This window comes from Vicugna pacos, chromosome 3 (assembly GCF_048564905.1).
Source record: "Vicugna pacos chromosome 3, VicPac4, whole genome shotgun sequence".
In the NCBI taxonomy this organism is placed as follows: domain Eukaryota; kingdom Metazoa; phylum Chordata; class Mammalia; order Artiodactyla; family Camelidae; genus Vicugna; species Vicugna pacos.
The window spans coordinates 59,418,208-59,949,513 of NC_132989.1; the positions used below are offsets into that span (position 1 = coordinate 59,418,208).

A 531,306-nucleotide genomic window follows, 5' to 3' on the forward strand; every position below is an offset into this window, starting at 1 on the left:
ATATTTTCCAACAGGCAAGACCTAACAGCTTACCTAAAATTAAACTGTGTGGGCAGCTGTCTACTTTAGCTATCTACATGGTCCACCCCCATGGAGGTAATTTTCACTCTACTAACAGGAAAAGAATGAACAACATTTTTTTTTACAACATTGTTTTCTTTTAAGTTTTTATGAAGAATGCCTTGAGCTCTTTTAGAGGGTACTGTCTAAATCCTAGTAACAGTTAAGTATATGGCATTGTTTGGTAGATTAGTTTGTCCATAAAGATGTGTAGAGAGAGTATATTCATTGGCATGACCTCTGTTGCCCTGTGTCCTTTCTTGTCTACTGAAATCAGTTGGGCAATCCCTGTCTGTAAGCACATTTCCCAAGAACTGGTTAGAGCCAGTCTTCATAAGAGGAACCTATTATGAAACCAGCACCAGAGTATATTTACTCTGTTGAAGATCTCTGAAAGATGCACTTGCTTGAAAATGGAATTGCTTTCTTTTGGTCCCCACCTAGCGCCCTGAACACCAGAGACCCTTGGGGCTCAGTTAGAAGGAGAAAGAGAAGAGATGAGGGCTGGGCCTGCTCTGCTTTTTAAACTTTCTCATTGTTTAAGCTGGTATTTTCATAGCTCTTCAATGCACATGTTTCATGAAGATCAGCTAAATTCATAACATATTATCAAGTGAATAATGTGCCTGAGATTGGGTATGTAGAAAACAGCATCAATTTTTTGAAGGCTCACTTTTTTTCTTAAAACATAACGTGAATTTTCCATCTTTCTCTTTAACATATTCACGTTTACGACAAAAACAACATGTAGGTTGCTTTCCAGATAAGTAATTCAATCTTCAGTTAAATAAATGATCCAGTAATAAGTATCACCTTTAACTTGTGGCTCCTGATTTAAAACTGTGTATCCCCAGAGTTCTATGTAATCAAATTGGAGAAGGACGAACTCAGAAGAAGCATGAGGGAGAGGATCTAGTCAGGGAAGAATGCATCTATTAATGGTCAATCAGCTGGTAAGGAGTTTTCTTATGGATGCCACTCTCAGGGAAACAGTGCCTTTTGATGATAAGATCTAGTGCATAGTTGAAACTTGAGATATTAGAAGTGTCTAGATAGCAATGGAGCTGAAGAGAGAGTACATTCAAATACAGAGTCTTCAAGATGGATGGGGAAGAGGCAGAAATGTGATTCAACCAGCACACATGTCCTAAGTACCTTATACCCCTATAGCAACTGTGGATGCACGAAGTAAATGGCATGGCAAATAAATAAGGAAGAAAATTCAAATTAACTTGTGCATGATAGCATCTTCTGTTTCCTTTCTGAAATTTTAAAGTAACTATGTATTATCTTAAAAGTGCTATATATATTTTTTATCACTAAAAATAATTTATAAAAAATAAATATATTTTTTATATTTATTATCTGGAATATATTCATTCTAGAGGTTAATTTGTCTACAGGTTATTTGAAACTCAAAGCATGCTTTCTAATAGAAAGAGTCTTATTAGCAGTGAATTTTTCATGCCAGTCCCCAAAGTGTATTTAACACGGAAAGAATTTGGAATAGGTAAGGGGTAAGAAGACCTGAGTATCAGCACTTTTTTCATAAGCACAATTTGATGCAAGTGATCTGACCAATACTGTAAGAAACACTATTATGAGAGGTTGAAGATTTTTGTGATAAGTACAGGAGACTGGGGACCATGGCTGAAAGCCTTGGGCAGGGTTCCCAAGGGGTGCCCTCTCTGCTACCTGGTGCCTCTCCACACATCCAACAAGATAAGTTATTTGGCAATTAGGTGAAAACTGATGGAACCGTGGGTGGACACCTGACCTAAAGTAGGTCAACCAGATATTTTAACTTAAGGATTTGCAAATGGGGACAGAAGCACCAGTTAACCCTGTTGGTTATTTGAAATGAAGATATTTCCAGGGACTACAGGGAGCCAGTCCTGTCAAGGAAATGGACAAGCAGTGGGCTGGTATACATAGAAAAAGAAGGAGAACCACAGAGAGAGAGAGAAGAAGAAGAAGAGATGAGGAACCATGTGTTGAGGGTGGAGAGGGAGAGAGACAGAGCAAAAGCAAACAAGATAACCAGAAGGAGAGAATTTTCCTTGGAGCCTGTCAATTGGCTGCTGTAGCTACCAGTCCCTCCTGTGGTCTGTGTTTTCTGAGATATTTTCTATGTCCTTCCAAGTAATTCCTCTTTTTCACTTAAGCTAATGTGAATGTGTTCCTGAGTGAGGGGACAACCAAGAGTCTGGGAGAGGACAAGACATGAGATGTATCTTATTCTCTCCCCTGCATCTTTCCTTCCCCACTCTCTTTCTTCTTTTCTCCAATTCCTTGATCCTTTTCCCCCCTTGATCCTTTTGATGCTCTTCCTTTTCTGCTTTTAACATCCTTCCCTCCAAAGAGGAAGAGGACCTCCTTTCCTTTTTCCACCTCTGTTCCTCTCCAAGTCTTGATCATTTTCTGCCCTAAATAGAAACAAATGGCTAGGATGGAGGGGAGCAGAGCAGAGGGACACTCCTAGGACCACCTGCACACACATAAGAAGGTGGCCACTTGCACTGAAATATCATCCGTGGAAGAAAAATTAGCCCACTCTCTAAGTACACTGAATTTAAGAAGCAGCTTCAGGCCGCCTTGACAGTATTTATATGTAACAAATAAAAAACGCTTATTACTCTCTTTGAAATTTAACCTTTTGTAATGTTTTACTCGATGAAACCCTTCTCTGGCTCAATCAGCTTCAGTTACACCAACTGGCCTTTGAAAATTAGATGCTCTTCATTGAACTGAGAGAAAAAGAATTGCAGATGAAGAATAAAGGTCTAGATTTGTTATTAACTTGAAGTATAATAGGTCATACATAAGATTTATGACTTGATATCATAAAAATCCTCACCAGGCTATGAGGGCTGAGCTAAAAATGCTCCAGTTTTGGCTTGGGTTATTTTTATGAAGCCTTGGGCTGAGTCGTAATCTCACCTGATCAAGGCCGACAACATATTTGCCTTAGAAGGACCTGGGGCAGGTTTCCCTCCCTGCTTTTGTGTGGGAACAGGAAAAATGTAGTTAAATAGAAGCCAGCATAGAAAACAACTTTGAAGCTACCTCAGCTCTGCTGCTCACTGGCTAGGGGAGTCAGAATAATTCATGATTCTTCTGGGTCTAAATTTTCTCCTTTTATAAAATGTAAAATCCTTTCTACAAACAAAGCCACAATTGGTACTTTGTGGATATGATGAAGGTAGACTGCCCCAGGCCGGGTGGACAAGGCCAGAATTCCTCCCTCCCCAACCCCCATCTCCCACCCTCCCCGCCCCCCCCCCAGTTCCCGCCCTCCCCCCCCACTTCCCCTCCCCTTGCCCCACTACTCCACCCAGCCCACCCAACCTGCCTCCACCCCTGGGGACTCCCACGAACTCTGAGGGTTTTGTGGAGCACACATGGAAATTCCCCAGACTACATAATCCCCACAATTGCTTCAAGCTCACTAATTCTCCAGCTCTGTGAGGTCTTTAATGAAAACTCTACAGGAGAAGAGAAAAACAAGTCTTTTTGCTCCACTTAGTGTTTGTCAAGGCTCTCTGATGACGATGATAGTTATGATTTAAAGGACCAGATGATGTGGGGAATCAGATTTTGCTTGAAGCTGCCATTTTAATTGCTAGATATCACATTGTGTATGTGTTTGCTGAAAAGAGAAGATCCCTCACATATTTGCATTTAGATGGAACTTCAGGGGAAAAGAATGTACTCATAAACAGTTGACATTGACCTTCCAGTCAAAGCCAAGTGCTCTACCTTGATTGACAGATATGTCTCTTCTAAGAGTTCAGTAGCAGTTGCTGGGAAGGTGATTGCAATTAAGAAACACCCTCTAGAAAATTAGCAGTGATGGTAGTTGTATTCATTTGCTGGCACTGCTGTAACAAAGTGCTACCAACTGAGTAGCTTAAACAAACAGAAAAATAGTCTCACAGTTCTAGAGGTTAGAAGTCTGAGGTGAAGGTTTGGCAGTGCTGGTTCCTTCTGAGGGCTGTGAGGGAGAATCTGTTCCATGCCTCCTCTCTAGCTCTGGTGGCTTGCTTGCTGGCCCTCTTTGGCATTCCTTGACTTCTGCATCACCCTAATCTCTGTCTTCATCTTTGCATGTCATTCTCCCTGTGTGCCTTTGGCCAGATGTCCCTCTTAATAGGAACACTGGTCCTACTGGGTCAGGGTCCACCCTACTCCAACATGACCTCATCTTAACTAATTACATCTGCAACCAATGACCTTATTTTCAAATAAGGTCACACTCTGAGGTACCTGGGGTAAGGATTTCATCCTTTGAATTTTTAAAGGACATAATTCAACCAATAACAGCAGTATTTGTGGAGTTCAGATGAGTTAGCCTCCCAATTTAGCCTTATTTCGAGGAAACACTTAGAAATAATCTCCCTATTTGGATTAGACTGTCTTCTGTTAAAGACCAAATTCTGATCCCAAAGGCCCTTACTAGCTGAAGAGGGATGATGGGATGGAAGTGCACAGGCCCCACTTACAACAGTTTTGAGAATCATTTTAATGATATTTTCATGACTTTTGCTACGATAGCACACACTATTATTATTTATTTTACATTTTTCTTAAATGTAAAAAACAATTTTTTCAAGATAATTGGATAGAAGACTTTTATGTGGACTTTTGGTCTAAGTATTCTTAAAAAACCACTAGAGGTACTAGGTTAAAAATATAATAAATATCCTTTAAAATGCATAGCTGATCTCATAGGAAAATAAGATAAATCTCCAGGGTTCAGAAAGAACTTGTGGATCCATCCACTGCTTTCTGTCTCCCCTGCATGCCTCTGTCAAGCCACCACCATCTTTTACTCTGGACCACTGTAAAAGATCCTGTCTCCTCTAACAACTCTTACCTCCTCCAAACCACTCGCCTACTTGCAGCCAGAATGAGCTAAAATTTTTTAATGTAAATTTTAAAATACAAACAAAATCAATTAATTTCCCTGTTTAAATCCCTTCTATGATCTGCCATTGCTATTAGAATAAAGACCAAAATGTTATGGCCCTGCCTACCCCTCCAGCATAGCCAGATTCCAGTTATACTGGTTTTCTCTAGGACTCAGAGCAAAGAGATTCCTCTGCTCGAGACATACCCCACTCTGCTCTCTCCTGCCTCACCTTTCTTAGTTAATTCCAACTCATCCTTCAGAGCTCTACTCAATGACACATCATTTTAGAGCCTTTCCCTCATCCTCCCGAACCAAGAGACTCTCTTGATTATATTCTATCAGTTTCCTGTACTTCTTCCTAGTGTTTGTCATAATTCCAATTAAATAAATAATTTAGGATTTCACAGTTTCATTAATGTCTCTCCTGCTACAATTTAATCTCCATGAAGGGAAGGACTGTATCTACCTTATTTCTATAATATTCCCTGAACGTAGTATGGTATCTTCCACAGATGATTAAAAATATGTTGAGGGAATGACCTATATATACGTGAGAGTAGAATTAATATTAACTTCTCTCTACCTCACTCCTTATATTCCACCCACTAAAGATTTTAAGAGTAGTATCAGCCTGTTAACAAGTTTTCTTTTAGCCTTTCTTACAATGCCTATATAAAGAAGTTTTACTTCACACATCCCAACAAAATTTTATTACTCTTCTGCAATTTGAAAGAAATACCCAGGGCAATATACTTCACATACTTCTAATTGTTGCCAGGGACCTATAATTTTAAGCTCTTGTTTAAAATTATCATGAGAGAGTATCAGTCCAAATACATAAGTAAATTTAATTATTTAGGTTTTTCTCTGGCTAATGGTTGTGGTTAATACAATTGACTTTATCTTTACCTGAAACAAGTGCGTGGTTGTATTTGAAACATTAATTTTTGCATTATAAACAAATTGTACGTGTGTGTGTGCACACATGTGACCAGCTCCCCGATCTAGCACAGCCTAGTTTACTAAGGATTTCCCTTGTCTATAGTCCCCTTATTTTATCAATTCAGATAGAAGATTTGAGATCTTTAAAACTAGTGACAATGGAAGAAGCAATCCTACAGAAACAGAAGCTGAATGCATGTCAAGTGAGCTTTGGAATTAAATAAGGCATTTTCATGTTTAATAATTATAATTAATGCAAAAGACATTCTTCAGCATATAAATAACCTGTTTTCTCAATGTAGTAGTTTTTCTTTGTGTAAGTGAGAATCAAGTAACCTCCGTCCCGTACATTATGCTAGTGATGTGCCTGAGACTGTTTACAAGTCAGCATTCGTGTAGACTGTTTCATGCTAAGTTATTTGCCCACAGATTAGCATCAGCAACCAGAGGAGTGCAGGAGTTTTTAATGCATGTCATCTTCAGTGTATAAGATAGTCAGCAAAGGGCCAGGTCCTGAATTTAAAGCTTTTCCTCAATTATCTCATCTTACTCTCAAACTGTTTGCAGCGCAGTGGGTCTTTTTATTATACCTTCATTATCCTCATTTCCTGAAGCTTGGAGAGATTAAGTAACTTTCCAAACATCAGACATTTAGTGTATGTTAGAGTCTGGAAGCAAACTCAGTTTATGTGATTCCAAAGCCCCATTTTTAACCACTACACTTCAGTGCTTGTATATAAAAAGCTCTAAATCACCTACTATTCAGGTACATGAAATTTATAACTATGATACTTTAAAAAATTGAATTAATCTATAAGTAAGTAGAAAGGTGAATATTGATTTATTGTAATTTTTTTTAGTGGAGGTACTAGGGGTTGAACCCAGGATTCTCCTACATGCTAAGCAAACACTCTGCTGCTGAGCTATACCCACGCCCCTAGATGAATTCAATTTTGTACTTAGTAAGATTACACTGCTTGTGCCAGAACTGAGAGAAGAACTCAGGTGTCCTGATTTCCATCCCAATGTTTTTCCGCATGATATTACACTACTTCCAGTTATAGAGCTTATTCACATGCATTTGAGTTGTGACCTAAACTAAAGCAGTATTACAGGGCTTTGTGTTTCAAGAGGGTCTATATACCAAAAATTTCAAAAAAAAAAATTTCCTTGTTAAAGTTTGTCTTATATGGTTAACAGGAGGCTGATTTTTGAAAGTGCTCCTTCCTAAAACACTGATCGTGATCTTAAAGAAAGACATCTTCTGGGACTAAGACCTCAACCTCAGAACTTTAGACCCACCAAAATTATCAGCAGTCTGTTTATGTTTTCCCCCTCTCTCATGCCAGAGAAAGGACCGCTAGCAAGAAATCACACTCTAGTTCATTATACCTAACTTTTCTACTCCTTATTGCACACGGTAGAAGTAAGCAGAAGAAGACCATTACATAGCAGCAACAGAGTAAATTCCTATTTCAGATTTTATTTTTTAATCTGAAAAGTTAACTTTCTCTTCCACAATTTAAAAAAGAGCTAAATATCTCCCTGCCTGGAGTTTCCAAATTTTGATTCATAGATCACATGTTACTTGAGATTTATATATATCATGACCTTCCTTTTGGCAAATCTCATAGAACCTGCAAATTTTTAAAAATTACCAAAGATAGTACCTCTTGTTAGAAATCCTAGTTATACTCTCTCAAAACCCTTTAATAACCAACAAACACAGCTTGGTGGTGGAATAATTAAGCGTAATATTTGAAGTATATTTATCAGACTTGATAACTTTTAGGAATATGATGAATCTGTTTTTCCTCAGGTTATTTTATTTCAAGAAGAACAACTCAGAACTTTTCATTGTTCTACACATACCGATTTTCCAATTGCTTAATAATCTCTACTGGCTCTTCTCTGAACCTCTCTAGACTCTCCATGGGCTTGTATGCATGATTATTGTACTAGTCTGCTCAGGGCTGAGAACTGGAAGCTCTGTTACCTTTCATTCACTCCCCCATTCAGCCTTCTCTGTCAGGCCTATGATGGGCCCTGGTGATAAAGATGAAAAGCAGTGTCTAACTCTAGCAGAGCCTGGGTGACTGTTCCCCAAGTGATTTGCTCTTCCTCCTGGGTGCACAGCTTGATCACTTTTCCCAGCCCTCTCATTAGGTGTGGCCATGTGCCCGAGCCCAGGGGCTGGTGGGCAGTCATGTGTGACACTGGCAGGCCTGACCCATCACACTTCCTTCCTCTTTCTCAGAGTAAACATGTATTGAAACCAGCTGAGCTGCAAGATAGAACTTGACTCCCCGATTCCTGCTTGGAGAAGAGCCACTTGACAATGGGTGTCATCTGTTTGGGGACTTCTTACAGGCAAAAAATAAACCTCTGTGGCATTAAACTACTTAGATGCAGGAGCTTCTCTCCTCCAATAGCTAGTCATGCCCTCGTTAACACACTGCACTTAAAAGCAAACAGGAAAATACATTTAAAAACCACTATACAGTACAGTGCTTTGATGGTAAAACATGCTCTGATCCAAGTACAGAGGATGGCCTGGGGATTCCAGGATAAAGGAGGTAACATCTGAACTGAATTTTGAGGGCTAAGTAAATGTCAGGCAAGCTAAATAGGGAAAGAGTGTTCAAGACAAACTTGTATGTACAAGGCCCCTAGGCAAGAAAGAGTAATGTCAAAGGGTTAGAAGATGTTTGGGGTAGGTTAAATGCTGACTTACTCTAAGGAGACTGGTGAGACAGGAGCCTGGAGAGGTGAAGAGGAGCCAGCTAATGAAGGAGGACAGGCAAAAATCAGGTGGGAAGATGGCATTCTGGGCAGGAAAAATAGAAAGAACCAAACCCAGGGTTATTAGAAAGCATAGTGATCTCTGGAAATTTAAACACAAATTAGCAGAGATGGAGTGAAGTAGGAGTGGAAAATAAGATAGGTAAGAAGATGAGCCTGGAGTGGAAGATGAGACCCTGTTCTCCTTACCCTGATTTTGAAGACAAAGTGCTATTAAAGAGATTTAAGCAGGGAAGTAATGGAAGGTATGTTCACCTTACAATATTCCTCTGGCAGGACATCATGTTGAAAACATTAGAGTTCAGGTAGTCTTTCAACATGGCGGTTTTTTTGTTTTGCTCCCCCAAATGTTACTGTGATGAGTTTTCCCATTGAATTTTACCTTACCATTTGCTAAGAAATAGTTTCAATGCTCCTGGATCATCATTAGGATTGGGAAAGATGGGATTTGCGGGGACAAGTTAAGAGGGTATTGATATTGTTCAGAACGTTGGTAGTGAGAGTGTGAGCTAGGGCGAAGTCAGAGGCAAAAGAGAAGACGGGAAGAATTCAACATACAGATTAAATAATTTAAAGAGGGACCTTAGGTGGAAGCAAGTATTGGGGATGACTTAAGTTCTTTATCTTTGATGAACAGAGAGATGGCAATGCTATTCACCCAAGAAACACCCAAGAAAAAGGAAAAAGAAAAATGGGGACGGGACAGAAAATTTGGTTTTTGGAATACTGATTCTGAGGTGACCAAAGCACATCCAAGTGGAAATGTTGAGCTTTCCTCTGGAAAGAAATACAGGCTCACAAAGATCAGAGAAAGGGAGCATAAATTGTGGCGTGACCACAGAGTATGGAAGTCCCAGCAGAAGCCTGAATGAAGGCAAGAGAGATTGTCCAGGGTGAGCAGAGAAGAGGGCCAAGTATGGAGGCTTAAGGGCCACTTACATTTCAGCACCCAGTTAAATAGAGAGACTAAGGGAGGAGGAGAAAATCCACTGAGGCAAGACCCTGAGTCCAGAGCAATGCTGTTAGGACAAGCAATCGAGCACTTGGAATGCTATAACAGTAAGGACCAGAGAGAGACTTCCGTACTTGCTAATACAAAAGTCCTTGGAGATCTTTCAGGGAAACGTTTATTAGAACGGGGGAAAGCTAGGCTAGGGTGAACGAGAGGAAAGTAGAGATGCAGAAGCATCAAAGATCACTATTCTTTCTAGATATTTCGCAAAACAGCTGGAGATAGAAAGAAATGTAGGATAAAGGAAACATTCTCTTAGCAAGAAGAAACATTTGAAAATATCTCTAAGAATGGAGGATGGTAGTAATGAAGGCCAAGGCACTGAAGACGAAAAAGCCTGCTTTTAAGAGGCAACCTCTTAAATAAGCCGTGAGGTGTATGAGAGGCCTCTCTTTCCATTGCTCAGAATCCTTTTGGGAGCTTCCAGTACTTTGGCTCGGAAATGGAACCATTTCTAACAAAGGGTTCCACACAGACCGTCCCTTCTGCACTAAATATTCTGTGACCTTCAGAGCCAGTGGGACCACTAGCATTAAACTGAAAGAGGGGAAACACTCAATGCAGACAGAGCTGTAAACTCAACATATGCATTAAACTTTGACTTGATGGATATACCTGACGTATCAGAAAATACACGTAATTTCTAAAGTTTGAAGTTAAATGAGTTTCATTAGCAGAAATAATCTTAGGAGACATTAATGTTGAAAGGACTGTTTTAGAGGCCAAACAGCACAGTTTCTTTTTGGTTGTTGTTGTTATTGTTTTGCTTTGTTTTATTTTGTTTTCTTTAATTCCCTCAAATCCCAGAAGATATGTATCCGAGGTACAAACCGAGAGTATTTTATTTGTTTTGTCTTGGGAATTAATGGTGGAGAATACAAGCCTTTTCTCATGGGAAAAAATGTTTTTAGACTATCTGTGGTTACATGTTGCTTCATTCCTACTTTTGAACGGGTTCTCTAAGAACTTTGTATTGTAATTCATCATTTAAAGAAAATATTTTGTATTTCAATGCCACTAATTTTGTGCCACTTCAGCCAAGTCAATAAATAAACTAACTTTTCCTATTTTGTGTCTTCTGTGTGCTTAAAGTAAGTTTCTGCTACTTCCCTGCTTTGCTAAAGTAGACACTTAATCAGATGGGTTTATTCTAGTTTTGAGTGCTTCCTAGAACAAGAGGAGGCAGGGGATCTAGAGTCAGAGAATTCGGGTTTGAGTCCCAGCTCTATCTGATACTAAACATGAATAGGTTCCCTGTTTGTATCACAGGAACAAATAAACTTCCTTATTTGGGGATAGTGAGATTATCTGTGAAAAAAGCCCATAGGATTATAAATTAACCTAGATTTCTAAATTCTAAAATAAGTAGTGCAATAATACCCTTAATAGACATGAAATAACCTCATTTCTACAGATAATATAGGTTTCATTAGGTAAACAACAAAAATCAACCAGCAGAGTTAAGTGGGTTTTAAGAAAACTTCCTTTGAAATTTGCCCCAGGGATTGCTGGTATCTGCGCAAATACAAGGAAAGTATGACTTGAACAAATAAGGTCTATCCTTTGGAGTAAAATACTGACACCAGTGGGAATTTCAAGTCCAAAGACAGAAAATGGACACACTTGTCCAAAATTAGGTGTCTTTGTGGCTTGGCATCTTATATTATTATATGAATATTTTACATAAACAAAAATTCAACTTGCAGATTGCCTTTATTTTTCTCATATAAGTGTAATTCTTGACTCTATTACACTGGCTGCCCTAGAGCTCATTTAAACTTTGATCTTTAAACCATATATATGCTTAATCTCACCTATATGTTATCTACTTATTATCTGTTTTTCTTTTGCTGCCTAGAATTGTATTGTTTTCTCAGAGGGCAAGACACGATCTGTGCTGTAAGTTTGATATCTTATAGCACCTTAATGAACACCTTTTGATCCATTTTATTTGCTCTGTTGGAAATGTTCACATTTATGACTCAGTTAAATAATGACTCTGATTATTATAATAATATAAAATTAAAACAGTACACAGGGCATCTCTCCAGGTTTTCAATGTTTAGGAACAATCTTTTCTTGAACTAAAATGAACTCATACTGACACATTGGCAATTTTGGGCTTTTTTGCACTTCTTCTATGATGCACTTACTCTGTTTTTTTTTTAACACAGACCTTTACATTTTCCACAAGCTTGCCCAAGTTTCCTGGGAAATTATCTGTCGGATTTTTATTGGAGCAATAATTAGTGTACTTCATCTTTTCCAATATACATTGCACACTGTAGTCATATTCATCTTCTTGAATGGGTCTGCTTATCTTTCCCAAAGTGGTCTCTCATACACTGTTTGCCTTGTTTTCAATTTACCATTAGTATTTTGCTCTTTGAGTTGCCCTGGTTACATGCTGTGTGCTGTTTTTATATTACTAGATTTGTTAGGCTGTGGTATGAAGGATTTTTGATTGAAAGGTAGGCTCTCGACTTGTAATAGAACTGTAAGCCTGAAGGACATACAGGAAGACAGCAAGCCCCATGTTTACCAGCTTTGAAAGTTGCAGCACCCAACACAACTGGATCCAAAGAGAAATACCTTTTTCCAAACCATTTAGCTATTTACTGTTTTTGTTTTGTTATATTGGGGCTGTGCCTTTGATGACAGATAAATCTAACCCACATTGATCTTTCCCTGCTTTTTTCGCAAGCGTCATTTTTATCTGTTTTATCCATTAACTGTTTTATTCTTGCCTCTCACATTATCTCCTTGAAGGTAGCTTCTATTTTTTTTGGTGTTACCCAGTTTTCAGCTGACTGCTCTGTAAGTATAGTCAGCAAGACATAATGCATTTAACTGTAAGTATTTAACTCTTTCCCTGCCCATTAGTACAAGCCTTAAGATTACTGCTACTTGAGCATGGTAAGATCACTACTACTTGTTAAGACAGGCTGAACTACAAGGTACGGTGCCTGAATTCCAATTCAGTCTTGTCTTAACCAGGATTACCAACGCTGGTAAGCCTATTAACACAGACTGCCAGCATCTCATTTCTCCCTGACTTTCTGGTCTGATACAGATCTGGTGGCTTCACTGTCTTCTAGTTATATGCTTGTACCAGTACCTCCAAGGGGAAAGGCAGGGAAGAGCTGGCGTGTCTTAAGGAGCCAGGCCTGGAAGTGTTCATCCTATGGTCAAAGCTAGTCATGTGGCCCAGGTTTAGCCGTCAGGGAGACTGGGCCACGAGAGAAGCATGTGAATGTGTTGAAGCCTATGGTCTCTGGTCTTCTAGTCCAAACCTCATTTTTTTTTTTTAACTAAAACTGGGGAAAACCTTAGGAATTTTCCCATTGTCCCTCCTCTAAGACTGAACAGCCTTAAGAAAGGTCACTGTTTGTCTCCGTGGCAAATGTCATGGGAGGTAACAGACCCAGTGGTGCAGGGTTTCAATCACGGGTGACGACTGTGTGGACGGCATCTGGGGCTCTGCATTTTAGGGCTCCCACAGGCTTTGTGGACGTTGTACTAGGAGAGCAAGGGCTGGGGTCGAATCCTAGACTTGGGGCTGCTTGTCGGCTTCTCAGCTGTTCCAGACCTACGATCAGTTAGCCAGTGAATCTTGGCTGCAGTTGTGATAACCTCTCACTCTTGAGGTCAAAGTGGGGCTTTGATGCAGGCCTGGGACCATGATTAGAATTGGTTATGATTCCCTTAATATGGCCAGGGTAGCATGCTTTTTTTCAGTGATCCGGACTGAGAAGTAAGACTGAATAGATTCAAACATCTAACCAAAAATATGCCATTTTTTTTTCAGGCCTCTGCACTCATCTGAAGGAAAATTAGAGACTGAATCAACTACCGTGAAACAGGTATCCTAGGAATAGTCTGGAACAGTAATTTATCTCCGCCTCGCTGCCGCCTTGTTGCAGCCTGTTCCCCAAAGTATGGTCACAAAATTAGACAGTCTATTAGCCTACCTGCAGTTTTGCTTCGTTGGGAAATTTAAATAACTTCAAGTTAACTGATTTCATTTTCAGTCTGATTTAATCCCAGCTTACACTGTCCAGCTTAGGGACAGGCAGCTGGCACGTGTGTCGGCAATCGCTCTCCAGGCAGCAATAGTCATCGCAATACTACCGTTCACTCACAGCAGGGGTCTCTGAGGAGCTCCAGCAACCAGAATTCTGTTTGGTCGTTAGAAATGCCACCCTTTAATGCGCTCGGGGCGTTGAGAAACAACTGAAACATAACTGTGATGACGGGCAACCGCTTTACGACACGGCTGTTGCATTTTCTCTATTGTTCTACTGGCACAGCATTGGCTACCTCTGTCAGCAGGCTTCTGTAGCTCGCAGTGATCAAATAAACAGCGGCAGACGGGGTTCTGAGTCTCCTCGGAGACCTGACTAATCCTACAACCTGTCGAACTGCTGTCTTTACATTTACGGCTTGGCCTTTTTCAGAGACAGAAAATGAACATGACAGGGAAGCTGATGGAAGGAAAACTAGCTGCCAGAGCTTAGAAGCTCTTCTTTTGTCTGTGCTGTTCAGGAGCTGAATCTCATTCCAAACCATAGTCGTTTCTTTCCCACACCATGAGAACGCATGACTTTTGTTCACATTGGAAGTTACAACTCTGCACAGTGCCCAGACTTGCTAATTCCTAAAGGGCTATTTCTGGTCCCTACCACCCTCCACAGATCATTTTTGGCTTTCTGATTATTTTCTCACAGTTCTGAAGGCTCAAGTGTGAGATCAGGGCGCCGACACGATCAGGTTCCTGGTCAGGGCCCTCCCCCCGGCTTGCAGATGCTGCCTTCCTGCTGTGTCTCACAGGCAGAGAGACAGGCACCAAGCAAGCTCTCTACTGCCTACACTTCTAAGGCATATAATTCCTAATTCTTCATTCTCCTAAGGGCCCTACCCTCATGACCTCTTCTAAACCTAGTCACTGCCACAAGGCCCATCTCCAAACACCATCACAGTGAGAGTTAGGGCCTCAACGTATGAATCTGGAGCAGGACGCAAACCAGCCTATGACACCTACACAATACACAAATAGGAATATTCCAGTAGTTTCTTGATGCATCTCCCTTTCTTCGCTAAAGCCTATCACCTATTCTCAACAAAGACAGATTTTTGAAAAATATACATCAGATAACATCACTCCCTTGTTCAGAATCCTCTGATGACTTCCAGTCGCACTTAGAAAAAAGCTACTCCATGGGCTACAAGTTTCCATGGGATTCAGAGCCCTCTTCCCCTTTCTAGTTCTCACTGTTCACATCACTCCTGCCACACCACGTCCCTGGCCGTTCCTCAGATGGAGCGACACACTTCTCCTTCAGGGACTTTGCAGCTACTGTCTCCTTGGTCTGGAGCACACTTTTCCAGATCTTTGAATGGCTTGTTTCATGTTTTCATTCTCATCTTCTTAACTGCTGCCTCGAGGTACTCCTCTTTCTCTCATTCTCTCTAACTATGTATTCTGGTTAATGTAAGTATGGTGTCTTCAAAGCACTTCATATATGACACTTTTTGTTTTCCTTTATACTCTCAGTGACTGGAACAGTGCCTGGTACTGAATGTAGGTACTGAATGAGCATTTATTACAAAAAAGAAATTAAATATGCACCCATGCCCATGACTTCCACATATGTTGTCTTCCTCATCCACCCTTGTGCTTCCCAGCCGTGTAACCCAACTGCCTACTTGCTGTGCCTGCTTGACTATTTCAGAGACATCTCAAATTAAACATTTCCAAATTGAGTCCTCTAACCCACAAAACCCATATCTTCCCTCATGTTCCTTTTCCTATAGTGGTTCAAGCAAAATCTGAAAGTTCTCTTTCATTTTTCCTCCTCCTCACCTTCTTACATCCAGTCAATTACCAGTCTTATTATTCTATCTCCTACACATCATGATTCAATCTTTTTTGCTCCATCTTTTCCCCTGCCATCCTTGTCCAAAAATGCCACCATCTCCTGTCTGGAGCACAGCATCTTCCAACAAATCAACCCACTGACATTCTTGGCCCACCTTCCCATCTATTTTCTAAGCAGTAGCCAGAGTGATGCTGGGTGTTTACTTTAAAAGCAGTAGTGAATGGGTATTTGGTTCTATTGTGTGCTACTCTGTTGACACTGCAAGATGATCAACTAAACAGGAGTTTGGGCTCCCCTGGAGATCAGAAATGCTCATCTGCTCATGTAACTATTCTATATAAAATCCTCAAAAATTATCTCTCATTGCCCTTAGAATAAAGGACAATATCCTTACTAGGCCACTGGGCCCCATGTGGTCTGGCCCTGCTACCTCTCTGGTCTCAGCTTGGGTGACTCTCCTCCCGCCTCTCTGGGTTCTGGTTCTAACAGCCTCAGAGCTCTTTGAAACTGCCACCTGCCTGCCCTTCAGAGTTTTCATACAGGATCTTCTGTGTCTAGTGAACAGCCTGATGTCCTAAGTAACCACTACTTCCTTTAGGCCTTGACTAAAACGTCATTCTTCAAAGATACCTCCCGTGAAACACCTAGTCAAACTGAGTCCCCCAGTACATTCCTTTCACAGCACTTTCATTCAGTTTTATCACGGATGGTAATTACAGATTTATCTGTAACTGCCCAATACCAAAATGTACAATATACCTAATAGCTAAGAAAAGAGAGGAGTGTTTCAACCAGAGCTTTCCTTGAAATTGTTTCATTTTCTGTTCAAGAACAAAAGTTTCCTGAAAATTGTATGAAAGAATCATGTTTTCAGGTAAGGAACTTACTTGCGTTTAGTCATTTGTCATCAATTGTTCATTTGCAAAGCACATCTTTTAAACCTGTTCCTTATTATGAACTGCTAATTATAAACAGAAGCATTGGGGTTTTATTATCAAAGTGAAATGCAGCTACACCAAAGTGTGAAGACACATGTGTCTTATCCAGTGATTCAATTCTTTTTTGCCAAAACTATTTTGCCATATATAACACAGGGCTTTGACAAAGATTTTTAAAACCCCCAATACTATTGTAACAACAATTATTATTTTTACTAACAACTACTAAAGGCCACACCTCTAAATCCAGGTGTTTTTAATCAAAATGCAAAAGATAAAGCAGCCAACCCCATAGTCAGAGACAATTCTGGGACCAACCATGAGGCCAGTCATCACAACTGATTAAATCAAGTTGACAGTCAAAACCAAGAAGATACCTCAATCTAGGAAGGCCGTCTGCCCAGGGCTCATGGACTAATGACTGTTTAATTTGAATGGTTGAAAAACACAATAGAAAACATCTTGTGATGTGTAAAAACGGAATGAAATACAAATTTCCCACCACTATGCCCATTCATTTACATGTTGTCTGTGTCTTCTTTGACAGTCCAATGCAGGGTCAAGTAGTAGCAATGGCATTTTGGGGTGTAATCCTCATTAATGTATTTTACACTGAGAGCTGTGTACTCACAGATGCAGAGTGAGAAGTTTCACAAACAGCGTGTCTACTGTTCCCTGCTCCATTCTATTTCATTTAAACAACATTCCCAGTGTTATTTCTGATTCTGACCCATTAATAATTGCTACTCATAGTTTCACAAAGATTAATTTGCATTTGTTTTCTCAATCCTGGTTGCATAATAAATCACCTAGGAAGTTCTTAGAAAACTACTAGGCCCTGCTTCAGACCAGCCAAATCAACATCTCTGGGCACGTGGGTGTTGTCTTTAAAAAAAAAAAAAAAAAAAAAAAGAAGAACAAACAAACAGCCTCTCAGAACAATCTTATTGAGGAGCCCAAGCTGAGAACTCATCACCTCGCTACTCAAAGCCTGGTCTTCACAACAACAGCATCAATGCTTGGGAGTTTGTTAGAAATGCAGAATCAACCCAGACCTACTCAATCAGATTCTGCTCTTTTTACAAGATCCCCAGCTAATTTACACGCACATTAAATTGTCAGAAGCACCAATCTAAACCCAGAAAAAGTTTATTCAAGCACCACAGCATTAGGTTGTATTCTCCCTGTTGTCAGCGAAAGGAGAATTCACATATTTGCCTCTGACTAGCATTGGATTTGAATCTGCGGGGATAAAATGTGAAACAGCAAAGAATAAAATATGTCCAGAAGGAAAAAATATGTCGTGGGTGGGAGTTTCTACCTGTAGGAGGCCATCTAGCTTCAAAAAAGGGGATTCTGAGAACTGGATTTCAAGAATGTAATAGGAGTGACTTTGATGCACCAAACCCAACCAGACATCTCAACTGGGTCCATATGTGTTCTAACCCTGCCCGCCTTCTTTTCTGCTGCTGCAATGGGACCTTTACACACCTTTCTGTCATTTCAACCTCTGCACCTGGGCCAGAACCAGACTGATTTCTAGGAATCAGAGTATCAGCTCTGCTACCATCTATTTGATCAGAAACATCCATGGTTTAGAAACCAAGCTCTCTGGTGCATTTCGCCCCAGCGAGATCAAAAGCAGAATTTTTTTCTCTGCTTGCTGAATCTGAGGCTTCCCAGGGACACAGTGAGTCACAGAGGAGCCACGGAGGGGTGAGGTCTCCAGAAACCTACACAAACTCCTTGGCAACTGGAACCTTGGACGGAAAGTTTTCCCTCTGTAATTTCCTCAAGCCTCTTCTACAGTTTAAACTATTTGTGTTCTCACAGCATTTCCAAATGCTGGTTTTACCCTCCACTGACCTGAGTGATTCTGTTTGGCACTGTTGTTAACTTTTTAAGTGCTGGTAAGAGACAATCCTCAATTTAGATTTTTGCTTTGTTTTGTTTTGGGTGGAGAGCAAGGATTTGAGTAGAGGTACAGGATTTAGCAGCAGGCATTGATAGAAATTTAATCAAGTAACACTAGGTCTAGACATGAGTATTAGAAGCCATCTCTTTTTTCCTACATAGCTCCTTTCCAAAACAAATAATACACAAACAATAAGAAAACAAACAAAAACCAGATCTAATTTAAAATAACCACATCTGAAGCTCTCTGGAGAGGTTTACACAACTTCTCCCGTGTTTAGAGCGTGCATTTCCCAGGGTAGTGGTTCTCAAAGTGTGGTACCAGGAGAAGCCACTTCACCTGGGAACTTGATAGAAATGTACATTCTTGGGCCTCATCCCAGACCCGCTAAATCAGAAGCTCCGGGGCCCCGGGGCCAGCCTTCCAGGTGATTCTGAGGCATGCTAACATTTGAGGAGCTCTGTTCCAGGGAGTAACTCACACCAGCTATAATTTAAACTGGTCTCAAACACAGGTTGAACTTTTTGGAAAACAGCTAGTGACCAACCCTCACAATCCTTGGAAAAAAGCTGATTTCATGAACGAGGATTCTTATTCTGAACATTGACAGATTAAGATCAACTTTTTATGGTCACTGAAGCACTTTTCCAGTAAGAGCTTAAAAAGTTGTATACACTTTACCAAGCCTTGTTAATCCACCTCGTGGGTTGGTCATCTTTTGTTGAAGACGATGTACTCCACTGGACATGAATCTGTCAGAAGGAAGAGAACAAGTTGCTCTCATTTTCAGTTGCCTTGTAACTCCAGTCCACCAGCTAGATAAATTACTCTCTATTTGGAAGGGATTAAAATACCTCCAAACAAGGAGGCGTTCACCTGTCAGGATGCAGTTAACAGAAAGCAACCTCTGTCCCCACAGCTAGTGCTTTACAAGCTAAAAGATAAGCGAACCGGCGTACAAATCCAAAGACGCAGCCAATGTCCAAGATATGTTTGCCTGTCGAACCATAAAACATGGCCAAGCATGGATTTCTGAACTAAGTGAAGACTGAAAATTGCTGCCCCATCCTCTGGGACAGCAGGAGTTCCTAAAGGAGACCAAACCCAACATCAACGTAGGCTCTAGGTAGAAACAGCTTGAGATTACACTCCTGTGTTTGAAGGGTTGCTGATCAGCAACAACAAAGGGATTTGAGGCAAATGATTTTCCATTTAGAAAGTTTAAGAAACAAAGGTTAAATTTTAATACGTGGTTTAGTGGAAAAGCAGATAAATTCCAAGTGGTGAGAATTTCTTCCTTCTTCTCACTTTTATATCATGCATTCATCAGTCTCTCACTTGTTTATCCCTTCTTTCACCCTTTTCACACTTGGAGTTCTTGCCTAAGGGACTGAAAATCACCATTGGTGATGAACATTCTGACTTATAATTATTGATCACCAGGGAAACACAAAAGGTTTGGTTATTTACATGTTGTGTGATCTTGAACAAGTTGATTAAAATTCTTTTTCCTTATGGGTCTTGTTAGGCATTCTAGACATCCTACCAGCAAGATTTCCTCCTAACAAAGTGGAACATGGTAGGGAAGCCCAGCAAACATTCCTTGGGGTATTCCCTTTGGCTCTGCAAACAATATCATGATGTCAAATTTCTTTGTTTATTCTAGATACCTTTTCATTCAAAATGTCCAAAAAGGAGTTATACCCCCACCTAACAAAACCTCTACTTCTTTATCAGTGTTTACCAGTTTATCAGCATTTAATTCCTATTAATCAAGCTAAGCGTACCTGGTACCCCCTTAACAACCTGACAAATCCAAGGCACATCACAGTCCTACTCTTTTCCTTTTGTAACATCTTCCTTTACGCCCAGTCCCCTCCCTTTGCCTCATCCTCTTGTCTCTGGACTATTACAGTAGTTTGTTGCATAATTTTCCTGCTTTTGGTGTCTTTTACTAGTCCGTCTCGTCTTGATAGTATGATGGGTGGCCAGACAACCTTTAGAACAACTTGCATAGGTTTGACTTACTCTACCTTTTTATAGTTACATGAACTTGGACGAGTTTCTTCAACACAAGTTAACACCCATCTTTTCATCTGGAAACTGGGTATTTACAGATATTGTTTGGAAAATTCAGTGATATAATCAATATAAAATACTTACCATACTTAGTTCAGACAAGCACTATCTAAATGCTAGTTTGTTTTTTATCCATTGCCCAATCTTACTAAAGCATATTCTATGTCATTGCTCACTCAAAATCCAGAACAGCTTTCAGGATTTCAGAATGTTCATAAGTGGCTGATGATTTTATTGGAAAACAGGTGTTCCAGAAATCCCTTAGAGTAGTACCCTTACCTTAAGCAACCATGTCAACTAGTGCAGAAAGGGAAGCTAGTATTTGGATGCTAATATAGGGGAGAAAAATAAGTAAATCAAAAACACCTCATATTCCAACCAGGAGGACCCGTGTGCTGAGAATCCTCCCCATTTCTTGCAGGTGTTTTTTCCTCTTTGCCCCCAGCCGACCATTGCTTAAACCTCTGAGTTTACCACTTTAAACCCCCTCAGTGCCCCAACCCATTACAACCTTGTATGTGACTGGGTTTTTTTTTTTGTATTTTATCTAGTTCCAAGAATTTGAGAAAGCTTACAAAAATGTATATAGCAGGAGAAAAAAATATATAAATAAAATGTATGTATTAAAATAAAAAATGTATTCATGTATTACAAGTACATAAATAAAATTTAAATTTAAAATGTAGACAAATGAGCCCTCTTAAAATCTAGAATGTTCAAACCAGTCTTCCCTGTGCATGTGTTTGAACTAGGCCCAATAAAATGCATCTGTCTGTCTGACTAACCTACTCACATATCTGTCTCTGTATTTCCACATCAATAGCTATATATAAATTAGGCAGGCAATGACCCATGGGGTGGGGCCTGGAGATTCAGTTTATGACGTCTGATAATGACCCAAAGTCAATTGTGGATCTATTCAGGTACTCAAAGTTCTTTCCAAAGGTGAGTCCATTGCTCTACCAAAAATTGGAGAATTTCAGGGGAAAACTGACACTTTGCTTCCTAAATAAACTTTGAAGTTGTTCAAAATAAAACTAAGTGTCTTTGAATAAATGTTGAAATAGTGGGAAGGACTGCAGGTATTTTAAAATAATCTGAAAGGTTCACAGAAATGTAGATGTGCGGGGAAGCTACATCTCAGTTTCACAGAAGTTAATTATATGATGAGGTTTGAAACAGATTAGCTGAGGCTTAGAGTAGAGCAAATCTACTTCTCGATATAAAAAGGAAGTGAACAATACCCTTGCCACACTAATGTAATATAAGTATTATGAGACATAGAAAAACTGTTTTAAATATTCACCATGGGTGGGTTGACCAAATGTCCTATTTTGCCCTGGACAGTCCAGGTTTTTATCTGTTGTCCCAGTGTAATTGTTAGTGGTGGCCCCCTTGATCTTTAAAGTGTCTTGCTTTAAATGATAAATTTTATATTCACTCTATAAATTTAACTGCATTATAGTCATTGCTTATATTGTTATATATTTTATATGTTGACTGATTAAAATGCTTATTACCCTGATATATATAAGCAGAGCTCTAACTGAAACTACCTGCTTGGGTTAGAAACAGGCCAATCTACCTTTCTAAATGGGTGTTGCTTCTAGGAGGTGTCAGGGCTTCACAATTTTGTTTTATATATAATGATAACAATTCTGTGTAGATGTGGAAATCCCAGAGTCTGGTAGAAATGACCATTTTGTTCTTTCCATTTGATAAAGCACCTCTAAAAGACCTCTGGGAAGGGCTAGGGCTGCTGCAGAGGGACAGGACTCCTGGAAACCGGAGGCTAACAGCCTTCCCCTTGAGGGAGGGATGAAGGGGAGTGTATTAATCTCATACCAGTGCCCTTCACAAATCCTGGAGAGACCGATGTATTGAAAGGCCACAAGCCAACTGTGAAGAGTAATTAAACCCTTAGGTTAGTTCTCTCAATCCAAATCCCCACTTTTCCATTAAAGTCTTTCCAAGTCCTTGTAACTTTAAGATCTCTCCCACTCATGAGCTATTTAGAAAATCAGTAGAGATTTCTGGGAGGCTATAGGGAAAGGGCTTAGAGCCAGTAGAGTTAAATATTTTAGTGGAATATTGCTGACTTGCATGTATAGGGGAACGATCCCTGGCTCTTAGACAGATGTCTCAGAGACAGCTCTAGTTTGTGCCAGCAAGTCCTTTCTGTGTTTCATAAAACCTAAGTCTCAAGCTATTTTAGAGAAATAACATCCTCATTTTAATCTCAAACTTCACATGCACTTCAGTGAACAGAGTATCTAAGTGATTACATGAGATGACATGTGCGAACATTCTTTGTAAAGAGGTTATACAAATGGAAGACATTATGATGTTAAAATCTCACATGTCTGAGTCCTCCAGATTCCCTGGGGTGCTTGGCCCCAGGATAGCACAGTGTGCAGAGCTGAAATGCAACTACACCAGTGGACGTGATGTTTATCCTCCTGCTCAGAGTAGGTGGGTGGGAGGTGGGGCAGGTGTTGCTGCAAGGCTAGAGTGTTCACTTCTCTCTCCTTTGCAAACTTGTTTTGGCAGTCAGGTGAACTAGCCAAATTCTTCCTAAGACAGTAAGCAGAGGAGGGGTTGGGTCAGGAGTAAATCCTGTTCTATTGACCTGATGTTTTTCCCCTCTTTACACAGCAATTTCACTTCAACTTGGGTTGTAATTACCTTTTCTTGATTTCAACATTTATGCTTCTAAAATTGAACTTCTTGCTCCTAAAGCCCAGAGAGGTAAGTGAAAGGGAAAAAAAATCAAGAAAAAGAAAGACAGAAAAATGAAGATGGAACAGAAAGAAAGCTGGAAGAGAGTAGAAAGGAAAAGATTGAGATGGAAATTACTATTGGGTAAAGATCTCAATTGTTCTGGGCTTCAGTTTCCTCTTCTGCAACACAGGGATAATCAAGTAAACAGCTTCTAGGAAACTTGGGAGGATTCTCTAAGATGAAGTATGCAAAGCCCATGAAACAGTGCCTGGTATATCACTAGTAATCAAAAATTGTTATAATATTGTTATTATAAAAGGTATCTTTTTTTTTTTTGTTTCTTTTCGGCTTTTTTTTGGCGGGGTGGTAATCAGGTTTTTATTTATTTTTGGTGGAAGTACTGGAAAGTGAACCCAGGACCTTGTGCACGCTAGGCATACACTCTACCACTGAGCTATACCCTCCTCCCTGTTAAGATATTTTTAAAAGTCACATGTGCATCAATCCATCTTTGGTCAAAGATAACTCCAGATAACTTTTTTTGAGAAACAAACCATAATCTCTACTCTTGCTGTTATGTGTGGTAGGGATGATCTGACCCTTGCCTTCTGGTCAACTATCCTCCGTGCCCCAAACCCAAATATACAGTGAATATGTACAGATTTTCTTCCTCTGGATCCCCATTGTGAACCTATGGTTTTTCTCATGTGTGGCCATAGGTCTTTTATCACCCTTGGTTTACTTTTCAATTAAAAAAAGCCATGATTCATCAAATAACTAGGGGCCTTTTGCAATGGAAATAATTAGAAAGTAGCCAGAGATGCCTCATGGCTTACGTCTGATCTCACTGCAGAGTCACACCCTGAGTCCCAAGGGTTGCTGGGGGAGTGGTGGAAACCAAGTCTCAACAGTTGCCACCTGGGTTCTGGATTCAGCTGGTTTGATTTTGGATGGGGTAAGAGGCCATAGAAAGAGATAGATCATAAAAGGCCTTAAGAAATCCTTTTCAATTATAGGTGTGATGTTTTTAAAATAACCCCGTTTTCAGTGAGCTCAGTTCCACCCAAAGAGGAGACAAGTCTGCCAGTCAAAGAGAAATGACTTTGTTAAAGTTCTGCCTATAGAAATGAGGAAGAAGGAAGCTGATTTTCTTTCTTTACCCTCAGGTGCAGGGTTTATATGAAGCAGGCAATTATCTAGTTATAAGTTGAGCCAGCAAACTACAAGAAATATATCTAAGCCATAGCAGGTCCTCCCTTACAACGAATCTCTGAGGGGTCCTCTCCAGTTTCTTGAATACCAGTTCCTACCCCAGTTGAGGGAAATTCTATGCCTTTAGTTATAATCTTAGTCACAATCTAGTATGTTCATATACCCAAAAAGCTAAAGACACACCATGTGCCAGGAGGAGGAGAAATGCCTATTTCCTTTTCCTGGATGGTCTCCTGGACCTCCCTGGGCACTGCATACATCCACTACTGCATAGGTCTTGCATCAGGGATCTACTATAATGCCAGAAGACCATTATGGAAAAGAATAAATCATGGAAAATTAGAGCTGAAAGAGACATCCAAAGTTATCTAGTTCAGTAGTTCTTGTTGCTAGCTGTCTACTAGAATCACCGGAGGAATTATACAAAACTACCAATACCAAGCAGATGATGACTGTTAAAGGAAACAACAAATATATTAATAAGTGCATTAAATAATCAAAAGCATTGATTATTTAATGCATTAATAAATAACACACATAAATTAAACACTTTCCTAGAAAGCTAGAAACAAAAGTAAATATTTTGAGCTATGATCTTGGTTTACTCCTTTTGGGGTTTTGAGCACCCAATTTACAATGGGGGTAGGGGTTTATCCATACCACCACCAATTGTCTGGGGATACCAGGTGGCGTCCTACAATTCAACTAAATTCTGACACTTTACCCGGAGATAGTATCCGATTCCACCGGTTAAGAGTTCAATTCAAAGCCCCTTCCCCTCAAATCTGCCCCCACCCGGGACTCCACCTCAGACAGCATAGCAAGCCCAAGTTGTCACCTCTGCTTCTGACTAACAGGCTATAGACTAGAGGTTCCTACGATCCTCTCCTTTGGGTAAAATTAATTTGCTCGAGTGGCTCAAAGGATTCAGAGAAACATTTTACTTACTGGGTCACAGGTTTATGATAAAAGGATAAAAGTCAGGAACAGCCAGATGGAGAGACGCACAGGGAAAGGTATGCGGAAAGGGCATGGAACTTCCATACTCTCTCCAGGAGCACCCATTCTCCCCTTCTCCTACACTCACCAACGCAGAATGCAATTCGAACACTCGCCTTTTGGGTTTTTAAAGGAGGCTTCATTACGCAGGTAAGATTGATTAAATCATCAGCAGATAGTGATTAGCTCAACCTGTAAACCCTTACCCCTCCCTGCGTTCATCCTTAGGTGGGAGTGGGGGTGGGTCGGTCAAGTACGTCATTAACATAACAAAAGACACATTTCACTCTTCTCACTAAAGGAGCTCTGTGCTGGAAATGGGATGAAGACCAAATATATATATTTCTCATTATAAATCACAATATCACACTCTACCTCACTTTGATGAATTGTACAATGCAATCAATCAAAGAATAAGAATTGAGTACTGGCTCAAAGGTAAATCTGAAGATGTCATTAAAAAAATTAATGGCAGCTTTAAAAACACGTTCACAAATTCTTTGATATTTCTTCTTTTATGAGGTGGACCCTAATTTCCCTCTTCTTGAGGACAGTTTTAATGACTTGCTTCTAACCAACAAAATAAAGCAGAAGTTGTGATGTGAGACTTTGGAGATGTAGGTCATACAAAAGCATTGTGGTGCGCTCGCTCTTTCCCCCTCATGAGTGCACACCACTCACACCAGGGAGAAGAGTTGAAATCCATTAGGACACTCAGGCAGCCCTGCACAGCACACATTGTGATGAACTGAGGCCGTCTGCCAACTGCAGTCTGAGGGAGCCACCTTGAAAGTGGATCCCATAGGTCCAGTTAACCCATCAGATGACTTCTCATGAAATTGCAGCTCTCATTGACAGCTTGACTGTAACCTCTGGAGATTCCTTGAGCCAGAAGCTCCTTGCTAAGCTGCTCCCAGATTCCTGACCCTCAGAAATTGTGTGAGATAATAGATGTGCATTGTTTTAAGATGTTAAGCTTTTGTGTAATTTGTTATGTGGCAACAGGTAACTATTATGGTAATACGTGATCCCTGGCCTCCACAAGTTTGCAATGCAGTTGGAGAAGTAGGTTGCAGCACAAAAAACGTTACAAACCAGGAAAGGCTCTAAATATTCTATCATATGAAGAGGACTGCTATATAGTAGAACCAGAGGATGATATCCACATTATAGTTTTTCTGAATTGAGTGCCTTAAAAGCTACGCAATTCAGAGCTTATGTAGCAGCACAGAACAGTGGATTAGATAGATAGATAGATAGACAGATTTAGGGGGCTATAGATAGACAGATATTTAAGTAGATAGATGAGCCACGTCTTTGGCACATCTACCTTCCTCGTGGTTGTGACTTGTTTGAGGAGGCCAATGATACAACTAGTACATTAACCTGGATCTTTACGTAGCTCATTGAGATTACACATAACATGCTACTAAAGCTTACAGTCGGATTAATAAAAAATTTTAGTTAAGGTGGTTGATTAATCATTGTGCAAGCTTACTCTCCCAGGCATTCATGCTAACATTGTTCTTGACATTGTTTATTACCATATATTGTGTTTTCCTTGAACTGTCCTAGGAGTGAACCTTAAATCCTGGTTTGTATGAAATGACCCAGCCCCTGCCAAAGCTGACTGCATTAGAGGTTGACAACCTGATTCAGACTGGAGCAACCTGAGATTCATGAGCAGGCATTAAGAACTGGGACTTGGTTGAGGTACTTTCTTAAATGGAGGACAGGTTGGTGTATATTGTCAGCCACATTTTCTTCCACTTCTACCCAGGCAGCACAGAAATCTAGTCTGAAGAGGGAGAGACAGAGTTCCATAGCACGACCTGGAATTTTATAATAAATTGTCAATTTCCCCTTATCACTGAAGCTGGTTACAGGTGGACATTTCTGCAACCAAAAAAAAAAAGTCTATCACACAATTCATGTTACAGTTTAGATTTATTAACATTAAAAATGATTTGAACTTTCTCTATTGCATATTATAACAAGGTCCCAATGGTAGAGCATCTATTCGTTTTCACTTTAAATGATTTTTTTTCCTAAATTGAATAACTTCCCAGAAAAATGGCACAAGTGAAAGAATTTATAAACAACATCTGTCTAGCTCATGTTATTGGTTATTTGTGTAAAAATTTGTCTTATTACTCATGTAAGATTTTTTTTTTTTTTTTACCCTTTGGAAAAGAATATGATTTCCTGCAAGTAAAAGAGCCAGGGAAATTTTTTTATTCTGATCTGTTTCTTCACTTTTAATTGTAATACCTGCTATTGCCCCATTCAGCCAAGAAAAGTCTAACTTGGTGTAAAGCTTTAGAATAATGTTGATTAAAAAAATTATCAATAGCAACAATAAACCAATTTAAGTCAAAAGGACTGTTAAATTCCCGTAAGTTATTGAAGAGATACAGATAAAGAAGTTAGTAAGACAAACCCAAACAAAGTTTGAAAAGCAATAACGTGCCGTATGAAGAAAATGTACGGCCTCCCACCATTTATTTTTCCAGCAGTGTTTGTTTTGGGTGATTCTGAATTCCAGAAGAGCAGTGAGGTCTTTTCATCATGAGTTTTTTTTTTTTTTTCCCTTTTGTTTCAGGGGAAGAAACATATCTATCTGGTTTACTAGTGACGTCCAATGTCAGATTGTTTTTCGGAGTATTTCAACTCGTCTTTGGGTCATTGACCTCAGGTTTGAAAACTGCCGTTTCAGCTCGCTCTCTGCGGAGCCTCTTTCACAACTCGTGTTTAGCCCCAGGCCACCTGTTCCGGCACCGTGGATTTACCTCCTCCTCTCAGGGAGTTTTGAAGGACTGTAAACAGGTACAAGGGTATCGAGAATTATCATGTTAGTCTTTTATGGAAAACTTTTAAGTTCTTATTTCAACTTCTAGCTTCTCTAGAATTTTCATTACAGCCATTTTCATTGTTTCTTACTCTTCATATTAATGGTTCCCCTTGGTGGCTGGTGATTCTATTGGCTTATTTCTCCCTCATTATTCAGTCGTTACAAACACTGATGGGATCAGCACAATCTGCAGCAAGGATATTAACTTTGGAAGCATTTGATTCCTACCTGGAACGTGAAGTACAGTAGTGAGGGCTGGCAGGAAGTAATGTACTAGGATTGGGGGAAGAATAGCGCTGGGTGAGTTAAAATGATGGTGCCAGAGAGGTGAGACAGAGAGGGCATCAGGGTGGCTGGGGCAGCAGGAGGAGTGTGTGCATGAAAACATGCCCCAGGTAAGGGTTGGTCGCCTGGGGTGGTGTGATTACAGAAAGAACTGAGACGTTCTCTACATGGTGTAGGCTTTTGGTGTTTACCTATATCTGCTCCTCATGGCACACAATTCAGCATATTTCCTAACTCCTCTTGTACCTAGAAAGGGTCATGTGACTGAGTTCTGGCCAATGAATTTCTAGTTCTGATCACCACAAGCCCCATAAAGATTTCCACTCTATTTCTCAGGCCATCCTGCTAAAAAGGAAGGATTCTGATGGTCTGAAAGATGATGCTACCATAAGATAGAAGGAGCTGGGACTCCTGAGTCATTGCTTGGAGGGGACGTATATTGGATCTTGCAAAACAAGAAATAAACTTAAATTCTGTTAAGCCACTGAAAGTTGGGATTTGTTTCTTACAGTAGCTAGCATTAATTATCCTGGCTAATGTAGTGTCTCTTTGGTTATGATACTGTCTTTGATGTTGTCACAGCCAGAGAATAAAGAAAGGAATAAAAAAGCAGGAAAATACTGCTCAGAGACAGAGTTTCTGAGGTGGGTGGGACGAGGAACAAGAGAAAGCAGATGGCAGTGGGCATAGAGGGCCTCCAGAGACAGAAAACATTTTGTGGATGTACTGACCTAACTTTAGAACTGAGCAGGACCCCTCTAAGTGGACCTCCATTTGTAGAAGTAGACTGACATATTTCTGACAACTATAATTAAAACAATGTGTATTTCATACAACTGTAAGTGAAGCACATATACTGTTTATTTAAAAATATAAAATAGGAAACATGAAAGAACAAGTACAAAGTTCTTAAATATATATTGAAAAGATCTTTTAGAATGCTGAAGTGTGCTACATGTATTTCAAAACTCCATGGAGAGACACAGGAGAGGCGGGAGGCTCTGGGTTTGCTGAGTGGAGGGTGCTGTGAGGATGGGCACTGTATGTGGAGAATGTTTGGATCGTGTGCTATTAAATATGAAGCATGTTGGGCCTGGGAGTCTGGAGAAAGTGGCAGGAGAGGTTAGTTTTTCCCTTTGCTTTTTAGTACTTAAATACAGTGACTTGAAAGTCAGTTTCTATGCAACAAAAATATTTAGTGATCAGATTTGGAACAGTCACTTGAAATTTCCAAACATCTGAAGGGGTGAAAAATTAAAGCTAATATTTCCTTTGAAATACAGCAGAGTTTTTTTTTTTTTCCTGAAACATGGAATAAATTCCAAAGTCTGAAATAATACCCAAAATGTTCACTCACCAGTGAATGACCACCAAATAGATGTATCTTCAAAGTATGCTAACTTGGTGGCACCCATTGCTTGAGATAAAAGGACTCCTTTGTTTCTCCTAAAACCTGCCAGTGACAGACCTTTCCTGTGGATTGAGGCTTCCCTTTCCTTTCCCCACTTCTTTTCCACACCCCAGTTCAAGATTTGCTTGGCTGAGAGGGAAGTCTAAGAATTTATGAATAGAGACCCTGCAGGCTCGCGTGCCCATGGCTCCAGTGGTCTCGAGGCTCCTGGTGGTCCTTGTGAGTCAATCATGTGGCCGCCTAATATTATCTATGGAGCAGACTGAAAGCATGTCATTGCCACGAGGAACAGGGTGTTCAAGATCCTCAGACTAAAAATCTCACTAGCCAAGGGTGGGGGTAGGTGGGGGTAGGTGGGGGAGAGAGAAACAGGTAGAGCACAGAGGATTTCCAGGGCAGTGAAATACTATGTATGATTTAATAATGGTGATTACAACATTATATATTTGTCCAAACTCAGAGACTGACAACACCAAGAGGGAGCCGTAAGGTAAACTTCAGATATTGGATGGTTATGATGTGTCAAGTAGGTTCATCAATTGTAACAAATGTACCATTCTGGGAAGTGATACTGATAATGGTGGAGGCTGTGCACTGTCAGAGCAGGCGGTTCATGGAAATCTCTGTGCCTTCCTCTCAATTTTGTTGTAAACTAAAACTGCTCTAAAAATGATCTTTAAGAAGAACTCACTAGCTATAATTATTTTACTAGAAACTGAGCAAAAAAAAAAAAAGGTGTCTTAAACACCACCTGTGCTAAATTCAGGGCTGAAATAATTTCCAACAAGCTATATATTTTTTCTGACTTTAAAGATAACATATTCTTTGTAGAAAAACACACAAAAACCAAAGAAAAAGTTGAAAATCTCTGGACACTATTAATAACTTTTTATATACGTGTATCTGTGTATTTGTGCATCTGTAAAGATATGTGTAAAGATATATTTACATTCCAAATGTAATATATAAATGTATATGTTATGTATTTATATACACTTAATATATAAATGTATATTTACATATTTATATGTATTTGCATATATGTAAATATATAGACTTTTACTGTATAACTTTGTTAGCCATAAATTTTGATTTGTATTATAAAAGTTGTCTTATTTATTCACTACTATTTTTAAGACACTCTAAAAATATTCTCTCAAGTGACTTCATAAGAGCTTTCTTCCTACATTTATTTTCACTCTCCAAAAAATCTGAACCATAGAAAGGCGTGTATACTTTGTAAATTTCTAATTTTACCACTTTTACATTTTTCTTTAAAATAAATGATATTCCCTTCTTTGAAATGAAGCTTTAGCATTAGCAGGGAGAACTGTGAACTATAAACCGTCAACATCATGGAAAGGAAGCTTATTAAATCTTTAATTGTGTGTATTTTTCGCCTACCATGAGCATCTAAACTGCCATGGGGCAGGGGTCATTTTAGAAGCCATATTTTAAGAAGTCTACCTATTTGGTAGTAAATTTAATAGTTTGGGCCATTGTCTGATTCTTTTACAGTCCTTGAAGGGTCAGTTATTACCTGAGGGGAATCAGTGGTCTCTCTGTTTTTCCCATAACGAAAATGATAAATGATAAACCATTTCAGTGGTTTCCTATTTCATTGGAAGCCTTGGTGCTCTCAAAATCTATTTATAAAGAATGCTCACATCAGTCACTTGTAAATATGTGATGACACGCTGGGCTTAGTTTTTACTTTTCCTTGAAGCAGGCAGAGTGTGAGCAATTCCCCACTCTGCTTCATGTTACACTGTTCAGTCCTACAACAGAAAGCAACTATTGTTTATTCCAAAAGCCATACAGATCTCGGTTTCTCCAGATTATACCGTATGACAACTGGAATCGAGTTGATGAAATGCGTGAAATTTATTATATATCCAGTCAGCATTTCTCTACTCTGAAGGTCTAAGTCTTCAGTAACCATGATTAGGAGAAGATGTGGAAGCAAAGAGAAGTACAAATCACTGAAGTTAAAAGGCTTGTCATCTTTAAAGTCTCTAATTTGTGGTCTCAGTGTTATTTACTGTGATGTAAATCCTGCGAAGAATTGTTCTCCAAGGACAACAAAAGCAGTCAGATAGTATAAATGCCGAAAATGAAGGAATCATTTAATTCCAAATGGACAACCTTGTATTCTAGAGAGAGTATTTGAGCAAAATACAAAATCCACTGAACTTTGCCTATAAACTTCTGTTGTTCTGATGAGATAGGAAATATATCATCTCAAGTGTGGGACCAAGAAACCCAGAAAAGTGTATAGTTGTATGTGTTTTAATAGAAAAGCTAAGCTGCTCTCTTTGTAGAAACGAAGCAGCATCTGAGTTGACTTACACGTAATCACCACATTTTAAATCTAATAGAGTTTTAGAAAATATTGGGCGTTTGCAAAGGAAGCTTTTCAGAACAATCATTTAGTGAATAATTCTACCTCTTAGTAAGATGACCTTTAAGCAAAATAGGCCGACATTAATCTAGAGTTGTACCATTTTCCAACCTTTCAGTAAATCTTTTGCGTTCCAGATTTGTCAAGTATCTTACAGTGCTTGTGTCTTTTACTCCTTGACTTAAATATTTGCATTTCAAAAGAAATCCAACTTATCTTATCTTTAAGGCATGTTCAATTCCTACCTTAATTCTAGTAACTACATTTACTTGTGACCCTTCAAAAAATACATTTCTCCACCTGACTGGGATTCATTCATTTTATTGTTTGCTCTTAATGTTTTCACTCATTTCTTTCATTGTTTGCTCTATTATAAAAATCCAGTATATGTTCTATACATTTTTCTTTAGTTGTAGAGTATAGAGTTGGTCATATTTATTTGCATAAGTTCTTTCATATTCAGGAAAGTAATTTCCTTTCTAGAGTTTTCTAGCTATTAGCAAGCAGAGTCTGTCTACTGGTCTGAATGTCAAAGGAAACTGATCACTGTGTAAATAAAATAAATTATTCTTAAACTACCATGAATAATTGTTTGGACTTGTAAACTTGTTAACCTCTAACAAGTACTTCAGACTACCTATAGTTTGCAGGTTTTGTGTTTATGAGAGAGAAAGAGAGAAAAGAGAAGAGGAAGGGAAGGGAGGGAGGGGGGAGGGGAAGAGGGGAAGGTGGGGAGAGTATCACAAAACTTCCTGTCTTGAGGAGAGACCAAAAATATTCATCCCATCTTGCCTCTTGCCTCAACTATATATAAAAATACATTAAAAATAAATTTCTTCAATATCTTGTAATAACCTTCAGTGAATATGAAAATGAATATACATATGTATATGCATGACTGGGACATTGTGCTGTTCACCAGAAGTTGACACATTGTAACTGACTGTACTTCAATTTTTTAAAAAGCCACATGACAATTAAAAAAAAATTCAAAAAACTTTCCCATTTTGCCAAAAATACAAATTATATTGGGAACACTTACCTTTGAGTGTCTTTCTACCTCATCTACGCTGAAGCTAAATTTAACGTGGGTGAAAATCCTAGAAGACAGAAAAGACCCATTGCTCTCCACTCCCCTGAAGGCAGTAAGTAATGGAACGGGTATTTATTAAATGATTTTCTAAAAATCCAGTATTGAATATATAACCTATATTTCAACTCTCAGTGGGGAGGGTATAGGAAGGAATTGTGTTAGGAAAAAGTTATCTGGTATTTCCATGTACAAAGTGTGTATGAAAACAACTCATGAGGTGAGAAGAATATACTGATCATTTTGGCTCTTTACTTGCTGTGACCAGGATCAGCACTCAGAAGTGGGGACTTTCTGGTTCTTGAATATCCCCAAGCAAGGGATGCACAAACACAGGTGCTGGCACGGGGGCGGGGCTGAGGTGGGAGGGGAGAGATTCTCCTTCTGGGCTGTGGATCTCCAACCTCAACCTCGTCTCTGGGGACTGAGGACTTTACTCTGTGAATTACTCAGAGTGACTGCAAACTCTTAACAGTGCCTCCAATCCAGCGGCTACTCTGATCTCAGTGTCAACATCTCTGGGTTAAGGAGTAACTGCAACATTCTAGAGCTGCTATTAGTCTTAAGCAAACCCTGGTAATGGGATAAAAACACAAAGAAAAACCTATTTTTTTTACTGCTCCGCTCTCCTTGCTTGGCTCTGTGTAGCCTCTAATCCATGCCGTGGCACCCGAGTCTACATATCATCTCCAGCAGCTTAATCATCATCAGGTGGTGAGGAGAACTGGCTGAACATCACACATCTCCATTGTTTTGTCTATTTCTTCTTTCTTTTTGATGAGCGGGCAGGTGCACCTCATCTTACTATAAGCCAATCTTTTATAGAATCCTTATTTATAATCAGACTTTCCAACATGAGAGTGAAAAATGTGACATACTTTATCTAAATACATGGTTTTAATCTAAATGTTCAGAAATACTTCCTTATATAAAATAAGTGTGCCTGTATGAGGAAAAGGGGAAACGGTAAATAGGAAGATGAAGGGTAAAGATCCAAAACCTTCTTTACTACGTGATCATTCTCACACAGTAAGACACAAAGGGAGATTTTGTAGAATTCAACAAATGTTTTTTCTCTCCTTCAAAATATTTTATACTGTTCTAGTTTATAGAGTTTTAAAATACCTAGACCAAAGATAAATCCAAATAAAATCTGTTCCTCTGTTCATCCTTCCAATCTGGCAATTCTGTTGTATATTCTATAGCATCTACCTTGACAAATAGTGATTTTAAGCAATCTATCAATTATTTTTTGCTCCCTTTAAAATGTTTATTCCTTTAAAAAATTAGTTGCTTTTTCAAACATATATTTTGTCCTTTGCCAGAGACAGTCTACCTTCCACAGTTCAGTCTTTATCTTGGAGACTGGCAAGAAGGAACAACTTTGACCCATAATTCTTTGGCTTGTCTTGAGAAAGTACAATATGGCTGGAAAGGTCTTGTCTCTTATCAGTAATTAGTCCCTAGCAGTGTGGAATAGAGAGGCACTGCTCAGTTATGAAGATGATAGTGTGTTCTTCTGAACCTTGGACACTAACAATTAATCTGGTAGACACTGACTTCTTAGCTTCAGAGTACAATTAGTCTTATTCACTTGGCTCACTAAGATTAGAAATCATATGTTATCTAGGTTTGAGTGTTACAATGCATACTGTTATTTTAAATATATTTAGTATAGGCATCATGAATCAACCATGAAATGACAAATACATACTTCTTTGACTTCCTCCTGTGGAGCCAGATAAGTACGAGAAAGACTGTAGATTATAACCCTTTGGTTACAAAATACTCATGCATATGTAATTTCCCACAAAAACCCTTATGACTAGCAGGTCATGGAATAATAATGAGATATGGAGAGTAAATATCACCTCTTATTGTCTATTTCCTCCTGGTTTGGCCTCCTCCTTGCCCAGTAATCCTTAGAAAAAACCATCCTAGTTTGAAACCTGCTATATAGAATACTGCCAAAATGAAAATAACAAGTTTTTCATGGGTCGTCAGTGGTTTTCAAACCTCCTTGGATGACTAGGAAGCAGAATGAATTACATATATAATTCAACAAATTACAGCTTTGGAAATGAAAGCTGTTGGTAACGTGAGGATGCTACGACATCTGATTTGTGCAGTATTGCCATTCACTTGGATTTTTAAGGGCCAAACAACTGTAACTAAATCTACAAAAGATCAAGAAAAAACACGCTCTGATTTAGCTAAGAGGATGAAGATGATTTTTTTTTCAGTTGAACAAGTGTTTACTGGGCATCAGTTTTGTTCCAGGCATTGTCTTAGGTGCTCAGGACACCAGAAGGAGTAAGACAGAGTTGTTACTCTCCAGGAGCTTACAGTCTAGTGGAGAGTTCTCATTTGGGGTTCTACAGATGACATCTGAGGTTCTGCAAGGGTTAAGCAGAAGTTCCAGAAGAGACTGTAAAACATTTAAAAAACGGTTTCAACTTCCTTCTCCATGCAATGCCAGCATTTGCAGGGAAGATGAGTGATCAAACAATCCTGTTAACAATTTAAAAAACTGTTTCATTTTATTGTGGTTAAGAACACTTCAGATGAGACCTACCCTCTTGACAAAATTTTAAGTGCACAATCTGGTATTGTTGGCTGCAGGTACAATACTGAAGAGCTTGTTCATCTTGCTTAACTGAAGCTTTATGTTCATTGATTAATAACTTTCCACTTCTCCCTGCCCTCAGCCCCAGGCAGCCACCATTCCACACTTGGATTCTATAAATTTGACTATTTTACATACCCCATAAGTGGAGTCATGCAGTATTTGTCTTTCTGTCACTGGCTCATTTTACCTACAAGAGAGTGAAAAGGCAACCAATGGGATGGGAGAAAATATTTACAAACCATGTATCTGATAAAAAATTAATCTTCAAAATATAAGGAACTCCTACAACTCAATAGCAAAAAAACCTAATAACATGGTTAAAAAAAAACGGGCTAAGGACTTAAACAGACGTTTCTCCAAAGAAGACATACAAATGGCCAACAGGTATATGCAAAAATGCTGAATGTCACTAATCATCAGGAAAATGCAAATCAAGACCACAATGAAATACCACCTCACACTTGTCAGAATGGTTATTATTAAAAAAACAAAAAATAAGCGTTGACGAGGATGTGGAGAAATCAGAACCCTTGCACACTGTTAGTGGGAATGCAAAATAGCACAGCCACAATGGAAAACACTATGAAGGTTCCTCAAAAAAAAAAAAAAAAAAGAACAAGCCTATGATCCAGCAATCTCACTTCTGGGTATTTACCCAAAAGGACTGAAGTCAGTACCTCAAAGATAGTGCAATCCCATGTTCACTGTAGCATCATCCACAATAGCCAAGACACAGAAACAACCCAAATGTCCATCAGCAGATGACTGGATAAAGAACATGTGGTGTCCGTACAATGAAATACTATTCAGCCTTAAAAAAAGAAGAAAATTCTGCAATATGCGACCCCATGGACGAACCCTGAGGACAAAGATAACGTTTTAAAAGAAGAAACCGTCATCTACTAGACAATATCTGTCTACTATCTGATAGGATCGAACACTTAGGAAAGGAACCATAATGCCTTTGATGGTTCTTGAGCAGCTTTCTCATTTGTTTTAGTGAACTCACCTCCTGAAAGTCATTTATTAAACAATTACTACTACCCTCCTGTAATGCAGCCAAGTCTTCAAAACGATTTTGATGGATGTGCAGACTAGGGATATGTACTGTGGGGCAGAATGATAGACAGTGTCACATATTGCATGAATCAGCTTTTCAAAATATCTTTTTATCATGTATTGTAAGCTGTAATAGAAATTGTTATTATCATGCTTTTCCTTGCTTTGAGTACCCAGAATTCTTTTTATTAATCTCTCTCCTTTTCATTCTCTCACACTCATATATATACCCTAACCTTGCAAATACATATAATCAAATAAGTGAAGTTGAAATGATTTGCATTGCCTTTTACCTTCCTTCTTGTTACAAAACAAATGCTATCAATACATTCCTAAATTTAAAAAATGATCAAATTTGCGCTTTTGCTCACAGACTCCTAAAGGCTAATTGCAGGAAAAAGCATAGTCTACCCCGCTTAAATGGGAATCCTTTCATCTGTTAGAAAACAGTGAGTCTTACTTTTTCTCACAAGATTAACATACCTTTTCCTGCCCTGAAAGTGCTCACAGTTTCCTTGAGTTGAGTCCTTTTTAGGGACTTCAGCTCTAACCTTGGTGCTCACAGCACAGTCCAAGCTGTTGGGCCCCACCGCTGGGTCCCTGGCGGGGGCAGTGCTCCCAGGAACCAAGGCAGCAGTGCCTGACAACTGCACCCCACTGTCATAGATGGTGGGAAGCAGGGTTATTCTCCATTTGCTTCTTTTCCTGAAACCATGTAATTACTTCAGTAAAAGATGTTTATTAACTATAATTGTTAAACTCTTTTATCTTCAGTGTAGTAATTTCATAATTAAGGGGGTTGCCAAACTTGTCAGGTGATTTGAATAGTTACAGACCACAATAAAAAAAATGGACTATTTTCTTAAAAACGTTGCGCATATATTCATTGTACATGCTAGCTAGTATGTGTTATACTTCAACAAATTGTCTGGGGTTTTCAAAATTTTTGTAAAGGTGAGTTTGGTTTTCTATTGTAGTACTGAAAATACTTTTATGAGAGAAAAGTTTGGGTAGATGAGATGTATTGGATAATAATATCAATGTACCAACTAAATCTTATTAATAAGAATATCACTCAGCTTTATTTTACTAGTCAGTCAACAAGACTGGAAGAAATTTAAGATAATGGAAGAGTTCCTAGCCTCAGTCACTTGATCCACTCTTTAAGTGATACTTACGGGCCACATGGTCCTTCAACTCACATCCTGCTAGAGCAGTACTGGGGAACTGGGTCTGTGCCATTAATTAAAAACCACATGAAACACAGGAATGCCCTTGTTGCTTTCTCTGTTCCCACCAAGGTCAGGCTTGAGGAAATCCACTCTGGCATCCGGCTGCTTTGAAAAAGTCAACATCCCCTACTTATCTGATTGAGACCTACCCTCAAACAGATCTACCCTGAGGTCCGAAGGCTAAACTCAAGGCAGATCTTAAGTGCTGGTAAACACAAGGCCAAGTTGTTTGGCAGTTATATTCTTGAATGGCATTTTCTTTTCCCAGTCCTACTCCCATTATGTTTAAACTTCTCGGGTCAAATTTGGGAAACATGGCAGTATTAGTTAAACCCTACAACACCTCGAGAGATTGAAAACCAACTCAAAGCTACAGTTTCAGAGTGAATTTTTTTCTGTGTTTTGCTTACTAAGATTTTCATGTGCCTGGTCTCCCATCTTAGTTGGAATTCCACGAGCCCTGCTGCTCCACCATGCCTCAACTGCACACCTGTTTGCACTTGCATCCAAATTAGGATTTAACATTCTTGGGGGAAAAAAGTTGGGGAAAAAAACTAAAACAGAAACAAATTTTTAAAAAATCACAAAAATGCTGAGGCACAGACATTTCCCATGGAAATATTAGGTGTCTACCAACAGAGAAAAGAAAATGTCATGGAGATGGGGGATACAGGGCTTCTGTTCGGGGGCAACAAAGAGGTTTTGGAAATAGAGATAATGACTGCACAACACTGAGTATAGTTAATACCACTGAATTGAAAAAGTACATTTACAAATGGTTACCATGGCAAACTTGGTGTCACACATATTTCACCACAGTTTAAAAAAAACAACCCAATAATGTAATATAATCAAATGCTATTGAATTGCACAGTTTAAATGGGTGAATGTGAATTATATCTTAATAAAGTTACTTTAAAAATGTCATGGATAAAAGGAGTAGCAAACCTCCTGAAAGAGAAAGACCACAGTTGAAGTGTTACTGTTCTAGTCCCTGAGTTTTCATTTTTAAGAATTCGATTTGATTTGCCTCTTCCTACATGGTACTATACTTCCCTGGCAGATGTCCCATTCTAATCTACATTGAGAGGAAACCAGCTGGCAAAATATTGCTGCTGTTGGAATATGAAGCTTATTTGTTTTAGCACTGTGGCTTCTAGGAATCTTGCTCTTTCCTTCTAATATTTAAAGAATCATGCTGATCAGTGGCAGGCAGATCTTTTGATTCCTTATCAAGATGGAGTTTTGGACAACAATAGAAATTCAGTAATCTGAAGTAAGAAAGGTGTCCCTGATTGGTCTGTTATCTGGCCACATTTTTCCAAATCCTGACAACATGTAGAAATGAACACGGCTATTGACAACTGCCTTTGCTAGAGAATTCATCATGGTGGAGTGTTAACCCCTTTAGGAACTTTAAAAATGTTGATAATAAACATCATCAAAAAGTCTACACATAATAAATGTTAGAGAGGGTGTTGAGAAAAGGGAACCTTCTGACACTGTTAATGGAAATGTAAATTAGTGCTGCCACTAGGGAGAACAGTATGGAGGTTTCTTAAAAAATTGAAAATAGAGTTAGCATATGTCCCGCGATCCCACTCCTGGGCGTATACTCAGAAAAGACGAAAACTAATTCAAAAAGATCCACGCACCCCAATGTTCACAGCAGCACTATTTACAATAGCCAGGACATGGAAGCAACCTAACTGTCCGTTGACACATAAATGGATAAAGAAGTTGTGGTACATATATATATGTATGCCATAAAAAAAGAATGAAATACTGCCATTTGCAGCAAAATGGATGGACCTAGAGATGATCATACTAAGTGGAAGTCAGACAAAGACAAATATCATATGATATCACTTATATGTGGAATCTTTTAGATTAAAAGAGTGATACGAAAGAACATATTTACAAAACAGAAACAGACTCAGAGACATAGAAAACAAACTTACAATTACCAAAGAGGAAATTGAGGGGTGGGATAAATTAGGAGTTTGGGATTAACAGATACATACTACTACATATAAAATAGATAAACAAGGACCTACTGCGTAGTACAGGGAACCATATTCAATATCTTGTAATAACCTATAATGGAAAAGAATCTGAAAAATTATATACATAAAACTGAATCATTTTGCCATACACCTGAAACTAACACAACAATCAGCTATACTTCAATAAACAAAAAATGCTGGTAATAAGATTAAATTTACCTTAAGTGATAAATAAGAATCCAGTTATCTGTAAAAAAAAGTTACAGTAATTATGACTCCACACAACAAAATCTCACATTTCTGTAATAATTATCTAAGCCTCAAATTCATTAAAACCTATTAACAATTTAAAAATGCTTACCAACTTCAAACTTTTCACCTTAAATTTTATATTTTATAACCAATTTCATCAATTCCTCCTACCTTATCATGTAACTGACTACAGGGTGATGCTGTAGGCTTTGCGACAACTAACTTCTTTGTCACTTAAGGTAAACTCAATCTTATCACTGCCATTTCTAAAGTCCCTAAAAGGGATCATCATGATGCTGCCTTTGTTTTTATTGCTGTTTGATTTTCCTGTGCAGTTTTTGTTTTGTACTTACATGGCAATCCAATGATCAAAACTCAATGTAAGAGGAGGAGATGGAAATGGGGGAGCTAAGAGGAAGAGGAGAGGAGAGGAATTTTATAAATGATCAAGATCAATAATGCCTCCTCAGGTTTTAAAAAAAAGCAAAGCCATGCTTAACAGTGATGATAGAACACTTGGGTGTTTTAAGGGAAATTATTAACAGAACAAAATTTCCTCTTAGACAGATTTTTTTAAATTATAATTGTTTCCTGAAATGATACTAATTTCCCCCCAAAGTTCTTAAGAATTCAAAAATAAAAGGCCAAAAAGGCTTTCTTAGAACAAACTTGTTCTGTTCCTAATCATTCTTCTGGAACCAGAGTCAATGAAATCATCCTGAACACAACAAGGTTTGTTCTAGGATAGACCTTCTCATTCCAAGGCAAAGAAAGACTGAAAAACCCCAAACCAAGAAATATCTCTCCCAAACAAACTGCACTGTGTGAATGATCCTCTTCTTAGCTGTGCTAAAATGCTTGATGGAGTTATTTTTAACTGGGAACAGAACATTCATTCTGGAAAATCTTCAGACACCTAATTTTATAACGAGCAGAAATACATACTTTTGATGAAAGACTGTGCAAACCACAGCACCCTGCCAACATACAGGTGCAAAGTCATCAACAGACAATAGGTTTTGTGGTTTTTAGGAAAGAAAATCTTCTAGATGTCGTGAAGTCTTAAATCTGGATCACCTGTACCAGGGCTGGAAGAAACAGGGTGCTTGCCATCACCGAGGTTTCTTTGCTCAGGCACAGTATTTTCTCATAAATAATGAGCCTGGGTGATACCAAGTGGATTCTACAGTTTTTATTATTACTTTTATTAAACAATGTTAGCAGCCATGTAGGATGATTAAAAAACAACTAATATTTTGGAATAGGGACACCTATTAAGTGATATAAATTAATCCTATTAACTGGTATAAATTGATCCAGTCTTTCATTATAGCAGTTAATTTTCAGGTTGCACAAGGATAAGCAATTTATATTTCAAACACAATCATCACTTCTGGGTTAATCATCCAGTATAATTAAGACTTATTACACGGCCTCATGTACTTATAGAGTTTTAGCAGAGTCAACACAAATACGAAGTAGTCTCCTCCTAATGGTTACTGAGTGCTAGAGGTGGGTGTCTGCGATCGGAATCCTTCTAAGTTCCACGATTTGGGAGTCAGGCAAGGTGCCTCCCTCCTGGCTGCCTTGACCAGATTCATTATCACTGACACTGAGACCAGCACCTGCAACAGAAAGCAAAAAACGCCCAGCTATTAGTTCAGCAAATTAAGGGTCAAGTTACATTAAGTCAGCACATATTTATTTCTCTGATGTTAACAAAAAGTGAGCTATACACTTAGAATAAATATTATTAACATCTAACAATTAAAAACTATATTTCAAATTCCTTTTGGTAGTCTTTATAAGTAAAAATTAATTTCCTAAGACACAGATTTGGGTTCTTAATCTTTTTTCTGTTCCCACATGGTTGACAGGTATAACGTACTCATAAGAACAGCATTTCTCAAAAGGGGGCTTACTGAAATAAAACCAATCAGACAGTTGATTGGAATTTTTTAGCAGGGGGATAGGATTTGCTGTTGGAAAGCATATAACCTCCAACCCCACATTTACTGAACCTAGTCGGTCTTTCAGCTGAGACTCAGCGTGGGCAGGGATCTGAGAAAGAAACCACTGACCACACCTGGTATCATATCAGTGGCCAGAAGGCACTGGCTCTGAATGACTCAGATCTGTTCCCAAGGTAAAAATAATGATGTAACACAGGCCAGGACGGATCCACACAAGAATCCCACAAAGCTAGCTGTTAATTGCAGCTAGCACCAGAATCTCTGTTTTGAGGAAGCTCTACTATTTACTACTTTATTCACAACTCAGAAAACTTGACACTATGCTAGGCTAACACCTTGTTATTTTCTTTTATAAGGTGCAGAGGAACACATAAACATCCTCTCTCTCTCTCTCACACACACACAGACAGAGAATAGGGATGTGGTCACAGGGCGTGTTGTTGGCTGAATCACCAGAGATTACAGCTCCCAGCCCCACCCCCCTCTGCCAGGCACAAGACTGAAAATAAGAAGGAAAGTGAAAAATCAGTTGCCTGGGCAGCTGAGACTTCCCTTTCCATCTGATACAGGAAAGGCGATTCTGCAGAGTTGGTAGCTAAGGGAAGATGGTGAATTAGCTTCTTCTTAACCTATTTGGAGATAGAAGCAGAAGTCCACTAATGACTTCCTTCTAACCAAACCCTCCCTCTTTTGAGTCTCTGTTCTTCCCACCCTCTCTCTGTTACAGGCTGCTGTTGAAACCTCACTTCCTCCCTTTGCTTCTGTGACGCTGCCCTTGCCCATCGCACCCTCTGATCTGCTGGCTCTTTCCAAAGCTCTTCTGCTTTCCTGCACAGCACCTCTGCGGTCTGATGGGCTGTGGTCTGCGGTCTGGAGGGCTTGTCTTCAGCCCAGTTTCAGGGTCCACACGATCTGCCAGACCCTTGCCTGCTCTCTCACCTAATGCCTCACTAGGGCCACTGGTCACTGCCTTTCTTCACCATGTTATTATGTGGGCATTTCTGCCTAGGATGCTCTTTCCCTCTGCTCCACTCCTTAATCTGGCTGCTTCCACTCGTCGTAAGTATCAATTCAGGTAGTATCACCTCTGCTACTCATGGGAACATGATGTTTCTCTTGTTAAATTTCTGATTCTCCTGTTAGATTACGTCTCCTAGTTCCTAGGACAGTGCCCAGCACCTTGTGGGTATTCAGGAAATGTTTGTTGAATGTATTAATAAACTGTGTTCTGCATCCTGATTCTTGAAAATGCCTCCTCCCTCTTTATTGCCTGAGCTGTTCCTCTGATCCATTCTGCACTCCACTGCACTTTCCTTCTCAAGAACAAACATGAGCTCCTCTTGCCAATGACATCAAGCTTGAAACCATCTGCAATGTCTTTTAAGACACTCCTAACCTGGCTGTACCTTGCCAAACAGACAAGAGTTCAACCTTTGCCCACTGGAGAGCTTTCTCAAAGTGATCAGTTCTTTTGATTGGTCCTGCAACCAGCCACATTCTTTTCAGCCTGAGCATCTTCCTGCCTGTCCATTAAAGCCCATTTCCACACCCTTTCATAAATTCTTCTTTCACTATTCCTTCACAGCAGGGAGCTGGAGAGTGAACTGTCTGAAAAGCCCCAGTTTATACTTGAAAAAATTATTAATCACATCCTTTTACACTCCAATTGCCCTAGCGTGGATGATAAACTGCATGGTACCTCTATATATAGTGGACATGTAAGTCATGAAACAAAATGTGTAACAAACACCTGTGAACTCTGTCCTTAAGAACTAGAATATTGCCAATGACAATGTTTTTCAAAATTTAGTTGCCACAGTTAAAAAAATATGTATTTAACATTAAAAAAACAGAATTTGGGTTTCCCTTTTAAAAAGCAGAAGACAAGTGAGCACTGGGCTTATATTTGTGAATTGGTTCCGGAAAAAAAAAAGGCAAAAACACAGACCAGGAACTACTTTCTGGTTTGTGAATGTTTTCATCAGCCTTTTTGGATCACTTATGATAAATGTCTGGCCCTGAGGTAACATTTGAGTTTGCCATACTGTTTTTGAAGGACAGAGGGCCCATATTTTTCTGTCACAGAGGCAGGGAACTGTCAGACCTGGAAGAACCTCAAAGCGGAACAGTAAGACAGAAGGTGACTGAGGTCCTGAGCCTACAGCAGCTTGATCTGGGTGCGGAATTCAGGTGCTCAGCAACAGAGCTGCCCGATATGGGATCAACCATGGAGAGACAGAGGGGCCCCCAGGATTAGCATCAGGGAAGAGTGAGGCATAATGAATGAACTAGCATTGCCTCCCTCTGATTTCAGGGTTGGTCTGCTCTGAAGGCCACTAGGAATGCATCAGCGTTTGCCCACATGGGGACAAAGCACACTACAAAGAAGTTGTGTACTGACAGCCTGCGGGGCAGCCTGTGAGGGACAGAGCAGACTGGGCTGGGAGGTCCAACGTGCAATGCAGCTTCACAAGCGAAGGGGTGCCACCAGCTTGCTGAGCAGCCCAGAGCCCCAGGAGACGTCAGCAGGTTCTAGATACAGCTTCCCCTTGAGTCACCACGTCCTTCTCCTCATCCTGGCTGTGACCCACCTCATCCTCCTTTTCAGTTTCCTCTCAGTTGACACAGATGCATGGTATCCAAATCCTAATCCCTCCTGAGACTCAGACAGGACAAGTATCACACTCACACACACACACACACACACACGTGGCAGGACTGGGAGCACGGCACAGGTTTCTCATCTTGCTGTAATTTATTCAGTGGTCTAGGAAGGCATTTGGCAGTAAGAATCCTGATTTTCTGAAAAGTATCTTCGTGCTTAAGTTTTAAGCCAAAAATTCACCAAAAATCCAGTATCTCTGATAGTAATAACTTTCCACTGTGATTCACTGAACAGTCAATGTCAAAGGAATTCCAAGTAATGACTTACATTCATCTCGTGTCTCTCCTTTCCTCAACATTTCAACATACTTTAGTTATTAGTTAGAAAGCATGATTATTAGTCCTGTTTTACAGACATGGGGACTGAGTAAGGATCAGAAGTACCCAATGAGTTGCCCACGTCACACAGCAGGGAAGTCACGGAATTCAGTGGGCCTTCTGACCCCAAATGTACGGGGTTGTCTTCCACACCCAACTGCTTCGTGTGGGGGCAGCTCTAATCATGTAACTTCTTTGTTCCCCAGGTTTCAAGTGTTCACATGTGTCTATAGAATAAATTTCAAACTCCTTGTCACATACTCAAGCACCACACTACCTGGCTCAATAGCTATGGTGCAGTGAACACCCGGGTGTTACAGAAAACAGTATGAACATTTAAAACTGTTTTTAAGCATAACAAGAAACTGAACCCAACAAATAACTTATACCACACACGTGCTGAATTTAAGTTCTGCCAGACACTGTGACAGATTCTTTACATTGGCAATCTCCATACTCCATGAAAACTTACAAGCTAGTTATAATCACCTTTATCTGCTAAAGGAGGAAACTGAAAGGTTGAGCTGCTTGCTCAAAGTCACACAGACAGTACCCTGCGGAACCAGGATTCCGACACAGGGTTCATGGACCCCAAAGCCCATTCTTATTTCCCATGGCCTTTTATTTATTTATTTTTAATTTTTTTTCCATTTTTAATTTTATCTTATTTTGGGGGGAGGGGAGGTAACTTATTTAATTAATTCACTTATTTATCTATTTATTTATTTTTAGAGGAGATACGGGGGACTGAACCCAGGACCTTACGCATGCTAAGCACACACTCTACCACTTGAGCTATACCCTCCCCATCCTATGGCCTTTTAAAATAATGAGACAGAGGTCAAACTCCTTCAATCTTCTTCTAAAGGAAAAAAAATAAAAATCTTTCCACATTTTACTCTTCCACTTTGATGCCCACCCAACTTTGTTTAGTACACTGGGCTGCAGAAGTTCTTGAAGTCAAATTAAGTTGTAGTTTTATGTGATGTCTCTGAAGGAGAAATGTATTAATGAGTTCGAGGAGTTTGCGTATTTGGACCTCGATTCTAAATGTTTTCATGTGTGTTCAAGGACTTGTTATTTATTTTCTTCTGACTGAAAAAAGAAATCATTTAAAGATTTCCAACAGGGAACTGTTTATCAGGACACTTATGTCATTGGCCTGAGGCAAAATCAGGAAGTCAAGGGGCTAGGATGACGGGGAATCAGATTAGTCTCTGGGAGAAGCTCCCTGTGAGGAATGACCCTGTTTCTAAGCCCAAGATGTTCCCAGCTTGACATTTTCTAGAATCACGTCAGTTCTGAATCAACATAAAAATGCCAGTTCTCAAAACACTTGTGAGGGATGTAAACAGAGCACATGCCCTTCCATGCCGGCCTCGCCCTCTGTGCAGGCGGAGTCCGTTCTGGTGAGTTAGCTCAGACCTTTTCCTCTTTCCGAAAATGGAGGCTGTCCCAGGGTGAATGTTCTCTTTCTCCCAAAGTCCTGGCTGGGAACACGGATGATCCATGAGAAAGTTCTATTAAAATAACTAATAATAACCACGACACCACTAGTCTAGGACTGAGTGTCTCACTTGCCTGTGGAGAGGCTAATGTACTTCATGAACAACTAATTGAAGATTATGTCCTCTTTTTAGTGTGAAATTTTTAGATTTCTCATAGAAAAACAAATAATTTATTTAAAAAATGAAAAAGGTCAATAGTGTTTTCTTTTTCTTTGTGTGTGTGTGTGTTTTAAGAAATGCAATATGGTTAAAATTCAAATGAAAAAACAAGTCCATGACTGGCTTTGGGGCAAGGGCTTCTATTTTATACCAATTAAATGAATAAGATACATTACATCTGGATAAAATTCTGTGTTGGGAGTGGAATGGTAATGCAAGTTTAAAGAGAGAAGAGAATGGTGGAAAATTTCCAACTGGAAAAGAAAAGCCTGCTCATAGCTATTTAAAAGCAAATGAATAACTGTGGGTATCAAACTGCTCTGGTACTTAGACTTCTTTAAATTAGTTTGAAAGAATAATGTAAATTTAAAAAATCTAAAATTTATAATTTAGTGGAAATTATGTTGCTTGATACTACTTAAACTTATGATGAAAAACTTTAGATGTTTATTTAGATATATGCAAACAGTAACATAGCTTTTCAAAGTTGTTTAGGGGTTCAAATGAAAAGAACTTTGAAGATCCACTGTTCCTAGCACTTGACCTGGAGTGGCTCACAGTTAGGCGGGATCTGAGATAGATCAAGAGTTGCAAACTCAAATGTCACAGAGGCTAGGGACACTAGAGTAAATCAGTGACGCAGGTCTGGTGGGCACTGGACAAACCTGTTTAAAGGGGCAGCCATTACTCAGCTCCAATCAGTGTTGTGCTAGATTTTAAGCACTCTTATCGCTAGATTCTTTTTTTTTTTTTTTTTAGGACTTTCTGGGTTTTTATGGGATATTTCTAAATTTTTAAATTTTGGTTCAAAAAATGTTACAATGCAATGAAGGTCAAAAAAAATTCCCTGTGGGTCCAAATCTGGCCCATGTGTTGACTGTGAATTCTGCTGCAGATGGAGTAGCAGGTGGCCTGCTCCTTTGTTTCGACCGCATTCTAAGATGGAAAGCGTCTAGGGAGTGGTGCTTGACTACTATGGTACCTTTTCCAAAAATAAAGGGAGCCTGGGTTAGAGACTACTATTCTGGTCTTTTTAAGTATTTACTTCCCAATGTGTTTAGTGAACTCGTGAACTCTAAGCGATGCTCAACTCCATCTATAAGTAAGCAAGTCATTCCATGCATTCCTGAATGGAATGCATTCAATACTTGCTGTACATATAGGATCCAGATCTAATTTAATTATGTTGCAAGAATTCGTGTTCTCAGTGCCGTAGTGTCAACCGACTGTTCTCTGGCGCTGGGAACATGATCTTCCCTGAGGATTATCTGTAATGCGAAAGACCTTTTTCAGTCCTAACTCTAAGGAGCATTTAATAAAGCTGCTCCTTCCCTCCGTCATCAAACTCTCTTCTCTCTGCTCTTGTGCTCACCACGCAGCCTCTTCCACTCGCTCTTCAAATGCAGGTATCATCTAGGATGCTCTTCCTATTTCTTTCCTTCCTCGTGTTTTCCCTTTCTCCTTTTCCCTCCCTTCCTCACCTCTTTTGTTCTCATCTCTTAGCTTCCACTCTCCCAGACTCAACTTATTCACCCCCATAGCTTCAAACATAACCGCGGCATGAGGCATTGCACATCATTACCTCCAAGCCTGCATCTCTCACCAAAGATCCCAACTTGAATATTCAAGAGCCCCCAGGCTGAATGACCAAAATATCCAAATCGGAACTCATCAGTTTCTTGCTGAAAGCAATCAACACACAAATGCTCTGGACGGGATTCCTCAGTCACCCAGGTGAGAAGCGCGAGCCTTTGCTGACTCGCCTGTCCTCTGTGCTTCCTCAGCTCTCCCCTTGTCCTTTTTCTTTCCACTCCCCAGATCTGAGGCCTAAACCCTGGGCCACTGTAATCACCTCCCAGCCTCTCTGACTGCTTCCACATTTATCCTCCAGACTTTCACAAGAGTTACTTTGCCTCAAAACCAGCGAGAACATGCTGTTCCTCTCCTGGAAAACCTCCGTGGCTCACTGGGCTCTATAAACATCCCACTGCCTAGCATGGCGTGTGCGGAGCATCTTAATACCATGCAGGACGTCGGTAAGTGCTCTGCTCCCCCAAAGTGAATCTACCAGGAACTGTGTTGTGGAAGCCCCAGGTTAAATGAAGTGAAGTGGCTTTCTTTATCCTAGGGCTTTTTAGGGCTGCTAAAACGCTAGGGGAATTGTGAACCTCTGCAGTTTCCCAAGTGGATTTGGTCGGGGGATCCTTTCACCGAGGGTGACTATGAATATCTCTAGGAGGGTGCTCACTGAAACCCAGTTGAGGAACTCTAGTAACTTGTTAACAATGCAGGTGACCTGCCTTCCAGGTTTTTCTCCCGCCGCCTGGCTTCACCCCGCCTCCACCCAAGCCACACTGCGTGCTGCTTCTCCCCAGGCAGGCCATGCCCCCCACCCCGTGCAGCCCAGGGCTTTGGCTAATTCTTTTCCCTCAGTCTGCACTGTCTTTCCTCCACTCTTTACTTACTTCAGCCTTACATATTCTTCAAGGCTCAACTGAGAAGGTTCTAAAAAAAGTTTCTTTGAATAACTCTTTCCACTACTTATTTTACTCTTCTTTATGTCGTGTTTGTGTGAATGTCTATTCCTCCAGGCAAACTTTGTTTCACTTTTCATTCACTCATTCATTCATTCATTCATTCTCCAAAAACATCTACAAAAGGTTTACCAAGCACCAAGCACTAATCTGAACACAGGAATATATACAGCAGAACGCAGTAATCAATACAATGGGTTCGTCTGAGCACAGACATCTCTCTTCTAGTTTGCTTGTATATCTAAAAATGAAAGGTTCACGGAACTTTTTATAACAGTGACAGTTTAACAATTTTCTGAGGGAAAAAAAGAAAAAATTGCATATTTGATTTGAAAACAACTATCCACTGGGGACATAGGTTGAGTAGAGTTGAACATACAGGAAGAGCCAATGAAATTCTATTTGTGATAGCTCTTTGAAAACTGTAAAACTATATGAGGCCTGTTGGGTTGCCTTTGAAAGTTTCTGCTGCAAAGATACCCCACAAGAAATTCTATCTGGCAGGTCAAAGGCAAAACTCTCTCAGTGAAACCCTCACCAGATTCTTACAAAGCTGAACTTGTCTCAATGGGATCCTGGTGTGCTAGCAAGACTCCAGTGCACAGATACTTACATTTCAGTTAGAGTATGCCTTTTCCTTAAAAGTAAGTTTTATATTATTCTTAGGCTGTCTTATATTTGGTGCCAAGAATAAAATATCCTAGAATTTGGCTGGGATTAGGATGGGGTCATGAGAATCAGGATGAGCTAAGGGTGACTGAACTTCTACAGCTTCATGGGAAGAAGATGTAAATCTTAGCACAGCAAGAGCGCCTACGTCTAATGGGGATTGTGGGTTCACACATACCAGTTTTTAATGCAAATATCAAGTCATCAAACTCCTGGGACTCCTCATCAGCTATTAATGACCCCTGGCCGTATCCTCCAGAGGACGGGAACGTGGCGCCATTCTGCGGGCTTGGCTTTAAGTCAGGGCTGGCCTGACTGGCGTGCTGGAAGGAGGCTCTCTCCCAGTCGGGTGGCACCTTTTAGGGTTGGGGTTGGGAGAAAAGGGAACCATAATATGAGTACTCACATATTTACTCTAAAATCTGTATGAACAATTTATCTCTGTATCTCAGTTACAAAGACCAAGTGAATTAGAATTAAGACTTTTAATTTTACGTTTTTTCTTTAGTATGTCTCTCCATCAGACAATCTAATCTGATGATTCTAAACAACTTCTCTATTAGAATTACTTGTAGATTTCTATGTCATCACATGTGGAGAAAGAGGATTATTTTTAAAGCCAATAAATACATTACATTTTTTCACAGGATATGTGCAAAGAAAACTGCTGAAAAATAAGACCTGGAGAGGAACATTTCTAGTCTTTAAGATACAATATAGAATTTTAAATATAGTAGCTACCGATAAGTACACCGTGAGTTGGAAAAAAAAGTTCTTTGATAGAATTCTAAACTCCTCCTTTTCTAAAATTAAATGTTTAAAGAGACAGCTCTATCCTGAAACGGTTAAATGTATTTGCTTTCCTTTCGGTTACTGATAAACACCCCCTTAATCCTTCCTTTCCTAATGCTTTCCCTTCTCTGCACGGCTTTCAAGAATGTCTCTGCTAGTCCCTCACGGACAGCTGGATCAAGGCCAGTTTTAAGCCTCTGAGGAATGCAGAGCACACTGTAGGATATACCACTGTGCTACACCCCAAATGAACATTCGAGTAGTGCTCAGGCCAGAAACTGCACTGTCACAGCTGCTGCCTCCCATCTAAGGTTCTCTGAGAACTGAGAAAAGTGATCTAACGACTGGAGAAATAAATCTGAGAGAAGATGAAACCTGAGAAAATTTCACCAGGAAGTTGAACAACTAGACTAGCACTCACTGTTCAATATGGTGACGGCTGAATACAGCTTGATGTAGCTCTGTGATGCCACAAACATTTTATATCTGTGTTCCCCACTACGGTAGCTATCAGACACATGCAGCCATTGAGCACTTGAACGTGGCTACGGTGACTGATGAGCTGAATTTGTACTGTTATTTAATTTTGATTCATTTCAACTTAAACCACCACACGTCGCTAATGGCTAATGTACTGTATAGTTCAGATTTACATAAGTGCTAGATTGGGTAGCCAATCAAAAAGACAAAAAAAAAAAAGTTTTAAGTCTCACTCCTGAACTGCTGATCCTAAAAATGCCCATTTCTGTTGTTATCAACTGTGATGCGGAAACAATTTAGTTTTAAGAACTTTTGGGTTATAAAAATGGTACTAGATTTCTAAACAGTTAAGGGTACTAAACACATATTCCAGTTTTTAAATATGGTAATTTATTTGTGATCACTTACCTTAATTTTCACCTGACATGAATCAAATTACTTTCTACATTAACATGGAGGCCAAAAAATATTATTGAGCAAGTAGATTCTCCTGCTCTCTCCCTACCTACTTAACTATCTATAAACTGTTTTCTTTTCAGACAGATGCACCTTCATTTCCTGCTATTTTTCAGGATCCAAACACAAATACTGCTCCTCTTGACTCTAATACAGACACACCAATATGAGCTATGTAAGGAATGGTAGCAAGCACATCTCAGGCACCGCAGAAGTTGTCAGGGACCTGTTCACTGTCTCTTCCTGGACAAATGTCTTCAGGTATGTTTTAAAAGATGAGCAGTGGTGCCCATGCTATGGGCAGCACTACTGATAGGTGGGGGCAACGTGATTTAGACACAGGAACCCCAAATGTGTGGACAGAGAACAATGGGAGGTTTGTTTCAGAATGTTTGTTGGGATTGAAGCAGTGAGTTTGGGATGAGTAAACGAAGAAAGCTGTGAAAATATTTTTAGGAAGAAACGCTAATCTTTTTTTTTTCCTTAATGGAGGTACTGGGGATTGAACCCAGGACCTCGTGCATGCTAAGCATGCGCTCTGTCACTGAGCTAGATGCTGCCCCCACCCCAAGAAATAGTATTTAAAGAAAAATTTCTGAAGCAGATTCAGTCACTATCATGTCAAATTAGGAAGCTTCTGAAGAAAGAGATGAAAAAGTATGTTCTGTCTGATCTCCCAGTACAAACTGCTGGTTGGCGGAGCTCACAGGGCAAGGGGTAAGAAGAATTAGATAATGGACATGATACCACTGTGAGCGCATCCAACACTACAGGTCAGAGAACGTCAGGAGGAAAAGGGTCTAAAATGTACATGGCACCATCTAACTTGTGCTCTTTATAAAATGGAAAGGTTGTACATGAAAGAGAGCAACAGAGAGAGAGAGATTCAGAGAGAAGCAGTGACAGAGACAGAGGGGGAGAAGGAGAAGGGTCAGGGCAGGCACCTCCTCCATCGCACTGATAAGATTCTGGGTGGACTTGCTGATCTCCCCTCCTGCAGGAGGCATTCCGCTCCCGGGGGTGAAGAAGGCTGTGCTGGGTCCTGGGTGCCCATTCATTTCCACTGTGTAGCTGGCCTTCATAGGGCAACACGTCTGGTTGTGTAGAATGAAATAAACCACAAAAACGTACAGTCCCTGTAAAAGAAAAGAACACCAGCATGTTAAAGGGTGTCCTGCGACCACCACTCAACAATACACGTGAGTGCAGGCACAGCGGATTTGCTACACATGTTCTCCAAGTTCTACCCAAAGCTGGGAAAGTCGTTCAATATCACTTGGCAAGACTGCCTTCTCGCTAACAAGTCATTTTTTTTTTCTCTTGGTTAAAACATAAGTAACTCTGATATCTAGCTCTTTGCAGAGGTGTATCTGATTGGCTGTGGACATTTTGTTTTAGAGGGCAAACCTCTTACCTTCCAAAAAATTACTGTCTTTTCCCACCTATCTCACTTATTCTCATTTTTTTCTTAGCAAATTGGTTACCTTAATTTTCTAGTGAGGTACACATGCTCCAGCCACCTTGGAGTCTGGCGGATGGAGAAGAACTAAGTAAACCTTCTGATTTTGTGTATATAGCTCACCTACTTCCCTCATTCGGAAATAAAATCACTGGGCAGGGACTCAAGAGGGCTTCTATGGATTGCTTAATATTTAGCATGCTTTGCTTCTCAGTGTTACATGAGAACAACAAAGCTGTCTTGTGTATTCTTAAATATCTGCCGGCCCTTTAAATTCTTTTGCAATCTAGTCAAACTCTTGACAATTGCTCTGCTTCCGTCACAGAGAGCGACTCACATTTTGCAGTTGTGTCCCAGATGCTGCCTACACTGGCTTTCCTTCTGATTTCTACAAGGAGTCTACTGTCTACTTCTAATGGTGCTTCTATAAGGCTTGATAATTTTGACCTTTACACTCAGCCAATAAAATATGTTAAATTGTGCCTTTTGTGTCTGTTAATCCTGGTGCAAATAAGAATCTTCTTAGTTACTAAAATTATTAAATTATTCCACAAAAACGAAAGCAAGACACTCAGCTTGTTAAAGAGGCAAAGGAGTTAATGCCAAGATTTTTCATAAAATACAAATAAGTATCATCATTCTGTGAAATTTGAAATTTGCATTCTCCCCTGGTTCCTAATATTTCTGGCAGTGTAGAAGCAATAAAGCAAATACTATGGGCTTGAAGCTTATATCTGCTGGTATAAACAGTAAAAAGTCTATTAGAATATACTCAAGGCACAAGAACTACAACTAACTTCTAATGTAAAATGAAATTAGAGGACAGTCTGCAAGATGGGAATGCTAGCATTCGATCTGTGTTGCCATTTCTGGAATACTGTTATAAATTAGGACTTTCTCCTCTTTCTACCAGAATGACCCCATTCTGGGTTGGCATCCAGTCTATATAATTAACAAATATGTTTTAAAATCAGTGGTTTTTCTGCTAAAAATATTTTTAAATATAATTACTCTAACCATGATATAAAATTAGTAACAGAAACATTTCCTTTTGAATTTGGGTTATTTCGTTTTTTTGGAAACAATATTCATAGTCTAAATTGCATGTGATAAGCAAACGAGTCTCACGTGCAAATGATGTCATGAATATTAGCAGAATTAAGTCTTCCTGAAAACGCACACATACATCCAAAATTTTTCTTGTACCAGTAATTTTTCACATGGTTATGACCTAATTACATTGGCCACAGCAATAGACAAAACAGGAAAAAAAATTAAACTGTCAGCCTTGAAAACTGTGAGAATGCTGTTGATTTATTTCAGGACTTCTCTAAGTGTTACTAAGCGATAGGGTAAAAGCTAGATCAGGAAACAAAAACCATGCCTTAGAATCCATCTCTAAGGACTCATTTGTTAAAACAGCACATTCTCTCTTGTTTGTTTTTACAACTAGCCTTTTGTGCTCCAGCAAAGCAACTGCCTGCTGAAAATAACTTGCATGTGCAAACCGTGTATTTTTTTTCTTAAAAGCATATTTACATACACAGTAAATACTCTGAATCTTTTAGATGTGCCTCAGGAAACATAAACACTGTTAAAATGGAAAGAAAAGAATGTAGATTGTATGACATTTGCCTGTGTCCAGCCCAGGCTGGGCAAATATAGAAAAAGGACCTTCATTATCCCAAAGTACTCAGCTGTGGAGGCTTCTGACCTCAGAGTGAAAACAAGTGCCCATTCCAAACACTATATTAAATCTCAGTCTCTCCTCTGTACGGTGTTCTGTAAAAGAATTTTAAGAGAGAATCTAGAATCTCGAGTTCTCAATCCAATATGCTGACCACCCTCTATGTGCACTGCCAGGCAATGAGATGCAAGGATAGAACACTTGGTTTCTATCCCAAGCTGCTCACAAAGACAAAATCCTGCAAAATAACAGGCTAACTGTTCCTGAAGCAGGACACAGTAATTCATCTGCTCTTCCTGTTCTTTACTTGGTGGAGGCTTACCGAGAAGGGATTTCTTTCTGTGCATTGCTCTTTTGATGATTTTGTTGGATCCACTGCAATGACGAAAAAGAGTTCTTACGTATCTTATCTCCCACCTCCCACCCCTACCTTCTTCTATTATTGTTATCTTGGCCTTTTCCAGAATGTCATAAGTTGGAATCATACAGTATGTAGCCTTTTCAGACTGGCTTCTTTCACTCTGCAATATGTATTTGAGGTTCTTCCATGCCTTTTTGTGATTTGATAGCTCATTTTTAAAAATTTGTTTATATTGCTGAATAGTATTCCATTGTGTGAATGTACTACAGTTTATCCATTCACCTATTGAAGGCCATATTGGAAATTTCCAATTTTTGGCGATTATGAATAAAGCTGCCAAAAAAAAGAAAGAAAAGAAACGAAAAATGCTCTCAAAAGTCTTCAGATTGTATCTGAATTGACTCTACCTACTTTGGCCAATTCTGGATTTCTTTTGATTTAGGAATTTAAACTCATTAGCAAATGTTCCGTGAGACACAGCTGAGACCACAACAACCTAAAGGAGTTAGTAAATGCTCTTAACCTCATCAAGGCGCAAGTAAGTACAGAAGATTTTAGCTGCTTATCTAGTAGTTTACGTTGGTTCCACATGAGCTGGGAAAGAATCAACACTGCCATCTGACAGATTCACCCGAGCAGTGGCGGCAGGGAAGAAGTGGGTAACACAGGAAGTTGATCAAGCTGCCTGTCTTTGAAGGAAGTGAAGTCTCAGTTTCATGCTGATTCGGAGAACTCATCTGAAACCTGAGCATGTCCCCTCTGAGGACTGAGATACAGCCCTCAATTAGGAGCAGTTAAGCTTTGGAGAAATTGTAAAAAGATCTCAGAAGAGAGTAAAACCAAGTATTCAAACCATAACTACAGGCACGCTGTCTTAGTCAGCAGTCCTTTTTGTCTCTGCCTCTCCAATCTCATAATTTCTTCAGGTTACAGACAAGTGGTTAAAATATCAAATGCATTAAATAAATGTACTTAGTAGCTGCCCAGGCTCATTCTTTTAATTTTGTCTCTAAGTAAAGTGAAACATGAATTCATTATTTTGTCTGCATTCTGAATGCTGGCCTTGCACTCACGGCCAGTTGGAACTAGTGTGACACACCTCCCATTCTGTCCTGCACTAGTGAGAATTCACACCCAGACAGCAAGAGTACTCAGCAAGCCCGAGCTAAATGTGTTCAGCATCTTGACATGTTGACTCCATACGGCCTCTGTTTCTAATATTTATTTTAGATTCTGGCAAAGAGTTGTTACGTATGATTAAAAAAAAAAACATGAAGGTGATAGTGCCTGCCCTGTCATTAAAACATGAAGAACTGAATCAGTCTAGGTACTAAAAATGCAGATTTTGTAGTGGTGCCAGCACTTAAATACTTGAGGAATAAAAAGCTAGAGACGTACGAGCAATGAGGGATTGGTCCGACAGACACCATCTATCTCATGGTGTGCCGCGAGAGTTGATGAAAAGCTGCACTATCAGTAGCAGGAACGGGTTATGGATGAAGCATGTAACTCAGAGAACTTGAAAATAAAGAGATTTGGCTAATGTAAACTTCCAGTGAATTAAGATGGAAAAAGACAGAGAGATTAAAGGGATTACAGAAACTAAGAGATAAGAAAAATACTCAAGAATTGGTAACTGCTATTCTTGAAATAGGGAATCCAATGAATGTAAGTGAAGATGAATAAAAATATATGATACTAATACAAGAAAGTTCCCTGGAAAAAACCCCAAATAAAACTTAATCTGTGAATTGAAAGTATACTACTATGTACCAGGGAAATTATGGTATAGATTCTTTAAAACCACATCATAGCTTTTTTAAGTTTTAAACTTTATGAGATTCCAGTAGAAAAAAGCCAATCTCTTAATAAGTGGTAAATTTTAGGCTGCCTTCAGACTTTATCTCAATTTTTAGGGTTAAAGGACAATGAAGCAGTATCTATTTCATTCTGTGAGAAAAAGTGGCTTACGAACATTTTACCCAGGCAATATAGTATTTGAAATTATCAAACATAAAAAAATGCTATAAATGCAGCATTCATAAATTTTCTTGGGGAAAAAAAAACCTACAACCCAAACTACATAATAAAATATAACCAATAAAGATATGAATTGTCAACACCTAGGGAAAAACAATTCAGAAATGAAGATGGCAAAAATATCATGTAAAAGGACCCATAGCTATGCATTTAGATAAAGGACCAATATTGAAAAAAATTATGAGAATTATAAATTCAAATGTAAATGTTAAGTATCTAGATAATGTAAAAAACATAATATTAACTAAAAAGTTTCCTAAGGTTGAGAAGAGTGGAATTAGGAGGAGATCTGAGTATTAATGATTTTATCATCTTTCATGGCATGTGGTCAGTTGATATTATAAAACTGAAATACCTAGGTGATAAATGAGAAATGATGTTCACTTAATGTTATTATTTTTACTTTAAAACAGTCAATAGTCTTTGAGACAAGATGACATACATATGTATAAAGTAGGAATGATTTTTTTAATGATCTTTTATATTTAATGACATTATTTGCTCTTTCTGGTGTTCTCCATTAATTTCCGTAAAACTGTATTTCTCTTATATCATTTCCTTTCTCTTCAGCCCGCATAACCTCTTTTTGGTATTTCTTGTAGTTCAGAGCTTTTGGAAGTAAATTCTTTCAGCTTTTGCCTGAAAATGTCTTTACTGCCCTGCCTGTTAGAGGCATATTTTCACCAGATATAGAAATCTAGGTTAACAGGTCTTGATTTCTTGTTGGTTAGGGAAAGGAGTCATTACACTGTCTTCTGGTTTCCAGAGTTTCTGATGAAAATAGTATTATTTTTTATCATTATTTTCTTGTATACAATGCTCCCTTCACTTCCTCAAGCTGCTTTCATGATTTCCTATTTAGATTTTCAAGAGTTTGACTACGATTCACCGAGGCATATTTTTCTTTTTTGGGATTCTCTAAGCTTTTTGGGTCTGTGGTTTATGCTATCAAATTTGGAAAATTCCTGGCCATGACTGTTTCTATTATAGTCACTTAATATTTATGAGGATTATTTATGGATGAAGTTTGAAGTGACTTTAAAAGTTTTTAAACTTTATACTTTTATTATTTGTTTTAATTCTTTATAATAACTATTTATCATTTCCCCCAAAATAACAATGATTAAAAAAAAACCCTCCAAGCAAATTTGTTAGTATATTAGGAATGACCAATTCCGTACAATGGGAACATGGACACAGGGACCATTTATTATTATTGTTTTTCTGTTCTATATTTTTAAAACTTTGAAGCAGAAAGGTGTTAAATAACATGAATAATATTTTTGGAGACATAGGGAAAATGTGCAATTTCAGAACCTCCAGATATATGTTAATTCTGTTATGAAAATAGTTAAGAAATAGGTAGTGGAATCCTACAAGTGGCCTAACCAAAACCACCTACCTATTAGATAGAGGAAGAAAGTACAGGATAAAGGACTTAGAAGAACAAAATCTTCTTTAAAATTTGGCTTTCTTTCAGCTCAAAAATTACAAATTTGGGATTATGCAAAGAATATCTTTCAATAAATTGTAACCTCCTAGAAAGCAAGAGACTGTCCACTTCACAGTTGTATTTTTTAGTTTATAGCATGGCCCCTGGCATACAAGAGGAGCTTAAGAAATACTCGTTAAATAGGAGATTATAGTTTTTAAGTTTCATCAGTGGGAGAGAGTAGGATGGGGTGGGGAGTGGCATGTGTTGGTTTTAGTCTTCTAATTTTCTCATTAACATTAGGTAATTCGGTAGTTGCTCAAGAAAATTTTGTTTTGGCTCATTCTTTGTGTTTCACATGTTACATGTGCCAAGACTCTTACGGGAGAATGAAGCATCCGCCCTTGACTGGGTCTCTGTTCTCCTGGGTCTGTGCCCCTCTGGTGGTGGGCTTGCTTGGCACTGAGCCCCCATGTACCTTCCTGGCTGTCTCTGGCTTCTCTGCTTGGAGTGGGTTCGCATGCTGCTGCTCCTTTTTTTTTTTTTTTTTTTTTTTTTTGGTGACTGCTTCACCTTAAAGGGCTTCACAGCTTTCTGCTTTTGCTCTCCCCTTGGCAGACTCCCTAATGAAGTCTTCGTGATTTCTTCTTTCTGGCTTCTCACTGCTCTTGGGCTGCTGACCTACTGCTGCTCTGCATCATCAGTGACTTGGCAGCAAAGACACTGGATTTCATGCCAGTGACAGGATTGAAAAGACAAATACAGGTTTTATGCATTTGTACCCTTTTTTCAGGTGTGAGAAAAGTAGGGATTCCATCTTCCACTGCTTCAAATTTTTTGAACTGTTCTTATTTTTCACTGTTTAAGTTGCTTTTGTTAATGTTCTTATTTATAATAAGAGTCTGCAATCTAACATGTTCATTAAATATACAGAGAAAGGAAACAAGAGCTGGTCATTGGTTATCAGCACAACTGAAACATTTAGAACTCTTTGGGAACAATTACTACCTAAATGCTCTTAAAAATATTTGGATGGGGTTGGTAATTGCCTAGTGTACACCATGGATTATGTCAAGTTCTTCTAAAATTTTTTTACTAATTTAAGGGACACTATTCAGAAAAGGGAAAGTCAAAGAAGTTCAGTTACCTTAGTGTGCTGGCTTCAGGTACGTCTATGACTAACGTATCTGAGTAGCAGACCTTTACTTTCAAGGCTTGGGCTTAGAAAGATGTCTGTTTCAAATTGTGTAATTCCTAGGAGCAACAATTCTGTATTTTTTCATCATAAATATCCAGAGTATAGACAAGATATTTTTTCTTTTATACAACCAAAGTTTCTACCTGTAATTTAAGAATGTATTTCTCTGCGGGTCACTTATGGACAAGAGAAACCTTTGGTCTTCCTTGTTGTTAATACTCGTGAATCAAAAGATAATTATTAAGTCATGCCTCAACAATTTCACCTCCAGATTATATGATCCCTGTTCCTTCAGCCTTTCCTCTTGCACCCTGTTCTACAGGGCTTCATCTCAGAGCCTCTCAGGTCAGTGTTCTTCATGCTTCTGATAGGTTTCAAGGCACGCAGTGCTGATCAGTCATGACACTACTTATCAGGGGCCAGATTATTGTTTTTACAAAATAGAAGGAACTGAAAATTAAGCTGTTTTTGTCTTAAGTTACAACAGCACTAACCCCTGACCCCCACCCAAACCCTGTTTTGAGAGTTCCTAGATTAGAAAAATTTCAGAAGTACAAATCAAGTTGGGTGGTAGGACTGAGGGGCAGAGGGGACTGGAGGTGGTCATAACAGTACTGAGATGGAACTAAATAATGTAGAAGAGGTTTGGAACCTGAGAATAATTTTTTAAAGGTTTTCATAAAAAGTAGAAGAGATTCAAGTTGGATTAAGCTCTGAATATAAAAATATTTTAATTGAAATTACAAAAATGCCAAACTTTATCATGACTGTTTATTTAAATATTATTATATTTAGAAGTCCTTTTAAAAAATAATTTGAAATCATTTTTGGTTTATTCTGAGAAATCTCTGCCACAGGCACTAGACATTCCCAAAGTCTGTAGACAGAAATACTACTACTAATAATAACAACAATTACAATAATAAAACAGTTAAAGTGAGTTGTTTTCTTGCCCTCTGGGGTGGTTTTTCTATGCTGAAAAGATTATTCAAAAGGTCACTTTCAGTTCTGTCTAACAGTAAAAAGTCTGCAGTGTCCAGCAAACTATGGCGATGGGTCAAATTGGCTCACCGCCAACTTGTATACTTGGAGCAAATCCCCACGATGTACACTTTAAATATCTTACAATTTCATTTGCCAGTCGTACCTCAATAAAGCTGAAAAAAACTGTAACAATAAAAAGGATGAACTACTGACACATATAACAACATGAATGAATCTCAAAATCAGTACGCTGGGTAAAAGAAGCCAGGCACAGAACAGTACTTACTGTATGATTCTATTTTCACAAAATTCTAGAAATTACAAATTAATATACAATGACAGAGAGCCGATCAGTGGTTGCTTGGCTCTGGGAGCAAAGCGAGGGATATTCTCCAGGGGGATCTAGGGACTCCTTTGAGGGTGATGGAAATGTTTTATATCTTGATTGTGGCTTTCATGGGTGTGTAATCATCTGCTTTTCTAAAAGCTTAATAACAAACTAGGGTTTTGAATTTGTTGTTTTAATAAAGTGAACACTAATCTTTTAAATTAAGGGTCAGCAAACTTTTCCTGAAAAGTCAATAGTAAGTATTTTAGATATAGGAGGACATATGGTCTCTGTCAAAGCTAAACTGAAATTTGAATTTCACACAATTGTCACATGTCCCAAAATATTATTCTCCTTTCTATTTCTCCCAACATTTATAATGCAAAAACCATACTTAACTCTATAAGTACTTTTCGACATAGTTTTGGTCAGCATCCTTTAAACGGCCTTTTTACAAGGCCTTAAAATTCTAGCATTCAGGTATCTATTAACAACTCTATGGATGAATCTTAATTGTTCGGGCAGTGATAGGTGACCAAAGAATAGTGTTGACGATGACAAAAAGAGAAAACTGGATGACTTGGTGCTAATAAAAATAAGAGAGAAGAAGAAATCATTTTGTTGTGGAAACTAAATTAAATATCACCCATGTTGAAGTGAAAAGAAGTAAGGTTATCTTAGGTACTAGACGGGAGATCAGGAGAGAAGGAAGGTTGGAGACAGAAGTGTGGGAACAGCTGTGCGGTGGTAAAAGCTGAAGCCATACGGATGTACCACTTTTTTAAGGAAGACACTCGTAGAGCAAAGTGCTGAGTGCTTGGGGTTAAGCACAGCTGGAGGACACGAACAGGAAGAGGAACCAGTGAATAAACAAGGAACAGCCGGCTGCTCAGGCAGGTCAGATGGGAGGACAGCCTCAAAGAGCTATGTCAGGGACCCTAAGAGCAGGCTCTGTTCCAGGAGAGAGGTGGTCCACAGCATCACAGACAGACACTAAGAAGAAGCCAAAGGAGGCACTGCTTCACTGCAGCTGTAACCGATGCCTTTGGGAAAAGCACAACCAGATTATTCCCTAACCTGAGGGTACCTTTTCCTTGACAGCACCATATATTACATATTTCAGTTTATTGTCATCCCCATCCAGAGAGCAGTGAGAAAAGACTGAAATATATAATTTAATACATAGAGCTGGCAAGAAAAAGGTACCCTCAGGTTAGGGACTGATCTGACTCACAATGTGAGATCAGCCAGTCTGATAACTACATGTTCACACTGGATGAGGTGTTTTCTTCCCTCCATCCCATCTACTTTATTGTTATTCTTATTCAGAGCAAAAGACTACAAAGCATAGAGTTTAAGTCCTTTCAACTGCAAACAAACTTCAGATGTTCCACCAGAAGATACTGAATGAACATTAAATATTTCGCATTTTCTATAATGCTGGATTAACATAGGTGCACCTTCTTGCCAATTTTACATCATCTCTGACACAAAAGTCCCTTCAGGAGATGGCCAATTTTTGTACTCCTGACTTACTCCTCTCCCACAAGTTGCTGACGGCAGCCAGCCAATGACACGTAACTACTGGGCTTCTTCATCTTTTATACTGCTTTTAAAAGGTTAAAATATTTAATAAACTTTTATGAAATTATTAATTTCATCATAATGTGGTTAACCAAATATGAAAGATGATCTAAATGACCTTGTTTCAGAAACATTCTTGAATGAGTCAATTTCAAAATAATGACAATCGGTGTAGACTTTTATAAAAATGTGGAGCTCAACTTCCTATGACTTGCTGTGCTAAAACACACAGGTATAAATCATGCACTGCGAAGACAGAAAGAGATTTCTCATTACAACTGGCAAAACTGGCAAATTCTGAGACATCGCACCAGCAGATAAAAACTCTTTGAATTATCACATTTCTGGGAATCTTTGCATTTATAAATTTGAGATAAGATAGCATCTAAACAGAAATCAATACTAATTCCAGATATTAAGAACCAGACTGTATATTGTCAAAATATTATTTGGTATTATTTTCAAATGCCCCTTTTCTGGTAATTAACGAGCTACTTCGTAGGGAGGAACCATTTAGGATCTTTGTGTTGCAATCTTCTAGTCAGTGAAACAAGGACACTGAGATTTCTCCAAGAATGCTCTATGGAAGAATTAATTTACTAACAAAGCTCTAAAAAATGTATGGATATTTTAATTTTAAAGAGCAAAAATTTAAAGCAGCCCCAGTTCATTGCAGAAGGGGAAAAAAAGAAAAAAGAGGCAGAGAAGCCCCAACTCCCTGAAATTTATACCAAATCACCCAGAAATAACCACTCTATCTTGGATATGAACTTTTTAAAAATTACAATTTCTAGAGAAGGTTAATTTTCCTCAACCCGTTAATTATATAAGGACAAGTCATATGCAAGCATTTTTGGAGAAAAAGAGCTGAAGACTGGATTTACACTTGGGCAATAGCTCAAAAAACCTCAGATCCTGGTTTCTTTGGGACACTCCTGGTTTCCTTAGGATTCCTGGTTTACCCTGCTGTCTCAGCATTTTTATTAACATCACTCTCTCTCACTCAAGCGTCAATGACAGTGAATTACATGGCAATTTCGTAGGGCTAGACAGGGCTCCAGAAGGACCCAGCACAGTGGAAGCTATCGTATTTGAAAGAGCATTGGGTGTATCCTAAAACCCAGATTCTAACCAACCCTCTTTATGTGAGGATGGTCTGCAATTTAAATTCTCTCCTGACCATCTTTGATTCATTCATTAAATCATAATAGCTGAGTGTCTATGTAGCAGTGCACTCAGGTTCCACGCAGGCACTGAATAGACAGGCTCAGTGCTTTCCTGAGTATTTCATAACCCCTCGTGTGGTTCAATGCTTGGAGCTCCACCAGCAGTTTCTCTGCTTCCCAAACCTCAGATCGCTGCCTGGAGTGGAAATCAGTAAAGTGGGAGATGGGTCCAGTGACTTGCTTTACCTAAATTTGGGGATACTCTGCCAAATATTTTATCTTTCTTCAACAAAATAATATATGCTATTCTGTGAAAAGTTTTTGAGTGTCTAGTACATGGAAAATTCATAAAACAATAAAAATTATGTAGTACTTGTTTCAAAGAGCTTACACGAGGGTAAATTATATGAGATATAGAAATAAAATTAAGTCATGTGGCCTAAAATGCCTCCTATGATCTGGGTCCACACTCCCAAACTTCTTTAACAATAGAATTTTTCAACTTTGTGATAGCAGGTAAGTTTCATATGAGGGCATGTTTTAGCTCCTATGATGAAAGCAAAAGGAAAAACAAAAGATTTAGTTTCATGTACTGACTCCATAGCCACTTTCTCAGAACACAATTTACATACAGATCATACTGGGAGCAAAAGACAGACTTTCTAGTTTGCCTCTCTCAACGACCAAGACCTCAAGTGAGTCAATCATCTTCCTTTTTTTTTTTTTTAAAAAGAACATTTCAAATAGAATGTTTGTTTCCTCTAGACCAAAACAAATACAAAAATCTGCAAAATGGGTATTATATTGTTTTACACTTGGAGTCCAAGGACCTTATTTATTATCTGCTACTCTTTAAAGAAGTGGAGCGTTCAATTCTTGGGACTGATAATTTAACAAAAAACCTAAATAAGGATTTTAGTCTAGCCCTAAACCTAATTTTCTTTACTGCTTATTGCCATTCTCTTGTAGAGAATGGGATTTAAAGTCATATACCTTGGAATATACTAAAAGATAGTATTAGTATAATAAGTATAAGTATATACTAATTAGTATAATGATACTAAGTAAGTTATAACATAAGTTGCTTTGCCACTTGCTAAGTACTGCTATATTGAGCTATACTTTATGTAAACCTCAGTTTTTTCATCTTTAAAATGGGAATAAATACCTGTTACCTCAATGGATTATTTTAAGACTCAGATAAAATAAGTGCAAGCTATATATTTGTAAACTGCAAGCCTGCTTTATAAATATAAGGAGATATTGTTTTTATGCTGCACAAAGTTAGTCTCATCCTTAACCTGGTTGGTTTCTTTCTTTGTATAGCACATTCCTACCAGTTGAGGTGGCTCGCCACAAGGTTGTGTTCCGAGAAATAATGTAAGCCAAGCAGGATCTTTGCGGTTGAATATTTTACATGGCTAAGAACCACTTCTTTCCCAGAATGGGAGAGAATACAAACCAAGGTGCTGTTCTGCCTTAGTGTGATTGTAAACACAATTCTTGCCCATCTTTCTTAAGGCCTGGGCATCAGTTTCTTCACTGATAAAGGGTTTATCCTTTATTGAGTCTTTTCACAAAAATGTGAAGGTAGCGGGGAGGTGTTAGTGGGGAGGTATTAATGCATCAATGGTCTCTAATACCTTCAGAGTAGAGAATAGCATTTGTAACTTAGCTAATAAAGCCTTCTGCTGTTCGGTCCTGTCTGTCACAAGTCTCCGCCTCAGACTCCACACTCCAGGCGTAATGAGCCACCAGACACTTTCAGTTCCTCCAAGTGGGCTGTGCTTCTCCTCCGGTTTGCCCTGTGGACCTGCTGCTCCCTCTGCTGCGCTTCCTCCCCTAGCCCAGCTGACCCTGCTCTTCAGGTCGGTATCAGCTCCCTCCAGGACAAGCCATCCTGGAGTAAGTAGCCCAACACTCTGTCCCCGCACCCTGTGCACCTCCTTTCACAGCATTTATTATGCTCTGTCCCAATTGCCAGCTTTCTAGTTGGGCTCCTCCATCACACTGCAGACCGTAAACTTCTTAAAGCAAGACACCTGGATTTCTTCATTGCCCTAAGCCCAGCACAGTGCCCTGCAGAGACCAAGTCCCCACAGATATTTGTTGAGTGGATGAGTGAATATATGAAGTCTCTGAAAACCTGTATTACCAGGGGCCTTGAAAAATGAGGGCGAGAAAAATCAGGATTCCTCAATGGACAGCTTCTACGCCTGAAGGGCTTACTCTTAACTAAGAAATGGGTACAGGTGTACCACCCGTGCCCTTTCTTTACTACGTCTTCCAGAAATTCTAGAAGACAAATTGGGGTGCTCTCTTTGACAGTTGCTCCCATGACTCAGATCCGTGTGTGTGTGTGTGTGTGTGTGTGTGTGTGTGTGTGTGTTTGGGAGTATATGTGAAAATATGACACATTTTACTATTTTATTGGTTTAAAAATAATTTTAACTTAAGTATACGAAGCAATAGCTATGTCTAAAAAGAAAACTTGCTAAAATTAAGGAACTAAACTCCAAACACCAAATTTTGCTTTACTTTATATAGTTTTGCAAAACTTGCAATGTAGATAGCGGTTTGTACCTCGACTTTAAATTTTACCACTCTTATAAGAGAATGCACTTTTTTACAACATTACTCTAACCCAGCTTGTAATTTTTAGAACAAATGAAAATGCGGGATTTAGAACACAAAGAAATGAAATCCCATATTCTCTAGGAAAAAACATCTTAAAAATATAAGAAAACATTCTACGTATGTATAAGGAAATGTTTGTCCAGTTAATAAAAACAATCAAGTAATATTTATTTACATGTTTTTGGTAAAAAATAGTGAATCTATGTATTCCACCACATGGCAAAAGAATGACTGTGATCTTTCACATTATTTGTCAATAATAACAAAGTCTGGACACAGAGAAGCAGCAGGCCGTTCCTTGAAGACACATTACATGGGATAAAACAGACTGCTCTATGCTTGCCTATTTTTTCCTCTCGGGAATTCTGGACATGTATGTTTGTAGTTTATATATTGTTTCCTATTTCCTACATATTTTATGCCTATATGTGAAATCAATAGGCTGAAAACAGTAGTTGGGTCTTTCCATTTTATTAAATCTTTAACATAGAAAGCTGAAGTCAGTGGCATCCTTAGCATTTACCTTTTTTTTTTTAATGGTAGCTACACTTTAGGAAAGGCACACTCACTTGGTGCTACAAGCGGTTATTGTGATTTATAGTAAGATATATATATTTGGTCTTCACCGCCATTTCTCGCATAGAGCTCTTAAAACCCTCGGAAATTCCTTTAGTGAGGAGAGCAATCAAGGTGTCTTTTGTTAGGTTAGTGAGGTGACTTTTGGGAAGCACCTAAGGATGGGGCCTGGAAGTCAGCAGAGCCAACCTTGTAATTAGAAGCTTGGAGCTTTCAGTCCCACTTTCTGACCTCCAGGGATGGGAGAAGAGCTGGTGGCTGAATCAGTTGCCAGTGACCAATGATTTAATCAATCATGCCTATGTAATGAACTCTCCATAAAAACCCAAAAGCTCTGGGTTTGGAGCGTTTTCAGGTTGGCAAACACATGGAGATGCAGGGAGAGCGGTACACCTGGGGCAGGCAGGGCAGCTCCTCGTCCTTTCCCCATCCCTTGCCTTGTGCATCTCTTCCATCTGGCTCTTCCTTTATAATAAACTAGTAATCTAGTAAGTAAAGGTCTGAGTCTGTGAGTGGCTCCAGCAAATTAACTGAACCTGAGGAGCGGGTCTTGGCTACCTCTGATTTATAGCCAGTCTGTCAGAAGCACAGGTAACAATCTGGACTTGAAACTGGCCTCTGAAGTAGGAGTGGGGGGTGGAGGGCTGGAACAGGCAGTCTTGTAGGACTGGATCCTTACTGATGGAATCTCATGCTCTCTCCAGGTAGTATCAGAAGTGAGTTGAATGGTAGGACATCCAGCTGGTGTCCCTAAGAGGTGCTTGTTGGTGGTATGGGAAAAAAAACACTCCCCTCATAACGGAATCTAGCCTCAGACCATTCATTGCTGCCTAGTAGACAGTAAGTTTGTGTCTTTAATAAGCTGTGTGGTGGAGTTAACCTCTGTACAAGACCCTGATCAAATACGTGCTGTATCAAAAACACATTCACTATAGTAGCAAATCAGACAAGGTTATGGGGTTCACAGAAGTATTAGATACAAGAATCAGCACAGAAAACAGGAAAGGTAATTTCTACCTTATTGAACTCTGTATATACCATGCACTGTATTAGGAGATTTGAAAACACTGTCCTTCAAACATTCAACAATTCTAGGAAGCCTTCTCTCAGAGGGGTTCAGTAACTTCTTCAAGGACACAGTTCTCTTCAGCAGGCTGGGAAATCTAGGTGTGAAGTGCCTGGAAGCACAGTAGTGTGCGTTTCCCTTATACTGGAGCAGCGAAGCAGTTCAGGGTAATGGCAAAACCCAGGTGGGACCAGGCAGCGTTAGTGGGGCTGGAGGCCACCAAGAGCTGCATAGGGTGGATCAACTACACATACTGACGTCCCGAGGATGGGGTGGGACACTCGGGATGACCCTCTTTCTTTCCTCCTCCCTACCTTGAATCCAACCCATCACCAAGCCCAGTCAATTTCACCTCCAAAATATTCCTTGAACTTTGGACTTCTTTCCAAATCCACTGCTCATATGCTAGTCAAAGTCACCACGATCTCACACCTTCGTCAAGGCAAGAAGCTCTGTATCAACTTGCCCCTCCTCTTGTTTCTACTTTCTTACAATAATTAATTCTCCGTCATAGAAAACGGATCATTCCACTCCTTATAACATTTTAATGCTTACCACTACTTATAAGAGAAAGGCTCCAATCCTAACCTGTTTTATAAGCCTTTGCAGGACCTTCTACCCACTATTCCAGGCTCACTGTCACCACTCTGCCTGCATCCTCCACAACCAGCTACACTAGGCTGATTTCAAGTCCCCCATCTCAAGGCCTTTGCATATTCATTCTCTCAATCATTCCACGAATGTCTATTATGCAGGTAGGATGCCAGGCATGGTTCTAAGTGCTGCCCTGCTATGTGCTGCTCTCTCTGGAAAATTCTCCTAAACTGCACGATACCTCTTGGGCCCAGCACTCCTTACTCAGACATCTGATCTCCCTTCCTCAGGAATCCCCCAAATTAGATGACTTTCCTCTGTTTATGCTTTTTTATAGCACCCTGTACTGATCTCTCATAGAACTTATCCCAGTTTTTAACAATGTCGGGGGGGGAGGGTATGGCTCAGTGGTAGAGTGAGCACTTAGCATGCACGAAGTCCTGGGTTCGATCCCCAGTATTTCCATTATAAAAAAAATACATTTCTAGAATCTAATTACCTGCCCCCCCCAAAAAACAAAACAACAACAAAAAAGGAGTTCCTTTAATCCAAAACAATAAAATACTTAGCAATAAATCTGACCAAGGAGGTGAAAGACTTATGTACAGAGAACTACAAAACATTGATTAAGGAAATTAAAGATGTCTTAAAGAAATGGAAAGATATCCCAGGCTCTTGGATTGTAAGAATTAATATTGTTAAAATGGCCATACTACCCAAAGCAACCTACAGATTTAATGTGATCCCTATCAAATTACCTAGGACATTTTTCACAGAACCAGAGAAAAGGGAACCCTCCTGCACTGCTGGTGGGAATGTAGTTCGGTGCAGCCCTTATGGAAAACAGTATGCAGACTCCTTAAAAAACTGAAAATAGACTGACCCTATGATCCAGCAATCCCACTCCTGGGCATATATCTGGAGGGAACTCTAACTTGAAAAGATACACGCACCCCCAATGTTCACGGCAGCCCTATTTACAATACCTAAGACATGGAAATAACCTAAATGTCCATCAACAGATGACTGGATAAAGAAGTTGTGGTATATTTATATGATGGAATACTACTACTCAGCCATAAAAAATAATAAAATAAAATAATGCCATTTGCAGCAACATAGATGGACCTGGAGATCATCATTCTAAGTGAAGTAAGCCAGAAGGAGAAAAAAAATACCATATGATATTACTCATATGTGGAATCTGAAAAAAAAAAAAAGAAAAGAAAGAAAAAAAGAAGACACTAATGAACCTATCTACAAAACAGAAACAGACTCACAGACGTAGTAAACAAACTTATGATTACTGGGGGAAAACAGGGTGGGAAGGGATAAATTGGGAGTTCGAGATATGCAAATACTAACTACTATGTATAAAACAGATAAAAAACAAATTTCTTCTGTATAGCACAGGGAACTATATTCAATATCAATAATATAGGTAATAACCTATAATAAAAAGAATATGAAAACAAATATATGTATGTAAGTGTATGGCTGAAACATCATACCATATACCAGAAATCAACACATTGTAACTGACTATACTTCAAAAAACCAAAAACCAAAAACCAATGTCTGTGGGATTACTTTTTTAAAATCTGTCTCCCACAATAGAAGCAGCCTCTGATTTTATGCATTCTGTTTGGGACCATTCCTGTTTGGTTCTCCATTGTGCCCCCAGAACCTGATGTAGTGACTTACTTAATAAATAACTTTGAATGAATAAATGCTGAGAGAGGCTACCTGTTGAAATTTTTCAGATATAACATAAAATATGATTTGGAAGTGTATTACTGATGAAGGTCATAACAAAACTCAAACGTATCAGGAACTCCAGAGGACCTTCTAATTGAAAGACATATTGATCTTCAATGTAAATAGTTAAAACCAACTGAACAATTTGTTTTACAAAGACAAAATATTCAGGAAGCCAATGACATAAATGATCATTTAGGTAGCCAGTGAGAGTCAAGAACCTGTCAAAAGACTCATCACTAATCAGTGACCAGACGCTTTACTTCTTATGTCCTCTTCCATTTAATTTCTTCAAATTTAGAAATTTACCAGTCCCCCCCACCCCAAGTGGAGACAAGTACTTTATCAGATGACTTCTGCTTAAAAATGGAACTATTCCTTTTGAGCATTTTTTCCTGTTTAATTTTATAGTCACTAAAGAATTTGCACCATCTCTAGGTCTGACTTCTGAGCACCCATCTTACTCCAAAATCAGGGAGGCAGCAGGGGTTGTAAAAAGTACACAGATCTTCTTCTGGGAAACCTGGATTCTAGTCTCAGCTCTGTCACTAAACAGTGTTCAAAACCCAGGGTTCCAATTTCTCATCTGTAAAATCAAGGTGTGCTGCAGACTGTATTCTATATGAGCCTTTACAGAATTAAAAGTTGCTTGTTTTTAATAATTACAGAACATTACAGCTGCAGGTATTTTGTCTTCTCTTGGGGCTTATCACAAAGAAGGTTAAACCTACGAATTTACTTTCTGTAGACAGCTGGTCTGTCCTCCAGCCCTACACAAATCTCACTGTAAATTAATACACCATGAATACCTGTGTAGTGAATCAGCTTTCTGGAGCCTTGTCAAGTCTGAGTTTTTGAGCCTGCAAAGTTACGGACCAAACTTTGATCTATGGTGTCCCCAAAGATAAAGCTGACCTCTACAATAAACTTGAGAAAAAAACAATAGCACATTCTACACATCATAAAAATTCTGGTGAATCCAACCATGGCAAGTGATGATAGAATTTATAGGTAGGAAAGAACTCCACCTTCTTCGGAAAGTGCTTCCTAATTTAGCCTGGCTGGTGGTCTGCGTGACCGAGAGTGGTAATGGGGAAGATTAAGAAACAGGGCTTTAATAGTGATTCTTTGTTCTTCTTGTCGCATAGATGACAATTTTATGTGTCAGAGAAGAAAGAGCATCTCTAGTAAATGTCAACCATATTTGTTTATAAAGAAAGGAAATGAACTTCAGAGTTAATTCTAACCCACAAGTGAAATAGCAAAACATTTTACACAGATGTGTCTAAATAATTTTGATCTTAAAACACCCACAACAGTCTGCATCAATCTCTCAGTCCAGAAAAAAATAAATATTCTAAACTCAGGCTTTTCCTATTTTAGGCTGATTACCGTTTTTCCTCATTTATACTATAGCTTTTGGTTTTAATTACAGAAGTCTTGTTTCCTGTTTTCTAACATTAAAGAATCCTTGCCTCACTGTTTTTTATAATAATCCTTTAGGAACTTAAACAGAACTTTTATTTCCCAGTGAATTCTTTCAGATTTGCCTAGGACTGAACAACGGTGATGATTCAAGTGCTAAGCACTGGGAACTCAGGACAGACCATTCTGGACTTAGTGTGGTCTTTATCAGTTTACTGCAGGAACAGAGAATGGGGCTTCATGTCTTCACTCTTTTTACCCAGTGTGGGTATGTGTGGGGGTGCAGTGGGGAGAGTGGGGGTGCTGGAAGAGGGTCATTTAAATTTAGGATTCACCAATGTAAGTCAACATGTTAGAAAGGTACAGTAAACCTTTCATTATTCTTAGCATTCATTCAAGTATTTGTTCATTCATGGATCCATTCATTCATTCAACATTTACTGAGCATAGGCGTTGTGAGAGTTGGGAACGGAGATAAAATACATAATACCTGTCCTCAAGTGGCTAACAGGTGAGTGAGAGAAAAACAGAAGTAATGATATTCTAGCAGAAGAATGCCATAATCAGGAAAATAGTCACATTGCAGGAACAGAGGAAATACACTGAAAAGCCGTTGGGGCGGAGCAGAGAAGACTCTTTGTAAGACTTCTAAGTGAGGTCAACAACAACAACCACAACTGGGAAGCCAGGCAGCAGGCAGGAGGAAAGAGGAAGGAGGAAAGTGGAAGATGACACTCAGAAGGACCAGACAACATGTCCAGGCTGAAACAACCAGTGGAGAAGGGCAGTGAAGCTTCTGACATTGGACTGAATCAAGTCTTCATGGAGCACACCATTTTCAGCGTACAATGAAAGGGAATCTCAGACGTTTACTAAATGTCTTATGGTCCCCAGTGAGTACATCACAAACCCCAAATGGATCCTACTGACTGTTCAGAATGACAGAACCAAGAGTGGTGATGAGATTTTAAACTAGACTGTAGAATGCTGCTTTGAGGGGGACGTGAGGAACTCTGAAGACCTGTAAAGCTAGGCTACTTCTCATGAGTGCAAGAATCAGACTGACTTTAAGAGAGAGTTACCAAAGTTGTTTAGGTGGTGAATTTTGAAAACAATCCAAATTTGTATTATGAAAACAAAAAAAACTTGAAATGGTCCAGGCCAAGTGCTGGTGTCACCTATGGTATTAGCTCCCTAATTTCTTACCCAGAGCTCAAGTTGTCAGTAAGTCTTTTGCTTTACCTACTGTGTGATGACATGGACTATTTATCCAACTGAAGAGAGATTTTTCTAAGACGTAACTGTTCAGTAGCCCCTTTTGTAATAAATGAAATCACTAGTAAGATCATTATCAGTTAAACAAAGTCTCAAATGCTTCACTGAACGCCTGCAGAGTAAGTTCAGGGGATGTGAGAAGCCCCACTTGGTGGTGGGCTTGTCTCCTGGTAGTGGCTAGGCCCTCTCCAGCCTGAGGGAGTTTATAAAAAGAGTCAAACCATATCTCTACAGAGAAGTGCAAAAGTGTTCTCTGTCCAGGTTATTGGGAAGTCCAATGAGGTGATCCCAGGTATAACCTGGTTACTGTAATTCTGGAGACAAGTGACAATAAGCTACAAGAGGGACACGTGACCATTCTGTAAGGCTGGATACCTGCTTTCAGATGGTAGAAAATCAAAAACTTGGTATTAGGGGCATGTGGCCTGTTGCCTCTGTGGGAGGCACAACTGTTCAAACACCAGGCATTTCCCCTGTTGCTTCCACACACCTTCCCTGCAGAACTGGGCCATAAATGACAGAGCCAAGTCACATAACAAATCCCGTTTCCAGTTCAATGCTGCAAACACAGATTAAGTCATATCTTGGGTTTCTTCCACCGAGAAAACTTACAAGAAGCAAAGCAACTTTTCAAAGCACAGTAAAATAAACATTTGCTCCATGACTTACTGAATTTGGCACAAGGGAAACATGCACTTCCAGTAAACTCAGCGAGTTAACTGAGGCACCGACTTCACCTTCCTGGTTGCTGAAGGCCACCAGACTGCTCTGGGAGGCCAAGCTTACTTCTACTGCTAACCCCACCACGAAGTCTATTATTTGAGGCACAGCATGTAACCTTTAGCTGTTTCAGCTCTTAAGTGGAACCATCCTGCTGGCTATCACACAGTTCTCGGGGAGAATGTCTGATAATTAAATATGTTCTTTGTATATAAATGTTTTGGTAGTACAGGCTGGAAAACTATGAAACATGTAAATAATCTGAAAAGGTCAGCTTGGGATGAGGTGCTAAAACTTGTGAGTCATTTCAAGAGACTTCCCTAAATTGAGGAGATTTGTGGGAGAGGAGTGGAGACATTGAAATTTTCAAATACGATTTAATTCGACAAGAATTTACTGAGGACCTTGTGCCAGCCCTGGAATTAAGCATTCCGAGCAGTCCAAAAGAAGTGGGAGAGGGGATCTTCAGGGAATGGGCTGGAGAACAGCCTCAGGTGGTGTAGGATGTGCCGAGTGAGTGAAAACACAGAACACGATGTGGGGGCTGGCAGCACAAGAGATCACAGCAGACTCACGAGGCAGAGGTGGTTTCAGGGAAGTGGTACATTTAAAGCTGGATCCTGAAGTAAGGTAAGATTTGGAAAAAAGTTTTAAAGGGGAACAGAATTACACATAAACATAACAGCATGGTCGGAGGCAAAGGAGATGGGAATGAAATAAAGGTCCTCTGTAAACGACCATAATTGCTGTACTTGTTCACTGCAGCCAACACGTCCTAGCACTGGTGTCTGCCATGCTTTGGATGATCTGGTTACCACAAACAGCTCGAGCACACAATGCATTTACTCAAAAAAATTTGGAGGATTATTTAAGGCCATACCACTCTTCTTTCCTTTTATCCTTTTATTTTTTTAAAATAGTCAAACTACCCCTTATTGAGTGTTTATTTATGTGCCACACGCTGGGCCAAGCACTTCACGTGTGTTACTTCATTTACTGGGACTTAGGGATGGCGCTGTATCTGGAGTTCAAACTTGGGCCTGATTCCAGATCCCTAACTCTCGGCTGTAATTTATCAAGACTAGCGTTGCCTGGATTCCCTCTGGACCTTCGGGATTTGCAAGGCATTCTCATTGATCACGTTATTCACCTGGAGAATGCTGCGATGAGATGCTCCCGATTACAGCTCGCCTGTATCTTCTGCCTGCACTCCCTCCCGATCCACTCAGAGAAGTATAGCAATGCCTACTTTGGGGGCAAAAGGTATCACACTACCTTAATACGTGATGTTAACCAAATAAGTTTTAACTTCCTTTTCATGCAGCAATACTAGATGGGCCTAAAGTGAAAATGATACTTTACTTAATGAACCTAATACTAACCCCACTTACCTGTGAGAGAAAAAACAAGATAAACATTAAATTAATTTTGTGGTTGCTTTTGGATGGATGAACTCAAAATATACCAGAAAATAAATGCAATGGGAAATTTTAGGATAAATTCCAAAAATAGACCAAAAGGTCTAGTCTAAGAGATATTACCCCCTTCGTGATACCAGTAATGTAATGGTGCCCACTGATTGCTACTCAGAAATAATACAAACAAAAAATTCTATTCAGGAAAATGTTTTAAAAATAAATAGACAAGGAAGTAAAAGCAACTGAAGTTGGACTCTGAGACCTTCCTTGTTTCCTTTTCCATGTGGTCATCACTTGCCTTCTCAATGAGCTTTCCTGACCACTTACTTAAAATTGAAACCCACCTGCCTGCCCCTCACTTTCCTGAACTTGACATTTATCACCTTCTAACATGCTACATAATGTCCTTATTATATTTATTTGTACTATCTATCTATCCCCTTACCCCTATTCCTACCCTCAAATGCAAGTTTCTCGAGGGCAGGCATTTCTGTCTGTTTTGTTAACTGATTTATCCAAAGTATACAAAACAATTCCTGAAACAAATTATTTAATCAATCAATTAACTAACGAAAGTGAAACATCTTCTAGTGTTAACTGTGGAAAATTCATAGCTGAGAACAGAGAAGTAATTATAAGTCATTTCTGCCAATGAGATTTGTAAAACAAGAATGGTAACACTGAGGATAACAGTAATAACAAAAGTAAATAACATTTATTGAATGCTTACTAAGGACTACCACTCTTTCATGCTTTACATATACTGTCTCACTCCATCCTCACAACACCACTCTAAGATTGGTATCATCATCACTCTCACTTTACAGATGAGGAAGCTGAGGCACAGGGATGTGTAGTAACTCATCTAAGATCACAGAACTAGCAAACGGCAAGCCAGGATTTGAACCTAGGAAGTGTGGTGGACAGCTTGTGTTTGCTATCTGCATATCCTGGAAGGTGGATAATTGAGGAAAATGGGTTTTACTCTGTTCATTTTCTCTCCGGGAGTAGGAGAAACGAGAGGAGGTCTGGGAGTCCCTTTTTAAATGCCAATATCCTGGCAAGAGGTACAACTGAAACTAACCCAGTGAGATCATCATGGGGTGGGGTTGAGGGGTAGATTAAGTGACAGTGAGCCACGGTCAGCAAAAGAGCAGGATTATGGGGTAGTGAGCAGATGGGGCAAGAGAAGCAAAAAGATGTGGAAAGCTGAATGGGGAGCTACTAAAGACAAATTTTTGCATGCTCCATTTTGGAGATGTTACTAGTATGTGTTCTGTCACTGACAGCAACTATCGTTTCCTGATCTGCATTTTGCCAGACCACTCTCAGCCTTTGTAATAGGATTAGACGCAGCAACTCAATAGCAATTTTGGTTTCGCATTGTTAAGTCATGCTGTTTTATGATTTTCACTTTTTTCCCCAAAAAGACACATGAGGTGGTAGTGTGTTGTGACCAGATCAAACAGTGCTAATAAATAACAATGGTTATTTGGAAATAACCAAGAACAAAAGTGCCTTCTCTTCTTCTGGCTGTGAGTGTGTGCTCACTAGTTCATCATCAGTTACAAGGAGATGTCTCTGCTTGAGGAGCGAGTCCCTGGTTAGCATTTGGTAAATGCCACTATGCAGAGCCTATATAAAAAGACTTTTATTTCCACAACTATAATCTGTTCAAGAACATCAAAGGGTAGAAAAGCATAAAGGAAAACTCTGACACCTCATCCACTCAATATAATATGTATTCCACATATATGTACACACAGAATAATCATGAACAATTTTCCCTGTCAAACTAGTTTTCTCCTTGTTTTTTTCACTGAAAGGCCCAGAAAAAAAAGAGGGAAGTAAAACAAAGCCATTAACTTCATTGCGATCTAGTCTCTCTTGTTTCAGAGCCACGAAAACATTTTTAGATTTCATTTTACTGGTAAATAAAACACTTCTGAAGTTCAATAACAAGTTAATGGTCCAAGTTTCATTTTTTTTCTTCCCTTCTTAAGCCATACTGACCTTTATAGAAGCAAAAGAACACCATTTGACATTTCGTGGAAAATAAAGAAACATAATTTAGCAATTTTTAACCAGTTGCCGCACGCTACAGCTTTAGAGTTGCTCAACTCTTTCCAGATACAAACGTCTCACAAGTAGGCTTCATATTCTTTTTAAAATCACAAGTAAATAAACACAAGTTTAATTAGATGAGCCTGCCTTGCATATTTGGCTGATGTCATTCTCTCTTCTCTGGGGAAAAAAAATTAATTAAAAAAAAAGAAAACAAAAAAACACAAGATACAGATGACACTGACTTTCTGAAGTGCAACTCGAGAAAGCCACAACTGCAGTTATTCAGTTATTCAGACTTCTGACCCAACTCTCCCACCACAAAGAACAAACACCCCATGAGCTCGGGGGCTGACTTTTCTGTTGCCTTGGCCCATGTCATCTGCTCACATGGCCTATTCCTCCACCTGGAACAAAAAATGTCTGCTGTCTCCATTCCAGCCCCTGGACCACTGGCACTGCTTCCATTTTCAGTGACGATTTCCAAGAGTCTGGTGAATGGATGGGCACATTCAATGAAAAAGGAAGGAAAGAACACAGAGCACCTCCTGTGGTCTGAGGACTGAGCTCCTCTACTCTTGATTTCCATGGCTTGTTTTTAGTTCCAGTCGTGGAATAGGAATGAGCACCATTCCCCAACATTCCCCATTCGATGCCTCCTTTAGCTCTTCTGTCTCCCGCAGCACCACATTCCCTTCTGCATCTCAGAGGGCGAGAGGGAGAGAGGCTGAGAGGTGCAGGGGCATTTAGTAAAAGTAAATACACAGGCTATAGGAAGAATGTGGGCCTGCAGGCTGTCTCAGAAGGCAAGAGAGAGGACCAAGAGATGCAGGGTGGTTAGTTTTTATGGGCTTGGTAGTTTCATATGCTAATGGTCAGCCTAGGAACTGTCACAGCGCCTGTGGGAGTGCCAGTTTGTCCTGTCCTCAACTGCTGTGTCATTCCTTCAGTGGTTGTGCCCCCTCCCATCTCACATACTGCAAGTTGCCAAGCACAGCTGAGGGGGTTCTGGCCTGATTTGCCAGGCACGTGCTTTCCCGCATCTGTCAAGGATATCTGGATCTGTGCCTGCTCTGGGGCTGCAGATCTGAGCAAGGTTGAACCCAGTGTTCTGCAGTCACCCAGAACATCCAGAATGGCCAGCCTCTCCCCTCTCCCCTCTCCCCTCTCAGATCAGTCATGGACTGGAGGTCACTTGAGGGGGTGAATCCTCCTGAGGCCACCCTGGGAGCTGGGGTTCAATCCAGACAATGTTCAGAAAAAGGGTCCAAGAATTCTTCAAACAACTCTGATTTTTAAAAAATGTTTGGTATTAAAAAATGTGTAAATGACAGAAAGGCCGGAGGAGTTTCTCTTCCCTGATCCAAGCAGACTATGAGGGAGGGGACCCTTCAGTGAGTGCCTGCCAGTTAGGCCGGAGGCCCAAAGCTGGCAGCTTGAACACTGCCTGCCGACAGGTTTTGATTGGTCTGCAGAATATTTAAAGGTTGTCTTTAAATAGTTGCCAACATTAACAAATTAGGAGCTTTCACATAAAAATCGGGTTCCTGGCTTCTCTAGAAAAATCAGAAGATCTGACTGATGCTACATCTGCTCCTGTCTAGTAAATGCTTAACTGGAGCCAAGCAGTGGCTGCCCCTTTAGACAAGGCACGCCGGCTCCTGACCACAGGCCCCGGCCCCATCTGCCTGCAGCCCTGCAGGCGCGGGAACTGTGCAGCCGCTGGTAAAAGCATCCTCAGTGACTAACAGAGAACCTGGTCTCAGCACTGTGTTCTTGTTATTGTTTTGGGGTTTTTTTGAGCGTTTTTTTCTGGAGGGGGAGTAGGTAATTAGGTTTACTTATTTTTTTTTTAATGGAGGTACTGGGGGTTGAACCCATGACCTTGTGCATGCTAGGCATGCACTCTACCACTGAGCTATACCCTCCCCCTCAGCACTGTGTCCTTGTCAGTAAACATTTGGCAGAGTTTGACTTACGTTTCTCTAACCTTTTCCATCCCTGACCTGCTGCTGAGGCCGCCTGGGCACTTACTAGTAATAACACTGCCCTTGCTGAAGGGTCCGAAGTCCCAGCAAAGCCAAAATGCCACCACTCTCTGATGGCCTTGTGTATGGGAAGCCAATTGGTCTCGCTGGAAAAGATTTATTAGTGAGGAAAATCTAGAAGTCATATAACTGAATCAACTATTTACAACGCCAGGCCAAGGGAAAGAGTTCCAAGGGCCAAAGGAGAAGTGTGTGCGTGTGTGTGTGCGTGTGTGTTTTATCTACTAATGCAGGCTTTAAATTGGAGTGCACAGTTGATAAATATAAGGCATGATGTCTAAAGTCAAGGTAAGTCTTTGCTTCAACCTGAAACTAGAGAGATTACATTTAGACTCCAGATTCAGGACAGTTGCCAGTTCTCTCATAAAGCAGCAGAGGCTAGCTTCTGGTGACACGCAGCATGACACCGGCTGCAGGGCCAGGCGATAAGTTGGTAACACAGAGGCAAAGTACAATGAGGGGTGATTTTCAAAGTGCTTCAGGGCCCACAGCTGTAAGACGCCTGTTGACGACACAGCAGCGGTCCAGCTACATTTCTCCTGTTCACGCAGCTCGAAATCACAAGCAATCAACTCTTGGCTGACTTCAGGAATCCAGGGGCCTGCCTATGATTCCTTACAGCACCTGCCATGATGAACTGCCTCTAGGAATGTGCGCTGGCTTTCTGAAATCGTGCAACTCTGGATGTTTTATTCTTTCTTTTCGCCTTGTCTGAACTGGGAAATTCACCAGGTCTCCTTAAACAAACAAAACCCCAAATGCCCTGCTGAACACGACTACGTGGATTTTGGGGCTTTGTTTTCTCAATGCAGAGATGGGTCCTTGTGTGTGGAAGTCATGCTGTCTCAGAGCATAATGTACACGGTTATCATGAGGATTACCAACTGAGTCCCGAATGCGTGAGAATGATCAAGATAGATTAAAAAAAAAAGAGAGAGAGAGAGAGAATGGGCTGCAATCGAAACCAGATGTTGAAAGGGAAAGAAAAATGATAAGGAATTCCAGCTGATGACACAGAGATGGAGACAGGAAGAGAAAAAAGGGAACTACCAGTGGTTTTAGATGAATACAAACAGTGCTGAGTTCAGAGGGCCCCTCGATGGTACCTTCTCTGGGATGGTGTAAGGATGAGACAACGTTCTTTCACTGCAGGCCTTGTCTGTGCAGCACCTGGAACTGCAAGTGCTTTGTGGATTCAGTTTAGCAAGTTCTCAGCACTGTGGGAGGGGCTGTGATTGGGAGACACATGGAAGATTTATAAATCATGGCCCCAGATTTCAAGATTATGCTCTGGATTACAATTTTATTTTGTGCATTTACGTATTATTTATTTATAGTAAATTCCTTTTATGCTGTTCAGAGCTTACTCTCTGAGTCAGTGACAGTGGGAGGGGCAAGAGCATCCATGATGATGGTTCTGTGTTCCAGCCAAATAAACTCCCTGGTGGCTGTCTTTGAACTTGTCTTCAAAGATGGAATGCAAGAGAACAGAATCAAGTATTTGCAATGGTTAAGGTATCTACAAAAGAATGATTTTTTTTAAGAAGTTTTTTTAAAAAGGTTCTCGAAACTGTTCTACGCGATCTCATAACAATGTGGTGAAAAGACTGCATTCATGTCACCTCCCTACCCCACCCCAGGACCTTCTCAGCGCTATTCCCTTTTATTCTCCTTCATAAACGTCTTTCCAGCATGAAGCTTTCCCGTCTCGTACCTTTGCCCACCTCTTTCTTCTATCCAAAGAACCTGAAGAGTCTTTCCTGTTTTCCAAACTCATTCAGATCTGGAATCCTTCACAGAGCAGCTCTAGGGCCACATGTTTCATGAAGCCACCTCTGTCTTTTTTAGACTTTCCAGTGAACTTCTCTAATTATTATTATTATTGCTAAGAATAATTACAAATAACACTAGATCACAGTCATCACCATCACCATCACGGTAAGAATAACTCATACTTCTGAGCATTCTTTCCACTCCACAAACTTGGCCATGCTTTGCATATATTATTTTGTTCATATTACTCAATCCTAAGTACTATTATTATCCCCATTTTCAGAGAGAGAAACTGACGCTTAAGAGAAATCAAGTACGTTTCCCAATGGTATCTAGTAAGTGGTAGAGAATTCTTGGTCAGTGTCATCAATTTAGCATTTAACTATGAAGTCATCATTTGTGTCTATTTATTGCACAGTTATTGAAATATTTAAAATGTACTGTTTGGGCCAGGTGTTTTAGTAAAAAGCACAATTGAGGTGTCAATACAAAATGTACTCTTCCGTTAACCCCATGATTTCTATTTCAGGGTTCTGGGAGACTTATGAGATACCTGAGACTGAGCAAAGAGGAGCCTGAATAGCACCTACAAGTGAAGGAAGAAGAGTGAGAGCCCACAAGAGCACTGGGATGTCATCTGGGATGGGTGACTATTTGTCGGAAATCCAGGCTCACTTCCCAGACCATCATCTCTCTCAGGTTTTGCTTTTCCAATTTGAAATAAAAGAATAGCAGAAAACATGTGTACTTGTGAAAGTTATAAAAAGAATGAATGGCAAAAGTGATGTCCCCAAAACTTTTCTGGTTCCCTACACAGAGCATTATTCATCTTTATAAAGTTATGGAATAGAATCGTAAAGTTCTATGTAGATACTGACATGCATATGCAGAATAGATAAACAAGATTATACGGTATAGCACAGGGAAATATATACAAGATCTTGTGGTAGCTCACAGTGAAAAAAATGTGACAATGAATATATGTATGTTCATGTATAACTGAAAAATTGTGCTCTACACTGGAATTTGCCACTAGATTGTAAAATGACTATAGCTCAATAAAAAAAAGTTAAAAAAAAAACTGTAAAGTTCTAGAGCTAGTCAAGATATTGTCCGATTCCATTCGTTTTATAGATGAAGAGATTCCAGCCTCATGACTTGTCAGAGTCACACAATTAGCTAGTGACGTATCTGTGCTTCCTAAGTTCAAAGCTGTTTTCACAGGTCATCGTGACTCATAAATACAGCTTATTTCATAGGCGTACAAGTCCATACATGTCTGTTTATACGTGGGTTACAGAGTCATACACTTGTAATTGATTTCTTTGTACAATCGTATTCTTCAAAGACTGTTTTGGCCCCAAATGTAAAGGAATAGGAAAAGTGGAGGTCTTAAAAAGAAAATGTAGGGACATAGCAAGTCAACCATTCCAACCTGGGCTCCTTCATCCATAAGGTAAAGTAGTTGATTCAAGATCACAAAGTCAGTGAAGATCTGACAGAAGGATAAAACTACTTTTGGTGCCCAAGAATTACCCAAGGTGTTATAGGGAAAGGAGCAAAAAGGCAATATATGACATAGGAGATGATAACCCAGAGGAGCAGAAAACGAAGAAGGTTAGGCAGGGGCACGTGACCACTGTAAGGAGAGGAAGGGAATTATAAGCAGTGTGTATACCAACAGAGAACAGTGCAGAGCCTCCCAGAATTCTGGATGTACAAAATGAGGTCTTCGAGAAACAGCTGGAATGAACCCTACAGATGTGAGGGGCAGTGGTGGCAGCCCAGGAAGATTCTTGGAACACGCACAGTGGCAGGCAGAGGGGTGAGCACAGCCGTAACCACAGCATGGCCTCTTGCCCTCAGGTCAGCAAAGTGAGGCAGGAGAAAGGAACAATGTTCGTGAGCATCGAAGTCAGGGGTGTATATGAATTTGATAATTCCCATCGATTAGTCAGCCCAGTTGGCGATTCAAACAAAGCCAGATTTCAAACAGATTTTATATTTGGCTTCTAGTCATTTTTGCATTAAAAATATGCATTCCATGCTTGAGAGAGAAGAGTACACGATGAAATTAAGGATCTAGGATGAGCGAAATGTGGTTTTGTTTTGGTAGAGATGACCTTTCTCTTTCTCTGACTCTACTTTTCCTAATAAAACATTTGATTTATATGGTTTAGAGGCATAAAAAAACAAACACTGTGGACTCTGTCCAAAGACCAAAGTACTAAATTACAGTGTACTAAAAGAAACCTACCAGTTGCAAAACACTGTGGCTTTTATCAATTATATGTAAATAACATACTGAAGCATGGAGGAAGAGGACAAAAGGAGTATTTAAACAAGTACACGTTATTAAAACCTACAAAAACTTGGGTGATAAATATAGCAAGTCCAGAAAATTTGCAGCAATGATTCAAAGGCAACAATTCTTCAAGATAATTCCTGCATTTGCAGCTCATGTCTGTATTATAGTAGTCTAACATTTTTCTGATAATTTAATTTTGAAGCGGAGCTCATGGGTAAAGAGCAGAACTGAGAAGGGGTTCTAGCACAGAACTTGCTAGAGTCAGCAGGGACTTGTAAGTCCTCGTTCACTTGTATGTAGCACAGTGCTTCATTACACTGAAGATCATACACACGAAAAGTCATACTGCCAATGATGAGAGACATCCAAACACTCTCCATTAGGCTAGTATGTATTTGGAAATAACAAGTATTTTCTTGGATGTTTCCTCAAATCACTGAGACTAGTTTGGAAACGACTAAATTTGCAAATGGATAAAATTCAAGTAGATGTGAAAAGCTTTTGCAGATTTTTTTTCTATAATGACTCCTTAGTTGGCTTCTTCTTCAGAAGAAAGCAAACCTTTAAAAGAGGATGAATGAGACTTTCTGAATAAAAGAAAAGCCAAAGGCTATGACAGAAAGTTAAATTTCACAAAAGTATCTCACAGGAATAAGATACTGAAAAACGTCCGCAGGGATGACCACTTTTGTAACATTTGTTTCAAGCATGAACATTTCTAAAAGACCCAGAGAAATGTAAATGCATTATTATTAATTGGAATATTACTACGAATAAACTTAGTACTAATATAGAATTATTATAAGAAAAACTAAGAAAAAGCAGATTTCTCACAGACTCAGAAACATCTAACTAAATTTTCATACTTGGGAAGAATAAAAAGGGACGTCTCCCTGTACAAATTCCCTTTAATTTTTATAGTGAATTCTTCATGAAAAGTGGTTAACTTAAAAGCGTAGCATCTGTAATTCGGTAACATTCATAACTCTTACGAAATTCATTTAGTAAGACTCACAGTAATAGCTCTGTTACCCCCCGGGCTGTGAATCTGCTAGACTTCTAAGGGGAAAAGTATTTGAAGGCTTTCTGATAGAGATTCATGGGTAAATTTATTCAGTTTTTATTTTGCTTATCAGTCTTCATTGAAGAAAGAAAAAAACGCCTTTGAAAAACTTCCTTTGAGCGAATGCTCGGGTCACCGACGTAGCTCTAGTGGTCAGGCTACACGGCTCTGGCGATCTTTTTTTCTGCACTACGCCACTCAAGACTCCCCAGCTCTTCCTAACACTGAGGATGGAGCGGGCACTCAGTGACAACACACCACATCTTCAGTACAAAGTGCTGCCGCCCCGTCGGCGGACAAGAGGCCGGACACGACCTCAAAGTGGAAGGAACGCAGCGAAGCAGAACGGAGACAATGGCTTCTCAAGCCCCAAATTCCCTGACTTCATTTTAAGAGTCACAGACGCACTGGGGACCTTGCTCCCTGGACTGAATACAGTCAGCGAATCCAAAGTTTCCATTCCGTTGCTGCTGCTGCTGCTGCTGCTGCTGTTGCTGGCTATTCCATCCTTTCAGACGGCCTGTTTAGTCCTCGTTAGTGCTAAGCGTACCAAGTGTTTGTCTTCACACGGCAACTAGCAATGAAGTGGAGAACAATAAGGCTAGAGACTCACAGTGTTTTCCTAGAAAAATGTTAACTGCACTGTGCTTTTGCTGCCATGTTTAAACTTAGTTGGTATTCTCTGAAAAGTAAAGTGCGTTAGGGATTCCAGAAAACACTGGATTCACGGACGGGGGTGTTACCAGAGGTTTGGGAAACCCACTCTACCTGGCCTGTTTAGCTCAATGCGTATGGCTTTCGGGTTTCCTTTACCAAGCCTCCTCCTGGATGCTTTGCGCCTGGGCCATGCAATCCAATGCTTGATGTTTTCTAGCTCTGTCTTAGTCTTTGTGTCTCAGATGTAGGTTTTTCTATATGATATTTAAAAAGATTGACAGGCAGCTGGTCCAGGTGACAGGCAGTTCAGTTGCAGCAGCAGGTAAGAGCATGGGCTTTGGAGAGTGGTGGGGACAATGAGAAATGGGAAGAGAAAGTAAGGGATTTCTAAGGGAGCCACAGACATACCACAAACTTCACACTTTTTTTTTAGAGCTTTTGAGGGCAGGGGTCATGTTTTTTTATTTCTGTTTCAGCTTTCTCAGTGCTTACAAATGTCCTAAGCAAGCAACAGGAACCTGACTTGCTAAACTGACTTCATGTTCAAGGTCACTTCTATTTAGACTGGCTAAGTTACAGAACTAGGGAAAGGAAGGATGTCAGATGGCTTGTGGGCAGCACATTCCCCGTGGACCCTCTGTCTCATCTGGAGTCTGCTGGGCGACACTGCTGCCCGACAGACCCCTCAGTGAAGATCTTCAACTAAGACAAAGAGAGACTCTTCTTTGAGAGGACATGACTTTATAGGGAACATCAGTGTTAAAATAGATAAACATTTGTTGAAACAAATTAATTTTTACAAGTGAAAGACAAGAAAACAGTAATTCATATGTTAATTATGCTTATGTATTCATTCACTTTGCCTCTTTATGCATTTTAATTTATCAAAAGTTCTAATTCGACAAGCATTTGTTGAACAGCTACTCTAAGTACAACCTTCTGCTAAGGTTCTGTGGGATAAGTAAAATATATGATACTAATGAGCTTGTTTATAAAACAGAAACAGACTCACAGACAGAAAACAAGTTTATGGTTATCCAAGGCAAAAGGGGGTGGAGAAGGGATATATTAGAAGTATGGGATTAGCAGATACAAACTAATATATATAAAATAAACATGACGGTTCCACTGTATAGCACAGGGAACTATATTCAATATCCTGTAATAAACCACAATGGGAAAGAATAGGAAAAAGAATATATATCTATAAAACTGCATCACTTTACTGTACGCCTGAAACTAACACAACATTGTAAATCAACTGCAATGAAAAAAAAATTAAAAACCTAAAAAGCAGCTAGTATCTGAGAGGCCAAGATCGTGGAGAGAAGCAAAATCCACTGAGTGGGAAGCCCTATATTCATTGCTGGTTTTTTTTGTTTTTTTTTAAAGGGAATTTTCCTCAAAGTGAGATGCCTAGGGGCCAAACAGAAAGTTGTAGCCTGGGACCTGCAGGAATCTAACTAGGCTGGGGAGACAAAAAATAGGACTGAAATCTACTAAAGCAACCAGGACTTGAGGGGCCAAGACCCCAAAGGAAAAGGGAACCGTAAAGGCATTTGCCACTTCTGAAGCTGCCTGTGTGGGTTGAAAGGCTCAGAAACCAAGCAGAAAGCAGCCGCTCAGAGGCTCAACAGCTAAGCAGACACTTCAGCAGCTGCACGTACCAGGGAACGAAAAGACAAAGAGTCCAGAGCCTGCCGAGGAGGAGGAGTTCCAGAAAACACAACGGGCTTTCAGGTGAGTCACCTGGATCACCTGAATCAAACTTAGTTTGCCCCAAGAGAGGGGGCAAACCATAACTGGATTAACCATCACTATACCTGAACCCCAGTTTCTACTAGACCAGGGTGATCAGCTCATATTCAATTTGGCTTCCAAAAGAAAGTGAAATCCTCTTCAGAGGAAGAAATTTGAACTAATTTTCATATAGGGTTGGCACATGGACTGCCACCTCTGAGAATTTACTTGCTAAAGCTTTTGTCTGGCCCACACGATGTTCGCTTTTCTCATCCGCATGCTTTTGGGAGGAGTCCGTACTGTCTGGGTCTTCCACAGTCCCCACCAATCTCTGTGGTCTCACAAGAGGCCCATTTTGCCCACCTAAAGTTACTGACTGGAAACTGAAGGCATTTCCTACACCCTGGAAAGCAGATGAGTGAGGACCACAGATCTATGTTCTAAACCAAGCACTATGTCAGTGATCACAGGAGACTGCATGAGGGGAGCATCGGTGGGTGATGGACATCACTAAGAGGGAGGGCCAGTGGCGGAAGAGAGGATTTAAGGAGTGAGTTTACAAATCCTTGTGTAGCCTCTAATTTGCCTTTATGTGGCTTCTGAGACAAACATTTCTTCTTGTCCACGTACTCATTTATAGTACTTTACATTTGTAAAACATTACATAGTTTACAAATTATGTTTTTATATGCTACTTAGGACAAAACTTAGGGCAAGAATCACACCTCTGTTTGGAAAGCAAATAACTAAGGCTCAGAGAGGCCAAGTCCCTGGAAGAACAGAGACTGCACAACGCTCCTTCTAGTACACTTGACAGCTCAGTATTACAGAAGGTCATAAAATACACATATAAATCTACTCATGGAAAATGTATTCTCCTCATTCCAATATCTGCATAAGACATGAGATAAGAAGAAAATTTTAGACTCTGGAAAAATTATAAATTAACAGCAAGGCAAAGAATCTGAATGACTCGGTGAAAACTAGTCCCAAATGTTAACTGTCTGATTTGTTCTCCCAAAGCTGTTTTTACAAGGGGAGGCATGTGTCTTGCTTACTTTAATTCTTATAGGTTTGCTATTTCAAGAATCAGAGTGTTCTAAAATGTTTTCACATGTAAAGTGAAGGTCCACAGAGCCCAAAAGCATGCCACATGGTTAAAATGCAAAGCATGTGGTCATGGAGGCACAGGAAAGAACACTGAAATAGAAAAACCATGGAGTGAGAAACTAAGATAGGATCAGAGCAGGAGAAATGGAGACACCTCTTTTGCAAGGATAGAGCCAGGTATCAAAACACAGTCTATTCAAGCCCATCATTACTAAAACTGTATTCACAGAAGACACTCACTGGCAGATCAGATCCTGACACTTTCATTTAGAGAACCCAGCACAAACAAAAGCAAAAATCCGGCAGCCTCTGAAGAGCGCTGCTTGGCCAATCAACAGGCTAACGTGAAGGTAATGTTAGATGCTGTCATTCATTTTCAAATGGAGTAAGAAGTTTTTTGCACGAGGACACAAAGATATTTCACCAGCCCAGATGCTACTGAACATTGAACAGAATGGCACAATCTAATCAAGACAATTTAAATACATCTCCTTGTCTGAGCTTCTGTATATTTATTTGTAAAGTTATAGAAATGCTCTGGGACGTTGTGAAGTGCACATGAGATATTGGTTAGTTTCTGAATTTCACTCTCCAAAACAAGTGCAGTGATTTTTTTTCCACTGAACTTGACATGGTTCTGGGACAAATCAGTGATAGAGTCCCAACCTCCCCTGGCTTCTGCATGTTTATTGCAGGGTTTTCTGGGAAGACTGCTTTTCCACTCTTCATGAATAGTTCATGTGCTAGTCTCCGATGGAAACAAAGTGACATTTCTTATTACTGCTGGCTGTTGGAAAGCAATCGCAAAGGGAGTGCCTTGAAACAATTAGTCCTCTGTAACTGATTATTTAACAATGTGTATTTCCCAAGAGCTGTTTATCCTCAAAAGGGAGCAGCCAAGACTAAATATGTACTGTATCTAAGCAGACACTTGCACTGAAGCCCTCTGGATGCTAAACGGAAATTCTCACAGAACAAAATTAAAGGAGGATTATTAATTTTCTTCTCTATTCCATTGCAATGAACTCTGTAACTTTTTGTGAGCAAGGAAACATATTCCATTTCTTATGATACCTCAAGGACTATTTTTACTGGGAAAATCTTTTCCTAAAAGATGGCTTTAGTTTTAAAGCTGAAACTCAATGTCTTAACAAGAGACACGTGGAAAGAAGGAAGAAAGAGAGGGAAGGGAACAGGGAGGGAGAGAGGTGAAAAAAAGGAGTGAAAAAGAAACCCAATTTTTTAGTAGAAGAAAAATACTTTGTTTTCAAGGCACTATAGTGGACACCAGAGAACCATAATTTTTTTTTAAAGTAGCAGAAACTGTTCCCACCTTTGAGTCACTTATTTCCCTAGCTATTTAGCTGTTTAAGACATGAGGCTAGAAATGACAAGGATTTTAACCAGCTGACCTTAAATTTGAATACAGGCTTTATATTTTTAGCTACAAATTCCATGTTGTAACTCCCTTCTCTGAAATAGGGAATGATCCAAAAACTGCCAGGGAACATCTCGAGACCAGATGCTTGCACAAACGAATAAGCAGAAGTCAATTACAGAGACAGTTAAATAAGATTCTGAAGAATGTGGTCTCATAACTCACATTCTGAGACATGTCATTTCCCAATACTATGTAAAGTTCCACTCCCTTGCCAGCTTGTGTTCTCCAAGAAGAATTCATTTCAGCTTTTGGAACAATTCTTCTGTGTATATGAATCTTCTCCAAAAACTCATTTTTCAGCATCACTAAGAATCTTAAGCCTATTTACTGCCGGCTACCCTCATTATCTTATGTGGGATTCCCTACATGTGAGAAGATTGTCAGTCAGTGAAATTTTGACTCAGTAAATGCGAGAGAGCCCTAGAGAAACCTGAAATAAATGCTGTATTTAAGTATGAATCTGAGTGGTTCAGGTTAAAAATATAACTATATTTTAGAACACAATTAAGTTAGGAGTGATGTGAAAAACATTGAAAAAGTGTGGCACAGGCATTGATCCATCAGACTGCAGATCTAGTGCTGGAATTGGGACTTGGAGGCTCCCTGTCTAGCCAAACATTAGCCTTGTAGCTGCTGGAGGTCTGCAGATACCTCTAGCTTAAATGGTTAGAAGCCAGAGACACGCAGGGGGTTTAGACAGTAGTTACCTTCAGTATTGTAACGACTGGTATGAAATGACTGGTTCTACCAGTGCCCACTAGCTGGGTACTGGGCTTAGTGATTACTTCCTTTAATTGTTACACAAATGTGGGTATACCTTGGACTAAACATTTTAAGAAAGTCGTGATCTGTAAGTATTAGCATAAATCTACTTAGAAATAAAAGACAACTTTTTTTTAAAATAGAGGTTGTTGAATGTATGGATAAAAGGATTAAGAAAAATATTAAATGTAATCCCTTATGCCTTCCTTGTGGACAATACAGAGACATTTGGTTATACGCTGGATCCCAAAGATATTCATAATAAACCGATGTCACAATGATGAAGTTTCCAGGTGGTTTGACCATAACTGCCCTTGGTCTGGTCCAAACTTGTATCAACGAACAAGAAAATTTAGAAAACATGTATAGCGATCACCTGTTACTTTGGTCTGCCTGGCACTGCGACCATTCTACGGGTAAGAGAGTCTTTTCTTCTGGGGGAACCCCATTTCGCGTGCTTTTGGTGAGATCGACTCGACTCTTTCCACCTCTGGAGTCTGCTTATGACCCAGACCTGGCCAGAGTCCCTGTCACTCTGTGATTTGTTTCTGGATGATCAGTGATCCAAAGTGAGGGGAATTTAAGTCCTTCACAGCATTTTCCTATTGAGGTGTAAGTTCTTTCTCTGCTGGGGCTGGAAAGCTAATAGGAATTAAAACTGGTGGTGGCTCCCATGCTTAGTGCACTCAGAAAACCCTTTCAGCAAAAAGTAAGACAGTGCCCTGAGGCCTCTGGGGTTTGGGATTATTAATCAAGAATGTATGGAACTACTTTTTTCATTTTGGAAGTTTCAGAATCTCTTTTTTGACATGAAACAAAGCACAAGGAAAATCAGGATGTTTTCACCTCACAACCCTGCATCACAGGGAAGTGGCAAAGACACAGGTAACATGAACTTGCCGACACGTCGGCAAGCGACTCCTAGAATTAAAAACACAAATTCCCAGGGAATAAACTTAGAGGACATTTCACCCTTCATTCTCTACCTTCTCCTCACTCTTGATATCCACCAGTTAAACACTTTTTTAAACAATCAAGAAGATATAAATATTACGGATAAATCAATAAAATTCTGAATTGAAGTTCAGCTCTTGGGGAAAAAAGTCACGTGTTTTTCAAGGAAGAAGCAATGAAGTAGTAGCAGACATATTTCAAATGATACTTTTTTTAGCCTCACTTTTGTGTTTGCATCCATTTGTGCTTTTTAGGAAGTTCTTCATATACATTTTCTTGAATGCTCAAATGAATTAAGTTTGGTAGCTCAACCCTGAATCCTTAGAAAGTGATCTGGAAACTGCTGAAAATATTTCAAGGGATCAAAATTTCCTTTTAAAAACTGTATCCAATAATAAATATCAAAAAATATACCTTTCATCTGTGAGTCTCGGAGTACCTATGACATAACAATCTGGATAAAAAGTGAGACAGTAACTACCTCTGAGTAAAATACAGAAGCCAGGCATGAGATACCTAATACACATTTATGGTCAATCATGTTCACAAAAGCCAAAAAGAAACACAAAGCCAGTAACAAAACAAAAACAAAAACAAACAAAACTGTTCAGTTTTCATGGAATATACTTGGAAGATCTTACTAGGATGTACCCATATTCCATGGAAACGCCCAACCTGAAGACATAAGGCAGTTTATAAATTAAATGAACGCTAATAAGCCCTAGAGAAATCATATTTTCCAAGGGTTTCTTAAGAGGCGTTCTTTTTAGGACCGACTCACTGAGCGCTGGTACTAGGAGTGGGCCAGGGCTCCAGATGCCACAAAGCAGTGATAGTCATTGCTTCAACAGCGCCACACAGAGGGAATTAAGCCCATTAAACACGAGTCTGAAATAATTAGTTTTGACTTATACTTAGCTTGTTTTCAGTTCCTCAAAGAAAAAGTTCACAGCAGTTCTTTTTATACCTCCCCATGAAATACAGCTAAATGCTCAACAACCCTCCTTTATTACCAAGCCTCCATCCTCCATAAGAGCTCAAAAACCTTTTTCCTATGTCTGTGGTTTGATAGCATACACTGCTACCATTTTAATCATAAGGCTTAATTTTTTAAATTACTGCTGAATTACAATTACAGATTTTGGGTGTCCAACCTCCACTGAGTCCTAACGATTTCTCTCCAAGCAGTCATTTCCTTACCATCTTTGAAACCACCATAATTTTATGTTATTTGCTTTCTGCCTAAAGATTGCTCCTTACCTTTTACCATTTTTAGCTCAAGCTTTGAACAGATTCCTTTCAACAAACGTCCTTGCTTTTTGCCTTTTGGAGGTAAGAGAGGACATTAGATGCAAACTCCAACTTTCCACACCTTTAGCTCCAGAACAGTTTTTCGTATATACCTAATCCTTCTTTTCCAAGCCTGGAGAGAAAGAACCCTCTCTTCTCCTCCCTCAGATAAGCCCTCTGTCTCTTCTGTTCTTCCTGCCCTGTCCGTGATTTTGCCAAGGCACTGAGTCTTTCCTCTGCTCGTTTCTCCTTTGTCGGTTCTTTTCACAAATAAAGAAAACAAAACCCCTAAATTTCCTTTGAACCAAGCAACGTTCCTTCTTAAGCCATTGCCCCTTCTCTCTCTTTGCATTTTCCATTACACTTCTTGAATTAAAGACAAAAAGTGTTGTTTATGTGTGAGGTACTGTACAGTTTGCTTTATGTTCATTATATCATTTAATTAAATCCCACTGTAATCCTAAATAGCATTTCTTCCCAAATCACGGATGAAGAAAGTAGAACTGAGTCAGGATCCATGACTCAGCTGAAGTCAACCAGAGAGCAGGCTGGTGGAGCTGAGATCATGCTTCACTTCAGCCAGTGGTTCTCAAGCTGGGGTCCCTAGAGCAGCTGCATCAGCATTACCTGGAACTTGTTAGAAATGCAAATTCTCAGATCCCGCCTGATTTACCGTATCAGAAACTCTGGGTGTGGGGTTATGGCAAGTCCTTCACGCGAGTATGAGGACACTGCGGTTCGGGGACCGCTGTCCTAGACCGCATTGCCCCGCAGCTCCCATCCCGTCTAACTTCTCTGTTGCACTGGGTGGGGCTGGATGCTGTTTTCTTTTGAAGCTTTCTTTTCTCCCAGCAATTCCAAACCACAGTATCTTGATTGCCTTTCACTAACGATCTCTTTCACTAGCCTTCTCCTCATATCTAGTCACTAAAACATTGGTGGCTTGACCAATGTCTCCCAAATTTCACCAATTCACCAACTTGGCTGCATATTCCCTAAGGCCCTCTCCTGATGTGATCTCCATGCTGACCAGAGGAGTCAGTGCCTAGCCATTCACCCAAGCCTGCATCTCTAGGTGGTGCTGCTCTCTCGCCACAACGTTCCTGGTTAACCAAATTTCGTCAGTATTTGTCTCTATAATATTTTCAAACCTGTCACCTGGTCTCTATTCCCAGGTGTACTCCCCAACATGAAGGGCTGGAATATGACAACGTACCTGCCTGGAGCTGCTCTTTTAAACACCTTCCTAAACATTTCCAGCTATCCTTCTAAAAAGTAAGTATGAGTATATCATTCTCATCTAGAATTTAAAAAATTCAAAAAAACCCCAAATTTAAAAAACAAATTAGAACACAGCAACAAAAAACCCAACTTTAATGGCTTCCCCCGACCTAAAGGCTGAAGTTTAACATCCCGTACGGAACATTGATGATGGCGCTGAAGCCAGCCTTGCTGTCTGTCTCCACTCCCATCACACCCTTTGTAACTGCAAAACCTTTCCTCCTCCTGCAACCCCCTGCTTAATGTAGGCAAGATTAATCAAGCTTTCTTTCTGCAGCCTAGGCTAACCTTGCGTGCTTTGCTTGAAACACCCGTCTCTAACCACCTACTCATCACTTAATTAGTAAACATTAAAAGCAACATAAAGTCAGGGGCAGGTAAAATGAGTGAATTAAATCTACCGAGCATAATGACGGCACCTGTCCCATCCAAAGAGGGCAGCGTCTACTGGACTTAAAAACTGCTGCCCTGCAAGTACTGCCATTAAAGAGAAGCCAGATGTTCATTTTATGTGAAATTTCTTAATTTTAAAAGTTTGCAAAAATATTAAAAAAAAATCTAAAACCCTGTTCCATGTACCATTGTGTGTCCACCAAACAAAATACATCTGTAGGCTGTCAGTGTGGACTTTGGTTTTGGTGTTAGTTCTGCTAAGCCCTGGGATTCAAAAGTGACACAATGTCTGACCTGAGCGGTTCACCTTTGGGGCTCAGCTCAAACACTAGCACAGGCAGGAGTAAACAAGTCCTTCACTCTGTTCTCGTAACACTCTGTTTACAAGGCATCTGCCATATATATACCCTTATAGCCCAATTGTTTACTTACTCCCTGAATCACCAGGTCCTAGAGGAGCAGTGCTGTCATCTTCATCCTGGTACTGACAGCACTGGCGCCCTGGACCAGCAATGGGTACACACTGATTATCTACATAACTTGTATCAACTTGATTCCAAACTTTTAAGTTACTTTGTATTTTTTCCTCCCTAAATCGACACTATGTTTTGATTAGGCACCCTGCTCTTAGATATGATCTCACTAAAGAATCTGTCTCCCCAAAAGCAAACCTAAATACGTTTTGAGTCCTATTTCAGGTGTGTGCTATCACCCTAATATGTTTTCCTACAGAGGTTTCTTGCAAGATGGTGGTCAAAGCCAGGGCTGTTTTGAGATAGTTTTGGTAAATTCAAGAAACTATTTGAGTCTAGGACAGATCTTTCCACTTGGGAAAATAAGAAAAATGAGTTCAATTGTTCCATTTGTCAATTTCACAGTGCAACTTTCCCCCATTTTTAACAAAAGCTAAAAAAGTCAGCTTTAATTTTTGTTACAGTTATATCATTTCTAGTTATGCTATCCAAACATGCTCACAAAACTAATTTAAGCTAGGCATTGCCAGACTTGGAGGATGTCAATCATTCATCAGTCAATCAAAATATTAAGCTCCAGACTTAAGAGGGGACTGTGTGAACATCACTGTTACTTCACTGCTCAATTGATCTAAGTTTTAGACACAGCCATGTATGTGCATAGATCCTAGACGGCTGCCATCAGCAAAGTTTATGAACATCAATCCTGTTGAAAAAATATGTTTTTGTAGTTACTGAGATGCTGTCAAAACGAAGGAGAGTAAATACTTTTTATTTTCCTTATCTGTATAATCAGCAAGTTTGAAGCCCAGTCAGCCATACTTCAGGTGCTAAATATGTTTAACATAGTTTTTATCACTTTATTCTAAAGTTCTGACTGATGTTTTTGTATGCACGAATACACCTACGTGTGGACACTTGCTACCTTTACACTGAAACTCCATGCCTTGTGTTCATTAGGAGGCATGTGTACTGTCTATTACCAAACTGTAAGGCTTACCTGCAGACTGTTGAAAATGACAAAGAGGACCAACATCCAGAAGTGTCTGTAAGCCATGTGCAGGCCTCCCCAAAGCCATGTCATCGAAATCAGGGCAAAAAGATACAAAACCAGTGGAATTTCTAGAAATCATAAAAAAAAAAAAAAAGAAAGAAAAGAAAAAGAATTTTTGAACTTCAGAATACCTCATAGTAACACATATATGCAAAATTATTTTTAGCTCCTTTCTGGAAAATACTCCCTATGCCTAAGTACCCATTTTGAAACAACAACCTTGGAAATCCCATTCTTATGCCAGAGAAGAGAAGGCACATTGCTGAGTCCACATTCCTTCTGTTTTGCTGGTAGGCAGGGGGATGGAGAAGGGTGAGAACTGTTCCTCTCCTAGACTACCACCTGCTGGACTGTTCAGGAAGTGCCACTGAGGACCACAGAGATGCAATCACATTTCAATCCCAGGGAAGACAGGGCATATAAATCTCCTTAAAAGAGCTCCCCACCAGAAAATGGTAGACAGCAGCATGCTCCCAAAATTACTGTAGTCCAATCCCACATTTGAAAACATAAATGATATAACTTATTTGTATGTAATGGAAAAATATGCATTCATCTCTTTTTCTGACTGAGTAGACACCAAACTTTATTTATAGCTATGGTTAAGAACAAAGATGAAGGGATGGATTCACTACTGTCAACACTAAGCTTATTCTACCCATCATTTTATCATGCAATTTGTTTTAATAGTTTCCAGAACAGCCTTCTTCAGGGCCAAAGGACTTCATTACTCTTTCTACTTATCTCTGATATTTGGGAATTAGAATAATCATCTTAAAAGGGGATTATTAATATTTAAATGGCAGGCTATGTAAGAATTAGAAAGTGAATCTGATCTCTGCAGCTGCAAATAAACACACTTTCAAGCTACTGAAAGATGAGGATGGACCACATCACTGACAACTCTCATGACAGACCTCAAAGTCCATATATCCTCACCATCATCAACAAAGACCTAAAATCTACATGCACTGTGGAATTATTTACAACTTCAGCAATTTTAAAACTTCAGTTGTTTTGAAACAATCTCAAACTTACAGAAAAGTTGAAAGTACAGTATGACTACAAAGTTTTGCAGTTGTTTTTTTCCCCTGAACCATTTAGAGTTGCCAACCTGATCCCTGGAGTGTGTATTTTCTACAAAGACATTCCTCCTACATAACCACAATACAACCATCAAATCAGAAAATTGACATTGATAGGTTACAACCTTCCTCGGATCCCATTCAATATCTGTCAATTATCCCAATAATTTCTGTTGTAGCAGAAAAATCCAGTTGACATTCTCTATAATTTTCTTTAGTCTGAAATGGTTCTTTTGAGTGTCCTTGACTTTCATGACTAGCGTTTTTGAAGATTACCAGCCAGTTTTTCTCGTAGGGTGTCCTTAAATTTGAATTTGATATTTTCTCATGATTTAGATGGTAAAGTTGACCAGAAATCACAGAAGTGATGCTGGGTTCTTTTTTATCATTTATGCCAAAATAATTCACTTTGTCCCATTATTAAAATGTTCATTTTGGTTACTTGATTAAGATAGCAGACAAACTGTAAAGTTAGTCTTTTCCCCTTTATAACTAATATGTATTGTGTATGGCATTATTTTGAAACTAGGTAAATACCCTTTTACTTATCAAATGTTTGATTTATTCATGTATTTTTTAATAATATGGACCCACAGATTCCAATTTAATGGGTTACTATTTATTGCTATCATTGATTTTGATGTTCAAATCGCCCTAAGTTTGATGAGTGGGAGTCCCTTCAGGATGGTTTCTGCTTTTTCTAGTATGTCCTCATCATCCTGTGAGCACTTTCTTGGCTCTTTGGCCCAACAAGATGTTTCAAGCTCATCTTGTACCTTCTCTGCCCCAGTCCTGGTTTCTTTTAGGGTAGAATGGCATTCAGAAACCAAGATCTGGGGCTGGGCATGATCGTGGCTCCTGAGGGGGGTGCTGCTCCTCAGCCCTCTCTGTAGACACAGCTGGAGAACACGCATGTGTAGACACAAGCTCACACACACATTTATAGCTATATTTCTTTTTTTGGCAGCAGCGGAGCGGGGAGGTAATTAGACTTACTTATTTAATTTATTTTTATTTTTTTAACGGGAGCGCTGGGGATTGAACCCAGGACCTCATGCATGCTAAGCACGTGCTCTACCACTGAGCTATACCCTCTCCTGTATCTATATTTCTATATCTACCTCTACATAATGAAAATCATTAGCTCACAGCAATACTTCAAATTCCCATCCAATGCCACAGGGTTTATTTTCTCCCTTTTTATATTTGTAATTCCCTTCTCTGTTGTTAAGAAATGTACTTCTCATTATTGTTAATATATTCACCTATTTGATCAACTGTATTGGATGGTAACCAATCTTCCATTGCAGTCATCTCTTCCTTGTACAGATGGCCTCCCAGACTCACTCAGGTTCTCATGAACCTCATAGAGGACACCTCACCCTGCATAGGGATGCCCTCTCGTAATGACTGGGTTGGGACACTCCATGCTCGACAACTCCCTGTAGGTGCACATCTTGCTCAGCACCAACTAATGGCCTTAGGATAGAATTGCTTTGGAAGGAAGAGCAAGGAAAGAACAAGAAGAGAAAGGATAGAAAGAGGGGAAGAGGGAATCAGAGCATTTTTTCCTTTTTTGAAAAAGAAAAAAAAAAAGGCTTTAGGAGGAGACCAGGCTGATATCTTGTCAGAGATCCCCTTCACAGAAACATGTCCACTGTCTGAATTGTCATAACTGCACAGAGAAAATAAGAATAATATAAAACACAGTTTATACAGATGAACAGTTTCTTTGTCACTAATGCCTTACCTAAGGACAAGAGAGAATCTATTAAGATTTAATTTTTTTAAAAAATTCATTTTTGTTTAATGAAATCATGCCGTTGGATAAAGGTCCAGAAGGCTTATTTTCACTTCTGACAAGATCCCTAATATTTAGGAAACTGCCTAAGCTACGCTCATGGAAGTTTTCAAAATTAGGTATCAGCCTGGCAATTGCATTCTTTGCTCTCACTGTGTAAGTACAGAATTCTATTTATGGCTCTGTGCACAGTACAAAAGGACACGCATATTTTGCATGAACAGCGAGGAACCAAATTTTCAAAATTTGGCCTGCATGTTCTTCTGAGAGCTTAGAGCCAGACAGTGTGCTGACAAAGCTGAGTGCGGAAGCCAAGAGAGCATTCTGGGGCTGACTAGAAACACCCAGGGCTCATGTTTTTCTGGAACTCTGCAGAAAAGTGTGGTCGCTTGGCACCCCAGATCAGAAACTGCAAGGAAAGAAAGCCAGTCATAAATAATTCAGTATTCTGAACAAGAAACCCCGGGCTGGTTTTCCAGCAGTGCAACAATGATTGAGACGTGATTTCAGATGGAATAAACACACCCAGGGGAACATCTGGATTTTGTGAGCCTGAAGTTTACAAAACTTAGCAAGGCTTCTTTAAAAAATAAAAATTGCAAAAGAATAATTAGGTCTAAGATCTTCGAAGGGGCTCATGCACGTAAGAGGCCCTAAAACCCATGTTTCATGAGCTTTCTGGTTACCCTACCTGAGGAGGTACCTCCCACCTCTTTGGGGCCAAGAGTAACAATGACGGGGTGGGGCGGGGGGGGTGATGAAAGTCGGAGGAGGGTGGGTGTTGTCGTTTAACAGCTACTAGAAATTCCACTTGGCAAACTGAAACTTAAGCTTTATTTAATGAAAACTGTTTTAGTTTCATGTCTCCTAAGCTGATAGGCCACATTTGGTGAACTACTAGTAATTTTCTGTTGGCTATCTAAGTCATCGCTTACCAAAGCAGGCATTTATAAAATTGGCAATGTCAGAAACTTATGTTTAGCTGTGAATTAGTTAAGAGGAAACAGAATCATTTCAATGTTCTCAATAAAAGGAAGCCCTAAAAACACAGCATGGAGCCCAAGGAATAAGGGCTTCTATATAAAGGACTGTGTTGTCCAGAATACATAAGGAACTCCTACCACTGAGCAAAAATCAAACAATCCAAACCAGAAATGGGCAAAGGACTTGAATAGACATTTCTCCAAAGAAGATACACAAATAGCCAAAGAGCACATGAAAAGATGCCCAGCAACACTGCTCACTAGGGAAATTCAAACCAAACCCACAGTGAGGTACTATTTCACACCCTCTAAGATGGCTACTGTCAAAAAACTAAAAAACTACAAATGTCGGTAAAGATATGGAGAAACTGGAACCCTTGTGCCTTACTGGTGGGAGTGTGAAATGGGGCAGCTGCTGTGGAAAACAGTTTGTCGGTACCTCAAAAAGTTAAACAGGATTACCATATAATCCAGAACTCTCACTTCTAGGTATATACTCAAAGTAACTGATAGAAGGGACTCAGAGACTTATACGTCAATGTTCATGGCAACATCATTCACAGTAGCCCGAAGGTGGAAACAACCCAAATGTCCCTCAAGAGATGAATGGATCAACAAAATATGATGCGTACATACAATGGAATATAGCTCAGCCTTAAACGGAAATGAAATTCTGACATGTGCTACAATGTGGATGAACTGTGAAAAATTCTGTTGAGTAAAATAAGCCAGACACAAGAGGACAAATACATGGTTCCACTTATGTGAGGCACCGAGAAAAGGCAAATTCAGAGGCAGAAAGTAGAACAGAGGTCACAAGAGGCTGGGAGGAGGGGAAAGAGAGAGTTATTGCTTAACGGGTACAGAGTTCATATTTGGGATGATGAAAACAGTCTGAAAATGGATAGTGGGGATGGTTGCACAACACTGTGAATGTATTTACTGCCACTGAATTGTACACTTAAAAATAGTTAAAATGGTAAGTTTTATGTTATGTATATTTTACTAGTGTTGTTTTTTTAAGTCCATGTTAAAAAAGGCAGGCCTATGTCAAGACGAAGTTCTGTAACAGGGAGGGAAAAAAATCAAATCTTCCAAGTACTTAATTTAAATACTTACATGAGCAAGGAGTCACTAATGAGAAAAACAAAGTAGTCTGAAAGGTTTTAGTGAAACAAATTACTTCAGCGAAAAAAAAAACGAACACAAACCAGCAAGTGGATCTGTCATTTAGTACTGCTGTCATTAAGATACTCTACTTATGGGAATTTGTAGATTCCATCGAGAATACATAAAATCTCTTTATTTTTAGGGGGGGAATATGATTTCAATGAATTTCACTGCCATTTTTAAAGAAAGTATGGTGCTGTATTATCTCTTTCCTTTGTAATTGCAGCCTTTGCTTTATTGCTATGCACCAGTGACAACAATAATGGCTTTATTATGGAAATCACACCTCATTTACATGCGGCTGAAATTTATTCTGTGTTTACAATCTTCTAAAGCACTTGTTTTAATTTTACCTCACTGACCTCCTGATTCTAACAATTTGGATGTGCTACTAAAACAAACTCATCAACGTAGCACAACTGTGAAACAATGTGGGCTTAAGATATTTATGGGTCTGTTTCCGACAATAAGCATGCATTATTTTTAAATGAGAAAAAAAAGGTAATTAAAAAAAGGCATCAAAGGGTCTTATTTCTAAAATATGGGCTTATATTCTGAAATTAACAGAGACTCAAAGGCAAAGAAGTTTCACTGATATGATCCACTTTCTGGTGAGAAAATATTAACTGTCCTCTTGAGCTTTCTTAACAAGGGTTAACACGCAATGCATAGTCACCCACTAGTGTTCTCAGTAAATAAATCTGATGTCACAGAAGAAGACACACACATATTTCATAGAAGTCAAATCAGCATTAGGATACTGTAGGTGGAATGGATAGCAAAAAATTTATGGATTGGATTTGCAAACTGTTCAAAGAAACACTCCATACTTCATTTGAGTAGCTTGCATTCCTAACCTTTGCTCACTACTCCTATACACGGTTCTAGTTTTAGAATTCCTGTCTTGCTTCAGTACTTCAACACATTCCCAAAAGAGCTCGTGAGAACCCATGTGGATAATAGGGAACCCACTCTAAGTCCTGTGGTTCTTGTCTCCAGACAGAGTTGCAAATGTTTGTTGCAGCAGGCTCGACTTTGTGTATCTCAACTTGATGATGTGCCGGGCTCTTCATTTTAATTAGCCTTCCTTATCGGATTCATAATCTCTAGTGTCACCTTCTTTCAATGAGCAATTTAAGGGCCAACAATTTCCAAATATGCATCTCTCTCTCTCCTGAGCTCCAGGCCTTCAGGCCTGGAGATCCTCAAAAACATCTCAAATGCAGTTCATCCAAAGCTAGATTTGCTATCCTTCCCCTCAGACTTTCTCTTCCTTCTGATTAGTACTGCCACCCATATAGATTTACCTATAATTCATTTTTCCTCATATACTGCACCAAATGGGCAGGGAGAGGGGAAAAGAAACCATGCACATGGTCGGCACAGAGCCTGGCACAAGGCACATGCTCAAAAAGCCTTACCTGCTATCATCCTTATTTCCATCACCATCACGACTTTAGTCAAGTTAGAGAAATAGCGCATGGCTATAGAGAGCCCTCTCTCGCATCTTTTAAGTGCCAAAACATCTTGTAATAAAGAAACATGTTTAAATTTTCTGGTACCTCGATTTTCCAAGCCTATTTGGTGTTAGAACCCTTCTGTTTACCTTGACATAATACGAAGATCGCACACAGAGGAGGCTTGCTTTCAGTGTGCAGACTCTTAAGTTCCATCACATCCAAACTCTCACTGATCAATCTATTTAAAATGGACCCCTCAGTGTCTTCTATTCTCCTCTGTCTCCCTTTGATATTTTCTTTTCTTTTCTATTCCATTCCATTCTGTTTCATCCCATCCTACCCCATCTCATCCCATCCCACTAAAAAATTGCTTGCAATCAGACTCATCAGTGTATTGTACCGTGACCCACAATGTGCAAACCTTTGCTCTAAAAGGTAATTTAAGTAGCTCTTAGAATGTCTTAGACATAAGGTGGGTACAGTAAACATAACTACAGTGGACACCTACAGCCACCGTGTTCTGACCCAGATTTACCCCGACCTTTCCTGAAGTATGAAGGAGGCAGGTGTAATTTGGAGAGATCTTTCCAGGTGAGATATTGGATCTGCCGGTAGAGAAGAGAGTCAATACTGGCCTCGAGGATATTTTCCAGGGGTAAAGAGGAGGAATGCGGGCAAATCCTCAGAGGAGTCTCAAGTCTGCTGGGAACCTAAGCAGCTGTACTCTGTCAGTGACTGACTTCGGGCGCTCCTGGACGCTAGAGGACAGCTGAGTGTCAGGACTACTTTGAGCGTGCTTTATTGGGGCTGGAAAAAAATGGTACAAGCCTAGAATTACGGTCTCGCCTAGCAAAAGCTATATATAATTTTCAATTTGCAGGCTATAATTTTGAATCTAAGGAGAATAATCAAGTTAGATGAGACATACCCACATGGACCTTGTATGCACTGTTATTAGGATAATTCCATGTACTTCAAAGTTGCCAGATAATATTCTACTGGGGGGAGGGATCAAACAGGTCTGTGATTCTTGAGGAAAAGGTTAAACGATCTGTTTTCCTCTTGTGAGAAAAAGTGTCTTGGAACTACGGGAAGGAGAATTATCATAGGGGTTCACAAACAACACAGTCATTTTATACACATTTCATAAATGTTTCATAAATGACATTATGACAAATGTTTTTAGAAGATCAGAGTTCTAAAACAAACATGAAGTCAACCAACCAACAATCGAAGACTGGCTTAACCTAGTTTCCTAACTTCATTACCGGTTACTCGGCCGTTAAGGAGTTCCAGTCACCTGCAGGCATGCTCAGGCACCTAGGAGCAATTCCCAACACACTCGGCTTTCATAACACAACGAAAATGTACAATGCATCTTTCAACCTGCTACATCTATATTTTAAATCTTACTAGACAGCCTCATAATTGTTGGAAATTAGGTTACTATGTTTTTGGCCTTAAATAACCAGTTATGTTTAAAGATAGTCTGATAGTACATCACATAGCAGTCATTAAGATTTAACAGGCTCAAATTCAACACTGAAGTCTTGAGTCAATCCTGACACGTCTCAAAAAATTTACACTAAAAATAACTCTATGTGTTCAAGATAATATTTTTACAGTGTGTTAAATATGTCAGTTCCCAGAACAGTTTCCTGGTAGACCCTCGATCTGGACAGATGCCAATTGACCTCAATGCTTACTTCCGTTCCTTAATTTGGTTCACTAGCCAGACATCATGTTACAAAACTGTAACACCAATTAAATATTTTATTTTATTTTTACATCCTTTGCTATGTTGCTATTCTAAAAAGCCTACTCGAGTGAAATCCTTTGGTTCCTCCCTGTCAGTGTGATTAATTGCATCCCTTCTCCCAGCAGAGAGATAACCTGATATTAGATTATCAGGGTATTCTCTGGTCTTAAAAATAACGTTACGTTATTTCCCAAAAGCTTTGGGGATATTACTTCTCTCTGTTGTTAAATAACTGTATCTGTAAATACAGAAAACTAATACCAAACCCACACAGAGAGTGGTTTTCCAGAGTGTACAGTAACAGACCATAAAGTGGTATAATACCTGTGTTGTATTAAGACTTACATTATCCATTTAAACAATGGTACAGTCCTCACAGGTGTGCTAGGAATGTCTATGCATAAGGGAATGAACTAACACTTTACTGCTCATTCTCACTAACAACCCTGGATCAAGCCCTTACAGAAAAGAAAGAGAAACCATTGTGTTAAGAAAGAAAGGCAATCCCCAGATTGAATGCCATGTATATGATCTATGGGAAAAGGAGGCTGCCCACCACCCCCCCAAATCTACATTGAAAAGTATTTGCACCCAATGATAAACCTTTAAAATGTTCTTTCTGTATTTGTCAGTGTCTTACATAGACCTGAAAATCTGTGAGATTTTCATTCCAACTTTCTCTCCTCTTTCATGTGGAATTAAAATTGTTAAAGGTAGATTGTTTCACAGGTATCGGGTATTATAAGCAAATGTAAGGTAGATACTAGAGCTTATTTTTTGCCCCAGGTTCAAAACTGTATGTTTCCCATTTCCTCTTCCTCCTCTTCCTCCTCCTCCTCTTCCTCCTCCTCCTCCTCCTTCTTCTTCTTCTTTTTTTTTTTTAAAGAGTGAGAGCATTGGAATTTTACTTAACTCTGGGTGCCCTGAGTTTGGCATTAGTACGTAAGATTAACTAATGAATAGCCATGCAATTTTTGGGGTTACTTTGCTTCCCAACCCCCACAAGGAGCTATTTATACTATTCAATTCCATCTTTAATAGGCTACACAGACCCTGCTGTATTTTTTTCTATCCTTTTTTTTTTAACCAGGTGAAGTTTATTCTATTATAAAGCTTGTGAACCACATTTGTGAAAAACAATTTTTTTATGGTGGCAAAGCAGCTTTACTATAACCATAGATTAAGTGGTTATTTGCAAACACTTTGGAGTCAGGGAGGGAAAATGATGGAGAGAGGGATATCACCACACTGCTTGGAAACCATATAATTAAATGAGTGTAAGTATCAAACATTGTTCATTTCAATCACTTGTTAATTTACAGGCACACCATTTATACTGTCTTATAAAACTGCACAGCAGAGCTTCAGATTATTCTTCAACACTCTTAGTCTTTCCTGCAACCCACTTCCTACTTCTTCTTTGAAGTTGACGTATCCTAATTATAAATCACATCATTTGCTTTCCTGATAGTTATTAATACTAAATTTTATAATTTCCTTCTGGAAATTCAACGAAAAGAAAAAGATTGGTTTTGAATATGGGCCCTCAGCCAAATAAACTTTTTTAAAAAGCATGCACTGAGGTCAGCTGAGTGGGATTTATTCATAAAAAAGGCAGAATACTAGAGTGGTTATGAGTATGGACTCCAGAGCCAGATTCCTTGAGGGCCACTTACTAGCTGTGTGACCTTGGTGACTTACTTGATTGGTCTGATGTACAATTTCATCTGTACAACAAGGATAACATTAATAACTTCTAAATAAGGTATTCTTGATTCAGTGAAGGTTTAATGGTTGAAATGCAGAATACTTAGAACAGTTTTATATCTATTTTGGCTATTGCTTATTACTCAAAAAATTTATTTATTTATTTAATATTAAAAATGTATTTGATAAAATTTGATAAGTAAAAGAATGAGTTACAAATGGGCCTTCTTTCAAAGACACACATACATATATACATTCACTATGTATATGCACACACAAACACTATAATAAAAGGGAGAAGATAAATATGAGAACAGAGGGATCAAGTTATATAAAAATTCAGGGAAAGCAGCAGTTACCTCCTGTCAGTGGAAGCAGAGAGGCCTTTGTGAGGAAGAAGGAATTTCAGCTAGGCTTTAAAGTGAGCTATATTTGAACATGTGAACTTTGAGCTTAAGGTAGTGGAAATAGCATAAAGAGAGGCAAAAAGGCAAATGCACAAATTGGTGTAAAATTGTCCTTCTGATTGGTGCTGAAGGTCCACGAAGCTGAAGACTATGAATATCTGTGGCACCAGGCCACTAAGGGATCCTGAGGACCAAGTTAAGCAATACAGAATTATTTTACAGGAAATGGAAAGACATTTAAAATGTCTAAGATGACCAATCAAAACAGAAACGTCCTTAATGTCACAGGAAAGTACATTGATTGGTGGAGAGAATGCTGGAGGCAGGGGTGCCAGGCAGGTAACTGGTCAGAGTGAGAGACAATGAAGGGCTGGGCCGAGAAAATGGCAGAGGAGTGACTCTCACATTGGAAAGAAGGGGATGGACATGAAAATATTACAGAGGTAGAATTTAAAGAAGTACCTTCAAATCAGAAAACAATGAGAAACTTTAACATTATACAGATATTGGGACTTCATCCCTGGAGATTCCAATTCAGTAAGACTTTAGAAAGACGTCTAATTCCTGAAAGTGTGATTCTGATAATCCGTTAGTTTGACAACTACTGACCGGAAAGTCCCTGACTACGGAGTAAAAGAAGTTACACTGGCTTCAAGGTCAGGAAGATAAGAAAAGGATTCAGAGGAAGAAGAGAAGGAAGAGGAAGAAAGAACAACACAGAAATCAGAGCAACTGGGGCAGGCAAGTTGTTGACAATTTTTGTACTTTCCTGAGGACAAGATACGACTGCTCAGGAAGAGGACAGAGGAAGTTAGGAAGAGAAGTTGAGCTCAAAGTGATAGATTTGAAAATTATCACCATAATTTGAAAAAGACAAAGGCAATCCCTGGAAAACACATATACTCCAGAGTGATGAGTCATAAGAAGGTTGAGTCATGGACTGGGATTTAGCAGGAAAAAAAAAAGTGTATCATGAAAACTAAGGCAGATAAGACCATCAAGGAAGGGAGGTTGGCAGTACTGATTTATGCAGAAGAGTTTAAAAATAAGGACACGGAGAAGACTGGTCAGTTGACTTGGTGTCCAAGGTTATGGGTGAAGAATGGAAGGGAATAAGCAAGGTACTCTCAAGGCATAGCAGTGAAAGAAGGTGTTGAGTATAGATAGCTCATATGGACCTACTGTTCAAGAAGTTTGTGGGTAAAAAAAGAATCTGAAGCCAACTGTAACAGTCAACAGTCATGAACAGATTCATTAAAAAAAGTTTGTTGAAGGAGAAAGGCAGGGAAGTAACTTGATAAGGCAGCAGCATTTTGAATAAGCTCTTTGAGACACTGAAAAGTGATGCATGTTTATAGATGGAGAGGAAAGACCCAGGATAGAGAACTATTTAAGACGTGAGGCAACTGTGGAAAATGTAATGAAATAAGTTCCAAGAGAAGGACGAATAGATGAAGAGCACAATTGGGAGGGTTGCCTTGGGTGAGAATGATTTACCTCTTTACCTAAAATGGAAGGAAGAGTGGCAAAGAAGGGAGAAAAAAATAAATAATCAAAGAAAATGAGGAAAGTTGAGTGAGGTAACTAACATCATGTCGTTTTCACATCTTATATAGAGAGTGATGATAGATAGCATTAAGCACATGACTTAAGAGCTGTGGAATCTATTTCAAAGATTACCTAAGAATTAATTAAAGATAATCCAAAGGATTACTGAGAAGCAGAGATAGCTCAGTTAAGGTCAGTTAGGATAAATTAGTATCTATTACAGAGTAGCACTAATTGGCTGATAAAGTAGAGAAGTGTGTGACAGAGACTTGAATGATGGTTGGCAATATTCTTTAAGGAGGGAGCCAAGTTGGTGAGGAAATCAGGGGAGTTAGTGAAAATATCCTTGGATGTTCAATCACAGGGTCAAGGAAAGTGAGGTCACGATGAAGATAAAGAACCAGTAGGAGTGAGGAACTGGGAGAGGAAGACAGAGAGAGATTGTGTTCAGAGAGAGATGTGAAGAGGGAAGTGGTGACCCAGGAAGGGAAAATATCATAAGAAATGGTAACCACAGTGATATGAACAGGAAAAGGGTGTAAGCAGAAAGCAGAAATTTAAAAATAGGAAAAATTATTATGCAGGGACATATTGACCTTGAAGTGTAAGATGGAACGAAAGTATTTTTGATATCCTATTATTTGGAGTAGCCTCTTGCAGCTGGTTGTAAGAAAAGTAAATTTTTTATGAGGCTGCCATTTTGGTTATGATAATGCAACTGAAAGAGTATTTTTATGAAAGGATCAGACCAAGTTTGTTACTGCTCTCTGGCCCAATGAAATTCAAACTTCACCTTTGACATGGTGTCCTTTCCCACTATAAGGAAAAAACTTATTATAAAAAAGTCATTTTTCTCTAACTTTCTGAGTTTTATAATGTAGAAACTATTAAGTATCACTGTGTGATAAAGGACATTGAGTCAACTGTACAGTTTAAAAGAAATCATGAGCAATTGCTAATTCCCCAGATGACTTGTCCCCACTTCCTATTTCCCTAGTCCTAACAATCCTATTTTCCTTTATTTCTGAATCTTCTCTTTAAAATTGTACCAGTACCTGACTGGATAAAGAAGATGTGGTATATTTATACAATGGAATACTACTCAGTCATAAAAATTGACAACATAACACCATTTGCAGCAACATGGATGCTCCTGGAGAATGTCATTCTAAGTGAAGTAAGCCAGAAAGAGAAAGAAGAATATCACATGAGATCGCTCATATGTGGAATCTAAACAAACAAACAAACAAACAAACAAACAAAGCATTAAATACAGAACAGAAATAGACTCATAGACTTGTGGTCGCCAAGGGGGTGGGGGGTGGGAAGAGATAGACTGGGATTTCAAAATTGTAGAATAGATAAACAGGATTATACTGTATAGCACAGGGAAATATATACAAGATCTTATGGTAGCTCACAGAGAAAGGAATGTGACAATGAATATATATATGTATATATATGTTCATGTATAACTGAAAAATTGTGCTCTACACTGGAATTTGACACAACATTATAAAATGATTATAAATCAATAAAAAATAAATAAATAAATAAATAAATAAAATTGTACCAGTATCAGTTGATTAATTAAAATATGATCAGTTATTTTTGTGACTATTTGTATTTTTTAAAGAATTGTGTAGGCACTGAATCATAAATAGAAAATCTCTCTAAATAATGAGAATAGCAATTAGTAATACATGGGAAAAGTTGCAAATCAATAATGGAATTGACACCTTACAACTAGGGATCTGCCTGATTAGAAAGAACCATGGTGTATTATAGGATCACTATGTTGACACCAAATGAGGTTCCTCATAGACCAGGTCAAGGGGAATACAGTGTTTCCAATGCCATAAATATTGTAAGATAAAGCAGCCTTGAAAAACTTATTTTTCTACTAGTAGAGTTTATATACATTCTTTGGCAATGGTCTGAATACAAATTTGAGAGAGACACATTAAAAAGATCAGAAATTATATTTTCATCAGCCAAGGGTTAATGGAAGACTTCAGTCACCCATTAAAAAAAATGAATGTGCTCTTAGATCAAAGCAATAAACATGAATAGCTACTTTACGTAGCTTTCAAAAGAGTAAAAAGTAATGCCTCGTTGCTAAGTTTTCTAAGATAACTAAAGAAGGATTTGAGAGGGGAAACTTCCTTTAAAAGAATGGAATATGCCAGGAAAATTAAAATGTAAACTTTTTATTAACTTGGAGAAAAACTACCAAGGAAATATATGGGAAACTCAACCTACGTATCCAAAATAGAAACAATTGGGAAAGTTTCACTGATTCTCTGGATCAGGCTGGGGCATTGGCAGTTGTATGCTTATGTCAACAAGAGCTGCCAGCCACACTGAAGGTCAGAGTGTGTGGTGCGCTCAGGCAGCAGTGCCACAGTGATGCGAAGGCACTGGCTCTAAATGTGTACCCTGTCTTCCACTAACATGCCACTGAAGCCTATTCATCATGGGTATCAAGAATTCAGCTTCAATGCCATTCCTTCTTCTCCCCAGCCACCATAAACAATGAACTCAGTAAGTGAGAGTGAATTCAGTAGTATTATTTAAGTCCAGACTCATCAGACATCGTGTCACTTTGAGGCAGCAGCACTAGTTCAACATGGCTATGCATATAAAGAGTTTACATGGGTGGAATTTTCCTTTTATTCTACAGTCTGAGGGTTGCCGTTGAATGACTTTAATGGTGTGATCAATTTCACCTTGTAGATGGGTTCAACGTGGAATGGGGACAGACAAGAATCAAGGAGCATCAATCTTAAGACAGGTATGAGATGATGGGGACATAACCCAGGTGATGTAGACTGAATTGCATCCCTCCAAAATTCATGTGTTGAAGCCCTAACCCTCAGTGTGATGGTATGTGGAAATGGGGACTTAAGGAGTTAATTAAGTCATGAGGGTAGAGCCTTCATGAAGGGATTAGTGCCTTTACTTTCTCCCTCCCATTTTCTGTCTCTCTCTCTCTCTCCTCCCCACCATGTGAGAACACAGCAAGAAGATAGCCATCTACAAGCCAGAAAGGGGGCTCTCATCAGGAACCAAATTGGCCAGCACCCAAATTATAGGACTTAGCCTCCAGAACTGAGAAATAAATTCCTATTGTTTAAACCACCTAGTCTATGGCATTTTGTTACGACAGCTCAACCTCATTAATACAGCAGTCATAGCCATGAAGAAAGGAAAAGAGGTGTATCCGAGAGACATTTAGGAAGTATACAGAACAAAGTGGTTATACATCTGACTGTATTCTATACCAGTTACATATGGAAAGAGTTGTTATGCTAACAAGAATACAAAGGCATACTGAATCTTAGCATATTCCAGAGAGTGTACTTAAGACTTTATATAAATTAACATTTAATCTTTCATACAGCTCTATAAAGTTAAATATTATTATGCCTGTACTACATATGAGAATAGTGAGGAAAATTAGGCATGTTTCAATATAAGGACAGTCTTTCTTGGAAATCAGAAGATGAAGGAATAATTTGCTAGCTGGATCACTTCAAATTCTTTCTGGGGAATGGAGTCTAATAATTACTTTTATGGAATTAGAGTTTGCTAGGTTTAATTTAATGTTTACATGTTATTTTTCTCAATGAAAGGTTTGATTCTGTAAAAAGTGAGACAGTATATATAAAATGCTTAGCACAGTGGAGTATGCCAGAAAAATAAAACTGTAAATAGCATATGGTGAGTCTTAATTGGTAGTGGTGAAGATGATAATGATGGTGACCACCAGGGCCCAAGCACCTTCACATCTTCCTCTTATATGTGGTCCAGTCCTTTGCTCCTCCAGCTCTACCACATCCATGCTCTATGCCCTCTGCCCACCTAGGAAACAAATGCAGATTGACTTTAACAGTTTAGTACTCAAATAGCCTGAACAGAGAGCTATTCTTGTCCTCATCGGTATTCAGCTGAAACTAAGTAAAAGGCAGTCACTGAGGTATAGACGTTCAGGAAACTTGAATTTTAGAGAGACCCAGCTCTGCCACAAATTACCAGTCCTGTTTCTTCTTTGGTTATATGCAAGTCAGAAGTTCAAACAGAAACTTAAGCTTTCTCTCAATTCTTTGATTGGATTTGATTTTTTTTTTACTTTTTATCTCTATGTTCTAAGTCTCAGAAGACTAATCCCTGATGTAATTGTTCTAGGAGTTTTCATTTTTTAACACCTTTATTGTGGTATGGTTCTGGTACAGTAAACTACACATTATTTCAAATGTACAGTTTGATGAATTTTGATAGATGTATACACCAATGAAACCATTACCACAATCACTTAGCTAACATTTCTATCACTCCCCAAGAGGTGCAATTTTCGAATTCCCCGTTTATCCCTTCCCACTCCCTTTACACGCTGGTAACCATAAGTTTGTTCTCTACATCTGTGAGTCTGTTTCTGTTTTGTAGATAAGTTCATTTCTGTCCTTTTTTCTTTTTTTTTTTAGATTCCACATAAAAGCAGTATCACATGGCATTTTTTTCTTTCTCTTTCTGGTTTATTTCACTTTGAATGATGATCTCCAGGTCCATCCATATTGCTGCAAATTGCATTCTTTTATTCTTTTTTATGGCTGAGTAGTATTTAATTGTGTGTGTGTGTGTGTGTGTGTGTGTGTGTGTGTGTGTATCACATCATTTTTATCCAGCCACCTGTTAATGGACATTTGGGTTGTTTCCATTCCTTGGCTATTGTAAATAGTGCTGCTATGAACACTGAGGTGCATGTGTATTTTTGAATTATATTTTCCTCTGGATGTATGCGCACAAGTGGGATTGCTGCATCCTATGGTAAGTCTGTTTTTAGTTTTTTAAGGAAGCTTGTTCTAAGAGTTTTTAATGAGGAATAGCAAATCTCTAATTTTTTCAAAACAAAAATGAAAAAAACCAACACACACTGAATGACTACACATCATCTTCCAGGCATAAAGATTTCTGACTTGAATCTTCAAAGATTGAAGTCATAAATATAAATCTAAGCAGGGAATGAACATCCATAATGTTTCTTTAAATATTTTGGATTTCCCCCACCACTATTGGCCACATGTGGGGAGACTGAACTGTGCTCACAAAGATTTTTTTAAGCTCCAGCAGCAGAAATTGTTCATTGTCCAGTGAGAAGCTTTGGGGTTTTCCTTAGGTCCCTAGGCATTGTTTTTTATTTTCTTTTCAGCAATGGAACTGGGAATAGACTGCAAACAAGCCAAGGACATGTGAAACCTGTTATATTGGTCATTCTGGATCTGATTCAAGCACGCACTGTTACTAGGTAAGATTACTTTTACTCTGCTTTAGTGGAAGCCTCAATTTTGGTTTAGGAAAAAAATCATATTGTGTTTTTCCACTTTTATTTATGAACTATGTAAAATCTAAAATGCCAATGACACATACTTATAATTTTGTAATACATATCTGGAATGACAAGAAACACAAATTTAAAATAAAACTTAAATGCAAAAAAATAAAAGTGACAAAATTTAAAACGACAATGACATACTTAGAATTTTGAAGTGAGAACAGTAAGGATAGTAGAATCAGAGCAGTTCGGCTACTGAGAACTACAGAATTAACCACCACAAAACTTGGTGGCTTAAAATAATCTATTATTTTTCACAGTCCTACGATCTGGGCTGGGTAGTCTTCTGCTCTGTGTGGTGTCTCCTCAGGCTGGCACCTGTAAGAAGGCTTCTTCACTCCCATGTCTGGAGTCAGAGCTGGGATGCCTGCAACGAATGGAGACTGGCCAAGCATGCTCATTCACACGGCCACTCCACACGACTAGCTTGGAGTTTCTAACATCATGGTGGTCTCAGGGTAACTGCACTTCTTACATGGTGGCTGGCTTCCAAGAGAAAGGAAGCTGAAACTGCTGGTCCTCTTAAAGGCTAGACCCATTATGGGGCAGTATCACTTTTCCATCAGATAATACTGGTCTAAGCAGTCAGTCCAGAGTGAAAGGATGGGGAAAGAGACTCCCTGCTTTATGTGAGGAGCAGCTCATGTGCAAAGGGAGGGAAATAACTGATAGCGGCATCTCTGGAGACCACAACACAGAGTGTGCTGCATTCACCAGGAGCAATTTCCTTTTCTTCTTTTTCCTTTGGCTTTCACTGAGTTTCTTGAAACTCTTTTTGAAATTTCTACGGTGTCAGGAGAAAAAAAAGTCACTCAATTCTAGGATGTAAGGGATGATACTTTGTAATATTAATTATAACAAGTTTTCAATGATTTTCATAATAGCAATGGAATTTTGATGTATTGCTGTTCACTGTAAATATGAAGAAATGGAGCCTCAGAAGAAATGGGAGCATTCATCTTCAGATATATAACCAAGCAGAGAAGTGGCCATGATAGAACCGGGAGATTCTGTATGAACCAGGAGGTCCGTGTTATACGTGGCTAGCTGGATCCAGCCATCTTTACATATTTTTATGTATCATATTGAAACACGTGTGTGGGGTTTTTATAAGAAAGGGGTATGTAATCACCTACTTCCTCTTTTTATTCAAATTAATTTTCCTTCCCTGATCCGGGAATCATTCCTCACATAAGAACTGCATGATGAATCAGAAGGGAGTCAGTAAATTCTAATGAGCCTAAAGGAGAGACAAGCTTATCATTGCCAGAGATCAAAACCAAACCCTAAAATTACAGGTTTCATTTAAAATGCCATTTGAGACACTGAAATTTAGTTCAGGGAACATACCTTTATCCTGACTCATTCTCACTGCATGATCACCCTACTGAAGGAGGAGGAGGCCAGTGAATTTCATTAGGGGCCACTGACCTTTGAAAATTTGGTTCATAGCAGCCCAGCAGCAAGAGGGGAGCAGTGCCATCACTGCCCCAGCCACGCTCAGAACGGGTGGGACTGACAATGGCCACCGTTGGAGACTACAGCACAGAGTGTATTTTATTTACTGGCAGCTCTTCCTCTGTGTGCCCTTTCCTTTAAACTTCAGCAAGTTTATTTAAACCCTGAAATTAAGGGATGTCAGGAGAAAAAAAGTCACTCAACATATAGACTATGAAGGGGTTGGTACTGAACAGACATAACCAACGCAAGTGTTAACGTCAAATTGCTCATAATTGATGTCTTGTGCACATTAATCTGCACAAGAGTGATTCGTTTGGAGAACAGTTCTACAGAAATATGGAAGAGTCAAGGCCTAGCAAAATGATTGATGCAAGCTCCTCAATTATTCAAACAGGCCTGATGCTGGTGTCAACTAATCACATCTGTTTACCAAACCTAAAACCCTAAGGGAAACAAATAATCCTAATCATTCTAATTACTAAAAACAAAAACCAGCTTGGCTGTAAGGAAACTACAAATTGACCTTTCCTTCTCACAATGCATCTTACTCATTACTAAAAGTAATTTATAGATAAAGAAAGCTCTTGACAAGATTTCACCAAAAATATTCAAAATTTAGCATAATTTGGAGAACTAGGAAACTGCTTCCACTGTAAGAAAAGGGGACTTACTTTTAACTCTTGACTTATTATTTGAGGATATATTTCTCATGACACGATCTAATATAGTTGACCCCTGAACAACATAAAGGTTAGAGAGAAGCCAAACCCTCTCACAGAAAAAATTCCACCTGTAACGTTACAGTTAAGCATATACATATTCTGTACAGTTCAAACCAGTGCTGTTCAAGGGTCAGCTGTAATATCTGAAAATGCTCATCCAATTAAAAAACGCAGGGCAAAACATAACTAAACTATAAACCATATCTGCTGCCTTAGGAAAAAGGGCTACTTTTGCACGCTTGGAATTGTAGAGAACCAAGCTGGACCTGTTAGAGATTATAGTCTTCCCTCTGTATCCGTGGGGAATTAGTTCCAGGACCTTGCAGGATGCCAAAATCCAAGGATGCTCAAGTCCCTTATATAAAATGGCATAGTATTTGCATATAACCTATGTACATCCTCCAGAATACTTAATCTCTAGATCGCTTACAATACGTAATACAATGTAAATGCTATGTAAGGAGTTGCCGGTGTGCAGCAAATCCAAGTTTTGCTTTTTGGAACTTTTTGGGATTTTTTTTCCAAAATATTTTCAATCCATGGTTGGTTGAATTTGCAGTTGCAGAATCTGGTGAAACGAAGGGCCGGATGTAATTAGAACCACCCTACTTCTCAGGTATAAAGTATACACGGGAAGTAAAAAGTGCAGGTATCTGAGAGGAAAGAAGAGAAGAGGCTGGGTACCAGTCTGTGTTGTCTTTGATGCTTAGGTTTTAGACAACTTAGTGGCATCTGCTTGCACCGTGGACTCTGAACCCATAAATGGGGTCTGTGCTACTTATTCTAACAATAAAGTATATTAGAAGTAAGGAAAAGGTACTTACTATTCAGTTTTTCAAAAATATAGACTTGGGAACTTTACTAATACACTAGACCTTACATCATTCTCCCATCACCCCCACCTCCGCTTTTTAACAATGTAGATATTTATATGTAGTTATGTTAACTTTTTTTTTAATTCTAGAAAATTCTCAACCATTATCTCTTCAAATCTTGATTTGTGTCAATTCCCTGTATTCTTTTCTTCTGGCAATATATTCTCATACTTCTCAGCTTTGTTTTCATGTTTTCTCCTTTCTTAATATGTTTCACTGATGAATTCCTTAATCTTAGCTTCAGATTCTAATTAATTAATTCCCTCTTCTCTGTGTTTCATCCATAGTTTATCTCAAATATTAAGATACTTAAAATTTTCAACTAGTATATTTTTCATTGCCAAGATTTTAAAATTTTTTTCATTTTCATATTTATCTGTTTTTATTTAGCTGTTTGTACCTATTTTTGTTCTTTATGTTTAAGTTCTTTCCGTGGACATATTTTCCTTTATGTCAGGGGTCGATGGTCATACCATTTCTGTACAGGGCCAGATACCAACTATGTTAGGTTTTTCAGGCCATGTGATTTTTGTTGCAACTGCATATACTCAATTATGTATTGTGAAAGCAGCCATAGAATATATGTAAACAAATGGGTGTAACTGGGTGCCAAAAAAAACTTACAAAACAGGTCACTGCAGCTACTTTGGAAAACAGTTTAGTAGTTCTTCAAAAAGTTAAATATAAAGCTACTGTATGGCCAAGAAATTCCAATACTAGGCATATGCCCAAGAGAAATGAAAACATATTTTAATACAAAAACTTGTATATGAATATCCACAGCAGCCTTCTTCATAATAGTCAAAAGGTGAAAACAACCAAATGTCCATCAGCTGATGAACAGATATGCAAAAGGTAGTGTATTCATACAGTGCAATATTATTTGGCAATAAAAAGAACTAAGCATGGATATATGCGCTAATATGAATGAACTTTGAAACCACTACAAGGAAGTCAGATATAAAACACTGCATATTCTATGATCCCATTATATGAAATGTCTAGAATAAACAAATCTATTGAGACAGAAAGCTGATTAGCGGTTACCTAAGGTTCACAGAAGTGGAGAATGGAGAGTGACTGCTAATGGCATGGGGCTTCTTTGTTGGGATGATGAAAATATTCTAAAATTAGATTTATGGTGATAGTTATGCAACCATATAAATCTAATAAAGATCAATGAATAAAGACCAATTTAAACAGATGAGCTTTATGGCATGTAAATTATATCTCAATGAAGCTGTTAAAAAGATAAAGTGAGGAAACAGGTGAGTGGCTGGTAGGGCCACAATTTGACGATTCCTGCTTTATATTTTTGAGGAGCCTAACATACTTAGTTATTTATAGTTTATTCTATTTTTATATTTTCTTTCTGGATTAAATTCATCTTTCTAATTGCTGATTTTTAAGGACTGTCTTTGTTAGTTTTCCTCCCATATTTGAGACTTTTATGTTGTAGCTCATCTTGAGTGGGAAGCATTGTTTCTTTGCTTGCTCTCTCTCTCTCTCTCTCCCTCCCTCCCTCCTTCTCTCTGTCTCTGTCTCTGGCTATCTTTCTCTGTCTAATGGCTCTGTGGTGGCCTCCACTTAACCCTCCTGTCCAAAGAGGACGAGTTTGATGCCTTGGGTCTTCTGCCCCCATAATGATACATGAATATGGCAGATAAACGCTGTGAACTCTAGAGAGCTTGGTCTCGGAACTTGATAAGATGCTTCACCTGCCTTGCCCGTGGGCTCCCAGATTCCTAACCTAAAGCCCAAGTTACTGTGGCAGCTCTGTTTCAGGCATCTTGCAAGTGCTATTGCTCCAGGCTACCTGCCTTGGGTGAGACCCTTAATTCCCAACTTCCCACCACAGCAACTGAGATACTCCTGCATCCCCAGGCTTGTGGACCCAGGGAACATTATCAGGTCCTTGGCTGCAGCCCAGCTAAGACTCCGTGTTTCTGCTTTATTTCTGATCCACAGTTCATCTTCTTTTTAATTTTCTCTTATTATAGCTTGTTATTAACTGTTATGTATGTACATGGAGCAGGGGAGTGGGCAAACCATGAATTTATAGTCCCATCTTGACAGGATACTTTCCAGGGCAGTGCAATGGGATTTTAGCAGAAAAACTCAAAGTATCAAATGCTCCTTGGTAGAATAGACAGACTGTTTTTTTCTTGCAATTTTGAATTTGAGGAAAGTGAAACATATTCAAGTGGAGGAAAGTCAAAGGAGGTTTCAAATAAAATATGAAATATCAGGTCAGAGCTGAAAGCTGAACACAAAATGCTGGGAATCACAGAAGTCAAGTAAAAAATAATAGTCCTGACAATAACTTCCAAAGGGACACCTATGAACAGATCAATGAGGTAAATTCTGTAATTTCTACTGTTGATGATATAACAGAATCCTCTTCTTCTTAATGCTGTTTTAGCTTGCAGATCCGCTTCTACAATTATAAGAGTTTATGGTGCATTGATGATTATTAATTTATTCATTTAGTCAAGAAATATTAATTGTGCTCCTGCTATCCCTTGAGCATTCTACAGCACTCTGGTGTTACAGATGAATAATAAATGGTCCTTGCCCTCAAGGAATTCATAATTTATTTAAGGAAACCAGACACACACACCAAAAAAAGTCACCATTCCGTTCTCATGCAAGTGCTAAGTGCTATGATGGCTGTAGGGACAAAATGCTTTAAAGGCGTAGATGGAGGCAGGGGTAATTCTTGGCTGGTGTGGTTCTGTAAAGAGGCAATTCCAAAGGTTTCACAGAAGAGGCAGTATATTGGGAGCTGCCAGAATTTCTATAAAAGAGTGAACAGCATCTTGTTGGACGGGGGTCCTAGGGATTAACTTGTGTTTGTCCAGCATATGATTTTTACTTAGATTACTGGTTTATTTAAGATGGCTTTGGGGAGATAATGAAGATTATGGGACGGTAATAAGCCCCTTCTCCCATTCTTTCATCCACATTTTCTCACATGACTTACTAAGCACTTGGGTTTTATCAACTAATGGTAACGGTAAGGAGTTTGTAGAGGGCTTCTGACATGAGCAAAATGGCAGTATCAGGTAATTTTAGGAAGGAGTAAATTGATGCCGTGGTCAGAATGCAGGCTAAATAGTTAACTCACTTGGGGATGAGAAAGATGGGCTGGGGTGGACTAGAGAGACTCTTGTGTTATAAAAGTGAGAGACTGGACGTTCTTCTGGGCAGTGAGACACTGTATGACTGTAATGCTAGAGAGTGAGAGAATTCATGTCACACTTTTGAAATACGGATATCTGAGAAGATGAAATGAAGAAGAAAAAGACTAGAACAAGTGACCAACCAGGAAAATACCATGAGAGTTCAAGTGAGATAACGACTACCAGATTGGATTGCCATGGGAATAGGGGAATCGGAAATACCACATTTTTTTTTTAATTTGAAAAGCTACACTAAGAGCCATGTTTCTATTAATATTTCGTTGCAAGAGAGGTTTTGTTAGTTGAGATACATGTGGGCTAGAGCTTTTACCATTATGTTCAAGGCTTGAGGGCTACATTTTGCAGGTAATCAGAGCATCGTTTATCTGCTGTATCCATGATACAAAAGGCATAGGGGTGATTTAGGTATGAAAAGGATTAACACATTAGGTTATGTGTTATGATGGTGTCACTATTGAAAATGTGTCAACACTGGCACATTTATATTATATAGAAAGCAAACTTTCCTTTCAAAAGAGATTATGCATTTTAATAATGGGAATCTCAAGTTGAATAAAAGCATAGCTTCTGGATAAATTCTATGCCCATGAAAAAGTAGGAGATCTACAACGAATATTGCTTTTTTAATTGAAGAATTTAAGATTAATCATAACTTTAAATAATCTTTTGGCCCACATGTTAATTGCATGCTAAATGAGAGGGAAGAGGGAAGAGCTGGCTAGACAAGAGACCCCACAGCCTACCCAGTGAACCAGTATAGAAGTCCCTTCTCTTTACACCGCTAGGAAAATCACTTTGCATCTCCCCTAAGCCAGCTCAGGAACTAGAGGCTCATCTTATATTAGAATGAATCTTTTTTTATCTTGGAAGTGCCAATATCTACCGAGCCTCCAATAATGTATTAGACACTATTCTAGGTACTTCATATAGGGTATCTTGCCTAAACTCCAAAAAACGCCTAAGATGTTTAGAATTTCTCTCATTCATTTGGCTTTAGATTTGTAAAAGCTTAGAAAAGAGGAAAGTCCTCTTCCTTTTGGCCCAAGAGGGATCCCCCACCCCAGCTCTTAGAATCTCCCTAATATCCTAGTCACTCAAACTATGTTAGAGTGAGTTTTCTCTATGGAGGTGTTTGGTTATTGTTCCAAGTTAAACAAAATTCCTAAGAGACTCTAATCTAACCACAGAAAAAGAATCAGATCATAAAAACCCGTGTTAAGTATGATTCAAAGGGAAAAAATGAGCTGCAGTGAAAGCCAACTTGAGCTGGAAAGACTTGCACGCTTAAGTAACCAGACATGTGTAGCCACTTATGAAGCTGTCTGGTCACATATGTTTTTAAACATCTGTCAGCACAATCAGAGCTCCACATGCACAACGTAGCACTCACAAGCATTACAGAGGTTTGTGTGTGAGAAAGCCTCAGAATCTGAAAGAAATGCATAGATTTCGCAGATTGAACACAGGTTGTTATCGCTCGAGTTGAAGACTGCTTGGGGAAGCAGCTCCCAAACGCTGTGAGTCATTTACTTGAACATTAACATCCTAGGGACAAAACTGGAACTGGCAATAAAACCTCCAGAGTCCTGAAGACAGAGAGATGCCAGAAGTAACAAGGAGCAGGATAAAGCAGAGAACTAGAACTTAACCTGTGGCTTCAGAGCTGCAAGCTGAGTCTCACTTGCCTCCTTTTTTTGACAAAGAACATACAGTGACACTTTCCCACCATTAAAGAATCCCATCTCCAAAGTGAAAACAGTTTGTTCCAAACCTGCTGCGTTCGTTCTTCCTCTGAAGACATCGTCATATGCTTTCCACTGAGGCTTCACCTGGTAGGCGTGGATGAACACCACAAATACCACCACGAGGCACATTAAAGGAACAAGAGCGGCAGTGAACAGAGCCGCATACACGTTTGGGATGAAACACCTGGAAGAGGGAAGAAACAAGGTAACTCAAGATGACTTCAATACAAACACTTCTAAATGCACCATGTATGACATCATCACATTATACTAGCACTTTTTATCCCAAAGTTGGCAAAAGCAATTTTCTGCTTTGCCAAATTGGAGCTTTGTTTGAATAGAGGCTCCGTGATTAAATCGAATCCACTGCTTCACAGTAGATTCTATGGAATATGCAAATCCTGAGGTGCTCAGAAAACTTCAAAAAAAAAAAAAAAGGTGATGGCCAAATAAATGTGAGGAAGGCATCCTTGCTTTTCCAGCTCTATCTTCTTGGCCTAATGAGACCAGGGTCTCACTAAGGACTTCATGAAAGAAGTATTATTCAAAGGCACATTTGAGGCTTCCCAGGGCTCAACTCTGTCATTTACACAGTTTTGTTTTTTGAGTGAATGACAGTCTTGTCATTCCTAAGCCATACATTTCCCCAGAGCCATTAATTCTTTTGAAAAGGATGACAATTTTCCATTCAGAAGCTATACTGCATAACTGTATCTATTACTACAGGATTTTATTTAGATCAATGAGGTTTAAGGTTAACTTAACATTATTTATTTTGGTAACACTGAAATTCCACGAGAAATGGTTTCAGGGATGTAACTGGAAGTTTTTACTCATGGGTCATAAAAATCTTCTTGTTCAAATAAAATCTTTCACAAACAATCTCAAAATGAACAACTGTTAAATAGGTTCTCAATATCTAGAATTGTGCTTTTGAGGTATTCTTATAAAGGACCCATGTCCTACAACTTACAAGACAACAATACTTTAAATTACAAGAAATCTTAATAGTAGATGGTGCCTCTTTTCAAATATTTCCCCAACTTCTCCATTTTTAATACATAATATCTGTAAACCAAGATTACAATGTAGCCAAATGTAATGGTTGCTGAAAACTCAATGAAAAAAAAATAACCTGTTTAGAAGGAAATCTTAAAATTCAAAATATAGATAAATCAGGAGAAACACGAATTTATGCAATTTGGGAAATTAGTCCCTCAATTTCCTATTTAAAAAGAGACACATTATTAAAGACTTTACTTAGATACTATTTTTAATTAACATGAGCTGCTAAATGTATTCCTCAAGGAAACAAGACACATTTCAAGAGATATTTCAAGACACATTCTGCATCTGCAAAGAGATGTCAGAATGACGAATTTTCTGGCTTTTAGAATTTAATTTGGACAGCAGGAAGCCTGAATCCTTCCCTGTACTCTCATTTGTATGCCATGAGATCCGCATCTTCCAGGTAAAAGGCGTACAATTAAATAAAACAGGCAAACAGTAATGACTTTGATCTTGAAGAGATTTCTGCACTAAAAATAGTGATCATGTTGGCTACTCATGTCTATGTACACTGCCTCTACATGATTTCTTATTGTTTTCATCTGATTTATGGATTCACTACCACAGATTTGGCTTCAAGGGGCTTAGACAAATACAGACACTGACAAGGAACTCACACAGGCTTCAATGCTTTATTTTTATTATGAAAAACATTGTCACAATTCAATTTCAGGCTGTAAAATGGGGATGATGACTGAAGAAGCTACTGTGAGCTGCTCAACGAGTAATCGACGTTTCTACAGAGTGCTGTGGTACCAGGTCCAGCTTTCCAACATCTATACTTACCTGGGCCTGGCCACGTTTGGTTCTCACCTCTCTATTTGAAGTGCTTTTCTGAAAACTTTCCTTTATTTCAGGGGAAAACCTTTGAAAGCAGAACCCCACTTAATGGCGCACCATCCTGGTCAAAAAATAAATTGGGCCAAGCAGACCTCTGGAAGATCAGAAGTAACCAGGGATGCCTGCAGTGGCTTTGGGAAGAGAGGGGAATTCCCTAAGAGTCACCACTCTTCAAAATCTCATTTGCAATTCTCCCTGCTTGTACAACGAGGTGGCCAGGCGGGGCCAATTCTTTCAGAGAAAGGGGCTGAAAAATTATCCAGTCCTGAAGCAACCCCTTTCCCCCCTGCTTTTGCAGGTCATGATGTCTCACTAAGAGGCTGCTGAGAGCGCCCTAAGTTTGCCCTCCACATGGTCGACATGGGCCAGATCATGAGTGAGCAGGGCTTTGGCCCACAGCACACCTGCTCTGTTGGCAGCCCCTCCTGCCTTCCCCTCTACTTTGAGCCCTGCAGTCCTGCCAGGGGCCTCCCTCGCCCACTCCTGTCCAGCAGTGACTCCATCCCAGTTTCCCTCCAACAAAAACTACCTGCCTGGTGTACTACCTCTCTTAGGGATTAGGGGGGTCACCCAACTGTCCGGAAACATTATCATTGGCAAATGAGATGGGGTGGAAAGGATAACCCACAAGCACATACAGCAGTCAGGGCCACCACTCCCGTGACTCGGTCCATGGAAAGCGAGTGGGGCAGGCGACGTCATTCCACATTGTATCTCGTAGACTAAAGCTTTCTTGTTGTAAATTCTCACTCAGCTTTTCTTCTAGAGCTAATAGGTATTCTTACTTTCTAATCACTATTGTCTGAATGGGATTTCTACTGATGTAGAATAAAACTTGCCACATACACTGAAAAGTTCCCAAGATAAATGAACTATATCTTACCCTTAAAAGAAAGAAAGAAACAAAAAAACCCTCACCAACCAGAATTTTCTAAAGTCCAACCAAATAAGATGTACAGTACATCCAGGTAGTTTGGGGATTAGAGCACAGGAAAGTGATGTGGGGAGTTAGGAAACTGTGAATACTACGTTAGAAATCATCTCTGAAATAAGGCTGGGAACAAATTCTTGGAAAAACTGAATGTAATGGAAGAAATGAGCAGACTGAATACCATGCACACGCAGGGCTGTGGAAACAGCTGATTAACGTGCTAGTGGCTACTGCTTCCAGGACAGATCTGGCAGTTACCAGAAAATGAGACAAAGACCATGTGGATTTGCTTTCTGAGAAGGGGCGAGGAAAGTACTCCTTGTAATTACCAGCTCATCCAACTTCAGAGAACTCTGGCGACCCTTCTCTCTGGGTGGTGAATGCTCTTTTGGGTTCTTGTAATCATGTGAGTAACTTTTGCTGTTCCCTTTTAACATTTCTTGGCTAAATTTTCTTTCTTATTATGACCCACAGACAATCCTACTTTATTTCAAAATCTTGTGAGGACTTCATCCTTTTCTTGGTTTTTCAGCCAGATGAAACAAGTGAATGCTGTTTCATTATCTTCAAGTTTCCCTCTTTCAGGCCCCCTCCCCCGCACTGGGCCATTCACCATGCCTTATGTCACTTTCTAATTTAGTCAGATTATTACTCCCCTAGGTGGCACTTTATATTTACTGAAGGGTTTCCACTTGCATTACCCAACTTGATTAAAAAATTATGCGGGTGGCATGGGGTACCGCAGTTTCTTTATTCCTGGTATGAAATCAGCATAAGGTGGAGCTCAGAAACAGAGAGTCCAGGAGAGACAAAAGCGCCACTTGAAACTGCTGAAAATATTGGAAGGGATGTTGGGAACTCCCTGTACATGAGACTGTAATTTGACTCCATTTAAATTATATTTTCAAGAACAAGCTGAACCTGGCAAACGGGAGGACCTGCAGAGATCCAAGCAGCTGACATGTGGACTACATCTGGGTTACACAGGTAATGAAAAAGCAACTAGGGAATGAAAGGATAATAAATGTTTGTTTCAAAGGTCTTCCTTGTTAAGTGCTTCTCCTCAACAAGACAATGATAATAGCTATGACTCATAGGCTCCCCCTGGTAAGTCTCCTTAAGATTCTCTTTACCAATGGCATCTACGTCACAGTTATATTTGTTGCTGCAGCCAGCTTTTTCTTTTCCACGTGGAAACGCATGGTGATGCCCTACTTTATTTGGGGATAAGGAGATGGTCTGCCAGTTTTATCCTAAAAATGTTTAAATGTATGATGAATCAGGAATTCATTATTTATTGCGAACTGATTTCTACACTACGTAGAAAGTACAATAGAACGCTTTATTGGCTCTGTTAAAGAATACAGATGTTATTCATTATGTAGATGCTTATCATTAATAAATACACCAAAGCCATACCTATGAGTTCAATAGTCCTTTCCTTGCATAGTCAATTTACTTTCTTTCCAAAGAAGATGTCATTATTTAACGTACATTCTAAATCCACCTGTGGATTTATGTATGTATGTATGTATACATGTATTTCTGTGTGTATTTCTTGTTCCATTCAAAATGGCTGGAGAGGTTAAGAGGGATCCTTTAAGCATACTAATTTTTCTCTAATGAATAAATTTATGAAGACACTGGAGTGAAGAGAAAGTAACAGTATAGGCTAAACCACTGCAAGGTAGGAAAATGTATTCTCTCTGTCCTTCTGTTGTAGTAGTGCGTACGGCTGAACTCTAAATTAATTTTCCTTTAACTTTAAACAAGAACAATATTAAGATTACATTTCAGATAAGCCCTACAAAGTGAAGTCTCATGGTAGGATAACGTATGGACTTAGAGAACAAGGGGAAGAGCAGAGTATTTTCCTAAACTGGACTAGCCGGATAATGAAAACAATCACAACTATTACTCCTACTATCCTTACTTCTACCGCCACTACCACTGACACTGGCAGTGACCATTTACCAGGTGCCAGGCACGAAACTCGGTACTTACGTGCATCTCTACACATAAACATCACAAGAGTCCCATCAGCCTCACTGTACATGAGGAAAAATGACAAAGTATATGAGGTCAGACAGAGAATGACAACTATCATATGCTTTCAGTTATATGAGGAGTCTAAAAAAAATGATACAAATTCTGTTTACAAACCAAAAACAGATTCACAGACATAGAAAACAAACTATGGTTACCTAAGAGGAAAGAGCAGGGGAGAGATAAATTAGGGGTTGGAGATTAACAGAGACACATTACTGTTTATAAAACAGATAAATAACAAGGACCTACTGTATGGCACAGGGAACTATATTCAATTTCTTGTAATAACATGTATTGGAAAATAATCTGAACGGAAAAAATATGTGTATGTATAACTGAATCACTCTGCTGTACATGTGAAACTAACACTGTAAATCAACTACACTTTAATAAAAAATTTTAAAAATAAAGCATATGAGGTCAAACGCTAGAAGCATAAATAGGGTCATTCTGCTACCCCTACAATTCTAAAATTATTTCAGAATTCTAGCAAAGACATATTAAAGTAAGTAGGAAACATGCCAGTGTTCTCCTTGAAGACAGAGACTACAATCTTTTTTCATATTTCTCCTAGTCCTTTGCATAATTAGACCCTTAATAAATGTCTATTGATTTCACTGATTTATTGCACTCTGAAAACCACTCACTTAAAAAAAGTAGGCATAGAAAATCCAGTATTTCCTGTGTGTTCAGTTTAATCATAATCCAAACAACAGCTGAGTATCTACCATGTACCAGGAACAGTGCTGGACATGGAAGGGCATATAAAGATGCCTAAGGCAAAGTCCTTCCCATCAAGAAGATCATAGTGACAACAAGTGAACCTAGCCTTCTATTCAAAGTTGTTGTTTCATCAGCAACAGCAGCACTACCTGGGAGCCTGTGAAAAACGCAGGATCTCGCACCCCGTGACAGAGCTCCTGAAACTGCATTTTAACAAGATCCCCAGGCGTTTCAGGTACACACTGAAAGTTTGAGAAGCACTCTTCTCGCACACACGTGCGACATAAAGTAGCTTAATGTAATTAACAATTAATCTTTACATCTCTTTGGCAGTGAAGACAAGGGATTACTTAACCCCAGGGAAAATCAGGCCTAGAGATTTTGCAACATGTGATGGTCAAAGCAGCCTGAAGAACCAGAAATAAAGCAAAGCAACAGGAAGCAAAAAGGATAGCGAAGCAGAGATCTGTCGTATTTAGGAGCTGGGGATTAGCAGTCTGAGCTGTCTCACTGCAGAAAAGAAGGGAGCCATTAAATAAAGTGAGAGGACACAACGGATCTGCAGACTGGTAGAATGAAACAAGAAGGGGAGTGCCGGGCTATGATGGGTGTGGATGGAAGGTAAATATTCAATCTCGCTGCATCTAAAGAACTCCTGAAAGTAAGGATTCCATCAGTTGTGAGCACTAGACGTACTCCATAGTTGCCCACACTGCTCACAGTTTCTGGAAGAGGTGATCCCATGGGCCATATGCCTCTATCCCCCAGCCCCAGCCCCAGCCCCAGGTCACCCAGACACAGGTGACTAGCTCTGAGATGGATACCTGATCCAAAGACAGCCATTCTTCTGCCTTGCTCCTGATTTATAACTTGGTGACTTAGCTCTAAGAGGTGAGCTGAGCCCATCAGCTATTTGCTCTTGAGAATTTGACATGGATAACTGCCAGTTAGCAGCAGCACTAGAGCTGTTATAAATTCAGGGCAAACAGCCATGTTGGAGTAAATACACAATGAATATACAAAATAAATGAACAGAAAAAAAGCGAGGAGGAAGGAAGGGTTGGGAGGAGCATTCAGATGCTCACAACAAGAAGAACGAGAGACCCTGTGGTCCCTGACAGATGAAGACCGCAGTCCTGGTTTTCAGCGTTTTAATTCCAGGTTCTCTGAGGTCCAGTTATACCTCATTTCCCACTTTGGAATGTCCAAGAGAGTGCCACTGGGGTACACATACTTCTATAACCCCACTTCCTTTACTTCAAATAGCTGTAGTAGGTTTTACATGCCACTCGCATGGCCATGGTTAAACTATGAATAATATTTCAGAGTTAGTGAGTGATAAAGGGGGAGCCAACACAGCTGTTTTTAAAACAACGTTGCTCTTAAAGACGTAGGAGGCTACCATTGCCATGTCTAATAGTTTTAGAGTTTACTCCACAACACGATGAGCATTCCTAACTCGATGTACTGACAATTGCCTCAAAGAGTAAGACTCAGGCTCACCTTTTAGTACTTAAAAAGCGCCCATATGCTTATATTACTTGAAAAGACTGAGCAAAGAAAACTGTGGACAGATTGGAGCAATATTGTTTCATCTACTTCAAAAAGAGCAGATATTTTAATTCACTGAATACCAATTTTGAATGAGGCAACAGTTGCCCACATCCTCAGCTCATTATATACTCAAGGTTTAAATAGGATAGAGATAGTCACTGAAAAACAGTCTGCTGACTATAACTCAATAAAATAAAAATTTAAAAAAAGATCAAGTTACACATAAAAAAAAAAGTCTGAAAATCATGATACCCTCTCAAATGACCTTTTCTTTTTTTTCCCCTTTTCAATTCTGAGCCATCTGTTCCCTGAACAACTGGATGATACTGCTGAAATTGGTCTATTGGACAGTGGTTGCCAACTGTGCTCTAGGTAGGTTCCAGTGAATCAAGCCCCTTCAGAATTTAATCATAATAAGGTCAGGCTGACTTGCTATTTTTTTGCATGTACTAATGCTCTGTTCTCATAAAACAAAATTGTTAGGTACTAGAAAATGTCATTGTCCCCGAGCATTCAAAGGTGTCCTGCCCTTACCTCTTGTTCACCAAGCCGCTGAATGGATGGCAAAAAAGTCTTTTTCTGACGAATCCTATGGCTTTCTTTTATCTGAAGATAGTAAAATTATATGGCTTTCTAAGTTTAAAGCTAAATTTACAGAGGTGACTGTGGGAATACAAGATTAATGTCCAAAATATTTATCTTTTTGTACCCCCCATCTCCAATCACAATTGCACTTGTGGACAACGATACTCAGATATGACTGTTAGCAGGAAAGAAGCTTCAGGTAAGGCTAATCTCCCATCACACAGGCAGGATGAAGTACTTTCTGATCTCAGGTTGATGCTGGAGATGTGACATTTTGTGCTTTAAGTGTGAGATTTCAATAAACTCAAAGCACTTAGAAATAGTCAGAAGAAATTAGAGACTGTATTTCATGTCGGTATAAATATTCCATCCTTCCTCTGATTAAGACTTCGTAGGCTTTGAAGTACTGCTCTCTCCACAAATACCCTTACAATACACTTACCTGTGCTTCATTTAGAGCCCATGGGAAACACAAGAGAAGTAAAAGTGTAGCTGTATGCCTACAAAAGTGACACTGTGGCCACTCTGTTAATGATGTGGATGCTTTAAGTGGCAAAAAATCCTGACAGTAATGGTAATCATTTCTCAACGGGGCAAAAATCACTTAGTACAAGTGATTTTAATCAACTACATATTACTAAACGGCAACCACATTACATTGTCCTGAAGATCAGGCCCACACATTTCTGTGGCTTTATGTGCAAGTTGCAAATATTCCAAGAAAACCTTCCACAGTGTTCCCTGTAGGAGTGAACGCTCACATACCCATATCTTGTATCCTCTAATTCAAATTAACATTTACAGCACATTGCAAGAACTCATGTTCCTAAATGGTGACTTAAAGTCACTAAGAAATTGTTAATGGAAGTTAGTCATGCTTTGTTTAAAAAACACTACATACTTCTTTGTGCTATTAGTAAAATTTTAATCCTGAAAACAACAGTGTTAACTTTCAACTCTTGAGAAAACAAGGATAATGTGAGTAGATAAGGTATGAATGAAGACACTGGAACCAGGCTGTCTTGAGTCAATCCTAGGTCCACCTTTTACTGACTCTGTGACTTGGGCCAGTATCGAACTTCTCCACACCTCACTTTCCTAAAAAATAGAATGGGGAGAACAATGGCATCCAGCTCCTGAGAGTAGAGTGAGGGCTGCGGAGTGAGGACTGCGGAGTGAGGACTGGATGAGTTGATGCACGTAAAGTTCCCGGCTCAGAGCCTGGCCCGCTGCAGGGGCTCCAAAAAGGTATTTACGATGATTGCTATCACCTGTTACTAAGTCCCAACTTCTCTTATGTCTACAAGACTTAACCTGTATTTAACTAAAGAGACAATATCAAATAGCAGTGTAGGGTAGTGTGAACATCTGTCAACTTTTTTATGTGTTAGAGAAAAGTGCTTAACAGTATGAGTCCAGTGATAGAAAAATATTTAAACTGAGGGAATCAGGGAAGACTTCATGAAAGAGGTGGGGTTTGATTCCAGCTCTTTCCCCCTGGGATTCCTTACCAGTCAGCAGATACTTAGTGAGAGTTAGTCATGCAAATAAGATGTTTTGCCTGTGTCCACAAAGGCTCTGCAAGAGGGGAAGAAGGAAAACTTTCCCTTTGCAGCTTTTCCCCATGACTCATGTGTGTTTCTGCAAAATCAGTTGTCGAAACCTGGTTCCAGCTTGAAAAGTCAACGGTATTACGGGTCATTCGGCAAGAGGCAGGTAATACTCAAGGAAGTCAGACATAAATAACAGCAGGCCTGGTCCAGAAGCGTCAGCAGCAGGAGATGGAGCTGTGGTTGCAGCGGCCTCTCCAGGCCTTGGCACTGATGGTTTCCTACCTGCTGTCCTCCTGTCCCCCTCCCAACCACCATTCCCATCCAAACCTCCAAAGAGAGGGCCAAGGGTGCTGGAGGGAAAAGACCAATTAGCTGAGGGTTTTCTAGAAGAGGGAGAATTTCTAGCCTCTTGGAAGCCTGCACTCTGAATGGGGTGACTGCTGGACAATTTCCAATGTTGACTATCAGAAAGCAAGGCTTTGTGAAAACATTTTTTCTTCACAGAATCTTAGAACTAGAAGGAATAGCTAGGGCCATCCCACCCTCCCTCTAGCTTAATGGGTGAAGAAACCAAGACTCAAGGATTTCTGACCTTGCCCAGGACCTGACTGTCTAAACTCCTAAGTCAGTAATCCAAGTGAGGGTCCAAAGCATAAGTCAGACTCAAGAAAAATAACCCAAAATGTTTCCAGGGGTTATATTCTCCTAATAATCTAAAAATCCCTTTTTTAAGAAAGTATCCCCAGTGTTTTATTTTACTTTGCACATGAAATTCCCAGGAGCTAGGGAACTATTGAGTAAATCATAGAATGAAACAATAAACACATACATTTCTGAATATAATACTCAACAGTAATTGTTAGAGCAGGCAGGTAGCTAGATATGAGCAGAGAAAGGGGGACACAGGCAAATAGCAGAAAACCATATGTCTTGTAAACAACGGGGATCCTGGGGCAGACCAAGAAAAACAGGATCCTTTGCACTAATGAAAAACCACATCTTCTGGGTTGATAAGTGTCCTGGAGGCAGAAGGGTGGGACAGGAGAGGAATCCCCACTATCCGAATGTAACCTTTCGATCATTATGACCTCTGTCCAAATGTAACCTTTTGCTTATGATACCCCCATTCGAATGTAACCTTTTGTTCATTATGACCTCATCCAACTTCCCAATCAAGACTAAATAAGAATGAAAAATCCCTCCTCCCCACGTGGAAAGGTGGAGTTGGGATGAAGATCAGGAAAGATGATCCCAAACCCCTCCCCACCAATGAGTATTTTGCCCATTCATTTTTACACTCATATAATGAGCTTGCCAAGGAACTTGGGGCAGCCACCCACCTGGGTCAGCTCGCTCTTGCCTTGAGAGCGGACTGCCTACCCCTTAATAAATCCTTGCTTTGCTTTCTTAACCTCTGCGTCTTGTCTCTGAATTCTTTCTGCAAACAAGACAAGAACCTCTCGATCCTAACATAATGACCCAAACATCTCAGACCTTACTCTCTCATGAAAGTTTTTAACGACACCACAAACTAAATTTTTGCTAAATATAAAAATTCACACAAAACAATAAATTGATATAGGAAAAATATGAAGAAAGAGCAGTGAATTCCAAAAGGCAGCCTGTCATTCATAAACTCCCCTCCCACTGAGGTCCTTCCTACCCTCCAAAAAAATTTGGCTTCAGTTGAATTAACGTTTTATCCTAAGGAATTTATTTTTGACAACAGGATGTTCCTGTTATTTTCAAGTCCTGTAATTTCAACAACAGGATTTCAGGGCAGTGAAATGAAATCAGAAGAGTAGAGTAGTATTAATTTCTGAGTCTAATCATAAATGGGTAAGAAAACCCCAAATAGTCCAAAACCTGCCATAAAAATTTAGGGCTATCTCCTTCATGAATTTTCTGAATTCTTTTAATTAAAAAAAATCATTATCTAACATGCAGTAAAGATTTTTTGGCTGAAGTTCTTCACTTTTTAACTGTAGCCAAACTTCTTCAATGTAGAGCTGGGACAGGCCAGCTAACATCTTCAGAAACTTCCCTTTATGACGGTTCACAAGTTTGTTGTTTTCTTTATTTCTCTTTCTCTCTTTCTTTAAATGAAAGCTCATGGGCCACAAAGTGGAAGTAATTTTTAAAACATGCTGAAAGTTCAAGAGTGTGATATGCGTGCCTCTTTATCATTTCAAATGATAAAATCTTGTAAATGATACTTTTAAATGATAAAATATCACCAAATGTTGAGACTGCTTGTCATAACTCATTTGAAAGCCCATCACTCGGGTGTGTGGAGAGAAGTCAGAAGATACCATCTCCTCTAAATCAAACACTTGCTTGAAGATTCTGCGGCCTGTTATCGCCAAGAATAGAGACTGATCTAGCTGGGTTTGATTATGAAGGAAAATGCATCAAAACCCATACTTGTCTGGGATGTTCTAAATGGAAGACAAGAAGGAAATGATGATTTCACAAAACAGGGAGTGAAAAAGTGAAGTCCTTACAGATGTGGACTCTGAATCAGATGGGCCTGGCCGTGAACCTTGGCACTGCTTTCTAATAGTTATGTGACTACAGGCAAGTGAAGTTACCTCTCTGAGCTTCAGTATCCTTGTTGATAAAATATGAATAAAATCTACTTTTTTCATAAATGCGTTGTGAGAATTAAATGAGATTAACTTGATTAAAGTGTTTACATAGTGCCTAGCATGTGGTAAAGACTCAATAAAGGACAGCTATCACCATTCACTTTAGCATGTGAACTGGTTTATTTGCTAAAACTTAATAATGCTAACTCATGGATGGAAATTATACATGGCATTTAATACTCTATTTCATATATTTGGTAAATATCATAATTTTTTTTTTGCAATAGCAAGCTTATCTGCAAAGTCATCATCACCTCTAATCCAGTGTCCAACACCATTTCTCAGAAGAGCAAACATTTCCTTCAGCACCTACAACAATGACTTAAATCAAAAAATTAAAAGTAGTGCTACCATATAATCCAGTGATTCCACTTCTAGGTATTTATCCCAAGAAAATGAAAATAGTGATTCCAAATGATATATGCACCCCAATGTTCACTACAGCATTATTTACAATAGGTAAGATAGGGAAGCCACCTAAGTGTCTATTGACAGATGAATGGATAAAGATGTGGTATACATACATAATGGACTACTTCTCAGCCATAAAAAAGAAAGAAACCTTGCCATTTATGACAACACGGGTAGACACAGAGGATACTACGTTAAGTGAAATAAGTCAGACAAAGACAAATACTATATGATTTCACTCATATATGGAACCTAAGAAAACAAATGAATAAACATAATAAAACAGAAAAAGGCTCATAGATACAGAGAACAAACGGCTTTCAGGAAGAGGGAGTGGGTGGGTGAAATAGGGAAAAGGGATTAAGGTGTACAAACTCCAGTTATAAAGTAAATAAGTCACAAGGATGCAATGTACAGCATAGGGAATATAGGCAATAATACTGGTAACTTTGTATGGTGACAGATGGTTGTTAGACTCACTGTGGTGATCACTTTGTAATATATAAAACCATTGAATCACTACGCAGTATACCTGAAACTACTATAATACTGTAAGTCAATTATATTTCAATTAAAATCAAACAAATGAAAAAAAGGTAAGGCTGTGGGTCAATGTTCAGTCATTTGAAAGCAAGATAGACATACAACCTTTGAAAATATACATGTTTAAATCTTTATTTGGTTCTGCCACGGTGACCCAAAATTGTCTGTACTAAATCCTAGATTTGAACCCACAGAAAGGTGAGGGGTGATGAAGTCTTTACTCTGGGATGTAGATCACCTAACTGCTCAGGGATGCGCTTCTCTGTGGTTGCTGTTCTGAAGCTAAAGGAGCGCAGGCCAACACCATGGTCTCCTTTACTGTGACTAAGCTGTTATTTTCACAGCTATGTTAATGTCCTCGGAAGACATTTCCTTTGGCAGTTAAGGCAGCTGTGTTAAAGGCTCCTATCATGTTATTTCAGCAGCTGAGTAATAGTACAATAGTATCCTTGGGGATTTTTTCCCTCTACTTTCCTCCTCAGCAAAGGGGTAATTGATCCTCTTTTCATTTCTGTATTATTTCTGTAAACTACTAAAGTTTAACTAATGTTCCTAAAAGGGTTTTAAGTAGCTTATAAAGACATATCCTCAACATAAAATAAGAATGAGAGAAATGGAGCAAATAAAAAATAAACTAAGATTGAATCAGGAGTGGGGTACCAAAGTGCCATTTGCTAAAAATGGGCTATACATTCATCCCGGTGTGCTTTCTCTAGCATATGTTTAGGGGCGAACACACACACACTCAGTGGTTCAAGAGAAGCACAACTCTTTCCAGTTGGAGAGCAACATGGTTATTGTGTCATGTAACAGACAATACTCTTGATCTTATATCCATGAGAACTACAGTATCGACTTTTACATGACTGCTATTTATTCATTTAATGTGCATCTACGAAGCACCAACTACGTGCACGAGATTTTGTGCACGAGATTTGCCATGCTATTCATCGGTGATGAATCATACATGGCCCCTGACCCGGAGAAGACCGGAGTCTCCTGTGGAGGAGAGGCTTGTGCTAAATCTTACTGGAACGTGTTATGAGTGATACTCAGCCACCTGGAGCGTGGCGGGACCTCAAAGGCAGGAGAGAGTTATTGTGTACAGGGGAGCTGGATGGTGAAATCATATTTGCCAAGAAAGAAATGACATGAGAATCGAGAAGGACATTTGTTATTTAAGTGACCTGATAGGAAAATGATGTGGACAGCCTTCGAAAAGCCAGACTCCCTTTCCCGGACAAGGGCAAAGAAAAGGCAAGGCTCAAAAATTTCTCAGCTTTGTTTCCTGTTGCTTCAGGAATCACCTGTGCTCTTGAAAAGGAAGCACAGTCTGAGATTTTCAGGAAGATAACATAATTATGATTAATCTTTGTTCCTCTGAGGCTATAAAACTTTCAAGGCCAAGGATTTGTGTGTATGTTCTGATTTGGGGCCTATGACTTGGGGCAGGGACCAGAATTAATGACTACATAGAATTAAAACATAGGCTTGATTGGTCCAAGGATATACGGACTGTGTATTCTACTAATTTAGAGAAAAGACCTGGAGTGAAAGAGAGACCCATCTTTTCACACCCCCTCCGCTACTGTCTGTGTGAAGGATAATTATGGAGGAAAGTTCAAGAGAGCAGCCGTATAAGAAGTTCAAAAGAAGCCAGACGATTCAGAAATCACAGCTGCACCAGGAAGGAAGCAGTTACCGAATCAATGCTCTCTTCTCAGGACCCTTTAACCCAGTGAACACAACAAGATGTGATCCATTAGATCACAGCTGCGTGGAGGGGGCTCAGGGTGGAGTAGAGGTGTAATCCACCACCCTTGAAAAATTCCACTTTCCTTTGTTAGCTGGAAACTGGTCAAACTTAACAACTGAAGAAAGTACTACTATTAGATAAAAGCAATGAACTGAAGAATACTGAAGAAACAATATTTCTGGAGGGAGAAGAGGCCTTTGTACTGCCCCTGATCTTTTCAATGTAAATTTGTTCTTTATTGACAAATAAAAATTTTTCCTAAAGTATAACTGGAATCTGACATAGACATCCTTAACAAGACACAGGGTATATAAAATGCTAGGTCTAAAGCTAGACTCTCCTGATAGCTTACAAGCAGTGTAGCCATCAGCATGTAGCAGTCTGAAAAGAAATACAGCGGAGATTCTTCTGTAGTGCAACGCTTTCAACCACAACAGAGTACAAAACACTATAATCCATCTAATAAATGCTACTACTATGCAATTTTGGAAAGTTACATTCTAAGATGCATCTTTTCGAGAAAGGATCAAGAAAATAGAGAGGTTTTTAGGCTATCACATACACTAATATCAAATGTCTTATTCTTTGTAACTCCTTTTCTTTAATCCTTGTAAAAACACACAGCAGAGATCCTGATGTTAATACTTGCCTTTGCTTGGAGTTGCAAGTGGAGCGCTGTTTCTGGCCTTCCTTCACATTCATTTAATAAAACAGAAAAGAAAAGCTAGAAAGTTCGTTCTACAGTTAAGGTGTAATCATCATCAAATAAACAGTGCCAAGGTACCGGTCAAATAAAGTCACAAGTAGTTCTCAGCCCATGGTTTGGTAAAATATTTAGGATGTTATTCCACCTTTTATAACAAAGAAGCTTTTATAAGCCAAACATAAAGCCAATTGCTAATGAAATCAAAATGAACTTCTCACCATTATCAAAAAAAATCACTCAATATAAAAAACTAGGATGCTGGATATAATTTTCAGAAGCCAATTATATTTAAAACATGCATTGAATCAGTATCTCTGTTTACATCCATTTAAAAGTCAGGTTGGCCATTTCTGGGTGCCACGTGAGTTCTTTTAGGATTTCTGAATTCCATCTCCTGCACTAGGTATTGTGTTAGGTACTTTTGCACACAATCATCAATTTAATCCTCATGACAAATCCATAAGACAAGCATTGTTTTCTCCATTCTTTCATTTAATGAGTATTTACTGAGCACCTTTTAAACGCCAGAGACTGTTCAAGGCTCCAGGGCCAGAGCAGTGAACGACCTCACAACAGAAAGTCCTTGCCTTCCTGGAGCTTACTTTCTAGAGGATACTTCTTTGTCTTCATTCTTTGTAATCTAAACTTGACCTGAGCTAAATTCTCAGAAAGAAATTAAAACGTAAAAACTTTCTCTTAGACCACAACCGGAATCTGACAGATACCTGAGAGGCAGAAAATACGAAAAAAAAAATTCAAATAAATAAACACATACTACATCTGATGGTGATAATGCCATGATGGAAAATAAAATCTGATAAGGTCACTATGGAGGTCTGGGAATTACTAATATTACATGAAACTGTCAGAGAGATACAAAGTCTCCCACTAAGAAGCAAAGCTGAGATATGAGATTTTTCTATGACTAAACCAGTGAAGTAGACAACAAATGTCTCTTTCAAACAATAGGAAACGACAGTAAATTCCAGTATTATCACCAACATGTTGTCCCAAGTAAATTAATGCTAATCTGGAAATGGCAGAATACCACCTAATGAATACCTTACTCTGCTGGGTGAAAAAATCCTATCACGTTATTTCTAAAACACACAGATCCTCACTGTCACCTTGTGTACCCAAATAGGTATGGTTAATCATTTTTTCTAATTCTTCATCAGCAGGATCTGGAGGAGGACACCTGGAATGCCAGGTGTCCCGGGCAGGCCAGCACGTGACTCATGTCCGTAAAATAGTTGCATTAGATATCTGATAAGCCTACAGATTTATATGAGATATTTCTAGACCTCATATGCTATATTGTTTTTCTCACCTACACTCAGTTAATTTCTTCTGCCTAAAGCATTCTTCCCTCAAAAATAATCAAAAGACCTTGGTGATTCAAATCTTAAATTAGCCTGAGAATGACATATTTTTTTCCTATCTTAATAGAATCCAATTCATTTGATTATAGTCATCCCTTAAATCGCAGTATTTGCCTGAGCACAAGCTATCCAGTAAATACAGTGAATAATATTTATTACAAGTTTGCATTAATATAGGGTAACAAGTGTCCATGTGTGGTCATCTGATGTGACATGCATGTATTTAATTATTTAACTTAATTTATTTATTCCACCTGGGCTGCCTCATTCCAAATGGACCATCATAAGGAAAATATAAAAATAAGACTTAAAAAATGCTGGAATAATTTGCACCTACGAGTGAAAAGTCCATTCAGCCCAGACTTCATATTTTCTCTGAAAGAATGGAAGAAATATCCTAGATTTCGGACTGCATTTAAAAAGAGGGTAGGCCTGACAAATTCATAAGCAAACACATGAATTTTGAGAATCACTCTCCAAAAACACTGAGCATGTGGAAATACATCAGCTGGAAAAAATGAAGTCCTGAGCACTCCATTTCCTAGAAAAATCCAACTTCCTCTCTACTGCTATTATAAATAATGTATCATTATCATCTCGAAAAACCATCTTGATATAAACAATAAATGGAAATTAATTATACACTATCTGTTATTACTACTTTGAATACAGATCAAATGATTAAAGTTTCCCTTATTTAGGGTACCATCTCAATTATTTTATAAGCATCAAAAATAGAAAACAAACTTACAAGGTCTTTCAAGAAGACCTGCTTTTACAGTTAGCCCTTGTTGATGGAAAAGCAGTAGTTCAAACTGAATAAAATTAGCAACTTTGACCATTCCATGGGACTGGAATGTTTACGTAATTGAATCAAGACCATCTTTTTTGTGATTTAAAGTAGCCACAGGACTTTCTATTTCCTAAGAGTGATTATAAGTGTCACATGGTTTGCCAAGGGGCAGAAGACTTCTATTCCACTGAACAAATTATAAAACAAGAATGAGTGGCAAATGGTAGTACTTTCTGATCAGATTTCATGAGCCCTAACATACTAGTTACATGTATTGGGGAAAAAAAAGATCTTGATAGCTATGGCCAGTGGTCAAAATAAATTGCCTATTTATCAGATCAGTGTATGTCAAAGATCATCACTTGGTTTCATGCAAGGTCTTAATAGGGGAGTTTAGTTTAGGTGTTATCTTAGAACCACATTCTTGTAAAGTGTTTGCAAAGCACTTTCACACACCTTATCTTCCTTTTAGACAGTCACAGCAGATATCATGATTCCTCTTATAACGACAAGGGAACTATTTTCTTGGCTAAGAAATTTGCCTACAGTTATTAGGTGTTCTGGAAACTAGAGTGCAAGTCCAGATCTTTGAATCACAGACCGATGCTAATTTTACTCTACTAGGGTCACCAAATTTTGACTGATGAGGTCTAAGTTGAGTCTTTCTCATTCTGAATTCTACTAAAAAGAGATATAGTCATAAACGCATTTATATTTTGGTTGCTTTGCCTTTAATTTCCAGAAGTTTCTCGTTGTACCCTCACAAGAATATCTTTCTTTATAGTTTTACCTTGGGGTGGATTTCTTTTATTTTTAATCAAAAGACTTAGCTAAATGTGAGTAGAAATAAACGGTATTTTTTTTTTAAGTTAAGTACTTGCTAACTGGAAAACTTGAACAGACAAGAGTACGGATCCAGTTAGAGAAAGGTGATATTTACATTTATAAGGTATCAATAAACTGTTAAAATATGTTCTGGCCATTGGATGATTCCAGGTTCAAACCGTTTGCTCCAGTCTTCCACTCATGCTAACTGGCCCATTTTTATCTTTGCTCAGGCAGCCTGAAATCTATGCACAGAATGTCCTAACCTCTCTTCAAGTCCTTCTCTAACCATATCTACCCACAATGATCTTTCCTTTAGCTGAATTTCTGAATCACCAATAATTGACTGTTTGTACTGACCTCATTATTTTTTTGTCTTATTGCTCTAAACAGACTGTAAGATTTCCCAAAACAAGAGTTACAGCTTATTTGTTTTTATATGCTGCTCAATACTAAACATGATAAAGGTTCAAGAAACAAGAAATGTTTGTTCTTCTATCCTTACGGCACTGCCAGTATGTACTTAAATGAGATTTCAAAAGGCAAAGTCAATTTATTCTCATTCAAAAATACTGAAATCACAATATCAAAGCAAGCACAAATCTCATGCAGGTTTACAGAGTCTTTCATTTTCTGCACATCTCCATTTTTACTTAACTTGCTTAAAGAGCCTCCTCTACCCTGAGGTATGTTCTAAAGCAAAGCATAAGTTCAACAAAAAAGCTTGTTTAATTATTCAGAACTGAAAATGAGAAAGTACTTTCGATTGTAATACTGAAAAAAATGCACACTAAGTGATTATTACATAAAAAACTTTCCTTATCAGTGATCGAAAATATTGCCATCTTTGTGTGTGAAGAAATGTCTTAAATCTTTAAATCTATACCATTTTCTTTCCTCATTCAAATGTATATTAAACTTCATGTATCCTGAAAACAAAATGACTTTGAGATGTCAAACTAAAAGGTCAGGCTTACGATGTGAATCACTAAGAACACTCAAGTGTGGGGTATGAGATAGGTTTTTTGATTCACTGCAAGCATAACCTAAAACCAGGATCTAGTACATTCTGAAGTAATTCTGATTATTTTGCGCTTTAGGGCATTCTGACAGAAAGATCCATGTATCTGTAGAAATGTACTCTAAATATCTTTTTATCATAATTTCTTCATTTATTTACTCCCCAAATATTTGTTGAGCACCTACTAAGTATATGTCAGACACTGTTCTAGACTCTAGGGATACAGTGCTACCAAAACCAAAAAACCAAAAAACAAAACAAATCAAACTTATTGAGATTACATACTTTTTAAAGAAACAGAGTTAGAAAGATGGAATAAATAAGAAATATAGTATTGGATGGTGATTAGGGCTATAAAAAAATAAAGCAGTGAATAGAGATAAACAGTGAAAAAGATGGTCAGGAAAGGCTTCTCTGAGGAGTGCCACTTGAAGTGAAAGAGCATGCTATGCGAATATCTGAAAGAAGAACATTCCAGACTGAAGGAACACCAAGAGTAAAGGTTTCGAGATAAGAACAGCTGTAAAACTGCATAACACACATACATGTTATTTACTAAATGCCAGGCACTCTTCTCAGTATAAGAGTAGAATCAGTGGAATAGCATTTAATCTTCACAACAATCTCAAGAGGTAGTTACTAATATTTATCATCTCCAGTCTATAAGTCAGGGAATCAAGGCACAGAAAGGTTAAATAACTTGTTCTGCATTAAACTCTAGGAGGAGGCAGAATCAGAGCTTGAAACCGATCACTTGGTCTGCCTCCAGAGTCCCTTCTCTAACCACTGCACCACACTGCCTCTCTAAACAAGGGGGCTGCTGGGGCTGGGCACTGAGCGAAGTCTCCTTAAAAAGTTTTAGCAAGAACTTCTAGAGCTCCAAAGAGTATCGTCATCAAGATACAAGATATTACCTTTAATTTAAAAAATTAAGATTTATCAGCTTGAACCAACATAACACTTAATATAGCTATACCTGGAATAAAAATTCCTTTGGAAGAATAATGGACACAGATGGATTTGGGTCCAAGCTACGGCCAACTCTACCTTATTATAGCCAAAAACACTCCATAGGTTTATTTCTTTGATTACATCCGAAATAATGAAGCAGAGATGGAAATTTGGTGCTTCTTAAAAGGGTTACATCTAATTTTCCCAGATGGTGAACAGGAAATTGCAGATAAACAGTGGACTGAGGATAAAGAAACCACAGAAGGTTCAGGCTGTCGCTGAGCACACATTAATAAAATTGTTGGGGGTTACTACTAGCTCAAACTATAGCTTGTTTGTTCTCTTGAGAAGGGGAAAAAAAAGCCAGAAATCAAGTTTTAAGGGTCTCAATAAAGAGCTGGAGCAAAACAGTGAACGCTTTCAGTGCTCATGATCCCATGTAAAACCATGATGGAGGCTGCCTTCTCGGGTGCCTCCCATTTATGGGTCTACGAGCACAGTTTTGTTAAAGCTCTGACATACAGGACTTTAGAAATGCATGAAAGAAACAGGATAGAGATTGTTTGCTAATGTGTAGGGTATTACTATTTTTTTTAAGACTGCTGTATTTTATAATAGTGACATTTTATTCAGATCACATTATCCTGATTTAATAGATAGTCCTCTACAACGTGACTGGCTAAAAATCAAAAGGTGTATCATGCTGAAGCAGTATGACAATTGTTTTAATATCCAAGGTAGTAGACACATCTTGTGATATCCAAACGGACAGCTCTGGCCCAAATGTGAATGAAATAAAACAGTTTACTTTGTGGCTGTAAGAAAGGTGCTTTTTTTTAATACACCAACTGTGCTGTGATACTTATAATCCATTCTTACTTACCGTGGCTCCTAACAGCATGACTATTGCAGTTTTCTATTATTCAAAATAAAAACAACTGTCTGTAGCAAAGCACAATTTTTCCATAATGCATTAACTACTCAACTGATTCCAGAGAAGTTCAGGCAGAGCTTGGGGAGATCTTTGAACTGAAAGCATGTCTTCCTGGGCCAATGGTGTATGGATCAGAGTAATCAGACTGAAGGCAAATCAATAAAATGAAGAAACTCAAGCTTAAAACCTCCACGAAGCCTAAATAACTTTCTCATCTCTTTACCCTTAAAATTACCTCCTAATGGAGACCTAATTTTAAATACACAGTTCTTAAATCTAAGATGTTCCTTATACCTAAAGAGAAAGGAAAATATATTAAGCCTGTATTTATCTGCATGTGTTCAATCTGTTTTCAGAGCATCATGAAAAAGGAAATTACAAATCAATGAAATCTCATGATGGGATTAAGGTATAGATTATATTAACCAATTGAAATGAATTATTTCTATTAACATACAGTCTCTGAAAACTTTCCTCTGGCTTCAGAAAATTTTTGTCTTTTAAGCAGACTCTAGTCGAGGTTCTGCCAGAAAGAGATTATTTCACATTGGGCAAGTCATTTAACATAGTCAGATGTTGTTACTTATTATCACTTAAATAAATGAGACGACTACAGAAGGAGAAGTTATGTAGAAGATGGGCCTTCAGTTTCTTTGCTGAACCTATATTCTATCATTCAACTCCATTTTAACCTGGATTCAACATTGAATCTATTTATAAAGGTGCTATGAGCATGTGCTTTTTATTTAGTATTAATTTATGATATTAATAAACTCTATCCTTTCATAATGATTGTTAAAATGAACTCTTGGTTGATGATAATAAGAGATGGAGACAATAGACCAGATGATCCAACAATGCAGATAATTAGAAATTGTACCAGTTTCACATTGTAATTAATCTTTTACTTGGCTTAAAAGTGTGTCTTGGAGGTGAGGGTATAGCTCAGTGGGTTCAATCCCCAGTACTTCCATCAAACAAACAAACAAATCTAATCGCCTCCCCGCACGGAAAAAAAGCATATCTTGCTTCTACTCACTGAAAACACAGTAGCTAGAAAGTTGGCAGTCTAGGAGTCTGCTATGCATGCTGACAACACCAGCATAAGCATAATATTTGGTAGATTCACAACAAAGATTGCATACACAGATAATTAAGAACTGAGTGTATTACACAAATTAGCATCAACACACATTTACTCAGCAAATATTTTAGGGTCTGTTATGTTCCAGCCCCTAAGATGCAAATTTGTAGAACACATGATTCCTGCCCCTCATGAAGCCTATACTCAGCTAACTCTTTGCCTCTAAGCAGCACAGGGTCCTCGCCAGTCAAAAGTGTAACAAGGAGCTGTATTTTAAAAGATTTCAGAGAAAGCTTTGAATGCATTTCAACTCTTACCAACTTCCAGCTAAAAATTCCTCTACCTCAAATCCAAATGTTTAATGCTTCTGCTCAAACTTCTTTTATTCTGTTTTATCTTGAATACAGATGCAGAAAGAGTCATTTTTTTCTGAATTAGAACCATGTATATGTAAAAGCATTCAGTTTGTCTTTTACTATTGCAATACATTTGCATCTTGTCTCCATCTCAAAAGGCTTTATTTCGCATAGACAAAGCACTACATTCATATTTACTGATTTTAACATTTCATTTTCTACCCACTATGCATCCTTGGAGAACTCTTCCAAATCCTTTCCAATTTGTTTTCAGCCTTTTTTTTTTTTTTTAAGTTGAAGACTCCCAGCTTAGATAAAAGCAACTCATTTAAGGGTAGTAAGATAGTGAAACTAAATAATCATTTCCATACTATCTACATAGTTTTATTCATCCTTCTATTTTCTTGATTTTAAAACTTTGGCACCTATTGATTCACAATGTAGTCTTTTCATCTTTTTATCTGTATTATTGCAAAATTATTTCCTCTTCATCTTACATTTATATTCCTTGTTTTACTCTTTCAGGTCTGTAACTCTAATTTTACTCTTATTGAAATCATTCAGTGATGTATCAGCACTTTTCTAATTTTCCTCCCTGAAATGACATCTATTGTTTGCCAGTTCGCATGCATATCCATCACCTCTTCCTTGTGGTCTGGAATCACATCTCCCTCCTCTTATAGAGAAGAGATTACATACAGCTCTGGTTAAACTGGCCAAAGCAAACAGGTGACTTGAGTTGGACAGTCAGTGCTTCATCCTCTGGCCACAGTGATTGGTTTAGGGATGGGGACGTGACTCAGTCTTCTATTTTCATTGTGGGAAAACAATACACTTTTCCATTGGGAAACTGAAGAAACCAGAAGGATCACGTAGGCTAGGACTTGCCAGTGGCCTCTTTTCCTGCCTCATGGAGAAAGCCTGCCAATACTGAAAGTAACTAAAAAATCCAGAGGTGAGTCATGGAGTGAGATAGAACCCTGATGACATCTGCTTTATTCAGCGCTGCCTGAATCCTACTCTGCTCTAAAGGTTTCAACATACATGAGCTATGTTTTCTTATGCTAGTTTGAGTTGGATTTTTTGTCAATTACACTTTAAATATTCCAAGAATATGCTTCTAGGAGTTCCTTAATCTTAAGAAGTAATTTACACATCATGAAAATCAGGCTCAAAACACATTTGATATGGTTGTAGATACAGTCAAAATGTCTGTGAACAGTAGGACAATATGAGAATAGGATTTAAGCCTCAGAGTTAACACCCTGGGAATTTAGGGAGCATTAATGATGGCATTATACCCTAATTTAAATTATACAGCTTGGAAAGGATCATACTGGTAGAAAAATCTGAGGCATAATTTTTGTCAACTGATAGCATAAAGGTATTCTTCCTTCAGTGAATTTAAGAAAATAAGAGCTATATATTTGAGGTTAGGAGGTATATGGAACATCTGAATTCTCTACCGCTCATCTTTCATCTGCACCAAAGTCAGTTCTTAGAGCTCTGAAGGGAATCAGGTTCCTTATGTGTATATATCTAAAATGCTTGCTGTCACTGAAACAGAAGTGAATTTATGAGATAAATCCTCAAGAGGCTAGTTAATTCTTTCTAGGCACTCTGCCTGTGCAGTCGCCCACGCCAGAAATCTAAGAATCATCCATGACTTTTTCTCCCTCTAAATCAAATCAATCAGCCAGGCCTGACAACTATACTTTATAAATAGTTTTTGAATCCATTCATGTCTTTTCATCTACATTGCTACTGTCTACAGACCAGAACACTACCACCTCTTGCCTGGCTTATGGAAATAAGCTTTTATCTCCACTGTCTGCATTCACCTATTCCCCTACAACCTGTTCCTTATACAACAAACTGTTGTGAAGGGGAAGCTTTTAAAATCACAAATATAATAACGATATTCTCTCTCTTAACCCTTCAGTAACTTTGCATTGTCATGTAGATCAAGTCCGGAATCCAGTCTAGCCCCTGCTTGTTTTATCTGATAATCCTGGTCTTCTTGCAGTTCCTCAAATAACCTCGGCTTCCTTCATGCAGTAGGCTCTTTCTTCTACCTGGAACACTGCATCCCTTACTCTTAACCTTATGATTTCTACTACACTGTTACTTCCCCAGGGACACATTCTTCGACATCAGGAACTAGAACAAATCCTCCCAATACATAATTTCACATATTAATTTAGTTTTCTCTGGTGCAATTTATCCACATTGCAGTTAACCAGTTTAAAGCTTATCTGTTTAAAACCTGTAAGCTTCCTGAAGGCAAACACTATGTGCATCTTGTTCCTCTCACATTCCCCCTATTATACTGAAGAGATCATTGATTATCTATTAATCCACATACTTAACTTTATTCCCCTTCCTCCAACTAACATATGACAGTATTGTTCCCCTCCCCTCGACTTGATGGGACACATTTTGAGAGACAGTTTTCCATGGGTCTCTCTCTTTCTGCATGTGCTATAAAGTATATCCTTGTTGCTTACTCATTTTATATATAGGAGTTTGTATCTGTTACACCCATACTTCTAATTTGTCCCTCCCCCACCTCATCCTGCTTTCCCCTTTGGTAGCCCTAAATTTGTTTTCTATGTCTGTGAGTCTTTTTCTGTTTGTAAATAAGTATCATTTTTTCTTCAGATTCCACAAGTAAGTGATATCATATGATATTTACATTTCTCTTTCTGACTTACTTCACTTAGTATGATAATCTCTATGTCCACTTACATTGCTGCAAATGGCATTATTTCATTCTTTTTATGGTTGAGTAATATTGCACTGTGTGCGTGTGTGTGCAACACTTAAGTTGCTTCCATGTCTTGGCTATTGTTAATAGTGCTGCTGTGAACACTGGGGTGCATATATCTTTTCTAATTAGAATTTTCTCCAGATACATGCACAGGAGTGGAATTGCTGGATCATGTTGTAACTCTGTTTTTAGTTTTTTTAAGGAAACTCCATACTGTTTCTCCATGTGGCTGTACCAATTTACATTCCCATCAAAAGTGTAGGAGGGTTCAGGGTTCCTTTTTCTCCGCACCCTCTCCCGCAGGTGTAGACTTTTGGATGATGGCCATTCTGACTGGTGTGAAGTAATACCACATTGTAGTTTTGATTTGTATTTCTTTAATAATTAGCGATGTTGAGCATCTTTTCATGAGCCTATTTGAACTGTATGCCTTTGGCGAAATGTCTATTTAGGTCTTCCAGTCATTTTTTGATTGGGTTGTTTGTTTTTTTGATATTGAATTGTATGAACTGGTTACAAATTTTAGATATTAACTCCATGTCAGTCACAGCATTTGCAAATATTTTATCCCATTCTGTAGGTTGCCTTTTTCTTTTGTTGATGGTTTATTTTGCTTATAAACACTTTTAAGTTTAATTAGGTCCCATTTGTTTATATTTGTATATTCTTTTGCCTTAGGAGACTGATCCAAGAAAATATTTAAGCCATGAATTCTTAAGCTGAGGTACCAGGATGGGCTTCATGGAAATTGTGAATCCAGCATGCAAGCACTATTGTTTTAATATAGTTCCTGAAATGAGTAAATTGCTTTTATTATATTTTCCAAAAGGCCAGGAAAAATATTAAGAACCATTTAAGGGTACATGCATGTGTTACCTCCTTATGAATATTTTAGATTTATTTGGAGTATATTAGAGTAAGTTGGAAAACAACAATTTCTTCATTAAATCTATTTCAAATGTCAGCTATCTGCGATACTTAATCTAAAACTCCAACTGGTCAACCTCTTTCTTTAAATCATGTTTTTGTTCTCAAGTACTTGATATAATGTGTGTGGTCAGAGTATGTGAATTTTAGCTAATAAAGTGCCTGGCATTGTTCTAAGAGCTTAACATGTACTAACTCATTTATTACTTACAACATCCATATGAGGTAGGTACTATTATTATTATTATTATTAGCTGTTACAGCTGAGAAAACTGAAGAGCAGAGAGGTTAAATCACTTGTCCAAAGTCACATAGCTAGCAAGTGTGGAAGATGTGAAACCAGACAGGTAGATACATGAATTTATCTTTGCTCTTGATGCACAAGCTATATTATTGGCTTCTAAACTTCACTAAAAATTCAAGAACTTTTTGGATTCCTTCTGCTTTTACATGTTGGCCTACATGTGCTACCTGATTCGATTTAACTAAATTGGGCTAGTTAATAATACAATTATAAAATAATAATGGCTTACCCATCACATCCTTGGAGAGTACATTCTTAAAATTTGTATTATTTGGCAAAATCAGAGTCAAAGCAGTTCAGAAAACTGAGGTTAAGGAAAAAGTGTAAAATGATTCTAAAACATGTTGGGGAAGAAAAAAATATTATTTCAAAATCTGATAAATACAATTCTTCTTAGGAATATAATTTGGTTAGTAAAACTTCCTAACAGGCTGTTGGGAAGTAAAGGTGTGGGCCTCAAGAGAAAGAAGAGGTGAGACCAAGGAAAGGTTGATTTGCTTTTCAAAGAAAGTGAGAAAAAAACTGGTTCGTTTTGCAGGGGCAGCCCAAGAGGGAGATAGAGAGAGCTGAGGACACAATAGAGAAGATATGACAAGCTGAATGATGGAAGAGGGAACGAGCTGAAACAGGGCCACTGAGAAAGTCACTATGGTGCAGATGACAGAAGAAGCATTAAAAATAAGGATGTCAAGCAAGATGCCCATTATACTGTTTCGTTTCCTCTTCACACTGACTCGTTGCTTTCAGAATTTGGCAGGACACAAAAAAGCAAAAGATGGCTATGTTCCCCGTCTTTATTGATAAGAGACAGAGAAGAAAACTCATGAAAGCTAATGCAGAGTGGAGAGGGAAAATACAAGAAATGCAGGAATCCAAGCACGGAGCTACAGGTGAGGACACTGTACTCCTCACGTTTCCTGTGACGGGGAACCAGGCCAAGCTCTCAAAACCATTATATGGAAGGGTGATCCTGAGAGGATGGAGTACGTGATAAAAGCTCTAAAAGGATCCTTTTCCCAAAATAAAACAGATTAATTGATGTTAATAACCCCACCCTTCTTGAATCTCTCTTCAAATGTTTATAAAAACTTGTTGCAGTGCTGCCACCTATGAGTCTGTGTTACTTTTCCACGAGTTTCGTGTTATTCAGATTTTAACCTGCTTAAAGTTTGCATGCAGGTCTTATTGGATTGAAATGTAATGTATTTTGTATTCAGACTGACCTTGACTGGTTTTCAGAAGCCTCAGAAAAATGTGTGTGTAGCATCCTGGTTTACCCTGGACTTGGACTTCCAGCTACATTTTGGAAGATTTAGAGAAAGCAATCACTGTTACCATGTTTTTAGGAATGGTCAACCAAACATTAAGTAAAAAGTTTGAAATTTTTAAAATTTTGGGATTCACGTATAAAATCAAGTTATTGCAAAACAGCAGGTTGAAAATTTCTATATACTGTACTTTTATTTTCCTTTTTAAAGAAATTGAAATACTTAGTGACTCAAAACAATAAAAAATAAATCTTAAAGAACAATGTATTTGAACAAGGCAGCATAAGAAATATGAAACAATATATCACTAATATTTTGAATATTAGTTTAAAATAAAATGTAGAGGTTGGACTTCAAGTCAATATGGTTGACTATACTGAATTACCCTCTGCTCCAAACAAATTACTTGACAATAAACAAGAATACTAAAAATGTAAACATACAATCTAACTCACCATATAAAACAACAAATTTTTACGTTCCAAAAAGAAAGCCACACATTGGTCAATGGGGGCAGACCTGTGACTCAGAGAGCAAGCAGAACCAGGGAGGCCTGGGTTTCATGCCTGTGTGGCGGTGGCAGGGTTCTGCCTGCAAGTCATAGGACTGAGTTATGTGCAGAAACCTAGGTGCCATGAATGGCTGCCAAGATCATGAGAGCGGAACCAGAAGTCTTTGCTCACTGCCCCGAGGAAGTAGAAAATAGCTGCTAGCCAGAAGTTTGAACTCCCATGTAGATGTGACATCCAAATTCACATATTCATATAATCAGGAACATCAAGCTGAGAAATTAACATAAAACTGGTCTGGAACCTGTTAATTGTATAGGCTCCATCAAAGAGTACAGGGAATTCTTGCGGAAAACAACCCTTGTCTAGCTAAACTTAAAATTAAAAAATCGTCAACTATACAAGGAAATAAAGGTCCTTGTATCATTCAAGAAAAGGTTAAAGACATTATTAACTAAAAATTTTGTCAAGTATATATATATATTTAAAAAGTATACAAACATGTAAGCAAAAAATTGAACTGCTTAAATCAAACCAATGAAAGAACAGTAAAAAGAAAAGCCAACAAAAAGCTCAGATTTATAGAAAATACAAAATGAGTTAGTAGAAATAACTCAAAGTTTACCAACAACCATGGTAAAGTGATGTATTAAACACCACTAGCTAATAGAGCTTCAGATTTGATTTAAGCAAATCCAGATATATACCACATGAGATTTACCTAAAAATAATGATGCATAAAGTTTAAAGTAAAGGGTCAGGAAATGTCACAGCAAAATAGAAAGCTGGGATAGTAATACTAATACAAAACCAAACAAAATGTTACAAGCATTGCTAGAGATAAAAAAGATTTACTGTTTAATAATAAAAAGAACAGTCCCTCCTGGAACATGTTAACAGTGTGAATCCTGTATGTACCTAACAAGATAGTCTTGAAATATATAAGGCAAACACTGATATAAGGTAACATCAATCCTCGATAATCACGTTGGGAATTTTCAGTTTTTCAGAAACTGAGATCAAGTTACAAAAACAAAAATATTAGGAAAACAATGAAAGAATAAACTACATAATGAAGGGACTTGGCCAAATACAACATTTAATTATAATTAGTAGAACAAAAAAGATTTAAAAAGATGTTTAATTATTCAGCTAAAGAAAGTAGAAGGAAGACGCTAATAAAGATATCAGCCAACACTGCTGAAATGGAAACAAACAGCAGAGAGAGGTGGTTCCAACTTCACCTCTGCATCTCCAACGCTACCACCTTGGGTTAAGTGGCCATTATCTCTTGCCTGTATTATTGCAATAGCTTCCTAACTTCACCCCAGTTCCACTTACTTTTGAAACTGGAAATCAGATCATGTCATTCCTCCCATATAGCTGTCTCAGTGTAAAACCAGAGTGAGTACACTGACCTATTTTCCTAACTTCTCCTTTCCTCTTTCTCTCAGTCACTCCACTTGGGCCACACTGGTCTCTCTGCAATCTCCAGCCATACCAGGAATGCTCCTGCCTTAGTGCCTTTGCACTGGCTATTTCTTCTGCCAGAAATATTTCTTCCCAGATACCGACATGGTAAACTTCCCTGACCCCTTTAAATATCTGCTCAGTTCTCATCTTCTCAACGATACCTCACTGCCCACCTTCTCTAAAATTGCAACCCACGTGCCCCCTCACCCTGCAGCACTTCTGATCCTGCCTACCCTGCTCCATTTTTCCCCATAACATTTCTTATCTTTACGATAACCCATATAATTACTTAAATTTTATGTTTGCTTTTTTATCTTTGCCTCATAAACTCCACAAAAGCAAGGATCTAGAATCTGCTTATTTTTCACGGCTCTCTTTTTACCCCCATCCCAGTGATTCAGAACAGAGTCTGGCATACAGCAGTTAATCAATGGAGTTTACTGGTTACATTAATAAAGTGTAACTGTTTGAAAAGCTACTTTTTGAAAAGACACTAATAATCATTGGCATTATTGATCACTAGAAAGAAAGACAGCACAAAAGACAATGTTAAAAGTGAAAAGGGGATATAACTTTAGATATAAGAAAATAATACGAAGCATTCTATGCCAACAAATTTGAACACTTAGGTGAAATAAACTGTCTTCTAGAAAAAAATGAAAGTGACAATAAAAATAGAAAACATAAATAGACTAAAAACTGGTAAAGATATTAGAGTCAAAACTCACCCCATATTTTCAGGTAATTAAGGTTTTACAAGTGTTAAATAAACCTTTATGGAATGGATGACTCCATCTTACACCACTAATATTATAAAACAGAAAGTTCTCCATCTAATTTTTTGATGCTGTCATAATCTGGATTTCAAAAGGCCAGAAACATGGGAAGTATCATAATAAATCAATCTTGCTTATAAACATTCATGTGAAAAAGCTAAATTAAATATCAGTAATCTGAATCCCAGAGTGGACCAAAACAAAGTAAGGTTTAGACAAGGATTTCAAAGATAGCTTGATATAAGGGTATCTTATCACTCACAGATTATAGGAGAAATATCATACAGTAACAAAAAGAATATGATCTTTGTATAGGGATAAGAAAAAGAACAGAAGAAAGAGCCCACCCACATGGGAAGGGGAATTTTAGTATAAGACAAATAAATGGGGGAGAATAAATTACTCAATAAATGGTATTGAGACAACTGATGATTTTTTAAAAATAAATCCCCACTTGACATCACTTATAAAAATACATACCAGATAAATAAAATATCTAAATGTAAAAAGTAAAACAAGTATTTTAGAAGAAAATCTAAGAGATTACTTTGTGATATTGGGATAGATTTTCGGTTAATATGATGACATCAATTTGAGTATTCATTTGGTACACAGAATTAAAAAGATAAGGTATAGACTAGAAGCAGAAGTTTGCAACATATTTAATTGATAAACTGTTATTATCATGTAAAAAGTTATATACAACTCCTACAAATCAATGAGAAAAAGACAAACTATCTACTGGGAAAATGGGCAATTACTGAAAAGGACCAAGCACCAAGTGTCAACGCAGCTGTCGGGACACACTCCTATGTATCTGATGGGGTGTAAGTTGCTGCAACCGTTTTCAAGGGCAATTTGTCAACATCCACTAATATTTGAGATGTGCCTCCATGAGTCCAGCACTTTCATTTCTAGTTTTATGTCCCAGAGAAATTTTTGCTTATTTTTCCATATGCAAATGTGTTCAGCGAACCACTACTTATAAGAATAGAAAAATCTGGAAAATCTACATGTTTATCTATTGATAGCTAATAAATTGAAGAAATAAATTATATTCTATTCATACTTTGCCATATAGAAGAACAATTTAAGTGGTGAACTGAAGGTGTATTTATCATGTTGGAATAACCTCTAAAATATTACACTGATTAAGCAAGCAAACTGCAGAAGGATAGGTACATGTAAAGAAATTAAAACCCTATGTAGTTCATGAAGACTACAAAAGCGGGTAGGAAGGATATACAGTACTTTTCAAATCACAGGGAAGGGAAAAAGTTGAACTGTACCTAGGGAGTATTTCTTTAAAAAAGAAAACTAAGGGGAAAAAAGTCTAATGTTTTCACCTGTTGGACTTTGGTTCTGTCATGTTCAATGAGTCTGGTGAGTCTGGAACACGTCGTATTTAAAGCGGCTGGTCCTTGATGGTGGCGATGTCTTAACCCTGGGGCCGGGCAAGGCATCACCAGATGACTGGGATATTTCCAGTGTGTTAGATAAATCTGGTCATGTATAAATGGGCCTTACTGCTGGGAGCATAAGCCTAGAGGCAGGATGTCAGTTGGGTCAGACAAACAGAGTTCAAAAGAAAAGGATACCAGGATGGACTTTAAGAATATCAAAGTCAGCAAAGGTTATTTTGAAAATATAGCCACAAGTAAATAAGCAAGCAATCAAGAAGGAATGATGAAGCAGACCTCGGTAAATAGAATTTATGGTGCAAACCAGGCCTGTAACCCAGACCTGGCTTGGCTCTCTTTAGAACCCTGGGTTCAATGAGGCCAGGCCCTCTAGGTTTATGTAAATAACTGGGTATGCAGGAGAAGAGGACTTCTGGGAGGAATGGATTTTGTTAGGAATCCTCCCCTACACCACGATCCAGACACCTCAAGACAGACTCAGTCTGGTGGGGGGTACAGCTCAGCGGCAGACTGCGTGCTTGGCATGTATAAGGTCCTGGGTTTAACCCTCAGTGCCTCTGTTAAGGAGAATACAAAAATAAAAAAAATAAACACAAGACAGATTCAGCAGTAGGGATGTAGAACTCTATTCTTTACTCATAAATCTGTCTTTCTACTCTTTTTACCAGAAACAAAAGCAGAGAAAAGCTGAAATTCAGCCATTCATTGGTTTAAGGAATTAAAGCAAAACAAAACCAGCCACTGGACCTGAATAGCAAGTGAGTCTCTAGTGTCTCCTAGCACACAAAGCCTGTTATTTAAGAAATCCTGGTTTAGAAAACAAATTCCCTTAACAACAAAAGAAAGTCTGCTGGCTTGGTAAAGCTTAGAAACCAGCAGGCTCTTCAAAAAGTTCATTGTAAGATTTAGTATTTACACCACCAACAAAATTGTCAATAAATTAGACTTACTATTGTACAACACAGGAAAAGAGCAATGTTCCTTGTTTATCTTTGGCTGCTGTTTACTTTTAGCTCTGCTGTGGGAAAGAGAACTCAAACAATGCTAAGCTTTTCCTTAATGAGATCTTGATTACAGACAGTCTGGACCAAGGTATGAAGCACAGTCTACCAAAGCAGCAGAGCAAAATTAAAATCTCACCCCTGCAAGCAAAACGGTCAAGTCACTGCAGTTTATCTTCAGCCCAGAGCAGAGCCTTCGCACTTCAATGACCTCCCTCTGTTCACTGAGTGTTTGCCTCAACTCACTCAACACCCTTCTTGATGCCCTTTCTCATCTGTTTCGGTATCTTTCCATATTCTGGGCTGGCCTTGCCTTGTTCCCAAACAAGGAAGCACACCCACTGTATCTCAGCTTCCCCACAATACAACCAAATAGGCATTGTAAAGAATGTGAGAGATTTAATCTATTTGTTTGTAACTTGGGTTCTATGATGAGGTTTAGGGGCCCAAGAAACACCCTGAATGCTTACCATTTCTGAAGACAGGGAGTTCTGAGCTTTTGTTAGATTATCAGAGATTAGCAACCATTATTTAGCCCATTCATTATTATATGGATTGGAAAATGATAACTGAGGGATTGTTCCTTTTCTTCCCTCTAGTTAGGCAGCTCATTAATGGCAGGCAGAGAGAGGACTGGTTTCTAGTCCTGTGGACTTTTGCTCCTACCCTCCTCACACTGTGAGAGCCAACGTTAACTTCACTTTATGAAAACATTCATTCTTACTGATAGAAGAGGCATTTTACTAGGCTTTCGGTGTTCCCATCTCTCACCTGCCAAGTCTTTTTGGTACACCTCTAAAATCCACTCACAGCACAGATGGCTGTGTCTGTCACCTATGAGTTCAGGAATGATCATGTTCAAAGTGCTATTAAACCTCTCGAAGAGCTTCAGCATTGAACTCATTCCTTCTATTAACTTAGATCCAAGGAGGCACTAATCCAAAGTCATCCCGAGTTAACAGTAAGTACATACTTATTTCCTTCCACTCCTCAACATCAAATGCAGAGGTTTCATTGTGATATTTTTCATTTTTGAAGACCTGCGTTCCAACATAGGGAAAGGGAATTGTACCAAGATAGAAAATATATATATATATCGTATAATAATTAAATTTCAGGATTTTTGAATAGTAGCTTGCTTACAGTTTCCAAAGCAACAAAGCGGTCAAATGATCTTCGATTGCTTTATTTTTAAAAGACATTGTTTTATGCTCTGCTCCAATGAAATATTTTACATTTCAATTGCTGGCATCATACCTATTCTGCTTTAAAGCATTTGCAAACATTTAATCTTGTTTTTAAGTCCCAGAAGTTTCCTAAAGATTAGCAGAACTGCAGGCTAGTGGTTTAAAGCCCTGACCTGGGAGCAGGTTCACATCCCAGCTGAGCCACTTGCTAGCTGTGTCACTTGTACAAGTTTTACAAAGCTACTTTGTGCCGCAGTGTTCTCATTTCCAAAGTGGAGATGATGATAACAGCATGTACTTCAGTGCAGCATTTTGTAGTAAGTATGCAGTAAGTATTATTACTACTTTCAGGTGGCATTTTCTTGGTTCTCAGCTCATTAATATAATGTGACCAGTTCTTCAAATTTGTCACCTCTGCCTTGAGAATTGAGGTGCTTTCATGTGTTGAAGCACCTGCTGAGCTTTTCTATGTACTTTGCCTTATTTGTTAGCAGTGCGTCCAGAGCTCCTGGGCCAACCACAGCGGAGTAACACACTAAGGCAGTGTTGCTTCCATTCCCTGTTTGGGCTGTCAACAGAGGTACTGGCATAAATGCAACGGCCCACCACGGAAACAAAAACTAAGGGTTTGTGTGCGCTCTTTTCACTGCTACTGACAGGTGGTGGCCAGGGTTCACAGGCTGCCATTCTGAATGTGGTGGCAGAAGGGAGGGGGCTTGGTCTTTCGCCTGTGGCAGTCCCCTGAGAGATCCAGTGAAACAAACCATCTTAAATGAGAGCTTGCTTTTCCCCGTTGTCTCTCACAATCGAAAAGAGCCCACCTATTCACAAGTAATTATATCCATTGTTCCAACTCTGTGTCCACAAAGGTCTTTCACTTTTATACTAAATCAACCCCAAATTCTTAAGGTATTTAGGCATCATTTTGATAATTGGTATTAAAATGCTTACCTGTCAGGCTTAGGTAAGACATGGCCTCAAGAATCTTCCTCCTGCCCTTGAGCAACTTTACTGTCTTTGCAATATGCTAGCTCCAGATTTTGTCCCTAATTGTGTGATTTTTATGTAATTCTGCATGGGGGAGGAGATGGGGAGCTGTGAATGGGAGGAGTAAAAAGGAAAGGAGAACAGAAAAGCAAGGGGATTTTAGAGAGAAGAGAGGGAGAATTATGCAGAATAGGAGGGACATGTTATTTAATTGTGCAGCAGGCCTTCTACTGCGATGGACAGGGAATGGTCTCAAGGTTGCCAGGGTTGGTCTGAAAAGCCTGTTATGGGCATTCAACCTTCCTAGTCTAATGAGAACTCAAAAAGCTGCAGTTTATAACTCAGAAGCAGCAATGGAAACTTTAAAGCCTTCTACCTTGGCACAATTCCCAGGGAAGTCGATGTGGAGACCCACTGACTATGAACACCATTCTGTGCAATTTGACGCTTTTCATTTGGTAGAATTTTGTTGCCAAGGCTATTGCATCAAGTTACTGAAATCTTAGTGGATGTAAATTGTCTCATCTGTCACTTAGCCTGGCAAGAAACTGAAAGGCCATACTCTCTTAAATGAAAGATTTAACCTCTTTAGCCCATTGTGCAAGAGGCAGCATTCTAAACCCTAAAGAAACGTTCACGATTTACTTTATGTCTGTGAGAACAAACTGATTTTTTTTTTAACCAAAAAGGAAGAGTTTTAGTGGAAACTAGTTCCCCTCATTATGAAATATGCAAACATTCAGAGGCATTGCCTAGGGATTAGGAATTTAATTTTATAACTTATAATCATTTCGTGTAGTTGCTCAGTTTTTAAAAATCTGTGTGGAACTGAGCACTGCTTTTAGTAAAATGCAAGGAGAGAAAGAAATCAGTACTGATTTATAGAGGATGTAAACAAAAGTTTAATGTTTTAAAATCCTAAATGTTGGCAAAGTAAGGAGTTAACAGAGCATTAACTTAGGGTTTATTAATCTAATCAAATAATTCAGGGAATATTCAGGGATGGCTTCTCTTTTTGAAACAGGGCATTATTAACATGAACTTCCTTTCTTCATCTAGACTGAAAATGCTCAAACCTTCAGTGTCATTGCCATTCTTCTCTGTCTCAAAGTCATCACACAGTAGACAAGGCTAGGGATACAGTGGGGGAAATGGTTAAGATCACCAAGAGAACAAGCAGGTGAGACAAAGCGATGCTACATGGTTGGGCATCTCGGGAGGAAGAATTCAACTCTGGCTGTACATTTGAATCAGCAAGGGAGTTTTTAGAACCTACTTACATCTGGGCCCTAGGTCTTAGGCACAGAAACTGGTTTAAGCCCTAGTTTCAAAAAGCTTTCTGGTGATTCTAATGTGTAGTCAAAGGCTGAGAACCAGCGGCCTATAGGATGAAAAACATGAAGGGATAAACTTTAATCTGTGAAGTTCTAGTAAGGGCAGTTACTAGTTGCTATATGTTAATTATTACAATTAGGTTCTAAAAATAAACAAAAATAATATATGAAAAGCATTTAAATAACATTCTATGCTTTTCACTCCACTTCTGTCAGTACAAATACCTGCCTTTTCCAAAAGGGAAATGTAGTTTTAACAGCCTCACTCAGGGCTCCAGGGGGAAGTTCTGCTAGGACTCTGAGTCCCTTGACCCCTTAGCCACCCCTGGAGCTTTGAGGTGACCCAGGACCCTTTTGAGATGATGAGATAGAAATCATGGGTGGGGATATGATTTATGTTTTTGAACCAGATACCAGAAAGTATTTCCAAATAGCCTTCACCCACTATTTTTAGACAACTAAACCTGAAACAGTTCAAGAAAATTACCAACTCTAACTCAAAAACGAAACCAAAGATAGGGAGAGGAAACATACACCTTTTAATTGGAGTGTACAATAATAATTGTATTTCTGGTGTCAGGTCTTTGTTTTCCATTCCATTCCCACTGCATCTCTAAGTCTTTATCACCTCACCTCTATTCTTTAGACTATCACACCTTCTCCACTGGGCTCTGGTGTGCCACCCTTAATTCAACCTGTGAACATCTGCAGATTAATTTTGATGCTCCGAGTATATAGTGCTGATATTCAAGTCATAGTTTAGCTACATGTTATAGTGTTTTAATCACAAGAGTGTTTTTAATATTTAAACACTGGCCCTATTAACAGTACAACTGTAATATGTAAGTTTGCTTGTAAGTAAGGGTTTCTGTTTAAACATCCACCTCCTTTTAAAATCATTAGGTCTTAAGTTTATCTGCAGGATCTTCAGTAGGGAAGAAGAAATCATTTCTAATTTAACCCACACAGAAAGAAGAAAGTCAGACCTGAGACAACAGGGAGCTCAAAAATTATAGAAACATCCCGAGGATCCCAAACTTCCTTTCAAAGACCCGAGGATTTCACACCTATATTTAGTTATTTTTAGCTCTTCTGTCTCCTTTAAATGTGACATCTTAAAACAGCAATAAAGAAAGCTGTAGGCTAAAACTAACTTACTAAACCCGTTGGAACAAGTCTCTCTCTCATATGAAGGGAAACCAAATCACCGTATTCATCGCCCCCACACTGTATCAAGAAATCAAGCTTATCTGTGACCCAATTCTAGTTGCTCATAAATGGGTGTGGGGTTCTGCAAATGCCACAGTGGAAAACACTTGAAGGACTTGTGAGCCTATAAATGGATGTTAGCCATTTCAAGAAAGCAGAGGCCAAGCCAAACTCTTAGCTGTCTATATTTAGCCTTGATTACAGGGGTTACACAAATAAGAACCCAATGTATCCAGGGCTTAGAAAATTGCTTAGAGGCATTCCTTTCCATAAATCTTAAAGCACAGGGGTACTCTATACTGAGCATCTGAATCACATCTTTCAGTCAGATTTTCTTTCCTGCTGCCTATTTTCATGGCAGGAAAAAAAGAGTTCTTAGGAGCACAGAAAATTTCTATAGTTCAACTGTTCAACTCTCCTTGATGGTAAGCCTAGTGGTTCTTCCCAGTTGGGCTCCATGGACACCCTACAAGCAGCTGGATTAACTAAGCTTAGTCTAGCTTTAGCAGAAAGGTAAATGTTACCACGTTTACTTGGCTATAGCGTCTACTCATAAAGATCGTTATCACAGAGCAGAGGTTGCATCGATATGTGCAGTGGATGGCTGAATCAGGCACATGAGGCTGGAAGGAAAACACATCCTCAGCTGCCATCGTTGCTGACTGAACAGCACACTAACAGTGGTGCTGACCCATTCTCACTGGTAGGCAATCATGTAAAAAGTGATCACCGGCTCTTCCTTTGATGTACGGTATCTCAGATCACATGAAGCATCTAAGTCTGAATTCCAAGTGTTTCAGTTGCCCCAGGTACAGATCATATTAGGCTTTCTACCTAGACACTACCCATCTTTTAAAATAAAATTCAGAACTGCCTGGTATTTTCTGAAAAACCAGGACAAGGGTTACCATGAGTCTGTGCCACACAAATGTAATGACTTTGGGTACAACCACACGGTATCTACCAGCTGCAAGCCTTTGATGAGGGCCAGTGTGATTTATGCTTACCTCTGCTTTCCCCTCCTTTGGTAAAGACTCACATAAAATGATGAGATGGCACAGGACTATTTATTTCATACAGGAAATGTGGAAGATAAGCAGCTTCTAACCTGGTTCTCTGTGTGGGCTTAATTAGATCTCTGATTCTTTCAGGAGCACAGAAATAATCAGCCTCAGCTTTGATTTCCCCACCTAATATAAATAAAGCTGAGTTCATTAAACCATCTGATCTGCTTCTAGCCACTCAAATTGGATTTTATGTACTTTGTAAATACAATATCGTGAGGAAATCAACAGAAAAGTAATACCACCGAGGGAAAGACAGTAGGCCTCGGTTAGAATTCAAGTCATTTCTTATTTACCAACAAATGAAACTGACAACCCTTATGCCATTTTGCATTATAGCCCTTCAAAAAAATCAGTCGTGACAGTTGTAATTGACATTTTAAAAACAAGATAAAAATGAGGTTAGATAAATAATTTTCTTTCTGCAATTCAAAGTCCCAACAATAAATTAACTGACATAAAATATTTGCCCTTAGGGATCCAAATCATTGATTTGTGTCTCTTTCTGACATGGAAATATTTGCTTTAAATTTACATTAAAATTTGAAAAAAAATATAAAAAAGACTTAAAAGAAGAAACATGCTTAGTCTAGCATGCTTTCTCTTTTTGTATACTAGTAAACTGGAGCTTAAATAAGCTTGAAAGAATTCAAAGTTAAACATTACCTATTTCAAATTAAGTGACATTCAATGAAAATATTTCTTTTATTTGAATTGTGACACATGCAGCACAAGAACTAAGTTTAACCCAAAATCAGTACCTCTTAAATAATATTTCAGAAATTTAGACAGAAAGGCACTGGCATTCAGTAGGTTTAGTGTCCTCTAAAATGCCTCGTACTGGTTTATGCTCTTCCCAGTGTCTCCCCAGTGTCTCAACTTCTATCAGGCCCCTGTGCCTTCTAACTGAAATTGCCCAGCCCTGCACCCTTCCTGAACATGCACAACGGCAATGAGTCTTTCCCTCGTGCTTAGCTCTGCCTCACAGTCTACAAATGCCAGAAGGGATTCCAGGCAATGTTGTGATGGAAAGAATACACACTCAGTCCACAGTCACAGCCTCGAATTTGTCATTTCCTTCTGATATAACTTGGTGCAAGTTACTAAAGGTCCTCAAACTCTAATCTACTCGAAAATGGACGATAATGATACCTCACTTATTATGAGAATCAAGTGGGCTATTATATATGAAAACAATTTCTGAAATGAAAAGTCACATATTACCTGGTAAGTTCTTTTTTCTTGCTGATTAGGTAATGCAGGCCAGTGCCTATGTCAGCACTAAGAAAGTCACACAGTTCAGAGGGCTGAGAACAGAACTGGACACATGCTGGATTCCTAGTCCCACTCCTTAAGAGCAAGGCCAGCTTTCAAAAGCACACACCCGTGGTGGCCTGACAAGAAGGATTACTGGGACCTGAGCAGAAATAACATAAACCAGCAAACATTACACAGACAGTAGCATCACGTGCAATCTATGGGGAAGAAATCATCACCATTCGGCCATAACGAGGAGCCATAAAGAAATTTTAGAAACATTATCATATTTTGTCTACATTTTTTTTAAACATGATCTATTTTGATCACCAAGGTGTAGACAAGTCCAATTATTTGATGAGAATTTTAAAGTTTCAGCTGCTCAAATGATAATTATACAAGAAGGAAGTATTAGAAGAGGTGCAGAGAGTTGGAAACTGTCAGACAAATGAATAAGGAAATTCTCTGAGAAAGAAGAATTGTATTTCTCTCCATATATATTTAAACAGCTATGCAAATCTAAAGAGTTAAAATGTAAAGAACTAAAAATATTCATTTTTAAAAAACATGTACTTGGACGATGGTATTTTCACTGACAACCATTTCACTTGGATGATATTTATCACAAAGAATCCTAGAAATTTTATAATTAAAAAAATAACAAAGCAGTTTCCTAATCATCAGACTCCCACGAAACAAGTAAAGATCTAATGGCATCATTTCCAATTTTTTCCCAGAGAATGAGAAAAAAGCATAAGTAAATTAATGGCACAGTGATGGTCAAGCTACCTCATCTATTACCATTAGGTAAGGGTACCAAAAAGTAACCCTAAACTGGTGTCAAAATCAAAGCTGAAATTAAAAAATACCTTGTGACAAATGATAATGAAAGCACAACCACTCAAAACCTATGGGACACAGCAATGGCAGTGCTAAGAGGGAAATAGCGATACAGGCCTTCCTCAAAAAAGAAGAACAATCTCAAATAAACAAGTTAACCCACCACCTGAATCAATTAGAAAAAGAACAACAAAAAGCCCCAAAAAGCAGCAGAAGGAAGGAAATAATAAAGATCAGAGAGGAATTAAATACAATAGAGATTAACAAGACCATAGAAAAAATCAACCAAACCAAAAGCTGGTTTTTTGAAAAAGTAAATAAAATCGACAAACCTCTGGCCAAACTCACAAAGAAGAAAAAAGAGAGAGCACAAATTAGCAAAATAAGAAAGGAAAATGGAGAAATTACAACAAACAAAATAGAAATACAGAATATCATACGAGAATATTATGAAAAACTATATGGAACCAAACTGGATAACCTGGAGGAGATGGACAAGTTTCTGGAAACATACTGTCCACCAAAACTGAATCAAGAAGAAACTGAACACTTGAACAATCCGATCACTAGAAAGGAAATAGAAATAGCAATTAAAAACCTCCCTACAAATTAAAAGTCCAGGATCGGATGGCTTCACTGGGGAATTCTACCAAACATACAAAGAAGAACTCATACCAGTCCTTCTCAAACTCTTCCAGACGATTGAAAAGGAGGGAACACTCCCAAACTCATTCTATGAAGCCACCATCACCCTGATACCAAAACCAGGCAAAGATACTACAAAAAAAGAGAATTATAGGCCAATATCACTGATGAACATAGACGCCAAAATCCTCACCAAAATTTTAGCAAATAGAATCCAACAACACATAAAAAAGATTATACATCATGACCAAGTGGGGTTCATCCCTGGGACACAAGGCTGGTTCAACATACGCAAATCAATCAATGTAATACATCACATCAACAAGAGAAAGGACAAAAACCACATGATCATCTCAATCGATGCAGAAAAAGCATTTGATAAAATTCAACACCCAATTATGATAAAAACTCTCGCCAAAGTGGGTATAGAGGGAACATATCTCAACATAATAAAAGCTATATATGACAAACCTACAGCCAGCATAGTTCTCAACGGTGAAAAACTCAAAAGCTTCCCACTAAAATCTGGGACAAGACAAGGATGCCCACTATCACCACTCCTATTCAACATAGTCTTCGAAGTCCTAGCCACAGCAATCAGGCAAGAGAAAGAAATAAAAGGGATCCAAATTGGAAAAGAAGAGGTAAAAGAGTCATTATATGCTGACGACATGTTACTATATATAGAAAACCCTAAAAGGTCCACAAAAAAGCTACTAGAGCTGATTGAAGAATTCAGCAAGGTAGCAGGTTACAAAATTGATGTTCAAAAATCCGTTGCATTTCTTTACACTAACGATAAATCAACAGAAAAAGAAAGTAAAGAAACAATCCCCTTTAAAATAGCACCCAAAGTAATAAAATATCTGGGAATAAATCTAACCAAGGAGGTGAAAGAATTATACACAGAAAACTATAAACCACTGATGAAGGAAATTAAAGAAGACTTGAAAAAATGGAAAGATATTCCATGCTCTTGGATTGGAAGAATCAATATTGTTAAAATGGTCACACTGCCCAAGGCAATCTACAGATTTAATGCAATCCCTATCCAATTACCCAGGACATATTTCACAGAACTAGAACAAATCATAATAAAATTTATATGGAACCATCAAAGACCTAGAATTGCTAAAGCATTATTGAAGAGAAAGAAAGAGGCTGGAGGAATAACTCTCCCAGACTTCAGACAATACTATAGAGCTACAGTCATCAAGACAGCATGGTATTGGTACCAAAACAGACATATAGACCAATGGAACAGAATAGAGAGCCCAGAAATGAACCCACAAACTTTTGGTCAACTAATCTTTGACAAAGGAGGCAAGAATATACAATGGAATAAAGACAGTCTCTTCAGCAAATGGTGTTGGGAAAACTGGACAGCAGCATGTAAAACAATGAAGCTAGAACACACCCTTACACCATATACAAAAATCAACTCAAAATGGATTAAAGACTTAAACATAAGACAAGATACAATAAACCTCCTAGAGGAAAACATAGGCAAAACATTATCTGACATACATTTCAAAAATTTTCTCCTAGAAGAAATAAAAGCAAGAATAAACAAATGGGACCTAATGAAACTTACAAGCTTCTGCAGAGCAAAGGAAACCAGAAATAAAACAAGAAGAAAACCTACGGAATGGGAGAAAATTTTTGCAAGTGAAACCGACAAAGGCTTGATCTCCAAAATATATAAGCAGCTCATACGACTCAATAAGAAAAAAATAAACAACCCAATCCAAAAATGGGCAGAAGACCTAAACAAGCAATTCTCCAAGGAAGACATACAAATGATCAAAAAGCACATGAAAAAATGTTCAATATCACTAATTATCAGAGAAATGCAAATCAAAACTACAATGAGGTATCACCTCACACCAGTCAGAATGGCCGTCATTCAAAAATCCAAAAATGACAAATGCTGGAGAGGCTGTGGAGAAAGGGGAACCCTCCTACACTGCTGGTGGGAATGCAAGTTTGGTGCAGCCACTATGGAAAACAGTGTGGAGATTCCTCAAAAGACTAGGAATAGACTTACCACATGACCCAGGAATCCCACTCCTGGGCTTGTATCCAGAAGGAAATCTACTTCAGGATGACACCTGCACCCCAATGTTCATAGCAGCACTATTTACAATAGCCAAGACATGGAAACAGCCTAAATGTCCATCAACAGGTGACTGGATAAAGAAGAGGTGGTATATTTATACAATGGAATACTACTCAGCCATAAAAACCGACAACATAACGCCATTTGCAGCAACATGGATGCTCCTGGAGAATGTCATTCTAAGTGAAGTAAGCCAGAAAGAGAAAGAAAAATACCATATGAGATCACTCATATGTGGAATCTAAAAAACAAAAACAAACAAACAAACAAAAACAAAGCATAAATACAGGACAGAAATAGACTCATGGACAGAGAATACAGACTTGTGGTTACCGGGGAGGGGGGGGTAGAGGGTGGGAAGGGATAGACTGGGATTTCAAAATTGTAGAATAGATAAACAAGATTACACTGTATAGCACAGGGAAATATACACAAAATGTTATGATAAATCACAGAGAAAAAAATGTGACAATGAGTGTGTATATGTCCATGAATGACTGAAAAATTGTGCTGAACACTGGAATTTGACACAACATTGTAAAATGATTATAAATCAATAAAAAATGATAAAAAAATCTTATTCTAAAATGTAACATGTTTATCCGGTAGTTCAAGGCAAGAAGAGGTGATTGAAAGTATTCTAGCTAAGAATGGTCATCTATACGAGATCAAAGTAGACAGTAACCAGAAGAGTGGATGTCAACAAGCCCACTGCCATTTACATTTCCTAACCCCTAGGACTAACTTCATGTAGATTTTTTACATACTATTACTTACGATGTACTTATGTAATAGACATAGATGCTAGCTGCCCATCCAGTATTTATTGTTCCTTTTTCTGGTAACAGCACTTCAGAATTTCCTTTGAGAGGAAATTGACCTCACTCTTCCTTGCTCTAAGAATGGGCCACCGACCTGGCCAATGAATGCAATTTGCTCCCCAACCCACAGGGATAAGCTCAGAGATGGACACTGACTTCATGAAGCCGATGAGACTCACATTTAAGACTTTTGCTGGTATTCTTGAAAAGAAAAAAAAACTCTTTGATCTAAAATGGTAGGATGAGAGCCTGAAGCCACCAGTTATCATGTTGCCACCCTGAGGGAAGCATCTTGCAGTCATAAAATGAAAGATTGATTGCCATGACACCAACCCCTGGATGGTGACAGTGCTATGTCAACTGAACGCTCGGATTCAGCAATGCCTAGAGCCATTCATTCACAGCAATTAACGTACATAATCTTTAAGGCTGACGCCCTGCCAGTTTGCACTGGGTTTCTGCCTTTTGTATTAGCACAAATTCTAAGTAATTAAATCTTGCTTCATAAAATGTGCAGATTTTTATTGAATCAGTATTAATGTGCTTTAGGACAATGCTTTTGAAAGGAGTATCAATAGGGCTATTCCATAAAAGGATTTTAAATTCACTTCTTAATTTATTTGCATGAATATACAGTATGTTTTTTCCATGAGCTGATTTAAAGCAAACATGAGATGCAAGACTTAAGAGTGTCTGTAACTTCTTAGAAGGGCAAAAGTTGCCTTTCACACCTAAGAACCCAAAGCAAATTCTATTTGAGGTCAAGATATTGAGTAACATAAATCTCATCTTTTCTATCAACACCTCTCTTAAAGAGGCTCTGCCAAAAACTCCGTCCTACAACACTGCTATGTAAATCTCCCGTATCAAGTTTACTGATGGCATCTCCAATGGCATCTCTGTCCAGGGCCTAGGACGGCAGAGGAAACTGTTCGAGAAACCCAGCTGGCTACCAGAGCTGTCTGGAACGTCAATTGACTCCCAGTATTTAAGGGCAGGGATTGCTGGCAGAGTAGGAGATTGCATTCCAGGAAACCCACCTGGGACTTCTTGCAGGAGATCAGCCCTTAAAACACAAGGTCAGAGGGGGAAGAAGATGCTCAGAAACTTGCAGAAAAGGATTTCCTTTCCCTTTCAGAACCAGATTCTTTTCTGGGTGTCTGTATGTTGCTTTCTTTTTCTAAGTCAATATGGAAAACCCAGCATGTTCTTGGTAAAAACTGGGTAGGGCTGATTATGAATACTTTCAATAAAATAATTGTGTTTTACATTGTCTTTCAGTGTATGATATATATTCTGTACTTTCAAACATGTAATAATTAGTGTTTTATTTCTATGAACAATTTAGTTATACTGACTGACAGGAAGAGACGCTTTTCCTTCTAGTTTCCTAGCTTTCAAACTTTAACTCGCATTAGAATCCTCTGAGGACTTGCTCAAAGTGCAGACCCCCAGGGCCTACTCCAGACTTGAGGAACCTCAATCTCTGTAGGCAGAGCCTAGAGATCTGAATTTTCAGGTGACACAAGTCACCTAAGAACCACAGCAATTCACATCATGGGTGCCGTGATGCTTTTAGCATAATATCTTATTTATCCAGAGCCACTGAGTTAAAAATTTGAGTATAATATTGCTTTGACTGGTTATTTTCTCTGTAATCACTCCCTTTATTCATGCCATGGGAAGATAAGGTGTTCCTGACTCACTGCTGCAATGGCAGCATGATTGAAACAAACAGCTTCAGTCCTCCTTCAGTGACACAGAAAAAGACATTTCATAGATTCCCATGGATCCATTGATGCATTATAACTTGAAAAGTTGACATTTTGGGGTTGTGCTTATTTTTCTTACTCTAAATTTTAACATGGAATTATAGGAAAGTATCTGATATTTCATACTTTATACTAGGACACATTCTGCCAATTGTGGTCTAAATGCAGTTTACATGGTTCAGTAGCTGGTCCATCAACACTGCAAGAGAGGACATTGCAATAAGAAAAAACATATACAAAAAATGGAAAGTTTAGCACCAGCATACAGAATAAGGCTCCTCACGAGTTGCATATATTCATTTTGAAAGCCACATTTACAGTAAGTCATGTCTGAAATAACGCGTTAATTCTTGTGGCCTGCTGGATATCACTGAATGCAATAGGACAACAGTTTCATAAATGATTCTCCCACTGGAACTCCTCAAATTACAGCCTAAACATCCCTAGGTTTTATAATTATGTGACAATTTTGAACATCCAAGTCCTCTTCTCTCCTTACCCTCCCATTATCAGCGCCACACCCTCTCTTTTCACTATCACTGGGAATAATGTCAGAGACCATTTTTATTACTAATATCTCCTATCCCCAGTATCTACTAGAGTGCTTGGCACAAAAAAGAATCTTGAACACTTCTTGAATGAATAAACTGATGAATGAATAAATGAATTAAATGGCTTTCTTTTTTTGGGTCACATTATTTTTTATTCCATCTTAACTTTACTCAGTCTATCTACTCAAACTGTTAACATTTGACACAGGATACCTAAAATCCATCAACCTTGCCCTTGGCAAGCTTACAGGATTGACGTCTGCTTCCTCAACTGATGATCCTGAAGAACAGAGAATGGTTTTCACAGAATACTAGCCAGCATTCCCCCTCCCGGCTAAGTCCCAAGGTTAACTCTTCTTTAATCAATACTCAGCTTAAGGAAATTCAGACACAAAAAGAGGCCAAGAAAGAGACCTGGGTCAAAAGTCTGGAGCCACGTATGCGGGAATTTATCTCTGGTTTGTGTGTGAAGCTTGCAGGAGCTGACGTGGTAACCGGACTATTTAAGAGCAATAACCCTCCAGGGTATGGAAGTTTCTGAAGAACTTCCCACCACACACATTGCCTCGATCCAAATAGATATTCAATAAGTCTTTCCTGAATGAACAAAAGATATTTTTTTGTTGTAAAGGCAAAGTATGGCCTAAATTAGTCAGGTAAAGGCTGATTAAAAATTACAAACAAATATATATTTGAGCCATCTCAATTTTAAACATGTTTTAAGCATCTGTGAACCTGACCCGGTGTCTGGCAGGGAGCAACTGTTTCTTGTTTTCCATGGAAAACATCCACATGAGCAACACTACTTGATACACAGTAGGTGAGTAAATTAATAAGGAGAGAAAAAGCTACATAAACGATACAAGAAAATATGTGATTAGTGCCACAAGAGTGTTTAAATAAATAGAAAGCTATTCACAGGAGAGAGAGCCTGCCTACCGGGAAAATGAAGTAAGGCTCCTGGAAGTCACGGAATTTAACCCCAAAGTATACACAAGATTCTAACAGAGAAGTAGGATAGGAAGACTGAAGGCGATTTAGTAAAACAAACGGTACAAGCTAATGGATAGAGAAAAGAAGGAGTACGATATTCAGAGGAGGATAATAAGTATTCCAACTAGACTGGAACAAGTGGCATGTCTAACAGTCACAGACCAAGCTGAAAAGGTGTCCAGGGACACTGCAAGTCAGGTGAAGGGAAATCACTTTTTATTTAGGAATTAGGAAACCACTCACCAGAAGAAAGTAAAGGAAGATAGACCAGCCTGGCCCTAACGTAAAGAGAGATGAAAGGGGACCAGCGGGCTCCTAAGGCTGATTTTATTTCAGTATTTCAGGTCATGGATTCAAGTGGGAGAAGTAGGAATGGAAACAAAAGGTCAGCTGTGAGGTGTCCTGCAAAGGAAGAACTGGAAAGCCAGGGAGATTTTATTTGCAGAGAAGAATGGAGGAGGGGAATGGAGTCGAGGTAAGTTCAGATACCTGGGAAACTTCTCAGAATAAAGAGATCATGGCTCATTTCCCAGGGAGGAAAGTGTTTTAGTTTAAATGGATACATCACTTAATTGCTACTATTATCAATGGAATGCCATTTGAAGCTAATAAGATAGCTTTATTAGGTGTGAAACCAAGTCTTTTTAGCACCACTTTTTTTTCTTGCCGTACTAAATCTAAATAAATTTTGTGAAAGGAAAGCATAAACCATTTTATTAACAGATAAACTGATAATGATAAGGGGATATAAGAGGAAGAATAGAGAAATTTAAAATTCATCATATTCTAGTTTCATAGATGAGTGATGCTATGTATGTACACAAGATGCTAATATGCTAATACATCTAAAGAGTCCATAAAAGTAAATAATTTGAACTTAATAGTGTTCTAAATGAATGAGGAAACATGTGCAGTGAAATCTCCTAAGATCTAGGCTAATGCTTTTTGCCACTTCGTAAGGCGACGATGACTAGATGAGGAAAGTGGAAGAAAGGGAAATGGACACAGAACTATGAAGAGAAGCTGAATCCCAGAAATCAGAAGAGAACTACAAATGACATGTTCTTAATTACAAAAATATTCCAATTAAAATTTTCTTCCTTTGAAAATAAATGGTAACAAAACTTAGTGAAGACTCCAATATAAATGTAAAAGAGAGATATTTGACAAGAGATATTCCTTTCTACAAAACTTTAAGGTGCCACATATGTTTAGCCTTAAACATTTTTATTATAAAAGCAGTAAAGCGAGTTGGTGATAAAAACAACCAGAAAAACAAGCAGGAAGTAAAGGCCTCCTGACCCCATTCCTCATCTCATTCCCTAGAGAAAAAAAACCTGTTAGTGGTTTGCTGTCCACTGTTACAGACTTGTTCTGTGCACGCTGACATTTGCAACATAAATTGAATTCAATAAAATATGTTGCTATCTCTTTCCAAGAAATCACTCATTTAACAAATAGTAATTGTGCACTATGCTAAGAATCCAAAGTCAAATAATGTCTGGATTTTACTTTCAAGGAATCTATTACCTATTGGGAAAGAGAGAGAAGTCAGTCAACTATTACAATACAGAACTTAGTAGTTTGAGAATCATTACTTTGTCTAATGCTTATTGAATATTTCAAAAAATTTCAGAAAATTTCTATCAATTAAGACTTACTACATTCCAGTGGAATGAAAGGTGATTTCTAGGATGCAAAATCTACATTTTCAGGAGGTTTCTAGTGCAAGTAATGCAAGAGTTAGCCAGACATTTCCAGGTAAGTCAGGCAAAGTTTCTTTACCATGGAGTGACTATCACTTAGAGTGCTCATTTTTCCAGTGGTTACAATAACTGAAAATACCTGTGACCTAAAATTTTTCATTTAATTTTTGCCTCATCCAAAATCCATTTGAACAACTGTGAACACTGATTTCCCTACTTCCAAATAGTTTAGAACTCAGAGAAAAACAACACTGACTATTCATAACTATGTCTGTACAAGGGCAAACAAGAGTCAGTGAAAAGTCTGATCTCTGAGAACAAGATTGGTGTTTTAACTCAGCCTTTGTGTTCAGTCAAGCATTTCCCCTCCTTTAAAAGATGGACAGATGTGTGCTCATATTTGCGTGGTGCTTTGATCCACCCTAGGAACTGCGTATGAAACTACCGCTTCTCAGAAACGCTGAATGAGATCATTATTCATTACTTAGGAAGCCCGTGTGTCATGTTGCATTTAGCTTTTATGCACTCCCATTCATTCTGTTCCCCTACTAACATCCACTTCCTATCCCGGCCAGCTTTCAGTAACTCATATTTAAAGGCTATTTCGTTGTGACTTACTATAGACTAATTTTTGTCAATGACATGCTATGATGAGGGCAGTTTTATTAGGGTGACCCTGATCTGGACAATGACCTTTTGTTTTTGTTAACACTTTAATGGAACATATTTAAACATATGGTCTTAATTTTCTAATACTTTTAGTCTCTCTTTTTGACTCCAAAGACCTGACGAGCTGTGATACAGTGTTTTGAAAGCCACCCAATTTAGTGCTGTATGCACTTACAGCACAACTTATTAAACACATATTATCTAACTTTGGTCCATGACATGACTGACTGGTCTCTCTTCTGCCATTAGAAAATGGGAATATAAAACTTATATGGGATTCTTTTTATTAAAATTATACTCAGAAGTTACAGCTTTAACAAAAGGAAATTTGTAATTATTTTTCATTATTTGGCTCTAATTATCTGTCACAGATATTTCTTATGACAAAGCAAACATCAGCAGTGTGAATACCTGGAACAAAAAAAATCATTCTGAAATCTCCCAGGAACATTTTATTTCACTTTAAGGGAAACCAGAAGGAAGTCATTCTTGGGACTTGCCAGACCTGTATGATTTGCTTCGTCTTGTTTCAGTTCCGTCCAACATAACCGGGTGGTACGATCGGAGAACGTGTGTCCTGACTGCAATGCAGGGCTAGCAAAAATCTTATCAGGGGAAATACTGACAGTTCTGGATACCACATCTGTTCTCTTCATCATTTCCTGATGAAAGATCATTTTGCAGAGATTCTGGGAGTGGAAGGTCAGAGTGGCTTCCTATCATCTCATATCTCTATGAGGGAAAAACTTACACTTGGAGGAAACTTAGGAAATGGTCAATAGTCTTCACACTATTCTATCTCTGATTTGCTCCTAGGGACTACACATTTTGAAGACTTTTATGAATTGAAGAGACAGCAAGTCACATACGAAGACAAAAGATTAGGAGGATAACATCAGTATCAACTTGGGGGGAGTGTCAGTGTCCCTACTCCACCACCAACAAGATTTTTTAATAGAATTCTCTGAAAATGATTGTTATGATTTGTCAACATTTGCTTCTAAGGAGCTACAAACAGTGCGGCACTGAGGCTGGCTCGTACATGCTCATGAGAACTAATTGTTAAATTTTCAAGAATTTTGTGAACTAGTTGTTAAACACAGTCATTATTTTTAAAAGTAAAATTACATAGACTTACAATTAAGTTAATTATATTAAAAGCAAAGGTAAAAGATACTCAAACCTCACTACTTTTAAATGATTTTACTACATTTTATTATTACCCATGCATCTAAATGATCTGTGTGGTGAAAATGTCACATAATGGTGTCATTATGCAACCCTTTCCATCTCTTGTTTTCAGGGATGTCACATTGGCAGCTTGAACCGAGCCATAGTGAGAGCACTGACAACATGGAAATTGACTAATGCTACAGATCTGTTGTTCCCCGGTCCCATGGGCCATTTGTTAAACATCTACCAGAACGACATCTGCAGGGTAAGTTCCAGGATTTCAAAGAATAACTTCATAGATTGCCTTAAGTATTCTTAGAAGGTCTCATAGAGTAAACAACTTCTGACTAGACCTTAAACACTGAGTTAAAATTCATTGGCAGAGAAGAAGGAAAATGCTCTTCCGGAAAAGAACAAAGGGTAAAGCGTGAAATGCCCTTGGCATGTTCTGCAAAGGGTTAACTATTGAATATGTTGAGAGCAGTTGTTTCTTAGACTTTTCCACTTAGAGCCATAAATGACAAAGAATGAATGGGTAATTATGGGGATCTGAAGTTGCAGCTTGAAAAGGCTCATGGGACGTTGTGTCTCAGTGGTAGAGTGCTTGCTTAGCACACATGATGTCCTGGGTTCAATCCCCAGTACATCCACATAAATATATTAAACAAACAAACAAACATACCTAATTACTTCTCTCCTCACACACACCAAAAAAAAAAAAAAAAGAAAGAAAAAAAAAGGCTCACGGCTAAGAGAAACTTCTTTAACTTTAGCTATTTTACCTTTAAAATTGATCAGAATTTCCCCTTATCTTTATGTATTTTCACTTGAGATAAGGTTTGTCTTCTTCACCTTCTTTCTCTCATCTCGACCTCTTCACTAGGAGGGGAAAGGTCTTTCAGGTACTTAAAGACATGAGGGGAAATCAGTATTATCAAAGGAAACAGAAGTAGTTCTTCTATATGCTCTGCTCTGATGGTGTACATGTCCACCAATAAACTCCCAGGATGGAGAGAGAAATGGGCAAAGATGCAGGAGAAGGATGGACCAGGGCCAAGGAGAAAGAAAAGGAGGCAGAGAGATCAAGGAGGGAAAGTGTCTTGGAATGGCTCTAAGCACTGAAAGCTACGCTACAGAGATACGTTTTCAAACCATTCCCTAGACTCCAAATATATGTATGATCAGGTATCAGTAGCCTGTGGCCTTTCTTATAATGAACCAGAGGTGGATGCACAGGAAGCTAATGAAGCTCGTGCTTCAGGGCCACTCATCTGCACCAACTCTTTTCAAAGGCCTGGGAGTGGCCCTAGCAGTATGTTCATCCTGTCAAGAGTTTTTGTAAAATTTATAAAACTAAGATTATTTAATTGTAATCAGTTAAGACTGCGGTCTTTTCAGTCCCAACTCCCCTTTTGCCCTACTGCCTGCTGAGTTAGGTGATACTGGAATGACTGATAATTTGGGATGTGGCTAAGGGGCAGTTCAGATGGGGATACATTTTGCTGGAATGTGTGGGATGGACTTATATGGCTGAGAGCCACGTCAATGTAGCACGGAGTTGTCAGACATCATCCACTGTACCACCTCACTGGGCATCAGTGGCGAGAACATGCAGGGTCAGAGGTTCTACAGAAGTACGAAAATGTGCATCTGAGTCCAGCCTAAGAAGAGCATGGAGGAGGAACAAGGTTTAGAGTGGATGTACTTTGAAGGTGGTCTGTGGAAAATGCTTCCAATTATTATCAGACTCCCATTTCTCTTCTGCCAGAAATGTAGCCAATGAAAAAAAATGATAAATATTTTATATACTTACTTTTGTTACACTAAGACTTAATTTTTTTTAGAGCAGTTTTGGGTTCACAGCAAAACTGAGACGAAGGTACACATGCACAGCCTCCCCCATGGTTAACCTCCCCGATGGGAGTGGCACATTCATTATAACTGGTGAACCCACACTGGCGCATCGTAATCACCCTAAGCCCATAGTTTATATCACGGTTCACTCTTGGTGTTGTACGTGGTATGGGTTTGGACAAATGAATAATGATGTTTCCAGCATTATAGTATCCTACAGAATAGTTTGACTGCCCCAAGAAATCCTTTGTGCCCAACCTATGCTGCTCCCTCCCCCAACCCCTGATCTTTTGAGTCCCTCCACAGTTTGCCTAGCATCTGAACCTGCCCCTGTAAGGCCCTGTGCATGTGCTCCCACTCAAACATCACAGACCAGAGTATTATGAGTCTAGCATAAAAATAACATTTTAACTTAACAAGTAAATTACTTTTAGCTTAGATATTTAAATAAAATTATGTCAGGAAGATGAGCCATGTCTATCCTGAGGCTCTGTCTACAACTCAGGGGTGTTCTATGAGTACCCTAGTTTGGAAATACATATATCCAAGGCTTAGATACACAAGTGGCTATGGAGGGCTGAAAAAAATATAGGTTGGGACCAATATTAAGGTCCCAAGCAGTAAAGGTATTGCCTGCTGTTTATAGGAGTTGGATTTTTTTCCCAGAAAGTTGCTGAAGCGTTTTAAGCAGATAATGTTTTAGAACGAACTTTGGTTATAGTACAAGAAAAGAATTAAAAAGGGGAGTATTTTTTTTTCTTCCACCCTCTAGAAAAAAAAAAAGAAAAAAAAAAAGAAGAAAAGAAAAAAAATAAATAAAAAGGGGAGTAAATAATACGATAACCAACTCTGAAGCTATTGCAGTAGACTCTGTTCAAGACCATGAGGCCCTGAATTAGGCCTATGAAATGGAAAAGGACAGGAGGGAACAGGTTTTAAGTGTTATCAAAAGGATCAATAGCCCTGTGACTAACAGGATGTGGAAAGGGGGTGAGAGAGAGCTGCCAGAGATGACTCTCAATTTTCTTGCTTGAGCAACCAGAGCAGTAATACTGCGCATAAGAAGGTGGAGAATGCAACATAAGCAGATCTTCACAACATAAATAATAATGGCAAACCGATTGGAATTGTTGCCTTAAAAAAGTTTTGATAGACTTTTAAAACAGAGTTTTAAAATACTGTTAAACTCTTTTTTATATGAGTTATCTTGGGATATCTTTTCCCCTTTGGAGAAGTCAATTTTTGGGTTTTCAGTTATATCGTAGGTGTTTAGTATCAACTACCAACTAGACTCTTTTTTTCAATTGAAGTATAGTCAGTTTACAATGCTGTGTCAATTCCTGGTGTACAGTGTAAATAGTTCAGTCAGACATGGATGTACGTGTATTTGTTTTCATATTCTTTCACATTATAGGTTACTACAAGACACTGAATACAGTTCCCTGTGCTGTACAGTAGAAACCTGTTGCTTATCTATTTTATATATAGTAGTTAGTATCTGCAAATCTCGAACTCCCAATTTATCCCTTCCCACTCAACTAGACTGTTGAAGCAAATCAGTCAACCACACTTATTGACTGAGTATTTTCTGAGTGTTCACCCTAAAATCAGCACAGATAAGTTATAAAGTTAAAAGTGAATTCTGAAAAAGCATACAAAGTATGCTCTTTGAATGCAGGACTGAATGTAGTATGTTATATATAAAAGCAATTAAAAAATACAAATCAGTATTTCAGGTTTACGGAAGAGAATAAAATTATAAAACACTGAGGGAACAAGAACTTTAGAGGTCATTTATTAACTTCCCACCAATGCCTGACTCTCCCAGTTAACTCTCCTGGTCTCCTATTTTGTCATGCCACATGTGAAGAAAGCTGTATTGTGCCCCTAAGAATTCTCCTTCACAAGGCCCTGCTTCTACCCATGACCTCTGTGAGACAGCCAGAGTTCTTTTGCTTCTGCTAGCAGTCCACCCCTCCAACTGATACTACTGACTTTTATCCATTGTTTCCAAGCCGGCAGTTCACCAAATTTGCAGGAGTGGTAGAAATAAAGGGGGCTGTGTTGGGCATGGTACTCTGAGAGGTACGGTTCCTAGGAAAGATATATTTCACAGGAATGGAGATAGGAAAATCCCTGGCAGCAAAGTCTCCTGGAGGCTGACATTCTTCATGTATTCCTTCGGTTTGAAGTGTAAGACAACAAGGCTATGTAGGCAGATGAAAATGCCACTTCTGTCCTACAGACCTGCAGTAGATGTAGGCTATCAATCACTGTTAATCAGGCTATTACTATGTACAGAGACCTTAAATCAACCTTGATATTTAAAAAGAAGATTCTAACTAAGAATACAGTGAGTGGAGCGAGCCACCATAGCTTCATGTGTTGGGACAACACAAGGCTCCATGGAGATCTCATTCCAGAATGAGTGAATAATTTTAAAAAAACAACATGGGATACATGAGAAGAGACAGTGAAGTCCCCAAAATCAAGGAAAAAAAAATCATGATTTTGGAAATTATTAAGGGGCCAGAAAAAGAATTAAAAATTCCTGAGAATCTAAGTAGAATATAAGAAGGCAAAGTCTAAGGAAAAGAAGCAAAATAAGGCCCAGACAAAACTATCTGAAGGAACTATCCAAGAAGCAAAAGAAATGAGGGAGAAAAGCGGTAACAACTGAAATCGGCGTTGGAAGCAGTGATGAGCAGAAGGACAATTCAGAAAGCTGACTGACGGGGCAGACTAATTCGAAAAGCTGTGGCAGGATGCCTGGGGAAAAGTCGAAGAGTGGAAATCATTTTTTTAAAGTATGATTATTATGATGACAGAAGACAAGGTATAGTAGTAAGTATTCACTATACTTTAGAATCTCTGATACTAGAACAATGGGAAAAATAGCAAAGAATGTATATATGATTGGAAAACTCAACTGAACAGAACACACCATGTCTGTGGAGTTAAGAGCCCAAGTGCCATGTGACAAATATTTCATCAAATACTATAAAGGACATCTTTAATAGGAACAAAGCTCTCACAAATCTATTAAAAAAAAAAGAAAAGCAAAAAACATGAACCATTTTTAAGAGAAGTACAAATGACTTAAATATATAAAAGTGTATTCAAACTCCCTGATCTCATTAAAGAAATAGCAATAGAAACAATAAATCATGGCATGTGATCATTAATTTTATTTGTTCACTTGACTGGGCCATGGGATGCCCAGATATTTGGTCAAATATCATTCTGCATGTGTTTCTGAGGGTGTTTTTGGATGAGATTAATATTTAAGCTGGTAAATAAACTGAGTAAAGCAGATTGTGTTCCCTAAAATGGGTGGGCCTCACTCAATCAGTTGAAGGCCTAAATAAAACAAAAAACTGATCCTTCCCTGAGTAAGAGGATCAAAGACCATCCTATCTTATACTCTTTGAACTGGGACACTGGCTTTTCTCTTGCCTTCAGATTCCAATGAAACTTTGCCTCCTCCTAGGTCTCAAGTCTGCTAATTTTTGGACTGGAATTATCCCATTGGTTTTCCTAGATCTCCAGCTTGCTGACTTTCTCTGCTGATCTTGGAAATTGCTAGCCTCCATAATCTCTTGAGCCAATTCCTTACAACAAATTTATATCTACCTACCTACCTACCTACATTCTATTAGTCCTGGAGAAGCCTACTACACTGCATTTACCTATCAAAACCATAAAGCTCACAATCAGGACTAGCACTGGTGTTGAGAGACTTGTACTTTCAATAAATATCATTAAGACTAAATTTTCAACCTTTCTGGATGATAGTTTGGCAATATTTCTAAAAATTTCATTTTTGGGGGGGTGGAGGTAATTGGGTTTACTTTACTTATTTATTAATGAAGGTCCTGGATGCTACATGGATGGATGCTAAGCATGCACTCAACCACTGAGCTATATACCCTCTTTCAAATTTTATTTTTTTTTATCTAGTAATTTCATTTCAAAGAATCTATGATGTGGAAATGTGACACAGCCTATGCACTGTAGACTTTTTAAATATCAAAAATGGGGACAGGAAAGAACTTACATGTCCACTGCTGGGGAATAGTAAACACACTATGATAAATTCTATCTTGAGACAGATATTGTGACGCCATTAAAAAAATATTGAGGTAAACTAAATGGCCTGGAAAATTCTAATGATATAACATTAAGTGAAATGAGATAAAATTGCATGATCTCAATTTTATTATGAAAACCAAAGTATATAAATCTAGACATAAACAGAAACATATAAACAAGCAGAAGTGTTTATATTTGAATGATGGGGATATATCTGTTTTTTATTTTTAAAATTATAGTTTCTGTTTTACATAACTTCTTAAAACAATGATTAAAGTTATAATAAGAAAGAAAAAATATTATTTTAAGAATAAAAAATAGCAGGAAGATTCTTTGCTCCTGATAAGCTACAAAAGTAGAAAATACAATCCTAAAATCAACTGCCAGAAAATCCTTTTGAGCCAGGGAAGGTTTTTCTAAGTCACACCAAGGATCCTGTTGGACAAACTGTTTATATTTGTGGGCATTTCCTTTTCCATTAGAGACTTTTCCCAACAAACTTCCTCTATAAATAACCACTTTGTTTCCTGAACTAATACACACTTGACCATTTGCGGTTGTATGAGTTTTCTTAGTTTTTCAAACGAGAGTTTTTGAGATATTGCAAAATATCTTGTAGAGCATCTGAAAATGAAGTGGACCAACTTTTTCATTTTATCCCTAAAATTCTTAATTAAGCAAGATGAAATGCAATTCACAAGCATCTCTCATCATAACTCCACTTCCTGCAGTTTTACAATTACCTCTGTCCTAATGCTTTATTCAGCTTGATACTGCAAATGCCTAAGTTCTTAGCACTTCACATTAAGAAGTAATCATTATTCTTCCTGATTCTGGCTCTAGTTAATAAATTATTATGAACACAGACTGAGGTTCTTGTGACAATACGTTTTCACCATTTTGACCCTGAGTAAATCAATTTAAATGTTCTCTACATGTTAACCATGCTATTACTAGACTTGGAAAATTTAATTAGCATACACAACAGTTAAAATAATTTTCTGAAATAACCTGGTATCACACAAAGCTCATCTCATACATTAAAATGTAGATTTTCCTTAAAAATGGACAGGAGAAAGATGTGTTAATAGAGAAATAACAATTCAAGGGAGACAAAAGCTAATAGCCCTATTACAGTGCACCTCACCTCCAAGAAAAGTTAAAAAGAAAACAAGAAATAAGCACTCTTCAAATTATTGGAAAAAATGAACAAATAATCAGAAAAATTAATAGAGGGGGATGAATAAGCAATTCACAAAAGAAAATGCTAAATAAATGTATGCAAAGATATATAAATGGGACAAGTACTTAGTATAATGTTTGATGCATAATAAATAAAGCTATTAAAGCATACCATATATACATACATGGATATGTATGTATATATACACTAACTATATATGTATATATCTGTATATCTCATAATGGCAAATGCTGAAAAAAAACTTACAACGCCGAGAGTTGTCAACAATGTGGGACAACAGGCCCTGTCATATTTTGTGATTTGAGTATAAACAGATGTATCCGTTTTGGGAAATACTTTGATAATATCTTTTAAAGTAAAAAATTATATATGTATCTTTTGAAAGAGCCGTTCCACTGCTCAAAATTCATCCTGTGGAAAACATAAACACAAGTATACAAAGATGCCTATACAGGGATATTTATAATAATAATGTTATGAAGAAACCCTGGAAATAGTCCAAAAGTCTACCAATAGAGGGTTGGTGAAATAAATATAATAGAAATTACAGTATGAAATGCGACTGATACACACTGACATAGAAAACTGCCCCGTAAATGAAAAGTAGATTGCAAAATAGTACATATCCTGTTTTTGTTGTGTGTATATATGTGTATGAGTGTGTGCATACACATGTATTAGAATACACAGAAAAAAGGTAGAAGAATAAGTGCCAAATATCTTTAATGTGAAGTTATAGCTGAGATTAAATATTATTATACTATTGTTATTCTAATAAGTACTGAGGCTTGGAAAAACCTACTATTGATATTACTGAAGTCATCATAAATAAATATATTTATATGACACTACTCTCTGAGGATAATATTAGAATAAACCTAGTTGTTTCTGGAAATAGAAAAATACAGTTCCTCATCTTTCAACATAAATGAAAACTAATGTTCTATTATTTTTCACAACTTGTGAAAATACCAAAAAGGACTCCACAGAACTGAAAGGCTACTTAATCTTTCACTTCAGATTGTATTTATATTTAGATAAACTATAAAAATACCAGTTATGGACTGAATGCTTGTGTCTCCCCTCCCCTCAAATTTGTATGTTGAAACGCTAATCCCCAATGGGATGTATCTGCAGGTGGCACCTTTGGGAAGAAACTACTGTTAGATTAGGTCATAAGGGTGAGGTCTAATGATGGGATTAACGACCCTATAAAAATAGGAAGAAACATTAAGGTCTCTCTCTGCACACACCAAGGAAGGCCACGTGAGGACAAGATCACCTAGAGAGCCCTCACCAAAAACCTGATCCCTGCTGTCACTCCGATCTCAACTTCTCGCCTCCACAACTGTGAGAAATAAATGTTTATTGTTAAAGTCACAGAAGAGTCAATGGTATTCTGTTCTATCGGCCTGAAATGAAACAGTATCATAGAAGAATGCAAGGTTTAGTGGCAGTTTTCTCATTTATGACAACAAATAACACAAAGCAAAACAAACCAAACTCCTAACTTAGGTTAATAAAAGCTTCTGAGTTTCATAAATATTCAAGAGTGTATGGTTTGCAATCCTAATGTCGATGATACAAAAGAAAAGGACAGAAATAGTTTAAATAATAGATTCAGAATAACTGGAGGGAGTAAAATGGTAAGCGGCCCTTCAGGAATTCATATGGTCAATAACGTTTAGTCAGGCTTGTCAGGCTTGCCTGATAGATCGCATGTAATTATTCCTTCATATGAGACACACATTCACAGACCCATACGCGGGGCTGTCGTGAAGTGACCCCTCCTCTGTGCCAGGCACTGAGCATGCATTTTCTCTACATGCACTGTCTCACTCTACCCACGTCACACCCCTATGACACAGGTTTTACTATACCTGTTCCACAGATGGGGAACTGCAAGTTCTCAGAGAATAACTTGGTCTGGGTCACAGAACTAGAATATGGCAGAGCTGGTATTTGACTTCTAGTCTATCTACCTATAAAGCCTCTGCTCTCTTTGCTGTATTCCAATCAACAAAAATTTCACAGCCACCTCTTAGGCTATCAGTTGTATGATAAATTTGATAAAGTACACTTTTTTAGGTCCCTGTATTTCTGTATGTGGGTGTTGTAAATATTAAGCACATATACTAAGAGCTGGATGCCTACGTACTAGAAATAAGAGTCAGAGTTGCATCTGGCCGTGGGTGCTTATTTATAAATGTCTGGCTCAATAAATAAATATTCTTACAACACTATTTGGTGATGCTACACCTTTACATAGAAGGATATCAGAGGTGAAGTTTGAATGACTTAAATAATGTCTAATTTTTACTCAAATACAAGACATGGTAAAATTGGTTTATTGGAAACCCTATACAGTGTTCAATGAATGCTATTTATGGAGAGAAAGAGGAAGGGAGGTAATATATCTGTGAATTTCTCTAGTAATTATGACAAATAAAATGATCCTGAGACTCCATTAACTTAGAATATTAAACTGATCACAGGAAATTCTCATCTTTGTCCTCTAAACTCTTCTTGAGTATTATGCTTGTGTGTCTGAAGTAATACACCACATCATAGGGACACAGCTATAGAATTTAAAAAAAACCATAATCATTATTCAAATTACACTCAATAATGGCAAATATATGCTAGACACATTTTAAAGCTTTTATATGCCTTCCCTTCACTATCCACAGCTATGAGCAGTTTACAAAGAACTTTGTCATGCTATTTGATATTAGCCAAACCAGGTCACTATAGTGAGATCATTTGTGATGAATAGAACTTCCTATTTGTGGATATATCATAAAGAAGTGACGAGGATTTGCAGTCCTGCATGCAAATGAATTTGAAAACCTAACAAAACGGATAAATTCCTAGTTAAATACAGACTACCAAAATTGTTCCCATTTGATTTAGGAAGCTTAAAAAGATCAATTTCTATAGAAAACTAGAAAAAGTTGTTAAGAGACAACTCCAAAAAAGTAATAGGCCCGGATGATTTCACAGAGGAAATCTACCAAATCTTCTGACATCAGATAGTCTCATGTGCTTCCTAAGTCCTTTAATAAAATAAGTAAAACATTGTTGCCTAAGAAAATAAAGGCAGTCCAAAGGGAAAAAAATATAGACCAGTATCACTCATGAATGGTGATACAGTAATACTAAATGAAAAATAAATAAAGAGAATCAAAGTCCACATAAGAAATAATACAGTGACCAACAGAGTTTTCTTCCAGGAATGGTAGGTATGCTCTATTTAATAATATGTATCATATTAATGTATTAAGATACATGAATAAAATTATATGCTTGTCTCCAAAGATGGAGAAAGCCAGTAAATGTGAACCAAATTTGAACAAGGTTTGTCATTTAGTTAATAGCATTTTACCAGTTAATTTCCTGACTTTGATTATTGTACTACGGTTATGTAAGTTTGTATGTATGTGCCCTTGGGTGAAGGGTATATGTAAACCCTGACAATTTTTTCAAAATTCATGTTTAAAATCCTTTCAAAAATAAAATGTAAAAGAAGAGGGAGATTGATAGAGGACAGAACAACTTTACAGGAGGGCTACTAAGACAGTGAAAAGATGCAAGGGCATGTTCTGTGTGGAAATATTTGAACAAATCAGAAATGTTTAACTTGGAAAAAAACAACAGTGACAAACTGTAGGATTATTAAATTGAATTATTATTTTTTCCCTGTATGAACCCAGCAATAAGATTCTGAGTCAGAATCTAAAAGACTTCTACTCTATGTGAAAAATCCTGGGAGGAAATACATGCATTCTCATGGAGGAGTTCAAATATAAAGTGAATGAACATTCATCAGTGATGCTGTAAAAATTACTCAAGGATTAGATGGAGGCTGGATTCAATGCTTTATAAAGTTCCCCTCTCGCTTAGGTTCCACCTTCTGTGCGAAGAAGAGGATCAACAGACTTAAGAGAAGCCATGAGGGGTGTAATTCAATGCAGAAGCTGGAATTTTTCTCAGAGACACAGCAATGGTCAGAAAAGCTGAGGTTGGTCCTAGAAGAGCTAAACCTAACCTCAGCTAAGAGAATGAGGTAAGAGTAGGAGAATGGGTCATATAATCAGTAGCTATAAAAGGTCAAATAAGCTGAGTATGTTTAGAATAAGAAGTTTAAGAAGCTGACAAGTTTTTGGACAGGGGTTTGAATCATGATATGCTTTGAGGACATGCCTGGAAGTTTATTAAGGCAAGTGAGATATTTTCGAACCTTCCACTCCATGATTCTATGACCTTGTGGGGAAGTATATTCTCAATATCTCTTTACTTTGGAGCTCTGAATAAACAGAAAATGCTAGTTGAAAGCTGCTACTTCTATTCACATATATATGTGTGTGTGTTTGTGTGTGTGTGCTGTGTACACACTCATGTGCAGTCATGTAACACCTACTTGAGACAATCCATGAAGAGAAACTGACATCTCTCTCCCATAGGTTTATGTTAATTTTCTCTATTTTCTCTAATCCTTAGACAATAGGGAAATAAGCTCCCTATATTTATTTATATCTTTTCATGATTTTCTTTTTAAGTAATTCAATGAAAATGAAGACTCTCATCATATCATACTTCCAATACAGTGCCATTACTTCCATTTAGTTTTCATTAGAATACATGTATTTGTCCTCGATATTAATAGCACTTCTAATATAGCTAGAAAAATCAGACTGTTTCCAGAAGACTGAGTCATCTATAAAAGGGTTAGTTCACTTCAGGAGCAGGATGATCAGAACGGGTTATAATTGAGATCTGTTAACATCTAAAGTAAAACATGATGCTGAAACACTACAAAACTAAAATACTGAAAAACTAAAACAATTGTAATCAACTTTAAAATTAAGTTATGCACTTTTTTCATTATGAGGAAAGAAATTCTTAGCTTAAATAGAAAAGAATTCACTTAGCCCTTAGCACTTAATAGTTAATCAATAAGCAATTTGCTGATTTTCTTTAAGTTTGAATTCATATGAATTAGCAAGAAAGAAAAAAGCAAGTGTTTTAGAAGTACGAAACAACCTATCATCACTGGTATGTGATTTTTACTATTACTGACATTTATTAATGGGTCTGGATCTTACAGCTCAGAGGAAGGAATATTGAGTTAAGTCAGTCTTCATTGTCCCATGCTCTGTATGGCATGACTCTCTGAAACTCTTTCTCAATCAGTCTATCCTTCCATAGTCACATAACTGTAGCCCCATATTAAAGCACATTATCTGTTTAGGGACAATTCTCAGGGCTATATTCCCTTTGCTTCCACGCTGGCTCTTGACTCTGCTAAATTCTCTTCCTCTGCACTTGGCATAATAAGACTAGGGATTCTCCTTCAGCTTGCTTCCTTTTCCTGAAACACCTGAGAAGCCAATCCAAGAAAAACAGGTGACTATTACATTCAATGTAAATCACTCAATAGAGACTACCTCTCAGTACTCTAAATAGAGTTACTTCTGGTAACCAATGAAATCAATCAAGGACAGATTACAGTGTTTACTTTAGCTTACCTTTAGTTAAGCACTGTTCAGTTATAAGATAAACAAGAAAGCTGGAAGAATTTCTAGCACAAATTTGAAAAAGTGACGAAAATGTTTTTAAAAATTTAAAGGTGTAAGAAGCCTTCTTTTGTTAACTTTGAGTATCATATAATTTCTCATAGACTCATAGGATAATCTGGCTCAGTGACAAAGTAGCAGTAACAAGTCTATATTGGGTGTTCTGCTTCATAGACAAAAGTACATTTTTAATTTTACAGGCTCTTTAAGACCTTTCTTCAAATCATGCTGTGTGATTTAAATCTAAATTCAAAAATTCATTAGTCTTGGTAAAAAGCATTTGATATTTTACACATGTGTAAGAAAATTTTTTTCTCATGAGATATGACATGCCTCATGCAGTATTCAAAATGCTGAGACATTAGTATTATTTGACGACTTCCAGGTAATTTAGATATTTTGCTAATCATATTATTGTGTATAATTTTATGCTATTGCATAGAGAAAGTGTGAAAGTTTTCTCTAAACCCACATTTGTGTAAACTTATTTTAGTTGTTAAGACTTTTCTTTTTTCCAGTTCACATATTTCCATTAAGAGGTAAGTGAAGCTGTGCATTCTTCATTTATTAACTTTTACCATAAATTCTGTAATTAATCACTGACTTCCAGGCTGAATTCCAATTTACAAGCTAACTTAACCAAATATTCATAACATAGTATGATTGGTACAATCATAGGATTTATAAAGGGTTCTGAGTCTACCAAGGCTATATATACAGGAGGTAGTGTTTTAATCCGAAAATAGATACTTTAAAGAGTTGATATTTAAATTGATGTTTAAAAATAGGTATTTGGGGAAAAATAGGTATTTTGGGGGAGACAAAAGGAAAGAAAAGCATTGGAAAAATAGAAAAACACAGAAGGTACATTCAAACTTACAGGCATAAGAGACCATGGGAAATCTCAAGTGATTCAATTACAAATGGTAAATGGAGAGGATGGTGGGAAGGATGCTAAAAGAAGCTGGTTCAACAGTTTAGTGTCAAATTATGGATAACCTCACAATTCATGGCCTGAAAGGTAATGAAAAGCAACTCCTGGGTTTTAAGCCTCAGCCTGATATGATCATCTCTGCATTTCAAAATTTAGTGGCTGGACTGTAAAAGGAAGAAACCAAAAATAAGAACACAAGTTAAGAGGCAACTCAATAGGCCAGACAAGGATAACACAGCTGAACTGAAGAAACGGTGGTGAAATAAGAGATGAAGATGAAAATGATAAAGTGGGTAAGGAAGGCATTTAGGAGTTAGACTAGGAAATAATTAGTGATCAACAGGATATAAAGTGTAAGGGGAAAAAAAGTAGAAAAGCTCTCAAGTTAACAGCCTGGGTACCTGGGGGGATGGTGGGCTTCTCACAAGGAATGTAAGTCAAAACACACATTTAAGAGATCAATTTTAAACCCGCTAAATATGACAGCTGCATATCATTCCAGTAAAAATGTTTATTGAACTTCTGAATAAATAATAGCAGTCCCTAAATAAACTCAACTTACAGAGATCTTCTCCAAAAAACACATTCTAATAACACTGTCAAAAATCAAGAACAAAGAAAGAATCTTACATGCAGCAAGAGAAAAAATACTTGTAACTTACAAGACACGCTCCACAATGCCATCAGTGGATTTCTCAGTAGGAGTCTTTCAGTCCAGAAGAGAGGGGGATGATATATTCAAAGTGCTGAAAGAAAAACCTACCAATACTCTACCTGGCAAAGCTGTCCTTTAGAAATTAAGGAGAAATAAAGACTTTTCCAGACAACGACTGAAGAAATTCATCACCACTAGACCTGCCTTACAAGCAAGAAAAGCTGAAAGGTGTTCTTTAAGCTGAAATGGAAGGATACTAATGAGTCACAGGAAAACATGAAAATATACAACACACTGGAAAAGCTAAGTATATGGTCAAATTCAGAATATTCTAATACAGTAATTACACAGTGTGTTGACCATTTTACACTATTAAAACCATTAAAGGACATAAGAATTAAAAATAATTATAATGACATCAATTTGTTAATCAATACACAATATAAAAAGTAAATTGTGACCTCAAAAACAAAACGCAAGGAGTGAAAGAGTAGTCTTTGTATGCAAACGAAGGTAAGTTATTATCAGCATAAAACAGACTGTTTAATCAATAAGATATTTTACATAAACCTCATGGCACCCACAAAGCAAAAACCTATAGTAGATATACAAAAGATAAAGAGGAGGGAATCAAAGTATATCACTATGGAAAATCATCAATTCAAAGAGGAAAATAGGACAAGAGAGAAACAAAAGAACCATAAAATAGCCAAAAAATAATAAGATGTATTAGCAAGTCCTTATCCATAACTACTCTCAATGTAAATGGATTAAATTCTCCAACAGAATGGCTGGATGGATTAAAAAAAAAACCAACTATACACACCACTTACAAGAGACTCACTTCAGCTTTATGGACCCACATGAGCTCAGAGAAGGAATGGAAAAAGACAATACACCAAGTGAAAACCAAAAGTGAGCAGGGGTAGCTATACTTATACCCAACAAATAGACTTTAAATCAAAAGGTGTAGCAAGAGATAAAGGAGACCACTATATAATGATAAAGGGTAAATTCATCAAGATGATATAGTAATCATAAATATATATGTACCCAACATCAAAGCACTCGAATATATTAAACAAATATTAACCAATCTGAAGGGAGAAACAGACAAGAATATAATAATAGTAGGGGACTTCAACAGCCCACTTTCACAATAGATGTGTCATCCAGTCAGATAACCAATAAGGAAATGTTGGACTTGAACTATTCTCTTGACCAAGTGGGCCTAACAGACAACGGAACATGCCATCCAACAGCAACAGGATACAAGTGTTCTCAAGTACATAGAGAACATTCTCTAGGATAGATCATAAATATTAGGCTACAAACAAGTCTTAACAAATTTAAAAAGACTAAAATCATTCCAAGTATCTTTCCCAACCACAACAGTATGAAAGTAGAAACCAATTACAGGAAGAAAACTGAAAAATTCACAAATATGTGGAAATTAAACAATATACTCCTGAGCAACCAATGGATCAAGGAACGAATCAAAAGGAAAATAAAAAAAGTCTTGAAACAAACAAAAATGGAACACAATATACCAAAACTAGTAGTATGCAGCAAAAGCAGTTCTAAGATGAAGTTTATAGTTATAAAAGCCAACATTAAGAAAAAAGAAAGATCTCAAGTAAAGAAGCTAACTTCACACCTCAAGGAACTAGAAGAAGAACAAACCAAGCCCAAAGTTAGCAGAAGGAAGGGAATAATAAAGATCACAGACTGTTGCGGGAATGTAAATTGTTACAACTACTACAGAAAACAGTATGGAGGTTCCTCAGAAAATTAAAAATAGAATTATCATATGACTCAGCAATCCCACCTCTGGGTATATACACAAAGGAAATGAAATCAGGATCTTGAAGAGATATTTGCACCTCCATGTTCACAGCAGCATTATTCACAATAGCCAAGATATGGAAACAACCTATGCATCTGTGTGTGGGTGAATGGATAAAGCAGATGTGAGACATATATTGCCATATATACAATACAATACAATATTATTAAGCCACAAGAAAGAAGGAAATCTTGCTACGTGCAGTGACATGGATAAACCTCAAGGGCATTATGTTAAATAAAGTAATTCCGACAAAGAAAGATAGATATTGTATAATCTCACTTGTATGAGGAATCTAAAAAAGCTGAACTCATTGAAACAGATATTAGAACGGTGGTTGCCATGACCTGAGGATGGGGGAACGGCGAGATGTTGGTCAAGAGGTACAAACTTCTAGTTATAAGGTAAATGAGTTCTGGGGATCCAACGTGCAGCATGGTGACTATCATTAACAATACTGTATTACATACCTGCAAGCTGCTAAGAAAAGAAATCTTAAATGCTTTTACACCCTGCCCCAAAACATGTAAAATGTAATTATGTGAGGTGACTAAGGTGTTAACTAACCCTATTGTGGTAATTAGTTCACAACAGATGTATGTATCAAATCATCACACTGTATACCTTAAACTTACTCAATTATGTATGTGAATTATATTTCAATAAAGCTGGGGAATTTTAAAAAATAAATAAATAAATGCAGAGTACTTGGCACACAGTAAGAAAAGGAAATGAAACAAACAGAATAAATTAAAAGAGAAAGAAAAATCAGATAAAATTCAAAAGTAAAAGTAAATTTAAAAAACAAGTGTAGAAATTGATGAAACTGAAATGAACTGGAAATAAATGCACAATAGAGAATATCAAGAAGTCAAAAGTTGAATTTGAGAAAGAACAATAATATTCATAAACCCCCCAGCAAGACTGATCAAGAGAAGATACACATTGTCAGTACCAAGAATGAAAAAGATTCATCACTACAGATCTTATAGACATTGAAAAATTTGAATAGTTAAATGAAATGGGAGCATTCCTAGAAAAAAAGACAAAGGAAGAACTGCAGATAAAAAATATGAATACTTCTATATGTTTAAAAGAGAATGGAGCTATAATTAAGTCTTCCTGCAAAGAAAACCTGAGGCCTAGCTGGCTTCATGTGTGACATCTTCAAAAATAATAAAGAAGAAATAACACTCAACTTGCAAACTTTGTTAGCTAATAGGAAAAGAGACATCATTTCCCATTTTTATGAAATTATCAAAATCTTGATTCTAAATTTTGACAAAAATATTGTAAAAATAATAGCTTGTGAATATTAATGCATTAGAATCTATTTATTTATTCTTATATTGAGATTAAAGCAATATTAAAAATACAGATTTTTTTAAAAAACTGGAATAAATTCACATAAATATTCTATGTGAACAAAGGAGAAAAGTAACCTATACTTACTTACAAAGATTAGTCAGTTTTGGTCTAATAATTCTATAATATTAAAACCAGCTAAAGGTTAATATATTTTATATTTCATTTATTATAACTGATCTGGTAACAAAGAACTTTTTGCAAAAGCCTCAGAGGGCTTTTTATTTTATGAGTCAGTTGATCTGGACATTCTTATATAATAGTTTATTTCTCTCTTTGAAAATCCTTTTAGAAGCATCAAGAGAGTTTCTTCTAATTAGCATCACTTTCATTGTGTCCCATTTATGAAAGCTGGGTGTGCATACATGTGATGCTAAAACTGCCACCAAATAAGCCCTGTCCTGCCAGGGAGCTCATGAAAGGGATGGCTGCTGGCCACCAGGACCTGTCTCATGGTTACTTTGTACTTGACAAAGAATGGTGAAGAACTTTCTGAAATTAATCCTGGCAGCCCAAGAATTAAATTAATGCCAAGAGCAGTAAAATGTCATCATATAATTTTGAAAAGACACAATCGGTCTTTTCTAGAAGATTTTTAGAATTTTATATGGACAAAATGTAATACTACATTTTAATACTATTGTTGTACTACTACAAATTAATCAGGTTGAGGGAATCTTATTGATCTCAATAAAAAGACAAAACAAGTATATATGGTATCTCACTGGGGGTGTGTGTGTGTATCATATGGCTAGCCTCCTCTGGTTGAATGGGGAATGGGATATGAGTCTGGCTGCCCATGTCTGAAATACATCTGCACACATCAATAACAAGTATTTATTAAGAACATAATGGATGATCGTAATTGATCAGTGGCAATAATGATATTAAAATAACTTCTGCTTATGTAGTACTTTTACTTTCAAAGATTTTCACATCTATTAACTCATTTTTTTCTTCACAATAACCTGTAAAATATTTGATAATTGTAGATATCGTCCTCATAAGACCGAATAGACTACTCTTTCTTATTTAGCATTGTTATTTTTTCCTCTAAATCCTCAAGCTTAATTATTATAAAAAGTCTTGTTTTGTTTTGGTGGAGTCAATAAAAGGCGCTGAATGGTCCTCAGAGCTTTGAGATACCAGATTCAGGATTAAGCCATGTCTATATGCATGTGTACAAAAATCTGTTAGATTTCAAGACTAGTGCACTTTAATAACAATCTATTAAAAGGACCTAGTTGACCTTGTCTCCTTCCCATGCACTTTTGCTGACACTCTCCATTCATTCTGATACAGTCTCCTGGTATTTAGGAATCTTATGAACGATGGTGCAGCCTGCTATGCTCCCCACCCCACCAAAGATCAGACTCTTCAGAAAACATGCCACACTCCAAACTTTTCACAGATTTTACTCATTAACATTTTCACAGCTCCTTGATTTCACTAGGTTATTTGTTTGTCTTAATCTAACAAGTTAAACTATGGGAAGGTATAAATTGCTCTGAATTGTGTGATATATGAACTCACCTGAGAAAACTGCATCTATCAACGGAACTGGGGAGGCAGTAGTTTCTCACTTAAAGAGAGAATAAGTGAAAGTAGAGATTTAGATGGTGTGGCAGGAAGGCAAAAGTCTTCGTGGTACTCCTTCAGTCAGACCTCTTAGTCAACTGCTTCCACCATCTACCAGTCAAGCTGCCTGGGAACACAATGGCTAAGGAGGCAGTGTGCTCTGCCTGAATGTACTTACAGGTCGCCGTGGATGAGTCCGTAGATCTGTGGCATGCTCTGATGATAGATTCCTCTCAAAATAACTATGAGGAGAATCACCACAAAAACTGGAAGTCCCCAACTCAGAAGGAAAAACAGAAGATAGCGCCTTTCTGTGTGTTCATCATTCATCACCAGCACGTACCAGAAATTCACAGACTAAGGAAAGAAACAGAACATGAAATGAACAGGCTCTGGTCTAATGGCACAGGACACACACTCACCTGGCTTAGACATATTACTGACCAAAGGGCCAGGATCTACTCAATAACTATAGTTTTGATTTGATTTTTTTTTAAGTTAGTTCACACATTCATTCTTTCATATACCCAAGAAATTCAGGACACCTCAAAAGTCCAGAAACATTGGGAAATACTGAGTTTATTTGTTGTACTTTTTATTTTTCTTAATTTGTTTTGATTTACTCTCAGTCATAATCATCTGATTGTTCTGCCAATGTGTCTTTGAAGAAACACGCACTGGTATTCAAACCTACTTCCCACATGGACAACTTCATGATGATGATGATGAGGTAAAAAGACCTATGTTCCAGACTTCTAAACAACTTTTACTTATTCAGGGCGTATCACATGGTAAGTCCAGACACCGTTTCAGGGAATGGGGATACAGATGGGACAGCAGCCCCAGTCTCAGTCCCCAGTGGGAGATACAGACAAGTAAACAGAAGCTGACTGCACAGAGAAAAATGTACTGAGATCAGGTAGGTGTTGTGGCCATTTTTCTCTCTCAATTTATACTCTCCCTTTTCATTGATTCACTTGACAAATATTTATTAAATGCTTATTAAATCTCAAAGGCCAGTCTAGGCACCGGGGATATAGCAATAACAGAGATGGTAGAGGTATTTACTTTCTTGACTTTCAGTTTCCGAACAAATGGGAAAGAAATCATTAAGGAAAATACTTATATTTATATCATACTTTATATCTATTATTTCTTATCCTATTAAGATAAAAATATAAAAGGGACAAGTGTATAGACAGTGAGCGGGATGAAGGGACATATTAGAAGGAACTTTAGGCCTGGAAATGTTATTATTGGCCCCAAATCACACCTAGTGTGTATATAAGCCAAATCTAGTACTTACATATTCTGCCTTCTAGTGTTCCTTTCTCATAAAAGCACTGATGTTTAATTACCATTTATTACAGAAACATTAATGTCATATCATACATATTTCACACAGTGATACTTATTTACTAGATAAATTCCCTTTCTCAATTTTGAGTACAATGATTTATATATGTATATTTTTATACGGCACTGGGATAACTTTGGGCAAGTGACAACAATCCCAGAGCCCGTTTCTAAATGCGTACAACAAAGTTATTACAAAGATTACAGAAAACATTTACGTATAAGGTGCTAAGCACGTAGCTACCACTGGAAAATGTTACCACCTCCCTTAGATCTCTTAACAGGATGTCAGACAGTGTGAAAGACAAAAGATAAAAAGTTTATGACCAAAAGTAAGTAGTGATACAACGGAAACTCTTCTATGGGAAAAACAGCATGCCTAATATTCGTGGGAAGGTTTTCAGATACTGTTTACTGAGGCTTCCAAGTAAGATTCTATCTGGACCAAATTTGCCTTGAGGAATTAGTATTGATTGGCCTAAACCAGGAAAGAATAAAAATGTTGGGTTACTTGGAGATTTTTGTCTCTGAATTTTATTTCCTGTCAGCACTCCATATCTTTATGTACATCTGCTTATATCTGTAATTATGAAGCATGTTTTGAGTTGTTGCTTATGTAAATTTGTTCCAACTTCTTTTTTACAAATTATTAGATCCAAGAAGACTTTTTTTCCTCCTTCCTACCGTTAGTATAGAGACATGACCCAAATAGGTGGGGCTATATCAAGTGTCTGATGCTGGGGTGATCAATACTGCCTTTTTAGAGAATGAAAATCCATGCAGAGTAAGGATGATTAACTCATTTCCAAAATCAAAGTACTGATTATTTATTTGAAACAGATGTTTGTGTGTATCCACATAACATGGTAACTCAGTGGAAGAACCAAGAAGGAGAATACAGGTTGGTAAATGACTTTAAAGTTGATTCGTCATGATAAAAATCTGGGCATTTCCAAAATGTCGACTTGTACACAGACGGACTTTAGTTCCGTCAGTTAGAGTCACTGAGCCTTTCAGCAGCTGTCTGACCTTTACCACAGGCTCAGATAAGACTGAGACAAATGTAACTGCCTGTTAGATTTATACACGCAGCGCTTCTGCTCCAAAGAGTTCAAGGTACAATATACTCAGTCAAACAAAATGAGCTCCAAATGCCATACGTTTTTGTCAATTAAAAAAACAAAACAAAACAAAACTCTTTTCTTCTCAAGAGAATCCAATCACTGAGGTATACTCTGGGGACAGTATTTACCATTATATGACTTTTATTTTTTTTGCTACAGAATGAAACATTATGTAATGAAACAACATTTAATTATTTTAGCAATACTATATGCCCCAAACCTAAGATTTGTTTTGACTGATTCACTTCAAGTGTTACTTGAATTTTAAAATATTTTAATGTGTATGTTATTCTGCACAGTAGGTACATTTGGGGATATATGCCTAAGTCATCAGCTCACTCTCTCTGAACTCTGGCTCCCTACTCCCACTCCCCCAACCCCTGCCAACATACCACAGTGACTCAGGACTCCGCACCTCTGCCCATAGCTGTTGATCTGGAGGAGAAGCCTGACTGACCCAGGCCGGACCAACCATTTACCATTAAATTCCCTGCAATTTTGTGATAGTCGAAGCTGGTCAAATGACAAAAGATAAACATATAAACTTTAATGGCGAAGGCAGCCAAAAGTACAGTGAAGAGAGAAAGTGTGTTTGAAGACTAAGCCTTCCATTCTTGCTCACAGTCCCTTGACTTATGGCACTTGGGTTCAATGAGTTATTCTATATGCTTATTTGAATATTATCCTTTTATAATTTGAATTGCTTAAATGAACTTCACCTAGTTTTTCTTCACTGTTCTAAAAAAAAGCTGAGACATACACTGCTATTTGGAAGCACTTGGGATAAAATCTCCAGTTTTTGCCATTCTTCTGCAGTAAGAAGGCAGTGGAACATGTGACTATATTCCTTTCCCTGTAATCATGGCTCCTCTTTTGTAATTGAAGGCAAGAGTATTAAGAGATCATTGTTTGCATAATTACTTTTATGTTGACAGATATCTAGCAAATGTGATCTGCGTGTCTCAGTATCTATGTATTTGTCCAATATTAGAACCAAAAGAATTACGAAAATTCAGCACAAGTTTAAGGGTGTCACTCTCACCAATATGCTTCATACCAACTGACCACGGCTTACCACATTTAACAGATTTTCCGCTAAAGACTAAATGTGAACTGAAATTTCAGTATCTAGGTCCCTAGTTTCATTTCTATCTCTAAGCTTTAAAAATAAGAACCATCTTATGGACCATCTCAAGACATCTTGTTTAGAAATAAGAAAGGTGAGACAGTGAGAGAAAAACATAGCTTTTCCATATTTGGGTTAGTGATAGAACTTGGAATAGAACACAAGTCCAAAGCACCACATGAAGACTATGGTTAAGATTTATTTCCATAGAAATTCACGCAGATACTGACAACATTATTATTTGCACGAGGACTTCTTTCTTGTCCTCGTTTTCCCCTACTCATTTTATGTGCCAGTGGAGATGCATATTCCTGGTTCAAGTACGGATATAAGACGTTCTCTCTCCCTCTTCACTTCTTGCTCACACTAAATGAAAAATTTTAAAGGTTAATCAGAAAAAAATGGCTGAAACATACTTGGGAGCTGTGTTAGATTAATTTCTGTATACACATTGTAGTACCTAGCAAAATGCTCTGCATGCAACCTCTATTGAGAAATATCAAATGAAAATGTACATAATTTCAGTATTTAACACTTTTTGTTGAATGTAACAACTATTTCATAATTTGCTTTAGTTATTGAGTTTATTCACTCACATACTACCTTGCAAGAAAGAATTTTAGAACTGATTGGATTGAACTCCTAATGAAGGGGGTCAAAGTTAACCAGTGGAAACTTAAAAACGTTAAATGCAACAGCTTAAGTGAGGAAGAATGGAACAAATACTTACTAATTGGGTAATAAATGTAGACTCCACATTAAGCTATACCTCATTTAATCAAGAAAGCTGCTTTTCTAAGTTTTATTATGTGTATGTTTTTGTTTTGTTTTCTCTTTTACACAGAAGGACACTAGGGATGGGAGAAGTACATTTCCCATAATCAGGAACCGAGGCTGTTAGAATTTAAATTGATTCTGATTAAGATGCAAACTAACCAACTGAAATACCTAGATATACCTATTCAAATATATAGGAATAAACTACAAGATTGTGTGTCTGTAAGCATATTTACTTACATTCCTATATGGACATGTCTATTTATCTTTACAGGAACATTTTTAGTGACTACCACTACTACTTTTTAAGTGTCCACGCAGGAAAACTGAAGATATACTTTACTTGTTGGATTATCACAGGTCATAAATGCAATGCTTTCATATCCTCCATGAGCACATATTTATTACTTTGCTCATAAAATATATACTAATGTAATACATATTATTATATTTATAAAATATAAAAGATAAATGCATTTTCTTAATAGGCTGCTTAAGTCCCATAAATTTTCAAAGTATGTGAATAAGATCGGTATCTAGCCTATTGTTTAATATTTGGCTATTAGTTGTGTCACCAGAGGCCCTGGAGTGAAACATAGCATCAAGTTTAGTCAGAGATCACGGATGCTATTAATTCTGTCATTACCATAAGTTCTTAGTCATTCACTTCAGCAGAGGGTCTAAGAAATGTTACCACTCACCCTTGCTCCTGTTAGTCTCCCTCTTAGCAATCTTTGCAGGGCTTTTTGAGGAATAGAGAATTCAGCACTTCCTGAGTATGTCATTTTTATCTTGGTAATTACCAGTCTGTTGTCCTCAATACCTTTGATGTCCCCCCAAATCAAATCAATGACGAAGGAAAAACACAGCTAATATTAGCACTTCCCTTCCTGTTGCTATGCTCTGGCACCAAGTAGCCTTTCTACCAAAGAATAAATCAGAGGTACGTTTGCTTCTTCGGAGCCTAATTTTACAGAGAAATTAAGGCACAAGAGAAGAATGCTCAAGTACCATTGTGAAATGATTCCTAATTTTATTCCCATTTTAAAAATACATTCCTCAAGTAAGCTTTAGTTTCAAAATTAAACATTATATTTTTGAGTAAGCTATGTCCTTTGGCATGAAATGAACAGACTGCAAGGACAACTCAAGTTTGGATGTTGATCGTAATTGAAGCAGATTGTTAGACAATTTAATGTGGTGACAGGAAATGATCATAAAACTGGGCCAAATGAATATACAGGTAAAATGAAGTTTCTATTTACCTATATTATATACTGATATCTCAAATAATTTACTTGTGACTTATTTCCTTCACAGATTAACTCATGGTCTGGCAATCCACCTGGTAGCATGTTTCACATAGACGTTAACAGCAAAGACGTTAGTTCTAGGAATTTATTCTATGTATATTCTATAAGTAAACAAATGTTCAGAGTGCAAGGATGTTCCAGGGAACGTTGTTTACAATAGCAAAAATACCTAGAAATATGCAGTATTTCATTAAGAGGAGACTAGAAAAATAAATTATGGAATAGCTATATTATAGAATGGAAAAAAAGCAGTTGTATGGGGTAAGTTTATATATATAAACAAAATATATATTTACACTATATATAAATATATATGCATTCACGAACATACACTCATGAACATGTACATACGTGCTTTTTCATCTATTTGTAAATATTTATATATTTGTGGACTATATCTGGAGGCATACACAGGAAACCATTAACAGTTTACCTTTGGGGGTAGGGTTGACAGTAGAGCAGAGGGTGGAGAGTATATAAAATAAAGAGAAACGGATGTACTTTCCATTTTACATTTCTCTACAGTGTATGACTATGTTTTGTACCATTAGTATATGCCATTTCTAAAATGAAAGCAAATCAAAACAGAAAAAGAGAGAAAAACAGAACAATAACAACTAGGAAAATAGAGTAAAGCATTACAAGAGTTTAAGTTCTCGGTGTCAATTTTTCTTACAGTGGACATAACCCTGCTGTTTGAAGGAAGTGGGAAGTTGCTTCAGTAATTTCACAGAGGGATCCTACATGAAGCACAAACAGAAGATAACTCAATTTCCTTGGCCAAGAAGGGACTTCATGAATTTTATACTTCTAAAAAAATAAGCAAAATAATTTGTTACACTGTTTCCATCATGTACAATATGACTTCCCTGTCAAAGAAAGGGGAAGCCTAAAGAAACAGTCAAGGCATTAGCTCTGGAGCTTGCTCTGAGCCACTTTACTGAGTACTTCAGCTTGCTAAGGCTTTGTAGCTCGTTAGTGCCTGCCTCACACTTTTAGCCCACTCTTTCCACTGTATCTAGCTAATTCTCTTTTGTAAAAAAAAAAAAAAAGATGTAAATCATATTGGAAAAAAGTATTTAACATGTTTCAAAATCTATGAATTATTAGTCTACATATTTACTTAGATAAAAATAAGGCTAAATATATATGGAGTGTGCAGTCTGTACCAGGATCCATTCCAAGCTCTTTCCATGTGTTAATTCATTTTGTCTTTCCACAGTCCTCAAAGAGAGGTACCATTATCACAAATCTGATCATTCAGGTAAGAAAATCCAGACTTGGAGAAGTTACATAGCATTTTTACCAACAAAATTGTTCTTTACCTTCTCTAAAATAGAATCCAATTTCACTATAATGTATTAAAAGTCTGACATAAAAGTAAAATAACTTTTCAAGATAAATTCATTTAAATACATTTATTCTAAGACTGAATATATAATGCGGACCAAAATAAATGATAATTCTGACATGCTTATTAGCCCAATGATTAAAAGCCAGTGATTAACTTTTTGTCATTATAAGCCATGCACACACATACATATATCAAATTCTTTCCTATACTGCTAAAATTTTTTTAAGTAGAATTATTAAAATGTTAATATTCTTTCAATTTTTTTCAACTTTGTTCAACTTTTTTCAACTTTGTTCAAGATTGGATTAATAGTGGTCTAACCTTCTACATAATGTTTTAAAAATGAATTTCACTTTTTAAAAAAAGACTTTAGCAGACTGTATTTTATAAACGGGAAAACACAGGTTAGTAAAGTGACAGCCTCTGACCACAAAGTAACTCATTAGAGGTAACCTACCTAGAATCAGAAGTTATTGAGTTTTTCCTTTGTGGTCACACCACAAACCATGAAAAATGTGTGGTTTACCATCTGAAACATATTAAACTTCACTGGTACTTTAAATAGTTTGCCTAAACCATTAGCCATAGAGAAATCTAATTAGTTTACTAAATATGCATCAGCCACAATCATATTTATTCCAGACTTGAAGAAGAGATATAGAATACACCAGTCTCTATTAAGTTGGGTGAAATTTGATATGCCATCCTGCTAACACCCTCCATCTAAATCCGTCTAAAACATGTTTGAAAGCTGGTTTTTTCCCTGTTTGAATATACTGCAGTGACTGGATGCTCTCTACTTTTAGAAACAGCTTCATCAACTTTGACATTTTTATTGGCTCTAAAAATCTTAATGCGAATCAAAATTTGCTTCCCTAATTTTTGACCCATTTGTTCTGGTTCTTCCCAATATAGTCCATTCTTTCTCTCCTATAGCAGCCCTCCCAGTATTTGCAGGCAGTTATCACATCTTCCTAAGTTCTTCCCAGGTTAGTTACCTCTAGCTGCCTCCAAGTTTCCTATAGGACTGTCTCCCAACTTCTCATTGGCTGGTTAATGTTCCTGCTAACAGTGGTTACAGGGCCCCAAGGCTGTCTGAATACTGTAGATAACAATGTAAACACGGCTCCCTCAGCTGCCTCCATAGTGTTATTAATCTAAGCCAGGTCTGTGTTGTTTTTGTAGTTACTATAGTTGCTATGTTTTAAGCAATCTGTTAACACATTTGATTGCTATTGAGTTTGAGTTAAATGAACATTTCACGTTGTTTACAATAACCTCCATCGGATAATGTCTCTTTCACTCTCATTTTCAATCTGTCACAGTGCAGTTTCTCTATATTCACTCTACTTATACTCCTAACATGGGCAGCTTGCTGTTTTAGCTATCTTTTCAGCTCTGCATCATCTGCATACCTGTTAAGACAGCTTCCTATGTCTTCATCTAGGTCATTCATCAAAAACTGAATAGGTCAGGGACATGGACAAAGACCTTCAGCAAACTGCTATGAACCTCAGTTCAGGCAGATAAATGACATCATACACAGGGTGCACATAAAAATCTCAGCTTAGACAGACTGCTAAAGAGAATTAGAGAATATAGCAAATGCTATCTTAATTTCAGCAAATACTTGTTTTATGTCATATGGTTTAGATTTATTTTCTAATTGTTGGGGGGTTGGAGAACACCATAAACTTTCCATAAATAGAGCTGCTATAAAAAAGAATTTTGTGAGGTAGGATTATCCCCATATGCAGATTTAGAAACAAACCTAGGAGAGTCAATAATTTGATTAAAAAGGTTACAAAGATAATGACAGAGCCAGAATTCAAACTCAGATGCAGGCCTCCAACTGTTCCAACTATTTCTGTCAACTGAATAGTTCTGTTCTCTGCTCCTATCATACCTGGGAAAATATCCTTTCCTTGAATCTGTATGGTATTTTCTCATAATAGTATCACCTCACTTTCCTCAAATATTGCTAGATGGTGGAAATCCCACATAATTCTTATTCAACAAGAACAAAGAATATGCAATAGTCTGAATGCACCTGTGTACGTAAAACAATTGACACACACACTCAGAAACACATATGAAAGTGTTGCTATCACATGAAAGACTGAACAATATCATTATGTAGAAATCGTTTTCAGAGGCAGTATTTTAGTTGCGCTATTTAACTAGTGACATTAATACTTATGAAGTAGATCCAGCTCTCACATTAGCCTCTTTATCAAGCAGATCAGCACTGGACTACAGAGAGAATTTGGAATTTTAGTCAGAAAAAGAGAGTTCAGATCTCTCCCCAACACTTACTAGTTCCTTAGGAAAATAGTTAGGACTCTCTAGGTCTCACTCTGTATTCTCTCCCAAAGCAATGGTCCCATTTTTCCAACTCTAAGTCAGTAATTTTCTAATGTATTTCTGTATTATGGGCCTCCGTTCTGAGATTTAGTTCTGAGTATCCCACTTCTCTCAAAGTCCCCATTGGAGGGAGATCACAGAACTACACACTCAGCATGTCTTTTTTGTAATTTTTTGGGGGCAGGGGAGGTAATTAGGTTTACTTATTCATTTATTTTCGGAGGAGGTACTGAGGATTGAACCCAGGACCTTGTATATGCTAAGCATACGCTCTACCACTTGAGCTATACCCCACCCCCAAGCTCCAGTCACCATTATTTCAGTCCAAAGCACCACTATGCACCCATCCACTCATGCCTGAAACCTGGGTAACACCCTTGGTTCCACCTTCTGCATTCTTTAGAACCCATCTCTACATCCTATAGTTCTACTTAAAAAAAAAAAAAACCAATTTTGAGAAGCTGTTCACTCCCTTTGCCTCTTCTGCTACCTCCTTGGTTCACATCACCATGAATTCTTTTCCCTGAATACAACTACTAAGCTACTTAACTGGCTCCCATGTCAACTCTTTTCTGAGCTCAATTCACCACAAACAGGAAGTTCTTTCTAAAATCTAAATCTTATGTCACTCTTTGGCTTGAAAATAATTCTATGACTTCCTCAAAAAAAAAACCAAACTATAATCCAGTTAAAAAAGAAGTTAAAATTTCTTACTGTGCCTAAAAAGCCCACATCACAAGCCTCACTTCCTACTACTCCCTTATTTTCAGTTCCACTAGATTTCTTCTCATTTCCTCAAGTTCACCATGCCTTCTAATGTTGTACAGTTGTACAAGGATTTTCTTGCATTGATCTCCTGGGAATGTAGTGATAAATGTATGGAATTAACTCCATTTCAGAATAAAGAAGATCAGATACCAAGGCCACTCCATCCAGATGCACTGGAGAGTTGAAGGGGGCAGGGGAGGAAACGAGGTACCAACCTGGATAAGCATCCAGCTAAACTGGCAAAGATACAGGTAATGTGTGACAGCAGCCACAGCCGAACAGCTCTCCTCCGTGAGTTGGGGACTTGCATATGCAGATGCCAGGAACACAATCTGTAAGAAACACATACTTTTATTTTCAAATCATGTTAACTTCAATCAAAAATATTAAGAAAATAAACTATTTTCTTATAATTTATTAAATCATAGATACTGAATCTATGATTCAACGATTCAAAGGGAAAATAAGTTGATTTACTGCCCAAACTGAGATGACTAAGTCATTCTAAAAATGGCAATTCACAGATTTTTATGTTTCTAAGAAATAATGAATTATATGAAATTATGCTACATGCTGCTTTGGATCGTCAAGAGGAATTCTCAAAGTAAACCTTGTTTTTATCATGGGTGGACAAAAATCCTATGAAATACATTTATTTAAGTACAAAAGAGAAAATAGAGAGGAAATATCATTCCTTGTTTAAGTCAAAGCTAATAAGAGAGAAAAGAAAGAAGCAAAAGCTCTGACTTCACCATCATCTGCATCCTATTATCAGGAAGTAACATATATAACAAAACAGACTTAAAGTTAAAAATCCAAACCCTATGGTTACCTTAATTCTTGGGTTTTCATGTCAACTGCCCTCAAGTCTTCACAACATAATTTTCACAACTGTTCAAACATAACCTTTACAAACAACGAGACCTTTCCTGACCGCTTTATTTAATATTACACCCCCTTTTCTTCTTTCTTTCCCACACACATGATCCCCCTCCCTACTTTTCTATTTTTTTAAACAGCACTTACCACTTTCTAACATTCTCTGTAGTTGTTCATTTATTATGTTTCTTGGTCAAAGTTTGTCTCACCCACTAGAATGTAAGTCCTATGAAGGCAGGATTACTGAATATTTTACCCAGTCACACAGCCCAAAGTCTGGCCCCCGAAAGTCTGGACCTCCAGTTCCTACTGGAGGTATTCAATACACGCTTGTCGAATAAATGGATAAATAAATGAAGCGAAAACTCTCGTGATTTCTATCATTCTGTAATTTCTCTACGATAAAATGACTACTGTGTCAAATTTTGTACTGAAAGGTGTGCTATAGCCGGCAAGAGAAAGTTTGGAGCAATAACAGTATACTGTAACCTCTCAAGGCATAAACTCCCTTTCTCTTTAGGATGGAGACCAAGTCTTCTCAACTTAACGTTTTCACAGGTTACCACTCTGCCTGGAATATAGAAATGTTCAATAAATGATTGTTAAAAGAAAGAATGGTTAATTCCAGAAAGACAGAGGAGTGTGGTAAGAAAAAAACTAGCTGACATAACGTCTCAAAAACTCTCAACTTCTAAAAAGGAAGCACAAATACCTTTAGTGCTGCTACAATTTAAAAAAAAATGAATAATGTACTCAAAACCAAACCAGAGCAATGGGACAAAGTGTGGTTTTTATTTTTCAAATGGAATATGCCCCTCCTCAATCTTTTTGTCCCTGAAATGTATACATTAAATCTCCCTGAAAAGTTCTGCCCAACAGTGCTCCCAGGGTGGTATCACTCTGGTGAATGTCAGCGTCTGGGTCAGGCCTTGCATGCTCCCAATATCTCTGTTTTATGGGGTAAGACTCACCTTAACCAGTCTCCTCAGCCAATTACAGAACCCAAATGCTAACTATTAAATTTGCAATAATATGTATCTCGTGCCACACTGAAGTAACTCTTCCCTCATGGGAATTGTTTACTGAGTACTTTCTGGACCAAGGATAGGAGAAAAAGAATCCTTTTTTTTTTTTTTTTTAAAGCTATGGACAGTAAACAAGTCAGTTTACCCTTCTGGGACTAATTCCCTCATCAGTAGTAGGAAGAAGGTGGAAAAGATAAACTCTCAAGTCCCTTTCTATTCCAAAATTCCAGGATTATTTTTTAAATGAGAAGTATTCTTGACTCAACTTTCTGTTTATTTAGCCCTAGATTTGGAGTATTTATAACACACAATTTAAAAAAAAAGCAGACGCTAGAAATGTATGTCTCACTATTTCCTAACAATCTGGTACAACTGAGTTTCCTAAAAAAAAAAAGTCAACAAGCTTGCCTTTCCAGAGCACATCACAAATAGCTTTTGTATTAGAGCTTACTTTAAAAACATGCTTAGATTTTCCTAGATTTTAGCTTCCTAACTTCTTAATTGTAACATGTTGTAAATTTAACCTTCCTAAATTCCACAAATATTCATTGAATACCTTCTCCAAAACACTACCGTTGAACATGAACACACTGCTACAATAGGGACAAGGTAAGAATATTTGGAGAATCAGCAATTACAGGTCACCGGGCCTACCTAAAATTAAATTAAGTTGAATTAAAATACAAATTAAATGATTAAAGTAAAATAAAATCTACTAGCATATTTAGCTCACATATCTTTAGGGGCAACCTAAGAAAAGATGACGTTTTACCATTGCTTTTTTTTACTCAAACACATCAGGATGAACAGGAAAAAGGTTATTTTCACAGTCAGTTCTCTGGATACACTAAGTTGAAGACCATAAGAGGAATCAAGGAATTTTTCAATGGTTCTCAGTCAGTCATGTATTGATTCATTTAGTAATTAAGTGCTGGAGTATCTACTATCTGCAAAGCATTGTGTCATCTATTTAAGAATACGATGGCAGAAAACTGTGTACCAGCAAAGTGCTACACATTTTCTCTCTGTGGTGTGTGTGTGTGTGTGTGTGTGCGTGTGCGTGTGTGTGTGTGTGTGTGTAAGCCACATATTAATGATGTGAAGTCTTTATTGTTTTTATCCCAATTTCATAAATTATAAATGAGGATCTGATAGGGGAACTAACTGGTTTAAGAGTATTGAACAAGTTTTAAAGTGGGATTCAAATCCTGGTGTTTCGACTTATAAGGTCTGCATTCTTTCTAGAACACCACACTGCTGCCCACCAAGCTAAATCAAGCACGAGTCATCTCAAAATGCTGAAATTCTAGTTCACTGTTTCTCAATCTTTTCTAATCCATGGCCCACCACAGGTTCACAATGGCAAAAGAAATAATGCCCATGAAAAATACAATACTATTCTTAATTCTATATTGATATAACACATCTTAACTAAAAGAAAAAGAAGTAAATTCTCCAAAGAGATATCTGATATATTTTGTTTTCACTTATAAAATCGTTTCTTATTCTGCTTGATTAGAGCTCTACTTTAACAGCCAAGGGAGGAAATGTAGAGAAATATCAACTTTTTCACTTTAAATAAATTGCATGCATCTCTTCTTGCTTGAGCTAAGCAATAACTATTCATAAAAACTGGTTTTCCTGTAAACCTCACTTCTCAGTATTCCTTAATATATTACTCCCCACCCCGACCCCCACACTTTACTTTGGACATTCTCACTTCTCCCTCTCTGAAATGCCTCTCTCTCTACTCTCCATCTTTCTAAAATCTACTCAGTTTTTACAGAAGAAGTCAAATTCCACCTGCCTACTCTGATCATGATAGACTCCTAGACTTTCCTATTTTTTAGAGTGTTTCCAGCACTTGTTATTGAGCCAAATGTCCTTTCTACTAGGAGAGTGCCTATGGGTGAAGCCAGACACCCACATGACACAATAAAATGTGACAGGTGTTATAACAGGGTATGGGGTGAAATATCAGGGGAGTGCAAAGTCAAGACTGATTAGTTCTGCTTGCGGAAGTCGAAGAAATACTCAAAGAGGAAACAGAATTACGGCGGCTTGCCCTGCAAGCCCCATCTGCCCCACCTCCTCTTCCTAAGCTTATCTTCCAAAGGACACTTCATGTTCCAAACCTGCTACTCTCACTGCATTGATTGCTCTTCCCTAAAACATGTTCCATCGTCTCTTAACTCTTTGCCTTTGTTCTTTGTCTTCCTTTAGCTAGAATTTCTGTTTCCTATCTTTCTCTGTTGAAATCATGTCCATTTTTCAAGGTATGGTTGAAATGTCGATGTTATCATGAAGATATGGCTTTTTTTTTTTTTTCAATCACAAACAACCATTTCCTCTTCTGGAGTTTAAAATAGAATTTTATTAACATAAGGATTGATTTTCCTATCCAATTCTCCCAAATCTTAGATAAAAATCAGCCTTGATCTCTTGGAAAACTGTCAACTTCTTAAGGGCAACAATTTGATCATATTCTCCATTATAATTATTTTGAAACACATTTTTTACAAAGGAAAACATAGCAAGTATTCAGTATCCTGTACAGACCCTATCACAATTTTGAGCATAGTGTTTTTTCAAACAGCTTTAATGAAGTCTGACTGACAGACAATAAATGGCACATATTTAAAGTGTATGAGTTAGTAAGTTTTGACACATACATATACCTGTGAAACCATCACAATCAAGATAATTAATATATACACCATCCCCAAAGGTTTCCTCATGACCTTCATAGTACCTTCCTGCACCAGTATCACTTCTCACATCCCCAGGCAACCTGTTTTCTGTCACTGCCCATTAGTTTGCATTTACTAGAATTGCATGCAAGTGGAATCATATGTACTTTTTTTTCCTCTAGTGTATTTCACTCAGCAAAATTATTTTGAGATTCATCCAAAACAATGTATCAATGGTTCATTCTCTTTTTATCGTTGAATAATATTCTAATTATGTATCCTTTCACTTGTTGATGGATATTTGGGTTGTTTCATGATTTTGGCTTTTATAAGTAAAGCTGCTCTGAATGTACAAGTCTTTGTATGGACATATGCTTTCATTTACCTTGAGTAAATATCTAGGAGAGGAATGGTTGGATCATATGGTAAGTGGGTACTTCATCTTTTAAAAAATTGATTATTTTCCCAAGGTGGTTGTAACATTTTACATTCTTGTCAGAAATGTATATATCTAGTTACTCCACATTTTCACTAAAACTTGTTATGGGTAGTTTTTTAAATTTTAGCCTTTCTAATAAGTACACTGTAGTTCCTTAGTGTGGTTTTAATTTGCATTTTCCTAATTAGCAATTATGTTGATCATCTTTTTCAGTGTTTATTTGCAATCCATATCTCTCTTTGAAGAAATGCCCACTTAACTCTTTTGCCCACTTTTAAAATTGGTTTGAGTTTTATAAGTTCTTTCCATATTCATGACAAAAGTATTTAATCAGATACTTGTGTGCAAATATTTTCTCCAAGTCTGTGACTTGTGTTCTCATTCTCTTTAACAGTGTCTTTCGAAAAACAAGTTTTTAACATTGATGAAACCCAATTATGGACTGGGTCATATATTTTATTGATTATACATTTTTGGTAACACATCTAAGAAAATTTTGCCTAATTCAAATTCACAGAAGTTTTTGCTTATGTTTTTCTAGTAGTTTTACAGTTTCAGGTTTTAAAATTAGAACTTTGATTAATTTTGAGTTATTTAAAATATGATGAAAATTATGATCCAAAGCCTTTTGTTTGGCAGGTAGATAACCAATTTTTCCAGAACTGTCCATGTATAGGTCCTTCACATATTTCTGAAAAGATTAACCCCTTAGTATTTTCTATTTTGGCTGTTATTTTAATTGATATTTCATAAAAATTTAATTTCTTATTGTTCACTGCTAGTATAGAAATAAAAATTGATTTTTGTATATTGATCTTGTATTCTGCAAACTCACAGAACACCCGTTTGAATAGCTCTTCAGTAGAAAACATTATATTTTCTATGTAAAGGATCATGTGGTCTCTAAATAAAGGAAATTTTACCTACTTTTAAAATCAGAATAGTTTTAATTCCTTCTTCCTGCCATACTTAACTGGAGATAGATAAATAGGTAGGTAGGTAGGTAGGTAGGTAGATAGATAGACAGACAGACAGATAGAAATGTAGGTATACTGTATATACACAGAGGTGGTGAAAATGATCATCCTTCTTTTACTTCTGATCTTAAGGAGAAACATTTGGTTTTTCACCATTAAGTATTTTTATGAACTAAACTATGTCCTCCTAAAATTCATATGTTGAAGTACTAAAGTCCAGTACCTCAAAATATAACTGTATTAGAATATGATGTCATTAAAGAGGTAATTGAGTTAAAATGAGGTCTTTATGTGGGACCTACTCTGACTGGTGTCCTTATAAGAAGATAAAATTTTGGATATAGAAATGCACACATATAGAGGAAAAATCATATGAAGCCAAAGGAAGAAGATGGATATCTATAAAGTAACGAAAGAAAAAAATGTATTTGTTGCAGATTTAAGGATAAATTTAGCCCCTGTCATTTTATCCTGACTCGAGGTAGAATCTAGTAAGTATTCAATACCTTTTAGATCCTGTTTTTAATATTTTTTAATTAAAATTTTTCTATTATGACGGTGCTCTGTCCTGAGCTCAACTAAAAAGAACTTAAATCTAAATTATCCTTATACTTTCCTTCGTGAATTTTTATAGCTCATTTTTTTCTGATCTACTTCTCTTTTCTTGACCACAAAAAGTTTTACACTCTCCTTTCAAAGTTAGCTCGTAAGCTATTTTAAACATTAATTTCAGTGACAAAAACAAGATATTTTAAGTTAAAAAAAACCCCACAAAATGCTGAGCTCTGAATTCCCTCTGCTACTCATTTATGTCTGCAAAATTCCTCTCAGTAGAAAATTGTGTATAACTTTAATCTGATGCTAAAGACAAAGAGATCTTTGCATGCTGCTGCTGCACTGGCCACGGTGGCATTGCCAAGTGTAACGTCATCACAAGTGTAATGACATTTTCATGACAGTAATGCATTCTGTGGTGACAGACTCCCTTTTGTTTAACTTTTTACCACCATTATCTGTGCAATTTTAAAATTATTTGAAAAAACATTTAAAATTCTCTGAAGACCTTTAACACAATATTAAACATAAAACACCAGAACTTAGTGATAATCTTTAATTCCTTATGCAGTAGTGTGGAAGCCAGAAACGGGAAAATAACTCTGAGGAAAATCTATCTTTTTTTGTTCCTGCCTGACTATGCCCAAAAGAGATTGCCTGGAGCATGTTCCTATAAACACAGTACTTGAAATAAAGCCATACCTATTTTTCTTATCTTTTCTTCATTACCTTGTGATCACACAGTATGTTTACTAGTATTTTTTTTTTCTGGGCTAGTATCTTTTCCCTTGTATTTCTACCCTATCCTTTAAGAGAATGTTTACATGTCAGAAACATGCTGTCAATACCAAATCTTAATTTTCACTATTATTAAAAGCATCTTACTTAACATTATAATTATTTTCACCAATTTCACACAGCTATTCTTTTGCTACATTGGCTATAAGACTTTAAATATTCTTGGATAGCTTTCCTGTGGTTTTCATGTCAAAGAATGCAAAATCTATTATGCTCACTTTTCTTCATTCCTTCCTTCCCTCTTCCCTCCCTTCCTTCCTTCCATCGCAAATCAATCTCAACTCCTTATATTTTATAGTTACTTCAGCTATTATACAAAATGTATGGAATCAAAGATCCTTACTAAACTAAATATGTCTCTGAATGTCTTAGGTGTGTCAGGGAGGTGCTTTATGCAAGTTTTTGGCAACTACTGAATGTCAGAAACCAGCCTAAACAGGTTTTTTATAATTATTACATTATTATAGTTGCCATAGTGAAAACACAGTAAAAAATCAATCAACACACTTTCAGTTTTCAAGCGGCACATTCTATACATGCCCTGTCTTCAGTGTACCCTCGTCCCTACTGCTGTAAACAACACAGGGCACAGACGTCCCGCTCATGCTACATGATACCATCAGAACAGAAGTGAATCTGCAGCTATTAATCAGAAGCAGATGGAGATTCGAAGTGTTCACTTAGATTGTATATGCAGTCAGATTAAGTTATCTGTTTAAGTATATGACAAAATAAATCAGTCTACAAAATGTTAATTATTATTAAAAGATAAAAACTTTATGGCTTGTCTATACACATCTCAATTTTGGTCTCAGTTTATCTTCAGTAAAGTAGATTGCTTGCAATAATCTACCACACAGAGGTAAAGACATTTTAAAAGGCCATTCTGTGAAAGACAACAGTATTTACAAAAAAAACAATAATCTCTTACCCTGACTTCAGATTTTTTGATGTATGTTATTGTTTTTATTTCTTCATTTTTCTTTAAAGAAATGAATCATTCATTAACACCAAGACTAGTCTTTCTGACCTGATACACAGTCAAAGAAGTACTAACTTATTTTTATCAGTAATAACAATAATAATAATTTCCATTTAATAAGTGGTTATTATGTGCCAGGTACTATGCTAAACGCCTTCCAAGATATTATTTCATCTTATTCCTAAATAATCCATGCAATTTAGATGTCACTGCCACCATTTTATAGAGGAGGACACTGAGGCTTAATGAAAGTTTAAAATAACTTGGAAAAGAAGCCCTGTTTTACAAAGGATTTTACACAGTACATGGATATCTAATATATTCATTTATCATTAAAAATCAATGTCAGCTTAACATTTAGTTATCTCAGTATTTGTTTAAATATACAAAGTACTTTTTAATTACTATTGATAATTATTTGATCAATCTAATGGCATAGTCAAAATTAAATGAGCATAGCAGAAACTAAACACATTTTTAAAGCCTTTAAAGAAAGAAGCTTTTATCTTTCATCTAGATTTTTAAGGAATAAAAAAATTGAATACATTTTCCACAACCATTACCATACTCCTTCTTACGTTATTCTTTGCACCATTTGCCCTTTTAGAATTATGCAAGAAAGTTATAACAATTATTATAAAGGAAAGGCACACGTTATTTTCAGTTTATTAATTTTAACCCACATTTTACTGCAAATCAAATAGCTAAATTTCTATATACTTTTTTAAAAATTGAAATTAAAGTCTCAAAATTTCAAATCCCCCAATCATTTCTCTCACACACACACACACACACACACAAAACAAAAACAAAAATAACAATAATGTACAGTGATTGAGATCATGAACTCTGAGCTAGAAATACTTAACTTAAATCTTAACTCCAATCCTTATTAGTTTTTGAACTTTGGAAAACTACCTCTTTGTGCCTCTCTTTTCTCATCTGTAAAACAGAGATGATGAGTACACTACCTACCTCATAGGACTGCTGTGGAGATCAAAGGTATTAATAAGTGTAAATTTTATGTCAGTATCTGTCATAAAGTAAGCATGGGTAATTTGTTCAAATAGGTTTAATCATTTGCATGACACTGGACAGGATGATGAACAGCTAGCAAATAAAGACTCTAGTTATTACCAGTTGGTAAATAACTTGTTAGTTATATAGTTAGTTGTACAGAAAAATTCTATATGATTAAATGATTAAATATATATAATAAAAATAATATATCATATTATTTATATGTATTACATATAAATATTAAAATAAATGAATAAAAATCTATAAATAAAAGCATAATAAAACTATATAAAAATAGGGAATTCTATGGTACAAATGAAGTCACAGTTTCTATGAGTTTCTCAGACTTTGCTCAATTTGAATTGTGTAATAATTCTGCATAACTGTTCTTGAAGTAGAAACATCAGGATGTTTATGAACTGTCAAGAGTCATCATTATCTGAGTAGGTCAGTTAAAACAAAAACAGAACCAATAACTGCACTAAAAATAAATTAGTTCCTCCAAGAAGACCCAGTATTCCTGGAACTGTAAAACTGAGTATATGATTCCCAGGACTGTCCGAAAACACTGAGTATTATGGGCACAATGGGCAATGCCTTGACTCAAATGGGGAAGAGAGTAATCATTTATTGGGGTCCTAAGGTGTGGCAGGCTTTCTGTGGTTTCTGTAGACAGGTTATTTCATTTTAATCCTCATAATAGTCCTATAAGGTTATCACCCCTGTGTGATAGCTAAGGAAGCAGAAATTCAAAGGCTTTACAGCTCGCCAGTGACAGAGCTTGAACTGGCCTTATCTGACTGCTAACTTGATTCTTTTTTTTGCTATTCTCTGCTGTTTTCAGGACAACGGCTGAAGTTTAGGCAAGGATTGTCACTAGTTCTCTGAATGTGGAGAAAGAACTGAGATTTGCTATGTGGCTTTAAAGAGTATTTCTGATAATACCAGTGTTCCCATCTACTTGGTCAAAGCTGGTGGCTCTCACAAGTGATTCAAACTGTTCTTTTCAATGAGTACATTTTATTAAACTGCTTTTAAATTCATATTAATATTAAAATTTATATTCTTGAACTGGAAAAATAGGTGACACAACAATTATCAAAACAAAACCCAAATGCCTCTCTTCTAAAATTTTTAAAAATGAAAAATTCCTTCTATAGATAACTCACCAGCATCTAGGAAATAAAAGGCTATATACAAGAAAACAGGGCAAGTCAACATAAATAAGTCAAGATATACGAAAACGATTACCCTTGTATCTAAATAGTAGCTATCTGAGGGGATATTCTGGTATTTCCTCTTATTATTATCTACACAGAGAGCTAACCTGAGTTCGTGTCCCAAAGGCAAACATTTGATTCATCCGAGAGGGTTATAAAACACTGTTTGGAAGAAGACAAAGACTCATGGAAGCTGAATTGTACTTGACCATCTTATACATGTGGGGTACCTATAGATCGGCATATGGCAGCTTCAAGCATCCACAATTCTCCAAATTTCAAAGTAGCCCACCTTTCCAAACACCCTAATCTTTCTCATGTCCCCACCCTTAGGCAAAAATGAGACTGTACACAATGTACCACACTTGAATAGAATGTAGCAATTCAAATAGAAAGAGTTCGGAGAGAATAAACGATAGCCCACAATCTGATCAGAAGGAAAAGAGCATGTCAGCTGCCAAATGATGTCTATAAAGAGTCAGCCAACTTTGAATTAAAGTGAAGATTCTCTGGAGAAGAGGCAGAAACCGAAAGAAAGGCAGAGAGAAAGCGTGGAGGTGGAGACGGCAACAGCCGGGCAGAGGTTAGAAGTGGAGGCACACTGCCTTGGCGGCAGATATTCAGATTCTACTTAGTAGGCAGAGAATATCTAGCACTGAGATGGGCTCTATGGAAGACACAGGAGCAGAAGAAATGTTTCCTAGCTGGGAAAAGTGGACCACCTAAATGCAAAGATGAGCTAATCTCTATCAAGGCTAAGTCACACACCAGATCTCTTCTCTCCCACTATTTTTATGTTTTAACCACAACTTTATAAAGTGATTATTCTTTCTTCTGCAAAGTAGGAATAAGGATATAAAAGGAGACTGAGGCTTATTTCTGTCGATGGCAGCAAAATTAAATTATAAGCATCAACGTTTTATTCAGTTAGCAGCCCTATCAACCGTAAGAAGAAAGAGAAATACAGATAACAGAACATTATTTATAAATTACTTATAATTATGAAATAGACATATATACTCAGGCATAACCTCTTTCTACAAGGCTCCACTCTAAAATTTTGGTCCTCTCCATCAAAAGTACTCCTACTACTCCAGTGTTTTGTGTCCCAGTCAATGGCTCCACCATCCATCCAGTTACTCAAGAACTTGATTCCTTTTATTTTTCATCCTGTGTAACTAATTCTCAAATCCTATCAGTTATACTTTTAAAATACCTCTCGAACATGTCAATCTCTCCCCACTTTCCATCATTATCTTTCACCTGGACTACTTCCTCTCCACAGTGAACAGTATGATGTAATTACTTTAACATACAGCAATATATGCACCTCCCCCATATATAATTTGATCCAGGAGATAAATACATTTTAAAACGAAGCATGAAACTTTAAAATCTACTCATTACTGTATTTTTTTCATTGCAGTAACAACCATAGTTATGAATAAACATACTGCCAGTTCTCCTATACTCAGGAACATTCATTTGTTAAGATACTGATAGGAAACGTTGACCAACCATTGTACAAAGCTCGTGTTTAACAATGCATTATTCTGGAAATGGTTAATCAAACATGAGTGAAGTCATCCCTCCTTTGTCAAAGAAACTCCACATCAGAGCACCATGTACTTTACTGAGTCACTTATCAGTCAATGGAACACAATCCATTTAAAAATTAACAGGATTGGACTGGATGAAAGCTAATGTACATTATCACACCACTGTAAAATACCATCATTTTTTGGCTTTGTTCTGACGTCTTTCAAAAGCATCTCAGAGACTCTAAACCAAATCCAGTCATTATGTGCACAGGCACTCTATTATGCAGAGAACCCCTAGAGTTCCCTTATAACAGGGAAAGGCAACTCCCCTCTTTTTTCTACACTTGTGCTAGTAACCAAATCCCTCTTCTACTAACCTGTTCTGGGACTCCACTCTCCCATTTATTACCTCCACCATCTAAGCTCCATAATGCTTCTTACTAATTTCCTTAACTAATTTCTGGTTCACGTTCATCTTTCAGTCTTCTAAAATCTAGGTTTCACGGCTACCAAGGGCCAAATGCCTAAGACTACTTTTCAGTCCTCATCCAACTTGATGTGTTTGATATTTTATGTTAGCAGTGTGTCCTCCTTCTTCACACTTGCTTGCTTCTAACACTCTTCCTTATGTAACATAAAGATTTCATTCTTCTATTGTACAATTTTTTAAAAAATTTCTTTTATATATTTCTTTCTTTCTTTCTTTCTATTGGTGGGGGGAGGTAGTTAGATTTATTTATTTATTTTTAGAGGAGGTACTGGGGATTGAACCTAGGACCTTTTGTATTCTAAGCTTGTGCTCTACCACTTGAGCTATACCCTCCCCCAAGATTTCTTTCTTCTAAATCAGAGTCCTGGACTCAAATTTGAATTATTTCCAGCAACTAACAGTGATGTCAGGAAAGTTACTAAACTTTTTGAACTTCAGATCTATATCTTTAAAATCAAGCTAATTATATTTATCTTGTTGGGCAGTTGTGTAGAATAAGCTATAACACATTTAGCATATCTCAAACTTTTCTACTCAAGTACTTCTGTGGGAGAAGAATATGCAAGTCTGACTCCTCCTAGGAAGTCTGGAGCTGTATCCTTGACGGAGACTTCTTGTGCGTGTGTATGTCAGACTTAATCTTTAAATACTGTGTGAATTTTACATGCTGCTTAGTATCATCCTGCTTACTTAACTTCAGCTATATATTAATTTTATTAAGCTGTAAACTAACATTGGTAACTGATGATGCAGGAAGACAGCACAGACACATGGGTTCTCCAGCATCTGCAACACTGTCCTCCTTGCCTGGGGTAAAAATACACTTGTGACAGAACAGACTACCCAAATTTGTGGTCAGAGTAGCTGTTCTCATAACCTTCTCCATGCTGTTTCAGAACCTGCATTCTCTTCCACCTCCCTCTCTTAAATATTGGTATTTTAGGCCTCTTTAGAATACTAAAGAAAAAAAAAGAAAGACGAAAAATCTGTCTTTTGAAAAGAAAGAAATTCAGTTCATTGGCCACGAAAGGCCTTGTTTTGTTTTGCTTAGGAATATTGGAATTGCATTTTTAAAAATAAAGGGGGAGCTTGTCCTAGTTTGAGTTGTGTCACCCCCAAATTCATGTCTACCTGGAACCTCAGAAGTTGACTTTATTTGGAAAGAGGGTCTTTGTAGATGCTATTAGCTTAGAAGAGGACATACTGGCTTAAGGTGGGCCCTAAATCCTATGACTGGTGTCCTGATAAAGAAAGTCGTGTGAAGACAAACAGACTCACATATGGGGAAGAGGCCCATGTGACGACAGAGACACTCACTGGAGTAGTGCAGCTGCAAGCCGAGGAATGCCAAGGATCACCGGAAGTCACTAGGAACTATAAAGGGTTCCTCCCCAGAGCCTTTAGAGGGAGCATGGTCCCGCCGACACTGATTTCCGGTATCCGGCCTCCAGAACTGTGGGAGTAAACTCCTCTCGTTTTACACCGCCCAGTTTGTGGTACTTGGTACAGCAGCCCTAGGGAATGAGTACAGGCTCCACTTCGGATGGGAAGGTCATGGGAGACCCCTTGGAAAAAGGGACATTTCAGCTGTCACCTTAAGGACAAGAAAGAGGCAGTTAGGTAGCCGAGAGAAGAGAGGTTTTGAAGGTGCCATGAGGGAGAAGATGCTGTCAGGTTCAAGAAGCTGCATGACTTATCCAAGGTCATAAGGCCAGGAAGTAGAATAACTGAGTCTTGGGCCCAAGACTTCTGATTCAAAGACCAAGGGTTAAAGCTTTCCTACTATGTCTAGATCTCAGAAGATCTTCAAAACAACCAAGCAACCAACCAATCCACCCATCCACCCACCCACACGTTCAATTTTCTTGGCAATTAAAAGTGAAGCATGGCTAGAGGCAGGCAGAGCAGATACTGCTGACAAAGGACATTTTTATGAGAGACGGGGAAAGGCAAGGACAGTATTACAGAGCTACTCTATAATCTTCCCTCCTAGCCAAAGCATCCTACAGAAGCACAAGTGAGGGCCAGCTTACTCAGTCTCCAAGTCTTGGTGATCACTTGTAGCTCCTTCTTAAAAGAAGGGGCAGAAAAGGCTTCCTGGAGGCTGTAGCTCTCTTCCATTCAAAACTCACCTATAGGCAATCATGTGAAACCTTGGCAAAAATCCCACCATGTCTCTGGCCTGATGAAAAAGCTTCAAGGCTCACCTTTTCCTCTACTAATTGTAGCTTTAGTGTCATAGGCTGAAATCAGCTTCCAAGTAGGTTTTGTTATATCTGCTTAGTGTTTTAAAAACCCAGATATTTCACGTAATAGCTTAGATATTCAATTTTTCTTAAAAACTAAGAAGTCCATGCCTCAGGGAATGACTAGTCAGTGCTGGATAACGGCTTCCACTTACAAAGGGCGTGCATTTACCCGTAACCACGGTCCCTAGAGCCTCACTTAAATAGCTTTTCTGGCCTCTTGCAGGCATTTGGGTTTGTGAGCTTGGTCTATAAAAGCTGACTTTACAGTCTTCAACCTGACCCTACTTTATCTGTACACTTAAACCTCTCACTGTTAACTTGGAGAAACTCCTCACTCTTCTATAAGTATTTCGTATTTCATATTCATTTCTCCACCTCATTTCTCTTTTAGTCAAATCTACCCCCTGCTCCAGGGAACAACACAAGTGTGGCATTTTCTCTGAACATACCTGGCCCCCTATTTTTCCAGAACTAACTTATTATTGTGTCTGCTACTTAGTTACCTTCATTGAATGCTGACTGGCATTGTTAGTTAACAGTCAAGTACATATATTTAAGCCAAAGATTATATGGGGTTGTCACAAATGTTTTTGCCATCATCTTAGCACTTAACACTTAAAATACACATGGTTAGCTTCATAAAGTGACAGGTGAATGGTATCAATGACTCATCACCACAGAAAGGTTGGCTAGGTAATAATTCTAATTATTCACACTTTTGATTATATTAGCTAGGCTTTTGGCTTCACCCTCTTACTTCTAGACAATTCCTTACCTGATGGGTATCTAGCAAAGACTGGGGAGAATAAAGAAGGGTATGATTTTTCTTGTGAATGCTCCAACATAAGGCTTTATAAGAAGAAAGATTGAAATCAGTGGCTAAAGTAAGATTATTAGGTTTCCTAGGATTTTTGTGATCACAATTACCACAGAAAATTAAAAATCAATTGCATCATCATATTTTGACTTTCAAAATCATTATAAAACTAAGAGTTAATCCTGGATGGCTTCTACTAAATGAAATAAATGTAAGGTTAATTATGGGTTTTATTTCAGATGCATCTGAATTTAGACTAACCCTATTCTGCACAAGAGTCTACCCTGAAGCTGAATCCTTAAATTCCTAATGTATTTGTGTGGCTGAGAATTTGGGTTAGCCCTCAGACTGCTCTCCCAGTTCCATCTCCAACCCCTGTATTTTCAGACAGGGGACCAGGCTGGCAGTGGCTCCTGGAGTGAAAACCATCTAGCAGGTTTTAAATGGTTTTGGACTGCTGCCTAGTAGTAGTAAAACCAAAATTAATGAGACAGAACTGATTTGAGAATGATGGGTTTGAAACATACCAGAAGCCCCATATCCACACTCTTGCCCACTCAATTTAGCTCATTCCTGAAGGTCACTCTCATTTTAAAAGACAGCTATTTGTATTACACATTTTCACAAGACCGCTCATTTACTATCAACCAATTTCAATTCCCTTTACTTAAGAAAATCTTTTGTGACTTTAATCCTCACAGAGGATTATAAGTGATTTCCTGTCTCTGTTGATGTAGAGCAAATGGACGTCCCTAATACACATTCTACAAGACTGTAATTAGACATCGTTCTGAAGTTAAAGTTTCATTCACTTTTGATAGTGATATCTGCTTACAATATTTTTTAAGAAGTGCTTTCAGTTGGCAAAATCTTCTTAGGAATTCTCTAGAAGCAGGTTTTGTTTATATTTTGTTAATTTTTTTCCTTAGGAAATTATCAAAACTAAGGATTCTGTTTTATCACTGTTCATATTCTGCTCTAAATGGGAAGGGGGAAAAAAGGCAAATCCCGAGAGGGTGGGGAGAATGTAGAAGCCTCTGCTGTAGCACAGACAGCTATTTATGTGTTTCTTTCACAGAAGAATAAGAAGTTTGAGAAAACATTATGCCCATAACCACACATTCAAATGAGAGCTTCTAAGCGGCCTTCACAGCGAGTCTCTGAAACCAGGCACTGGCTGAACGCGACTCCCCTTCCGAGTGCTCCTCCTCTCTGCCAGTCCCACCCCTGCTCTCCCTGTCATTACTAACTAGTGCCGGTTCAAACTGGCTGGCTCCAGTCTTTGCAGCATCCTTCCTCTCTTTCTCTGGGCTTTTGTTCGGGTTAGAACAGAGCACGGCTTTTTCATTCCACGCAGCTTGTGCAATTAACCCGCAAACTGAAAAACATCATGGTCTATCACGGAATAACCTATTGATGACTTAATTATCTGAAAAGATAACATTAATCTAAAGCAAACATAACTGCATGTTTACTATTTATTATCACATATATTTGTATTTCAGCCCTTCTCTTGATTTCTGGTAGTCAAATTGCTTTTAACCCTTGGCCAATCATAAGTCATTCTGTTTAACAGTTCTGTTTGTTTGTTTATGAAGTCCTAAAGAAATATTTATATAAAGAATTTGTAAAGAATCCAAGGGAAGTTCATTCAAATATCCTAACTTTTTCTGTTTTTCCGCTGGACAGACAGGGAAGAGTAAACAGAATAGTCCTGACTCATTCAACAAAGGGAAAACTGGAAAATATAACCCATACAATGGCATTATTTTAAGCAATGCACTGGTTTTAGAATCAACTATCTGAAGCACTGAATATGTCCCTTCTGTAACAATACCTATCTATGTGAAGGAAACTATTTCAAAGCAATTTTTTGTTTTTAGAATAAGCATATGTCACTATCAAAATTCAAAGGAAATAAAAGCAATCAAAAGCACAGAAATATTAGATTCTGATGAACTAAAAATAAACATTACTTAGTTACACCAAACAGCTGCCACCCCATATTAACTGCAGTTTCTCTTCTAGTGTTGAGGATTAATACACCAGCCTGTTATGAGCGGAGTTTTGCCCTCAGGCTTCTGTACTTCTGTATAACTGTACGTGTGTGTGTTGTGGGAGGAAGAAGAGGAACAGAGAAAAGGCAAGGGCGAGCTGATAGAGTCAAGGCTTTAGAACCCTCTTCAATGCTAACACACATTTGACAAACGTAATGGGATCTACCAATCTAAACCAGCTAGGAGAAATGAACTTGACCTCACAGCAGGCTTCACACACTGGAAAGAGAACTTTTGCCTGGACATGTGTTTACTTTGGCCAGTGCAGTGTTTTTAATAATTTGAATGTGACTTCCCCTAGGCAGGGCATGTACTTCTTGTGTCCCCACTGCCTTATATTTGTCTCTGTTCCTGTGACTGGCCTCTGAAGGCCTTAAGAGTTTGTGACCCCACTTCGGACGCTAAGATGTGTCCTATGACCCAACATCTCCGCTGACCACACGCTAAAGCCTACCTCCAAGCTCTGGGCACGTATTTTCCTCTCCCCTTTAGGAATTCTGTCTCAGAAGCAAATTCACTGTGACAAAAGACATGGCAGTCTACACAAAATCCTAGACTGTCCCCAGTGTGCACGCTTACAATTAAACAAAGCATTGTGCTGAAACTCAGCCAATTCACCTGTGTCTCATCCCTTTGCCAGCAACGGACAAACATGGAATAAGAAGTAACATCATCCAAATTAGGGATGACTCATAAATTCAGACTAAACGCCAACTAAACTTGACCTTCTGAGTTACCTTGGATTCCTGGAGAAAACTAGAAAATGATGCAAATAACGTGTCTTCCCTTTGTGGAGTCGTCTGAAGGCTGAGTGTGCTTCCACATGTCACAAAATAAGAGCAACTCATATTTTGGGTAAGAGGATCAGATTTAGATCCAAGTCCTTAAAGGAAGTTAGTGGAGAGTGGTAGATTCTTAGCCCATTTACACTCCTTTTCTGAAATGACTGCCGCTCCTTTGCTGCTCTACTGGTCGGCAATAAATGCCGGGAGCTAGTTCCAGGAACAAGTCTTCAGAGAAAACAGCCAACAATGGCGTCTTAAAGGCCTAAGGAAAATAAGGGTATCAAGCTGTATGTTTGGGAAAGAAGTTATTTCTGAACCGCATAAAGAGGTGAGGTGAAGGGGGGCGGGAAGGACAGGATCTCCCGCCGGTGTGAGGAAACCACGACGGCATCAGCGCTGAAGGGGGAGGTAAGTGTGTCTGATCGCTCCTCGGCTTTCCAGGATTACTATCTGCTTTTCACGAGGCCACACAAAAACGCTCTCACTTACAGGGCTTTTGTAAGTTGCATATGCAGCTAGAACAAGAAAGTGCTTAAAAATCTGGAATTCACTATTCAAATGTTAGGTATCATGATTATTTAAACCAATGTAAAGGAAACGCTATGCTTCCATCTGTAGAGCACAGTATCTCCATTTCCACTGAAAACTTGTTTATCAAGTCTAAATGTTGTTTCCAAGTGAACACGAGACATTTTTTCTAAGTTATTATCATTTTTTTCCCACACGTACTTTCATAGTATTTTATATCTTTGTCCTTTAAAGAAAGCATTTCATTCACACAAACATTAATCCACAATATTTCCACAAGGCAGGAAGAAATTCAAATTGCATGGGAAGTCAGCAGTGAGCCTGGAATGGAATCCACGTTTCCTGACCTTCATTTTAGTGTTCCCTCTGTTAGGTTCTGGTATTTGAATAATGAACTCAAATTAAACTAATTGTCATTGCTCAAAAATTCATTAACCACAGCAGCAACTCTGAAACAAATGAGTAAGTCAATGAAAACGAATACCCTAACACTGCTTTTAAGTGACGTTCCTCACACAGCTACCTAATTAATGAAAGAAATCCTAACCCACATCTTGTACCTCATTAAAAACGGGCCCCTTCTTTGACTACTATGTTTTAAAACAAAATTCCAAGGCTTAAAGTGACAACATGCTTTTCTTTTATTGCCTTGGTTTAACTTTGTAATTCAAGCCAGAAGATTTGAAAGTGGTTTTCTAAAAAATGCACATTTAATTTATAGACAAATAAAATGCATTATCAATCTTTTCTTGGATTATCTTTATTTTAAGTCCATAGCTATAGCATTAGACTAACTGATAGTCTTCTACCAGTGTTTATCAACAACAGAAAACAGAGAAACAAGCATGTACAGATAGGGGGCGTATTTCTTGCGTCAGTGTTCCAGGCATGTGATAAGAAGAATCAACTGAGTTCCTCTGGATTTAACTCCTGGGTAGAAAGATAATAAAAGTGGACCCAGAAGCACCAACTGTACTTCTTCTACCAATACTGTACATAATTCCAAATCCCAGAATTATAACTTTTCTCAGTGTTTACTGGTTAATAAAAACACTGCCTGACCAAAGCTATAATTAATAATAAACTAGAATTTAAGCTCCAAGAAGACAGAGACTTTTTATATGATTTGTCTGCTGTCATATGCCCATGTGTTGTGCACAGAACAGTGCCTGCCATAAAACAGGTACTCAATAAACTATGTGTTGAGTGAAAGGAAGTGGGGAATTAAGCGGAGGTTCTGGCTGAGGAAGCACAGTAATATTATCCAGAGTAAATCACAAAAAGCTTTAATAGACGTGTTCAGCAGGGAAGCCTTTAATAAAATAATATCTCTTTGGAAGTAAAATATTGCCAGCCTTGCTATTACACTTTCTCTCCAAAAAGCATACTCTTCAATACTTATGGTACTGTATTAAATTAGGCAACAAATTACAAGTTATAGCCAAGCAGTTTTAAAATTGGGGCAATCAAAATAAGAAAAGCTTCAAGTTAATCGAAGTAAATTTTTCAGATCAACAAGTTCTACAACTAGAATGAAAGCCAGTAAATAAAAAAATTACTTTTACCCTAACTGACATTAAAAAAATTATTGAATAATAACTCAAATAAAATTATTTTTTAAATTTCTTCCTTTTTGCCTAAACAAGCTGTTCAGGACATCCAATTCAATACGCACAATGGCTTCCCACAGGAAAGTCCACTCTAAATACACACCAATGATGGGAGTTTAAAACAATAAGGGTGGGAAGAGTAAAAATTACAGCCAGGGTCAAATATAATCAAGTACTTTAGTGACCCAGAAATGGAACAAAAATCAAGAGACTAGGCATGTGCTGAAGCAGTGATCATGCTGGGCTACAGGTCTGGAAGTATGCTGAGACATCAGAAGTGTTGGCTCCTGCAGGATACAGAGAAATCAAAATGTTTCACAGGAGATGGGGAATCAAAATGTTTCACATGTGACTTGGTTGATGCCTCCTCATCTCAACTTCCTAAAAAAAGAATGAAACAGTTTCTATCAACTGTTGCCTGAGTTAGTGTTTTAGAGAACTGTAGGGTAAGTGAAAACACCAACACAGCCTCCTGACCAGAAATAAAGACAAGTCATCCGTTGGCTTCAAGACTAGACTGACCATATTCCCAGTATTACACTTTGTTATTTTAAGTCTGAGTTCCAAGAATGGGGGCTCTAAGTTTTGGCTGGAAGTCACTGTGCTACTATTATTCATGAAGAGGTGATGGAGGGAGGAAAAAAGAGGAGAAGAAACGAAAGAAAACAAAAAGCCTGCTACTCAAAATGAGTCTGACAACCAGTATTTCAAAACACATGAATAAATCTAATGTGAGTAAAAGGCAACCAATAAAATCAACTATTTGAATATAAATGTGCTCCAGATGAAATTAATTGCATGAAACAATCCGAGAAAGATTGCAAAAGAGCAGGTTAACGATGGCCAGAATTAGTGCAGACAAAATTATCAATACAAATAGCAAGAGTTCACAAGTATACACAGTCAGAAATGAAATAAGAAAAGACAAATATGAAAGAACGTAAAACCTTAAAATTTAAAAATATAGTTATTGAAATTAAATGAAGACGTGAATGGGTTAATGTTAGGCTGGGATCAAAGAGTGAATTAAGAAAGGGTAGTAAATAATGAAGAACTCTCCCAGAATGCAGCACAGAAAGATAAGGTTAAAATTATGAAAGAATATGTAAGATATAAGAAAGTATCCTAATATAGAAAAAGAGAACTGATAAAGAAGTATGTGATAAGGCAATTGCTGAGAAGTTATCGGAACTAAGGAAAAACATGTTGTAAGCAAAATAAATAAGGATAAATCTAGGATTAGATATCTGCAACAAAACTGCAGAACTTTAAAAACTACCAGAGGAGATAAAATATAAATTATCTATATTAGATGACAGATAGGTTGAAAATAACTTCTCACTGACTGACTGAAACAAATGGCAAGAAATAATGAAGTGATATTTGCAAGGTGCCAAGGAAATATAACCCTTAACCTAAAAATTCATACCCGCCCAAACTACTATTCAAGAATTGAGGACAAAATTAATTTATTTTAGACATACAAATATTAAGATATTTTTTTACCAAAAGACTCATCTTCTGGAATAAGAAAATTAAACTCAGCAGGGAGGTATAATAATACAAGAAACAATGATAAACACAGTAAGTAACTATATATGCCAACATTTTTAATCAATTTAGTAAAAAAATATAATTTTTGTTGAAAAGATCTATAAACAAAAATTGGTAAGATTTGTTTCAATTAAAAAGAGGACAAAAGTAACTATAGATAATGTTAAATTTTTAAAATTAAATATATGTTAAAATCTATGAGTAAACATTAACACAACCCAGTTTTCAAATTATCAGAAAAAATAAGAGGTTGAAAAAACAGTATCAATTAATCAGAATATAGGAAAGGAGAAAAATGAAGAAGAAAAAAAGATGATAAACAGAAAACATAAAATTATGTAGAAGTCATCCAACATATCAGTAATCACAATAAATGTATATAGAATAAACCCACTTAGTGAGAGAATATCTGAATTAATTTTTAAAAAATCAAGCTATTTAATTGCTTACAAGAATCTCATCTAAAATGAAAACACACAATAGGCTGAAAATAAAGTATAAAAAAAGATAACTATACAAATATGCTAAACATAGTAGTAAGAGGCTACCTCAGCAATAAGAAAATCAGACAAAATACAATTTAAAAGAAAAAAGCATCGAAAGGATAAAAGGATTTTAGAATAGAAAAAACTATCAAAACTATGAAAAAAATACCAATGTAATCTTAAAACAAATTTGGCATATTTGGCAAATATGACAAAATTAAAGGAGATAGAAATATGCAATCAAAATAGAGATTTAAAACATTTTTATCAGATACGGATAGATCAAGCTGATAAAAAATAGTTTGACAAACAAAACATTTAACAAGTTAACAGGAAATATTTATATAAACTGACTATGTACAAGGTTCTCACTAAAATCTCAACAAATTTTTTAAAATGATGTCATACACACTATACTTTTAGACCCAATACTACTAAATTAGGATTCAGCAGGAAAATAAAAACAAAACATTAAGGATGTTCAAAAAATGTGCTCTCAAACTAGTTAAATAAATTAAAATGAAAATCACAAAATGTTTAGAACTAAATGAAACTACCAAATTTTATTGTAAAGCTGCTATAGTGACACTTAGAGGCAAACTTATAGACTTAATTTTACTCATTTACAAAACAAAACTAAAAATAAAAGATAATTTAAGTCAAAAGCTAAAAATTAAAAAGTAAATAAATTAGGTAGAAAAAATAAAAAAATAAAATTTTACTGGAAAAAAGTTGAGGCAGTAAGCAAAACTATAACCTTGTTCTTTGAAAATAAAAATAAAATAGATAAACCTTGAGAAAGGCTTATTAAGAAAAGAGGTGCAAATAAACAATACTGGGTATGAAAAGGGGAAGATTTTTATAGATAAACTGTTATCACTTTAAAAAATCATAAAGATATACAAAAATTCATAGTAACAAATTTAAATGCTATAGATGTAAATAAATACAGATTTAGATGGAGATAGAATGAGAAAGAAAACTACAATCTATGCTAGAAATAAGTACATAATAAAAAATTAATAATTCAGTAGTAATTAACTAAATTTGATCCATAATCCAAAATATCTTGGTCCAGAAGAAATCAAAAAGTTGTTTCAAAGAACACTGTCCTTTGGCCATTCTTTCTCCACAACTTACAGCAATGATTGAGAATGTTTACGGTACGTAAGAATCATCTTGGAAATTTATTACAAATGCAAACTATCAGTCCTCATCATCCTAACTGTAGTGAACACATACCAGTGGTGTGTGTAGAGTGGTAAAGATATAAATTCTGGGGAAATATACACAAAATGTTATGATAAATCACAGAGAAAAAAATGTGACAATGAGTGTGTATATGTCCATGAATGACTGAAAAATTGTGCTGAACACTGGAATTTGACACAACACTGTAAAATGATTATGAATCAATAAAAAATGTAAAAAAAAAAAATTCTGTGGTACCCACAGGATTAGTAACTGAAAACAACAACAAAAGAACTACTGAAAAATCACATGCTTATGTTTTCCTGATGAACATAGAGACTATAAACTTCCGTAAGTTTCAAGAGCATAATCAACTTCTCTCTAGATCAGAGAGCAAAACTTGCCCGCATAAGTTACAGCTATTCCCTTCAGCCCATGGCTACCATTCAGGGCCCAGAGGGTACAGAAATTGGGAGTGAGGGTTGCAGGGAGACACAAAGTCCCAGAACCACTTACCCTTGAGAACTGGTGCTTAGAACTACTCACCCAGAGGGAGCAGAGTGAAGACCTTAGTCTCCGATCGAGAGCAGCTGAATGGCAGACGTCTCAGGCAGGCCAGTCAGTGCATTATTGCTAAGGGATCATCACAGACCACCAGACTGATGTCCCTGCCTTCCTCCCCCACATGGCTTACAATGACAAGAGTCCCTAAGAACCTAAGTACAGCCACAGGAAAAGGCCAAGGGAGCCCAGAATTGCCAGAGTAAGCTCCCACCACCAGTAGAATGGGGCTCAATTCAGCTATGATCAAACAGAGTCATATTCCTCACATATCTTTCTGGCTGGATTGAGATTCATACCTTGACATTCCAGGCAGAAGGACCCTAAATAAAACACAAGAGGATTGGCAAGCAGGGCATTTATAGGAAACAGCAGGCAGTCTGGCATTGCTGCAACAGTAGGTGAAGGAAACTGAAAACTGAAGGTTTTCAAATACTAAACTCAAAGGTTCTGACTTCATGCTAAAGTTACAGGGAACCATCACAGGTTTGAGAATTGGGGGTGGAGTGAAACACACATTCAGAAATATGTTGAGAAACACAGTTAATGTGGAAAATGTATTTGACAGAGGAGACTGAGACATGAGTGAGTAGACTGACTCTTGCAATAATCAAAGACATGATTTTGGTTGGGTGAAATGTACATACAGTATACACACATGGGTGTGCGTGTGCACACACATGCATAGAAAACTCAAGAGATGATCTTCTGAATCAATCAGTATCACAAAGCTTTGAAGAAATGAAGGGAGCAGGACTCTTTCATAATAACCCATTCGTCTGCAGTACTAAGCTCTGCACATGCTCTGTGCTCAATAACCCTTAGTGCAAACATTTGCACAATCTCAGTGTGCCAGTAAGGGTATGAGCGATTGACTTTAACACTTGGAACTTACAATAATAGCAGCAGCAGCAGCAGTTAACAAGACATTTTTATGAATGCTTTCAGGCATGTTTTTTGGAATTATATCCATTTCTCAGATGAATAAACTGAGACTCAAAGAAGCCATCACATAACTGATAAGTGGTGAAAGTCCCGTCATTTAATCCTCAAAACAAGTTAATACACAGGTCTCATTATCCCCTGCTACCATGAGGAAACAGCCCCAACAAAAGAAACATCCTCAAGTTCATGAAAAACCATCATCTCTTGCCGAGACAACTGCACAATGACTTAGAGCGAGCCTCTGAAAAAGTTAGGTCAGATCAGCCTACTCTTGCGCACCAATCCTACCAATGACGTCCACCTCATTTGGAGGAAAATTCTACGAGGCCCTCTTACATCTCCCTGACTTCGTCTACTGCTCTCTTCCACATTCCAGAACCTACACTTTCTGACTGTCCCCAGAATAAACCCCAGGACTGTGCTTTCTTTTCCTTTTATCTGGAACATTCTCCCCCAGTTACATGCATGACTTTCTCATTTTCTTCAGATCTCTGCTCAAATGATACTTCCCAGAGAGCCCTTCCTTGGCCTCTCTGTAGAAGGTAGCTCAGCTTCTATTATTCTCAGTCCTTTTACAATTGCTTCACCCTTTTTTATTGCACTTCATCCCAACCCAGCATGCACCCTTGTCCCCTGCCACCACCACTGCCAAATATAAAGACAAATAAAGGGATTTTGTCTGTATGTTTACTGCTCTAAACAGAGTCAGGGACAGGACCTGACACAGTCTGCACTCAGTAAATGAATGAATACATGGAGCCGGGTCTCTAACTCTGGACAAATTCGAAAAATCATGCTTTTTAAGTTAACCAACCAAATTCAATTTGAAATGCATCTTAAATGTTCAGTTATAATCTTGGATAACAGAAATTTAAAATTATCTAAAAATTCAATAGCTGTACTAATTACTACCTCTAAAATGCAGTGTGACTTTTTCTGACATCACTAATAGCTCTAGTCTAATTTTATATGCATCTTTTTTACAGAGTGCCTGCACCTATCAGTGTGTGACCACCAATAACGAGACTGACTTTCACATGCCACCAAGAAAATGTTCTCTATGGGCTGGTCATTCTCATCTGCATGTACGTATGTGTATATATACTACATACCAATCCTACAGTCTCTGATGATTTCTTTGAATCAGGAAGTTTGTCTTAACACAAATCACTGTTAACTTTTTTTAACATTACATTCTATTGTAGTTTAGTATCATCAACTCTCCACAACTGAGATAAACTTAGAGATTACATGTTTTTACCGAAGAGAAAAAAGTACAGGGGAGAGAAGCACTATTTTAAAGGTATTAGTAGAACTTTTAGTGAACATCTGATACCAAATGTGACTGTGTTTTTCTAACAAATTAAATATGTCTCTTCACAAAATAGTACCTAGAAAACCAGGTACCAATCAAAACACTTGGAAGTTTTTATTGCTGTTTTTATTGTCTTAATAACAACAAAAAAGCCTGTCTCCACTGGCAAATAGAGACTGCGTGCAAAAATCTTTACCTTCAAAACAAAACCAGAAAAGATAAGTAAGTATTCACAAAGTTTATTGGAGAAAAGTCTTCAGGGCGCTTTGAAAAACAGAGTTTGGAAAGAGTGCCTCCTAGTGGGTAGACTTGTTCAATGTAGAAGTAACAAGATGGAAAAGTACCTTTTACATGAAAATGAAAGGGGATACTTGGAAAATCATACCAATAACAACAACAAAAAAAAATTCACAGCCTTGCAAACTCATTTCCTAGCAAGTCACCACTTCCTTGAATTCTCTCACCTGTTAAAATGACTGCATACAGATTTATCAAAGAGGAAAATAAGCTAAATTGTCCAGCAATGCTTGAGAAATCCTTACTAGCAAGTGGAAAATTTGTAACAATGTATGTGGGGAAGGAAAATAAAACAAAATGAGTAAAGTAAAAAACCTAAAGCTAGAGTTCTTTATGGTTCTTGATGATGCAGCTTTGTAGCTCTGCTCCTGTGGATTACTGATTTTATGACCACTAAATATTCAATTAAGTGTGAAGATTTCGGGTGATCAAATTTAGATCAGCAATAGATTGCCAGTGATTTTTCTCTCAGTCAATATATAGCAAAGGTTTTCAAGCATATGCCTGTCTGAGATAGTTATTTCATATCTGTCCACCAGCTAGGAAACTTGCCTAATTATGAATTGATCAAAGAAGGAATGGACAAATTATTAAAATATTTCTCTTAAGAAACTGTTGTCAATTCCATGTTGTTAAATCATACTTTACTTTCCATACTTCTATTTAATCATTCTATAAAATTTAACACAACTGATAACAGCACAGCTGGAAAAGTTATTCTTACAATTTGTGTTTTTAAAAGATTCAACTCATTTCTAAGTAGCATTGTATTACTCTTAGGAAATTAAACATTTTTGCCTAGTGAAATTTATCAATTTGGGCAGCAACACAGAATTGAACTAAAAAAGAAATTTATTTTATAGAAGCTCCGTTAAGTGAGCTAGATATATTCTTGGATACATGACCAACTTTGGGGGTAACAATTCCTTTCATACACTCCCTCTCTACTCTAAGCCTTCAGTCTCCCCAATGGGAGACTGAATCAATGGTAAAATTACACGCTTCTTCGATACCCAGACCTTGATGACGAGCTCCTGTTTACCAGTCCAGCTTCATTTCCCACTTTTGCCCAATTTTGCTTTACACTTAGTCTAGTCATCGTAAACCGAGGTTTGATCCTCTTTTTTCAACAACACATGACAAGTTCTGTCAGAGATGCCCGTTCTTGCCAATGTTACTCGCTCCACCTAGACACACTACAGCCAGTAGCTCCTCTTCCCCTTCTCCTTCACATCACCTGTCAAAGTCTACTGATCTAATCTTTCAGTGATCAGCTTAGATGTTATCTATTCCAAGTCACCCTGGGAATGGATGAAGCAGCTCCTTCTCTGAGCTCTCATGGCTGTTCGTAAGTCTCATCTCAGCACTGACACCCTGTAGTAAAACAATCTGTTTAGGTTTCTCCTGCTCAAAGCCAGGTAGTTTAGCCCTAGCACCCAGCATCATGCATTTTCTTTTTTTTTTTTAATTCCTTTTAAACTGAATTCATGGGAAACCTGTAACTTGTGACAGAATTTTATAGCAGCACATATAAAACTGGAGACAATTATCTTTTATATACATCATACTACATCTTACTCTAACATTTGTTTATGAAAATATCCTTTTAGCTAATACCTGCCTTACAGGCATAACAAAAATTATGAATGTAAACTGCAATTTATGCTATCTAATTTATGCAACGCATACATGTAATGTTCACAAGTTTAAAAGGACATGGTCTGGGAGGGCCAAAAAATGCTTCTATTTCTCATGGAGATAAATAATTTGGTTGGTTTAATGCTGAAAACATCCAAATTCCAAGCATGACTTCTATGACAGTGTGTCTCCAGAGAAGACAAGATGAAATACAAACCTGGTCACTCAGTATAAAGGTACTGAGAGCCACCATGGAACAGATGGTCTGTAGAAGTTTTTGAAGACTCCAAAGTGAACAAGATGCAGTTTCTATCTACAAGAGACAATGCATCAAGAACCAAATATATGTACTACTCCTAAAGCGTGAGCACCTGCAGTAGCAGAATACACAGGTGCTGTTTACGAATGCGGGTGCTGACTCAGCAAGTCTGGCTGGGCCCAATATTCTAATTTCTAAGAAGTTTCCAGCTGATGCTAGTGCTGCTGGTCTGTAGATCACGTTCGGAGTAGTAACGGTTAAAATTCGTGGCAACGCAGGTAAAGCAATGACAAACTGAATTTCAATGGAAGGTACCCAGGAAGGCCACTGATGGGCCGTGACAAATGTCCAGGATAAAGGGAGAAAGAGTTCTTGTCACAGGAAACTTCAAAAATAAAGATGTACAGCTATGGAAATATAAAACAGCGTTAAGTGATAGTGAGCAAGCAAAAATGTTCAGAGTGTAGAACAGGGGAAAGGGTAGCAAAAAACAAGGTCAGAGAAGTAACCTGAGGTCAGGCTGTGACTGGTCTATACAGCCGTCACCATCATGGAGTTTATCCCATTAAGCAGTGCAGAGACTCGGAGGGATACTGGACATTTTTTGTTACCTTAATTTTTACTGAATATATTTGACACATAACCTTGTGTACATTTAAGGTGTATATGTTAATTTGATACATTTATATACTGCAATATTACTGCTGTTGTAGCAAATTTAGCACTGCCAGTCATATTACGTAACTAGCCTTTCTTTTTAGTGGTTGGGGTAATTTAACTTTAGTCTCTTACCAAGTGGGATGATTGCAGTACATTAACATTGTCTGTATTCATTATACTGTGCATTAGACACCAATATTTTAGAAGGATAATTCTGACATTAGCATGGGGGATGGATTGGTAGAAATAAACACAACCAGGCAAAAGGGTACTTGAAATAGTTTAAGCAAGAGATGTTGAAGGCTTAGACTACTGCAGTGGCATTTCAGTGAAGTGAGGAAGAGGATCCTGCAAAAGACATTTATCAAGCTACATATGGCACAGACATGGAACTGTCTACCAAAATCCATTCTCTGATGTTTTGTGGCACAGAATGATGGCCGGGGAGTGGCTGCTCACTTAGAGATTGTGTTTCTTGGACCACGCTCTGCAGTCAGCTGAATGTGAGTGGGAGTGATGTGACAACTCAGAACCTGCTTAAGAGGCAATTTTTGACCCTGGACTTTTCCACTACTAACCCATCTCCTAATGGTGGAGTGGTGACACTGGAAGCCACACGCTGAAGATGAGAGAGCTGCTGTGGTCTGAGCCTCTAAAGAACTGTGTAGGTTAGAGCTGTCCATGAACCAGAGCCCGCACCTCAGGCTGCTCTAGGGGGAAAAACCAAAACAAGACAAAACTTCACTGGCCAAATATGACTATTATGCATAGGTATTATTATGTGTCTTGTTCCAGCAGCTTAGTTTTTCCTTTCAGCCTCAGGAGGATTGAATCATTTAAGTGGTTGTGAGGAGTAAAGACCACTAGGGATTTCAGAATGAGTAAATTCAACAGCACAGACCACGGGGTTGATGATGTGTTCTTATTCAAATTAAAGAAATGCAGAAGGAATTGCAGTTATAGGAAGAAGACACTAAACTCACTTTCTGAGGGATGAAGTTTATGGGACTTGCAGGATATCCTGTTGTAGACATCCAGAAGGTTTTTAGACAAACAGGCCTGGATCTCAGGAGAATAGAAGAGCTTTGTAGAAGCCACAGGAGGTGGTGGAAGGCAAAGGGAGGGGCTGTGCAGTAGGAAGAGAAAGCTGTCAGTTACAGGGCCTGGGGAATAAAACCAATGGAGGAGTGGGGTCCAACCAAAAGAGATGAGTACGGGGACTAATAGAACAAATAGAAAACACTGTCACAGAAATTTTAAAAAAATAAAAGAGAAGACAGATCTTACAAAACAATGTCAAGTGAAAATTACAAAAACAGGTGCTAAATAACACATTCACACACTTTGATATGATTTTATAAAGGTAAAACATAAAAATATGACATATGATATACTGACTAGGAGTACACACATATACAGTAAAAGTATAAAAAATGCATAGGAACGTGAAATACCAAATTCTGGATAGCAATTACACTTCTGTCTGGGCAGGGAGGAAATTCCAGTCAGGGAGGAACACACAGGGAACTTGAACTCTGTTAACAATATTTTATTTATTAAACTGGGAGGAGGCACATGAGTGCTCATATTTTTAACAGTTTACATGTTTCATAATAAAAATTTGAAATTAATTAGAATGCTAAAAAAAAAGTTTCACAAAGTAGGATGTTGTAAACAGTATCAAAGATGAGAAATGGAAAAACAACCACTGGATTTGGCAGACTGGAGTCTGCTAATCACATTTATAAGAGGAATTTCAGTAAGCACAGAAGAAGTTGAGTTAGACTTTTTTTAATTAAAAGAGTAAATTTCCATGGTTATATTTTAAACATTAACTACACTACTTCTACTGAGCTTTTCAGTTTACAGGAAATCATATAACTATTTTGAGATAAATAAATAAATTCTATTTCTGCAATAATTAGGGGAAAATACTCATGAGATAACTTCAGTTCATCTAACAGAACAAATTTCTTAACTAGCTTAGTTCATTATAGGAAGAAACTATAAAGTGTTACTCACTTTCCATTAGCATATTAAAATTTTAAGTCCCATATCTAATAAAATTATATACATTAGAGGGGGCAGCAGAATTTAGAATGACAGGAAGTAAAAACTGACTCTGAAGTGAAAAAAGATCTTTTTTATTCAAGAAGCCAACAAACAATTTTCAAGAGTATTGCAAAATAACCCTCTTTCAAAATATTGTTCCTATTTATTCTAGCAGTGATGGGATCAAGCTATTGCCTATATTCCCACTAATGGAACTGAACTCAAAGCTTAAACTAAACCTCATCTGAATCACAGACAAATACATTAAATACTATATTTTAGCAAGGTAAGAGATTACTTTCATGAAAAACTTTAATTTTTCAAACTCCAGTTGTTTTTCTTCTTGTTTAAAATAACAATCACTACAAGATCCTGGCAACATAAAAGAAAGTGAACTACTAATTTGAATTTGCAATAACAGAATTTTATACATGTCAATAACACTTTCCAACATTATTTTCTCTTATCAACTTTTCTGAAATTTCTAATTCCATCCCAAATACCACCCATCTAATCATTAGAATAAAACTATTATTATGACTGGGCAAGATTTTCTATTCCACCTACTGTTTGGGAATATAGAGACACTGTCAAGAAGTATGTAGGAGATCAAACAGGAATAAGGATGCAGATTTGGGCAAAGAGGAAATGATTGGACCAGATGAGTTCTATGGCCCTTCATGATTCTGTCATTCTAAATATAAGTGACAGGAAGGATGCTATTAGTAGCCAGAGAACATTAAAAACTAGAAAAAAGAGGTTTTGATTTGATCTTTGGGGTAGCGGGTAGTTCACCATGCTTCATGAGTAGCCAGAAAACTGAGGGATGATCAAATGAAAACAAAAAAACTTTTAGAGAAACTTAACCGAAACTCTGTGTATGAAACAATGAGCTCTCTGCCAGATTTAGAAGATAAATATGAAATGTTATGGGCCTTGAAGCTTACTTCCTCAAAGCCCTACACTGCTACAAAGTGCCCAAGCAAAGGTATATGTGTCGTAATGCACCTGGAAAGCAAACGTTCTCATGCTTGTACAAAGTCGATGTGCAATAATATCTGGAATCAATCAAATAAAATGTTGAAGTGGATTGAAGTGGTGCTGCAGTGACTACCTGACAAGGTGAGGAGGAGGAGGAGAAGACTGAGACGAGATAGAATTAAAGTCTATAAAATCATAAATATGGAGAGAATAAGAACAAATAGAAATGGGGAAATACAGGACATTAGTAAAGTCTTAAGGATTCACTTTAAAAATGAATACTACTTTTTTTTTAAGTTCAAAGATAGTAAACTTTTGGAGAAGCCTGTATTATGGCACAAAAAAATGGTTATGGAGAAAAACAGAGTTATAGAAATTCACGGACTGCAGCAATAAGGAGCAGTGACTATGTTGGGAAACGTGCCTTGCTTCCTAAAGCTAACAAAATGGGTTGGGATTAGTACTTTTAGACACTGTCTATATCCCTAAATCAGAGAAAGGCACTAAGCAGGATGGTCCAGTGGTATGACCTAGCAGCAGATTGATTAGGTCCCTGGGAGATGAAGGTTGAATTCCTAAACTGAGGAAAGACACAATGAAAGAATTATTTGAGAAGATCCTGATGGCTAGTATATGTATGTGTTCCACTAACTAAGAAGTAAAGAGATGGAAGCCTTGGCTGTAGTGATGTTAGAAGTGGAAATGTAATTATAGGGTGGTTTAAATAATTATTGTGGAGTGAAAAATACCAGAAATAAAGAGCCTATATACACCAGACACTGTATAAAATATTTATATATAGATATCTCATTTAATCTTCATAACAACCCTGTAAACTTATTATTGTTGTATGCATTTTAAAGAGCAAAAAACCAAGGCACAGAGACATTAGGTTAACTTAGTGGTCCAAAGCTACAAAAATACTAAGTAGTGGGGGCTGGATTTCAAACCTGGATATAGCTACATTCAAAATCTACAATCTTTCCACACTAATCTTTGTACCTACCTCTCCTACTGAACTTGGTAACTCACAGACATGGAAGACCCAAGAGACAAAATCACTGAAAACAGCCCGAAGGTTCGAACCTAGTGATGTGAATGTTAATAAGAGAGAACTAGCCTCTAAGAAATATGTTTCAATCATTTCTCTCTAGATCTGGACCTTTGTTTAGTCTAGTAGACATGGCTTGTCATAAACCCACTGCAGGCTTCCTGAAAGTCAGTGAACACTTCTGGAGGATCATTAGAGCCAGAGTTGACCCAAAATTGTGGGACTACTTCCCATAAGAATTGGCACCTCCTACGGCCACCTGATTGTAATGATCTAGCACCCAAATCACAGGGTCTGTAAGAGCCAAACAGTCTTAGAAAATCCACTTAGATGTTTGATGCAGGGGTTGGAAGGGATCTGATATGCTTCAGATTCTAGCTTCTGTTCTTATTGATCGTATAACCTTGACTTGGGTGTTTATTCTCTCCATGCTCAGTTTCCTCATCTGAAAAATGAAATAGTGGAATACATCTTCTGAGAGCTATGATAAAGGTGAAATAAGGCAGAGAAAGTACTCTGTATAGTACTTCACAAATGCTCTTTTTACAATAATGATGATGATGAAGAAAATGACAGAGGATGAGTAGGAGGAAGAAGAAGGAGTCTAATCCAAAAGTTCACAGATAGCCTCCGAACATCTTCATTTCTGTGTATCTGTTATCCAGTAACCTCCTCTCTGCTTGGAAGCATGCTTTCTATAGTCAAGGAGTAATACACAACATAAGATGAGACTCTTAAGAACTGGTTTTTCTTTTAAGGAAAGAGATAAGTTCTCTCAGTTGGTCAGGTTTGAAATTTTCTTCCTCAGCAGTGAGTCAGAGTCAGAGTTTGATATAAACCTTAAGAATGTGAAGCCAGTTTCACTTGTTCATTTTGTTTTGATTTACCACAATCTTGTTTGCTCATTTTGAGTATCCCAACTGCCAACACACAGTTGGCATAAGCATGGTAGTTAAATTTTATCCATTCTTGGTAGGTTACTTGCATTTAAAATTTTTTTGCTGATAATGATTGAGAAAGTCACTTTTAAATTAGAATAACCTGCCCATATCTGTCTGAGTCTAGACACACCACTAGGTATACCCCCTACTTTCAGGTAAAACTGCCCGTGGTTCTGTTAGCAAATGTAGCTATTTGCAGCATTTCCCCCTTCTTCTCATTGCTGGAGTCCTGAAAATAAATGATAATTCCCAATTCCAGGAAATTTGTGGTGAAACAGCATTCAGTGCTGATAGTCTTGGGATTGCTACATCCCTTATGAAAGCAGTGTGGTAACTACGGACAGCAAGGTTTGTTCATTCTCTTTGATTTGGTCTGAAAGTGATCCAACAGAAATCAAATGATACTGCACCACTGTTTTCTAGTGACTTACACATGAAACATGTGACATTATAAAAATGCTTTTAAGAAATTATGATACACAAATATATGAACATTTTAATGAAAATTTGAAGACTATGAAGAAACACTGGAAATATTTGCTGTAATATTAAGGAAAACAGAATATATAAATAGAATATAAAATAATGTATACATTGTAGTTAAAACTATATAAAACATTGGTTCTTCACCCGGGGTACATATGAGACCATCTGCAGAGTTTCTTAAAAATTTAAGTGCCAAGGGTCCACCACAAAGGGATCCTAATCAATTGAGCTACTGGTGGCAGGATTGTTGAAAATTTACATTTCCTTTAGATTTTATTTAGTGTAGTAATGTTATCAATTTCAACATACCCTCATATTTTCAAATGTTATTAAATCACAAAATTATTAAGGCACCACTTTGAAGTCAATGAAAATTATTATATTAAACCTCTAGTTTTAAAAACTGCCATTGTCTTATTAAAAATAATCCTTACTTGCAATTAACTCACTGGAATGGGATTCTAGAAGCAATCTCATAAAAATACAATAAAGTGGCTCCACTCAATACTGAGAGGGGAGACCAAAAGCATCCCACGTCCAAATTTCACCTCCACGTCTCTTGAGCTCTCCAAGTGCTGGTGCTAGTCCATGACCAAAGGAAACCTTCTGGCAATGCTACAGGGAGGTCAAGATTCCCAGGCCATACCCATCTAAACCGCAACCTCTCACCTCAAATAAAGGAGCATCAAAAACATTCAAGTGCTTGAAAGTATGAACAAATGATATAGTTAAGTATGGCCAGAAGCCTTATCATTAGAGTCCAAATTTTTACATATGAATTGGGAAATGACCTATTAGCTGTCTGTCTGTCTGTCTGTGTGTGTGTGTACATATATATGAGTAAAATCGACCAGTCTGCTCTTTTGAAGTGATTCTGGTAATTCTTCTGTCTAAGGATGAGGCACGCCCATGTAGTACACTTATAAGGACAAAGCCTGTGACCAAGAGGCTGGGCTCCTCCTCCCTAGAGCATCCCAGTGGGGTGGGGGAGAGTCCTCTCAACCACAAGCCAGCCAACAGCCCTTGGTGGGCAGCGCATTGATAACAGCGGCTAATTTTAGAACTCAATGTGTATTTTTTTTACTTTGTTCCCGCCCCCTCTCTAACAATCTTAAAGTCAGCATTCATCTTGCAGGGTGAGTTTGCCTTCCTTTAGCCTTCGGACACAACGAAAAAACAAACAGGGTTATGGACTTCATCGTGCTCAGTTCATGGGGCTTTTCGCCAGATTTCTGACCAAAGGCCACAGAGATTAATAAGTAATACTAAAGTCAGAGGAATTAAACAACCACAGAATTCTTAAGCCAAACTCCACAGTCATTCAACACAACAAATTTCAAAATAATATTATAACATCAAAGTTTTTTTAAAGAAGAGTATTGATTACCTTAAATGTTTTACTTGTTTTTAAAAATGATAGCACCTTATAATAATTTTTGAAAAGTTACCCTAAACTACATCTGAATATATTACATTTTCTAAGATTGCTTTGAGAATATTGTCTTGATAATTAGTCTTTCCTAGGTAATAATCCCTACCAATTAATGATAATGAATATTTTAAAAAGTTTATGTTTAAATTTCTCAAAGTTAAAAGAAAAAAAAAGCAAAGGAAAAAATTACAAACATAGTAACTTATCTGGAAGCAACTTAAGTGTCCATCAACATATAAATAGATAAAAGCAGATGCAGGGTGTCTGTGTGTGTGTATGTGTGTGTGTAACGGAATACTACTCAGCTGTAAAAAAAAAAAAGAATGAAACAATGCCATTTGCAGCAACATGGATGGACCTAGAGATTATCATACTAAGTGAAGTAAGTCAGACAGAGAATGACAAATATATGATATCACTTATATGTGGAATCTAAAACAATAATACAAATGAACTTATTTACAAAAGAGAAACAGATTCACAGACATAGAAAACAAACTTATGGTTACCAAAGGGGAGAAGAGGGGGCAGGGATAAATTAGAAGCATGGGAATAACTGATACATATCACTAAATATAAAATAAACAAGGATTTATTGTATAATACAGGGAACAATATTCAATATCTTGTAATAACCTATAAGAGAAAAGAATCTAAAGAATATATATATATATATAAGAATATTTATATATATATAAAAAACTGAAAAAGAATCACAACTTTTCCAGTTTTGAGGAGAGCACACAGGCAGAGACTATTAACTCTCCTTGTTCATAAATGTTTCAAAAGTTACTTAGAGAATTTGTCCCTTAAGAGAGCTTGAAGGTAACTAAAATATCATGATCATATGACTACTGATAATTAGAAAAGGTTTCTTTGAAAACAGGCTGTTTTTGTTTTTCTTGTTGTTAATAAATAAACTTAGCTGGTAGATTTAAAGGTCTGTTTAAAGACTGTTAACCACTTGACCTGTAAAGTTTGTGAAAAAGAATCTAGCAGCGGCTGGTAAATGAAAATCAATGAGAAATGGGGGAAAAAACTCTTTTATTAAAGGTTAATTATTAGATAAAATAATAAAATTTACAAAATTTTTACTTAGATAATTTTGAGTAATATACTTGCATAGTTATGCTTCACTAAGCATAATATCCAAATTCTGTGGTCTGGGATTAAGAACCATGCAGTTTATCACCACTTAATAGTTAACTGACCTTAGACAAGCTAAATAAATTTTCTGAGCCTCAGGTTTATTTACCATTCTTTTTCTTTTTTAATAGCTTTCCCACCAAACTTTTAATATTTAGAGGACTTTTCTTATTTTTAACAGAAGTACTGAAGATTGAACCCAGGGTTTTGTGCATGGTAAGCACATGCTCTGCCACTGAGCCATACCTAATCCCCCAGGCTTATCATTCTTTAGTAAGGACAATAAGAGTGGGCCACTCAAAGATTTGCTGTGATTGAATGACATGGTCTTCACGAAAGCTTTAGCACAGTGGCTGGCACAGAGTAGAGCCTCAGTAAGGTTATATTATTATTCAGCTAAGCCTGGATCTATTACCACAGTCCCATCAACCACCGCACAAACAGAACAAAGGATTAGATTTCCACTGTCAGTGTAACCGTACTAAGAGGGTCTTACTAAATCTTTAAGATCCATGTCATGTGACAAACAGTATAGCATATTCACCTGCAAAGATTGGTGATACTCAGGCAGGACAAAAGTATCACATATCTTTGAACAACTAATTCTAAATAAGTTCAAATAAAATGAACACATGCATCTTGCAAGTGCCTTTTGGTCAGCTCAGTTTTCCCTGTGGACACTCATGTGGAACTCATTTTAGAATGAGGTTCTATAGAAAGGAAGCTCCCCTTTGTGATTATATTTAGAAAACTACTCTGCAACGGAAAGAGATGCTTAAATTGTGACAAACAGGGTTTATAAGGCACAGAGTTGAAAAACTCTGAATGAAGAATTCAGGTTTCCATATCAAATTTACATTTCTTGCAATCGAGAAAAAAAAACTTGAAGACATTTCCTAAAAGTGTATTATAATCAACACTATTAAAGGTATTTTACAATTCTATATCAATCATTAAATCCAATCTAAAATGCAACCACTTTTAGAAGTAAAACTTCTACTACTAGACTAACTGGTTAGATAACTTCTACCAAATCATAAAAATAAGGATTCCCACTAAGAAGATAATAAATACCGATGTAACAGGATGTTTGCAGTAAAAAGTCTACAAATTCAGGCTTATGCTTTGGGTGAGGAGTGAAATTCATGAAAGCGCTAATTCTCTGATTGCTAGTGTAATTGCTGCCACTGTGGGAGATGACACTCCCATTCCAGAGGTGGGCCCAGATCAATGCAGACACTGCTTTTGCCCTGCCTCTGTCGTAACGCATTGAGAAGGCCCTGGCCATTCATTTCTGCAGTCTGTAATGCACACAGTTTGCCTGGGGTGCAAATTACGCAGACCAAAGCACCAACTTCTGGTTAAATGGGGCACATCATTTTTGCAGTGAGCCTGATCATGATCAGAAATATATGTGCACTTGACTAAGACAGAATAAGGTTAAGAGAGATGATGTGACACAGAAGTCCAGGCATGAGCACTGGAGCAGAGCCACCTACTAGGCTGTTTAATGGATGTTTGACCTCAGGAAAGTTAAAATTTTTGTGCCTCAGTATCTTCATCTTGTAAAATGGCAATAAATACCTAGGATAATCGTGAGGATTAGATACATTTATATGTTTAAAGGGATCTGAACAGTGCCTAATTAATAAATCATTAATATATGTTTCTAACAATACGTTTGTGAATATTCCAGTTCTATTCTTCAAATGTAGGAATGGCCTCCCTTCGATTTTAGAGTTTGCTTCTGAACAATTTTTCCCACTCAATTCAATCTGTAAAATATTTTTTTCAAGACTTACTATGTCTGTCTAGTCTTGTCTTTCATACCATATAAATCTGGACGGTTAAGGAGAGTAAAAATAATGTTTCAAACTGAACATCAAGGTCCCAAATTTCTACTATACAGCAGTAAGTGTGGATGACATAGATTTGAAAATTGGACTTGATTAACTTTGAGCAAAAGTTGATGCCACAAAGGGTCAAAAGAAATGCTTGGTACTGTCATTAAAATCATAAAGGCCACTGGGACCTCAAGTCGACTCAGGCCCGCCCGCTCAGCTGCTTCCCTCTTCCTTTCCTCCCCTTCCCTCCATTACAAGAGGACCTGGTGTCAGCGCTGCTACAGGCTTTGTGCTTTTCCCCATTGGTCTCCTTGAGAAGTTATGTATCTCCTCTAACAGCCGTTAACAAAGTTCTCTCCTCTCCACATTCACAATGACATTAATAACAACTTTTTACTGGTGAAGTATTTACCATGTATTAGGCACCTTGTGAGGGCACTTATACACTTTTTTGGCCATTTTATGCTCCTAACAACTCCCTGAGACTGGCTCATTAAGTCAACTGCCCACAGCATGCAGCTCAGAATTGGCAGAGCTGAGGTGTGAGCCCAGGGAGTAACAGTGCAGACAGGGTGCTCTCACCATTACTGGGCTGCCCCTACAGGAGACTGCAACTTATGTACAGTGTGTCCTCACCCTGAGCTACAGGAAGACACTTCTCGTGGGACCTGAGACAGTTCTCATTTTAATTAACTTCCTGAGACAACAAGGGGGGAAAATCCACAGTGCTGTTTCTGATTCAAAAAATGTACAGTCTTTTGGAGATGCAGAAAGCTAAGAAGGCAGAAGCCAAAATAGATACATAAATAAAGGGAGGAAAAATTATATATTTAACATTTAATATTTCTTATTTGAAATTCAGCTGCAATAATATTAAACCCACTAATGTGACAAATGAGAAGTTTCAAAGTCAACATCTGTGTGATTCATTTTATATATTTTATATTAATAAAAATTACCACAAATTAAAATAAACTTTATTCTCCTTTTAGGTAAACCAGTGTATAAAACAGTGTTATAAACCAATTTTTTAGTTTCTACAGAAACATTAAGAGAACAGATCTAAATTACACCTTTTAAAAGATTTTGAATAAACAAAGGTAATTGATCAAAGATTCGGCACATGAGGCCTAGATGAGAATGTTGGATCAAGAGACAAAATGATATTTCCTAATGTTTAAAGAATACGTAAGAGTTCAAAAGGCAAATGCCTAGTTGTCTGTCTGAAAGGGTCACATGTTGTCAATACATGAAAGAACTAAGTTAAAAATAGAATTCTCATTTTGCTGTTACCCCCTCTCTTCCTGAAGAACTTCACTTAAAATAGAGCTACACTGATTTTACAGCCATAATTACCTTCCTTGGTAAATCCATTATCAAATGTGTTTAAGCTGTTATAGTTCTCTATTAAAACTCCTTTACTAGGTTTATTGTAGAACAGACAGAAAACACATTAACTGGAACTCTGTTTTTCAATATTAAGTAAGATATGGCCACTATTTGGTTAATAAATGGACCATCTCAGACTAGGTTAATGTTATCCTTCTTTCTGAGTTGCAAAGTTCAACTACCTGACCACAATTGTAATAGGAAATAGAAACAATGACAAAAAGAACCTGCTATCACCATTGTCAAAAAATTAATTCCCATAAAAATCAGATTTTTCATCAGGATTCAGTTTGCTACTGAAGATAAAAATAAAATTATGACATTTTATATATATATATACATATATATATATGTATATATATATATATAAGGTATATATATATCTTTTAAAAAGATTCTCACCAAGAATTTGAAGACCGACGCTACCAGCCATAATGCAATTACATGTCAAAGTTGATCTATCTATCCACATATAACCTCTTCCTCAAAAACTAATTAGTTCACTTAAGTGTATGTAGACTGTGTATTCAGGAAAATGGTACACAGTTTAATTTTCCAACAAAACCAAATTCTTTTCAGTTATGATTTCAAATGAGAACCTAATGATTCAGTAAGTGGCATATTCTCTCTTCAGAAGAAACTTGAGTAGAGTCTAAGTTCATCTTGTCACTCCCAGACTGAAACCAGCCCTCCCTGGGAGTACCTATTTTTGTCGGTGGGATTTCCGTTACACCTGACGGAAGTACCACTGGTTTTTGCTCCAAGTGTAGTTAAGGAAGGGTTTATATTAGGAGCGTAAATATCAGCTTCAACATGTTTGCCTCCTGAGTTGTAGCTTCAACCTGCAAGTTCTTGGCAAGAATCTTTTTAAGGCACTTGGTCATTTTGTGAGTGCAATTTTGGTTGAAGCTAGAAACACAATCTGTAAATCTAGGCACACGTAAATTACAATAACTCAAAAATGCTGAAAGTAAATAAACACATAAAGTCCCCACCGTCACCCTTCCAGGCTGTCAAGGTTATACTCCTCCCTCCAGAAACCAGTTACTACTCTTGGTATGTGATTATCTAGCGTACAGAGTAACTTGGGTCACTCTATATTTTAAATATTTGTACTTTTGATTCATTTTTATTTTAAGTACTTTCTTTTTTATTTCTATTATATTTTAAAAATAATATTCATTAAAAGTTTTAAAGATAAAAATGCATTGAATTGATCATTACAATCATTTATGTCCATACCCCAATGGATCATCCTGCATATTTCTGAGGTGCATACTACAGACTCTGAAGACCACTGGCATAGAGAATGAAATATGAACTCCAACTTGTCTCAAAAATTCCTTCACAGCCCAACCTTGATTTTTTTTCTTTAAGTATTTCCACAAATGAATCTCTGGGGGTAAGCAAGGCGGTTGCTATGACAGAAGAAGCTGGCTGGAAAAATGAGACTGCAACATTCTTCAGTTGGAAATATAGTCTATGCAGGAGGTCAGCAACTAGATAGATAATAAGCCAGCAACTAGGTAGATGGTAAGCTAACTACACTAACAAGCCAAGGGTCTGAGTGAGGACAGCAAGTCAGGAGTGTCAGCCAGGAAGAAACGAGAACACACACAGGTCATAGGAGCTGAGAGACCAAAGGCAGAAAAGAAATCAAGCAGGCAGAGGAGAACCCGAGACACAATGGCAAGGCTCTGGGCATGGTCAAAAGGTCGAGGAGTCCGGAATCAGGAGATCCACTATAACAAGCACAGGGTTGGTGAAAGGACAAGGAAACAGATGCGAGACTCGAGCAACAAAGCAATTTGATGCTGAAGCAATTTTGTGATGGCCAGGAAGTTTCTTACACGTTTCCTACTGGATCCTTTCCCAGAACTTGGCTAGTGGGACCCGGTGCATAGCAGCGGGCTAGTGCGAGTGTCTGGAGGAAAGGTGGACTAGGGAGGAGGGATCGAGGGAATACCCTCCCTCGCCTTACCTCTGCCTCGATGCTCCCCGCCCCTGGAGTAGTCCCCTCTCCTATTCATCCTTAAAATTACCCTCTATTCTTACCCACTCCTTTAGCCCTTCTTTAACCATCTCAGCACACTACTCTGAATTCTGATAGCATTTATTTTATCCTCTGAGCATTTTGATACAACTGTGTGAAGACCTGCATTTTTTTCTTGTTTCATGTGTCAGCATCTTCAAAGAGATTCCAAACACCTGGAGAGCTATGAATTCACTTTACACTTTGATTTCTAGTAGTCAATGCTCCTTAAATGCTTCTGAGAGTTTTCTGAATACTGTGATATCAGGCTTTACCCAGACAAATGCACAGAGGGGCATGGACACAATATGTGGTATATAATTACATAAGAGCAGGTAATTTACCAGAGATAATTATAATAAAATTCTACCACTGAATTCAAAACAAAGGTGAGCAAATAAAAAAGGCTTCTGTACCAAAATATAACAGAGATCTCTTCACCTGTGTGAAATATGAAGAAACAGAATAGGAAATATTGGACACTAGTCTTTAAAGCACTCATTACTATCCATCCAGGGACAGGTAACTATAACATTCATTTATTAATATATTGACATATTCCATAAACACCTACAATATCCCTGCTATTGAATACCTTGAAGATACTAGGGTAGATGCTAGGCGCAAAGAGGGATACAGAGATGAATAAAGCATCATCACAGCCTCAGAAAAACCTAGACAATACAAAATATTTCAGGGCCACCTAATCACACCCAGAAAGGCTGCCCAGGCATTTGATACTGTGCATGAAGAATGAGGAGTAATCACTAGGCAAAGAAAGGAGAGAAGCTGCAGGTGGCAGCACCATCTACAGAGGCAGAGATATGAGACCACTGGAAGGTGGGTGTGGGGAAGGGGGATGTGAGAAAGAGAAAGGATGGACGGTGACCTTCATCCTGGAGGCACAGATAAGCCATGGCCAGTTTTTAAGTAGTAAACTAGTAGATTTCATCTGGGTTGGTGAACAAAAGTTAATATTTATTTAAGTGATTATTTAATTGCAGGCTCTTACTAATCCATGAACCAACCAAAGTGATACATCACATTCAGGCTTCTTCTTTTGTTTCCAAGTTAGCTTTTTTTTTTTTTTTTAAAAGCCGGCTGATTTCCAATCTATCTTTGAGAATAATTCAAAATGTATCCACCATTAGGTTGAAAGAGAGATGTCCACAGTGATACCATTTAATGTATTAATAATAATGTATCTGATAATTTGCTAATTAACTTAATTTAGACTACTTCCTGGTTGTATTTTCTAGACGTATCTTCACTTCGAAAAAATTCAGCCCTACCTGAACTATCACCTGAGAATCACGAACCACAGCAGAAGTCACCTGCGGAGAGTCTGGTAGGTCTACATGTGTATCTCGACACAGGGAGATATATATGCAGGTATTTATGTTTCTATAAGTATATATAATTTATTTACACATTTGTATATATGGGGTAATACAAATTTTATTGAGTTACTCATGTCCTAATGGATCATTAGTCTACCAATACTGCCTTTTTTAGACTAAAAAATGGAAACCAAAAAGACCAAAAGACCAAAAGACAAACCCCCACCTGCTTGCCTTTTAGCTTAAGGTACATTCCAATTTCTTTGTAAAGCGTATGTGACAAATGATCATAGTCCATAGTATGTTCCAAACAAAATATCCCTATTCCAAAACAATAGTGAAAGTTACTCAAGTAAAAGAAAATACTGCTATTATTTAAACTTGTAGAAAGCTAATATAATTACCCCATTTGAAAGAGATAAATATTGCTCAATATTAAAATTAAAAAATCTTTGGTGTGTATTATAAAACAAACATAAGGAATCTATCTCTACCTGAAATCATGAACGGTATTACAATTTCATGGAAATATTTTGGGGTAATGACTTTCAAATGAATACAGGAAGAATGTTATTAAAAAGAACAAAGATTAGGAAATATACTGTCGCGGTAACCCTGCAGTGGGGAAAAGAACAGTCTCTTATGATCTAATAGGATTTTTCCATTCTTAACTTGGTTAATCTGAAACACAAAGCAAATAAATCATTCCTGGTTTCTGAAAGTCCATGGTGATACTCAAAGGAAATTAATTCCCTTTGCCATACATGATTGAGAAAAACATATTATTAAAGTCAACTCAGTAAAAAATCTAGATTTATTACTAAAAGAAGATGTCATTTTTTTCCCATAAAACAAGACATTTTTTCCATCCCTTTCCAAACATTTTCTAACACAAAAGTGGCTTTCCAGTGTTGGGAAATGTGTGTTGTATGTGTAGGTTGGCAAAGGTATGATGCTGGCACAAGGGAGAGCATGGTAAACTCAGTATGGTGAAGAGATCGGCCTTTGAAACCTGAAAGCAGAGTGCTGGCTTCTGAAAAACCAGGTGTATCATCACTTTAATATGTTGGGGGGAAAAGAGCCAGGCAAAAGTGTGATTCTTACCAAACACAGCCACTATAATGGCATCAAAATGTTATCATTTAAAAAATATTTATTTAGAACCCAACTGCACAGGCATAAGGCAAGAAGTGTCCTCTCGGCATTAAACATCAAAGACAGGCACTTACATGGATGTACATATACTGAAACATGGAATTAAACTTGCACGGCAAATATATGAGCAGGAAATGAGGCATTAGTATTCCTCAGTTACAAGCGGTATGCACCGCAGCACGGAGGCAACATCTGCAAGTGGGTTGAGGACAGGACAGCCATGGACACTCTTCCTCCCAACTGAATAAACTATGTGGAAACAGTCTGGTCTTTGGTCAGTCAGAAGAGTTTGATGAAAGAGCGAAGATTTCAAAATCTGGTAGAAAGTTCACAAAACAGGTACCAACTGTAAGGTTCCAGAGGTGGGCGATGACAGAAGTGCTGAGAAGCCACTGAGTAACGGAGTCTAGCTCAAAGTTGATTTCTCGTGGAAAGGAATAATAACCTGGGTAACTGGTGTGCTGAAGAAAAGGAATTAAGATTAAATGGCTCAAACCAGGGGTTTTCCCGGACTCCTTGTTTTTCCTTACACACAATGTATAATCCAGCAGCAAATCCTGTTGGCTTTACCTTCAAAATATAGCGCAAACCTGAAACCTCTTCTCCCCACTACGGATCCCTTAGCTCAAGCCATCACTACACTTCTCCTGGACTCTTACAAAGGCCTTCTTAACTGTTCTCTTTGTTTTCACTATTCCGCACCATCCACTATTCACCACAATCTCTCCTCCACTCAGCAGCCAAAACTTTGTAAAGAATTTGTAATCACTTTGCATCACACTGCTTATCGTAAGTGACTAGAACTTACAGTATCTGGATCCTACTTCTTTTAAATTCAACTCCTTCCATTCTCTGCCCTGCTTTCTCCAGCCTAGCATACTGGACTTCCTGCTGGTACTCAATTCAGAACAGTTAACAGCTATTTCATGTAACCTGACCATGTATAGACACTGTTTAACCATGAGCCTTCTCTTAGCTAGGAGAATCTGCTACTGAATTGAGTTACAGAAATTTACATTTGGGAGTAACAACAGTGGTGATTTACCTGATTCCAGAACAAAGCAGTGCAATGTACGCATTTTCAAATTTATCTTTAAGATAAGAACGATAAGCAGAAAGACACACAGAAATGGCCTATGGCTATGGGTGAATACGTTCCTTTGAAGTGTGAGATACATTCACCAACACTGCACGTGTGGGAACAAACAGGAGAAAAATGGTAAGAAAAGAGAAATAGGAAGGGGGGGGGGACTTGAAAGCAAATTTCCCAAAACTTCACAGTGACTCACTCTGGGAGGTGATAATATGAAAGATAGTTATTTTATTCTTTGTAATTTGTTGGTATGCTTTATTCTTTAAAAAACAAAGTGCTATTGGGTGGAAATCTATGCTTTATCTCTTTGGCTCCAATTTTTCTTTTCTTAAGACAAAGATTACAAACTCCAATGTCTACAAGGCCCAATAACTGATATAAGTGAGTGAAGCCTGCAGGATGGGAACTGTGTCAAACTAGTGAGCACATCATCATGTCAAGAGCCATGTTCCAAATGAACTTACTTACAAAACAGAAACAGACTCACAGACATAGAAAACAAACTTATGGTTACCAGTGGGGAAAGAGAGTGGGAAGGGATAACTGGGAGTTCAAGATTTGCAGATACTAACAACTATGTATAAAACAGTTAAATAACAAATTTCTATTGTATAGCACAGGAAACTATACTCAATACCTTTTAGTCATCTATAATGAAAAAGAATATGAAAAGGAACATATGTATGTATATGGGTGACTGAAACATTATGCTGTACACCAGAAACTGACACAACACTGTAAACTGACTATATTCAATAAAAAAATAAACAAATAAAAATGTATTTTAATTAAAAGAATTTTTAAGTCTTCAAAATAAAAAGAGGCATGTCCCTAGGTGCCTGGACATAACTGCTGCAGAGAAATGCAGGTAGTGGTGTTGCCAGATTTAAAATTTTTTCAACATAGGAAATCTGGATTTTTGTTGGAATTTCCTGATTTTTGGATCTGGGCAAATTATTTAAATTAGAAAAACAAGAAACAAAAAACATGCAACTCTGTGAGGGACCCAAAAAACTTAAGGGATTTTTGACAGTGATTTTTGCCTATAAATTCCAAGGTACATATTTCTTTATTTGTTTTGTATACAAACCTATATTCACATTAAGTCTGAGAAGCACAGCTCTAGATTAAAGAAAAGTATGCAGACTAAGAGAACTATTAAATCCCTATCTAAATGGAGACTTCCCTAACAGTAAACACTTCTAAAGTGTTACTTTCTGCTAGCAAAATTTATTCCGTTCTATTTATAATTAAGTCTCTACTACACATTAACAGGGTGAACAGACTAGTGGAGTGACACCTAAAACAAGAGCTAGGTGGTAAAACTTTACTAAAATAGTAAATGAAAGAAGTACATGTGTCTTTCTTATATTGTGCATTGAACATGAAATTTATGGTTAAAAAAAAAGTGCAAGATCTAGGTAAGTCAAAGAAAGGAAACCAGAGGGATCAGTTAGGACAAATCCATAGTAAGAACTCCCTCTCCCAAAGAACCAGGGCAAGGGACATGACCCCTGGCGGACGGAAGACAAGTTGGTGAGGTCCGTTAGGTGGTGAGGGAATGTCAGCTAGCCAAAAATTCTCTCAGACTGAGATGCAGGAAGCTCCTGCTTTGATTAAAACTGTTCAAGTGAGGTGGAGTAGATGGGGGAACGGTGGGGGAAGAATGAGGCATGACAGTCTGGAAGAGGCAGTGGATTGGCATATCAGGTCTGGAGAAATCTGAAAGCCTGTTCAGAGAAAGAAGAGAAACCACAAGTATCTGGAATGTAAAGATCAATGGTAGGGTACAAAGAAAGAGGGTGAAATGAGGCAGAGAGAAGAAAGTCCAAATTTATATAACAGATGCCAGTGAGGAAACACAGTGGCCTAAAGTCAGACCCCGGGAAACAAGCAAGAATGCAGGCTCTTGGTACAGGAAGAGGCAGACTTAGATTTTCAGATTTAGCCAAGTTTTTTCAACTTTACTGCTTTTGGCCAGGTAAGGAATGTTTATCTACTAAGAGACAGATGGGGTAAGGAACTTAACCCCAGAGAGGTATGGGGGTGATCTGCTCCCCAAGTAGACTGGAGGCCAGAACTGTCCTGCAGGTCTGGACTGACCTGGGACAGAGCAGTGCATCTTCCTCCACTGCAGGTGAACAAGGCCAGCCAGTCTACCATCTGCTGTATTTCTGCTAAAACCCAGCAGCCAGGAAGTTCAACTGTTCCGTTGACTTTCCAAGCAGGGTATGATAAAGAAAGAGTTTAAAAAAAAATTTTACAGAAGCTAAGTAATTCTTTTCAGTGTCATGTGTGATCTTCGGTCTTCACGATTGATAATAAAGACAGGCAGCAGCAGAGTCCATTCTCATCTTTAACCATAACTTGTTTCCAAGAATCAGTTACACCATCCCCAGTCCCTTTGGTTGAGTTACTTTCAACTAGCCACCAGCATTTAAATTTATTCAAGCATGCTTGAAATATCAGACACTTTGAAAATGCTAACCTACATTTTTATTCAGAAGGAAAGCACTTCAGTATAACAAGTCCTAATGGTGACATCTGCTACAAAAGTGATAATACACCAATGACTCAAGACTGACTAAGCAAACTAAACCTTGGAACTCGTCTGCTTATCAAGCTTTAAAAACTAATTTCTATGACCAGTTTGAAATGCAGGAGCTAAATTAAATTATATCAACCATTGAAAGCAATGAAATGACTACTGAATTGCTGGGTCCCCTACTTCTTGGCTCAAGCAAACTGATTAAAGTCATCAGAGACTTCTGTGCTCTGGTTCTGAAGAGAAAGCACTATCCATTATCTTGTCCTTGTCTGCAAAGGAACTTCAGCACCTGGGCCCCTCACAGTCTACACCCTGTTGGTCCACTCGCCACTAGATGGCGCCATAACAAGAGTGCATCTAGCCCTGGTGGTCCCCTCCTTTGACATTTAATTATGCTTTGTGCTGGTGCAGTTATCAAGGAGTTCATGACAAGATTATTTTTAGTAGCTTTTTTTCCCTTGAGAAATCATAGTGCTTATTTTTTCACTCACATGGGATATTTATTTTGTCAGTTTCACTTTTAATACATGAGTATTGAAACCATAAGAATGCAACGCAGCAGTCAGGGACCAAACACACTGCACAAGTATCAGCTGCTGGATATACTAGCTACAACAATACAACTGTTTTCTACTCAGTTCTTAAGAATAAACCCCAATGCTTACACAATGAGTAACAAAAAAATTCACTGCAGTATCAGATTTACATGTTTTTAAATTTGGTCACTTCAGGCTAAACTTACAAGTTTAGGTGACAAAGAGATAAATTTCTTTCCTTAGACTTTGAAATAGCTCAGAAACAAAGAGCAGATCTACTGCATTTAAACTAATTCATGACAGTTTTATAAAAAATATATGGTCCAACAAGTTTCATTTTCAACTGCACTAAAGTCCACTTAGCTTGACCATTTGATAGTCAACCGTCTCAGAGGCTGGGGTTCCAGGAGTTACCTGCACCCCAGTGGGTACTCCTGAGACTAGACAGATCAGTGCACATCTCAGTCTAACGAATGGCACGAATTTATAGATAAAACAAATTTCAGTTCAATTATTTGCATATTTGCACAAAATTAATAGATAAATGTACTGTTTAATTAAAGCAAAGTGTGAAAACTATCCTTTTTAATATATGCTCCTCTTGACTGCAGGCTTTCAGCTGTCTGGGATGATCTTGGGTGTAAGTTCCATGTTACAGTACATCACCCAAGCTGGACCTGTCAGCAAAATAAAAGTTATTTCAACTGTCAATAGCTAACTTTCTCATCAATTAATCTTCTAACCTCAAATGTGCTGAAAAAAGACACAGATAGTCTATGCATTTACTAAACTGAGAAAAAAAATGTTAAATTTTAAAGACATGCTCTACCAAGGCCCTGGCCACCCCCCGATCACATTTTCTAAGACATTCCATCTTGCTCACTAAGCAATGCTTACACTGTCCGTTCTGTTGCTCAAGCATGCCAACCTTGTTCTAGTTTCTGGGCATTTCTTTACATTTGCTGTTTTTTTTTCTGTCAAGAATGTTCTTGTCCCAATCTTCGCATTTCCTCTCAGTTCACCTGTCACTTCTCCAGTGATGCCTTCTTTGACTCCATGTCCCTCCAACTGGTTTTCACCGTAACACTTACCACTAGGTAAAGTGTGATTAGTTACCCCTTTATGTCTGGCTCAGATGTTAAGATATTTATACCCAAAAAGGACAGACCTTGTCCTTTTCTGTTCAGCACTGTAAATGTGGTCGTCTGGCCTTTATTAGAAACTCAAAAATACTGATTAATATAACAAATGATTAAAATTGATCTCATAAAAGCATTTTGACTTAAGGATCAAATTTAGAAAATAAGACATAGTTTCCTAATACTGACATTTCTTATTTCACCAAAATTGACCTTGAAGAAAATCAAGGCAAAGAATGAATTAGGTTCCATATTCATTCTTGGAAACAGACACTTCATGCCCCGTGCTCTACCATGTGCCCTGCTTGGTGACTCTGTGCTGGAGTCTGGAAACCCAACATGCCTTGCAGAGTCTGCAACTGCAGCGTTCTTAACAAAGTCCTAAAATATTGGTGACATAAAGAATTATCCTGGGAATAGAAGAGTCAAAAAGTATTAGCTACTCAGTATCGTCAGTTTGCCAACAAACACAGTCTCCCTCCCCCTATACCCTGCGACAAGTGAGACTTCAACTTGCTAAGCCAAGGCAAGCTCCTTCACCTGCTCATTTTATACGCTACTCTGTTTCGGGGTGCACTTAAAATTACATCAAATTGTGCAAGTATTCCTGATGTTTTATAAAGTGATCGGTAAGAGCAGATGATGAGGACACGGAACAGGTGTAGGAAAAGAATAACGAAATTGAATACAAATCTGGGAGTTTGAAGGAGGTCTGAGAATGATAAAAACCTTTGCCAAAACCTAGGCCTTAGAACTTGCAGCTTCTTGCCTGGGAACAGCATGAGCTACAGGGCGGGGCAAAATAATGCTGCTGCCAGATTTTTTGATGCTGTGCTCAATTTAGTTTCATTGTTTGCATTTGGGGGCTTATTTTGAGTCATATACTCTATTACTATTAATATGTGGGAACATCTATTAATATTTTGAGTCTTTATTAGAGTTTAACTATAAGCTATAATTTAACTTTAGATGATCTTTTAAAAGTATGCTGAATTTCTAAGTGGGATTTAATTTTACACTCAAATCCTCCTCTTTAACTCTCCCCATACCAGTCTTCAAAGTAACACTAAGAAGGAATTTTAAATGTATCTACACCTAAAATACAGAAAATATGCTGAAGAGTGTGAACAATACAAAAAACAACCTTCAAAATGAACTACTTTTTGCTACAGTGGGTCTGGGGAAAATAAATATTGAATTAACAAATCTTTCTAATTCAACATTTATTATTAATCCTTCTGAGTAAAACTAAAAGTAATACAAATAATAATCATATAAATTACAAATCATACAGATTATAAATCATACAATAATAGAAATAATAGAATCTGATTCTTTTATAACAGACTGCAAGTTTAACCAACACAAAGAGATACTTCACACCAGATTTAACAAGAAGTTTTTGAAATGCAGAGGACATTTAAAGGAAATGCAACAGTGTCATGTTCAATGGCTGGTAGTAAAATATGTGCTTTTAAAAATTAGTATTCAATAAGTTGTAGGACTGTTACATAATCAGCCCACAAATATTAGGCAAATGGATCCTATAAAGTGGATTTTATGGGCTGATTACACAAGAGTCTTGAAACGTGATGAAAAGATAAGCAATGAGAACAGGTGGGTTTACATGATTTGCTTTCTTACATCAGCAATAACGTTTAACCTACTTTAATGATGTTATTTATAATAGAATTCATTCTGAAATTAAGAATACTACCTCTATATGAACTCCAAGTAAAATACTGATATAGTTAATTTTGGTAACTTACATGCAACAAAATATTTAAAATACAATGTTCTATAGGATATTTTATTATTTAATCACACAATAATCATCCTTTATTGTCAAGAAGCTGAAGATTTTACCTTTTCTGATCCTATTAATCTCCAGACCTATTTTCCATTTTTCTTAATAAAGTGAATGTTATGATTTTAATTTTACTATTTATACTTTTGTAATTAAGTTTTTACTGTAAGTAATTGGTTTTCTTCCAGCAACGTGTATGTACTAATTTTCTTTATCAATGATACTTAGAATATTGCTATCAGCTAATTATCCAGTTATCTATAAGAAGGTGATGTCATACAAAGAGTACTTGAAGATAGTATCTTTCAGTTTGTGTTACATGACAGCGTATGAGCACCCCTGTACCACATCTATCGCTAACTACTCTTGAAATGCTAAGAAAATCAATGTCCCCATCACCACCACCAAAAAAGTGAGAAAAGTACAAAGGTACGTTTAATCATAAAGAGGTCTGAATATCAAACATGTCATGACCTGGCTTCATAATAAAACCTAAATTGATTTCTCTTTGAAAAATTATAAAATATTAAAAATGACACATAATGTAAACTATAACCAGCTACTCATCGCCAAGATATAACAGATTAAAATCTCCCAAATTTTCCTCAAATTTTTGTTGTTTAGGGAAATAAAATGTTCAGATATATTCAAATCCTGTTCTCTCATTCCACTCCTACTCCTTCTAGAGGCAAAAAGTGAGTTACCTTATATTTTAATTTCATATGCTTGTATCCAGTATTACATATATTGTTTTTGAGCAAAGAATATTAATTGGCAATTCCCAGAAAGGCCAATTAGAAAAGATTTTCAACTTCACTCTTCATCAAGAAATGCAAATTAAAATAACAGAGAGTTACTCTGTCACCCATCAGACCGAAAGTATTGGTTAAGATGAGGATAAACAGGAACTCAACATATCATAGGTAGAAGTGTAAGTTGGTACCATGTCTTTAGAGAAAAATTCAACAATTTTTAAGCAAAGATATTCCTATGTTATGGGCCAGAAATTACCCCTCTAGGCACTTACTCATGAGAAAGTATCACACTTAGATCTCAGAAAGCATGCAAAAGGATCATGTTAATAAATGTTACAGCTAACACTTGTATAATGCCTCTTAACCCTCCAGGCACTGCTCTAAGACCCTCCTTTGTTTTTACTCTATTATCCTCATAACACGCCTTCCTCACAGGAAATAACACACCACATTTCACAGATGAGTACACTGAGGCACTGAGGTTTATAACTTGCTAAAGTCACACAACTAGTAGTGGTGGAACCACAAACACAAGCAGCCCAGTCTGCAGTCTGTTAACCTCTGTGCCTGGGTCACTGAAGAACTGGATGGAAGCGTGAAAGGGTGGAAGTCCTCCAAGGGTCCATCAGGAAGGAACAAACAAGGAGCAGGCATGCACAGAGAGCCGTAGAGACCAGCCAGTACAATGCAACAGCCAGACTGCACACAGCAGCTTGCATACATTCCAGCCACCCAACATGGGGAGAAAAGGCAAGGTGCAAAATGATTTGTACTGCACAATACCTAAACTCACCTTTGTGACTTATTTCCAATAGCTATGGTAGCTAAAGCACTCTTAAGCTCTACATACTAATAAAAATACAGAATCAAGAGCAAAAAAAATAAAAGGGTTCCTTTCCTTTTCTTTCCCTGGGGGTTAAGGACTGATAACACCTCGAGTAGTGTGTCAGTTCTGGGAACTGCAAGACTGATTAACTAGATCAGGTTTTGGAGTGAGCAGCTGGAGTGATGAAAAGGATTCTGTAGCTGTTTGGAGCACGCATGCTAAGTTTTTCAAATGATGAAATAAATCTGCTTATGTGCAAGAAAGGAAAATACTCTCTATCACCTCTCCACAGGCTTGCCATCAAATGTGTGGGTACATAATTACCATAAGGCTTATATTCTTGGCTTAAGACAATAATAATAATCTTCATACAAAATCCAAAATATTAAATAGTATAACAGTCTTCACTAAACCTACACACATTACATATGGTTTTCACGAATACACAGAAAGGTTTTAAATTGCAAATTGCACACATAAAAATATTCATAGAAAACCATTTAATAGCAAAAAAAATTTTTTTTGCTTACTTTCCATGACAAAAAAAGATTAAAAAAAGGAAAAAAGAAAATTCAATAGTCTTTATAGTCTTATAAGATAGGCCTGTCAAAGAATTTGCCTCTTACTGAAATAGACTATTAACAAAAAAGTACTTTCTTCAAATACATGTACTGAAGCGAGGTTCTAGCCCTGAAAACAATGATCTGTACAAGGTCACAGCACTGAGCTCTTCTTCCTCACTCCCCAAATGAGACTTCTCTGTGTAATGAACAAGGAAGGCCACTCAAGAGACCACAATGTTGATGTCAGTCCATCTAGACCATCAACCTCCACAGAGCAGGATTACTCTCCATGGAACAGCAGTTAATACGAAAAAAGAAATATGTGGAGAAACGACCAATCTAATAAAGACAAATCTTTGAAAGATCAAGAAGCTAAAGTGAGTGCTGACATACACGGCTAAAATGTGAGCTTTCATGGAAAATTAATGGAGAAATAAATGGAGATACATTACATGTTAATTACTCGCAATCTTAGCTGTTGAAAAATACTTTAGGTTTGGGAGTGGCAACACCTTTTGAAAGACTTGTTGGCATCCCAGTGCAGACCTTGCTATGATTTCTGTCCAACACAGGGCACACCTTGTTCAAAAGACAAATGAGTCATAAGAAGCCACAATCCATGTGATATTCAGCACTTAACTCACTAATGATACCCGAGATGCAGCCAAAGCTTCTACTATGAGAAAAAAGAGTAGACCAGGGATTAAAAACTATCGCTTTCTAACCTGAATCAGTTGTGCAAGAATAGTAAAAATACAGCTTAAAGAGTGTCAGATAAGGTAATGAGGAGAAAGGCCATGGTTGGGGGGAGAGGGTCGGAGGAGGCTGTGAAAATGTGCCAACATCAATAAATGTTACTCAATATTTGTACTACTTAACAAAAATAAGCTAAGCATAGAAGGTGAAAACGGCTAGATAAGAAAAGAGAAAACAAAGACTAGTAATGTAACAGTTGACTAAGCAAATCTGTATGTACTACAATGATCAGAAACACCAAGTGATTGACACATGATATCCAATATCAAATACTTTATTTTTTAAACTGTGAAAGAAGGCCATTGGAGCCATTTCTTCCTCTAAAGTCCATAAGTACATTCATTCAAGTTTTATTATATTATTCTAATTGTTGTCAAGACTTTTTTTTTTTGTAAACACTGCCAACAGCCACAGGAAGTTGCCATGACTTACAGGCATACTTTGGAGTTACTGTAAGTTTGGTTCCAGATCACAGTGATAAAGTAAATACTGCAATAAAATGAGTCACATGAATTTTTTGGTTTCCCAGTGCATATTCAAGTTATGTTTACACTATACTGCAGTCTGTTAAGTGCGCTATAGCATTACATCTACAGAAACAGTATACGTATCTTAATTAAAAACACTTTATTGCTAAAAAATACTAATCATATTCTAAACCTTCAGAGAGTCATAATCTTTCTGCAATACTAACATCAAAGATCACTGATTACAGATCATCATAATAAATATAATAACAATGAAAACATTTTAAATATTGCAAGAATCACCAAAATGTGACAGAGACATGAAGTGAGCAAATGCTTTTTGAAAAATAATGCCAATAGACTTGCTCAATGCAGGGTTGCCATAACCTTCAATTTGTACAAAATACAGTACCTATAAAGAGCAATAAGCTGAAGTACAACAAAACAAGGTATGCCTATGCAGATACTGCCTTTCTTCTTTTTTAAACAAATTGAAGGTTTGTGGCAAACCTGCATTGTCAGATGATGGTTAGCATTTTTTTAACAATAAAATATTTTTGATTAAGCTATGTGCCTTTTTTTAGCCATAATGCTATTATTGTACACTACCCAGACTACACTGTAGTGTAAACATAACTTTTGTATGTACTGGGAAACCAAAATATTTGTGTGACTCGCTTTATTGTGATATTCACTTTTATTGTGGTGGTCTGGAACCAAACCGACCATATCTCTGAGATATGTCTGTACATGGAGATGAGTTTGCTTTTAAAATTCATTATTCCTTCTACAGGGGAAAAAAAGAAGATTTTTAATGCTATGTAGTTCCACTAATCAAAATAAAGGTGATACAACAGATCTCATGCACACTGAACTTGGATAATGTAACGACTCCTCATGTGTATATAATTTTAATAGAACCCCAGGGAGAAGACACTATTCAAATTGGTAAAATTTGGGCCACAAAAATCAAGAAGTAAAGAATACTATTTAGTTATTTTGGTTTTTGTAACTTCCCTTGAGTCAGAGTAGGTAGGCAGATGGCCATTTTCTGTCTCTATTTAAGGTCAATCCTGTGTTTGTTCTTTTTCCATATAAATGAAAAAAAAACTAGTTACTGCATCTGGAATGCTGGATCAGGAAAAAAATTGTAGTATAAGAATCTTACTGTGAATTATACAAACAAAGGAAGTAAGTGTTGGCTAGTTAATGTTGTTAAATATTTATACATAAACTACATAAAAGAATGACAGATGAAGGATGAGATAAAACAGAGTTAAATGATTACAAGTTCATGTTAGGTTTTAGTCTGTAAGTTTCCACTGTCAACATGAAAACAGTAATTTTTTAAAATCTCACCCAAATTCTATTCCCCAGTTAACATTTCTTGGCCCTACATTAAAGACAAACAAAAAAACCTAAACTGTAATGAATTCACTTAATAAATATGCACTGAGGGTTTATTACAAGCCAGGCATTGTTCTAGGTACTGAGTGTAGAGCAGGGATGAAAACAGTCACAGCTCTTGCCCTCATGGAGTTTATAATATAATGAAGGAAACAGAAATGAATAAATCAGTAACTACAATATAGAGGCACAGAGGAAAGGAAAAATGAACCAAGAGAATACTGTGTGCTGAGGATGAGGGAGGATTAAACAGAGCTAAGTAGAGTGAGGAGGAAGGTGACACCTCCACAAAAAGGTGACATGCAACCTGATCTCTGCAGTGAGTGATGGAATCTGCAACACGAGGAGTCAAGGACCAGGGAAAAAAAGAGCATTTCAGGAAGAGGCCACCACACCCACAAAGGTTCCAAGACAGGGGACCTGCAGGGAACCAAGGAAGGCCAGTGTGGCTGAAGCCCACTGAGCAAGGGGCACAATGCTGGTGGGGGTGGGTGTAGACTGGTGAGGCAGACTGAGCTAGCCATCTACTCTCTTACCAACCATATTAAGACGTTTGAACTGAATTTGAAGAGCACTAAATAGTATATATTAAAGAGTTTCAAGAAAGGATACATGTGACACTTTTAAAAGATGACACTGGCTCTTAAAGAGACAACAAATTGGAAGGGAGCTGGAGATGAAGTAGGCAGATCAGTTAGAAGGCAATTTCAGTAGTCACATAATTTGGGTGGTGGGTTGGACACAAGGCAGTGGATAGATTTGGAAAAAAGTAGATGAAGTGATGGTATAATTTGGAGGCAGAATCGACAGAACTTGCTGATGTATCAGAGACTGTGCTGATGTATCAGAAAAAGGAATGAATAATACTCTTGAGAAACTCAGGGAAAGATGGCCCCATTTACTGAGATAGGAAGACTTTGGAGAAACAGGTTTGAGGGAATATTAGAAATTTTGTTTGGACATGTTAAGTTTGAGACACCTATGAGATGTCCAAGTGGAGATATCAAGGGGCAACAAAATACTTAAGACCAGACCTTCAAAGACTAGCTTGTGGTAGAGATACAAATTTGTGAGTCATGAAACCTAGAATGGCACTTAGAGCTATGGCTAATGATGAGATCACCGATGGAGAGAGTGTGGAGAAACATTTCCATAATTTCAATGTGTGGGAAAATTTCCTGGGAGATTCTGACTTGGTAGATTTCGGGTGGGGACTCTGAATTTGCATTTTTTTAAACTCTCTAAGTGAGTCTTATTCTCACACCATTTTAGTAAATACTGCTGGAGAGACAGAAAACAAGTGAGCCCCTCCGTGAGCTGAAAAACTCTAGCAGCTGGTAACTGGACAGAAGAGGAGGAGTCTGACAAGCTTAAGCCACAGACCAACCAGGACAGCGTGGTCCATGCAGTTTACACCGTCTTCAATGGGAAAATAAAACGCACCTATTAGGTACTACTAGAAAGAATCTGGTCAGATTCCTTTCAGCAAGCTCCTGTAAAACAGTTCCAAGAGAAGGCCTCCAGAATAACACACTGGTGTGAGCGCTCAGTGCTGCTCAATGAGTTTGTGCTTTGTTACTTTAAGAAGAAAATACGGACAATCTCAATTGCTGACGCCTTCTAAGTATGACTACTACTATGGTAAAATCAAGAGAGATTATCCTGGGATTAGCACTGGCCATGATGGACTTAATAAGATCTTCACCAAACTACTTCAACATTACTGAGGGTAAGAAATGAGTAACAGCACTACTTTTTATCCTTTTCTTTAGTATGCAACTAGCCTCAAACCCTAGTATTTATTAACTTCTTTAAACAATAGGCTAAGACAAGTAGGGCCAGACAATTTAGGAGGCAGATTCATTTCTACCTCTTTCTCAACTTTATGTTATTGACTCTTTTCCTAGAACTCCATGTCTCCTGCCTGCTTAGAACTCGTTTTTAGATCTAGTTTATCTGCTTAGAAGTGTCATCATGCAGTCCTTACCTTTGTCAGACAAACCAAGCTTCAGAACTTTCCCTCTGATAACCTTTCAAAGCTTGTCACATTTCAATTAGGCTTGTGCAATCAGCAGTTGACCCATACAATTATTACATGTTGATGGAACTGTTATTGCCCACAAATCTGCATTTTAACAGGAGCTTTTGCAGATACAAACTTTAATTTGAAGGAGTTAAGCTAATGTTGGAGCATTCCTATATTGTTACAAAGATATACTAAGTACAGGAAGATAATTTTAACAATCCTTAATCAACACCCCACAGATTCCTATCTATTTTATATGTAAAGTCTTGACAGACAATGTGAGATGTCTTTGAGTTACTTACCTGGGAGCAAGCAAGCACTTAAAAAGACTGCCAAGAGACTATAAACCACTTTGGAAAGCTGATTTCACGTCATGCGATAGCTGAAAGAAATCCTGAACAACAAATAGGTCTACGATTCTGTCTTGTGAAAAATCTACAAGAGCCAAAGACAAAAATTTCCTTTACAAAATAATAAAGCTGGAAGCAGTTTTTAAATGAAGGGTTACAAACCAAAGACAACTAGATACAAGGCCATCAACATAAATGTGTGGAGGAACCAGACATAAAACAACATGTAGCAGGAGGTCCATGGCAAACATACAAATTCAATTTTGGGGAAACACTGGGAGACCACACCTATCACAAATCTGGGCCAAACACAAGCCCCAGAATCTCAGGGCCTCTGCATTAAATTCCCCATGCCACTGTAGCAGAGAAATTGGAGGCAGACTAAGTTGCTCTGATTGCCAAGGAAATAAAAGGTAATACCAAGTAGGGTTTTCAACTGTCCTGGATTTCCCAGGACTGAAAGGGGCACCAGGATGCAGAACTTTCACTGCCACACCAGGACAGTCCTGGGCAAACAGGGACAGTCGTTCACCTTAAATCAAGACAATTACTGGGGGAACAAATCATCAGGACAATGTGGAGTCTAGTTTTCACAAAAAAGTTGAAATTGGTAGCTTGGCTTTTAAAAAATGTAGAGGCAGCACATAGGGAGGAAGGCAGAGTCTTCTCCAGATATTCTCCAAACAGTAGCTAGCGTGATAAAGCAATTAACTGTCACAGGCACAAGGCATGTGTTCACTGAGATTATCTTTTTAATATGTCACACAAAAACAACACTGTGAAAATGTATTATCAGTTCTTAAAGAGACTATGATAAGAAACAAAAGGAACCAGTGGCAATTTAATCACCTGGCAGTGTTGAATCCAACATTCCTAAGTTAAGTGAAATAATTATTCTGGAACTCAAAACCTATAGGATATGGAGGAGTGGCCAAGATGGCAGAGTAGGGATAACTTCCTCCCATGGGCACACCAAAATTACAACTATTTACAGTATACAACTGTAAATATACAAGAGCAACTACCAATGAGAATAACCTGAAGACTAAGATAGAAAGATAGAAAGAAAGATAGAATATCTTTATAACTAAGATAGAAAGAAAGAACCACAACCAGTCAGGTAGAAGGGGTCGAGATGTAATACAGTCAAGACCCACAACCCTGGGTAGGCAAACCACAAACAGGAGGACAATCACAATTTCAGAGGTTCTCCCCTAGCAGCATGGGGTCTGTGCCCCACACATCAGGCTCCCCGGCCTGGGGGTCTCGTACCAGGAAGAAGAGCCTCCAGAATGTTTAGCTATGCAGGCCAGCAGGGCTTGCTTTCAGGAGAGCCACAGGGCTGCAGGAAGAGGGACTCTGCTCGTAAATGGCTCATACAAAATATCTGAGGCCCAGGACAGAAGCAGTAGTTTGAGAAGAGTCAGGGTTTCAGATCTTGGAGAGCCTCCTGGAGAGGCAGGAGGCAACTGAGACTCATCCTGCGGATAGCTGCTGGTGGCAACAGTTTTTGAGAGCTCACTCTACCAGGAGGAAACTGGGACTAGCAAGCACCATTTCGGAGTCCTCCCTTTAGCTTAGTGCCAGGGAACTGACCTTGCCCACCAGCCAGAAGTCACTAATCCTGGGACCCCCAAGCCAAGCAGCTAACTACAGGGGAACAAAGCCCCACCCACCAGCAGGCCAGCTGCCAGAGGCCCTTCTGAGCCCCTCAGGTGCCCTGAGATTTGGCCCCATCCACCAGAGGGCCCAGGACGAGGACCTCCTGGGCCCCACAGCCTGCCAAGTTGGGACCTAGCCTGTTCACCAATAGGCCAACACCAGCTCAGGACCGCTGGCCCCACAGATAGCTACCTTGTGACCCAGCCATGCCCACCAGCAGGCTGGAACCAGGACCTGTGACTCCCGAGGCCGAGCAGCCAGCTGCGCCAGGACCTGGCCCCGTTCACCAGCAGCCAGCGGCTTTTCCCACCAGGCGAGGCCTGGCTACCAACCGGACTGGGAGTCAGACACATCTACCAGGGTGCCTACAGTAGTCAGCCCACCACAGAAGACGTGCCCATGCAGCCCACACAGAGGGGACCCCTAGAGCATGTAACTCTGGTGACCACGGTGCAGTGTGCTGCTGGGCCCCATAGGACAGATCCTACATAAAGACACATAAGGGTCAGGAAATATAACTGACCTACCTAATACATAGAAATAGAACCAGAGAATTAGGAAAAATTAGGCGACGAATGTGTTCCAGACAAAGGAACAAGATAAAACCGCAGAAAAAAGACTAAGTGAAGTGGTAATAAGCAATTAACCTCATTAAAGAGTTCAGGATAATGATCATAAAGATGCTCAAAGTTTATCCCAAGAAACAAGAAAATCTCAAATAAATAATCTAACCTTACACCTAAAGGGACTATAAAAAGAACAAATAAAACCCAAAGTTAGTAGAAGGAAAGAAATGATAAAGACCAGCACAGAAATAAATGCAGTATAATTTAGAAAAACAGAAAAGATCAATGAAACTAAGAGCTGCTTTTTGTTAAAAGGTATGCAAAATTGATAAACCTTTAGTCAAACTCATCAAGTAAAAAAGACCCACATAAATAAAATCAGAAATGAAAAAGCAGAAGTTACATCTGACATCACAGAAAACAAAAAAAAATCGTCTAAGAGATTATTATGAATAGTTACACTCTAATAAGATGGACAACCTCAAGAAATGGACAAATTCCTAGAAATATACAATCTCTCAAGACTGAATCAGAAAGAAATAGAAAATATGAACAGACTAATTACCAGGAATAAAACTGAATCTGCAGTAAGAAACTTCTGACAAACACAGGTCCAGGATCAGTTACTTCACCAGTCAATTCTACCAAACATGTTACTCAAGAAGAGTAACTATTTATACTTCTCAAACTGTTCTAAAAGATTGCAAAGAAGAAACGCTTCTGAATGCATATAACAAATCCAGTATTACCCTGATACCAAAACCAGACAAAGATACCACAAAAAAAGAAAATTACAGGCCAGTATCACTGATGAATGCAGATGTAAAACTCAACAAAATATTAGCACACTGAATACAACAATACATTAAAAGAATCACACACCATGATCAAGTGAGATTTAACTCAGGGATGCAAGATGGTTCAATATCCACAAATCAATCAATGTGATACACCACCACAACAAATTGAAGAATAAAAATCATATGATCATTTCAACAGATGCAACTCTTTTGACAAAATTCAACATTCACACAAAATAAATATTGTTCACAAAGTGGGTATAGAGGAAACACACCCCAACATTATAAAGGTCATGATAAGCTCATAGCTAACATTGTACTAAATTGTGAAGAGATGAAAGAATTTTCCCTAAGATCAGGAACAAGACAATGATGCCCACTCTCACCATTTTTATTCAACATAGCATTGGAAGTCCTAGACACAGCAGTCAGATAAGAAAAAGAAATAAAAGAAATCCAAATTGGAAAGGAAGAAGTAAAACTGTCACTGTTTGTAGATGACATGATATTTATAGAGAAAACCATAAAGATACCACCAAAGAACTATTAGAACTCATCAATAAACTCAGTAAAGTTGCAGGATATAAAATTAATATACAGACATCTATTGCATTTTTATTCACTAACAACTAACTATCAGAATAAGAAATTAAAACAATCCCCTTTACAACTGCATCAAAAAGAATAAAATACACAGGAATGAATCTAACTAAGGAGATAAAACACCTGTACTCAAAAATCTTTAAGACAATGATGAAAGAAATTAAAGCTGTGACTAACACGTAGAAATAAATACCATGCTTATAGATTGGAAGAATTAAATGGCTATACTACGCAAAGCAATCTACAGATTCAATGAAATCACTATCAAAATACCAACGGCATTTTCCACAGAACTAGAACAAATAATTCTGAAATTTGTATGGAGATACAAAAGACCCCCAAATAGTCAAACTGATCGCGAGAAAGAAGAACAAAGCTGGAGGTACAATGGTCCCTGGTTTCAAACTATACTATAAATCTACAGTCATCAAAACAGTATGGTACTGGCACAAAAACAGACACATGGATCAGTGGAACAGAACAGAGAGCCCAGAAATGAATCCACACTTATATGGACAATTAATCAATGACAAAGGAGGTAAGAATACACAATGGGGAAAAGATAGCCTCTTCAGTAAATGGTGTTGGGAAAACTGAACAGTTACCTGCAAAAGAAACAAGTAGACTACTTTATCACATGATATACAAAAATAAACTCAAAATGGATTAGAGGCATAAATGTAAGACCCAAATCCATAAAGCTTGTAGAATAAAACATAGGCAGTATGCACTCTGACATTGGTCTTAGCAATATTTTTTTGGATCTGTCTCCTCAAACAGGGAAGACAAATGCAAAATTGAACAAATAGACTACATTAAAGTAAAAAGGTTTAGCATAGCAAAGGAAAACTATCAACAAAATGAAAAGGCTGCCTACTGAATGAGAGAAGATATTTGCAAATGATATATTCAACAAGTCATTAATACCCAAAATATACAAAGACTTCATTCAACTCAACAACAAAAAAACCAAACAACCCATTTAAAAATGGGCAGGGGACCTGAACAGACATTTTCCAAACAAGAAATACAAATGCCCACCAGGCACATGAAAAGATGCTCAACATCACTAATCATCAGGGATATGCATAGCAAACTCACAATGAGGTATCACCTCATACCTGTCAGAATGGCTATTATCAAAAAGACAACAAATAGCAAGTATTAGCTAAGATGTGAAGAAAAGGGAACACTCATGCACTGTTACTGAAAATGTAAACTGGTGCAGTCACCATGGAAAACAGTATGGAAGTTCCTCAGTGCCATAGGATCCAGCAATTCCAGTCCTGGGTACTTATCAGAAGAAAATGAAAACACTAATTAGAAAAGATATATGCATCCCTATGATCACTGCAGCAGTATTTACAATAGCCAAGATATGGAAGCAACTTAAGTGTTCATCAACAGATAAATAGATAAGAAGACGAAATATTACTTAGCCATGAAAAAGAATGAAATCTTACGATTTTCAACAACCTGGATAGATCTAGATAGTATTATGCTATGTGAAATAAGTCAGAAAAAGAAAGACAAATCCTGCATTATTTCACTTGTGTGTCGAATCTAAAAAACAAAACAAATAAACAATCAAAACAAAACAGAAATAGAGCCATAGATACAGAGAACAAACAGAAGGTTGTTTGAGGGGATGGGGACAGGGGAACGAGAGAAACAGGTGAGGGAGATTAAGAGGTACAAACTTTCAGTTATAAAATAAATGAGCCACAGCTATGAAGTGTACAGTGTGGGGCATACAGTCAATAATTATGCAATATATTTGTATGGTAACAGATGGTAACTAGACTTACTGTGGTGATCATTTTGAAATATAAAGAAATATTGAATCACTATATTGTGCACCAGGAACTGCCATAGTGTTGTAGGTCAATTATATTTCAAAAACCAACCAACAAAAATAACTCATGAAAAAGAGATCAGATCTGTGGTTACCAGAGATGGGAGGAAGGGGAATTAGATGAAGGTAGTCAAGAGGTACAAAAATCCAGCTATAAGATAAATAAGAACTAGAGATGTAATATACAACGTGATTAACATAATTAAACTGCTATATGCTATATATGAACATTATTAAGTGAGTAAATCTTAAGGGTTCTCATCACATGGAAAATATTTTTTCTATCTTTTATTTTGTGTCTATATGAGATGATGGCTGTTCACTAAATTTTTTCTAATAATGATGTATGTAAGTCAAATCATTTTGCTATACACCTCCAATTTATACAGCACTGTGTGTCAATTATATCTCAATAAAATTGAAAGAAAAACTAAAATAAAAACAACAGGAGATATTTCACAAAGCATGTAGATAAAAATGAGGAAAGGAATAGACTGGCTGTCTATAGAGTACTGGCTCTCAACTAGGGGCAACTTTGGCTTCCAGGAGATGATATTTTAGTTATCATAGTTGGGTGGCAGGGTGCTACTGCGCCAGGTATGGCACTAAACGTTCTACAATGCACAGGACAGCCTCTCACAACAAATTTTCTGGCCCAGATGTCAGCAGTGTTGAAATCTTAATTGAGATTCTCAGTTTGAGAAATTTTCATTTAGGGCCATAAAACCTTTACAAAAAACCCACTTGGTTAATGCCAGTGAGACTAAAGTGCATGAAAAGTACTTTTAGTCTATGAGTGTGATTCCTCAATTGACAGGGACAAATACTCCTCACAGTTAAATCTGGGAGCTGTGTATCATACACAGGGAATCGTATATCGTGAAAAGGACCAGCTGGTAAGGAAACCATCATTTAAAATGAAATGTTCAAAGTACTAAGTAGGAATCTGAAGATCATCAACATTTTCTACATAACTTCATATTGGACTTTATATCTATTGAAATAACAGGAAGAAGAGGAAGAAAACCAGATAACTATTAAAGAATCAATACATATTTGCTGCCTCTCTTCTTCAGGACCTGAACTACTGTGTAGCTATTCTAGAAAACAGAAGCCTTCCTCCTGACTCCCAAGGATGAACACGTAATTTTTAGTAAAATATCTCTATCACTAAAAACCTGTTAGGGTTCATCTAAATATATCTTAGAATCATGATTCTTTAAAATCATATTGCTAAACAATATCAATTCAGAGATAAATAAGGCAAACAGCAGTTTTAGGAACATTCCCTACCAAGATTACGTTCAAAGCCTAAACCTTTAAAGCAGAGATGGAATTTTCTCTTATTGCACTACTGTTCTGATGAAAATATTACTACCCAAAAACATCGACCTAAACTTACAGACTTCTAAATACTAATAGCGTAATATATAATACAGTCACAGACATCTTTTTACAGTGAGGTTTTTTAACTCAACAAGATTTTAAGGACATTGACAGAATTTTTAAATCAGAATTCTATTCATGTTAAAAATCATGTACCTGTTATATATTTATTCATTATGCACTTACTGACTAAAAAATTGGGGTACTTTTGGATGTTGTCTCTCATCTTCCATGAACTTAATCCATATATACAAGATTCTTTAGAAAAAGAAAAGGCACTTATTGTTTAGATGTGAAATGCAAACACAGTGAGCAGTTTATCACGTTGAAGCAAGTAAGCAGTGAGGGCATCCAAAGGCCTGTCTGGGCACAGGTGGAGATTTCCCACCTAGAACAACAGCTTTCTTCAAAAATTTAAATAAGAAATATCACAAAGAAGTTCTTAAAAGTCTATCATGAAACAATACATATGAGTATTTGTGTAATAGGATGAACAGGCTTTGAGATGAGCCCAATGCAAGTTATATTCACAGCTTCATCAGTTACTTAGCAGGAGACTATGGGTAAGTCTGTCTCCACATCTGTAAAATGGGGACTTAAAAAAGGTAAAACTACCTGGTTCCCAACAAAACATTCAATATTATTTCCCATCCTCACCTCCAAAATGAAAAAAACATATAAAAAAAGCATTCAAGAGCTTTGTAAAACTGGTTTCAGAAATGAGAAAACTATCTCTTTTAAAATAATTATACTCAATAAAAAACTCAAATTTAATTTTAAAATCCAGAAATAGCTTTCTGTTTGGAGGTGAACATATTAACAGTAATTGCTTTACATCTCCGAGAAAATCTGCAATTTTCTTCCAAACATGAATTTTAGAAGTTCTTCCATCAGGTTAATCCTCAGTAAAAGTTAGCTCATAGTCAAAAGTTAAAGATGAAATTGCCCCATATGTTATTCTTAGTGTCTCTTTTTCCCAATCTCTAATCATTTTCCAGATTTCCCCCTACAATACTGCAAGAAAATGTAGGAAATATTACAAATTTTGAGCATCCTTCACATACAATACCCAATCTTTGCCCTTTACTGTGACCCACTGGTGAAAGTCCATCTTTCTTGAGTTATCCAATGACATGAATTTTATGGAAAAATACAAGATAAAAAAAAAACCTTTCTAAGACTTTTAATGAAGGTTTGTGATCAGGTAAGTCTATTAAATGGTAGCACATTTAATGAGTACTTAAATAATGTTTTTAGGAGCCCAGTAATTAGATCCCTTTGCCACACACATCAAAAAAAAAAAGTGTCAAAGTAACAGGGTCATAATTTCCGGCAACACTGGTTATGGGTGCTCTGGTCTTAACTGTTTTTTATTCTTTCTCCTTAACTTGATTAAGTCAGAAATAATGAGCAAATGTGAACCCTTCCTGGAACGCATCATTTAATTTCTTTTTAAAAATTGCACAGGTGGAACCTAGCAGTTTCTTGGCAGCATACTGAGGTAGGATCCAAGAAATACAAAATATTCCATCAATTATCAACTAGGGATGAGATACACAACAAAGTCCTGACACTGGTATTTACCCTCAGAGCCTAATTTTGCTAAAGAGCAGCTATGAAGAAAAGGATTGCATCACCGAAGAGATAGAGTTTACACTTCCCCAGAGTGAAAGCAGTGGATGTAAGAACTTTAATCTAAGTATGCCACACAGAACCATGGGGTCTAGAGAGAAGTCACTGGTCAGAAAAGATCATTGCTAAAATCTGTTCACTTTTCAGTGCAAGCTTACTTCTAAGGGTAAGAGACTACAGAGGAATGGGAAATTTGAGATTACTACCATATCTTAATACACTAGCGACAGTCTCCACAAGACTGACATATCAGGATGGTGGCTGCTGGTGTTGACAGCTAAAAAACTGTGTAAGTCTAACTCCAGATGCTCAAAGAAGCTGAGTTGAGAGGTGCCTCTGGGATGGACCTTCTGATCATGTCATTTCTCTGACAGAAATCTTCCAATGTCTAGAAAGTAAACCTCTAAATCGAGCTTTCAAGGTCTCACATAAGCTCATCTGGATCTGCCTTTCCAAGCTTTTCCCCCAACACCCTCATTCATAGATGATGCACAGTGTCCTTCTCTGGGGATTTTAAAAACATGTTCTGCACTTTCTTAAACCCAAGGTGTCACTCATTCTGGTTTCTTCACTCAAAATGCTTTACCCCCACCCTCCAACTCCATTCAAATTTCATCTGTCTGGCTAAAGCCTTCACTAATTTCCAGGAAAAGGGGAAAGTACTGCTACGTAAGACATACATCATGCACTTGTGACATACACATGATATGCACGCACACCTTTGTGGGTAGTTTAGTGGATAAAAGGAATCAGACACACGTGGGTTCAAATCTTAAGTCAGCTTCGTAGTTATGGTATCTTGGAAAAATGTAATTATATTCCGTGAGACTCAGTTTCCTCAGCTATAAAATGAAGACGGTAATGCCTATTGATAGCACTACTGTGAGAACAGAGTGGAGTAGCATCTACTTAGTCTCTGGATTATAATAGGAGCTCAAAGAGAATATAATTATAATGCCATTACCTCTCTAAAACTTACATAAATAAAGTGAAAAAATCCTAAAAACAGATTCCTAAAAGAGTTTACTTTAATTGAATTAAAATTTAAAATTAAATGTCACATCATTTGGGAAAATGAAGGGGGGAAAAAACCAAACAAATCAAAGCAGTACCATGAAAAAAAAAAAAACTGAAACTTCAAGATACACAGCTAACCCTTAGAAGGAAGCAGTGGAAAAGTCAAACCTCCTTTGATTAGGAGAATCAGCTTTTCCATATTCAAAATAACCAGGTATCACATATTTTAAAATTTAAACCTAAACTTAAAAAGTCTTAATTATTTTACTCCCATAATGTTATACCTTATTTATCTGAATGAAAACTGATTTGTTCTTTTCTTTCAAAATCTTATTTCAAAATTTATATCTCATCTTGTTCAGGGACACTTCTCCATTTCAAAATGTGCACATGGATCCCTCTTCCAATGTACATGAAAAGTGGATTTACTTGGGAGAGTAAGCCTATCTTTCCTGCGGCTCTCAACACGACTTCCGGAAGACAGTGGGAGGGGGGAATCTGGGGCTCCATTCTTGTGTTGTGAATCATGGAAGGGAATCTGGAGTCCCCACTCTGCTTCTGCTGGTGGCTGCTCCACTCCCTTCCTCCCGCCTGCAGACGGGGAGAAGAGCAGCAAAAGCCTCCTTCCGAACATGCCTGCGTCTAGCACCTTATTTCCACAACACCTTCCCCAAGCCTTTCTCCACTTGAAAGCTGAAGCAGGGTTATTCTAGGGAAAGAATTACTCATGCGCAGCTGGTCAATGGTTTTTTCTCCCATTTGTCCCAGTCTGTCCGCAGAAAGAGATTTAACAAACAAAAGTGATTAGAGTCCTTCCCCTCAAATAAATGATCATCTGTAAGTGGGGAAAAGTGTAAATGTCCAACAACAAAGAACGTGTGACAGCCACACCACGTTCATGCGGCCGATTTCAGGCTTTCCTTGTTTTCTCTTGTTTTCTATCTGTGTAAACACCCCCACCATTTCCTAGATGATAATCTTCCAAAGGACATGATATGACTGCTTTGGGGTTTGTTAGTCAGTTTGATTATTTAGTCTCACACAGAATTGATACATGACTGTAAAGATAGGAAGTATTTATTAAAAATACGTCTCTGACTTTTCATAATTGCCCCCAAAGGAGTGGAAAGAAGGTGCCCTTCAGTATGAGATCCTAATTAACATCTAGGACTAGATGCTAAATACATCTTTTAAATTTATACAAAACAGTATTCCAGTGGTGTTCGAAACCACCTACTGCAGCCTTCTAATTCCATGTTAAACCCCAGTGATAAACAATCTTTTCCTCAAATTGCTTCCCCTCTCCCGGCACCACTGACTCAGACGCGGGCTGGGAGAGAGCCCTCCGAGGATTAGGCAGCGTGCGTTATACGTAACCTGGCAGCTACATGGAAACTCCAAAGAGAGTAAATCAAACATCAGTGGCGGATTGTGAAGCCAAATTGCTTCCTCTTTTCTAGTTTCTCACAAAACTGCCTGAATTCAGCTTCCCCTCTCCTCTAACGGCAGCCACTTCTGCCGGAAGTCTATTCTCTCAGACTAGCTTCTATTTAGGAAAGAATGGCTTATATTGTTGTATAGCCTATAAATAACTTAGAAAAAAGTTACACTTGCTGAATTTAAAACACCACCATAAGTATTCTCCTGGGGTATTTTCAGTGCATTTCTCTATGCTCTGAATTGTATCTTCACTTCAAGAATAGTAAATTCACAAAGGCTAGTGTCATGGAAAATATACATGGGATATATCTCCTACCATTATAGTTGGAGTTATCATAATTTCATTGTAGGTTTTTTGTCCCCCAGAATTTTGTTCCTAGGGCTTACTTAACAGGTATATAAAATGTAGTATTACAGCAATACTTTTTATAGACGCTTAAATATTGCAATATATGAAGCTCTAATGATTTATGCCTTTATGGGTCTTTAACACATGACTGCAGATTATATTTGAAGTAACACTGAAAAATATTTTTTACCTGATAACTTTTCCCTATTTCTTCACTAGAACTAATAACAAAGAGTTTGTCAGAGTTGTTTTGGAATTATTCTTTAAAATATGAAATAGCTTTTTAACTCCATGCATAATGAATGCTTCAATTTCAAAGAGGTATTAACTCATGCATTAGTAAAAGACTAAAAAAAAAAAAAAAAAAACCTGAACCCCTACTGACACTTTACAGAATAGAGAATTCTGATTTTTTATGAAGAGTGGTATAGAATTGGATATGTCAGCCTTTTCAGGTTAGACAAGTTAGCACATTTCTAAGAAAAATGCTCATGAGACACAAAAATGTATCTGTGGCACCCAAATTTTTATCCTACAAAAATCTATAAAAAATTCTTGTTTCCTGTTCCTTCCCCAAGTATCAGTTCTGCTCGGGTATGGAGACTAACTCTCCATCTCCTCCAGGTCTGGAGCAGAAATATTTCTCCTTTCCTCAGCATCAACCCTTAACCAGAAGAACCATCCTTGGAGCCTTGCAACATAAACAGAATAAAATCCAATGTGGAGCAATCCTTTTGGCATCACGGATCCTGCCAGACATAACCCATTCCTCTGCCTTTACTAATGTCTGTATTTTAATTATATGTACATTCTACCTGGTGAAGACTTCTCATCTTTCAAGACAACTTTAGCATTCTTATCTCTATAAAGATTTTCCTGAGCCCACCCCTCACCCTGGATAGAATAACTCCCCTTTTTGTGGTGGCCATTGCATGCTGTACTGACTACCACATGCCTATCCCACTCCCCTGCATTCATTTATTTACACAATTATCCCCTTCCTGGTAGACTATAAGTGCTCCAGGGTCTAAACTATGTCTTATTTATTTTTATGTCCACAGTTCCTAGCAAAGAGCTTGATATATTTTTTATGACACTAAATATTTACAGAATGGGAACAATGAATGGTGGTTGTATAGTCAAGGAGACAAATATAAATTGGGCTGCCACAAACATTTCAGAAAAGGTCCTCCTCCCTTTGTTACAGAGAGGATAAATATATTTTCCACTGCTCTAAGACTCAAACAGGAGGTAGCAGACAGACCTGCTTGCCCTCATTTGACTTTTCTATATTCACACAAGAGTCTTCAATAATTAACCCTGACAAACATTTTCAAAGAGCAATTCCTAATCCTCAGAGTTGAAAATTGCTCAAGTATAGACTGTCCGTACACTATTAAGACCATTTTTTATGGAGTCTCACAAGTACCTAGTGAGTTAACAGTAATGATGACCATGACCTGAGCTGACATTGGCACTTCAGCTACTCTGTCTTCCTGGGGTTAATCTCTTAAACTCTCCAGCCTTTGTACCTCTGTGGAGTGAAAAAACTGTGTAAGCAATACCTACACGCCTCTATTTGTATAATTTAAAATGCTTATAATTGCCCTTCTAAAACAAATATTTATTAAACACATCTCTGGGCAGATACAAAGAGGCAAAAAAAAATTAACCAACACTTTCACTTCTTTATCTAAAGATTTCCAAGGTATAAAACCACACTCCTTAAATGCAAAGGTTTTAATTTTTAAAAATTTCTTTTGGGGCAAGGAATTGCGTTTTGTGGTGGTTATGTCTCATTAACTCACTTGTAATACCAGGCATTATAATGAATGCTTTCAGTTACTCATAGGTTAAAGGCTTTGGGGATTATAAACTCAGAAACTAACAGTGGTTTCATCACGATTATAAACATGACCTAAGCATGGCAGGATTGTTCATTACGTCTAGACATATTACAGTACGTTGGAGTACTTCATCCCAGCACTAATACTATCAATATGACAACAACCTCTGGCACTAAAGACATTTACTATTTAACTATTTATTAGAAATGGCTATTATAATTAGTTACTATCTACCTTGAGTGTCTGCACCCAGTCTTAACACAAAACATTATTCCTGTGGAATATAGAAAGTTTACTATGGAATAATATACAACTTTCTCTGTGTACTATAGTGGTTCTCTCATCTCTACCCTTGCTTCTCAACATGAACTTAACACAGCTGCTTTATGAGGCAAATCTCTAGCCCCATACTATGTCCACAAGCTTCGGAAAACCTTCACATTTGCCATCCAACTCACTTGCAGAAGCATCTACCCAGACTCAGGAAGCTGGTGTCAAGAAGTCTGTGTCTCTGTGCTAATTCCCTCTCCCATCTCCCCACCCCATCCTGAGCACTCACTGTCTGCTTATACAGATTTCTGAAGGAAAGAGAGCCAGGTAATAGAGGCTGTGAGAGCAGCAAGGGTTTTCTTGATGTTTCCAACAAGAAATCAAAATGTATTTTAACGTGAAGAAAAATTGCTATTAGGACCCAGAATAGTCAGATTAAAAGCTAAAAGCCTTTGGTGGCTGGCTTGGGATCTCAACTTCTCTCTATAACTATTTTTGTGGAAAAACTAATTGTGAATTGAACCTATTTAAATTATAAACCAAGATTTATACTGCTATTTGTTTATAAGTTGTAGATCACTACAACATTACAATTCTTTAAGAATATGAATAATTTCTTTTTAATTCTAATTTTTCTTTAAGGAACTGAGAATATAGGAAGTTTATTTTCATGAGAAAATGGTGATAGGTGAGTTTTTAAATTGCTGAAGAATGTTCATAAGGCTCAAGCCTACAACTTCCTTTCACTTCACTGTTTCATTATTTTACTGAATTTTACTATTAAAGAAATAATTATTTTTATTGTTTCCAATTTTTGTTGGAAATTTAGTATGCTCCAAAAAGATTTTTATGGGTGCTAGAAACATTGCAATGAGCAAGACAAGCGATTCCTGATCTAATGGAGTTTACATTCTAGGAGGCGGGAAATAGGGAGCAAGGAAAGAGACAGAGTACAATAAATGAGCAAGAGAATTCACGTATCGATGTGTGATAGGAAGTAAACATAACAATATGTGATACTGTGAGGCAGGAGAGCTACTCAGGGAGGCTGTTCTGAGGTGATAATATGTGAGCTGACTGTGAATGAAGGATGGATGAATGAATACCTGAATGAGCAAAGCACTAGGGCAGAGTTTCCCAAGCTCAGAGATTAACTGGAACCCAGGGCCCAGGACTAGAAGGAGGTGGCATGTTTCAGGAACCAAAAAGTGTCCGGTGTCGCTGGTGCTTGATGACTGGTAGAGACGGGAGGAGGTGAGGTCCAAGTATGCAGAGATGATCCTAAAAGTCTGCTGGACGGAGGTCAGAAGTTTCTCTGTTATGTGTGGTAGGAAGTTACTGAAGGATTTTATGTGGGAGTGTGATTTGAGTAAATTTAGTCTTTAAAATGACTCCTCTGGCTACCAAGAAGAGAACAAACTATAAAGGAAGGGACCAGAGTGAAACCATGGGTAATAATCTGGAAGCTACCATAAAAGACAGATGGCTTAGACGAGCATGATAATGGTAAACAGCGATAGAAGAGAACACAATTGAGATACACTTTGGAAGCAGAGAGAGAAAATGAATTTAATTCCCAAATATGGTTAATACTACATGTAAATTTAAAAAGGGACACCCATACTAAAAAGTTTTACAGTATGCAAAATTTGAGAATATGAATGCAGAAGCTGACTTGCATTTAACTTTGATTTCAGTATTCCAGAAGGAGTAAGGGCATAAACTGGCTTGGAATGGGGCTTAGAGGTGAGGTCTGGGTGGCTGTGGAGTTTCTTGGTTTCCAGGCCATGCTCCATAAAATCACTGGTACACACCATCTTATTATGCACATAAAACTTGGCCAAGAAATGCACTTGGTTGTCCATATGTGACATGTAAATATTTCAAGTTGGCAAAAACATTCCCCCTTACAACCAAAACATAGTGCCCCAAACCAAATTCCTCCTCATCCCTGGCAGAACACAGAGTATATGTTCCTGGGGGATGCGATCCAAATGGGGCTCTGCAAGAAAGGTGTTCTGGACTCACACAACTAACAAGCCTATAGAAAAGGCTACTTTCCTTTAATATAAAACTGCTGTTAATTTGGCCCTCTTACATACCGTTGCACAGAGTACATGGTTTGAAAAAAGAACAATCTCTGCTTAGGAACTGAAAGCTCAGTTAGGCCAATAGGCAATTAAATGTAAGACACTCTGTTGGTAGAGCAAGCGGCTAAAACCCAGACATAACTTCCTGGGACTTACAGATGTACATGGAAATGTCAAAAATAATTTTGTAAGGGCCACAAATTGAAAAGATCCACAAAAGGAAGCAGGATGTTGAGGAGCCAAAAGGATTAAAGAGAGGTCTACTAACATGATGAGTATGGTAGCAAATGTTAACCTCAATAAAGCTCCAAAAAAAACCAAAACTAATTGTGGAAATCAGTGCTCAGCTCTTATGAATATACTAAAAGCTACTGAATTGTACACTTTAAATGGGTGAAATACATGGCACATGAATTCTATTCTGACAAGGCTATTTTAAAAAACTGCAAGGGACCATACTATCATGTTCCATGGAAGTGGAGGGGAAAGGCACCATTGAGGGGTTCTGAGGTATCTTTCCCAGAGGGGCTGAAAGGGAGATAGGGCACTGGAGTTGACAGATGACCTTGTGTGGGGCCTGGGACAAATGACAAAATCTTCTGGAGTCTCATATTTCTCATGTGAAACACAGAGGCAATAATAACATTGATGGCCTCACGGTGTGTTTAAGGATTACATGGCGTTTTGCAGATCAAGTGCTTATGGTATCCTTAGCAATACTGTTTCATTTAATAGTGTCTCTGTATTAAAAATATGCCTATTTCAAATTTCAAATGTACACACAACACATCCACAAGATCATACCACATACACATAGACATTCACATATAGAGTTTTTTCAAATCAATCTATATAACCTCTCCAGTTGTTAAGTTTCTAACAATTCAACACAAGCAATAAAGACACAAATACTTAGAAAATACTCAAGATTAGGGGGGAAAGTCTCATTTAGAAAATATAAACAAAATTAATAGAGTGTATACACGCAGTGCAGACCAGCACAAAAGCCCTCCCGGAACAGTGGAGCGGAGGTGTGGTTGACAGGCACAACAGAGCCCGTTATTTAAAAAGGCACAGGGTTGGAAAGATGGCCACTGCCCATGCGGTTGATGAAAGAAAACCTCCAGAAGCGGAAAGCAGGCTCGCTCTCCAGAGGGCATTCAAATCTCTGGACTCCGTGCAGAACCCAAGGGGCCTCTGCAGTGCTCAGTGGCAGCAAGAATCATCCTGCCCTCTCTCTGCCTTTGCCCCTCGTTTGTTCCCCAGACCTTGTGTTTCGAGTGTTTTGAACATGACCTATTATCATCTTAACAACTCTGCCGGGCAGGCCTTGTTATTGTTCTAATGATTTTTCAGATACAGCTCAGGGATATCAGCCCATCTGTCCCTCTAGTTCCAAACCTGGGACTCTTCCTCCTGCACTCCATATTTGTTACTTAAAGCCCCTTTAGAGGCTTTAAGTAAATATTCATAAAAACAATTTTTCTCAGATGCTGATTTTCCCTACTTAGGGAGATCAAAAGAAGTCTTTTAAAAGTCAAGGATAGTTTATGTTTTTGAGGCTGTAATAGAAGATTCCAAACTGGTATTTTCTGGTAAAGTCTGGATTTGCTTCACAATTTTTCCTAGTAACAAAAGCCATGTTGCAAACATGATAATGTCACTGTAGCCTCATTCAGAATATTACTCACTCTTTCTGTTGCTTTGCTACTTCAGCATTTGGGAAAGTTTGAATTTCCCAGTAGTGTGACCACGATACTATTTTTGTATCTTTGGCATTCACTTATTTTCGATTTAGTGAGTCTACGGTGGAGCTGAACTTTGAAGCTTGCTGAAAAAAGGAGCTGGATATTATTATTAAAAGATTTCAAGGATTAAAAAAATTGGTATGTAAAGAAAATGTGTTCTTAAGAAAGCAAAAATAAAATGTATTACTTCCTTTGAAATTTAATACTTTGATCAATATTCAGGTTTTACTCCATTTTAAATACCAGTATCATTTTAATCCCTCAAAGCACAAACTTGTGAATAGCATATTAATATTTCTGGTTACAGAATGGATTGTAAAATTATTTGATAATCACTAGTTACAAATTTATTTCATTACTAATTACACAGTCACATGAAATTAGTAATATCAAAGATGTAAGGTCATCAATGAACATTTGGATTCAAGAACTGGGAAAAAATAAGAGCTCACACTAGCATTTTAACCTTTTCCTAAAGATAACATGATTAGGTTAGGCACACTAGGAGGAAGTCACTTGCTTCAGGCAGAAAAAATTTTGAAGTAATCAAAAGTATAACTAAAACCATGGACCAAAGAGAAATTTACTAATTCCTATTACCCTTTCATCGAGCTGCTATGGAAGCTTCCACTTCAAGAAAAGGACCAATGGAGGTGGTAGCTGCAACCCCCAGGGTCCAGTTTCCCTTCAGCAAACTTTTTATATAAGAGGCACCAGAGTTGTTCCCTCTTTCTGTGCACCCACAGCCCCCTTCTTTTACCACCAAACTTCTCTCAGAAGTGGTCGGAAACAGCCCCTTCCTTTTCCTCCCCACCCACTGAACCCCCTAACTTCTTATGTCTTATTTTCCTCATCTCTCTCCAAGATCTCCAGTGACCTTGTTCTTGCCAAATTGGAGGACTAATCTCTCAACTGATGCTAAATCCTTCCATTTGAAACCTTTTTTTCCTTCCTTGGCCCCAGAACCTTTAACAACACTTTAATTAGTTGCTTCTAATGATCCTTCTCATTCCACACGTCATAGCGTTTTAAACACGTAGGTTTTGGAGCCAGAGGGACTTGAGTTAGAACTGTTCCAGCTGCCACATTCAATCTATGAAGGTTAGGGCAGGTAATCGAACTTCTCTTAGTCCCATTTTTTTCCCGTCTGTGAAATAGGGATGATTAAAGTACCTACCTCATCTGGTTGTTATAAAGAGTGAATAAAGCAATACATGCAGCTTTCACTTACTTCATTGCCATAAAGGCAAAGCCTCTGTGTCACCAGTCACGTGCGTTCTACAATCAGGGTCTCTCCGCAACCCATCTCAAAGAACTATTTTACAGTGTTGAGACCACTGTGTTTAGTAGCTACCATTTAAATCAGCAGCTGAAATATGCTATAGGAACTCTGCACCCCTGATGCCCCAAATCGCACATATTCCTCTCCATCCACTAAAACGTTCAGCCTCTCCTATGGCTTAAATGGAAGAGGCTACCTACCCCTTTGGTGACAGAGTAAATCTCACTGATTTATGATTTATGAGGAAGTATACATACATAGTGGTTACAGGCTGCAGGTGCTCAATTACCAGTTCTGTGACTCGTCACTCTGTGACCTAGGACAACAAGTAACTTACAACTCTCTGTGCCTTAGTTTCTGCAGCTGTGGAACAGGAACAGTGCTAGTACCTACCTCACATAATGCTTAGTAGGTATTATAGCAATGTTTATTAAATAAAATAAAATTTACATTGCAACTTTTGAATTGATTTAAACAGAACACTGAAATAGTAAGACTTTCATAGAGCAAAATGGAGTGTTTTTATGAGTTCTTATTCCTTCCTTTAGATTTTCATTGCCACTACCACTGTCCAAGCTCACAACCCATCACCACCAGATGATGGTAAAAGCTGCTCACCCTGCCTCTCTACACTGATCTGCCACATTCCAGACTTTTTTCTACTTTAATCCATTTTTAATTTCTTCCCTAATTGCCAGATTAACTCTTTGAAGCAATTCTTTCATACCGTGCCCTTTTGGACTAACTCCATCGATAACTCCCAACAGTTCCCAGACAGTATACAACTACCTCCCTGCCGTCAGCTTATCTGTTTCTCACGCACAGGCGCAGGCCTTTCCTAAGGAGAACTCCCAGGGTCACGGCACCCTCCAGGTCTTTATTCTCGTTCTTTTCCCTGCCTAAAATGTGCCACATTCTATTTCTTTAAATCTTAGACAGTTTTCAACAACCAAGTCAGAATCCATTTGCTCCGTGGAAAAGCCGAGGCCCCACCCACAGCTTATGCAGTACCACGTGGTACACCAGCAAGAGGGGGCCTTCTTCTACACACAGCTTGGCTTTTACCATGAGGCTAATTTTCAGACTGTTATTTACACGCCCTGTGTGTGCGTATCTTGCCTGGTATTTCCTGTTAGCTCAATCTCAATATTGTGTATATGGCAGACAAGGTGGAAGTGGTCGAGTTCGTAGATGACTGATGATTCTGATGTAGAATAAGCAGAATTTATTCAACTTTTTTTGTTTTAATTTCACTACCGGATGGTTGAATGGGCATTCAGAGTCATGAACATGACAATACTTTGGCCACGTTAACGAGCACATCTAAATTAGAATCAAATGGTTTAATAAGCTCAACTCACATGTATATTCATATCTGTGTGCAGAATGCTCTTTACTCATGTTCACCAAATCTACCTCTACACGAAGAACAGGTACAGTTAAATACCTCAAATTTTTGTACAATAAAATAAAAGCCATACATACTCAATACTATTTAAAGAGGGGCCCTTACAAGCTCTTTATAGGAAAGAATCAGTGGGGTTGGTTTTACTTTCATTCTACCAGTTTATATCCAAAAACAACACTGAGAAGCTCTACAAAGTGTGAAATGCTGTGAGAAAGACCAAAATAAAAGCCTAGTTTGTACTCTCAGTGGTACATTAGTTCCCTTGTCTGAGGGTCTTTTCTAAGTAACCCCAGGGGGAAAAAAGAAAACCAGAAGCAGCAGCAGAAGTCTTCCCTTCAGGAAGGAAAGATAAATAGTTGTAAGTGGTTTCATGGCAATGACACTTTAAATGAAGACAAAAATTTAATTAATAGAATTTCTTCAACAAATAATTTTTTATAGTAAAGAAAATCGATTGATACCATGGGTTTAATAATAATAATAATACTAACAGCAGCAGCAGTAGCAACAGCCAGAATTCACTCAGGTCATTTACACAGCTAACCCGATCTCTCAACAAGCAGGATCCAGAAACCCACCCAGAGTTAATGATCTAGTATTTAAATTTTAACAAGATGCCTCCCTTTAACTTTAGGAAACACTTTCCTAATCCACTGACACCTGCACTAACACATAATCATTAATGTTCTACTGAATAATGACCCTTTGTGTTTCTCAAGTTCCCAATCCTCAAAGCAAGGTCTAACTTTGATCTTTGTGCTTAAACTCTTAAATTCCTTTCTCTTAAATAACAAAAGCAGAAATAACAAAGGCTACTCTGCTCAACAAGCAATTAACTAAAGTTTCCAACTAATGAGAAATCTCTTCTGATAAATGACCGTTTCACAATTTCTACCTCACTCTGCTCAACCCACAAAAGTATGCCCATTAGGTACATGATTCCAGACCCTACACACACAATGACTTTCTTGGGCTGACTGTCAACAAACCAGTGCAAACTGCAGGAGAGAAGCCAGGCCCTGGAGTAGCCAGAAGGAATCAGTATTGGAGAGGTCACAGTCGGCTTCTGGCTTCAGTCATGTGCGGCCAATGATTCTGAATCTCGAAGGTGCTGGATATTCAAAGCCAGAACGACATAAACTGCAGATTAAAGCAGAATCTATTGGCAGTAGTATCTGAGCAGGATCCTAACTGGGAAATAAAATGACATTGCAGAATGACATCCCAAAATGCTACAGAATGAGGAAAACTTACAAGTCACTGACAGTCCAACTTATGCTAAATTCCAAAGAACAGTCCTCTAAATTTTAAGGCATTTTCCTTGTCCTTTCATGAGGAGATGGCCCATGTAAGCAAAAACTCCTGCACATCCAGTGGCTACCAAAAATTAATATTTAAGTATTTCAAATTCTCAGATATTTGGTGTCATCTGAATTCAGATAATACGTTTACATAGAATTTTTTTCTAGACTAATTTGCTCTTCAGTTTCAGAAAATGTGCTTAAGGCCATGCAAACAAACAAAAAACAGAGGGGAAAAAAAAACCCAAATGTTTTCCCCTGGTTAAGTTTATTAATCAGAGTAAATGTAGTTCTATCTTATCATCATGTTTTCTGTGAAGAAACTTCTGTTCTTTTTTTAGATTTGGAGAATTGCTTTTCCTGACAGAACCCCCAAAACCGAGAACACTGAACTGCAAACTTGTCCTTTGTCCTCGCTGTTTACCAGACTTATCAGGGCACACACGGGCTGGCAATGCGATTCAAAGATAAAAATTCCAAAGATATAATTAGATGTTGTTCCGAGAAATATCACCCAAAGCCATGAAAACCTGTTTGTTGTTTTTCACTTCATATTTAAAAATAATGGTCTCACAATTTTTGACGTTTAATCATCTTTTTTTAGGTAAGTGAGAAACATTAACTTGGCACTGAAGAAAAATACATACTTCTAAAATAAACAATACTGAAAATACAGATCTTATCTCAAAACTTCTGTGACATTTCAATAAACATATTTTTCTATAACAACACAGCTCTTAAAGCTTATAACAACATAGATATAATGAAAAGAACGTTATGCCCCTGAATCTAACTATAAATGATAAATGACAGAAAGATATATTCCAAGCCAGTGATGTATAGCTTTCTTACAGTGCCTCACAGACTCATCAGTTCAATTCTGAACAAAGGGGATAGAGAGAAAGGTAGAAAATCACAAATGCGTATTTGCTGTGTTGCAGAAGAATACTCTCTAGCCCAGTGAGAGAAGTGCTGCGAAACCACTGCAAGTTTTCTACTGAACTCCATCTTTGCTAGAGTCTAAAAACTGGTTTTGCCCAAAAAAGGAAAAAAGAATCTTTTACTGCCACCTGCTGGTAATTTATAGTCAATGGTTCTCAATGATGCCTGAATAGCATAAATTTCAGATTAAAGGAGAATCTTTTGCCTTTTAAAGCAGGAATATTAGACACAATACCTATTTCTAGAAGTAGAGGCAGACGAGCACATTCTCCTGATGCTGACCGCCTGCCTCACTGACACACTGCCCTGAAAGGACGTCAGAGACCACGTTTCCATTCTTCCCTTTCCCACAAAAGTCACTCAACTTAGTTCTGGGTCAGCAATAAAGATCTGAAACTGAATGGTCTTAGCAGACCTGTCTGCAGCGTATTCACAACTGAAATACTTGAGGTCAGCTAGAGGATTTTCACTCTTTTAGCGGAATAACCACAGGCCAAACTGTATTTTTGAAGATTTCTCTAGAGGAAACTTAAACTTGAAAGATGTGAACATAACATTGATGGAGGATCCCAGGTGAGAGATCTGAGACTAAAACTAGAATCCCCCTCAACCTTGGCAAGATTCTGTAAAATGGAGATATAAACATGATTTCAATATTTAGAAATGAGAGGGTGGGCCCAAGTTCTTGCAGTCAGCTTCATTTCTGTTTTTGGAGAGTCTAAGAATTTTTAAGTCTGGGCTAAATAGTTTAAAGGGAGAAAATTATTCTCCTTAAAGAGTATTTTTAAAGTCAAAATAGGTCAAAAATTTTGAGGAAACAGTACTTTCTATCAACAGCATATCAATAATTTTCCTGCCAAAAATAAACTAAGGAAGTTGTTTTTTAGTTATTTCATGTCACAAGTCATACATTATAGGATTTTTCATGCCACATTGCTTCATCTATTCTAAAAATATACTGAAAAACATGGATTTAACTAACCATTTTCTCCAAAATTAATGTTAAGTATAATGTGAATCGGAAGGCAATGTCCCAAGATATAAATCCTAAGTCTTTTTTTCATATCCCTAGACATGAGCAAATTTGTCTGCTAGGACACTGAAGAGTTGTCTGTAATTCTATGGTTCTATAATTAAGACTTGTACAAATTCTGCTGCCAAAAAATCACCAGAGTGGGTGGTGAACACAGCCAAGTAAACTCTAATTATGGAAGGCGGGTTTTCTAAGATCTTAAACACAAGAAGCAAAGACAAGATGAGACAGCTAAGATAGTTAACAAGGCAGTATAAATAGCTTTGTCAAACTCCATGTAAGCCCCTCTTTGGAAACAGCTGTTACCTCTCATAGTTCATAGGTACTTTAAAAGCACAATCTGGGACCTTCTACTTAGAACTCAGCACTTAATTGTTCCCTAAAAAAAGTTATGAAATTTACACATGTTATTTTCACTCCTGGGACCAAAAAAGGCAAGAGGAGTCCAATGTCCCAGATAATTTTCCTTTTTAGTATTTCAGCTCCTCTACTAGTATTATTTTTTAAAGTTCTGTATGTTGTTCAATAAAATGCCATTAGCAGTCTAAAAGACAGTGTATAAATCCTAAGTGCAAACACAATAAATTTATGTAAACTGAACACACACATATAACAGCACCCAATCAGGAACCAGCACTTTCTGCACATCAAAAGTGCCCCTGCCCACTCAGAAAAGTAGAAATTTTATTTTATAAAATACTACTACAAAGTTTTCTCAATAATAACACTATATAGCACATTCTTATCATCCGGATCTGTAATTACAGGCTTAACACAGACATGATCATGCTTTTTTCTGTTTGCTTATACAAACATCTATGCCCATCTTTCCCCTAATCAACAAATTGCATGAACTTCTCATTCCCAGCCCAAATATCACCTCCCCTATAAAGACTTCCTTGACCTTCACAGAAAATTAAGTCCTCATCTATTTTCACAAATAATCCATGTTCACACTTACCACACTGAATTAGATCTACATGGACATCTATAGTTCTAGATTTCTGAGTACCTCATGACAGAAAAGGCATTTGATCTGCCTTCTGGTCTTTAAACTGTATGCTAATGAATGACAACATTTTTCACACTATTTCTTCTGCCGTGAACACCTGAACAACATTTAAAAAAAGAATGTTCTACCAAAATGTATTCTATAATATTAAATGAAGCAAAATATATTATCCGGATGTCTCACAGTAGATATCATTTTAATGACCTCCATATAAAGGATGTGTAACAGAGTATATTATATTCAAACAGATTAAGATGTGCTAATTTTAATATATATACACACTAACAATATATTTCACATATATAAGTTGAAAAGATGATGCTTCAGATAAGAAGCAGCCATTTTCTTATAAGTAGTACTTCTCTAAAGAAAGAAGCTCATAAAACATACTTTTTAGACCTGATACTCTCATTTCCTTCTACTGCTTTCCTTCCTCATCCTCTTCCACTACAAAATTAAACAAGCTTATTTCAACCAAGTGGAAATTAAACTTTACTGATACATTTGGTTCAAGGACCACAGAAGAAGAAACATGAACATCTCACGAAAGTTAGAAACCCCAGAGCTCTCCTACCTGTGTACCTAAGCTGGCTGCCATCATGTGAGTCAGAAGTTTAGCTGCAAACATGGAATACCTGGCACAGAAGACATGGGAAAGGACAGCCAGGCAGAGACCTGTAGGAACGAAAAAGCCCATGTGTGGTTTTAAAATCCATGAACAAACAGGAGCATCAAGAAAATCTCCAGAAATGTTAAGCACATAAAGCCTGAAGCCTGCCTATGCCACACAGCACAGCTTTGCTGAGAATAGTCATACGGCAATTTTAATCTACTCCACTTTATAAGACATATAAAATCTTCACACTTATCATTTAAGCCCAAAGGGTAACTTTAAATTTCTAATATATACTTGTCCACTTCCCTACTAAAAAAATAAATAAAATAAAAAGCACAAATTAAGCAAATTAATCATTTCATTAAACTATTGGTTTCCTATGTCTCCATTAGACAAGGTTTACTGTTTAAGAAAAGAACCAAATTCCAATCTAATTTTCTAAGAACAGGTGGTTTGGCTAAATAAGAGATATTAAGGGAAGTGAATAGGACTTTTCAGGCATAAAACTGTGAATGGTGCTACCAAAACTCAGGTTTGGAAATTAACCCTTTTTATCCACTAAGAATAGTTATGTAATTACAACAGTATTTAATTAGTAGTAATTATGAATTTCAAAGGCAATGTATGCTCCTGGGTGCCCAAATTAGGAACAAAACGTGTTCTACCCGCCGAGATGATTTTAACCTAAACATCTACATTTCTAAGTGGTGTGAAGAAAATTATTATTACTTTCTTTAAATCTTGACTTCACCTATAGTTCACTTATACTACTTCAAGGGGAAGAACCGCAGGACTAACCCATAAATCTTTTACATCCGTGACAGAGTGGCAATATAAATCTTTTATATTGCAATTTGTATAAATTTCTTTTAATGCTAGGTTTTAAATGTAGAGTGTATATGTATTTTTTAAATATTTCCTGCCTTTTAAAATAAAAAATATGCTGCATAAGGTAACCCATTTGCTTTATTCCTTAAGCCTTTTATTCCACTCTCATCCTCAACAGGGTTATTTTGTCTAAGAATTACCGAAACATAACAAGTGGCTTGTGTGTGCCGTTTGGCCAGGTACTTTGCATGCACTGCCTCATTTATCAACGCCTCCTTGACAAACAGGAGACACTGCATTTATTTAACATTTCACTTCTGCATTATTCTTTCTGAAGCTATGGAACAAACTTCTAAAGTACACCACATGTGGACATAAGGACTGGGCATCTGCAAAAGGCCCCCATGGGCTCTGTGACTAACTGTCGGGACAGAAGTGCCTCCCATAACTCCTTTCTGGGAAAAGCTTTCAATATGTTTATATCTGAATAAGGTAGACGAAATTCCACACAGGAAGTAAGGCCTGGCATTCATCAAGGCTTTTGGCCTAGAAATTTGGCCAAGAAATCCAGACTAATCCATTGTTAGGAAGGCTGCCATGGGGGTGTTCTGGGACAGGTGTGCAGTTCCTGGGGCTGCCTCCAAAATCCACCCACACAGGTACGAGGTATAGCCAGACACTGCAGAGTCTTGTCTGATTTTGCACCTTTATTAGGTAGCTTATAAATTATTGAAGCCGTTGCTCCAAATTCACTAATGTATACTTTGAATTTCCTATGATGGTCAAAATCACCTAAAAGTCAAGACGAGAGAGAGAGAGAGAGAGAGTGAGTGAGTGAGTGTGTGTGTGTGTGTGTGTGTGTGTGTGTAATACACTGACTGAAAGGCAGAGTCCTGCAACTTTTATTTCATTGCAGGCCACAGGATCACAAATACGTGCTTCACAGTCGGTTTACTGTGCCGGATGGTAACAATGTGAGGTAAGGAATGAGTGCTGGGCTGAGCAGAAACACTCATGAGTCAACTGTTTTCTTCCAATTCAAAAGAAGAGTTTATTCACAGCCGTTTCCCTTAACTTGGTAATTTTCCAATACACTTCCATTTCATCATATAAATTTAGCACAGTTAAACTTGACCAGATGAGGAATAATTAAGTCCACTAAGCGTCAATTAAAATGCCAGCATAAAAAAATAAAATAAAATGCTAGCATGACACCTGGTGGCAGTCCAGGATTCAAAGCCAGTGGCAGGAAAATGAGCTAGATTCTATTAGCCTATAACGATAATATCTGATGGCTATCTAAATGCATTTTTATTTAGGGGCAAATAATGGGGCTAAAAACCTCAACCCTAGCCTCAAATGGCCTTGGGAAATATACTGATTACCTCTGATTCAAAGAAATAAATACTTCAGTTACCAAGTTCCTAAAACACTATATGCTAAGTATTTACCTTCTTATCTGATCTGGAATGGCTGTATTTAGCAAACATGATTTAAATTTACAAGTCAGGTTTTTAAAAATTGTAACAATTTTTTGGCTTAAATTCCCTTAACATGCAAATCATACAGTACAAAAAGTTATAACTATAAATAGAATTTAAAAAAATAAAGTATAACAATTCCAGGTATTACATAAAGGTGTACTCTAAACAGTTTTATAAAAATTGATTCCTTAGCAATTATGTAGAAAAACAAACAAGTAACTAATTGAATAATTTTACTTTACTTTTTTTCCCTAGCATTATACAGGTTACAGACTCTGCTGGAAAAAAGCAATTAATCCATTTACTAACACGAATGACTTTTCTATACAATTAGACAACAAGAGGGAAAAGAAATCATCCTTGACAAAATGATAACCTAATAATCTTTGATTTAGATATGCAAAACTCTAAAGAACAGCTAATTATTTTGCTATGATAAAAGCAGACCAAAGACCTTATTTATCTATGTAATATTTGAATGTGTATATGTATATAAACGTACTAATATTTGTATATGAATATGCACATCCAGTAAAAAAAAAATCTATTGTTTGGCATCCTTTTAAAAATGGAATTTACTTTTCAAATTACTGAAGTTTGTCTCTCCAGAGGCCAAACATTAACACTTTTTCCCATGAAAATATACTTAAAATATTTATAAATTTTTTTATTTCTTTATCAACGTATCTAGCTCTGTCTTCTCTACAGATAAATCTAAACAAAACCAAATGATCACTACATTAGTAAATCAGTTGTTTGCCTTTTAGCTTAGGTTTTTCCTATTCTCCCACCTAATGCTAGCCGTACCGTCACCTTTTCTACTTTTTGTTCTCATCTCTATTGCTTCCCATATTCCTGCAAACTCTTCCCTCTGTATCGTGTCTCTTGATTACAGTTACTAATGAGCCAAGGGCAGGGAAACAAAATTGTCAATCCTGAAAAGTTTTCTAGGTGAAACAAAAGTCAACATGAAACTCCTGAGAGTATGTAAGTTCTGTTTTAGAGAGAGGGTTGATTGCAGAGGGACGAGGTGGCCTGGAGACCAGCCTCCAGGTAACCTGTGAGGTTCAATACAATAGCCACAAGTGGTTATTTAAGTTTTAATTAATTAAAATTAAATAAAAGTAAAAATTGGGGCCCCAATTGTGCCAGCCCAATTTCAAGGGTTCAACAAGACATTGCTAGTAGCCACCACACTGAAGAGGGGAGAACATTTCCAACACCGAAGAAAGATTTATTGGAGAGTGCTGTGTTAAACTGTCCAAACTGAAAGCAAGAAAGAGTGTATCTCAGAAAAATTTTTATAAAAAATGGCTAAAACGAGATGGTTCAGGACTTAAAAGTATGAACCTGACCTAGTCAATGGTACATCTCATTATTGGAGGATGTCAGATCAACACTGTATACTCATATATTTATTAATTTAACAAGCAGCCAATGAAAAACTACTGTATGTCAGGGGCTGTGTTGGGTGACAGAGACACAATATTCAAAGGAGAGTTACTTGCTGCTCTCCCTTTATTTGTCTCTGTATTTCTATCTGTATCTTTTCCCAGACGGAGACTGTTTATGACAATTCTGGTCAAAGAGCAGTGCAGGAAAACACTCTGGGTGGTTTTCAGGGAAGTTTTCATTGCTCTTAAAACAGGATCCAAGTAAGTGCCTTTCCACTGGCAAGCCTAGACATAGCTGAGGGATGCTTAGAGCCACTGCAGCCAGCTCAAGACCATGCAGGGGCAAGGCTGAGAAAACAACATAAATCCTCTGAGAAGAGCAAAACAGAAAAATGAGAAGAGGCTGGGCCCCTGATGATGCCACTGAGGTGCTGAATTAATAAACCCTGGAAATAAATCTGCTTACTTAAGATATTTGACTTGTCTTTTGTTACTTGCAGCCAAGGCCTCCCTAAACAATATACCCACATGTACACAGCAAGAGAAATCTAACATTTTTATGCCATGTTAGAATTAGTCTAAGCTCTCACCTTTATCACCTGCAGCTATCCCTTCAAACTACTTTTTTAAAAGTTCTTACATATTTTCTCCTATTCTTGTAAACAACTCCCCATTTGATAGAAACTGTTTTGATAAACCTTCCCCATAATTATAGTGGCTATCTAAGGCAGTGATTACTGTGAATATGAACTTGATATTTTAGAAGAATCTGACATAAAATTTTAGAAAACTTCTCTTATCTTTAAAAATAATTTGAAATAAATGGGTAGCATCTGATAAAGATTTTTCTCCCTGGGAAAACTATCAGAACATCAGCTTGTAAAATATAAAAGGCATAACTGGAATACTCTTGCAGTTTAATAAATGTGAACAAAAGAATAAGTATGCTTCAAAGGAATTTGGATTGCGTTGATTTACTTATCCTGTAAGTCTTAGTATTTACCAATTTATAGACAATTATTTCCTGTTACTTACTATAAAAATGACATTGTCTTGGCATTTACAGACTCAGTAATCTGTAGAGTAAATAAAACCGTTAGCCAATTAAAAGGCAAAGCTTTAGTTTGACTAAAGGATTACTCAACCATAAGAGAACAAAAAAAGAACAAATGAAACAGATATGCAGTCTCTGGTCCATTTCCAATCTCAGCTTAAAGGCACTTCGAAATAGGAGACTCACCCACAAGTACATCAAACATGACCCAGTTCATGTATTGATGTTAAAACTGAAGTGGATTACGGAACGTTACAGGGTCTCATTAAGTTCATACGGTCACAGTGATTGTATTCAGAGTCAAAATCAGGATGATTCCAATCCAGTGTTCAGCCTCTGATACATCAGTATCAACAGTTATGGGAAGCAAAGTAGGTTTCTTTGACATACCCTCCACACAGCATTAGTATCGCAAACCATACCTGGATTTCTTAACAATTATACTGTAATGTTATAGTATTATCATCTAAAGTTCTTTAAGGCTGTATTTCTTCCAAGTCACCTTTGAGGTGAGTTCCATAGTGCTACATCGATGTGCACACTTTACTTGTCCTCTCTTTCTGTCATTTTAGCTTCAAGGGATGCTTAGCTTAATTTCTTGGAATTTGATAAACTGGTTTACAATTTTAAAAAGTCACAGGTGCACACCTTAATCGTTCGCCTTTCTCAGCTGAGGATTACTAAACTTCTTGGCCTACATGCCCATTTTACACACTTGGATGACTTTAGTTGCTCTGCTCTGTATAGTAATCAGAACTGAAAACTAGAATTGGAAAAGATACACTGTGATCTATCCTGATTTAAATTAAAAGTTTAATTCCTGTCCCTATTTGTAAGTTAACACGTTTTACAACTAAAGCTAGTCAGACTGCTTCCAAATTCAGAGGGCTATTCAGCATGGACTGACAAATTAGAGAACATGTACATAAGATATATAAAAGTCTCTTCTCTGATTCCTGGGGACCTTTAGAGGGACTTCATCCTCCCCTAAAGCTAAAAATGAGCACAAAGACAAAACTTTAAGTCTCTTGATCTACAGAACATGCAATGCATATTACAATCTGTCCTGGATAGAGGGGAAAAAAACAGTAATTTCAAAGGTGACTCCAAGTCAACAGTAATAAGAGTAGATACTGATACTTGAGTGTTGATTCTCAAATACATGAGCAAATCTATTCTAGAATGATTTGCAAAAAAACAAACATTTATTAATGATTCTTTAAGGAAATATTTTATAGTCCTGCTAAGTCTTCTGAAAAATCACATAACATTCTCTCTTTAGTTTTTAAAACTCTTTCCTTTGATGTTCAGTATTTAGAATAAGCAAGGGATTTTTTGTGGGTCATATCACTACACAGATTTATGTCTCTATAGAAATACGTAAAATGACATCTAGATTTCATGTCAATGTTTTACCTTTAGATTCCTTTTCATCAGTCTATGAAATTTCTGTAAATATATTAGCATCAAAGTAAAACAGGATGTCTCCATTTGATTTTGGAACTATGTGTACCTAGAAGAATCTGTTAAGCAAGTAACACCATCCTTATGGAAGATGTTATTAAGAATAAGAGATTAACTTTTGCCACTGAATCTAAGTTAGGTTCAGAATTAAGATGCATTAAGGAAAATGTATAAGTTTATAAATTGAAATTATAGTGGGAAGATTTTAACAACCAGTACAAAGAATATTAAATTATAGTGGAAAGATTTTAACAACCAGGACTAAGAAGAGTCATTAATTACATGCTTCTACCTCCACGAAATTCTCCTAATAGATAAAGATTATTAGGGGACTGTGCGCACACCAAATAAAAGACATGAATTCAATGATAATCACATTTACATACAAGTATCACTAAAGCAGACTGTCTGAGTTAATATATCTACCACTCTGTTAGGTTAACACAATTTAAAAACATATATTATGGGTGGGGAAACTGAGGTATAGGTCCCAGGTCTCACAACTAGCCAGTGGCAGGACCAGGATGTGAACCCAGGCAGCTTGGCTCCAGGGTTACCCTTTACCCAGTTCTCTGTATAGCGTATTGTTCACTGAAGCAGCTGTGCGGCCAGAAAAGATGACTCGGGGCACAGAATGGGTGAGGGCAGGGATAGAAATATAATTTAAGGAATTCTCAGGCTCCCAACCATAAAATCAAAACAACAGATGAAAATAATTCTATAGTTATTCTACGTTAAGTTAAAGGTAAATAGCGTGACAGACATCAATACAATTTAAGTTCCTATTCCTGCCAGAAATGGGACCTAGACGTGGAAGGCAAAAGACAACTTCTCTTTGAACACAGTAGTTGAGCATATTTAAGGTTTCTAGTGAAGAATACAAATCCAATGAGATAGGTTATTTTTTTTTAACAAAAACACAAAATGCTTTGTTTATATTATCTCACACAGTCTTGATGTTCTACTGCAGAACCTGCCTTTTAAACCACAACCTTATCAATTACATCCTTTTTATCTGGCTTCTACCCTACACTGTACTTTATATTTACTGATGAGTTGGAACTATGTCTGGTTTTTTCCTTATCCTCAGTACAAAGCTGACCCTCCATAAATAACCACTATATGAATTAATGAGTAAGCCCATGGGAAAGTTTACTTCCTGCTGGTGCGGATGAATTACAGTAAGTTTGTATCTTGCATATATAAAAGGACTATGGGAAAACAGGCTTTTATTCTCATACAGATTTTAAATTATTGACTCAAAAATACTATAACTCACCAGAAATACATATAAATCCAGAAGAGAAGAAAGCTTCATTGTATGAAGACAAGTTGTCAGTCTGGGCGTAGATGGCATACACGGACATGTACGAACAGGCACATTCCACGTAGTGTGAAGCGTCCTCAACCACTTTGCAAAACTCACTGTCAGACAACCAGCTAGGGCCAAAACACAATTGTCAGTACTCCTCTTTCATCAATACTTAAGGTGCTGAGATGGCTTTTAAAGAAAAAATAACTTATTGAACCTAGTGATCTTTACTCAAGACTTAAGGAGACCACACTTTCAAGAAGAAACAATGGTGGGAACATCTTGTCCAAGACTTGACACAACAGGTCCCACAGATACCTTAGGAAAGAGCCAAAATACGAACCAAATCTGCAAAAGCATTCCAATACTAAACAAGCTGGTCCTCTCAAAAGAGCAGTACCTGTCCCTACCTAATCTCAAGCAAACACATCCACGAAATTAAACAGACAGTACTCCTCCCAAGCAATCAAAAATGCCCAAACGTCAACATAGACATCAAATGTGCAATGTTCACCCTTCCTCATTTTTCACACCTCTTGTGTTTCGAACCACGTATGTTGCTTATATGCTTTTCTAAGTTTCCTTCCTCATCTGTTTTAGATTTTGATTCAGTTATATTACATAACTGTTTTCCAGGGTTCTTTCAGGTGTTTACATCTATAAGACCTGGCTTTTTTAAGCATAAGAACTTTCTCATAATTATAGCAAATACAGTGTCACACCTTCCTCAGTGACTGCTGGTTGAGCCTCTTCCCTTCTAGCTCCTTTTGATACTTTTACTTTCCTAAGGACATAAAACTTCTTAACCAGATTCAAGCTTGAAATATTCATTATAAATTATATATTCAAGACTGTAGAGCATCTATATATTAGGTTTAAGAACTGTCCTAAAGCATGAGGAATTTCAATTAAGAATTACTTTCTCACAAAAAGACTAACTAGAATTTTGGTGTTTGGAGGACAGCTGGTTACTCAACTAAGCTGTTAAACCTTTTTGGAATTTAGTTTGTGTGGCTGAAAGTCAGTAATAAACAGAATCTAGTGACTGATTTGAACCCTAAACCCTCTAGGCCAGCAATGTCTGACCCTACAGCACTGACTGAGCTCCCAGTGACAGAACTGCTTAGAAACATGAGGTCTTAGGCCAAGAAGATTTACAGAAAGAATCACTGTCTTCCCATTCTGTGCATGGCTTTAATCCCAAAAGGTACTCCAAGCCATATGTGGACTAGAATTTTAAATCTCTACTAATCCCTCCAAACATAGATTCGTCAGATCCAGAACCACAAGCCCAGATGGAAGGGGTCAAAAGAATTTCCTCCCCTGCTTAATAAATTAACCAATAACCACAAGAAGGTTACGTGAATTGAGCAGAACTCGGACTAAGTCCCATGAAAGTAGTAATAATAAAGGACTAAATAATGTGTTAAACCCATATTTAAATTGTTTGGCTGCATCTGCCACCTGCTAGACCACTTCCTATGCTGCTTTATCTCATTCTTTAAAGAGGTTGTTCTCCAGTCTGAAGTCTAACCTGAGACCAAGTACGGTCAGTGCAAAAAACTGGGCTCAATGGTCCTGGAATGAGGAAGGTGCAAATTTTTATTTTAAGAGTTATTAACAAGTACCTAGCAGCAGCCTGATTCCAGAGAAGACACAGAGACGTCTGGGGAACAATTCTAGGCTCAGCAGCGTAAATCCTGTAGAGAACCTCGTTGTTGTGGGTCAGGGGTTGTGAACTCTGACCTTTCACACTCAAAGATAACACCTAAAACGCCACAAAGAATAGAAAATTTAATGATATTTTCAAATTAATGTCATGATTGAATCTCCCAATCTGAGCTCTATGTCATTTTTCTAGTCACTTGCAGACTGCGGCTGTACAGAGTCAGCTACACAGAGTTAAGAACGCAGGGCCTTTGATTGGTTTTCCACAGTAAATGCACTACCTCCACCTCAGTTACTGAGCAGCTGACAGTGCTCACTTTCATTGTCAGACTTCACCATGAGTGGGGTATGTAACACCACACAGCATTAGCAGAAGCTATGTTCTTTCACTTCCTCCACTTTTATATATATGTTACTCAATAAAACATGAAGGAAATATTTCTAACTATTTTTGAGACTAAGCATTCTACAAATGGATCCTTAAGATGGGATGTTTCATAATTAGCTCACCACGTGTAGCACTTACCACGAATCTGATCAAGTCAATGCATCCTGAGGAGAATGTTTGCTACGGAAAAATCAAATTCCAACCACATAATTTTTCAAATGACAGATTACCTTATTTTTCAGGGCATGAAGACTGTTCTCAGTTACAAACCACTGCTGGCTGCTATACTCTGTAAACTGGACTAATTCACATGTGTTCTTCCCAGCCATTATTTCTGTATCCGGAATGTCCAATAACCTCTCTGGAATTCGAATATAATCGCCTTCTTTTCCTTCAAACTTGTGCCCATTGATTTGCTGAGGATACCAGTGAAGAGCCAGTATGGACAAATATGGGCAACTGTCAAGGATGGTTTTGCTTCTGTGACAGAAAAGCAGATTCCGCTAAAATGGCATGTACTTGTATTTGTATATCCACTTATACTTGTTAAAATTCATTACACTGGGGCTCTGTTCTTTATGTATAAACATGACACTACCCACCTAGAAGCAGTAAAGAGAACGTGCTTTCAGTGCTTTTATGGTGAATTGTCGTGATTTTTGGCACACAACTTTCTGCGTCCTCTTGCCTGATCCCCCTTATAACCTAAAACATGGGTTTTTGAAAGCTTTTTCACAGACACCACGTAGAATCGGTGGCTGTTAAATGTATTTTTCTGCGTCAGTCACATCAGCATTGGTGGTCTAGGCTGGAAAGGATGCACCACTAAACTGAAACACTCTGCATTATATTTAAGAATATCATAAATCTTACATATCTAGAGCCATGTTTTCATCAAGTTACCTCATTCCTTTCTAACTCATCAGAGCACTTCAAATTCAGCCATGTGACTGGTAAAAGAAACAGCCCTGAACAGTGATCTTTATCCATTTAACAATTCTGGTTTGAACATTCCCCCAGGCATAAGATCCTGTGCTCAGTGAAATTGCTTCCAAACCTCAGTGGGCACTGAAATCACTCTGAAGCTTGTTTAAAAATACAGATGTCTAGATCACATCCCATTCTTACTAAATTAGAATCCTTGCCTGAGGGAAGCTGGAGGTTCTATGAAACTATTTGTTAACCAGTCCTCCAAAAAATCTGATACATTTTTTTCCTGTGGACCTATCATGTTTGCAAACAATGAAGAGACACAAAGATGAATCAAAACTGAAACCTGCCTGAAAAAGGAGGGAGACTATTAGGATATTAGGGTAAAAATTATGCACTAAATTGTAAAAGTTAAATGGGCCACAAGAGATGCTGAGTATGTATGATTGTACTGTAGGGACAAATACCTTGTCAAGACCCCTAACCTGGGAGCTGAGAATTTCAAATAGAAGATTTCAGAAAGAAAAGGACATGGTAAGGGCTAAGTTTTCCCTCTAGTTAATACACCCTTTCTAAAACAATCTTTAACTACCACATTTGAATTAGTGCCTTCAAATAACTATCTATTTAGTCCAGCCCTTCATACAGGCTCTGGACCCCTGTGTCCAAGACTGCTGTTAGAACCCCTCAATCTTCATGGGCCACTTGCACCTTCACAACAGTTTATGAGAAACTCATTTCTTAATCTCCCCATCTAGACTCCCATATCTTCACTGGTGACTCTGAGCTAAAGGCTATCACTGCAGATCTCCCCCTCACCCAGTCCTACCAGGTACAATGTACCTGAGACCAGCGAACCTTAGTCATATAGCTGCATACCCCCTACTGAGATTTACTGCATCAGCACCATCATGGACTCCACTATGCTGGCCTTCTGAGACCAACACAACACGTATAGGGGTACTCTATCCAACTATGACACCAGTGGGCCAAATTCCTGGTCCCTCTTACCTGACGGTGACTACACTCTTCCTGACCTTCAACCTCCTATATCCATGTCCTTCTAATTGTACTCACTATGATCAATCCCCAGATTTGCTTTACACCAAGACTGAAGTGAGGTGGGGGAAACCCATATTAACATGTAGACTGGCACCACTACAAATCCACAGTGACCAACCTCAGTCAGACCCTCAATGCCACTTGACACTGTTTTTACTTGGCTTCCAAATGATTCTTCTAGATGTTATTTCTCTCAACATCCCTGCTCTCTTCTCAAACCCTTCACTCTCAGTAGATGCCCTTGAATCCCGTGTAAGACAGTGTATAAATAATGCATATGAGAATGGTCAACATCTTCAAAGTTTTCTGAGTAAAGAAAGAATCAGTCTTGATCTCTCTGATTTTCTATTTTTAATTTGTCACCTATACGTTAAATTCTACCACCTAATTACTCTCAAGGTGCCATCCTCCTCTCATCCTTGCCTCACTTTTAGCCCACACCTTCTCTTCCCTGAACAATTATCTCCTATGTAGTCATCGTGTTTATGGATTTATCCTGTTCTTTAATCTTTAACGGTGTCCTCAATTTGATGGCTCCAAAATTCTAAGTCTGATTCGTACACACACACCCTACCTAACTTATTCTATATCCAATCTCTAATGGTTGAAGATCTTTCCACTTGATAATTTCCCCAAACTGCCACTATACATGCCGTTTTCCTCTTCCTAAACAACTCAGGAGAGATAAGTCTATAGGGAGGATGTACATGGTGGAAAACACAATGATTCACTTATTCATTCTATTCACTCATTATTCCGTAACTACTGATTATCCACCATGTACCAGACACTGCTCTGGATCCTGAGAATACATTAGGCAACAAGACAGAAAAAGCCACTCCTTCTGTGCACCTTATACTTTCCTGAGTCCTCGCCAGGCCTTTGAGGGTGCAGATATGGGAACCAACATTCATAGCAGGGTAGATGGTTCACATGTGACACTATCTCGATATCCCAGAGTTCTTGCCAAAATACAGAAAAACAAACAGAAAGAACTGGGACTATGCAAAGCTATGAACTATTTGACTTAACTGAACAACACTTTTAACCAGACTTCTGGAGAATATTAACATATAAGTACAAAAATAATTGTACAGTTAATAATGAACACAAGCTAAATTTAATCTTTTTCCTTCTCTTCTTGCTTGCTTTCTGCCATGAAATTCTAGTCATGAAACAACTAGTCTGAAGTTCGGCAACATTCAGGGAGCTGCCTCCAAACGGATTAAACTGAACCAGGACTCCAGGGGGAAGCACAATTAACAGTGCATTAAAACACGTCTAAACGTGGGAATCGCCTTCCTTTTATTCTATTCAGAATTTATCTTCTACTCATTATATAAACACAAGTAAGCAATAAGACTTTTTATTCTTCAAAGAGCCTTCAAAACAAGAGGAATATATTCTTCACAGTATAAACTGATTTTGTGGTGCAGTTTCTACGCTTCCTTCAAATAATTAATTTGTCCATTAGGTGCAATGCATTGATTGCATAATCCTTAGTTACATCATCTAAATGTCAATTTGCATTGCATATTGGTTTGTAAACTGTGAAAGAATATACATAAAGTACCACTATTAAATTAAAAGATACTTACTTTTCAGCAGGAGAGCCACAGGTAACATCAGTCAGTAGAGAAAAGGCAAAATTCTCAGTCACTTCAGTGAACTGACTGAATCCCCTAGTGTCCTTGCGCTTTGGGTTAACAAGAGCACAAAGAATCTCATAGAAAAGATTTCGGCTTACGATGCTTAATGCCTCTTTTTTTCCTTCACTGGTTATCTGGAAAAAATATCCAAGTATGAAATTACATCTTCAAGAATAAACTGCTTAAATGATATGTATGGTATACCAGTTACTAACATTAACAAAATGAGGGTGAATCTATAAAGAATTTAAGAGAAGTAAGTATCAAAATCATATTTCAAATACATTTATACTTTAAAAGCATAAATACTCATTTATAAAGAAAAGGCATAGTCACCAAAATATTTTCTATTTAGTGTCTACATACAGCCCAAAACAGTTGCATGGGTCACTTAATTTTAACAACATCTAACATCAGGAGTCAAAATTAACCTCACTTTTACATCTACCCCAAAGATTCTTTTTATTTTGACCAACAACTAAGGGAATAAGCACAAGAATATCTGTCTGTAATAGAAGTAAAATCCTTTTTAATTATCTGTTTTTCATTGGACAGAAGCCACCACATATCACTAACTTTCTCAAATATCAAATGAGAAAATCCTTTTTCAACCAAGAGTAGTCAAGAGTTCCTCTCATTCTTGCCTTTACTGGTAAGTATGAACATTCCTACCTGAAAGGACTGGGTTATTTGTTGGCTGAGGGACAAGGAGAGTAAGAGGAAAACCAGTCTTCATGATTTAATTTTCCCCTTGCCAGAATGATGGGGACCCTATCTTTACTGTCAGACTAAGCACGGGTGTGAAGCCATTGACTTGTTATTCCACTACACTCTTAGACACCTGAGAAGTCCCCACTAATTCTTCAGAATTCAAATTAGCAATCACTGTGATTTCTATGCTATGTCCCACCTGCCGACATGCATCATCACTCTTTCTGTAACTTGCACATACCTTTACTAATGAACTCATGGCAGTGTTGAAATGATTTTTCTGTTACTCCCACTAGCAGAGCTCATTGAGGAAGTGGCTTGATGTTCCTCATATTTTTTAATAGCTTTGTAATCTATACAGTGTCAAGCTGATGGCTCAACTCAAGATCTAAGTTTTTAAGAGTAGCCATCCTAAAGACAATAGGGAAGAATGGAGAATAATCCATAGGGAAAAGATAAAAGGTACAAAATTAAAATTTAATGAAATGAAAACTACAATGGAGACAGGGAACAGCCCACTGCTATTAAAACAATTAAACTGAATACATTAATTGAAAAAGAAGCTCAAGAAATGCTCCCAGAACCCAGAGAAAATATTACAGACAAACAGGACAAACCCATAAGATACAGCAAGCATATAAAACAGCAAGTATTAGAGAAAAGCAACACAGATCTTTGATAAGCTAAAGAAAAACTCATGTCTAAAATGCAAGCTTGCTTTATAGCAAAGAAAATTAGGAAAAGAAACACCACCAGAAGTATTTGGGTGATTTTTAAATATTATTTCAAGAATTAAAAGAAACCATATCAGTGCTCGCTTCGGCAGCACATATACTAAAATTGGAACGATACAGAGAAGTTTAGCATGGCCCCTGCGCAAGCATAAAAGAAACCATATCAGAAATCAGACAGGAAAAAAAAATTACTAACAGAGGATCAAAAATTCAGTTTGACATCAGAATTCTTTGCAAATGAAATGCCAGAAGCCAGCAGAGCAACATATGAAGTTTTAAGAATTAAAGGTAGTGATCCAAGAATTCTAGAACCAACCTTTCATGCATATTCAAGGGCAACAGAAACTTTCCTTTAGTAAAGCACACAAAAAATAAAACAAGAAGGCCATTCATATAACCCTTGGTTTGTAAAGGTACTGTTCACAGCACGCTATACTAACTTCCTTAATTCTCACAACATTTCTGCGAAGGAGGTGTTACTGTTATTTTGTTTTGTTTCCAGATAAGGAAACTGAGGCAGAAAGAGGACGCCTAACTTTTCCAGAGAAGGAGATGATGAACAGCCAGTCCTCCGAGGCAAAAGTGACAGCCATCCTGCCCTGACTCAAAACATCCTCCCACTGGCTTGTCCTAAAATAACACAGATTGACTCAGTCTGCAGACAAGTCAGTCAAAATTATTGCAAGCATGAAATACAGAACCAGGTAGGAAAATACAGAGCTAAGTTTAAATCATTGTTAGTATGATTACAAAATTAATCAAATGTAAAAAAATAACTACTGAAATATAAGATACAATATTCAAAAGTACATGATGAAAGGAAACATACCAGCTCTAAAAGCCATTTTACATAAACAACAATAAAAAAGAACCCCTCAAATTACCAAACCTGGCTCACAAAAAGGTAGAAAACCAGAATCGACCACAGGGAGAGCTTTAAAACTGTCATGAGAGAAAGTAAAAGGGGACTTTGGTGGGGAGGAGAGCCTACCAAACTTTCACAGAAGTTATTCCTGTACTCTTCTGAGTGTTCTAGGACACAAAATCAGAGGCAATGCCCCTTGACCTGTGTTTCACCAAGCTTCAATAACCTGGAAACCAAAACCCAATGAAATTTAAATTTTGCATATCAAATCCAACAGTCTTAAAGGACAGACACTGTTACAAAAGCAACTGACAATGCTTTGAATAATTTTCATTGCCCTCTATCTAAGAAAATCGAAAGACAGAATATTATGCCATGGCAAAAACTGGCCCAAAGCCACACAGCTGGGTTTTATTCAGACCACCTTTACAGTGAGTCATTTAAGGCTGTTGCTCTTAGCACAGTATCTGTTTCTTCTGAACATAAATGAGCAGTAACTTCTACTACTAATTCAACAATAATTAAGATTTGTTGAGCTCTTCCTATGAAGAAATATACAGTATAAACCAGATTCTGTTTCAAAGAGTTAAAATCTGGGGAAAACTAAAACTTACAAATAAGAAATAATCTCACTTAAAATACGAGACCCTATAAAATGACGTTCTATTCAGTATTTGGAAGTTCTATTCTGCACTCCTGACTTTGAGGATATCTTAGAGAACATACGAAGTACACAGGAGACATATGAGTGGTTGCCAGATGAAGTATGGGTGACTCTGCCCAGATGAAGTATGAATTTCAGGTAAGCAGCCAATAATTGCTTGATATAAGTATGTCCCAAATAGCACATGCAAATAAAAATATTTATTTTTTACTTGTCATATACTAAAAAATAGTTTATCTGAAATTTAAAGTTAATTGGGCATCCTGTATCTTATTGTTAAAATATCAACCCTACCATATGATTATCTATATTTTCAATGCTTGTTTTATTGCTGTCTTATTCTCATTATTATAAATTTGTCTAAATCATGAAAATTTTTTGCATTTTATGGATATAACAAAGCTTTCTTAAGGGCTATTTTTTTCCAATTTTTGTTATTATAAGTAATGCTGAAATATTCTTGTTATACATGTATTTGCACAAATATTCCCCACACCTTTTAGCTGTCTTTTTTTTTCTTGCCTCCCCCAGTTTTACTGAGATATAATCAACATACAATCATTTGTTGTCTTTTGACTTTGCTTGTGGTATATGCAAAGAGAAATTTTGTTTGACCACTTTATGTGGTCAAGTTTATCAGCCATTTCCTTCATGACTTCTGAATGTTTTTTAATGATCTCTTACATAACTTGCTGAGAAATAAGAAAGTAACAAAATGTCCTTATATCTTTTATAAATTACACAAAAAGAAGTTCTCTTTTCTAAAATGTCGCTACTGTACAGTCTGTCACTCTACTTGGCCAAAATCAAACTGTTTTTGTCCTATACTATTTCATCATTAGAAACTTTAACATCATTTCCCAGAGTAAATTCTTACCCCTAGAACTCTCTCTGCATGAAACAGCAGTCACCTCTTATTGCTTTACAAGCTACTTGGCAAGGCCTCCTCTCCTTGACCATGTACTGTATAATTTTCTTTTCTAACCTTTAGGCATTGCATTTTAAGAGATATCATAAGAAGTAAAATAGGCATGATAATCTAAAACCCCACTGTAAACACCTCAGATATTTAAAGATCTTGTGTAAGAAATAGTATTTATAAACTACTGTGGATGCATTCAAAACTTTTTTCCTTTGTGTATGAATATGTTGATAAGAAATATCTTGATAAGAAAGCCCAAAATAAACTGCCACAAGTTTTTTCCTTCAGTAAAACTCTTTTTAAATATCTTCTTTCATTTACATTCTTAGGACCTCATATCTCCATTTAATTTCTTAATTTACAGAAATGTAAATAAATAGGTTCAAAACAAAACCTAGTTGGCCGGAGTCCACACCAACTTGAATGCCTGAAATCATCAGGTCATTCCTTAGTTTTCTTTATCTGTGGAAGTTTTCAGTATCCAGATTAGGGAACAAGCACAGGGCACTAGTTCCTGTTTCATGGCATTTAAGCTGGAAGAACTATGTAATCCAGTCCAAGTTCTCTTTTTATGGACTCCAAAAAACTGAGATGGAATCTCAAAAGATATTTATCCAGTTTCTGAAGAATCAGAAAGAGCTTGGAGCTTCTGACACTAGGTGTCTCCTTTCAGACCCTGGACTATCCTCACTGCTGCAATAAATTACTCATCACTCTGTCAGCATAAGACTGAAGTTTCCAAACAGGCATCAGTCATATCCAATCAAAAGCACAGTGTCAGACATGATGAATTTCATCCTTATGTTCAGAAATTTAACTCTATCATACATCCATGATAACTGACCATTATAACTGTATGTGGTTTATTGTTCTCTAAAAATGTATGTTGCAACTGCTAATACTTTGCAAGGGCTTCTTACCTTGTCCAGCAAATACATCACAGCACTGAGCTGTTCGTCCGTGTTCTCCGTAGCCACTTTCCCACTGATGCTGTGAAGCACTCTGTTGAGAACGTCGTCATCCAGGGGCTGCTGCAGCTGATCCGCAAGCCCCCAAAAGGCCTGCGAATCCGCATCAGAGACGAGGGTGATGTTAGCCGTCCCGTACACTTTATCAATTCTGGCACCACCTTTTGGGTCAAAAAGCACAATCTGGAAGCGTTTAGGAAATGGATTTAAAGACCCTGTCTCTGGCGTTAGGATCACATCCAATATGGTGCTTCTCTGGCCAGGTTCAAAGACTAAGGTGCCTTCAGTTCTCATGAAGTCTTTCCCAGAAATAGCTGGAGACACGAGAGTACGACCAATTGTTTCAGCACTCCTCAATTCCTAGAAATTAAACAACATCACCTAAGTGAAACTATAAAACCTTGATCCTATCCTAACAAATTTATTTCTCTTAAACGATCTGATGGGCCACAACAACATTACTATTAAAACGGGGCATTTTATACCTTTTTCTAATCCCCTAAGATAAATTAGAGAGAAAAATACACATCTTATACTGATAGGGTTGATGCCTTAGAACAGACCAAGAAAGAGAGTTAGGAAAGAAATGCCTCACAGAATTTCTCAATTGTGAGCATACTAAAACTGTGAAGATATTCAGAGGCATATATGCCCAGGGGTCAGATCATGTACATTCATGACACAGAGTATGACAGGAAGACACTGCAGGATTCCAGCAGAAGGACACATGTTATTTCATATTTTCATGAGTATTTCTGCCCTTGTAGATTGTTAGGCTACAGCAGGGGATAAGGATGGAAGCAGGGAGAAGAGATAGGAGGTTTTTACATTAATTGATTAAAAAAATGATAGCTTAGGTTTTATGAGTCAGAAAAGTGAGAAGCGCTCAGACTGGGAAGATATTTTGAACATAGGGTCAGCAGGACCTTCTGATTAATTCACTGTTGGATGGAAAGGAAGAGGAGAAAGAGGAAACTACTAGCTATTTTTCTGGATGAATGGCAGTAAACTGAGGGAAATATCATTACAGGAGAAATCCAGTTATTTATCATATACATTAAGCCTGAGATGCCTTTTAAACCATTCAAACGAAGACATCAATAACAGTAATCAGATAGATGAGTCTGGATCAGGGGTGGTGAAGAGGCTAGCGATAAAAATTCAGGAGTTCTCATTTTATAGATGATATTCAAAGAGAACATGTGTGGACGGTCTAGCCTAGAGAGTGAGTCCAGGGAGACCCCAGTATTCATTGGTCAGGACGACCAATAGGGGCAACAAGAAGTTGCTGCCAGAGAGGTAAGGCTGAGAGCAGGAAAGGGTGGTGGGTGTTCCAGACACCCAAAGGGGAAGAGCACACTTCCAGAAGGAGGACCAAGTGTGACAAAAAAGGGAAAAATCAAGGAAGATAAAGGTTTCATGAGCATCTGCCTAGAGGTAGAAAAAGCCTCACTGAAGGAAACAACACAAAAGTCTACTAGCTTCAGAATGGATAAATTAAAAGTTTGAATATCACACAAGAGTAAAAGTGAAAGAACTACACACACCAGCACAGGTATTTCTCAAAAACATATTGTTGAGCAAAAAAAGCACACCATAAAACACTACCATTGGAAGAATCTCATTTGTATAATTTCCAAAACAGGTAAACCTACACAGCTTATGGTTAGGGGCAAAACTATAAATAAAAGCAAGGTAATAATTCAACATGAAATTCAGGATAGAAGTTATCTGCAAGATGGGGAGAGGTTATCCTGCAAGGAAAAAGCCAGATGGCATCAGAGAAGGGTTTACGGCAGCTAGTTTTAGGATCTTGATAAAGTTAGGTGGTGATGATTTTATTACTGTAAAGTGCATATATACACTCTGGTCACTGTTTTTCTGGTGGAATTTATTTCACAATTCAGACATTTAAAGGAAATGGAATAATCAAGATAATCTTGTGCTTATAAAACACATATAACAAACACCAAGAAGCACTATGCAATTTAAAAGCAACAATGAAGATTAACATAGAAACAGCCTTTGACAGAATAAGCAATGTGAGAATCGGAAGGAAAGTCATGTTCTTTCTTGAACTTGTGGGCTTTGGGTTAGTGTGCACATATACAAATGAAAGTATCTGGAATTGGTTTTCAAATCTGGCTTAGTTATAGGCTTAATTTAAAGATAACTGGAATGAGCGACATTTCCATTATATCAAATCCTTATCTCCCTTACCTTTAGATCACAAACACGTAGACAGAAGGGAACTTCTGCTAAGACTGTAGTATTTACGTACTGAGAACGCTGACTTACCAAACAACAGGTATGCTACAGCTACTGTTTTAACTATGTCATTAAATTCTATTTCAAGTAAAATCAAAACTGGTATCATTACAACAGAATAGCAACTTGATCCATAATTATTTTCTCATCCTTGCCATCTACTGGAAAATAGAATTGCATGGCTTTCTCTTCCAGCAATTTGCCTAGCATTCAGAGAGAGAAAATGCAGGGGCAATGAAGCAACAGGAAAATAAAATCATACCAGAGAGGGGAAACTTTCATTTCTAATTTTTGAAATAAAACTTTTTATTTTGAGATAATTACAGATTCACATGCAACTGTAAGAAATAATAAAGAGTGGTCTTCTGTACCCTTTACCCAACATCTCTCCTTGGTTATATTGTGCATATCTATAATATGTCACAACTAGGATATCAATGTTGATACAGTCAAGATAAATTTTCATCATTGTGGGTTTCCTTTATGTTGATTTTATAGTGTTATAAAAATGCTATGAGTTACAGGCTGGTGACAGCATGTGTTTTGCAAGAAATCATGTGTGAATAATCCAGGAAGAATATAAATGACTACGACACAGATACTGGCATTCGGGTTCTTATTTTGGCATCTTCAATTCCCCTTTCAACTGAGTGTATGAACTAGTTTAAAATGTGCCTCAAGTCTTCTTATCACTTCTTCCTTCTTCCATTCTACAAAGTAGTGAGCATATGATGATATATATTTCATGGGAGAAAGAGGAGGAAGCACACATTTTCTCTTACCATCTCTCTTACCGTCTCAAATGCTTAAAAGCAAAAATGCTAAAATCTCCCCACCATGAATCAAAATACTTCTTTCCATGTTCATGCCATTTCAGGGCTATTCAGAAGGAGTTTATTTCTAGAGTCTCAGACGATAGCTTGGTCTTCTTGCTTGCCAAGCTGAGGACTCGATCATAAGGATACGCTTTCTGCCTGGCAAGCTTCCGGACAGCTCACGACCCACAGCTCCAGTTCTAACTTCTCATCCCTGACTCACATGATTGCTGCAGCAAATTGACTGCACATATGTTGTATTTTATGCACAAATGGGTCCGTATGTTTGAGCCACTCAATAGCGACATGACCAAGCACATACTAAACAGCACTTTGCTTAAAAAATAAAAAACAACTTGGAAACCTTGAGACCTAGAGTGTCACCAAGTTTGAAATTTCAAAACAGGGGAAATGGCAGCACTGGTGCAGAATGGGAGTTTTCAAACTATGGGTTTTTTGGAGGATATGAGTCAAGGGGCAAAAAGAGAAGGCTTAGGTGGGCAAGCTCCAATCTCTACAATCATGCTTCAAGCAGAGTAGACAGACACTGTCTGTCTACTAAATAAACTTTAAGCCACAATTCTGAGAAGGTGTAGGGTGCTGTGTGGACCAGCCCCAGGCTCTAGTCACTTAGTGTTTTGTAGCATTGCTCCTCAGTCAGTCCCTGGATACCCACCTGCTCGCTCTCTTTCACTTGGTATCACCCAAAAGAATGGACATGAAAGGGGCAGTGAGACCTCATAAGCTCACAGATTTAAAGAAACATAAAAATCAGTTAGTGTCTAAAGTCCTGAAGAATATCTTCAACTAGTTCAAGTATAAACCAGAACAAAAATCCACGCTTTTTGTTTCTGGTCTTATACAGACAGCTACATTCTGAAGAAATTTTAACTCTCTAGAGATTTTATACAACAGATTTATGTAAGGCACTTTGCATTGTATAATCAACTTTTCCAAAAGGAAGAGAAAAACAAAAAGCTACCATTTTAAAACATAATTTAAGTTAAAAAAATGAACTGTTTCAAGGATAAAGTTCTACGTAACAAACATAATGTGATTTATGAGGGTATCCTCAGAAAATAATATATCAGTTATTCTCGTTTGAAGTCATTTTTTTTTTTTGGTGGGGGGAGGTAATTAGGTTTATTTATTTATTTATGTTTAGAGGAGATGCTGGGGATTGAACCCAGGACCTCATGCTTGCTAAACATGTGCTCTACCACTTGAGCTATACCCTCCCCCTATGTATCAGTTATTCTCTGCTTCATTACACATGCTATAGTTAAAGAAGAAAACCTTACTGTGTGTTAATACATCGTGCACACTTACCTGGGTACTGAAGTTAACTGACATCATGAGTCCTGTCCCAGAGTCTCTGGCCACCTGCAAACTGATTAAAGTGGCCTTCTTATGAGCCGCCGGCAGCCGAGAACCCACAGAGAAATACACGAGGCTTGGAGGTTTATCACTCCGTGAGAAATTAATCTGTGCAAATCTGGCACTATTGTTTATGGCTGCTCCAGCAGTTACTTCATACAGTTCCACAAAAAAATGCATTTCAACTCGAGGTATCTGACAATGAGGAAAAAGAAAAAAATAAAGGATGATTACTAACAGATTTCTATTTTAAGATAGTTCTGTTATCAAGAAATAGTATTATTCATATGCATTATTTTAGAAATAAACATACATCTAGAGATACATTCTGTATAATTACAGAATTAAATTCTGATAGATTATCATGAGATTTATTTTTTCGGTCTCTTTAAGAACACCTTTACTCTCTGGGTGAGCTTATTAGAAAATCAGTGTCAGGAGATGATCTTTGCATATGTCAATAAATAAATAAAAGGCTACATAAAATTCACACAGTGAAATGTTATCTAGTAGTTAAAAGGAATGAACTATTTCAATATTTTTCAACATGGATGGATCTGAAAACATAATGAGTGAAAAAATTCAAGCTGTATGAGGATATGAATGGCATGATATAATAAATGTAAAATTTTAATTACATAAAGCTTATGACATATTGTTAATGGATTACATATTTATTTAAAAAGTAAAAAAGAAAACAAAACACATGACAGTAGTGATCTCAGGTGAAGGGGTGGCAGTGAGGGTAGGGTAGGGCATGGAGGTGGAGAAACACTGGGGATAAGAGGGGAAGGGAGCTTCAGCTTTGTAAGGTTTTATTTTCAAAAGGCTTGATTTCCATAACTATGACCAAATATTGATAACAGTTAATTTAGTAATTTTATGTATTTTGCAAAATTTCCCGAATTTTAGTATCAAAGAAATCTAGTTTGTTGGATATAATTTTCTCATGTTTTACCTCAGTTCTTCCACAACAATCTCAAATAATTTATTTTCTGAAGCCTGAATTCAAATTTATAAAATACTTTCAATCACCTGTTTCCACTTGTTTGCTCTGACACAATAACCTAAGAATTTAGCAGCATTGTTAGCTTCCTAGCATAACTCAAAGAAGCTAAGCTGATGCATTTTTCAACTGCATGCGTCATTGTCTAATGTGATACAATGTATCATTTTTAATCTATCAGCAAGGGGGCCTTATTCATTACTTGTTTTGTGATCATTTTAATGAGAATTCTTATGTCCTGAAGCAATCCAACAAACTCTTTTTATTATTATTCAAAAATGAGTCATATCTTAGTAGCACAGTGAATGAATTTAATCTCCTTTTATTGTCTGAAGAAACATACTTAGCTTTCCTGGGGTATATATTATTCTTTACTTTTGCTGATCACAACTCAGTGAATATTGAAATAAAGGTAAACGTACTCTTTCTGCCTTTAAGAAGCTAAATTTGGCAAATACAATAAACTGAAGCACTAGGGAAGTGTAGGTAACTATATTCAAGAACTATTATTCCCTAAAGACCAACGAGCCTGAATTCACAGTAGTTTTCTTTAACTAAGGATTTCAGTATATTACAATCCAACATAGATTCTTATATTTTTCAGTATAATATTTCTTCTCAATGTGATGATGATTAAAACATTAAACACTTTGAATCAAAAGAATATGTTATAATCTAAGAAAAGAACCATTTAAAATTGAACAGTGTGTAGATTAGGTGCCAACACATAATTAGAAGAGACAAAAGGAATCTTCCAGTCTTACAACAAAATACTCTATTCAAACAATATGCCTGAAGTATCCTGGGAAGGCATAACTTACAGATCACATCTGAACCTCTCTAGATCTAAATCTGACTGTAGACTTCACAAGAATTCAAGTTCCTTTCCTAGTTAGGCCAGCAGCATTCCAAGATGATCTTTGCCCAAGATAAAACGATATTTCTTGCGCCCAGATCTGCTCAGAAGCAAAGTAATCATGAAACAATATCTTTAATATTTTTTCAAAATATTTGCAACAAATGTTTAAACAGTTTGTCTAGTAAACAGACTTCGTGGGTTAAGAAGTGCATCTTAAGTTAATTAACTATGACCTTTATATATTTTGCTAATATAGAACCGCAAGATAGAACCCATAGAACCATGAGATTCCCCACCAGAGAAAGGGCAAATGGACTAGAATTCAAAAGACGAGTTCTAATCTTTGCCGAGTAATTGACTTGGGAAAGTTACTTAAATTCTTCATAACTTGAAAATAAAAACTGGATAAAGAAGCTGTGGTATATTTATACAATGGAATACTGCATAGTGATTAAAAAAAAAAGAATAAAACAATGCCATTTGCAACAACATGGATGGATCTGGAGATTGTCATTCTAAGTGAAGTAAGTCAAAAAGAGAAAGAAAAATACCATATGATATCACTCATATGTGGAATATAGAAAGAAAAAGAAAAAGAAGAGAGGACACTAATGAACTCATTGACAAAACAGAAAGACTCGCAGACATAGTAAACAATCTTATGGTTACCAGGGGAAAGGGGGTGGGAGGGGATAAACCTGGGAGTTTAAGATTTGTAAATGTTAACCACTACATATAAAAATAGAAAAAAACCGAGATTTCTTCTGTATAGCACAGGGAACTATATTCAATATTTTGTAATAACTTTTAATGAAAAAGTATATGAAAATGTATATATGTATACATATGCATGACTGGGACATCATGCTGTACACCAGAAATTGACACACTGTAACTGACATATCTCGATTTAAAAAGGGGAAAAAATAAAAGTATTGAATAACTATAGGGATGATAATTTAAGACAGGACAGAGTAGAAAAACTTCAAGTTGAGCATCTGGAGACTGCACTGAATTTAGGAGAAACCACCATATTATCAGTGGTTAAGTCTATGGTGAAAAGCCTTGTGTTTGCTGTGTTGTGTTGTTGTGCTGTAACGCCCCTAGCACTGCTGTTGATGTGCTACTACTCAAGTCACTGAACTGTCTTGGGCTCTATTCCCACCCATTCTGAATAGAATACCAATCCTTTCTTAGGAAGGACCAATTCCTTGCTAAGCACCACGCAAAACATCTCTCATTTATTATCTCATTTAATCTAACAGCCCCGTTACTAACCTCATCAAATCTGGAAAGCTCAGGCAGGCTAAGCAACTTGTCTAATGTCACCCAGCTAATTAGTGGAAGAGCTAAGATTTGCACCCAGGTCTTCTATCATCAGAGCCCAAACTCTTAACCACCATACTGTATTTTCCAGAATAAGGTCAGTATCCTTGAAGTCCTTCCTTTGATTAAAAAAATGAGGGGATGGTTCTTAGGTCAAAAGTCCAAGCACTGTTGTGCTGCTCTGCTGGGATGGCCAAATAATCTTGCAAATTCCACTACAAAAGAATGCAGACACAGAACCAGCCACAGGTGTATCCCTAAGTACCAGTTTATCAGACAAGAAAAGAAGACTACGATCTCTTCCCTCTTTTGAAATTTCCTCTTACTGAAACTGGAATGTAGGTAACTCTAGTCTATACCTTATCTTTTAACAGCTGGGAAGACAATGAGAGCAAAAAGCCTTGAAAATTAGCTGTTTCTCAGGATACAGAAGAAAACTCAACTCTCTGATTTAAACATTAAATTAGAAGGAGAAATAAAGAGATGAAACCAAATTCTTTCTCCCGCCTAACTGAAACTATCGGGATGTGGGCTCAGTAACATTTCCCTAGTTAGGAGAAAGAAAATACAGTTAGCATCCTCTGACTGCCTACCGCATTCTCTTATTCTTTAATTATAAGACCTATGGTACCTGGGAATTCTTAGTAGTCTCCTGCAAAGAGAGTGAGCTCAGAGGAAGCAATCTCTTCTCCCACCTACACTCTAACTGTCCTCCTTTCCTTCCTTCCAGCCTGTCCAAGAGCACCCCTGTTTGGCTCTCCTCTTTTCTCTCTCTCTCCAGCAGGTAGAGACCCCTCCGCACAGTATCAATGTGCAGCTTCCTTATCTTTCAGGATCTTTACCCTCTGTACCTGGCTGCTCTACCAATAAGATATTCCCACTCTATGAAAATTGTTTCCATCCCTTAACACATACGTACATAAAGTCTCACTTTACAAGAACCAGGTCAGCAAAAGATTGATAAAAACATTTACTCAACTAGCAATATAGGACTGAGCTGACTTTGACCTCAAAAGACTTCCTACAATTATAAGGTTAACATCCATTGTATGACATAAATGTGTTAGGTCTGGTGAGAACTGTCCAAGATTCTAATTCAACAAAATTCTGAGATAAATTAATAAACACTAACAAAAACAACAGAATTTTCGATTACTCATGTATGCAACACATTTATGGAGGATGATGGAAAGAATGCAAAGATGAACAAAGCTATGTTCTAATTTTCAAGCAGCTGAGAGTCCAACAGTCAAGATAAAATATGCACAATTAGTTTTAACCCTGCATAACCAGTAACTCCCACAAGAAAGGTACAAACACTTCCTTCAAAAACTTAGAGAATTAAGAATTCTAACTGAAGATATCATGGGAGACATACTGGAGGAAGTGGTATTTTGATCAGTCTTTAAGGGAGAGTTAAGAAATGTGCAGTTGTGGAGGTGGAGGAAGGCATAAGATTATTTGGACAAATGCAGAGAGGAGGATTTAAGTGTTTTCAAGTAGAATTACACAGCCAAACATTTTTAAATATTGAAATTTCAGTTCCTTTTATTCAGTGCAATAGAAAGTATTAGTTGCTAATGAAACTGCCACTCAAGAAATGTAAAATAAAATAATACAACACATTATCCAAAAATCAGTGGAGACTCAATATTTTAAAAAACACATTTTCTAGCTCCATCACTAGCAAGATGGCTCATAGCAGCATCACCTGTGTGAACTGCCAACTTTTATGCATATCTCCAGTACCTAGATTCAGATCTCTGAAATGCTTTCTGACAGAAGAAATCAAGTCTTTAGCCAATAGTTGTTTGGATGTCTTAGAGCAAGAAAAATCAAGATGGCTCTAGAACATGTTATTGCTATGGAGCACTTAAGCTTTCAGAGGTTTGTAAAGCAATATGAAAAGACAAAAGACCAGCTTAGTAAGTCTTTCAGTGGCCACGACATGAATATTTGAGTAGCAAAGAGAACAGGATTTTTAGTAAGCACTTAAAATCAGTTGAATTTGCATCTATAATGGTACTTAAAGAAGAAACGTTATTGTAGTGTATCAAAAAGTGGTTATAATGAAACATAAGTGTGACTGTAATAGTGTGTACTTAATATTTTATTAATTTTAATATGTAGGAGAATGTCAACATATCAAGACAGGTATGTTTTTTTATTAAATATATGTTCATTTACTAAGGAATGATAAAACTTCTCTTTGTAAGTAGGAAAGGGTTAATTTTAAAAATTCATAAGATAATTATTCCTAGAAAAAGTAAGAATTGTACTAAGAATAGGAATAAATTATTAGGACCTATAAACCACATACAAATGAAGATGAAAACAAGCCAGAAGTTAGAGAGTACTGGTGGTCACACACAAGCTGAAAGATGATGCAGTTGTATGTTTGTTCCAGGGTAACAGAAGAAATGAGCCACAGAGCTGCACCAAGATCACAGATTTGTTATCTCATCTCTTATGAGAAAAAGCCTCTAGGTTGTCCTCCTAAATATAACAAGATATTAGCAAGGTAGGCACGTCTTTCCAATACCACTAACAGACCAGCTCCAAAAGTGACAGGGCAGTGGTTAAGGTAAAGTGGGCACTGCAAAATTTAAAGAACAACTCATTCTGGGGAAAACACAAGGTATTGAAAAAACTAACCTATAAAGCATGAACTTAAAAAACACGCTGATCTAACAAGTGAAGTCATAAAATGGATTCCAGTCAGACAATCAGTAATTCCCATTTGAAACAGGTCAGGAAAAGAAAGAGGACCCATGGTCCCGACAAAGAACAAAGTGGTGATAAGCAAGGGCGTGTAACCTTAGGGATCTGAAACAGTATTATTCCTCTTCTGGAACCAATAAAATTACTGCAACTCCAGCAACATATGAAAATACGTATAACTGTAACCTTAGAGAAGATCAATATAACTGTTTCAGTAATTCTCAGAAGTGAAAAAACAAGTAGAGAAAAAATTCAAAAAAGAGTTAAATCTACAGGGTTGTTATTTAGAATGAGTTAAAATATAATCATAAGTTTGGAGTTAATTGTACCTGTGCAACACATTTTTCTGCTGTTTGAAGCGTTTGGCATGTACAAAGAAACCATGATACTTTTGAACGTCCATCATAAAATGGCTAGTTTTCGTATTAAATGTTTGAGTTTAAGAAATGAAGCAGCAGACAAAGAACGAGGACTACTGAGTGCTCCTTAGGCATTAAAGTATCATAGAAGAGTCATTTAAAAAAACCACACACCACTACAAAATAACTAAAGCTCAACTAGGTCATCGGTGACTAATACCATTTGAAAAATGCAGATTCCCTTAGAAAGAGAGGGGCACGCCTGGCTCCTGGGTGCCACGTGCAACATGAACTCACAGAAATTTATCCAAAGGCTCACCAAGCATGGGCTCTGTACTTTTTTGGTAGACTAAAACAAACTCTAAATGAATGGTAAATGAGAGAACTTTCTTTTTATGGATGAAATCTATGGATATAACATGATGTGGCCAAATCTATGGATATGATAAAAGCAAAAAACTGAACATTCAGTCTATTTAGGCTGAAAATGACTCAAAGGATCATTCACACAATGAGCAAGTGGGCCAGGAAGAATCTTGGAAATGACAAGAAACAGAAAGGAGAAAACTGATGAGCTTCTTTATTATTACTATTGAGATATAGTTGGCGTATAGCATCATTATTAGTTTTAGGTGTACAACTTGATGAGCTTATTTACAAACATTCACAATGTAATGAATTCTAAGTGTGAAGTCTGTTGTCCACCAAAGAGATTTAGATGCTATGGCTAGGTGAGATACAAAGAATCTCCACATAACCAACGTGTAAGCTTCAACGAAGTGGCTTTAAAATTACTAATTCTAAAGAAATATAATCAGAAGTTGACAACACTGTGCCTCATTGTTTCTTACCTTCCCTGGTTTGAGCTCAATGGTGATAAAGCACTCTGTTTGACCCCTGGTACAGATCGTGGCCCCTGACACAGACAGAAGTTCATCCATCAGGTTCACACCATCTTTCCGGAGTACAGTGACTGATCTGTTAAACGTGACTCGCCAAAAGACCTTGACATCTTCAAAAGCTCTAGGAACAAATCAAAATCTATGCAAACGCAGTCACAGAGTGCATTACTCCTGCAGCTAAGACCGAATGTGTTACCACTGTGCCCAAGCGTACCTCTTCATCCAAACCACGGGACTTACTTTCCCACTGATAATGCTGAAAATAACCAATTCTCCCCATTGCAGCTAAGAAATTAAAGCCAGAATTTACGTGGCATTATTTGACCATATTCTATCCAATACTGATTAAATATGTATTGAGGTATAATTCCTGATATTATGTATCAGGAATGTGAAAAGAAGTTAACATTTTTCCGCCTATTATGCAACAGAAATATGAAAATAAAAATTATAGAAAACCTTGCCTTCAAGTAAACATTCATTTATCTTTTAACAAGAATCCTCTTAAATGAAAAACACTACTGCTAGGAATGGTTGCTACTATACAAGTAAAAGGCAAGAGATACTGTAAAAGGTAGTATATATACATGTACATATGTGCATACCAAGTGCATGTACATGATGAACATTCAGAAGATGTGTACCATATAGTACTAAGTTGCAAGCAAAATTTTGGTAATCCAGCTCTCCCTAACAGAAAATGGTTGTATATGTGGCATGATCAGAGAATAGTAAATAAGATGAAGTGATGACTTACATAATCTGGTATCTGTATGGCACTTTATAAAGTATAAAATGTTCAAGGTAGCCCTACATTATGCTCAAAAACCAAGTGTAAGTCACAGATTAGGAACTAGAGCATCTGAACACTGACATGCCAAATTCCCCACCACCTTCTATCAACATTTCATCCTGTCTCTACCATTTTATGAATTCAAATTATACACTGTATAGACACACAGGATATTGTATTTCCATATATATTCAAACATACCTGTTTGGCTGCCTTGAGACAATAAGATGCAGTGTGTTTTTATCAGCTCCTTCACCCAGCTCTAGTCCACTCTGGGACTCCTCACTGAATCCTATGATGCCATTGTGAAGATCACTCCCTGAAAAGAAAAATAGAGAGTTATAAACTGGAAAGTATAACAATGAGTTTAAGCTGGAATGAACTTAGGGCCCACACTACACTGAAATAATCACTCCAAAACCTTGCCAATATACAAGCGAGCTTCTCACAAGAGAGAAATACCAGTCATCGGCTCCTGCTGCTTTTTATTTCTCAGTGACCCAGGTTTGCAAAGTGATCCTAAAACAAATCAGCCTCAAAACCTACCTGTACCCCTCACCCTGGAACTCCTGAGGTTTCACGTAGGCAGTACCTCTGTAAGAAAACAGAAACCCACTGAAGTGTCCCAAAGAGGGAGAGCTAGTGGTCACCAGCCCCTACTTCACAGGTCTGAAGTGTGAGCAACATGGAGCCAGCAGCTCAGGGTCGTGCACTTGACTGACCACTTTCATCCTGGGGTCTCGTGTGTGTTCTGTCTCAGCCAGACTGCCCATCCTCACCCTCAGCACTGAACCACTACGAAAAGCCAGATGAGACGATGGGAACATTGCAGACAGAGTAAAGAAACTTAGGGTACATGACATGCAAAAGTGCTGGTGACACTGTCAGGTAAATCATATCACGTGACACCAAGAGGAGTCAATCATTTGCTGTGTGTGTTTGCCACGTGTTATGTAGGGAAGGTAAACGTTAGGGAACTTAGTCGAGGCTCAACTGACTGATGAGTTAGGCTCAGAGCTGATAAATGGGAATTTGCCTGGAGAGTTAGGCTCAGAGGTGATAAGTGGGTAGGCACCGATATGCTGTACTGGTATAGTACTGGCATGCCATACTGGTATGTGCTGGTATGCCCAGCTGACTGAGGAGCAGCTGGACCACAGCTGCTGTCCTGAGTCCCTAAAGAACCCTCTGCCACCATCCTAACCAATATAAGATTTTCCTATGATCTAGTAACTAACAGGGTAATATTTGGGACAGCCAAAAGCCTCCAGCAACCAATGTGATTGGTCTCTGCCTCTGCCAAACAAACTGCTAAATATTTTGACTGTCAGCTCTGGTCTTATTTAAGCTACTGTAATAAAATATCTGTGTCATGGAATTGGGGGAGGAGGCTGCTCAGTGCCAAAATAATTTTAATAGAAATACAAAGACGGCATTAAGCTATTGTGACTCAAAATCAGTAAGTAACTTGGAGAACAGAATTCACAATATTCAATAAACTGGAGAAATAAAAATAAATGAAAATTCGAATTGGTGTAAATTTACAGAGTAACACAAATGGCACACTGCTGGGTGTAGAAGGAATTACACAATTGTAAACTTACGACTGAACTATAACTGAATGGCCAAAATAAAATTCTAGGAAGTATCAAATCCTAAAAGTGGATCATAAACATATTTATTCTAAAAATTTCCTTTTTTAAAAAAAGAAACATAAGGCTAAGATACTAAGTGATTTAATCAACATCTCTTAATTACTGGCTGAGCTGGGCCAAAAATATAGGCTTCCTAATTTTTAGTTTTCTTTCCATTATACTGTTTTATAATAGCATCATCAGAAACTCCAAAATACTGTGTAGAACTCATAAATGTCCGCATAAAAGAGCAGAGCAGGCAAGACTCCTACATGACAATGCCTTGTCAATACTCTAATTAGTATAAGGTATTGACAAGTTGAGCTCATCCACTTAAAGAAATACAGTATGATTTCAGAGGAAAACTGCAAATTATCACTAAAAAATTTTATAACATACATGAGGAACTCTTTAAAAAATCACTGACCCATACACACGTACAAAAGTTATATAAACCACACTGGTTCAAAAGGAGAACAGAAGAAAATAGTTTAAATCTATTTTCCAACAAATATAGAATTTCTGACAATGAGATCTTAGACTTTGGGATGATTTAGCGAAAGTGGTTAGGAAATTCAAAACGAGGTTTCTAAACAGGACAGGCAATCATGTGTGGATGATTAACTATTTTCCAGAGGAAAAACATGAACTTAAGTATTTTCAAGGCTTTCCCTGTACTGTGAAAGTACAGATTTATAGATTGTTCACTGGCTCTGAGCTACATGACATTTACAGCCCATTAAATTCTAGCCTGGCACCTCAGAACAACACCATGAGTTCATTACATGGGTTCAAGACATAGGAAAACAGTTTTAATGCTTTACTATCAGTGATTCAAGTAATTCACCCTCTTAAATTTAAGACAGAATGATCTTACTACAAATCCTGTACCACAAAAGTTCATTTTTATCTCCATCATTCCAAAGATATACCTGTGATAATGATCATGGCAAAAGCTGCAAACCCCGTGTCATCCTTTCCCTTCACAATCCGCGCACCCCCTCGTGGGTCTGTGAGAAACACGTAGAAGAATTCCTGTCCCTCAGGCTCGTCATCATCTAAAATTTGAACCAACACATTATGTTCTCTTTCTCCATCTACAAATGTAAGGATAAGGGTTTGCTCTTGAAAATCTTCCTCTTCAGTTGCCCATGTTAGGTTGGAAATCGTAGAGGTGTCAGGAAAGGGCAATGCATTCGGTTCCTTCTGAGCAGACCTTTCACCAAAAGTTTTAACTGTCACACTGACATTGCCAGCAGACCCACCAGTTCTTCGGACAAGAACTTTCACAGCATTAAACGTGCCATTCTTCACTTCCTCTTCAACGTAAACAACGGGTGGCCCAAGACTAAATGTTCCCCGATCGGACACGTCTGCAGTTACAGTGGCCACGTCAGGCTTCTCAGAAGTGGCAGATGTACCAGGAAGGGCGACAAGGCTCTCAGCGGTGGCAGATACACCAGGTGCCTCTGTTTCGGTTGGCTGTGGAGTGGCAGGTGCCTTGGTGGTGTCAGGGTATGCGAGGGAGGAGGTGGCTTCTAGAGGAATGAGAGCTGTGTCAACTGCTGTGGCCACAGTTGTCTTGGGGAAAGAAACATCCATTCCTGCCAGGTCATCATTGTCCAATATTGTGACCACTGCTACACTGAAATCTGTATTTAGGCGTGGTCTCCAATCAGCATCGAACTTCTGTAATCCTCTAATTTCTACGGAAGTTAGATTAACATAAAAAATTTCCTCTATCTCAGGAAGCTCATCATTAATCAGAATTATTTCAATATCAGCCTCAGCTTGGAATTTCTGAAAAAGCAGCTCCCCGTTGTGAACAGGCTCAAAGTCTTCCAGGGGCTTTGCCCTTCCTGCAGTTGTCTGATAGGAAACTTTAATAAGATCCCCGTGGAACCCATACAGTCTTTGTACATGTAATCTGATCATCTGTGCATCCTCTGACACTAGGATATTTCTTGAACTAGGGGAAAATTGAAAGACTCCCATTGGTTCAATTTCAGCAACAGTGAAACCTGACCTGGAAAAAAAAATTAAACCATCAGAGAACTGAAGCAAAACATGAATCCCACTGTAAAGATTCATCTTTCACACAGTTAAGACGCTGCTCGTGAGGGCATCTTAAAAATGACATGCCTTTTCAAATTCTGTAAAGCCCTACTCACTTATTGATGAATACACCAGAACACGAGAAACACAAGAACAGGAGCTGTCATCGCAGGTGGCGGGTCCTCACAAGTGTCAGCAAAGGGAAGAGCTCACAGGGCTCTGGTCTGTTTCTCCTGTCACCCCACAGCAGCCCTCTGAAGGGTCTGAAGCACCAGGCTCTTTCTTATGATCAGCACACGGGAACCAGAAACTCTCAGGATGCTCTGGATGTCAGCCAGATTTCTTATCTAACCTAATAGCAATAGTTGCCTCTACTAGACGTAAAATCCTTGTTTCTTTCTATCAGCCAGTAATGGGACTATTCTCTCACACAAGTTTTGCTAAAATTTTATACATGAATCGGTGATGACTGAGTGATTTATTCCTAGCCTTTTCGTATGGAGTTTTGTTGTGAATTACTAGTTATGTTAGAAGTAACAATGGTAGCCTATCAACCTAATCCAGACCATAGACATAATTTCTCTGGCTAACAATTTTTTTTTCATCTAAATTTGAATATCTTTCAGGAGGACAGCTCAGAGCTCATCACTCTCTACTGTCAATAGTGGTTAAGAGTTCTGATAGCAGCCAGACAGCCTGGGTTCAAATCACGGATCCAACACTTATTAGCTATGTGACTCTGGGTCCATTATATAATCTATCTGTGACTCACTTTCTTCATCTATAAAACGGGACTAGCAATAGTATCTATGTCATATGGATGCTGTGAACAATAAGAGTAAGAGTAAACAAATATACATATTTGTTATACTCTTTGTAATGCCTGGCATGGGGTAAGCACTGTAAAACTGTTAGCTATTATTGCTATTGTTAAAAGCATTTGAATTTGCTATCCTGAAATATGTTCTGTGTCCAAACACTTTTTAAATGGTATATGTACAGTCTAAAGCCTTATTTGATCCTGCCAACCAACATCTCCCACACATAAACATGTATACAAACATACTTGAACACACACTGATTTTTTCAACATATTTTTCCCATTTCCATAAGTAAACTGAAGAACAGAAAATCAAGGAACTTTCCCAAAGTCACACAGCAGGTAAGTGGCAGAGCCAGAACTAAATCGAGGAGTCTGGCTCTAAGATCTGCCTCGTGTTCTGATCAGTCCCATCTCACATATGAGAAGGGTCAACTGCTTTTGGCCAGAACCTGTGTATCTGCAAATATACCGACGTAAATTACACTCAACAGAACTACTGGTACAAATGACGTCATTATCCTCCTCTGATGTCTTATTCTTACTCTTTATCCCTTGGGGAAATCAGGTATTTCTGGCTGCCTTTCAGAAGACAGGCCCCTTTAAAAACAGGTGACTTGGCCATCATGGTTCTTATCATCGGAGATGTCACTCCGGGCCAACATTCTCGAGGTAGCAAGCAGTGGGCGGTGACTTCGCGAAAGTCAGCCCTCCGTGGCATCTCTGGCACGCAGGCCATGTGTTGCTCTACACTAGAACTGTTTTTGCATCTGCTTCAAGAAGCTTCTGCTTCTCTTCTTTTTTTTTTTTTTTTTTTTGTTTCAACTGGTAAATTCCAGCATATTCCTCAGAGGCTTTCTTGGCTAAGAATCAAGCTGTTCTTACCGAAGTTGAGCCCCACCGGGGGCACTGCTTTGCACTCCTGAGAGGTGAATAACAAAAGCCTCTAGTCGCCCAGGGCTAGGAAATGTCCACAGCAAGACTCGTTCACTTTCTTCTCCATGGGAAAAGGAAAGACTCCCTGACAGGGAACATGAAAAGGGGAGAAGGGTTTCATTTCTGAGCTCTTCAACTGGGATTCAGCTCTTAAAAATGTAGTGAAATATTTTCTTTTCCAAAATTCTATGACAGTCTACAAAAGGTAAAACATTTAAAAAGTCAGTGGAGGGGGGAGGTAAATAAACCTACAGGGGGCTCCCTAGAGCACACAAACCGTGCATTCAACCCCCGTCTGCTTTACAAGGTAAAGGCCAAACCATCTGACAGTTGCATCTCACAGAGCTGATGGGATAACTAAGAACTAAAGTAGCTGGAGTAACAGTTGGTCTACTGTCAGAAATATCCAGATGAAGACCCAAATGGATATAAAGGTATGTCTCTTTTAATTACTGCATGGGCCACATTAGGTTTTCAGAAATAATTTTAACAAACTCCTCATATATAAACATACTAGTCTGCTTAGTGACCACTATTTCCAGGCGAGGTATGACGTTTTTAATTTGACTGAATAGTTTCTCTCATTCTCACCAAGCAGCCTGTACAATTCTGACCACTTATTTATAAGAGTATTGTATTAGAAAGCAAATAGTTCAGAGTGCAGACAGAGTAAAGAGGATCCAAGAAAATCAGTGGACAATGATACATTTCTAAGTCCTATGGGGCAAGTCCTAGAAAAGCAACAACTCACCCAGTTTGGGGGTCATGTTGCCAACAGCGAATTCGGGGACTTCTAACCCAAGAGCATATCCGGCCGCCCAGGAAACCTCGAGAGACCCATACGTGCCTCTCCTAGAAACCACAGCGTGGCTTGTTCCAGCACTGATGTCCGTGAGTAGAAAAGCTGTAGATTCAAATCCAACCTAAGGAAAAACATGCTTAGAATATTTTCTTTCTAATGGTTCTTGTTTTCTGAAGAATGAGTTAAAAATCAACTCTCTCTTCATTTACACAATATACTTCCTTGTTTTAAAATATATTCAATTAAAGTGTAATGTTTAAGAAAGACATCTGAGATTTGAAAATGTATTCTACTTTATAATTCTGATTGTAGTTTACAGCTCTATTTTTTATCAAAATGTAAACCTTTGAATTAACAATATCTAAAAAGAACTGTAATTATGATTAAATGAAAGCAAAGATTAAAATTACATTTTATTATGATTTGTTCATGCATCTTTATAGAACTTGATTTCTCTATTAACTGAAATTTGACTTCTTTCTAAGATATAATAATAAATTCTTCATTTATGAAGTGAGCACCATGAACCAGATTTTCTATTATGGTTCTTTTCAGTTATTTGATTCAATTTAATAACTTTTATTGAGGATCAAAAACCTTCAAACATCTTTTTCATCCACATCAAGTAAGATCTTGTTTTAAGGGCAACCTTCCCAGGGAACCCTAGAAGTCACAGATGATTCATAGACGAAGTAAGTTCTGGTCAAACAGTAAGAATGAAACCAGACTCCTGGCTTCACGTTGTTCTTTAGACAATTCAGTTTACCTCTTTTGGTCCTAATTTCTACAAATTTGGGAGACCACAGGATCAACAGTTCTCTTATTAAGATGCACTCTCTCCATTTTAAATTGGGATGGAGAGTTTCAGAAAAGTGTGAGAGGGTGCCACAGGACAGCTTCTGAAGCCACAAAGAAGACAAAAAAACAAACACAAACTTCATTTGACACCAGCCTGGATTCCTACTAGAGTGAGATTTCTGCTTAGCAAGTGCCAAAATGTGTACCTGAAACCATGCCTGCTACATGGCTAGAGCTTGTATGCAAGTATCCTAGCCACATCTCTCTCTCTCACACGCACACATCACATACAAATACTGGTAAGGAGCAGAGAGGTACTCCAAGGACAGGGGTACATCGTGACTGGCCCTAATCCAGCCCTTTGAGGTGACACAGTGTTATGACAACATGTATGGACAGGGAATAGAAAACAGTTTGCTACACCAAATGAATAGTTCAGTTTGAAAGGAATCCTTTTTACAACAACCTGTTAACAAGAAGATGATAACAAAACTTCAGAGCATTATTAATTCTATACCCTCATTCCCTCTTGAACAGAGGGGCACAGGAAGAAAACAATCCCTCTCAATTATTTTTCATGCTGGTAGATTCCACTTTAGGGGACAAAGCAAATTCATTCCCTGTGGAGAAGCAGCCCAGAGGGAGCAACCAAAGAGCATTCTGTTAGCGGCCAGGTCTGCCCATACTCCCGCCCCTTCCTCTGCAGACTTGGCGCCGGCATCCTGGGCCAGGCCTGCCCTGGTCAAGCTGAAGGAACTCCCACCTGAGGGAGTAAGATGCATGCTGATACCTCATTATGATTTAAAAATCACACACGTAACCACAGCCAGAGATGGCAGCCCTGTCTGGTTCATATATTGACAGAATTGGCCTACACCAGAAGCCAGGCCCTCAAGGTGTTCGCTTTTCTCCTGTGAATTTATCAAGTGAGGAGGAAACGATCTTTCCTAAAATGAACTCAGAAGATTCAAATGCTTAGGTGTGACCAAGACACAGGCTCTCACCACTAGCGTTCATCTACATCAGCACAAACCTGCCACTGTAAAAACAGCCCCCAAATTAAACATTCACAATGTTAGTAAATGAAAAATATTAATTGACGTTTCATTCTAACTATTTGGCATAAAATACCTCAATATTAAACATTCATTATCAAGAAAAAACCTGCAAGTTTTGACTCTAGATGAATGTTATTTTTAAAAATCTACATCTTACATTCAAATTCTGCAAGATTCAAACTTTCAAAAACGTTAAAAAGGAAATACATTTTTCCACCCACTGTCAAAAACTGACAAATTACTTTCATATAGTGTATCCATAATGTCCCCCTTGACATTCACAGGATTACTTAGGTTTAAGGAAATTGTGACTCTTAAGAAATTCTAAGAATCTTAGTCCTTCCTGTAAAAGCTGCCCTCTAGTGGTTCTGGGATAGTACCACACCCAGGGCCAGTTACCTGGGAATTGGCAGCTTTCTCAGGGACTGGAAGGACAGCGGATTTTGCTTCCTGGAGAATTTTTGGCGTGCCATAGAAACTTTCACTGACAAGCATCACAGCCACGAGTTGCAAGGTGAAATTAGAGCCCAGTGGTAGGAAGACCTATAAATAAACAGTATCAATAACTTTTTTAGTAGTAAAAAATGATTTTCAAAGGAAAGTATTGACATTTCACATGAGTCATTAGTTCTTGCCTTCTTTTCAATCAGTTTCATCAATATATGCACTTTTCCCCCATGTTATAAAACAAAGAGCCAGCATGAAAACTTCAGGGCTAAAAGTGACAGTCGTAGAGTAATAAAAAAACACAAATTTGCAAATTCTCCCTGTGTGCCCAAATGACCTCAAGAATGATGGGAACCCCCGTAGTAGTGTTCGTGATGGAATCACACGCCACAGGGATGGAAAGAGCTCACTGGTGAACAGTGTCAGCTCCTGCAATCAGCAAAGTTCACTTCATTCCTTTTCAGGGAATAGGAACTAGTAACTCTAATGATATTTACTCAAAATGGATAATGATTTAGATATACAGATCTTTTGAATATTTTGGACAAGTAAAAATTACTAACACCATGTATTAGACTACCATATTTTCAAAGTTTTAGAATCCAATAAAATAAGGAAATCCTGAATCTAAAACCTGCGTTTGCTTTAAACAACTTTTTTGACACTTGTATTACGTTTTTCCACAAATATGTTGTTATTGATGATGGAGAGGCCCCCAGTTATCCCATAACCTGGAATATTACTGAAGATTCCATGTATCTTTACTGAATGTAAAAATAACCATTTCTGTGAAATCTGTTCTTCTTTTAAATACAATGTACTGGAACATATATCACACTCCTGAAAGTGTAAAATCTGTACTATAGTGGTTTCAAACATGCAACATGAGGAGAACAGATGTTTTTCAATCAATCTTCATTTTTTTCAAAATGACATTCACTGAACACGAAGCACAGAGCAAGTGCTAAGGAAAAAGAAACAAATCACAGTATCCTGACTTCAATCACGTGCCTCCCTTCTCTCCTTCCCCATGCGGTTCACTGGCTGGGCGGCTAAGGATTTTTTTTTTAGTTCCTATTGTCTAAAGCATAAAGGGCCAGATGTCAGCTCAAAGCACTCAGTCATTTCTGCCTTCCCGCCCAGCTTCTCTGTTCATAGACCCAGCCAGCACACAGACTTGCGCGGTGAGGCAGATCCCCAGGGTGCAGGAAGTAAACATTAACATTGAACAGGAATAACTGTGGATTTGGGGAAACGCTGGCTTGCCTATAGAGGAAAAGCAGGCAGACTAATCTGAAAAGGAACACAAAGGTTTCCAGGAGTTGAGCCTGTGTTCTGCCCTTCCATGTCCCTGATCCAGGACTACATCACCAATACGACTCTACATATTTTCCGTCATTCTTGATGGCGCCTGGGCACAAACAGAATTTACAGTCCCATAATAGCCTGTGCACATCTTGAACACTGCTCCTCCACTTGCTTTTATAACTGGTGTTAAAGGGCCTTCTCCTGCACTCGACCGGGAGCAACAACACGACAACCGGGATTAAGTCTTTTTCATCGTTGCCTCTGCTGGGCTTCTCACAACAGCTGACACATAGTAAGTGCTCAGTAAATATCAGAATAAATGACAACCACGAATATAATCTTATCTTGCTTTCTAATTTACATTCTTTTAAATGCAGACATTTGTTTCTTTAGCATGCCAATGATCCTTATCGTCAGTGAGTACTTCATAAAGAAGGCTGTGTTAACTGGGGAGGGTAACTGTTCACTCCCTGGTCCTGACGTTAAACCAGCTTCGAGTCTTCCAGTTTTCAGAGCCTAATGGAAACTATTCTGTTTCAAGACCCACTTGAAGGTCCTTCTCTGTGGCTGACTTGTTCAAAGGCTTACCTTTTATCAGGAGGGTAGAGCAGGCAGAACTGTATGTAACTTATAACTAATACCCCAAACTTTCAGGAGCAATGCGTTATATCCAGGGTGTGAGGGGAGAAAGGGACCACTGGAAAAATCTACACCTTGCCCTAAAAAGCCACCTTGGAAGACTAATTCACACAGCAACACCTAATAATCTATGTGCAGTCTAGACTACACACCCTGAAATGCAAGAGAGAGAAGAAACCCACAAAATTTAAATATATTAATGGAAGATATTAATGTGAGCAAGTAAGAGGAAGCTCTCATGTATGCATGACCTAGTTAACTTTTATTACTCTGTTAAAAATAGAAATGATAAAAACAAAATAGGGTTCAAAACAGATACGAAGAAATCCAAAGATAACTCAAACAGGAAGTAAGAAAGCTCAGTATCTTTATAAGCTATACCACTAAGCTTTCTAAGCGACATGAAAAGAGGACTACCAACCTTCCAAACATCCCGGGTACCACCGCAAGAGATAATCTAAAAGCTAGGCAGGTCACGGGTCTTACTCCATGTGATCACATACTTCAGTTTTCTCATACGCAGTCTGAAACTAATTTGTATTATCTACCTTGTAAAATAATAGTGTAATTTCACTGTGGCATGCCTAACTGTCAAATGAAATCTTGCTATAAAATAATACAAAACTATTCCTAGAAAAATTAAAGGAATGCCTCCTAGTGTTCATTAGCAGAAATTTTAACCTGAATGTGTTCAGAAGCTGATATTATTTTGACATGTATGAGAAAATGTTTAAAAGTTACATACTTTAAGCAAACTGTATTTTTAAAACTCTTTTAACTTGTAAATACAATGATAATCTGGTTACCTTAATCCACCTCTCATTTCCCCAGCTTTGCACTCTTTATTCCAGTCTTGAGAATTTGGGGATATAGGAAATGGATACAGAAACTGATGAAACAAGGTCATGGCACTGAGTCAACTTCCCAAAGAGCTTTAGGGATGTAAGAATAACTACGGAACCCATGGCTCCATGTTTTCCATTTATTAAGCAGCAGAAGTAAAAACCCAGAGCACAAAAGATCAAAAGTTGCATAGTAGGTACGAGTTGGTGTAATGTGCTAAAAGACAGCCTATTTTCTATTGATCTTACACTTACAATGAAAGTAGGATCATCAATTACTGAGCGGGCTAAACTTTGTGAACTATAACAGGAAAACTGCTTCATTTTTCTCCTCTCACTGCTTTGTGGGGTTTCTTTGCACCACCTTTTGACAATGTTGTGGGCAGATCGCAAAGCTTCTGCTACTTTTAAGAAGGTATACACCAGATCTGTATCAATAAAAACTTTTATCTCACATTCAGTTAAAGTTCCCCTGTTTATCCCAATTTTTGCCCGACCCACGGGTCAAGATCTACGCTGGGAAAAGGATCATGGTGTGATTTTTCAATCCTCCACTCCCACCTGTGATCTTCCAATCCATCTTCTGGCACTTGCAGGGGAAGAGGATGGTGGCTTTAAGACAGGATGACAAAAATCTTGCCTCACTGCTGTAGCTCTTTCTTGAATAACACTGGCTGAACACCAACAGGCATCCAAATGTCTGACCTTTCATGGAATCAATTCGGGCGTTCATCAAAGACTTGTCAAGTTTTCACCATCCCTCCACAAAAACGATATACTCTTCTGAAGCCCTTTTTGACTATCTCCTAGCTTCACAATCCACCCTGCAGATTTTTCTCAAGATGACTCCAATCTGGCAACCCTCTGGTACAGACTTTCTCAACCATGAGATAACTAATCCCCATTGCTATAATGCTTCCCACATATGAAGTAAATTACCTTCTCTCCTATGCACCTGGAATGACACTAGTTATCCTCCTGGGGGGATCAAGACAAAGAGTCATTTAAATCACTTTCAAATCACTGGGTCAGACTGAGAAAGACTGCTAGGTATCTACATGACCCACCAGAAATCCATATACTCCTATCACTCTCACCTAAAGTGTTGGCAGAATGGTCTGCTATCCTCTCTCCTCATTACCAAACCAACAGAAAACCACAGCCAGTTTCCCACATTCCAGAATTTCAAGGACAGAAAAGCAGATACTATGTAGCCTCCACCAAACTCCAGGGAACACATCAGTGTCTCTCATTGCACCGCCCTTTGGTAGGAACTCAAGGAAGCCTACAAATATCTTCCTTCCAACAAGCAACCAGGGTGTGTGGGTGTGTGGGTGTCAACAAGCAACCAGGGGTGTGTGTGTGTGTGTGTGTGTGTGTGTGTAGCATTTGGAACAATTCCTGGAACTCTGTAATCTAAGTATGTGCCTGCTACTATCTAAACAAAAATATTTATCTCTAAATAAGAATATACTTATTTACTTATTACTGGTAAGTACTTCAGTATATGTATTATACAATAATTACTATGCATTTTATAAGGCATTTTTTATGCTTCCACTTAAACATCTGAGTAATATTTTAAACTGATCATGAGATTAACTAGGGCTTTCTTGAAGGAATTTTACTGGAATAATCGGGAGACTAAAGAAATGCCACAAACCTGACTCTTTACTGGCACCGTGTCCACTTTATATCTGGTACCATCTTTGACCACCAGCTGCCGCTCTTCATTTTCAGTAACAACAGACTGCTCCTTACGATCAGATGATACTCGATATCCAACAGCCACATCTCCAAATGTTCCAGCAAGCCGGGTTATGTTAATTTGGATGAATCTACTAAGATTCTGTCCAATCAGTACTGACTGGTGATCTGCATACAGAGCAAATACCCCATGGGGGTCATCATTTGCAGAAACTGAGAACCGTGTGATGCATTTTTCTGGATCCAGTTCTGCTCCTCCCTTTACGGAAACAAGCTGGATCACATAAACTTCCTCTATCTCAGGCATGTCATCTGGGAGCAGAAGAACATCAAAGCGTGCCTCACTTGCTCCATCAGCAATGGTGAAAAATCCTTTTGTAGAAAGAAAGTCTCCAGCAATATCAAACTCACTAGTTAATTTCCAGTAAACCTAATAAAAGGGAAAAAAAATCCAACAAACTTATATAGTTCAGGATTTTTAATCAAAATCCTGTAAATCAGTTTTCCTCATTATCTCCAAAAAAATCCCTTAAGTGTGCATCATTATATTCAAAGTCAAACTCTCCAAGCAGTTAATTTAGGAAGTATCCTAACTCTTTTGGGTTGTACGCAATTTGCAGAACAGGATTATGAAATCTCATTTCACCTGCTTCTAAAACAATAACATAATTTGAAAAGATAAACAAGTTAACTTTAAAGTATCTGCTCTACAAATACATTCAATAGTGAACAATAGACAATATATGAAGGTAAAAAGTGAGTAGATAATCTGATGTTCACATTGGAATTCATTTTTGTTTGTTTTTAATAAAAAGAGAATATCAAAGATTTCAGGAATTAAGAATTTTCCTCCCTAAACCCCTTATTTTTCCAAGAATTTTTTCCTTCAAACCATAAAGTTTCAACCAAAGAAGTAACAATTAATCCTCAATATAGGAAAAGAGGCAAGTTTATAGAGAAATTGCACAAAAAATGTTTTGCTAGCAATCAGAAAACCTTGATCTGTTAGATAGATATCTTGATCTGCAAGAGAACCTCCCAAAGTTCTGTATCAATATACATGGAAATGCAACCCCTTAAAGCACAGCTGCTAAATAGAAAAATTCTATTGAGAAATATATTGACTATATTAAGCAATTTATAAAAACCAGGAACAAGCTTGTTAAGTAGGAAAAGCTTCAAATTATGGTAAACAAGAAATTATAAATATAGTTCAGTCATACTCTTCTTCATGATTAAGTGTGAGAAAGATCTTTTTCATCTAATTGTAACTGAATTTAGAAAGACAGCTAGAGCTTGGTGCTGGAGAGCCCAAAGGTGCTTAGATGAACCTGCTCAGCTTCTGTGAAAACTCATATGTCATTTCATTTTATCAAAACTTTAATTATCCAGAACACCCAACTTCCCTGTTCTTCTCAATCACAATTGTTAGGCAACTTATTTACTCTACTTAAAAATGAAATGCAAAATGAGACCATAATCTCTCCTGAAGTGCCCTTGACTCTTTTGACGAAGAAAGTAACGACCAGGGGCCCTTCCAGAGCTGACGGCTCCAAATAGGCCTCCTCAAATAAAGACTCAGGAGCAAACTGAACCACTCCATTTGGATCACCAAACTTTTGTACCTAGAAACAGAAGCAGAGAGCAGAGTGAAAACATACAGAACAACTATGGAGGAAATCACAGTGTCCAATAACATCAATACGCAGATAAGCTGCAGAGACGAAAGAAACACAACAATGACACTTAGATATAATCTACTTGGTTACCTGATTTTGAAAAGCCTTCTTTAATATACTGATTGTTATCTAAAACAAGGAGGTTCTCATTCCCCAAGGATAATTCGATTAAGCGTTCAGAAAACTACAACGTATAGAATTTCAAAAGGATAGTACTTCAATGCCTGAATTTAGCTTTATTCATCTAATATTTGCCTCAGTTAAGTTTAGCTAACCTCTGTCTACTGGTTACAATATAACATGGAGAGGGGCAAAGGCCCTGCAGTGGTCAGCCTGGCTAGGCTGCCGTGCCTAGTCGTCTGGTCAAACACTAGTCTAGATGTTGCTATAAAGGTGTCTTGTAGATGTGATTAATATTTACAACCCGTTGACTTGAAGTAAAGAAAACTATCCTTGATAATGTGGATGGACTTCATTCAACCACTTGAAAGCCTTAAAAAGTAAACACTGAGGTTTCCCAGAGAAGAAGGAATTCCGCCTCAAAACTGCAATTTAGGAATTCTGCTTGAGTTTCCAGCCTGCTGGCCTGCCACAAAATTCAAACCCAAGACTGCAGCTTCAGCTCTTTCCTGACTTCCTGCCTGCAGATCGCTTTATGGATTTTGGACTGGCCAGCCCCCACAATCTTGTGAGCCAATTCCTTAAAAACTCTTCCTCTTTCTCCATGTATATATTTCCTATTAGCTCCAGTGCTCTGGATACATCTGACTGACACAGACCCCAGACAAGAGTATTTCCCAAACTTAAAAAAAAAGTGCATCTTTTGGCCTTCTTTTTTCAGTAACCTTGGTCCCCAGCTACGTTCTGCTCCGACGCACTGGGTGGTTCATGACAAATACACTGAATTCAGATCTGTTCCACTTCATCATCTCACTAATGGAACAAGTACCATTCTTCCTTCCAACAATCTGACTTGTGACTACTTGTTAACTTTTATGCATTTTAATGACAAAGATGTCCAATGATGTAACAAATGCCTCTTCTCTAAAAGTACTAAATATTCCCCAAACATCAAACTTTCTCAAAAAGTGTAAAGTAAGTATTTCTCACTCTATTAAAGCCTTTAAAATTTACTAATAATCAGGCTATGTAATAAACTAATATAACAGCCAGAACATCTGACCCACAGGAATTATTATGACTTCATTTGGTTTTATAACTTTCAATTCATCATAAGTCTATACAGTTTCAACAAATATAAATGCATTTTCTGAGAAATCCATTAAATTCAAAATATAACACAACAAAAAAAGCAGACTCACAGATACAGAGAACAAACTAGTGGTTACCAGTGGGGAGGGGCAAGGGGCAATGTAGAGGTGGGTGAGTGGAAGGTACAAACCACTGGGTGTAAGGCAGGCTCAAGGACATACTGCACAACATGGGAAATATAGCTAGTATTTTGTAATAGCTAAATGGTAAGTAACCAATTAAAACAGCACAAATTTTTTTAAGATTTAAATTTATGTAGAAATAAAAGGTCCCAAAATAGCAAAGGCACTAGAAGAACAGGTAGGAAGGACTTGCTCTCTCAACTACTAAGATATCGCTATACCCACAGCAATTAAGACACTTAATATTGTCACAAGAATTGGAAAACAGATCAAAAGAACTACAAGCCCAGAAAAAAAACCCCAAAATTTTATGGGAAAAACAAAGTCAGACTTACTGTTAATGTAACATCTTTAGCTCTGGAGTCTAACTGAGCTTCTCCTTTCATGAGTTTAAGTTTAATAATGAAAGTCTTTTCAACTTCAATGTCGTCATGAGGATAGACCGTCAGAATGATGCTTCTCACTCCACCTTCCCCCTCTCCAAAATAGAAGGACCCGCTCACTGGGTCTGCAATGTCGCTATTCTGTGGTGGTAAGGCTTCCTGAGAATTGGGTCCAAATATCTCCCAGTTCACCTGCACGGTGTTTGTTTTTCAATAAAGATGATCCATTTTAAACAAAGATGATCAATTTTAAACAAAGAATTATTTAGCAGGATATGTAGTATTAAAAACATACATACATACATGTGAAAACTACTCTAGAATTATTTCCAACAAATTTCTATGTTTTCAACTCATGTGTTTTAAAATGATATTTGCAAATATAAGCCATTCCTATACAATATCCATTTTCATGAATAACAATGTCTAACAAGAAAAATCTGAATACCTGGTCATTTATATAAACTTAAAAAAAGAAGCATAAACTGTCTTGCTGGTGTACAGGTTCTGTCAAACAAAATCTATTTGAATCTGACAATAAAATCATGTGAAAACTTTGCTGGGTCTGCAACCTCTTCTAAATAGACTTACATAAATTCCTAGAGTAAAAGGAACAATAATTTTCATAAATTGATACAAGCAGCAAAACCTTTATATTGTAATAAGTGCATTTTTTTAAGTTTCTGTGCTTTAAAATTGTATACTTTTTAGATCCATGAAGAAAGAAAACTGGGCACTTCTCTTTGCTTCTTTCATCTTTCATCAGCAGTGGACACAGCTGACCAGTTCTTTCTCTTGAAACACTGTGTCCTGTCTTCCTTGGCTTGATACTTATACACTACATACCTTCCTAGTTTTTATTCTTTACTTCTCAGTCTTCTTGACTGGCTCTCCTTCCTCAGACCTCTCAATGCTGGGAGCCCGGGGCTTGGTCACTAACCCTCACATCCCTGTCCATACTCCTTCGGCTGCAGAGTTTCAAATGCCTCCAGTGTGTCAACACCTTTTGAGTCTGTGTCTGCAGCTCTGAACTTCCACAACCCACACTCTACATCCCCCTGCCTCCGTGACCCTTCCCCTGAAGCGCCTAGTAGCCATCTTCAACTCCACCCCTGTCTGAGCCACCATCAGCTTTGTCCTGGGCCATAGAGGGCAAGAGCTTTCTAACTGTCCTCCCTGCTTCTATTCCAGCTTCCCGACAACCCATTTTTCTCACAGAAGTCGTAAGTGAGCTGACAAGCTGGTGACATTGACATCATTCCTCTGCTTAAAACTCTCTAATGGCATCTTATGTGCACCTAGACTCATCTTTCACCTGGCTCAGAAAGTTCTCCGTGATCACACACCTATTGGCTGTGACCTATGTTGGGCTGTTATCCCTTCACCTCCAACCTCCCACACTCCTGCACACAGACCTCTCCATACTTCAGACATGCCAGGTCTGCAGATCTGCACTAGTTAATCCTTCTGCCCAAATGCCAATCCCTCTAACAATTACAAGAGCACCTCTTTCTTACCATCCAGCTTTCAGCTGAAATATCACACCGTTACCATCAAATCAAGGGTTGCCATGAGGTCACTTTTGATTATGTCTCCTGACTTTACATTCCAGCTAAACACTTAGTGTTATCAGATCAATTTCTCCTTATTTATTTGCTTATTGTTTGAAAACTCTATGAGGACAAAGATGAAGTCTGTCTTGTTCACCAGTGTCTTCTCAGGGCCTAAAACAGGGTCCTGGCACATGGGAAGCACTTAACAAATATTTGTTTACTTACCAGAATCCTTCATTTAATTTTTAACTTGCTCTTAAGAGTTCCCTGAAGACAGCTGTATGCATTATACATTTTCATGTACTTATTAAGGTTTGGAAGCTACCTACACCTACTAGGTAATTAACAAATATTATTGGCTGTGAATAAATAAATGAATATATTTGAGGAATAAGAAAACCCAATACCATACTCAATCTATCAAATTATTTGTAAAGCCATGGGAAGAATAACTGTACCTGAATCTCTCCCAAGAGTCCTCCAGTCCGCTCCAGCACCAAGGGTATAATCATTGTGGAACTGGGATTAGGAACAGAAATTTTGCTTTGATTGAGGAATCTTACTACACCAAAGGGAGAGTCACTCTTGGCAATCGTGATTCTGCACACTAGGTGGCGCCCAAGGATCGCTCCACCAGAAGCTCCAATGAGCAGAATTTCAATGGGCTCCTCAAATTCACTGCATAGCAAGAAGGAGCAATTCTGTGAGTCTAAACATATTAAAATGCTTCTAAAATCCAAATAACCATTCATTTTCCAAATTGGTCATACATATTCAAGGCACAGTAGTCACACATCCACTGGTAGGAAGAGGGTGCTTAGCTAAAGGTACAAATTCCGTATTATACATAACCTGAGATAGTTATCAGACTTTCTTCCCCTCTTTTTAATTGTTTAATGCATTAAAGGAAGTGATTTGCAGGATGCTTCCACATTCTGATTAGACTTTTCTAATCTAGGGGAACAAAGATTATTTCTTCCTCTATTTGAGAAAAAGTGACATTCAATCACAATGATCTCCCAGTCCCTTTTTCCCTACTTCAGCACCCTCTAAAGTTTCTCACTTGTTTCTCAATGGGCACATGTGTAACCTAAAATTCTATTATCAGTGCAAAAGACAGGTAAGAACTGGAACACAATATTCATGCTTTACACATGTCCACGTTATTTCCAATTATCACTAAAGAATTACCTTTCATTGTCATCAATGATGGAAACATTTATAAAACTTAAGTTCTGCCCATGCTGAAAGGTGACTGAACTACCATGCAGCATATAATCGACACCACCAGGAACTGCAGAGGAGCTCTGAGAGATGAAATCGGTTGTCACAAGGCCGTACGTTCCATGAAGCCTCACCACTGGAACCATGACCATCCCAATATCTTCCTCCACTGTAACAGGAATTCGGAATGTAAGTCGTATACCAGACAAACAACTAAATTTTCATAAGGCTCAGTCAAATCAAAACTGACAACTAAATATAACGGTGTAATACAAGCACTCAATTTTTCCATAGTTCATTTATTGCTTTAAAAAACAATCAGTGAAAATTTCATGACATTTTTTACAAGAAATATAGTGTGTCACAAGTGGAAAGCTATAGTGAGCAGTGTAAGCTGGAATTTAAATCATTGATTTAATCATTAACAGGCATTCTTCCTGTGTGCCACATACAAGTAAAGAACCCTTGCTTTTTAAGACAATGTTAGATGAACATAAAAAACACTTAAAAGTGTACTCAAAGGAAACCATTCTGGATTGTTTCTGCATATTTAGTTGAAAAATAAGTAATATAAAAATTGAATTGTGTTATTTTTATCATATGAATGCTTTAAAAGTCCAGATACAAATATGATTCTATTACATTTTTGGTTTCTATAAAACCGACCTGTAAATCCAAAAAAAATCTTCAGTGTTTGATTCCACTTAAAAATTCTATTCAAAAATTTGTTTCTTCTTAAGCCATGTTAACATCTGTATATTAAAATATCACGTAATTGAGTCTACACCAGCCAGAGCTAAATATTACCAAACTTACAATGTAATTATAAATATGCATTGCCCCAAACCCTCCAAAGTTTTGGTGAATTAAACAGAAATCAATAAACAGAAAAAAAATCCAAGTCTCATTTTTTTTTCTTAGTGTAAAAACGCACTGAGAAAAAAATGCAGCCTGATTTTACTTGCTGTAGACTGAAATTCACAAAATGGTGATGTCTTCCATGACTTCACCCATGAAATCAATATAAATCAGCTCCTAAAAGTGATCTCTGATGAAGTTTAAAAATGGGTAGAAAACCAAAGAATTTGACAGAGATAGTGAAGCTGAAAAATTAACTGCAACAAGAAGATAACGTTTATTTTGAAACGTATATTCACACTCTGCCTTTGAATAAAATCAGACAGGCAGCCACCTCCTTCTACCCAGGAGGAAATAGGAAGAAACACAGCCATATATTCTGCATTTTGCTTCTACAGGAGGGGAGAGTTGACAGTAGCAGGCAAGCTGCTATCAGGAACTGTTTCAAGAAAGCACGATGAGGAGTCCAGATACTACCTGAACCTGCAGTCCAGTAAAATATTTATTTCAAAGGTGATTGTTCATTAGCACAGAAATATTCACTGACTTCTAATCACAAAGGAAATTAGGCATTGCATAAATTAGAAATAAATTCATCAAATCATTTGAAATATAAGCATTTCAATAAAGTTAAGCAGAAGTTCGCCTATGTTTTTAATTGCCTCACTCCTAACCGTACAGTTTTGCCATACACAAGTGAGATTCAAGACTGCCCAATGGTACTCAAAATATATTTTAACAATAAACATATAAATACGTGGAAAGTCTTCTATAAATACACATAAAGGTGTACATATGTGCATACACATGCACACATCCCAAACCAAGAAAAATCACGTATGGGAATGTACACTGACAACGTCGTGCTCAAGCACTCTCATGCAGAAACTGGTGGTAAATTTACGAATAAGGTTGTTGAGCCTACCTTCAAAGTCAGTATACCTTGGATCAAATTCAATGATTCCCTCTGCATTATCACTTTTCATTATTACAATTCGGACAATGGAGATGTCTCCTATTTCGGGAGGTTGATCTACCTGAAGTCCATTTTCCTGGATGGTAAAATCATACCCTCTTGCAAAGTCATAAAGAATAAAATAAAAAATAAAATAAATTGAGTACATAATTGCTTGGCATGAATCAGAGAAGGGTCCTATTAGTTCTTATGATTTAGTTCTATTAGGCTTCTTAATCCTTTTCAAGATCCCAATACTAAAAATTTTTTTTCCTGAAATGATGTTTGAAATAGGTTTCTGGGCTGCTCCCAATTATCACTGCCTTCATAAAACCAAAATTAATATAGAGTTATGGAGCGCAGGCAATGTGAAGATAATAAAACTATTGGGAAACTGGGAAAAAGTCGTAAAATGAACTCTGAACACATCCTACAGTAACGGTCAAGGAAGGGGCTACACAGTGAACTGCAGTGCACCCAGGGATGGAAACCAGCCGGGCGGGAGACTGCCAGTGCTAGGTTGAGAGGGTTACTTAATTTTTTATTTTTTTATTTTTTATGGAAGAGAAAGTTACTTTAAAGATACCATGAGCGCGAAGTCACTACAGAAATTTCAAACAAAACCGTCAAGATTCAAGAAAATATTTCAGTTTCTGTGGACAATTAAATCAATGCCTCTATTCTTTAAATACAGATGGTAGTTTACTCATCTAGCAATATATTTCTGCTAAGAAAGACTTTTTAAGGTTGATATTCTTTCCATCAAAGAGAAGTTTGACTTCCAGGGTTTATACTGCTGTAATCTCTCAGGCTAAAAAAATGGCACTGAACCATTTTAGCCCTTCCTTCAATTCCCAAATTCTATTTACCTAGTATTTTTACCCTACATAGTTTCAACAGGTTGAAAGCTGGTTAATGAGATTATATAGAAGGCAAAATTAGAAAACTGAGGATTAAAATATTAAATGATAAGAGGAACTGTTATCAGTAGCCTGAGATGGACGTAGTTTAGCTGCTTACTACAACTTAATACCAAATCAGTATATTGTCTAGCAACTAGGCAAAATGGGTTTATAGCACTTTCCTTTTCAGATCAAAGGAAGCCTAGAAATTTATCTGGAAGAAAAACTTGTTTCCTCAGAATTAAGCTTAAGTAGGAATTGCTTTTTCAAAAAGGCAGCAGAAAGGACAAACGCTTCAAGCCCTACTTAGTTAAGAACACAGACAGAATCTCACACAAGATGAGCTACTTTTACCAAACTTCACTCACTGGATTAAAATAGCTGGTGACCAGCTCAAATTTTAATATATTTAATATAAATACAAACTCATACCCATCATCAGACACAGAATTTATGTCTGGGAAACTTAGGATTTGAAATGTTTGTGAGCCCACAATATTTTCCCCTGGGGAATGATATATAGTCAGCCTAAGTCACTCTGTGAAACATTTTAGTTAAAAAAAAAAAAAGCTTTTAAAGCATGGCATTAACAGAACAAATGCAAAAACATTTTCATTTCATGCACAAGAAAACTTCCTTTAGGACATAAACAAATGCAAACATCATTCCAGTCGAAGGTTTGGCGTAGGCCTAGGTGCAGGTGCTCCTTGGGCCACTCAAACAGAGGGTAGTTCGTCGGGTGACCTTCGTTTCTCACCCTTGTTAACCGAGTCGCTCCCACTAAATCAGAGAATGAGGCGGCCTCGATATGGTTAATTCTTGATCTTCATCAAAACCATGGTGCATTAACTACTTGACTCTAACTTTTCCCCTGCCTTATAATCTGCATCTTCCTCATTCACTCACAAGGAAGACAATACAGCCTTCAGAGAAACCAGGGAAAGAAGTCTCTCACTCCAGCCCATTCACAGATGTGGAAAGAGAGATGGGAGAACGGAAATCTGCCACGCCAGCTGACCTTTGACCTACAGAGCAGTTATTCTCTTTCCTCACCAAATCACTACAAGCCCATACCATGTTCAATTCTCCTGCTGCCCAGAGTGACTGCACAGAATAGAAACAAAGACTTCAACTTTCAGGGAAAAAATGTAATTTAGAACATTGTGCATTAAGTTAGTCTTTGCCACCATGTCCTGTTCTAGTGTCCTATAAATGTGAGAAAAAGCATAAAAAAGGAGGGTCTTACATTCCGTAGTAATCCCTGCACACCCTAGCTTTGACTCATCCTTTCTCTCTTTCTGTTTTCTTTCCTTTTTCCTAATCTTCTTTTCCACTTTACCTTCCCAGGAGTTCCACCTTTGTAATCACCAGAGAAAATTCCTCAGGGCCCTCAGGAAGGCTGTCATCAAGGATTTCAGTATGCAGGCTTTTCACCACCTCCCCTGCTTCAAAGAGGAGCTGCCCGGGGGCAGGGATGAAGTCCAAGCCGGCCTCTGCGGTCCCGCTCACGGTCTCACACCAGAGCCTCACGGGCCCGAAAGAGCCACCCGAACGGATGACTGTGAGGTTAACCTGTGCAAGAAGCAGTTTTTTATTTGGTTTGGATGAGTCACCTACCAGACAAGACTTAATTTTGAATGTCCCTAATTCTATTCACTAGGATTACACTGAAATTATATAAAAGTTTTTAAAGTATATAAATTCTATGTACAAATGATATTAGGAACAAATCAACCAGCCTGTGAAACCTTTGGAATATGAACAAAGAAACACATTTTAAAGATCACTCACGATACAAAAATGAAATTGGTATTTAAGATTTTAAGCATTTCACTCTCTACCTTTTGGACTTCTTCTGACACTCGAAGCTGCCCTTGTGAAAAGGCGAATCGGCCGTAGGGGAAGTCACTGGCCACCACCGTGATGTTGGCAGTGCTACTGGATTCACTCAGCACTCCCCCCTCACTGACTCCAGTGAGCTGAAACTCATAGGAACGCTTCTCCTCAGGAATGTCATCGTTCAAAGCCTAGAGAAGGACAAAAAGGGCCATGAGCAGCAGAATCTGAACATTTAAAGGAAAGTATCACATAAGCAACCACAACAATCTCTGTGATATTAACCACCTCCCACCACCCCACCCCAGCCACACACACACACACAGAGCAAAGGGCATGACAGTCATCAGGAACACTGGTACCTGTATCACTACAATTGCCGCAGACTGTCCATCTCGCATCGTCAGTTTTCCTGATGTTTCAGCAAATTCCCCCACGGAAGGAGGGAGTATCCTCCAGTCCACTGTGACCTCCCCCGAAATCGCTGGGCCACGAACAAGGCTACAGTAATACACAAGTGTATATTTCAACACATTTTTACTGAAGGAACTTTTCCTAAATGTTTGCTGTAACCTTCAACAATAAACAATTTTCATTTACTTCAAGATTTAAATAGCCTCATCTATCAACAATAAAGCAAAAGAAAGTCTTACAATTCCAAGAGTAACACCCAAAGAACTGCACTTGTGCAATCTGCTCGACCAGAACACTGGCAAAAGCTGAACATCACAAGGAGAAGGCTTAAAGGATTTTTTAAGTTTGTAGAGACTTTTCACTTAATACACAAGGTATGAAATATGAATACTCTAGAGAACAGTTATACTTCGTACATGCAACACTAATGGAAAAGCTACTAAAAAGATAATGTCTCAACACAAATTCAGCTACTGCATTGATAACTGCTTTCTCACTCCCCATGAGAAAACCTGTGACAATCAAAACTGCCTACACTCATACTACTTTAGATATATAATGGGCCCTAATTTTCGAACACTTAAAGACTCATAAAATCTTTGATCCAGATGATTTTTTTTAAAGAGTGATTCTGCAGCTAAGACACACAAGCTTACAGAGACGAAATAACTGTCACTTTACGTGGTTAGTGACAGAACAGGGCTGGAAGCACAGATCTTCTGATGTCACTCAATATGCTTTCCTTGGCATGGGTTGTGCAAATCACCTAAGAAACAGTCAGAAACTTCTTCATGACCTAACTAAGAGACAGGTCAGAGTACATCTTCAGTTTTTACCAGAAATGTGTTCTATTCTCCACAGGATATTACCAATACATAAAATGGCAATGCCTGAAGAATGTGTCTGTGTTGAGAACAAAGTATTTAGGGCATAAAAATAAACATCAAGACCCTCACCTAGGCAAACAAAAACTAGGAAGCCCTTACCTGATGAGAGCAGTACCATTGTATTTTGCTGAGGGTTCACCAATGAGGACGTGCCGAGATGATGGAGCTATCCCAACTGCTCCTGACCCTCCCTTATCTCCCCGAATGACGATTGATGCGCTACCTAAATGGAAGACGATATATGTATACCACTTATGCAGAAAATACATGTGTTCACTTGGTATGTGCCTAGCAATGTGCTAAGGGCTTTACACATACTAATCTTTTGAATTAATCCTCATGACAATCATATAAATTAAGTACCAATAGTATTCTTACCTTACTGAAGAAGACATTGAAGAACATTGAGGACTGAAGACACAAGGCAAATTACTTGCCCAAGATCACACATTTTCATGAAAAGGGTAGGATAAAGTGGACAGTAATTCCACTATCATTCCCATGATAAGCAAGTACTCTTCTACCATTTGCATTCATTCAGTAACCATTTGGTGGCTCGTTGCAACTGGCTGCACGGCTGTAACTATTAGCTATGTGGCAAAAGCAAGAATTCGTGGGGGCCCTTTTATATTTTTAATTTTCTGACTCTACTGTTTGCTTTTAAGCATTTATAAAAATGCATCAAATATTCCTGCTAAAATGTAAATAAAAGCCGTATCAAGTAACTCAAGGACTCATAGTATAATTTAGCAGTAACTTGAAAAAACATTGCTTCCAGAAGTACACATGAGGGTTTCATGAAACAAAGGACTGGATTACTACACTATCTATCACTTTTTGGCAATGGATTAATGGGACCAAGAGTGGTTTGTCATGTGTAAGGACATCCCAGTTAGAAATATATTATGAATTTTTTCTGTTAATGAACAATTTTCCTTGATCCACTGGTATCTTCTTGTTCTTGTGTTTAGTTAGTCTACATAACATCAACCCTGACACTTAATACAATGTAGACAACTGAGCTGACTTAAGACTTATGGAAGGATATGGTGCAAAGATATGATTCTCTCACAGGCTTGCTGGAAAGCACTCTAGATAAAAATACGAAAAGAATAACTACCCTAGGTAATTGTAAAGAGGACTGTGCTACTCTTTACAATTTTGACAATTTCCTTGGCTACAGAATTCTGCTCCTTTGGCCAGAGACCCTTGCATAGGATGAAGTTCTTCATGGCAAAAAAGTTACTGTTATCTGTATGTCAACAGTAACTAACTTTTCATATCAAAGTTGCTGGGCCATTTTTTATGGTTATTACTCTTCATACCATAATGAAACCACTTTAGCACCACTAATCCTTTCCAGATCTAAGAAACAAATTTTCACATGGACCATAGGCAAATGAGAATTCTGATGCCTGTTTCTGAAATGTCAAAATATCTAAGTAATTACTTTCTGATGAAAACAGGTATAGATAGGCTGAAAGGGACATATGCTAAGTTAAATAACATCTTATTACAAAAGTAATACAAGATCATCATAAATAGTGTAGAAATACAAGTAATCAAAAACCACCATCAACATTTCAAGTAAATAATTACAAACATATTTATGACATGCATATGACAAAAATGGAATTACGCTGAACATGCTGTTATGAAATCTGCTTTATTAACATAATTATTCATGTCACCTAAGTATTCTTTATTTTTAATGTAGTAAGGCTTTTTCTGGCACATTATTTTGAATAGTTGCACAGTATTTTGTTAAATTTAACAAGTCTCCTATTATTGCATGTTCAGGAAGTTTTCATTGTTTACTTTATAAACATTGCTAAAATAAACACCTTTATTTTTTACAAAGCACACAGTAAGTAGTAGAAATCTTTGGCATATGACCTTACCAACACTCGTAATTGTAATTTTAGTTTTTGAAAGTCTTCAACTGTAATATGAGTGGCAAATATATGTTTTAGCAAACATTTTAGGAATTATAAAAACTAACACTACCTATCTTTGTAACTATTGATTATTTGGTTACCTGTCTCTGAAAATTTACTTTTTAATTTCAAAAAATGTCAATTTGTCTCACCTTTTTTTGGAGATATTTCTACCTCATCAACTGGTAGCAGGTGAATGGTGAAATGCCTGTCCTCCTCCAGCACGGTATCTTGAAGTGTGTGCAATTTAATGGTCTTCTGGGACTCGGTCTACATCAAATGAGAGGAGGAACATATTTTCCAGATGGGCCAAAGTTAAATTTTGAATGTTCTCATTAGCAGAATAGTATTTATACTTACAAGCATTTTTTAAAGTGTATCCTTTTTGTCCCCTAGAATTATGGGTTTCTTCTTGAGAGAACTACTATATTAAAATTAGCTCTAAGCATAAATCCCATTTAAGTTCTTAATAGGAAAAAGGAGGGAAATTTTAACACAACTCTTAAATTTACTGAAAATTTTCAACCATTGAAAGTTCAATCACTTAAAGAGAGTTAAATGGTCACAGTATGATGTAAGCAGATCAAGGTCATAGGTTCAATACTTATAAAGGTTAGCTTTCTGCTACCCATTTTTACTTTGCCCTCTACCCATTCCTGCTTCCTTCCCTTTCCTTCCACCGGTGCTGGTCTCAAGAGTGCTGATTAGTATTCCTTCCCTCTCTTGTCTTACACTTAGCTCAGTTATTTCTTGGAACATGTGTTAAACTTTCAGTGTAGACTGGAAGAGAAAGAATGAGGAAAAGCAAATACACAGAAGACAACTAGGTTAATACTTTGAGATACAACCATGACAGAATAATTTTTCTCTTTACTTTTTCCTCTGTATGCTGATAACAAAACTCCAGTTTGCCCCATGCATCACTGATTAACTTTCTATTGCTTGAATTCAGCGTTTTATTGCTTCTCATGTACATCTCAGTTCTGCAACTGCATCTTTTCTTTGAGAGTTTTAATATTAAAAAGCATTATTTTAATCTCTTTTCTCAAGCTGTTCTCTCTTCATAGCCCCTTATTTCTGTACTTCTTAAAAATTTTATACAAGACTGTATACTTCCTGCCTCAAGACCTTTTTAAATGTACTCATGGAAAATCTGTAATTCCTGGGATGCAGCGAATAACTCCCATCCCTTTTACTCTCCACACATTGTGAATCAGCAGCTCTGAATCGTGTATCTTAGCCACAAAACCGTTTGTTAGAATGGAGACACAGGTGTGTCAGAGCTGAGGATACAAGAACAATAAAGCTGTTATGCAGCTGTACATGCAATGCACCAGGCTGGTGAGCAATGAAGAGGGAGAAGGTCAAATCCAAGGGGATCCACAAACCTACCCCTCCTGATGCAGTTCTCTGACCAAGGATGGCCTTACTTCCTGGTGGAGTGGGGGGAAGATCAGACTGTTTGCCATTTTGGTATGGATGTCCTGCTGAACACGAGAAAATCTTTCTAATCATCTGGAAACTAGATCTAGCAATTAGAATCTAGTAAATTATTGCTCATTATGACTACGGAAAATCTTTAAAGAAATTTCAAAGTAATTTCTAAACTCCTCTCATGACAAATGAGAAGCTTATAGAGGGCTAGGGCATGCAACCTAGATGTTACTTGAGCCATCATGTATCAGAATCTAAGAAATGAGTGGATGAAATATCTGTAACATCTGGCTTAAGATCATTAGTTTCATTAGAGTAACCAATACCTTAAAAATGGTGGCAGAATTTGCAGCAACATGGACGAACGTGGAGGGTATTATGCTAAGTAAGGTAAGTCAGACAGAGAAAGGCAAATACTGTGTGACATCACTTATATGTGGAATCTAAAAAATACAAAAAACTAGTGAATGAAACAAATAATGAAGCAGACTCACAGATGCAAAGAACAAACTAGTGGTTACACTGGGGAGAGGGAAGGGAAGAGGAGGACCCAGGGGTAGGGGAGAAAAAAGGGGGTTATCATGGGATTATATGAAATTACGCGTCTGAAACTTGAAAACTGTAAAGCACTGCAGAATTTAAAGAATCTTTCATTCAATTAAAAAAAGGGTGGCAGAATGTCTAAGTGGCAAATGAATTGCCACAGGGCATCACTGATTAATTTCTTAATTACCTATGAGAAAACTGAAAGAAAAAATATATTTCTCCGTGTGTTTGGTGTTGAATGCTCAGATGATAGGTCAACAGACTCAAAAAAAAAAAAAATAGACAATGACCATGTTTCACTGGGATTATCTTCTCTTTAAATGTTTGGTCAAATTCCTTTGGAAAGCCACCTTAGGGACCTTCTACTCCTTTCCTTAATTTTTCTTATTCTATTTTGCTTACAGAAATTCATCTGCTTAGACTTTCTATTATCTACTATATTAGAGTCAATTACACATAGATGTTTACATTTATTTGTCTAGATTTGCAAAGGAGATTTGTCTAGATTTGCAAAGTAATGGTTCTTTCTTTCTGGTTAGTTCTTATTTTGTCAAGTTATTTTTTGGGTTTTTTTAACTTATTCATAAGTTCTACTGTTTTTCTGGTTCTTAACTAATTTACTCTCACTTTCATCTTTTATTAATTTAGGAATGATTTATGCAAACATGAAAGCAAAAAGCATAAAAGACTGATAAATCTGGACTCCCATTTTCTTCTCTTTGGTCTGTCTATCCCAGAGCCCAATATCACACTGTCATATTTACCTTAGATACAGGTTATTTAATCTAATTATGGAAGACCACCCTCAATTCTTCTTTGTGAGTTTCTGACTATTCCTGGTCTTTTGCATTTCTATATGTATTTTAGAATCAGCTTGTCAATTCTCCTCCACCTCTCCATCCCTCCTTCCAGAAAAAAAGAACTGAGAATTTGACTGATAAACACTACTGGACTCTGGTTGGACTCGATTCACAGTGAAACCTCACGCTTAGATTAACTGCACCATACGCTGCTTCCCCAGCTTCTTTTGGTTAGTAAAGCTGGCCAAGGAGAAGGAAGCTGTGTGGACACAGGAAACTAGCGAAGTCATATTCTCAGAAGAGTTTACTGATACTCCAGCTAATATTGATACTCCTGCTCTACAGGGCTTGGGAAGGAGAAGTCAGCCTCAGGAATCATAAAAACCAAGTGCTTGGGCAAAGGGAGCTTGGTCCTCCCTCAAAGTTGTCACCATGAGAGTTGCCACTGGGACACATGTGGATGGACCCTAATACACCTTCCATTCTTCAATTATTTTCATTCAGTCTTCTGACTGACTGAAACACTACCTTAATCATTTTTTCAAAGTGTATGTAGTTGTCAAAAATTCGTACTCTTTGTAATTTCGAGATTGTCTTTCTGTTATTATGGTACATGATTGATATTTTGACTCAGTATGAAAGTTCTGAATCACACTTTTTTAACATCTTATTTTATTCACTGTAGAAGAGAAATATTTTATCATTTTGTCATCCTTTTTTTTTTCTTTATCCTTTTTTTCTGTCTTACTACTTGTGGCCTTTTCTCATTATCCTTGAAATTAATGTGTTTTTTCCCAAGATAAAATTAGTTGTGGGTCTTTTAAATTTATTTTAGCCTGGGATGGCTCAGTCATTCTGATCTAAAAATTAAATTGTTTTCATCAACTCAGGGGAATTTTTATCCTAATAAAGCAAAGATCAGCCTACTAGAGATAAATCTCTCACTTTCAGTACTCTAGTAAGAGATATGCCGCTCCTTAAGAAAGTCTCCTTAATATCACCTATTCCCAGAAAAGCAAGTTAGAGTCTGTAGAATGGAATCAGAATAACCCGTGTTGTGTGTAATACTCAAGAATCAACAGCTCCAAGGTGCCTATGGAGATTCAAATACGTAGGTTATTTGTAAACCTTAGCTAAAGGATACCTCATTCCTGTATGGGGAGAGACACACAATTACTATCAGTTTTAATCATGTGAAATTGCCATTTTGTACAACAAAACGGACAGTTCCAATTCCATATGATTTGACCTGATAACTCCTGTGATAAGTACACTTCTCAACATGTAAACAGATATAGCGATAATACACACAAGTGTGTTGAACGCTGCTTAACATCAGAAGAGAAGGCTATAGAGAAGAGGCAGTCAACAGAATGAGGAAACTCAGTAAGAGGAGCTATGAAACTACCCAGACTCTTCTGGGATGTTAAGGCAGAGATTGCTACTACTAACACATGAAAGACAGAACTAAGCAATAAGAAAGACAAGGAGGAAGGTACACCAGGATTCCCTCTGAGAGGCTGTGTCTACCATGCTACTGAGTCTGAATTTCTGTGAGTAAGAGGAAGCCCCTGGATCATTTTAAGCATGGGGTAGCATAACAATATATTCCTTATGGAAAGACAACACTCATCAGTGGCACAGATAACGGACAGAAAAGGGAAAAGATTTGGAATAGGAATGACAGTTAAAAGACTCCACCAAAAGAAAGATGAAGGCATGCACTGCCACAGCCATGACAGAGAAGGAGGAACAAAAAGGGTATTTAAAGGGGAAAAATGATCAAAGTCAGTTATCAAATACATGCAAGAGTTACAAAATGCGTGGAGATGGGGTGATACCAGGTATCCAGCTTGGTTGGCTGGTTTTGCCTTCAACCAGAAGAGGAAATGTTGAGAGAAGAGTAGTTTTAATGGTAGCATGAAGACAGCCTATGAACTAAATTTGATTTCAGATATTTAGGGGTATGTGTGTTTGTGTGTGTGTGTGTGTTTGTGATTTTTTTTTCCCCCATGGTGCACATGATTTCAAAAAATTCCAGACACAGTGAATATTATCATATGAATTCATAAGCAATACTATGGAGAAGAAAATCAAACAAAGACAAATTTAAACTACAGAAGTCCTGATGATGATTATACCTCATCAAAATGGAGTGTCCCATTCAAAGGACTGAGGTCATCTTTGGCCATCTCATCCACAGTCCACTGAAGTCGGACGGCTCCTTTTCCTCCTGGAGACCGGACAACTGTTAATGTCACATATGAATCAGGGTCATCAGACAAAAGGGATTCATCAATCATTACCTGAAAAAAAAGAAAGCCCAGTAAGGTTAAAAGAAGAAAGAAAGGAAGAAAAAAAGAATCAGGAAAAACAAACAGAATCTTATTTCTATTCACAATCACTGCAATTTTTGAATTTAGAACTCTGTTACAAACATGCCCCCCAAAATACATTTCACCAAATCCCATTTCCTTTTTGTCCTAGACACTCAGCTACTTGTCATTTCCTAAACTCTCCTGTGATCAGGTGGAGCTTGTAACTGAATTCTGGCCAGAGGAATACAGGCAGAAGTGACGTATGCTACCGTAGTCTGGCCATCAACTTCCCACACAATCTTCCACATTGCCTCTTTCTCCATCTGCTGGGTGACTAAGATGGAGAGAGTCTGGTGCCTGAGATGCCAGTTGGAGAAGTGTCCATAAAACCCCAATTAGGAACAATGATGCAGTCTTTCACATAAAAAAGAAATAAATTCTTATTATATTAAGGAACTGAGATGTGAGGGTTCTTTTTACAGCAGTCAGGCCCCTCACAGAATACAGACCCAAACTGCCCTCTGAATTATTTGCAGTTTGACAACTTCAGCAACTTCAAATTTAAAGGAGGCTTTACTAACCTAACATAGGGAGAGAAGGAAATTCAGTATGTTAATTTACCTGTACTATTTATTTTTTACTATTAAAAAACCTGGTTCAACTGAGTTACCTATACTGATCTTGTGAAGCAAAGTCCAAACTGAGCTTATACTGCACACTTGTTATGTAAATACAAAAATATAATACAGTGCTTTCCATTCTCAAAACAGACACTTAACAAGCAGAGAATACAATCTTGTTTTGCTTTTTGCTTTCCCATGAGATTTTGCATTGGTGCCAAGAGTAGGAATTTGGAGTCAACTGATACTTAGCGAGCTTCTACCATATGTCAGTTCTCTTTATCTTATTTAAGCCTCACAGAAACTTTAAGAAATCTGAGGGCCACAGATATACATATATTTGGAGAAAAGGAGCCTGGAATTTAGTTCAGATGTTTTGATTCCACATCCAGTGCTGTTCATACCACTCCTCAGAGACCAGAAATATTTAATAAGAAAAAAGCAAAGTGAGAAAGAAAAGAAATCCATTATCAACAAACCACATGTATAAGTCCTTTTCGTTTCTATTGACAATAACATTCCAGTTTCAGTTTCACAAGTATATTTGCATGAGTCTCTACTATTCCCAGTGCTTTGGTATACTCAGCACACTTCCCTGTGAGCAGATTATTAATTTTGACAGATTAATACCAAAAATCTTTTCTCAGTGTTTTTCAGTTCTGAGTCTAATCTGAATCGCCAAATAATGCTAACAGAATGTTTACTACATGCACAATACTGTGTATCTTACATATATGTTAAAAAATAAATAAATAAACTCCCTGTTATCAAGAGACTTGGGCAGTAAAAAAAAAAGATAGGATATAAGGAAAGTAGCCACAAAGGGCTGAGCAAAAAGCTACCACTAATATCATCAACAATTAAAACAGCAATTGACACCTATTGAGTGGAAAGCCCAGTTATATATGCCTTATGTAGCAACTCACTCACTCCTCACAATGAGGGTTATGAACAATAACACAGCAGAATTGGGTGACTTAAATCTTCCTTTTAGACTGCAAGACAAGTTGGAGATCTGAGGCTATTGGAATACAGTAGTTCCCAGACCAAGAACACACTGAAGTTTATGCAGTGAAGTTTATGATGGCAGTTAAGATAAAATAAGTAACTAAAAATTACTTATAAATAGTAGCATAACTCTTTATTTTTTCATACAGTGAGAGAAACCTGTAAATATACTGGCCAATGGCTAAGTCCAAATGTGTGACAAAATTAAAAGCAAAAAACATTATTACAAAGTTTCATCAATTTGAGAATTGACTACTTAAACCCCAAACTTTTTATCTAACCTCAGAAGCTAATAGAGAATACATTTTTAATAATTTAATAAATTTTATTAAAAATAAGTTACACATTCATATATATTAAAATATTTCTCTGCATATATGCAAAAAAGGTCTGGATAGAAATACGACAAAATGCTAATGATTTCTATCTCAGAGTGATAATACTATGGGTATATTTACTTTCTTCTTTATATAGTTTGTATTTCCCAGACTTGGAAACACTGACAGCTATTCTTCTGTGAATCTACCACTACTTCCAAACACCTACTTTTGTTCTTTCATTTCCCAAGGAAGAAAAAGTCTCATTAGGCTGCAGCAGTAGAAGTGCTCTGTTCATTTTATGTTTTCCATTTTCTTATGAAGTTGGTATTTCAATGATCAAATCACTATGCAGTTATTAGTGTTTATTTAAATTTTGGAGCATCTGGCCACTCCAGCCCTAACAGGCAAACTGTAGGCCTAGCCTTGCATCCACAGAACAGTAAAGACAACAGACATTAGAACAATTTGCTACTATTTAAAATGATCTATGGTGAATTACTGATTATCTGTAAGTGATTAAATAAAGGAAATGGTAACATAGGAGCCAGAAAAGCTGTATATGAAATTACCTATTACTGAAATTGTATATTATGATTATTTCTCCTTGGAATTTCCTTTGAAAAGTAAAGTCATAATAATTATGAAATAGTTTACAGCACTATATTTTATACTTAAGGTGCAGAGATAATTTAGGACTAGTCATCAAACCTGGCTGCACAAATGATTAAGCTTTTTTTCTCCCTCAGGGCTTGAACCAGTGATAACTGGTCTCGCTCTTGTGAGCCCTGGAAGTAAGCATTCAATGAGAAGTAAGAGGGGAGAGAGAAGAAATAGGAGACACACGTGAGTGGCGGTGACTGTGGTGTTTTGTTCAATATAAATCAAGACAGAGGACTTGAAAGGTGGATAATGCAAATCCCTTCCCAGCTAAATCCATCCTGGGGTGTAAAACCAGAGTATGACAGAGTCCCAGCTTGTGACCAGGATGGAGGTCTAGCAGCAGAGCAGGCAGAGAACAGAAGGTACAGACACAAAGCACCTCTTGGTCTATTACACTCAGTAACAGAAATCTGTTTCCCTTTGTAACTGCCTGATGTTAAGTGCTCTCATAATTATCACACTGTGTGCCTAGGAGAGAGAACTGGCCCCTAATTCAATCACCAACTCAAAAGATCCTTGAGAAAAGAATCATGAGTGAAGAGTAATGAACAGTTAAAAAAAAAAAAAGGAAGAAAAATACCTTTCTACTATAAATTACAAGAAAAATTAGCCTAGGGGAAGGCACCTCCTTCCTGGTATATTTCACTTACAGTCTTTTCTTCAAATCCAAATACTCCAAATGGAGAATCATTTTGTGGAATAACAACAGTTACCACAACATCATCGCCAAGCCTGCCACCTCCAGCCACCCTGATTAAGGAAATACTGAATGTCTCCATGAGTTCAAATTCAGCATCATCAATTATGGTGATTTCTATCATTGCAGTGACCTATAAAAGAAGAAAAGGAAAGGAGGAAGGGAGAGAAAGAAGAGGGATGGTATAATGTAATAGCAATTTCTGATCGCATACATTTCAACTTTTTAGTTGAAATTTAGATACATAGTACCAAGGGAAAAAGCAGGAATTTTTACATGTTATGTTCATAATACTATTTTAAAGTTATATATATATATATTTACAGTATTTCAAAGTAAAACATTTAGTCTACTATTTTCAAGATAAAGGAAATTATATATGTAATAAAATACAGGGTTATTTATAGATACCAAAAAAATGAAGACTTATTCTTAAACAAAAATATTTAAAATGTCATGCAAGCTCTAATTAACCATTAAACATAAATTTTAGTATACTTAGTGTTAACGTGGTATGATATCAAATGGTATCTTACAAATTATTTTTGTCTTCTGCAATTAGACTAAATCCCTTGGTTTCAAATCATTGTTCTTTTAATGCAGGGAAAAAGACAGGCAGGAAAAAAAGCCAAATTTGCTGTTATTAGACGTTTATGATCAGGACTTCATTCTTTTGGGTCTAAGTTAAAAGTTTTTTTATAACTTGTAAATAAGTACTTGGTCAAGCGTGTGATTTCACTATTGGTCATAAAAATATCCCAGCTGTATCTCCACATTTCAAATCTTTTTCTGTACCCAGAGGGAAATGACACTGACATTTATCAAAAAATAAAGTTTTCCTACCTAAATTCACCTTTAATTTAATGAGAAAAAAAAGTGAGACATCTGGACATCACACTCAGAGAAACAGAAACCTAAACAAAAGCACATGCTAAAATGTAAGATTAAAATGTCTACACCCCAAATCTGTACTGCAGAATACAGAATACTTTCCCTATAGGATGTTAAGTTTAAGGATAATGATGATCCTAAGGATGTGCTAAATGGGATGGGGCCTGAACTTCATGGAAAGAATGAAGCGCTGATGACATAACTCAAGTTGGATGGCTACTTCAATGAAAATCAATTTATCTGCTTCTATTTTTAATGTAAAAATCTGCACTTCCCCTTCTTTTAGTAGCAAATGTTTAAAGTTCTAAGTTTGTTAAAAACTCATGATTTCAAATATTAACAATAGATCTTTATGTGCAGGAAAATCTACATCTCTATGTTAATCTTTGAGCAGCATTCACATCCCCCCCAAAGGCAACTGCTATGTTGATGCACACTCTGCAGCTCCGTGCAGGCAAAATCAGACTGCAAGTAAAGAGACACTGCTATGTGAAGTTACGAACATTTTCATGGTTGTTCATGTGCTTTTTCCACTTACTGATTTAAAAATCTATGAAAATATTTTATTCTTACATATTGCAAAATGCCCAGTTTTACAAACGTAACACTTCTTAAGGAATATTTTGTAATTTTTAAGATTGGTTGGCCCAAATCTACAGTATCATTTTTCAATTTTTTCCAGTTTTAACTATTATGCTTCTTTTCTAATATTTTAGTCTTTTTTTAATTGTAAAAAGGGTTTTGGGTATTAGTAATAAATGTGCATAATTTTAGTACAAATCCTCAATAAATATTCGTATCTATAAGCATTAAGAAATAAAAAGAATAAAAGAACCTACAATTCATAGGAATAGTCTGGTTCATCATGTAGTTTTTTATACATTCTTAGGCACCTCTAAGCCAAATATTATCTTCTTTTATAACTCCTATTTAAAATAGAGTAAGGTGGGGAAGTTCAGGAAAGGATGAGATTCTTGCCTATTTATGTTCTCTTCCTACATCCATTAATAAATTATACATTAACTAACAATTTTTCTGTTTGCTCAACATGGAAATTTATACAGTATAATACATTTAGTAATCACTACTGCACATTCATTTGATGGATGCCTATAAAACGTTTGCAGTACAACCGAAAAATGCTAGTATGTCCATAACTGGCATACCTGTCTGTCTGCAAATTCAAGGATCCCATGAGATGGCTTAAAGTCTTCCAGGCCAGCGCTGTCCAGCATTGCTTTCCAATAAACATTTACTGCCCCAAAGCTTCCAGCCAGCCGGACTACAGGAACTTGAAGAATGTTCAGGGGTGGAGGTACCTCATAGGCAGTAATAACTCCATCAACATCCTTAAAGTAAAGGATATAAGTTAAAATGCACGACAGAGGTATAACTCTTATAAGCCATCAGTGTCTAAATTTATTATTTCTCTGTAAGTCCTTATATTTTTCTCTTCAAAGCAGGAATCAATAGCTGGATATAAATATGCATAATAGGTCTGCAGAACTCTCACATTTAAATGTAATGTAAATAAACTTGCTTAATTTGGTCTAGTTCAAAGAGAAATAAGAATTAGTCTGTAAGACAAATTTTCAGGCAGATATTTATAAATATCTACAAGTAAAGCCAATTATTTTTCAGAAAATATGACACTGGCCAAGTCAACAGGTATAAGCTATATTACTATATTACTACAAATATATGAATATATTACTATAAATATATGAAAATTCATCTCACTCTGGTAACATGAAACTTAAAAACTCCTCTAGGATCATCATTTTCTTCGATCATTATCTCTGCTATTTCCGTTCCAGGCCTCCGCACACTTGGCTGTCCAGCAGAGAAGCCAGAGTTCACCAGGTACACTGCAGTGACGTTGACAATAAATCCTTCCTCCAGCTCAGGGGCATCATCCTGGGAAGGGGATGGATGATATTTTATTTTTCAATTTCTCATTGGAAATATAATATTTTTCAGTAAAGAATAAATGACTGATCACGGGAATGGACAGCTCTGTTACAGATACAGAAAAGATTCTTTTTTATATTTTAATACATTCCTACTGACAATTTCAGAATCTTAGGGGATATTCAAGCTTACCAGCGATGTTTCAATGGCAGCCTGACACTCATGAGCAAGTAAAACAATTGTTAAAAATCTATCCCGCAATTTTGATCACACCCTATTGAATACATTTTACATATATAAACCCTCTCAATTTAGGAGAAACTGGTAAATGCTACATACACCTTAGAAATGAAAGCCCTAGACTTGTAAGTCTAACTATAATGCTGCACTTTAATTAACTTTTTAAAAATTGTTACCGTACATTTCACTAGGTAATAAAAATTTCAAAAGATAAAAAGGATATCTAGTCAAAAGGAAAAGAAAACTCTGTTCCGCCCCACCCCTCATGTCTTTCCAGAATGTCCTCTCCAGAAGCCACTATTATTTAATACCACTAAGATCGCTATTAGTAACACTTAACATCATTATAAAATATTATATTTATTTAATGGTATATGATATATATTATATTTAGTACTGTAATATAAACAATGTTTAATTATATAATATTACTAAAATACTACTAACCAATTTCAGTTTCTTGTGGATCATTACAGATGGATATACACATTCTCCTTGGACATAGGAGAGCGAGAGCCCTAAAACCAGCTCTAAACCATCAGAAGACTAATCTTAATTCAAGCAATCGTACCAAGAAATGAAAATATTGCCCTATGAAACCACTAACAAAAATAACCAGATTGACTTGGCCATTTTATTAATTCAGTCATTAGTTTAAAACAACTAACAAACCAACAGAAGAGAGGATCCAACTACACATATAATCAATCCAAATTCAATGCTTCAAGTTCATTCAAACAATATTCCAGTTTAAAAACAAGCAATACACTTACTAACTTTACCTTTCAGCTATAAAATATTCATTATTAAATATTAGGGTGGCCAGAAACATTAGAGGACTCACAGTTTTACACTTAAAGAGCATCCTTTTTAAAAAAGATTTTACCTATAAGAGCATCACATTTTTATCTCTAAGAGCATTTTCCTTTATTTTACATCATATTTACTGCAGCCTAGACTCACCGGCAAAATGGCAACTTTAACATAAGTTTCCTTTATGTTTTCTTTCATTACCATCATTGTTTCTTGTAGTAAATAATCTTCATTCTCAGTAGCTTGATTATTTACATGTAGTGAGAAATTGGGTTTAGCTACCAACTGAATGGCTATGTCTCCAAGAAGTCCTTTATCTCGAACAATTCGTAACTGAAGAGTGGTGATGTTCTCTGTGAGACAGACACACCTCAAGTAAATAAGCTTTTCTATTTGCTGCTGATGCTATTCCAAGTACTCAGAGTACAATGCTCTGCACTACTCCATTTAGACAGGTAAGGAAAGAGAGGTAAAACAAAGACAATACACTTTCCGAAAGAGTATTTTGTGCCTCATCTGCCTTGTCTCCAAAGTTGTGCTGAGACTCACCGTACACTGCTAGCACCGTATCCCAGTTCTAAACCCTCACCTCTGGTTCTCTAGTTCACTTTCCTATGTTGCACAAGTCATGCACCTTAACCGAAATTACTGAAAATATTAGGAAAGTGCATAACTGCAGGTTGAACAGAGGTGATAATTACAAATGCTAAGAAGATTCTTTGAAAATAAAAAATTAAACACACAAAAGTCATTGTTTAATAACTGAACATTAAAAGAGCAATTTCATTCTTATAGTGAGGTGGCTATCACAAAGCTCAAAGTACTTCACAGCATCTGTTTTTTATTTCATTTCTTAGATTTTTTAAATTTGATTTGCCATATAAATGAAAAAAAAGCATGACTGTCAATGTTCCCTACCAGTCTGTAAGTTTCTAGTGACCAATATCGTGTCTTTGCTCTCAGAACATGTAGCACAATTTCTGATACTTATTAGGTGTTTCAGAAATAACTGTTGAATGGGTAACTGAACAGATCATTTTATTTTAAGACTACTGTTTCTGTTTCCATATATAAGACAAACAGACCCAGGTGTGTAATTACATGTCATTTTTTCCATCAACTATTTAAATGAGAGGTCCTTGAAAGATGTCCATGTTCCTATCTGAAAATTATAGAGCCTTTGAATAACATATTCTTAACACATACATATTATATAAACTTTTATTCAAATAAGTCAAATGACCTTTATCCACAAAAATCTATTAATTCTTCAGTTGATAAAAATGGTTCTTTAGGCAAAGATTTCAACTCTAAACTCAAAGGAAATACAGAAATAGGGACTGATCACTTACACTTTACAGAAAAAATACTATTCTAGTTACTGCTTTGAGTTTAATAATAACACCTCAAGCAGCATATAAATTTTTGTGCTGTTCGTTGTTTCCTGTAACTACTAAAAATCTACAAAGGGGGAAATCTGAGTGAGGAAAGAGAAAAGATAAAGGATAAAAAAAATAAAGTAAAATAAAAACCAAAAGCTTCTACTACAATGATTTACTAAAATATTAATATTTCTGTTATGACAGTAATGTCTCAAAAAACAAAAGTATTTCACATAGTAGTATCACTGAGTGATAGATAACATGATCATAAAATTTAATAAAGACAAAACAAAAAGTAAAAAGAATTGAGTACAATCTGTCAAATTGAAAAATGTCATATAAAAAAGTTTACATCCCTAGTAAATATTATCCAATAAAACTTACTAGAACCTGAAAAATATTTAACAAGATTTACCTTTAGGCTCTGTCACTCTAACAAAGAGAGACTCAGCATGCCAGCCCACCAAGCCATAGGGTGAGTCATTGGGCAGAGTGGTTATCACAGACTTGTTTCTTTCCTGATCAATAGTGGCACCTTTTGATGGGTCCTCAACCCCTTCTGTGATAATACGAATGAGTGTCACAATCACAATCTCTGATAACTCTGGTAGATCATCAGCAAGAACAGTCAGCGTAATTGTAGACAGTGCCTGGCCCTCAGAAAATGAAATCTAAAATTTTAAAGAAAGAAGATTTTATTTGTTTTCTAGCTATCACTGTGCAGTAAAAATATCCAAAGATTAGATTATCTTTTAATACTGACCATATCTTACATAATGAGATATTTGAGCAACAAAATATGAGCTTACAAGTCCATCTAATGTCTGTCATATGAGAAGTGAAAGATTGTTAGGAAAAAGAAAGAAGTAAGCCACTACTAAAATTTAAGCTAATAAAACACACAGCTAAAATGTCCTATCCTGAAGCCTACATTTGACTAAATATTGAGTACATACTATCTCTTTCTGGAAATGTATGTCCTAGGTACCATATATAAAAATCTGGGAGAAATAAATAAATAAATAAATTCATATTCACAGGAAAAAAAAAATCTGGGAGAAGGGCATAGCTCAGTGGTAAAGTACATGCTTAGCATGCACAAGGTCCTGGGTTCCATCTCCAGCACCTTCATTAATAAAAAAAAATTTTTTTAATCTATAAACATAAAAAAGCATCATATAGTTTAAACATTTTTCTCTAAAAAATTTTTGCTAAAAATTCTACTTCCCTTGCCTAAACTCTGAATAGATTTATTATTTAACAATGAATTAATCAAAGCAGAAATAGAGAGAGAAAGATAGGCAGAGATGGAAATCCCAGCATCTTTCTCCTCCTTTGTGTCTCCATTGCCTGAAGAGTCAAATCTGAATTTGCTAAAAGTCATCTGAAGTCCTTTCTGATAGGGCTTCTGTTTCTTGATCATGCCTCTTCCCACTGTTCCCTATCTCATACCTTATTATCCAATAACATGGCTGCAAGCGATTTGTAACTATTCAAACTAGCATTACAGAACTATTTTCTTGACACTCATCGCTCCACCTAAGGAAGGCACTTGAGGACAGAAATTCAAGAGCTTTATTAATAAAATTAGGAGTCAGAAAACTACTGCCCTTTGGCCAAATCCAGTTTTTATAAATAAAGTTTTACTGGAACACAACAAAGCTCATTCAATAACATACTATCTTTTGCTGCTATTGTGCTACAAAGGCAAAGTTGACAGCTGGGAAAGAGGCCATATAGCCCTCAATGTCTAAAATATTTACTGTCCAGCCCTTAACAGAATTTACTGATCTTTGGATAAAATAATTAATTCCTCCAAAATACAGTGTACACTTAAGGTACAATTATGCATTAAAATTAGAAATAATTTTAATCAGGCTTATATAAGAAATATTAATTGGAGAAATATAATTCAGAACACATAGAAACTGAGAAATACAACTTACAGTTTTGGTAGCTTGAATAAAGTAAATACTAAATGCAATAAAATTTGCCATAATATTCTTAAAAACACGAAGCTCCAATCACCTCTCAAGTGATACAGAAACCTCAAAATGTTGAACCGTAATACACAACTGTCTTTTTTAGTAAAAGGAGAAAACGTCATACAATTATGAAGAGAAACATGAGTAAGAATGACGCCTGTCTTTTTTAAAGACAATTTCACAAGGGGTCTTTTAAAAGTACCCCTCAAAGAAGCACTTGGGCAAAACACACAGATTAATCTATGAAACCTAAGACAAGTCAAGCAGAAAACCCATCTTCCAGTTAGGCTCTAAAGGCTTCTTGAACCCTCTTTGTGAATCATCTACTTCTTTGGCCCATTCTGAATCCATTCTTGAACCTGTGCCACAATTGTCTACTATCCTCCAACTGTAGATAATGTGGTCATCTTCCCAGACCCCTTCTTGGGGCTGATGAACCCATCCCCTGGGTGCTGGGAATAATAGCTTCTGTATTTCTCACTGGGAACTGCCCTCAGCTGCAGCGAACTGTTTCTCCCAAGGTTATGCCCCAACCAGAAGGTGACCAGAAATGAAAGACAGCTAAAACAGGGATGCAACATCACAGTCCCCTCACCCGAACTGGAAACAACTCCAAAGGATCAGCTCAGCAACAGAACTCCCTCAACCTCAGGCGTTCTTGCCTGTGGATAAACTTCCCTCTCTGCACATGCTTGCTTTCCTCACTTCCTTATAGGTGTTCTTCCCAATAACTTTCTGCCCACAACTCCCAATTTCAGAGTCGACTTATAGAAACCTTAACCTATATCACTCAGCAACCCCGGTTGACTTTTCCATATGCCAGGCTGTTTTACTTGGACTTATTCACTATTTATTGCTTCTATGCTACTCAAATATTGAAATCACGTTTCCAGTCACAGTTGGTTTTCTCTTTCTGGCAGTGTAATACACCCATAATCTGGCTAACCAGTGTACTGAATCTCAAAAGGGATGATGTTTTAACGGATAATTCTGGTATTATAGGGGGAAAAAAAAGAAGAATCACAACAATAAAATTAACCTTAAATTGTATCTCTCTCTATGGTGATTAGTAGGAATCTCAAACTCAAATACTTCATCCATAAGGCAGGGTTTGGTCCCATGCATCAACAGTAACCATAATTTAAAAGTGACTCGGCTGTAATTTTGAAAATTACATACCACTCCTGAGGTAGGAAATATATCACTAATACTTCCAGCAGCTTCCCACGCTACAGTTACACGACCATATGTTCCCTTTAAGCGCTCAACGTTCAAGGTTACCAGGCTATCTTGCTCCATTTCTTCCACTTGCTTATATAATGAATTCTGAAAAATACACAGGAAGTCATAAACGGTTGTTTGAAATTACCTAAGCAGACTTCTATTTCAGGCTATTATGCATTTACAAACTTCACACTATTAAGCAACATTATATTAAGTAAAAAAGTATTTTAAACAACAGTAATATAGAATGACCATGATTTTACTTTAAACATGCACGAGTAAGTAAAACATATTTGAATAGCTAAAAGACTAAGAGTAAATGAAAATTCTTATAGGATTTTTATTCTCTTCCAGGTTCTGTATTTTTCAATTTTTCTTCAATAAACATACATTATTTTTATACTCAGAAAGCACACACATATTTTTAAGGAGTATACATAGTATGTAAATAGCTCATAAAAGAGAAATGTCATAGACAGAGTTAGGGGAACAAAGAAGTCTTTTTCTTCCTTTTTGTTAAGCTCCGGCAATCCCTCTAGGTTTTTGTTTCCTGTTTATAAAATAACTATTTGGTCTACGTGGTCTCCAAGGTCCCATCCAAATGTAAAGACATCATAAGAGTCAGGGAGCTCTCTATGATTATTTACAAATGTCTCTTATCCTTAAATTCACATCCTCTGAAACATTTCTCCAGGTGTAATGTTTCCATGGGTGATGTTTTATTCTTAGCTTGTGGTCTTTACAACTATTTTTCCTGCCAGAACTATCCCCTTCCCTCAGGTTAGAATTCCTTACTCACTTCTTCTCATCTACACTTCCTTGTCTCTTTCCTTTGTTCCAAACTGATTTCTACCTCTGTGTGACTAAAACATTCCTCCCCTAACACTTGCAACTTCTCTTGCCAGCCATTTAATGAACTTCTCCTCAAAATTAATACTCCGAAGAATCTCTTCTTACAACAACCCTGGTTTATCCATAGGTAAAAAAGCAAGAATATGGAGTATCAAATTTTTTGATTTATTTATTTATATTGAAGTATAATCAATAAAGATGTTTAAAAATCTTTCCAGTAAGATTTTTCTTTCCTTTTTACTTACCTTTACTTAAGCTGAAAAAAAAGATACCCTCAATTTCTGAAATGAAATTACAAAATTTCATTTAAGCTTATGAAAGCTTCTAGTTAGAATGCTAATTTGAGTATCTATCCAATCCTATAGCACTATTTTTACACAGCATTTTAACACATTGTTACAGATGTTACATAGTAATAAAATCTTGCTCAAGGCAATCAAACATTTCTACAGAAAATGTCTTGATTTTAAAATATGCATATAATTTGTTCACAAAAGATAACGCCTTTTAAAATGAGAAGCCTCTCTCTGGCTTCATGCCCTCTATTAACAAGGGTTAGTAAAATGAAGATTTAACACAGCCAGAAAATATTCAAGAAACTCATTATCTACTGACTCTCATCTTGAAACGAGGTTGTCCAGACACAAGAGGCTTATCTTGAGGAATTTTACCAAACAGATTGAAGGACCGTAGGATACTATTTATTGGCAAGGATCAAACCACAGTGATTTCACAGCTCCAGAACAATTATTAAACAATCTTCATGAAGAGAGATCTACGCTTAAATACTTGAGGAACAGAATGTACTCTCCATCTGCAGCAAGGCTTTGGGTGAGAAGGTGAAGCCGAGCCAGCAGAGCAGGAGGGTTCCTGCCCAAGGAACCTGTATGAGATCCTGAAAAGGCCACATGAGTGTTCTGTTTCCTCCCCTGAACAATGACAGATTCAGAGTAAGCACCTACTGTGTGCCAGGTACTTTTCTGGCCCAGGGAGAGCTGTGAAGAAAGCAGTATGCCAGCGAGCATACACCTCAATTTCAGTAAAAAGAAACTGACAATAGACAAACTAGGCCATTATAAGTGCCGTAGGAAGAGCAAGGAGAAATTAAAAGCTGCAGTAGGATGGCAGAAGTTGCAATCTTTCATCAGAAAAGAGCTTTCTGGTAAGATGGCATTTCAGCAGAGAGGAAACAAAGTGAGGAAACAAGTCATGTGAATACCTGGTGGGGACAGAGGTAGGCTTCTCTCTTTCTAACCCTCCCCCACAGCTCATATATGAGAGCTAAACTGTCCTACATTGTAGCCACCAGCCATTTCAAGTGCTATTTGAAATGTGACTCGTCAGATTGGAAAAATGTACACTGGATTTGAAGACAAAGCATGAAGAAAAGGATGGAAAATATTTCATCAATAATTCTATGTTGATTGCATGCTGAAACGGTAATACTTCATGAAATACACTGGGTCAAATAAAATATAATATAAAAACTGATTTCACCTGTTGTTTTTTTTTTTCCACTTTTTTCACGTGGCTTCTATAACACTTAGAATTACCCAGGGGCTCACATTATGTTTCTGTTGGGCAGAGCTGCCTCAGAGGAAGCTGACTTGCCTTTGGCTCCAGAGATGGGACAGACTGAGTTAACACTGTGATCCTACAACGCCTTGCAAGCAATGGCATCAGGGCATTAGTAAGTCCAAAATTCCTCATCTTATCCCCCAAGACTACTCTTCCTAACGGTGGCCAGTATCTTGGTGAAAGGCACATTTCTGCAGCCACAGTTCTATCATTTGTTGCTGAATTACTGCAGCAGTCTCCAACTGGTCTGTTTCTGTCCTTACCCACTTATAACCTAGTATCAATTCTATGAACAGAATGCCCGTTTAAAGTGCGAGTTAGATCACAATGATCTTCCACCCCAATTCTCCAAACACTTCCAATTTCCCTCATAGGTCAACTTCATGATCACACTACAGGGCTCATATGGGAAAGAGTTTAGGTAGCAAGGTCAACTGCTGTCCTTCAAAACCTCTCTCTCTCTTTTTCTCAATACACAGAAGTAACAAAGGCAAACGACAGTAATATATTTGCAGTGTACATTATATTTGCAATCTGCTTCACTATTACTTTCTGGAAACAAGGGTAACAGCAGAGCCAAAACTCCTGGACCAAGGCCAACTGGTAATATTTCAAACTCAAACTTATAAAAGGGATCAGTACAAATAAAAAAGTTTAAGACAAGTTGACTCCAAGGTCCAGTGTGTAAGTCTGTAAACTGCAAGCATCAATAGAATTCACCACATAATACAGAGTAGGGGGTGAAGCAGGGAAAGGAAAAGAAGAGAGGCTTAAGACACTAAAAATGTGACTCACTGAGTGCTGATAGCAGCTAATAAATAAATACAATGAATAAATCATTTGATTTCTAAGTGTGGGATCTTTACCTGAGCAAATCCAACAACTCCATAGGCATCATCATTGGACAGAATAGTTATTTTTACATAACCATTAATACCAATCTCTGCTCCTCCTTTGGGATTTTTAAGCTGAACTCTGAAGGATTCATCTTCCTCTGGAACTATATCATCAAGGATATTCACCACTATTACAGCTTCCTCGTCTCCAGGTTCAAATATCAATTCACCTGAACTAGCATAAGAAGTATATATAAATAAGTCAACTACAACAAATTAAAGACATATAAATGGTAGATTAACCATAACACTCTCATAACATTGATCATTACTGAAAGTTTTCAGAAATCACATTTCATAAGTAAAATTTCAATACAAAATATTCATATAATACTGATTAACTGAGAAAAATAGATATTAAAAATGGATAATAACCAAATTTGTGGCTTATAAATAGCTCTTCTATTTTATTTCTTTTTTCAGTCACTAAAGAGAGACTTAGAAATTAGGTATCATATAAAATTATGGTGAGATAAAGACACTCAGCATAAAATGTTGAACCTACCTGGGAATAAAGTCAGACTGGCCAGAGATGTAGGTCAGTTCATATAGGTGTGAGTGGGTGGCTCCCACCAGAGCAATCAAATTCTTGCTTGAATTAAGGGACTTTACTGTAACAGAGGCTGCCTCAAGTGCAGAAGGTGCTTCCAGAATAAAAGAGAACTGATTCAGCTCTGAATTCCAGCAGTAAAGAGCAGACACAGCTTGGCCAAGAAGAAGTATGTGGACTGCAGGAAGGAAAGAAAAGGCAGAGAGAATAAAATGTCAATGTCATATCCCACACTCCCTGCATGGGTAACTCAGCAAAACCCTCCCACCTCTCAAAGTTCCTTTTTGATTACTGAAGTAACTAAATACGATTCAATTTCTGAAACAACTGGATAAAAATAATAATTTGTAAATACCGTGGAACAATCAAGTCAGCCTGACAATGTACTCACAATCCACTTAATTTAAAAAAAAAAAATCACTGGATGATAAAACCCAATGGATTCTGGATTCTTTTATATTCATCTTAATATTTAGTTATTTATTGGAGACCACGGTAGGATGTTTTTAAAACTGAAAAATACTCATAATCCCACCACTAAATGTTTCAGTTTTGTATTTTTCTTTCCAGTCATCATCCACGTGAATTTATAATTGACCTAGTTATAAACAGTCTAAATTTAAAAACTTAATTAAAAAGCTTAATGCTATATTTCTAGTATATATATTATAGTTTTATATTTTGCTACATTCAGATTTATAATTTTAATGCATAGACACTAATCCATAGGGCTGACCTTTAAATATATTTAATAATTCCCCTACATTGGATGTCTACTGCTATTTACTAACTTTTCAATATTAGTGAGAGACAGGGTTCATCATTTTAATTATTTTCACTTGATAAATTCTTAAAGGTATCCGAGGATATTAACAAATTTATGATCTTGGCGTATATTCTGTCAATGCTTTTTGAGATGTTAGTAGGAAAACATGCTGTCAATAATTCAAAGCAATGGCATATTACTTGTATTTACAAAAATTAGAATGGGAGAGAGGGCTTACTGTGTACATACCATTAAGCAATCTTCAGACTTAAAACTCGGAAGAAAGGTGAGAAATCAAAGAGAAACATACACAAATTCCAGTACTTGGAAGAACACATCGGAATAGGAAGTTATCAAATAAGATTAATCAGGCATTAAAAGAGTACATAGAACCAGAACTCATGAGTCTCTTTTAACATTTTAGTCAATAGGTTAAAATGGAATAGTCCATATCCTTACTCTTAAATAACAAGAACTACTGATCATGTTTACTTATGGTAATTAATTTAAGTACTATTTCAGTTCAGTAACTGTTACATAGTAAGGATCAAGAAAGGCTGATATTAGTAAACTTGCATTTTTAAAACTAGTCAAATGTATTCAAAAAGCTCTGTGAAACTGTATATACATCAGTAAAGAGCAGACTCCTCAGATGAATCTCTACATCTCTCAAGTTTAACTGATTCTACAGTCTCAATCAAAATCATAAACTAAAGTATTCTGAACATCACTGATTATATATCTTAACCCTTGGAGATAGACCCTATTTGATTCCACACAATCGTATTAGGATAACAAGGCAGCGAATAGACAATCAGACATTCAGAGTAGGAAATGTCGGAGCTGCATATGTGTATGCAGAAACTACTTTCTCAGAAAATGGACATTTATATTTGTTCAAGATCATGAAATTAGGACACAGAATTTACAAGGGGAAAAAAATTCCCTAAATCTCTACTCTGGGGAACAGGATTCTAACTAGTCCTGATTATAAAATTCTCTTCCATTTAGCACAACTATTTAAAAAAGACAAAAATATGCCAAAGGAAGGCAACTGGATAAGATTATTTAAAAAGTAAGTGTAGATGAAGAGAACTTCTCTGACTAAGTGCTAGATAGATGAAGCATTCCTAACATTCAGAGATCTGGGAATGTAGAGAGGGACCAGCAAGAGACAGAGCAGCCAGGGAGGGCTGTATGGGAAGCAGTGTCCTCAGGAGGGAGCTGAGTTCCCAAGCAAGGAGATGAAGGGAAGATTCTGAGGAAGGTTTGACATACAGTGCAGCTGCTCCACAGGGCATAATGGAAGGGTTTGGAGAGTTGGGGGACGCGAGAGTTGAGCATCTCAACTGAAAATTAGGGCTAATATGGTGCAGAGCATGTTAAGACCACATGGAGAAAACAGTTTCTTTATCCCCAGGGATTTGGTCTTCTTAAAGGGTGATGAAACAGGGATAAAGCAAGGGATGAATTAATACAAGTGATGTCCAAAGGCCATGATTTCCAAAGGCGATAGTTCTGATGAAACTGAGAGTGCTCAGGTACTAGGGAGGGAGGGGTAAGTTTTTCCAGCAGCATCCAGAGCTTTGAGGATTAAATGAGATAAAGTGAGGCGTTAGAATAGGACCTGGGACATAATAAACATTCAGCAAGCGTTAGCTACAGATTTCCATACTTGCTGACTCCTTTTATCACATATTCTCCTTTACCTGCCCTTTAAAAAGTGGAATTCAGCAAAAGTTGGTTTGAAGGCCCCTTCTCTCATACTGCACAGTCTCTTTGTAGACAATTTCACCTCTGTCTGTAGTAAAATGACTCTCTTTATGCGTAAACCTCCAATGTTCAGCTGCAGTTGAGGACTCCCTTTTAAGCTCCAACCAGTTAACACTTATTCAGTATCTGCACATGAAGGACTCAAAGGCATCTCAATTTATCCCAATCAAATTCAGTACCTCTGTCCCCCAAAGCCTGGATTTTTCCCCCAGTGATCACCATAATGGCCAGAGGACTATCACCCATTCATTCGCTGCAGAAACTAGGGCTCAACCTGGACATTCTCTCTCACCTACCTCCCATGTCTAATCTATCATCAGTTCCCTTGGATTATGACTTGTGAAATAGCTTCTGAATTAACCCACTTCTATGATTTTGCACCCCTATCACCTACCACTTTCCAAGTTCAAACATTCAAGATATTTGGTCTGAACTGTGATGTAATTGTCCACTGAGTCAGCTTGTGTTCAGACATCCTCTCTTACCAGCCTCTAAGTTTTTCTCCTATTGGCACTCAAAGCACCTTTTTTAAAACACACACACACACACACACACACACACACACACACACACACTCACTCTCACTCACACCTGCACACAGTCTCTGTCTCTGTGTCTGTCTCTCTATCTCTTTCTCTCTCTGCAACCTTCTCTTTCTCCATCTCCTCATCACATTCTCATAAAAGGCACTCTAATACTTTTAGGATAAAGACAAGAACCCTGTAAGTCCCTATCTGCGCACCTGATTACTCCTTCGGTTTTACCCGTACCACTCGCCTCTCACTGCCACACTGGCCTCTTCCTGGTTCTTTCCTAAAAGCACATGCCCACTGCCACCCTCTGCCCTCTGCACGCTGCTGGAGGCTGCCTCGTGCTCAAATCTGTGCCCCATTAACTCCTACTCACCTTGTAGTTCCCAATTAAATGTTTCCTCCTTAGAAGGCTTCCTGAGCATCCCTTGGACCAGGACATGTCCTCTCCATTTTGTATTATGAGAGTATTTTTTACTTTCATAGCAGCTATCTGTTTGTAGCTTAAAATTTATTTGTGTGATCATATATTATGGTTCTCTTCCCTATCAGATGTTTAACTTCTTCAGGGCAGAAACTATATCTGATTTTGCCTATCCTTGTTTCCTCAGGGTCTACCATTGTGCTTGGCACCTAACTGGCACTAAAACATATCTATTAAATAATAAAGGAGAAAAGGGAGAAAGGACAGATGGGTTTATACGTCTCTGCAGTCTTTGTCATAATCATTCTTCCTCTTCCATTTAAAGAATTCAGTCACCACCCAATAATCTCTGTCAAGTCATTAACCAGAATAAATATGTAATTCTCATAGTCATGGCTCCAATCTAACACTTTTAATAAAATATTTGACACACTCAAAATAAGAAAGTCCTTGAATATTATTAATGCATAATTTTGGCTTTCAGGGGATCTATAATAAGCCATTCTAAATAATTACCTATAATCTTTCCATACTTCTACATCCTCAAGTCACAGAAACAAAAGAAATAAAGAGACTTCACAATGGGTCCCTTAACAAGCCTCTGGCAGAATTTTTCACAAATTCTTTTAGAAAGTATGACTATTCTCTTTTTTTTAAGTCTTTAAAGGGAATTCTATAACTTCAATTAATGGCCCATTCAGGCAGCACTCTTCATCCTTAAAAACACTCATTAGGGACTATTTGCATTATAATAAGTGATTCAAGTAGACGTAGTTAGTCCACTTGAAAACTTGAGGTAAGAAGAAGCAAAAATTCTAAAGACACAAAATTAGAGACAAGTAGACAAAAACTAAACAAATCCTTGATGAAAGCTATGTGATTTACTCAGTTAATGAACTGCCGAGTGCATGATAAGTCACAGAGTTGTATATCATAGGGTGACATCACAGACTGACGGTCTGGCAGAGGCTGACAATGTAAAGGGAAGTTATTTAAGAAGAGGATGAGCAAAGCAGACAGACCCAGGACTGACTGCAGCGTGAACTGGTGTGGAGGCTGGAAAACATGTGCAGAACGTGGGGAGAACACGGCATGGACGTATGGGAGGACGCAGGGCTGAGGAGGAGGGAGTAGGACATGGGGAAGCAAAGGACAATGAGATAAACAATCTACTGAAAACGAGAGGTGAACAACCTCTGATTCCCGGTCAGCAGTGAAGGTGCCTGAAGGTGGCAGCGCCTAAAGGGTACAGCGCCTGAGAGAGAAAGCAGCAGGAGTAATGCAGGAAAACGGAGTCGGGCGTGAGGAGGGCTGTATTCCAGGACTCAGTTGAGCCCCTGGGACATGCCCCACCAGGCTGTGGTCCTTGGCTTTGCACAGGAAAGAATCCAAGAGCAAGCCACAGTTGAGTAAAGGTAGATTTATTTACAGAGATATATTGAAAGGCAAGAGAAAGGCCACAAGGTGTGGAGGTTGGATGGTCAGATTAGAGTAAAAGTAGGTACACACTCCACAGACAGAGCACAGGCTGTCTCCAAAGAGGGAGAGAGAGCGGGGTGGCCAAGAGGGGCAGTGTTGCCAGTTTTTATGGGCTTGGTAGCTTCATATGCTAATAAGTGGAAGGACCAGTCTAACTAGCCTAGGGAAGGGGCTGGGATTCCCAGGAAGTTGGCCATTTCCCACTGTGACCTTTTGTGGCTAGCCTTGGGACTGTCATGGGTGCCTGTGGGCATGTTATTCACTATGTTAATATGTTACAATGGGTGTATAATGAAGCTCTAGGTCTACTGCAAGTCAAATCTCCCACCATCTTGGGCCTCAAGGCCTACTGTGGGTTGAATGTTTCGCCATTCTGGTGTTAACTGCTGTGTTATTCCTTAAATGGCTGTGCCCTGCCCTCTTCCTGTCTCAGGAGGACACCAAAGAGAAAAATGCAAGAATAGACTCCTGTATTCATGCCAAATCCTCTACCCTCCTCAACTGCATTTACTCTGTAGGTTTTTTTTTTTTCACTGAAGTATAGTCAGTTTACAATGTTGTGTCAATTTCTGGTGTACAGCACAATGTTTCAGTCATACATGAACATACATATATTTGTTTCCATATTCTTTTTCACCATAAGCTACTACAAGATATCGAATATATCAAATAAGTTTATACTGTATAGCATAGGGAACTATATTAGGTTTTTAATTTCTGTGAGTTCAACTACCCCCATGTGTCGACCTGTCCTCTTACTGATCTTCCAGCCTCAGCTCCTCATCTCTAACCACCCACTAGGGGATCTACATCACTTTGGCCTGGGCAGCTACAAACTGCACCCAGCACATTCTACACACTAAAGCCAGGTGGGCGCATAAAACGCCTTTGATCATCACCAACCTTTGAAATGCCTTCAAGGATTTCTCCACTTCAGTAATGCTCAGAGCATAGTCCGTGGATCTCTAAGAGTTCCTGAGACCCTTTTAGAGGGCCTGTGAGGGCAAAACTGTTTTCTTAACAATACTAAGATGTTGCCCACTTCACTCACTCTCTGAGTGCACAGGGGGATTTCTCACGGCCAGATGACTGGTATTACTGCAATGGGCTCAGAGATGCAGACATGGGGATCCAACTATCAAACCAGACGTCAAAGAGATTTGTAAAAACAAAAAAGCAACGCCACTCTTCTTACAAAGTTCTTGTTTTGGAAAATCTAGGGTTGTTTTTTTTTAATTAAAACACCTATTAATTATGTGCACAGGTGATGAGTTCATTTTAAAATGAATTAATATATATCTTTTAAATTCCCCAGATTTATTTTCTAATATAATAAATATCAATAGATAGAATCCACACAAACAAAAAACTCTTTGAGGTTCTCAAATTTTTAAGAGGGTGAAAAGTTTCTAAGACCAAAAAGTTTGGGAACCACTGGACTACCCCTGGACACAGTTCAACCCAAGAGCCCAACACTCCAGACCTTCCCATACAGGCTCTGCCTAGGTTCCCAGTCCTGCCAGCACCACATTCCAAGTCCAAGCCTCTGTCCTCTCACTGCAGTCTGTTCATTGTACACTCAATGCCATTGACACTTCTGCCTTTCTCTTCTGCTCACACCTTCCCCCTTGTCCACAGTATTTCCTACCAATCTCCCCAAGCATGGCTCAAGCTCCCCTCTGAGACTTCTTAACCACTCCAATTCTATCACTCACACAGCAAATGGTATTGGTACTCCACCTTGAATTATTATCTTAATACTTTTCTTGCCTCTCCAACCAGACATTAAACCTTTGAAGACAAGGAATTCTTCATAACTTTAAACACCGACTTACATATAACGTCTAATTAATACATGTTGTTCAATTTACGCTGAATTGCTGTGCCTCAGTTTAAAAGTGGGACTCTGATTCATCCAGACTTGTCTGCTGAGCCTCTCAGGCTTGGCTTCTAAGTTTCTCTGGGCACCTCAACAGAAGACACTGATTATCAATACTCTGTGAAGCAGCCCTCAATCCCACCACGCCAACTGCCCTTGGCTTCTTCACCTACTGCCACTAGCCCACCCAGTAATTTCTTACCAACACTGAAATAATCCTACAGCCTCCAGACAGCACTAACCCCTTGGAGTCTCAGTAATAGACTTTGTTTCCAGAAACCATTAAGATTTAAAATACTGCTTATATTTCTGACATGTGGACCTAAAGTACAGAGGACCAAGAAAGGACTTCAGACTGTAGAAGGAGGTGGGGAGAGTGAAGGAGGACAGCAGCATTTTCACAATCACTTTCTGACTTTTAAAAAAAAAATTCTCAGATGCAGATACTTGTTATCACCTTATAAACACCTTTATATTTAAATATATATTTGCAATGTCACACTTCATGTCTTCCCTAGACAAAAGAAATGTATTACCTTAATTTAACTTTCACTAATATTTTCTCCCATATTTTAGTCATTCTGATTCTTCTCAAGCACAATGCCCATTTTAAAAGCATCTATCCTTTTGAAATTCTAGTATTTCTGGAAATACTATTATAAAGATCTTGATTTTACATCCTTACTAAAACACCCAGAATCTGGCAATGTGACAATACTGCTAATTCAATGAGATTACAATCTTAGATTTCCACTCTGCCTTTAGGATTTTTTTATCAGTTTAAAAGCCCTTACCTATTCCTGAAGCTGGTGTGAAGGAGTGGATCTTATTAACAGCAGCAAAATCCAGGGATTGAAAATATCTGAAAGAAGCCTTTCCTATCTCCCAGATGAAAATTTCAATTGAATTCTGATCTCCTACAATAAGAGAATAAAAGTCAAATCTGAAGGCAAAAGTTACAGGGAAAAAATGACAAAATTACACAGTAAAATTATAATTAAAACATTAAATTTAGTTTAAAAACAAATTTAGTAGGACACTCCTCAAAATTCACTCAATTAAACAAAAATATGACTTACTAGGAAGTACTTCAAAAGTCTTTTTGCACTTACAACATGGAATACATACATAGTTAGCCACTAATCATGACCTGATACTAAACAGAGAATAGTAACAGGTATTTTCTTTTTAGGGATGTTGAAATTTTACCTATGAAAGTTCTACTAAACAGAAAAACGCATATTTGTTTTCAGAGAATACTTTTAAACTGTCTTATCAAAAGCTGCTTAGCGCTATTTCTTACCACCAGAGATCATCAATGACATTCCAAGTATAGTCATATAAAAAGTTACCTATTTGCACTCTGGGTGTAAGATCGTCATAGATCTTTTTACTTTACCCACTCATCCCCAATTTTATTTTAATATCTTTAACGTAGTGGTCCAGAACACCTCACGATTATGGACATAACATATAAAATGTTTTTCTTTTTTCCCAAAATCCATTTGTAGCCGACAGTCAATACTTACGTCCATCAAGAAACATTCTAAGGATTAGCTGCAAAATTATTACAAGAGCATTTTCATATGAACAGACTATATAATGCAAAAAAATTTTAACGATATGTATGCTTTGCAAGCACTGTATCTTCTCACCTAGAAAGACAGTTTTGGCAAAAATTAAGTAAATATCATCTCCTAAAGTCAAGGCTTCCACTTGTGTTGTCCCACTGATGGGCACTTCTTGAAAGTTGATAAACTCATTGCCAGACCACCTGAGTAACAGGGAGTTTGGCCTGGCATTTGCCTGGATAACGGCTAAGAACAGAGCGCCTCCTCTGGTGAACAAGGCCATGCTCAGCACACCTCGGACGGGGAGCATCTGATGCAACACGAAGCTTCCTCCATTCCATCTGAAGACCTGCAGGGAAGGTTCAAATACAGAACCCTCAGGACTAGGAACTTGGCACTTCTGAGAATTTAGCCAGTATCAGACGTTTATCTTCCAGTTACAAAAATACTTTTGTCAATGAGAAAATACCAAAACTGGCCCTCCCTCTCACTGCCCACTCTCTCTGCCAGTGTGTGCGTATGTGTGTGTGTGCCTGAGTACACACACACAGACTGAGTGGAAAAGAAGTCATCTGGAAATAAATCAATTTCAAATATACATCTGGGCAGGGGTAGGTGACAGCAAGAGAAGAGGGAAGACAAAAAAAAAGAGAATTAGTTTAAATACAAAAATTTTAGAACTGGATAAGAAATGCTGTATTCTAATGCTGTATTATCAATACACACTGCTCAAGCCATATAAAGAGAAACACCTAAACGTTTCAGTCCTGAAGGTGGCAATGCATACAAGGTTTCACGTGAGTATTCGTGTATTTAAAACTAAAAATTTAAAAAACCCCAATCTATCTGATTTCTTATGTAATGTGGTCAATTTCCCAAAGAATTATATTTATTCAGTCAGTAACTGGGAACCTTGCATGAGCCAGGCAGTTTGCTAGAAGTTACAGATAGAGTGCCTTTTCCCTTTATGGATCTTACTAACAGCTAGGAAAAGGTAAACAATAAACACACCAATAATTAAATAAATGCCTGATTATTACATTGAGACAAGTGCTCAAGAGAACAGTTAGGATGGTATAACAGGGAATTATGAGTGTACTAGGGAAGTAAAGTTAGAAGGAACGACATGACAGTTTCTAAGGCAGAAGACGTGTGTCATAATCTGAAGACTGGTCCAGCCAGAATGAAGTTGATGGCATCGGGGAACTGGGGGAACAAAGATAAACCTGGAGAGGTAAGACTACAAGGTACCTTTTGTTAAGGTGATCATGTAATTTATCACAGGGAACCCTGAGAGAGTGAAGGAGACAACCTTAGCAAGTGAGTCAGGACAACAAGCATAATCCAGTACTGTGCTGGGCCAATAAGAAGATAGGGTTATCCTATTTACAGTCCAAATTAAATAATTTGGAATCTATTCCAAACATAATTAGAAATCACTGAATAATTTTCAAATAAGGAACAGCAATGAATTAATAAGGGACAACAATGAATTAATATTTTTAAAAGATTGCTCCAGTTCCTTGATGGAACATGGATCTGAAGATATCAGAGAAGTTCAGAGACCAAACAGAAGGTACTCTGCTAGTGCGGTGGGACGTGCTGGAGACCCGGATTAGGGAGGAAGAAGGAGAGGTGAAAAGAAACATCTGTACTCAAAACAGCATCAGGAGACAGAATGAGAAACACTTTATAATAAATTAGATGTGAATGAATAACAAAGAAAAATCAAGAAAGTTGTAACCCAGCATTCTATCTTGAGCAATTGCATTTATAAGGCTGCTATTTCCCGAGATGAAAGCAAACACCTGAAACAAGTGTCACAGGGACAACTTCAAGTTTAGTTTGGGATATGTTAAATCTTAGATACCTAAGAGATATTTAAGTGGATATGCCAAAAGGCATTCTATTCTATGAAGCCTAGAATACAGAGGAAAGGTAAATCTGGAAGACATCCTATAGCTGATACTTAAAGCCACACGACTGATAAAATACTCAGTGAGTGAAGAGAAAGAAAAAAAATTTTTGAACCAAAACTGAACCTGAAAAAGTCCAAGGTATCTAAGTTCAGAAAAGGGAGAAGGAAGTGGTAATGGAGACTGAGATGGATGACACAGAGAGACAGAATGAAAACCTATGTGGTATCTCAACAATCAAGAGAAGAGATGGTTTAAATCTGAGGATGAGGCAAGTGTCAAGTGCTGATGGGAAGTAACGTAAAATAATGACAGAAAAATACCCACTATATTCGCCAGCCATCATCAGTGACTGTGAGGAAGTTTACAAAGCAAGCAGATAATTCTTTCAAGATTCTGACTATAGAGGGGAGAAAGAAATGAAACAGGAAGCCAAGGGGGATGAGATCAGGAGAGAAATTACTTTTTAAGCCTGGAGAGGCCGCGTTTACACTGACTGCAATAACCTGACTGAGAGAGAGGTGCTGGGAACACCGGCATGAGAGGGAGTAACTAACACTTATGAGGACGAGAGGGGCACCTATGTGAAGAGCCTGGCTTTCACATGAGAAACATTTCCTCCTGCACAACAGGCGGGAGGAGTAAGACTGGGTTTTGAGAGGGTTTCTGAATTTGGTGTTGGGAAGATGAGGAAGCTCCTTTCTGGTAGTTTTCATTTCAACAAAGTCACGAGCTGACAGTGAAGAGATGAGAAGCAGGTATGGGAGTCTGAGGAATGACAAAAATTATCAAATAAATATCATTAGGATAGTGAGATACAGTTTACTAGAGAAACATGGGATTTCCAGGGTGATGTTGAGTGCCCTTTTGGCAATGCTAAGCATGAATTTTCAGTGATTCCATCTATCCCGTTGTGTGATTTTTCTCCACAATGTTTTCTAATGCAATTAAATTCTAAAATTAAAAGTTCATGCTTATTATTACACTTGCTCTGGCTCTTGAAGACAATATAATACTCTTAACTTTTATCATTTAAAAACTGACTGTGACTAACCAATGTCTATATTCTTCTTTACTACTTTACCACAATCAAATGATGGTTTTCTTTTACACTAAACCTACAGACTACATCTTTGATGTGTTTCAATTATGCTATCAAAAAGAAAAAAGATTCATTTTAAAAGAATCAAACCTGAGTTAATTCAGAATCATCTCTTTGACTCGCAACAATTAAATAATCTTGACTGTCTGAAGTAAAATACCTTACTTGAGAACTTTGTGAAATAATGATCGTTTGTACCTGCAAGAAAGACAGAACAGCGGGAATAAAAATTTAAAGGAAAATTTAACTAAGAAAGGCTCTAAATACAGTAACAGTATAAGTAAATATTTGAAGTTCAAAACTTGAAAACTCCTCTGATCCCTAGCTGTGCCTATTGAGGTGTCATTCCAAAGCAGACAAAAATATCCCTGGACTAAGACACTCCGCCAAAATGTGTATCAACCTGTTTTTAAGCCCTTTTAGACCTTTTTCACATTAACAGAGAATGTACACTATCTTGTATTCAGATCAATCTCACGAATCTGATTTGTCTTTAAATTAAGCAATCTACAAAATAAGTGAAGTTTGTTTTTTTTTTTACCAGGAATAATCTGAATCCAGATGTGAGTGTATACACACTATTAACAGAAGGCTTTTCTTCATTTCTTTCTTCATGAGTAATCACAAAGTAGGGAGAAAGACCAATATTAAAGGCCTCACAGGTTTTAGGATTTTCTATACTTAAATCCTAGGAAACAAGGAATAACAGTAATTCATGAGGCATCCAAAATCCACATGTGCATTTTAGTTTGTGTAGTGTAAAACAGGTTATGTTTACCTCAAGTGGAACAAAAATCCCCTGCCATCGGTAAACAGTAGAAGACAACTTTCTTAACATTACACCATAAACTGAATCTTCCAAAGTCAAGAAACACCAGCTAGAAGCAGATGAATCCAAGAAACTTTGAAATACAGAAAACACAACATCCATTCCCCCTGGAAAACATAAATCATGATTTGCTTGTGTAAAATCCTCTCCAAACTTCACCTATTCTAAGTTTATTGTTTAAACACTGAAACTAGTGAGTTTGTTACTACAAATAAAGACGCTTCCATGATCTATGTGCATGTGTGTATGAGAAAGACAGAGAAGAGACAAATTAGAGAACTTCAAAACAGTAACTAAAAATATCAATTTAAAAAGACAAGAAAAATGGTTAATACTCTGCTCAAAACCCACAAAGACTTTTCCAGAGTATATTTATAAATAAATAGCAAATGTGTATCTTACAGGAAAATATGTTCACAATGGTTTTTATCAGCTTTGAAAATATAACTGAGAAATTTTAAAATACATATAAAGATGACAAAAATATTACTGAGAAATTTAAAAATAATAAATATCTTTTATGGAAACATGTTAAATGTTAGCTTTTAAAAACTTAAACACTATTCATTTGAAATTATCCCCATCCAATGATTTCTAGCTTTACATGTTATATATTTTATGAATGCCAAAGCAGACTCATCTCCTACAAATGGCTTTCAAGTATTATCACCTGCTAAAACAGGTACATGTCCTAAAATTCTGTACAATTAAATGGAGACAAAAAAAAACTCTATCTAATAAAGAACACCTTTAAAAAATCTTCTATATTCTATTATATGACAGTTTCCCATAGAAAGTTCTTTTTCATCTTCCATGGTGTGAACATGATGCAACAAGAACAAATGTTACACTTGAAACCTAGGGTCTTTGTAAATTATTGATCATTTTTAGATTACCACTTCAAAAAGTCATAATGTCTATGCCTTTTATGTGCTATCAATTAGTGATTTTCTTTCCCAGAAACCCATTATTCTAAATTCCTGCTTTGCCACCTTTTAAAGGTACATCACAGCTTTTGCATTAAGAGTCTGAATGTTTTGCAGTGAAGTCCTGACCATATGGTAAAATCCTTCCCTACTCTAATTCAGGAAGACGGTGAATGAAGAACAAACAACGCCTGCTGACATTTAAGAATCTCCAGCATATACTTTCAAAAGCATTTCCACAAAATATATGCAGAGTCCAAACTCTAATGAGGCAACTCCAAATTAGAAACCATAATCTTTCTTTTTTGGATCCCATCTCTTCCTGCCTTCCAGGCAATTGTACCATTATTAATTAACCCTCTTTCTCTTCTAAATATTCCATCCTTCTCTATCTACTAGGCCTTTTCCATCAGCATTTACATGTGCTTAGGCCTCACCAAACTAAACAAATAATCAAAAAATCCTGAATCCTACACTCCAGCACTACTCTTGCTAGGTCCTACCTTCTCAGCCAAACTTCTTGAACTAGTGGCATATATTTGAGGTCTCCATTTCCTCGCCTCCATTCAAAATGTTATTCGGCTAGCATCCATCTATACAAATAGCTCTTGCCATTTCATGTCTACTATATTGCTAATTACAACAGTATTTTTTTTCAGTTCTCCTGTTACTGTATTTTTCACCAGCAACTGACACAATATATCTCCTTTCTTTTTAAAATGCTCTTCTGCTGCTGTCTGTAATCCCACCTTTCCCTGAGTTTCTCACCAGATCTTCTAAGTCTCCTTCTCCTCGCCCTAGCCATTCAATTTGAGGCTTCTCAGAGCTCAGTCTGGGCCCTCTTCCCTTCTCTATCTTCAGTCTCACTTTCCAAGTGTTTGCATCAATTTCTGTGACTTTAAAATCCATATGCATGCTAAAGGTTCCCAAATTTCTCTCTTCAGCAGAGATCTTTTTGAGTCTAGACAGACTCATAGACATGGAAAATAAACTTACGGTTACCAGGGGAAGAAGGGGATGGGAGAGGATAAACAAGGGATTCGAGATCTGCAGATACTAACTACTATATATGTGCATATATGTGTGTTTGTGTGTGTAGCACAGGGAACTATATTTAATAACTTGTAGTAACCTATAATGAAAAAGAATATGAAAATGAATATAGGTAAATATATGTATGACTGAACTATTATGCTGTACACCAGAAATTGACACAACATTGTAAACTAACTGTATTTCAATTTAAAAAAAGTTATTAACTCAAATGCAAATAGTTTACTCCCCTGACCAAAATAACACCTCATTCCCATTCAGTATTCCCTTTCTTACTGAATGGCATGACTCTTCATCCAACTGCACAAGCCAGAAACCTAGGAGACATCTCAGGTAACTTCTTCACACCCAATCCATCACCCAGTCCAAGTTACCATCATTTGTTGCCCTTTTGTTTGTCTCCTTTATCCTCTCATTTCTCCTGTGCCGAACTGTTCTTTATATGGTACCAAGAATGATTATCTTCAAAATGCAAATATGATCACACCACCCACATATATGTACATGGTAATCTTCCCTCATACTTGGCCTACTCAGAGACTTTCCATAACCTTAGAATAAAGTCTAATGCATGCGACATATTCAAGTTCTTCAATGATCTGGTCTTATCTCACTCTCCAAACTCAATATGCCCCTTTATTTCTAAACCCATTGTCTACTCTTCAGTTCTTCACTTATGCTTTTTTGTGCTTCTAGACTTCTGCTTTGATAGCTTTCCACGTTCTCCTCCATGTTCCTCCAATCAGGTCCTTGCAAAATCCCTACTCATCATTCAGTTTCAGTTCAAACATGAATACCCTAGTAAGCATTCCCTTATGGTCTCACCACGCTTAGTTCACCTTTAAAACATTTATTATACTTCAAACTACACACTGATTTTTACTTATTTGATTTATTTCCATCTCCCCCTAAATTCTAAATTCCATGAGATCAGTATCATGCCTGGCACAGGACAGGCATTCAATAAATATTTATGAATGCAATAAAAGAATTACATATCTGTTCTCCATTTTCAACAGATCTGTAAGATACAATTTATGGAGGAAATGTAAATCTTATACATGTAATCTTTCTTGGTTGCAGAATTTTGTTGTTATAAGAAACTAAACGTACTCATGCCAAAGGCTGTTTCAGAAACTGTCTCCCACTCCACACTCACGGTTAAATCAATGCCATTAGTACGTGACACATTTAAATACACAGTCCTGCTGGCTTCTTCAGTGTCTACAGAGGTGGCTCTAAAAGAAATAAATGGTTGCAGAAAACAGAAAAAGAATATAGTTTCTACATATTAAATATATATATATATAGCATTGCTAGTATATGTATAGTACACTTTTAAATTTACACAGGTCAAGATGAGAACCATCTACAAATTTTACGCAGCAACAAGACTTGACTCCAGAGCTCAAAAATACTCATTTATAAAGATTTTAAAAAGCACTATGATCTAATACTATGACTGTAAGAGAATACTGAGTCAGTAACTTCAGTAAATTCACATTACATATTCTAAAATAAATAAAGCTTTGTCATTCCAAAGCTTCCTCTCACATAAACTAAATACATTTTAGAGGAAAAAATGAATCAGGAAATTCTTGACATATTAATAAAACTATATCTATTGGAATATTTCTGAGATATTAAAAAATAAATATTTGTCAGTTTCCAGAAGGAATTTTAAAACTACAATCATGTTAATATATGTTTGAAGAGTCAGTCATTTGGTTTGAGCAGCTAAGTATAATTTACATTATTCCTTGCTTTTTAATATTAAAAACATAAAATAGTGCTTTCACCTGAAAGGGTAGATTCTGAGAATATAAGAATTCTAGCGACAGCATATACAGGACAAGCTAAGGTTACTGATGCTCTCTGTTACGGAAGGGCAAATGGACTCTCTGGATCTATCTGCTAGAGCTCGTTTTAAAAGTCCCCATTACAATAGTCAGAGATCAATTTTCTTTTGCATTATCTTCATGTTGAAAGGTATTTCCTACTTAGCTTCAGCAGTGATAATTTCTTTCTGAACAAACTATACCTATTTGCAAGTGCAGAGATGCTGAACAGCCCCAAAGGAGCCTGGTTTTGCAAAACTGTGATCAGTGTCTGAACACGTGCCCCTAGTCTAGCACCACCAGTCGGATTAAACAAGGTGCAAACAAAATGCTCATCCATCTCTGGTTCCGAGTCCAATATGGCAGATATATGCAGGGCCTGAAAACACAATCAAAAGGTAAAGTTACTAGAATACAGTATTTTTGCAACACACATATAGAGTAATGTGCTAAACATTTCTGACAACAAAATAGTACTTTTGGAAAACATCACCTCTTTTTTATGTTAATACTGGTCCTTATAATGTAATAGCTACAACTGTTTCAAGTTACAACTTTCAAGATCTTCAACACTGTGACATGCTCCACTGAAATGTCTAAAAATAAATATTTATGTCATTTGAAGATATCACTGAAATTGAAAAATTAAATTTAGGTCTTCAATTTTGCTACTTCTTTATCCTGCCCTAGCTATATAACTGCACTAGTCTCATTCTAGCCTAAGATTCACTCTTAAAAAACAGTTATACCATAGCAGGCACAAATTAGTAACAACTCAATGGATAAATAGTAACCTATTCAATGAAATGCTACTGAGCAATAAAAAAGAACCAACTACTCATATGTGTAAACAAAAATGCCGCTGACCAAAAGAAGTCAGACACAAAAAGAATCCACACTGTAGGATTCTATTTATAAAAAGCTCAAGAATCAGCAAAATGAGGCTTCAGTGATAGAAACCAGAAAGCACTTTCCTCTGGGAAGGGCAAAGGACAAGAAAGAAACTTCCGTGTGATGGTAATGTTTCATATATTAATCTGAGTGGCTGTTACACTGGTGTATACATATTTTTTAAGTCACTGGGCCACACATTTAACTTTTTGTATTTTACTTTTTATACCTCAAAATAAAAACATGTGGGAAAAAGACAGTTACGTAGGTGAGAGAAAAATCTATTTAATCCAAATTTGCTCCAACATTTAATTTGCATAATAAACAGAAAAGTCTTTAAGCACCTTTGACAAAGTCTTTTAAGGAAAAAAAGCCACAATAAATTATAATAATAAACTAAAAATATACAAAAAGTTGAATAAATGAAATAAAATTCAAAACATTTTTAAAAGGCATGTGAATGTAAAGCAATAGCAAATTCATAAAATACTTCAAATCTGAATTCTTTTTATCTGTATCAAGATATGTGTTCTTGAACAATCAATTAAGGGTCTGAACTTCAAAAAACATGAATAAATTGGACAAATGAACATGAATTTTAAAACCTACTGAAGTTTACACAAACTGATCATAAACAAACTTATTTAATTATTAGATGGACTATTTTTAAATAAAAGAATTTAAAATTTTTTCAAACTTTAAAATTTTAAAATTATTATACTTTCTACATCTGGCTTGAAAAATATCTTAAGCTAATGCAATTAGCTATTTTAAACTTAAACTGTGTTTTAAAAATAAATTTTAGTAGCAGAAACAAATTAGTATACAGAAAAAGAAGTTTCAGAAGGTAAACCTCCATAAGTATAATTCATATTTATGATTAACCCAAATCTAGCATTTTTCCTCCAATTACCTACTCCCGTTCACACAGGGTACTTGCTTATCAAACAAGCAGTGTGAAGGAAACAGTTATATTTTCTTTAAGGAAAATGTGGCAAAAGAATGGCTATGGTTTAACAACTGCAATGAATGGTTTGGAGCTTCTTGTAAGTTTATGATTTACAGACGATATAATGTGAAGTATGCCATTTGAATATATTTAACATTTAAAACTGCAACATGCACATTTTCTTTATCATTTGCTCATTCCACTATTCTGTTAATGGAGCAAATTTCTCCAGCTGCCTGTTACGCAAACAAGACAGCACTACAGCACTTTCTCACAGTAATCTAATCATACCTTAACCTATCACTTAAGATGCAATTTTTCTTTCAAGGATCTAGGGTGCTCCTCCAAGAGAAATTCATTTTGTAAATATTAATCGTTCATTCTCATTAAAGGTTCATACTGTACCTTGAAAGGAACACCTTCTTCTAAAACAATGTAGCCTTTGGAAGGAGTCAGATCTTTAGACTCCACTAAAGAATTCACTTCTGTCACAACGAACTGAACTGTAACAGTTCCAAAGAGTCCTTGCGCAGGTTCCCGAACAATGTACAGCATCGCAACACTCTCCTGTATGTAGAGAGCTGTTGGTTCTCGCAGGAAGAAGTGCTCACTGTTGTTAAATGACAGGACTCCAGGGCCATCATCATTAGCAAGGACAGTAACTAAGGCTGTTAAATAAAAATATTAAAACAATGAATGAAAACAGAATGGGTTATAAGTAGTGGTGACATGTGGATGTTTCATTGTAAACTAGGCCACCTCTCTTCTAGATCATCTGAAAAACAAGAGAAATTTTAAAAGGCATTTAATGGAATTCCATATTCACTGATGCTACAAATAAAAATAGCAACCTTGAAATAAAAGGCAGCTTCCTCAATCTGGTGAATTGTTATCTCTCAGAGGACAACAGCGAATACCAAACTTAACACTGAAACATTAGAAGGGTTGCCATTAAAAACAGAACAAAAGAAAGTCTGTCATCATGCTATTATTACTCAGCATTGTCCTGGAGCTAACAGCCAGGTAACAAGCGTAAAAGCAACAAAAAGAAAGAGTCAGCACCGTCATTATTTTCTAGACACCATGGCTGCCTTCTTAGAAAAGGCAAGAGAAAAAAATTATCAGAACTATTATAGTAAGAGTTCAAAACATAGGCCGGGTAACCTTCAGAAATCAAGAGCTTTCTATTTTTTACCAGCACTAATAATAATGTTAAGAATAACAACTGAAACAACTAAGACTGTTGAGAACTTACAAATTGCTTAACCTGTATTAGCTCATTTAATTCTCACTCTAACCCTATGGGGCTGACTCTATTATTATTCTCATTTCACAGAATCGATGACTGAAGCACAGATGGGCCAATCTGTGGAAGCTCACAAGTTAGGACCCGGCAGGACTGGTGCTCAACGCTAGGAATTCTGCTTCAGGGCAAGCCTTCTGAAAGATTATTATAATACCTCTATATACCAGGTATAACTATATAAAATATAATAGAAAAGGGACCTCGTTCATAATAGCAACAATACCTAGGAATCAAAGTAAAAAAATAAGACTTATAAAAAATTATAAAACATTAATGTGTGACTGTGGCAGATGCTGTCAGAGCCTCGCCCAAAACCCTCAGCTCACTCTTGAGTCACTTTCAGCAGCTCTGTTTGCCCACTGGTTTCTATCTACCCAAGAAAAGCATTAACTCATGCAAGAATCAGGCCAGAAAGCCAGAGACTACACACCTACGACTGATTCTCAAAAAATGAGGAATAGGAATTGATGGCTGAATATCCCAGCTTCCTTCCTTCTCAGTAGGACAGCTCTGAGCTTTATTCAACTCAGTGTCTAAAAAGGACCCCAGAAAGACTGAGCCCCAGTTGCCCACAGCAGTACCATTCACTGATGGTATATCTCCTATCAGTTTTCCTCTCTCTGTCTCACGTATTCGATTCTCATTATGTCTCCAGAGATCACCTCCCACATAAAACTACTTCTGTCCAAATTCTTGTCTCAGGGTTTGCTCTTGAGGGAATGAATACAAAGTAAGGCAATGATCTAAAAGAAGATCACAATTAATGGAGAGGTATATATATTTCTAAACAGAAAAACAGTACTATAACAATGTTGAGTCCATCCAAATTAATCTAAAATTTCAAACTCAATCAAAATAGTTTTTTTAATGAACTCAATTTTTGACTCTAAAGTTCATATGGAAGAGACCATTTGAAATGAGATGATTTAGAGTTAGAAAAATAGAAAGCATTTGGCCTGAAAAATAACAAAATGTACTTTAAAGCTATGGCAAACAAAACAGTATTTTATTATAGCACATTAACAGGCAAATAGAAAAAAAAAGAGCCAAGGAAAAACAGACAGATAGATAGACAGACACACAGACAGACAGATGGACAGATATAAAAATAAATTTTACACTGAAAATCAACACCAAATGAATGTCCCATCTCTATATGATAACAGAGTATTGATTTTACATTTCAGAAGAAAAATAAAGTATCCTTATCTCACTTACTACCAGTGAATACATCCATGGTATGCTAAATAATTAAATGTAAGTAAAAAGTATGAAAATATTAGAAAAAATAGCAAAATATTTTATAGCTTTGGGTGGGAAAGATCTAAATAAACAGAATTTGAAAGTATATCCAAAAATACTTGATACTTTAACTATTTTATAACAAAAGAGACCATATTAAACTTAAACAATAAATGAGAGAGTAGGAGAATATATGTTAACACAACATGCATTATGTAAATGTGTTAATAAATACAGCATATTTAACACAAGAAAAAGATTCACTTCAGAATATATTAAGTACTCCTATAAATCAATAAAGGCATAAACTACAGAAAAGCACATTCAGATATAAAAAAAACCTAATCACACAAATTAAACAAACAAACAAACAAACGAATAATCAGTATTAAACTCACTAATGAACAGGGAAATAAAGGAAAAAAATACACAGTACAACCACCTATTTCCTATTCATTAGAATTGGGATTTTTTTTTTTTAATGTTAAGGACCAAAGAAATTCCTGGTGCAGACAAGGATAAACAATTTTATACAGACACTTTGGAGTGCAGGTAACATAGAGGGTAGCTGATGTCCTTCCCACTAAACACCCATGGTAGTCAACAGATAGAATCTTAACTGCCCATACATCCAAAGATTTGTACACAAGGCTATTTACTGGAACTTTATGAAAGTTTGGAAATAGTATAAAGGTCAATTCATGGGGCCTAGTTTAAGAAATTACTTAGTATCAAAGCACTTAATGTTTTGAAGATTTTTTTAATATTTAAAAATAGAAAATTACAACTGTAAAGTAACCTTGACAGAGCCCACAACATATTATTTCTTGCTACTCATACTGGTGGGCACGTAACCTACATAATTCCAATCAGAATTACATTAGGACTTTGTAGGAATGCTTGATTTTGAATACTCTCTCTTTTTTTGTTACACAGGATGTAGAAGAATGATGCTGACAACCATCAGTACAAGTAATGTTAACCTTGCAACGAGGCCAATATTCCGAAAGGCAAGGAGAAGAGACAGAAAACAACAGTGTCTCTGGGGGCATGCTAAGTCCTGGTCCCACCTCATCTAAAGCTACATGTCTCTTGACTCCCAGATTAAATGAGCCAATAAATTATCTCCATTTAAGTCAGTTATAATTGGGTTTTCTGTTGTTTCCATACAGAAGACTCTTAACCAATGCAGTGTCCATTTCTACAACCCTTTACATACAACCTACTATGTTCCCCAACAATGAGAAGAGTTGATTTTCAACACTCTCTTTGAATTTGAAACAACGGCCACAGCCTCAAGAAAAAGTTCTGGCAACTTAGAAATAGCACTTAACTTTATCAATATGACAATAAAAGTAAAAAGCAGTTCTTGGGTTACTCACAATTCTTTCTTTTTTTTTTTTTAACCACACATCAGATTTTTTTCACAAACAGGTCAATAATTCAGGAATACAAAGGTAAATTAAAGGAATCTCAAAAAGGTGTCAGCCACTAGCTAAAACAAGGGGCTGAAGAGTCAGTCAACATTCAGTCTTTTAAATCCACTTACCTATCACCACAGGGAATTAAATTAAGTGGCTTTTTTAGAGCTGTTTCAATCTTAAAGTTCAGTACTTCTACGAGGTTTCCTCCTCTGTCTCTCTTTTTTTTAACCTTCTCTAAGCAGTGAGCATGGTATCTAACAAGCAGTGACCTTGGATGACTTTTCCTAACAATGTCAAACTGCTCCAACCAAAGAATTCTGGCTCCCACAATCTGTCTGAAGCATCAATACACTTCAACTTTATGTAGAAACACTACAGCAGTTAGATGACACTGAAATTGCTAACTTGTCATTCCTTCTGCTACTAAACAGAAAATCAGAGCAGAATTCAAATTCCAAAGGGGAGACATTCACAAATTAAATAAAATGTACAATAATTGCAGAAATCACTTAATAATATTTTTGCTACCAACCTACTTTTTTGATTTTTACACACACGCCGCACGCACACACACAAAACATACAGGCTAGAAGCACTGTTACAATGACATGAAATTCTAAAATCATTAACTTAAAATATTTTCACTCTAAGCACAGAAATCCATTTAAGTCTCTCTAATCCCTCTACAACTGCTTCCATATTACAACAACAGCAGAAATGAAGGAGTGAGAGGGAGCTGTGTATATGAAATGATCAATTACCTAGTATATTTTCCCCCAGCTCCAGCCCAGGAGAAGGATTTGTTAAAATCAGCTGAAATGTTTCATCTCCTTCTGGAATGTCATCATCAAGAATCATGATGTCAACATTTTTATACCCTTCTCCATCAGCAAAATGTAGAATCTGGTCAAAAAAGTAAAGTAGACAGTATTATATATAAATACACCCTGAGTTGTTAGAAAATGCTTGGAAACAAATACAATGTAGTTGTGAATATGAAATAAGCTGTCTATAGGGATTTTTTCCTTATTTTTTCACATGATCTCTTTTTATTTAAATTGACAATATTAAGTTTAAACAGTAAAAGTTCTACAGGAAGAAAAGCAAACATTTGACTAAGCAGTAAAGGACATGAAGAGACAAAATAAAAAGCATTTTCAAATAACAAAGGTGTTTCCCTAAATTAAAACAAAGAAATGAAAGAGTTAACATTTTCAAGAAGTATGAGAAATACTCTGGGAAGGTCATCTAATGATATAAATTCTTTAACACAATAACCTATGTTCTCCACTATCAAATATTGCAATAAGATAGTGACTGAATGAAACGAAATACAGAACAATCTTTAGGACAGTACTAAAAATGCAATTTACATATTTTATTAAAATAGTAAAGAGAACTATTCCACTTGAAAATCTTTGCTCTAATTTACTGTGGACTATTATGGTAGTTAATTATCTTTAGACTAATTTATTTACAGAACCTAAATCACTATAATTCTCAATGAATTCACCATTGGGGTAAAGATGTAATCCAGCCCCAGCTGTGCTTCCAAATTCTGGGCATACACAAACAGGGAAACGTGGCCAAGAGCCCCTTTGCTCCTCTGGGCTACCAGTGTTAAACTTTCTTGGGTTTCATTTACTTCAAACCTATAATAAAGAGAATACATCATTTTTCCTTATAAGCGTTTATTCAGTAGACAGTGAAGCATCTAAACCCCTAAAAAAAGGGCAGTCACGCAGCCTTGGGTTTACCTGCTGTGCTGCCACTGGATCATGCCTTGAGCACCATCATTGGCATCAATAATAATCTGTGCCGTCAAGCCCTCTGAATCTGAGGAAATGTGGAAACATACTTTAAAATAAGTGTAAATGATTAATGGAGAACTATCTGATTCAGAATTTTAAAGCCCACACCTTTGGTATTATATAATTCCTAATATAGAGGTATTGTTGATGTTATTCAAAAGATGTTTAAGAAAATAAGACATAAATACTTATAACACTCGAATGAAAAACTTTTTGCTAACAAGGACCACTGACTAATAGAAATCTACACTCAACCAAGAACAGTATAAAACAAGCAACCAAGGTTATGGTTTTATTTCTGTTATTTCAACCCATTTCAAAAGGAGAGGAAAATGGGGATGGTCACAAAGAGTAGAAAGAGAAGACAAAAGAAAGAGGGAGATAAAGGCAGGAGGTACTGCAGAGAAAAACAGGTGTGAAAAAGAGACAGGGATACAAACAGAAGCTGAGAAAAGTGGGAAAGATGGGGGAAGGTTAGGTGGCATAAAAACTAAGATTAAATTTCTCTTTTCCCTTTTTATTTTGTATTCTGTCCATCACGCTCAGTATGTTACCAATATTCATTATTCAGTCTTGAAATAGTAACTAAGCCTGTTAATGTTTTGTTCTTTTTTTTAAATATATTTGTCTTTTTTTCTTTTTAATTTCAGTGGCTCTACTGTACTCTACGATACGCATGACAGCTGCCTGGGCGAAGAAGGGGTGAGGAGAGTATAATTCTCTCTGAGTGAAAAGATCAACATTGACTAGGAAGGAATGTAAACTCAGTATCTGTACCCATCAAACCAGAGGCTACACCATTTCCTAGCTGTGTGACTTCAGCATGTTACTTAGCATCACTTAGCCTCAGCTCCTGCATCTGTAAAATGGGAAAATGTAAGGAATACTGGTACCAGTATACAAAGCACCTGAAACGGGCATTAGACAGCACTTACCAATGGCTAAACTATTCAAATTACCTCTAGTATGAGCATCGGAAAATATGATGTACTCTGTTAGTTTTCTTAGTATGAACAATAATCACCTTGTAACAACTGCTTGATGTAAACAGCTTAGTCATTAGAGTCATATATTTCTTTTGCAAAAGGATTGAAACTTTCCCAATAATAATAATAATAATATGTTAAAAACTGATGATTCCCTTCCGCTATTTTCAAAGTTGTATTGAGCCTCAGAAGTGAACGAGGAACCTCTATGCTCAGGCCACCGCTCTAGGCCCTGCTTCTCCCCCTTTAACCCAGACTAATTTTCCCTCTGCCCGGAGTTCTTCTAACCATGAGGTGGGGAGCAGGCGACCTCAGTGCTATTCACCACCAGCCGCCAGTGGGCCATCACATTTACAAGTTTCTAACAAAATCTCCAATATCAAACATTAAATCATAAACAGGAGTTTGTCTTTTAATAACAGGAGTACATCTTTTTAACGTAATCTACATAAATTTGTACTGAGGTACAAGTTTTACCTTTTAGTCTGTAATGAATTAACTGAGTCTTTTCTAAAGCATGAAAAGAAAAAGATAAAAAGTCAAAAAAGAAGCAGAGAACACAACAAACAAACAAATAAAAGTTTTGCTTAATCTAAGAGAAAATAAAAACATCTGATAGGCTGGAGAACAAATGAAAATAAATTAAATTAGTGAATTATTTAATTGTTAATTAATTAGCAAATTAAATATTAGAAGGAAAATGCCTTAATAATAACTAATTCTATTTTGAAGATTACAAATTAGGTTCTAAAAAAACTGCAATGCTTAAAAAGCATCACACAATAATTCTTAAATGTCTTTATGCTGTCCAGTGTACAAAATGATAATATATTATGGTCTCCAAATCAAAATAAATCTAAAAGCCCAACATATTTTCACATACAGCTGAGATTAAAAAACATCACAATGATCACTTCTGATCAAAAAAAAAAGAAAGAAAGAAAGAAACTACTTCATTTGCAGTGAGTAAATAGAGACAAACAAAAATCCCATCATACCTAGTCTAGGAGGAAATGAAGTTAAAGGAGCCATGATAAGTTCCACGTAAGTTAAATTTACGAGGAAATATTCTTCTAGTTCTGGTATTTCATCCTGCAAAAATTACATCCATTAAATTCCCTATAATTATGCTCTCAAAGTAATCACCTCTCACAAGCTGCTTTTTAAAATGATCTTATAAATATATGTACTTAATATACAGAAAATTTTAAAATGCAAACATAGAGTAGAAAAGATGTAAATTAGAAAAAATAAACATGTCTTGGCAAAGATTTTTTTTAGATTTGATGCCAAAAGCAAAAATAAACAAGTGGAACTATGTCAAACTAAAACGCTTCTGCACAGCAAAATAAACCATCAACAAAAAAAAGTCAACTAATGGAAGGGGAGAAAATATTTTCAAATCATATACATCCAAAACACAGTTTAAAAATCATGTAACTCAACAGCAAAACAACTAATAATCTGATTTACAATGCAGAAGAATGGGATACACATCTTTCCAAGGAAGATATACAAATGGCCAACCTGTACATGAAAAGATGCTCAACATCATTAATCATCATAGAAATGCAAATCAAAACCACAATAAGGTATCACCTCATACCTGTTAGAATGGCAATTATCAAAAAGACAAAACATAAGTGTTTTTGTGTAGGTGAGAATGTGGAGAAAAGCGAATCCCTGTGCACTGCTGGTAGGAACGTAAACTGGTGCAGCCACTGTGCAAAACAATATGAAGGTTCCTCAGAAAGTTAAAAATATAACTACCAGCATACCCACCCTGGGTGTATATACCCAAAGGAAATGAAAACAGCAGAGAGAAGAGGTATCTGCACTCCCATGTTCACTGCAACATTATTCACGATAGCCAAGATATGGAAACAACCTAAGTGTCCATCAACAAATGAATGGATAAAGATGTCATGGTATATATATAAAATGGAATACTATTCAGCCATGAGAAAGAAGGAAATCCTTCCATTTTCAACAGCATGGATGGTCCTTGAGGGCATTATGCTAAACGAAATAAGCCAGATAGAGGAAGACAAATACTACATGGTATTACTTACATGTATAATTAAAAAAAAAAAAAGAGTCAAACTCACAGAAAGAAAAAGTAGAAAACTGGTTGCTGGGGCTGGACAGTAGGGAAAACTGAGAGGGATTGGTAAAAGTATAAACTCAGCTATGAGATGAATAAGGTCTGAGGAGCTAATGTAAAACATGGTGACTACAGCTGACAACACTGTACTGTAAAACTGAAACTTGCTAGAGAGGTAGAACTTAAATGTTCTCACACACACAAAAAGATAAATAAGTGAGGTGATGGACGTGTTAATAACTAGATGCAGGGAATCCTTTCACAATGTGTACATGTGTCACATCAACACAATATACACTTTAAATATCTTATAATTTCATATTTTTTTAGGTTCTACATGATGCCATGCAGAATTGGTTAGTTATACTTCAATAAAGCTGAAATTTAAAAAAATAAACTATTAAACTTATACGTATGGTAAGTTATTAGGTTGAACCACGTGAAATTGCTAATATTATATCATTTTTGACCTAGATTAATATAATATGTAAACCAAATATATAAATACACAAACCTAATATATCTTACATATAATAAGAGGAAAAGATTTTAAATTACCTTAATAGCCAATGATTAGAATGACGAATAGAATAAAATCATGGAAAAAACACAGGCTTTGCAGTCAAGAAGACCTGGTACTAAATTTCTGTAACTTCAGGTGAGGTACCTAAACTTTAAGGCCTCAATTCTACCATCTTTATAGTGAGAGAAATAACAGCTACTTTGGGGATTCCAATAATGATTAAAAATAATGTGTATGGACTGCCTGGCCTCGAAAGAGTCCCTTCAAAGTGACAGATATTTGTGATGGTTAATTTTAATATAATATTACTATTAACCACCAGTCCATCCAAGAGCACTGACAATAAGGCGGGCACTCAAAATATGAGGACTAGCAAAACCCACATCAGTAGTGACTAGACAGCAAACAATATTTACATAGAAACTCAATGTATATATTTATATGAATATATAATATCACAACATACACTTGTCTCTTCATTTTATTTAATGGAGATATGTTCCCATGTGAAAAAAAATTAGAAAATGAAGGTCACAGCCTCTATCTTATATAATATACGGACCAATGTGAGTTACAGAATCAGTTATGTAAAAGGTACTGTCCCCCATCTAACCCATCTGTTCTCCACCCCCATGCAATGACTCTCCCCTTATCAACCCCCAGCCTGGCTTATTTCTGTATATCCAGGCTTGCAGCCTCTTAATCTTGCACTACTCTGTAACAGAAAGGGCTTCAAAGCTCAAGGGAAAAGAAAAAGGAAACTTCAAAACCCTGTGTTCATATAAGTAGACTCTGTAAACTAGACCCCTAAAGGGTGGCTATATATTTTCTGCTTTAAAACCCATCCCAGGGACACAAGGATGGTTCAACATACGCAAATTAATCAATGTAATACATCACATCAACAAGAGAAAGGACAAAAACCGCATGATCATTTCAATAGATGCAGAAAAAGCTTTTGATAAAATTCAACACCCATTTATGATAAAAACTCTCACCAAAGTGGGTATAGAGGGAACATATCTCAACATAATAAAAGCTATATATGACAAACCTACAGCTGGCATAGTACTCAACGGTGAAAAACTCAAAAGCTTCCCACTAAAATCTGGGACAAGACAAGGCTGCCTACTATCACCACTCCTATTCAACACAATCTTGGAAGTCCTAGACATAGCAATCAGGCAAAAGAGAGAAATAAAAGGGATCCAAATTGGAAAAGAAGAGGTAAAAATGTCACTATATGCAGATGACATGATACCATATATAGAAAACCCTAAAAGGTCCACACAAAAACTACTAGAGCTGATCAAAGAATTCAGCGAGGTAGCAGGTTACAAGATTAACGTTCAAAAATCAGTTGCATTTCTTTACAATAATGATGAATCAACAGAAAAAGAAAGTAAAGAAACAATCCCCTTTAAAATAGCACCCAAAGTAATAAAATACCTAGTAATAAATCTAACCAAGGAGATGAAAGACTTATACATGGAAAACTATAAAACACTGATGAAGGAAATTAAAGAAGACTTTAAAAAATGGAAAGATATCCCATGCTCATGAATTGGAAGAATCAATATTGTTAAAATGGTCACACTGCCCAAGGCAATCTACAGATTTAATTCAATCCCTATCAAATTACCCAGGACATATTTCACAGAACTAGAACAAATCATAATAAAATTTATATGGAACCACAAAAGACCTAGAATTGCCAAAGTATTACTGAAGATAAAGAAACAGGCTGGAGGAATAACTCTCCCAGACTTCAGACAATACTACAGAGCTACAGTCATCAAGACAGCCTGGTATTGGTACAAAAACAGACATATGGACCAATGGAACAGAATAGAGAGCCCAGAAATGAACCCACAAACTTTTGGTCAACTAATCTTCAACAAAGGAGGCAGGAATATACAATGGAATAAAGACAGTCTCCTCATCAAATGGTGTTGGGAAAACTGGACAGCAGCATGTAAATCAATGAAGCTAGAACACTCCCTTACACCATACACAAAAATAAACTCAAAATGGATCAAAGACTAAAACATAAGACAAGATACAATAAACCTCCTAGAAGAAAATATAGGCAAAACATTACCTGACATGCATCTCAAAAATGTTCTCCTAGAACAGTCTACCCAAGCAATAGAAATAAAAGCAAGAATAAACAAATGAGACCTAATGAAACTTACAAGTTTCTGCACAGCAAAGGAAACCATAAGTAAAACAATACGACAACCTACAGAATGGGGGAAAATTTTTGCAAATGAAACCGACAAAGGCTTGATCTCCAGGATATATAAGCAGTTCATACGACTCAATAAGAAAACAACAAACAACCCAATCCAAAAATGCACAGAAGATCCAAACAAGCAATTTTCCAAGGAAGACATACAAATGATCAATAGGCACATGAGAAAATGCTCAGTATCACTAATTATCAGAGAAATGTAAATCAAAACTACAATGAGGTATCACCTCACACCAGTCAGAATGGCCGTCATTCAAAAGTCCACAAATGACAAATGCTGGAGAGGCTGTGAAGAAAAGGGAACCGTCCTACACTGCTGGTGGGAATGCAGTTTGGTGCAGCCACTGTGGAAAAAAGAACAGAGATTCCTCAAAAGACAAGGAATACACTTACCATATGACCCAATAATCCCGCTCCTGGGCATATATCCAGAAGGAACCCTACTTCAAAAAGACACCTGCACTCCAATGTTCATAACAGCGCTATTTACAATAGCCAAGACATGGAAACAGCCTAAATGTCCATCAACAGATGATTGGATAAAGAAGTTGTGGTATATTTACACAATTGAATAACTATTCAAACATAAAAACCGACAACATAATGCCGTTTGCAACAACATGGATGCTCCTGGAGAATGTCATTCTAAGTGAAGTAAGCCAGAAAGAGAAAGAAAAATACCATATGAGATCACTCATATGTGGAATCTGAAAAAAAAAAACAAAAAACAAAAATACAAAACAGAAACAGACTCATAAACATAGAATACAAACTTGTGGTTGCCAAGGGGATGGGGGGTGGGAAGGGACTGGGATTTCAAAATGTAGAATAGATAAACAAGATTGTACTATGTAGCACAGGGAAATATATACAGGATCTTGTGCAGGCTCACAGCGAAAGAGAATGTGACAATGAACGTATGTATGTTCATGTATAACTGAAAAATTGTGCTCTACACTGGAATTTGACACAACACTGTAAAATGACTATAACTCAATAAAAAAAGTTTATTAAAAAAACTAACATATCTGAGTAAGTATCCATTTATTTATACTCAGTTACATTAATAGATTACATAGTTGAAAGAAGACTTACCTTAAAGTTTTATCAAATCTTTATGTCAAACACTGACATAGTATTACCTTTCATCTTACAGCTTTAGAGTTCTCACATTATTATATTAGGTCACAGGGCCATGATAATCAACAAAATAAGAATTACTGACTTCAGATGGTAAATGGTTTACAGTACTCATAATTTTGTAGCAAAAATCTCTTTCAAAAAGAGAACCCCCTAAATACATAGTAATTGAAAATTTTTTTCTAAGGCAATATTTATTCTCTCTCTCTTTCCCTCCCTAACCCCCCAAACACACACCATCTCCTACCTTCTCTATTTTCGTACTATTTCCATAAACCTCTTGGAAATGTATTTAGATAGTTGAAACACTAAGTCTCAAAATGCAACAAGATTTCACAATATGAAAAATCATTTAAAACACTTCAGTCACCAATGATTAAGTTTGACCATAATCACATTTTATACCATCAGCCTCTAGTGAGTCTCTCACTATCTCTAATTTAACCAGTCCTAACAACTAAGACGCTGAGCGACGTGGCTTTGCTATTCCAGTGAATCCTTTGGAGTAATCAAAATGCTCCTTTGGAAATCTCTGAGGCCAATGCCATCCTAAAGGGACTGCCCTAAGGAAATTCTCTTTATAGCAAGATGTTTCTGTAATAAAATACACAACAGCAGACTAGACTATCTAGACAAGAACAGAATCCCCCATGTGGTTTTAAAAAAGTCACGAAAAGAAAAAGGCTGACTGAAAGGCACCAGAATATTTAATCGATCTACGCTTTATCTGGTTATCCAGGTTTAATACAATAATAGTGAAATAGTTTTACCTCGAGTATAGTGATGTTGATGGCTGCGGCTGTTTCCCCTTCTTCTAAAATCAGAAAGCCAACTACCGGGACAAAGTCAACACCTGGCTCAGCTAGGTTTCCTTCTGTTTGGTTCTTTAGGCTCAACATTCCAGGAACTGTGGTATATGTAACATTAATGGCTCCTAATTGAATTGGATGGGAAAACATTTTATAATTATTTAAAATTTAAAAATAATATCTCATTATGAACATTTTGACTTTGCCTAGAAGGACCTACACTAGCTGTGTTACTGGCCCCAATTCCTCACCCCTTTCTAAATCGTTGGCCTTTACCATGTCATAGGTAACGGCTGAGAGATGACACCTTGTGGGCAAGGCATACTGCCCTGCCTCCAGACGTTCTAAGTTTGGCTGCATGACTTGTTTTGGCTGCTAGTACAAGGTAAAAGTGCTGATGTGGTTCTGAGCCTGCTTGCTTTCTTGTGTCTCTACTGGTTCCACGAGAATGAGAAGCATAGGAGTACAGCCTTCCCTGATCAAGCCCAGAGTCAGTTAGTGGACCCACAGCTAGCCTATTACACGTGCTGCTGAGATTTTGATTGTTTGTTACACAGCACTTTTGTGAAACTAGTTAATTCCTTTAATCTTTCAAAAATAAAGAAGTTATAAACTCCTGTTCTGAATTAATAAATACAATTTTTTCCTGTCCCTGATTTGTTTTAGCAATGGCTTTCATCGCCCTAAACAGAACATTTAAAAAGCATCCTCCTGGAAACGCCATTCATTCTACAGTAACACACACCTAGAGATCCAAATTCTCTGTTGACGAAAAGCTGCACTGTTACGTTAGCCTCTTGGAGCAAAACAAATCTTGATGCAAGAGCAAAATTTAAAACTCCATGTGGTTCATCGCTGGCTTCGACAGTCAGAACAGAGGCATATCCTTGAGCATCGAGCAGAGCAGTTCCTGCTGGTGGAACTCCTAAGAATGTCATGGACCACAAGAAATAAACAGTGATTTGGCATTAACTTCTAAATACTTAAACTATAACCCCGCTCTCTGAAACACATTAAAGTAATCAGAAAGTATTCTATTCCATTTACTTCTCTAACAGAAATCTTCTGGTTGACAAACAGTACCTACTTTATAGTTTTCTTTTTCTTAGACAGCAAATCATGAATTTATTTTTCCTTGGCCTATTATTATCATTATTTGCTATACTGATCATCTGAACTACAGAAACTGAGCAGAAACTGAAGAAAGTACCCAGACAATTTGCCCACAATTATTAAATCTGATTTATCCACATAACTGGTCCAGAATTCAAACTGATATGCTAGTATAAAATTAATTTCAGAAAAATTCTACCTTTGGAAATGTATTTTATTTCATAAAGAAATATTTAACAAAAATTTTAAAGGCTTTAATTGAATTCATAAAGGTAGGTATTTCCATTCTGAGCTGCTTTTTTTGGATCTAAATTTTTATGAGACAGACAATACTATAAGTAATATTTTAAAAATCAGTATGTATTTAATTGTTAAATATAGAGATCGCAACTATTATCTTTTTTCTGAAAAGAATAATATACCAGAGAAAAAAATGTAATTAAATTCTGCATTACCTTGTGTCCTGACGTCATACAAAATAACTTGGTATACTTCTTTCTCCTCAGGAATACTGTCATCCAACAAATGCACAGATATTGTTTTATTCAGTGACCCCTACGTCAAACAGAAAGAAATTCATCCCTCTATGTCACTGAACACAAACTACCTTCTGCTTTTATTGGCCTTATAAATTGTGCATCCAAATATACTTTCACTTACAGAGTTCCATGGCTTAAAAAAAATAGATTAAATAAAAAACTACTGTCTCATATGAAACCAGGCTTAAAATAGGCAGAGACTAAGTGTGGAAGATTCTGAGTGCTGAGCTAATGAATGCAGATTTTATCCAATGAGCAGTATAGCACTATTGAACATTTCAGACAAAGCAATAGATTTCAAAGGCAGTCATGAATGGGAAAAACTGGAGTCTGGAAAATAAGACCAGTGTTGAAGGGAAACCAGTTATTAGAAGTCAAATGTAGTACTCAAGACAGAAGGTTATAGGGGTTTGGCTTAGTATCGAGGCAGTGGAAATGAAGAGAAAAGAATTAAACACATTATCAAACAAGAATTCATATCAAGTGAGTGTGGAGAAGAGGAGATGATAGAGTTACAATAAAGTAGTGTTGATTTTCTATCCAAGAACTGCTTTTAAATACTTATTTTCCACCAACCGTCTTCTTTCAAACTATCAGAAAGAGCCTTTAAATATAACTTCAAAAATACTGTGTGAACAGGAGGTAAAAAGACATTTGTTTCTAGGGCTATATTTGCTGCTTCATAGGAATGAAACATTTAAAGTCCCAAGTGCATTTAAAGTTCCAAGACAGAGAGGAGTAAGAGAAGAGGGACAAGCAGTGTTTATCATCTCCAGAATGACACAGGTGACACCAACAGTGGGAGGAGGGCAGGAAGGCAGCAAGAGGGCTTGCCTCAAATACCAAGTCAACATCTTGTTTCCTTAAAGGAGACCTACCAAGTACTTAACAGAAAAATAAACCCCCTCCTTAAGTCTCCCTTTAGGTTTCTAAGCAAGCAGCTCCCTCATCAATCTCTCTCCATCCTAGAATTACATAATCAGAATTTTCCCATTTCCTCACAACACAGCTTCCTCCAGATATTTGCAGTAAAGCATTTTCTTTGTGGTATTACCTTGGGAAAGAAGAGTTGTCCAGTAAAGTTAGCAAAATTGAGTTCTAGGTTTTGCCCAATAATTTTCCAGTTAACAGTAACATTTCCTCGACCAGGGGGTGTTCTTATCACATGGAATTGTAAAATTTCTCCTGCAGGTGAAATGTACAGATTGATAAACGTTTAATGTAACATGAACTTAACATCTGAAGCCAACAAAACCCAAATCCCAAACATGCAATTGAAGCACCTTTTCCAAAAACATTAGAAAGGTGTTCCGTTTGCAATTGTCTAGAAGCTTTATACATGCTTACCGTTTATTAACACATTATTGTTTAACCCACTTCTAAATATTTCCACTTAGTAGAACATCAGGAAGTTCAACATGTAAAAGCTACAAAGGCACATGCTAAAATGGAAAACACAAACATACACTCCAAAACATGCACCAGAACATAAATGTTCTGTAAAGTAAAGAAAATTATTAAGTCCTCATGGTCAAAACTAGTAATGACATAAGTAAATTCTTCCTTCACTTCTCAAAAGGATACAAATTCCTTACACTGGTATGCAATGTGATTTTACACAATGCATGCATAAAAATGCTTGCAAATACCTGAAAATCACATTTCTTTAAATTGTAACTTACATATATCATCAATGATTTTGTTTTATAAAAAGAAATACAAAGGAAAGGTGTCAAATCTGTACATCAACCTCTGTAACTTTCCCAAAGTTACAGTTATCCTTCCTGGATAATTGAGGTATTTTAGATACTTTCCATTCCTGGCTTTTATCCTCATGTAATACTTTGTAAAAGTGAAGAAAATCTTAGTAGTCATTTCTTCTAAATGGCTGAAAGTGGAAAGTAAGCTCCTAGAGAGTACTGCTGTAGCCATCTAGCTTGCTGAAAAGATGCTGAATTCAAAAGTTTTACAATGAGGAGCACAAGTTAAGGTATACTAATAAACTGTATCACTAAAAATAATAATTATTATAAAAAGATAAATGAATTGATGCTTAAAAGGCTGAAAAGAACACATCCTTATTCAAATTTTAGAGCATAGACATATAGTTGAAATCCATGCATAGTCATTAAAAATACCACTTTTACTTAGTTATCCAAATAAGTAAACACTTCTGACACTTTTTAAACAAGGAGAGTAGAAACAAAATGAAATATTAAAACCCTTTCCAAGTATTTTTAACTGCTAGAACTTTCTTTATTCTTGAAGAAAATAAAATTAAATAATTATTTCTAATAAAAAGGTTTCTTAAATTAAAATACCATAAATTAATTAATTTGGAGATTATCTTAATTTCAATTACTAAAAAACAAAATAAAATTTTCATACTAAATTAAAGCACATATAATTTTAATGCAATAAATTATCTGGGGACAGCAGAAAATATAAGAAAGCAAAAACATCAGAAAGATTTCTAAATAAGATTTCCTCAAATACTTCAATGTTTAATGTACACATTTTTAAATGCTTCAATTCAAAAAAAATTTTTTTAATTGTCATTACATTAGTAGACTGGGACTTGGATGATGGTTTTTTGAAACATACAGGAATTGCTAATAGGAATCAGAGTGTCCAAAAGTTAGGATTTAACCGAAAGATGGGTAGAAGCAGCCATAATCGCCAGACCATTTCAAGTTTTTATACTTGTACAGCTCACATGAACAAAGGCAAAGGCACGACAGGAAAACCCTGGCGTCTCTATTGTACACCATGCAGAATTCCTCAAGCGTTTATTACTGAAAGGCACAGACAGAGCCTTGGCGTCATTAAGCTGTTTCACCTACTTTACTATCTGGTGACACAAATAAAAAGGTATACAGAGTCATGGTTTTCGAATTTTAAAAAAAGTCACAAAACAAAAGTATACTTCAAAAAGAAAATCATGGAAGTTTTATCAAGTGCTAAAAATGCAATGAGGATACAAGTGGCAAAAAAAAGTGTAGGTCAATAAGAATCCATGTTGAAGGGGAACCTGTAAACATCGCAATAAAAAATGTGGCTGTAAGGTGGTACAGAGATTTGGGAAAAATACACCATTAAAGGTGAGACTAAAAGTAAAATGCCAAAGAGAGAAAAAAGTAAAATCCTTCTAAAAACTTATTACATGTAAAAATACTCAGTCTAATACTACCAAATTAGTATCACCTGTGAAAATTTAACAAGTTACCATGCAAGTAACTTGCATGAATATACTGCGAGAAGCACAGTTTGAAACACAACACACACACATAAAAGGTACAGCACGTATTCCTTAAACACATAAATCTTGTAAGCCCACTGCAAATCAGGTCAACAGTGGGGACAGCGTGAAGACTTTCCGAACAGTCAAAACAGAGTATTGACTTTGCCCCTTTAAGGCCGACTGCCAAGAAGCAGGTCTATTTAAAATGCTTCCCAGGAAAAATTACCAGAAAGCTACCTTCTACCTAGAGGAGGAGTAAAAGAACAAAGAAAAAGAAAAAATTAGAAACAAATGTTTAGTTTTCTAAATATAAGGAAAGGACAGAAGGTAGGTCCTAGAGAGGGAAGGTAAAATTTTCAGGTAACAAACACTTTTACTGACCTGCCTTCTAGTTTTCACCCAGGATGAAGGCCTAAGGAGAACCCTCCTCTACCAGAGGGTCTGACTAACTCCTGGATGATTACCTTGATATGAAATCTAGAGCTCACTGAAAGGTGGTGGCACATTTTAACTCAAAGCAGAAGATCTACCATGTGGGCTCTAAGCCTAGCCTAACACAAATAAGAAATATGAATATCAAATTCATTCTAATAACCCAGAGTGTTTCATCTATTTGTTTCTAAAACAAATCAGGATTCTTTTTACAAAGATAAACATCAACTATGATGCGTATAAAAATAATGGAAAATAAACACAGGACACATATTATAACAGATTCATGTATACATGGTAGACAGGTACCATCCAAATGGACTGTGCTCTACAATAGAAAATAATTTAAAACAATTACAGAGATATGAATTAGGTGAAGCACAAACTGTCAATATGAACAGTTAACAAAAAAAGGTATTTCTAATACAACACTTTGATATATTTTATTAAAGAATCACAATTGTTCAAATCTTTGCCTAGAAAAGAATCATGCTGCCTCCAAAAAAAGGAAAATTTTTAAACCCACTGAACATGACATAATGATTATGATGCTGCAGAGCTGTGTGGAGTGAAACATCCAACACAGATTTAGAAATAGCACATCTATACATAGTTTGTAACCACAGTAAAAATCTACTGTCCCATATTTCTAAATTCTTCCGATTACATTTGGAAGAAAGTGATATTTACCACTGGGCATCTATCCAGTTTCTTTTGGACAAAAATGTAGAAATAGGATTCTAGAGAACTCAATACATTATTAAACATTAAGGCAATTTCTCCCCATGAACTGAAAATGCATTCTAGAGCCAGAAGTTCAGCAGAGTCCACATTTCAAATCTAATCACATGAATGAAACTCCAACACTAGGCCAAAAGCAATGTTAACATTGTTAACATGCGACATGGCATGAACTTTTCCACCCCATTTGTTCAGCAGTTATCTGTGAAGAATCACCATGAAGTTTTCATTAATTCATTTTTGTAAACACGTGCTTGACAGACATTTCTCTGGGCAATGTTGCAACAACATAAAAGAATACACACACAAAATACTGAATTCTTAGGTTCAACATCACATTTTTGAAAAAAGAAAATTAATTTAGACTTTAGGAAAAGGTTTAGGAGGAAAGGGAAAGAAAAGTGAGTAAAAAAATAGAAATTCTTCTCAGTTTTTATTTAGAAGAAGTAAAAAGTCTAGGGAGTACTAATTAATGAAAGCAATTCACTGTTTTATTTCCTTTACCAAACTCATGCTCATAGACTGATACGATAAAGCAGATTTTTAACCATGTGTTTTAATGACTCATCATTTGCCCTCCTTACACTTCCTACAGATTACTTCACTGTTGGAAACTAAAGACCACGATCTGATTTGCAGGTTAAATTCGTTCAGGGGAAGAACACAGGTACCCCTGCCTGCAGTTTCTCCAAGATGACGTGGTGCTCAACAGAAGAGCCTCCAACCCACCACCACCATCACCACCCAGACTCTCACAAGATCCACTTTATGACACTAGCTGTTTTACAGTTAAAATCTCTTTAAAGTAATCCTGGACATTCAAATATTTTTGTATTTAAAAAAAATCCCATCATATTGCTGAAAATTACATACCTAGTCTAGCTCTCAAGTCCTTCCTTAAATCTAATCCTTTCTGCTCCCTGAATTTATTTATACCCTCCATGGCGCTAACACTTTTGTTGTCTTCTTCTACGTTACTTTTTTCCCTGTATCTCTTCAAGAAAACAAGTCCAAAGTTCTCTACGCTTTAATCTGTCTTCTCCAGTTTTTCTTCTTTCCTTGCTCTCGTAGCCAATAAGCAGAATATCCCCTAAGGCAGTGCCTCCCACATTTAATGCAGTGAAGGACAAGGGGTTTTTGTTTGTTTTTTTGTTTTCTTGATCTATTATAGACTGACATTTTTGTAAAACACAATAAAATAAATTACTACATAATTTAAATGGCAAAAAGAACTCATACAAAATATAAGCCCATATAGATCACTTTTGGATATCACAACAAAATGCGATCGTTATACAAGTCTCTAGAAAAGATTCTTTCGTTGTTGAGCTCAACTTGTCACCAACCAGGAGCAGACACTTAGTATGCAGATGTCAGTTTGAGGACGGTACTCTGAGGAGCACTGCCCCAGAGGCCTCGAGGTCCTGTATTTTGTTATCCTTAGTTATTTGCTCTCCATCCCAAGTCCTCCTTTAAAACTCCTCTGCGTTAGCACTGTTCCCTCTAGCCCATTGGGGAATCTAATCTCCCTTGTTGCCTATATTAGTACGAGATGCACTAGTTAATTTTCTCTTCTGATAACTAATGAAGACACTCTCTTCCTCTGGTCTCTTCCCACCTCTCTGGCAGAGCCTCCTCTCCTCGCTCCTCTCTCCTTCGCCTTCTGCCCTTCCCAGCACCTTAGTCTGGTGTTCCACACAGCTCCACCCTTGACAACTTGCTTTGCTTCCTCTCTCCACTTAGATCTTTTTAATTTCCCTGATTTCAACTATGATCTCCAAAAATCCAGTTTCTAACCTCTAGCTGAAGATAGGGTCAGGTTCTCTCACCAATGCTCTCCTCTCACATGGACACTGTTACACAAATTCAGTATTCTTCCAACTCAGATCCTGAAATATTTACCCAAACTTTCTGCATTGTCAGGTGCTGCAGTTGACAAGCTAAGGCAAAACAAAGTTTCTTCTCACAAGGTGCCCTAGCGCATAAGCTTCGAGTTCAGGCAGCACTAGGTTTAAACTCTACCATGAATAACTACATGCTAGGTCGTCCCTCTAAAATTCAGTTTCCTTATGTGAAAATCCGGTGTGTATCATCATACCTACTTGATAGCTCTGCTGTTAAAATGAAGTGAAATAATGGATGTGAAATGTCTGGCACACAGAAAACACTCAATAAATGTTATTGCTGTTGTCATTATTATTAAGATTAACCTCTCCGGCAGCGACTTTTTACTTGTATTAAACTACAAATAATTTTCTCAGAGTTGCTGATCTGTCTTTAGATTGGACTTAGGGCAATTTGTTAGTCACTTTTACTCACTATTGCTATGACAACATGAAATTTGAAATCATTAATAAAGAGCATTGGAAAATGGCTCAGACATTACATTAAGTTAAATAAACTTGCAAGTTGGAAGTACGTAAGGTAAGAGCTGATGCACACTAAAATGCATTCAGTTTCCAGCACAGCCACTAACTAGCTATATGATTTTGTCCAGTCACTTAATCTCTCTGTGTCTCAGTTTTCTCATCTGTAAAATCAAAATCCAAATGCAGGATTTATGTCCTTTTCATCTATTACCTCTTTGAGGTATAATTATCTTTTTAAACAGAAATTATAATGAAACACAGACTCTAAATATGAGTTTTATCTCAAACTGACTTATTCAAAGACAAAAACACTGCTATAATGTTTTAAACAAAAAGTAGCCTAAAAAATGTAAACCCAAATATGATGCAAAATATTAAGAGCCAAAGAAATTATTGTTTCTTTAAGGGAAAAAAAGGAGATTTTATAATTTTTTCTAGTTTGGCACTTTGTTCATAAAGTACACAAACAAATAAACATAAAATCCAGGCTAATATATTCACTGATTACAAACTACTGTTTGTTTTGTACAGAGGGCCAATGTTTCACAATTTAATGTCAACAGTTACCACTGAGCACACACACACTATGTGATCAGAACTATGCTAAGCATGTCACACTTACTAGCTCACTTAATCCACACACAGAAACCTATGAAGGAAGTTGTATTTCCCGTCATCTGACAGATGAGAAAGCTGAGCATCCCAGGTTTGACTAATTTCCTCAAAATCACACTAATGGGGAGTGGCAAGCTAGAACACAATATCAATCTGCAAGGCTCCTAAATCTAGTTAAACAGTTCACCATACAGCCCCAGCCCAAATAAGCTCCATGCACATTAACAAACCCAGCTGTACAAAATAATGAAAGAATTTTTAAAATGGGAAACTTTAAAAGACTAGACAAAAAATGGCATCCATGGAAAAGAGAATGAATGTGCACAACAAAAAAAGGAACCCACCTTCATGACCTATGACAGATCTGGAAGCTGTCTGAAAGCTAACAATGCCCGCCACATTGTCATTGGCCAAAATGTTCACTGTGACGGTGTCGGAGCTGGGCGAAATCCGACTTCCGCCTTCGGTGTACACCAAACCGACGATGATGCTCTCATCATCCTCGGGCTCAGTATCATCCAAAATGGTTAAAATGGCTGTCTTTTTGGTTTCACCTATAAAGAATTAATGGAATAAAACCTAAGTAAGAAAAATCATCAACAGAGAACTTATAAAGGCCCAAAACAACTTCTTTCAAAAAAAAGTTAAGCAAAAATACGTGAGTGAATTACAACAGTTCAGTATCACAAGCAATATAGTTGCCACCATAAGCAAATGTTATATGTTAATCTCTATCCTCTTTCACATATAAGACACTAAAATTTCATTAATATGGACAGATTGTGGAAAAGGACATTTTGAATTATATAAAGTTAAAGGGTAGAATTATTTCAAAGAATCATGGTTTTACTTCCTGGTCTTTAGCCCAGAACAATGACCTAGGTAGGGGAAGAGGTTCTAAAGCATCTTCTGTTTAGAAACAGCTCCCTTTAGGAGAGTGGAGTCTCATTCTCATTCCGGTGTTAAAACTGAGAACGATTTTCAGGTAATCAAGCTGATACTTCCCTGAAAGACCAGGAATGCTTAGGGAATAGCAGTCAAAATGGGAAACAGAAACAGGATGATTAATTCTGAGCTAAAGAACCCGCCTAAATGAGGTAAGTCTTCCAGAAGCCAGATGAGATGACACCATCAGATACCAGTTTGCAGGCTGTGGACCTTAAAGAAAAGAGGCAGGACCAAGAGTGCCTCCAGAGAGCATGGATTATCTAAGAATTTAGGTTGGCTATAAACTACAGGCCATTTTGTGTGAGACTAAAGTTACAACTCACGGTAACACTAATTTGTATAATGCTATTATTTTACATGATAACTTCTTTGTAATTACCAAAGTCAGTAAAAAAACCTAACTTAAAATTTTCATCTCCACTCCCTCCTCATTAAATTTTCATTATTTCCTTTGAAATAGGGAAAAATGTTACCAATCACCAATCTGTGGACCCCTCCCCCACAAGAAGCATATCATTATTCCACTGTTCCCAAAACCAATTACTAGAAAATAACCATTATAGAAAAGTTTTATAGTATTTTTAAATTTTTCTGTAAAATATAATGCTTATTAGATGTTTCAAAAAGTATAATCTATATCCATCATGACCCCAATTACTGTTTCCAAAAAAGTATATGCATTAAAAAGTTAAATGATAAAAGATGCCATGAATTGCTCTAAGATATAAAATTGTGAATGACATTTACTTCCCCATTTTGTTGAATAACCTTAAGTTTCTATGAGTATACATTACTTTTCAATCAGAAAAACAGTATGTTAAAAAAATATATAAAACTTATAATTGCCCAAATCAGGATTTAAACAATGATTTCAGTAAAAATACGTTTCTCCTACTCAAAGAAAACTATATTAAATATATGAAATTCTGAAATTTTCAAGAATTAGATGACTGAAACAGCCTTGGAAAAGAATCAGTGAATCTGACCCTAATTCTAACTATTGTCAAGTTCTCTATAATTTAATTGTTCACGAAAATTTAAAACAGTGTTCCCATCCAAATCTAAGGACAGTATTGTAAGTTGATCTATCACTAGGCCTAATTTAACATGAATGAAGTCAGCAAGGTTTATACTATTTATACTTAAAAATGATTCTCTTTGGAGGTTTATCCTGATTTGTCTAGTGCATATGAAAAAGCTTCCCAAATAATACTCATTTTCCTAGCTACCAATACTTCTTACCCACATGTCTGGTTGTAGATACATGGCTCATTCTTGTAACTTGCTTTTCAAAAGTAAAACTTGCTTTACAGATGGCCTCTACATTTCCTTAAAGCCTCTCTACCACAAATAAAAAGGATAAAATTCACACATTCCCTAAAAATCTTCTCTTTTTAATAAACTACAAAATACACATGGCGGGCCCTATCAGTCTACATATATCAGTCTACATATATCAGACTACATATTAACAAGCAAATTAACTTCCATTTTTTTTCAAAACTATCATGCACTTTTACGTATCAGCAAGAGTGTACACAGTTAGAATTCATATGAACATTGTCATAAAAACGGACTATAATGACTTTGTCAGGGAGAACTGAAATTCATTTAGAACATCACTCACCTTCAGCAAAAGTCAGAATGTCTCCAGCACCTATAAAATCTAAACCTTCAGTAGCTGTTCCACCAACAATACGCCATTCAACTGTCACCTGACCCAAGCTGCCCCCTGTCCTGTGGATCATCATCTCCACTGTGGCTTGGGGCTGCTCTTGAACTTCGACATATAAGCCATCTTCTGAGGTATTGGGGCTAATACTGTAGATCACAAACACTCCGAAGGCATCACCATTTAATGCTATGACAACTGTAGAAGTATTTGGCTGTCCTATGGTTGGCTGGTTTTTAAAACTGGCTGTGATGTTCATGAGATGAACTTCAAGGAGAGAAATTAGGAAACCCTCATCCATCTCTGGGAAATCGTCGGGAAGAACAGAAACTGTGAGATTTGCAAATTCATCACCTTCCAGCATTATGGCCCACTGCCTTGTCACGGGCTCATAGTCACTACCAGCCACAGCCTGACCGCTAAAAAGAGATGCTACCCTGGTCATGTTTTTCTTGTAGGTCCAAAAGTCTGAGCCGTTAACAGCTGGGGTGATCCATGATGTCACCCAAAAACACCGGGGGCCTTCAGAAGCACTAAAAAAGGAAAACGCTGAGCATGCATGTTCTTTGAGGCACAAAGTGGCACAGGTATACTGGGGTTCCCCCACTGCAGAGACATTCACCCACGTCCTCCAATGTAGATCAGGCACCCCTTGAATTGGCGATTCATAGTAGGACAGTAAATCTTGACCTTCCTCAACCGCAAGGGCCACTACATCAATGTCGGAAGTACTGTAGAACAACAGCAGCCGACCAAAGTGCCCTCCGCTAAAACGTGGAGCGACAATTAAAAGACAGGTTAAGCACTCAAAGCAATCTAGGGATTACATATAGCGAAGAGAATGCTGATGGCGGTTTTCACTCTTTTTTTGTAAATGTATCAAGTACTAGGACAAGCATAACTATGCGTCTTAATCACATTTGTCTTTCACATTATTTTCTCTCATGTAAGGATACCTGGCTAGTTTCTGATCAAACAATGCTTATTTTTAACCAAGCTACAGAAGTATCCTGGAAGATACGCAAATCATAACCATTAGAGAATCTTCAAACAGAATTAGAAAACGGATCTTCATTGCCAGATTTCACTGGAACAAGTAACAATGATAACAGGAGTACATTTTAAGGAAATGTAATTATTTGCCACCAGGTCACAAGACCACATATTTTCTATTTCTGAAGGAGGTCAGTGAACTGTATGCTGCCTCAGAAAAGAAATGCAGAAAAAACAGAACCTGAAAATCAACCACTTTATATGGCACCTGAATGTTCTTTAACTTAGAAGCTAGTTGCAGTTAAGCTCTAATTCAAACAAATCACAGATTAAAGCAATGAATTTCTGGGGTTGGAAAGCCCTATGATGTATAATCCATTTCACTAATAATAAGCATGATAAACACAATGAGCTTCTTGTATTAAGAGGCATGATTCAATTAACAAACTATAATAACCTATAAAAAATTCGCATTACATAAAAACTACCAAACTTAAATTACTTAACTGATCCTTTCCCACCACCCCACAATTCCCATCATCCCCACAGACACAAGTAGCCATCTCATATACCTTCTCCTGACAGTTATGTTAGCACAGGAACTTCTCTCCAGAGGCTCTTGAACACGATAAACCGACTGAACAAAGGCTACCGTACCGTAAGGATTATCATTGGCAGGAATAATAATATTTGCCACTCGATCTAACCCAACAGTACCTCCACCAGAGGCATCAGTTAGTTGCACTTGGATAACCTAAAAATACAGTGAAAACTTCCTTAACAGAATCTTGGCTCTGAAATTAGAATAAAAACGATGCAGGAAAAAAATCAATAACATCCATTCAAGTACAGAACAAAATGGAGTGCAATATAAAGAAACCTCTACATTACATTTACAAACCCAGCATGTAACAGAATAATCCACCACCAACTTTAGTAACAGAGCATGATTACACATAAGAAATATAGGCTGTTCAAGTTTCTTAATATGCTGTTATATAATCTTGTCAATCAATTTTAAGATGCTGTTTATGTTTATCACTTCAATAATACACTTTTATATCCTATACCTTCTTTCACTTAGGGAAAATACTGCATGCGTGTTTTGTGAATAGTTAATTTATTATGCTTTATTTCCCACATTCTCATAAATGGAAATTCTCTGATAAAATTTAAAACAAAAAAATATGATTCACCTAAATTTAGAGAAAAGAAAATGTTTTATATGTATTAACTAATATCTAATATTTTAGAAGTGAATGACACAATTAGCATTCAAATGAAATTTTATGGACTTATCTTCTATGAAAATCTGACACTCTTAAAAAATAAATGCTATTAAGTGTAATTTTATGAGATCTAGGTTTTAATAATACTTGAATTTCATAAAATAAAATGATCTTCAGCCAATATATGCTAGTGATGAATCAATTTTCCCATTAAGACTCTATCTGCCACCTTGCTTCTTCAACTTGAAAAGCAAGTATCAGGAAGATAAATCTAGCATGGTATTTGTCACATAGTTAATTCTCAAAATTGTTGAAGAATAAATGAGTGGAAAATCAAAATCTATACTTAAGACCGACTGGCCCACACTCAAGCCAAAAGGGAGTCTGAATATAAACAAATTAAGAGTTTATATGGAACAATACAGCAAAACTTATGACAGATTATATATATATTGAATCATTAAAGCAAAATATTGAAAAATATGTAATTGTATCCAAAAAAATTCTTATACTAGTAAACTGGTATGTGTACAAGATCTATTTCTAGAATATTCTTGCATTTGTTGTCTGTAAGGATCACTTTCACAGTACCAAACTTGAACATTCTTGCAAAAATAATTTACTGGACACCTCTATAAATGTCACAGTAACAGTCATCTGTTCTAGTCACTATAAGACAAGATATAATTCACAGTGTCATTCTAGACTAGCCATTCCTCTCACCTCTTCAATCTCCGGAACGTCGTCAGCCAGGACCTCTAACAACAAGGTTTGAATGGTTTCCCCAGGGGCAAAGGTCACATTACCTGAGACAACTCGCAGGTCGCCAGTAGCAAGCTGTCCATTAATGGTGGCAACCCACTGAACAGTAACATTGCCGAGTGTCCCAGAATTTCGAATTATTGGCAGGTTTACCTTCACTGAGTTAAACTCAGGTTCCTCAACAATAAGTTTAGTAGTCTGAAAACCTAAAGGGCAAAGCAGAGTTAATTTCAATTACAAAGTGAAACCAAGTCAAGGGAGAGCTAACCAATTGCCATCCTATAGTCGATTCTTTTTTCCCCTGAGCAATCTAGGAAGCTGAACTCCACAAAATCAGGGAAACATGCTGTGACACAAGTTGGTCAGGCCTGCCAAATCTTCCAAATTATTTTTCATTATGACAGAAGCAGAAATCATAAACTCAGATGCCCGCAGGGGTCAGGCATATACCAGTCAATGTGAAGTGGGTCTAGTGAGCTCTGTGGCTAACTGCATAGTACAAGCCTGGCAGTTGGCATTTTGCTCCCATGACTGATGGTATGCAGGAAAGGGGGCTTGATGTTGCCAGATTACTCTATTATGAAGAAAGCCCAGAAATTAAGAAAGTTCTGTGAATTAAATTAGTTTTTTAAAGATTCACCAAATACACCTAGGAGCCAGATCTGACCTAAAAGCCTAAAAGTGTGTGATTTCCAGATTTTTGCTAGGAGGTTGGTTTCTTTTTTTAATGGCAACTAACCACTGCTAGTACACAAGTGTTCTATGTGTCAGTGACAACAGGTTAAAAGGAAACATGATCAAATCAATTGAGTCACTAAAGATAAAGAAATGTACACAGACAAGTGTACATTGTCTGAATCTATGCAAACAAGTAAAAGACACAGACTAGTCTCATTACCAAATAATCCATAGGGGTCATCAGAGGCCTCAATGATAATGACCGCCTCTGTTAACGCCCCTAGTTTGGCTCCTCCTGTTGTCTCATTAAGCAGTTGCACAAGAAAAGATTCTTCCAACTCAGGGTAGATGTCATTAATGATATATATTGGCACGGCTTTACTGGTTTCCCCTTCTAGCAAGACCACATCTGATGAAGCTATACTATAATCTTCACCTACAAAGACAAAAAGCAAAATGCTAAGACTTATTTTAACATATGACAATAAACATCCCATATATGAGGGAAATACTATGACATACTACATTTCATGGACATACTTCAAAAGACTTTTTTGAAGATACTGACTAGAGTTATTCTAAACAATATTTTATCTCTCTTGCAAGAAAAAATAGGTTTGATACGACAAAAATAATGAAAAAGACATCCTGAGTATTCAAGTTCATGCCTTCATTTCTTTTTTTTTAATATTTTTAATTTGTTTTAATTAATTTATTTTTATTGTAGTCAGTTACAAGGTATCAATTTCTGGTGTACAGCACAATGTCCCAGTCATGCATAGATACACATACATTTTCATATTTTCATTAAAGATTATCACAAGATACTGAACATAGTTCCCTGTGCTATACAGAAGAAATTTGAGGGGGTTTAAAGTCTGTTTTTATATATAGTCATGCCTTCATTTTTAGAAAGATGTTTACATAATCTGTTCTATCTGCTACATACACATGTAAATGATACAAATATAGACACAGACACATAGACAAAGATACAGATATGCACAAAGTGTCATTCATTACCACAAAATGGCCCATTATCTACAGAATTCTAAAAAAATGTATGCAATACTTTAAAAACAAAGAACAGAACTAGAATTCTGATCTCATTAAGGAGATAAATCACACTGTTGCACAGAGATGGGCCTGTTAGCATCATCAATCCTATTAACTGGAAACTACGGACTTTTCAACAAAGTTGGATTAAAAGCTGCTACTACACCACTCAGGGTGGTCTTGTCTCTGGCCAAACAGTGAAATGAAAGGGAAAGAGGCATCTTAAGGAGCTTGGGGGCTAATTTCCTAAAACACAGTTCAATCCTCACCATCTATCAGTGTGTAAAGCCCCCTATAGATAGGTATTCCTCTGGGCTTCCAACCCCAAATGCATTTGCATGTGCGTACACACACACACACACACACACACAACTTAGAGACTAGGTGAGTCTGGTTTATTGTGTTTTCAAGCAAGTATCATATGCAGATGATTTATTTCAAAAAACCAAGTATATTACCCCATCCTTTGAGTCACACTTATGTCCTTTGAGTACATACTAGAAAGATTCTAACTGAACAGCTCCTAGGCAAATCTCCCTCTACATACTGTAACTGCACCACCAAAGAAGGCAGTCTCCTAATGTTTGCATTAGGCAATGAAATCCTTCTGTTTAAAGGTAAAATAGTTAATGCTAATCATTACCTCTACCACATCCTTCATAAATAATCCAGATAAATGGGCTGAGAGACACGACTGTTGCCAAGCACTGCAATCATGGCTGCACATTTTATCCTGCATTCCCTGGTATAGTTTACACATGAATTCCTTCCAAAAAAACTTGAAAGTACACACAGAGAAAGCCTAACAATGCTTTAAATTTCACTGGTTTGTGCATATCCGGGTCATCATAGCTTTTAATTTGCCAACAGCTTTCACAAATTCTACAAAAACAATGTCAAATATACAAAACAAAACTCTAGATTTGTGCCTTTAAAAAGATGCAAGAGTATTATTGTTTTCTGGTTGACTTCTCTAACTACATCTTTGAGTGGCTTTGTTAATCAAGGATATAATTTCCCTCTTAAACACTCCACTGCTCCTTAGCTGTCCTTTCTCACCAGCTATCGCAGTTACTGGCACGGCTTTAAACTTCACAGAAACATCTGCAAATGTTCCTCCTGTTCTAGTCACATTGATAATGGGTCCAACATGATTTTCTGCCACTCGAACCACTGGTACGGAGAGCTGAAGAATTCCAAACGCATCATCATTGGCAGTGATAATTAGATGAGCAATAGTTTCGACCTTGGGCCCAAGGCATGGAGAATCTGGAACTGAAAGACAGAAGAAAAGCTAATACATCAAAATTCTAAGAACTGGCCAAAAGTCATCAAGAAGCCTCAGCAAGATCCAGAAGCCAAATGGGATCATCATTTTGTGCTTTCTCTCTACTATTTACATTAAAAAATAGCCATCCATTTCTAAGAGCCAGCACTAATCTAGACACTAGGGGTACAGAAATAGATTAAAGAGAAAGTCTCAACTCTCTGGTAGCTTCTACGGAGATTTTTATCACAGAATCCTTAGCAAAAGATTATTTGTTTGTTTGTTTGTTTGTTTAAAACAAGTATTTATTACCCTACAAAGATATTAAATTTTAATAAGCACTGAAAATTTGTCAAAAGGTAAAAAATGATTAGAGTAGAATTCGTCATCACTGCATAATATTACAATAGGTAATGATGAAACCTACAAAATTATGCTCTTCTAATTAGTTACCAGCATGCTATAAATTTTTAAAACAGCATTTCAGTTACAAAGGTGAGTAGGAAAGTAATTTAGTTCCTCAAAGGCCAGCTGCAAATCACCACACACTAATTCGATCACTGCCTCTCCCTGCTTCAAGGCCCTCCCTCAATAACCTGCTCTCCCTGCCCGACTTGGGTTAAAAGTCACTCAGCTACCTTGTCCAGAAAGCAGAATGGGCTTCAGTGCGACCTCAACACTGCCAAAACAGAATGCGCTCCCTTAAGCTTGTGAGGGCATGCATTGAAGCCTGTGCAAGGAAAGTGGAGTCGGTCAAACTCCGCCGTCGAACGTCCAGAGCCCAGTGACGCAGCAATATTATACCGCATGCGCAGGCCCCATGTATTGGTACGGAATCACTTGTGCTGCGCAAGCGCGGTGGATGGTCCACGTGGCTCACGTAGCTGGCTAGGCGCCGGCTTTGGCGGGCGGGACTTTCCACCTGCGCTGCCGCCACTGCAGCCTGTGTACTCTCCGCAATAAAGACACGTCAGAGGCACCTACGGCTCCGCCAGTGTTCCTCGCCCGCCAAGTCTGTGAACCAGCCAGGACTCGAGTACCTGCAACACAGCCTACTTTTAAGACTCCCTTCTTACTTTCCACTGATCTTAGAGAAAGCAGAACTTATTTTGAAGTCATTTCACAAGACCTTTCACAAACTCTCCCTGACTTATTCTCAAGACTCATTTCCAACCAGCACCCTTGTCAAAACAATATAAAAAGTAAACTTTCAACACAAATGAAGCATCAACAAACTCTTATTACAAGTACACAATTCTGAGTTCATATTTAGAACATCTCTAACAATGTTGGTATGTGGAAGTATGTGATAATGAATAAAATTTAACATTTTTCAGACAATTTAATCTAAATACAAGCAATGACACCATTTAATTTCAGTGATAGAGGCCCCGACTGTGCTAAATTATATCACAGTTAAAACCATAAACTATAAATCAATATAACATAATTAAATTCAACTAAATTAGAAAAAAGGAGCAGCAACACAGAGCAAGCAGATGACATTTTGTGAGTGTGCACCATCTGACAGGCATTATTCTCAGTACTTTCTTGCATCAAGTCATTTGCTTCCCACAGCATCTCTATGTGGTAGGTAACACTGTCCACATTTCACAGATTAGGAATCAGAGGCACAAAGGTGTTGATGAGGTCAGCTAAGGCATTATACTAGGACCTGGTGGACACAACTGAGATGCGTTCTGTAAGGGTTTGTCTAATCCTTGCTCCCAATATGCAATTCCTCATCAAACCAGGGATAAAACCATCTATCCACGACTGCTCCTCCTGCCCCATGCCTGCTCATCACCAGTCTTCTCACACTGCTCTCCTGAAAGCTGGTGATGACAGAATACAGAGACCCTATCAGCCCTACACTGATTTGCCTTTTAAAGTGTGAAATGGTATCACCCAAATTTGCACGTAATTTTTCTTTTTTTTTATTTTTAACATTGATTATTTTCTTTCTAATGCTTTTAATTGTTTTTTAATTATGTCACGTCATAGCTTATGCCTATTCTGAACTCCACCAAGCATGCTGCCTGGTTCAAGAAACGTATCAAGCATAAAATACACATGGACTGTTTCTCCCATCCCACAGCGCATTGATATTCTGCATATACCACTTTATTAATAATACTTGTTCACATTTATTGAATGCTTACCACATGTAGGACACTGTTCATTTTCACACATAATTATCGTATTTAAGCCCCATTAATTCTGTATTATAGATAAGGAAACTGGGGCTTTAAAAGTTTATGTGCAACAGCTTATGACTATACCTGTGAACATAAGTTATCTGACACCAGCACCCACAGCCCTCAGACACTGCTCTATGTGATCCTCACTTTCAGTTTTATTTCTAGCTCACTCAGTAAACTGTGAGTTCCCTGAAAACTAGGCTATATTTTATGATTTTTTACTTAATAGGACTAATTACTGGGTTTTATTTCAATCTATTTATTATTATAACTGATCCTAAATCTTGCTAACAAAAAAATGGATGGGTTATTGTGTAAGAATTTTAATCTGGACTATAACCTGAAAATTTAATGTTAGCAATTGTCTTAAAAAGCAAATTTCCTTCTATAACCATGGACTACAATTACATTGAGGCAAGAACGTTACTCACTATACAATATATTCATCCAGCAGTTACAGTAAGGTGAAGAAATTTACTTGTAAGAAACCTTAATCTATATGGCAGAACACAGAACACATGCAGATCTTAAAATCTAACTCTTTGGACTATTTAATTCCAATTTCTTTAAGAAGGTTTTATTACATGTTCAATATATAAAACTCATTTAATATATTTTATTTATAAATATTATCCTAAAACTGATATTAAATTGATATTAAATTAATATCACCAATCTTTTTTCCTTTTCTTGTCTCATTCCAGTAAATCTAAATTTTTCTCTTTATTTAAAAACTCCTTTCTAAAGTTCTATGTCTTCTTAGAGAGATGTGACTAATGAACAAACTAAGGAGCAATCACTGCTTTCATTTTCACAAGCTCAGGCCCTGCTCTCTCCTATTAGCCCCCGAGTCTCTACAATGCTACTGGGCCACAACCCCAGTGGAAGTGGCTGCTACTTTCCCCATCCCTCATCCTTATCCTCAACCAGTGCCTTCTTCTCAGCTGTCACAGTGACCAACAAAATTTCCAGGACTTCTTACTACTGCATGGCCCTGGCCCCCTTCCTTTATCAGCTGCCAGATCTAGTGCTCCTCACCCATAGAAAGAGACTGTTGGTTAAGGAATCTTCCAGAGTGGATTAGCACAAGAGAGACTCAGGATCTTGCTACCAGGACTGTCCTTGGAATCACCAGGTTGATTCCAGAATGTTTTGGAAGCTACGATATATAGTATATAGTACTAGAGGTCAGTGACACTGGATTACATAGACACTTCTAAAAATTTAGTCTGGGAATGCAACAGACTTTTCAACATGATTTCATGTCTTCAACTGCCCCACTGCCATTTGCCTTATACATACACTTTAATAAGAGGATGCTTTCCAAGTTAGAGCTTACTATTTTTATGTAATTTTCTACCATACCAAATTCTTAATTTATTGTTTCAGGATTCTTACCCCTAATAATAATAGCAACACACTAATGGTTACTTACTTGGGCGATTCTGTACTTTCTCTATTAAAGCAGAGTTGAGTAGTTCAATAAACAAAGACTCCGACCTTTCTGGTTCATCGTCATCCAAAATTGAAATAGTTATTGTTGCCTCACTCTGATTGGCTCTGAAAAGAGCAAATCCAGAAGCTGGTATATAGTCTTTGCCTTGAGTTGCTCTGGCTAAATTAGGTGGAAAATAAGGCAGTTTTTCCATATCATCCAGTGTTGCATACGTGACCATGACTTTTCCCAGGAGGCCTTTTAACCTTACTATTAACAACGTGATGTTCTGTGCGGCTTCCTCCACTTTAATAGGTCTATTTTTCTCAGAAAAGATGAAGACCCCACACGGATCATCACTAGCCAAAACTGTTAATGTGGCATTAATACGAAGTCCCAAAGTGCCACTGGAGACACTGAGGATGGACACAGAGAATGCCTTATCCAGCTCTGGGTCTTCATCAGGCAGTATTTCCACTGTGATGTTGGCGCTCTTCTGCCCCATCTCAAATGTGACGTTGCCAGAGGTGACGGCCAGATCACCATCAGGATCAGAGTCTATGCTCCAAAGCAAAGTCACCCGAGACAGGGCTCCATGACTTCTCATGATCTTTAAAATATTTAATATTAAAATATGTTAAAGGAAGAGGTTTGCACATATAGAATGATAACAGGATATTAAATTTTTATTGTTTTATATAAGCTGTTGTCGAGAATCCAACATTCTTAAAGACAATGTACTACCCATCTTTGAAGACCCTTAAAAAGTGATTACTTAAAAAGTGATTACTACATGGACTATTTTTAGCTTCTAACTAAACTACAGCTGTATCATTTCTGCAACTATGACATACATTAGTAACAAAGCAAATATAATTAACAACATACTATATTTAAGCACATTCATGAATATGTCTACATTTACTGCAAAGAGGGTATATACTTTATTGCAAGGAATAGACGAATGATAGTTTTCTGAAAAGTTAGCCATAAAACTCACTTTTAAAACAAATTATATTTAATAGTATGTAAAATATAATATGAAAAACAAATTCACCAAAAAATGTAACCTCACCCAAGATTATATAAAATATATTTAAGAAGGAAAAATGCTTTCAACAACAGTATATTAAAGGATGAAAAGCCTAAAAAAAAAAATCACTTCAAGTTAAGTCCACACTCAAAGTAATTTTTATTTATACTTAAAATGTGAGTGTTGGCTAAAAATAAAATTCAAGATAGGAATTTTACAAAACTTGATGCTTTCCCTTAATCCTTCTTTTTTCTTTCTTGAGTAATTAGTTATCCTTTCTAAAGGTGTTGAATTTACTCCACAACAGTTTACAGAAGATCTGCCATAGGAGTACAGAAAGGATATATTTTGAGTTATTTGTCTTCATCATTTGTAGAAAATCTGAGGAAGCTGAGCAAACTTCTAGCTCCTCTGAATTATTTAACAATCGACTCCTACTTAACTTCCACTGGAATAAAGCAGAGTAGACACACACACACACACACCACAAAGGGGTGTCATTATTGCTGTTAACAAATTTTGGAGATTTTCTTTCCCTCTGGGAGAGATGTAAGACAGGATTGCACCTCTCTTCCCAGTTATATCAGCATGGTCATGTGACTTGATTTGACCAAAGAAGGTAGATGGAAATGCTATGAATCACTTCCACAAAGAAGCTGAAGAGCCAATGTGCAGTTCCCACATCCACGTCTCCCTGCTCCATGAAGCCAGAAGCACCAGTTGAGATGTAGTCTCTGCAATCTTCAGCCCTGAGTAATGGATGACTGCCACCTTAAGGTGGACGTATACCATGAGTGAAAAATCAATCTCTGTTGCAGTAAGCCAATGAGATTTTGGAGATGTTTCTTCCCATCACCTATCTGAATTACTATATAAATCTATGCAGTACATCTCCACTGTATTCCTAAGAGTCAGGAACCCTCAAAATCATAAAATGAGTTTGTATGCAAAACAAAACAAAGACAAATGTCAAATCACTGTTCAATTATCAATGAACTGTCTGTGCCACTGGACTCATTCCCCTCCACTTACACAGAAAAAATCTACCCCAACACAACACAATAATACAATGTTCGAAGAACAGAAAGTGTCTAGGACTGGAGGAAAAAAAAAATGTACTCACATTTAATACAACAGTGCTGTACCCATCTTCTGGTTCAGTTCCATTGACAAAGAGTGACTCAGGACTAAATTCAAATACACCGTGAGCGTGGTCAGAGGCCGCAATGGTGACAATAATTTGGGAAGCCACTCCTAAACTGGCTGCATGAGTAAGTTCCAACAGATAGCAAATAAATGTTAATCAGTAATTTACAAACCAAAGGAAAAAGCAAGGAACAACTTATTGAAAAGAGTTGTACCATTCACTGGGTAAGGTTCTAATTTGTTTTAGAAAGAAAGGCGGACACAAATGGCTGTCACACGTATTCATGCTTTTATGACCTTTCTCTGTTTTTGGCACCAACGTGATACACAAGTGCTGCATAAGCAGTGGACATGAATAAGGAAAACTTGTTTTTCTTTTTCTTCTCTATGAAAGAGAACATTCTCCCACATAGAGTCTATGAGGAAAGTCTCCCACGACCTTTACTGACCTCAGAAGAACATGAGCCAAAATGACTCTTACCTTTAGGAAACAGTAGTTTCCCTATGATTTCCGTTAACCTGACTGTACAGACTCTTGGTTTCCAAGCATGCATTAATTCTAGGTCTATTTTTCATCATATTATATTATAGATCTACATCTCCCGGTCTCAAAGAGTCCAAGTCCTCTAACTAAAAAGATGCCAAGACTTAAAGAAGTATTTTATTTTTTCCTAAGAAGTATGTTCAACTTTTCCATTGTATTAATGGATGCAGACAAGAAAATAAACAATCCCAAAAGTAGGAGAGTAATTAAATATCGAAGTTAAAAGAGGCACTGATGGAAGTCAGGAATGAGAGGGGTAGGAACATGAGTTCTGAAACTAGAGTATCAAACCTGACATTGAGAAAGAGGAATTCTCTTAGGGAATCTTTTTAGAGAATCTTTTTGAGAGTCTGAAAGAGTTCACCCTAAAGAGAATAAGTATTCTATGTATTCCCCCTTAATATGAAAAAATACTTGCGATAAAAAGCTGAATCAGGTTTGTATACAAATCTAATTCAAAAGGGATCCTTTTTTTTTACTATTTCCTCCCATTAATTGGCAACTTATTCTCCCCATTTATTTTCTAATTTCCCTTCCCATTTGTTTTCATTAAAAGCTACATATAAAGACCCATTTGTGTTTTTTGGGTTTTGGGGGTTTTTTTAACTTTTTTTTATTGAGTTAAAGTCATTGTACAATGATGTGTCAAGTTCCAGTGTAGAGCACAATTTTTCAGTTATACATGAAAATGCATATTTTTATTGTCACATTTTTTTTCGCTGTGAGCTACCACAAGATCTTGTATATATTTCCCTGTGCTATACAGTATAATCTCGTTTATCTATTCTACATATGCCTGTCAGTATCTACAAATTTTGAAATCCCAGTCTGTCCCTTCCCACCCGACCCATTTGTTTTTGTAAAGAAAATCAGTATGATACATTTTATACCAACATATAAATGTTCTATTTATCTCCTTCTCAGGTATTCAAAACTATGTAAAATGTTTTTCAATAATCACTTTTGTAAATGATACCAAGCAAAATTTCTGTTCCAATTGGGATCAGGAAACTGCATTAGATTCATACAAAGAAGAGTCTGGGCTTTGGAGGCAGGCAAGGACTTCATTCTGACTTGATCACTTTCTAGCTGGGTGACGATAACATGGAACAAATAATACTTCATAAAGTTGTTGTACTGGTTAATGAGATAAAATATATCACGGACCTTCACATAGTAGGTATCAATAAATGGTTAGTATCATTGTCTCTAAAAAGAAAAGTTAAAATGCAAAATAGTAAAGGACCTTGGAACAGCTGCTTACCATGTTTGTGAATAGTTGGAAGGAAGAATTCCATGTCCCCATCACCACTACCACTGCCATCAGCCCTAAAGAGATCAGTCCCTTCACAAGGAAAAATAGACAGAGACACAACCCACACAACACACATTGACACAAAGAGAAAATTGAGAGCTCTTAAAACATATCCAGCAAAGAGCAAATACAGTAATATTCACCGAATGACATGCATTGTTCCATAAAAACCAGATTAAGTGGTGATAGTACAGTATTAGTCAAGTTACCAATTTAGGAAACTTTCATTCAGAGCTTCAGGAAATACTCCAGGTAGGCTGTAACTGGCATTTCCGATTTCTGCCAATTTATCTGGTTTTATTTTTAGATTTTCACTTATAACAATGTAAATTTTATTAACACTTTTAGTATTTTTGTGCATATAACAGCTTATACTCAGGCCTATACACGTGTGACAGTCACCTTAACACTGACAACAACCAATGAAAACTTTGTTTCCCTCCAGCCACACATTTAAATCCCCACAATGTTTACCATTCTCAGATCTCATCACCCTTTTGCCACTGACATTTTGGAAAGAACCCTAGACAAGTAGTCTGAAAACCCTGCTTCAGCCCTGGCTGCAAGAGATACCAGCTATAAAACCTTCAGCACATCACTAAACCTCTTGGTGCCTCACTCTTCTCACCTATAAAAGGCGCTTGCTGCCTTGTACAGAACTTCTCTAAAGATCAAATAAATAATAATGTAGAAAATTAAGTACCCTGGCAATACATAAAGACTATAATAAAGAGAAAGTGGTTTTAACTTCACTTCCAGTACATCTCATATGCCAACCATTATTTCACCAAGCGTTTGCAAACAAAGAAGATAGGGAGGGCAGCAAAGGCCACAGTGGAAAAGAAGAGCTAAGAGAAGAGAGACCACATCCACACCTTCTACGGGATCTCTGATTGACATGCTTGTTTAAGATCTGCCCTGCTCTCCCCTCAAAAGGACTGTGATACACCAGACTTGAGAATTTGTGGCACCCAAAACCTGAAATTATCTTAGCGACTTACAAGAGGGAAAATGGATTTCAGGGACTGTCCAGTGCATGGCTTTGCTTCCATATTAACCGCAAGTTATGAGAAAGAGAGGTGAGGTCTAACACCAAAGTGCTCTGGTTAGCATAAAACATCTACTCAGACTGCTGTCATATGTAAAATCAGTTTTATAGACACAACAGTGTGGAATAAGGGTTTCTCCCCTGACCCGCAAAAGAATTTAGCTCTACAAGCCATTTCACGTCTTAGGCAGGCCCAGCTATGACTCGAGGAGCAGAGGCCAGCGTCTGGATTCCTTTACCTCCAGTCCCCACTCAAGGTGGGCAGGATCAGATTCTCTGCCAGTATTGCCCACTTAAGAAACTGCAAAATTGGTTTTCAAATGAGCAGTCATGCCCAATTAACAATGCGTATTCTAGAGATATGGGAAGAAGTTTCTTCACAAAATCACAAGTATCACCATGATCACAAATATCACTCTGGGACAATATTTGATGTTCCTTATTAATCAATAGTAGATACTGATCACTAACATGTTATTTATTACACAGCTATTTTTAGCTATAAGTGATACAAAGAACAACTTTTCATATATTTTATAGTGACCTTTGATTCATGAAATCTTGTCATGAAAATAATGATTTGGAGATGTGAGGACTTGTCTCTGGAAGACAAGCAAGGCTGGTTTTTTGACATGCCACCTGCCAGACAGGTTGTCCAGCATGTTTCTACTGTTTTATGCAGTCACCATACTGAGGTGCTATATAATCACTTCTCTGGCTTGGCCTCCTTTTCCTTCTCCTGGGCTGTGGGAACACAGGGAAGGGAAATGTGGAGAAATTTTGCCGTGCTTACTCCAAAGTCTCACTACATACCAGAAGACAGTGTTTCTGTCCTATCCAATTTCTCCCTCTGGATGGCTTATACAGTATTATGATTTTCTTCACCAAAACATGAAAATAATAATAAGATAACAATATCAGGTTTTGTAATGGAAGAGACTGCCCTAATGAATACCACACCAATGCTCAATTTCTTGTATTTATAAAGGCAGCATGGCACACATCTCATGTAGCACCTGATAATCAAACACAGTAATACTTCTGCAAAAATATATATATAATAGTTAACCTAAGAGTGATAAATAAATATTATAAATAACTATTCTTCAATGCAGGTGAGTTTTGCCACAAAACGGATTTTTGACTCCAAAAATCTTTGATAATCGAAGCTTTCTGAATATCAGAATTGAGGATAAGGTATTGTTAACTGTTTTATTGACAATCACCTCATAAAAGATTATCCAAAGGGACGAATAATTTCACCTGTCTGTACCTGTGCTACACCTGGAGCTAGCTCTAGAGGAGCTACCATGAAATTGAAATAAGAGAGAAGGGAGAGAGGTGAATTTCAGGGCACCTGCTCTGAACAACAACTATAATTTGGTGATTCAGCATATTTAAACTGTTTCACTGTAAAAGCACATCTACTTTATGAAAAGACCAATGGGTAATAAAAGAGGGGAAACCAGAACAATAGGTTAAATCAAAGGAACATATTTTTAATAGAATCTACTACTATCATGATGAATGGACAAGCAAATATTTGATATTTTTGAGTCACTGGTCTTACCTCCTCCCTCCAAGTTTAACAACTCAACTTTAAAAGATTTCTCCAATTCCGGAATAGAATTATCAGTGATGTTAACAGAAATGTACTTATATCTTTCTCCTGGTTGAAATTCTAAGGTGCCAGCAACACCCTGAAATATAAATAGAAGATTTATCCATTAGATTATAATTATTCTATATATGAATGTGTAAAATGAGAATGTTTACTATGTCCTAAATTGTATACATACTGAAACAGATGAACATAAGCAAAATATAAAATGGAAAACACTTAAGTGGATATGAATCATGTTCAATATAATTCTAAATAAATATTCTTCAATGAAATAAAGTAGGTGGATTTTTATCTCTCTTATTTGCCTATTCATCAAAAAAGCAGTCAAGGAAAATGAGAAACCTGAATAGGTGACATCCACAAATTTCTAATGAATTGATTGAATGAGATGCACAGAATTCTCTTGACCAAGTTTACTTAGAACTATTCAAATTATATCACTGACAAACTTAAATACTCAATGCACAATAATAACGGCATTTTCATTCTAAAAATTTCTCCTAGCGATAATAAATATCAATCTATTGGGCATTAATCTTTCCTTGATTATACATGCAATCACAATTCACAATATAGATTCCTCATCAGAAAAGTTCACAACTCTAAGGAAAACGAAACGTTATTTAAATTCAAAGTCTTAAGGCCCTTTTTTTCTCCCATTATTGAATGTAAGCATTTTGCCCTCAAGTGATGAGAATGAAATTTAAAGCTGTTTAAATGTTTCTAGGGTTAGCTTGTGTGGACAACTTTATTTCATCTTGTAGAGCAATTAATGATCCTACAGCTAAATTGAGGAACCCAAGTACCAATCACTAATCACTCATTTATTAACTTTTTTCAGTATCTTCACACAGCATGTGCATGGCACCATTTTAGACACTTGGGATTCAAAATCAGCCAAGACAAATCTCTAGTTTCATGAAAACATTCCAGAAGGAGTATTCAGCATGGAATAGAAAACAACTGCTATTAAAGGCACACAGTTAGCTCATGAAAAATGAGTGGTTAACTTTGCCTAGAGTATAGTCATCAGGGAAGTAATTCCACAAGTCTTAACGACAGAAATAATAGCACTTCTGTTGACATGGTTTACTGAATATTTTAAGCCTACTGTCGAGAACTACTTCTCAGGAAAAAAAAAGATTCCTTTCAAAACATTACTGCTCATTGACAAGGCACCTGGTCACCCAAGAGCACTGATGGAGATGTACAGTGAGATTCATGTTGTTTCCATGCTGCTAACACAATGTCCATTCTGCAGCTCACAGATCAAGAAGCAATTTTCACTTTCAAGTCTTATTATTTAAGAAATACATTTTGTAAGGATATAGCTGTCATAGACAGTGATTGCTCTGATGGAGTCACCATTCTAGATGTCATTAAGATTCACGACTCGTTGGAGGAGGTCCAAATTTCAACAGTAGCAGAAGTCTGGAAGAAGTTGATTCTAACCCTCGCAGATGACTTTGAAGGGTTCAAGACTTCAAGGAAGTTACTACAGATGTGGTGGAAGTAGCAAGAGCAGTAGTATTAGAAGTGGAGCCTGAAGATGTGGACTGAATCGCTGCAACCTCAGCGTAAAACTTTAGTGGATGCGAAGTCACTTCTTAAGGATAAGCAAAGAAAAGCAGTTTATTGAGATAGATTCTACTCCTGGTGAAGATGCTGAGAAGACTGTGGAAATGACAATAAAAGGACTTAGAATACTATATAAACTTAATTGATAAAGCAGCAGCAGGGTGTGAAAGGATTGACTCCAATTTTGGAAAAGTTCTACTATTGGTAAAATGCTATCAAACAACACTGCATACTATAGAGAAATCACTTATGAAAGGAAGAGTCAGTTGATGTGGCAAATTTCATTGTTGTCTTATTCTAAGAAATCCCCACAGCCATCCCAACCTGCAACCACCACCATCCTGATGAGTTAGCAGCCATTAACACTGAGACAAGACCCGCCATCAGGAAAAGGATTATGGCTTGCTGAAAGCTAGGATGACAGCTAGCATTTTTCAACAATAAAAGATTTTTAATTAAGCTATGTACATTGTCTGTTTAGACACAATGCTGTTGCACGCTTAACAGACTACGGTATAGAGTAAATAAAACTGATACACACTGGGCAACCAAAAAATTCATGTGACTCTCTTTACTGCGATATTTCCTTTACTGAATCTGAAGTATCTCTGAGGTCTGATTGTATCTCCAACCACTGATAGCCAAACTTAAATCTTAATGTCTATTTCAAAGTTCTGCCAGAATTTTTCATTTATGATCTTCCCTTAAAATCTACGTCTTATCCAACCCTCTCCACAGCACTAAATTGTAGAGTAGCAAGTTTCTTATGCCAGGAACAACGAAGTCACTTTTGACACCCTCTTCTGCTTTATCCTCCACCCTAAATCATCCTCAAATCCTGCCATTTTAACTCTTAAATATTTCCTGAGCCCACCTACTTGTTTTTAATCTACACCGTTAGCTGCCTAGTCCAAGACATTATCACCTCTTGCCTTGCTCCACAAAATGGACTCTTTACTGGTCTTTCTGCATCCAGTGTCTTCTAATCCGTTCTCCACAGTTCAGTCTAATGATTTTTTATAAATGCATAATACCTTTCAATTGCTTCTTTCTACTTTTAAAAGAAAAGTTACAACATGCAGCATGACCCATAAGGCCTAGAATGATCTACGCCCTGCATACTTTATGTTTTATCATCACATCCAGCTTACCACATTCTAGAAACACTGGTCTTCTTTCAGTTCCTCTGACAGCCTGTGCTTTTCCGTACTTTAGGGCCATTTTACCATTTATTCATGCTATTTTACCAGTCTCAAGGAATTCTTCCCCACTTCATCTAGTCTGCTAGTTTCTCCTCCTTCAATTTCAGAACTCAGCCTAGATATCACTTTCCCAGAAAAGCCTTTCTTGACTACCCAGACTAAGTGAACACTCACCTTTCTCCAAGAATATCAACCTGAAAATTTCCTGTAACTGTGATTTAGTCATTACTTAGTTGTTTAATATCACTCTCAAGAGCTAGAAATGAACACCTGGTAGGTGAGGACCACCTCTTGGTATACAGAATAAGGTTAAGAACAGTGATGTCTGATACTCAGCTGTCTCCTCTTCCATCTCTTCCATACATGATCACTCCTAGCATGTGTCCTCCCCTCTCCAGCATACCCATACACACAGACTCACATATACAGCCTAAGAAATCTTATTCATGCTATCACAGATCACAGAGAGCGGAAGCATCATAGAGAAATGGTAAAGGCGAAAGCTACCAGGGTTTCAGTGATAAGCAAAGACAATGGTTCAAAGAGGTAATAATTGTCAAACAAGACATTGAAGCACCCCTGAAAATTTTCAGCAATGTCCCCAAGGGTATTAGCTTTCTGATAGCCACAAAGAATAAGAACAAAGGTTTTGTTTCATTTTGTTTTAGTTATTAAAGAAAATGATAATCCAGCTGGATATGAGGGATAACCATATATGACAAACCCACAGCTAACATCATACTCATACTCCATCAAAGGTGGAAAGCTGGAAGTATTTCCTCTAAGATTAGGAACATGACAAGGAGGCCCTCTCTTCACCACTTTTATTCAACATAGCTATGTTAAGTCTTACCCAGAGCAATCAAAGAAAAAGAAATAAAAAGAATACAAGTTGGAAAGGAAGAAGTAAAACTGTCACTGGTTGCAGGTGACATGACACACAAAAAAAACCTAAATAAGTCACCAGAGAACCACTAGAGCTCATCAATGCATTCGGTAAAGTTGCAGGATACAAAATTAATATACAGAAATCTGTTGCATTTCTATACACTAAAAACAAAGTATTAGAAAGAGAAACTAAGGAAACAATCCCATTTACCATCACATCAAAAAAAATAAGAAGAAGAAAACACCTAGGAATAAATCTACCTAAGGAGGCAAAAGACCTGTAATCCAAAAACTGTAAGACAATAATGAAAGACACTGAAGACAATACAAACATAAAAAGATATACTGTGCTCCTAGACTGGAAGAATCAATATTGTTAAAATGACCATATTACCCAAGGCAATATACAGATTCAGTGCAATCCCTATCAAAATACCAATGGCATTTTTCATAGAACTAGAACAATGTTAAAATTTATATAGAAACACAAAAATCCTCAAATAGCCAAAACAATCTTGATAAGGGAGAACAGTCATGCTCCCTGACTACAGACTATACTCCAAAGCTACAGTAGGGGACTAGCACAAAAACAGACACTTAGATCAATGGCACAGAGAGCCCAGAAATAAACCCACACACTTATGGTCAGTTAATCTACGACAAAGGAGGCAAGAATATAAATGGAGAAAAGACAGCCTCTTCAATAAGTGATGCTAGGAAAACTGGATAGTTACATGTAAAAGAAGCAAATTAGAACATTCTCTAACACTATACACAAAAATAAATTCAAAATGGATTAAAGACCTAAATGTAAGACCAGATACTATAAACCCCCAGAGGAAAAGATAGGCTGAACATTCTTTAACATAAATTGCAGCAGTTTTTTTTTTTAATCTATCTCCTGAAGTAAAGGAAATAATAGCAAAAATAAACAAATGGGACCTAATTAAATTTAAAAGCTTTGGTACAGCAAAGGAAACCATCAACAAAACAAAAAGACAACATACTGAATGGGAGAAAATAATTGCAAATGGTATGGTTAATAAAGGGATTAACATCCAACATACATAATTAGCTCATACATCTCAACATCAAAAAAACAGAAACTCAATTAAAAAATGGGCAGAAGAACTGACTACACATTTCTCCAAAAAGAAAATGCAGATGGCCAACAGGCACAAGAAAAGATGCTCCACATTGCTAACCATCAGGAAAATGCAAATTAAAACCACAATGTGATACTACCACACGCTTGTCAGAATGGCTATCATCAAAAAGAGCAGAAATAACAAATATTGGCGAGGATGTGGAGAAACGGGAACCCTTGTACACAGGAAATGTAAATTAGTGCAGCCATGGTGAAAAACAGTATGGAGGCTTAGCAAAAAACTAAAGATATAACTACCATATGATCTGCAATTCCACTTCTGGGTATATATCCAAAACACACAAAAACTACTTTGGAAAGATACATGCACCCCAATATTCATAGCAGCATTATTTACAATTGCCAAGAAATGGAAGCAACCTAAGAGTCCATCAACAGATGAACAGATAAAGACAATATGGTGTATATATCTACCATGGAATACTACTCGGCCATTAAAAAGAATGAAATTTTGCCATTTGCTGCAACATGAATGGACTTGGAGGTTATTAAGTTAAGTGAAGTAAGTCAGACAGAGAACGATAAATAACATACGATATCACTTAAATGTAGAATCTAAAAAACTACAACTAGTGAATCTAACAAAAAAGAAGCAGACTCACAGATACAGAGAACAAACTAGTGGTTACTGTTGAGACGGAGCAATACAGGGACTGAAGGAGTAGGAGGTACAAACTAATGGGTGTAAGATAGGTTCAAGGGTGTACTGTACAACATGGGGAATATAGTCAACATTTTATAATAATTGTAAATGGAAAGTAACCTTTAAAAATCGTATAAAAATTTTTAAATAGATGAAGGACCTGAATAGTTATTTCTCAAAAGAAGACATACAAATAGTCTACAGCTATATGAAAAGACACAAATCATCACTAATTATCAGGGAAACGCAAATCAAAAGCACAATGAGACAGCACCTCACACCAGTCAGAATGGGTATTATTAAAAAGACAAGAGATGACAAGTATTGGAAAGGATGTGGAGAAAAGAGTTTGAGAAAGGAGAAATCTGAGAAAATTTTTCTCACTGAAATTCAGCCAAAATTAATTGAATTCAATTAGCCAAGGTTTCTGGGCTTTAGGAGAAAAAATACAAATTACTGAACACTACACCTTTGTACAGTTCTTATTAGGAAGAAGAGGAAAAACAAGAAAAACTGAATTTAAAGAAAAAGATTCTTGGGGGGAGGGTATAGCTCAAGTGGTAGAGTGCATGCTTAGCATGCATGAGGTCCTGGGTTCAATCCCCAGTACCGCCTCTAAAATTAAATAAATCTAATTACCTCCCCCAAAATAAAATAATTAAGTAATACAATAATAAATAAATAAAACATTTTTTTAAAAAAGAAAGAGAAAGATTCTTTGGGAAAACAAATGTTGAAGGACATAAAATAATTCTTGAGAAGTGTAGCAGAGAAGAAATTATGAGCATTCATTTAATTTGAGTACTAGTTTTAATATGATGAGGTGACACTTGCTGAGTGTTACTGCATGTGTGCATGCACAGTACATGACATTTACAAAGCTGCCATCAATCCTCAGAGTGATCCTGCCCAGCAGATATTAGCTCTCTCTTACAGATAAGGAAACTGAGGTTAGGAAAGACTGAGTCTACCAAAACCACACATTTAAAAGACGAGTTTAAACCCAGTTCTTTTCAGTTCCAAATCCCAGGCTTTTTTTTTTTTTTTTGTCGGTATCATACTGGTTTTCACTTGAAGGGAAAACAAGTTAAAACTGAAATGACATGGACATATAATTTTTTTACAATTATGGTTTTGCTTGATGGATACACACAAGAGGATTTAAATTGTGTAAGAAACATAATTTTAAATATATCTGATCAAAACCTGTAACATTAAAATAAATAATACAAATGAAGCCTATGACAAAAATTAGGTATAAGAGGAATCCGTAGGAGAGCTACTTAAGTGTCAGGCTTCAATGGACTGAAATACTTTAATTTATGTAAATTTAAAGGTTGAAACGCCCTCAGTGCTTCTTTTCCTTGTGTAGCATGTTCTAGGTACAGTGCCAAGTCCCTTCCAGTCCTCCAAGAGGATTGTGTCTCTTTTACAAGTGTAAACACCACTTCAAAAGGATTAAGTGATTTACCTGGTAGTCCTCAGGACTGAATGCTGTCAATGACACTGTTCTAAATTCCGCTGTAACCCTCCCCAGGAGTCCTTGTGCACGGATGACCAATAACCTGACTTCTCCATCCTCCTCCAGCACAGTGACGTGTGGAACACTGTTTGCAGGTAGCGTCATTGTGTCCTCAGGCTGGGGAGGCAGGTCTGTGGAGAACTGGAGCAAGCCTGGCCGATACAAAGAGAAGAGGGCATTTTTGCCCCCGTTATCCGTGGAAGAATTTCCTACTCACTTGAAACAATCCTGCACAATTATTTTGATCACCGGGATAAAATTCTAAGGACTCTCATTTAGAAAAGACTTCAGTGAAGATTTGATTAACATGCGTTTGACATGGAATATGTTAGTAAGTTTTCAGGATGTTAAAAATTAAAATGGTAATTTTTCTTGTCTCTGTCCCAAGAAAGCTTTTTAAAATGGAAGCGTCAATAAAAAGAAAATGGATGACATTTAGAAATACATATTGTTAAACATTTACTTATATCTGAGTCTCCAGAATTCATTCTTTTTAAAAAATATTGTATTTATTTATCATCATATTATTTAATTATTTTTTATTTTGATGGGGGTCGGGGAGGTAATCAGGTTTATGTATTTTTAGAGGAGGTACCAGGACCTCATATATGCTAAGCATGTGCTCTACCATTTGAGCTATGTCCTCCCCCGATTCTTAAACTAGAAGCAGAATAAAATTAACACCACCCTGAAGGACTTGGCAACACACATTGTGAAAACTTAACTATGAAAATCATTATCTGAAGAACCTCTCAAGTTTCCTACACAGAGCTTTTACTGGGTGTTCTTGCTTCATTCCTACAAAAGAACTATTACTTTTCAATGCAGAAAACAGTCTTGACTTATTAGGACAGACATCTATGATAGTTCCCCAATTAAGAAAATTATCACTTTCCAGCATAAGATAAAAAAGAAATTAATATAAACAGACAGTGATAACTCTACTTCTTGAAATTTAATAAAACATAAATTACAAAGTACTTCACTTAGGTGTTAACCTATCACAGAAGGATAATTTTTAAAATTAAAAAAAATGATATCCATGAATAAAAATACTCTTTTTTATTTAAAATAACCCTGCTTATACTTTTCAAAATATATTATTAAACTTTAGAAATGGCTCTTTACATTTTTTTCATAAACATTCCCTCAACAAGGCAGCTTAGAAGTTCAAGAGCCAGGAAGTTAGAGGGTCTGAAGGAGTTCTACTTCGATCACTTGCAAAAAGTCCCTTAAGTTCCTGAAAGGATCAAGTACACCCAGAGAAGGGAGGCTTATTCTTGCAAAAGGGCGTGGTTACCATATGGATGATCACTAGCTTTGACGGTGATATCTGTCGTTTCCTTCTCAGGATCTATGCTTGCACCACTGGTGGGAGTAGAACCTAGTTTTCCATCTCCAGGAATTGCAGAAATCAGTGTCACACGAAAATATTCATTAAGTTCAGGAACATCATCATCAAGAACATAAATATTCAAGACCTATAAATACAAAACGCAGAGGCATTAAGCTATGAGGCATGTGGAAATTGTTTACCACCTACCAGAAGAAAACAAAACAGACAATTATTTCTCATTGAGGTTAATATTTAACATGACAGATTTCTACACAAACTGAAGCACTAAAACAGAGAGTGAGGGAGAAAGAGAGGTAGAGAGAGAGAGATCTGAGAAATTAATTCTTTAAATAATGGGTGCTGAGCAGTAATATTTTCTGTCTAAAAATATCCTGTTCATGTATAAATAGCACATATGACATACCGATATATCAATATCATATCATATATCCTTTGTACCAAAGACAGTGGTATCAGCAACCTCAGGGTGCAGAGTTCCTATTTAAGGAACTGCAGGGTATCTGATAGGACGTGGCAGGATAGTAGCAAAGGACAGAACATCTATGTCTAGCTCCTACCTAAGGGAAGCCTGACACACTTAGCAGCGGTATTCTAGAAAACAGATTCACAATGGGCCCTAGAAGTCTGGCATAAACAGTCTGTAAAAAAAAAATTATGAAAAGAAGAAGCAGTAACTCAGTCATGCTCTCCAAATTTAAGTCAAAATCTGAAGTGGAAAAACATCCTCCCTTCTTTTATTAACTGAACAAGCATGCTTTCACACCTACAATCTGCCAGGGTTAGAAATACCCAGTCTCAAAAAGGTTCACAGTCTTCCACGGAGAGAGACCTATGGGAAAACATTAAAATGCAATGTAAAAATGTCATAATAGAGTGACATACAAAGTGGAGAAAGAAACAATCAACTCTATCTGGTAAAGGTTTTACAGCAGACATGGTTGAAGCAAGCCTTAAGGGATTAGTTGCAGTTGTAACTAATAATGAGGAAGAACATTCGGAATAAAAGAAACCACAGCATGAAAGAACAGGACATCTGAGCAACCACACACAGACCACTAAGGCTGGAGTGGGAGAGAAAGCTGGACAGATAATCAGGAGTCAAGATCACAGGGATCTTTTATGCTATGATTTTTAAAATGAACTTCATTCCACAGGGAGTAGAGTAAAACTTGAAGAATCATAAGCAGGAGACTGACAAAATGAGAATTCTGTTTTAGAACAAATACAGCGGCAGAATGTAAACGGAGTGGACACAGGAAGTACAGATGCAAGGGGTTGAGGTAGGAGGTGACTGACCAGAAATAATGAGATTCTGAACTAATGCAGTGACAATGGAGATGAAGAAAGATGGATGGACTCGAGACTTGTTCTGAAGACAGAATACCCGGGCCTAATGACTCAACACAGGGAGTGAGGGACAGGATGGAATGACGTATGATTTCCCAGTTTCTCCCAGAAAGGAGGGTGACAATAGTCTGAAAACAAATTGTAACTGCAAACTCAGTCTCCAAAACACTAGTCATTGGACCTAAAAGCATTTGAAGAGCTTCGTTTCAATGAAGTTTTTCCAGAGATTTTGATTCAAATAGGCATAAGGTAGAATCTGAATTTGGTTTTAATGTTCATTTTTATCAAAATTTTAATTAATAAAGTAATACATGGCACAGCCAATTTGCTCAGAAGAAATGTATAAAAATGACACTATCCAAATTATGTCGTTACTGAATTAAAGTGAACAATAATAAGCAGTCTGAAGATTTAAAGTGTCTTCCCCTAGAAAGTAAACTGACAAATGTTGCTATGAAAAGTAACACCAAAACATCAAGATGTACTTTAAAAATGAAGCAATTAATATTTGTAAAGCATTGAAAAATACCAAAGTAATGACTCTTTCAGTGAAATGAAGAATTTGAAACTGAAGACCCTATCAAGGTACAAATATATTTTACATGGTGACTTAGTACACAAGACAATATTTACCTTAACCATATTACATTCTGCTATTTTTCACTCTATTTTTAAAATCTTGATCATAACTCACTAAATTGATTTAATAACTAAGGGGCCATTTAAAAACACTTGAGAAACACATTTCCAGTGTAGGTTCCTGTGCTGCACCAACACACACACCACACACACACACACACGAATTTCCAGACTCTCTTACAGCTAGGTTTCTATATGTGATTTAAGTCTATTTAATTAAATGCACTCCCTGGATAAGTGGAAGGCAGAAGCAAAGTGGAGGCCACCTTGCAGCTGTTTGTGTTATAAAGAAGTCAGGGAACATTGGCAGACATCTCTGTATCCAGCCCCTGGCTTAATAAGACTGAGAGGCTGGCACAGATCCAGCTGGCAACGTGTTATAATCCAACCCCAATATTCATGTCATTGTTGTTGCTTTAAAAGTCAATTATTCATGATGAAGAAAATTATTTTAAATAAATTTTGGGAGGAGTATACACAACTATTTTCCTGACCAAAATTTTATTAACTCATACCGCTTCCAAAATTTGTATGAATCCACTTTATAAAACAGTAGTTCCCAGTTATATTTTTATTTCACAGTTGGTACATTTTCCAAGAGAAATTTTTAAAAATCAACTCCATTTCCCAAACAGGAACATTAAAAAATTACCACACACTATCATTATTACTTGATAAAAGAAAGAGCACTTTAAATCCAAAAAAGAAGTGAAAAAGACAGCATCAGTATAAAATATAGTCCTTTAAATTAAATAATTTCAGCCTCACAAAAACTCACTAGTTGTCCTAATTGTCCTCATTTTACCAAACACCAGTAGAACATTTATCATGGCTCTATCTGCAGACTGCTAATAAGGAAATTCTGTTATAAATTAACTTGTTTCCTCCTTTCCCCAAACTATAGAGATTTGATCACACTACTTTAGCTTTAACTCTTTAAATCTTAAGAATATTTTAAATCTTCCCTCAGTTTTATCTTTTTCATCCAATTAACTAAATCCCTTAGAAATTTCTTCAAAGATTGTATTTGTAATCTTATGTTATTTTAGTATTTATCCCTGATGATCTATAAGCTATTTATATTTTGATAAAAATTATATTGACATGAATATTCCAACATGATAGACTAAAAGGATGTTTAAAAAAAATCTGATACAGGAGGAGGGCTCATCTCGATTTCACTTATAAGAACTACCATTTTTTTCCTGGAGCATCTATTCAGAAATCAACTAAGGTTCCCAGAAAGTTTTTGATAAAACTAGTTATCACTTGTACTTTCAAAAGAAAGAAAAATTACCTCATTTTTCCAAATTTGAAAGTAAAATGAGATTACAGTTATAAGAATTTCTCTTGGCTGATTGCAAGAGTATCATTAAGAATTCTGCAGTTTCTCCTATCAGTAATAACAAAAAAGCCCATAATGACAAATGTTCACGCTATACCATTTTTATTACATTGAGGTTAAAGAACAGATAAAACTATAACACACATTATTCAACATTCTTAATTTTGCATAAGTAAATACAAAAATATTTAATATGATATATACCTAATCGCCTAAAAATTTTAAATTGCTTAAAAAGCAAGAAGCTGCAAATGAATTACAGAATAAACAGACCAGGAAAAGCTTTCCAGGATGCTTTCAAAGAAACATAGAAGATAAGGGTTTACCTCTGATCTTTGCCAAGGGAGGAATGTGATAGTTCCACTGGCATTAGCAAAATCATCAACGAGGTAATTAACGCCATCAGATTCGATCTGTGAGATGGTGTAAAAAACATGCACGTACCCCAGAGCTCCTCTGGTTCGCTCCACCACACATGAAATGGTGGATCCCTCCTCTGCAATCTGAAATTGAACATAAATTATGTATAAGTATGTACCGATTCAAATCCGTGATAATACTACAATGCTTTCATGAAATTCTTTTATCATAAACTTAATTCTGTAACTTTTCTAACTCTCTAAGGAGACCTCTGTATTTCTCCAGATATATCTCTGACTGCTGAGAAGTATTTACAATCATTTGTTTTCCCACTCATTCCTTTAGAGGGATAAATAAAGCAAGAACAATAATAATTAACTATACATGGAATTCATTTATTGAAACATCCTGTGTGTCAGGCACTGTGCTAGATATTAAGGTTACAAAAGATTTTTTAACAAGCATAATCCTTCCTCTGGATAAGTCAAAAGAGAAAAACAAACTCATAATTTTACGATGAGTTCAGCAGAGAAGTGGGAAGAAGAAAGTGGAACATGACATCAGGGAGAACTTTCTAGGCATGGACATAAGAAGTAATAGAGTGGATTTGGTGAAATCATTCCGAGGCTGGTATAAAGTGTCCAGCAGGAGAGCCTTGAGGAATTCCTGGTGGGGAAACACTAGTCAGGTAAAGGAGGGCACTGCTGTCATGCTTAATATCTCTTTGGTATTTGTCCTATATACGTAAGTATACATACATGTGTGCATTCCTTCACGTGGAAAACGTTTTTATCTACACTTTAAGATACTGTTTAAAAGTTATATGGAGCAAGAAGCTGGAAAATCTTTTAGAATAGGTCTTTACATTCTCAGTCTCTCAATTCAACTTTCCCTCTGATTTCAGATAACCCTCCTTTCATCACTTTACAATAACATACAAGCTGCCCTTCCTCTGATGCCCACTTCTACAAGCAAATGATTTTTTCAAGGTATATCCATAGTTATTATCATATTTAAGAATCAAACACTTATTGTGTAAAACTGTTATTATGCCCCTATTTTTATTTTTCTCTATCACCGACCAATTTTTTGACTTCCTGTGTTTTTCATTATGCAATTTGGCATAATGTGGTGACTTTCAGGAGCCCATCTTTCACATTACAGCAGAATGGACTGTTCTGAAGGTGGGGCCTGCCAACCCTAAGAGGCTGGAGAGAAGAGGGAGCAGCAAAGAGACACAGGTGCTCAATACAGCACCTAATTTAGTTTCCACCTAGACATCTACATCAGCATTTTCATCATAGCCGTGGTGGGGTGAAAGGAGTATGGCTTTAAGATCAAATAGTCCTTAGCACCTTCACTCTACCACTTACCAAGCATTCTCAGTCTCAGTGATCTCTTCTTCAAGTGAAGATCACAACGTCTGACGGATTTTGGTGGAGATTAAATAAGTACTTTACATGATACCTACTAACACAGTAAGTGCTTTAAAAAAATTTAATTTCTTCCCCTTAAAATACAGACACATATACATGATAACCAAAAAATGCTACATAAAACATTCCCTCATCTTAGCAAAAATTTATATGCTTGCATATTAAAAACACAAACTAATTCCCATGTATTTAGATTCCTATCACAATGGGGAAAAATCTGCTCTACTTTCCTATCCCAAATTTTAATCAGAATATTTTCCATGAGTTACATTATAAACCATTAATCCCAACATGTGAGTGTTCAACCTTTCCCTTTATGCAAGAGGCATAGCTTAAACAGATCCAAAGATACACTGAGGAATGTGATGCTTCCTTACAGCTGTTTACCAAGTCAACGACATTACCAGGCAGCATCTGGGGCTAAGCATTTTGCTTGCAGGAATCATATGAGAAGTTATCTCACCACACTTTCATTTAGTAAAGCCTTCACTAAAATTATCACCTTCTAACTAGTTTCAGTTTTAAAAAGAAGTGGGAGAAAACTACCCATATCCAATACAAGTGTGTGCAGATACAGGCTATATTATCGAAATTTCATAGAAAATTTAACAAATTATTAATTTATACAATAAAGTATATTCTACAAAGTTTTCACTAGAGAAGATGCTTCAAGTATCAAGGGTCCATAAAAAAAGTCACATAGGATGCTTGGAAAATCTGCCTTTCATACTTATCAACTTTGGACACAATGCCTGTGATTTGCTTTAAAAATTACTTCAGCCCAAAAAGAAGAAACAAGATTGGTGAAAGGCTGACAAACGTTGAAGCTAGGCACATGGGTCACTGGGCTCCACTATTCTATTTATTTGTTTTGTGTACATATGATATTTTCCACTTTAAAAGATTTTTTAAAGGCAGCATTTTGCCTCTCATCCCATCCCAGTCAGAGGTACTGACTCAGAAATGGGTTCCTGATTCAGGAATGGTGTTCAGGAACACGCACTAGACATTTCTAACCAAGGCTGTCTACGCACAGCACTTAGAGAAACAGAAGACCAGAGGATGGAATTCGTAATGACCAGAAGATGATTAAGACAGAGAGAATAAATAATTAAAAGATGCTTTTCTACTATGAAAATATGTATCTAATTGACTTTAGAATCATAATACAATCAAAAGTTTAGGCCAGTGTATGAAGGAGCATAACATCAAGTAATAATCATCGGAACCATCCTCACTCAGTTTTTCACAACAAACAGCAGCAGCCACGACTGTTTTCTCTTTTGAGTCAGGAATGTGACGACCCCCTGATCATCAGAAAAGTAATTATAAGGTTAACAATTTCCCCAGGAAAAATAATGGATTATTCCAAGCCATGAACTGGCTTTCTCTACCAAAATAGAAGATTAAAGTCGAACAGTTACATACCTAATTAATTTTTTATTTGGTTTCATGCTTGGGTGATGATCTGTGATATCAGATTACATCAATATCGCTTATATCTAAAGGAATCTATTCACACAACATATGGCAGGCACTTAAAAATAAACATTGCCCAAGTTAAATAATATTCTCATTTTTAAAAATATCCTCTCAAAATATCTCTAGATTTATTCCTAAGCAATGAGTTTATAAAACATAACCTAAGTATTATTTGTGAAAGTAAAATAGTTAAGACTAGCAAGTTCTATGAATTATTATGAAAAGCAATCTCACTACTTAATTATGTGATATACAAGGAGTAGACTATGTATTTCTGCATATTTTCATTATTTAAGATGTGATATGCCTTCATTTTAACCTTAATATTAACATCACACGAATCTATGAAAATGTAAAAGCATAACAAAGCTCATAGAGAAGTCTTTAAAGAATCTCCATTGCCTTCTGTATTTTTGAAAGGATTTAAAAAAGTTAACTTTTCAATGTCACTGCAACAACACAATGGAGAAGAATCTACAGAAGTAACAGTGGTTTTATTTCTGAAAATGAATCAAATAATCATATATTTTAAACTCTGAAGATAATTCCAGGCATAAAGTAAACCACCAGTTCTCAAATATTTTAGTTTCAGGACTCCTAAACACTCATAAAAACTATGGAGAACCCCAAGGAGCTTTTGCTATGTTGGTGAAATCTGTTGATATTTCATTCATTTTATGAATGAAAATTGAAAAAAATTAAATATTGATACATTAACTCATTTTAAAACTGCAGTAATAAACTCATTACATGTTAACATAAGCAACATATTTTATGAAAAATAATTACATTTTCTAAAACAAAAAAATAGTGATGGGAGCATTGTTTTACATTTTTGCATCCTCTTTAATGCTTAGCTTAACAGAAGACAGCTAGACTCTCCTATCTCCTTTGTAATCAGTTTGTCTGCTGCTATTTGTTATTTTAAGTATATAAAGAATATCCAGCCTCACGCAGACATTTAACTAGAAAAGGAGGAGGACTACAGCCGTCTTTTCAGATAGCTGTGGGTTCTCTTCCTCAATATAATATCAAAATTTGACAAGTGGTAGTTTCTTAGGGTTTAGTTGCAATGTGACATCATACTCTGGTCCACCTCACACTGTGAATCATTCTGTCCCCCATGCATGATTTTGTAACAATATGCATTGATTATACGGACAGTATTGGTTCACTGAGTTATACAGATCTTCCAAATGCTGACACAGGTCATTACACTAAATAAATCAATCAATCACACTTGCTAACATCACTATCAGTCTTACCTGAAAAGTCTTTAAGTATTGGGAAACAGACAAGCTCACTTTGACAGGTAAAATGTACCCAAAATTCCAACTTTGTTTGAAAGCTCAATTTTTATCACTGGCAACAAATACTACTAGTCGTTTTCCTTGTAGTCACTGGCCCGCTTCGTTTCCATGAACACGTCTGCAGGGCACCCAAGTCCAAAGAAACAAACTTCACTGCTCATGTTTCTACTAAAAATGGTGTTCCATGAAAAAGCACCTAGTTCCCTCACAACTTAGTAACTGCACAAGCACTTTTCCTCATGATAACTACCGTGTTTTGTTATCTTAGCGAAGTGCTTTATTTGTGCTTCTCATTTCATGATATGGAATGTTAGAAAGACGGGTATTCAAGAGTCAAGATTTTATCGAACTGATGTTTTGTACTGCTTCATCACAGATACTCTGAAGTGAAATTGTCACCTTTTAAACTATGGGTGTGCCGTGATAAACAAAACAATGACAACTGGTACAGTTTGGTGCCACCACTTTGAATCGTACAAAGGCACCAGCAGCTAGCAGTTTTGGCAACCACTGCTTTTACAGTGCAAATGTCAATAAAAGGACAAAGACATCACAGTATTTTATAAAATTAGTTTTGACCTTTGTAGATCTACTGAGAGATCTCAGGAACCCCTTGGAGTTTTTGGGCTACACTTTGAGAATGACTTCACTAAGCAGTTAATAAATATTGACGATGGTCATCATGACACAACAGTCTCTTATTACTCCTGTCTTCAAATCACACCAAGATGAAAGTAAAAGTTCTATACTTCTATTCTTGACACTTTCAGGAATGAAAATTCTGTAATCTTCCTGACAATTAAATTCCAATGTTTGATCTTCTAGACATAGTACTTTTCCCATATTAACCATCTCAACTTTACTCTTTTCAATATAAACGTATTTTATTTTTCTCTCATGTGGGCTTGGAGAATAGCCAACCATGTTTTCTTTCATCTTCCAGCAGTTCTACTAGTATTGGTACTGTGGCTTTCACAAGGAAGCTCTCTTCTGCAATCAAAGGCTTGACTGGCTCTGTTCTAATTCCAAGATTTCTGGAACAAAGTTGCATATCTAGGTGAAGCTAAATCAACACCAACACAATCTACCAACGGAATTTACGAGACAAGTCAGCACTGAACTTACTAGAATGGCTCAAAAATCCAGAGAAACACTTTGATACTATTCCTCATTTTAGGCAAGTTCTAAAACTTTATGTATTGTTCTGTTTTGTTTTCAGTTGAGTTGTTCATGCAGCTTAGCTGAATAACGTTTTTGTTATCTGAACTATGAGCCTTTTCATGTCTCAATATTAAAATACATTCACAAGCTCAGTAAAGATTTATTGAGTAACTTCTATGTTGCATTCTAGGTGCCAGAGATAAAATAATGAACAATAATAAAATCTTCTTATACTCAGAGCTCTTTCATTTTTGTGGTGGAAGGGACAGACAGTATGTAAGTAGGCTTATAAATAACATAGGAAATTTAAGAGTGGGAACAATGCTACTAAAAATGTAAAACTAGGAGAAGGTATGGAGAGTGACCAGTTGGGAGAAGTAGGGGGATTACTTTAAACAAAAAGTCTTCACTGAGAAGATGTCTTTGGAGCTGAGACTTGAATGACTGATTCTGAAGATCTGGAGTAAGAGAGGCTAAGAAGTGCTGACGGCCTGAGATTGGAACTGAAGGCAAATCTGCTTGAAAGATACCAACCAAAGAGGAGAATTACACAGGAAGTCAGAGCCATAGGCAAGTGCCAGGTCGTGAAGGGAGAAGAAGGGAACCTGATTTTACATGGCACCAGAATGGGTTCTCACAACCTGATGGAAGCCACCTGTCTCTTTAAGGGAAAAAAAGAGACGATAATATTAAATGTATAGGGGGGAAAGACAGCAGGTTAGAAGTCACAGGACGTAAGTTCAAATTCCAGTTCTTCCCATTGTATCTTAGGAGCAAAAAAGGTTGAGTGGGGGGGCTGGAATTAGAATTTATTAAGTACTAGGAACTGCCATGCTTTGAAACAGGTATTTGATCCTATCTCATTTAATTCCACTAGGGTTAGTTATTTTCTTAGGTCTCTAAGCTGCCATTTCTAACCCTATGAAGTAGAAAGATTAAATATTAATATTAGTTGCAACTATATTATGAATTGTCAGAAAGGTGCATTAAAAATTTAACATGTAAAGTTCTTTGATGACTGAACAGCTGAAAGTACCATATAGATAAACATATTTCTTTTTTAAGTCATAGATTTGTATAATAGTTTTCTGCCTTGTCTAAGATATTCTATTTCTGGTATACAAAAGAACACTATTTGAAGATCTCTTATGATTGTCACCAGAGAGCTAAGAGGGACAATAAGACACTTGAGAGAGCCAAGCACCCCAATACGAACAAAATGAGGCCTATGACCTAGGTATTTTTTTCAAGCTCTACTCATTAACGTTTTTCTTAATCCCTTCAATTTGCTTCAATATACACACAGACCTGTCCAAACCTACAAGAATCAACATGCAAAGGGAAAGCCTCTCTGGTTGCTTGGCATCCTTTCATGGACACTGAGCTCTTACTGTCACACACAACACCTGTGAAGTCGTTCATGAGCTCTCACATTACTGAACAGGAAACCAAGATGATTATGAAAACTTGGAAAGAACTGATAAGGACAGTAAAACCACTTAATGAATTAAGCTGGCCAAGAAGGGTGATAAGAAAGGCATTTGCACCCAACACGGAAGAATGTTGTAACTAACTACTAAGGACGTTCCACATGTGGGGTAAAAAAATAACTCAAAAAGTATTATTTTAATAGAGTTGCAATTAAAATTATTCACAGAAGCTTTCAATATATATTCTTTCATTTCCTTATGCTGTTAGCCCAAAAGTAAATTACATGTGGAATATAATTATGCATTCTGTGAAATGCATTAACTTTCAAGATAATTGCTAAAGTTTCATTTGCTAACTTGTCATTACTTCTTTCAGCTCATTCAGCTTCTGATTCAAACTGTGAACTTATAAGAGCAAAGACCTTACATTTGCAACCACTGGCTGTCGCATACTTCTGAGCCGAGAGTCAACACTCAAGCAACCTTACCAAATGAAAGAAAGCCCACTCCCAAACAAATACCCCTACGATGAATTTTTTAACTCTGAAATTCAGCAAGCTCACTACCTACCTCTGGTATACAGGCTCCCGTGAAACCAAACAAGCCATTGGCATTGTCACTTTTTTGTATCACCAATCTTGCTGTAGTATTCTCTCCAGAAATGCGAGCTCCTCCTTGTACAGAGACTAGTTTAAGAATGAATAATTCTTCTCCTTCCTCTTCATTGTCATCTCTTGCAGAAATAATGAATGATTTGTTAGTTTCTCCCTGTCTGAACTCCAGATATCCAGAAACAGGGTGTAAATCACTCTTTGCCGGCATGGCATGAAGTTCGTAAATTTCTTCAAGGGTCAATTTCCGCTCATAGAACCTCACGTCTTGCATCAGACCTGTAAATCTGTCATTGCCATTCATTCCGGCCCCAATTCTCAGAGTTCCTGGACCTGAAATTAGAAATGAGTTTAAATGCTACAATATCCGCAACTAGCTTGTACTAAACTACAACTGTGATTAAGAAAGTGACTTTATTGAAAGATTTTATTAGGTAAGTACAACTTTTACATAACTAGAACACAATCAAATAAAGGCTATTTTCTATTATGATGAAAACTGAATCAGTAATCACTGGGATTTAAGATATTTTGTACCAAAGGATATTTTGTCCATGTGTACGTATTGTGTATATGCATGTATGTGTTCATATTTGGATAGACATTTCTTCCAGGAAATTTAAAAATTTCCCTCCACATCTACAGATAGAATAATTCAATTCACTCACAATTTTAAAACTTTAGTATTACTATTCTTTGAGAACTTCAAGTCTTGATCTGCTACAAATTCATCTTGAGTTACATAAAGTTGTGAGAAGCTTTTGTGGACCAAGTGTAAGTGTTTACCTAAACAACTACTGTAATACACGTAGGAAAAGAAGAATCCCTTCCCAGGAACGTTGTATGAGTCTTAGGGACTTTTTCATGATAATCACAACATGCAGCTCAAACATATTGCTCCATTACTATTATAATAACCCTTTTCAGGAATTCCCCAATTCTTGTTTCTTTACTTTCTCCTTCTCCAATAACTCAACTAAGATATTTATGTAAGATGGGTGTTTGGCAGTGATTTGGGATAGCTTCCATGCCTTCTACAGTGGTTTTTGACTGACTATATAGCAATGAGAGTGAAATATCTAAAAATGTGGATGAATCTCATAAACAGTACCAAGCAAAATCCAGACACTCCAGCGTACACCCTGCTCAATTTTACTTACATAAAATTTTAAAAACATTAAAAGCTAGTCTTACGCTCTTAGAACTGGCAATAGTAGTTCGGCATGGTGGTGAGTGAGTGACTGGGGAAGAGCCAGGGGGCCTCTGGAACACTGTCTCTTGATCTGGAAGCTGATTTAATGGAATGCTGAAAAATGGTTAATTTTTTTTAAATTCACCTATCGGTACACTTTCATATATTTTATAATAAAATAACCTTTATTTCACTAATAACCTAAATAAACATATATACTTTTTCAATTTTATTTCCAAGTAACAAATGACAAAAACATATAAGCTCCTTGCAGTAGGCCAGAGAAAAGAAACACCAGCTCTCACTTTCCCCAGTCTTTCCCATTCTCATTCTACCACCATGTCATCACCAAAGGAATCAATGTTAACAGACATATGTATATATTCACACAATGAAAAGGTGAATAACTTAATGCCACACAATGCTATAAGCACAGTTCTTGAGGTTGCAATCAGTAGTATGTGTATGCTGTTCCTTTGCCTGTATTTTTTCCTACTCGAAAGAAATACAACCAGACATCTAATGCAGGAGGTTCAGAAGGAAAATATTCTGTTAAGCTATAACAATAAAAGCTCTGCTCTACTTTCTTACTAAATAAAAAGCAATCATTTCATAGATGGAGGAGCTGGGAGGGAACTGGCGATCATAATAGAGATGACTGAGATTTGTGTATAAACATGCCTACAGTGTGTTTCTCAAGGAAACAGCACATGATATGGCCTGAAGACAACAAAGATTCTTCAAAGCACACCATAGAATTCACCAGTTTAACTCCTGAAACTATAAATCCCTTTTAATTGTTAGGTTTTTTAATGTAATTTTCTTTTCTGATTCCTCTTTAACAGGATCTTCACCGCCCTCCACCCTCCGTAATCCTGAGCTAGCAATTCCCCAGATACAATGCTCTTCTCTATCTGGAGTATCATGTCCATCTCTCCTACTACCACAAGAAGCATAAACGTTCCTCCTTCACCATTTTTTTCCTTCTTCCTACAATGTGCTGAAGTGATCCACAGCCTATTTCAGATACTTCAAGGGCAGAGACTTTGCCTGATCCATTTCTGCAACACTCAGCACAGAACTTACGGTCTGGTAGCCACAGTTTTACTTAAAGAAATTAAACCAATACACAAGCAAATTTTTAAATACCTGTTAGCCTTGTTAAGAAGTCACTATACTTCAATTTAAAAAATGGGTGAAAAAGAAAAAAGAATGTGTGAGATAACAGAGGTAAATAAATTTTAAAATGATATTATTAAAAAAAGTCAAAAATTTTTAAAACTCAAAATGCAGGGTCCTAATTGTAAAGATGACACTCACCATCAGTAATGGCTTCTCCTTTCAGACTCTTGATTCCTCTGGGCATTGCATTTCCATCAAGGTAGAATTCAATAATTCCATCATCCAGGATAATTAGAAGATGAAGCCAAACATTTTCTTCTAAATATTTCATGACTGTTGCCTTGGCAATATATGTAGCATTGGAACCCAGAGTTTTGCAGTGAAGGGAAAGTGTCACATGGGATTCATTTGTTTGAATTTTTATCCCATAGTAGATGCTTCCATTACCGTCATCCTTTGCTATAACAAATCCATTAGTATTGGCATTGGGCATCACCCAAGCTGAAAATGTAAAGTTGGCAATGGAGTTGTTCCTAGAGGGATAATATTTTGGATTAACAGTTCCAAATGCACCATCTACTCCACTGAAGTACAAAGCATCTGTTCCACTATGGTGACGTCTCATGTGTGGCTGTAAATGCACAGTGCTGGGAAAGATTCCGACAAGCAAAAAGTCTATCATTGGAGGCAAACCAGCAGTGAACTCACTGGACAGTATTTCCCAGCCTACTCGTACATCACCAAAGACACCCTGCTGCCTCAAAACAGTAAAGTTGGTGATGTAAGACATATCATCTTCTGAGAGGACATCTTCTGCCACTTCTCTGTCTAGGCACTCTGGATCCAAGACGAAGACCCCAAAGGGATCATCATTGAATGGAATCATTACTGTGACCTGGAGGTTGGTTCCTGCTAGTTGGCCTCCAGGACCTGGGGACCCACCTGTAGTAAGGTAATTTATAAGGAATGAGAAACCAGAACTTGAAATACTTTCCAGTGTAAGGTGAAGACAAAGGGAATTTGTTTAGCAAATTTCTCATTAAATAATTTACTCATTGATCAATGAACAATAGTGTCACTACATGGTTTTCACCACATTTTCAGAGGTATTCTGGTTCAGCCTAAATTCATTAATAACCAGTAGAGCCTGAAAAAAGGATTATTAACTAGAAAGGTTTAATCTCCGTGCTTAAAAACCAAAAGTGACAGGAAAATTGATTGTTTAAATTACGGTACAAAGACCAAGCTTTAAGCTACCATGAATCTGTATTTGCTAACTTCCATTAATGTTCTGTTTGTTTGTCTCCCCACTCTATTTGGAGTGGAAAAATCTATTTACAAATTTGCGGATGGGTGTAAGTCTCCATCCATAAATCTATTTCATTAACTGCATTTTCTATACAGTCTAATTATTTGAGCACAAAATGTTAAACTTTGGTGGTAAAATAGAATAGATGGGAAAACACAGCACCTGAAATGTTTACAAGCTTTAGAATATAAAACTCGTTGAATTCAGGAATTTTATCCGGAAAAGCATGGAGGATTACTGGTTTGGCTCCTTCTCCATCCATAAAGTTAACAGTCCCTGAAGTTTCATAGAACTCTTGCCCAGGGTGCAAAGCAGAGTCATTCTGAAACAGCTGCCAGGCCACAGAAACATTGCCAAAGTGTCCTCGGTGCCTCAAAATCCTATGTAACAAATTAGAGAAAATTACTTTTTATGAAAAATGTATAAGTAGTGCATCTAACTCTAATGAGAATTTACTGTACTATCTCAGAGATATAATTTTTCTATTTATCATCTTTAATATAAACCAGCCAGCCGGTTCTTACTGAGCAACCATGAAGGATCTCATGGAAAAGGAAGAATGAAGTGCAACTTTAAATAATAAAGAGAAGCAAATTTTAAAAAACCATAGTCTTCAAAGTCCAAAATGAAAGATAAAGCTTAAGACAAATTCAATTGAAAAATATTTAGATGAAAACTGGCAAAAGTTCTTCAAAAGCAAAGCACAGGGGAGGGCAGTCACACATCATTTAAGAGAAGAGGTCCAGAAGACCCTGGATAATTCAAGTCTCTCAGTCCTGACAAGGAATGGAAGTTGGAGTAAGGAGAGTGGAGAGAATAATTTCTGCTTAACATCTAAAGTGTCAGGATTTTTAACAAGTGGTAATAGCATTAAAAAAGTTTACAATTCATTCACTCTACCACTTTGAAAGTATTCAATTCTTAACCAATTTTTTTAATTTTGAAAGATCAACAAAATTTCAAATTTTTGCCTACGTAAAGGTTTTATTTTATCCAGTTTTGAATTTGCCTTATTCAGCTATGCTTACCAAAATGAATTAGTCTTTCCCTCTTCTACTGCTTTGTCTATAGGCTCCAAAGAAAAAATACCATTTGGGTCATCATTCGCTTCAATTATCACTGTAGCTATTCCATACTGATAGACTACTGTGTCACCTAAATTAAAAATGGAAAAGTCAAAATAACAAAAAAGCACTTAACTTACTGTTAAACTTGTACTTTGAAATTAAGAAACAATTTATAATAAAGTTCAAATTCCAGCAAGAATCTCCTCACTGAAGGTTATCAATAGATGAGAGCAAGAGAGAGATGTCTAAATATGGTTAATGTGAGTTGTCTCTGAGGAACTGTTTAATTACAGAAGAATTATTTTACTGAAAAATGTACAAGGTATTTTTCTTTGCAATAGTAATATCACTTCAATAATTTAATTAGAAATTTAAAACACAGCTTTATCAAATTTCAAATTTTTGAGGTAGATTCCTTCATTTCATTAAAAAGTAATGAAAGAATTGCTCCATAAGATATATTAACTAGAACCACCGGCTTGAGCAATTCCCTTTAGATCTCTGCCTTCGCACAGCAGAGTTTGATCTGGTCATAGAACACGGCAATCTTGATGGTTTGAACTTGATTCCTTTCCACTCCAATTCTTTCCAGAGCATGCTAGCACCATCACAGCCTGTAAATGAGGTGTCTTCTCATCACTCCTCTGAGGTCCACAACTCTTCCTCTTTGCTGCAGCTGCTCCGTCTGCGAGCCAGTCTTCCCTATCTTTTCTCACCTCTTACCACTCTTCAGGAACCAGCTTAAGCACCAGCTCTTCCGGGAATCCTTCCTTGAATTCCCAAGTTAAGTGCATCTCCACTGCGTCCCTACAGCACTTCACACTTTGTCAGTCTAGCATAGCGATCACATTACATTAGTACACACACACACACACACACACACACACACAACCAGTAAGTAACTGGTACACAGAAATTATTTATGAATGTTAACTGAACTGATACAAATAAAACTTTCAAAATTAGATGAGGACAGCACCTAAAACAAAAATTGTAGAAACAGAACTATGTGGCAAACCAGCATATTAAAAACAATTTATGTAAATATACAGTTGTACTCAACCTTATTTGATAATTAGCCAGTGGAATGAGGGAAAAAAACACAAAATACAGACAGTAAATCGCTGTATAGAAAATGCCAACAATATAAAGTAAGAAAATAACTTAAAATATATCACAAATCTAATAAAAACAAGAAAGCCTAATTCTGGTAGGGTTCTGCTATCATGTGCATTTGTTATGCAGCATGTCATAGGTGGTCCTAAAAACTGATTCTGCTTTTCTACAGGAAGAACCGACAGTATTTACAAGGGCTCTAGGGATGACCACATCTTGGGATCCAGTAACTCAGTCTCAGGGCACAGACTGTGACAATAACTACCAGGCGCAAACACCAATGGCAGCACCAGGTCACGCAGAGACGCGGGCCCTCCGGCTCTCCCATGGTTGATCCCCTCAAGCCCTCAGTGTTTTGACATCATAGAAGAGGAAGAGAAAGAACTAAGAAAGGATGTTAAATGCACAAATTCTAGAGATTTTTGTCAGCCACGCCTTCATAGCTAAAGTCATTAAATCCTCACAGGCCACTATTTCTGGAAGAATATTGGAGTCAAAAGCAGCAGCAGTATATATTCACACATACCGCTCTCTCTCTCTCATTCTCCCTCAAAACCAAATACATATTTCCTCAGTGATGCCTCTTACAAAATAAACTCACTAAACCTCTCCTTGCAGTCATTTTCCATTCTCTTTACAAGGGGTTCAGGATATTTTGATCCACTATTTTAATCATAGTGACATTTTGTTATCAACAATAGTTTAACTCCAGTGACATTTTGACCCCAAAGATTATCACCATAATTATCACCATAATTATATCAAAGTAATAAACCACATCAGGAATTTATTTCTAGAGTAAACGATTCTAAGACAGTGTTATTTCTTCATCAACTTCCTATACCTCACAGCAGAACTTTCTCTTTTCCAATTTCACTTCACCAAAGTTATTTTTATCAGTAACAATTTCTTTCACCCCAGTGGGGGCCAGAGCATCACAGGGACCCAGTGCAAGGCTAGTGCTCACGCAGGGTGAGAGGGTATCTCATCTGAGGGTAACGATGATGGATGCTGGAGTGGAAGGGCATCCACACAGGGGAAGAGGGTTGGCCTAGAGCAGGAAGTGAGAACCCTAGTGCAGTATTGAAGACAGTTCCAATGTGGGAAGAAGGTAAAGGAAACAATGAGAAAGTGGTCACGTAAATGGCGAACTGACCAAGTAAGTAAACATATTAAAGCTAATGGGAGCTGGATTTCCCATTACTAGAGGAGGAAGGGACAAATACAGAAAGGGAGAAAACTAGAATGAACCCTGTGATACTGGATAGAAACAGAGACATTGTTATGAAATTATCGTCCTCAGTATATACACCTGGATAGAGAACTACAGATGTTAAAGAGTGTGTGTGTGTGTACATAATGCCTACATACGTACATACAGTCCCTATCCCTGTAAGAGGGTCTTGGAGGGTCACAACCTCAGTAACAATTAGCACACCTAGTGCCAAGGTCCTGGTTTCCAACGAACATTCTTCACTAAAAGGAACCAGGGCTCCTTGAAGAAATGGCTGATTTCAGGGTTGTGCCAGGAGAAGTACAGGACGAGTATGGAACAGCTTGCTGCGTCAGGAATAAGGCAATGCTCAAAGAATAACAGGGGCATGTCAAAAAGATGAAGAGATCATCCTGAACAGGCTACCACAAGCCAAATCCGGGACAATCTGACCATCAAAGTAAATAATGATAAAAATATGCACTGCATTAAACAGAAATCACGAGTCCATTCTGGAAAAAGATATCAGTGAAAAACTTGAAAGTTTGATGAGTAATAGGATATTCAGATAGTTTTAAAGCATCTCCCCCACAAAATATTAATTATAAAGGAACAAAAAGTACAATAGAGAAGCCTGGCAGTCACCACCTAAATTGTGATCAAAGTGAACACAGCAGGAAAGGGACAAAACAAACTCATGTGCCAACCGAAGGGATGTGATGAGAACACAGAATTGCTTCTGTGAAACTCCTGCCAAGGATGCAAGACCTGAATCTAATAATAAGAGACATCAAACAAACCAAAATGAGGGACATTCTACAAAATAACTGCCCTGTAATCATCTATATTATGAAGGTCATGAAAGTCAAGGAAAGATTGAGGAACTAGTCCAGATTGAAGCGATTAAAAGAGATGTAGCAAATAAATGCAATTCATAATTTGAGGGAAAAAATCATTTTGCTAGAAAGGACACTGTTCATAAAACTGGAGAAATTTGAACGGGGCCTGAGGCAATGATGGTATTAATGTTAACTTTCTGATTTTAATGGTTATGTTGTCGTTATGTAGGAGAATGTCACTCGTATTGAGGGGTGACAGAATATCATGTCTTCAACTCACTCGCAAAAGAATAAGGAAAAAATAGCTCTTTGTACTCTTAAAAGAATAAAACAAATATCAAAAGAAGCCACAGCCCCTCCAATTTCACTACAGATGGGGTCAAAACATTCTCAGGGCCCATTTATTGGAGTCAAAACATCCTGCTTCTTTTGTAGTAGGAGAAGAAGGAGGAGTGGATCTTTGCCCCCTTGCAAACTGTCATTCACTGTGGCTGTGGCTTCAGAGAACTATCAAACAGCCGGGTGGGATCAGCCACCTATTTAGGCTGGCAGCTTCCCAGCCCCTCTGGCCAGCACCGTGCCAGGAGGAAAGAGACTACAGAATGCGAATGCCCTAAGCCCTTGGGTGCCTGGAAAAGCCTTAGGGTACCTTTAGCTAAAAGATTTTTATTCTTCATATAATATTGTAATTTTCTATGTGTGCTACCTTATAAAAAAGACTAAAAATGATGACACAATGCATACCAGGTACATGAAGTTTCAACACATATATTCTTCACCCCTTCACTTCAGAAAGCAATGAAACAGTCTTGCCCTTGAATAATCACAGATGACAGTAAAGTATTTAATATCATCTTTTAAGCACTGAAACAGAGCTGCCATAAATACATTTACCTGTTGAGTTAAAGAGGATTATATAAAAGGGCTCATCTGTTTCTGGGATATCATCTTCATTAACGAGGACAGATATGTTCTGTTCTCTACTTCCAACTGCAAAAACAAGCATTTCTCCTTTTTCAATGGGAACAAAGTCTCCCTCTCCTGCAGTTGCCTCCCCATCCAGGGTAGCATAGTGAACGGCGCAGGCAACATCAACAGATCCATTTCTGAGAACTGTGAAGTCAGCAGTCTCACCTTCTTGAACCCTCACTACACGAGGTTCTGAAATAGTCACAAAGAAAAGAAGGAACGTGTAAGCTTTTCTGATTCCATCTACGTATTTTCAGATCACATACGTTTCTCTCTACACATCCCCCCCCAAGAAATGCCCTCCACTGTGTCTCTGCTTAAACACTCAGCTCCGTTCCTAACACCTCCATGAGTTAGACCCTCCATGAGGTCTCCTCTGATTACTTCCAGCCAATGGCCTTCCTCCTGCCTTGATTCCCACAGAATCCATTGTTTTCAACATTCAGTTTGTCAGTGAATTACATACTATCTGGAATCCTCTACCTATTGTTTCATACACCTCATTTCCAAATTTAGACCATGAATTCTCTGAGAATAGGATATCTTAGGTTTTATTTTTGCCACAGCAGTTAGCAGAAAGTTGAACACCGGAGTAAGTCACTAAGTATGTGTCAGCTGAAGGTTAAGAATATAAATCAGTAAAAATTCAAGAGGTTTAAAAGATTCCTTCTACGATTGTACATTGAATAGCTTGCAAAAATGGTTTAAGAAAGAATTAGAGACCAATTAAGTCTCCCAAATAAAACTAAAAGGTGTCTCAGGTGGCAAAAGACAGTTTTAAAGAAAGCATTAAAGTGGCAAAAACGGGGAAAACTTAATTACATATCCATTAAATATTAGTTGTTATAGGACCATTCACTAAGTATAATACCCAGACTTCCACTGTGTCCTGGAAGAGGTTATGTGGAAGAGTATTCCTTTTTGCACAAAGGAAAGAAAATACATTGGAATTTAAAGGTAGGAGGAGAATAAAGCTAACAAAATAGTACTTATCTTTTTTTTCCTTTAGAAGACCCTTAAAAATATTTGTTAAGTTATCAAAGAGATTGAATAATGACCACCCAAATTATGAAATCATATTTAAACAAGCATCAATTGTGGTTTGTAGAACATGTTCACTTAAAACAACTATTGAAAAAATATATTTTATACTGTTCAACTCACTTAAATAAGATAGCAATACCACCTGCAAAATAAATGGGGTCATCATTTCTTCTAATCCTCAGAGTTGCAGTACTTTTATTTCCTATTTTAGCTCCTCCAGTGGCATTAAGTAAGGTAACGGTAAATTCCTCCATTTCCTCTGGAATCTTTTGGAAAATGTTACACGTTTTAGTCAGGTGATTTGTACAAATAATTCCATTACATATTCCTAAATTAGTTTTCTCTTTTAAAAGAATGGCTTTATTAATAATAGTACTAATATTCATTTCCATTACCAAGGCAATAACCATGCTAAACTATCTCTGTAGGACTCAGATCCCCTCAAAATTTTAATGTGCATTCATCCAAACAGCTACTTTATTTTTTTTATTTCAGTATAGTCAGCTACAATGTGTCAATTTCTGGTGTACAGCGTAGTGTCCTAGTCACGTATATACATACATATATTTGTTTTCACATTCTTTTTCATTAAAGGCCATCACAAGATATTGAATATAGCTCCCTGCACTACACAGAAGAAACTTATTTTTTTATCTATTTTTATATATAGTGGTTATCATTTGCAAATCTCAAACTCTCAAATTTATCCCTTCTCACCCTCTTCCCCTCAGTAACCATAAGACTGTTTACTATGTCTGCGGGTCCCAAACAGCTACTTTATTTTGACTCACTACAAAATTTAATGGAAATAGATATTTTGTCTTATATAAGTTAAAAACAGAAACACTACATGGCTCATATTATTTCTGTAAAAAAAATGGGATATATGTTGTTTTCAAGGAAAAAAACGGAACAGAAAAAGAACTTTTGACATATTTAGAACAGAATTTGTAATAGTAACGAAAGCTCAGCTAGCTCTCAAAGGCCCCTTACAAACCCTAATTTAAGTGTTACCCAAGTGCATCATAAAGACCTCATTCCCATGTCCTAATAAGGTGAGATTCCCCATATCTCTGAGTCTATATGAATCCCCATGGACACTTTCTCTTTTACTTCATTCATGTAAGCTCCTCTTCTCCACATCCTAAAATGGAAGAGTGTTGTCCTTTCTCGAGGCAAGAGTCTGAGGGAAAGGAGACAGGTTTCCACACCTGTTCAAAGTGCAGTTCCCTTTGTTACTTAGAACTGTTACTTAGTTACCTTTCTTTATTGCCCTGAACCCATCATCCCTCTGATCCAACGCCCTGACTCTGAGAGTGCACCATATGATATCTGGTAGGTGGTGCCTTATTCTTAGAGAGCCTAAGTACAAGCCAAGCACTTAACCTCTCTCCCCACTGAATCCCTGATATTTGACACCTACACAGTGTCACCAGCGACTGTTGGTTCTAAGAGAAAAAAATGCCTTCAAGGAAACCAAAAATAATATTTCTCTTTTGTCTCATAGTCAGACATTATTACACCTGAATTCTTCATCATATACTCACATAACAAAATAAATTACCAGATGTCTCATGATTTAATAAAAAATAATTATTAAACAACAAGAGAGAGTTATACATGTAACATTTACCTCATCTGGAAGCGAGTAAATGGTGATATTTTTTGAAAATTCCTGATCTCCAAAGAAAATAGTCCCTTGGACAGGAAATACATCTTGTGTGAAGTCTGGACTAACCACCCATGACACATTAACATCACCAAAGTTGCCTTGATTTCTTATTATATTATAAATAGCTGTGAAACACAAAAGCATATAACATGTATGAATATATATTAAATAATTTTAAAATGATAATTAAAGAAATTGCTCAAATAAAAGTAAAAATAAGGGTTTTTTTCTAGTAAAAGCCAATTATTTGCTTAGCCCAGCCTCAAGGTGTATATATATATAAATGTAATAACCTAGTCTTCCCTCTGTAGGTATACAACTGACAGGAAAGATCAAGTCCATTTATTTTATCACAATTTGCGATTTTAAAAGTCATTTAGCATTGGGAACATGGTGGTGACTAACTAGGTACACTCATCACAAAGTCCTATAAGGATATTTGCTAGAGAAAACTGCACACTCGAAAATGATTTCTTTACCCAGACAGAAATGGCTCTAAAAAGAAGCTATTCTCATTTCATGCCACTGCAAGAGTTCCCAAGCAGTAACTCTTAGTTTTAAAGTTTTTTCTATTAGACTAAATTCATTCTTTTGAGTGTTTGAGTTCCACTGCATATATTTAATTGAAATCAAAATATAACTGAAGTATCATCACAATACTACATAAGAAATAAAAATAGCAATCTTAAATATGATTTTTTAAAAACACCGATTTCTGCACTACATGTAATCCCTAAAGCAGATGGACAAATAAAAATAACTATTTACTAAAGAAATTAAAAAATGACTAATTTCTTCTTTTAGCAAACAGTAACAGAATATAAGAATTAGAATAAATTACCACGATAGGTATCATCCCCTTTACTTTCATTTATCGTAACAATTAGATCATCAGAAATGAATTCTATAATCCCATGGGGATCATCATTTTTCAGAATCGTTATGTTGACAACTGTAGCACTTCCCAACTTGCTCTCCCGCTCACCATGGCTGCTGAGGACCACCCAATAATGTTCATCCAACTAAAAAGAACATGTCAAATTAGGAAAAAGGAAAAGTTGACATTTTCAGGGCAAATAAAAATATATATATTCAAGAATATTAATACTGCCAATTTTCTACAAATATACCACTTACTAAAAGGACAAAAGAGCTGATATTATCATTTTTTTAATTTTTAACATTCTCCCATCAATTAAGAGAGATATCAGATATAAGTACACACTATACATAAAAGGAAAGGTAAACAATGATTCTACACTAAAATAGAAAGACTGGAACTTGTCATGATGATCTAGTCATTTTACCTAAGAAAAGTAAATAAAATAATAAAATTAATTTAAAAGTTATATATGATCTTATATACCTTCTCCATTCTGGGAAACTAATTTTAAAAAAAGCTGTATATGCATTGGTGTGTTAAAAAAAAATGAGTATCTAGTTTCATTAATATAAAACTTAAAATTTATTGTCTTTAAAAGAGTAGTATTACAGAAATACTTCTTTAACTCAAAACCATTATCATTAAAAGTTCAGTCAACACATAAAATAAGGTTTTAACACAAATAAAGCTGAAAGGAGAGGAAAACTGATTACACACTGAAAGTTTCAGATTGTTTAGTATTGCTTTATGTAGGACAAACATGGACCATTCAAATTAGAATGAGTCTTACTTTGTTTCTTAAGTTTTTTTTTTTTAATTTTCCAAACATACATACTTCTCAACCCTTTCTTGCCCTCTTCCTTCCCTATATCTCCTTGCCAATCTTCAAAATATTTATATCTATAATATACTAGGTACTATCAACTTTCCACAAAACACAAGGGAAAAATAAAATCCCGTACCTCTGGTATCCCATCCAATCTTGTTAGCAAGGTGATTATGATCTCCCTTTCCCCAGGTTTAAATTCTAGTACCCCCGTGTTTCCGTAGAATTCATTGCTGTTTCTTGGCTCTACTCGGTAGCGTAGAAACTGCTTAACCAGAGCACCCCTGGAGCGGATGATGTGGAGCTCCACAGAATCTCCTTCCTTAAAAAAAAAACACCAAAGTTCAAATTCTTCAAGACTGTTCTAAAGTTGTGAGTACAAACAGATTGAAGTCTCTCTCATACGTACTTTTATAACATAGGGACCTCTGAAAGCAGGAGAAAACTCAAAAATTCCCCCAGGATCGTCATTTTCCAAAATAATTAGGTCACGGCTGGTGTATCCAGATTTCAGCACTTGGTTTTCCACATTGACCCTGAAGAAGTCAGAAGGAAAAAAGGCACCAGCTACCTATAGTTTTCTGAATTCTGAAGCCTTATTTACAATATTTATAACACCTCCAGATAATGAATATGAAAGTTGTGAGGAGTTGAAACTTTAACTGAATTTAAGTGTATTAAAACCACTGAAGATCAAAACAGTTTTACTCACAACATTTATGGAAGAACTACTATATCTGAATTCATTGTATCTTTTATATTTGACTGAAACCAAACAGTACATAAGTAGATCAAAAATACAATAATCCAAGATTTCAATATATTTTATAAAGTAGCATCAAATTTATAGATCTATTTCCAGTTTTAAAAAATTTTAATTTGAAACATGTAGTTTAAAAATATATTTAAATAAAAAATTTTTAACTTTGCATACACTTGAATTTCTTTTAAAAACTCATTACATGAGATTACACTAACTGAATAAAAGTTGGAAAACTGCTTGGACTAACAATGACTGAAAATAAACAAAATTGTGACTAGATTTTAGAAATATTTTGTAATCTTTAATATGATTCTATTCACCTTGATTTTAACTGCATGCATATAAAAGAAAATGCGGGACATACACAGACAGAAAAAAAAAATGGAAAAGAATGGACTTGAGACACATGACCTGCTATAGCAACTCCCATAAACATCTCAAAAGAACATATTAAAACAAGATGTTTTTGTATTTCTGGTTTTTATGTTCAGTGTATAATTAGAATGATCAAAGGGACTGGGACTGTAAGGCTCTGAGGGTTTAAAAGCCAGCATACTCTGAGAATTCTCAATCCTGAAAGCTGCTCTAAACCTTTCCAAATGTCACTTTCTATTGAATCAAGAAGTACCCCTGGTCAGACCTCAAAACTACAATGTAGCCACAATTAATATGTAGAAAGAACAGCACACATCCTGTGTAATAAAGAATCTGAATTAACACCCTTCCCCAGCTTTTAGAATTCCAATAATCAATACCTAACACACTAGTGGCCACAGAAGTTATAGTCCAAGTAATAAGATGGTTATCTTTTTTACATACAACTGCAATCATATGATTTTCATAGCAAGTTTGCCCATATTTTATTTACAACCATATTTTCATTAACTAAAATGTCCTATGTCCATATAAACTAGGAGACAAAACAGGATCAAAATGTGAAATATAAAAATCCATTCTGAGCATTAAACTAATGAATTTGTTGTTAAAATTTCTTAAAATAAGCCACCCTTTTGAAAAAAAGCATATTTTTAGTAAGTTCTTTATACAAAAACTGAGAGAATATAGACAAGAAATTGCTTAGATGAACTCAAAAACCAATGGAAAAGATGAGAGCACTGGTTCTGAATTCTCTGTTAAGCTACAAAATTGATAAAAGACATTAAGAATCTCACAAGCAAAGTACACTAATTGTTATCTTGCTTATATGTACACTATAATGAAAGTTCAAACTTTTTAGTTCTTCAAAACATGTAATTACATAAATTCTGAAAAATTTTATCAAATACTTAAATGTATTCATAATTTAAAGCTCTTAATACAAAAAACCCTTCAGATAAGCTACCCTTATCATTAGAAAATAAAAGGGTACAAAAAAGCATGCACAGGCAGGTGGACAAGCAAAATTAATCAAGACCAGTGGGCATGCAGAAAGGCAGCCTTGTCCAAAACAATGGCTTGCAAAGCAAAATGTTGGATCATCAAAAACAAGGCACTCTTTAGGACACTTACCCAAAATACACGACAAACCTTTCGGTTTCTACCCTGTCAACAGAGAAAGAAGTATGGGAGGGGGGGAAGAGGCAGAGACACTATTCGCCAAAATCTCACCAATACTGCTGGAAAGTGAATGGCAGGGTAAAAATAAAGCTAAAGAAAGCCTTCCCCACCCCCAACCCCCTACGAGCTAGTCATGTTCACTTTAAGGGAACTCTGCACACTGGGTTCTTTGCTATTGACAAATGCTAGCAAGAGGTTTGGCAGTTCCCACTTAGGGAAGATGACCCCATGGCTAGCCAGCATGTCAAGCCCCGTTGCAGACATTCCTTTCCAGGCCTGCCTCAAGGCGCTGGAGCCTGCCAAGCACTGTGCAGGCTTACAAAACCGCAGCAGCTGAGCAAATTTCATTCAGCCCGACTTATAATTACTTAGCAGCTTTAATTAGGTTTCAAAAAAATAAAAAACCTACATCCTCAGATCTAAAGCCAGTTATTCTTTGAAAAACTAAAACCTCTATCAACAGAGAAACATACATCTTTCATCGTTTGTGTACGAATATACTCAAGAAGCCAAATATCATGGTATCTTTTAATTATGACAAATCTTACTTAAATATAACTTTATATCAGGAAATTCAAGCACTTTTCCAAATTCGCACTGTGTTGCATTTTCAAGTAGCCTCGAGAAATACATCAGCATGTATAGTTCTAGTACTTCATTTCTAAAGTCAAATAATACTATAAATAAGGAGTTATTCTCTACATACATACATCACAAATTTTTCTGAAATAAATTGGCATCGTGAAATTGTTTCTGATCTGGGAAAAATGAAACAAAAATATTTTTAACTAGTATGGCATCATAAACTGTTTCGTACCAGGGCAACTTTTAGCTATATTTAATTGAAATACAGGGAATTTTCATTCGAATTTGACATTAAAAGAAAAATGTACATGGTACCACAATAAAGTGTTAATTTTTTATTGTTGCAATATTTTACTGTTACTTTTGTTAATCACACTAGCATTCATTCATCCGTTCCTTTAGTTTTGTTAAAAATTTGCAAAATTGAGATGGAGTTTTTATAAAATATGTTATTTTAAACCATACATTTGATTCTCACATTTATTTAATTAAACATGCCTTAGAACACTTTAATGTAATTTGTTCAGGCACAACTGAGATAATCCAAGTTTGCACTAGTTACTAATTGAACTGAAACATTTTAGTATAAATTTGAACTAATTTCCTCTATTTGAAAAGAGAGGAACCGATAATTTCTGAAATTCTCTACCCCATGGTTTGTACTTGTGTACAGCTTTTACCCATAGTAAAGAAAGAGAAATTAAAAACACTTAAAAATTATATTTAGTTAATTTCAAAGGTTTACATAAGGTTAAAAAATGATTATTTTGAAAGAATAAGAATAGTCATTAAGAACTTGCAGAGGTATAATTTAAATCATTCTTTAAACATTTAGTTCAGAACAGAAACTCTCAGCTGAGCAACAAAGTTTCTATAGATTGCTGTATTTTTGGTTTATAATTGCTGTTCCTTTTTCTTAAGTTTTTTTAATATTGCCCATTGATTTATTAAGTACTCTAATCTAATTTAAAGGAAAAAATCATATAAGTGAAAAAATAATAATTTTCAGTTTATCTTACATTGTATTTCACAAATTTTTTCAACACATGAAATATTTTTTCTTAAGATTTAATGCAAAATATATATTAAAACCGTAAGTCATTTAAACTGTATGTGTGTGTCGTATTTGGGTTTTGCTTTTTGATTTTTTGCCTGTTTTGTTGTTGTTGTGCTTTGTTTTAATTTTTATGTTGAAAAAAGGAAGAAAACACAATGTGGTTCTGAAAGAAAACAAAACAAACAGCAGACATTCAACAGATTTGTTCCCTACATTCTGTATTTTTCTTTCACATAAAAATAAAAACTACTTATAAGGTTTATAAAATGTGTTTACACAATACACCTTTATAGAAAAACCTGCAAGAGTAAAATCTGGAGAGGACCGGGAGTTATAAAACAGAATTATTACTACTTCCATCCTAATTAATATGATACAAAATAGCACCTATTAAATTCATCTACGAATTTTACCATTTCTAAAGTAAGAGTTCTGCAGAGCCCTCAAGTCACACTGACCTTTACTAATACGTATCTGTAGTAGACAATCTTGGTTTCGATTTTTTAAATTAATTAATATCAATTAAACACAGTATTTTTTTCATTTTTGGAAAGAATTCTCTGAATTATTGAAAAAATTTCTCTTTGAGAGACTGTGATATTTTCTCAATATAAATTACCTACTGAGAAATGTTAAGTAAATCCTTATTATTACTTAAAAATACCCCTTAAGTTTGCATTATTTTTCATTCTCTGGAAAGTAAGTATTATTTAATGTTTAAATTCCATGTAAAGCGCGAATTTCATTATATGAAGATTAACGCTTTCTTTCTACTCACACAAAAAAGCTCTAATCCTCTCCCCTGTTGAAAATGAAACCAGCAGAGCTGTTTGCCTAACCTAACATTTTAGATTTTTTGCTGCCTACTTTTTGAATATAGCAAAATATAAGCTATGGTTAAGATTTATCTAATACCTTCCATAAATTCTCTATGTAATGTTTCTTCACAATAAATACCAGGTTAAAGTTAACTATGTCATAATATTCACGGTCTAACCAGAAGCCATCAACAAACAGCAGAAAAGTCAGAAGGTCAACGTAACATTACCTACTTAGTTTTTTGTTTTTACTTTATATGGAAGAAAGAATTAAGACAAAAAAGAAAATTATTTAAGAGAACTTGAAGACATAAACATCACTAAACATTACCTAAATGGGCTATTACCTGTCTAAAGAAAGTGTTACCGTCTCATTCATTTCTGGAATGTCATCAGCTTTGACAGTAATGTTGATTGTTGTGTTACTTTGCCCAGATAAAAACACAACAGAGCCATTAAAGGGTCCTATGTCGTCCAGGGTCACTGCTTTCGAATTAAAGCCAGAGGGCTTCAAACTCCAATGGACAGTAGCCTGCCCATCAGTTCCATCCCGATGTAAGGGAATGCATATCTCATAAAAAGAGAAAAAAACAGAACAATTTCTTCTGAACTATATGCTCACAAATTATATAAGCTTTTCAGTTAGTGCATACACGTTACATGAATTCGTTTATGTACTGTGTGCACAGAGAAGTGAACAAGGTTCTCTTTAAGCATGACAATAATTTTAAAGTATTTTATATTAGTTTTTGCTAATCAAATTTATTTACAAAATTTCCCCCAACCAAAAATATGACTAACCTGGGATTGTCTTAAAGAAAAAGACTTAATTTTAAAAGCCAAGGAACTGTGAAAAACATAGAACAATTTGGGTAAAGAGTAAATTTCCATCAGAGGTTGTCTGAAAAAAGAATTAATTTAATATGAACTGAAAAATAAACTTCTGTGATTAAATCTGGAAAAGGATAGTTACGTAAAATGTATCCTAAAGAGGCAAAATAAGAAAATAATTTAAATAAGAATAAGAAATGTTTCTAACCAATACAGTAAATGCAGCAGAAACAAAATCAGATACTCACATCACGGCTCTGTGTTACCTTGGGCAAGTTACTTAACCTGTCTGACCTCAATTTCCACATGTGAAGTGAAGCTAGTAGTTGCCTATTTTACAAGTTTGTGGTGAAGATAAAAGTGTCTCTCCATAGTATGAGCTAAATAAATGGAAGCTTTTATAGTAATTTTGAAACAAACTGTATTCGGTAGTTTTATTAAAGTGCAGCACATTTTAAATATATATAATTCAAGGATCACTGTAAATCATAATGAAGTTTTTTCAAACAAATATTTAATAGTAGGTAATGCTATTCTTTTTAAGCTCTTAAAAAGGGAATCTTCTTTGTTCTTTTCCTTTTAACACAGGCTATCTTGAAAAAAATGGAAGACACTTTCCTCACTAACCATTCTTCTAATTTGGCTAGAAACAGTCAGGGCTGGAAACTAGTGAGCAAAGTAAGATTCTTAGAAAAGACAAAAAAAAATTAAGAAAGGTCTGGGCCCTTAAATCACCCCAAGGGAGTAGGCGTGGCCAAGCTGTGGATGGGACAAAGAGAACAAAGGGAAATTCTCACTCCTTCTGCTATTTCCCAGGAGGGGAAGAATGCAGATTCACAGAGCTCAAAACTTTCCCTGGAATCTAATTTCCCTCTGGAGAAAAACATGAAATCGTAAATGTACAGCTTTGCAAGATAAATGAATTAAAACAATCCATTCTTTTAGAACAAATGAAATACTTCTTAGTTTTTCTGAAGAAAACAGGGTATCAAAAAAAATATTTTAAAAATCAAAACCATCTTGAAAAATGGAGCTTCTCTGCCAATTTACAGAATCAAACATACAAACAAAGGAAGTTGTGGTCACTATATTTTGACATGAGGCTTTGATAACAAAAACAACTCTCCACATTCCTGACGTGAAACACAAGCCAATTTAAATCAAATCTAAGTATGAGAGACTTGGGGAGGGTCTCAGGGACAGACTGTGGCTCAGGGAATAGTAAGGCCAAAGGTCAGAGCTGTCCCTAGATAGATGGCAGGAAAATTCAGTCAGGGTGGGAGGGTGCTATATATGTGAAGAAGCGCGCGCGCGCGCGTGCGTGTGTGTGTGTGTGTGTGTGTGTGTGTGTGTGTGTGTATGCAGAAATTTACATATATATGTAAATACATACATAAAATAAAATTCCTAAGATTTGGTGTTTCACAATTTAACCATATCACCTCCACACCATGCACAGGACACCACCCGAGCCCTGCCCAAGGCAAGCATGAGGCAGGTAGGGTATAGCTTAGTGATAGAGTGCATGCCTAGTATGCATGAGGTCCTGGGTTCAATCCTCAGTACCTCTGGTAAATAAAGCAGTACATAAATAAATCTAACCCACCCACCCACCCAAAGAAACCCCCAAAACATAGTAAGACCTCCAAGGCAAGTATGAGGAGTGCTCAGAAATGGAAAAGGTCAAGGATTCCTGTGATACATATCACTTGGACAATAAAAAAATTGTGTTTGGCTTTCACTCTATCAAATGCCATGCCACTAGCTGCAAGTAGCCATATCAAAATATCCTCCTTTTGCTGTAAGCAATTAATTCTAATTTTATTCCATCGAATATGTCAAAAGGTGATGAAAATCACACACTTACCAGTTACATATGTCAAATTACATACTGAAGACTCAGCTGCAAATGGTGAAGCTTTTCTACATCTATTAACTCTATAAACTAATTCTACCCCGCCCCAAAAAGAGCATCTATACATTATCTCAAACTCATTACACCCCATCAATAAGAAAAAGCCTACTTACCACTTCCGCAGCAAAATCTTCCGGTTCGTGCAAAATAATTGGAAGATTGCTAGTAAAGCCAATTTCTCCATTTGCAATGTCAGGAGTAACCACTAAAGAAATATTCCGGATTTTCCCAAATCTAGGACTTATAGGTGGGATTGGGGGAATTATATTCACCAACTCCACAGTTTCCAACTATAATAAACGAAGAAAACACCATAAAACTGACAGAAAAGAAATTTTTGGAAAAATGTTTAGCCTTAATTGCAGGAGGCAACAAAGCACAGCTAAAGGCCACCAGTAACTTGGCAACTTCCTTTTCCTCTTTCTTCATTGGTCATCCTGATTTGACCTCCTGCACTGGCTTCTTGGGCTCCTTCTGCTCCTCAATTATTATTCTTCTTCCCCAGGGGTCTTCCCAATACCTTTATCTTATAACTTCATACCCTCTCCCTAATCATTTTGCGATCTCTCCTTCAAATTCCAAATATTTATAATCAACTGCCACTGGATATGACATAAATGTCACAGAGACACGTTACAAACAGAATGTACCAAATAGAAATCACCAGCTGTGGTCCATGTCCTCTTACCACCACCTTCACCAATACTACCATCCACTTTTCCTCCTTGTTGCCGATATCCAACTACCCTGACTTAAAAGCCAAATAGAGACTTGCTCAGATCTCCTTCCTCTCATCCACTGACCCACACTTCCAATCAAATCACCCACTGCCCTTCTCTGCCAGAGAAAAGTCACTATCAGAAGACTATTCAGAACTCCAAATGTGCCTAAATATGTCTTTAAAGAAATGCAACATACATATAACATACAGTGTCCCTGTAATAATCATGACCTCCAGAGTAACTTTCATGGTTCTTCCTCATGTAGAGTGGCCTCTCTTCATCACCTTACGAGTCAAAATGTACCTGCTCTTAAAGACTAAATACCCATCTCTTCCGTGAAGATTTCCTTGGATTCTCCAGCCCTCTTTCTCCTATCTCTTTCTGAATCCTCACGAAACTTAGAACTTAAATTTCACTTACTTCTTGCTTATTATCATTCTATGTGCTCCAGACTTTTACTTCCAACAGGACTATAGAGCTCTTGCAGGTCTGTCTGTGTCCTTCTCAGTACTTTCCTGAAACATGCACACACCTGCAAGTGCGGCAGCTACACAGTACTTGTTGATTTATCCCTCCAACACAAATTAAGCACCATAAGAATCCTGACACATCACAAACCTTCAACATCTTAATATTCTAACTTTCCAAAATCCAATTTATCAATATCACAGTGTTCACGGGAGTGTAGGAATAGATAATCACTACACGAGTGCAAAAAGGACAGAGATTATAAGTTAAAAAGCAACTGTGAACTTAATGGGACATTATGGACCTCCTATTCTTTAGAAACCTCCCTCTGTTAAGCTCTGCAATGTGGAAACAACACCACTAAGTAAGCATCACTAGAGACTTGTGATTTAAGTTGATTTTCCACAGCAGGACAGGACTGGTATTGACCCTGCACAGATGCTCACATTTTGTGATGAACAATGTACATTTTAAGGGTAAAAGTAAATGCCTTCTTAAAAGTAGCACACTTTGCTTTGAAAATCATAAACAGGAGAAGGATATCAAAAATTTCGTATTTGGTAAATATCCATTTGAGTAAAAGAAAAAGAAAATTAGACTGGTCGATTTTGCCAAATATTGGTATGCAGACTGAGGCAAGTAAAATAAAACATGTGGTTCTTTAGGACACTGCATATTTACTTTGTAAAATAAATAAAATGTAAAGATACATAATTAAAATCACATAAGTGTACCTGTCATTCCTTCTAGAGAAAAAGAATATACCCATATACATATATATTTATCTTCTAAAATAGCACAAAAATTAAAAAATAAAAATATATATGTAAATGGCATATAAATACAAAGTGTGCATTGGCTGGAGGGGAAGACTTTTTAAAAAGACACTGGTCCTGTGTGAGTAAGCACGTGTTTGTGAATGAACCCTCTCATTCCTGTATATTCACAAAGAGCTAACTGATAATACTGTTTAAAACATCAAGGAAAAAAAACTCCATATATTTTTAGTTCAAAACTCTTCAACAAGAAAGGAAAAAAAATCATATTTTACTTACTTTTATCAAAACAGTTACAGAATTAATTCTAAGTGTAGTATTTTTGAAAAACCATAAAGAAAGAAGATATAGAAGGCTATGAAATGACCTGATCAAAAGGAAAATGCTAATGTCCCATGGCTTACTTCCTCGTCTCTAAGCCTTTTTGTCTGGGTTCCTTAAGCATCTGCTAAATCAAACCACTCCATTCATAAAGAGTCGTTCTTCGCTTTCAGACAGTTTGCTACTGGGACAGCACATTAGTGACCCCAGGCCTGCCAAAAGCTGTATCTCAGACTCATGGATTTAGCCGAGAGAGTTACTGAAGAATGAGGAGCTCATGTCTCGGATTCTCCTTTTCTTCAGTTTCATTCAGCTCTCTGCGCAGAGTCTGATGCCTCCTATTCGTGAGCTGCTCGTCCATTATGTACTATTCAAACTACACAACCTTCTGACTCCAACCAGCCTTCCAGAGCCTACAGCTGTTTTGAACCTTAAGGAGCTGTGTCAGTGACTAATAGTGCCCTTTTCTCCGACTGTGTTAAACTGACTGTCTGCACTGCAAGACCTTTGTTTTTTAACTGAATACAAAGAGAGATAAAGAACTGAGTCTGGAATTAGTGGTATAAACAGATTTCTAACGCGGGATTACCCAAATTCAGATATTACATGCTTCTCTGCAAGTTCTTCCTTACTTATCAAGTGTCATCAAAAGTAAATTCTGTCATCTTCACATAGAATGCTGAAAGAAAATAGCTAGGCTAATATCTGACCCACTAGAGGTTCTTAATAAGGTTTTGTCTACATAGGGATTCTCTATAGCTACCTGAATAGATATTGGATATTTTCAAGAGTCTGAAAGTTTAATACAAAGGTTACTAATATTGGCATAGATACAGGAGGTCTCTACAGTAAAGACCTGTTTTGAGGCAGAGGAAGAGAAGAAATCAGAAAACAGAGACATTCTCTACAACTCAAAATCAACACTTCTGCATCATCAGTTCTCAAACTCATGTCACGTCGCTGCAACTGTGACACAAATGCCAGGATGCAGGGCTTCTATGAAAGCAAAGGAAATCCTGTGAAATCCTTCCTTCACTTCATATGAGTTGTGAGCTACAAGACTGGAGACCAAAGGAGAAATGAATACTGAGATACTAGGGACAAAAAAACCTTAAACATATGCTATAAGTTGAATGTTTGTGTTCCCACCACGCCCCTCCAGAATTCATATGTTGAAACCCTAGTGCCCAATGTAATGGCACTTGGAGGTGGGACCTTTGGGAGGTGATCAGGTCATGTGAGCAGAGCCCTCATGATGGGATTAGTGCCCTTATGAGAAGCGACACCAAAGGGCTTGTTCCTCTTTCTCCCCACCATGTGAGGACACAACAAGAAGACATAAGTGTGTAAACCAGGAAGAGGACTCTCCCCGGAACCCCACCGTTCCAGCACCATGATCTTGGACTCCCAGCCTCCAGAACTGCGAGAAGGAATCGTCTGCTGTTTAAGCGACTCCGTCTGTGGCAGTCTTTACGGCAGCCCAAACTGATTGAGTGATTTGTATTAATGAGAATGCTCTGAAGCCAGAGGACACCGACAACAGAGAAGGCGAAGGAGAGCACTGATGCCAAAAATAAAAACAAAACACAAAAACCTCCATTAAATTCTGAAACTCCACTCGACAAATTATTATCTCTCAGAGGCACCAGAGAACTCCTAAGTTTGGGATATGCTACCCTGAGTTCAAACTGGTGAAATTAGTATGTATTTCCATATATTAAAAGAACCAACTTTAAAAAGTAAGTTATGACATATTTCTGTATAAGGCCAAACTTAAAGCTTTTCAAAAATTCTAAATTTATCTCTAAATGTGCTCTGGCAGCAGCATTCTAATTGCTTATCTTCTTGCTCAACAAGACCAGAGCCATGGGCTTGACCACTTGCTCAAGTCCACTCCACAGATCCAGATCCCCCACCATCTAGCCAGTTATCTCACAAGAACATTCCACAAGCTGCAGGGGCAATGGACACAACTGTGAATGATGTCATGTTCTGTTCACCCATCACCCCAAAAAGAGAAATTCAAGGGTCCTCCAAAAGTGGGCTATCCTCATAGACAGGCAAATGCATCATATCATAATGTCCCCAATATGAGGAAACACAGTAAAATAATAATAGTAACAGTAGTTAAAGATGAAGAACAGATCTCTCACCACTAGGGACAAAGCTTTTGGGGACAGATAAAAGGTCTCCCTATAGACAGGCACGCAGCAAAAAGGCACCCCTACGTACTGACAAATTACATATCCCGAGAACAGGTCATTGACTAGATACCTCTGCTAGGAGTCCTCAATTAATGCTCAAACCATACAAGCCTGAGCAGCGGCCCAGCTCAAAAACAAAAGTCTTCAGAATGAAAGGGTCCACCCCACCCCGTGCTGAGTAAGGTACGACACAGTCCTGTGAAATTCAGAATGCCAAGAAGCTTTTTAAAAGCTTTCAGAGATAAAGAGCAAGTAAACCACAAAGGTAAACAATTCCTTTCCACTCCAATTTCTCATCAGCATCTCTGGAAGCTAAACAACAATATCTTTCAAATTCTGAAGAAGAAATTATTTTAATCTAGAAATTTCTACCAAGCCAACTATCAATGTGAGTATGAAATTTCATTTTCAGTTGTTCAAAATTTTACCTTGCACATACCTTTCCTGCACATGTATTTAGAGGACAGATACACTCCAACAAAACTAAAACACAATCCAAGAAGTAAAAGGTCCAAAATAAAGAAAATTGAGGAGTTCAGTAGAAACAGTTCCAAGTAGCAGGTGTCAAGCAAGTGGAGAAAGTAATTACTGCAGCTAAACGCAACATCCCACGCATGTAAGACAGCTGTTAGACTAATGTGGTAAGGACAGCATATGGAAAGGGGCAATTAGACACTCCAGAGAAGGCAATAATAAAACATACAATCTAGGCAAAAATATGAAACAAATTTAAATGCAGCATGAGTCAAAGAAATTAATGGAATATGAGACTTCATTTGATATATATTTCAGTTAGCAAAATGCATGGTGACACAGATTACACATTCTTCCTTTATTGATCCATTCATACTATCTAATTCTGTATTAAATTTATTTATATAACCAAAATTTGATAAGCACCCTTTTTTGCTTTCTAATTTTCAGAATCAACCAATACCAACCATTTGGAAAATATAAGCACAGTATCATAAGTGAGTGCAGATTTTCAAACTTTGGCAATAAAAATAATGCTTTGGTTATTATACGGTTAATAAAAGTTAAGAAATTAAAGACATAAGATGGGAAAATACATTATAGGGTCTTTATCTCTTCTTTTTAAGTAGAAAAACTCCAAAGATTTTTATCTACTGTTACTAGACCAACAGATTTTTTAGGATATTATTTTAAAGTATCTACACATTTTTTCTCATACTTTTTTACTTCTGAAATGCCTTCCCTGCAGTATCCATCATGAAAAACATATTTACCCTACAAACCACATCCCTACATCACATTTTCCCAAATCAACTCAAAAGAAAGGCAGGTCTCTTGCTCTCTCCCTCCCGGCCCTTCCCAACAAACAGTTTATAAATCACTCCATTATGTCATCCATCACATTCTGCCCCACATTTCATGTCTGATCTGCTTTTATTATCACATGATTAAAATACTGACTTTAGTATAACCTTTGTTCCATCCATCCCTCTATGTCTTAGGAGCAGACACAGTCTCTCTTTGGACTCCCACAGAACTTCTAGTGAGCAAGAGAACCCAAAATATAGATGAGGGCAAGGTAATGAATAGTTACTCTCTCACACAGATAGGTACACTTACAGTTTAACCAAAGTTAAGAGTATTTTCATCATTAAAGTACCTGTACTAAGAAGTAAGCTCCATTCTGAAGGAATGCATCATTTCTTATTGGTAATTTTATAGTGACTTGGGTTTTTTGTTCTGGAAAAATGAGGCTATTTCTCCTGGATATATTTAAGATGCCATCTTTTGCTCGCAAAGGGGCCACAGCTCCAGCAGGAATATAAAGTGCAGAATAAAACATCTTCACATCTCCTTTAGTTCCTCCTAGTCTTGTAAAACTCAAGGATAAATATCGTTCACCTGGACTGCTTTCAATCTTCTGATTTTCCATAGGAAAAAATGTTATTAGGCCATAAACATCATCACTATCCTGAATGTAGAACAAAAGCTGCAGATAAAGGAAAAAAATATTAAAGTTATAGAATTCTCACATCTGAGATTACCAAATGGTTTATTTTCTAAGACTATTCTGATTTGTAATATTTATTTATGTACCACATCTAAAAATGATCACTCTTACATGTAACAGAGTAAACGATGAATCAAAAACACATTAGCAAACTTTGTGGAATTTTTTTAAGAGCAAACTTTTTATTTATAGAAGGAACAACCTTAAGAAAGGGAAGCAACTATCATTTCTAAAATCAGTGTTCTTTCTGTCACAGCGAACTAAACAGAAATGTGATTTACGTGATCAAATTCTTTGGCTATTTCATAGCACAGAAACAGTCACCCAAGTTAAATGTAACAAGAGATCTACCTCTGCTGGTTCGCTCACTTCTGCACCTCCTCGTATTGTATGAGGTAGAATCTGAAGTAGGTAAGCCTCCGCCTCTTCTGGAAGATCGTCATTAACAACGGTGAGAGGAATCGATGCCAACATCTGCCCTTGTGCAAAACGGAGAACTCCAGAACTTGGCCTGATATCCACTGTTACCGGTGAAGGATCACTGTTATTCCGCGTCAACACCCAGTTCACAGAAATATTCCCATGAGTGCCACCATTTCTAACCACTGTTATTTCTTCAAATCTAGAATTTTTTTAAAGAAAATATGTCACACAATACACTCTATTTCCCTCAAATAGGTATTTTCATATCAAGTTGGCCATCAGACACTGGTAAAAGCAGAATCCAAATTATAAAGAATGATCGTTTTAATATGAATGAGTAGAGATGTAGATGTGTCCTAGGAAACTACCATAACATGAATTCACTTGCATCTTTAAATCACTCCTCAAATAAGAAAGAAAACAGTGAAACAACAGTCGAGGAATTGACACATACTCTTGACAGCTCATCACTATATCCAACACCACAAACATTAAATCTTAGAATAACATATTTAAGTATTTGTAGCAACACAACACTTAAATCCTACCTTGATGTCGTATCTTCATCAATTATAACTGTCCTTTCAAACAAGACACTGTTGAGTGAGAGGACTCCATAAGGTTTGTCGTTTGGCTTAATGGTAACCTGGACAACAGAAGGGCCTAAGAGCACAGCATCTCCCTGTAAGGTATCTTTCAGTAACATGACATGAAATGATTCAGCAATCTCCGGTATGGCATCATCAACTATTTGAAATTTCAGGTGTGATTCATAAATAAAAGGTGGAAAAACAATAGTTGTGTTTGGCTGAAGATCAATGAAGTCTAAATTCTGCACTGCATGTGCTGTTGAATTCCCAGTTATAACAATATAACTGATCAAAACTTCATATTCATCAGATCCAATCAGATTTCCATTGTCATCTTTTCCACGAACCACTGGGATTGTGAGTATGTGGTCTTCTTCGGGTACCAAATAAACACTTTGTACGAATCTCACAGGACTATCATTTTTCTTAATGATGATCTCAACTGAGCTCCTAGAAGTGTTGATCTCAGCTCCTCCTTCAACATTTTTCAGTTGAATCAAAAATATTTCATCATTTTCTGGAACCTGTCAAAGAAATATAAACAGTGGCAAAACACCAATAGCCAAAACATGTGCAAAAAAACCCATAGTGTAAAAAGTCCCTATGTTTCAATGTAAATACGTAGAAATAAAGATTCTTTAACTGAAGGAAACAGATAAAGAGGTTTATCTGGTGTCCATTTACAAAAATATTTTCCCAAGGTAAATAACATATTTTAGATAAAGCAAAGGTATTGAAGTACTGGTATAATGTCTTTCAACTTGATAAATCTTTAGATAACTAAAATGGACATAATTCTTACTAGTTTCATCAGGTGGGTAGGGTCAGAAGCAGCATTCAAGGTCAAATAATAGCTAAGAATCTGAAAAACTACATGAAACACCACAAATGGTTAGTTTTCAATCATGCAAATTATTCTTGCTTCTCTCTAAACGGTTTCTAACTCAAGAGTTAAGTATATGATACAAATCATACGATTTTCAAAATACTCATCACAGCTCTCTGGAGAACAAGCCATAAGAGTCACTATTAGGCAAAATGATGACACCGTTAAGATGAAACTTCTTTTTTTTAACTGCACAGAAATCCTAGGGATAATCTTTACTGTGCTAGTTGAGCTTTTCCTTCACTCTAAATGAATGAAAGTGAAAAAATACGTAAGTTTACTTCCATCAACAGCAATATACAAAGTAAAGCTATTTATCTCAAAAAAGAAATGTAATATTTGATGATCTTTTCCCCTCAACTTTACTAAGGAATAATTGACAAATATAATTTTAATATACTTAAGGGGTACAGCATGATGATTTGATACATATATACACATGTACACATATATATACATATATATAGAGAGAGAGAGATACTTAGTGACTATCAAGAGCAAGATAATTAACACACCCATCACCTCCGATAGTTAATTCTTTGCGTGTGTATGCGGAGACTGCCTGAGTCCTACTCTCAGCAACTTTTAAGTATACAAAACCGTATTATTAATGCTGCACATCAGGTCTGCAAAAGATGATCTTTAAATGTACAATTAAAATATATAATTAGTCATTGCCCCAAATTATAACCTGTTCAACGTTCTGGAATCTAAAAACAAAAGGTTTTTGTTAGCTTCCAGAAGATGAACTTGAGCTATTGACGCTACCTAATACTTCATTTTTTCAAGATAAATACTCTTTTCTAACAATGTCTTCTAATTCATTTTTTTCTTCTCTTAGGATTTGTTGTAATTTGGTTTCATGATATTTTGTGGGAAGGTAGAGGGATGATTATAAATTCCCAGCTATTCCCTTTTTTTCTGTTATATTACCACGATTATTTCATTAAAAGTCAAGTTTTCTTTTGATTAGCTCCTGGGGAACATCTTTGTACATATTGTTCAAACTCATTCTTTCCTTACCAGTTAAACTAGCTGTGTCATAGATTTCATTTCTTGGTAGCTTCGATGTGAAATCAAAAAGAACAAAAGCCTTCCTATGAATGTGAACATTTAAAATATCCAAACAAAAGAGTATCAATTGTAAGAGAATTTTCTTTGCTTTTATAGTAAAATATTTATGCTGGGTAAGTAATACTGTTCCTGCTCAAAACTGAAATCACTAGCAAAAATCAATCCTCAAGGTTTACAGAAAGCTTCAATGTTTGCATTAAGGGTGGCTGCCAGTTACGTTCAAGTTCATTACCCTTTAGATATACAATTTCATGTGAATTAAATAAGGTGAATATTAACAAGATATATTCCAAAATAGCTATTAATAGTTAAGGCATAATTGACCACAATACACTAACTTTTACATAGGCCTGTGTTCTTGAATAATTTCAAATATTAAACATAATTTAATACATTTCATAATGTTCTCTAACATGTCTTGTTCCTTTCAAGCATTTAACACTATCCTACCTCATCATCAAGTACTGTCAAGTTATAAACTACTGTTGCTCTGCCAGGAGGAAACGTGATATTTCCTTTAACTGGACTTAAATCTTCTTCAGGTGGATTTGGGCCCCCCTCGACCTGCAAGGAAACACACAGTGCCATCAATAAATATAAAATATTCCATAAGAGTAAGAAAGCATTATTGTGATATCAGCTGACATATTTACTTAAAAAGGTTTTGCAAGAAGAATGATACTAACCTGTATTAAGTCTGCTTTTCTAATTGACAGTCAAGGCCTACAATATAATTATAAATCTTGACTATAATTACAGTAAACTACATGGTTTCTAAGAGCTTTCTCTTTTCTTCTCAACCATAATATTAAACTTGAGGAAAAAATACTTGTTTTCAAGAAAAGCATAAATGCTTTTTCTTGAGAGGAAGGTATTTAAAATTAGTATATTCTCTTACATAATGGAATCAAATACCAGTTCGACCACTGACGGTATAACCTTGGGCAAGGTATTTAACAACTGTGTGTAGCTTTTCCCTCATCTTGAAAATGAGCATAATAATATCCACTCCCCAGGCTACAGGTGAAGATTTAATAAAATCATATACTTTTTGAAAAGTATTTTTTAAGTACTCTGTGCCTGACCTCTTTTTGGTATTAAGGATATAGCAGTGAACAAGGCAAACTTCTTAAATCACCAGGACCTTACATTTAATGAAAGGGAACAACTGGAAAATAAATAAATATGTGTCCAATGATGATAAGTACTATGGAGAAAAAACCTAAAAGGGCATGAGGGACGCTGAGTGCTGGGAAGAGGTACAGTTTGCATGCAGTGATATTCAGCATGAAGCACTCAGAACAGCACCGGGCAGTATTAAGTGCTTCACAAATGTTAGCTGTAATCATTTCAACAAAAGAAAAGGCTTAAGATCCAATAAAATAACTCCAGGCATCTACAAAGAGTTGAAAACACCATAACCTGATGATGTCTTATTGTTTCTACAGCCAATTTTTTTTCCAGTTTTTGGAGGTAACTCCTGTTAACACCATCCATCAAGTGAATTTTTTTAAAGGTGGGATGTATAAAAGGGGGAAGACTGCATATTAAGTAATTTTATATATGCCTAAGAAACCCATGGGAATTTTTTAAATTTATATCCTTGAAAAGATTTATCATGAAAGTTCTATGAATTTTATATAATTTACACTATTATTGTTATTATGATTATTATTATTCAATTTGTGGTTTATTACTATCCTGTACCTAAAATGATAGCTTGTGTTTCATGTAAGCATAGTATATTCAAGTAGAAAGGAATACATTCTTATACTAAACATGACATTTAAAAGATAATGGAAGTATTTACTTTTATTTCATTTTCATTAAGGGTCATGTTTACTATAAAAGGACCTTGATTTCTAAATTTGTAGCCATCTGGTATGAACCCTAAAGTGTTAACCATATAAAATTATTTCACAGCGAACTTACCTCAAAAGTCACAGTGACCATTCCATAGGTTCCTTTTTCTCTGATGAGAGTAAGAGGCACAGATTCATTTCTGCCCCTGGGTTCACTCGCTGTGACTGAGAAAGGCTATTGGGAAGAGCAAAGACCATCAGGCACTGATTCATCAGAGGTAGGAGGTCATGCAAACTATAACATAGGAATACTCAATTTCCACAAACAAATCAATCCACATTGCACACTAAGAATGTGGAGTTTCCTAGCTTTCATTAACTGTAGCTAGTAAATGCTTAAAAGGTTAAAGTAATAGTATAGAAGAAACAAAACTAGTCAAGCAAAAGATGAAGGTTCTTGGTCTACTTCTACCAACAACTAACTGTTCTACTGAGGAATCTTAAAGGTTATCTGGTCCAAAGATGACACATTCAAATGCTCCCAGTGGTCCAGGAGGTCACAGAAATGAGTTGTGCCTTAACCTCAGCGCAGCTCCCTGGGACTCCCACTCAGCCTTGCCCCCAACCACTGTTCACTCATTGGTCAAACTGCCACTGAAAAACGGACAACTGCCAGCAACTTTCAGGACATGATCACTGAGGGGAAGAAAGAGCCAAGACTTCAAATACTGGAATGTGCTGGCATGGCTGGCTGAAACTCAGGGTGCAAGGGGAAAGTGGCCATGTTCACGCTAGCTAAGGCAGCAGGGCCCATCTCTCCAGGTGGCACTAAGTCTCAGTATCCCAGTCCATAAACAGGATCAGGAATGCCTGTCTCAAAGGGTTGTGATGAGGTTTCAATGAGATCATTCATGTCTGAGAGCTTATTCTTGTACATGACACACAGGAAGGGCCCAGCAAATGTTGGCTGTAATTATAATCATCATCATCAATGTTATCTTCATCATCAGTATAATCATCATCCTCCCAGGTACCAAAGTCAGCCTATGTAGTAACTACTGTGAGCTCAACAGTTACTTAGTTTAATTTTAATCAAACAGGGCAGGTGCTCAGTCAGAGGCTGCCTGGCAGCTCCGGGACCACAAGAATCAGGGACCTGGGACCAACGCGAGAGACTAGGATTCCGAGGGAGCTAAGATATTTAATGCCAAAAAAGGAAGAAGGAAAGAAAGCTTTAAATCAATCAGCATGTGTTTGGAGATAAGCTGGGAGTTAAGTTTAGAGAAAAGGCAGTAAGGAGAAAAATTAAGCAATTAGGAGACTGGTTCATGAATAACTAATAATCCCCTATCATTCAAATAGAAGTGATTAATTTTTATAAATGTTGATATAATGGAGGCTACAAAATGTCTCTGATATTGTCATTACCCATGTATCCTTTTCAATAAAGATACTGCAACTATAAAGATCATATTTATCTATGGCCTACCTTGTTTCAAAGACAATTTAAGGTACTAAGAAAATGACATAAATACACCAACCGAAACTGGAAAATAAATAAAAAACTGGAGAGTGTCATATTATCTTTTAGTAATGATAATTAGTAACATGATTCAAAAAGACCACATCAGGAAGGTTACTGTAGAGTAAAACTTACTTTAGATATTGGCAATATCCAATTTTACTTGAGATAAATTTTGTTTTATTTTAGAGCTAAAAACAGTTTATCTCAAGGAAGGACCCATTTTGCGTGTTTTTTTTTTTCTAAAGATAAAATCCTCTGAACACAGGTCTCGCCAGTGACACATGAATATGGAGGAAAAATAAACTTCTGAGCAAAACTGAGGGGGATGACATAAAGTTTTAATCTTTAAGAAATATTAAGGGGGGAGGGTATAGCTCAGCGGTAGACTGCATGCTTAGCATGCGCAAGGTCCTGGGTTCAATTACCAGTACCTCCACTAAAAAATAAAATAAAATAAAAAACTAATTTAAAAATCCATAAAGAAACCTAATTACCTCCCCACAACACATAAAAAAACAAATAAAAGAAATACTAATTAATAAGAAAATCTCAGGGTAGGGACTGACTATAGAATTTTTAAGAGCTATAATGTCTGCTATTCAATTGTAAGTTTAATTGGTTTTTCCAGTATTCTTTCAATATGTTTTTCTTGTCTCGAGTCATTCGAAATTTTCAAAGGAGGCTAACAAACAGACAGTGCTTTTTTACGTGGCAGTTGGGGACATCAAGCAGAAGGAACTAGGTTACAACATCTACTGCAGACTGAATGTTTGTGCCTCCCACCAAAATTCATGTTCAAATCCTAACCTCCAATGTGATGGTATTAGGAGGCATTTCGGAGGGGATTAGGTTACACGGGCTCTACCTTCTTGCACCAGATTAGTACCCTCTAAAAGAGACCCCAGAGACCTCTCCTGCCCCTTCTACCATAACAAAACACAATAAAAAGATAACTGTCTGTGAAACAGGAAGTAGGCCTACACCAAACACCAAATCTGCTGATGCCCTGATCTTGGACTTCTTAACTGCTGTAACTATAAGAAATAAATTTCTGTGGTTTCTCAGCCACCTAGTCCATGGTATTTTGTTCCTGCAGATGGAACTAGGACATCAGGGTTAGAGGCCATCAAAAGAGGTAACAAATGAATCAGGTGGAATGATCAGCAGAAAAAGATCAGGGCAAGAGATGACCATTCTCACTTCAAAGGACTCCTCACTCCAGAGAAATTTTAGGTAGAACAAAAGGACAGTCTATAGAATGTAGAATATGGATAGAGTTAGAGCAAATTTTATTTACATGTCAAAAGACAGGATGATACGAGGTAACATGAGATGTAATCAGAAAATTTAATAAACTATTATCTAGCAACCACAAGATTAATCAAATTGTAACCATACCATATTAAGTGAAATAATACCAAATGCATTGTCATTTGACAATATTGTCACAGTAACAGTCCTTGGCCAGCCAAGCTTTACATTTGCTGAAGTTTTCTAAAATAAAAGCCAAAAAATAAATTAATAAATTAAACATAATAAAAAAATTATTTTAATAGAATTTCAGTTGTTACATAATTATTCAGAATATGAATGAATATACAAGTGTAATCTTAATGCACAGATTAAAAAAAATTCAAATTAAATCAACATGGTAAAGAAGTCCCAAACAAGAATTCTTCAAAAGAGTTTTGAAAACCATTAATCACTGACTGTTAAAATAAGTAAACACTGAGTAATATAATTATTCTAGTCTCATTACTAATACAACAGAGAATTAAGTAACAATATGAAATTCTGTTCAAATGTAATTCTTTTCTTATACTATAGAAGGTGCTGAAACTTCAGAATTAGTTATTCTATAAATCACAAAGCAAAATTAAACCTAAGATATTAAAACAATTTTTCTAGTAAATATGGGGAAAGTTTGCTACAGCATTTCTATTGATATTCAACAGCAGCATAAATGAATGTGAAAAAGTGATTTACAAAAGCAAAACATGATTGCTTCAAGTATCATTTTCATAAAAATCATACCAACACAATCATTCTAAAAAACTTCTCAATGCACTTCAGAAAAATCAGCTAGCACTGTGTTAGCAGCCTCAACCTAACAGATCAAGCCATAAAGAACAATTAAACCTTCGGCTATTCAAGCATTTTTCCCAGGGGCGCTCTACTCTAAGGCACTGGGACCTCCCACTTCCATGCTTGTTTTTTGTATCCTTCTCCTTTGAACTCAGAAGTCACGGTCATTCTTTGTGCATCTGATAGCACAGGAGGGATAAAAGAGAAAAAGGGCCAAAGGGAAGACAAGGTTTTCCTGAGCATCTGTCATGGCGATTCCTGAATAAGCTGAATTAATCCAAAAACTAGCTGTAGAATCTTCTAAACAAGATTGTCTAAGGAATAACCAGACCGTGGAATTGCCAAAGAGACTGTCAATTCTGTCTTCTATGAAAATCACCACCAGTCACCTAAACTGGCTTATCTCTAGAGAAATTGATTTTTAAGCATTTTAAGATTTTTATAAGTTTAAGAGGGAAAGGAGGACTTACCTGTAAAGTTAAGTGAAAAATAAAAGTTTCATCTGGCTCTGGCAAATCATCATCACATACTGCTATGTACACTGTTCTATTTGTTTCTCCAACAGGTATAAAAGCTGCAGCATATGTGTCAAAAAAGTCTCCAGTGTCTTCTCCATACAGCTATCAATGTAAAACACAGGTCGTTCTTACATGACACAGTGTTAGGATAAGCAAAATGGATGCTAACTGGAGCAATCGACAGAAAAAATACATGACTCGTCAAGTGACACTGATGCTTACAAGATGAGATGTGCAAGAACAAAACAAGTATTTAACACTTGATAAGAAACTCCTTTAAAAGCATTATTAAAAAAGTGATTCTATACAAAAATATTTGTTTATGCTCTGGAAGGCAAAGGAATCACACAGAAAAGTAATAATTATATAGGAAAGTAATGATGTGAATTTTTTTTTCTCTGCCTCTTGATGGATCTGAAATGGATTCCAGCAAACCTCATACGAAGGCACATTGTAGCTGAAACTCTCCCAAAGAAGAGGTGTAAGTAGCCTGCCAAAATATATCAGGAAAATCAATGATTTTCCCTATCAGCTTCCAGGAAACTGCTCTTTCCAAAACTTTCAACCTGAAGTTTTATTTATATTCTCCCACACCACCAATAAAGACCCAATTCTTTTAGCATTCCAAACTTAGTAGTCATTACAAACTTTTCCTTAAAACTTTTTAAGACCTCACTCTGTAACATCAGCATTGCTGATAAGACTCGCAAGGAGGCAGGAATTATGAAATTATTAAAGGAGCAACTTCTTATGCAAATCCAAATGAGATTTCCTACATCAAAGAACTCAAAGTGAGTAACTTAGCTATTAGAAAAAATATGATTTAGTATAAATAAAAAATGAAGCACCTCTATAGGGACACTGTAGTCAATTTCTAGTTTTCATTTACTAAAAAGACTTAGTTTTAAATACTTGAGAAATCCAAGTAAGTTGTCAAAGGTGTTGCAAAACTTGTACTCATGCCTTAATATAAAAAGGGGCAAAGCCTTTCAGAAAGCATCAAATATCAAGAGCCACTGAAAGAAAGAGAAAATCACAATAATCCAACCCCTAAAATCATTTACAACTTTAACAATGCAAAATATGCAAAAACTGATATGTATGTAAACAGTTTAATAAGAGCAACATTTACAACAGTAAAAATTAGAAGCAACCTCAATGAAAAATTGTTCAGAAATGATTGGGAAATGACATCGCCATCCCGAAAAGTTGTGAAAATGATAGTGTAACCTGAAAAAATTATTAGGATACAATCAAAACTATTCGTAAAAGGTTGTACATTCAAATTAAAAATGCAATGCACAAAATCGTAATACTAGATTTCTTTCTTAGGTAGTTTTTCTCCATTGTCTCTTTTTACAGTGTTTCCCAATGTGATGATTTAACCTATTGCTTAAAAACTTATTTTTTTCGCAGGGGGGTAATTATGTTTATTCGTGTATTTATAGAGGAGGTACCGGGGATTGAGCCCAGGGCCTCGTACATGTTAAGCCTGAGCTCTGCCACTTGAGCTATACCCTCCCCCTAAAACTTATTTTTTAAAACAAAAATTCCAAGTAGTTTGGGCCTCAAATATAGCATATGACATGACTTTCTGGTTAAGCACAGACACAAATACATGTTCAAACTATCCATCCACTAACTAAGCGGTGTGCAAGATAGAGCAAGAGTTTAACAAATTCTACTTAACTTCTACTTAAGTTAATTTCTCCTTAAAAAGGAGCTCTCTGACACAACCAAGGGTTTTTTTAATTGCCATTTTTTGACTTTTAAATATTTCATATATTGTCTCTAAGCCACTTGACACAATTATAAATTTGAGCAGTGCTAACTAGAATCCAAATTACCCAAAATGAAGTGTTCTTTTACTTAGAAATACTTCTTGATATTTTCGGGTTTTGTTTTAAAATAAATACATGAACACTTTAAAATAATCAGTCTAGATCTTTAAAATGCTATTATTGTCAAATATATGTGCTACCCTGGAGCACTTTATAAACCTCTAAGAAACATGAGAGAATAAATAGTGTATCTGCAAACTGTTTATCATAATGGAACTACTCAGAATCTCAAACAGTTAAAAATATTCTTGTCACTGAAACTAAGAAATTTCAACTATTTCTATATAAACAGAAGCACAGTCATTTCTTACCGATACAACTGCAGTGACATTTGCTGGGTCTCCTATCCTTTCAATGACAAGACGAATAACTGTTGTACTTGTTTCATTAACTACAAATTCTGTTTGTCCGGCAAACCTTATTTCTGTCTCTCCAAACACAAAAGGGATGAATAAAGCTGAAAGAAGATTTACTAATAAAGATGCAGAGGGCATCCCTATAGGAAAAAAAAAAGATTTTTTTCACAAAACATACCCAATATATTTTCATTAAATTGCACTGTCTACAGATATTAACACAGATGAAAAGTTAATAAGCAACTAAGACATAAACACATCAAATATTAAGCCATCCAATTCACATGTGTGACCACAGAAATAAGTCAGAAACCACAATCCTCTTCTATGGTTCTGTTTACTATCCATAACTTAACATATTAACATAATAGTTATAACGAGCCTTAAACTTATTTATTAAATTCAGTTTTTAAAAAATTTTTTCCCTCCAATTTATTCTTAAAAATACTTGAGCAGCAGCATAAAAACTGAATTAAAGCCCCACCTTCCCCCAAATGAAACTGTAAAATACAAGCCAAAACTGAAAGTTACCAAATGGATCAATAATCTTACTGGGCGATTATCTATCTGATGATCATGAGCGAACCCCTGAAACATAAAGCAGCTGAAGCTAAAACTTCCCTGGTTATCTCTATTTTTTCCTTAATTTTGTCTTCTTTGAGAGTACTTCTTAAAAACTTTTAGATATTGCAAAGAAATGCTAATCCTTTCAGAAAACTGAAAGAAAATTTCCAGGACTTCTCCCACTTTACTGGCTAAAACACTAATACCACTTCTTAGAAAATGTCCATATTGCTTTAAAACTAAGCAAATTTGGCAAAGTGTTTTATTTCTTTTCCATAATTTCTATTGTGCTCTTCTTAGTACAATGTGTGTGTTTATGAGTCATCAATATTGTTCCCACTTTCAGCACTGTGTGATTCAAATGTTTTCAAAAGCACAACAGTGCAGAAGCCTTTGAAAGATCTGCTGTTTTGTAATGTAGATGCACCTCTAAAAATGTGAACAATTTATCTCACGGATCATTAAGATTCCAAAGGATTATGTGATCAGTCACACGAACGTAACAAGTTCATGCGTTTTAAAGAAGGGCTGCATTATGTACTCGATGAGCCAAAATGCTTCCTATTAATCTTTGCCTTGGTCAAGAAGTAATAAAATTTTCATGTATCTGGTATTTCCACATGGCTTCTCATGGCTTTATATTTAGGAACCACCAAAAGTTTTGTGAGTTTTGATATATTTTAGGGTTAAAAGGAAATTTTCTCAGTCCAGTATATTCAAACAATGCAGTCTGGGATTGCTTAATGATGCCTCACATGTTTACGGCTGGAAAATCTGTAGACAGGGATGCAGAGTTCAGACAGTCTAGGAAAAAGATGGAGACCAACAGGGACAGAGATTCTGGAGGACGGGGCCCTCTCTCTAAGAAAGCCTGCCATGGAGCTAAAAGACTTGGGAGAAGAAATAAAATAGTTCTCCCTCACCAACTGCAAACTCTTCCCCGACTTCTCAGCCAGGTAAGTGTACTAAGAGAAAGGAAAGAAAAAAGATATAAGAAAGAGAAGGAAAATGGGAAAGCCTAGGTGAAGCAGGAAAGTAAGAATTCTGGGCTAAATCAGAGACAACTGAAGATCTTTTGTGGAATGCTAAAGCCAGAATGATTTCACATCTCACGACAAATAGTGGGAAAGAAATAAACTAGGGAAGAAAAAGAGAATACAGAAGAGGGGGAAGGGGGAAGGAGGCAGGCCCAGGCCTTGGATGCATTAAAAAAGACAACTTTGGTCTATCGTGATTTTGAAAGAAAAATCTCAATTCCTTAAGCTGAAAGAAATAAGAAGACACTTAAAGTTCTAAATGAGAAAGGGTGTGAGCTATAGTATGAGAAAGGGAAATCATGAACGACTGGGAACACAAGTTCTCAAAATGTGTTATGCATAAGAAGCAACACCCACGTTTGTTCACATGCTGATTCGCAAACTCAGAAACTCTGATCCGGTGAGTTTAGGGTTGGGCCCAGGAATCTGCATTTAACAGGCAGCCCTACTGATTCTAATACAACTGATCCTTGGGATGCCCTTTGAAATACTCCACCCAAGAGTGTGAGAAAGTATGAGGGGTGTGTCTTGGAGTAGACACACAACAGACCACACTGGTAGCTTTAAGTTAATCACTGAGTTTTTCAGTGCAGTATGCTTGAACTTGCTATAGGTTTGCTCATACACTTCTCTACATACTACTATACAGTGTTTTAAGATTCCATGTATCCTGAAGAAAACCTGTAATAACCAATAGAAAGTAACCATAACAGCAGATGCTTAAATAGTGTTGTTCTAGGTACTTGACACACAATAACACATTTAATTTTCACAACATCTCTATGAAGAAGGTGCTATATCATTAACCCCATTTTATAGCTGAGTGAACTAAGGCACAGACAGATTAGTTAACATTTGCAGTGTTATTTAGCTAAGTAACTAGGCAGGATTTGAACCCAGGAATCCACCCTCCAGACTCTGTACCCGTAACCACACTAGACTGCCTCTTACATTTTACTCCTACAAGTCACACATCCCCATCTTGACTAATATGGTAGCCTATTCATGCTACACTTTTCCAAGCATTTAAATATTTCAAACTCATGCACAATAACCAAAACTACCATAAAACTGCACAATCACAAGTCTCCTAAAAGTCTGCCCCTTATTATTCTGATAAACATTACATTTATTTAACCAAAACTATGGTTCTCTTGACTACTTTAAATATTTAACAGCATCTTTTAATGTCAGGACCTATGAGCTCAAATGGTGCATTCTTGCAGTTTCCCAGACAATTAGAACTCCTAGATCTTGTGTTTAAGTCAGTAAATCCATTTAAAATTGGACCACATCAGTGTTTTGAAATTATGCAAAATGAACAAACAAGCATGATTGGAAATGCCTCAAATCATGTGACATCATTGATAATTTAATCTCCTCTGCTTTCATCTTTTCAACTTGTAAGAAAAGTTGTTGAGGCATTCAATAAAAGATAAAGAAAAAGCTTTGAAAGTGAAGTTTGCATTAGAAAACAGGCATAATTGCACAAATGCTGAATAGTTTCTTTTTTAGGGCAACTAGGTACATTTTCCTGTATCATACCAAAAAGCTACTAGCCTTTCGAACTCCCTTTATTAAACTCAGAAGACCAGGTATTAGTAACAGACACAAAACATAAGTCATTCATCTATTTCAGGTCACTTTTCTCTAATTAGATTTAATGAATGCTTTACATGACCCATCACCTACTTAAAATTTCTCCATAAAACGAATTTCAAACAACGTATGTTTAAAGATCATAATGTGCTTAATTCACATTGTCACAATCGTGAAAGAATAATTTTAGCTTTACTGAATCATTCCTCTACTCTGCAACAGCATCATATTCTAATATTCAAATCCTCTCATTTCCAGCTATCCACATTCTCCTCACACCTCCCACTCTTTCAGTATGATTCAAAAAAGAAAGAGAGAAAGAGGGAAAGAGGGAAAGAGGGAAAGAGAGAAAGAGAGAGAGAGAGAGGGAGGGAGGGAAGAAGGGAGGAAGGGAGGGAGGAAGGGAGGAAGGGAGGAAGGGAGGAAGGAAGGAAGGAAGGAAGGAAGGAAGGAAGGAAGGAAGGAAGGAAACTTCTTGCCAGTAGAGCTCTAATCTCTTAGATCTCTTAGCGTGTTAAACTAATAAATTTAGGCTACTCTCTTGCTTCTTGTTTCCTGAATTATATTATGAAGTTTTGACAGAGTTCTGATAGTACACAGTCTTGGGTTCTTGAATTTTAGTAATCATATTCAGCCTATGCAACAAGACACATAATTTTGCAGAAAAAAAAAACACTTCAAAATTAAAACCAGGAATATATTAGAGTAGCTCTTACAATGCAAACTGGTTGCTTTCAGAAGAGCAGCTTACAGTTTGGTCTAATTTCTGTATACTGAGCACCTGCTATACACTGTGTAACACTCGTTTTAATCAGAGGACACAAAGATCCACAAGAAACGGTCCTTGGCTTCAGGGCACTCACAGGGATGGGCATATGATTCAGATCAGGCCAATCAAAGCCAACAAGACACAATTCTGAGAATTTTGCTTAAACATAAGGATGCTGATTCCCTCTACTGCTGGATTCAGGATCTTGCTGACTGGGGCCAGTTTCCTGTGAAGCCTGAAAATGAAGCCAACACAGCCAAAGACAGAGCCAAGAGGTGGAGAGGAGCCAAGTCTTGATAATCAAGCTTAGGTTCCAGAATCCAGCTTTACCCTTGCCTTTTCAGTTGCTAAGGCAATAAATTACATCTTTTTTTTTTTGCTATAGCCAGCTTGGGTTGGATATTCTGTCACTTTCAATATCAATATTTATCCACTAAATTGAAATCTGTGACATTGTGAACTCATGTTAGGATATACCAAGTGGAAGATCCCTCTGTCTCTGCTCTAACATTAAACAGTCATAGTCTTTTCTAAACATTTGTGAAAGGACACCACACTGGCTTTCTTTCCTGTTTCAATGCAATTTTGCCACCATCTGTAATATTCTCCCCTCTACCTTGAAATGAACAATGACCAGTGAGGAAATGTAGGACACACAGACAAACCAAAACTGTCTTCACAACAGAACAAAGCAGGGCAGGAGAACACAAAGATTCAGTGTTCTGAAAAAGTTAACGCCCATCTGATTTTCATAAGGAATCTCAATATTATATGTTTTTAAATTAGCCTGGCATTAGTTCCTTTCTCTTACTTTTTTCCTGGATGCCTAGCTCTTTCTTCCCTTCTGAAAATCTGGTATTTGCTAATTTTATTCCTCACTTGTATTACTTAGCACACAAACATACTAAAATTCCATTTATAAAACAATATGCACCAAAACAATACATTATAATAATCACTGAATTCTAAATCCTGTTTATCTAGGATATTACCTCCCTCACATCTTGCCTCTTATTAACAAGTACGCTAGGAAAAGTAGAAAGTATAATATACTCTGAATTAAAGGGAATAGTCTTCTACTTTAACTTTTAATAAGTCTGTAGAAACAGAACAGAATAAAATAAGTAAATGAGAATAAGGACCCAATAGATGACATGTATTGAAAAACATGAGAATTCAATTGATTTTGCAGTAATCAACTTTCATATAATACCTTTCACCAATTTAAATGTTAACTTTGTCTTTTTAAGTTTCACAATAAACAGTTGCACAACCTCTGTGAATGACAGGACAAGGTGAAAAGACAAACATTATTGAAGGGATACATTGACCTTTTAGCTTCAGCTGTTGCCTTGCCAATGCCACAGCAAGCATCTTCCCATGGTGCAACCACCAGGTAATTCATACTGAAAATGTGATCCTAATGGAGCAAGGTTTTCAAGTTTAGAATTACTTGAATTCTATTACATTTACTAAAGGGCATTCTAAAACTATAGAATTACTCCTGTGGAACATGAGAAGTTTCATTTATATCATCAATTATTCAGCCTCTAAGAATTCTTAATCTGTGTTATTTGTATTTGGCAAGTACTACCAAAAAAATGGCCTTTTCCTTCTTCCATACCAGAACAGAATTTAAATGTGCAACTCTCAAAAACAAAATAATCTAATGTTACAAATTGAGGAAATGCTAAATACTTTACAATGATAAAGAAAATGGTCTCCTTATTCAGACTATAAGTAATGTTTCTTACCTTTATTTTTTACTTACTTTATAATTTTAAGGAATATATTTTACTTTATTCATCTTTAAATAACATATATACTTGTGGTACAACATTAAAAAGGAAAAAAGTAAACAGTACAAAGTAAGTCTCTCTCCCACCAGTCCACACCTGCCATATGCTGCTTCCACCCAGAGTCCATTATAGTAACCAACTTCACCTGTCTCTCAAGAGAGACTATATGCCTATATTAAGAAGTATGTCTATAGGAGAAAATTCCTGCAGCAAATTCTGTTTTCTTGTACCTATAGACTACAGAAATCAACATATTTTTTCAAGCCAGTGGTTAATAGAGAGATAGATACTAGGCTTCCATGTAGACACTCATGAGGGGAACATGTTTATTGTTTTAACTACACACCATCATCATTGTAGATCTCATCAATAAAACGACAGTTTCCACTGCCTTTTACTACACTTATCCATTCTGCCTTTTGGCTCAAAAACTGCACTGCTATTGATCTCTCCTCTTCTATCTGTGTAAGTGTATATAATTTTTTTCAAAAAAAAAAAAAGCCCTTTACCGTAAGGTTTCAGGTCATATACGTAGACCCAGCATTAAAAGTGTATACCTAAAGCTCGTATTTCCCCAATTTTCTTAAATATTCAAAGTGACTTTAATCCTGTCTGTCATGGTTTTAACCAAACATTCTAAAGTCTCCCATTAAGTGATACCAATGGTTTACTTTTATCAGTTTCATATTTTCAACTAGTTAATTTTCTTAATCATTCACCTACCTTTGCATTAATCATACATTAGGAGTCAAAATACCTGGGATCTAGTCCCTAATTGGGTGATGGTTTTAGGGGGGTTCACTGTATTATTCCTCCTACTTTTGCATGTGTTTAAAATTTTCCATAATAGAAAAGCTTTCATTAAAAAAATCTTTAAAGGCTCCTAACTGAACTTAAAATAAAATACAAACTTCTTATCATGGACCACAACACCCAATATAAACACATCTTATCTTTTCTGTCAAATACCACTCTCCTGCTTACGTACTAAGCCACACTGGTGCTGCAGAGCCTTGAATGAGCCAAGCCCTTTCCCACATCTGTGCCATGGCTGGTTGCTCTTGAAGCCTAGGATTCTCTTCTCTCCCACCTTCACATGGCCCTTTTTTAAAATCTGTTACGTTTTTGAGTAAATGTCACGACCTTTCTATTCTCTGTACGTATAGAAACTTGTCCTCTGATATCCTCCTCTCAGCCTTTTGTCTTTCATTGCACTCATCACAATTTGCACTTATTCCGTCTCTCTCCTTACAACAAAATCACTTTCAGGACAATGAACTTGCCCATCTTGGATATCTCTGCATTCCCAGCACCCAGCACAGTCCTTGGCATACAATAGGTCATCAAGATATGTTTATTCAATGAGAAAACGAGGAAGGAATAAGTTAACCCATCCTTTTAGAGTAGTGGGAAGACAGGGAAAATACAGCGTCGTAAAGGAAAGCAAGAGAGTCTCTTCCAAACTCCCTTGCCTTACTTAATTTTTATCAGGACCAAACACAGTGGTCTTAACATGGACTGTGAGACTCATAGCATGGCAACAGACATGAGGCTTATCCATATTAAAAATTTTTAAAAGTATCCAAATCTTGAAGGTAAGGAAAAACGCATGTGGCCTGTACTTTCAATATCATACTGGGCACAGATCTGCCCAAAATTTAAAGAAATGTACTTTGTTTCACTCAACAATTATTTACTACTGATAAAAGGTTTCAGACTTAGTGAAATTACATGTAAATTTAGAAATTTTCATATGGTAAAAGTGCCAATAATTTTTGTCCAGTGAAGTTGATAATCTAAAGGTCACAGTTTTATTGCCCAGTAGGACATTAACCAGCTTTATAAGTAGCCTAGAAATCTTAACATTCCTTTGTTAATTTTCTATTACATACTTAGCTCCTCAAAAGCTCTTGGAGCCAGTATTAATATCCTACTGGTTCCCTCATTAATCAGTTGAACAAAATATTTGATACGTGCTTATTTTATATCTGTACGAGTTATGCTTATAAACTTTTATGAAGCATACTTTACTACAGTAATCTGCTTTGTTTTGTTTTTTTCGGAAGTGTAACAATGACAGAACAAGTCACCCTGGCACACACATAGGACTTTGGTTCCATAACCATATCAGTAAACAATCCTACAGTTTGGACCAGTATTTCCGGGAAAAGAAACATGTCACTGAACACAAATGAGGTAAGTAAATACCTGATATAATACATAAAATCTGATTTCTATCTTATTTTCAATTATTTATTTTCCCATGAGATCATGTATTCTCATTTTCATAAGTCACCAAATAAGCAGACCACAAAAACCACTCAAGATGCTCATATTCGGATTACAAAATGCCCACCAGAGAAAAAGAACGAACAGTATACAGGTGCTTCAATTCCAGAGCTATGTGGGGCTCTCAAAGATTACAGGTTTCAATCGTGCTCTCTCAACTCCACTTTGGCAAAACGCAAAATGAAAGATTCACTATACTAAATCCTTCGAAGAAAATTCAAAAGCAGTAAATCAAGTCAAGATTTGTTCATGCAGCTGCCAGATCTGAAAGGTATCTCTGTCAAGAAGAAGTAAGACACACTTGGCTTTTTGCTCCTCTGAAATAAAAGAATCGTGTGTCTAAAGGAAGGTTTCTTGAACCACCATTAGATGGCACCCCTCCATCTTCAAAAACAATCAATAAACAACAATTTCTCAAATTGTGAAAAGAGGTCATAAGAATTTAAAGACAGACTTTTGCCACCTGTAACTCTTTGCAGACAAATGCAATTTTTAATCCTCCATTGAACTCAAACACAAAAATCACGAAAGCAACTTTCTTGAAATTGGGAGCTCACTAAAAACAGCTCTAACTAGTTCTAGTCTTTCCTCTGAGATTCAGTATTACCTAAAAAAAAGGGGGGGGGTCTCTCAGTCACTTTGTGTGGGTTTCTTTCAATTCTGTACCTACTTACTGGGTATCACCTGTTTTTACGGAGAATTGAGGCACTTTTATTTTCTAAATGAATTATTTGCATTCGTGGCAGGTAAGAGAGAAAGCTTCATGTTATAAATCCAGAGGTTTCAACTCAAAGAGACCTAGGGATGTGTGTTTTTTAGCCTAAACTGTGTTTCCAAAGATACTAAAATGATTTCTGCCAAGATCGAAAATGTAAAAATTCTGCATTTTTTAAAAAGACTATTTTGAAAAATTACGGAACTGGTAAATCTAAGTCCAGATTTTTACATGACCTCAACTGGCTGGATCTGAGCAGCAACGTTACTTAGAGTATTCGCTCTCCAGGACCTGCCAGTGTCTCCTCAGACTAGGGTCAAAAAGGAAAGTAAAATATTTCTTATATTTGTGCCATTCAAAGATGGAAAAACAGGCACAAGGGTGTGCCCACACATATTACGCATGCACACGTACACAAATTGTGGACTGCCTCCCAGCAGAGTCCCAGGAATTTTATTTTACAGGACAATGGGAAAGCATTCCTAGAATACCTCGGCTTCCTGCCATAAATGTTCAGCTCTAGCTGAACACCGCCAGCGCCCCTGGGGGCGCTGAGCCCCGAGGCACCGCTGAAGCAGAAGGTTAGTACTACCTCGGGAGTCAGACTTGGGCTCCACTCTAGTCACAGCCATCTTCCCAGCTATGTGACTTTGGACAAATCAACTCGCTTCTCTGGGCCTCGAGTTCTCTCAACTGCTAAAGGGAGGGAAAATGAAACGACAGCTGGCAGGGGAATACATTTAGTTCTTTGGCCTCGCCCAAATTTTGTTAAGATAAAGTAGTTTCTTTAAAATAACTACACTGTCTAAATATGTAATGTTCAGATAAATTAGGTAAAATGCTAGAAGATTACCTATGGACCAGCTGAATAATTCCTCTTTCCCATTTGTAAGGTAACATGCAGTCTGTTGTCACTTCCAGCAGTCATTTTCTAATTTAAACAAATTACTCTTTAGATATTCAATCTCTTCAATTAACAATTTTCAAATTTTCCACAGCACCTCATGAACTTTACAAAATTTTAATGCTAAAGTAAAAAGCTTAATTTGAGACCAAATATTCGAACACCTTCTACTCTGCCCTCAAATTCTATAATCCTCCACACTTTGAAACCTGTAAAACCTAAGACTGGATGACAAACATCTCCATTCCAGGAAATCTGAAGCCAGTGACCTCACAATATTAATTTATTTCTCCATCTGTCTCACCCACACGGAACATGTGAGAAATAGATTTCATGTCAGTGTGCTACAATGTTCTGTCTATATATTTGTCTCTAAAGGAAATCAATGAGATTAAGCTTCTTTCACTGGCTAATTACACAGAATGGTTTACAAATAAAAAGCATCATGATAAAGCTGAAAATACATTTTTATAAAGTTCTATAATGCTTGGTAAGATTACAAATATCTATCAAGCAGACCAAAATTTCCAAATGCTAAAATACTCGTCACTGATGTCATTAAACACTGTTAAGAACCCTCCAGAAGCACCACTAATGCCAGAATAAACTCATTTCAGGCTGAATTTTTACTGATAAAATTGTTAATAATATCTACCAGAACATTTCAAAATTTTAAGTCAAAGTCTGAAATTTGTCCAGTTCAGGAAAAGTCTATACAAGTTTATCATTAATAGATCAGTGAGATAGGTCTGTGCTATAGAAAACATTATGCAAGGTCTTCTGATTTTTAATTATAAATACTGTATTTGTTAGGACTGATTTAAACTTACCTTTACAGAGAAGCAAATGCCTTATAACATATTGACTTTACTCTTTATTGCTTTCATGAATATCCTATGTAACTGTGTCTGTAATTTTCTCAAAGCATTCTTTTTAGCTCATCTAATTTTTTTCTTCTCTTACCTTACATTTCCACTCTTTTGGGGCTTTTACGGTCATGATCCACTGCCTACACATGTTCCAAAATTAAATGGTTCTCTTCTTTCTTCCTCTTAATGAATAAAGTGTTTGTTTTTGTGGTTTTAAACGGAGCCCAAACTTTGTTTCAGTACTATGCTGGGGATTGGGAGGATAACGGAGTTGGATGTGATTACAATTTTCTCATGGCTCTGATGTGATGAAAATTATTAATTCCTTGGGATCCTTAGTATATAACAAGTATAAACCAGTCTAAAACACCCAGTGTGCAAATATATCACCATGCCATTATTTCTCCAAGTTATATGCTATCCAAGACTCCACGTACCACATTGGAAAAAAGTCCAGTTTCACCTCCTGGAGGTCCTTTATTTATATGCTCCAAGAATTCCAGTGCTTATGCACTCTTAAAGGAGGTCCGGTGTCTCCCAGTCCCGAGGCTTCAGCTGCCCCTGAGCCTCAGAACCTGGTGCTCTGTCTGCACCTGGTCCTCCTCCATCTGCTGGGTCTGCTGTATCAGGCTGTGGCCCTACTGCCACGTAGGCCCCAGCTCCTGGCCATGACACAGGTCAGCATTATTTTCAGAGGAGTGTTACCTACTGACTATACCACTTCTTCAGTGCTATCTTCAGCCCTCAGAGTCCCTAACCAGCTCCGTCCAGCCACAGGGCTTAGTGTCAAGTCCTCTTAAGAGTGTAGTCTTTTCATTCACGTAGACAGGTTTGAAAGAGCTTAAAGGAAACCCACGTGTGGCATGTGGACCCTACTGATGTGCTGTAGGTGTGTCTAACATTCATTTACCCTTCAACAACATTCAAAAAATACTTACTGAGTCTCTACTAAGCACCAGGCATCGTCTAAGGCCTGAGCACGCGGCAGTAAACATGACCAAAACCAACACATTAGAATAGAATTTCATTTGGATTTTTCTCCTACGTAAAGAAAAGGTAAATCTTCATTAGATCAGTTTTTGCCACCTTCTACACTAGTGTGTAAACAGTCACTGGAAAATGAATTATACATCTTAGTAAATTCAAAATTAGAGTAAGGTTTATTCTTCTTTGCTTTCATTACTGTATCCGAATGTCCATCAATATTAACTGCCTACCTTTAAAATTTTATACTTCGAACACTTTAGGGGTTTTATTTCCTTTCGCTCAAAATTCTCTCTTCCTTCATTACGACAGACTATTCCCAAAATGGAACGCCCATATTCCTAAGAATAATCCAACCACATATGTTTGGACCCTATTCTTTGGTGTTTCTTTAAGACCTTACTCCTAACAGTCTACCTCCCCTCTTCCTTCCCCTCTCCTTTCCTCTCTCCCGCCCTCCCTGTGCCCCAAATGCAGTCTTCTTACCTACAAATAATTCCCTATCCTCAGCCTTGCCTCCTCTTCAAGCTTCTCCCTCAACTCTATCCTTTCCTTCAATATCAAATTTAAACTTTCCCTCTGAAAGATCTCAACGTTTCCTAGTTCCTATAAAAGATTCCCAATTCTAACTCCTAAACTCTCATATAAGCTCCAATCAATATTCCCCAAAGTGTACTCTGCTCAATGCTATGCCCACATTTTGACCAGACTAAAGAATTTTGCTGTGAATTATGTGTAAGAAATAAATTTGTATGGATACTGTACATACCTTCCTAAATACTTAAAATACTTTAAGCAAATAACAAGCACCAAAAAGACCTAAACAGAGACTTAACTTTATTTAATACATTATTTCCCAAGCCTATAACAACCACAGAACAATATTCCCTTATTGATATCTATGTACATCCTGCAGAACTAGACTCATATTGTCAACTACCTAGACACTTCCATCTAGCTACCCCCCAGTTTCCAGTAAGCTACACTTCCCAACCTTCCCCCTCTGTCCCCTGCCTCTGCATCCCCATAGCAGAGACAAGTTGAGCACTTCTCTTTTATAAATCGCTTATAATATTATTCTTTGACTTGAAATCCGTCATCTACTACTCTCTGGTCTCCTTAAGGGAAGTCATGCTTTATTTATCTTTGCATCCTCCTCTGCATTGAGCCTAATCATATTTCAAATCATTGATCAATACTTTTTTAATATATATTTAAAAGAAGAAAGTACAGATAATCCTTGAACAACATGGGTTTAAACGGCATGGGTCCACGTATATGCGATTTTTCAATAAATACTACAGTACTACACAACCTGTGGCTGGCTGAATCCACGGCTGCAGAACCGCAAATACAGAGGGCTGATGATGGGGACCTGAGTATCCGCAGATGTTAGGATCCGCGGTGGGTGCTGGAACCAATTTCTCGCAATACTAAGGGATAACCGTATATCACACAGATTTATAAACACTAGTTTTAAGGTCACACTGCTTAAGTTAAATCCAGGTTCAGTCCTTACTCTCTGCGATAGCTTGGCAAGTGGCTTAGTGTCTCTGAAGCTCAGCTGTATCTAAACCTCAGATTTCTCATGAAAATGAGAGATTACATCATTTATGTCAAAGGCTAGTTGTGAGGATTAGATGAAATAATATGTAACACTCTTAGCACACTGCTTAGCTGAGAGTACCTACTCAGTAACTGTGCATTATTTTTCATTCACCCAATTCATATTAACAAAGTCATAACCTCCACAAGGATGTATCAAGAAGGACTTCAGGCTGAAATTATTTTTAGCAACTAAGACAAGAATTCACTTCAAATGTCACTGATTAGTTGACTTTTTAAATCATTTCTAATTCCCAAATGGCTAGTTAAGTAATGAGTCATTAGCAGGTATGCCTTTCCTTCAGCAGGTCTCTAGTTATTTTGGCCCTTTATATTGGTTTGCTTAATCCCTCTCTAATTTAAGGTGAACAATTTTAACTACTTTGTCAATATAGTAACAATGGTAGATAATCTTTGTGCAAAGCCCCATTTTTTAAGAAATAATATATGAAAGCAATATGAAGTCATTAAAAATCTTTTATAAAAAAATTTATAGGCATGAGAAAATGTTCCCAGATAAAAAGTAGGACAAATACAATATCATATTATGATAGCATATTTAAGTGTCCATTTTCACAAATAACAGTAGTTAAATGAATACGTAACATGGGTGATATGAGTCTACTATTATAGCAAGTCGGAATTAAAGTGCATTATTCCACTTCAAAATTGGATGGAGCCACTTGCAACAAGTTATAGATAGATGCAAAGTCTTTACTACTCCTTCCTTGAAGGTGGAATCTAATTCCTCTTTTCTTGAATCTTGGCCTTAGTGATTTGCTTGACCAATAAAATGCAACAGAAATGTGACATTCTGGATCTTCTGAGGCTACGTCATAAACTGTTTTGAAACTTCTGCCCAGTCTTTTTGAAATGATTGGCCCAGCGGAAGCTAACCATGACTTAGGACATCTGACTCCCTTGATTGGGGCTGGCATGTTTTGAGGAAGCTCGAACTAGTCATACAGAAAGGCTGCATGGAAGGAGAGATACTTGGACAACTTCTAGTTGTCCACACGTCATGTCCAGACATGACATCACAACCCAGACCAGCGTGTGAATGACCTCAGCCACTATCTAGCTTTAATTCTACGGTGGACCCCAAGCAAGAAGAGCCCCTAAGCCCTTCTAAACCCAGAGCTGTGCAAGATAATCATAAATTAATTTCAGTCACTAAGTTTTGGGGCAATTCACTTATACAGCTATAAATAACTTCAGTATCTCTGTTCATGATCCTGCCATTTTAATATACATTAATTCCCCAAATCTAATGTGTGTCATTTTAATTCTCATTACATAATTATTTAAACTAATGAAGAATATATTATGAAATATCATAGAGCATATTTTAAATGAATTTTATGATGTAATATGTTAATCTAAAATAAAATACTTTACATAAAAAATAAATACTAACCATACAAATACATTTATGTATACAAGTGAGTGTCCACATAGAAAAGTACTGGAAGTACAGTGGTGAACTTTAAGTAAAAAAGTTTAAAGATATTGTGCTGTTTCTTTGTCCTTTTCTATGTTTTCCCAAGTCATTGCATTTGAATATGTTTTACTTCGGTCATTTCTGATTCTGTTTTTGAAAAGCAAAATACCAAGAAGTAGAAGTCTGAAACTAAACCCTAAAACTAAGATCATTTAACACACCCAACCTAACACTAGAACTGTAGATACAAACTACAATCCAAGAATTACAATCCCAGAATTACATGAATGTATCAAAATAGGGAACTTCTAGATATGTTCAGTACCTAAGTGTTTTTATAAAATAAAAAAGGTTGAAATACCATTTAATTAGAACAAGAATATCGACAAACAAATCTCTCATCATCTTTGTACTTTTCCTAAGCTCTTTTCTTCCTTATTTTCCATTCTCCATTTTCTTCTTCCAGGGGCAATGAATGACTTGAGAACACAGTTTCCCCCACACACATGAATTTCACGTCCTTCTATGAAATCCTTTACACCCAAAACTTTCCTTTGAAGAAAATTCACGAGTGAAAAGGAAGTCTTCAATAGAACTCACTGTGTGTATAAACTTCCGTATCTTTCATCTCTTGATTTTGCCTGAGGAGATCTGGTGTCATGAACTGAAATACAAGGAGATTTTTCTGATAATGCAATGACTGTCTCAGACTTGCTTCTTTTTTTATTTTGCCTTTGATCAATGCGTCCAGGGTATAGAATACTTTGAAGTTATACCACCCACTTTGCCCTCACTTTCTAGCATATAATTGTCCCTTCCTTCAATCATAAAATGTATCTAATTAATTGGCTTTTTTTAAAAAAGATGTATCATTTTTCTCTGTGTTTTTTTACAATTCATGAAAAACAAAGTTTCTTAAGTCTTATTTTATATATATACATATTTTTATTGAAGTATAGTAAGTTTACAATGTGGTGTCAATTTCTGGTGTACAGCACAATACTTCAGTCATATAGGAACGTACATATATTCGTTTTCATATTCTTTTTCACCATAGATTACTACAAGATATTAAATATAGTTCCCTGTGCTATGCAGTATAAACTTGTTTATCTATTTTATGTGTATTAGTTAGTATCTGCAAATCTAGAACTTGCAATTTATTCCTTCTTATCCCCTTCCCCCTCTGGTAACCATAAGTTTGTTCTCTATGTCTGTGAGTCTGTTTCTGTTTTGTAAATAAGTTTACTTGTCTTTTTTTTTTTAGAGTCCACATATCAGTGATATTATATGGTATTTTTCTTTCTCTTTCTGGCTTATTTCACTTAGAATGACATTCTCCAGGTCCATCCATGTTGCTCCAAATGGCATTATTTTATTATTGTTTATGACTCAGAGTATTCCATTGTACAAATATGCCACAGCTTCTTTATCCAGCCATCTGTCAATAGACATTTTGGTTGTTCCCATGTCTTGGCTATTGTAAATAGTGCTGCTATGAATATTGGGAGGCATGTGTCTTTTTGAATCAAGGTTCCCTCTCGATATATGCCCAGGAATGGAATTGCTGGATCGTATGGTAAGTTTATTTTCAGTTTTTTGAGGACTCACCATACTGTTTTCCATAACAGCTGTATCAAATTACATTCCACCAACAGTGTAGGAGGGTTCCCTTTTATTCAGACCCTCTCCAGCATTTCATCATTCATGGACTTTTGAATGATAGCCATTCTGACTTGTGTGAGGCAATACCTCATTGTAGTTTTGATTTGTATTTCTCTGATAATTAGCAATTCTGAGCATTTTTCCTGTGCCTATTAGCCATTTGTATGTCTTCATCGGAGAAGTGCTTGTTTAAGTCTTCTGCCCATTTTTGTATTGGGAAGTCTTATTTTTCTAACTTTAAATTTTAACTTCATCCTATTTTAAATCCAGATTTCCATTTAAACTTACAAAATCAACTGAAAGGGCTGAGGTCATGAGAAGTTAGTTAGATCAGGAGTCAAAGTTTTACAAGAAATGGCTTACTTGAATTTCTCTTCTAACTTGGACTTGCTTTCCCATAATCATAGCACATCCCTGCCCACTCTAAATATCTCCCATTTCCCTAAGTTCAGCTACCCCCATAACTCCTTATTCACTTGTGATTTAGAATATACTGGAAGCACTGCAACACAAAACATGACTGACAGGGCAAGTGGTCAATTCCTGCTTCTTGAATCACCTTCTCATGTGGCCTCCTGATGCCACATTCATCTGGTTTTCCTTCATACTCACTAGGTCCCCTTCAGCCTCCTTTGCTAGATCCCTGTCTTCTTCCCAATGTCTACGTGAGCAAATATTCCAGATCCCAGGCCCACGCCTCTTCTCCACCTGCACTCACTCCCACTGTGAACTTCTTCACCTCACTGCTCTAAACACAACCTTCCAGATTTACATCTCCAGCCTAACTTCTCCCCTCAATTTCAAATTCATGTAGTCAACAGATTATCTGACATCCCCAGGTGTAGGTAATTGTTTAATCTAATTTTTATTTTCAGAATATATAGTGCACTTACATGCATACAGGCTTAAACTTACACTACAACAAGGTATATTTAGAGAATTCTCATTTCCATCCACCTATTCCTTTTCTTCCCCTATAGATAACCATTTTTACCAGCCCTCAAATCATGTTGCCAGTGTTTCTTTTGCAAACAACTATATACTAGGCACACAAAATGAAACAAGGTGACTGTATTATTAAGTGGTGATATAATCACACAGACAAAATAATTATTTCTAGTGCCTTTAGAACATAGTATTTTGAAGGTCTGACCTTAGCAGAATACATTCAAAGGACAACTACAGCTGCAAAAAAGCTTATATTTCATTCAATATTCTTATTGTCAGTGGTTAATATCAGTATTATTATGTTTAAATTAAAATTTTATACTGTAGAATATACATTTTGGGATCATATTTTATATGTAGTAGAGAACATATTTTGAAACCATGTTGTAGGATAGAGCAAATAATAATTAAGAAATGACAATAAAGCCAAAGAAATTATGCAAGGTCTCTATAAGGTTAAAGTTAAGTTGGAAGTAGCACTAACACCTCATGACTTTTTTTCTTTGTAAAAATAAGTATTCCCTGACTCTGACCATTAAAAATGCTTCAAAGTAATGACAAATCAGTAACACTAAGCAGCAGTAGTGCCCAGATTTTGGTCTCTAAACACCATTCCCCACTGGAAGGAGCCAGGGCTCCTTAGAGGGATAACTGATGTCAGGGGAAGGAAATACACAAAATGAACCTGAACATCTTATACCAGAAAGGAAACCACTGAAGATTAATGAAGTCATTCAATGGGACACAAGAGGAACATGAAACGGTTCCACGAGCCAAAGACTAAGCTTTTGGGGCATCTAAAAGGGTAATGACTGCAACTGTCTGAAACACAATGAATGTATAAATCCTTATGTTTATAAGGGTACTAAAACCTATCTCATTGGTGATCAGTTAGGGCAACTGAAAGCAACAAGGGCATCAACGCCTTACTCTGAAATTAACATTTAAAGGGGAAGAATTAAATATTTATCCTGTATATCCTGGGTAAATTCCTTTTCAGAGTAACCAAACAGCCTAGTTAAGGAAAAAGGTTTTCCTTACCCAATTCCAACTAATGTAGCAAGAATTAGAAAAGCACCTGTTTGCAACTCCTAATACAATAATTAAGAAAATAAAATAATTAAGGATATTCATGGATGAAACATTTAGCAAAAATCAAAAAATGGATTAAAGACTTGAAGTTTAAGACCTGAAACCATAAAACTCCTGAAAGAAAACATAAGGGGCAAGCCCCTTGACAATGGTATTGGCAATGTCTTTCTGGATATGACATCAAAAGCAAAGGCAACAAAAGCAAAAATAAGCAAATGGGACCATATCAAACTAAAAAGCTTCTGCTCAGCAGAAGAAACCATCAACAAAATGAAAAGGCAACCTGCAGAATGGGAAAAAATATCTGCATATCATATATCTGACAGGGAGTTAATATCCAAAATATATAAAGAACTCATATGACTCAATACCAAAAAGACAATCTGATTAAAAACAGGCAGAGGAAGTGAATAGACATTTTCCAAAGATACAGAAGTGTCCAACAGCTACATGAAAAGGTGCTCAACATCATTAATCATCCGGGAAATGCAAATCAAAACCACAATGAAGTATCACCTCATACTGTCAGAATGGCTATAAACAAAAAGACAAGAGATAAGTGTTGACAAGGATGTGGAGAAAAGCAGTTGTGCACTGCTGGTGAGAATGTAAATCAGTGCAGCCACTATAGAAAACATGATAAAGATTCCTCAAAAAAATTACAAATACAATCACGCTATGATCCAGGAATTCCACTTCTGCATATACATATCTGAAGGAAATGAAATCACTATCTCAAAGAGATATCTTCCCTCCCATGTTCACTGCAGCATTATTTAGCCAAAACATGGAAACACCCTAAGTGCCCATCAATGAATGAATGGATAAAGAAAATATAAGATATACAATGGAATATTATTCAGCCATAAAAAAGAAGGAAATCCTGTCATTTTGACAACATAGATGGACCTTTAGGACTTTATGTTAAGTGAAATAAGTCATAAAAAGAAAAATACTATACGATCTCACTTATATGTGGAATTGTAAAGAAACAAACTCAGAAACAGAGAAGATTGTTGGTTGCTAGAGGGGAGAGGAGAGGTAAGAAATGGGTGAAGGTATACGAAAAGTATAAACCCCCAGTTATAAAATAAGTCCTGGGGATGTCATGCACAGCATGGTGACTATAGTTAACAATACTGTATTGTATACTTGAAAGTTGCTAAGAGAGTAAATCTTAGAAGTTTTCATTACAAGAAAAAAAACCGTAACTATATGAGATGATGGATGTTATCTCAATTTACTGTGATAATCATTCTGCGATACCTACATGTATAAAATCATTATGTTGTACACCTTGAACTAACACTATGTTATATGTCAATTGTATCTCAATAAAGCTGGGGTCCGGGGAGCTGTCAACGGGACACCTGTGAATGGAGAGACTGGGCTTTCACCACGCAAACTCGCTGATGACTCCCAGTGTCACTCACGTGAGAGAGCCAGATGTGACACCACATGAAGTTTAGAGCACCACCTTCACAGCACTCTTGCCCAAGGAACAAAACCTGAATTCAACAGCAGCTGTAAAGCTAGCTCTCAATTTACTAGTGACAAAAAAAGGGGATAAACACATTAAGTAGTCCAAAGAGAAAGAAACAATCAAATCCAGAACAAGGATATTCTAGGGGACAAATGACCCCTAGAGGTTCTTCAACAAATCAATAGCACAGGGGAAAAGGGAGATTCAAGGAGACTGTGAGAGACTGTCAGACAGAATTATCTAGGAATTATTTATATCCTAATCATTAGAGTCAAATTCTAAAAAGATATTTTTGAGACAATCAAGGAAATGTTAATACAGACTCATTACTGAATGAGACTATGGAATTATTGTTAATTTTATTAGGTAGGATAATAGCATTGGGGTTATGTAAGAAAACACTCATATTTTTTACAGCTTCATTTTGTGAAATTTTGAGATTCATGAAACCAAATCTTGAAAATTGGCAATTCTGGGTCGTGAGTGTAAAGGGGTTCATTTTACTGTTCTCTGCATTCATGTGAATATCTGAAAGCTTTCATAATAATACATTTTTACTGGCAAACCCACATAACAATCAAACGTTTAATCTTAATTTAACACTAACTCTTCTTTTACCCCGATCAGGGCGTGCTGCAAGCTGGTGGCTTACAGTGGGCGAAGGGGCTGTGTCCTCTTCTCTTTGTCCATCTAGAGTTCACCCCTCCCTCAGCTGGCCAACTGGTTTCCCATCCCCACTGTGGGCAGAGCAAGGCGGGAGTCAGGACTGAGGAGAGGTACGAGACAGGTTCTTACTTGATGCGACTGTCATGAGACGACTTTGTCTCCACAGCCTGGCTGAGCTCTTCCTGTGGATCCTTTTGCAGGTTCCACAGAGGTTTCACTGCTGAGCCCCATCAACTAAATCCCCCAGAGGCAGGCGGTGCTTCTCTTTCAGCTGGCTAATCCAGATCCCCGCTGGCTCCTGCCCCGGCAATATACTCACAGCAAATTATTACTGGGCTCCCCTTGCCGCCTCTTAGGCAAGATCCCTTTAACACGACCTCAGGCTGACATCCCTATTGTGAGAGCCACAGCTGGCCCTGGGGCTCATCTCTCTTTGTGCAGCCGTGGGAGGGGATGCCAGTCAGCCCAGACACATCCCTCCATCCTGCTGCCACAGGCCACCTTAGCTCTCTCGGGAATCACTCAGGAAATTTTTTGCTCTGGTCCTCCCCCACAAATCAAACTCCCCAAGGAGAACTGAAGCCCTCCTCATCACACTTGAACAAGGCACAGATACCCATGGGACAGGGGCTGGTCACAGCACTTGCACGGCTCTCCCAACGTAAATTCTGCTCGGAAAACCCTCTCTCAGACTTCACTCTTTCGGATTTTTTATATATATTACATGAAGAAATTCCTAAACTATGCAATTAGTTTCTGTTGTCTTCTTTGAAATTCTGAGTCTCGATAATTTCTTACAGCTCATTTTAACATTTGATATTCATATTTCTTGGTGCCTCAGTTGAAAATTCCTATTTAAAAATGCATGAATATATTGCCTTCAGGAGGTCGAAGTGGCTTTTTTTCCTTTTAAGTTACTCAGAAGCCACACCCTCTGCCAAACTGCCATCACCTCAACAAAGGAGTCCGTCACAGCTACTTTTCTTACTACTTTGATGAGTAACAACAGCAGTGTAGTGGTTTTAAAATATGGCTCCACAGTTTTTTGACACTTTTCCACTGACAGATGGGCTATATGTCTCCTATGCTTAAATCTAAGCTCTCTGGCCACTTGTCCACGGAATTCAGTGGAAGTGAATACAGTACTAGCTTCCAGGCCCAAACCTTAACACACTGGTAGCTTCCACTTCCTGTCCCTTAAATAACACTTGCTCAGGGAACCTGATCACCACACTGTGAGGAAGTGCAAGTCTCCCCTTGGTGTGGCCCACATGGAAAGGAGCCGACAGCCAGCATCAACTTGCCAGCCATTACGAGCAAGACACCTTGGGAGAGGATCCCTAACCCCACGCAAGCTGCCCCAGGAGACACTGTGTGGAGCAGAGACAAGCTGTGCCCACCAAGCCCCATCCAAGTTCCAGACTCGTTAGCAAAATAAGTGGTTATTTTAAGCCATTAAAATAACCATTAGAGTGCTTGGTTATAACTGAAGCATATATAACTGGGGGCTCCTCTTCAAGGAAGAGCATCAAATTAAATACAAAATTGTTAGGGGCTGTTACCTCTCTCTGCAATCTCTGGCTTTCAGCCTTTCTATGTCCTTATGTTTAACGTGTGTGTCTTATAAACAGCATGTAATTAATTTTTTTTTGTCTCTTCTGGTAATCTATGTGCTTGTCTGAAGAGTTCAATTCATATTCATTCACTTATTATAATTAACCTTACATTTAGATTTTTTTCTGTCATATGATTTTGAAGGGTTTTTTGCCCTGCTCTTACAGTTTAATTTTTTCTTCTTTCTTTCCTTTGCTGTGCTTGTGGATGCCTTTGTTTGTTGAGAGAGTTCATTTTTTTCTTGTAAACTTTCAAAGGTTTAAAGTTAATACCCTCACCTTACTGGCAAACAATGAAAGGATCTTAGAATGCTTAGCCCAATCATCTGTCCCGCAAGCCCCATTATCACGCTAATTTCGCTCACAACATAAGCTACAGCTTGTTTTACTTAACTCTCAGTATTTAACATTAGACTTACAGAACTTAAGCACTCACATTTTCTTCACTTATCCAAAAGTGTACTCTCTACTTTTATCAACATTCTTTACATCTTATACCCTTCTGGGGTCACTTCCTTCTTTCTGAAGTTCATGAGATAATAGGAAAATACTACTGAAATATTACTGATGTCTGTTACTAACAGATAAAATAGATTTCAAGGCAGAAAGCATTACTACAGATAAAGACAGTCATTATACAACAACAAAAATATCAATTTACCAGGAGATACTATAAGCTAAAACATAGCTTCAAAATATATAAAACAAAAATTGCCAGGGGGAGGGTACAGCTCAACTGGGAGAGTGCATGTTCGGCATGCACGAGGTCCTAGGTTCAATCCCCAGCACCTCCATTAAGTAAGTAAGTAAGTAAGTAAGTAAGTAATAAATAAATAAATAAACCTAGTTACCTCCCCCCTCAAAAAAATCGCTAGAACCTCAAAGAGAAGTGAGGAATTTATATTCATATTCTCTTTCTCTCTCTCTCTGTAGTTGATATACCAGATTCACAAAAATTAGGAAGGATATGGAGGATTCTAACCACACAGTTAATAAGCTTGGCCTGATGATCTGACGGGCATATGGAATATATTCCCAACAATCAGAGAATACACTGTTCTTTTTAACACACAGGAAAGGTTTACAAAAACTGACAATTAATTCCAAAAATTGAATATCATACAGACCTTTCATTCTGAATACAATAAAATTCATTGATAAACTGACACTACCTAAAACCAAAATTAAAACAGTGTCACTCAGAAATTTTTAAAAAACAAGTCCTAGAAAAACTCATAAGTCAAAGCAGCAATCATGGAAACAGGAACCTGAATGATGTAAAATCTAATTTGAGGGTTCGTGGAAGGCTTTGTCAAGGAAGTATTTACATTAGAAAATAAAAAGGCTAAAGATTAATGTGCTAAGGATCCAAAATCAACCTACAAAGTAAAAAAAAAAAAATTTGAGGTTGGAACTTGAGCTCTCGTAGCTTTGAGGTAAATTTAAATCCTCTTCAGGGATCTAGAGGAGGCAAAAGGAGCTAAAGAAGAAGATATCCTTAGGCACCTTAATCATCCATAATTCGGACTTCATGTGTGACAATATTAGCTAATAGCCAACTTTACTAAGTGCTGGGTGCTGTTCTAATTGCTTTACACATGTTAATTCATTTGATCCTCATAGCACCCATGTGAAATATAAGATAGGTACTATAATTACGCTCATTTTCAGATGAGGAACCTGAGATATGGAGGGATTAAATATATTTGTCAAGACAGCACCGTGGAAATGCAAAGCCAGAGTACAAATTCAAGCTCCCAAGGTCCAGATCTTATGCTCTTGACTAAATACTAGATTAATAATCTTTATTAACAAAAGAATCTTGCTAATAGTCATATAGGGAAGATAATTTTAAAAGCCCCTACTCCATACCTCCTATCATACAAAAATGCCATGAAATAAAAAGTGCACATCTTTATTCTGTTTGTTACTACACTCAGCCTCTTAATGGCAGCACAGCCTACCCACTGGCATAGTCTGGTGAATAAAACAGCCCCACACCGAATGCTTAATGATGTAATAAGAATAGTCATATTATGTACCATTTCACACCCAGACTGATTTGCCATTTGCAAGGTAATTAGTTGTCATATAGATTTTATTTGTAGCTGACATGATACATTAATAAGAGCAGAAGCAATGAAAGAAGTAAGTATGCAGCCCTAATTCTTTCCATGGCTACATTCATCTCCTGTGTTGAAAGAAGTGAGCCTGGGGCTGGAGGGAAAAGGTGTTGGTTGCCCAGTAGAGTAGCGTTAGGATTTCTGAACATACAGTGCCATGAAATCACTGGAATTTTACATCATTAAAAATCACTCTAAAATCTAAATAAATTTTAAGGTCAGCAGCTATAATAAAATGTGTAAGTAGAAATCATTGTGTTTTCCAAATCCATGGGAGAGAGCTTCAGTTGAAAAGGAATGAATGAATGACCAACTTCCAATATAACAGCTTTCATGAGTATTAGTGAGAAATAAAAAGAGGATGATGTAAAATCCTCTGCAAGCAAAAACAGCTTCTGGAAATTCTATTAATCATATTATTCCAAAGTCTCAAGTAGTAGGGATAGCACTGACATAAAAGCTAGTGTACTTTAGTCACCTAAAAACATAAATAAGTTCTGTAAGAAAGGTATTTAAATACTATGTAAAATTGCCACACAATGATCAAATTGCTTTACACTGGTATTCAAAGATTACTTCCAATTATTTATAATTTTGGTAACAAATGTTCAAAAGAATTACAGTCCTGGCTGAGGTTTGGAAATATTTTCATTATAATGAGGTTTTCAATGTAATGCTACCCAATGAATCATATTTGTTTATACTAGTAGATTTAAGATAGGAAGTCAATTCATTTTAAAATTAATAGAAATATTCTTGTGAGACACCAAAATAACAAAATTATTAATGAGTGGACAATTTTTGGACATTAAATTGAAAACCTGGGTTTGTTGTTGTTTTTAATTAATTTTGTTGATTTTTATGAGTCTTCATTTCATCTACAAAGTAAAAAAATGAAGAGGTTATTAAAACTACATAAATTAATTTATACGAACATATATTGCATACCACAAGACACTAAGCAAATATATTTTTTAGGTTTTATCAAAGGCCTAGAATATTTTGCCTTTAGCAAAATTAGACAAATTTGCTCAAATGTCAATTTATTTTATAAAGTGAATCAGACCCTTTCAAGAAACTAGTTAAGGATTCAGATAAACAAATACATAAATGTACAGACACATACCTACGTATATACACACCAGAATGAGTGATATCTGACTAACCATACATTAGCAAACTGGACAAGTCTTTTACTTAAAGCCCGATTCTCAGTCAAGTGATTTACTGAATTGCCCTCATTAACAAAATAATGTTAAAGCTTCTGTAATTTGCCTTAGAAGAAAAAATAAATTTATCTAATTTTACCAATTCAACCAACATTATTCAGATGAGTCCCTACCAAAAAAGACAGAAGTCATCAGAAAATGGAATTCAGATAATAATATTCAATCACATTTCTGATTTTGGTATATACTAGATAAGTCAGTCATGCCAGACACTACCATACTTCCCTTCTTAGGAAGACCAACAGCCAGCAGTGAGGGAGAAGTCGTTAGCTGCAAATTGCTCCTTCATTTTGTTTTCTCACAGTCGGTTGTATTAACTGTCTTAGTTAACTGGAAGAGCTTTGTGCAATGGAATATTATTCAGCCATAAAAAAGAACAAGGTAGTGATACATGCTACAACATGATAAATCTTGGAAACATCATAGTAACTGGCAGAAGGCAGACACCAAAGGCCAAGTATTGGTTGATTCCAGAAGAAGCACATTTATAGGGATAGAAAGTAGACTGGTTGCCAGGAGCTTGGGCGGGGGGGGGGGGGGTGCAGAGAGAATGGGAAGTGAAAGCTAACAGGTACAGGATTTCTTTTTGAGGTGATGAAAATATTAAGGAATCGACAATGGTGAAAATTGCACAACTTTGTAAATACATTAAGTATCACTGAATTACCCACTTTGAAAGGCGATTTTTTTTTTTTTGGTAAGAGAATTATATCTCAATTTAAAAAAAAATCCAACCCACCCTGCATATTCAGCTGTCTTTTTCTCATCCATCAACAGTTCCAGTCAAGTAGATCTAATGTGCATCTGGGACAAGACAGCCAGATCATTCTTACCTTTGCCACTTCGATCCAAGATACTCCCCAGGCCCTTCTCTCAGCCTCTCCCCACATCCTCTGCTTTACCTCTCTTCAAAGCTCAGATCAAGTCCTACATTTTCCAAAACACTTTCCATCCTTAGTTGATTAGTCTGCCAGAGGACAGGTAAGCCTACTTATCTCATTCCTACTCATCAGTACTGTTGAATCTAGTTGAATACACAAACCATTCTAGCTACAGCTACAGGCAGGGCTTTCTCTTTATATCACAGATTGGAAATATAGAAGATAATGCAATCCTTTCATATATGTTCTCAAAATTATAATGCTTAATGATAATTGCAAGGCTTGTATCTAATACACTTCTCTCTATTATGCCTTCTTTCAGTTAAAAATTATTTGAAAATGAGAAATGTATTATTTTACTTCCAAATAATTACATAAGTACAACTTTGCAAAAACAGGATTGCATTAAAAGATGAGCTAAATTGAATTACTGCTCCATGACATGGATTAAAGGATAACATCATTCCAATTATCCTGACAAATGGATTATCATAACATACAGTGGTTCCTTCAGAGGGATGAGTATATACATGAAGGGTACTAATATTACCCAATTGTCAGAATTTATAACTAAAGAAGCTAACAAAATCTTATTTCCAACTGGCACACAAATACAATCCCTTGAATTATTTCCACAATATGACTCAGAGCACTTGTTCATTAGTTATAACACTTTAAAAAAATTATTTTCTTTTACACCTATTACCCACAGAATTCTTTCTTGCAGAAAGGAGCAAAGTCAATATAAATAATTAAGAATTGCTTCTTCTTTGTTACTTCTGAGTCATCTTAATTAATTCCAATATATATACCCACCATTTACTGCACATATTACACGCAGAAATAAACTATTAAGAGTGCCACACAATGCCTTTTTGAAGTTGCATTTGATTTGAAGTTATTCAGTGTCTTTCAACCTATGCCACATTTCAATAATGACTATTTAATAATGGCAATCATCCCCTTATTAGCTTGGCATTTCATTTTCCTTGCCCTATGGCACCCTACAGTTGAAGGCAAGGAAAACTCTCCGGTGATTAGTTATTTAAGACCAGCAACAAAAACTATGCTGGAGAGAAGGCTACTTGGAGAGGACTGCATAAGAGCTGCAGCTCAACAGCCTCTGACAGAGAGCAGCAAATTATAAACCCAAGTACTTCGTTGCATGTAACCAAATTGGCTAGTTGAAATGCTAATTGCCTTTCAGCAAAACTAAAGATAGACAGGGGACCTTGTGCTTCAAAGAACGAAATGCATTTTTATTCCACTTCTGCACTATTGTCTTGCTGAGAATCATTTGAAATCTATTCATAAAGGTAGCTCTTTCCCTAACCTTTAAGATGTGGGAACTTTATTTAGCCCCTACCAGCACCTCCAAGTGCTGATGTGCCAAGATGCGAACAGATGGTTGGATTTAAGCCATCTTAAGCCCCTAATAAAGTAAAGCATGAAAGAATTCTACTCCCAAATATATAGTACAGATCAAGAAAATGTGTCTAGGGAAAAGGAATTTTGAATAACAAATAAATCTATGAAATTAAAATAATCAAATCATATAATCGTTAAAACATGAGTATTTTCAATGTAATTACATTCAAGTGCATATGGACGGTGCTATCATTGTCTCTCTCAAAGAGACCCCCAGCCTCCCTTTATAACTAATAACTTTGTCTTAGTTCAAAACTCATTTATGGGCAACTATTTCAACAGCCAGTTTTCCCCCTTCATATGAAAGAGGATCCTTTCTGGGTTTTCAGAATCCAGAATAAATGAATGAGAAATGCCCTCTCAGCACCCTGCCATCATCTGAGGTATAGCTAGACTCACGCCTGGCTGCACCAGAAAGGGCCCCGTGACCACCTGCCCAACAGCTGGGGGAGGGACTTGGTCTGGTATATTTTAGTGTATAGTGTGTCACAGTGGAATCAGAAAACACAGCTTTTGTATTAACACAGCCTCCTGGGTCCCAGCTCCACCCGTCTCCTCCTCTGCCACACCTCTATCAGGGCGACAAAGCTCGGGTGCTGAGGCTTCCTGTGTGGCCTGACATGCTGGCATATCAGGGAGCCCTCCATACATGCAAAGATGCCTCCTGTCCCCCGAGTCCTGCCTTGTGAAGGAAAAAAATAGGCATGCATGCTTGGGGAAATTAACTTTCTGTGCACTTCATCCTGCATGAGAGGGAAAGAGTCTGGCTTATTAGTAGTAAGTTTATCTTCCATTTCTCAACAAATATCTTTGTTTATATAATGTCTGAGCTGCCTGAGAGTGGCAGAATACTAAGACTAAATAGAGCTTTAAACTGTAAACAGTTTCAATAAATAATTCAGCTCTCACCCTGATTCAATAGGAGTTAAGGGAAAAAAGACATCTCTCTGGCTAGATATTCAACAAAACCTTTGGACAATGGCATTCCTGGTCAATTTTTTTTTTCTGGACTTTTTGAATTTCCCACATACCTCTGAACTATCTTTACAATAGGAAAAAAAAAGTTATTTACAAGTCAGAACGAGAGAAAGAAATCTACACTCAACTGTGTGTAATACTTAGCTATGTGATTTTTCTCTCACAAAATCAGGGCAATGCCCATCCATATCTCTCCATGGTAACATACATTTTACAATGAAATTACACAATCATCATCTAAGGAGCTCAATATGCTTTAAAATTTATGTATAAATTATCTAGCTACCTTCTATATAAAGTCAAAAGTAGGGATGGCACAGTGCTTTCCCTGTGCAGATTTTGGACCCAGTGCATAAAATAATTCCCTGTTACAGGTAAATGTGCAACAAAGCTATTTATTCAATGTATTAACCACTTTGCTAAATCCTGGAGATACTAGAGAAATATATAACACAGTCACTCATCCTCAAAGATTTTGTATCCTAATTGGGGCAACTTGAAAATTTCAAGAATTGTAGGACAGCAATGTAAAAAAGACATAAAGTGGGAAGGCATAGCTCAGTGGTACAGTGCATACCTAGCACGCATGAGGTCCTGGGTTCAATACCTCCATTACCTCCATTAAATAAACAAACAAACAAACAAACTTAATTACCTCCCCCACCAAAAAAAGGGTAACTTAAAAAAGGACATGAGGCAGCATTCGGTTGAGTGGCAATAAATCAAACATTTAACGACCAACTTAACCTGTTAATATGCTTTTCACTTACTAGTTTCTTGAAATGCGCAGGTGACTAAAGTCATAAATGGGAAAATACAAATAAGTGACTTGGAGTCTCTTAACTTTTCCAAGTTTCAAATTCCAAAATATAAAATAAAGGATTGGTCTAGTTTGGCTCCAAGTCTCCTCCCAGGGCTTAAGGATTTCAGTGTTGTGTTCACAGCGTATGAATTTCTGAACAGTAAAGTGTCATGCACCTAATCTATATCAAAATAGATTTTCTTTGTGGACCCTCCCAGAGCATAGATCTTTCTACCTCAGTTTCTTCACCTTCAAATCAGAGTAACAGAGTCTGATGATTAAAACTAAAGCTACTCTATTTAAAGGGCCTAAGGAGAATTTCTGATAAATAGAGGACATTCAATAAATGTAGCATAATATTATCATTCATCATGGGAATATGCACAGAAGGGTTTAGTCACAGCTGATTCTGCTGTGAACAGTCTTTTTCTTTGGGCGTAGCATAGGCAGGGACATCTCCAAATGGAAAGATATCTAAAATATTTTTGCTTAACATTAGCCTCTGACTTCCTATATCATTTCTAATCATTATTTTTATTACCACCAAAACATTTATGTTCCAAATGTATCTTATGTTATCATTTTCTAACAATGAATACAATTAGAATTCAATATTTGATAAAATATATACATTTAACTATAATTGTTGATATTAAAATATGATAAAGGTTGACTGATACATCATTTCATATCTGATGATATCAAGACTCACTGTTGTTGCCTAATTTACCTTCACTCCATTGTGGACTTACATTTCAGTGTAAGATTATTTCTTAACTGGTGTTTATGGGCATTTTCAGTTTTTAATCATCACATTTAGTATAGCATAGATGCTCAGTACTCAGGAAAAATTCTTGATTAGCTCTTACTAACTGGGGAACTTTGGACAAGGAGCTTAAACTTTCCATGCCTCAGTGTCTCTATCTGTAAATTGGGATATATTTAATTTATGGTGCTGTTGTGTTAAATAAAATAACCTTTATATAAAGGGTTTCTCAGACTTGATTACATAGCAGGCATTCAATACTGGGTAACTGTCACTCACCATGGAAATAGGAACATGGAGATAGGCTTCGGTCATACTCTTTTCGCGTGTGGAGGGGAGCGGGTAATTAGGTTTACTGATTTATTTTTGGAGGAGGTACTGGGGATTGAACCCAGGACCTTGCGCATGCTAAGCATACACTCTATCACTTGAGCTATACCCTCCCCCCTCATACTTTTTTTTTTAGTGTATACATTTTGGTTACTTCTTTCAAAAAAGTTGTAATCTTGAGACATTTCATTTCAAGCTGAAATAAGCCTTTTCAATCAGTCCAATCCCTTTACTTTATGACTGAAGAAAAGCCACAGAAGGATGAGTGAACGTCCAAAGTCACTATAAGTTAATGTCAGAATCAGGATGTTATATCTAATTGCGTGCATTTAAAATGTTTTATTGAAACACATTTCACGGTGTATTTGGCACATCTCTGCAGCCTAGGAAATTACCCCAAAATAAACTGCTAGTGTTCATTTGTATTGTAACTAGACCATAGAACATCTTTTTTTCCTTTTCTTTTTCTCTTTTTTTTTTTTCTTTTTTGGTTCTATCTGGCTCTTTTGATGACACAGAGAAGAGAAAAAAGAACTTTAGTAATTTAAGGTAATAACTTCAACAAGAATTTGTATATAATGCTGTATGTATTAGTTAAGGTACTTTTTTTTAGCTTTATCCTAATTATCAGTAGTTATGCACCCTTAAGACTCGATATCAGTAATTTCTAAAACAGGGTGCAGCTAACATATTACACATGTTTCTAAAGGCTGTGGATTTTTTGAAATGTGGAAATTGGTTTAAGACGAAAGTTACACATTATAAATTAACATTGCACCTAAAAATCGGTTTTCCCCCGATGAACATTGCTATAATTTCTTAGTTTTAGTTTTAAGAAAAAAATCAATTTTAAAATAGTCTAAAACATTTAAAATGTGTTTAAAACATTAAAAGTGTGTAAACTTAATATAAACATATATATACGTATGTAAATATATATGTAACATCCTACAGCTCCAGGCTAATTCCAAATTCCGTGAAATCAATTCCCTGAAAGTTCTTCAAAGTAGCCGTTATTTAGGAAAATAAGACTCAAATTTATCTCAACTTCCCGTTATTTATTATCTACGGCGCGCCTTTCTTAATCGGTTATTTTCCAGGCAGACATTTTAAAATTAAAGCTAAGATTCGAGTTTCACATAGGAAGAAAGAGAAGAAACTTCTCCCTCTTCTCCTTCACTTCTCACCCCCTCTGAGACCAGGCTGCTTCTGAACGGGCGCGCGGCAGGAACGACACGCTCCCCGCACCGCCGCGGCCGAGGGCAGCGCGGGCGCGGGCAGCTCCGCGGGGTTCGCTGCAGCCCGCCGCGCGCTCGCCGCCTACCTCCAGCAACAGGTGCGGGAGGGCGACTCCGCGCCGCGGGGGACGCTGCAGCGCTCCCGGGGCCACCGCGAAGCTCGCGTTATCACCCCGCAGCCACAGCCTACCTGGCCCCGCGGACACCGACATCCGCGCGCGCCCTGCGGTCCTCGCCGGTTCTCCCTTCGCACAGCCTCGCTCCGCCTTCTCGCTCGCGTCCCCACGCTTCGCCCGGGTTGCGGATTCCTTCTCCCGCTGTCTAGTCTGGAAGGTGGCTCCAGCCGCACCGCCCTCCCCCCGACCCCCACTTCCCCCCCTGCCTCCTCCCCCCCACCCCCACTTTCCCCCCCTGCCTCCTCCCCCATCGTCCGTCTGCTCCAATAGGACTCGCGGCTCCCCGCGCTGCGCTCACCTGACCAGCGGAGCGGGGGTGGTCGCCCAAGACAGCGCGCCCTCGTCTGCGCAGCTGGCCGCCAGGTCCGCGCTCCGGCGGCGGGAACTCCCTGCCTTGGCCGTCCCTAATGGACTCTCCCATCAGCCCGGCGCCAGAGCCGACCTGCCGGCGCGCCGGGACACGCGCGGCCAGCAGCTGCTGCGCGTCTCGGATTCAGTACGCTGTCTGCGCTTTCTGGTCGTCCGCTTCGACTAAACTTGCTAGTTTATCGTCTTGGGCGCAAGGAACCCCTCTCCTTCGCCTAGACAGCGGGGCACTCCGCCCTAGGTACGCCACTGTAAGCGCCACTGTTCCTTTTTGGGGAGAAAACCCAGTAATTGAGTCTTGTTCTTTTCCTAAAGGGACATTTAATGTTGAATGGAATAGGAAACAGAAAACAGTGGAAGGCACTGTGAGAAAAACAACGATCTCTAAATCACAACCCTGAGTTCACTGAGGTGGCACTTGCTGTCTGGGGTGAAAGTTTAACGAACCAAAAAACAATATGCCAAGAAAAAAAAAAAGCATCCCATAGAGTATTAGTGATGCGCTGAAAGGAAAAGATTATAGGAAGCGCTGAAAGCTTCTCCCAAGAGCTGAAAAATAAAACCACAGCAAACAGTATAGCTGGTATTTTTAGCAAAGTTAGCTGTTACCAAATGTTGAATGTATTTGCTGAATGCCCATTGCACTTAAATCCAAACTCCTCACGTGAACTAAAAGAACCACATGATTCTCTCCCTCTTTTCTTCTAAAGCCTCATCTTGGATCATTCTCCCTCTTTTCACTGTATTCCTATCACACTGACCTTCTTTCTTTGGTTCAAACACATCAAAATCATTCCTGCCTCAGAACCTTTGCACAAGCTTTCCTCTCTGTCTGGCACACTGTTGCTAGAGATCTGCATATGGCTGGCTCCTTCTACCATCACCTTCATTTGAGGGGTAGCTCAACTATCCCTTTCTTGGAGGTGTCTGATGATTTCTATGAGCACTCTTACCTATTACCTTGTTTGATTTTCTTTTTCTTATTTATCCCGAATAAAGATCTTTTTTTTAATTGAGTTATAGTCATTTTACAATGTTGTGTCAAATTCCAGTGTAGAGCACAATTTTTCAGTTATACATGAGCATACATATATTCATTGTCACATTTTTTTCTCTGTGAGCTACCATAAGATCTTGTATATATTTCCCTGTGCTATACAGTATAATCTTGTTTATCTGTTCTGCATTTTGAAATCCCAGTCTGTCCCTTCCCACCCCCTGCCTTGTCTGCTTGTAAGAATGAAAGCTCCAAGAAGGCAGTTTCCATGTCTCTCTCATTTGCTGCTCTATACCCAGTACCTAGAATAGGCTCTGGAATATAGTAGAAAGTTAATGCACATGGGAGGGAGGTGGGGAGGGAGGAAAAGCCCTATGCAGGAAGACTGTGTGAAGAACCTGGAGGCTCTCATATCAAAAAGATTCCCAGAGCTTATTTCCTAATACTTCAAAATCCAACTTTAGAAAACATGACTTGATCCCATGTTAAAATACAAATATGCCTGAATCGGAGAGATTATATACTTCTTCAATCATTTGTAGCTTAGAGGGACTTTGTTCTTCAAGTCATGTTTTGATAAGGAAAACAGAAAGGAAGAGGATTACTAGGCATCTGGAGGTGGGAGGTGGCAGGTGCCTCTGAGAGAGAGGGCTGTTGAAAGGAAAGTTGTAACTTCTGAAGGCAAGCTGGCCTAATTCCCAATTCTGCCTAAATGCAGCACTGATGGAGTGTAAACCTTTTTCCCTATAGTAATCTTGATGAAATGAATTGAATAACTCTAAATTTCACACGTTAGTAGTTTTTTTAAGCCCTATAAGAAAAGTACTGATGTCACACAATTTTTCTTCCTTCTCCAATTTAGTTAGTCTTGCATACTAAGTAAGCCTTATAAATCTTTTCTAAAGATTTTTTAGATCCTTGAAAAAGGTATTTCTCATACTTGACATGCTGAGTTTGGATATCTAAGTTTAAGTATGCATAAGGGAATTTCTTCAAAGGAACAAAACCAAGCATAAGCAGTCTCTACTTCCCCTCTCCTCCAAAAAAGCAGATGCAGGATGTTACTTCAAGACTACCCTGGTGAGGGACGGTATAGCTCAAGTGGCAGAGCGCATGCTTAGCATACACAGGTCCTGGGTTCCGTCCCCGGTACCTCCACTAAAAATAAATAAGTAAACCTAATTACCTCCCTCTCAAAAAAACAAACAAAAAAAGTACCCCAATCTGTCTGCCAGAGGCTTTGGGCCCACACAGGGAAAAATGAAGACTTGCCAGGAGCTTGCCCCACACCTGGGCTCTTTCTCTCCCCATTCCTAGGTTTGGACCCACCTAGGCAACTAGTCAACTGACTTCCCGCTCTTTCACCCCAATATATCATAGAGTTCTCAATACATTTTAGTGTTTATCATCTTAGCACTTCATAATGAGAAAACAGAGCTTAAACCCAAGCTGTCAAAGGGCCTGGTGCATTGTAGTAGCTCATTAAACATCTATTGAATGAGTGATGTGACTGGACAAATATGTGAGAAGGAGGCCTCACTTCAGACCCAGAATTTCATTTTGTGAGCCAAGGGAAATCATTCTCTGCCACAAAAGGATCAGAGAATTCATTTAATCACTGAGAATACTTTAAGCTTGAGGTTCTGCTCCCAGGTCAGTAAAAGACAGATAATACTCTTGGGCTTTTGGGAAATAAAAAGCCTCAGAAAATCTGAGCAATTCCCTAAACTCTCTCCCACACAGAGCTATCCCTTGGTGCTCCCACTTCCTTGAACACTCTTCTCCAAACTGATTTTCATTTAATTAATCTCTTGCTTACTGATACATAAAAGCCTTCTGCCTCTGAGCTGTCAGACCTTGCTTTTTCTCTCCTTTTCATAACACCATAATCCTGCGAGCTATGATACATCTTCTAAATGAGTATCTATTTAACCAGAAGTATGGCTAGACCCTCAGAATATGAACATGGACAAAACATGGTCTCTGCCCTCATGTAGTCCATACCGAATAGGAGAAAGATAATAAATCGTGATCATAGAAAGTATGATGTGACCATCCGAGAGATACAAAGACGGTTCAGAAAAGGGAGAGGCCAGATTACTGGATTGCATCAAGATGGCTTTCTTCTTGGCTCTAACAGATCTGTCACATTCACCCTGCTCTGGTCTCCAGGGCTTGCTTATTGTCCTATCTCACAGAACAGCCAGGGGCTCCCAGTGACCTCTGGACCTGAGTTAACCATCCTGTGACTGCGTCACACTCCACAGGAAACATATATAAGAATAGTTTTAAACCTCTATGCCAAGGGTCAGAAAACTTTCTACAAAGGGCCAGACAGTACATATCTTAGACTTGCAGGTCATGTAGTCTCTGTCGTGACTATTCAACTCTGCCATTGTGGTGTGAAAGCACCCAAAGACAATATGTAAACAGGAGCATGGCTGTGTTCCAATAAAACTTCTTCATAAAAGCAGGCAGTGGCCAGACATGGCCAAGGGGCCATAGTTTGCCAATCTCTGCTCTATGCAGAAGCAAAAGTTACTCTAATTATCAGGGTTTTTTGATGCAGGTATCCTAAGTTGATTAATTCACTCAATACACATTTATTGAGTGCCAATGATATAAGAAGTTTCAGAGATAAAAAGATGAAGAAGAATATGGTCTCAGTCCTTAAGAAGTTTTCTGTAGCAGGATTTGCTGTCCTGTTTCACAAGTTACCTTTATATATTTGTGTGTGTGTGTGTGTGTATATACACATACTAGCCTTGATTCTTTGCAAGAAATCTGGACTATTCCCTGTCCTAGGTCTTCATTTTTATAATCTTCCGTCTTTTTTTCTCTACCAATGATCTCTCATTTATTATGATACCATGGAAGGTGCACTTTGTCAAAATCTTGACACCATCTGACCCAAGAGATCAGCCCATGCAGTGGGAAGATCCCAGGAACAAGGGGCTCTGCACTTCCTGGAAGTAGCTGAAGCGGGTAATCAAGGAAGAAGCCACTTCAAGGAAACATGCAATGGGGAGGGCTCACAAAACACACCAGAACTTACCCATATGCCTTTAAGAACGTCAGCATGCCTGTCACAAAGTGCATAGCATGTCTGTATTATCCAAGAAGTAGCCACAACCCTAAAGGAGGGAGCTATGTTGATAAGCCATCAAATAAAGAAATGTTTGTCCCTCTCCTAGTCTCCTTCTTAGCTCTCAGTATCAGGAAAGTCAGACCTTGATAAGGAAAAGGTAGAGAAGAGAGATATTCTAGAACCAGAATCACCAGACATACTCACAAACACACACACACACACACACACTACATACTTGAACAACTAATTATGTCTCCTTTTCATTTCAGGCCCCTGGAGTCATTGGAAATGGGATATAAATACATACATACATATATACAAACATCAAAACTTTTTCTCTCTTGCTTTTTTCACATGAAATTCATATTTCAGTTTTTCTGTACTTGGTTATGTCTAAGTTTCTCAATCTCAATACTTAACTTTTCTAAAATTAGTGAGTAAAAATAAAGAATGAGTTAAGTATGATTTTATGTTCTACTGAAAATGTTTTAAACATTTATCTCCCTAAGTTAAATATCTTTTTTATCAAGAAGTCCATTTAAAGAACCTGACACCTGAGATGCTGGGAGATCAGTAACAGAGGTTCTATTTCTAAAGGTATAGAAGAACAAAAATAAAAACATCTCTCATAGGTCCAAATGATGTCAAGAGACAGTATAGTGTAGCTAGGCTAAGCAAACAGATAAATTTACTAATCTTTCATGCTTTTGCTTTCCTCATCTGCAAAATGGAAATTTTTATAACACTACTGTAGCACAGTCTGTGTGTAGATTGAAAGAGACAATAAAGGGGGAGGAATAGCTCAAGTGGTAGAGCACATGCTTAGCAAGCGTGAGGTCCCGGGTTCAGTGTATCTCCTATAAGAATAATAAATAAATCTAATTACCTCCCCCCACCAAAAAAAAAAAAAAAAGAGAGGGAGAGAGAGAGACAATGAAGTCTGGTACATCGTAAGATTCCAATAACTGACAGAAAAACAATGAAATTTTAAAAAATGATTTCCTCCACTAGGTATATTTTAGATGTAATTAAGAAAGTTTCTCTTGTGAGTTAACCTATCCAATATTGAAAACACTACATTGGTAACAAGATCCAAATAATTTGACAAATTTATAATTATGTATTTAAAAGTATTTTCTCATTAAAAATTTTAAATACTTTATTTTCATTGCTATGATGTGATTGTATCTGTCTTTAATTTATCTGGGAGTATTTTATACTAATAAAGAAAAGAATATATATGTAATTGCCAAAAGCTCCATCAGATGACTATTCGGATCAGGTAATAACCAAGTGTACATATTATTTTCTAACAAGTAGTCTCATCTCATTATAAATCTAAATATACACAGTAGTAGTATTTGACAATATATATTGTATTTTATTATTATTATTATTACCATATGCAATGTCTATTACATTATTCAGCAAAGGGTGAATTAAGTACAATTGTATGTCCTCTGGAAAATATTTAAATCTTTCTCTTGCTAACTTAAAAACATTTTTTCCTCAAGAACTCTGTTTACAAAACATGTACAGAAACTGTTGTCTGAGACTTTTTTAGATTAATAATAGTTTATATTTCTTAAAGAGAAGTATGTCTCAGAACAGTTTTTCTCGGATTTTAACAGGCATTTTCTCATAAATCAGATACGAGTGTATACGGAATTTTTAATCTTTTAAGAATATCTAATTAAATCTTTCCCCCCCTCCTAGTTGCGTCTGGTTTAGGCACGCTGTGTGTGGTACTTCCCGCGGTTTGTCATTTTGCTTTAATGGCAGGGGGAGGAAACCAGCAAAGGTCGGCACTCCACTGCATATTAAAGTGTCGCCATGGCAGCGTTAGTCCACTTGTCAGAGTCGTTCTGAAATGACTCAGCCATTCATTTTGTTGAATCAATATTGAAGCTTTTGAGATTTATTACTTGAGGTTTGGGAGCAAGTGAGGCAAACAAATCCTTTCCTAATATCAGATTCTAACTGGGCAAAGATTATGATTTCTGTCAACACTTTATTTATGAGGAGAGACTATAATGTTTCCACTCCTTGCATAATTATCTTGTCATAAACTTACATTTACATGTTTGGTAAGACAGTGAAAAAGAATTTAAAGTTTCAAAAAATATTGTGTGGACTAAAAGAAACTTACAAAATGCTGAATTCAAATAGCTAATTTCCTGGGAGGTATGGGGGAGGAGAGCAGGGAGGAGAGATGTAAAACTTTTGTGAGAAAATCTTTGACATGATCCTAATTTTTATGTATCCCATGTTAGAATCATAATTAATAAGAATCAAGATAAACATGCTATCTACGAACTGTTTCTATTTAATAATGCCCACTTTCCCCTTCAACAAATACAAAATTATAAAACTGATCTTTTTTTATTTTAAAATACTGAATTTCTTCGAAGACTTTTTTAAAATCACGGAAGTCTCTAGTGGATAAGAACAGAAAATGAGTCTGATTTCTCAATCTAAACATTCACTGTGTGTATTTTCAGTTATCACTGGGCTAAATTTCATATAGAGCTCATCGATTTCATCCAATGATGAAATTATGAGAAATTTTTGCAAGTATAGATCTGCCTGACAAGACCTTCAAGTGCCTTTGAAGTTTCATTGTCATATAGGGCAGGCTAACGTGGGACGGGGCCAGCCTCTCTTCAGTATTCCTCCTGTACATCTCTTCCCAGGGCCGAGGAGTCTCCCACTTCACATCTTACGACCTTGGCTAGTCCTACTAGGATCTGAAGAGGATGCTGCAGTGCAATCATCCTCAAAGCCTGCACCAGATAATCTGATGAAGTCATCCGTGTTGGGTCATGGGATCTGCTCTCCCAGGACCCCGAGTTCCACCAAGGACTTCTCATAACTGAGGTAATGTTTATTTTACCAACAGCAGCAAGCAAACAAAGCCACTGCAAACAAAGCTCCCACTGCCTGTTTCTCACGTGGGTGGGAAAGTCAAAGCCCAGTGAGAAGAGAGGTTTGACTGATGGTATGTTTGGGGATCATGCAGGGCCTTGCAAAGTGTATATACGTGTGGGCGCCTGTTCTACTTAACACAGACATCTCTGCCAGCAGCTTTAGATTTAAGTTTGGAATGCTTTACCTTCCAAATATCCAGTCAGTTTTCCTGACTTAATTTCATACAGCAATAGGAATTTCAACTCACACTGAAATGCATATGCATACTCTGCGCAGTTTCTGGCTAAGGTAATAAAAAGTTTTTGAAGTAGATCATGGTGATGTCTAACATTGTGAATGTAATTAATGCCAATGAAGTGTACACTTAAAAATGATTAAAATGGCAAATTTTATGTTATATTTATTTTATAACTTTTCAACATTAATAATGTTATATATCAAAAACATTAAACTGTACATTTTAAATGGATGAAATATATAGTATGTGAATTATAGCTCAAGAAAATGGTTTAAAAAAAGAATACTCTGCAGAAAGCTTCAGTGCTTTGTCTGTAGTTTGTACATAAGTCAGGTCATATCAGAAAACTCACACTGGAATTGTCTCACTTTTCAGAACATCTAAACTCTTTTGAGTTTTCCTCTTTGTAGAGTTCTGAGAAAGAAATCAGTTTTTTGTTTGTTTGCTTGTTTTAAGATTGTGTCTGAAAGAGCACTATGCAGACAAACACAGCTTCAGCACTGCATTAGAGTAATCCTACAGGGAATACTCCCAAACAAAATTAAGTTCTCTAATACTCCTTAGTTTCTCTTTTCTTCCTTTTTTTCTTCTAAAAGCAAGGATGTGAATTGTGACTATTTCCTACAAGAAATGTTGAGCTGGTTAATTTTTGATAATTATAAAATCACGGGTTGTCACTAGTTCAAAGAAAATCTTTCCCAAATAAGCCCAATTATAAGCAGAGACTTTAACTGTGTCCCTTTATCCACTGCCAGAATGCAGTAGCAATAGAACAGAATGCGAAAGCTGCAGCTTTGATATGAAAGGTGCTGAAAGTATTCATCTTTTGGTAGTTGTTCTGCCACCATATGGAATGGAATAAAAGGAGAAAGAATTACGCGGCATCAACTTGAATTATGTATGCAACCAGAGGAAAGGCAAGGCAAATCATAACCAGATGTGTCTATGCATACATTTCTATTACAAAAATTTCCTTTGATATCACCAGGCACCCAACACATTCTACTGGCAATGTGAAGCAACTGAAAATAGTATAAAAGAAAAAATTTACTAATGTATATTATCATTCATTTTCAGCAGAGAAATACTATCAGAAATGTCTTTAAAGGGCGAGGGTATAGCCCAGTGGTAGAGTGCATGCTTAGCATGTATGAGGTCCTGGGTTCAATCCTCAGTATCTGCATTAAAAAATAAATAAAGAAACCTAAATTACTCCCCCCAAAAATCTAAAAATAAATAAAGTAGCTTTTAAAAAAAGAAATGTCTTTAAAACATCAATATTAAGTTGAACAACATGAAATTGATATTTTCTTAGGTTAAAACAGTCAAACAAAGGCAAAATCATTGAACAGCAATTTTATATAACTCAACTGAATCCATAATTTTCTTCTGAATTGAAAATGGCAGCTTATTTTGTTCTTTATAATCATCACTCAATAGAATAAAAGTTATTTATTTGATTTCATCTATTTTATTTAATTTTAAATTATTTAACATTTTTAGCCCTTCTCTACAGAATGATTTCCTAAACACATAAATCAATGAATGTTCCTTTTTTACCATTAATTAATAAAGATCTTGTAAGTTGGGTATACTTCCAATTACTTACTTAAAATTTTCCACTGTTGACCTACTCTCAGCCAGTCGAGGCACTTCAAGGGAGGCCCTGTCTATCTGAGATGATGGTAGGAGGAGGAAACTCTTCCTTAGATGGACTCTGCCCCTATAACCATTCAACAAAAGGGTGATGTGAACGATGTGTGAGGCTTCCCACCTTTGCAACTTTGAGGGGCCCATAAGCAGAAAGTGTGGGCACGCTGAGGGACTGGAGGGTCTGAGAGGGAGGTGTAGGGTTGCTGAAACTTGATCCTAATGGAACTATAGGGCAGAAGCCAACCCCAAGTGGATGATCATCCCACTTCCAATCAGGAACACCACAACTCCTCTAGGGTCTAGAGAGAAAGTTTAATGCTGGAAATAGAAGGTAGTGCCAAAGATTAGAAGCTAGCTCATCTTAGGAACAATGTTGAAAGGAGAGCAGAAAGGGAGAAGAGAAGAGGGGCAGAATGAGACTGAGTTGAAAGAGACAAAGAACTTTGCCACTGAGTGCTGCCTGCACAACCTCGTTCAAAGATGTAGCACTGGGAGTGGAATTGGGAAGTGGACAGGCACTGTGCGTATTCCAGAACTCAGCAGCCAGTGCAGAATCAGGATCCAAACAAGTGCTTGGACTAGGCTCAGGCTCCCACTGTAGGGGAAGAATTTGCATGGTACTACTAAAAAAATGTCATGTTTCAGTGATAATCTACTCCATACAACAACTGGAAAAATTTGTTTGCAGTTCATAAAATTGTGTTCAGCACACAATTTTGGACTTTGGGATTTTCATAAGGATTGCATTAAAACTATAGATCCCTTTGAGAAATATTGTCATCTTAACAATCTCAAGTCTTCCAATCCATGAACACAGCATCAGCATGTCTTTACATTTACTGATGTTTTTCATTTTTTTCAGCATTGTTTTATAGTTTTCTGTGTATGAATCTTGCACTTTCTTGGCTAAATATATTCCTAAGTGTTTATTCTTTTTGGTGCTATTATAAATGGAATTATTTTCTGAATTTTCTTTTCAGATTGTTCATTGCGGTATATAGAAATGCCAGTGATATAAAAATTTGTACATTAATATACTTCCATATAGGTATATGAATTAAAGAAAAGTCTGGAAGATGTGAAAAAAATTTTTAAATAAAGTAGCTTGGAAACTTAAAAAAAAAAAAAAGAAATGCCAGTGATTTTTATGTGTTGATCTTGTATCCTGCAACATTGCTAAAGGTTGCCCTAGTGACAGGTGGATTCTTGTATTTGCTCTGCATTCAAACTGTTGCTATATATCGTTTTGGCTAAAGTATATGAAGAAAATCCAGCTTCCCACAGATATTCAGTTAAGATAGGAAAAAGGATTTTAACAGGTTTTTCAGATAATTGTAGATATTTATCTTTGATACTATATCAAGGCTCAATAAGTAGTGGTTTCTTAAAAGTTAGTTGCAATGTGGCTTATGAAATTATATCAATAAGTATTTTTTACTTAGTCACATTAAAATCCCTTGGCCTTACACTTTAAATGGATCTTTTATCTGTGTACAATACTGTAACATTGTACATTTGAAAGATATTGGTTCACTGAGTTATGCACATTTTCTAAGTGTTGATACTTTTCATTGTATATTTGAAAAACCACATTATTAAGCACCACAAATTTCATTACAAAATTCTTTGACTTTTGGGAAGCTACCAAATTTAAAGAGGCAATAAAAGTTTTCTAAAATCTAATTTTTGTATGAGATAAAACTTGAGTTTTATCAATGGTAGCAAACACTGTCTTATTTTCCTTGAAGTAACTGGCTTACTCAGTTCATTTTCAAGGAAATGTTCACCAAATATCCAAGTCTTATTACATAGTTTATCTGTCACTCATTCATTCTAGTAAAATTGTGTCCTGTGATAAAAATGGCTTGTACAGCTGCCAACTCAAGCAAGGGCACAAGAGATTTTCCTCCCAACAACCCTTGTACTTCGATATGCAGTGGAAGAGCTTTATGCATATTTCTCATTTCATTAGAAAAAATAATAAAAAACAAGTCAAGGTTTGAGATTTAATAATCAAGGAACATTCTTAAGTAAGCTTTTAAAAAAACTGAGTATGAAGCAGTGGGCAATATAATGACTGCTAATATAATTTGATGTGACTGCCTTGATTTATGCTAAAGATGCACTTGAGTACTAATGATAACACAGTGAGCAAGGCAAATAACTTCTTAGAATTATTGCAAAAATACTTTGACCATGAGGACTCCCTGAAAGAGTCTTGAGATTGGCAAGACCATCTTTAGAAAAGTGTGGCAGACCACACTTTGATAAAAGCTGGTATAGCTATTGAAATGTCAGTTTTGCATAGACTGCTTTAACTTCACAAATGTTGAGAGATGTTACCATTCTTCTCATCATCTCCTTGCTGAAGTTTTCCAGTCCCCAAGCAATACATTCAGGTGCTCATTACACACACCCAACCAGCAATAGCAGTTCCTACTTCCAGTTTTGTGAAATTGGAATTTTAATGGCTGAAGGACAGAAATTTAGAGAAAGAAAGGTGAATATGGCTCAAGGAAGGTAAGATAAGGCGGGAAAAAAAAGATTTACCAAAAACACTTTTGTGTATCCATATCACATTCACATCCAAAATCGATCCCATCCGACTCCTAAAACCAAATAAAGTAGAAGAGCTATTTACTAGCGCTAACTTGACTTTCTGTTTTACCAGACTAGAATATGCAATGGTTTTAACAGCTTTTGTCTTATGAGCAATCATAATATTTTTGTACAAAAATTCATTCAAGCTAATGCCTTCTTTTGCATCAGCATTAATTATAAAGCTTATATAAATCATCTTTCACAAAGCCAGGAGTAGCAAACAAGGAATTCTCTTTTGAGGACTGGTATAGTAAAGTATTTCTCTTTCAATGAAATGACTGAAGCACTAAGATTAAGAAATCCTTACAAACCGAGTGTTCATTTATACTATGTTATGCTATAGATAACCAAATCTATGGGATAACCGTAAGGACAAGGTAATGAAAGAGAAATTAATCACATTGCTATTAATACAAATTGATTCTTCTACAAAATAACAGATTAGATTTAGAATACTTGAAAGGAAAATAAGTCCTTTCCAAAACAGCAGATCAAAAAAAATGAATTTCAGTGTGTTTCTTCTTAACAGACTGCTCAGTGATCAGCATATATCAATGCCAAACGCTGTTGTGTGGAAACGAAGGAAGGTTCCACTACTCTTGCTATATGCCCCATCGAATAAATTCAAGGGCGAAATGCTCTTTGAAGTCAGCAGGCGTTCTTTGCTTCAAATAATTCTGAAGGGATTTAGAAGCCAGATAGGATTAAAGCTTGGAAAAGGTGGGGGAGGGATCAGCTCAACCTTAACTGTAAATAAAAGAAAACATGGTGAGAAGGGAGAAGAGGAACTTTACTTCCATCCAACAATTGTGACAGTGGTAAATCTGGCTTATTTAGAATTTAAAGGGGAGAGAGACTGTAAGTACAGACTCACTAATAAAAGTATACAAAAAGGAACCAGTGAAAAATATTTTTAAAACCAAAATGGAGCAACCTCAGAGATTTGAGTGAAAAAATAGTCTTTTCATCCAAATTAATCTGACATTTTTTCTCTCTGATTCAAGCCAACCTCCTTCCTGTCCAAGTTACCACAATAGCCTTATAACTGACCTAACTGCTTCTACCCTAGCTCTCTTAAAGGATCCATTTAAAAGGCAGATCATTTCCTCCTCTGGTCAAAGCCCTCCTGTGGTTTCCCATCTTGCTCCGAGTCCTGGCAATGGCCTGCAAAGCCCTATCTGACTTGACTCCCTCTAACCTCATGTCCCACTACTCTCATTCCTCATGTAATCCACTCCTGCCTGCTGTCCCTCTGGTACATACACTAGGCATGGGTCTCCTGGACCTGGCACTTAATTGTTCCTTCTGCCTGGCAAGTTCTCCTCCCAGATGCCAACATGGCTCCCAAACTGAATCTCTTCAGGCCTGTGTTAATCACCTTTTCATCCAGACCTTTCCTTAACCACCTGATGGCAAATGCAAACTCCCCCCACCCAAGACACCCCAACCTCCTTCCCTACTTACTTTTCCTGCATCAAATTATCACTAAACAAACCAATGTTCTATTTATTTATTTTGTTTTTATCTCTTTTCTACCATAGGAATATAAGCTCCATGAGAACAAGAATTTGGGCCTGATTGTTTACTGCATATCCCCAGTGCTTAAAACAGGGCTGGAAACACAGTAGGTACTTAATTAATATTTGTCAAATGAATAAATGTAATTGCTGTCTATATTTTGTCAGGTAAGCACGACTTTCAGTTTAGGTGTATGCATCTCGCCGGTCTATGATTCTTAATCTGAGTATGGAAGCTTTGCTTTGAACCTCTATCTTGGTTTTTCAAATACTGTTGGTTAATCTGAGGATTTTCAAGGAAGTAGTCTCTATCTAGAAAGATGTAGTCTAGAATAAGAAAACACTTTCATGTCTTCATTTTGGATATATTTTCCATGTAACTCTTCATTTTTTCTTTATGCTTCCCTACCCCTGAGCTTCCTGACTCCATGAGCACATGACTCTATTTTGACTTGCTCTCCACTTCTGGATGCCCTTACCCAATTCCCTCGACTGGGTCAACCGTCATGTTTTCCTTTGGTGAAGTGGACTCACTTAATTCTGTCTGACCATCATAGGTCTTTGGAGAGTAGGCACAATAGCAAGCAAGTTACAGGTTATAGGGCATCCCCCTTCACGATCCATCTGTGTGGCCATAGCGACTGTAAAGTTCACAGGATACAAGGCATTTCATGCTACAGTCTACTTACTTATAAACATATACTATTCCTTCTATATGTAACAACTAGCTAAAGAATTTAAGAATAGTATTTGTGAGGCTAGTTTTCATCTAGTAATGTTTGTACAGAATAGAGACATTGGAAGTCATCATTCAAGTCATAGTTAATATTCCTGAATTATGTACTTACATTTATAAGAAACTCTGGATTCCTGAAGTACACTTGACTCTCCTTTTATTCACATTATTGCAGAGCTGTGATTATGATAACCATTCTTTTAAAATCACAGGGTGAATAGCAACTAGGTAGCTCATCTGGTTTATTTCTAGCAGAACATATCTAAATCATGCAGTCTGGTTTTTTTTCCCAAGACTTCTAGAGAAGAGACACAATAATTTTTCTATACATATATTTTTGAGGATCAGAGATGAGGGGAGTTTTTTTAGGTTTCATCCCATAATCCAGCTTTAAATTCATTTGAGTTTAAGTATTTCCCTAGTGTACAACAGTCTTTTCCAGTTCTGCTTCTATAAAGTAGAATAAGAAGGAAAGGCTGATAAAAGGATACAAGAAGGAGCAGAGAGCAAAAAAGGAGAGATGAAAGAAACCTGGCAGAGGGAAATAAAGAAGAAATATGAAAAGAATTCAATATTCCATTGCTCTTTTATTTTTTGATTTCCAAGAGATTTGATCTGGTTCTTTTCTACAGGCACTCACTATTTGAATACAAAGTACAAACAGACTCAGGAATGACTAAGAGATGGATGGTTGACTACTGGCTAACTGTGGATAAAACAAGTCCAGTTATACAACAATAAAATGTGTTCAGTCTTAATAATTTTATATCATAAAAAGGCACATGGTAATAACATTCAATCTATATAGAGAAGTCTAAGAAAAAAGGCAAAGTTTCCTGCCATATCTAGTCCTTTTAATCACTGTTAAAAACTCCTTCACTAATTTTCTAGAAAGAAAACTTTTTTTTTGGAAGTACTGGGGATTGAACCCAGGACCTCATGCATGCTAAGCATGCGCTCTACCACTGAGCTATACCCTCCCCCGCAGAAAGAAAACTTAAATGCATTTCTCTGCATAGATATATGAATGCGTGTATGACCAGGGAGGCGGGGTGGAGGGGGGGGACAGGGCGGGCGAGGGGTCGGGGAATGAGGGGTACGCATTTAAAATTTTATTCCAAAGGAATAAGGTCACAACTCCTATGATGCAATTTACCTTTTCCCCTTTAAAATACATTTTGGAGATCTTTCCATGTGCCTAGTCAGTGAGTATCCATGAGTAAGGAAACTTAGTCTTTTTAAGCATTGTATCTGCAACGCCTAGAACAAAGGTCTCACATATACTTTTTCTCCAGAAAAAATGTGGTAGGTACATGAATGAATAAATCAGAAAATACAGAAAAACAACTTCATTGTTTTCAGCAAAAGCGTAATATTTCATTATTTAAATATTCCAGAAATATCCAGTCTGTTACTGATGAATATTCAGAATATTTTCAGACTTTTGGCTATCACTGTAGTAAACATTCCTAAACATATCTGTTAAATCTTATATATGTTTATCTGTAAGTGAGTCTCAGGTAATTACTTAGCAATGTAATAATTCAATCAGTTTCATTTTTAACTTTGATAGATATTTCCAAGTAACATTCCTAACCAGTTGCATCACTTTATACTCATTAAAATACAATTTTTAATCAGGGACAAAAAACAAAACCTAAAATGTTTAATGACATAAATTGGAATGACACATTCCTAGGAACTACATATTCTTTCATCTACAGCCTTTTAATGAAAACTGTGTCAGATGAGCTCTAAAAAACTTGAAAATCCTTACAGCCTTGCTCAGCACTGGGGACATCCTTTCTCTCAAAGATAAAGTACTTGTTCTTACTGGCCAGCTTTTTGGAACTTGGCCAAAATTCATGGCTAACTGCTTCCTTTGTCTATTCTAATAATAAAATATAATTGTATTATTGCTTTTTGTAAAAAGTTCCATAACTGCATTTTGTTAAATATAAATAACGATTCAAGAGCATGCAGATATCATTGAGAAAGTATTTATACAAAGAAAACAGGTAGCAGTCTTGTAGAAGTGCTTGAAATTCTATCACTTGGGGCTTTCACATGGATTCCACTGCCTATTGACATTAAAATAAGAAAAGTAACCTATATGCAGAAAGAAGGTTGTATTCACATTAACATTCATGAAGCTGAGCAGCTGAAGCCCTACACATCAAGTAGGGAATATATCCTTTGTCTACTGATGAGAAAATGTCTCAGTGATAAATGGTTACAGACAGGGGTGTCATAAGGGCAACAGCACACAGAACAGATCCGACAAACTTAAAAAAAAAATTTTTTTTTAAAAGTCGTCTTCTCCTGCAGTTCTTTTTGTAACATTGTGGAGGCAGTGCCTATCCCTTCAAATAAAAGAAAAATATTGCAACGCAGAATTCCTAACCTTTACTGAGGCACTTCCCAGAAAACAAAACAAAAAAAACCTTTGAAAAAGACTTAAAACAAAGCTTCAAAGGCTTCATGATGAATAAATATTCAGGCATTCTGAAAAGAA

General features: G+C 37.1%; 1 protein-coding gene and 1 pseudogene across 1 annotated transcript; one reads left to right on the plus strand and one right to left on the minus strand.

Annotated features, from left to right (window-relative positions):
• Positions 1–41,857: 41,857 nt before the first annotated feature.
• ADGRV1 (adhesion G protein-coupled receptor V1) lies at positions 41,858–482,812 on the minus strand. The gene is made up of 89 exons (XM_072958404.1): positions 482,630–482,812; positions 480,430–480,579; positions 479,273–479,368; positions 476,480–476,584; positions 474,998–475,111; positions 472,546–473,111; positions 471,926–472,196; positions 471,224–471,553; positions 465,213–465,389; positions 462,701–462,924; positions 457,983–458,109; positions 457,710–457,895; positions 456,706–456,886; positions 455,826–455,989; positions 454,335–454,458; positions 453,074–453,340; positions 448,973–449,099; positions 448,107–448,324; positions 446,834–447,577; positions 444,281–444,654; positions 436,858–437,034; positions 433,144–433,324; positions 431,793–431,995; positions 424,789–424,918; positions 422,120–422,200; positions 420,289–420,428; positions 418,133–418,742; positions 414,289–414,504; positions 412,394–412,609; positions 411,457–411,701; positions 410,077–410,258; positions 408,467–409,278; positions 406,236–406,445; positions 399,548–399,678; positions 398,410–398,509; positions 397,587–397,766; positions 396,803–396,966; positions 391,010–391,103; positions 388,972–389,050; positions 388,728–388,866; positions 387,976–388,117; positions 383,648–383,910; positions 381,606–381,781; positions 380,678–380,802; positions 377,535–377,692; positions 377,298–377,444; positions 376,847–376,954; positions 373,823–374,087; positions 372,962–373,084; positions 365,272–365,494; positions 364,737–364,941; positions 361,396–361,542; positions 358,647–358,902; positions 357,000–357,202; positions 355,626–355,802; positions 355,052–355,234; positions 352,948–353,127; positions 349,513–349,677; positions 344,744–344,861; positions 342,754–342,877; positions 341,716–341,854; positions 341,359–341,544; positions 340,857–341,089; positions 338,586–338,734; positions 336,770–336,971; positions 336,037–336,256; positions 333,978–334,217; positions 332,045–332,194; positions 330,526–330,999; positions 326,026–326,169; positions 323,720–323,891; positions 322,918–323,053; positions 320,090–321,183; positions 317,725–317,842; positions 316,680–316,851; positions 309,510–309,752; positions 305,050–305,457; positions 300,183–300,367; positions 296,823–297,072; positions 296,165–296,304; positions 294,504–294,664; positions 286,959–287,059; positions 202,668–202,784; positions 192,449–192,627; positions 121,704–121,861; positions 96,306–96,427; positions 53,185–53,376; positions 50,691–50,868; positions 41,858–42,312 (listed from the first exon to the last, which is right to left on the minus strand). Exons 1-89 carry the CDS (start codon positions 482,810–482,812, stop codon positions 42,194–42,196), a joined length of 18,888 nt encoding a protein of 6,295 aa, XP_072814505.1. The 3' UTR covers positions 41,858–42,193.
• LOC116280115 (U6 spliceosomal RNA) lies at positions 301,755–301,871 on the plus strand (annotated as a pseudogene).
• Positions 482,813–531,306: the final 48,494 nt, after the last annotated feature.

Bases quoted from the DNA above. Each gene is read 5' to 3' on its own strand.
- ADGRV1 (XM_072958404.1), bottom strand. From the start codon at position 482,812: ATGCCCTCTGCATCTTTATTAGTAAATCTTCTTTCAGCTTTATTCATC. The intron at 471,554-471,925 runs GTAGATCTCTTG...CTTTATCTGCAG, and splicing joins AAGTGAGCGAACCAGCAGAG to CTTTTGTTCTACATTCAGGA. The intron at 321,184-322,917 runs GTAAGAACAGCT...TTTTTTTTCCAG, and splicing joins CCCGGTGGGGCTCAACTTCG to GTCAGGTTTCACTGTTGCTG.